Source organism: Mobula hypostoma, chromosome 6 (genome assembly GCF_963921235.1).
Source record: "Mobula hypostoma chromosome 6, sMobHyp1.1, whole genome shotgun sequence".
In the NCBI taxonomy this organism is placed as follows: Eukaryota; Metazoa; Chordata; class Chondrichthyes; order Myliobatiformes; family Myliobatidae; genus Mobula; species Mobula hypostoma.
In genome coordinates this window covers 154117060-154693775 of record NC_086102.1, presented here as the reverse complement: position 1 = coordinate 154693775, position 576716 = coordinate 154117060, and the positions used below count along the sequence as shown (strand labels likewise).

At 41.3% G+C, this 576716-nt stretch overlaps 1 protein-coding gene and 1 long non-coding RNA gene across 14 annotated transcripts; one reads left to right on the top strand and one right to left on the bottom strand.

Moving 5' to 3' along the window:
- The first annotated feature begins 102184 nt into the window (after positions 1-102184).
- On the top strand, positions 102185-538562 carry LOC134348516 (PTB domain-containing engulfment adapter protein 1-like). Of its 13 annotated transcripts, XM_063052016.1 has the most exons (14): positions 102185-104853; positions 152989-154827; positions 307928-308032; positions 339458-339532; positions 388570-388631; positions 423225-423296; positions 440100-440198; positions 444529-444666; positions 449097-449213; positions 451717-451809; positions 507732-507956; positions 511069-511204; positions 512332-512426; positions 534061-538562. In XM_063052016.1, exons 4-14 carry the CDS (start codon positions 339505-339507, stop codon positions 534130-534132), a joined length of 1137 nt encoding a protein of 378 aa, XP_062908086.1. In that variant the 5' UTR covers positions 102185-104853; positions 152989-154827; positions 307928-308032; positions 339458-339504; the 3' UTR covers positions 534133-538562. The 13 variants fall into 13 exon arrangements, with proteins under 13 accessions (XP_062908086.1, XP_062908080.1, XP_062908081.1 ...); XM_063052008.1 differs by lacking the exons at positions 102185-104853; positions 152989-154827; positions 507732-507956 and adding exons at positions 129336-129419; positions 226092-226216; XM_063052005.1 differs by lacking the exons at positions 102185-104853; positions 152989-154827; positions 507732-507956 and adding exons at positions 129365-129460; positions 226092-226216.
- Positions 104898-129673, bottom strand: LOC134348517 (uncharacterized). The gene is made up of 3 exons (XR_010018441.1): positions 129541-129673; positions 129200-129395; positions 104898-105552 (listed from the first exon to the last, which is right to left on the bottom strand). It is a non-coding gene; the product is annotated as an uncharacterized LOC134348517 (long non-coding RNA).
- Positions 538563-576716: the final 38154 nt, after the last annotated feature.

Below are 576716 nucleotides of genomic sequence, written 5' to 3'. Positions count from 1 at the left end.
ATGGTTGTCCTTGCAGGAACGTGGTTCCAGGACAACATCCCATGCACCACCAACCTTCATGCCATGCCACTCAGGAACTTGTGCTAATATTATTTTAGGACTGTATGTGCTGGATTGTAACTATATGTGCTGCGTATGACTGTATGCACTCTGTTTTGTACCTTGACCCTGGAGGAACAATGTTTCATTTAGCTGTATACATGTGCATGGCTGCATGACAATAAACTTGAATTGAATTTCATTGCAAATTGTCTGTACCAGGCATTGAAAAGTTCTGAAAAGGTGCTCAATGCCCGTGAAGCAGCCCAGGTGCCTGACAGGTAGCTACAGGTTTTCATGTGAAGAACCAGTGACAGGAGCATGAGCACTGCCATCAAACAGAGGCACCAAGTTCATGCCCCGTGGAGCCACTGACATGGTGCTGTGGTAGAGCAGGTCTGTGATGGTCTACAAACCTCTCTGAGCACCAGTGAACAGAGCTGTAATGACTGTAGTCTGAGATTCTTTGCTACCACTGGTTTCTCCTTGCTTCAGCCATGTTAAATGTGTGATGAAACTGTGCAACATGGCTGAAAGTGTCTGCACCCAGCTGTATCAGCTTGGTGCTTTCCTTCTCTATCATCCCTGACAATCTGCATAGAGTTTGTTGGACGTGATAATATATCAACTGCTTTGTGGTGCATATATAACATTCTGCAGCAGAACGATGTGAGTGAACTTTCTGAGGCTACTCAACCATAGCCTGTTCAAAAGCTATTTATATCAGTTGTCCATAAGTCATATAGGAGCAGAATTAGGCTATCGGGTCTGTCCGCAATTCCATCTTGGGGATGATTTATTATACCTCTCAAACCCATTCTCCTGCCTTTTCTTCATAATCTATGATGCCCTGACTAATCAGGAACTTGTCAACCTCCTTTTTGAATACACCCAGTTACTTGGCCTCCACAGCCACTTGTGGCAATGGATTCCACAGATTCACCATGATCTGACTAAAGAAATTCCTCCTTATCTCTGCTTTATATAGAATACAGATGAGAAGGAATTTCTTTACACCCTGTATTCCAAGGCTGTGCCCTTTGGTCCCAGACTCACCACTATAGAAAACATCTCATCCATATTCTCTCTACCTAGGCCTTTTAATATTCACTATTCAATGAGATCCCTTCTCATTCTTTTGAACTCTAGTGAGTACAGTCCCAGAGCCATCAAACACTCCTCATACTTTAATCTTTCATTCCTGTAAACCTCGTCTGGAACCTCTCCAATGCTAGCACATCTTTTGTTGTATAAGGGCCCAAAATTACACACAATGTTCCAAGTGCAACCTGACCAATACCTTATAAGGCCTCAGCATTATACCCTAACTTTTATATTGTGTACTAAGCTCTCCCTTAATGTCGCAAAAACAAAGGAGTTGATCCTAGCACATCTGTAGATGTGAACTTCGCACTATTCAAGGCATTTACAAAGGCAGGTGTGTAAAAAGGGCCCGAAGGATCATTAGGGACCCGAGTCACCCCAACCACAAACTGTTCCAGCTGCTACCAGCCAGGAAATGGTACTGCAGCATAAAAGCCAGGACCAACAGGGTCCGGGACAGCTTCATCCACCAGGCCATCAGGCTGCTTAACTCATGCTGACACAACTGTATTTCTATTTTATATTGACTATCCTGTTGTATATACTATTTATTATAAATTGCTATAAATTGCACATTACACTTTTAGACAGGGACGTACTGTAAAGATTTTTACTCCATGTATATGAGGGATGTAAGTAATAAAGTCAATTCAATATTCTTGTCCTCTTGAAAAGACTGTTAACATTGCATTTGCCTACCTTACCACAAACTCAGCCTACAAGTTAACCTTCAGGAAATTCTGCGCATGGACTCCCATCCCTTTGCATCTCTGATTTTTGAAATTTCTTTGCATTATTAGACTACACCATGCCTTTATTCCTTCTACCAAAGTGCATAAACATACACTTTGCTACACCATATTCCATCTGTCACTTCTTTGCCCATTCTCCCAGTCTGTCTAAGTCCTTCAGCAGACTCCCTACTTCCTCAAAACTACCTGCTCCTCTACGTATCTTTATATCATCCATAAACTTGGCCACAAATCCCTGTGCACAATAACTAGTCACCGGAAGCCAACTAAATAAGACCCCCTTTATTCTCACTCTTGCCTTCCATCAGTCAGCTAATCTTCTATCCATGCTAGGATCTTTCTTGTAATATCATGGGCTCTTATCTTGTTTAGCTCCATCATGTGTGGCACCTTATCTCAGGCCTTCTGAAAATCCAAGTAAACAACATTCACTGATTCTCCTTTGTCTGTTTTGCTTATTATTTCCTCAAAGAATTCTAACAGATCCGTCAAAGCAAGATTTCTCCTTAAGGAAACCATGCTGACTTTGGTCTATTTTATCATGTGCCTTCAAGTACCCGACACCTCCAACATCTTCCCAAAGACTGAAGTCAAACTACCTGGCTTATAATTTCCTTTGTTTTCTGACCTCCCTCTCTTAGAGAGTTGGATGACATTTGCAATTTTTCAGAACTCCAAAGCCGTTCTGGAATCTAGTGATTCTTGACAGATCATTACTCATGCCTCCACAATTTCTTCAGTTACCTCTTGCAGAATGCTAGTGTGTAGAGCATCTGGTCATGGTGACTTATCTACCGTCAGGCCGGCTGGTGGTGCAATGGCATCAGCGTTGGACTCCAGAGAAAAGGCTCCCGAGTTCGAATCCAAGTCGGGCCACCCCCCGAGCACGCTTTCCGTCCGTGCTGGATTGAGTGTCGAGCTAGCCACTCAGCCTCGTAAAAAAAAAGGTCGAGTCAGGAACGTTCATATCGTGACCAGGTTAATCCGAAAGGAGACAAATCCTGACACCACGTGCCATACAAGAATGGCTGACTGTCTGGTGCAACACGCAAAAAAAATCTAACTTCAGACCTTTCTGTTTCCCAAGCACTTCCTTCGTCATATTAGGAACTACGCTCATTTCTGCCCCTTGACACTCTTGAATTTCTAGCAAACTGGTCTTCCACAGTGAAGACTGGCACAAAATACTAATTAAGTTCTTCCACCATTTCTTCGTCACCAATTACTTTCTCTCCAGTGTCATTTTCCCAGTGCCTCCCCTGTACTCTTAATAACGCATAGCTGAAAAATCTTTGGTGTGCCCCTCATATTATTGGCTAGCTTACTTTCATATTTCATCTTTTCATAAGTAAGTAAGGTTTTAAAATATGTGAGAAGATTAATACCATGTAAGCATTCTTTAGACTATCATGGCTGATCGAACAAATTATTATAGCAATGTTCAGGAACAAACCTTCACACAATATCAACACAAAATATTGCACAAATAGCGTTCTCCTTTATGAACTAAACTAACACTTGCAGACAATGATTTCAATGGCACAAACGAAAGAGAGACAACACAGCATTGTGTAAATGCCGAACATTCTCTGCCCAAAATGTCGACTCTACCTTTTTCCATAGATGCTGCTTGGCCTGCTGAGTTCCTCCTGCATTTTGTGTATGTTGATTGTGCAGATGTGCTTCAGTTTGATTGAAAAATTCCACCAAAACAAAATGGCTACCCTCCTCACATGATCCAACTGAATTTTAAATTTAAAAGCAGCAGCACCATCAGAATCAAAGTTGGCAGGGCTATATTTCAAAATAAAGGTCTGAACACCCTCCCTTTTGTATTTTGTGCACTCTTTGATTTCTCTTGTCAGCCAAAGTTACCTCATCCTCCTTTTAGAATACTTTTTCACCTTTGGGATGTGGCTATCCTGCACCTTCCAAATTGCTCCCAGAAACCCCAGCCTCCATTATTCTGCTGTCATTCCTGCTAGTGCCCCTTCCAATCAACTTTGGCCAGCTCCTTTCTCATGCTTCTGTAATTTCCTTTACTTCACTGTAATACTGATACATCTGACTTTAGCTTCCCCCTCTCAAAGATTTCTATCAAAGATATTATAATCACTACCTCCTAAGGGTCATTTGCTTTTAACACCCTAATCAAATCTGGTTCATTACACAATAACCAATCCAAAATTGCCATCCCCCTAGTAGGCTCAACTCCAAGCTGCTTTTAAAAAGCCATCTTGTTGGCTCCCTACAAATACACTCTCTTGAGATCCAGCACCAATTTGATTTTCCCAATCTACCTGCATATTGAAATCCCCCATGACTGTCATAACACTGCTCTTTTTACATGCCTTTTCTATCTTCCGTTGTAATTTGTATCCCACATCCTGACTACTGTTCGGAGGCCTGTATGTAAGTCCCATCAGGGTCTTGTTACCCCTGCAGTTTTTTAACTCAGCTCACAAGGATTCTGCATCTTCTGACCCTTTTCATCTGTCACATGTGTATATTCCAGTAATAAATTACTTGCAATTGTTCTTTATTCATATGTGGGCCTAGACGGTCAATGACATCGCAAGCATTTATTGCCCATCTTTGTCTGCCCTTGAGGAAATTCAAATACTATATTGACACTCACACCATGCCTCTGAAAATCAGCTCTACTTCATGTGGCTGTGATGAGTTCTGGAGCTGAAGGATCCTGACGAAACCTGAACTAAGCTTTGATGACAGGCTTGTGGTGAGTAAGTGCTGTTTGATAGCATTGTCAATGACAGCTTCCACCACCCTTCTCATGCTGGAGAGTAGACAATTTGGAGAGTGTCAGGCCAGAACAAATTCTGCTTTCTGTGAACATGACATAACCTGGAGGATTTCCACAGTTCTGGGTAGAAACCTACATTGCAATAGCTAAAGGGACAGCAGATTCTAAGGTGTAGTCCCTCAGTACTATAGCTGGGAATTTTTCTTATCCCATCACCTTTGCCAAATCCAGTGCCAATCCTTGATAGCACACAGAGTGAACTATTGAGTTTAGGACCGAGATTAGGAAAAACTTCTTCATTAGGACCGAGATTAGGAAAAACTTCTTCACACAGAGAGTGGTGAATCTGTGGAATTCTCTGCCACAGGAAACAGTTGAGGCCAGTTCATTGGCTATATTTAAGAGGGAGTTAGATATGGATATGGCCTTTGTGGCTAAAGGGATCAGGGGGTATGGAGGGAAGGCTGGTACAGGGTTCTGAGTTGGATGATCAGCCATGGAGGTGCAGGCTTGAAGGGCCAAATGGCCTACTCCTGCACCTATTTTCTATGTTTCTATGTTTCTATGAACTAAATTTCCTGAAGACTAATTTCTCCACTGGTGGCATTGGCTATCAGATGAAGCGAGGAAGCACTCATTCGGCACCGGTTTAGCTTTTCCTGCAGCACACACATATTGGCTCTACCATGACAGATACTTTCAACTTACAGCTGGGAATGTTCATTTAAGTCTTCATCTCTACTCCCTTCCGCTTCTTCGCCAATGGCTTGTCAGTCTTGACAGTCAGAAAAGAAGGTACAAGGAAGGGGCTGTATTTGTAGGTGAGGAAGGAAAGAGTTTCTTGTTCACATCAGGTGGAGCGTGTGAATCAGAGGGTTTGTTGGAAGAAGGGGAAATTGTAAGATTTATGAACTTGCCAGCTATGCCTTCTATAGACTCATTTTCTTGCAGGCATTTACAGGGGGAAAAAACAAAAAAAAAATAGAACAGTGGTTCTGAAGGAGGGTAATATTGACCACCTGAGAGCACAGGGAGTTGCTAAGGGGGCTATAAAGCTAAAGAGGGTGGTGGTGGGTGGTCCACCCGGTAGCAAGGGGGCAGCTGAGGGATTACAGGCTTATTTAAGAAATGAAATACCTATTATAAGCATTGGATCCTGAGTGCCTTATAATTGATTACAATGATCACATAATCACCTCATCTGTTGCAAACCCACCATTCTCTTAGACTTTGCTCAAAGCATGTTATGTTTGTTGAAAAACAATGTGATACTTCTGTATTTGGCATAAAATGAGAAATCTGGACTGAAGAAATTGTTTAGTTCCCGGTGCTGGCCCGCACATTATTGCCATTCACTACTGTAGTACAGTGTTAGAACATAGAAATCTACAGCACAAACAGGGCCTTCGGCCCACAATATTATGCCAGCCATATAACCCACTCTAGAAACAACCTAGAATTTCCCTACTGCAGAGCCCTCTATTTTTCTAAGCTCCATGTACCTAGCTAAGAGTCTCTTAAAAGACCCTATTGTGTCTGCCTCCACTACCATTGCCAGCAGTGCATTCCACACACCTACCACTCTCTGAATGACAATCTTACCCCTGACATCCCCTCTGTACCTACTTACAAGCACCTTAAAACTATGCCCCCTCATGTTAGTCATTTCAGCCCTGAGAAAAAGCCTCTGGCTATCCATATGATCAATGCCTCTCATCGTCTTATACTCTTCTATCGGTTCACCTCTCATCCTCTGTCACTCCAAGGAGAAAAGACCAAGCTCACTCAAACTATTCTCATAAGACACACTCTTGAATCCAGGCAACATCCTTGTAAATCTCCTCTGCACTTTCTCTATAGTATCCACATCCTTCCTGTAGCGAGGTCACCAGAAGTGAACACAGCACGTGAAGTGGAATCTAACTAAGGTCTTATATAGCTGTAACGTTACCTCACGGCTCCTATGGTGGATGAATGCCAATGCACCATACACCGTCTTAACAACAGTGTCAACTTGTGCAGCAGCTTTCAGTGTCCTACAGACACGGACCCCAAGATCTCTCTGATTCTCCACACTGCCAAGATTCTTACTTTTAATAATAAATTCTGCCTTCAGATTTGACCTACCAAAATGAACCACTTGACACTTATCTGGATTGAACTCTATCTCTATCTCTACAAATGCTAGTATAATTCCCATACTCTAATCACGCAGTGACACATTTCCTGTGAATGAGGGCATATGGGTATGGCAACCAATGGGTAAAGTTAAAAATCTGCCCTTTTCAATGGCCTTGTCCACATTTTTCCAGCCCATGGCCCAACCGAGATATCACAATGTGCACCTTCAGGCAGAGAGTCAGGTTTTGCCTGAACTATCATGATGTCATAACTTTTCCCTTTATTGATCGCAGCCCTTGAGCGGAAAACACTTCAAAACATGCTTGCCAGCATTTCACAACAAAACAGTGATCCAACATGGCTCATTATAAAATCTGGAAAGCCCATACAATTGGAGAACTGATTCTGCCAGCAATAAGGGAGGTTCTGAGTACAATAATGCATATCACCTAACAAATTAATAAAAACAATTCCGCTCAGAGACAACTGTTCAAAGACAAATAGATTAAATGTCTAAGCATGTGGAAGACATATTGTGCAACATACTTGGGAAGACAGAACTTGCACTGTAGTTGGATGAGTCAAATTTGACAGGTTATGAATCCTTGATGCTTAGTTATATTCACTTCATAAAAGATGAAAGCATGGTTCAACCCTTACAAAGAGGGACTCAGTATTTCAGGTTGTTGAGAAATTATTCAAAGAGAGGAATATTCCACTCATAAACATTCTGTCTTGTGCAACAGATGGGGCACCATCATTGACAGGATACCACTGTGGGGTTATAACTTTCTTAAAAAAAGCTATTCCTAACAAAACATATTTACCATTCACTGTGTAATTCACAGTTACACATAAACCAAAGAGACTGGCTGCACAAAACTTTAAATACTCTTATTACAGCGGTAAATAAAATCAAGCCCCATGCTCTCATTTCTGGACTACTTCAAGAGCTTTGCATTGAGAATGATGAATAGCTTGAACACTTGCCATTGCACACAGAACTCAGGTGGCTCTCAAAATGAAACTGTCTGAGACATTTTCATGTGCTTTTTGAAGCTGAGATAAAGTTCTTTGAAGACTTGAATGCTTCATTCAGTAATCAACTCCAGAATATTAGGCACGATATTGCCTATTTGTCAGAATAATTTGCAGAGTTTAATTAAATCAATATTAAATTAATTTGCAAGAAAATGATGTGAATGCTATCAATGTCAATTTTGTCATCTCCACACTTCTGTCCAAGTTAAGGGCAAGACTGGCTGCCCATAGGTTCAATAGGTACACTTAATGTCAGAGAAATGTATACAATATACATCCTGAAATTCTTTTTCTTTGCAAACATCCATGAAAATAGAGGAGTGCCCCAAAGAATGAATAACATTTAAAATGTTAGAACCCCAAAGAACCCCGCCATGACCTTTTCCAATTTCCAAGCCTCTCTGAGTTGGAAGAGAAAGAAGGAATTATTTATTGAGATACAGCACCTAAACGATCCTGCTGGTGGGCACTACTCAGTAATCCCTAATTTAATCCTAGCCTATTCATGGGACGGTTTACAATGATCAATTACCCTACCAACCGGTATGTCTTTGGAATGTGGGAAGAAACCAGAGCACCTCGCGGAAACCCATGCAGCCATGGGAAGAACACACAAACTCCTTGCAGGCTGTGGTGGGAATTGAACCAGGGTCACGGGTGCTGTCTTCAAGTATACTGTGCCCAACTGGGAGAGCTGCATGAAGACGTGTTGGAGTGATTTCAGGATCTACTCTCAATCTAAATTCTAGATTGGGTAATAAATCTTTTCCTGAACACTTGTAATGAGGAAATAACAGGAAGGATGGAGAAAGAACTGATCTCTCTACAGAATTAATTTAAACTGAAGCCAAGGTTCAAAAAATCATATCAAGACTTTTCGTGGCTGAAATAAATTGCTGAATGCTATCCTGCATTGTGGAAAAATGTTAAGATGTTCTTTATTGCCTTTGGAACATCATTTCTAGTGGAGCGTGGTTTCAGAGCAGTTGCCCAACTTCTTCCAAACCAATGAAACGGACAGCAAATTACTTAAAGTGGGGATCTGTGAATCTTTCTGAGTGACATTCAGCTTGATGGCGAGGAGCTAATATCACTGCTCAAAGCCCATCATTCAAAGGTGAAAGAGCAATGAAATAGTGAATAGTTGAACTACTAATGTACGCTCTAAAATTGTTGACGACAATTGATTTTACTGAAATTAAATCAAGAAATAATTTTATTTGTAGCTTTAAATAGATTTAAATTTTTTTTGTAATTATTTGTCACTGTTTTGAATTTGCAGTTCCTATTTTCTTTCACTGTGCATTGTAAATCAAAATTTTTCATACTTTTTATGTAATGGTCAGAAAGGGGGGCGGGGTGTGAGGAATGTAATCTGGTAGCCGAGGGGTGGTAACCCAAAAAAAGGCTTTTGAACCACTGCAACAGAATCTTGTGAAAAATTGCACATAAACAGACATGTACTGACAAACAACCCATGTGCAAAAGAAGACAAACTGTGGAAATAAAAATAATACTGAGATCATGAGTTGCAAAGAGTCCTTGAAGGTGATTCTATAAGTTGTAGGATCAGTTCAGAGGAGCAGTGAATAAAGTTATCCATGGCAGTTTAGGTGACTGATGGTTGTAGGATAATAGCAGTTCCTAACCTAGTGGTATTGGACCTAAGGAGTCTGTACCTCTTGGTGATGGTAGTAGTGAGAAAGAAGTGCATAGTGAAGGTCTTGGATGATAGATGCTGCTTTCTTATAGCTGAGCTCCACATAAATGTACTCAGTGGGGAGTGATTTGCCTTTAATGGACTTAGCTGTATCCACCACCTTCTGTAGCCCTTTCTGTTATGGGGCATTGGTGTTTCCATACCAGGCTTACATGCAACCAGTTATGATACTCTCCATTGTGCATCAATAGAAGTTTGTCAAAGTTTTTGATGGTGCTGAATCTATGCAATCTTCCAAGAAAGTAGAGGTGCTGTTGTGGCTTCTTTGTGAGAATACTTAGGCATTGATCCCAGGACAGCTCTTCTGCTATGTTAATGCCAAGGAATTTAAAGCTACTGTTCTTCTCCACCCTCATTCCCTGTTGAAGATTAATTCATGGACCTCTGGCTTCCTCCTCCTGTAGTCAATAATCGGCTCCTTGGTTTTGCTGATGTTGAGTGAGACATCGTTGTTGTGGCACCACTCAACTCCCTCCTATATGCTAATTCGCTATCTTTGTACCTATTGAAGCCTGTTGGTTTGGCCAACAGCAGTAGAGTCATCAGCAAACCTAAATATAGCATTGTAGCTGCATTTAGCCACACAATTATAAAGTGAGTAGAGCGGGGGGGGGGGGGCTATGCACACAGCCCCATTGTGCACCTGTGCTGATGGCGAGTGTGGAGGAGATGTTATTGCCAATCCATAATAACTCGGGTCTGCCGGTGAAGAAATATAGGATCCAGTTACACAGGGGTATACCGAGGCCCAGATTTTGGAGCTGTGTGATGAGTTTCAAGAGGATGATGGTGTTGAATGCTGAGCTGTCATCAAAGAAGAGCACCCTGACGAATGCACCTTCATTGTTCATGTGTTTCATTGCTGATTGAAGAGCCAATGAAATGGCGACTGCTGTTGACCTCTTGTGATGGTAGGCAAAGTGGAGTGAATCCAGATCACCCCTCAGGCAGGAGCTGATGAGCTTCATGGCCCATCTCTTGAAGTACTTCATCAGAGTGGATGTAAGTGCTACTGGATGATAGTCATTGAGGCAGTTAACAAATCCTTCTCGGGTACCAGAATGATTGGTGCTTGCTTGAAGAAGCTGGGCACCTCAGACTGCCAAACTGTGAAGTTGAAAATGTCTGAAAACATTCTAGCCAATTGATTGGTACAGACCTTCGGTACTGAGCCGGGTATGCAGTTGGTGCCAGATGCTTTCCATGGATTCCTGAAGGATGCCCTCACATCAGTCCCAGAGACTGAAATCACAGGGTCATCGGGGGCCGTGGAGGTATGTGAAGGTGCCTGCAGTTCTGTCCATTAAAGCAAGTATAGAAGCCATTGTTCATCTGGGAACAAAATCTTGTATCTCTTTTGGAATAGGTTGCACTACCATTCATAATGCCACATCATTTTAAGAATTATAGGCTGGCTTTAAACAGCACAGGCTACATTTAAGTGTTGCTAAGCACTCTATGATTGTGGGCCTTCTACTGAGACGTACAGTGAGTAGAGAACAGAGCTCATGCAGGCTGCTCTCAGCAATCATGTGAATAAGTAAGTGCCAGGAACTTGGGCTCCTGCCAACATTGTAATCAATGGCACCAAGCTAATCACTCCTTGCAACCTCTGTACTAATTTCCAGAGGGTGATCAATTTTATAGCCCTGTTTGTGCATGCAACATTTCTCGCACAGAGCTTTACTTCCAGATCTATTGAAATGTTTTCCAAAGCAAAGGCTGTGGCAGTGTCATTCATAAGAAAAAATGCAGGAAGGTCACTAGATCACTTTTAAATGATATGCTGCACACATAAACCCATTAAGGTTGTTCGGGAGTCAGCACATGCATGATGAAGGCAAACAGGAATGTGGGCTTTCAGTGTTTGCACCCCCATCATCACATCCTCTAGCCCCATTCATGAATTGTTCCAAGACAACTGTATGAATTCCAATCGCAAACAAGAGAAAATCTGCAGATGCTGAAAATCCAAGCACCACACACAAAATGCTGGAGGAACTCAGCAGGCCAGGCAGCATCTATGCAAAAGAGTAAACAGTCGTCGTGTCAGGCCGAGACCCTTCAGCAGGACCTCGGCCTGAAATTTCAACTGTTTACTCTTTTCCATAGATACTGCCTGGCCTGATGAGTTCCTCCAGAATTTTGTGTGTGTGGTATAAATTCCAGTTATGTGTGAGGATGCATTTTGCCCACCATAATCTGAGTTTATATAGCTGTTTGGGGATGACTATTGATGGGGGGAGGTGGAGGAAATGATGGTAGTGCATGAAAGACAATTACACATGCTGTTTGGGTGCTGGTAAATCTAACTTACTGTGCATAATTTTAGGAGGAGGAGAGTTTAAACGAAATTTACTAATTTCCTAGCTCTTCTCCCGATGAACCCATGAACACTGCCTCATAATTATGCTCTCTTTTGCACTATTTATTATTTTTATCTTTTTTTTTACTATATCTTATAGTAATATTTTATGTACTGCTCTGTACTGCTGCCTCAAACCACCAAATGTCATGACATAATGTCAGTAATAAACCTGATTTTGATGTTGTAACTATACAGGGTACTGGTGAGGCTGCACCTGGACTACTCCATGCAGATCTGGTCTCCTTACTCGAGGAAATACATACCAGCTTGGGAAACAGTGCAGAGAAGGTTCACCAGTTTGGTTTTGGAGAAAAGGATGAGGAGAGATTGATTTGTCTGGATCTATACTTGCTGGAGTTCAGCAGAATGGGAGTGGATTTTATAGAGATATATAAAATTATGAAAGGGTGGAGGCAGGAAAGTTGTTTCCACTGATTGGTGAGACCAGAAGTAGGACACATAGCCTCAAGATTTGGAGGTGTGAACACCCAAACAATAAGGGCATGACTTTTTTTTGTTTAAACAACTTTACCTTCAACATCTCAGTTCGATAGCTGAGGGCCGCTACCTTTACATCCAACAATTCCCCTTCCTCCTCCCATGTGCACGTGCATAACAGGGAGCGTGCAAATGGATGCTAAATGCTTACATAATCCAAATGAACAGAACTCAACAATTTCCCATGCGTTTTATGAACAAATTAAATTCGGAAAGAAAACATTTTTGAAGTACCTCCATCAGGAAGATTTCAAAGTGATATATCACTGAAGACACTAAGCCTCAGGGAGCTATCTTTTCCAGGCTGTTGAAACTTCAAGACTAGCTTTTCAGATTGAATTCTGTGCTCTGTCTTGTTTGCCTCATATGAAGTTTATACTGTGGCATTTTTTTGGATGCCAAGTTACAGGCATCAAACATGTCTGCTCTTTCTTGCCGCCCACAGAATCTGACCTATCTTTGACCTAAGTTGCTCAGCTCCAGCTTTACTGAGAGGTGCATCCCGTTGTGTGGCATGTGAGGATTCCATCTGGATTTTCTGAAGGTTCCTAGTGTGGCTTTCTTGGTGCAGTTGTACTGTTCCATCTACAGCAAGGATGTTTATCCCTACCTAGCAGAATCTGTCAGGTTCCTCACGTCCAACCTGAAAGGCTGACTTTAGCTGAGGGATAACTGTTGTGGCAAAGTTTCGTGAACCTGTAAGAGTGTGGATTTAAGTCCATGCAATGGGGTTGGCAATGCTTTTGACAAATCACTGAGAGAAGTAGTCAGAGAGACTCTGATGCATATGTTGGTGAGTCTTTTTTGAGTTCTTCTATGTTCAGTTCATCAAAACTTCTAGCCACCAAATATGCTTTTGGTATAATTCCGGTCAGGATTTCTTTTAGGGTGCATACTCATCTGGCACACACTGTCTTTTGGCCAATGTCTCTGGCTTCCTCAAATACTCCATTATTTCTCCTACTTCAGATTTCATCCTGTTTTACAGATTCAAACGACACCTCTTTCGTTACTAGGGCATCTTCATCTCGACATTTGTCAGATGGTCCAGCCTGACCTATACTCGATTCAATATGAAGTCTGTCTACACATGACATGTCGACTGACCCTGCAGTACCAGTGACCGTGACTGGTTGCAGCGAATTCAAATTGTACAAACTTTTGTTTCTCCCAGTGGCTTTGCCTGTTCATCCTGAGACTTCAGCTTTGTATGAGATACCATGTCTTTGTCTACAAATCTCACAGTCTGTCCTGTTTTAAGACTGTAACTTCCATATTGTCTTTGCACTTGTGATAATTTTTGTTTAGGAAAGTCTATTGAGTCCCCAACTGCACTCTCTTCTCACTGTCTGTGCCACCGTTGAGCACCTCTGATGGGTCCATAGCTGCACTCTCCTCATCCCTGTCTGTGCTATGTAACCGTGTGCCAGGTAAGTGCTTTTCATTTTTTGTGTCATTCTCCATGGAGTTCTTATTGTCTTTAGTTTGTGCTTTACATAGTCTGGAATGATGCACTCTCACATATGCACCTCCAGGCCTCACGAATATCACAACTCCATCCTGACCAATGACAACTCCAGGACCTTTCCATTCTGTACAGTCTGCTCGTTTGTAATACACTTTATCCCTGTCTCATACTTCTCAACTGCAGGATGGAGCTGTTCTCTCAGTGCTCTTTGGATTCTCTCTGAACACTCTGCTTCAGTGAAAGACTTCCTTGATGCATGCAGTGCTGAAATATGTTTCCAACCCACTCAGTCCTTGTAGTGCCCTCTGGAGCAGCAGGTCTGTCAACCAGTGCAGAGGGAAGGTTTGGATTCTGGCCAAACACTAATTGATACGGGCTTTACCCATGTACATTGTGCATGGTATTCTTCACCATAAGGACCCAGTCCAGGGCTGTGTTCCAATCACAACCATTACTTTTTCCTTATCTTCAGCATTATTTCAGTAAGCATTTGATTGTGTCACTCCAGAAGCCCATTGCTCCAAGGACTGTATGCCACTGTTGTCTTTGTTTCAATATTAAATTTCTCTTCTATATCTCTGAATTCATCATGAAGTTCACCACCATTATCACTGACTACTTTCTGAGGTGGGCCATGCATACTTATCCAGGAATGGATGAAGTTTTTTTTATTATACTAATGGTCTCTTTGTATTTATAATGCTACCAGCACTGAAGCGTATGAACTCATCAATGATGTGTTTCTATGTTTCTATTACAGGGTTCTGAGTTGGATGATCAGCCACGATCATACTGAATGGTGGAGCAGACTCAAAGGGCCGAATGGACTACTCCTGCACCTATTTTCTATGTTTCTATGTGGAGATACCACACTCCTTTCTCCACTTCATGTAGATCTCCAGCTATGGTTTCATTGCATTCAGATGCTCCTGGCAGACAAACGCAGGCTTGGGCTAGGGCTTTCCAAAATCTTAGCTGTCTCACATCTGCTTTAGAATGGAAAAATAATTTTCATCTTTGTTTCCTGAACTCCCAAGCAGTTTCTGAAGTCTATCAATCGAAGTGTGTCCAAACTGCTTGTGAAGTTTGAGCAACACTTTGCATTTCTCATCTGTGGTCACGTTTCATGTGACAAGTAGTATTTCATTCTCTCAGTAATATCTTTACCTAGAATGTTCACACAGTGATGTCCAGAGCTGGTGAGCTCAAGAGACATGGGCTGTTGAAACATCGTTGCTTGGTCTTTCTCCATATCCAGTACTGCTCCTGCTTTCTTTAGGGAAGATTTACTCAAGAGAAATGGAATGTTCATGCTACAACCTCTGTTTCAGTGTAACATTTTGACTGTCCTATTTTTACAGGAAGTTTCACTCTTTCGGTGGAATGTATAATCTTTCCATCTCCAAATTTGAATGCTTTGTTCCTAGGTTTATGTGTTCACCAGTTTCTGCACTTCATTCTGACTTAGTTCACTTATGTAGCTTTCAAGCCATTCTTCTCCATGCACTGTACATGTGCATGCTGTATCAATAACAGCAGATCCTAGAGATTCTATCATCAAAATCTCTGCCTCAGATGTCTCTGCATTAGCAAGTGACTCATTCACAAACAATGTGAAATGGCACCCTTCTACATCTTCAGATTTGTTATTTTCTTCAATTAGACTAACTTGTTTGGCTCTGTGTGAACAGTTTCTTACCCAGTGGTAAATATCTTGACATACTGGACATTTACATCTCCTACCATAATTGTTTATTGGATTTGTGCATTGTCGATCCCTCTGGGATCTACGCTTGCTATGGTCTTGTTTCTGCTCAGTGAAGTATGTCATTTCTTGATTCAAACTAATTCTGACTGTTGTCTTAGCAGCCTTTTCTCCAAAAGTCCTCTTTAGTGCTGATTTCATAGATGCAAATGTAAGTTAATGCTATCTGTGTGCACTTTATGTCTAGGCACACAGCCTCCAACAACTTCAAAGCTAATACAACATCAGGAAGTTCCATTTTGTATTTACACATGCAAGTGTACATTTGTTCAATGTCAATAATATAATCAACCATCTTTTAAAAATAATCTCCATAAATTTTGAATATATTTTGAATTTTTATAAAGTCTGAATTCACCTCATAAATCTGATCCTTTTCTTTCTTCAAAAAAAAGAGTCAAGTATTAGCGTGTTCAAGTCTTCCACCAAAATTCCCCTCTCTCGCTCTTCCTGAAAATGCCAACGCAACAGCCAAGGCTTGCTTCATCTTCTCCAGTTCTGTAACATGAGTCCTTGTTCTAATTTCATTTTTCCACTTTCATAAGGCTTGGGTTTATAAAATGCTGACAGGATCCTATAATTGGAAACCATCCTCTGCCACCATTGTTAATGCCCAAACAACAAAGACATGTTTTCCTTTTGTTCAAACATCTTTACTTTCAACATCTCTGTTCAATATCTGAGGGCTGCCACCTTTACAGCCCACAATTCCCCTTTCTCCTCCTGCATGCACGCGCATTACAGGGAGAGTATGCATGTGTACTAAACATAGCCCAAATGAACAAAACTCATCGGGGAATAGATTTAGGATGAAGACGAGGAGAAACTTCTTTTCAGAAGGAGTGGTGAATGCGTGGAATTCTCTGCCCAGGGAAGTAGTAGAGGCTAATGCATTAAATATGTATAAGACACAGTTGGATAGATTTTTGCATGGCAGGAGAATTAAGGGTTATGGTTAAAAGGCAGGTAGGTGGAGCTGAGTCGATGGCCAGATTAGTCATGATCTTATTGAATGGCGAAGCGGGTTTGGCGGGCTAGATTTCCTACTTCTTCTCCTATTTCTATGCTCTTATGTTTTCAGCTACAAACCCTGCTTTCTGAGCTAAACTCAAACTTTCTACAATGATAATAAGCAGTATAGATCCTGTGAAACATGACATAACCACTTGTACATTCTTTACCTTATCTATGCATGATCATTAATGCAATATTTTACTCATATATTTAAACACGTTACATATCCCATGAGCATGATGTAACTATCTTGTGAGTTTGATGTAATTATCTTGTGAGCATTATGTCATTATCTTGTGAGGAGACTGAGGTCCTTTAACATCTGTCGGATGATGCTGAGGATGTTCTACGAGTCTGTGGTGGCCAGTGCTATCTTGTTTGCTGTTGTGTGCTGGGGCAGCAGGCTGAGGGTAGCAGACACCAACAGAATCAACAAACTCATTCGTAAGGCCAGTGATGTTGTGGGGATGGAACTGGACTCTCTCACGGTGGTGTCTGAAAAGAGGATGCTGTCCAAGTTGCATGCCATCTTGGACAATGTCTCCCATCCACTACATAATGTACTGGTTGGGCACAGGAGTACATTCAGCCAGAGACTCATTCCTTCGAGATGCAACACAGAGCGTCATAGGAAGTCATTCCTGCCCGTGGCCATCAAACTTTACAACTCCTCCCTTGGAGGGTCAGACACCCTGAGCCAATAGGCTGGTCCTGGACTTATTTCCTGGCATAATTTACATATTACTATTTAATTATTTATGGTTTTATTACTATTTAATTATATATGGTGCAACTGTAACGAAAACCAATTTCCCTTGGGATCAATAAAGTATGACTATGACTGTGACTACCATGGGTATGATGTAATTGTCTCACGATAGCGAGGTGATGTGATGTCGTGGTATAAATGAAAAAGCCCGCCACTGTGACACAGTTCACATTTTTATTTTTGGTGCAACGTTGTTGTTGCCGGTCAGATATTTTGGAGACTTCACCGGTTTTGTTTGTTGCACGTTTATTTTTCCCTTACAGGCCAGTATCGGAGAGTGAAGACATTACCAGTGTTATCCAAACCCAAAGGATTGGGTAAAGTTAACGTCATTCAGTGTCTTGGGAATGATTGAACTTTTTGAATTTTCGTTCGGGAATTGTGGCATGCACAGTTGAGTTAAACCCCTGCAAGGTCGGGAAGGTTTGTGCAGTGATCACCCTCCAGCCAAAAGGTCAGTTCCTTTAGGACACTTTATTTCTTCGTGATTTCTTCGGACAAGGCATCTCTCAGCTGTGATCGGCAGATTTGTCGTTACTTCGAAGGAATCATTGTTTCAGGGAAGTCTCTCCTTAATGACTGTATAAGTCACTTGGGCTTTTGAATTTATCACTTTAAGTCTGTGCTTGGATGAGAACTCGTTAAGAACAGTTTATAAGTTTGACTGTTTGTTTGATCTAGTCACCTAACTGTTAACTTGCAGTTAAGTTAGTCGTTCGTTTACTTTTCGATGTTTTGAGTAGAGGTTAATAAATCTCGTGGTTTGTTTATAAACCCTGTCTCAGTTTCATATCTATTACTGCTGGTTCATAACAAACATCAATTATAGCACTAAACAGACAAATACCAATTACCATCTAATGCAGTCATTGCAATCATGCATTGATTCCAGCAGATCTTTAACTGTAAACTTAGTTACAAAAATCAAATCAAAACTTCAGGTGGCAGAAATATGTAATTAAAAACAGAAAATGCTGCAAACACTCAGCAAATCAGGCAGTATCCATGGAAAAACAAATGGTTAATATTTCCAGTCCAGGATACTGAAGGGTCTGATGAAGAGTCTTCGAGAGGAAACGTTAACATTGCTTCTTTTTCTATAGATGCTGCCTGAGCTGATCTGTTTTTATGAACTATAGACAGTTATATAGTTTTCTATGATATCTCTTCTGTTGGCCCTGCATCTGTATGTCGCTGTGCTCCCTTAGCCTTAACATCCTGGTGCCCAAATAGAACCTTTGTATTTTCTTGTTCCATCCAAAGGTATTGTCTCTGGCTTTGCCTATATGGATTGTTTTCAGTGCACCCAATTCAGTCATAACTGCTTTCAATCCTTTTTGTCATAAGAGTTGGCATAGGTTTCATCATTCATGGAATCTTTGGAACTTTTAAAGCACCTTCACTTTGCAGTGCAGTTCTCTCTCAGAACATTCAGCTCATTTTGAGCTTGACTCAGTCCATTTCGTAACTCTGCAGGCAGCAGAAGTCTTGTTGACCCTGCACTCACCCCAAGGATTTGCAGAGTCTCATCCACTGCAGTTCTTCATCTGTTATTCTTGAAGTGACCTCACTGCAGTGTGTTGCGCTGAGCACATCAGTGGAATCTTGTGGTGTTACACTGTCATCCCAACTTTCAATGTCTCATTTTGTTCAAACAAGTTACGGTCCTCATCACCAAACTACTTCTACTGTTGTCTAAAAATTCTCATTGATTAGAAAATGACAATGATAATTTAATCATCAGCTACTCAAAGTCAATCCTCACCTTGGACATCTCAATATTATCTGAATTTTGATTTGCTTGAGTAAGATACAAAGTGCTGGAGGAACTCAGGGATAGTCTCTTGTGTCACTGATCTGTTTACTGCTGTGCTCCACAACTTTGTCTCTGCAACTTCTGGCAGCTTACACAGATCCGTCAATAATGAACACTGCTCAAGATTCCCACTGGCACTGTAACTTAGAAACTGCTTTACTTACCACCCCATGGAAAAGTAAATCTGAATTCTGCAAAAACCAAGGTTTCAAAAAATTCTTATAATATTCTCTTAATATATCAATGTGCAGAAAGCCATGTTTGAGAGTATCACTATTCCATTCAGTGTCTGAAGTTCAAAGTATATTTATTATCAAAGTATGTATACTTTATACAACCTTGAGAATCGCCTGCTTACAGGCAGACATCAAATGAAGAACCCTAATAGAACCCATCATAAACAAAAGAAGACCATCAAATACCCAGTGTGCAGAAAAAAAAACAAATTGTGCAAACAATAAAGGAAGCAAACAGCATTCAGAACTGAAGTTCACAACACCTGGCATCACTGCAGCCAATTCTGAAGGTCTCAGTCCAGCATAGATTCATGCAAACCCTGCAGAGCAGTGAGTTGAACCGGCCTCTCTCTCACCTCCAACTCTGACTCTGACACCTTGACCATTTTAATCTGACCCGGGGCTTAAATCGTCAAAACCTTGGGTTGTTCCTTGCTCTCTTTGATACAAACTTGGACTCATGCAGTACCCAACTTTTCCAATTCGGCTGGGCTCTTAAATCGATCAAGCCTCAGATCTTTCCTCATCTCGCCTCAGCTCCACTGCATCAAGTTGCCTTCAAGTCCACTCCAGCAACTCCAGCCCGGACATGCGGCAACCATGCTGCCCCAGCGAGACTCCAGGCACACTGCAAAAATGTCAGATCATACAGGCGATCCCACTCAACTCTGACAGGAAGGCCACAGGCCACTGTTTGCAGTGATCATTTCCCAGAAAAAGTGTGAATAACAAAGTATTTTGTTGTTGTTTTTTTGCTTTATTGACCACTAGCAAGTTGTTGCTCAAACCAGTAATTAGCGCCATTTTAAACCGGAAGCCCCATTTGGTTTCACCAGAATCCTCAGCTCGATTTCTTGCTCTTTTTGGCAAATCGACCATTGCTTAATTGGGTCAGCCGTTTACTTGGGGCAACTCTTCAAGAACAAAAAGTAATTGAGAAAATAGCCAGAATTCCCTTCATTTATTTGGGACACTATACTGCCTAATTGGGGCAGGAAACTGTTACTGAACTAGCATTGACAAGTACACTTGTGTGGCCATTAGGCAGTACACTGTGCTTAGAATGAACAGTTTTTAAATAACGTCAGTTGTGTGTGTTTGTGTTCAAAAAGCAATAATTTTTCTCACTGATCATTGGTTAGAAATAAGCAGTAAGACAAGTCGGAATTGCCTTGTTCCTGTGGTTTCAAGTATTCAGGCTTAAAGATGCCAGAAACAGCTGGGAGTGAAAATTAAACAATTTCACTACTTCAGCAAGTTAGCGACTACAAAGAATTTGAAGGTATCTGTTATGATTGTTCTTAATAAAGACAAACTTGGTGTGGTTTACATTAGAACATTTTATTACTAAACTGCTGTTCAACACTGAATGCGTGCGATCAGCTCATCTTTATAACTTTTAGTTCGGACTGAACAGTTTTCATTGCCCCTCTGGGAAATGAAGTTCTTTATTATGCACATATAATAACACAGTATCAACAATTGCCTTAAATGCTACAATGGAAGTAAAGATTTGGAAGATGCTATTTTCAAAAAATTTATACGATGGCAGTCCATTATTTACACTAGTATCTGAACTGATCTTGTCCATTGACAGTCAATCAAAAGAACTTGGCAGTGTACATTGGATTAATTCCTCTGTCAATAGCTATTAGAAATTAATACACTGTATTATAGTACAGCACTGTCATAACAGTTGTAGCATTCAAAACTGTTCCATACTTCATTTAAATACATAATTTGTTCCTCAGTTAAATGGTAGTTTGTCTTGTTTATAACTTCTTAACTGTTTCCTTGAAGCTTTAGCTAATTAAGGCTGCCGCTTAATTTGGCCAAAATATACTGGTCCTGATGTGTTCCAATCAACCAGAATCCACTGTACTTCCACCAGCATCCTTTGCATGTTCTTGCTCTTCTTCTGACTTAGTTCCTGAGCTTATTGACTCTCCTCTCAGACTGAATTATGAACAAATTCCATATTGGATGTGCTGTTGTGTCACTTCTGATAACTTGATCGCCACATCTTTCTCATGGAAATTGCTGCACTTTTTTGCTCTGCTTTTTCCAGGTATGCTGTTGTTTGTCTTCTCAAATGGAGGAACAGTAGCCCTTGACTCCTAGTAATCTATGACCTCTATTTGTGACTATGAGTTATTGGGTTATTCTAGACATGTTGGAGCTTCCAAAACTCTCCCAGCAAATGGACAACAGATCTTGAGTTCCTGCTGGATCTCTTCACTGCCCAACACTGGTTCTCTGAAAGGTACATTTTCTTTGTCTGATTTACTTGAATCAATCTATGTCCTTCATTACTAACAATGGCACTGACGAGTTCTGTTGTCTTGCTTCCAGCCTTTAGCACAGAATGGTGCCCAGGGTGAAAATGCTTCATGTTTTTCAGTCTCACGACCATATCAGTGGCTCGTCTGCATGCCCTCTGAAACATTAGATCAAGTAACTTGAACAAAATTGCCTAGATGTTCCCATTTGTTCGCCTGCACACAATTCTGCAGAGCCTGATTTGGAAACGGTCTGAAAATGGCACCTTTTGCTAGTATCTATAGCTGGTCACATTTTTGTCTCTTACTTATTCAAGTTTGTGGTGCATGTACCAAGCACCAAACTTTTAGTTATGTTCATTCAAGTGTTTTTTTTCAATATTGTACAAATTTCTCATACAAGATCTCATCCATGGTCTGTGGTGCTAATAAATTTACGTTTCAAATGTCCTGTCCCCATGACATGATTGCTAGCCTCTTTCCTTGCACTGTATTGTCCTGCTCCATATCATCTCTTGGGATACTGAAGGTATCATTTAATCTGAAGAAAATATAATTTATTCCATGTACAGACTAAATGGCTGTGTCCTCACCTGTCTTGAGCTCACTGACATATCAGCCTTTTTAATTATCTACCATCATTGCTACTCTAGCTCGTGAAATAATTCTTAATAATGCTCCAGTATTGTAATTCTCTCAAGCAGCAACTTCCTAAACTCTTTAGCTATTTTATGAGGCTGTTCCCTGAGACAACCTTGAACTACCAACAAAACCTCGTTTATTTAAGAGGATCAATACATACTCAACAGTGGCTGGTACAAGTGTATCAAAAGTCATTCCACATTGTAAGTACTATTCTTGAAATACATTCACGCCCATACACTGTATACGCACTGTCTGAGCTCTTGTGTCACTTGGCAGGATAAGTGATAATGACAGATTGCAATATGTCATGGATGAAGCTCTGCAAAGTGTTAAGTTATGCAGGGGAAGCCAATTCTTCTTAGAGAACGCAAACACAAGGAATTCTGCAGATGCTGGAAATTCAAGCAACACACATCAAAGTTGCCGGTGAATGCAGCAGGCCAGGCAGCATCTCTAGGAAGAGGTACAGTTGATGTTTTGGGCAGAGACCCTTCGTCAGGACTAACTGAAGGAAGAGCTAGTAAATCTCTTACTAGCTTCAAATCTCTTACTATCTCTTCCTTCAGTTAGTCCTGACGAAGGGTCTCGGCCTGAAACGTCGACTGTACCTCTTCTTAGAGATGCTGCCTGGCCTGCTGCGTTCACCGGCAACTTTGATGTGTGTTGCTCTTCTTAGAGAAGACAGCTACATTTTGTTGCTTGCAAGTCCTGGTCATCGATGACTTCTGCAGGTTCCAGGTCTGTAGGGCAACAGCCTGAGAGATGTGCTGTTCGAGGTATACCTGCAGCTATTTGACAGCATAGGCTAGCTAACCAATGGCAGCATAAAAACATTAAACTAAAATAATACAAGGGAATTTAGCTGTATTTCAACCTTAAAAAACCTTATATTAGTTGTTTCAATTGTAAAAGTTATAGATGAATCTGTTAAAGCTAGGAATTAAGATGTATCATCAGATATCCTATTTATCTGTCATTTCTCACCCCTTTTACTGAAGTATTGCATTCCAGCCCTTGGAAAAGAGTACAGCCAATTGTATCTAATTACGATCAATATTTTTTTCATATTTATACTAAAAAAAAAGGATGCCTGAAGTGAAAATCAACCACTTTGATTTTGATTCTGATTTTAAGTTTGAGGGAGAATAGGGTTTTGAGATCTTTTTGAAAGTAAGCTATTTGAAATTAGAAATAGGCCACATTCAGCAAACTTAGTTAACAGTGTTTTGGAAGTGAATGATTAACAACAAAGTTATTAAAATACTAAAGCACTGAAAGATTTTAATTTCAAATGCCTATTTAGCCTGAAAAGAATAAAATGTCATAATTACTGAATGATTCTGAGATGCAATAGATGTGAGGAGGATTGGGAGGATTGAACAAGACTTCCTTTTGAAAATTGTGTGATCCCAAAGACTGTTACGTTGACAATGCAAAAGTGATTAAAAGGCTCATTGTAGTTTCTAATGACTTTGTCTCATAAACACCCTACAAAATCAGAGAGATCTATATCTTAAAATGCGCTCTACAAAGAGATTAATATCCCGCTTTCACATCTCTTGTGTTTTCTTCAGAATACATTGACTTCTGCAGAAAGGTCAACAGTAAACATCTTTTTTTCTCAATAATGGCCAGCTTTCATTTGCATTCAGTGCATCAAGAGAGGTGAAGCAAAATGTTGACTTGGCAAATAAAATCCTGGTTAGCAACCACTGTAGCTATTTTCGCATATTGATTAAAGAACTGTGCACTAAACTTTGGCTTGCATTTTGCATTTGGAATGAAGATTGGTGTTAACAGTCATTAATTCACAAAACGTGCAGCAGATTTAAGACTTCCACAAACACAGGAATCCTGAAACTATTACTGATGGTTCAGTGCATGTTTGCAAACTCTGCTACTTTCAGCCTTTACCATTGTAATCAAAGGATGTTGTTTGAGTTGACATGAGCTAAAGGCAAGCTTGAGCTGGTTACAAGATACCCTGAACCTATTCTTCTTTTTTGCATAAGGCTTAATTGAGTTTTTACTGTTATAATAAGTCATAAACAGTTGAACAAATTATATAAATCAAAAATGTTATTTTATCTCAGTTGTTTTGACAAATATTTCAAAATAATTCAACTGACGATAAAAATTAATTTATCATTTTCCCAGTTCCCTCTTAGTCGTGTGTATTCTTCTGATGTTCACTATGTCTTCTGTAAACTGTTTAAAAAGTCAAATTAGGAACTGTGTGTGCTTTTTATCAGATTTCTCTGAGAATCTTTATGATCGGCTGTGCTTCCATTTTCATGATTTCATAGTTACCGGCAACCAGGAATTTACTTGAACTGACACTGACAACATAAGACATTAATAAAGGGAAAGTGTGTAATCCCACTGTGTATTATTGTAATGTTTGTCAATGACAACTTTTAAAGGCAGATATTGCACAACAAAATAAAATCAACAATAAAATACATCTTATTTCATTAGTGGCAAAAAATGTGAGGGTTTGGAAAAATATAAGCCGAGAATTTTCGATTCTGTAGCCCTCTTTATTTCAACTCTAGAGGTTAAAAGTGCATTCATCATAACTAGAAAAGTGAAAAAGATCATTTCTAGGTTTGTTTGTGTACCCTGGAAAGTTGGTCTCACATTTCTTAATGTGAATCATGATGTTCACATCCACTTGTAATTTCCTGTCCAAAGTTCCTTTTGAAGTGTCATCAGACAAGGAATCACAGGTCACTCCTGGGTCACGCCTTACTTTCATCCCTCTAAAATACTATTTACATTATATTTTGCACCCACTCCCATCCCATGATTTCATCTCTGTCCCAATTTTGATCACCATTGTTCTCCCTCACCTACCCTTTTTTTTACCTGATAGCCAGTCCATTTATCCCTGCCCTGATCCCCTCTTTACCCAAGTCCCAAGTGACCACTCGAGCTTTATTTCCACATATTCTCCTTTAAAAACATGTAGTGTTTATTTAGTAAGGGAAGTAGTTTGCAGTAGACAGACCACAAACAACAAGGCTGCTATTCATGAGCATACCAATTAACTTATAGTATTCATAAAATTTTTTAAATAAGCTTAGAAAATTGCATTTATGATCATTATAAATATGTGGGTAAATGCCAAAGTAGTTATTAATCCTGACCATTCAGTCATACTTGAATATACTTGAATTGAAAAAAAATATACTTGAATTGAAAAAAAAGTGGAGGGTTCTAAACATACATTTGTGATGGCAGTAATAGGTGTGAAAACCTTCATAAAAATGTGTTTTAAACTCAATGACCATGTATGTTTTTAGGATTGTCATATAGATTTAGATTGGAATGGGGTAGCTGGAGAAATCTGAGCTCTTATCTACATGCTTTTGCTGCATGTTAGGATGCAGTTCATCAGAATATGATTGCAAAGCGGTAGAGATTACTCGAGGAAAACATTCAAGGATGTGCTCAAGGTCTCCTTGATAAACTGTAGCAAAACTAGTAGCTTCAGGTAATCCCAAGGCCACTCAAAGTGGAGAAGGAACATTTGGGATGAGATTGAAAACATTGAAGACATGCATTAGGAGGGCACTGTGGTTGTGCCTAAGGCTAAAACATCACACTACCTTAAAAAAAAACCTACCCTCCCATGCAAGGCTCTGCAGTTCCAAAATTGGCCTCATCATTTACCTCAGAAATCATGAATGCAGATTCCAAAGGTCTGTCAAGGAGGAACAGAATTTCAGTTACATTAAATAATACAATATTAAAGTTTAAACCTAACATAATAAGTTAGATACATTGTTATCAATTAAAATCATCACATTGGCAATCAGAACATAGTATCTTGCCAGGTTGGTGGAAATGGAAGTGCTGATGGAACAGGTGTTGTACCTCCGGTGGATGTTGGGAAAGAGCTGTGAGAAGGTGAGTGGTTGATAGAGAGTGGGCCAGGGAGCCGCAGAGGGGATTATCTTTTTGTTATGCTGAAAGAGGTAGAGAGGGGAAAATGGAAGCGCAATCTTGATGAACATGGTGGTCATGGCAAAATCTTCCAGTCAAGGTAGATGACTACACCAATGTAATTGAGACTGAATTCATGCACATAACTTATATCTGACATTTACTGCATTTTATTCTAAAAAAAATCATCCTACATTTATTGGTAGAAGCTCATATTCTTTGTTTCATTTGCCTTTCAAATAGACTCTGTCTTCTGAGTTTACCAACATTGCTTGCTGAATAATACTTTTTATTGAGAGTTATTCAATCCGTGGACTAACAGTGTTGATAATAAATATTCTCTATTTGAAATTCAAAACTGGTGATATAAGTATTTGGGAGTAGGCAGAAACGCTGAATTGTTATGATTAAAGTTCTGAGAAATATTTTTTCTCTCTATGCTGTTGTCACATTATTTATTGCAGGAGCTGTGTGTAATTTGGCTGTCACATTCCCTATATTACTACACTGACTGTACATGCATGTTCTGAAAGAGATGGGAACGTCTCTGTATAAACCTACTTTTTCATTCTTCCCTTTCTTTAGGGGGAATCAATGAATCTATTGTTATAGTCAATTCATTTAAGAAAAAGATACCTCATATTTACTTAATTTCTTTCTTTATTCCTTATGTCAATTTATATTCCAGATAAGGTTAATAAAAGTTAATTGCTTGACTAAAAATAAATTATAATAATAAGTAATGATTTTAAGGTGCTCAGTGACATAGGAATATTGATATTTTAAACAATGTGTTTTGTTGAAGACAGTGCTTTCAAACAATAAAAATCAATTGATAGCTTGTATTTTCAAATTATTTTAATTAAAAAAATTACTCAAAAAATTTGGCAACACCAAACATGATAATTTCATGTTTTCATCTTCCAGTTAAGATGGTGCTACCGAACGTGTGTAACAGCTTACGGTAGTCAAAAAGCCAAGAAATCCAAACTAAAAACCTCACTAAAATTGCCTTTTCTGATGTAAATTGGGTTAAGGTATTTTCACAAACAAAGAAGGGTCGAGCGATGGCAAGGCAAGTTTGGGGTATGAGCCGAGATGGGCTGTTGCAGAATCATTGCTGATGGAGTTCTGATGCCTGTATAGTTGGCCTGAGCACGAGGATGAATTGCTCTGGGCGCAGACAGGAGAAGGCAGGGCAAGGAGATTTGGTGCCCGTACAACTGGTCTGGATGCGAGTTAGGATCTCTCTGGGCGCTGAGCTGATTTAAGGAGTTTGAGAGCGGCTTCTTTCTGGGCGGCAAAATCAGGGCCCGGAGTGAGTTGCTGAGCAGCATGGTCCAGACCCCGATCCCTTTGCAATACCCAGGTCCTAGTGCAAGGTACAGTATGCTGTGTAAATAATTTAAATGCCGGCCCAGATCGGAGATGAGAGCCAATTTTGCTCACTCTCTGCGATTTTCACTCCTCTCTCTAGGGCGCTGGAGCCTTTAGCTTTTCCATTGTTTGGTCAATTTAAGTGCTGGCCCAGATAGACTGGTTGTCAGTTGGAACAAGAGCCGATTTCAATTGTTTTCAACAATGGTCATCTCCATGGTTCTGAGGCTATGGAGAATGCCTCAGCTACCATGCTTCGTGCCCACTAATATGATGAAATGATAAGCAAGGCTTTGGGCCTATTCTGAGCTGCTTAGGAGTTCGGATATGAGGACTCAGTTTTGGTTCTGAATGCTGCTGTTGTTCGCTTCAATTGTTTGCATGATTTTTTTTCTTTCTATTGCACATCAAGTGTTGGTCTTTTATTTTATATTTATTCTCTTTTTTCTTTAATTGGGTTCTTTCAGGTTTCTTGCTTTGTAGCTACCTGTGACCAAGCAAATCTCAAGGTTGTATAACTTATACATTCTTTGATAATATTTGAATGCTGAATCTTGATAAATACCTCCAATCATACAAGTGGCTTTCACCATTAAGTTGTCTTGCTTTTGCCCATTTCTATGGCTAATATTTTTCAATAAAAATCAACAAATCCATTCATGAACTAGAGCTCTGAATGGAAACCTACAAGATTACAGGGGGAAAACAAATTCCAGAGGGGCATCGCTGAATGTTAGTATCAAAGCTGGGTCGCTAGAGCCATGAGTCAATCAGCAATAGTCTGCCAACAGCACCATGGCACTCCCAGCACAGCAAATGGCATTCACTGTTAACTTGTCTTGCTATTCCTCATTTAACTGCCTCAAATTAAAAACAAAAGAACATTTTCATTTTGAACAGTCAAAACAGGTCAGAAGGCTCAGAAGCGTCAGGTGAAAGCAGAAGCTCCAATCATCCTCTCTGCTGATGCATGATCTCCAGTCACCAACACCATTGGGCACTGGACAGGGAAACACAAACTTCTATAAATTTTCCAGTGCTTAAGTTATGAAATCAGTGTGTTGAATCTGCACCAAGTTAGACTTAGTGTGGACAGTTTGTAAAAGGGAATAAAAATTTCTTTTTGATTGTGGTGTTTGAAATGGATTTATTTATTTTGAATTAGTTTCTTGTATTTTAAAGTACGCGAATGTCTGTTTCTCTCCAAGGCTCTACTCCAGTAAGAGCTTACTGGCCTTAGCCAGGCATCCAACAAGGCCAGTAAGGCCAATGATAATCCGCAGCAAATTGCTCAAGCATGACATGAAAATGGCTTGGAACTCCCTCGGGACATCTGAGTCAATTGGGCAAGAGACTGAGCATTTCTCTAAGCAGTGGATTAGAATGGATGCTTTGACTGTCCAGTGGAGCACAGAAAGCAAAGTAGATGTAAAGACTGGATTAAGACAGAGGAGAAGGATTGTTGAAAATATTTTTTGTATAACTACAACCTGGAAAAGTAACATTTTATACTTGAAATAGTTATTTTTCATGCCCCAGAAATTAGCTAGTATATTTTGGTAAATTTAACCAGAAAGAACTTGAGTTTCTTAGGCACTTCGTTTTTATCCCTTTGATTTTATTTATTTATTATTGAGAGATGCAGCACAGAACAGGCCCTTCCAGTGCAATGAGCCACGCCACACAGCAACCCCCCCCCCTATTTATATTTAACCCTAGCCAAATCACAGGACAATTTACAATGACCAATTAACCTACTGACCAGTACGTCTTTGGACTCCGGGAAGAAACCAGATCACCCAGAGGAAGCAACCCACAAGTTCAGGGAAGGACGTATAAACTTCTTCCAGAGGATGCTGGAAATGAATCCAGAACTCCAGCAACCAGAGCTGTATTAGCATTGCGCTAACCACTACACTACCATGGCACTCCGTTTCAGAAAAAATTACTACGGTGAATGTATTTGAATAGGGACTTACACAGCAAGACGTCACTTCCACAAAGTTAACAATGGAACATTGATATTCCTGGAAGTATCTCTTACCCAGAGTTGCTGTGACATTTGTACTTGCTTCACGATAAGCACAGTCATCATCATTTTAACAGCAGCTTTGGGATTATCATTATATTGGAAGTAACAGAAAAAGAGAAAAAGAGGTAACAATATTATGTAAACCTCACAGTTTGAAATTCTTGTATAGATGTGAGGGAAAACTTGTTTTAATGAGTATTCTCTGATTTTTTGATAAAAGTTAAATAATGTTTGTTTTATTGTGTCAACTTCCAAATTATTGCCATGAGTTTTTTTATGGTATAGTCTGACTTTACAGAGTTGCTTCATATAATTCAACTTTTATTAATTGGTGAAAACATAAGTTTTTGCATTGTTTTCATGTAGTATTTATATTCATAATGAAAATTCAAGAAACAATAAATTCTTATATCCTTATTTGTTTGTAAGAAGTTGCACTTTTAAGTTTAATAGTTTCATTTGAATTGGCTAATGTTTATTGGTGAGAAACAGGAAGATGTTCTTCTTCTGGTAAAGTTTAATGGCGGTTGGCAGACAAACATAAAGTGTATTACCGCCACCTACTGAGTTGGAGTATGGAGCAAAGAGATGGGAAGTATACCCATTAAATTTACCTCCTCCCAAAAAATCCCAAATAATATTGAAAAAGTGTAATGCTTTTCAGAAAGTCAAATACACACTTATAGACATTACGATGGGAGTGGTATCCTAACAAACTTTACCAATTTAGCAATTAGATGTCTCCTTCTTAAGCATAAGGCATGTTTCCTTCGCACCTCATAGGAACTGCATTCAAGCAATACATGCTGCACCGTTTCTTGCCAAATGCACACCCTACAGCTGCCAGCAACATGCATATTAATTCTGAAAAAGGAATTATTCAACCTGGAATGTCCAATATGTAAATGTGTTAGTATAACTTCCTCCTTCCTTTTGTAACGATCTCCCTGTTCAGTTCCCACCATCCTCTGAATTTTATATAAATACTGTCCTTTCTTTTCTGTATGACACGAAGCTGGGTGGCAGTGTTAGCAGTGAGGAGGATGCTAAGAGGATGCAGGGTGACTTGGATAGGTTGGGTGAGTGGGCAAACTCATGGCAGATGCAATTTAATGTGGATAAATGTGAAGTTATCCACTTTGGTGGCAAAAATAGGAAAACAGATTATTATCTGAATGGTGGCCGATTAGGAAAAGGGGAGGTGCAACGAGACCTGGGTGTCATTATACACCAGTCATTGAAAGTGGGCATGCAGGTACAGCAGGCGGTGAAAAAGGCGATCGGTATGCTGGCATTTATAGCGAGAGGATTCGAGTACAGGAGCAGGGAGGTACTACTGCAGTTGTACAAGGCCTTGGTGAGACCACACCTGGAGTATTGTGTGCAGTTTTGGTCCCCTAATCTGAGGAAAGACATCTTTGCCATAGAGGGAGTACAAAGAAGGTTCACCAGATTGATTCCTGGGATGGCAGGTCTTTCATATGAAGAAAGACTGGATGAACTGGGCTTGTACTCGTTGGAATTTAGAAGATTGAGGGGGGATCTGATTGAAACGTATAAGATCCTAAAGGGATTGGACAGGCTAGATGCGGGAAGATTGTTCCCGATGTTGGGGAGGTCTAGAACGAGGGGTCACAGTTTGAGGATAGAGGGGAAGCCTTTTAGGACCGAGGTTAGGAAAAACTTCTTCACACAGAGAGTGGTGAATCTGTGGAATTCTCTGCCACAGCAAACTGTTGAGGCCAGTTCATTAGCTATGTTTAAAAGGAAGTTAGATATGGCCCTTGTGGCTACAGGGGTCAGGGGGTATGGAGGGAAGGCTGGGTTCTGAGTTGGATGATCAGCCATGATCATAATAAATGGCGGTGCAGGCTCGAAGGGCCGAATGGCCTACTCCTGCACCTATTTTCTATGTTTCTATGTTTCTATGTATTCCAACTTTTTTGCCAAAGAAATCAAAGAGACTTTTAAATTATACTTTTCCCCTCTCCTTTATGCAAAGGCATTTATATCCTTGATTTTAAGCGATTGCTTGGCTAGAATGTCTGCCACTTCACTTCCTTCTACCCCAGCGTAGCAGGGTCTCATAAGAAATGGATACACAAGCCTAGACCTTGCAGCCTTAACAAATGTCGTACAATCTCAAGAAGAATGTCTGGCCTACAGTTTGAAATACATATTCTATTAGATGTCAAAACCGAGAATGAATCAGAGCACCAAAGTATATCATCAGGGTGTACTTCCTCAATTCGTTCCAAGGTACAAATGATAGCAACCGCCTCAGAACGTAAATACTAGCACTTTGTCTGTTAACCTTTTCTTACTAGTCACCTGAATCTTTGGAACATAAACAGAAATGGTGGGGAGGGACAACTACTTTAAATTCCTTGGTGTTATCATTTCAGAGGATCTATTCTGGGCCCAGCGTGCAAGTACAATTACAAAGAAAGCATGACAGCGTCTCTACTTGCTCAGAAGTTTGCAAAGATTCAGCATGATGTCTAAATCTTTGACAAACTTCTATAGCTATGTGGTAGAGCATATATAAACTGCTTTCCTCATGGCCTGGTATGGAGACATCAATGCCCTTGAATGGAAAATTTTACTAAAGTAGTGGATGCTGTCCAGTGCATCATAGGCCCTTCCCACCACTGAGCACATCTACATGAAGCACTGACATAGAAAAGCAGCATCCATCATTCAGGACCCCCTCCACCTAGGCCATCAGGAAAAAGGTCCAGGACTACAACCTATAGACTCACCTTCAAGGACTGCTCATCTCATATTCTCAATATTTATTGTTTAATTATTTTATTACTATCATTTCTTTTTTCTTTTGTTGTCCTTTGCACATTGGTTGCCCACCCTGTTGCAATGGTCTTTCATTGATTCTATTGTGTTTCTTGGATTTATTGCAAGAAAATGAATCTCAGGGAGTATATGATGATATATGTATACTTTGATAATAAATTTACTTTGTACTTTGTACTTATCTGGAAACATTACCATTGACTCTTGTTCAAGTGATTTACCGTAAAACTTGACAAGAATTGTGGGTGTAATGTCTGAGCCACATTTACGAAAATATTAATCATAATATTAAGAAGAAGTGGGCTATACACACTCCCCTGTGAGGTCCCATTCTCTATCTCGTACTCCTCAGAGAATGTTGTTCCCATCCTAACTTATATCTTCCTATCACATAAGAAATATTGAATCCAATTGAACATTCTACCACCCATTCCCATCTTTTCCAGTTTAAGCAGCAAACTTTTGTCCATCTCATATCACAAGCTCCATCTACATCAAAGAAAACTTCTACTACTGGTTCTTTATTAACTTGGGCTTTATAAATATCAGATTCCAAACTTAACATCGAGCCCATGGTCATTCTCGCTTTATGAAATCCAGATTGGTAACTGCCCCAATTTCTGTATCATATCCCAAATTTCCCCTACCTGGATCTCTTTCCCAATGCTATCACAGTATGACCTCCAATACATCTTCTTTGCCCTTCTCACTACCTTTCTAACTATAGCTTGAGCGCTTTTATGTTGTATGAAGGATGAATGGAAGTAATGCTGCCTAACTTTCCTAAAGGCTTCACTCTGCTCCTTCACAACTCCTCTACGTTCATCCATCCACCAGGGAACAGCTTTCCTTTTTTTTTTTATCTCCCAGTAATCTGGGAATTGATTCCTTACCTATTGAGTTATGAAATACATCCCAATCTGCCTTTTAAAAATTCCCTAGTTGGGGATATGAGAACCTTTCCTCTGATACACTTCCCTTCCATCGTACAGATCATGGGGAAGTGATCACTTCCCAATGTGGTATCATTATACACTTCGCAGTTACACAGACTTGTTATATCCTCAGACACCAGAGTGAGGCCTATAACAGAAACAGTGTTGTTAAATAGATGTATCCTTGTACCCCTGCACACCAAACATTTTTCTTCCAGAAAGACTTTCACCACAATCCGATTCACATTTGTAACACTACAACCTTACAAAGTATTATGAGCATTAAAATCTCCACACCACGTGACTCTCTTCCCTCTTCCACACATACTTTCCAATATATTGTATCAGGCGTTAACCTTTGACATGCAAGGGTTATAAACATGTTTTATCAATACACTACTATTCTTCCCACAACTGATTCATAAACAACTCCAATCTCCATAACTCTATGTGCTATCCCACTTTTGGCAAAGATGGCCTCTCCACCTCCATTACCCATTTTCCAATCACATAACATTGTATCTTAAAACTCCTACAACATTTCATCCAAGTTTCCTACACACTTATAACATGAACTTTATTTGATAAATCTTGAATAAATTTCTTAAATTCTTGCCCATTAGCTAACAGGTTTCTAGCACCTCTGTAAGATGAGAAAACCCATTAACAACCTTCCTTTGAAGTTTGAACATTATTTACTTGTCCTTGTAAGGCATCATTAATAACTTCTAGAGTTAAGTCTTTTATCTCTTGGTGCTTTTATGCAGATTTTAATATAATTTTTTTCTGTCCTACTTTTAGTTTGTGTTGTACAATTTACCACATCTGCCATGAAAGTGACAAATGTTAATTTATCAATAATCAACAAATGCTTTGTTATACAGTCATGCTCTTTACACCTGCCTTCAATCCAGCTGCATTCTGAATATTAATAGGTCCCCTTGACACAGTCTTCTGTACTTTTTACAGAACCTCTGCATGTGCCTCCACCCAAACATGCTTCAATCCTACAGTTTTTTATATACAGGAGATCCTGCATAAGCAGAGCTATGTTTTCCTCCACAATTGCTACATTATCATGTTCTCCACCACATCTACCACACCCACTTTTAACCCTTACACATAGCTGCTACATGGCCAAACTTCTGGTATTGAAATCATCTCAGAGGGGCAGCACATAGACCCGAACCATATAACACATATAGCCTAAATTAACCCTATTTGACAACTTTCTTCCATCGAATTTAATCAACAGAAATAAGCTGTCTGTTCTTACCCTGCCGCAAAACCCTTTTAAGTGTTTAATATATTTCCTTGCTGCTACTTTCCTTCCTCCCATATCATTAACCACAAAGCTTTCTCACATAGCTTACTAACTTGGCAAAATACCAAGAGTGCCCCATCTCTTCGGTGGGAACCAAACTGAAGTGACAGAGGAAAGGGAGGTTGGCTCACAAATAGAGAAAGCTTGGAGACAGTGCGAAAGGGAGGATAGGCAGGTGATAGAGAAGGGTCGCACTCAGACTGATGGTTTGAAATGTATCTATTTTAATGCGAGGAGTATTATGAATAAAGTGGATGAACTTAGAGTGTGGATCAGCACTTGGAGCTATGATGTTGTGGCCATTACAGAGACTTGGATGGTACAGGGGCAGGAATGGCTACTTCAAGTACCAGGCTTTAGATGTTTCAGAAAGGATAGGGAGGGAAGCAAAAGAGGTGGGGGCTTGGCACTGTTGATCAGAGATAGTCATGGAGGGGTTGTCTATGGAGTCTCTGTGGGTGGAAGTTAGGAATACCAAAGGGTCAATAACTCTACTGGGTGTTTTTTATAGACCACCCAATAGTAACAGGGACATTGAGGAGCAGATAGGGAGACAAATTCTGGAAGGGAGTAATAACAACAGGGTTATTTAAGTGGGAGATTTTAATTTCCCAAATAATGATTGGCATCTCCCTAGAGTGAGGGGTTTAGATGGGGTGGAGTTTGTTAGCTGTGTTCAGGAAGGTTTCTTGACACAATATGTAGATAAGCCTACAAGAGGAGAGGCTGTACTTGATCTGGTATTGGGAAATGAACCTGGTCAGATGTCAGATCTCTCCGTAGGAGAGCATTTTAGAGATAGTGATCACAATTCTATCTCCTTTACCATAGCATTGGAGAGGGATAGGAACAGACAAGTTAGGGAAACATTTAATTGAAGGAAGCGGAAATATGAGGCTATCAGGCAGGAAGTTGGAAGCATAAATTGAAAACGGATGTTCTATAAGAAACATATGGAAGAAATGTGGCAAATGTTTAGGGGATATTTGCGTAGGGTTCTGTGTAGATACGTTCCAATGAGACAGGGAAAGGATGGTAGGGTACAGGAACCGTGGTGTACAAAGGCTGTTGTAAATATAGTCAAGGAGAAAAGAAGAGCTTACAAAAGGTTCAAAAAACTAGGTAATGATAGAGATCTAGACTATAAGGCTAACAGGAAGGAGTTTAAGATTGAAATTAGGAGAGCCGGAAGGGGCCATGAGAAGGCCTTGGCGGACAGGATTAAAGAAAGCCCCAAGGCATTCTACAAGTATGTGAAGCGCAAGAGGATAAGACATGAGAGAGTAGGACCAAACAAGTCTGACAGTGGAAAAGTGCGTATGGAACCAGAGGAGATGGCAGAGGTACTTAATGAATATTTTGCTTCAGTATTCACTACGGAAAAGGATCTTGGCAATTGTAGGGATGACTTGCAGTGGACTGAAAAGCTTGAGCATGTAGATATTAAGGAAGAGGATGAGCAGGAGCCTTTGGAAAGCATCAAGTTGGATAAGTCGCCGGGACTGGACAGGATGTACCCCAGGCTTCTGTGGGAAGCGAAGGAGGAGATTGCTGAGACTCTGGTGATGATCTCTGCATCATGAATGAGGACGGGAGAGGTTCCAGAGGATTGGAGGGTTGCAGATGTTGTTTCCTTATTCAAGAAAGGGAGTAGGGATAGCCCAGGAAATTATAAGCCAGTGAGTCTTACTTCAGTGGTTGGTAATTTGATGGAGAAGATCCTGAGAGGCAGTATTTATGAACATCTGAAGAGGCATAATATGATTAGGAATAGTCAGCATGGCTTTGTTAAAGGCAGGTGGTGCCTTATGAGCCTGACTGAATTTTTTAAGGATGTGACTAAACACATTGATTAGGGTATAGCCGTAGATGTATTGTATATAGACTTTAGCAAGGCACCGCATGCAAGGCTTATTGAGAAAGTAAGTAGGCATGGGATCCAAGGGAACATGGCTTTGTTGATCCAGAACTAGCTTGCCCACAGAAGGCAAAGAGTGGTTGTAGACGGGTCATATTCTGCATGGAGACCGGTGATCAGTGGTGAGCCTCAGGGATCTGTTCTGGGACCCCTACTCTTTGTGATTTTTATAAATGACCTGGATGAGGAAGTGGAGGAATGGGTTAGTAAATCTGCTGATGACACAAAGGTTGGGGGTGCTGTGCATAGTGTGGAGGGCTGTCAGAGGTTACAGCAGGACATTGATAGGATGCAAAACAGGGCTGAGAGGTGGCAGTTGGAGTTCAACCCAGATAAGTGTGAGGTGGTTCGTTTTGGTAGGTCAAATATGATGGGTGAATATAGCATTTATGGCAAGACTCTTGGCAGTGTGGAAGATTAGAGGGATCTTGGGGTCCAAGTCCATAGGACACTCAAAGCTGCTGCACGGGTTGACTCTGTGGTTAAGAAGGTATACGGAGCATTGGCCTTCATCAATCGTGAGATTGAGTTTAAGAGCCGAGAGGTAATGTTGCAGCTATGTAGGACCCTGGTCAGACCCCACTTGGAGTATTGTGCTCAATTCTGATCGCCTCACTACAGGAAGGACATGGAAACCATAGAAAGAATACAGAGGAGATTTACATGGATGTTGCCTGGATTGGGGAGCATGCCTTATGAGAATAGGTTGAGTGAACTCGGCCTTTTCTCCTTAGAGCGACGGAGAATGAGAGGTGACCTGATAGAGGTGTATAAGATGATGAGAGGCATTAATCGTGTGGATAGTCAGAGGCTTTTTCCCAGGACTGAAATGGCTAGCATGAGAGGACACAGTTTTAAGGTGCTTGGAAGTAGGTACAGAGGAGATGTCAGGGGTAAGTTTTTTACACAGAGAGTGGTGAGTGCATGGAATCGGATGCCAGCTGCAGTGGTGGATACAGAAACGATAGGGCCTTTTAAGAGACTCCTGGATGGCTACATGGAGCTTAGAAAAATAGTGGGCTATGGGTAACCCTAGGTTGTTCTGAGGTAAGAACATGTTCGGCACAGTTTTGTGGGTCAAAGGGCCTTTATTGTGCTGTAGGTTTTCTATGTTTCCATCTCTTAAAGGTTTTGCACCCACAATATCGCCTCATGCTATTTTTTTCAAACTCTTACTTAATCTAATTGTATTGATATCAAAAACAGGTTCACAGTCAAAACTCAACAAAACCACAAACTCTTCCTTCCTTCTTTTATATAAATCCTGTCTACAATCTTCATCCATGGATGATAAGGCACTACAATCCTCAGTCAGCCACAGTTTTCCATTTCCCAGAAAACTGCCATTCATCTTCCTCCATACAACTTATCAGCCAATACCACATCCTATTCAGTACCTCCATCTTCTCCATCACTTCCTGCCATCTCTATCCCACACCCCCCACTTCTTGCCTGAGAGCAACTCCCAAAAGCAGGCTCAGTCCACCTGCAATCCAAACTGAAAATGGAACAGGAAGGTGAGCTGGCCAAGGAGTAAAAAAAAATGTGCATGCTAATAAGGCACTTATGGTTCTGATGCTAACTCCCAGAAGATGGAATTACCTGAAATTACTTATCTAGATTCATGCTTATCTAGTTTGGCACTCAAGTGCCGATTAAATGTAATTTTTGTAGAGTAAGTAATTTGGTAAGCCTCACGCATCCACTTCCACAGAATGTGTGGAGTGTGCCAGCTGACATACAGACTTATAAAAAGATGTTTAAGAAGAGGGAGAGGCTGCTCCTTGTGGAAAAGCTTGCCCAGGTAGATTAAAGGGGAACACTGCCAGGGAGGACGGCAGAGCAGAGGTGGCTGAATGTTCTGGAAATAGTTCACAAGATGCAGGACAGATACGTCCTACAGAAGAAGATATCAAATGGCAGGGGTAGGCAACTATGGCTGACAAGGGAAGTTAAAGACTGCATAAAAGCCAAGGAAAGGACAAAGATGAAAAATGAGGATAATCTATCCAGTCGTATAAAGCAGGATACTAAATGTTTTTTCAGTCATATAAAGAGTTACAGAGGAGTTGGAGTTCACAAGATCACAAGACAAAGTAGGCCATTCGGCCCACTGAGTCTGCTCTGCCACTCCACCATGAGCTAAACAATTTCCGGCTTTTTCCCCATATCCCTTGATACCCTGACTAATTAGATACCTATCAATCTCCTCCTTAAACACCCTCAATGATCGGGCCTCCACAGCTGTATGTGGCAACGAATTCCATAAATCTACAACCCTCTGGCTAAAAAAATTTCTCCTCATCTCTGTTTTAAATGGGTACCCTCTAATTCTAAGACTGTGGCCTCTTGTCCTGGACTCACCCACCAAGGGAAACAGCCTTTCCACATCTACTCTGTCCAACCTTTTCAATATTTGAAATGCTTCTATGACATTCCCTTTCATTCTTCTATACTCTGATGAATACAGTCCAAGAACCGACCAACGGTCCTTATATGTTAGCCCCTGCATTCCAGGAATCATCCTCGTTAATCTTCTCTGAACTCTCTCCAAAATCAGTATATCCCTTCTAAGATAGGGGGCCCAAAACTGCACACAGTATTCCAAATGAGGTCTCACCAGTGCCCCATAGAGCCTCATCAACACCTCCTTACTCTTTTATTCCTCTTGAAATGAATGCCAACATAGCATTCGCTTTCCTTACTGCCGATCCAACCTGGTGGTTAGCCTTTTGGGTATCCTGCACGAGGACCCCCAAGTCCCTTTGCACTTCCGATTTTTGAATTTTTTTCCTCATGTAAATAATAATCTGCTTGATTATTTCTTCTTCCAAAATGTACAACCATACATTTCTCAACATTGTATCTCATCTGCCATTTCTTTGCCCGCTCTCCTAAACTGGCCAAATCTCTCTGCAACCTTTCCGTTTCTTCAACACTTCCTGCTCCTCCACCTATCTTGGTGTCATCTGCAAACTTAGCCACAAAACCATTTAATCCATAACCTAAATCATCAATGTACATTGTAAAAAGAAGCGGCCCAACACCGACCCCTGCGGAACACCGCTAGTAACCGGCAACCAATCAGAGTAGGATCCCTTTATTCCCACCCTTTGCTTTCTGCCTATAAACCAATGCTCCACCCATTCCAATACCTTTCCTGTAATTCCATGGGCTCTCATCTTATTAAGTGGCCAGCTGGTGGCGCAGTGAGATCAGAGCCGGACTCCGGAGCGAAGGTTCCCGAGTTCGAATCCAGGTCGGGCCACCCCTGAGCACGCTCTCCATTCGTGCCGGGTTGAGTGTTGAGCTAGCCACTCGGCCTCGTAAAAAATACAAGGGTCGAGTGACCCGGTTAATCCTGACACCACGTGCCAGACAAGAATGGCTGTATGTCTGGTATGACATGTATTAAGCAGTCTCTTATGTGGCACCTTATCGAAGGCCTTTTGAAAATCCAAATACACAACATCCACAGCCTCTCCCTTGTTAATCTTATTTGAGGTTACCTCAAAAAATTCCAATAGGTTGGTGAGGCAGGATCTTCCCTTCATGAAACCATGCTGGCTTGGGCCTATCTTGTCATGCACCTCGAGGTATTTCATAACCTCATCCTTGAGGATCGACTCCAATAGCTGTCCAACTACCGATGTCAAACTGATAGGTCTGTTATTTTCTTTTTGTTGCATCCCTCCTTTCATAAACAGAGGAACTGCATTTGCGACCTTCCAGTCCTCCGGAACCATGCCAGAGTCTATTGATTCCTAGAAGATCATTTCCAATGTCTCCACAATCTCCAAAGCCACCCCCTTCAGAACCCGTGGGTGTACCTCATACAGTCCGGGGGACTTATCTATTCTTAGTCCATTTAGCTTCCCAAGCACTTTCTCTCTAGTAATCTTGACTGTACCTAATTCTATTCCCTGAGACCTCTGGCTATCTGGTATGTTGCTAATGTCTTCCACTGTGAAGACTGATGCAAAATACTCATTTAGTTCCTCTGCCATCTCTTTGTTACCCATAATAATTTCTCCAGCATCATTTGCAAACAGTCCTATATCTACCCGTGTCACTCTTTTACTCTTCATATATTTTTTAAAAACTCTTAGTATCCTTTTTTATGTTAATTGCCAACTTCCTTTCATAATTCATCTTTTCTTTCCTAATGACTTTCTTAGTTTCCTTCTGTGAGTTTTTAAAAGACTCAGTCTCGAGTCCAGTCCTCAGTTTTCCCAATAACTTTTGCTTCTCTTTTGCTTTTATTTTAGCCTTAACCTCTCTCGTTAGCCACATTTGTGCCATTTTTCCTTTCATGATTTTTTTCTTGCAATATATTTTTCCTGCACTTTCCTTATTTCTTGTAGGAATTTCATCCAATTCTGCTCTACCGTCCCTCCATCTAGTTTACTTTTCCAATCGACTTGGGCCAGTTCCTCCGTCATACCACTGTAATTTCCTTTGTTCCACTGAAATATCGATACACCTGATACCAGCTTCTCCTTTTCAAATTTGAAACTGAACTCAATCATATTATGATCACTACTTCCAAGGGGTTCCATTACCTCCAGCTCCGTAATTGCCTCAGGTTCATTACACAGCACCCAATCCAAAACAGCCGGTCCCCTGGTGGGCTTCTGGACAAGCTGCTCCAAAAAGCCATCCTGTAGGCATTCTACAAACTCCCTCTTCTGAGATCCAGTACATTCCTGACTTTCCCAATCCACTTTCATATTAAAATCCCACATAATTATCTTGACATTTTCCTTCTGACACGCATTTTCTATTTCCAGCTGTAACTTGTAGTCCACATCCCGGCTGCTGTTTGGATATAGCTGCTATTAATGTCTTTTTACCCTTACCGTTTCTTAACTCAACCTATAAGGATTCTACCTCTTCTGACCCTATGTCCCTTCTTTCTAGTGATTTGATATGGTTGCTTACCATCAGGGTCACGCCACCTCCTTTACCTACCTTCCTATTGAACCACTGGAAAATGATGCTTGTGAGTTAGTAATGGGGACAAAGAAATGACAGATGGACTTAGTAAGTACTTTGCATCTGCGTTCACTGTGGAAAACACTGGCAGTGTGCCAGAGGTCCATGAGTGTCAGGGAGCAGGAGTGAGTGCCATTGCTATTACAAAGGAAAAAGTCCTAGGCAAACTGAAAGGTCTTAAGGTTGACAAATCACCTGGACCAGATGGACTACATCCCAGAGTCCTGTAAGAGGTTGTTGAAGAGATAGCAGATGCATTGGTTATGAGCTTTCAAGAATCACTTGATTCTAGCATGGAATGGAAAATTGGAATTATCACTCCACTCTTTAAGAAGGGAGGAAGGCAAAAGAAAGTAAGTTATAGGCCAGTTAGCCTAACTTCAGTGATTGGGAAATTGTTGGAGTCTTTTATCTTGCTGAACAAGATAAACTCCTATGGTATTACAGGAATGTTACTGGCATGTATGGAGGAATGCCTGACAGGCAGGAAGCAATGAGTGGGAATAAGCAGGGTCTTTTCTGGTTGCCTGCCAGTAACTAGTGGGTTTCCTCAGGGGTCAGAACTGGGGCCACTACTTTTCACATTGTTGGTCAATGATTTAAATAATGGAATCAATGGCTTTGTAGCAAAGTTTGCAGCTGATACAAAGATAGGTGGAGGGGTAGGTAATAATGAGGAAATGATGCCAATGCAGAAGGACTTTGACATATTGGAAGAATCGGCCAAAAAGTGGCAGATGGAATACAGCGTTGGGAAAATGTATGATAATGCATTTTGGTAAAAGGAACAAAAGTGCAGACTATTACCTGAAATGGGGAGAAAATTCAAACATCAGAGATGCAAAAAGTCTTAGGAATCCTTGTTCAAGATTCCCAGAAGTTTTATTTACAGGTTGAGTCTCTGATGAAAAAGGCAAATGCAATGTTAGAATTCATTTCAAGGAGAACAGAATATAAAAACGAGGAGATAATGCTGAGGCTTTATAAGACACCAGTCACGTCACACTTGGATAATTGTCAACAGTTTTGGGCCAATATCTCATAAAGGATGTGTTGTCATTGGAAAGAGTCCAGAGGAGGTTCATGAGGATGATTCTGAGAATGAAGGGGTTAGCACGTGAGGAGCGTTTGGCAGCTTTGAGCCTGTACTTACTTGAATTTAGAAGAATGCATGAGGATCTCATTGAAACCTACCGAATGTTGAAAGGACTAGATAAGGTACATGTGGAGAGGACATTTCCTGGGACGGGGGTATCCAGAACTGGAGGGCACAGTGTCAAAATTGAAGTGTGACCTTTTAGAACAGAGTTAAGGAGGAGTTTTTTTTTAGCCAGAGAGTAGTAAATCTGTCGAATACTCTGCCACAGACAGTTGTGGAAGCCAAGACCATGGCTATATTTAAAGCGAAAATTGTTAAGTTTCCTCATTGGTCAGGGCATCAAATTTTATGGCGAGAAGGCAGGAGTACGGGGGGTGATTGATAAGTTCGTGGCCTAAGGTAGAAGGAGTAGCACATTTATTTTTCAACATAGTCCCCTCCTACATTTACACATTTAGTCCAGCAGTCATGGAGCATACGGATCTTGGACCTCCAGAAAGTGTCCACAGATGGGTGATTGATAAGCTCGTGGCCTAAGGTAGAAGGAGATGAGTTATATAGCTCTTGTTACATGTGACATGCAGGTCAACGCTTTGAGTGATTATGTAGAAAGTTTGAAGTTAATAACTCATCTCCTTCTACCTTAGGCCATGAACTTATCTATCGCCTCCAATGAGTTATTAACTGATGAGTTATTAACAGGCACAGCAGATGGGCCAAATGGTCTAATTCTGCAGCTATATCTTATAGTCTTATGTCTGTTCTGTCATTTAATATTCAGCCTAGTCACATATGCATAGAGCCATCTCCTTCAACACTGTAACGAAAGAGGAATATTTTGAGATTGCACTCAGAAGATTTCAGAACAGACACCAGTACTGAGTAATCAGATGTTCTGCTTGTTGAGATTGTCCCCATTGTAAGTACGTAACTCTGCAAAGTTATCTGCCTATATCTCCATTACATCCAATGAAATTGTAATTAGTTGTTTATTGTCTTTGTGTTTAAAATGTATGAGACCTCCTGTCAGGAGAGTGAGATCTCTTGGAGTCTCACTTCTGAAGGTTTGCTGTGTGAATAAAGACTTATAAAGACGCAGTTACTGCTGCCACGTGGCACAGTTTTAGTCCGTCACAACAGTGCCACTGTCACTTTCCAAGAGCAGCTTCTGTGCAGTCTGAGGTGTCTCATAGAGGTCAGTTCAGTTGTTTATTGTGTCAGCCTGCAAACAATATTGCACATAATTATTCACAATCACAACAACTACAATATTCTTGGTAGCAAGTCGAGCTATCAGAACACAGCAGTCTAAGACTACTGTGAAGTCAGAAGTTTCTGCTTCAATCCTGGATGCTGAATGGCTCCTGCATGGGTTATAATGGAAACGAGAAATAAGCCACTAGATCGGTGAAATTAACCATAATGCAAAGGGTGCCAATGGAGCTTCACTCTACTTCCAATCCAAAACAGATGGATTTTGACCTCTGTGCAGAGCACTGTTTGGAACTGTTTCTGCAACATTCAAACACCTTGTTGCATGATAGCTGTTTACCAAAGCTCACAAGATGTGAAAAGTGTTATTGGATTTATTCATCAGTTACTTATTGCAGACAGTTTCATTTGCAGTTGATAGTGCATGATTTTATCGTCCTGAATGCTGACTCTTAAAATTTAGGAGAAATGTCTTTACCCAGAACGTATTGGAACTTACTGCCACAGGAAATAGGTGAGATATTTTAGTTAGTGCTATAAGAGCATGAGACCATAAGACATAGGAGTAGAATTAGCCCATTTGGCCCATCGAGATTACTCTGCCATTCAATCATGGCTGATTCCTTTCTCCCATTCTCAGTCCCACTCCCTGGCCTTCTCCCCATAACCTTTGATGCTGTGATCAATCAGAAACCTATCAATCTCCACCTTAAGTACACCCAATGACCTGGCCTCCACAGCTGCCTGTGGTAGCAAATTCCACAAATTCACCACCCTCTGGTTAAAGAAATTTCTCCACATCTCTGTTTTAAATGGACACCCCCCCCACCTGTGCCCCCTTGTCCTAGAATTCCCCACCATGGGAAACATCCTTTCCACATCTACTCTTTCTAGGCATTTCAACATTTGAAAGGTTTCAGTGAGATACCCTCATCCTTCTAAATTTCAGCAAGTACAGGCCTGGAACCATCAAATGTTACTCATATGATAACCCTTTCATTCCTGGAATCATCCTTGTGAACCTCCTCTGAACCCTCTCCAACACCAGCACACCTTTTCTAAGATGAGGGGCCCAAAACTGTTCACAATACCCAAGGTGAGTCCTCACCAGTGCCTTATAAAGACTCAGCATCACATCCCTGCTTTTATATTCTGGAACTCTTGAAATGAATGCTAACATTGCATTTGCCTTCCTCACCACTGACTCAACCTGCAAGTCAACCTTCAGGGTGTTCTGCAGCAGGACTCCCAAGTCACTTTGCAACTCAGATTTTTGGATTTTCTGCATGTTTAGAAAATAATCTGCATATTTATTTCATCTACCAAAGTGTATAACCATGTATTTTCCAAAATTGTATTTCATTTGCCACTTTTTTGCCCATTCTCCGAATCAATCTGAGTCCTTCTACAGCCTTCCTGTTTCCTGAGCACTGCCTGTCCCTCCACCAATCTTCGTATCATCTGCAAACTTGGTGACAAAGCCATCCATTCCATCATCTAAATCATTGATATACAGCATAAAATGAAGTGGTCCTAACACCAACCCCTGTATAACACCACTAATCTCTGGCAGTCGTCCAGTTAAGGATCTTTTTTCTCACACATGCTGTCTCCTATCAACCAGCCAATGCTCTAACCATGCCAGTAGCTTTCCTGTAATACCATGGGCTCTTAACTTAGTAAGCAACCTCATGTGTGACACTTTGTCAAGGACCTTCTGAAAATCCAATATACACATCCACTGCATCCTGTTTATCTATCCTACTTGTAATTTCCTCAAAGAATTCCCTTAAAGAAACCATGCTGACATCGTCCTATCTTGTCCTGTGTCACCTGTACTCCATAATTCACGTCCTCAACAATTGACTCTAACATCTTCTCAATCACTGAGGTCAGGCTAACTTGTCTACAGTTTTCTTTCTGCTGCCTCCCTCCTTTCTTAAAGAGTGGAGTGACATTTGCAATTTTCCAGTCCTCTGGAACCATGTCAGAGTCCAATGATTCTTGAAAGATCATTACTAATGCCTCCACTATCTCTACCGTTACCTCATTCAGAACCCCGGGGTCAGTCCTTCTGGTCCGGGTGACTTATGTATCCTTAGGTCTTTCAGCTTTTTGAGCACCTTCTCCCTTGTAATACTAACTGTACTCACTTCTCTTCCCTCACATCCTTCAACACCTAGCACACTGCTAGTGTCTTCCACAGTGAAGACTGATGCAAAATACTCATTTAGTTCATCTGTCTTCTCCCTGTCCCCGTTATTATTTCTCCAGCCTCATTTTCCAGCTGTCTTCTATCCACTCTTATCTCTCTTCTATTTTTTTATACTTGAAAAAGCTTTTTCTATCCACCTTGGTATTGTTTGCTAGCTTGTTTTCATATTTCATCTTTCCCCTCCTAATGATTCTTTTAGTTGTTTTCTGTAGGTTTTTAAAAGCTTCCCCGTCCTCTATCTTCCTGCTAATTTTTGCTTTGTTGTATGCCATCTCTTTTAATTTACATTAGCTTTGACTTCCTTTGTCAGCTACGGTTGTATTATTGCCATTTGAGTATTTCTTTGTTTTTGAAATACATCTATCCTGTACCTTCCTCATTTTCCTCAGAAACTCAAGCCATTGCTTCTTTGCTGTCATCCCTGCTAGCATCTCCTTCCAATTTACTTTGGCCAACAACTCTGTCATACCACTGCAATTTCCTTGACTAAACTGAAATACTGCTACATCAGACTTTACTTTCTTCCTATCAACTTTCAAATTCAATGCTATTATATTGTGATCTCTGTCTCCTAAGGGTTTCTTTACTTTAAGTTCCCTATTCGCCTCCATTCATTACATAACACCCAATCCAGTATAGCTGCTCCCCTAGTATGCTCAATGACAACTGCTCTAAAAACCCATCTCATAGGCATTCAATAAATTCACTCTCTTGAGATCCATTACCAACATGATTTTCTCAATCTACTTGCATGTTAAAATCTCCCATGACTATCATAACATTCCCCTTTTGACATGCCTTTTCTATTTCCAGTAATTTGTCGTCCACATCCGTTCTGAAGATGAGATATAAAGTTGTATCTGTTGTGGAATTTTGTTTAAGCTAGAGGAAATTATGATCCATTGAATTTGGAGGACAATGGGATAGAAGTAGAGGATAATGACATTACCATCGTCCTTCTGTCCAAGGGAATAGATGAGATGTGGTCAAGGGCTCTGTCAATTATAATAGAGGGGAAGCCAAAGATTGGGAGGAAGGAAAACATCTAAGTGGCATCTATGTGGAAAGTCTCATCATCAAAGCAAATCAGATGAAGATGAAGGAAATTGGAGAATGGAGCAGAATCTTTTCAAGGGGCAGTGTGGAGGAAAGATAGTTTAGATAGACATCGTATTCAGTATGGCTGTAATGTATGTTTGTGACCAGCCTATCCGCTGAGATGGAGAAAGGGAGTTCCAGAAACAAAAGGGAAGAGACGGAAGTACACCATTGGAAGGAGAGAGCATGTAGAAAACTGAACAACCTTTATATGAGTTTCTGGCTCCCATCCAATGTTACACCCGGAACACAACATCTTTTCTGTCTATTCAAATACTAGTTTGTTGTTTGCCAGTTTCTATTAACAAACCACTATTTTAAGTGATAAGAAAGCGAATTATATAAATATTTATAATATGAATTGTCTGTAAGTCTACAACAAAACACTCATCATAGGAACAAAAGCTTATAATGAACCAATTTCATTCAAACTTTTTATTATGAGGCAATGGTAGAGAATGCCCATTCATAATCCATATAATTAATAGAAATGATTGGCTGTTCTCATTCAATTCATTAGACTGATTACCTGAAACATAAATGATTCTTCTCTCTGAACAAATGAATCAAATTGCATTCAAAACCACAAAGACTGCATAAAATGTAATTGGTGTTCAAAGTAGTACAGCTGAACAGCTAAGCTCTTAAATATATTAGTAATTATTTCAATGATTGAATTCCAGAAAAAAATTAAATCATATTATTGGGTGATGCAATCAAGAAGTTCATCCACACTGATTCCTGGAGATATTAATATTACTATTGATAATCAAAAAGAACTTTATTTTATTAGTTAAATGTGATGGTTACTAAAAAATTATAGGTATGTGTTGAGACAGTCAATATTTTATCATTGTACTCCAAAGAACAGAACATTCTCTGTTCAAATGATCACATTTGTTTGGATCAAGCTTCTCACAATAATTGTGGAGAGTTAATTTAGCATGGTAAGCTTAATGGTAGGAAGCGCATCTGTAGAACTTTGCTTGACATGTCCCATTAATTTTGTTGTGTTGCATTTTGTTGCCCAGATCAACACCCCTCCCCCTACCACCACCCCCTGCAAAAACAAACTGAGATGCAGTGAAAATCCTAGCTCTGAAAATTAAGTTCTGGGGGGCGGGGTGTGCAACAAAATGCAACACATCAAAATTAATGGAACCTGTCAATCAATGCTCCACAGAAGCATTTCCTACTGTTGGGCTTACCGTGCTAAATTATTGTGAGTAACCTACCAATGGTTGCAACAAATCCGTTGCCGTAGAAGTTGTCACATATCAAAGAACTGGAGCTGGATATTCTTGGTACCCTATGAGAGGCTGAGAACCTTAGAAATGAGTCTTTTATTGAGGTGGTCACAACCAATGTACAGGTTTCAGATAAATGGGTGACCATCAAGACCACTAGGAAAAGTAAGGGAGTAAGGCAGTCAGTGTAGAGTTCCCCTGTGCCCATTCCTCTCATTAACTGATATACCTCCTTGGATACAGTTGAAGGGGATGTTCTTTTAGGCCGAGCAGACGTAGTCACGGAACACTACAGCACAGAAACACACCTTTTGGCCCACCTAGGTCTGTGCCAGCCTAGACTTTGGCAGCACCTAGACCATAGCCCTTCATGCCACTCTTATCCATGTAACTATCAAACCTTCTCTTAAATGTTAGAATTGAACTCACATCTACCATTTCTGCTAGCAGTTTGTTGCCCACTTACTCGACCCTCCGAGTGAAGAAGCTCCCCCTTAGATACCCCTTACATACTTCATTGTTCACCCTAAATCTAGTTCTGGTCTCATTCAACCTAAGGAGAAAAAGCCAGCAAGCATTCATCCCTTCTACTGTATACCCCTCATAATTTTGTATACCTCTATAAGGTCTCTTCTCATTCTCATATTGTTCAAGTGACTAATTCTCATTCCAGTGAATAGCTCCAGTGAGACCTCTTGCTTCGTGAGTCTGAGGTACCCACATTGCTTCAAGCGACTTCGATCAAACCGGTGCCCAAGAAGAATGTAGCAACCAGCCGCAATGACTACTGTCCAGTAGCCCTTAAATCCACAGTGATGAAATGTTTGAAAGATTGTTCATGAAGCATATCAACTTCTGCCAGATGAGTGACCTGGATCCACTCCAACTTGCCAACTATCACAACAGGTTAATCAACAGATGCTACTTTATTGGCCTTTCACTCAGCTCTGGGACGTCTGGAAAATGAAGATGCATATGTCAGGGCGCTTCTTTCAGCTCAAGATTCAACACTATCATCCCCTTGAAACTATGCACTAACACTAAGGAGGGAGGAGAAGATGGTGGCACAATGCAGCGCGCAGCCATTTCGAATTGATATCGATATGTGTTAACTAGGGGGCCGTGCACAATCCTGTTTTGATGGAGACAGTCGTGAAAAGCGCAGAGGAATACCTGGAGAAACTTCTGAAATGCCCACTTTGCTGTCGCTGCTACTGTGCGATTGAGAATCTCCGGAGGGGAAGGCCCCAAATCCTCGGCTTTGCCTATTGCCTGTTGCCAGGGCCGGGGTCGAAGCGCTCGGCAGAGATGGTGCTCGGTGCTCGGTGTCGGAGAACTGGTCGGAGGCTCGGAGTTTTTGGACGGACTCGGAGTCGGACTGTGGTCGGATGATTCCAGGATGCTGCATCGGCAAGTTTGCGGCGCTGGAGGTTCACCGTCTGCGTGAGATGATGAGACTTTTGAGAGACTTTGAGACTTTACCGTGCCCATGGTCTGTTCTTATCAAATTACGGTATTGCTTTGCACTGTTGTAACTATATGTTATAATTATGTGGTTTTTGTCAGTTTTTAAGTCCGTTTGTCATGTGTTTCTGTGATATCATTCTGGAAAAACATTGTATCATTTCTTAATGCATGCATTACTAAATGACAATAAAAGAGGACTGCGTGTCCTCATAATCTAATCTAATCTAACTCAAAAGCCCTCGGCCTCAGTACATCCTTCTGCAGCTGAATCTGGAACTTCTTCACTTCCAGACCCCAGTCACTTCAGATTGGCAACAACATCTCTTCCAGAATTAGCAACAGCACAAGGCTATGTGCTCATACCCCTACTCTACTCAATACCTATGATTGTGTGGCTAAGTACAACAACAATGCTGCATTTAAGTTTTCTGATGACACCACCATTGTTGGCTGTACCAAAGGACATAACAAATAGGCATATAGGAGGGAAATAGAAAATCTGGTTGAATGGTGCCACAATAACAACTTCTCACTCAACATCAGCAAGGACAGTCAGAAGAGAGTCAGTAACTTTAAATTCCTTGGCATTATCATACCAGAGGATCTGTTGTGGGAGCAGCAACTTTCTTAGAATTTCGCATTGATTCGGCACGTCATTTAAAACCTTCACAGACACCACCAGTCAGGAGGCACAGCAGCCTTGCATCACACAGCATCACGTTCAAGAACAGTTATTACACTACAAACGTCAGGCTTCCGAACTAGTGTGATAACTTCACTCACCTCAACACTGAACTGATTCCACAATATATAAATTCACTTCCAATGACTGTACAACTCATATTCTCAATATTATTTCCATACTTACTTATTATTTGCACATTTTGTCTTCTTTTGCACATATTTTGTTTGCTTCGGTATAGAATCTGTAGTATTTATTTATTATCCTGTAAATGCCTGCGGGAAAATGTGTCTCAAATAGTACATGGTGACACGTATGTACTTTGATAATAGATATAACGATGAAGGGTCTTGGCCCACAATGTCGACTGTTTATATCTCTCCATAGTTGCTGCCTGACTTGTTGAGCTCCTCTAGCATTTTGTCTGAGTTGTCCAATCTCCATATGGAGAAATTTGCTAGTGCTACTTTAGAGGGTAAACTAGTTTGGCAGGGCGGGGATACTGAGTGGCAGCAAGTCATGGGATAAAGCAGCAGCCAAGTTCAAGTTTACTACATACATACAACCGAATGAAACAACGTCCCTCTGGATCATGGTGCACCCACAACACATAATATCACACATAGCACATAAAGCAAAATATTACTTCAAATAAGTTAATAAAATATAATTCAAAATGCATGTAGCGCACCGCACAGGTAAACAGTATACTGTACACAAAACAGTGCAAGTAGACAGTAAATAGGAGTACAGTAAAGAGTAAACTGCTCACAGTCCTAATTTCCTAGCGAAGAGACTTCAGTGGTGGCCGGGGATTCATTACCCTACAACCTGAGGGGGGGGAGCAGTTTCCCAGTATGGCAGGCCTAGTCCTGATGCTCCTGTATATCCTTCCTGATCTTAGTGGGTCAAAGAGATTGAGGAATGGGTGGTAGGGTCATCAACAATATTTTGGGCCTTTTGTCTACAGCCTCTCAGTAAGTGTCAGAAGTAGGAGATAGGAAGGCCCCGGTGATGCCCTCGGTGGTTCTTACTATCCTCTGTAGAGTTTTGCGGTCTGATGCCTTTCAGCTTCCACACCACACAATGATGCAGCCATACAGGACACTCTGATGGTGCTCCTGTTGAAAGTTGTTAGAATGGGGGCGAACAGCATTGCACACCTCAGTCTTCTCAGAAAGTGACTCTTCTTGACTACTGAGGAGGTGTTGTTGGTCCTGGTTAGATAATTTGTTACGTGCACACCAAGGAACTTTGTGTTCTTCACTCTCTCTACGACAGAGCCATTGATGTGCGATGGGGAATGGCCTACCCGTGCCTTCCTGAAGACCACAAGCATCTCTTTTGCCTTGTCCATGTTGAGACTCAGGTTATTGTTCTCGCAGCATTTGACAAGCCTCTCTACCTTCTCCCTGTATGCAGACTACACATTGTTGCTGATGAGACCAACCACTGTGGTATCATCAGTGAACTTGATGCCACAGTTTGAGCTGGATTAGGCAGTGCAGTCATGAGTCAGCAGCGTGAACAGCAGCAAGCTGAGCACACGGCCTGGGGGGCACCAGTGTTCAGCATGATGGAGCTTGAGATGTTGCTGCTAAATCAAACTGACTGACATCTTTCTGGCAAGAAGGCCAAAAATCCAGTCACAGAGAGGGGTGTTGATTCCCACAAGGACAGTTTTCACACAGGCCTTTGAAGGACGATAATGTTAAACCTCGAGAGGAAGTTGATGAACCTGGCTTATGAGGCATCGTTTTCCAGGTGGGACAGGACAGCCGCTATAGCATCATCACTGGACCAGTTTGAGCAGTAGGCAAACTGGAAAGGTTCAAATGTAGGAAAGTGGGATTTTATATGATCTATTACCAGCCAGTCAAAGCACTTCATGATTGTTGACGTCTGTGACACTGGGCGGTAGTTGTTTAGGGCAGTTACCATCACTCTCTTTGGCACCAGAATAATGGTGGCTGCCTTGAAGCCGGCAGGCACAGTGGACTATTGCAGAGAGATATTAAAAATGTCCATTAAGGCCTCTGTTAGCAGGGCTGCACAATCCCTCAGCACCCGATCAGGTATGTTGTCCAGCCCCTCAGCTTTGCATGGGTTTACTCTGGCTAGGGTCCTCCTCATCTCAGCTGCACAAGTTGACAGGGTGCCTGTTCGTCAGGAGGAGAGGGGGCTTTCCTCGATGTCACATCACCAATTGCATGAAATCATGCACAGAAGACATTCAGCCAGTCAGGAATATCAAGAGAGCAAATAAAACCAGGATAGATATAGGCACAGTAAAGTGTAAATTGTGGACTCTGGGAAGGCACAGGTCACCCACTCCCCATTGCCTGAAACGTTGACTGTACCTCTTCCTAGAGATGCTGCCTGGCCTGCTGCGTTCACCAGCAACTTTGATGTGTGTTGCTCCATTGCCCATCAATGGTTCTGCCGTGGAGAGAGTGAAGAGCACTAGGTTCCTTGGTGTGCACATAATGGACGATCTAGCCTGGACTCACACACCTCCACACTAGTCAAGGAGGCACAGCAGTGTTTACACTTTCGGAACAGACTGAGGCATGCAAGGCTCCCTGCCCTATTCTAACAACTTTCTAAAGTAGCACAATCAAGAGTATCCTGTCTGGCTGCATCATGGTGTTGTAGAGAGGCTGTGAGGCCTCGGTCCACAAGACCCTGCAGTGGACGGTAAAAACTGCTGATAAGATCAGCAGGGTCCCTCTACACTGTCCATGCATGTGACACAGAGAAAGAGAGAGATACCTCATTACAGACGAAGGGCCCAAAGCATTGTTGAGGATCTCTTACACCCATCCCACAAACTATTTGACCCACTACGGTCAGGAAGGAGGCACAAAGGTACCTGTACTAGGACTGCCAGAGCGCGTAACAGCTTCTTTCCTCAGGCAGAGATTAATGAATACCCTGCCAGCACTGAGATCTTGTCACTAGGACAGCGAGTTGTTTACTGAACTGTTTACAGCTTACTGTTTACCTGTGCTGCACTTTACTAGATACATTTTGATTTGCATTTTATTAACTCATTTACACTGTATTATTTTGTTTATGTGCTAAGTGTGATATATGTTGTGTGGATTCACCATGGTTCGTGGTTTGGTTGTACATAAGAAGAGTCAGATAACAATAAACTTGAACTTCATCTTGCACTTGAACTTGAAGTTGAAAGTCAGGGAAAGAAAGTCTCAATTAAACTGTATTGATTTCAATGCTTGTTTAATACCTGTGTAGTGCTTGTCTTACCTCGTGTAACTGGTTGCCGCACACTTTATGAGAAAATTAAATTACACAGTACTATATTAGGTGCTAGTAGGCCATCAGATGCTCTAGGTATCGGAAGGAGGCAGTGAATAGAAAACACGCACATCTGGAGGTAAGCTTGTTTATAAAAAATAGCAATTTTTACCAAATATTTACATGAGTAAAAACAATTCAAAATTCCAACATCCTGTTTAGGTTCCAAATCTCAGATATCAAATGAAAACAAAATTCCTTTTCAGTTAGAATCTGTGAGATTCATTAGAATAACCCTTATTACTCCATTTTCTCTAACTAATTAAATCTAATGTTATTTCCTATTTAAAGGTTTACAGACGAACATTTGCCTTTTTATTTATCCTTAGTTAGTTAGAAAAATAATTGAATTCCAATTCTTAAGTATTATGGTTAACTTCAGTTTCAGTTCAAGTCAGTATAACTACAATTCAAATTCAATCTCATATATATTTATTTATTTATTCATTCAGCTGAACTCCGTTCACGACAAATTCCCCAAGATCACACCTTTCAAACAAAGTAAATCTCATTCAGTAACTTATCAAAGTCCTTGCAAAAATAATCAATTCCCTTACAGAAAATCAAATACAGATCCTTCAAATGAAAATAAACCTATACATCCAACCGTATTAAATTCTCTGCATCATAAAAAAATCTTGCTCCCGCGCTGGTTCTTCAATATTGGGTGGCTCGCCATCTTGTTTCTTGGTTCTTTGAATGAATTGGTGGATCATCCACAGGAATTAGATTCACAAAACATATACAAAAAAAAACCTGACCAAATCCCTTGGTATGACTTAACAGAACTAATTCCCTGTTTCAGGGGAGAGACCTTGGACATTTGTCGCTGCCAATTTTGTCTCGCTATAGCTGCTGCTTGTTGCAGCCATAGCTTTAATAAAACTTTTATTGATATCGCCTCTTCTCCAGAGAATTTACCCTAAGATTTTCAAGTAAGTAGGGTAGAGAAACTCACTACTAATTTCGCATTTAACAGTTTATATCTTTAGCTTCTAATAGTTGGCTGAGTTTCTCTTGCTTGTCCATGCCTGCATCAGCCACACCTCATTCTTACTTAACTTATCTCCCCAAGTTCTCCTTTTAAAGAAAAATTCAGTAAACCTCGTTTTCATCCCTTCACAGGTAGAGCTTTCTAACATTACATTTTAGGGTTTAATTAACCTGGGTTTCACCTGAGGTTTAGCAAGTAAGGTAGGTGACCTCAGAGCAAAGATTAGCTCTGAGAACTGGGATGTTAAAGCTATAACAGAAACGTGACTGAGCCAGGGGCAGGACTGACAACTCAATATTCCAGAATGCAGGTACTACTGGTTAGACAGAGGTTCAGGTAAGCGAGAAGAGGTTGCAGCCATTTTCGACAAGGGAGCAGGATTTACAGCTGACAGTCTTGAGTGGTTGTCCCATGAGGCTACATGGGCAGAATTCCAATGGTTAGCAAGAACTTGATGAGCAGGACTATAGAGAAAATGCTCATGGTAACATAGAAACATTGAAAACCCACAGCGCAATACAGGCCTTTCGGCCCACAGAGTTGTGCCAAGAATGTCCCTACCTTAGAAATTACTAGTCTTACCTATAGCCCTCTATTTTACTAAGCTCCATGTACCTATTCAAGAGTCTCTTGAAAGACTCTATCATATCCGCCTCCACCACCGTTGCCGGCAGCCCATTCCATGCACTCACCATATGCCTTGTTATATGCCTTGCTGAAATCCATATACACTACATCTACTGCTCTACCATCATCAATGTATTTAGTCACATCCTCAAAAAATTTAATCAGGCTCGTAAGGTATGACCTGCCTTTCACAAAGCCATGCTGACTATTCCTAATCATAATATACCCCTCCAAATGTTCATAAATCCTGCCTCTCAGGATCTTCTCCGACAACTTACCAACCACTGAAGTAAGACTCACTGGCCTATAATTTCCTGGGCTATCTCTACTCCCTTGCTTGAATCATGGAACATCCACAACCCTCCAATTTCCAGAACCTCTCCTGTCGCCATTGATGATGCAAAGATCATCGCCAGAGGCTCAGCAATCTCCTCCCTCGCCTCCCACAGTGTCCTAGGGTACATCTCATCCAGTCCTGGTGACCTATCCAACTTGATGCTTTCCAAAAGTTCCTGCACATCCTCTTTCTTGATATCTACATGTTCAAGCTTTTCAGTCTGAAGATCCATTTCCGTAGTGAATACTGAAGCGAAGTATTCATTAAGTACCTCTGCTATCTCCTTCAGTTCCATACACATTATTCCACTGTCACACTTGATTGGTCCTATTCTCTCATGTCTTATCCTCTTGCTCTTCACATACTTGTAGAATGCCTTGGGGCTTTCCTTAATCCTGTCCACCAAAGCCTTCTCATGGCCCCTTCTGGCTCTCCGAATTTCCTTCTTGAGCTCCTTCCTGCTAACCTTATAATCTTCTAGCTCTCTATCATTACCTAGCTTTTTGAACCTTTCATAAGCCCTTCTTTCCTTCTTGACTAGATTTACAAGTGCCTTTGTACACCACGGTTCCTGTACCCTACCTTCCTTTCCCTGTCTCACTGGAACGTACCTATGCAGAATGGCAAGCAAATATCCCCTGAATGTTTGCCACATTTCTGCCGTGCATTTCTCTAAGAACATCTGTTCCCAATTTATGTTTCCAAGTTCCTGCCTGATAGCTTCATATTTCCCCCTACTATTAAGTTTGTTCTTCTACCATCAGGCAAATGTTACAGGAGCATCAAAACTAAAACCACAAGGCTACTAAATAGCTTCCTCCCACAGGCAGTCAGACTGCTAAATAGCTGCTCTACCTGACTCTGCTTTGGACACTTTTAACTTGCACTGGACACTTATAACTTGAGTTTAACTGACATGTGGCTGTTGTGTTTTACTATTTATTGTTATGTTTATTATTTAGTGTTGCGTTTGTTATGTTATGATTGCACTGCTCCTGGGAAACGCTGTCTCATTCTGCCCTGCAGAGCTGAGGTATGGTTAGAATGACAATAAAGTTTTTTGAATCTTGTATTTGAATCTTGAATCTTAAACACTTGAATGTTCCTATCCTTCTCCAATGCTATGGTAATAGAAATAGAATTGTGATCACTATCTCCAAAATGCTCCCCCACTGAGAGATCTGACACCTGACCAGGTTCATTTCCCAACACCAGATCAAGTACAGCCTCTCCTCTTGTAGGCTTATCTACATATTGTGTCAGGAAACCTTCCTGAACACACCTAACAAACTCCACCCCATTTAAACCCATCACTCTAGGGACATGCCAATCGATATTTGGGAAATTAAAATCTCCCACCACGGCAACACTATTATTATTACACCTTTCCAGAATCTATCTCCCTATCTGCTCCTCGATGTCCCTGCTACTATTGGGCAGTCTATAAAAAATGCCCAGTAGAGTTAATGACCCCTTCCTGTTCCTAATTTCCACCCACTGAGACTCAGTAGACAATCCTTCCCTGTCTTCCTCGTTTTCTACGGCCATGACACTATCTCTGATCAACAGTGCCACACCCCCACCTCTTTTGCCTCCCTCCCTGTCCTTTCCCAAACATCTAATCCTGGCACTTTAAGTAACCATTCCTGCTCCTGAGCCATTCAAGTCTCTGTAATGGCCACAACATCATAGCTCCAAGTACTGATCCAGGCTCTGAGCTCATCCACTTTGTTCGTAATACTCTTAGCATTAAAATAGACACATCTCAAACCATTGGTCTGAGCGCGTCCCTTCTCGATCACCTGCCTATCCTCCAACTCGCACTGTCTCCAAGCTTTCTCAATTTGTGAGTCAACCGCCTCTTCCTCCGTCTCTTCAGTTCAGTTCCCACCCCCCAGCAATTCCAGTTTAAACTCTCCCCAATAGCCTTAGCAAACCTCCCCACCAGGATATTGGTCCCCCTGAGATTCAAGTGCAACCCATCCTTTTTGTACAGGTCACACCTGCCCCAAAAGAGGTCCCAATGATCCAGAAATCTGAATCCCTGCCCCCTGCTCCAATCCCTCAGCCACGCATTCATCCTCCACCTCAATCTATTCCTTTATTGTGTCATGTGGCACAGGCAGTAATCCCGAGATGAATACCTTTGTGGTCCTGATTCTCAACTTCCTTCCTAACTCCCTGTAGTCTGCTTTCAGGACCTCCTCCCTTTTCCTGTCTATGTCGTTGGTACCAATATGTATCACAGCCTCTGGCGGTTCGCCTTCCCACTTCAGGATATCGTGAACGCGATCTGAAACATCCCAGACCCTGGCACCTGGGAGGCAAACTACCATCCATGCTTCTTTCCTGCATCCACAGGATCACCTGTCTGACCCCCTAACTTTAGAGTCCCCTGTCACTACTGCCATCCCCTTCCTTTCCCTACCCTTCTGAGCCACAGGGCCAGACTCTGTGCCAGAGGCGCAGCCGCTGTTGCTTCCCCCAGGTAGGCCATCTCCCCAACAGTACTCAAACAGGAGTACTTATTGTTAAGAGTTCAGCCACAGGGGTGCTCTCTAGCCTCTGACTCCTGCCCTTCCCTCTCCTGACTATTACCCACTCATCTGTCTCCCCAGGTCCTGGTGTGACTACCTGCCTATAGCTCCTCTCTATCACCTCCTCACTCTCCCTGACCAGTCAAAGGTCATCGAGCTGCATCTTCAGTTCCCTAACACTGTCCCTGAGGAGATGCAGCTCAACACACCTGGCACAGATGCGGCTGTCCGATGGGCTGGGAATCTTCTGGACCTCCCACATCTGACACCGTGCACAGAAAACCGGCCTCACACACATATCTCCTGTCTGTATTCTACCCAGGCAACTTACTTCACCTCGATCCATTAACGCCGAAGCCCCGTTGACCCAAAGTCTTCCTGGTCTGTCTCCCTCTACCCATTGCCCACTCTTTGGGCACCTGCTCTATAAGGTGTCTCCTTTTAAACTCTTCTTGCTGTTCTCACTGGCTGACGTCCATGTGCTTGTGCAATCATGCCCCAATCAAACTGCTGAAGAAATAATAGGGTTGTATTACTAGGAGATTTTAATTTCCCCAGTATTGACTGGGACACCCAGAATTTTAAGGGGTTGAATGGGGTGGAATTTGTGAAATGTGCCCAGGAAAGTTTCTTGTGTCAATCTACAAGGTCCATATCTGGACCTCCTCTAAGAGAACAAGACCTGGCAAGTAACTGAAGTGAGTGGGCACTTCGGCTGTGGTGACCATAGCTCTGGCAGTCTTAAGAGAGTAATTGAAAAGGATAGGGCAGGTCGTCAGGTTAAGATCCTAAACCGGGCATGACTAAATTTGGGGGAATTATACAAGATCCAGCAAAGGTTGATTGACTAGGAGGAGTCAGCATGATTTTGTGCACGGCAAGTCATGAGCTAACCAAAAGGGACTTTAGCAAGGCCTACTTGGTAGGCTGGGCTGGAAGGTTAGGACCCATGGAATCCAAGGACACTGAGTTAGCTAGATTCAAAATTTGTTCAGTGGTTGGAAGCTAGGGGTGGTGGTTAAATGTTATTTCTCGGAATGGACACTGGTCACTTAGTGGTAAGCTGCAAGATCAATGTTGGGGCCCATGATATCCATGATATATGAATGAATTTTATGTAAATACACAAGCCTTGATCAGTAAATTTGTAGATGACATGAAGTTAGGTGTTGATAGTGAAGAAGGTGGTCACATATTGCAGAGAGATCTTGATAAGTTAGAGAAGTGGGTCAATGAAGTTTTCAGTACAGCTAAATGAGAAGTGATGCAGTTTGGAAAGTCAAGCCAGTGTAGGATTTATACCTGCGAATGATAGGGTAGTAGGACGTGTAGTAGAACAGACAGATGAGTGAAAGTTTGTTTAAAGTGGATCACAGGTAGACAGGGTGGTGAAAAAGACAATAAGGCATTTCGCATGCTGTCCTTCGTCAGTCAGGACACTGTGTATAGGAGTTGGGACATTATGTTGTTGTTGTAAAAAATCGCTGGTGGGGTTACATTTGGAGTACTGTATAGTTTTCATCACTTGTTTATGGAAACATAGAAACATAGAAAATAGGTGCAGGAGTAGGCCATTTGGCCCTTCGAGCCTGCACTGCCATTCAGTATGATCATGGCTGATCATCCAACTCAGAACCCTGTATCTGCCTTCTCTCCATACTCCCGATCCCTTTAGCCACAAGGGCCATATCTAACTCCCTCTTAAATATAGCCAATGAACTGGCCTCAACTGTTTCCTGTGGCAGAGAATTCCAGAGATTCACCACTCTCTGTGTGAAGAAGTTTTTCCTCATCTCGGTCCTAAAAGGCTTCCCCTTTATCCTTAAACTGTGACCCCTCATTCTGGACTTCCCCAATATCGGGAACAAACTTCCTGCATCTAGCCTGTCCAATCCCTTTAGAATTTATATGTTTCAATAAGATCCCCCCTCAATCTTCTAAATTCCAGGGAGTATAAGCCTAGTCGATCCAGTCTTTCATCATATGAAAGTCCTGCCATCCCAGGAATCAATCTGGTGAACCTTCTTTGTACTCCCTCTATGGCAAGAATGTCTTTCCTCAGATTAGGGGACCAAAGCTGCACACAATACTCCAGGTGTGGTCTCACCAAGGCCTTGTACAACTGCAGTAGTACCTCCCTGCTCCTGTACTCGAATCCTCTTGCTATGAATGCCAGCATACCATTCGCCTTTTTCACTGCCTGCTGTACCTGCATGCCCACTTTCAATGACTGGTGTATAATGACAGCCAGGTCTCGTTGCACCTCCCCTTTTCCTAATCGGCCACCATTCAGATAATAATCTGTTTTCCTGTTTTTGCCACCAAAGTGGATAACCTCACATTTATCCACATTAAATTGCATCTGCCATGAATTTGACCACTCACTTATCCTATCCAAGACACCCTCCATCCTCTTAGTATCCTCCTCACAGCTAACACTGCCGCCCAGCTTCATGTCATCCGAAACTTGGAGATGCAGCATTTAATTCCCTCATCTAAGTCATTAAAATATATTGTAAACAACTGGGGTCCCAGTACTGAGCCTTGCGGTACCCCACTAGTCACCGCCTGCCATTCTGAAAAGGTCCCGTTTATTCCCACGCTTTGCTTCCTGTCTGCCAACCAATTCTCTATCCACATCAATACCATACCCCCAATACCGTGTGCTTTAAGTTTGCACACTAATCTCCTGTGTGGGACCTTGTCAAAAGCCTTTTGAAAATCCAAATATACCACATCCACTGGTTCTCCCCTATCCACTCTACTAGTTACATCCTCAAAAAATTCTATGAGATTCGTCAGACATGATTTTCCTTTCACAAATCCATGCTGACTTTGTTCGATGATTTCACTGCTTTCCAAATGTGCTGTTATCAGATCTTTGATAACTGACTCTAGCATTTTCCCCACCACCGATGTTAGGCTAACTGGTCTATAATTCCCCGATTTCTATATCCCTCCTTTTTTAAAAAGCGGGGTTACATTAGCCACCCTCCAATCCTCAGGAACTAATCCAGAATCTGAAGAGTTTTGAAAAATTATCACTAACGCATCCACTATTTCTTGGGCTACTTCCTTAAGCACTCTGGGATGCAGACCATCTGGCCCTGGGGATGTTCTAAAAAAGATGTTCTTAACCTAAAAAGAATGTAGAAAAGACTTAAGAAGATATTGCCAGGATTAGGCGACATGAGCTATAGGAAGACACTGGCTAGACTCGGTCTTTATTCTTGGAACGTAAGGAAAAGAGGGGTGAACTTGTGAAAATGTTTAAAAATTATGAGAAGTTTAGATAAGATACTGTAGGTGGAAACAATCTTCTTCCCCAGTGGTAGGGGAGACTAGGGGTCTGGGTCATAGATTTAAGGTGAGAGGGGAACTATGTTAGAGTATGGTTTATTACAGCTCCACTTTCTATAGCACAACTCCAAAACATCACCAGACTGCAAATCTTGGGAGTCAACAATTCCCTCTGCAATTAGATTCTTGATTTCCTGACTAATAGACTGCAATTAGCAAAGATAGTCCACAAGTTCAAAGTTCAAAGTTCAAAGTTAATTTTTTTTAATCATAGTACATACTGTATATAGGCCGGCTGATGGCGTAGTGGCATCAGCGCCGGACTTTGGAGCAAAGGCTCACGAGTTCGAACCCAGCCAGCTCTCCTGGCACGCTTTCCATCCGTGCTGGGTTGAGCGTCGAGCTAGCAACTGGACCTCGTTAAAAAGAAATTGCCTGCTGCAGAAATATCAACAGCAAAAAGTTGATGGCCTATGCTCTCCCGTGAGTTTAAAAGGCAATTTCCTCTTTTTCCACATACTGTATATGTCACCATATACAACCCGAGATTCGTTATCTTGCGAGCATGCACAGTAGATCCAAGAAACACCATAGAATCATTGAAAGACTGCGCTCAACAGGCAGACAAACAACCGATGTGCTAAAGACAACAAACTGTACAAATACAAAAAGAAAAATAAGGGAGGAAAAGAAATAATAATAATAAATACAGTTTGTAAGAAATATCAAGAACATGCAATAAAGGGTCCTTGAAAGTGTATCCATAGGTTGTGGGAACTGATCAGTGATGGGGCAAGTGAAGTTGACTGAAGTTATCCTCATTGGTTCAACAGCCTGATGGTTGAGGGGTAATAACTGTTCCTGATCCTGATGGTCTGGTTCCTGAGGCTCCTGTACCATAGGACCAATAGGCAGCAACGCTTCTGCCATTATTATCCTAGACACTGGTGCTCTGCAAGGTTGCATCCTCTGCCCCCTAGTTTATTCCTTGTGCCCTCATGACAGTGTGGGCAAACTCAGCTCTAATTCCAGCTAAAAGTTGGTACCACCATAGTGGGCCATGTCTCAGATAATGAGAGTCAAAGTACAGAAAGGAGGTAGAGAACTTAATGGTATGGTGTCATGACAACAACCTTTCCCTCTATATCAAACAAGACCTGGTCATCGACTTCAGGAAGGTGAGTGGTGCACATGCTCCTGTTTTCCAAAATGGTTGAGAAGATTGAACAGAAATCTGCCATGGTCCAACCATGTAGACACTATAACTAAACATACTCACCAAGGCCTGTACTTCCTCAGGAGCCTAAATTAATTTGGCATGTCTCCATTGACCCTTCACAATTTTATTGATACACCATAGAATCATCCTTTCTGGATGGATACAGCTTGGTGTGGCAACAGTGCTGCATCTCACCACAGAAAACACTATAGAATTGAGGAAACATCTCTGTACATCAAGGACTCTCAGTACATTCTCCTTAGAAAAGCAGAAAGCATAATCAAAGGCCCCACTGACCCCAGATATTCCATCTTCTCCCCCTTCCACTGAGCAGATACAACAGCCTGAAAACATGTATCCCAAGGCAAAAGAATAGCTTCTACCCTGCTGTTAAGAGACTATTGAATGGTTTCCCAGTACAATAAGATCGACTCTTAACCTCGAAATCTACCTTATGATCTTGCACCTTATTGTTTACCTGCACTGCACTTTCTCTGTAGCTGTTGCAGATTTTTTTGCATTCTGCTATTATCTTAACTTGTTCTACCTCTATACACTGTGCTATCCATATGAAAAGTATGGAAATCAAGCTTTCACTGTATCTCAGCACATGTGACAACAATAAAACACTTCTAATAACAATTCCAACTTTTTCACACAGGAGATGGTGAGTATAGGGACAAACACTGCAAGAGGAAATGGTTGAGACAGGCAATGATACCAATTAAGGGCAAAATTGAAGTCAGTGAGATGAAGTAAAAGAATCGAAAAGAGTGATGATACGTGACTGACGGTATTACATTTGAATGCACACAGTATAAGTTAACTGATCATATAGCACAATCAGAGATTGATAGGTATGACCTGTGGGCATCACTGAGTTGTGGCAGAATGAAGATCATAGTTGGGAGATTAGCATCCAAAAACATACATTATATAGAAAAGATAGGCAGGTAGGCAAAAGGGAGTGGGTGGCTCTGTTGGTAAAAAGAAATGAAGACAAATCCACAGAACGAGGTGACGTAGGATCAGAAGATGTAGAATCCTTGTGTGCACAGTTAAGAAACTGCAAGGGTAAAAATGTGAGTTACATACAGGTCTTTGAGTGGTACCCAGGATATGGTTTACAAATTAAAAAGGTAGATAGAAAAAGCATGTAAAGAGAGTAATATTAGGATAATCATGGGGGATTTCAATATGCCAGTGGATTGGAAAAATTGGGAAAAGGATGAAGATGCTGGTTCACAAGAGAGGGAATTTGTGTAATACTAATAAGATGGCTTTTTCGAGTAGTTTGTGGCTGGGCCCACGAGGGAAAGGCAATTCTGGATTGGATGTATTGTCATGAACTAGATTTGATTTGGGAGCTTAAGGTAAAAGGACCCTTAGGAGACTTATGATAGAGTTTACCATGCAGTCTGAGATGGAGAAGCTATATTAAGCCATATCAGTATAACAGTGGAATAAAGGGAATTACAAAAGCATGAGAGAGGAGCTGACCGAAGTTCATTGGAAGGGGACGCTAGCAAGGACAATGGTAGAACAATAATGGCTGGAGTTTCTGGAAGCAATTCAGAAGTTTTGGATAGATACATCCCAAAGATGAAGAAGTATTCTCAAGGGAGAATGAGGCAACTGTGGCTGACAAGAGAAGTCAAAGACAGCATAAAAGTGAAAGAGAGGGCATATAATATAGCAAAATTTAGTGTGAAGTTGGAGGATTAGGATGCTTTTAATAATCAATAGAAGGCAACTAAAATGTCAAAAGGGGAGAAAAGATAAAACATGAATTCAAGATAGCTAGTGAGTGCAGTTGCTATTACTAAGGAGAAGGTGCTTTGAAATGTCTGAAGGTCAATAAATCACCTGGACCAGATGGATTACACCCCAGAGGTCTGAAAGAGGTCGCTGAAGAGATTGTGGGGGGATTAGTAATGATCTTTCAAGAATCACTAGATTCTGGAATGGTTCCAGAGAACTGGAAAATTGCAAATGTCATTCCACTATTTAAGAAAGGAGGGAGGCAGAAGAAAGGAAATTATAGGCCAATTGGCTAGTGTTCAGTGGTTGGGAAGACTTTTGAATCCATTAGTACCAATGAGGTTTCAGGGTACTTGGAGGTACAAGATAAAATATGCCAAAGTCAGCATGGTTTCCTTGAGGAGAAATCTTGCCTGAATTCCTTAAGGAAATAACAAGCAGGATACACAAAGGAGAGTCAGTGGATGTTGGTTACTTGGATCTTCAGAAGGCCTTTGACAAGGTGCTACTTTGTAGCAAGGTAAGAGCCCATGATATTATAAGAAAGATACTAGCATAGATGGATGATCTGCTGACTGGCTGGAGGCAAAGTGGAAATAAAGGGGGCCTTTTCTGCTTGGCTGCTGGTGACTAGTGTTGTTCCACAGGGGTTGGTGTTAGGACCTCTTCTTATCATGTGATATAACAATGAGTTGGATAATGGAATTGATGGTCTGTGGAGAAATTTGCAGATGATACAAATATATGTGGAGAGGCAGATAGTGTTGAGGAAGCAAGGTGTCTGGAGAACAATTTAGACAGATTAGGAGAATGGACAAGAAAGTAGCAGATGGAATATAGTGCACAGACATGAATGGTCATGCACTCTGTTAGAAAGAATAAAGGTGTCAACTATTTTCTAGACAGGAAGAAAATATAAAAAAAACAGAGGTGCAAAGGGACATGGGAGTCCTTGTGCAGGATTCCCTACAGATTAACTTGCAGGTTGAGTCAGTGTTAAGGAAGTTAAATATAAAGTTAGCATTTATTTCAAGAGGACCTAAATACAAAAGCAAGGATGTAATGCTGATACTTTATAAGGCATTGGTCAGACACTCTTGAAGTATTGTGAGCAGTTTTGAGTCCTTTATCGAAGAAAAGATATGTTGGTAATGGAGAGGGGCCAAAGGCGTTTCAGAAGAGTTATTCTGTGAATGAAAATATTAATGCATGGGGAACATTTATTGGCTCTGGGCCTGTATTTGCTGGAGTTTAGAAGAATGTGGAGAAATCCCTTTGAAATGGTTCAAATATTATAAGACCTAGATAGAGTGGATGTGGACAGGATGTCTTCTATAGTGAGGGAGTCTAGGACCAGGGGGCACAGCCTCAGAATGGAAGGACATACATTCAAAACAGATTTGCTGAGGAATTTCTTTATACTGAGGGTGGTGAATTTGTGGATTTCATTACCATAGACAGCTGTGGAAGCCAAGTTATTGGGTATATTTAAAGCAGTTTGAAATGTTCCTGATTAGTAAATGTGTCAAAGGTTACAGGGTGAAGGCAGGGGAATGCAGTTGAGAAGGATAAGAAATCAGCCATGATGGAATGAGGTTAAAGACCCGATGAGCCAAGTTCGGCTCATATGTCTTATAGTCTTATAGTCCAAGGACTTGGAAAGGTACATGGAGGGGCTGGGCTTAGAGGGATATGTGCTAAAAACAGAAAATTCAAAGATCAAAGTTCAAAGTAAATTTATTATCAAAGTACATATATGTTACCATATATAACCTTGAGATAATTTTCTTATGGACATTCATAGTAGATACAAGAAATATAACAAAATCAATGAAAGATCATAGCCAACAGGGAGGACAAATAACCAATGTGCAAAAGACAACAAACTGTGCAAAAAAAGGAAAGAAAAGAAGTAACAATAATAATAATTCGAGCTAGCTGTGTAGGCACTGTGGTTTGCACAAAGTTGTTAATCCAAAGGACTTGCATCTAAGCTGCATTGTTTATATCTCGGAGATGTTTATGAATGTTTGATTTTTTTTCATGGTATTTTAAGATTTGTGTTAATTTGAGAGTTACATTTTAAATCAAAATGAACTTACACTGAACTAGGCAAGTGGAGTGAATTCCATCATTGTGTGTTGTAAAGAGTGGAATCAATTTGTGATGTCAGGTAAGGCCCTCACCATGGGAAGCGAAGCCCATTCTTGGTCTGAATTTGTAGTTGGGGCACTTCGGTGTCTATCTTCTGGACAATGGAGACATCAAGGATGTTATTGCAAAGGATTTGGTGATGGTGATGTCATTGAAAATCAAGGAAGATAGTTAAACACTTGAAAAAGATATCTACGCAGAAAATCAATACCGAGTCCAGAAAAGTGCAACAAATCTGATGGGAATTTGATATTGAGCTGACGCATGTTGCGACCTTCTGGTCTTAATATTGAATTTAAGTCATTTCTCAGTCTGTCTCTCCCTCTCTTTCACTCTCTGTTTCTCTGTCTGTATCTCCATCTCTTTGTCTGTCTGTCTCTCACTGTGTCACAACTTAAAACTAATTCATTTTCCTCTCTTCCCCACTTCAATGATCAAGGGATCTTCACCTGAAATATTTCCATTATTTCTCTTTCCACAGAGTATTTCCCTCATTTTTCTCTTTTGATTTCCTCTAGCCAGTAGTTGCCATATAATCTTTTGGGGGTACTTAAAATCAATCTCTTTATCATGTACAGAGGGGATGTCAGGGATAAGTTTTTTACACAGAGAGTGGTGAGTACATGGAATGGGCTGCCAGCGGTGGAGGCGGAAATGATAGGGTCTTTTAAGAGATTCCTGGATGGCTACATGGGGCTTAGAAAAATAGAGGACTATAGGTAAAGCCTTGGTAGTTCTAAGATTGGGACATGTTCGGCACATCTTTGTGGGCCAAAGGGCCTGTATTGTGCTGTAGGTTTTCTATGTTTCTATGCTCTTTTTACTGTTTATCGCTCACATGCACACACACACACACACACACACACACACACACACACGCATACACACACACACACACACACACGCTAACACACACACACATATACACACACACATACACACACACACACACACACACACACGCTAACACACACACACACACACACACACACACATACACACACACACACACACACACATATACACACATACATACACACACACACACACACACACGCTAACACACAGTCCTTTGTTTTTACAGGCAATCAACTTATTTTTATTATGTGTGATATTTCTGATGCATGTTTCTACACAGCAAATTTAAGCTGAGTTTGAACCCTTGGATTTACATTAATCATGGATGAGAATTATGCTAGGCCATGAGATATTACTGAAGATGATCTTTTCTTCAAGTCTTCTTGTACCATTTGCCTCTGCACTAGTATGGAAGGTCAAGTCAAGTCACTTTTTATTGTCATTTTGACCATAACTGCTGGTACAGTACACAGTAAAAACGAGACAACTTTTTTCAGGACCATGGTGCTACATGAAACAATACAAAAACTACACTGAAATAAGTAAAACAACACAAAACTACACTAGACTACAGACCTACCCAGGACTGCATAAAGTGCACAAAACAGTGCAGGCACTACAATAAATAATAAACAAGACAATAGGCACAGTAGAGGGCAGTAGGTTGGTGTCAGTCCAGGCTCTAGGTATTGAGGAGTCTGATGGCTTGGGGGAAGAAACTGTTACATAGTCTGGTCGTGAGAGCCCAAATACTTCGGTGCCTTTTGCCAGATGGCAGGAGGGAGAAGAGTTTGTATGAGGGGTGCGTGGGGTCCTTCATAATGCTGTTTGCTTTATGGATGCAGCGTGTGGTGTAAATGTCTCTAATGGCGGGAAGAGAGACCCCAATGATCTTCGCAGCTGACCTCACTATCCACTGCAGGGTCTTGCGATTCGAGATGGTGCAATTTCTGAACCAGGCAGTGATGCAGCTGCTCAGGATGCTCTCAATACAACCTCTGTAGAACGTGGTGAGGATGGGGGGGGGGGGAGATGGATTTTTCTCAGCCTTCACAGAAAGTGGAGACGCTGCTGGGCTTTTTTTGCTATGGAGCTGGTGTTGAGGGACCAGGTGAGCAGGGTCTTGATGTGCCTCATGACAAGCCTCTTGAGACACTTCATGATGGTGGATGTCAGTGCAACGGGACGGTAGTCGTTGGGGCAGGACACTGAAAACTACTTTGGCACAGAGACAATGGTGGCGGCCTTGAAGCGCGTAGGAACGACGGCGCTGCTCAGGGAGATGTTGAAAATGTCAGTGAGAATCTCAGCTAGCTGGTCTGCACATGCTCTAAGCACTCTGCCAGGATATTGTCTGGTCCAGCAGCCTTCCATGGGTTGACCCTGCACAGGGTTCTCCTCACATTGGCCACGGTAAGACATAGCACCTGGTAGTTTGGAGGAGGGGTGGTCTTCCTCGCCGCCACGTCATTCTCCACCTCAAAACAAGCGTAGAAGTTATTCTAAAGCCAATCTATGTTCCGTGCCTATTCTGGTATCTGTCCCCCACTTTTCCTTCGCTACATCGACGACTGCATTGGCGCTGCTTCCTGCACGCATGCAGAACTTGTTGACTTTATTAACTTTGCCTCCAATTTTCACCCTGCCCTCAAGTTTACCTGGTCCATTTCTGACACCTCCCTCTCCTTTCTAGATCGTTCTGTCTCTGTCTCTGGAGACAGCTTATCCACTGATGTCTACTATAAGCCTACTGACTCTCACAGCTATCTGGACTATTCCTCTTCTCACCCTGTCTCTTGCAAAAATGCCATCCTCTTCTCGCAATTCCTCCGTCTCCGCTGCATCTGCTCTCAGGATGAGGCTTTTCATTCTAGGACGAGGGAGATGTCTTCCTTTTTTAAAGAAAGGGGCTTCCCTTCCTCCACTATCAACTCTGCTCTTAACCACATCTCCCCCATTTCACGTACATCTGCTCTCACTCCATCCTCCCGCCACCCCACTAGGAATAGGATTCCCCTGGTCCTCACCTACCACCCCACCAGCCTCCGGGTCCAACATATTATTCTCCATAACTTCCGCCACCTCCAACAGGATCCCACCATTAAGCACATCTTTCCCTCCCTCCCTCTCTCTGCATTCCGCAGGGATCGCTCTCTACACAACTCCCTTGTCCATTCGTCCCCCCCATCCCTCCCCACTGATCTCCCTCCTGGCACCTATCCGTGTAAGCGGAACAAGTGCTACACATGCCCTTACACTTCCTCCCTTACCACCATTCAGGGCCCCAAACAGTCCTTCCAGGTAAGGCAACACTTCACCTGTGAGTCGACTGGGGTGATATACTGCGTCCGGTGCTCCCGATGTGGCCTTTTATATATTGGCGAGACCCGACGCAGACTGGGAGACCGCTTTGCTGAACATCTACGCTCTGTCCGCCAGAGAAAGCAGGATCTCCCAGTGGCCACACATTTTAATTCCACATCCCATTCCCATTCTGACATGTCTATCCACGGCCTCCTCTACTGTAAAGATGAAGCCAACCTCAGGTTGGAGGAACAACACCTTATATTCCGTCTGGGTAGCCTCCAACCTGATGGCATGAACATCGACTTCTCTAACTTCCGCTAAGGCCCCACCTCCCCCTCGTACCCCATCTGTTACTTATTTTTATGCACACATTCTTTCTCTCACTCTCCTTTTTCTCCCTCTGTCCCTCTGAATATACCTCTTGCCCATCCTCTGGGTCACCCCCCCCCCCGCTTGTGTTTCTTCCCGGACCTCCTGTCCCATGATCCTCTCGTATCCCCTTTGCCAATCACCTGTCCAGCTCTTGGCTCTATCCCTCCCCCTCCTGTCTTCTCCTATCATTTTGGATCTCCCCCTCCCCCTCCAACTTTCAAATCCCTTACTCACTCTTCCTTCAGTTAGTCCTGACGAAGGGTCTCGGCCTGAAACGTCAACTGCACCTCTTCCTACAGATGCTGCTTGGCCTGCTGCGTTCACCAGCAACTTTGATGTGTGTTGTAGAAGTTATTCAATGCATCTGGGAGGGAGACATCACCAGCACAGGCCGGTGGTGTTGTCTTGTAGTTGGTGATGTCCTGAATGCCCTTCCACATGCGCTGCGTGTCGCCGCTGCCCTGGAAGTAGATGTGGATTCGCTGGGTGTGTGTACGCTTTGCCTTTCTGATGGCCCGGGACAGTTTGGCCCTGGCTGTTGTTAGGGCTGCCTTGTCGCCTGCTCTGAAGGCGGAGTCACGGGTCCTCAGCAGCGCAGGCACCTCCGCGGTCATCCATGGCTTCTGGTTAGCGCGTGTAGTGATGGTCTTGGACACAGTGAGGTCATCGACGCACTTGCTGATGTAGCCAGTCACTGACACCGTGTACTCCTCTAGAAAGGTAATGTGGTGCAGCCACTGACCTGCGCTCCAGTAAATTTTATGCCAGAATCTGTGTTCCAATATTATCAATATTACTTCCATATGTTATTAAATATGAGGAATGCTCTTTTCTTAGCTGAGAGAGGGCAGCAAAGTAATAGCAACTTGCCCCTATTTAATATGATGCTTTATGATTTCTTGAAGTCTGGAGGCAATATGAAGGATTCCCAGGAGCACTTCCCCCCAATTGTAGATAAATATGTGACCGCCCCTGCTCTGTTCTCCTGTTGAGAGAGAGAGCGATAGAACATTGTTGGCAAATGCGAATGAGGAAATAAGAATGTTAGGTGGGTGTAGTATGATTCTGCAAACATGACCTTGTTCAGTCTTTGTGTGGTTAGTATATGTGACTGTTCCATCGACATCGGTACATAAACCAAAGGTCAATGAGAAAGATTAACTTGGTTCAGTTAGTCATTCTGCCAAATCTGATGCCAGGCTTCACTCAGAGTTCTCCTTCCAGCTTTTCAGCTCTGATAAACCACTTCAATGGCAGTTGCTTTGGATCTGGAAGCATAGACTGGTCAAAACAGATAAAACATGGCTGATTTCCTTCGTGAAAGAAAATCGCATTAGGACATAGTCTACATGACTCATTATAGCTACTCCACTATTCAGTAATATCATGGCTGATTGATTCTTGGTTCAATTCCATTAGTCTGCCTCTTCCTCATAATCCCAGACCTCCCTATGGAACAAAACTGTCTGACTTCGCCTTGAACGACTCTATGATTTCACTTCCAAATAATTTCCAGAGTTTCACAATCTTCTGAGATGAAATTCCTCCCTGCCTATGTCTTAACTGACTGACAACTTTTTCTGTTACTTATATTTTTGTACGAAGTGAGATCTGGTTATATGGGGTGAGTGAGAATACGGTAAAGGCATGCTCCTTGCAGCCGATCCATCCAGAGAAGCTATATAGAGGAAGAATATGAATGAGAGAAGAGGAAAGAAAGAGAAGCAAAAATATGCTGCAAATCTCAGATGTATGACACCGAGATTGCTGGAAGTCTGAATATGACAGAGCTTGCTGGAAAAGCCCAACAGGTCAGGCGGCATCCATGAAGAAAGAATAAAAACTTAATTAGCATTAGAAGCTGATGGTTCTCATCAGAACTGGGTGATTCTGATACAAACTGGAATGGCTGGTTATCTGAAACTGCTAAATTTAATACAGAGTCCTTAGTTCTATCATGTGCCTCAGCAGAAGATGAGATGCTTTTCCTTCAGCTTTCATTGGTCTTTTGTCAAACAGTGTATGAGGTGAGGCAAATGGTAGAAAAGTAAGAGAGATAGTGGGCTAGAGAATTAAAGTGATGGGTAACTAAAGCCTACATGGTGAACTTGTGTTGCATTGCATTCAGCTATATTTAGTTCGTCTCATGTTGAGGAGATCACACTGTGTTCACTCTGCACAACACCCAAGTGGAAAAATTGTTGCTTCACTTCGCAACACTGTTTGGGATGGTGGGAAAGGTATAAATACAAGTATATTTATTAAATCTCCTTCAGTCATGTAGGATTGTGTCATGAGAAAGAGAGTGTAGTTGTTAGGGGTGAAAGAGTGAGCCAGAGAATCATGGAGGGAATGGTCCCTTCAGAACATGTAACAGAGAAGAGAATATGTATCTGGCTGGCGGCACCATGTTGAAGCTAATGGACATTATGGAAGGTGACTTGATAAATGTGATTGAACATTCTCAATGACTACACTGCCTAGAAACTTGGGTTACAATCAGTGAACCTTAAGTTATTGAAACAGAATAATTATGTTTATGATAAAGTAGAAAGTCATCAAATTGCATATTTTCATCTCAGATTATTAAATTAATTGGATTCCAATTCTTCACCTGCTATTGTGGAATTTAACCCCATAGCTCTTGATCTATTACCCAAGCCTCTATATTTTCAGTTCAGGAATATTAATGTTACATTACCATTTCATGATAATTAATATAGCCAGTCAAGTCAATTTGCAGTATGCCTCAACTCAGTCTATCTCAAGTCGATTCAGTGAAGATTTACAGTTTAATCCATATCCCTCATCTTGGTTTATTGGGGATATTAAGCGATTCATCATCTTGTCTTGGATGCACAGGAAATATTCATGTCTTTTGCACTGTGGCCACATTTGTGTGCCAGAGCCTCCACTCCTCTGCATCCTGCTGCAAAATTAATGAAAAAGGGGTGAAATAGCCTGCAGCAGTCAATATCTCATGAAAGGAGTTGAGAGACCAGGGAGTTTATTTATTATCTTTCTTCATTTTTTATGGTAAGATGAAAAATATATCGAAGGCAATGCACACTTCCAAGACATTTCTAAGCTTTACACACCAGTGAAATAATTTTGAAATGCAGAAAAACAAAAGAAACATAATGACTGATATGCATAATCATCCAAATATATTTTATAATTGCCAGTTAATCTGTGTTTTTAAAAATGTTGCATGACAAATTATCATTGACCAGTATAACGCAGGAAATTTCCTTAATTGTCAAGTAGCGTAATAGGATTTTTTTTACACTTCCAATGGAAAAACATCATAAGACCCTGATTTAATATTCTCATTGAAAATGAGGCACCTCAGCAGTACAATGTCATTTTGTTTAGTATAGCACTGTATCTGCTGAGATAATACATACAGATACTGCTAAAGTTTGAGCTCACAAACTCTTGCTCATAGGTGAGAGAGATTAAAGGAAATAAATCAAACCTGCACAGATCGCTATAGAGATATTCACTCCTTTGTGAAATAAAACTTCTTCAGCTTGTATCCACTAATCTTAGTACTTCAGAAAAACAGAAAAGGGCATTTGAAGGTGAATGTGATTGACAGAAATCAAACAATGATAAGAAGATAGCCTTATTGATAGAGCCCAGAATTATATTACCATATAGATAGCTGCAGGACATTTTGGCCACATTCTTGAACACAAGTTTCTCTGTCTATAAATAGAGATTATAAGTTCCAATGTATCTTTAAAACATCTCTGGCTGATCTGAATTTTTGTGGTAAGCGAAAATGTGACTTCTTTGGATAAGTCAACACTTATTCATCTTTATTTGGTGTTCAGTTGAACTATTTTGAAATGGTACTGATGTGAGAAGTCATTATTGTAAAATATCCTGAATTGTGATGTAAAGGAAATAGAGGACTCCAGGGAAAGAAGGGTGTGGCTGATGGGTTGGCAGTAAAGGAGAGTGGGTCTGTTGCTGGTGGTTGGTGAAGAAACCATTTTAAAGATGGTGTAGCGAATGCTATAAATGAGATTCACAAGAAGTCTTAGCCAGACAATGAAAATAACAACTGGGTCTCAAATTGATAACCAAATAGAAATGAATAGAGCTGGAAAATATAAGCATATAAGTCATGATAAAGGGCTTCGGCCTGTAATATTGGCTCTTTATTCCTCTCTGTAGAAGCTGCCTGGACTGCTGAGTTCCTCCAGAATTTTGTCTGTGTTGCGAAACAATCAAATTACTCTCAAGTCTCTTGCACCCCAGTCAGTAGGCTTAAATTGTATCCTGGAAATGTCTGCAAATTTTCTTTCCAAATCCAAACTGCTGGCTCATTTGAAAAGGTATTGTCCATTTAAAGCATAATTCTCAAAAGGTACTAAATGCCTGCTTCAAATAATACACAATGTCATTCATTGTAATCTAACCACAAGAATTAACACAACTTTAGCTTCACTTATTCATCAATAGAGTACTTGATCCCATGTCGATATTGCCAAGAACAATTGACAACTCTAATGCTGATAGTCTTCTTTAATTCTGATGTTTAATTGCAATTACTGGAGGTACTGTACACCTTAAATCATTGATCAGTTCATCAATTGGCTTTAATTCTGATATTCTAACATATTATTTAAATAACTTGTGAAACAGTATCTGCAAGAATATTATGAAAGAAAAATAATAAACATGTAAAAGTCATGTATGAATTTCAGAATGTGTGGCATATTGAAAATGCATTGTAAACATCTGCTATTTCAAGAGAAAACAGAAACATGTTCTTCAGTATTCAATGTACCACACTCTTTAATGTAGCAGGAAATTATTTTGTTTTTTAATAATTTGGTGGAACTTCTTCAGTATGTTTTTAGGATTTTTTTTCATTTACTGTGCCATTTCACAATAATGTATTTCTCAAAAACATGATTGAATTTTTAGTTTTTTATTGAGATCATTGAAGTACTTGAAGGTCCCAGCATCTCAAAAATGTTGTGAATTTGACATTGTTGCCTTGAACTGTGACAGTCAGTTGCCTTTCAATATTGCAATCTCTGCAAAGTTCTAGAAGTTGCAGGAATGCTGTAATGCTCCAGTATGCAATGCAATCCTTTGTTGGTGTTTGGCACCCTGTAAGCTCCATTCTGTAGAAAAATCTATAGATAGTTTTAGAAGTTTTTAATCAAGACAAAATTTAGATTCCACTTTTGGAAGACAGAGTCCACACAGAATTTTTTTAAAAAGTTTCTTGGTAAATTGAAACATCATACTTTTTTTTTCTCTCTGTAAGGGAAAGGACTAAGAGAAAGAATGTAGAAATCACTTTAGGAAAAGTATGAGTGGCTTGTTATATATAATATTGATTTAAAAACAATTCCAGATCGGCACTTGTTTTGCTAATTATTTTCAATGCTAGTCACATATGCTTGTAAAAATAATTTAAATTTCTGTTACATGCAAGGAGGGAGTGGGAATAAGAAGGACGTGAGCAAACCTGCAGAATGGTAGTTTCACCTTTTAGAATTTCAAATTCACCTTTTAGAATTTTGCAGTTTTCCCAAAGGTACGTTCTGTGCATGATTTGTTTTGAAATGTGTTTTGATTTTATGCTTAATGAGCTAAGTTTGCATGTCACCCCACTCTGATATTTGATGTAAGCTGTTTCATCTACACGCGATAGGTGGTGAAACAAGAAATTCTACAGGTGCTGGAAATCTTAAGCAACACACATAAAATGCTGGAGAAACTCAGCAAGTCAGGCAGCATCTATGGAGGAGAATAAGCAGTTGACATATTGGGCCGAGACCCTTCGTCAGGACTGGAAACAAAGGGGCCAGAAGCCGGAATAAGAAGATGGGGGAGGGGAAGGAGTACAAGCTGACAGATGGTAGATGAGACGAGGTGAAAAGGGAAGCTCAGAGGGTTGGTGATGAGCTTTAAACTAAATAGTACTGTGTTGGGTTCAACAACTTGATAAAATACAGATAAAGTAAAAGGGAAGAAAAGTACAGCAGAGGTTACTGAACTTTCCAGAATAAAGAATGAGACAGAATGTTTAGAAAGCAATACGAATTTAATGTCAGGCAACATGATAACAAAATTGAAAATAAGGGTAAAGAATATAGACTGAAGGTGTAGTTTTTGAATACTCGGAGTATACAAAATAAGGTAGATGAGGTAATAGCACAGCCGAAAGTTGGCAGGTATGATGTCGTGGGCATCACAGAGTTGTGGTTGACAGATCAGTGTTGGGAGCTTAACATCCAAGGATACACATTTTATTGAAAAGACGAGCGAGTGGGCAGAGGGATGGGGTAGCTTGTCGGTAAAAAAATCAAAATTATATGCTTAAAAAGAAGTGGCATAGGATCAGAAGATGTAGAATTCTTGTGGGTAGAATTAAGAAACTGCAAGGGTATAAAGACCCAAGTGGGTGTTATACACAACCCTCCAAATAGTAGCCAGGGGATATACGGTACAAATAACAACAGGTGATAGAAAAGGCATGTGAAAGTGGCAATATCATGATAGTCATAGGGATTTTCAATATGCAGAGAGATTGGGGAAAATTAGGCTGGAGTTGGATCCCAAGAGAAAGAATCTATGGAATGCCTATGAGATGAATTTTTAGAGCATCTTTTTGTCCAGTCTACCAGAGAAAAGGCAATTCTCAGTTTGATGTTGCATAACAAAGCAGATTTGGTAAGTGAGCTTAAAATAAAGGAGCCTTAATGAAGCAGTGATCATAATATGATAGAATTGACTCTGCAGTTTGAGAGAGGGAAACTGAAAGTGGATGTACTAGTATCACAGTTGAACAAAGGTAACTACTGAAGTGTGACAGAAAAGCTGGTTAAAGTTGATTGGAAGGTACACCAGCAGGGATGACAGTAGATCAGCAATGGCGGGCGTTTCCGGTAATAATTTTGATGATGTGGGATCAGTTTATCCCTATAAAGAAGAAAAAGCATTTGAAGAGATGGATGAGGCAACCACAGCTGACAAGAGAAGTCACAGACATCATTAATGCAAGAGAGAGTTCATATAATGTTGCAAAACTTAGCGGGAAACTAAAGGATTGGGAAGGTTTTAAAAACAGAAGGCAACTAAAAAGTAATTAAGGAGAGAAAAGATGAAATATTAAGGTAAGCTAGCCAATAACATAAACAAAGGTGCCAATTTTTTACATAAAGAATAAAGGCATGAGTGAACGTTGGACTGCTGAAAAATGATACTGCTCTGCTGGTAATGGGAAACAAATAATGGCAGAGGAACATAGTAAGTATTGTGTATCAGTCTTCACTGTAGAAGACACTAGCAGCATACTAGAAATTCGAGCAGGTCAGGGGGCATAGGTGAATCTAGTTGCTACTACTAAGGAGAAGTTGCTTCGGAAGCTGTAAGGTCTGAAGGTAGATTAAGTCAGCTGAACTAGATGGAATCACTAGATTCTTGAATGGCTCCAGAGGATTTGAAAATTGCAAATGTTACTCCACATTTTAAGAAGGGAGTGCAGCAAGAGACAAGAATGGCCAGTTAGCCTGACTTCAGTGGTTGGTACGAAGTTAGAAACCATTATAAAGGATGCGGTTTTGGGGTTCATGGAGGCACGTGGTAAAATAGGCCGATGTCAGCATGGCTTACTTAAAGGGAAATCATGCCTGACAAATTTGTTGGAATTCTTTGAGGAAGTAACAGGCAGGATATAGAAATGTGAGGCAGTGAATATCGTTTACTTGGATTTTCAGAAGGCCTTTGATAAACTGTCACAGATAGCTTCTAAACAAGATAAGAGCCATTAGTACTACAAAATATATACAAATATATAGTTAAAAATATATACGAATATATTAATGGATATTAATATATTTGTATATATAACTAAGATAATAATATATATTAATGGGGTGGTAAATTGGATTAGTAGGTATGCAGATGATACTAAGATAGGTGGAGTTGTGGATAATGAAGTAGGTTTTCAAAACTTGCAGAGAGATTTAGGCCAGTTAGAAGAGTGGGCTGAAAGATGGCAGTTGGAGTTTAATGCTAATAAATGTGAGGTGCTACGTTTTGGTAGGACTAATCAAAATAGGACATACATGGTAAATGGTAGGGTATTGAAGAATGCAGTAGAACAGAGGGATCTAGGAATAATGGTGCATAGTTCCCTGAAGGTGGAATCTCATGTGGATAGGGTGGTGAAGAAAGCTTTTGGTATGCTGGCCTTTATAAATCAGAGCATTGAGTATAGGAGTTCGGATGTAATGTTGAAATTGTACAAGGCATTGGTAAGACCAAATTTGGAGTATTGTGTACAGTTCTGGTCACTGAATTATAGGAAAGGTGTCAACAAAATTGAGAGAGTACAGAGAAGGTTTACTAGAATGTTACCTGGGTTTCATCTTCTAAGTTACAGAGAAAGGTTGACAAATTGGGTCTTTATTCTTTGGAGCGTAGAAGGTTGAGGGGGGACTTGATAGAGGTACTTAAAATTATGAGAGGGATAGATAGAGTTGACATGTATAGGCTTTTTCCATTGAGAGTAGGGGAGATTCAAACAAGAGGACATGAGTTGAGAGTTAAAGGGCAAAAGTTTAGGGGTAACATGAGGGGGAACTTCTTTACTCAGAGAGTGGTAGCTGTGTGGAATGAGCTTCCAGCAAAAGTGGTTGAGGCAGGTTCGATGTTGTCATTTAAAGTTAAATTGGATAGCTATATGGACAGGAAAGGAATGGAGGGTTATGGGCTGAGTACAGGTTGGTGGGACTAGGTGAGAGTAAGAGTTTGGCACAGACTAGAAGGGCTGAGATGGCCTGTTTCCGTGCTGAAATTGTTATATGGTTATATTAAAAAGATAGCATTGATTGAAGATTGGCTGACTGGAAGAACGCAAAGAGTGGGAATAAAGGGGGCCTTTACTGGTTGACTTCTGGTGATTAGAGTGGTCAGTGTTGGGTCTACTACTTTTCACATTATATGTTAATGATATGAATTATGGAACTGGTGGCTTTGAGGCCAAGTTTGCCGATGATTCAAAGAGGAGGGGCAGGTAGTGGTGAAGAATGAGGAAGTCAGCAGAAAGAAGGGCTTGTCCAGATTAAGAAACTGGGCAAAGAAGTGGTTGATGGAATACAGTATATGGTCAGGCACTTTGGTGGAAGGAAACAAAAATAAAGATAGCCTCTTTTGTCACATCTAGACTGAAATACACTGAACATTGAAATGAATCATTTGGGTCAAACACAGTCCAAAGATGTGCTGGAAGCATCCTGCAAGTGTCACTACGCTTCTCGTACCAACGAAGATTATTCGCAACTTACTAACCTTCACTACCTCGTACGTCTTTGAAACCAGAGCACCCATAAGAAGCCTACACAGTCATGGGGACAAGATACAATCAACTGCATGAGAGGTACCCTGATCACCAGCACTGTAAAGCGTTACACTAGCCACTATGCTACAGTGTCACGAAGACAATTTTCTAAACAGAGAGTGAATTCAGAAGTCAGAGAGGCAATGGGACCTGGGAGTCCTAGTGTAGGATTCCCTGAAGGTTAACTTGCAGATTTTGTCAGTAGTAAAGTCAGCAAACACAATGATAGCATTTATTTTGAGAGGATGAGAATAAAAAAATAAGGATGCAATGCTGAGGCCTTATAGTGCATTAGTCAGACCACTTTGGAGTATTGTGAGCAGTTTTGGGCCCTATATCAAAGGAAGGATATGCTGGCATTCAAGAGGTTCCAGAGGAGGATTAAGAGAATGATCTAGGGAATGAAAGGGTTTTTGGGTTTGTTGGTGGGAAGATTCAGGTATTTGATAAATTAAGTGTAAATTTGAAAAAGCATTATGAAGACATTGTAACTATAGGAATCATACTGATGAAGGGTCTCGGCCCAAAATGTCGACTATTTACTCTTTTCCATAGATGCTGTCTGGCCTGCTGAGTTGCTCCAACATCTTGTGTGTGTTCCGTTCATTCCAGCATCTGCAGATTCTCTCTTATAGAAATTGTTCGGTTAACTTTTGTTCTTCAACACCTAAAAGTATGCTGTAATGTTGTGTCAGGGAGCATCTCTCTCTCTCGAGTGATTCCAAAGGCTGCCAGCTTCTGTGTGTCCTGAACGAAGACCTTCATATCTACCAGCCACATCTCTCCAGTGTCTTCATTCACAGTCACAACAGCTACTAGGAGGAGATGCAGGAGCCTGAAGGCCTACACTCAACAATTTAGGATCAGCTTCCTTCCCTCTATCATCAGAGTTCAGAACGATTCATGAATATTATCTTGCTATTCTTCTTTTGTGTTGCTTATTTTTATTGGAACTTATGATGGTAATTTGTTACTGCTGCTACAAAACAACACATTTCACAACTTTGTCAATGACAAACAGCCTGATTCTGATTCAGTTCTGTTACACACTGCCACATATAAAAGAAATTTAGACAAATAATTCAAAATGCAAGGTATAGAAGGATATGGCACAAAATTAGTTAATTGGGATTAGCACAAACAGGTGATAAAGGTCAGGATGGGGCCTCTTCTGTGCTGTATGATTCTGACTCTATGACTTTACATTCACTCATGCTATATGTTCTGATTTTCTTCGTCTTTTTTCATTTTATCATAAGGCTTTTCTCATAAGATGGTAGTGTGATGGATAGCGATTAGTAATTTCAGTATGTGAGGCTATAAGTTGTTATGTCATCTGAATATTTCTGCTTTGATCCTGATAACTCAGCAAAACGTAACCAGCTCGTAAGTTTCCTATCGTCATCATCTCGCCATCACTCCATTATCTTATTGTTTGTGGAACATAAAATTGTGCAAACACATATGTACAGATATAGAGCTGAGAAATTTCTGCAAAGCAACATCGGCCGGGCTGATCGACAGCATAGCCGAATGATAACAAAAGAGTAGATCTGTAAATTCACACCTGCTGTTCGGGTTAATTCTGATGGCTATGTATTTAATATTATGGCTGATTTACATGCCAAGTATTTGTGAATTTTTGTGTTTAGCCAAATGAACTATTTCTGGGAACCATTTCCTTTAAGAGTAGTTAAGTTTTCACCATTTTTCTATAGGGTTCACAAGCAACATTTATCATGTGTTCTTTCAGTGATCGTGAGGTGACAATGAGTATAGTAACACGTTGAGCAGTGGTAAATCAGAGATTGGAGGCCTGTGAAGATGTAGCTCACTGAAGTTTGGCAATTGAGTAGAAAAGGTAGTGACTCATGGCAGTTTGGAGCTTTGAGCAGCGGCAAATTGGAGATCGGCAGCTTAAGAAGATGCAACTCACTCGGGGTCTCCGATTGAGTAGAAAAGGAAGCTTCTCGTTGCAATTTGGAGCTTTGAGCAGTGGAAAATTGGAGATCAGAATCCTGAGAAGACGTAGCTCTCTCAAGTTCATTGATTGAATAGAAAAGGTAGCAACTTGTGGTAGTTTGAGGAGCAGACAATCAGCCTTCAGCATTGATTGACAATTAAAAATAAAGTAAGGCAGGGGCAAGCAGCACGGCCATTGTTGGAGTCATCAGCGTTAGAGTGGAGATTTTTGAGCCTTTAGCTCTTCAAGGCTTCAGTAAAGGAAGGAAAGAATACTGTAGGTAGAATTTGCCCCCCCCCCCACCAACACACACAGTTTATTGTTGGTCCTTTATATTTGCACAGTTATAACAGCAGAGATGCCAGGCAGGGTAGTAGAATGTTCCCCTTGCAGGATATGGGAAGTAAGAGAGACCTTCAGTGTCCCTGATGGCCACACCTGTGAGAACTGCATCCAACTGCAGCTTCTAACACTGCGTTAATGAGTTGGAGCTGGAACTGGGTGAACTCCAGATCATTTGGGAGGTTGAAGGGGTGATAGTTAAGACATATAGAGAGGTAGTTACACAGAAGGTGCAGGACACAGGAAACTGAGTGACAGTCAGGGAAGGGAAAGTGGATAAGCAGCCAGTGCTGAGTACCCCTGTGACCATCCCCCTCAACATCAGGTATATCACTTTGGATACTATTGGGGGTTATGACCTTGAAGAGGAAAGTTACAGCGGTCGGGTCTCCGGCACTGAGTCTGATTCTGCGACTCAGAAGGGAAGTGGGGGAGATGAGGTAAACTGTGTTTACACGAGGATTTGTTAGTTAGGGAAACAGAAAGGAAGTTCTGTGGATGAGAACAAGATTCCAAGATGGCATTTTATTTCCTGGGTGCCAGGGTCTGGGACATCTCAGGTTGAGTCCTCAGCATTCTTAAGAGGGAGGGTGAACAGCCAGAGGTTGTGGTCCATGTAGGTACCAATGACTTAGGTAGGAAGAGTGACGAGATTCTGCATAGGAAGTTCAGGGAGTTAGGTGCTAAGTTAAAGAGCAGGACCTCCAGTGTTGGTGATCTCAGGATTGCTACCCACGTGACATGCTAGTGAGGCCAGAAATAATCAGATTATACAGTTTAACACATGGCTAAAGAGTTTGTGTAGGAGGGAGGGCATTAGTTTCTTGGATCATTGGATCATTGGATCATTGGATCATTGGGCTCTCTTCCAGGGAAGGTGGAAGCTGTACAGAAAATACCGCTTGCACCTGAACTAGAAGGCGACTAATATCCTAGTGGGAAAGTTTGCTAGTGCTACATGGTGGGGTTAAACTAGAGCTGTGGGAGGTGATAACCAGAGTGCCAGAACCATTAGTGGAGAGACTGTGAAGGCAGATGTAGGTAACACCTTAGACAAAGTCAGGAACCTAAAGATTGAACATGGTGGGACTAATGTTCTGAGCAGCAAATATTTCAATGCAAGAAATATCGTAAGGAAAGGCAGATGAGCTCAGAGCATGGATCAACATCTGGAATTATGATATTGTAGCCATTAGCGAGATTTGGATGCAGGGGGCAGGACTGGCAGCTTAACACTGAGTTCCATTGTTTTAAACATGACAGAGTGGGAGGGATTAAAGGAGGAGGGGTGGCATTAAAAGTCAGGGAAAACGTCACGGCAGTCCTCTGTCTGGACGGACTGGAGAACTCATCTAGTGAGGCATTATGGGTGGAATTGAAAATTAAGAAAGGTAATACCACGTTAATGCAGCTATATTACAGACCACCCAATGGTCCGTGGGATTTAGAGGAACAAATTTGTAGAGAGATCGCAGGCTGTTACAAGAAACATCAGCTTGTTATCGTACAGGTGATTTTAACTTTCCATATACTGAGTGGGGCTCCCATACCGTCAAATGTGTTCAGCAAAGTTTCCTTAATCAGTACATACAAGTCCCAACAAGATACTTGATACTTGATCTGCTATTAGGGAATGAGACAGGGCGTGTGACAGCAGTTTGTGTAGGGGAATGCTTATCACTATTCCATTAGTTTCAAAGTAATTACGCAGAAAGGTAGGTCTGGTCTGCGGGTTGAGGTTTTAAATTGCAGAAAGGCCAATTTTGATGGTATCAAAAAAGAACTGGCAGGTGTGGATTGATACAGGCTGTTTTTTGGCAAAGCTGTACTCGGTGCAGTGGGAGGCCTTTAAAAGTGAAATTTTGAGAGTACAAATGTTGTATGCGCCTGTCAGAATAAAAGGCAAAGATAACAGGTGTGGGGGACCTTGGTTTTCAAGAGATAATGTGGCCCTGGTTAAGAGAGAAAAAAAGGAGATGCATAGCAGATACAGGCCAGGTAGGAAAAAATGAGGTGCTTATGAAGTATAAGAAATGCAAGGGAACACTGAAGAAAGAAATCAGGAGGGCTAAAAGAAGAGATGAGGTTGCCTGAGCAGACAAGATGAAAGAATTCAAAGGGATTCTGCAGGTATGTTAAGAACAAAAGGATTGCTAGGGACAAAATTGGTTGTCTTCAAGAACAGAATGGTAATTCATGTGTGGAGCCAAAACAGATGAAGGAGATCTTAAGAGAGTGTTTTGCATCAGTTTTTACTCAGGAGATAGACAGAGAGTCTATAGAAGTGAGGGAAAGCAGTATCAAATTCTGGTTAGGATGGTGTCACTGAACATGTGCAATAACTTTCTGATAGTCAAAGAGTTAAGATATCTGACTAAAAAATCACTAAAATATCTTTTCTGTGGTAAATTGTGTTAAATTATCACCCCAAACAGTGAAGGGGTGAGTTCGGGGGATGAGCCAAGATGGTGTGTGCAGAATTGTTGCAGATAGAGTTCCAATACCCATACAACTGGCCCAGGTGCAAGGTTGGATTGCTCAGGGTGCCGAGCTGATTTGAAGAGCTTGAGAGCAGTTTCGGGCTGGGCAGCAAAATCTGAGCCCAGAGTGAGTCGCTGGTTGGCATGGTCTAGGCCCAGAGCCTTTCACTGCAGTGGTGCCCAGCTTCCAGTGTGAGGTATGATACATTGTTCAGGCAACTTAAATGGCGACCCAGATCGGAGGTGAGAGCCAATTTCCCTCACCTTCCACTATGTTCTCTCCTCTCTCCAGGGTGCCGGAGCCTTTCACTGGTCCACTATTTGGTCAATTTAAACACCAGCCCAGATAGTCTGAAAAGACAAAGTGTCTGGATCCAGGGCATGAGCCAATTTTGTTCCTTTTCTGCAATGGTCACTCTCTGTCTCTATGGTACTAAGGCTATGAAGACTGCCCCAGCTGTTGTGCTCCATGCCTGTTAATATGAGAACTGATAAGCAAGGCTTCGGGCCTACTTCAGGCTGCTCTGGGGTTTGGATCTGAGCACTCAATTTTTGGTTGGAATTATTGTTGTTCGATTCAATTGTTTGCATGATTTTGTGGTGTTATTTTTCCCTTTCTCTTGCATATTGGATGCTGGTCTTTTATTTTTATTTTTTATTCTTTTTTTTCTTTAATTGGGTTCTTTCAGGTTTCTTGCTGAAGCACCTTCAATAACTCCAAAAGACTGAGGTTAGGTAAAATACCGAAAGGCTTTTATTCGCTGTACAATATGACCTCCAGGCTGAGTGTCTGCTCCCGGACTGAGGGGGAGCGGCAAGGCGAAACACCTTTATACAGGGTCTGTGGGAGGAGCCACAGAGGCAGTCAGCAGAGGGGCGTGTCCAGACAGTTGACCCAGTTACAGCATATATACATGGTTTACCACATTCACCCCTCCTTTTTTTAAAAAAGACTCCTGCGGGGTGAAATGACTGTCAATATTTAAAACAAGTATATTTACAGGTCAAGTCTATCAGGCGGTCGAGTCCGTCGCTGTGATCTACGTAGCACCGGTGGTGATTGCATCGGCGACGGCAGTTGTGCTGGCTCCGGTCCCGAATACACACTTGTCCTTGTTATAGGTGAGATTGAAAGCTTTGGCCGCTTGGAGGAAATTTTGGAGGTTGTCGTCGTGATCCTGCCGGTCGTGACCGCAGATCATGATGTTATCCAGATATGGGAACGTGGCCTTCAGTTGGCACTGGTCCACCATCCGGTCCATTGCCCTCTGGAAGACAGATACACCATTTGTGACACCGAAGGGGACACACAGGAATTGATAAAGCCTGCCGTCCGCCTCGAAGGCGGTGTAAGGGCGGTCCTCCCGGCGGATGGGGAGCTGATGGTAAGCGGATTTTAGGTCTATGGTCGATACACCTTGTACTGGGCTATCTGATTGACCATATCCGCGATGCGGGGTAGAGGGTACGCGTCGAGCTGCGTGAACCTATTGATGGTCTGGCTATAGTCCACGATCATCCTATTCTTCTCCCCGTTCCGAACAACCACCACCTGCGCCCTCCAAGGACTTGTGCTTGCCTCAATGACCCCCTCCCTGAGCAGCCGCTGCACCTCCGACTTAATGAAAGCTCTGTCCCCCGCGCTGTACCTACTGCTTTTAGTTGCCACAGGTTTACAGTCGGGGGTCAGGTTGGCGAACAGCGGTGGGGGAGGGATCCTGAGGGTGGAGAGGGCGCAAGTGGTGTCGGTGGTGCGGCTGTTGGCATGGTGTTGGGTGTGATATGCGGGTCGGTGTGTGTGTGTGGTCAGTAGCGGGGTATGTGACGTACCCCTACAAAACTGGGGATTTACAACAGTAATTGGTGGGAGGGGCCCATCATACTCCATTGTCTCGCTTTTCAGGTGGCTCTGGAAGTCGAGCCCCAATAACACAGGGGCACACATTTGAGGTATAACCAGTAACGTAAAGTCTCGATATTCTGTGTCCTGCACCACTAGTGTCACTACACAACCCCCACAAATGTCTGTTGTATGCAACCCAGAAGCCATATTGACCCTCTGACTTACCAGCCGTATCATGAGTCCGCAATGCTGCACCATGTCCGGGTGGATAAAACTCTCCGTGCTGCCTGTGTCAAACTGGCAGCTTGACCTGCGCCCCTCCACCAGGATGTCCATCATTGACCTTGCGAGCTGGTGGGGAGCGCTTTGGTCGAGGCTCACGGAAGCCACGGTTGGGTCGCTGTCTTGGTCCGGCGCGGTGGGGTGCCCCGTGAGCACCCATTGGTTGTAGGCGGTGGGAGGTGGCGCTGACCAAGATGGCGACCCCATGCCTTGCACGTGGTGGCGGCGTGCAGGGAAGATGGCGGCAGGCAAGGTGGCGACCCCCATGTTTCGCACACGGCGCTGCTCGATCCCGCTTGCGGTTTGGACTTACAGATCTTCGCAAAGTGTCCCTTCTTTCTGCAGCTTGATCAGGTAGCTTGTCGGAACGCGCAGCGTTTCCGGGGGCTTTTCTCCAGTCCGCAGAAGTAGCACTTCACATTGCGGGGTCTGCGGCGCCCACGAGGCCATCGGGGGATCGCGTGCCTGGAGAGCCTTGGAGTTATGCAGAGCAGCCTCCAGCATATCGGCCAGCTCGATCGCCAAACTTAAGGTAAGATTGGCTTTTTCCAACAGCAGCAGGCGCCCATACACTGACCTGGTCCCTGTGACGAAGGCATCCCTCACTAAGAGCTCTGCATGCTGCGCCACCGTCAGCTCCTGGCAATTGCAGGCCCATACAAGCATCTGTAGTGTCCGGACAAACTCGGCACTCGATTCCCCAGGCCGCTGGTGCCGAGTCGCTGATCGGTGCTGCGCATAGACGGCATTTATGGCCGCAGGTATTGTCTTTTGAGGGCGCTCATCGCACCATTGTAGCTCGGTTGGTCATTGATCAGCGCATAGACCCGTGGACTGACCCTGGAGAGTAGAACTCTGCGCTTTGCTGTGGGGTCGGTCACTTTAATCTCCTCTAGGTACGCTTCGAAGCAAGTCAGCCAGAGTTCGAAAGCGTTTCCAGCTTCAGGAGTTTGCAGTTCGAGGTCTAACTTGTCGGGCCTCAGTGCATGTTTCATGCTTTAAAATGTACAGCGAATAAAATTGAAGTACTTTCAATAACTCCAAAAGACTGAGGTTAGGTAAAATACCGAAAGGCTTTTATTCGCTGTACAATACGACCTCCAGGCTGAGTGTCTGCCCCCGGACTGAGGGGAGCAGCAAGGCGAAACACCTTTATACAGGAATCTGTGGGAGGAGCCACAGGGGCAGTCAGCAGAGGGGCGTGTCCAGACAGTTAACCCAGTTACAACATAATATACATGGTTTATCACACTTGCTTAGGGGCTATCTGAGCAAACAAATCTAAAGGTTGTATAATTTATACATTCTTTAATAATAAATGTAATTGAATCTTGAATCTTTGAATTTGAACTTCATGCACCCAGTACAGATGACAGAGTGGGAGGTGTTCCCTCCCCTAAGGCAAATCAGGGTTGATAAATACCCAGAGACTGACAAGATGTTCTCTCAGACACTGTGGAAAGCAACTGCAGAAATTACCATGGCCCTAGAAGAGGTATTTAAATCATCCCTAGCGACAGGTGAGGTACCGTAGGATCTGGGGATAGCCAATGTTGTCCTGTTGTTTAAGGAAGGCCCTAAAATTAAACAAGGAAATTTAAGGGCAGTGAGCCTGACATCAGTAGTGGGCAAGATATTGGAAGATAGTCTAAGGGCCTGGATTATATAAATATTTGAATAGGCATGGACTGAATAAAGATAGTCAGCATGGCTATGTGCATGGTAGGTTATGTCTAACCAATCTTATAGTTTTTAACAGGAAAAGTGGATGAAGGCAAGGCAGTGAATGTTGTCTACATGGACTTTCGCAAGACATTGACAAAGTCCCACATGGGAGGATGGTCAAGGAGACTCAGTCACTTGGCATTCAGGATGAGGTACTAAAGTGGATTAGACATTGGCTTTTGGGAGAAGCCAGAGTGTGGTAGTAGATGGTTGCTTTTCTGACTGGAGACCAGTGACTAGTGAAGTGCTGCAAAGACTGGTCCTGGATCCTTTGTTGTGTGTCAGCTATATCAACGATTTGGATGATAATGTGGTTAACAAATTTGTGGTTGACACCAAGATTGGGGATGTAGTGGACAGCGAGGAAGGTTATGATGGCTTTCAATAGGATCTGCAATATGTGGAAAAATGTAGGTCTTACACAGTGAATGGTCAAGCACTGAGGAGTGTGGTAGAACAAAGGGATCTGGGAATACAGGTCCATAATTCATTGAAAATGGCATCACAGGTTGATAGGGTCATAAAGAAAGCTTTTGGCACAACAGCCTTCATAAGTCAAAGTATTAAGTGCAGGAGATTGAATGTTATGTTGAAGTTGTATAAGACATTGGTGAGGCCCAATTTGAAGTATTGTGGGCAGTTTTGGTCACCAACCTACAGGATAGATGTAAATAATGTTGAAAGAGTACAGAGAAAATTTACTCTTTCAATGATATTGCTGGGACTCGAGGACCTGAGTTAAAAGGAAAGACTGAATAGGTTAGGACTTTATTCCTTGGAATGTAGAAGATTGAGAAGAGATTTGATAGAGGTATACAAAATGATGAAGGGTATAGATAAGGTATATACAAGCAGGCTTTTTCCACTGAGGTTGGGTGGGACTACAACCAGAGTTAGGGGTAAAAAGTGAAAAGTTTAGGGGAACATGGGGAGAAACCTCTTGACTCAGAGTGTTGTGAGAGTGTGGAACAAGCTGCCAGCACAAGTGGTGCATGCGAGCTCGATTTAAAAGTTTATGAGAAGTTTGGATAGGAACATGGATGATAAGGGTATGGTGGGCTGTAGTCCCAGTGCAGGTCAATGAGAGTAGGTGGTTTAAAAGCTTTGGCATGGCCTAGATGGGCTGAAGGGCCTGTTTCTGTGCTGTTCTCTACTCTAAGTCTGAGATAAGTGCAATCTGGAATCATTATAACCTCTGTACAAAACTTTCAGTGTGTGCGTTATCATGAGAGGGAGCAATTTCTTTTATGTGCTTCCATTCCTGTGTTTGAATTGCTGTCATTAACACTGATTAAGCAACATCTTGCATCATTGCACTTTTGATTTATCACAGTGTAATTATTTTCGAGCGATGTTTCAGGCTCACATAGCAAAGAAAAGAGATGATATTGTGCCAGAGTCAGAAGAGTATCACAATTCCACGGAGTATCAGGTTGACACAATTATTGTTGGCAGAACTTCAATCATGATGTGGAGGCATACAGGAGTGAGAGACGTCAGTTGGTTGAGTGGTGTCATAAAAACAACTTTGCACTAAATATCAGTAAGACCAAAAAATTGATTTTAAACCAGGAAGGGGAAGTCGAAGGATCACACACCAGTCCTCATCGAGGGATCAGAAGTGAAAAATGGTGAGCAGTTTCAAGTTCCTTGGTGTCAATATCTTTGAAGGTCTATCCTGAGCCCAACATATTGATGGATTTACAAAGAAGGCTCGACAGCATTTATATTTCATTAGGAGTTTGAGGAGACTTGATATGTCACCAAACACTTGCACAACTTTCTGCAGATGTACTGTGGAGAGCATTCTAAATGGCTGCATCACCGTCTGCTACGGAGGGGCCACTGCACAGGATTGGAAAAAGCTGCAGAAAGTTGCAAACTCAGCCAGATCCATCATGGTCACCAGCCTCCCCACTATCGAGGACATCTTCAAAAGATGATGCTTTAAAAAGATGACATCATTCATGAAGGTACACACTCATAGATTTAGGAACTGCTTCTTCGCCTCTGCTATCTGATTTCTAAATGGGCATTGAACTCATGAACACTACTTTTTTTAAATTTCTGGTTTTGCACTACTTATTTTAACTATTTAATATACATACATACATACATACATATATATATACATATCTACTGTAATTCAGTTTTTTTTCTATACTTATTATGTAATACATGTTTTGCTGACGCAAAGTTAAAATTTCACAACATATGCCAGTGATATTAAACCTGATTCTAAGGACCCCCATTCCCAGAACATGCCCTCTTATTATTGTTACTACCAAGGAGGAGGTAGAGGAGCCTGAAGACATACAGTATACTCATTGTATTAGGAAGAGTTTCTTCCCCTCTAGCATCAGATTTCTGAATGGACAATGAACCCATGTACACTACCTCACTTTTTTCTCCCTTTTCTGCTCTCTTTTTGCACTACGTACTTGTTTAGCTTTTATTCATATATATTTCTTGTTGAAATTTATAGTGTTATTATTATGTATTGCAATGTACTGCTACCGTACAACAACAAATTTCATGATATGATGAGGGCATCAGTCTGTCTCAAGCTGATCTCTCCAGGTCACAGGTCTGGGTGGAGGATATTGAAGATCCTGGGATGCCCAGTCATCAAGATCCCCCTCTTGGCCCCTTCAATGTAGTCCAAAGGAAAGTGAAGCAATACATTTGGCACCAGCTTTGCTGCAGGAGCTGCCAGAAGGATGTTCAGTGTCATCCAGCTGTCTTAGGAGCTCCACTCTGGATTTGCTGTCAGGGTTTACTCTCGTAGCCTTTGTCTCTCCTGAGGCTGCCCACAAGGCAGTGGGGCTACTTACCCACAGCTGGGGATCTGGTTCATGACATATGACAGTGATATTAAATCTGATTCTGTCGGTAGTTTAGGTCAGAATTTCATTTGAAATGCAGACATTCCAAGAATTGTCAAATGTACAGTATTGTTGAAAGGAAATTTTGAGGCACCTAGTTAAAAAAAAGATAGAGATATTCATTGAAAGATTGTTCACTTATTATGTTTCCAAATGCATCTGTATCAATGAAGACATTGATTCATGACTTGCAAATATGCTCTTCCACCTATAGCTTTGTGTTTTCATGAATGAGGAGAGTAATGGATACATATGTTACAGATATGACCACACATGCATGAAATTATAATGACCAGTAATTACTACGGGAACTGTCCCCTCGATGCCCTCTTGCACACACCTTTGTTCAAACTTGATGGCTTTAAGTACTCATAAATTTTGAAGTGCGCATATGCAAAATATGAATTTATTGCAGATCTAAATGTTGGTATATGCTACACCAATTAATTTAATTATTTGCCATTGAATCAATGGAGGGAAAGAAATGCACCCTATACTAATTTATTGAAGATTTCTATATTGCTGATTTCTATAAACTATCATGCATTTTACCAATACCAAGATGAAAGGAAATTTATCCTCAAAAACAAGAACAATCTTAATCCATAATGTAAATTATGCTTGTAACAAATATGTCAATGATTACCTGAAATGTTAACTCAGCTTCCCTTCCCACAGATGCTGTCTGACCTGTTGAGACTTTCCAGCATTGCCTGCTTTATTTCAGATTTCCAACTTCAAAAAAAAAATCACTTCAAAGTAAATGTGACTTTGTAATATGGAAATGAATCTTTGAGTTTGAGGATTTAATCCCACTTTGGACAGATAAAGACAGACCTGAATCGATTTGATCATTTGTAATGTCATCTGAATATCCCTTTGAAAATGTATCTTTGTAATTACACATTCATCTTGTAACTATTAATCCTTAAATCAGTGCTTCAGTGTGGTATTAATGGTGATGATGCATGAACAAAATATTTTAGTAGTGTTATGTGCCAGCAGCAATAGACCACAGACTCAGTTTTTAATGCTAAATCACTATATTTCCAGGATCTACCCAAAATACAGACAATTAAACAAATTACTCTCCTAAACAAAAATTAACAGTGCTATGCATTTGTAGCTCACAAACGGTGTCAGATTTGGGAACCGTTCTTCTTAAATCTTACTCAAACACAGTCCCAGAAATGGAAATCCAGATGATCCCAGAAATCCACGGAAACAGGTGGGGGAAAGGAACTTGTAAATCCACACTAAGACGACAGAAGGCGGAGATCACGGAAAATTCCATAGGATCCACGGTGGGAAAACAAGATAGCTGTCTTTGTTTTCCTCTCTCCGCAGCTTCTAATCTAAGTTTATCTAACTTAGTTGTTCCAGTTTGTACTGGAGCTCAGGATCATCTGGTTTACTTTCAGGAAACAGCTCTAAAACCTTGGCTGCAAACACCTCCTTAGCTATATAGTACTCAACTATTCTCCTCTGAATCTCTGCCTTTTTCATAGCCGGCTTTACCGTAAGAAGTTTTAACTTACTAGCAATGACCAACAACTCTGTCTTTTCGGCTTTCTGTAATACTTCAGAGGTTGGCAATGCCAAGAATCTATTAATATCCATTGCTGCTGGTTTCCACACACAAGTCAATCAAAAGGGAAGTAATCAATCAAATCAATTGATCAATAATCCCCAATTTGTTCAGATCCCAGCTGAGCCCCCATTTTGTGTTATATGCCAGCAGCAATAGACCACAGACTCAGTTTTTAATGTGAAACAACTATATTTTCAGGATCTACCCAAAATACAGACAATTAAACAAATTACTCCCCTAAACAAAAACTAACAGTGCTACGCATTTGTAGCTCACAAATGGTGTCAGGCTTGGGAACAGTTCTTCTTAAATCTTACTCTAACACAGTCCCAGAAATGGCAATCCAGATGATTCCAGAAATCCACTGAAACAGGTGAGGGAAAGAAACTTGTAAATGCACACTAAGATGACACGAGGCGGCGATCACGGAAAATTCCAAAGGATCCATGCTGGGAAAACAAGATAGCAGTCACAGCAGATTCCAGACATTGAGTAGCATTCCAAAAATCCACTTAGGGATATCACAAGATGACGGTCACAGAATATTCCTTAACACAAGTGGTCATCACCTAACACACCCAAATCCATGTATGGGTTAACAAAGAGTGGTCGCCACAGGAATACTCCAGAAATCCAAGTATGGATCATGTAAAGTGATAGTCATGTATCCAATATGCACTGTGTGTCACTAATTATCACAATCCTCCGGACATGGAGAAGGATTAGACTCATCCGCTGCTGTAGCAAACTTTTCAACTATCTCCACCCAGCTCACCCTCGTGCTGGTAGCTCGCAGTCCACTGTTCCTTCTCTGTCCAATGTCCCAGAAACCTGTCCGCATTTTGTTATAATGACGTCATCCACCCGCCTCATCCAGCCATTTAAAATGATGCTCGCAGTTAAAAACAATGTTGACACGTTACAGTAGGGAAATTATTTTCTTTTAGTTGATAAAATTTCATTATAGGAGGAAGTAAAAATGAACCAGGGTTCATCAAAATTAGCTTTAACAGCAGGCATTCTACAATATCTGAATGACCTTGTATTTTAATGTGATGTTAATAATCAGCAAAAACACTGAAGCACTTGTATTTTAATATGCTAATTTTAAAAGCCACTATACCAGTTAAGTGGAATGACTTTAATTGACTCTTGTGAATTGATCTTTTTGGTATAAATGTAAAAGTACAAACTCTTCAAACTAAAGGACATTCAATTCATGCAGTTGCTTCACCAGCTTTTAGTGAAGGCTGAGCGTTCACCCTTATGCTTAATCTTAAGGTATAGTCAAACTTTCAGATATCATTTAGATACCTGTAAATTGATTTTTTTTGTTGTTTTTCCAATTACTCATTAATAGGGAACATCATGTCAAATGAACAATTCACCTGAACTGAGAGGGGTAATTGCCATGAACTTGTGTTATCTTTGTGGGGCTTAAAATAGATTTCCAGAAAAATTGGGAACGGATGGTACAGAAAGAAGGTTAAGGCCTTAGGGAGAGTATTTATGATTCATCAAATCTTGAATCTTTAAATATACATTGAGTGTTGTTTTGAAATATAGTCAGTTGTAATATAGGAAATGCAACAGTACTTTTATACAGAGGGTGATCCTACAAGTAACGAAATTATTCAAACCAGTTAAAGTTCTTTTAGTGGAATTTATCCTGGGGCTGTGTTCTCTGAAGCATCAGAGACCTGACAGAAGTTTATAAAATTATGACTGTTTTAGATAGGTTAAATGATCAGAATCTTTCTCCCAGGGTAGAAATATCAAGTAATAGAGAACATGCATTTGAGGTTACAGGGGGCACGTTTTTACACTAAGAAGGAGGTGTTGGGGTAGTGGTGGAATAAGATATGAGAGTGGCATTTAGGGAGGTGTTAGATAGACCAATAACACTTAATGGAATAGAGAGATACAAATCACATACTGGCAGAAGAGATTTCCTTTTAATTGAACATCATGTTTGAGAAATACCCTAGGCCAAAGGGCAGTTTCTGTACTGCACGTTTAAGAATTTCTATGTTCTCTACATGGTCCAAGAGAGGGAGCGGAACAGGGAAAGAGAGAGAGAGAGAGAGGGAGAGAGAGAGAGAGAGAGAGAGAAGAGAGAGAGAGAGAGAGAGAGAGAGAGAGAGAGAGAGAGAGAGAGAGAAAGAGAGAGAGCGACAAGAGAGGAGAGGAGGAGGGGGTTTTGAGAGGTTGGTTATGACTAGACTGAACTCCTGCCTCAGCAAGGACCTGGACCCATTGCAATTTGCCTATCGTCGCAATAGGTCAACGGCAGATGCAATCTCCATGGCTCTTCTCACAGCTTTAGACCACCTAGACAGCACAAACACCTATGTCAGGATGATGTTCATCAACTATAGCTCAGTATTTAATGCCATCATTCCCACAATCCTGATTGAGAAGTTACAGAACCTGGGCCTCTTACCTCCCTCTATAATTGGATCCTCGACTTCCTAACCGGAAGATCACAGTATGTGCAGATTGGTGATAACATATCCTCTTCTCTGAAGATCAACACTAGCGCACCTCCGGGGTGTGTACTTAGCCCACTGCTCTACTCTCTGTATACCCTTAACTGTGTGGCTAGGCATAGCTCAAATGCCATCATCAAATTTGCTGCCGATGCACCCATTGTTGGTAGAATCTCAGGTGGTGATGAGAGGGTATACAGGAGTGAGATATGCCAACTAGTGGAATGGTGCCGCAGCAACAACCTGGCACTCAACATCAGGGAGAGAGTGAGCAGCTTCAAGTTCCTGGGTGTCAAGATCTCTGAGGATCTAACCTGGTCCCAACATATTGATGTAGTCATAAAGAAGGCAAGACAGCAGCTATACTTCATTAGGAGTTTGAAGAGATTTAGTATGTCAAAAAATACACTCAAAAACTTCTATAGTTGTACCGTGGAGAGCGTTCTGACAGGCTACATCACTGTCTGGTATGGAGGGGCTACTGCACAGGACCGAAAGAAGCTGCAGAAAGTTGTAAATCTAGTCAGCTCCATCTTGCGGACTAGCCTACAAAGTACCCAGGACATCTTTAGGGTGCTGTGTCTCAGAAAGGTAGCGTCCATTATTAAAGACCTTCAGCACTCAGGGCATGCCCTTTTCTCACTTTTACCATCAGGTAGGAGGTACAGAAGCCTGAAGGCACACACTCAGCGATTCAGGAACAGCTTCTTCCCCTCTGCCATCTGATTCCTAAATGGACTTCGAAGCTTTGGATACTGCCTCACTTTTTTTAATATACAGTGTTTCTGTTTTTGCACATTTTTAATAATCTATTCAATATACATAGTTGATTTACTTGTTTATCTATTATTATGTTTTATTTTATTTATTACTATTATTATTTTTTCTCTCTCTCTGCTAGATTATGTATTGCATTGAACTGCTGTTGCTAAGTTAACAAATTTCACGTCACATGCCGGTGATATTAAACCTGATTCTGATTCTGATTCTGAAAAGAGAGTGGGAGAGGAGAGGGAGAGAGAGGGGGAGACAGAGAGAGAAAGAAGAGAGGGGCAAGAGGGAGGGTGAGAGAGAGAGAGAGAGAGAGAGAGAGAGAGAGAGAGTTCACCAAATATTAACTAACATCAGTCAAATTGCAAACAGAAGCCACTTACTAGAAATGTTGACTATCCATAACAGAATGACTTTATTCCTGATTTGTTCTGCTTCTCATAATATTACCCTCTTTTTCACAATATTGTTAGTCATAGCCAGTAGTATAGCTACCAACCATTTTGTATTTATTCATGCTCAGACTTTCCAGAAAATTAACTCTCTCCATCAAACATGTAGACAAATAATTGACAGCTCCATCAAGTAAGATCATTCTCATCTATCAAAGGTGAATCAGTTCCCTTCTAAGATATCACAAAATCAATTACTACATTACATGATGAAAAGTGAAAGGTATCAATAAGAAAAACTGTGTAGTCAATCAAATAATGCAGTTTTCTATTGTACGCACTTGATTTTAGCTTCGTACTAATAATGAAACTGGTTAACAAATAATCATGCAACTAAATATTACAGGCAAGGACTTGGTTAAAGTTCAGGAATATCCATGTTTAATTAACTTATGCTCATTCAAAGATCTGCAGGCAAAATATTAAGTATATGCTGCTTGCATCGGGATTGCATCACCCATGCTGCTGTAAGTATAATATGAATATTTTGTTCAGCATTGAGGCTGACTGCAATTATGAAAGGGGAGGATGCAATTATGAAAGGGCAAACACTACTGGATTTTCGAACCAAATGTGCAAGAGAGCGAGCACACAAGAAAGACTGCAGAAGTTGGAATGAAGTTGCACACAGAAAATGATGGAGGAACTCAACGGATCAGACAGCATCCATGGGGGGAGAGGAACAGTCAATAATTCAGGCTGAGGCCCTTCATCAGGACTGGAAAGAGAGAGGTGGGGGTGACAGAAAGGTGGGGGTGAGGGATGGGGCACGAGTTGGGTGATAGGTGAATCCTGGTTAAAGGAGAAAGATGGGGAGGTGGGGAGGGGAAAGGGAATGATGTGAGAAACTGGGAGGTGACAGGTGGAAGAGGCAAGGGCTGAAAAAGTTCTGAGAGGTGAGGATAGTGGAGCATGGAGTAAAGGGAAGGAGATGGGAAACTAGAAAGTGGAAGGTATGGGTGATGGGCAAGACATGAGGGCAGATGAGGGAAAAGAGAAGGGGAAATGGAGCCAGAAGAATAAAGGAAAACAAAGGGGGGAGGGAAACAGGTGACTGGAAGTTAGAGATATCATGATGTTGACATCAAGTTGGAGACTACCAATACTACAGAACATGTGGCAGTAGAAAAGTGAGCAGCAAGTTTTCAGACTCTATATTGCCAGAGGCAGGAGTCCTGCAAAAAATGTGTTCTGGGAGCAGCGGGAATAAGTTGCAGCAGATTTCAGTGCAATAAGTAACACCTGATTATCAAATCACAAAATATACATGACCAGGGATGGTCTGTGAGCCAGTACGGTTGGTCAGTACCATCTGAGGGGAATAGTACTCATTGTGATTTTTGGCAAGGTATACATCTCTAGAGATAGAAACTATGCGATGGCATTGTACCAGTGGTAGCTTTATTACTTCAAATAAGTAATCACTTTTTGTATGTATTCCATATTAACATCAGTACAGCAGAAGATGTTACCCCACCCCCCCCAAAAGGTAAAAAACCTCATTTGGAGAGATTTATCAATGTGATATTTTCCATATTGTTGTATCAAATCAAAACAATCTTAAGCTTTTGTCATAGTATATACCAGGGGTGATTGATAAGTTCATGGCCTATGGTAGAAGGAGTCATTTTTAGAAAAACTAGCACAGTTATTTTTCAACATTGTCCCCTCCTACACTTACACACTTAGTCCAGCGGTCATGGAGTGTACAGATCTTGGACCTCCAGAAAGTGTCCACAGCAGGGGTGATTGATAAGTTCATGGCCTAAGGTAGAAGGCGATGAGTTATACAGCTCTCATTACGTGCACATGCAGTTCAACTCTTTGAGTGATTATGTAGAAAGTTTGAAGTTAATAACGCATCTCCTTCTACCCTGGGCCACGAACTCATCAGTCACCCCTGATGAGTTGTTAACTGATAAGTTATTAACTTCAACAACAGTACAAAGGTCCCGCTTCTCTGCAAATGGGATGACTCATTCATGTATGAAGCTAACCACTGCTGAAACTGCTTCCTCATCTTTCTGGATTCTTGGCCACTGTAGCTCCGCATGACAAAGCTCTGATTTGTTGCCTTGCACCATCTCCCTTAACTGTCCCAGGAATGCACTGCGGTGCTCAGCTGTTATGGAGTAACGCTTGATAGCTCCAGCATTCAGGCTGAACTGTGACGTGTCTCCAAGAGTCTGTGTGTCTTTGTTCACTGTGGCTTCAACAGCCTGGTCCACAGGGATCTGTCCAAAGAAGAAACTTGACAGCTGCACTGAGAATTGGCCTGTCTTGAAGGCCTCATACACAAAAGGATTCTTCTCTGGGAGGTTCATCATCTGAGCAAAGTAAGGGGACAGGTACCTGGCATAATTCATCTTATCACAGGCAAAGCACCATGGGATCATGGTTCTTGTAGCATGGAGATGCAACTCCCAATTCGCCTCACAGAAAGCTGCCACCATATTTTCTAGTACTAGGGGTGTATACCTTGCCAAAAATCACTATAAGAATTATTCCCCCACATGGTACCGGTGGCCCAAATTTGGGGTCCTGGCTCATGGTGACATTTGGACTCATCTTGTCCATGTCAGAGTTACTGCATGCCATCTGTCATAGAATTACTTAGTGAGACCAACAATGTAGACCCAATGATAATAAAGGATCAGTGATTTATTTCCAAGTCCAGCTTGTGTGCCACTTGAAGGTGCTGATGTCTCCCTGCAACTCCTCACTTGTGCTTCTTGGTGATAGGCATAGAGGGTTTGGGAAGTGCTATTAGAGTAAACTGTATGAGGAATTGCACTGCAATTTGCAGATGATTTACTGTGCATTGCAACCATTGTACCGTGTATGTGGAGCAAATGAATGCAAATTAATACAACTGATGGCCTGCCATTAAAGTGAGATGCTTTGTCCTGGATGTTAAATTCCTTGAGAGCTGTTGGCACTGCACTGATCTAGGCAATGGGAGAATCTGCTCCTTCCTATTCCTAATTTGTGCATTGGGGTGGCCAGAGTGGACCACTTGCTTCAGAATGTCCAGCTTCTGATCTGCTGTGGTAGATGTGTCACTACGTAGTTAGTCCAACTCAGCAGGCCAGGCGACATCTATGGAAAACAGTTGGCATTTTGGTCTGAGACCTTTCATCGGGACCTGATGAAGGCTCTCGGCCCAAAATGTCAGCTGTTTACTCTTTTCCGTAGATGCTGCCTGGCCTGCTGAGTTCCTCCAACATTTTGTGTGTGTTGCTTTGGATTTCCAGCATCTGCTGATTTTCTCGTATTTGTGTTGTAGCTGGTCTACTTGATTTTCCGCCCAAAGGTAATTCACAGCTAATAGACAATGTCAGACTCTACAATGATAATGCCACTATGTTGGATGGTTGTATCCTCTTTTGCTGGAGAAGGTTTCTGCCTGGCACTTACCTTGCTATGAATGTACTTTCCACTTAAATGGTTGCTGGTTACATTTCATTCCTTCTTTTCTTGAAAATAACAAACATGTAGTTTCGTGAACGCAAACGCGAGGAAATCTGCAAATGCTGGAATTTCAAGCAACACACATAAAAGTTGCTGGTGAACGCAGCAGGCCAGGCAGTATCTCTAGGAAGAGGTACAGTCGATGCTTCGGGTCCTGACGAAGGGTATTGGCCCGAAACGTCGACCGTACCTCTTCCTAGAGATGTTGCCTGGCCTGCTGCATTCACCAGCAACGTTTATGTGTGTTGCATGTAGTTTTGTGAGAGTGGCTGCCTTTGCATTGATACGGAGAAACATTGTCTCCAGTATGTCACATTAAGTATACTGCATTTACCATGTACAAAATGGATTCCATTCTCTCAGTGTTTAGCTAAGATGCAAATAGAAGTAGCTGAACATGCAAATCAACATTGGTATCCTGGTTCAAGTCTCTATTCCATTGTATGCCAAAGGCATTTGAGTCATCATAACCGACTGAGAGTAATGATTGTGTGACAGTGGTTATCTGACATCACCCAAACAACAAACATCCAAATGCCACCCTAAATGGCTATCTGCATACCGACAATGTGGAGAAACCATGGTGAACTGAATGGTGAATGGTGAAGCTGTCTAAACCACTGCAGAGAAGCTCAACAGAGCAGGCAGCAAGACCTGTGGCAGCCTGCGGAATACTATAGATTATAAAATTGGCATTTTTTGAGCAGAATGAGGAAGACAGGAAATAATTTAAACAGAGCCTTTTGTCCAGACTTATCTTAACAAGTCACTTAATTGTGAGACAGTAAATATGAACAAATTTGTTCCACATCAGCCAATCCCATTTCTGATATTTCTTATATTCCCTCTGTTGCTGACCTTGTCAACAGCCAACAGACTACAATGCCCCAAGGAAATAAATCAAACCAAACTAAGAAATCAATGCATGCCATATTACACAAAAAAGTTATTTAATCACTCATGCATTCCCTCGCTTCTCATCTCCTCTCAGTTTAATTCTGCCCTAATTCTCCCATTGCAGGTTACCCCAGTGGCTGCACTGATGGTCAGGATATCTTTGAGGTTCGTCCTGGGGGATGCATCTAAATATCAAACCCCTTCATTTGTCTATGTACTGTCAGGGTTTTTTCAGCTACATCCACTCATGGGGAATCCCAAGGGAAAAATCCGGAGCTGGAGTCCCTAAGGCAGTCCTACACTGAGCTCAATGTTGTCTGGCAACTCCTCCTGGTACCAAACTGTGTCGCTCTCTGCCGTTCCTTGGGTTCATCAGATGTGTGGAGAGGGGGAACTTGCTACATGGGCAACAGTTTGCTCTCCATATTGTACTGCCCAGGCTTGCGTATCTCGACAGTCAGGACGCAATATCCATGGTCAACTCTGACCAACAGAGGTCTCACGTGGCCAGGGGTTTTAATAACGATTCAACATGGTGAACAATGAGCTCTTTTCCTTTAAGGGGTGCAGGCATGGTTTCAGTCATGATAATGAGGTGGAAGCACTAATTTTAAGGGTGCTTTGCACTAGCTCAATGGCTACAAGTTGACTACTTATGTGATCCAAGTGGATGTTTTCCAGAACTATCAAATTTATCTCCTTAAGTAATTTAATACAATTCCACTTGCTAATGATTACTGTTGCATCTTACTTTCACCATAAATTCTGCCTAAACTAATCATGAAAGACAGACTATTTATTTATTTTTGGTTTTCCTTCTCTATTTTCCCATCGTTGATTTTGCTGTTGTTTAGTTTAAGGTTTCCTGTTTGGTTCAAGAACATGTGCTAGCTTGATCAGACACAGAATATTTACTTTTTCGTTTAAAGTTTTTCAATAACTCCCACGGTTCTCAGAAAATAACTTTGCATGTTTATTTATAAACATACATGTTTATGAACACATATCTCTTGTCGATGAAGGTATGAGTTTCAACAGTAAAGATGCTTTGCAATCTCTGTGTCCTGTGTCTTCTGTGGTAACAATGCTGTGAGCTGATCAGGAAAATTATGCACATTATATAATAAAAAAAGAACCTCATTTGACATATTTGAGACGAATCAAAAACTATTAATATCTGATACATGCAAAATTCCCTGCTATGACATCAGCTGAAAAATTAAAAGAAAGCACCTTCCCTTACTCAAGCATGCCAGAGCACTTAGTGGCTCATTCTGTTTTGAATCTGCCCTCATAATAGTAAAGTTCTGCAATATATTAAGAAACGTAATGACAACCAATACGTGTGTGGCCAGATCTCTCACACTGTAATGACATGGTAACAAGATAATCTGATTCAGTAATGTTGGTTGAGGAATAAATATTGACAATGACACCATTCTCTGCTTTGAAACTGCACTATTATACCTCTTATGACAGAAGCTCAGTTGAATGATTCATGCAAAATTCAACAGCTCCAGCAAATTAAACATTGGCTCAGCCTGCAAAACCCAAATCCTTGAATGAATATATAAAACGTATAAGATTAATTTCTGTATTTATGTGTCACCTTGTATTTAGCACTTAGGTTTGTAGAGTTCCATGGACTATTGCCAACCAAGTCTGTGTCCATTCAATACCATATATCAAAAGACACCATGTAACATGATTGAATTTAAACTACCCCTTAGTATTTTCTCATTTTAAACTCCCTTATATATTTATATTAAAATAATGATGTTTCACCAAGAGATTGGAGACAATTAAAATTGACCTTTTTAAAACATTTATATTTCTACAAAAGAATGCAATAGACTAATTGTATGATCTTGTAATAGATTTCCTGGCACACCTCTTTGTAATTAGGAAACAACCGTACAAAGGCAGTGATTTGTGTTATTTACTACAGACTAATTACCATCTATTAGAGATTAAAAGCAGCCGTTTCCCAAATACTGTTTTATTACAAGAGTTGGAACTTAATGTACTAGGAAAAGCATTTAAATTGATTGATGTGACTGTCATACTCTGACAGGTGCTATGAGTTAAGCAAAATAGAAATACCTATCGCGGGATGTATGCTTCTACCTTTTTCCCTACAGCTGTTTTCAACTTTCCAGCTGATTATAGCATAGTATCACAACTCTAAATTAAGCTAAATACATAATGTCTTGAACTGAGGTAGCAGTTAATAGTCTTGAATTCTATCTGACATAGTTAAACAATCTAACTGAAAAACTGATTGACATGAGTTCTATCGTATGTATTTTGCAGTACTTTTATCCAAAGAAGAAATTATAATTTACTATGATAATAAAACATACTATTTTATCACTATATGGCTAATTAAAATTAATCAGTCTTTTTTTTCTCGGGACTGAGTGTGAGGTGTTGCACTTTGGTAGGACCAACCAGGGTAAGGTGTAACACAGTGAATAGTCAGGCACTGAGGAGTGCAGTGGAACAAAGGGATCCCGGAATACAGGTCCATTATTCATTGAAGGTGGTGTCACATGTTGATAGGGTCTCAAAGAAAGCCTTTGGCACATTAATCGTTGTAAGTCAAAGTACTGTATTGAGTACAAGAGATGTAATGTTATGTGTAAATTGTATAAAGCATTGCTGAGGCCTAATTTGGACTATTGTGTGTAGTTTTGGTCACCTACCCACAGGAAAGATGTACATAAGGTTAAAGGAGTACAGAGAACATTTACTCTTTCAGTGATATTGCTGGGACTTGATGACCTGAGTTATAAGGAAAGATTGAATAAGTCAGGACTTTATTCCTTGGAATGTAGACGATTGAGAGGAGATTTGATAGAGGTATATGAAAGTATGAGGGGTATAGATAGGGTAAATGCAAGCAGGCTTTTTCCACTGTTTGTTGGGACTACAACCAGAGGTCATGGGTTAAGAGTTATAGGTGAAAAGTTTAAGGGGCGCATAAGGGGAAACTTCTTCACTCAGAGGAACAAGCTGCCAGCACAAGTGGTCCATGCAAGCTCAATTTTATCATTTAAGAGAAGCTTGGAAATGAGCCTAGATGGTAAGGGCATGGAGGGCTATGATGCCAGTGCAAGTCGATGAGAGTAGGCTGTTTAAATGGCTGGGCATGGGCTGGTTGTGCCGAAGGACCTGTTTCTGTGCTGTACTTCTCTATGACTCTATGGCTTCCGCTTCGGTTTTGTGGATTCTGAGTTGGCAAATGTCGCCACTGGGGAACTGTAGATTCTACCCTAGATAGGGCAGGAGTGGTGGCGGAGGTGGACATGTGACTTGCTGCTTCTGACATTTACACTGGGCCTCTAATATTTCCATTGCATGGCCTCATGTTGCGAAGAGTCACTCTGAATGTTCCTTCTCCACTTTGCCATGGGCTAGAGACAATGCACTTCTTCACAGATGCATTGAGCACACCCTCTAATCTTTTCCTCCGCCCATCGAATAACTTCTTCCCAGAACAGTGTGTGCTGAGAGTAGAGCGTCTGTGTCAGGAATCTGGTGATAGGCGTGAAGGCCACTAGTGTTTAGGATGCTAATCCTAGTTGTGCTATTGGCACTTTCCTCTCTAATCCTATTTCCTTGCTGTGTTGACAGATAATTGGATACTGAGAAAGACAGGTATTGGGTGAGTGAGGAGAAGAAGATGATTCCGAGGAAAAAGATGAAACATAAATAAGAATTCTAAAGCATCAGTGAAACAAGTAAGTGGCATAATAGTCAGAAATTATGTTTCATTTAGTACAAGGCAGGGTAAAGCTAAAAATTATTCTCCATTCGAAATTGCATGTTAATGCACCCTACCAGCAGTCAGTGGCAGATTCCTTTGAGGACAGAGTTAAGTAATGCTCCAAAGTGGATGTTGTGCAATGCGTTAGTAGATTGGTAAACCCGCTGCACAAAACTGTGTACAAGCAATTGTATTAGCCCGAAAGCTGCAGCCATGACAATGTGACAGATTTGCCCTCAAGTGGTGATTGATGTGGACAAATGCTAAGCAGTTTTGCTGGGATATTATGTGATTAAAGCTGGGTACGCAATGCAGGAAAAGCAGGCTGTTAAGGTTATTGAATTCTGACTGATGAGATAAGAAGGAACTAAAATGGCAAAGTGCGGGGGTCCCCAACCTTTTTTGCACCGCGTTTAATATTGACAATATTCTTGCAGACCGGCCGACAGTAGGGGGCGGGGGCAGTGTTCAAGTTCAACAGTGCGTGACAGGGAATGAGGAAAGGTGCAGCTGACTCATATCGTTTCATATCGCCAAATCATATTGTTTCCTCGCGGCCCAGTAGCACATGCTTTGCGGCCCGGTGGTTAGGGACCAATGGCGAAGTGGACAAACGTGTGTCCATCCAGGATAATTAAAGCTGTTGCCAACCTCATCTACGGCAGGGAGGACTCTGTAAATGACAGAACAAATCTTTATTCTCCAGTAAAAGCTTGCACCCATGTTAATATTCTGTGATATTTGTTAAGTGGGAATGGAAGAAAAAATAAGATATTACTGATATTTGCAGTGTTTTCATACTGACTGAATGATTTCATAATGGCTGCTGTGCCATCAGAAAAAAGACACGGTAGAGCCTTTATATTCTTAGAAGCTTACACATATGTCATCTAAAACCTTGACAAACTACTATAGATGCACTGTGGATGGTATCCTGACTGACTGGATCACTGCCTAGCATGGAAACACCAATGCCACAAATGGAAAAGCCTACAAAATTATGGATAAAGCCCAGTATATGACAGGAATATCCCTCCCCACCATTGAGAACATCTACAAGTAGCACTGCCACAAGAACACAGCTTTCACCATCCAGGCCATGCTCTCTTCTCACTGCTGCTATTAGGAAGGAAGCACAGGAGCCTTAGATCCCCTATGATCAGGTTCACCAACAGTTTTTACCTTTCAACCATCAGGCTTTTGAACCAGCATTGATAACTTCACTCAGCACTGAACTGATTCCACCACCTATGGGCTCACTTTCAAGGACTCTACAACTCATGTTCTCAGTATTATTTATTTACTATCTTTGTTGTATTTACACATTTTGTCTTCTTTTGCACGGTGGTTGTTTGTCAGTGTTTGCATGTAGTTTTTCGTTGATTCTGTTGTATTTGTTTGTTCTCCTGTGAATGTCTACAAGAAAATGAGTCTCAGGGTATTATATGATGATACATATGTACTTTGATAATAAATTTGCTTTGAACTTTGAATGATGGAAGTACAGGGGCTTCATTACATAAGTGGATCGGACTGCAATTTCCCAAAGCAGCTATATTAAAGTTCCTAATTATGATTACTTTCCAATTAGTTCTATGAAATAAATCCTGAAAACCTTTTTCTTCCCATTGAATGGTTGCATATAAAATAGGTAAAACACGAGAGGGTAAAAAATAATGAGTTAATAAACAATATTTTGAGCAGAAGAACTGTTTAAGATGCATTAATCTTTTTTTAGATAAAAAGCATGGAAATTAAGGAACCAATTGAATGAGTTGCAGGTATAAATTCAATTTAGGGGGTAGGACATGGAAAACATTGTTACGATATTGGTCCAAGAGTTCGAACTGAAAACTGAACATATTAATTTATAAATTCACGAGGAAAGAGAAAATACTAGAAGAAGAGGTGTGCTAAAGATTGTAATTTATGATAAAATTTTAACGAGAGTAAGCAAGCAGTCAGAACTTAATGAAAAGATTTAAGAAATAGCAAAGTAAGATTTAAGATAGGAAAGAATGGGAATAGAAATACTGATGTGACTATAAATTGTTAAAATGTATTAAAACAGAAATTAGTCCTGTAAATAGTTGTAGCTGAGTAGTTTTAATCAGGAATTTTAACTTCTACATAGATTGGAATATGCATTTATTCTTACTTCATAAGGTGGAACATTTTTTGATATGTTCTGGACAGTTTATGAGTCCTAGAAATAATACCAGGCAAACCAGTATAGATATAATGTGCACGGATGTAGGTATATTGCGTACTGAGGTTGATAGAAATCATAATATGTAAGAATTCCAAAAGACACCCAAAATTCTAGGGTTGAGAAAAGCTGTTTTCAACAAGATGAAATGAACATTGCAGAAAACTATAAAGATATTCAATTAAATTAAATAAATAAGTAAATATGTGACAAATGGATTTCAGTACAAGTAAACAGACACCAAAAGGAATAAATCAGAAAATAAAATATGCTGCATGATAAAAAGTTAAAAAACAGTTGATATCTAAAGATGCAATGAATGTACATCATCTTGATAAAGAATTTAAGATAAATGAAGAAAATAAACATATAATGCTTAACGTTATTTAGTCCAGAATATGAGGTGTAAGATTTACATTACAGCATATCATAAGTAAAGCATTAAGCTCTCGACTACACATATATGGAAAGACATATTGTCCTTGGAGGGAGTGTAGCATAGAGTCATAGAATACTACAGTGCAGAAACATGCCTTTGCCCTCTTTAGTCCACGCCAAACTATTACTCTGCTTCATTCTATCGACCTGCACCTGCACCAGAGCCCTCCATACCCCTCCATACCCCTCCTATCCAAATTTCTCTTTAATGTTGAAATCAAACCTGCATCGACCATTCTGCAGGCAGTTTGCTTCACAATCTCACCTTCCTCTGAGTGAAAGAAGTTTCTCCTAATATTCCTCTTAAACATTTCCCCTTTCACCCTTAACTCATGTCACACATCAGTGCAAAAGGCACGTTTGCATTTATCCTATCTATGCCCCTCATAATTTTATATAACTCTATCAAAACTCCCCTCATTCTCCTACGTTCTATGGAATAAAGTCCTAACCAAACCTATCAACTACTGAGGCTATATGGGTGGAACTGGGGAATAAGGAAGGGATGACCTTGTTAACAGGGTTATATTATAGGCCACCCAATAGTCTGCAGAATTTAGAGGAGCAAATTTGTAGAGGGATTGCGGACTGTTGGAAGAAACATTAAGTTTGTAATAGTAGGTCATTTTAACTTTCCACATATTGAACTGGGACTCCCATGCTGTAAAATGGTTGGATGTCAAATGTATTCAGGGAAGTTTAATAGAACATAGAACATAGAAAACCTACAGCACAATACAGGCCTTTTGGCCCACAAAGTTGTGCCAAACATGTCCCTACTTTAGAAATTACTGGGCTTACATATAGCCCTCTATTTTTCTAAGCTCCATGTACCTATCCAAAAGTCTCTTAAAAGACCCTATTGTATCCGCCTCCACCACCGTTGCCAGCAGCCCATTCCACTCACTCACCACTCTCTGAGTAAAAAACTTACCCCTGACTTCTCCTCTGTACCTACTCCCCAGCACCTTAAAACTGTGCCCTTTCGTGTTAGCCATTTCAGCCCTGGGAAAAAGCCTCTGACTATCCACACGATCAGTGCCTCTCATCATCTTATACACCTCCATCAGGTCACCTCTCATCCTCCGTCACTCCAAGGAGAAAAGGCCGAGTTCAGTCAACCTATTCTCATAAGGCATGCTCCCCAATCCAGGCAACATCTTTGTAAATCTCCTCTACACCTTTTCCATGGCTTCCACATCCTTCCTGTAGTGAGGCGACCAGAACAATCCCACGATTGATGAAGGCCAATACACCGTATACCTTAACCACAGAGTCAACATGCGCAGCTGCTTTGAGCGTCCTATGGACTCGGACCCCAAGATCCCCCTGATCCTCCACACTGCCAAGAGTCTTACCATTAATACTATATTCTGCCATCATATTTGACCTACCAAAATGCACCACTTTACACTTATCTTGGTTGAACTCCATCTGCCACTTCTCAGCCCAGTTTTGCATACTATCAATGTCCAACTGTAAACTTTGACAGCCCTTCACACTATCCACAACATCTCCAACCTTTGTGTCATCAGCAAACTTACTAACCCATCCCCCCACTTCCTCATCCAGGTCATTTATAAAAATCATGAAGAGAAAGGGTCCCAGAACAGATCCCTGAGGCACTCCACCTGTGACCGACCTCCATGCAGAATATGACCTGTCTACAACCACTCTTTGCTTTGTGGATCCAGAACTGGCTTGCCCACAGAAGGAGGCTTGCCCTCCTCTTGGATCCCATGCCTCCTTACTTTCTCAATAATCTTGCATGGTGTACCTTATCAAATGCCTTGCTGAATTCCATATACACTACATCTACTGCTCTTCCTTCATCAATGTGTTTAGTGTCATCCTCAAAAAATCCAATCAGGCTCTTAAGGCACGACCTGCCCTTGACAGAGCCATGCTCACTATTCCTAATCATATTATACCTCTTCAAATGTTCATAAATCCTGCCTCTCAGGATCTTCTCCATCAACTTACCAACCACTGAGGTAAGACTCACTGGTCTATAATTTCCTGGGCTATCTCTACTCCCTTTCTTGAATAAAGGAACAACATTCGCAACCCTCCAATCCTCCGGAACTTCTCTTGTCCCCATTGATGATGCAAAGATCATCGCCAGAGGCTCAGCAATCCCCTTCCTCACCTCCCACGGTAGCCTGGTGTACATCTCATCCGGTCCCAGTGACTTATCCAACTTGATGCTTTCCAAAAGCTCCAGCACATCCTCTTTCTTAATATCTACGTGCTCAAGCTTTTCAGTCTGCTGCAGGTCATCACTATAATCACAATCACTAATTCCTTAATCACTACATAGAGATCCCAATTAGAGATAGTGTGATGCAAGATCTCCTCTAAGGAATGAGACAGGACAAATAACCAAAGTTTGTGTAGGGAAACACTTTCCATTTAGTGATCAAAATGCTGTTAGTTTTAATATAATTATGGAGAAGGATAGTTCTTGTCTTCAGTTGAGATTCTAAATTGGAGAAAGGCTAATTTTGATGGCACTAGAAAAGATTTAGTAGGTGTGGATTGGGACAGGTTGTCCCCAAACAAGCGTGTGCTTGGTAAGTGGAAGGCCTTCAAAAGTGAAATTTGAGAGTACAGAGTTTGTATGTTCCTACCAGAATAAAGGGCAAGAATATCAGGTTTAGGGAACCTTGTTTTTTGAGAGGCACTGAGACGCTCTGAGGAGTATAAAAAATGCAAAGGAACACAAGAAGAAAATCATGAAGGCTAAAAGAAGGTATTAGGTTGTTGTAGCAGACAAGGTGAAGGAGAATCTCAATTACATCTACAGATTAAGAGCAAAAGAATAGCAAAGGAAAAATTGGTCCTCTTGAAGATCAGAGTGGTCATCTATGATGCATGGGGCTGAAAGAGATGCAGGAGAACTTAAATGGATTTTTTTTACATCTGTATTTACTCAGGAGATGGAAGCAGAGTCCATAGAAATGAGGCAAAACTGTAGTGACATCATGGACTGTATACAGATTACCGAGTAGGAGGGTTTTGCTGTCTTGAGCAAAATGACGGTGGATAAATCCCCTGGGGCTGACAAGGTATTCCCTCCGACCTTTTGGGAGGCTAGTGCAGAAATTTCAGAGGCCCTAGCAGGGTTATTTAAAATATCCTTAACCATGTGTGCTCTGCCGGAGGATTAGAAGATAGCTAATGTTGTTCTATTGTTTAAGAAAGGCTCTAAAATAAACCAGGAAATTATAGGCCAGTGAGCCTGACATTAGTAGTGGGTAAGTTATTGAAGGTATTCTAAGGGATTGGATATATAGGCATTTGGATATATGGCTTTGTGCATAGTTGGTCATGTCTAACCAATCTTATAGAGTTTTTCGAGAAAGTTAACCAGGAAAGTTGATGAAGCAAAGGCAGTGATTTTTGTCTAAATGGACTTTAGCAAGGGTTTTGACAAATGACAGATGGAACATAATGCAAACAACTGTGAGGTGTTACACTTGGTGAGGACAAAGCAGTGTAGAACTTACACGGTTCGTGGTAGGGCACTGAGGAGTGTGGTAGAATAGAGGGATCTGGGAATACAGATCCATCATTCCTTGAAAGAAACATCACAATTAGATACAGTTGTAAAGAGAGCTTTTGGCACATTGGCCTTTATAAATCAAAGTATTGAGTACAGGAGTTGGGATGTTACCTTGAAGCTGTATAAGATGTTAGTGAGGCCTAATTCAGAGTATTGTGTTCAGTTCTGGTCACCTTCAATGATGATAAATTACCTGAAAAATAGCTTGAAAATGTATGCATCCACCTAAGTAACTAGAAACAGGGTCTTAGTTTAATGTAATATATGGCACCGTATCCATCTCTTAGTTGCACAATGAAATATCAATCAGGTTATGTTCTCAAACTCCAAGCACATCTGATTAATGTGGCTTTAACTGGCAGCAAAGTTGTAAGCATTTCTAGATTCTGTATTACCAATTTGAGAATGAAGAAAGAAAGGATCTACTGATTGTGAGAGAACAGGAAGGTAGAGAAGGTTATTTTATGTGGTTTGTTACAGTGTGAAGGGAGGAGTAGGTAGCCTGAGAGGTGAACTATTTACCTTGCATTCCTCAAAGCTACCAGACTTCTTTTGATGCTATAGTGTTCTATTGGGAGCTAAGCTAGCATCAGTAATCTCTTCAATAAGTTCTCACTAGCCACAGCAGATATACTGGTCAGAGTGTCCCTCTTTTCCCACCCACCCACCCACCCACTTTCCCTCTCAGATGGCTTCCCCTATCATCTGCTAGCTTATACTCCTCACACTCCCCTCACTTTCTTTTTCGGGATTCTATGCCCTTCCTTTCCCGTCCTGACCAAGGGTCTTCGCTTGAAATGTCAATTGTTTACTCCTCTCCTTAGATGCAACCGGACTTGCTGAGTTCCTCCAGCGTTTTGAGTGTATTGGTCAGAGTGATTTCCGCCTGCTGAAAGCAGAACAGAATTTCTCCCTTTCAGACTACTGCATAGACCTGTGCTTCCAAAACTGTATCAGAGATCCTGGCTACCCCTTCTGAAATGTTAGCAGTAATCTCTCTACTTGGAAAATTTCCTTGCTGCCTAGGGTTAAAATACATGTTACCTTTAAAAGACAATGATTTTTTATGTAGGTTAGTAAAGCTTGATTTTTACTTCGAACCAAACAGACAGGCAGCTAATGAAGGGCATGCTTAGGTAGAGTAGGTTGCATGCCTGATTTGAGAGAGAAATATCAACTCCATATGAACTGGATGTGAACTGTAGATCACATGTTCTCATCCCTCAGTGTGTCCACTTTCCAGCAATAATGAATTTCTTGCCCATTGACATTACTCTGATTCCATGGATTCATGACAGTGCTATTTGTAATATCCTACAAAATTTATTTTCATAATTTCACAGATGACACTTTTGCATATTCCCACTTTGTTTTCTATAAGATTTCCTTGCATCAATTTTTTTGCTGAAGTGGTGAGACATGAAGGCTAATTGCAACCGCCAGGCGTTTGTTCAATGCTTGTCTTGCCATTGGATTCTTTAATTAATTCTCTGAGAAGTTGCAGTATCTTCAACAATGTTAAAATGTAATGGCATTTCTATTTGCCCTTGAACTGAAAGGATAACTTAGTGTTTTAGCAGACAGTAAAGAGAGAACTATATTTACAGACCAGATAAATCTGAGATTTCTAATGGATGTTATTGATACTGACTAAAATTATATACTTAACCTACATTAACTGATCTTCAATAATCCACTTGCTGTGAGGGAATGCAAGCTTGTATTTTTGGATCATTATCTGGAGAAATCCATTCCCTGGACAAACAGTCCAGATTCAGATTTATTTATCACATGTACAACAAAACATACAATGAGATGAGTCATTTGTGTTAACAACCAATACATCCAAGGATGTATTACCACATATTCCGGCGCTACCCATTTAACCGTAACCATAACCACCAGTCTCTCCGCAAGGATAAGCAAATATACAACTATGATTAAGGACAGCTGGATTGTTCAGGAAAGTACAGCATCAACTTCCAAAAGGTAAATCATTAGCATTTCAGTTCAAGATTATTTGTTGAACTCCTTTAGGCTCTTAAAATGGTGCTCATGGGCTATTGAACTGATTTGGAAAAAATTAGCAGACTGTTGATTTAAGAAGTAACTTCTTTGGTTTTAGAAGTTTGGTCTCCTATCTGACCTGATAATGCTTCTTTCAATAGTTCTGGGACTGCAATTCAGCTTGATATCTGCCCACAAGATAGAAATATTATATAATTGGTGTTCAAAAAAATACCTAGGGCATCTTCAAAGTTATTGACTTCCACTTCAAAGGAAATGAGCACTGTATCTGAGGAACAGCCCTAGGTTATTCTATTTACTCGGATTAACCTTTCATCTCCTCAAAGGGATTGGTAAACAAGTCCTTGGGGATTAGTTGTTCATTTCAGAAGGATGAAACATCCAGTTAAAATGTACAACATAAAGTAGACCCCATCTACGGTAAGAATGAAGGGTCACTGCTGTACAATCCTGACATTTCCCATTAGAGAGTTTTCTCCTAATTCTATGCAACTCTAAATGGCAATGCTCCAGAATAGCAAAGGAAAAAATGCTCAAAACCTGATAGACCATTATGATCTGAGTATTGGCAATCTTGCTGAGTAAGTCGAATGTTATGAGAAGGAAGAGGGAGAGGACGGTGGACAGGCGGAAGAAGGTGAAGTTTCAGTCAGACCCTGTAACAGATTAAACTCAGAACAAACTAAGAAACAGCTTAAATGTTGCAGTACCTTTCACATCTTTAAAATTCAGAGTAAACTCACATATATTGAGTGAAAAGCAGGTAACATTGCAGCTTTGAGTTACCTGATCATTTGTGCACTATTCAGATTGTTCTAACTGTAATACTAGGGACCCAATACTGCAGAGTTTATTCTAACTAATGTTAGCCTGAATGGTTAAAAGGCAGAATTCACATCTTGAAGGAAAAGTACTCTGTGATGGGTACAAGTGCTGCCAGTTATTCCTTAAATAAATCTGACCTGGTTAACTTTAGAGAATAGAATGATGTTGGAGAAAATACCTCCAGGGTCTTAAATATACACTGAAAAGTTTGTTAGAGGGGATGGGGAGTAGGTAAGATTGTCTATTTTCATGAAGTGTAAGGAAGATCCTTGGAGATGTTCAGAGGCAGCGTGAAGAGTAAAGGTAGGTCAGGAGATCAATGTAAGGATTTAAGCCCAACATCTTGTACATATTTGTGCAAGAAGTTCAAGGAGTTCAATCCAGTTGCAATCGTAAATAATCAGGACTTATTCGGAACCAGAGTACTGTCCATGTAGGTAATATTGCTGCAGCCTTTACAACCATGTAAAGCAAGCTAAACATACTTTTAGCTATTCAGTTATGACAGTGACAGGATCTGAAAAAAACTGGTATAAACAATTTTGTTTATGGTTATGGCATAACTACACTCACATAACCAAATTAACAGAGAGTGCCAGGCTTGGTTTTGCCTTACATAACATGGAGACAATGCTGGACATTTTTTGCACTTTTTGTTATGTTTGCTCACCTATCTACTGATGAGACCCGGAGCCAGGATACCATCAATCTACAGGCCATGCCACACAGGGACTTGGGCTATTCTTTTTTGTGGGTGACTGTATGTTTTCTGCTATCATAACTCTATGATCCATGCGCCGTGCGCTGCTGGTAATGTGTTGTGCACCTTGGCCCTGGAGGAACACTCTTTTGTTTGACTATATTCATGTATGGTTGAATGATAATTAAACTTGAATTTGAACAATGATCAATCAGAGAAAATCAACTTGGGATTGGTTGTCAGCTGACCATTGCTTGCGAGTGTAATTAATTATGTGAAGTTAACAGTATTTTCATATATAAGTCTACTTTTCATATTCTGTCTTCCTCTTAAGCCATAAACTCTTACATATAAAATGTAGTTAGTGAATTTATGGACCTGATACTTTCTTCATGTATTTAAATTTTGTGTTATTCCTTTCCCATTTTGGAATTTAAAGGAATGTAACCTACACAAGTGATAACTTATGCAACCTAATCACCTGATTTCACAATTGCAGACACCAACTCAGTTCCAAAACTGACATAATTCATATGACTATTAATTTAAGGGAGGATGCAGAGGTGGTGTCAGCAAATGGTGAGTTACCACATCAGATGCAATTACCCTGCAGCCTGAGCAGAGGGTGAAGATGGTATGATTCAAAATCTTATCTGCTTTGAAGAACAGATTATAAATTCAGAAAGATAAACTACAGCATAAAGGGGAATGAAATTTTCAGCCTATTGGGAATCTTGTTTCAAGTGTCTGCGGGGGATGTTAAGGAGCAAGGAGGTGAATGGCACTGAGTTGGCAGAAGATTGTCCATAGAACAAAGTCCATTCAGTCTAGCAATGGTTAGCTCCATTTCAACTTGTGGATCCAACCATAATTCTGCATCTAACGGATAATATTTCAATTTCCATTGCAGTCTCTCATTGTAAACAGATGCTCAAAATGTTGTCGTGCATAGTCAGCTTGATTAAATATTACCTCAGACTGCTTGAGATATAGGCTCCCGTAACATGAGTTTAGCTCTGACCTCAAGTGTGGGATGTGCTTGGGCTTCCTTGGGATGCTCTGCTTTGCTCATTTCGAAATGTTGGTAGGCACCGCAGTGAAGCATTTAGTGCTGCTACTTCATAGTTTCAGCAAACTGGGTTCAATCCTAACTTCCAAATTGTGGAGTTTGAATTCTCTCTGTGGTTTTCCCTCAGGTACTCCATTTCCTTCCAAAACTGGTTGGTTGGTCAATTGGCTACTATAAATTAGCTCTAATATGGGCACTGGACAGAACAATCAATGTGGAGCTGACAAGCATATTAAGGCAATAAACTACTTGGAAAGTTTTGGATTCAGATTAGTCTATTCCCATATACACCAGGGTGCAATGAAATTCCTTATTTGCATGAAGCTTGCAAAGAAAGCAGTGTATATCATCATAATGAATATCTACAACAGCAGAATGGTGCTAAGATTGTAGAGTGAACTGAAGCAGTGCAAAAATAAATGCTAAAGTGACAGCAACGGAATAATCAAGAGAGGTAGAATTGGAAGTATCACTGGGAAGGGTATGGGAAAGAGGATATTGGTATAGGATTCTGATAGCAGGGGAAAGAAGTTGCTCAAGTCTAGACAGGTGGGCTCTCAAGTTCCTGTGCATTTACCAGACGGAAGAAGAAAGAAAAACAAATGGTCAGGGTTGCAGGCAGCTTTGACTACATTGCTATCTTTCCTGAAGTAATTACCTTGAAGATGCATTGAACTGAAGGAAGGGATGGGCTTGAGATGGACTGGGCTGTGTTTACTACTTCCTGCAGAATTAACCAGGAAATTAGATTAATGGGATGTCCTTTGTTAACCAGGAAATTAGATTAATAGGATGTCTTGATTGGCTCAATGGGTCTCCTTTCATGCCAAAAATAAAACCATGAAATGCACAAGTTAGCAGTGGCTGATACTACTCAATGAAATATGGAAAAATTTGTTTAGAGTGCTAATTTCATGGACAGCTTTTTACATTCTAGATATTACTCCTCCAACCTGAGTTTAGCCTCATCATGGCAGTAGAGGAGGCCAAACCTCACTACCCTCTTTCCTCCCTGCAACTCCCAACCTTCCCCCTACCCCTCATTGCCCCTCCATTCCTCTGATCCCTCATCCACCCCTAACGCCACTCTCCCCGTATATCCCAACCCCCTCCCTCCTGAGACCTCCCACTCTTTACCCTCCTCTGACCCCAGCCCCAACCCTTGCCATGTCTTCACTATCCCCTCTGACCTTCCCCTCTCTGAGGCAGAATGTTCTGTCCTTAGCAAGGTAGCCTCACTTTTGTCCCCCTCCTTCAACACCACAATGAGATCCGTGCCCGCCATGACGTTGAACTCTTCTTCCATCGTCTACGTCTCCAAGCCTACTTCTTTGGCAAGGATTCCCCTACCCCTACTGATGACCCCTTCTCCTGTCTTCAACCCTCCTCCTCCTCCTGGACACCCCACCCGGGCCTTCTACCTGCTCTCAATCTTTTCATCTCCAACTATCGCTGAGACATCAACCGTCTCAACTTCACCACTCCTCTCTCCTGTTCCAACGTCACTCCCTCTGAACACACTGCCCTCCACTCTCTCCACACTAATCCCAGTCTCACTATCAAACCTGCAGACAAAGGTGGTGCCGTAGTAGTCTGGCGGACGGACCTCTACCTCACTGAGGCCAAATGGCAGCTCCCTGACACCCCCTCTTACTTACCCCTGGAACAGGACCCCACCAAAAAACATCAAACCATTGTCTCCCGTACCATCACCGCCCTTATCAACTCCAGAGACCTTCCATCCTCAGCCGCTAAACTCATAATTCCCACACCCCATACCGCTTGGTTTTACCTCCTCCCCAAGATCCACAAGCCTGACTGTCCCGGTAGACCCCTAGTTTCTGCCTGATCCTGTCCCACCAAACTTGTATCTGTCTACCTGGACTCCATTTTGTCACTCATAGTTCAGTCCCTCCCCACCTACATCCAGGATATATCACATGCCCTCCACCTCTTCAATAACTTCCAGTTCCCCGTTCCGACCGCTTCATTTTCACTTTGGATGTCCAATCCTTATACACCTCCATTCCCCATCAAGAAGGCCTCAAAGCCCTCCGCTACTTTCTGGACAATAGACCTCACCAGTTACCCACCACCACTACCCTCCTCTGGTTGGCGGAACTGGTACTCACACTTAATAACTTCTATTTTCGCCCTTCCCACTTTCTTCAGACCAAGGGTGTAGCTATGGGCACTCGTATGGGCACCAGCTATGCCTGCCTCTTCGTTGGTTATGTGGAACAGTCTGTGCTCCAAGCCTATTCTGGTACTGCTCCCCAACTTCTCCTTTGCTACATTGACGAATACATTGGTGCTGCTTCCTGCACCCATGCTGAGCTCATCAATTTCATCGACTTTACTTCAAACTTCCACCCAGCCCTCAAATTCACTTGGTCTATCTCGGACACTTCTCTCCCCTTTCTCGATCTCTCGGTCCATCTCTGGAGACAGACTGTCCACTGACATCTTCTACAAGCCCACTGACTCTCATAACTACCTCGACTATACCTCTTCCCACCCTGCCACATGCAAAAATGCCATTCCCTATTCCCAGTTCCTCCATCTCTGCTGCATCTGCTCCCAGGATGAGGCTTTCTGTTCCAGGACATCTCAAATGTCCTCTTTTTTTAAGGATCGTTGTTTCCCTTCTGCCATCATCAAAGATGCCCTCACCCGCATCTCCTCCATTTCCTGCACTTCGCCCCTCACCTTATCCTCCCGCCACCACAACAGGGACAGAGTTCCCCTTGTTCTCACCTACCATCCCACCAGCCACTGGATCCAGCACATTATCCTCTGCAACTTCCGCCACCTTCAACAGGACCCCACCACTAAGCACATCTTTCCCTCTCCACCCTTCTCCGCTTTCCGCAGGGATCGATCCCTCCGCAATTCCCTGATCCACACATCCCTCCCCACGGATCTCCCACCCGGCACTTATCCCTGTAAGCATAAGTGCTACACCTGTCCCTACACCTCCTCTCTTGCCACCATTCAGAGCCCCAAACAGTCCTTCCAGGTGAGGCAACACTTCACTTGTGAGTCTGTTGGGGTGCTCCCGGTGCAGCCTCCCCTACATCGGTGAAACCCAATGCAGGTTGGGGGACCGCTTCGTCGAGCACCTCCGCTCCGTCCGCCACAACAGACAGGATATTCTGGTTGCCACGCACTTCAACTCTGCTTCACATTCCCATTCGGATGTGTCCATACATGGCCTCCTCTACTGCCATGATGAGGCTAAACTCAGGTTGGAGGAGCAACACCTCATATACAGTCTAGATAGTCTCCAGCCCCTTGGTATGAACATAGAATTCTCCAACTTCCGGTAATTCCCTCCCCCTCCCTTCCCCTATACTTATTTCACTCTGCCCCCTCCCCCAGCTGCCTATCACCTCCCTTATGGTTCCACCTCCTTCTACTACTCATTGTGTTTTCCCCTATTCCTTCTTCACCTTTCCTGCCTATCACCTCCCTGCTTCCCCTCCCCCACCCCTTTATCTTTCCCCTTACTGGTTTTTCACCTGGAACCTACCAGCTTTCTCCTTCCCACCCTCCGCCCCCCCCATCTTCTTTATAGGGCCTCTGCCCCTTCCCTCTTCAGTCCTGATGAAGGGTTCCGGCCCGAAACGTTGACTGAGCATTTCCACGGATGCTGCCCGACCTGCTGAGTTCCTCCAGCATGTTGTGAGTGTTGCTTTGACCCCAGCATCTGCAGAATAGATGCTGTGATATGGTCAATGACAAAGGGATGGGTAGCGATCTTACTGCATGGGAAAATAGGGTCGTGATTATTATGCTTCATCTTGGATGTTTTCTTCCATCAGAGTCACTTATTATATCTCTCTTTCCTTTTCTTCCTTTCTTTACATACTTTGCTGTTATTAAATGTGTCCCTTGCATGCTGGAAACTAGCATAAATTTTGGCACCATGCCAAGTATGGTCAAGCCAGTCTGTGCCAATAGGGCAATAGGTTGAATCAGTATGCCAGTGATCTACTCTATTCAATTCATGTAGCAAAAAGGCTTTCATTACATGCATGGCTGACTAACAATATTCATCAGGCATGACATCAGCTCAAACTCCTTTGTTTTCCAGAAGCTATCTGTTGGCTTCCTGGGGCAGGCTGACACTGCAAGCTGTCACTAGATATTCCCCTTGTGTAGTTATCTAAAAATATGGAGATAGTTAGGGGAAAAAAAAGGATTATCTGTTTATGATGGAGGTAAAGAGAAATTCAATTCGTGAGGTCTGAATCTAAAATTTCCATGCCAGAGATCTGTGGTCATTGAGTTATTGAATGCATTCAAAGTCAATATTATTGCATTTATCGTTTTGAATGAAAAGAGAATCAAGGGCCTTGGGATCAGGCAAGAAGATGGAGGCCAGGACCAAAATCACATCAACCAAATCTTACTAAATAACCTTGAAGGGCTATGTAATTTCCTCCTTATTTATTTATTTCTTCTAATGAAAGAATACTGGAATATTGGTCCACATGATTTGCTACCCATGCTCAAGCTGTAATGAAGGGAATTGAATATCTTTCATTCCTCAGACAAAGCACATCTGACGTATAGTAAAGGAATTTGTACCTATTTGATGGCAACCAGAATAATAATGAGGAAAACGTTATTGGTAAATTCACATGGTCTCACCGTGTATTGTCTTCTGGTAAGAGAGGAAGAGATATAGCTAGACCTTTAGAAAGTAGTGAACTAGATTCGATAGCAGCCTGGAAAGAGCAAACTGCCCAACACTTATTGTCATGGTTACTTTGCAGCAACTGACAACGTGATCCTTGCCTTCTCTGGGACTTCAGTTGGTATCTGCAACAGGTGTAAAATTGAGGATGCCTTCATGAACAAACAGATATTTTGCATAGTGATCCTCACTGAGCTAGTGCAGTTGCTCTTTGGACACCCAGGAAATTATGACGCCTAGTTGAGGATCTTACTCTCTTCCCACTACGGCAGCTCATTCGTCTCTGTATGCCTTCAGCTCATATTTACACTCATGACGTGCGACTAAAGGAATCCCTATAAAGGTCTGGCAACAGCTGGTTCTTAAAGTCAGAAAGAGAGCCACTATGTACTTGACATACACTCCTTCTAGAATGTTGCAACTGAGCATGAGCTCAGAAATCATCGAATATTTGTAGAATGGTGAAAAATTCAAAGGAAATTAACTCATTTATAAGTAGTCAATGACAAGAAATGATTCCCTTCCTTGCTGCTCAAGTATATCCAACTGTGAGACTGAAATTCCAATCTATACAATGGCAGGAGTGGTGGCATCAGATCAGCATTGTATGTTCTCAGCATGATCTGTCTTATCTGTATGCATACAAACAATATTCACAATGCAATCAATAGTCCTCACTAATATGCCATTTGTGTGCACTTTTGACATCCCCTGTCAGGTTTAAAGAGCTCAAAGACATATGCAAACAATCTGAAATTCATGTTGCAAATACGAGGAAATCTGCAGATGCTGGATATTCAAGCAACACACACTAAAAAATGCTGGTGAACGCTGCAGGCCAGGCAGCATCTATAGGAAGAGGTACAGTCAACGTTTCAGGCCGAGACCCTTCGTCAGGACTAACTGAAAGAAGAGAGAGTAAGAGATTTGAAAGTGGGAGTGGGGGGGGGAGGGGGGAGATCCAAAATGATAGAAGGAGACAGGAGTGGGAGGGATGGAGCTAAGAGCTGAAAAGTTGATTGGCAAAAGGGATACGAGGCTGGAGAAGGGAGAGGATCATGGGATGGGAGGCCGAGGGAGAAAGAAAGGGGGAGCGGGGAAAACCCAGAGGACTGGCAAGGCGTTATAGTGAGAGGGACAGAGGGAGAAAAAAGAGAGAGAGAAAAAGGGGGAAAGAATGAATGAATGAATGAATGAATAAATAAATAAATAAGGGATGGGGTACGAAGGGGAGGTGTGGCATTAACGGAAGTTAGAGAAGTCAATGTTCATGCCATCAGGTTGGAGGCTACCCAGATGGAATATAGGGTGTTGTTCTTCTAACCTGAATGTGGCTTCATCTTGACAACAGAGGAGGCTGTGGATAGGTATATCAGAATGGGAATGGGACGTGGAATTAAAATGTGTGGCCACTGGGAGATCCTGCTTTCTATGGCGGACAGAGCATAGGTGTTCAGCGAAATGGTCTCCCAGCCTGCGTGGGGTCTCGCCAATATCTAGAAGGCCACACATTTTAATTCCACATCCCATACCCATTCTGATATGTCTATCCATGGCCTACTCTACTGTCGAGATGCAGCCTTGTATCCCTTTTGCCAATCAACTTTCTGGCTCTTAGCTCCATCCCTCCCCCTCTTGTCTTCTCCTATCATTTTGGATCTCCCCTCCCCCTCCCACTTTCAAATTTACTATCTCTTCTTTCAGTTAGTCCTGACGAAAGGTCTCAGCCCGAAACGTTGACTGTATCTCTTCCTGTAGATGCTGCCTGGCCTGCTGCTTTCACCAGAATTTTTTGTGTGTGTTGCTTGAAATTCATGTTGAATATTTTTGCTTGTGGGAGAATGCAAGAAAATTGCCATAATTATAAAATATTTACAAATATGTCTAATGGGAAATTAAAAATCCCTTCTGTGAGACTAATGCTTGCTGACTACTATAGAAACTATTTCAGGCAAGTATCTTAGTTATCTTCAGAATTAAACTAGACAAGCATAAATGTGTATATACCTCGCGGGGTGGGGGGGGGTGTGGAACAGACTGAGAAAAAGTTATTAAAGGATTCGGTCAGCCAGGCTTCGTAAACGAGGACATGGAGTACAGTAGAACTGAAATGATAAATTAGTAATTAAGACACAACTGTTGTGTTTTAATTGTGTTATTTCTGGTCACTGAAAGATGTTAAAGCTCTAGGAGAGTGCAGAGCAGATGTCTGGAGATGAGGGATTTGAGCCATAAGGATAGACAAAAGTTTCTGTGGTTGGCCACATTGGAGGAAGGAAGGCTGAATGCAACCTTGAAAGCCAAGCTTAATTGCAGTAAATACAATGAAAGGATTCCCCTTAGCAAAGTGGTTAGGAATCAGAGGTCTCAGATTTTAAGTGACTTGTCGAAATTGAGAGGCATGGTAGTATTGTGGTTAGCACAATGCTTTACAGTACAGATGACCCAGGTTCAATTCCTACTGTTGCCTGTAAGGAGTTTGTACGTTCTCCACGTGACCCTGTGGGTTTCCTCCGGGTGCTCCGGTTTCCTCCCACACTTCAATGAGGTACTGGTTGGCAATTGTCTCGTGGTTAGGCTAGGGTTAAATCGGGAGCTGTTGTACAGCTGAACGGAGTAGGAAGGGTCTACTTTGCACTGTATCTCAATAGAAAATAAAAATAAGTCAAATAGCTTTGAAATGACAGTGTGATGATGTAGATTCTATTGCTTATTCCAAAAAGAAACTGGGTGATTAGTGAAGGTTAAAAAAATGCAAAATTATGGGAAAGAATGGAAAATAAAACTGACTGGAAGGCTTTACAAAGACTTGGTGAAATTAATAGCTTTCTTCTGTGTTATAATAGTTATGTGATTCCATTAAAAAGATGGAAACTATGTGAGAGAAAATGAAATAGATTTATACAGTGAATATTAGGATGATGAACCTAAAGTGTTCCAGCAAAGACTAATTAGAGCAAATGGCCCCTTTCTGTTCTGTGTATTCAATGTAATTCTATATAACATCTTAAATATTTGGAAATTTCCAGGATATTTTTGCAAGTTACTTTATTGATTCCAGGGACCTGTCACAGCTCTACTTATTTGTCTAACTGGTTTTAAATAATCAATCACAAAACAACTGATTGCTGTAGGTTTAGATAAGCAATATATCGCGAGGACTTTGTGTTATTAGATATACTGGCAGTTGAAAGCCTGAGGGAGATGTACATAATTTGTTTCTGGTATGTGGACATCACTAGTAAGGTCTGTTTAATTGTCTTTACATTATTACTCTTGAAAAGCTTACAATGATTTGTCTTCTTTGCAGTCCAAGTGGTGAAAATATTCCAATAGTACTGCTGCATATGGAGCTACAGGCTTTTAATCAGGCAACAATGAAAAAAATTCCCAAAACATTTCCAAGTAGTGCATGGAAAATGAAGGGATTTGCAGAGAGTGGAATTCTCATCATAGCCACATGATAATCAGAGATCTTGGACACAGCTTCAAGGTCAATTGTGATTACTCTTGAAGTTTTGAAAATGAAATATGTGGCTGGAATGTAACCATGACAAAAAACCTATGATAATTTAAAAAAATTCCTTGATGAATAAATGTACACAAACCAAACTTAGCAGTATTAAATAACCATAAGACCATAAGATATAGGCACAGAATTAGGCCATTTGGCCCATTAAGTCTGCTCCATCATTTCATCATGGCTGATCCATTTTCCCTCTCAGCCCCAATCTCCTGCCATCTCCCCGTATCCCTTCATGCCCTGACTAATAAAGAATCTATCAACCTCTGCCTTAAATATATGTAAAGACTTGGCCTCCACAGTCACCTGTGGCAATGAATTCCACAGATTCACCAGAGTGTATTCAACCATAATCTGTAATTAAGACGGGTTTTAATTTGTTGCAGCACTGTACGTAAAAGGTCAGACTGTTGGTTAGACTTAGCTTTTTGATGCTAAAATACTTTATGGATTTTACATGATAAGCTGAAATAATTTGCTGATAATGACATGGGTAAACAGGGAATCTGAACCTGATATATTAGGACAAAGACCAGTTTCTTTCATTCATTAGCACAAGAGATTCTGCAGATGCAAGAAATCCAAAGCAACATGCAGAAAATGCTTCAAAGTTGCTGGTGAACGCAGCAGGCCAGGTAGCATCTCTAGGAAGAGGTACAGTCGATGTTTCGGGCCGAGACGTCGACTGTACCTCTTCCTGGAGATGCTGCCTGGCCTGCAGCGTTCACCAACAACTTTGACATGTGTTACTTGAATTTCCAGCATCTGCAGAATTCCTATAGTGTTTGCATGCAGAAAATGCTGGAGGAACTTAGCAGGGCATAAAACATCTTTGTAAATGAACAAAGAGTCAACGTTTCAGGCTGAGGCCCTTCATTGAGACATTTATTCATCAATCCAATTGAACACCTGCTGTATTATTTGTGTAAGGATGGAAAACTAAGCTTAACAGTGAATAGATTAATATTGAATCAGGACTCTAAAGGGAAATGTAGAAATATTAATAGATTGGATTAAGAAAGATTAAGATAAAAAGGAAAGCTCCATAAAATGTTTTAAAATATATACAATGAATCACAATCCAATACTTAGTATAATTACCTTTCACTAGTACAGAAACTGCCAAGTTCTTATTACATGGCCAAGGATGAAATCAGTAATTTACTGGTGTTTTCATATCTACCTGCAATTACAGGAACGTAGCAATATTCTATCAATTTCAATAATGGCAGTTTTGTTTCAGGAAGCTAATGGCAGAGTTTAGCAACTAAGATGTTAATATTTTAGATGTTCAGGTTTAGCTGTGTCATGTGAAGCTGCTGTAGCATCTGATTTGGATGGTAAACTTTGGGTCAATATATTACAGTCTTGTCTCTGTGCTGAAGATTATTTTATCAAATGTTAAGCCAAAGGAACTGGCTTGTATACTATAAGTGGAATAGTCTATTTTCATTTATTATGCAGTTTTCCATCTCAAAGTTCAAAATTTTTGATTCACTGCTCTATGTGCCCAACATTTACAGTCAGATATATCTGAAAACAAACAGTAAGTGCATACAGATACTTAATCAACCTCAATCTTATTATAATCAAAAACATATTGTATTTTTTCAATGCAAAAAAGGAACCTAGCAGACATTTGAAATCTATAATACGGCTTGAGGGTTTAAGTTTTGAAGGAAATCAGTTTACAAGGAACTTTAAAATAAATGAATTGGAATTTGTTATTTCGAGTGCTTGACTGATATAATGCTGAGAGAAAAAATCACATTATTTTTATACAGTATCCAGTGAGCAGGGGTAAAGAAATTTCTTATTATTTTCTTTTCAGAGTGTTTCTGTCATTGGAGATAGATTGTCCTGTTTAAATTGTTTATTCATACATAAAAATAGACAAAGAATACTGCCAAATACTTCCCTTATCTGGCAAAATGCCTTATTTTATCTATATCTTCTACTGATTAACTTTATCATTTTCACAATCATCTTTGTAAGTATTTGTTGTGTTTATGTGGTGTGTAAACCTTTCAGTAAATTTTGAAAATTTTTTCACAAGAATAATGTATTTTCTGTAATAGACCTAATGACAATACAAATGAGCATTCCTGGGTGATATCTGATATTATCAGGCCATTTAAAATATCGTCTTAATGCTTCTGTTTGTACAAGTTTAAACCAGTGGAGGCATAATGAAAAGTTCATTCGCTTCCCACCTACATCCGTGATACTTCACATGCTCTTGATTTCCTCATCAACTTTCAATTCCCTGGCCCTGATCGGCTCATTTTCAACATGGACGTCCAGTCCCGATACACGTCTATCCCCCATCAAGAAGGCCTTAAAGCTCTCTTCTTCCTTCTTGACAACAGACCTGACCAATTCCCCTCCTCCACCACCCTCCTCCATTGAACTAAATTGGTCCTCACACTCAACAATTTCTCTTTTGGCTCCATCCACTTTCTCCAAGGCCAAGATGTAGCCATGGGCACTAGTAAGGGCGCTAGCTATGCCTGCCTTTTTGTTGGACACGTGAAATGGTCTATGTTCCAAGCCTGCTCTGGTAATGCTCCATGACTCTTTCTGCACTACATTTATGAATCCATCCTTGCTGCTTCGTGCACCCATGCAGAGCTTGTCGATTTCATCAAATTTGTGTCCAACTTGCACCCTGCCCTTAAATTCACTTGGTTCATTTCTGAGACCTCTCTCCCCTTTCTTGATCTAGCTGTCTTTATCTCTGGGGGCAAACTGTCTACCAATATCTTATCTGTGAGAGACAATATCTACTGTCTCTCACAGCTACCTTGACGTTACCTCTTCCCACCCTTTCTCCTGTAAAAGTGCCATTCCCTTTTCTCAGTTCCTTTGTCTATGCTGAATTTGTTCCCAGGACAAGGCTTTCCTTACCAGGACATCAGAAATGTCCTCCTTTATCAAAGAACGGTGTTTCCCTTCCCCACCTGTGCCTCCTCCATTTCCCGGACATCCACTCTCACCCCATCTTCCCAAGGCCTTAACAGGGATTGCGTTTCTCTTGTCCTCACCTACCACCCCAGGAGCCTCTGTTTCCAGCACATCACTCTCTGCATCTTCCACCATCTTCAATGGAATCCTACCACCAAACACATCTTTCAGCTCTCCACTTTCTGCAGGGATTGCTCTCTCCATGATTCCATTGTCCATTCACCCCTCCCCACTAATCTCCATTGTGCCATTTATCCCTACAAGTGCTATATCTCTCTATTCACCTCCTCCTTCACTTCTGTTTAGGGCCCCAAACATTCCCCCTAAGTGAGGCAACACTTCACCTGCAAATCAGTAGCATTCATCTATTGTGTGCAGAGCTCCCAATGTGGCCTCCTCTACATCGGTGAAACACAAAGTAGGCTGTAGATGGAGCAAAGTTGCTATGTCAAACACCTTCGCTCTGCTCCCAACAAAAAGGATTTCCTGATGGCTTACAGTTTTAGTTCCAATTCCCATTCCCATTCTGACATGTTGGTCCATAGTCTCCTCCACTGCCACAGTGAGGCCACTCTCAGTATGGAGAAGCAACACCTTATATCTCTTCCTAACTCTTCCTTCAGTTAGTCCTGACGAAGGGTCTCGGCCTGAAACGTTGACTGTACCTCTTCCTAGAGATGCTGCCTGGCCTGCTGCGTTCACCAGCAACTTTGATGTGTGTTACCTTATATTCTGTCTGGGTAGCCTCTGGCCTGCTGGCATGAACATTTATTTCTTTAATATCTGGTAATTTTTCCCCCTTTTCTTCCATTCCCCACTCTGCCTGTCCTCTTACCTCTTCTCTTCTCACCTGCATATCACTGTCCCTTGGTGGCCCTCCTCCTTACCTTTCCCCCATGGTCCACTCTCCTCTGTCAGATTCCTTCTTCTTTGCCCTTTGCATTATCCACCTATCACCTCCCAGCTTCTTACTTCATCCACCCTCCCCTACCCACCTGGCCTTGCCTATCACTTTTTAACATTTACTCCTTCCCCTCCCCAGCCTTCTTATTCTGACTTCTTTTCCCTTCCTTTCCAGTCCTGTTGAAGTCTTGGCCAAAGCATTGACTAATCACCCCTCTCCATAGATGCTGTCTGACCCGGAGCTCCTCCAGCATTGGGTGTGTGTTACATCAGATTTCAGGAAACGGCTGATAGGTTCATAGCAATATTTTAGCGTAACAAATCCTAAGCACTTCCCAGATCATGATGGAATAGTCAATGGTGGCAAGAAAAGCATAATCAAAAAGTTATTTATAGAAGGTTCTTGAAATAGATTGGAATGACTGAAGGGTTTGGGGAAAACATGCAGAATATGACAATAAGAGAACAATGGACTCTTCTGGAATCAAAAGTGAAATGATAGAAGGGATGGATGGTAAAACATTTGTTAAAGCATAAGACTTAGAAGCAGGGAAGTGCAAGGGCAAAGAGCTGGCTGAAGTTGAGCAATGTGCACTTTATATAAAGCAAATTGATCCAAAACACTTGGCAGACCTAGTACAAGCAAAAGTTAATGCTATGTCATAAAAAGTATTAGATGACAAAAAAAAAATTAAAAAGGGGCTTTCTTGGTCAGACGTAACAAGAAAAAGGCGGTGAAGCATCGGAAGGAATGCCATACCCCGGGGCTCTGCAGCAGAATACAAATAGTTAATTTGGGAATGATGAAGAAGTCAGTATCAGAAGAATGCAAGTATCTCAGAAGGTTATATGGGATTGGGAGGGTTAAGATCATTGTGGACGCTAAATCATTGGAGGTATTTAAATAGGAGGTAGATACTGGCATTAGAGAAGAGCTGAGGTTTGTCCTGGACTTATTTCCTGGCATAATTTACATATTACTATTTAATTATTTATGGTTTTATATTGATATATTTATACTCTATTCTTGGTTGGGGCAACTGTAACGAAAATCAATTTCCCTCGGGATCAATAAAGTATGATTATGACTGTACAGTACCGACACGTCGCATGGTGGAGTAGAAGCGAGCGGCTAGCTGCTCCAATTTTCTTGAGAAATCCATGAGCTGGGGCGGCCGAACCAGATTTGGCGAGGGACAGGGAACAAGCGACCGAGTTCTGGGTGACTTGAAGTTTACCGAGAGTGGGTCGAGCCAGACCACTGTAGAGTGTGCGGGAACGATAGCCGGGGTATTGAGTGGAATTGCGAATTTTTTTAAAATCTGAGTTCTGAAGCGCACATAGCTACACCAATTGACGTGGACTGAAGCAAACTTAAAACTATCTATATTTACATTAAACGCGTGGTGCTGGCTGATATTGCAGTTTCACCGGCGGTTTCCCTTTAAACGAATTCCAGCCGAGTTTTTAAAGCCGGCGCACAGGATCGGAGCCCAGTGCCTGTCTCCCTCCCCTTGCCAGCGACGTCACTCAACTTGCGAGCGGCTCTGATTCCGGTGCGGGAAGCAAGGGGGCGAAACGCTTAGGAACCTATCAATAATAAGAAGAGACAAGGTATTACAGCGGATCATCCAAGAAAGCAAGATTAAGGCAAAGTAGGCATCTCTTGCAACTTCTTCCACCCCGTCCTCTCGCAGTAGTTAACTCCTGGTGTAAATAACGTTGTAAAACGTACACGGATGTATTCTGAGAGTGTGCGCCTGCTTTTGTTGCGAAAAATTTTGTCGAGGGAGACCGATTGTTAACAAGTCCTGCGATGTGTTCAGTCAGGGCTGGAGTTTGTCTGTATCCCGTGGTGCTGCCACCCCTCCCGCTCTGGAAGCAGGGAAGCGACAGAAGCGGGTTTAAACATTGAAGGAAACTTCTCGAGAGGCTGACCTACACTCCAGGCTCAGCCATCTAAAGTTGCCAGATTCTGGCCTTTCAACTTTTTAGACTTTGGAAGTTCATTCACTTCAGCTGTTGTTGTTGCACCGCGATTTGAATGTATATTTATTAGTGGCGGTGTGTTTTTTTTTCGCCTTTTTGCGTGCACGCGCCGATTAGAGGAGTTTCACGAGCCCGCGCCGAGCCCAGGAGGGATGAGCGATCCCCGGCAGTTTCTCGGATAGAGCGAGGGGTCGCCCAATCTCGCGTCGCACAGGAGAGAACCCTCATTGTCACACAAACCCTCACCTCACCACCACCACCACAATCTTCAGGGCAGCCTGGTCTTGCTGGTAAATGAGTTGAGAGCGCCTTTGCAGTTACACTTTTCGAGCGATGTACTGAAATCTTTATGTGTATGCGACATTGAGTTTTTATTTGCAAAACAATAATGTCCTTTTAACAAACTTGACATTTATTTAAGACGGCCCCAAATAAGCACGGCGCAATAAAGGTAGTCCCATTCCTGCTTAAATAATCAGATTCTGATTGTTTAACCACTTGTAATTAAGCCTTCGTTTGTTGTGCTACATGTTGATTTCAGATCTCTGGAAATGCTCTTGTAACTTGTGTGTGGTTGCCTAGGTATTGTAAATGTCTTGGAGATACGAAATTGAGCATCGATGGCAGCGTCCAGTCATTAGCTTCAAGCAATTGAGTTTTGCATTCCGCACGATGTTAAATATGCCAACATCAGAAAGAGCTGTGGGAAAGCTGTTAGAATTTAAAAAAGGAATCTCGCTACATTGCTTTGCACTTTGTCAACTGCTAAGGATTATTTTCAACTTTCCTCATTCTTTTAAAACTCTCATCATCGTTTTGTACCTATTAAAAGATAATTGCCTCCATTATAGCCAGTTTGATACTTGCAATATTTGCTGCGAAGATTTGGTACTTCATTTACAATAGAGTAGCTTATCTGAGTGGAACTGTAAAGCGGGCTTTCAGAATCTGTCAATGCAGGCTCACAAGGTGCTTTATTTCCGTTGTGGGTAAATCAACAAGAGGCGTAAAAGGTAAACGATCACGTGATTGCTGTTGTATTCCTCCTCCTCCTCTTCTCTCCCCCCCCGCCCCGTTAATGTAGTGACACTTGCTGCAGTCTAGTCATAAATGCTAGTTATATAATTACCTATTCTCTTCTCCCACCCTTTCCAAGATAAAAGTACTAGGCGAGATATGTAGCTGGAATGTTTTGGGAGTAAGCTATCATACTTCAATTGGTTTTGTTACTATATTGTTGGATGTTATGTAAAAAAAAATTGCACAAGTCCACATATTGAATTGTATCACAAATTTGAAGCTAGCAAGGGAGCAGCATGAACTATGTAACTACTTGAGTTAATGTTGCCTAAAGCAACCAAATAGAAATGAAAGTCTTCCTCAATTATCTTCCTACCTTGTGTCCACCTTTAAATAACAAATATTTTCTCAGATTTTGACAGTCCTGTTGCAGAAACTAGCAATGAAATGTAGTCTCTGGTCAGATAACCTTTCTGAATAAGTCACGTGTGTGTTGTTTTATACATTAATTTATTGAAACAAGGTGAGTGAGTTTGAGAGGTAGACTTGGTAGCTGAAGACAACCATGGTGATGGGAGGGGGGCAAACAATTGAACTAGTGAGGCAGAAACTGGGAGAAAACATGGGCTGGGCAGACGTTTATGGAATCTCTCTGCTGTTTGTTCCAGTTGTTTATAAACTTCTGTTTTTTGATCCCAATTATGCCAGTTCATCAATCTGCACTTTGTTTGGATACTTTGGTTAAAACCCCCTTCCTGTATAATGCTAAATGGCAGCCAGTACAATTAGAGGATGAACTACTATTAACTAAAATAAACTATTTTAGACAAGAATCTTTCTGAAGTAGTTATCAGCCTGTATTAGCAAAAGCAATTTTCTCTGCTCATCCTTGTGAATTATTTGTGCCTGTATGTCTTAAATCAAGCTAGAGTATGAAAATTGATGTTTCTGCTTAATTCACAAGGCTGTAGTAAATTCTATAGTTTTTTTTCCATGTGTAGAAAGTAAATATTAAGTCAGCATTGTTGCCCTAATTATTTTTGATAGGATCCCAGATAGCAGTGACAGGATTCAGTGATGCGTATGCATTATACATTGAGTTTTTACTGTGAAGAGATGTTGAGTTATCGGAACCATCCAAAGCACATCCTTTTTGAAATAAAAAACAGAACAAATGCAAATCTGAAATACAGACTGGAATTTTGGAAATTATCAACAGGGCAAGAAACATTGTTGAAGAGAGAGGGGAAAAAAACAATTAACATTCATGGTTGGATGCATTTTCATCAGCACTCATCTAAGACTTTAACTTAGTTTCTTCCTGCATTGATGCCTGGTGTGTAGTTGCAGTAAAGGCTATTTAAGTTTATATTGTACTTTGAGTGGGGGAGTCTGGGACCAGAGGACACAGGCTCAGAATAGGAAGATGGCTCTTTAGAACAGGGATGAGGAGAAATTTATTTAGCCAGAGTGTGTTGAATCTGTGGAATTCATTGCTACAGACAGCTGTGGAGGCCAAGTCGTTGGGTGTATTTAAAGCGGAGGATGATAGGTTCTTGATTAGTAAGGGGGTCAAAAGGTTATGAGATTGAGAGGGATAATAAATCAGCCAAGGTGGAATGGTGGCCAGACTTGATGGGCTGAATGGCCTAATTCAGCTCCTCTGTCTTGTGGTCTTTAAGACACCTGGCAGGTAGTGAATTGCTTCTATTCGTATTGAAGCCATGCTATGCAATTTTAATGTGATTAGCAATTATTTAGTGATTATCCATGCTTATTTAGAAATGTACAGTATATGGCAAACTTTTGCATAGGTTGCTGTGGTGTTGTGAGACATAAAAACTTCTAAATAGTGTTATTATTTTGGTTTGAATAGAAACACTTTTCTCAAAAAATTCATACTTTTTACAAACTATCTAAAACTGCTGTGGCAGGAAAGACACACTTCTAATGATTTTTTTCATATCTTAAGTTGTATTTTGTTTTTAACTTGTTAAGACAGACGTAAATTTTTTGACAGTTTATTTAATTGGCGATACAGTGAACCAGTACGTCTTTGGATTGTGGAAGGAAACTGCACTGGGGCATTTGGTGGATGCCAATATGCTCATGGGAAAGATGTATAAGTTTCTCACAGGCAGTGCTGGAATTGAACTCTGAACCCCAATGCCATAAGCTGTAATAGGGCCGTGCCATCTGCAATGCTACCATGCTGTCTCCATCTCAATTGTTTCACTAAGAAAAGCAGACAGAAACTACCCATAATTAGCTTGCATTTATATCATGTCTTCAAAAGCAGTAATTCCCAACTTGCTTGAATGAAAGCAACACGTCCACATATTTAATATGCATTTAGCATATTACCCCACCTCAAAGAATGCCACTGAGGGTTGCTCTTTTTTTAATGAGCAAGCAATTATCATGAACTGATAACGTCCCAATGGCAAGATGCTGTACTTTTTTAATATATATTTTTGCAAATTTATAATTAGATTTTCCTCAGTGTTAATAATGACCCTATTAATAGATCCCCTGTTATCTTTGGTGCTTTCACCACCTACACTCTTCCTGAAAATGTTACAGATTGATAGAGCAAATGTTATCTACAAAATCTAGTGTAGTGGCTGCAACAAGTACTATACTGGTCAAAGAGGAAGAAAACTATCGATCAGGTTACACGAGTGTGAACTAGTGAGCAGAAGACACGACCTATTCTCGCTAGTATCAGCTCGTGAAGATGAAGGAGGACACCATTTCAACAGGATGACAGCTAGAGTCTTGTCTCAAGCAAGAGCAAGAAAAGAATGAGAATTTCCCTACAGAAAGATCCATTAACAAACACATTGACAGACATCCAGTACCTGTACCCTTGCAGAGAAAAGAGAACCAATGACAACAACAATCGATTAATCGCTAATAATCAGGTTCTGAACAGCGAAGCAGACCTCTCTTGAAGCTAGCCAATCAGAAACTTCTACTGCTAAACTGTTCAGCGTTTTGAACCAGCTAACTGGATCACAATGTCTAATCGGTATTCATTTGGACTCCGGAGGAGTATATAAGCCGGCATTCTGAGGAGACTGCACCCTCAGCTGCGCACTGATGATGGCTCTTCATTGGAGCTGAAACGTCTGCAAATATTTTGCCAAACTTCCAAATGTTACAGACTTGTGTTCGAATGTAATGTGCCCCAAGGTGCCAAATACCTGTAGTGAGATGCACGCTACAGAATTCTGATATTCAGAGCAGCATCATATTTTGGTTTATAAATTTAGACCTGCATGTGAACCTTCACTGTTGTAGATGGTGTGCCAATGCACTTTTTCTCAAATTTAATAGAGAAAGCATTAATTATATTGAGAATATTTTGATACTTTGAGAGTGATTTAATGACTTGTGTCCTGTTTAAATTGGAAATAATGTTCTAATAAGTTGCAATGAGAGAGATTTAACACAGAGCAGGTTAGGAAATACTGAAGTTAATGAATAGATGTTGAGTAGAAAACTTACTGAATTTGATTTTGCCAAGGCTAGCAGAAATTACTTTATGATCTGCAATTTTGAACATCTGCAGTCAGTTTCCTCTTTTTTTTCTACACTGTAGCTTCTGAGTATCCCTAAAGAAAATACATGGTGAGGGTCTTGACATTAATCATCAGAATGAGGTAGTTGCATCTCTTGAACACACAAAATGATGGAGGATCTCCACAAGTTGAGCAGCATCTATGGAGGGGAATGAACTGATGACATTTTGGGCTGAGATCCTTTATCAGGACTGAAAGGGAAGGGAGAAGAAGGCAAAATAGGAAGTTAGGTGGAGGGGGAGGAGTACAAGCTGGCAGGTGATGGGTGAAACCAGGTGAGGATGAGAGTGGGTGGGGGAGGGGGATTAAATGAGAAGCTAGGAAGTGATAAGGTAGAAGTTGCAGTAAGGCAAGGATTACTTGGCGAACACGAGGAATTCTGCAGATGCTGAAAATTCAAGCAACACACATCAAAGTTGCTGGTGAACGCAGCAGGCCAGGCAGCATCTCTAGGAAGAGGTACAGTCGACGTTTCAGGCTGAGACCCTTTGTCAGGACTAACTGAAGGAAGAGCTACTAAGAGATTTGAAAGTCACTTTCAAATCTCTTACTAGCTCTTCCTTCAGTTAGTCCTGACGAAGTGTCACATGCACAATTTACCAGCCGGTCAGTATCTGTAACTGATGAGCCAATTTTGTATATATTTAAAAAAAAAACAGCAGTTTTTGGTTCAGACCGCAGAGCAGTGAGGGTGACGTGGTCCAGGCTGATCTCCTCGTGCACAAGTAAATTAAAGAGAATGCTTGGTCGTAAGAGTTTGTGTGTTCTGGTCCCAGTTATTTTGGTTATTTTATGGGTGACAACAGTTAATTGGAGGTTCCACCAAAATGTCTAATCGTTGACTTTATTTAATGGGAGCAAGGAATTCGGCCCTGGTAGCTGATCGGCCCTAAATCCTAGGCTGCTGATATTTGAGCGAGGGACTGGGTCTGCTGCTGGAACACAAATTTCTTCCTGTATGGAGTAGTCAAGCTGACGTAGGAAAGTTATTGATAAAAACAAAGGTTTTCGTGGTCTGGGTTGTGCCCCGGACAGAGCACAGGAAAATTTAATAAGTGTTCTGTTTAAAAAGAATTCTGCAATGTGTATGAGTGCGCCCTGATTGAATACGTGTGAATGGTAGCATGAAAGTCCCCTGTTGCAGACCTCTAAAGGACTCTGGTAGTGTGCGTGTTTGTACCAGAAAGCATTAAGCATGAACTATAGATTGAAGAAAAGGGAAGTACATTGAGAATTATATTGTATGTGTGGAATGGACTAAGTGAATGCATATGTGTTAGGGAAAGAAAAACGTTATTGTTCAATATTGACGTGAAATGCAAAAATGGTTAGTTGAATCCTGCAGAGAAAGTGAATAAAAGTTAGAGGAGGAAAAGGCACAGATAAAACAGGCAAAGGCTGAAAATATCTACTTCAGCATTTGAAAAGAAACAATCAGGGCCAGAATTTGAGGATGCACTAGATGCTATACCACTGCCTTCCCCAGACGTGGTTTCAACAAGGCCTGTGCCAAGTAACACTTCTTCAGTGCTCAGTGAGTCTGGCGTTAGCTGATGTCCTGCCACAGGTAGCAGTTCCCAGTAGTACTAAGGCAAACGGGTGAAATGTTGGTTTATATATTTGCTGAAATTATCTAGTGGGAGCTCTAAGAAAATATTTCCCTTGGTTGTCTTTTGGCCTCTGCTTTTTTTCATGCCAGTGATGTTAATCAATATGTAGAATTTGTACAGTAATGCACATTTATGTAGAAAGTGTTTTCAAAAGTATTCTGAATTAACTCAAAGCAAGGACATCTGTCTTAATGTTATTGTAAATAAATTGTAATTTAGCTTAAAGAAAACATATACAGTACTGTTACTTATGTGAGATGAGAAGAGTTAAATAAAATTGTGTGTTTTGCAATATTGCCAATGACAATTACAACATCAAGGGATTAAAACTATTAAGGAAGGTGGGGGGCAATGTTTGTGTGAGACTTCCTGGCTGCTCTACTATAGCCTCTGGTCAATATTGTATATTGCTTTAAAAGTATTGCGATACTGTCCTATACAATTTCAATGTTATTTTAACTTGTAACTTTGTTTTCTATTTAACCTAATTGACAGTGACCAAATTTTGGCCAATCATTACCAGATTAGTTTGTTAAAATTTCACTGTAAACTTCAGTTTTCTTTATACACATGGCTCTTTTAACCACTTGTGACTGGTTATTTTTGTTTTGAGCAGAGTAGTTTAGATAATACTATTCTAAGTGTATGGGTTTTGCAGTTCTTTGATCCAGCAAACGTGGAAAAGAGGCGGTGGACACAGGGATAAAGCATGGGGATGGCCGTGAGTGGTATGTTTGTGGACAGGCTGCCGGCAAACAAACATACCACTTATGGCCATCCCTCGGGCCAAGGCAACCTTGATAAATTTCCCAAACAGGAGAATATCTGCAGATGTTGGAAATCCAAACAACACACAAAATGCTGGAGGAACTCAGCAGGCCAGGTAACATCTATGGAAAAGAGTAAACAGTTGAGGTTTCAGGGCAAGACCCTTCATCAGGACTGGGGGAAGAAAAAAGAAGTCAGAGTAAGATGATAGGGGGCTTGAGGAAGAAGTAAAAGTGGTAGGTGATAGGAAAAACTGGAGGAAGGTAAAGTAAAGAGCTGGGGTGTTGATTGGTGAGAGATAAAGGGCTGGAGAAGGGGAATTCGATAGAGTGTAGAAGACAATGGAAGAAAGGGAAGGGGAGGAGCACTAGAGGGAAGTGATGGATGGGTAAAGAGATAAGGTGAGAGAGGGGAATGGAAAATGGTGAAAGGTGGGTGGTGGGCAGTTACCTGAAGTTTGATAAATAGATGTTCATGCTACCAGGTTGGAGGCCACCCAGAAGGAATATAGGTGTTGCTCCTCCAACCTGAGTGTGGCCTCATCGCAGCAGTAGAGACCATGGACTGGCATGTTGGAATGGAAGTGAGTGGCCACCGGGACATCTTGCTTCTCTCTCCGCAGTGATCTCCCTTCTTGTATTTATCCTTGCAAGCTGAATAAGTGCTACACCTGCCCCTACACCTTCTCCCTGACTACCATTCAGGGCCCCAAACAGTTCTTCCAGGTGAAGTGGCATTTGACCTGTGAGTCTGTTAGGGTCATCGACTGTATCCAGTGCTCCGGGTGTGGCATCCTGTATATCGGTGAGACCCAACGTAAATTGGGAGACCACTTGAAGCACGCGCTCCGTCTGCCAGAAAAATACTTGAGAACTTGTATGATTTTAAAACTGCCCATTGTAAAACGCCACTTGATACAAGGCCACATTTAATTTTTTTTTGATGGCTTTTCCTTCCATTCTGATACTGGAAGAAAATTTGGTGGTGAATCATAGTGAAAATATGGTGTATTCATGTATATCTGCTGTGGAGGCACAGCTACCTTCCCGACTGTTCTCTTAAAGCAGCTGAACCTTTTTGCCTTAACGGAGCCTGCACTGTGTAAATAATTACATCAAAATTTCATTATGCCTCAGGAGTAGCACACGACAATAGACAATTAAGGAAATTGTCAGTTTCTCACATCTTCAGAACTCTGATAAAACACGGTGAACTAACTGTGAACCTTTTCCAGCTTTTTCAATTCCTTACTGCAATTGCTGTTATAAACTTTGTGGGAAGGAAGAAGTAAGTAGTGGGAACAAACACCCTGACTCCTCTGCTAAGGCAGCAATAGCAGATCTTTATGGCCATGTAGAACTCCAGTGTGATCAAGCTGCCCATACTTCCCAAATTCTTTGAACTACTCCAATTACAACGTTATGTGTCAGTGGCTGAACAAATTTATGGACTACAGCACATTATGTGCAGGACTATAAGGGATGATTGGTATCATTGAAGATGATAGAATCTCAACCATAGCAAGAAATGTAGCAGCAACTGAATTATTTGCCAGAGACGCAATCTGCCGCTGCTGGTCCCTCCCCCGAAATTCATTTGTGCTGCTCCAAATGGACTGTGCAGTTACCTAAATGTATGGGCTGTGTTTATAACTTGTTATTGTGTTTGTCATTTCTATGGGTAGAAGCTTATCCTACTCAGAGAAATGCTGCTGTCACTGTGGCGAAATTTTAGTATGAGCATTTATTCCTAGGTTTGGGATCCCTGGGGGAAAAAAAACTCCAGTGATAACAGTCCTCACCTTATGGGTAAAGTTATGAATTGACAAAAGCCTTGTGGTGGAGGCAGTATTTCACTTGCTCTTGCCACCGTCAATCATACAGGGAAACTGAAAGACAGAATGGGGCTCTGAAATGCAGGTTAGCTAAATTGAGCACTGAATCCGAGCTAAAGTGGCCAGAGGCACTTTCATTGGTCCTCGTGACAATGTGCTGTGCTCCATACCGTGTAATAGGCCTACCTCCACATGAGATATGTAGTTTTGGGATGTCCCATGCACTTGTCAGTCACCCCTCACTTTTAAATTAAACAGATGGTCATCCATGTTATGAGTGGAATCGTGCCGCATTATTGTATAGCAGTAACATAAGCTCTTAAAGGTTTCCGTCAACAGATGCTTAAAGCTAAGAAGACTGTGCTGGTTGCAGAGTGCCTCAGTGACCAGCCGGGAGATTGGGCACAGTTGAGAACTTACTGATGAAAGAACTGGCTGGAGCCCTGCTGTGAAGGTCCATTCCAAGTAATGCTGACCACACATACTGCTCCAAAGGTCTAAGGAAAGTCAACATAGATACATGCCTCACATGTTAAGGCGGCTGTGTCACTGGACCAAGGAACAGGTGGCCAGGAGAACCTTGATAAGGACTGATGGACTGAACTCTTGATCTTTTCTATTTGTCACTTTATGTAATCAACATGTAATATGAGCCTGAGATAATCTGGGCATCTATTTTCTGCCTAAGTGCAGACATATCTCAACACTAATACTCTTAGCGCTTTTCACCTTTGTTAGGAATATGCATTCCATACTAACTGGTCTGGTTGTTGGGTGAGCTCTATAGAGCGTTCATATATTCAAACGATAGCTTGCTAATGTGTTTATACCCCTGGATGTTAGTTTGATTTCATGTTTTACTTTGAGACTAGAACTGTAAAGGGAGCACAGGACTGCACTGCCCATAGGAATGATTCTTGCCAAGGTAACTGTTTTGAGGGATAGTATCAGCCTACTTGCAATAACTACATAACCCCCTCTGCTCCAAAGCTGCTTCACAGAGTTAGGGGTGGTGTATTTCACTATAACCATTACAGGACGGGATGGGACCAGACTTGGGTAACAGTACATGCAATGTCTTTACTACTTGGTGACTCTCCAAATCCCGTTAATGACGCATACTGGGTACATGGCTGTCAGGTCTATCACTGGCTGCCAGGTGTACTCCTTCTTAAAATGGGATCTTTGGTTGAAGCCAAAGTGGGGTTGTTGTTATCTGGCCAATGTAGTACCATGGATGTGCCACCTGCCTACTCTCTCTACATTCCACTATGTGAGACTGCCGTCGAAGGACTATGGAGACTGAGTATTCCTGTTCTGGGAACTTGCCAGACTGGCTTATGAAAGCATTAACATGGGCTTAGCACTGCTAGAGAAACTGGCTACTAACACAGCCTTAATGTGATATGACACGAGCCAGGGCTTCAATGACATTACTGCTGAAATGCTGGCTGCCTGCAACGCGGCCCTTCAACATGACTAACAGTAAACTTAGTTGACTCAGAGGTAGTACTTGTGCCATTATTAGCCAGGAGTGTTAGACGTACTGGACGTCCCTGATATCAGCAGCCAATCATCCCTCTGGAACTGTCGTAGTTTCAGAGACTCTGCTATTGAAATTCAGTTAAGATTTATGTTGTCCTCTACAGGACAAAGAGGATGTGTTGAAGTTGCAGTAAGGCAAGGGTTGAAGACAATGCCTGGCAAGAATAGCTTGGGGCAGTTGTAGTCAAGTGAGACCTTGGAAATGAGATCATTGGAGACTCCTCTGCTTACTACAGATGAGATAGGCAGAGGTGACTGTGACGGTGTGTACTCTAGCCAGACAAATGAGTTCTCTGTCGTGAATTTTTTTCTAGAAAGGTCTTCCTAAAATGTAGCAATCCTTTATGCAATATGGGGTGTTGGAGACAGATGAGATAGGAATACTGGAAGGATGTGATACACACATGACTAGGGGTCAATAACTTCCACGTCATTGGTTGTCAGCTTTGAAGCTTCATTTGACCTTTATATCACTATTGTGAATGGCAATTGATCCTGTAAGTAAGGAATTCAAACACATACAAATCTTAATTGATGCACCAGTTCTATATAAAAAATAGTTTTCTGTTCAGAACACTGTGCGTGATGGGCAATGCTGATCTCCTTGTGTACAAGTAAAATAAAAAGAATGCTTGAGTCATAAAAGTGCCTATGTGCTGGGCCCAGTTATTCTAGTTAAATATCAGTTAGGACAACATATGGTAAAGGGTTGAAGGAGGAATATGATAAGTAAGAGAGGACAGTGGACAATAAGAGTAGGAAGAGGGGCACCATAGGAAACTGACAGGCAGTGAGGGAGAAAGGGGTAAGAGGGAAGTCAGAATGGGGAATGAAAAAAGAGAAGGGGAGAAATTACCAGAAGTTAGGGAAATTGATGTTTACACTGTCAGGTTGGAGAGTACCCAGTCTGAATTTAAAGTGTTGGTCACCCGACCTGATAGTACCCTCATTGTAGCAGTCGGTGAGATCATGGATCACATATTAGAATGGGATTTAGAATTAAATTGGTTGGCCACCGGGGAATGGCACTTGTTGTGACAGACAAAATCCAAATACTCTATGAAGTGGTTCCCCAATCTAGGTCAGGTCTCACTGATGTAGAGAAGGCCACACCAGGAGCACCAGATAGAGTAGATGTAGCTGGCGCATGTCAGACTTGCAAGTAAAGTGTTGCTTCACCTGGAAGGACTGTGTGGAGCCCTGAATGGCAGCAGCTGGATCTCGCGCTCTTGTTAAAGATGATCTTTCCCAATTACCATGGATGGTACTTTCCACAAATATCAGCTAAAACCAGGGTGTTGCCCAGACCACTTGCCTCTTTCTGTACTAGTTCATTAAATACGCAATTTAGAAATCCTCAGATCTGAGCCCTACAAATGTCTAACATGGGAAGTAAAAGTGCTGAATTTTGAACCGTAGCTAACAGTAAATTACAGGTAATTTTTGTCCTGTAGTATCTTCAAGTCAAGTCACTTTTATTGTCATTTCAACCACAGTAAAAACGAAACAATGTTCCTCCAGGACCATGGTGCTACATGAAACAACACAAAACTACACTAGACCACCTGAAACAACACAAAACTACACTAGACTTCAGACCTACACAGGACTACATAAAGTGCACAAAACAGTGCAGGACAGTACAATAATTAATAAACAAGACAATAGGCACAGTAAAGGACAAATTACAATATAATGATAAATAATGTAATGTTGCTAAGGATGAGGCAAGTTTTAAAAAAATGCCAATTTTATTTTGAAAGTGAGAATTATTTTTATTCCTTGATCTGTAAAACCATATGGAAAACAAAAACTTGAGTACTGTTTCTTCTGCTCGAGAATGAATGTGTTTCATTGGTTATTTGACTTTGGATTAACATCAATGCATTGTGCCTGTGGCATTGTGGCAAATTATTAATGCTCAGTCAATTAATAGGAACATAACTTACCTCTTTATGACAATTTTTAAAACCCATGTTATTCTGGAGGAAGGATTATTAATATGGATTTCCTTGGCACATCACATTAAAAGTTTCAGTTTCACAGGAAATTTATTGAAGTACATGTGTCACCAGGTACAACCATGAGATTAATTTTCTTGTGGGCATACTCAAGAAATCTGTAGAATAATAACCACAACAGAATCAATGAAAGACTGCTCCATCTTGGGTATTCAACCACAATGCAGAAGAGAACTAGTGATGCATTTGAATTGTTGTACTTCTGAATTTGAGCTTCTCAGCAGCCTAATTATTTTGACTGCTAGTCCAAATATACATCTTTAGATTCTGCTGTTAGCTGGGCCATATTGTAGTACTTACTGTTTTTCTTATGGCAAAGTAGGCAGTTGTTTGCAGTTAAAATATACTGTATAGTCTTCAATATTAGTTTCTGTCAATTTCCTCTGCAAATAAATGCACGACAACTGTATATATAGAAATATCCTCTGTCAATGTATGTTAATTGCTTAAGAAAATGTAGAAGAACAAGTACTCCATGAAACGCAGTTCGTGCAACTTAAGAAATAATTTTGTAGATTTTTTTGATTCCTTTGGAATTGTCCATAAGTAATTTAAGTTATATTAATTGGTCAGAAATTTTGGCTTGTTTCCAATTCAAGTGTACAAGTGAATGGTAATAGTACGTTTTCGATTGGGTTTGTCTTTTCACCGTCATCACCAATTCTGGTAAATTACAGGGTATTTTGGATTCCCTGCCCATGAATTGATGTATCAGTTTGTAACTCCTGTTAAAACTAATTATATATAAAGTTAACTTGGATGAATTATCACCTACTTCGGTCAAGAAGAGCAGGTTAAGCTGCTTCAATGACTGTCGTCCAGGGGCACTCACATCTACTGTGTTGAAGTGTTTTGAGAATCAACTCCTACCTAAACAAGCACTTGGACTCGTTGCTGTTTGCCTGTTGTCATAAAGGTCTACAGTGTATGCAATCTCACCAGCTGATCACTTGGCTTTGGATCACCTGGACAGTAGTAAGAACCCAGGTCAGCTGCTGTTTATTGACAATAGTTCAGCATTCAGCACCATTATACACACAGTTCTAATCAACAAGCTCAAAAATCTGGGCCTCTGTACCTCCCAAAACTGGATTCTTGACTTGCTCGCCGGGAGACCGCATCTATACGGATGGGAAATAATATCTCCGCTTTGCTGACAATCAACATGGGCGGATCTCAAGCTGCACGCTTAGCCCACTGCTCTACTCTTTGTACACCCACTATTGTGTGACTAGGCACAGTTCAAATGCTATTTATAAATTTGCCGACGACACCACTATTTTTGGCAGAATTTCAGGTGGTGCTGAAGAGACGTACAAGAGTGCGATAGATCCGCACGTTGGGCGAGTGTGTCGCAGCAACAAGCTTGCCTCACTGTGAGGAACACAGGAATTGACTGTGGCCTTCAGGAAGGAGCAGTCGAGGGAACACGCACTAATCTTCGTCAACAGATCTGCAATGGAAGGGGTGAGCAGTTTTCAGTTCCTGGGTGTTAACATCTCTTGGAATTCTGCCTATATGTTTCATTGTATCATGAATTATAGAGCTGCTTTAAAATGAGTGTTACATCAGATCTTGTAGAGTTGCATGTACTGAGTAACAATTCCCTTAACACTTATTAAAAGGCTCAGTATTCGATTCAGAGTCACTTCGTTAGCACTGTTTATTTTCATTGACGTGTTGTGAATTGTTTTGCAGCAGCAGTACAGTGAAAGGCAAAAAATTATAAGTTAGAAAAATAAATAGTGTGGACAATAAATAACAAGGTGGTGCATATGGACTGTTAAATCTTTTGATTGTGCGTCTTCAGATTCCTGTATCTTACTGATGGTAGTAACCTGCAGAGGACGTGCTCCAGATGGCAAGGGACTTTAATGATGGATCCTCTCTCTCTCCCCCCCCCCCACACCTTCTTGAGGCACTTCTTCTTAAAGATTGTCCTTGATGGCAAGAAGTGTGTTGCCTCTTGTGATCCTTTGCATTAGAGGCTGTATACGAGGGGTGATTGATAAGTTTGTGGTCTAAGGTAGAGGGAGTCAATTTTAGAAAACTTAGCACATTTATTTTTCCTACATTTACACACTTAGTCCAGCGGTTGTGGAGCGTATGGATCCCTTCTTTGTAGAAGTTGGTGTCTTGGACCTCCAGAAGTCGTCCACAGCAGGGGTGATTGATAAGTTCGTGGCCTAAGGTAGAAGGAAATGAACTACTAACTTCAAACTTTCTGCATTTTCACTCAGAGTTGAACTGCACGTGCATGTAACGAGAGCTGTATAACTCACCTCCTTCTACCTTAGGCCACGAACTTATTAATCACCCCTGCTGTGGACCACCTGGAGGTCCAAGACGTTCTCGTCTTGAAGCCAGAAAGATGCTCTCATCTCGTCAGAAAGTTTGAAGTTAATAACTCATCTCCGTTTACCTTAGGCCACGAACTTATCAATCACCCCTTCTGTGGACCACTTCTACAAAGAAGGGATCTGTATGCTTCACGACCGCTGGACTAAGTGTGTACATGTAGGAAGGGACTATGTTGAAAAATAAATGTGCTAGGTTTTCTAAAATTGACTCCTACCTCAGGCCACAAACTTATTAATCACCCTTCGTATTTGTACTGCACCAGTCAGAATCCACTCCACCGTACAAGAATACAGGAATCTTATGTGGATAGGATAGTGAAGAAAGCTTTTGGTATGCCGGCCTTTATAAATCAGAGCATTGAGTATAGGAGTTGGGATGTAATGTTGAAATTGTACAAGGCATTTGGTGAAGCCAAATTTGGAGTATTGTGAATAGTTTTGGTCACCAAATTATAGGAAAGATGTCAACAAAATAGAGTACGGAGAAGATTTACTAGAATGTTACCTGGGTTTCATCTCGTAAGTTACAGAGAAAGGTTGAACAAGTTAAGTCTTTATTCTTTGGTGATGGATTGTTTTGAATGGCTTGTCAAGCCTCATATCACAGCCAGCCTCCCCTCATCACTGGATCCTCTGCAGTTTGCTTATCGTCCAAATCGCTCTACGGAGGATGCAATATCCACCACACTGCACACAGTTCTCTCTCACTTGGACAACAAAGACACTTATGCCAGAATCCTGTACATTGATTTCAGTTCAGTGTTCAATACCATCATCCCGCAGAGACTAGTGGAGAAACTCGCGGCTTGGCCTTAGCACTGCCATGTGTTGCTGGATTCTGGATTTCTTGACAGAGAGACCACAGTCAGTCTGTGTTGGCAGGAACATCTCTGACTCCATCACACTGAGCACTGGATCCCCACAAGGCTGTGTGCTTAGCCCATTGCTGTTTACACTGCTAACACATGACTGTGCAGCCAGATTCAAGGAGAACCTGATCATTAAATTTGTAGACAATACCACAGTGGTGGGGCTCATCAGCAGAAATGATGAAACTATGCACGGGGAGGAGATCAAACACCTAGAGAGCTGGTGCAGGGATAACAACTTGATGCTTAATGTCACCAAAACCAAGGAGATGATCGTCGATTTCAGACGGTCTCAGCCTGAGCACACACCCCTCAGCATCAGTGGCTCCACAGTGGAGAGAGTGGAAAACATCAAGTTCCTTGGGGTGCAGATCTCGGACAATCTCACCTGGTCCAGGAACACCACTGGGATTGTGAAACGGGCCCAGCAGAGATTGCACTTTCTGAGGAAGCTTAAACAGGCATCACTCCCCACTAACATCTTAACTACATTCTACAGAGGGGTGGTTGAGAGTGTGCTGACCTTTTGCATCACAACCTGGTACTCCAGCTGCAGTGCTGTCGACAAAAATGCCTTGCAGAGGGTGGTTAGGGGAGCAGAGAAGGTTGTTGGGGTCTCCCTACCCCTGCCCAAGACCTCTTTCAGAGTCAATGCCTCCAGAAGACACGATACATCATTTAAGACCCCTCACACCCTCTCCATGAACTGTTTGTTCTTCTGCCATCAGGCAAACGTTACAGAAGCATCAAAACTAAAACCACAAGGCTACTAAACAGCTTCCTCCCACAGGCAGTCAGACTGCTAAATAGCTGCTACACCTGACTCTGCTTTGGACACTTTTAACTTGCACTGGACACTTATAACTGATTTAACTGACATGTGGCTGTTGTGTTTTACTATTTCTTGTTATGTTTATTATTTAGTGTTGCGTTTGTTATGTTATGATTGCACTGCCCCTGAGGAACGCTGCCTCATTCTGCCCTTCAGACCTGATGTATGGTTAGAATGACAATAAAGTTTTTTGAATCTTGAAAAATATAGAAGGTTGAGGGGGGACTTGATAGAGGTATTTAAAATTATGAGGGGGATGGATAGAGTTGATGTGGATAGGCTTTTTCCATTGAGAGTAGGGGAGATTCAAACAAGAGGACATGAGTTGAGAGTTAAAGGGCAAAAGTTTAGGGGTAACATGAAGGGGAACTTCTTTACTCAGAGAGTGGTAGCTGTGTGGAACGAGCTTCCAGCAGAAGTGGTTGAGGCAGGTTCGATGTTGTCGTTTCAAGTTAAATTGGACAGCTATATGGACAGGAAAGGAATGGAGGGTTATGGGCTGAGTGCAAGTCGGTGGGACTAGGTGAGAGTAAGAGTTCGGCACTGACTAGAAGGGCTGAGATGGCCTGTTTCCGTGCTGTAATTGTTATATGGTTATACGGTTAAAGGAAATTTGAGAGTCTTTAGTGACACACAAAATCTCCACAAGCTCCTAATGAAGTAAAACTTTGCATGCCTTTTACATAATTCTAAGTACAAAGGAAAATTATTGTCAGAGTGTATATATGTCACCATGTACCTCCTGGGGATTAATTTTCTTGCAGGCATTCACAGTAAATCCAAGAAAAACAATAGAATCAATGATTACTGCACTCAACAGAATGGATAAATAACTAAGGAGAGGGGGGAATAAAGCAATGAAAAGAGACCATGAGTTGAAGAATCCTTGAAAATAGGTTGAGGGACCAGTTCAGTGATGGGGTGAGTGAAGTTGTCACCCCTGGTTCAAAAGCCTGCTGGTTGAGGGGGTAATAACTGTTCCTGAACCTGGCTGCCTGGGTCCTGAGGCTGCTGTACCTCCTCCCTGATGGCAGGCAGTGAGAAGAGAGCATGGCCTTGGGTGGTGGGGGATGATGGATGCTGCCTTCCCATGACAGCGCTTCATGTAGATGTGCTCAGTGATAGGAAGGGCTTTACCCATGATGTTCTGGGCCATATCCACTTTTTTTTGTAGGAGTTTCCATTCAAGGGCTTTGCTGTTTTCATACCAGACTATGATGCAACTGGTCATTAAACAATCTACTACATTCCTATCGAAGTTTGTCAAAGTTTTAGATGTCATGCTGGGTCTTTGCAAACTTCTGAGGAATTGCATCAATGTGTTGACTCAGGACAGGTTCTCCAAGATGTGGGCACACAGGAACTTGAAGCTGCTCACCCACTGCACCACTGACCCTTCAGTGAGGACTCGGGTGTTTTCTCAAGTTCAAGTACAACTGACTGTCAATCAACCGTGCTCATGTATGCTGTCAAACAAAACAATGTTCCTCCAAACCAAGGTGCACAACACAGTTCATATAACTCAGGCACATAACACACAAAGTAATATTACCACACATAAAGTAACAAATAATCAGGTGTATTTACAATACAAGTTTAAAAAGTAATCAGTATAACACTTTTGGTAGTTCATACATGATGAGACCTGGGTAGTAGCAGGGTTCAGTAGTCTTGTGGCCGGTGAAGAAGCTATTTCCTCTGTCCCTCACACAATAACTCCTTGCCCATCCTCTGGGCTCCCCTTCCCTTTCTTTCTCCCTAGGCCTTCTGTCCCAAGATCCTCTCCCTTCTCCAGCCTCGTATCCCTTTTGCCAATCACCTGTCCAGCTCTTGGCTCCATCCCTCCCCCTCCTGTCTTCTCCTGTCATTTCGGATCTCCCCCTCCCCCTCCCACTTTCAAATCTCTTACTGTCTCTTCTTTCCGTTAGTCCTGACGAAGGGTCTCGGCCCGAAACATCGACTGTACCTCTTCCTATAGATGCTGCCTGGCCTGCTGCGTTCACCAGCATTTTTAATGTGTGTTGCTTGAATTTCCAGCATCTGCAGATTTCCTCGTGTTTGCTGTTTTCCATTCTGCCAGTTCTTCTACTTGCCTGATAGGGGGTTAAAGAGATTGCTGGATGGATGGCAGGGATCATTGACAACGCTAAGGGCCCTATGTGTCAGTGCTCCTGAATATCCCTGATGGGCGAAAGAGAGACCCCAATGATCCTCTTAGCAGACCTCTCAATTTTGTAGGGACTTGTGGTCAGATGCCTTGCAATTCCCATACCAGACGGTGATGCAGCTGGTCAGGGCACTCTCGATGGTGCTCCTGTAAAAATTGGTTTGATTGGGGGGGAGGGGGGGAAGCCTCATTTGCCTCATTCTCCTCAGGAAGTGGAGATGCTGCTGTGCTTTCTTGACCAAAGAGGTGATGTTGAGGGATCAGGTGAGATCGTCCATTACAGTATGTGCCCTCCCAGCTTCCTGATGCTCCTAACTCTCTCCGTGGAGGAGCTGTGTATGTGCAGTGAGGACTAGTCAGCCTGCACCTTCCTGAAGCCCACAGTTATCTCTTTGGTCTTGTCCAGATTGAGCCTCAAGTTATTGTACACGCACCATTCTACCAGCCGGCTTAACTCCGCTCTGTACGCCGTTTCATCACTGTTGTTGATGTGGCTAACTGCTGTCATGTCATCAGTGAATTTGATGATTTGGTTTGAACTGGATCCAGCTGTACAGTCTTGCTTTAGTAGAGTGAATAGCAGTGGGCTGATCGCGTTCCCAGCTTCCCCTTTCTGAAATCCGCAATCAGTTCCTTTGTCTTGCTACTGTTGAGTGAGGGGTTATTTTTGCAATATCGCTCAAGCAGTTGAACTATCTCATCCCTCTGTGTCTCATTGGCATCTGAGGTTCTGTCAACAGCACTGGTGTCATCGACGAATCTATTGATGGTGTGTGAATTGTGTCAAGCCACACAGTTGATGGGGAGTAGAAGTACCCCTTCCCTATAAGAAATCACAATATTATTTGGAGAATAATTTTTCTCAACTTGTAAATTTTGGAAGGGATCAGGAATCTGTGAATCATGGGGAGTACAGTTGTGGGTCTTAGTAGAGAACCTGAGATGAAGAAGCATCTTCAATCAGAAGTGGAGAGAGTGAGCAGTTTCAAGTTCCTGGGTTTCAAGATCTCTGAGGACCTAACCTGGTCACCACATATCGATGCAGCTATAAAGAAGGCAAGACAGCGACTATACTTCATTAGGAGTTTGAAGAGATTTGGTATGTCAACAAAAGCACTCAAAAACTTCTATAGATGTACTATCGAGAGCATTCTGACAGGCTACATCACTGTCTGCTATGAGGTGAGGCTACTGCACAGGACCGAGAGAAGCTGCAGAGGGTCGTAAATTTAGTCAGCTCCATCTTGGGTACTCGCCTACAAAATACCCAGGACATCGTCAAGGAGCAGAAAGGCAGCGTCCATTATTAAGGACCCCCAGCACCCAGGACATGCCCTTTTCTCATTGTTACCAGCAGGAAGGAGGCACAGAAGCCTGAAGGCACACACTCAGCGATTCAGGAACAGCTTCTTCCCCTCTGCCATCCGATTCCTAAATGGACATTGATCCCGTGAACATTGCCTCACTTTTTTAATATATTATTTCTGTTTTTGCATGATTTTGAATCTATTCAGTATGCATATACTGTAATTTATTTATCTATCTTCTCGATTATGTATTGCATTGAACTGCCACTGCTAAGTTAACAAATTTTGCGATACATGTCGGTGATAATAAACCTGATTCTAATTCTGAATGTGGTTGAAGGGAAACCAGAGCAATATATTTATAGAAGAAAAAAGTGATAATTGTAGGAGCTCGAATTATGGAAGATTTGAAATAGAAAATGTGCTCAAAATACTTGGCAAGTCATGTGGTATTTGGTGTGGTGGTTGGACAGAGTGGTTTGGTGGAACTAAATTTCTGTTCCATAGATACTGCAAGGATTTCTTGGACTTTCTATTTCAGATTTCCAGCATCTGCAGCTTTCTTCTTTCTGAAGGAAGATTACAATTTCTGGAGAGTTAGAGTAAAGTTTTGTGTTTCCATTAGGCAATTCTTTTTGATGATTCTGATGCTTTTAAAATTCTTCCTCCATTAGACTAAGTCACTACTTTACATTTACAATTTCCATTTCATTGCTGAGTATCCCTGGTCAGTTGTTAGCTTTTTTTTGTTGGTTTAAGAGCACTCGACTTTTGATCAGTTAAGAGACTGCTACTTTCACGATGACACTTCCATCCATTTTAAGATGGAGTGCATCCTCGGTTGCTCAAGGAAATTGCAGAAGTGTGGATGTGTGGTAATACTTGCCTCTGGAGAGTTGAATGCGCTGGTTCGATTCCATTTGAAATGGAAGCAGAGAGGTGACTGCTCGCTTGGTAGGTGAGAAATGGCAGTCTACCTGAATCTCCCAACGTACGAAGTTGCTTTTAAAGAAATAAAATGTATTATGAAAGGTGCAAAGAAAAAAGGTACTCTTTGGAATCAAAAAAATTAAGAACTTTGCAATGAGTTTTTTGATGGAAAAATGATTCCCTCTGAATAATTGCGTCAATAATCAGAGATCACAGCTTTTGCCACCACTTTCAGATCATCATAGAATAGAATATAGAACATAGAATAGTACAACACAGTACAGGCCCTTCGGCCCACAATGTTGTGCCGACCCTCAAACCCTGCCTCCCGTATAAGCCCCCACCTTAAATTCCTCCATATACCTGTCTAGTAGTCTCTTAGACTTCACTAGTGTATCTGCCTCCACCACTGACTCAGGCAGTGCATTCCATGCACCAACCACTCTCTGAGTAAAAAAACCTTCCTCTAATATCCCCCTTGAACTTCCCACCCCTTACCTTAAAGCCATGTCCTCTTGTATTGAGCAGTGGTGCCCTGGGGAAGAGGCGCTGGCTATCCACTCTATCTATTCCTCTTATTATCTTGTACACCTCTATCATGTCTCCTCTCATCCTCCTCCTCTCCAAAGAGTAAAGCCCTAGCTCCCTTAATCTCTGATCATAATGCATACTCTCTAAAGCAGGCAGTATCCTGGTAAATCTCCTCTGTACCTTTTCCAATGCTTCCACATACTTCCTATAGTGAGGCGACCAGAATTGGACACAGTACTCCAAGTGTGGCCTAACCAGAGTTTAATAGAGCTGCATCATTACATCGTGACTCTTAAACTCTATCCCTTGACTTATGAAAGCTAATACCCCATAAGCTTTCCTAACTACCCTATCCACCTATCCACCTCTCAGGAAGATGAGAAGTTGCTTTTCAATGAATTATTAGTCTGGACTGTTAATTTCTGAGGAAGTTGTGAAAATTTATGTTATAGAAGAGTTTCAAGAAGAGTTGGACAAGCACTTGAAATTGAGGAACTTGGAGGTTTGCTAACAGGATATAGAGCTAAGCACTGCTGCACTTCAGAAACAGAATATGGACAGTGAGTGAACAGCTTTCTATATTGTCAGTTTCTAAGATATGTCTAATTGTCTGATGTGTGTATCTTGGTTCCCCAGGAGCACTGAAACCATTGTTTTATTTCGTAATTTAGTTAATCCTGTATTAATGATTTTTCTATGATTTTAATAAATTATCACCAAACATTTCATTCATGCAGTGTTGGCATTCTTGTAGAAAATACTTTCTGCGTCTTGAGAAATCATGCGTTTAAATTAAATTGGCAGCAGCAGAAAACTTAAACATAAAGATCTCATGGATAATCTATGGATAATCACAGGTCGTGTCTCTTGTCAGTATTATTCATCTCCTAAGGCATTTCTTATAGAAAAGCACAACTTACTTTTAAATTGTCTGACATAAAATGTTGAGGCTTTTGAAAATTTATTAGCAAAGTAATCTAATGAAACATCTTATTAATGTTCTGATTATTTGAAGGGCAATTCAGTAGATGATGCATAGATGTGATTTGAATGTGTCTTTCTAAATGTTAAGATAAATTAATTTGGTCAAATCTCAAGCCAATGAGGCAGGTTTAAGCCATGAGTGTTCACTGAGATCTTTAACCTCTCAGTTTGGCAGTCTAAGGTACCCAGCTGCTTCAATTATACCAGTGCCTTAGAAGAATACAGTAACATGCCTCAATGACTATCATCCAATAACATTTACATCCACATTGATGAAGTGTTTTGAGAGGTTGGTGATGAAACCTATCAATTCCTCCCTGAGAAGTGACTGGGATCTGCTCCAATTTGCCTCCTGGAACAACATATCCATGCCATCTTATTGCCTCTTTACTCAACCCTTGGAACATCTGGACACAAAGATACATGCATCAGGATGCTCTTTATTGGCTACAAGTCAGCATTCAATACCATCATCCCCTTAAAACTAATCAAAAGCTCCAAGACCTTGGCCTCCATATCTCCTTATGCAATTGGATCCTTGTTCCTCACTTGCAGATCTGAGTCTGTTTGCATTAACAACAACATCTCCTCCTCGATTTTCATCAGCACAGATGCACCACAAGGCTGTGTGCTTAGTTCTCAGCTCTACTCACTTTACACACAAGACTTTGTGGCTAAGCACAGCTCCAACGCCATATTCAGGTTTGCTGACAACACCACTGTCATAGGCCGAATCAAAGGTGGTGATGAATCAATGTATAGGAGGGAGATTGAAAATCTGGCTGAGTGGTGCCATAACAACAACCACTTACTCAATATCATTTTGACCAAGGAGCTGATTATTGACTTCAGGGGAGGGAAACCAGAGGTCCATGAGCCAGTCCTCGTCAGAGGATCAGAGGTGGAGAAGGTAAGAAACTTTAAACTTCTCTGTTATTATTTCAGAGGACCTGTTCTGGGTCCAGCATGTAGGTGCAATTTTGGAGAAAACATGGCAGTGCCTCTACATCCTTAGGAGTTTGTGAAGATTTGGCACGATATCTAAAATTTTGACAGCCTCTGTGGATGTGTGGTGCAGAGTATATTGTCTGATTGCATTGTGGCCTGGTATGGAAGTACCAATGCCCATGAATGGAAATATCTACAAAAGGTAGTGGATGTGGCCCAGTCCATCGTACGCAAAGCCCTCTCCTCCATTGCACACATATACGTGGAGTGCTGTTGTAGTAAAGCAGCATCCATCACTAAAGGATTTCCACCAGCTGGGCCATGCTTTCGTGTCACTGCTGCCATCAGCAAGAAGGTACAGGAGCCTCAGGATCCACATCACCACATTCAGGAACAGTTATTACTCCTCAACCATTAGGCTCTTGAATCAGAGGGGATAACTTCACTTGCCCCATCTGACTGAATTGTTCCCACGACCTATGGACACCCTTTCAAGGAATCTTCATCTCATGCTTTTGATATTTATTGTTTATTTATTCATTTATTACTTTTGCTGTTGCAGTTTGTTACCTTTTGCACATTGGTCGTTTGTCCATTCTTTTGGGGGTGGTCTTTCATTGATGCTATTGTGTTTTTTGTATTTATCCTGAATGCCCGGAAGAAAATAAATCTCAGTGTTGTATATGGTGATATATATGTTCTTTGATAATAAATTTACTTTGAAGATAAAACAATAATCAATGCATTAAGATAAAACAATAATCAATGCATTAAGATATAAGAGAGTACTCTGAATATAAATTTTAATCATACTGTTATGATGTACATTTTGTTTTGTTTCAGTGTTTGTTTTGGAAGCTATATTTGAAGACAAGAATAGTGAGAAGTTAACAGAGGGCTATCTATTGATATGACGCAAGGAGTCCCTTCCATTTCCATCTGTGTCACCTTGTATACTTCCCACCAATTTCAGTTTCCTTGCCCAGGACTCTCAGTTTCTTTCTGGATAACAGATCCTACCACTCTCTTCCATTGACTCCCACAGTTACCTTAAGTATACTTCTCCCCATCCTGACCCTTAGTTCTTCTGCCTCAGCTGCTTTGTTTCTTCTGATGTTTTCCACTCCAGGACATCCAAAGTGTCCTTTTTTCTCCCCCAGAAAATGGGGCTCACCCCCCACTTGCCTTTTGATGCTGCTCTCACCCCATTCGCAACTCCCTCTGGCATGAGGTATGGAGTATCCCTTGTCCTTACCTGCTATCCAATGAGCCAATGCATCTAACATACCATTCTCCACAACTTCTGCCATCTCTAATGGGATTCCACTGCCTAGCTCATCTTCCCCTCTGCCTCACACTTTCCTTGGAGAGGGGCACCCTCTCTGTGACATCTTTCCCTCGTTTATTCCCCCCCTCCAATCATTCATCCCTGTACCTGCCCTACACCCACTCCTTTGCCACCATTCAGGGCGAAACACACTCCATCCAAGTGAGGCTGCACTTCACCTGTGAATCTGTCCGTGTAATATATTATATTGGGTGATTTCAATACAGTATCCTCTGTATCAGAGAGACCCAATGCAGGTTGGAGGATTGCTTCATCAAGTACCTTCACTCTATCTGCCATAGCAGCTAGGATCTCACAGTGACCAGCCACTTCCCACTCCCACATTGACATGTCTATCCACGGCCACCATTACTGTAAAATGGAGACTAAATACAGGTTAGTGGAACAGTACATCATTCCAGCATTTGCATTCTCTTTTGTGTCTCCATATCCTTAGGAAGGATTTTCTTTAGCTGATCAGTCTATATTCTGTATTTGAAATTGTAACACACTGGAGGATGGATGGTTGGTGATGTGTTGAAAGTGAAGCCGTCATCTCTCACTATTGATACAAACTGAGGAGCTACATCTGGGATAAATATTTGTCGTCAATACAGAATTTGCAGACCATGGGATTTCTCTAGTGCTATATGATGGATAACAAGTTTTAGTTATGTTACTCAGTAAGGTTCTCTTGGTCTTGAAATTACTATATTATATATATGTATTTGTGTGTGTGTATCTATATTAATTGATGTTGTAATTTTTTATATAAGAAGCTGCTATTTAGGTCTACAGATGCTGGATTCTGAAATACTGGAATTGATCTGTAAGTCAAGCAATTTCTGTAGAGAAAAGGATGAGCCAGAGGCAAATAAGCACTAAAGTTTAAACTTTTAAGTAGTGCGGCCAAATGTGTGAATTTCCAGGGCTTAGAATATTATGGACCAGGTGCTAGGAAATGGGATTATCATGGTTTTTGAGAGTAAGCATGGACATAGTGGGGCCTGTTTCTGTGTTATATGACTCTGACTATGAATTGATGCTTCAGGTTGATAGAGTTTCGTAAATGTTAAGAACTGGTTCAACTTGCTTTATGGTGCAATGAAGTACTGGGCAAGGGGCAATGTGGTGATGAGCGGCAAATAGATGAAAGCAAGAGATTGAATGGAGGAAAGGCTGATAACCCGATATAACAAGCAGAGAAGTAAATGCAGGATCATTTTCTGATCATCAAAGCAGTGTACAAAGAATCTTGGAAGTCTGAAGGATTCCTATTTTGATTGTACTTTGTTGTGGGGGGGGGTGTTGCCAGTGCTCAGTTTGCTCATGCAGTTTAAAACCAACACTTATTTAATGTAGTAGAAGATTTCACAAGGAAGATTTTCAAACATTCTGTGAAGAAACAGTATTAAGTGCAAATTTATAAGGAGAGATGGATCAAGTTTGGGTTTTCATTTGTGAATATGAGGGTAATGAAGCAGATTTATGAGCAGAGAAGGCAGAGTAATACACACAAAATGCTGGGAGAACTCAGCAGGTCAAGCAGTATCTATGCATTTGAATAAACGGTCGATTTTGGGTGAGACCCTTCACCAAACCTGATTTAACCATATAACCCTATAACAATTACAGCACGGAAACAGGCCATCTCGGCCCTCCTAGTCCGTGCTGATAGGGACATCATCCAGACTCATGCACAAGGCATTTTTTCAAAGTTTAAAGACAACATTGAACTCAAAGTAGCAAAGAATAAGGCTGTTTATAAAGGACTGTGGGAGGTTGTAGACAAATTTATGAAATGGGTAGGTAAGTTACAAAGGAGCAGAGTTAGGCCATTTGACCCATTGAGTTGCTACACTATTCAATCATGACTGATTTATTTTCCCTCTCAACCCTAATCTTCTACATTCTTCTCGTTACCTTTGCACTTGCTATTATCAAGAGCCTATCAACCTCAGCTTTAAATATACCCAAACGACTTGAATCTGGCTAAACAATTTCATTTTCACTTTGTTATAAAGGAATTTCCTTCTATTCCGAGTCTATGCCTTCTGATCCTAGACTCTCCCAACAGTTGAAACGTCTTCTCCACATTCACTCTCTAGTCCTTGCAATATTTAGTAGGTTTCAGTGGGATCTCTCTTCTTTTAAACAGTAGTGAGTACAGGCCCAGAGCCACCAAACGCTCCTCAGATGTTAACCCTTTTCATTTCTCAGATCATTCTTGTGAAACTCCACTGGGCCCTCTACAATGTTAGTACGTCCTTTCTGAGATAAATGGTGAATGTTAATCCAGAATGTTATGTAATAGTTTATTTTGTTACAGAAAAAGATGAAAGACCATTAAAGGAAATTAAGGTCCAATTTTAAATGATGCAGGATCAGTCAAGTCACTGGGCTCTGCATTTTAGGAAGAAGATAAAGGCAATGAAGATATCTGAGGGATTTAAGAACAGAACCAAGAATGAGTAACTTCAATCATGAATGTACAGGAGAGTACGGGGTTGCCCTCCTGGGAGTAGAAATGATTGGTACTGCTGTTCAGAAGCACTCCGGTAGAATGAATAAGGAGAAGCTGTTTCCTGCCGGAGAAGAGCTGGGAATGGAAGAATACAGATTTAAGTTGATTTGCAACAGAACCAGAGACAGCATGAGCAGACTGCGTTATACAGGGAGTTTTTGAACACTGGAAAGTTCTGCCTGAAAGGATGCTGGTAGCAGATTCAATCGCAAAATTCAGAAGGGAATTGATTAAATATTTGGAAGAAAAAGTATTGCAGGGTAATTGGGAAATAATAGGATAGTGATGCTCATTGGATAACTCCCTAAAGAGCAGGCGCAGTCACAGTGTGGAGCCTCTTTCTGTGATGTTTCAGTTTAGTGTAATTTTATGACTTTTTTTGAAAGTTAGGACATTTGATTTCTGGATTGTGTATACAGTATTTATCTGATCTCAGTCGTGGTATATTTGGAATGATGTAGTTATGATCTGGTGTGAGGAGGCTAAGTTAAAAACAATATTTTAACAATTAGCCAATGTTTGCATTCTTAATTGCTTTCCAGTGCAAGAAATTACTTTTTTAAAATTTTGTATGAGGAGTTCTGGCATGACTGCCCTCTACTTTTCAATCGTCTGCTAACTGGCGCAGACGAGGAATTCCTACTTGTGAAGTAATGGACGTTTTGATTATGTGGAATACTTTACATGAATAAGAGGTAATGCCTTCAGAAAGTGAAATAAGTTCTCGCAGGTTTCTCTAAATAACACTGCTTATTTTGAAGTCTTGTTACTGCAATACGTGTAGCTGACTTCTGAAGAGCTTGGCATTTAATCATCATTAAGTAACATACAGAGCGGGGTATTTCAGGAGATATTTGCTAGACAGTGGAGACAATAACATCATAAAATGCCGTTCTATAATGTTTGTGCACTGATGGAAATTTAGGCAGCTTGAACATTATTGATGGTACATCCATGATATGGAGAGAGGTTTAGTTAGGAGCTGACTATTCATTTCCCTTATTCTTGTTTGGTGCTATTACAGGGGGTAATATTGAATGAAGTGTAGAGTATGATGTGATGTGAAAAAAATGATAGCTTGTTTTGCATATCTCTTAATCTCTCATTTAAATGTGACTTTGAGAAAACACTGAATAGGGATTTCAGGAGTACAAGGTAAAATATCACAAACGTAAAACTACTTTGACAGCAAAAAAAAGACTTCCGAAAATATTATCTTTGTTGGGCTTTGAGTGGAGAGTTAGAAGTATAAAGCCTCCAGCAAAGATTGCAGTTTGGCAGCAAGCTTTGTATCAGCAAGTTTCCTCATACTGTATAAATAATGATGGAAAAAAGCAGGTCACACGGCAGCCTTGCAAAGAAAGGTTTCAAGTTGATGATCCTTCATCAAAATGGTTTTTAAATAAAAAGGAGGAAAATTTCAGTTGATCTGGAATTCTGGAGATGGGGTCCATGGTCTGGGACAAAGACACTTGACCAAATAATTAGACCCAGGGGCAGAGCAGAGGGCAGCATGCTCAATGGCATGTCAGACTCTAAGTTCGTTATGAGGCAGATGTAGGAGAATGAAGCTGAAACCTCAGTGAATCTAGATTGTTGTGGATCTGTGGCGGGGAGGTAGGAAGGATTAGCAAAAATATGGTGATGGGTTAAGGGACTTGGAGAGCGAGGTCAAAGTGAAGAATGAGTAAGATATAAGGGGATATTAGAATTAGAGAAAACCTTTAAAGTTTATAATGTTTAACTCCTGAAAGGAATACTTTGCAGCAAAGGATAAAATAGAATTGCAGACTAGCACAGCTTATAGTTAGTGAGTTGATTTTATTGCGGAGAGAGGGTTCAAGAGCCTGCATGTAACAAGCATTGCAGCACACAGTGGATGGAAGTTGGTTGGAATTGTGCATTGGTTCACGAGTAATAGTGGTAATGTGGTGCATTTAATCAAGAAATTTAGATTGTGATGTAACTAGGAATTTTTAATTGGCACGTTGAATGTAGAAACCAATTGAATATAGAGAACTAAATCATGGAGCATGCAAGGAAAGACTTTCTAGTTAAATATTGAGAAACCAGTGAGAGGTTAAAGCTGTTTTGGACCTCATTATGTAATAAGGAAGGTTCAGTGAATTTAAAGGGTCTGTGTAATTGCATTTTATGTAAAAAAAAAATATGAAGGGAGTTTTAACTTTATTGAAAAATGTGCTCTTTCATCTGAATACAATAATCTGAAGGTATGAGGTCTGAGCTGGCTGCGATTGAGGAAATTGCATTAACAGATGTGGCAGTAAACAAGTAAACATTTAAAGAATTTAAACATTTAAATATAAATATTTAAGGAATTAATATTTTGTTTCACCAGTAACCTCTTTTCAAGCTGAAAAGAATCCAACAGAAAAACTGCATCACATGCATCAGATCAAGAAAAAAAGCATACAATATTGCCCCCAAAAAGCAGTAGAGTTATGTGTAAGGGAAAAGTTGGGAAAATTTGGATTGCTTTTCCTGGAGCATGGGAGGCTCAGGAATGAACTGATAGAAATATATAGAATTATGAGAGGTATAGATAGGGTAGGCAGTGCTTTTATAATGTCAAATATTACATAGAATATGTTTAAACTGAGGGTGGTGAAGTTTCAAAGAGATCTACTAGGCAGTTTTTAAAATTATTAACACAAAATACTCTGCAGATGCTGGGGTCAAAGCAACACTTACAACACACTGGAGGAACTCAGCAGGTCGGGCAGCATCCGTGGAAACGATCAGTCAACATTTCGAGCCAGAACCCTTCATCAGGACTGAAGAGGGAAGGGGCAGAGGCCCTATAAGGAAGGTGGAGGGAGGGTGGGAAGGAGAAGGCTGGTAGGTTTCAGGTGAAAAACCAGTAAGGGGAAAGATAAAGGGGTAGGGGAGGGGAAGCGGGGAGGGGATAGGCAGAAAGGTGAAGAAGGAATAGGGGAAAACACAATGGATAGTAGAAGGAGGCGGAACCATAAGGCAGGTGATAGGCAGCTGGGGGAGGGGGCAGAGTGAAACTGGGATAGGGAAAGGGAGGGGGAGGGAATTACTGGAAGTTGGAGAATTCTATGTTCATGCCAAGGGGCTGGAGACTACCCAGACAGTATATGAGGTGTTGCTCCTCCAACCTGAGTTTAGCCTCATCATGGCAGTAGAGGAGGCCATGTATGGACATATCCGAATGGGAATGTGAAGCAGACTTGAAGTGGGTGGCAACCGGGAGATCCTGTCTGTTGTGGAGGACGGAGTGGAGGTGCTCGACGAAGTGGTCCCCCAATCTCTGTTGGGTTTCACCGATGTAGAGGAGGCCGCACCGGGAGCACCGGATGCAATAGATGACCCCAACGAACTCAAGTGAAGTGTTGCCTCACCTGGAAGGACTGTTTGGGGCCCTGAATGGTGGCAAGAGCGGAGGTGTAGGGACAGGTGTAGCACTTACGCTTACAGGGATAAGTGCCGGGTGGGAGATCCATGGGGAGGGACGTGTGGATCAGGGAGTTGCAGAGGGACCAATCCCTGCGGAAGTGGAGAGGGGTGGAGAAGGAAAGATGTGCTTAGTGGTGGGGTCCTGTTGAAGGTGGCGGAGGTTGCGGAGGATAATGTGCTGAATCCGGAGGCTGGTGGGGTGGTAGGTGAGGAGAAGGGGAACTCTGTCCCTGTTGTGGTGGCGGGAGGATGGGGTGAGGGCCGAAGTGCGGGAAATGGAGGAGATGCGGGTGAGGGCATCATTGATGATGGCAGAAGGGAAACCACGGTCCTTAAAGAAAGAGGACATTTGAGATGTCCTGGAACGGAAAGTCTCATCCTGGGAGCAGAAGCGGTGGAGACGGAGGAAGTGGGAATAGGGAATGGCATTTTTGCACGTGGCGGGGTGGGAAGAGGTATAGTCGAGGTAGTTACGAGAGTCATTGGGCTTGTAGAAGATGTCAGTGGGCAGTCTCTGTCCAGAAATGGAGACCGAGAGATCGAGAAAGGGGAGAGAAGTGTCCGAGATAAAATTATTAGTTGCATAAACGGGTGTGTGAACACTTTGGTAGTCATGACCCACTGTTTGGCTCTATATAGAGTTCTGAATGGTGAACTGCAGACCATTGTAATTTACCAAGGCAGTTTTCTGGTATTGCGATTGTGGCTGTCTATATCAGATCCCACCCATCCCCCATCCCCCTGTGCTAAAGCTGAAGAATTGCTGCTTAAGCTCTACAATGCCATCAGTAATCTCCAAGCATACACCCCAACCGGTTTCGTTATTGCTGCTGGTGACTTCAACCATGCTCACTTAAAAACACTCCTGCCTTCATTCTATCAGCATGTTGACTTTGCTACCTGAGGTGAAATCAGGTTAGATGTACTAACATCCCTAGTGCATACAAAGTTGCCCCCCACCCCTACGTCGGATACTGAGGTTGCTTAACAAGGTAAAAGCCCATTGTATTACAGGGAAGATACTAGCAAGGATAGAAGATTGGCTGAGTGGCAGGAGGCAAAGAGTGGGAACAAGGGGAGCCTTTTCTCATTTGCTTTTGGTGATTTGTGGTGTTCCACAGGGGTCAGTTTTAGGATCTCTTTCCACATTATATGTTAATGACTTGGATGACAGAATTGATGGCTTTGTGGCCAAGTTTGAAGATGATACAAAGATAGCTGGAGGGGAAGTAGTGTTGAGGATGCAGGACATCTGCAAAAAGACAGTAAATCCCATTTTCCACTGCAGTAGACCCCTTTTAGTTGCTTATTGCTTAAATCAGTCCACTGATGATGCCATACCCTTTACACTCCACTCTGTCCTGTCCCACCTGTAAAATGGTGCCTTGTATGCCAGCATGTTATTTATTGACTTCAGTTCCCCATTTAATAGAATCAGCTCTCAGAAGCTGATGGGTAAACTTCCCTCTATGGGTCTCAACACTCCTCTGTAACTGGATCTTGGACTTCTTGACAGAAAGGTCGCAGTCAGTCCAGGTAACCTAACAGCAGCTTAAGTCTGAGCATGGAGAAGACCAAAGAAATGATTGTGGACTTTGGAAAGGTACTGATGAACCATCCCCACTCAGCGCATACATGGCTTCTAGGTAGAAAGAGTTAAGTATACCAAGTTCCTGGGAGTTGACGTCACTGATGACCTCACCTGGTTCCTCAACATCAACTCCCTGAATAAGAAGGCACATCAATTCCCTAAAAGATTAAGGCAATCGAGGCTTTCCTGTGTGACCCCCCCACCCCCAAACCTGACTGAATGAAGCACCACAGTGAGTATCCTGATGAGTTGCATCTCCAGCTGGTATGGGAACAGCAGAGCATTGGACCAGAAGTCTCTACAAAGGACTGTGAGAAGAGTGGCTGAGATGATCATAGGGTGTCTCCCTACCATCCATCGGGGATATTTATCAGGAGCACCGCGCATGCAGCGCCCTAGTATTATCAAGGATCTGACCCATCCATCCAGCATCCTCTTTGACTTTCTACCATCAGGCAGGAGACTCCGATGCATTAAGACAAGAGCAGTAAAGATGGGAAACAGTTTCTTCTTTCAGGCCATTAGGCTTCTGAATTCGTGGGCACATCACATTCAAAGTGCCACTGGTTAATTTGTTCAATATCTGACAATATTTAATTTGTGCACTTTATTGTAATTCATTTGTAAATTTTATTCTTACTTTCCAAAGCTGTTGTGTGTTCTTTACACCCTGGTCTGGAGAAACATTGTCTTATTTGACAGTGTGCATTTATATACTTAAATGACAAAGAACTTGACTTGATTTTGGCAGAAACTTCTCTAGCTCCATCACACTGAGCACCAGTGCTCCTTGCTGTTGTTCGTGCTGCTGATGTAAAACTGCATTGCTAGAATAATCATCAGGTTTTGCTGATGACACAGTAGTGGTTGGCCTCAGCACAATGAGACGGTGTACAGAGCGGAGGTGGTGCGGCTGGTAGAATGGTGCGGGCACAGCAACTTGAGCCTCAATGTGGACAAGACCAAAGAGATGATTGTGGACTTTAGGAAGGTTCTGGCTGACCACTTCTTATTGCACATACATGGCTCCAACATTGTGGAGAGAGCTAGGAGCACAAAGTTTCTCTGATTGCACATAATGCATGATCTCACTTGGTCCCTTAACATCACCTCTTTGGTCATGAAGGCACAGCAGCTTCAATAGTTAGGAAATTGAGGCGAGTAAGGCTTCCACCTCACCATTCTAACCAATTTTTACAGCAGCACCATCGGGGGTGTACTTGACTGCAATTCCCTACAAAGGATTGCGAGGACTACTGAGAGCGTCATCGGGGTCTCTCTTCCACCTTTCAGAGGTAATTATCCAGAACTCTACGTACACAGGGCTCTTTGCATTATCAGTGATCCCTCACGTCCATCCAACAATCTTGTGTCATCATGCAGGAGGTACCATAGCATTAAGACAAGAACTGATAGGATGTGAAACAGCTTCTGCTCCCAGGCCATAAGCTTACTGAACTTCTTGGCCCTACCCAAGTATCATCACATACAAATTGTCAGTAGTGTTATACTGTTTATTTTTTAACATGTGTTGTAAATACCCCTTCTAGTTTGTTAATTTATTTTGCAGTAATATTACTTTGTGTGTTGTGTGTGTGAGTTATATGTACTGTGTTGTGCACATTGTGTGGTTTGGTGGTATATGTGTATGGTTGAATGACAATAAACTGAACTGTCATTTAGACCTTTAAGTGAACAAAGCAGTGAATAGAGGTGTATGGAGCTTGAGTAGGCAAATAGGATTAGTTAGACTGGTACCACAGTGGGCACAGGTATGTTTTTCTGCAGGTTCAGTTCTGTGCTATACTTTTTTTATATTCTATGTTCTATTGATAGTTTTTTTTTAGATATTTAGGGAGTCAGAAGGTGGGGTTGTGATGAATGATTCACCTTGACCTTATTGAAGAGCAGCCCAGGTAAAAGGGGTGAATGGACTACTTGTCTTTCTTTTTCCTTTGTTATAATAAATTAGAATGGGTTGCTGGAGCAATGAGAGAAATAATCTCATATTTCCAATTGGACAGAATGGAACCTGAAAGGTCGGTGTACATAAGCTCTTTCAGAATTTTAAGCAGTCGATGAAAGCAACATTAGCCATGAGCATGTGGGAATTTTTTTTTTTACTGAGACTGACATTGTAGTAAATGTGTCTAGACCTCTCTGGTGGAACCCAATGCAAAATTGATGCTGTAAGTGAGGCCCAATGGGGCTTTCAACAACAATGAAGAAAGTAATTCTAATTGAGTTAGGAAATTTGTGACACCAGATGCCATGCCTTGGATAGTTGCCCATGAAATTTGTAGGGAAGGAATAAATAGGATCCGAATAAGTTATGTTCGATTGCTGTCACAGTTGTACCAGCTAGTGGAGATTGAAGGAAATGGGCTTGTGATCAAAAATATTGCTCAGTCAATAGATAGCATTGAGACAGGGAACTGTAACTAAATGCATGTCAGGCTTGGTCAGTGGAGACAGTGGAGCTGAGATGAAGTATGACACAAGGCAGTTGAAGGTCAAATGTATTTTTTATTCAAGCTAGCAGCTATATATGAATATATAGAGTGCATAATAAACTTAGTTTCTGGCTATAAGTTTCAAGAAATTTTTGCTGGAATAAATCTTTCATTTGCATTTTGGCAATGAAGCTAGGATAAAGACTGAAGAAATTCATGCAAAAATTATTGAATTCCTATGGCTGCGTTGTACTGAGCCAAGACCTCATCAGATAAAATCTATTTTTCTCATTATAAATATCAACATTAAAGGTGTGTGACTGTCAATCAGGGTAATGAACGTTGGATTTTCTATACAAGTACAAGTGAGATTGTAGGAATCGATGGATTAATCTGTTCTGTATTTTCTAGCCTGTGCTTTAACTTTCATTTTAAGTAAATTTATGGGAAGCATGGGAATCAGGATGAAGACAGACAGATTATATTCTCCTGCACTAAACTCTTCTTCCCTAAGGATTCTGCAAACAACAAAAAAAAATTCGCTGACAATGTTCCTTGAGAACACAATCCTTTTTTATTCATGCCACTGGGATTTGGATCCACAGGTCCCTCTCCTTAAGTCAAGTATTCTATTTCTCAGTGTGACAGAACTCTACCAAAATGCCACTGCGAAATGGTGACTCCAGAGATCCCAAATATTCTGGCATAGAACTTCATCCTTGTCTCAGATTCTGGCCGCACTCAATTCCTCTGACCCCTGGAATCAACTCATTATTACTCCCATTTAGCATAATTGTCCTGAAGTGCAGGCATCAGTTCATCCAAATATTTATTCAAGTTAGCAGCTATATATGAATATATAGAGTGCATAATAAACAGTTTCTGGCTATAAGCTTTAAGAAATTTTTCCGTCTTTCCATCTTGAAGCTCCATGAACCAGACCGTTCTTCTCAGTGTCCTTGGGATTATTGCGACCAAAAGTTAAACAGACTTGTAAGCCTTTAAGAAAAGGCCCAAGGCTGAACATTCATTGAAGTGTGGCTTTCCTGCTTTTTATTTTAGTTCATTTGGACAAATCCTGAATTTTTAAAGAAGCTCAGTGCCGCTCATTATGACACAATCATAGAATTGCACAGCATGGTAATGGACCCTTTTGGAGGATGTCTGACTGAATACTGTATTCTTAAACAAATTTTAGAGTTAAATATAAAATCCAAAAGCTGTTGGCAGCATATCACTGCTGCTCACCATAGGAAGCTAAGTCAGCATTGCATTCCCTGAGTAATTCCATGTGTTTGATGGAAAATATTATAAACTATAATGATAGTTAAATGCTCTGAAAACAGTTCTAGTTCATAGAAAGAAGTAATAGCAGTTTTTAAATTTTCAGAGATAAAACTACTGCTGCTGTTTATTGGTATTATCGTATTCTCAACTATGAATCTTTAGAACCTTAAAATGTTAAAAAGCTGAACATCTTTAAAAATAATATCCTTTGTCTTTTTTTGTCTGAGGATTCTTTACATTTTTCTTTGCCTGTTGGCAGTGGTCCTCCAGAAGTAACACCTGACTAGGAAAGTACTGAAATTGCACAGGGGCTGGATTGTATTGCAATGGCATGGAAAGTCTTTATCATTTTCTTGAATGTGGAATGTAAACTTTAAAGTTTACTACCTTGGATTGGGTGTGAAGTTTGTATTTTGTGGAATATAATTTGAGAAACGAGAAAATATTTATACTGAGTCTTTCATGCCCTGTCAAAGTGCTGTTAAAACATTGAGCCTTGTATTGTGGTATTGTGGCAGTTATTATGATCTATTGCAGATTAATGGTGACTTTTCACTTGGTGCAGTCATAGATTATGCAAGTTAGTGTCACAAGTAGCTGTCATTTTGTTTACTGTAGGGTGCAGTGTATTTAGTAATCCTTCATCACCTCTGAATTTTCTGTGATGTTTTATACTGGTGCAAGGAAATATTAGCTGCCGGAATTACTTTTTTACCTTAGGTTTTCAGCACATTTTCAATAAACCACTCAATCAGAGGACGTCAATTAAGCAAATACTCTAAATACATGCAAACATTTTTCACCTCAAACTCTCTGTATCTAAAACTGTTTTAATTGTTACCCTTGGCTAACAAGACTCTTATTAAAAATTGATGAATGTGGTGTAATTGGACATTGCCCAAATTGTACATGACTTAGCCATATATTGATCATGCTATTGCTTTCATTCTGTTAGTGATGTCATTTTGCTGCTGTGGGGTACTGAACAATTACACATCTGTTTCACCAATGGGGTATTCAGTGTCATAAGTAGCAGTCAGCTTGTTTATTGCATGGCTCAAAATATTATGTTAATCCTTTGCTTTTTGTACAATTTCCTGTGTTATGCTCCCCTGAGGGGCATAGATTGTTACCTTTTGTTCACAAAGTAGGCTTTGTTGTGGCACAGTAGCGTAGTGGCTAGCTAGCACATCACTTTACAGCGCCAACTATCACAAATCAGGGTTCAATTCCCAATGCTGCCTGTAAGGAGACTATATGTTCTTCAGGTGACTCTGAGTTTCCTCTGGGTGCTTTATGTTCCTCCCGCATTCCAAAGACATACAGTTCGAATTAGAGAGTTATGGCATGCTATGTTGGTGCAGGAAGCATGGCAACACTTGTGGGCTGCAAACTTTGTATAACTTGATGTATATGTGAGATAAAAGCTAATTTATATCCCTAAAATAGTGAGTAAATTATTATGTTCAATTGCTTCAGTGTGGTATTTATGTGTGTTGTTAGTACAGGAATCTTATTGACATCTTGACATTCTTTAAAGGACTATTTTATTGCTACTCATGCATTATAGAATAAATCACAACATGTTTGACATTTTCTGGGTATGCCTACTCTTCAACTGTAAGATTTGATTCTGGGCAGATCAGCCTTCAGTAATTGAATGCTAATCTGATTTTGTGAATGGACGGTCAAGTTCATAGATTTTTCCAGACCAACTCATTTAATGCAGATTTAAGCAAAAATTCTGACAGCTTAGCCAATTCTGAACTTTTCTAAATGTTTATTTATATTTCAGAAATGAGAATGAATATGTGTTGGATTTTGCACAACTAGGGAAAATTATCTTCAAACTGCATAAAATGAGGAAATATAGTTAGAGACTCAATAGAAATTGAACCAATTTATTAATCTTTGGATTGACACTAAATAGGGGATTAAAACTGGGAATTTATGTTTGTTCTGTAATCTGAGTTTTTTCTGATATGGACTTCCAATCTAAAGTAGAGCCTGTAAACAAACACTATGAAACAGATGCATGAGGGGAGAAAACAAAGTAATAGAAATGGATCATATTATGCTTGCAACCTTGGGCGGGGTGGGGGGGAAGAGATGTTACTTGTGCGTTAGTGTTGGTTTATACTGTACAAATTAATAGTCATTTGATGCCAATCAAATATCTACATTCCTGTTGCATGTTAAATATGTTGAGAAATATAGGGCAAAGAGTTCAGTGGAAAGTCCAAGGAATCATAAAGCCAGTCTTTGGTTAGTGAAATAGACCCATTTCAAAATGTCTTGTTGTGATAAGTATGAGTAATATGTAGAATTAATCAGGTGATTAGAAGGAAGTCATCATGAGTAGTATCACAACTCTCATGACAAACATAACATTGACTTCTCTAACTTCCGCTAGGCCCCACCTCCCCCTCGTACCCCATCTGTTACTCATTTTTATGCACACATTCTTTCTCTCTCTCCTTTTTCTCCCTCTGTCCCTCTGAATATACCTCTTGCCCATCCTCTGGGTCACCCCCCCCCCCGTCTTTCTTCCCGGACCTCCTGTCCCATGATCCTCTCGTATCCCCTTTTGCCTATCACCTGTCCAGCTCTCGGCTCTATCCCTCCCCCTCCTGTCTTCTCCTATCATTTTGCATCTCCCCCTCCCCCTCCAACTTTCAAATCCCTTACTCACTCTTCCTTCAGTTAGTCCTGATGAAGGGTCTTGGCCTGAAACGTCGACTGCGCCTCTTCCTATAGATGCTGCTTGGCCTGCTGCGTTCACCAGCAACTTTGATGTGTGTTGCTTGAATTTCCAGCATCTGCAGAATTCCTGTTGTTCTCATGACAAACTTGTTATTTCAGCCAAACTTACAAATATCTGGTTATGTTCTAAAACACATATTACTGTACTTTTCAGGATTAAGCTTTGTCTTTCTTATCCTTGACACATATAGCAATGTCAAGAGAGATGTGAGATGTGTATGGGAAGATAGTTCTTAAAGAGTATTTTCTGGTGTTGATTTAAATCTTCAGGTGTGTTTGTTGCACTGACATTTATTTGGAAATTGCAATAAGTGAATGCAATTACAACAAATCGAGCAGATTCAGCAATAATTAAATAAACATTCTGGAGTTAGTCAAGGGAATCTTTCAAGAGCAAATTACTTGAACATCTCAAAACAGAGTGAAGGGAATGGTTAAATTTAAGAGCAAGTCTCCATAAATAAAGAAGAGTGATTTCAGGCTTACAGGTAATAAATCCCCAGGGCCAAATGAGATTTACCTAGGCTGTTATGGGAGACAAGGGATGAAATTGCTCGAAGGATTAATGATTACTTGGTAAGGCACAGACTTGTATGGCTTTGTCAAGTGCAAATCCTGTCTGACCAATCTGATTGAATTTTTGGAGGAGACTTGAAAGTGTATCGATGAAGGTCATGCAGTAGATTTCCTGGACTTCTCTCTGGCCTTTGTCAATATCCCATATGGGAATCTGATCTAAAAGGTTAGGCTGAGGTTAACCTATGTGAAGAGATTGAGTTGCCTGGGATTATGCTAGCTGGATGTATAAAACAGAGGCAGAAAAGTTGTTTCTGCTGGTAGGTGAGAGAAGAATGAGGGGATAAGGCCTCAAGATTTGGAGGATTATATTTAAGATGGGGATGAGAAGGAACTGCTGCTTCTGTGGAATTCTCTGCCCGGGGAGTAGTAGAGGCTACAGCATCACATATATTTAGGGCACATAGTTTTTTTTGCATAGTAGGGGAATTAAAGGTTAACGAGAAAAACAGGTAGGTGGAGCTGAGTCTATGGCCAAATCAGCCATGATCTTATTAAATAGCGGAACAGACTTGATGGACCAGATGGCCTACTCTTATTTCCTATGTTTTTTAGGTGCATTCAATTTTTCCCTGGAGGTGAGGATGTTAAAAAGGGACAAGAATTGGGTGTATAAAGTTCTGAGATTTATAGGTAAAATAGACTGCAGGAATGTTTGCCCTTTAACAGAGGTGGATTAAACAAATGAATCAGAATCAGGTTTATTATCATCGGTATGTGTTGTGAAATTTGTTAACTTAGCAGTAGCAGTTCAATGCAATACATAATATAGAAGAGAAAAAAATAAATAAGTAAATAAATTACAGTATATGTATATTGAATAGATTGAAAATCACACAAAAACAGAAATAATTGTTAAAAAAAAAGTTAAAGTTGTTAGTGTTAACAGGTTCAATGTCCATTTAGGAATTGGTTGGCAGAAGGGAAGAAGCTGTTCCTGAATCGCTGAGTGTGTCTTCAGGCTTCTGTGCCTCCTACCTGATGGTAACGGTGAGAAAAGGGCATGCCCTGGGTTTTGGAGGTTCTTAATAATGTACACTGCCTTTCTGAGGCACCACTCCTTGAAGATGTTCTGGGTACTTTGTAGGCTAGTACCCAAGATGGAGCTGACTGAATTTACGGTCCTCTGCAGCTTCTTTCGGTCCTGTGCAGTAGCCCCCCCCCCCCATACCAGACAATGATGCAACATGGATGTTGGGTAAGAGATGAGTTTTAGGGGAATTATTAATATCCAGGGAGTAGCTAGCACCCGGAATGCACTGCTGGAGAGAGTTGCTTGCAGTGTTTAAGATGTGTCTGGACATGTACTAGGTATTGAGGCCAAATGCTAGAAGGTACGATTAACATGGATGTGTGCAGACGAGATGGTGTGGACCTGGTGGGCTGAATGTCTCTGACTCATGATGTCAAAATGCTGAATATCCTGTAGTAAATTCTTATCCCAAAGAACTTTAAACTCACCTTTCCCCCCTGAGAAAACTGGGAATTTGTGGCTTGTCCATTATGTTTCTATTAGGTACATTTAATCAGCTAAATTAGTCAATTCTCTTTCAAAAGGTGCCAGCTGGTGGCCTAGTGGCATCAGCGCTGGACCTTGGGGCAAGAGGTCCCGAGTTCGAATCCGGCCGGCTCCCTTGCACGCTCTCCATCCGTGCCTGCAGAGGGATGGGCTCCGCCAGGTTTCAGATACCCAAGACACGCCGTAGGATGAGCATATCAAAAGCTTGTCATGACGGCGCCCCAACAACTCCACCAGGAGTTAAGGTGTGACCCAAGGTGTGAGTCAAGACGAGACCCTTCGTCTTCAGTTAGTCCTGACGAAGGGTCTGGGCCTGAAACGTTGACTGCACCTCTTCCTAGAGATGCCGCCTGGCCTGCTGCGTTCACCAGCAACTTTTATGTGTGTTGCACCGTAGGAACAGGCTATTTGTGCCGAACCAGCGAAAAGGCAAATCCAAAAACACCACAACACTAATCCTTCCTACTTACACCATGTCCATTTCCCTCCATCTTCCTTACATCCATCTGCCTATCCAAACATCTCTTAAAAGCCTCAAATGTATTTGCCTCTACCACCATACCAGCAGTGCATTCCAGGCATCCACAGCTCTGAGTTTAAAATAAACTTAGCTCTTATATCCTCCTTGAATCTACACCCCTCATTTTCAATGCATGCCCTCTATAGATTAAAAACAAAAAATGAAACATTGTTTTTAATCTATAGATTGATAACAAAATTCCTTCTAGCATTTCAGTCTTTTTTGTTGCTGAAGTACTGTGACATGATAACAGTCAGTTTATGAATAACAAAACTCTGAATTCTTTAAAAAAAATTGAATTTATCATAATTTGAGTGTTATATCTGTGTTATATAAAACATAATTCTCCTGTGAAGCATTTTTCCTGCATTAAAGATACAAAAATGATTTATTGATCTATCAAACCTAATCTCATCGAGTGGTCAACCGATTTGAACTTGTTTATTCATATTTTTACTGTCCCTGCTTGCTTTCTGTTTTGTCTTTTTCCAGTTGCTCCTCATTCTCGTTTAATCTATTTTCCACTTTCTCTGAACGAAGACATCCTTGACAAGAGCAAAGCATAGCTGTTTTGGAAATAATTGTAAATAGAGTAAAGTTAGATTTGCTAAAAGTTTTTGGAACTGTAAGTTAGTAGCAATATACACATCCGGAGCATCAAACTCAGTATTACATTGATGTGTGCTAGTGCATTCTACTCCAAATACGCATCAGAAGTGGGCAGTATCACCTCAGTAAGTATTAGATGTGCATGTGCCAAAGCTCAAATTCAATTTCCTGTTCTCTTTACCTTTTAGAAATATAGAAAACCTACAGCACAATACAGACCCTTTGGTCCACAATGCTGTGCCGAACATGTACTTATTTTAGAAATTACCAGGGTTACCCATAACCCTCTATTTTTCTAAGCTCCATGTACCTGTCCAAGAGTCTCTTAAAAGACCCTATCGTATCCACCTCCACTACAGTTGCCGGCAGCCCATTCCACGCACTCACCACTTTCTGCGTAAAAAAAACTTACCCCTGACATCTCCTCTGTACCTACTTCCAAGCACCTTAAAACTGTGCCTCCTCATGTTAGCCCTTTCAGCCCTGGGAAAAAGCCTCTGACTATCCACACAATCAATAACTCTCATCATCTTGTACACCTCTATCAGGTCACCTCTCATCCTTCCTGCTCCAACGAGAAAAGGACAAGTTCACTCAACTTATTCTCATAAGGCATGCTCCCCAATCCAGACAACATCCTTGTAAATCTCCTCTGCACCCTTTCTGTAGTTTCCACATCCTTCCTGTAGTGAGGTCACCGGAACTGAACGCAGTACTCTAAATGGGATCTAACCAGGGTCCTATACAGCTGTAACATTATATCTCGGCTCTTGAACTCAATTCCACGATTGGTGAAGGCCAATGCTCCATTTGCTTTCTTAACCATGGAGTCAACCTGTGCAGAAGCTTTGAGTGTCCAGTGGACTCGGACCCCAAGATCCCTCTGATCCTTCACACTGCCAGCTGAAATGTCACACAAATGTTAACACCACTTTGGATAAAAGCAAATTCTGCCTCAAAACAGACAACTATTTGCTTAGAAGGTCACAGGCACCTTCAAAAATAAATCATAGAAAGAGAATCTCTTTGAATTTGTGTCGGGATATACCATGTATTATGGTTGGACTATAGAGGTTCGCATAGTTGATCTGCACGGGTCACATTTTAATTAGCCATTCCACTGAAAATAAACTTTAACTGGAAGTAAATATCTATAAAACCTATACTAAATTGACAGGTCATTTTCTGAAGTAGTAGTGTAGCAATTATCTCCAAATACAAATCAAGGATTTAATTTAATCCAAAACTGTATTTCAGGAAAGCATCAGCCAATAATATACATACATATGTCACATCACTATTACTTCAGCATCTTGTTTTCTTTTTGCACTATTTAGTTTATATATCCTTTATTGTGACTTATAGTAATGTATGTATTGCACTGTGCTGCTGCAAAACAACAAATTTCACCACATGTCAGTGATAATAAACTTGATTCTGATTATTTGTCAACTCCGGATTGAGCAGTGAATGTTATTAATTTTGCCTGAATGAAACCTTATACTAATTCAGCGGTCTTAGAAAATGCTTGTGCTATCTATACACATTACTACAAGTATCTTAATGCCACACAAGTCTGTGAGATTCTTAAGAATCTGAGTTGAAAAGAGAAAGCCATGCAAACTGGCATACAGGAGTTTCACAACATCAGCCTCGCACTTTATCTCAGCAAGACCAAGGAATTGATCATGGACTTCAGGAATGGGAAGCTAGGAGAACACACACCAGTCCTCTGAGGGGTCAGTGGAGGAAAGAATGAGCAGCTTTAGGTTCCTGGGCATCAACATGTCTGAGGATCTACCCTGGGCCCAACACACTGATGCGATCAGCAAGAAAGCATGCCGGTGGTTCTACTTCATTAAGAGTTTGAAAATATTAGGAATGGTTTTCTATGGTTTCTATGAATGCCACCAACGACTCTTGCAAGTTTCTACAATGTACGGTGGAGAGCATTCGGGGTGTTTGCATCACAGCCTGGTCCAGAGTTTCCAATTCTAAGGAGTGCAAGAAGCTGTAAACTGGTCCTGATCCATCTCAGGCACAACTCTCCTTGCCATTGAGGACCCCTGCAAGAGGGGGTGCCTCAAGAAGGTGGCACCAGCTGTTAAAGAACCTCAGCATCTGGTATATGCCCTCTTTTGTAGCTATATATCTACTCCCTTCGTATCATAAACACTTATAACAAAGCAAATTTTCATTCTCTGGCTATTCTGCCAGTGTTTGATCTTTGCTTCTACGATTCCATCTAATATCCCAGAATGTGTACAATATGCAACCTGAAATTTCTACTCTTTGCAGACATCTTTAGAAACATCCTTGGTTAGTTAGTTAGAAATGGTCTACAGCAGCCTTTCTCAACCTTTTTGCCCTGGACAACACCTTGAAATAATTTTCAGGTCTCAGGGAATTTCTGCTTTAAAATTATTATATCTACAGCTCATGGTATGTTAGCATGATCAGTAATTTGTAGATATAATAATCCAAAAATAATTGTCAATTGAGTAGAGAATGAATTTTTAGCCAACTTTTCTTGGGCAAAAAAATAGTTGAGCTTAGCTTACCTTTCTTGAAATTAACCTCTTTCTTTCCCTTTCATAAATTTTCAAATCTCGTAAGGCAAACATAATAAATTTCTCAATTCTGGGTTGAACTTGAGATAAGCACACACAGATTTCAACTTCAATGAGACTATTTCTACCCTTGCTCTTGATGCTTGTTAAACAAGAAGAAGCTTGCTCACAGACGTAAGAAGTTGAAAATTGCAACAACATGTTCATTGCTTTCCCATGAATGCCAGGATCAGCTTCTTTCACAGAAATCCAGGATTTGTCCAGAGGCAGGCTCAGTAAATCTCATCTTGAGTGCGCGATCAGACTGCAGCTCACAAAGTTCTTCCTCCTCTCTCAAAGTCTTAAGTTCTCAAGCTGAGCAGAAAATTCAGAGAAAAGGTCCCTCACCTAGTCATACACTTATGAGAACTCTTCCTCTGCTAAGCCACTGGATTTTTATATGTAGCAGGAGATCGGTATGCTTTTCATTCAGGCTATCACACAGTTTTTAAACATTCTAGAGTGAACTGGTCTTAAACCTACTGAATAACTTGCTTCCTGAATCTTTTTACTGACTTCATTTTCAAAATCTTTAATCTGTTTGTTTTGAGATTCCAATAATCAGCACTTTTACGTGTCATATGGCTGTGATTTGTAGTTTAGTGTCTTTTCAATTTTGCTGGAGCCATTGCTACATTTGTAAGCCGTTTGCCACAGACAAGGCACAATGGAATAGGATAAGTAAAACCCATTGCAGATGGAATTTTTTTAGTGTCAGTTGTTGCAGCAGTGCAGTGAAATGACTCCGGATTATAATTCTTCATTAACCTTGTCAGAATTGTCCGTAGACCTAGGTCTAGAATCCTCCTATTCCATCTCACACATCCTCTTCAATAATCCCCACATAGGACCGTCTTCAAAATGAAAGTTTCCCTCTGATTTTCTACTTCACTGGTAGTTTGTTCGCTCCCATAAGTCATTTGGCAGCGCACTAGGGGAAGTTGGGGGAGGTAATTCGGGAGGGAGAGGCTGATATCACAGCCCAAGTTGGGTGAGTCCATTCAATACTGAGAAAATGCACTTCACAGTCCTCATCAGCCTACCGTCCTCCCCTCCGTGCAATACAGCACTCACTGATTATCAACAGCCTCCCCTACCTCATGTCGAAAACTGAGAATGGACTCAACCAAATAATCGCGGTCCTACTGCACACTGCCACAGTGGGGCTGCTCGGTCACTGTCCACCACTGCATTTTGGGCAATGTGAGTTGCGTGTATTTCAAAATACAATGTTTATTTTCTTAATTACGACCTCTCGCAGAACCCCTACCGACCTCTCATGGAACTGTAGGATTCTGCAGAACCGTGGCTGAGGAACCCTGGTCTGCAGTGTGTAGTATTTTGGGTATTGAATAACATCTGCTGAATTTGGGGAGGGGTCATGCTTGCATTCATTACTGATATGTTTCATATTTGCTATCTGCTGCAGTATCAGCGGGCACCTTGGAGCAACATATGAACTGCATTGCCTGTGGGTGTCAACGTAATAATGATGCAAGCTAGCAATTCTATATCTGGCTTCCTTCAGGCGAAATCTAGTGATTTTTTTTTTTTGCTAGTGGTTTGGCACTTGCTATTTACCATTGTTTCAGTGGATTTGGATCGCCAGTTCTGTGCTGGGGGCGATGGGCAAAATCCTATGCCGGGTTGATGGAGGACTTTCAATGCTCCTTGAAGGTCAATGGGTGCATTAAAGCAGTTTTCCCATTCACGAACACTTCATGATTTAGATCAGACAAGATCAGTTTCAACTGCTGTAGAAAGCACAAAGTCACACATGACCTGGCAAGTTGATGTCTATGCTATTGCTGTTTTCCTGTCTGGCTGCAGGCTGATTGGGCTTAGTGTCACACATGCGTATCTTGTCTTCTTGATTTCCTCTAAATTGTATACATTTTTAAGTAGATGAACCGGTGACTGGGTGAGGAAATGGAATATTGTTATTTGATAGCTTGCATTTCGTGGCTGGAAAGGAACTTGGGGAAACGTTGTGGTGCAGGGTGAGGTGAAAGTGTACATCACTCCTACACTACCAACAACTTGTAAATCCAATTAGGAACTGTGGTTCAAGGGAGGGTTGGTCATGAGGATAATAACCTCAGTGCTTTTTGAGTCTTGCCTTTGACTCTGGACTGGCCACAAAATATTGTTTAGTATTAGTCAGGCAAACAGGCCATTCAGCCCACCAAGTCCACACCAACCATCAGGCAACCATCTTCATTAATCCAACCTTCCAGCGCACCACTTGTAGCCTTCAATGTATGGGCAATATGAATTCTCAACTAAACACTGCCATAAATAGTCTTAGTGACCCTATTTCAACCATTCTCTCGAGCAATGTCTTCCAAGTACTCACCACTCAAGGTCCCTCTTGGATTCCCTCCAAATCTCTAGCTCCTTACCCTCAGTCTATGCCCTGTAGTTTTATTCACCTTTTGAAAAGAGAAAACTATTCTTGCTGTCTAGCCTACTTATTATTTTATATAGCTATCTCCCCACTTTGTCCTCTCCAGAGAAAGAAGACATGTCCTCTCCAGATTTCAACTCATAACTAAGACTTTTCATTTTGTGCTTTATCCTGCTGCAGAGGAGAACTCTGCTGAATTGTGCTATCACATTCTTCTCATAGTGTGGTTAACAGAGCTGCATGCAGTACTGCAGCTGAGGTCTGACCGATGATTATCAAGTTGATGCACAACTTCCCTGCTCTGTAATCAGTGCTTTGACTATTGACCAATATTCCATATGCCACTTTAATCAGTGTATCCACCTGAACAGCTATCTTCAAGAATCTTTAGACTTCACCTTATTCATAAGTGATCCATAGGACCTTACCATTCATGTGATTTTCCTTGTCACATTTGTATTCCAAAAATGATCGCTTCACATTTATCACGCTTAAACTCCCATCTGCCTTTTCTCAGTGCATTTCACCCTAAAACTACTCTCCAGTTATCAACAACTCCACCAATCAATTTAATGATCATGCCACCTGCATCCACATCCAATTCATTTACTCATGCGATAAATAGTATGAAACCCAGTACCAATCCCTGTGGAGCACTGCCAGTCATAGGAATCTAATCACAAAGACTCCCTTCTGGTATCTCCCTCCATCTCCTCTTGCCAAACCAGTTTTGGATGCAATTTGACAATGTACTCTATATCCCATGGGCTTGTTGGATAAGGGTGTAGAGTTGTTATTTTTCTTGTAGTCTAACTCTGCTGTGCTTGCTTATAATCTTCATATATACCTATATCCATTTAATTGTTCAGTAAATTTTTCAGTAAATGCAGGATATTTTTCCAGAAGCTTCTCAGTTTTTCTGCAACAGGTGCTGTACCACTTAAATCTGGCCATTTATTGGTTAATTTTTATCACTGAATTATGTTGTTTATCTCTAGTCTGAGAATGAGATGACCATGACTACATTTCCTTTTTTCCTCTTTTTTCCTTGTAATTAATAAAACGTAACCACCATGTGTTATGCCTCATTCTTGACTTCCAAAGAACCTCAGTATCAACATCCTAATCTTTCTGAAAATTATTCTAATGTTGGAGAGTGTCAGTGTCCTTGCTGAAGTCAATGTAAACCAGATTGTGAATAGCAATAGAAAAAGTATTAATTTGGGACAGTTCCTATAAGACACAAGAGCAGAACTGGGCCATTTGATCAAGGCTTTATTACTCCCCTTTGATGCCTTCCTCCCTCTTTGCCTGTCTGGTTTCTCTTTTCAGCCTTCTCTCATTTCATGGAGCAAAAACATGCAGGATAGTATAGTTTTTAATTATGTGTCAATTTCTTCTCAGAGAGAGTGTGAAGTGTTGTGTGGCCTGTGTGATGTAATTGAATGGTTTGCATTGCACGTGGACCATTACATAGCGCTCTTCAGCAGTGCTTTCCCCAGTAACAGTCACTATCCTGCACAAGGCTCAGATTTGACTCCAGGTCATTCAAATTTTCTTGTGGTGGTGGGGGGAATGATTTTTGTTTTTGCTGTGATTTAGATATGTGCACAATCTGTTCTTCAAAACTCTTATTTTTGAAGCTGGATATTTTTCCTCTTGTAATATCTTCCAGTTAAATGATTAGCTCCCCCATAAGCTGCCTGATACTCTCGTTCAAAACTGTGACATTGTAAGTGGGATTCAGATTGTGCACTGTACTTTTAGCAGGATGAAATGGCTAGCCCATAATCATATCTCCATTGAATTGAGTCTCATATTTCAGTACTTATAAAGTTATCATCCTTCTGCTTTAATCCTCCCAGTTCGTCTTCATAAACTTCCTACCATTGTCATGGTCTCATGGAAACTTTATTGTCAGGAATTTTCTCAGATCCTTCCATCTTCATCTTCCCCCATTCTTTATAAAAATCCTTTCTCTCTGGAGAAGCTTGTTTTTGTTTTGTTAGTACTCTGATTCAACAAGCTCTCTGCTGTACTCCCTTTATACCTATGACTGTGTGGCTATTTACAACTCCAATGCCATATTTAAGTTTGCTGATGACACCACTGATGGTGACAAATCTGCATATAGGAGAGATTGAAAATTTGGTTGAATGGGGACACAACAACCTGTCACTCAATTATATTGTCTTATAGGAGTTAAAAACCTGAAGCCCATGAGTCAGCCTCGTTAGGGGATTGGAGCAGGGTAGGGTCAGTAATTTTAAATTCTTTGGTGTTACAATATTAGAGCATCTGTCCTGGGACTAGCATGTAAGTGCCATCATGAAGGCACAACAGCACCTCTACTTCCTTAGAAGCTTGAGTTGATTAAGCATGTCATTTAAAACTTTGACAAACTTATTTAGATGCACAGTGGTGAAGAGTATCTTGACTTGTTGTATAGAGGCCTGGTATGGAAACAGTATTGCCCAAGAATAGAAAAAGCTAGAAAAAGTGCTGGATACAGCCCAGTCGATCACAGGCAAAGTCCTCCCTATCGTTGAGTACATTTACATAGAGCGCTTCCACAAGAAAACAGCATCCATCATCAATCATCAGGAACATTTATTACCCTACAACCAGCAGGCTTCTGAACCAGTGTGGATAACTTCACTCCTCCCACCGTTGAACTGACTCCATAGCCTGTAGACTCACTTTCAAGTACTGGACACTTCAAGTGCTCAGTATTATTTACTGTGCTTACTGTTTTACTGCTTGCATAATTTGCTTCTTTTGTACATTAGCTGTTTGTCAGTCTTTGTTTTTTCTTATAATTTTACATAAGTTATATTGTATTTCTTTATTTTCTCATAAGCACCTGCAAGGTAGTATATGGTGACATATATGTACTTTGTACACGAGGTAAAATCTTATCTCTAGATGCTGTGGCACACCTGAACAGAGAACTGACTCATGGAAGGAACGTTGCAGGGTTGGAGGTAAGAGCGCTGGAGACAAAAAGAAATGACAATGAATAAAAGGCACTCCATTTCTAACTTTGCCTCTGCAACGTCATAGGGATTTGTATAATACCACAAATTCCTTGACAAAAATGAAACTTTGGTTGTAAGTCAGTATTGGAAATGTGATTCTTTTCAGTGAATTTTCTTATTACTGGATTTGCTTTCCCATTACAATGACACAGATAAGAGAAAACAAATTAAGTTTCTTTACAAAAAAACTGAGCAACATGTCCTTAAAAATCTAATATTGATTATTAAAATGCCCTTAAAGTGTGCATGCAGCAATATCCAATTCAGGATCAAGTTTTTTTTATTCAATGAAAATTGTTGCTTTGAAGCAGCGGTGTAGTGCAAGACACAAAAAATTACTCTTAGTTATAAAATGAATAGTACAAATGACAAATAATCAGTATGTTCATGAACCATTCAAAAATCTGGTGGTGTCAGGGAAGAAGCTGGTCATAAAATGCTGAGTGTGGGTTTCAGGCTCCTGTGCCCCTCTTCCTGATTGTAGGAATATGAAGAGGGCATATACCAGATGCTGAGGTTCTTTAACAGCTGGTGCCACCTTCTTGAGGCACCCCCTCTTGCAGGGGTCCTCAATGGCAAGGAGAGTTGTGCCTGAGATGGATCAGGACCAGTTTACAGCTTCTTGCACTCCTTAGAATTGGAAACTCTGGACCAGGCTGTGATGCAAACACCCCGAATGCTCTCCACCGTACATTGTAGAAACTTGCAAGAGTCGTTGGTGGCATTCATAGAAACCATAGAAAACCATTCCTAATATTTTCAAACTCTTAATGAAGTAGAACCACCGGCATGCTTTCTTGCTGATCGCATCAGTGTGTTGGGCCCAGGGTAGATCCTCAGACATGTTGATGCCCAGGAACCTAAAGCTGCTCATTCTTTCCTCCACTGACCCCTCAGAGGACTGGTGTGTGTTCTCCTAGCTTCCCATTCCTGAAGTCCATGATCAATTCCTTGGTCTTGCTGAGATAAAGTGCGAGGCTGATGTTGTGAAACTCCTGTATGCCAGTTTGCATGGCTTTCTCTTTTCAACTCAGATTCTTAAGAATCTCACAGACTTGTGTGGCATTAAGATACTTGTAGTAATGTGTATAGATAGCACAAGCATTTTCTAAGACCGCTGAATTAGTATAAGGTTTCATTCAGGCAAAATTAATAACATTCACTGCTCAATCCGGAGTTGACAAATAATCAGAATCAAGTTTATTATCACTGACATGTGGTGAAATTTGTTGTTTTGCAGCAGCACAGTGCAATACATACATTACTATAAGTCACAATAAAGGATATATAAACTAAATAGTGCAAAAAGAAAACAAGATGCTGAAGTAATAGTGATGTGACATATGTATGTATATTATTGGCTGATGCTTTCCTGAAATACAGTTTTGGATTAAATTAAATCCTTGATTTGTATTTGGAGATAATTGCTACACTACTACTTCAGAAAATGACCTGTCAATTCAGTAACACACATAAAAGTTGCTGGTGAACGTAGCAGGCCAGGCAGCATCTCTAGGAAGAGGTGCAGTGGACGTTTCAGGCCGAGACCCTTCGTCAGGACTGTCAATTTAGTATATATTTTATAGATATTTGCTTCCAGTTAAAGTTTGTTTTCAGTGGAATGGCTAATTAAAATGTGAGCAGTGCAGATCAACTGTGAAACCACTATAGTCCAACCATAATGCGTGGTTTACCCTGACGCAAATTCGAAGAGGTTCTCTTATGATTTATTTTTGAAGGTGCCTATGACCTTCTAAGCAAATAGTGGTCTGTTTTGAGGCAGAAGTTGCTTTTATCCAAAGTGGTGGTAACTCAGCAGCTTCAGTGTGTGACATTTCAGCTGGCAGTGTGGAGGATCAGAGGAATCTTGGAGTCCGAGTCCATTAGACACTCAAAGCTGCTGTGCAGGTTGACTCTATTGTTAAGAAAGCATATGGAGCATTGGCCTTCATCGACTGTGAGATTGAGTTCAAGAGCCAAGAGGTAATGTTACAGCTATATGGGAACCTGGTCAGACCCCACTTGGAGTACTGCGCTCACTTCTGGTCACCTCACTACAGGAAGGATGTGGAAACTATAGAAAGGGTGTGGAGGAGAATTACAGGGATGTTGCCTGGTTTGGGGAGCATGCGTTGAGAATAGGTTGAGTGAACTCAGCCTTTTCTCCTTTGAGAGATGGAGGATGAGAGGTGACCTCATAGAGGTGTGTAAGATGATGAGAGGCATTGATCGTGTGCATAGTCAAGAGTCCTTTTCCCAGGGTTGAAATGGCTAGCATGAGAGGGCACAGTTTTAAAGTGCTTGGAAGTAGGTACAGAAGAGATGTAAGGGCAAGTTTTTTACACAGAGTGGTGAATGCGTGGAATGGGCTGACAACAACGGTGGTGGCGGCAGAAACGATAGGGTCTTTTAAGAGACTCCTGGATAGGTACATGGTGCTTAGAAAAATAGAGGGCTATGGGTAACCCTCGGTAATTTTTAAATTAAGTACATGTTCGGCACAGCATTTTGGGCTGAAGGTCCTGTATTGTGCCTTAAGTTTTCAATGTTTTTATTTACAGCTCTTACATTATTGAGTTTAATTGTCTTTTCAGTTAGATCTCATCATCAGTAGCTGTCTAATGTGATCTATCCAAAAAGAGGTTGGTGGAACTAGCCTGAAGGATTCTGAATTTAAGCTTTAATGTTTTAAACTTCTGAAGCCAAGTCATTAATGCAATTATTTTGTTATCTTTCATTGTGAATACTATGACTGCTGCTAGTATAATTACATACTAGTGTTTTATTGAATCATTAATGCTGTTTGAGTGAACAGGAGACTTTGCCCAATGCTTTGGTTTGCACTTAAAGAATATTGTTTTTTTTAATAAGTTGTGTATTTAAATTTAATGACAGCTACAGTCCAACTACTTAGTATTCAATGCTGAGTGTTTCATTTATTAAGACAATGATATGAAGTTTAAAAAGCAAAGGTTTGAAAGCTAAGAATACAGTATCTAGAATTGCATTTTGTGCATAAATGAATTCTCTTAACGACTGAAAAATTAAAGTAATCCATAACAGCAGGTTTTGTTTTAAGGGAATAGGACCTTGGGAAAGGAAAAATGTCATTTGCTGAAGTTGTTGTCTGAAGCTTTTGCTGGAGAATAAATAAAGTTATGCTGAGAAATTGAATTGTGTAATTCTTAGCTTTTGGACAATTGAGAATGATATTTTTTCAGGGTCATTTTTGATATTTTGACTAATTTGACTGGATATGCAGTTGCAACGCGGACATGATGCCCAGGTGATGAGCTGTATGAGATCATGTCATTCCCTGTGTAATGCTTGTAGAATCATAGAGCACGAAAACAAACTGCAAGTCTTGCCATATCATTTTGGAAACTCTGCAACTCTGTGTCACTATTTATGACATTTTCAGCAGAGAACCAATTACAGAAATGATCTGCGCCTGTCTGCTACAGTTGGGATGCACCTCAATTTTTAGTTGTTATCAAACGAAACTTCCTTTGATAATATATTATGGGAATTGGCTAATTAGCTATGCAAATTTGGAAAGAACTGACAAATCACTGAAAAAAGGTTACATATTCTAGATCTAGATATCTGAATTAAGGAAGAAATTTGCTAGGCAAGGAGACATATCAGTGCATTGCAAATAAATATCATCCAATCAGTGATGATGAGTGTGAGCTGAGTGAGAGCAGTGACTTTGTATGGAAAGCAGTGCACATTTTGATGTTGCATTGGTGCCGGCTGTAATGGAAATAGCTTGCTCTATAGTAGTTTGAAGAGCCTTGTCCGCTACTGAGAGTCCTTACTATCCACCATCTCCCACATGGATTCTTTGTTTTGAAGATCTCACATTCTCCTATCACAACGCCCCAAGCAACTCTAACCACTGAACCTCTTTTATTTCCTTTGTGTTAATCCATTGTCTGACTGACCACTTTGTTAACATTATGGTTCACTTTATATATTCTCTTGTCCTCGCTTTGTTTGGTGTTGAGAGGAAAAATAAGTCAGCCGTAATTAAATGGTGGAGCAGGCTCGATGGGCCAAATGGCCTAATTCTGCTTCAATATCTTATGGTCCTCCCTTTCCCCCTCACCCATAAACATGTGTGGTTGCTCCTCAATATTTGAAATATAATTATTCTTTAGGTTACTGATTCTTGAAATAATTTGTGGCCACTTACCAATAATCTTTGTTCGCTTAAGATTATTCAGAAGTAAAACAGGATAAGTCAGTGACATTGAGACATTTTATCAGTTTCTTGAAAGTTGGTTAAATTGAAAATCACCCTTACCTAAATCCGTAAGGTCTTTTATATTCCAGTTTATCAAAAGTCTTTTAGAAACCTGCAGGGTATATGTTTGGAAATCTAATTCTTTTGGTGTTACCAGGAAGTTCTCATCTCAATATTTTCAAAAGGAGTTTAGACTTCAGAGATTTAAATGTGCAATACTGACTTTTAGTGGTAACTGTGATTCTTTTAAGTCTAAAGGATATTCTTTTGAAGAAGTCAGACTATCATGAACCTCCTTGCAGAAGGTAGTTGCAGAGGTGGGCTACAGTCTCTTGTGAAATGGACAACCTGTTCTTGTCTCTTATGTGAGGCTATAATTTAAGATGCACTTGGTGAAGGATGGTTTGACATTAGTCCATAAGCTGCTTTATTTCACGATAGCAGGGCATACAGTGTATGAGCAAACTCACTTAGCTAAATCACTACAGTCTCTCTTCACATAACAATACAGGATAATGAACACTATGCTTGGCTAGCTTGCGACTTCTGTGCCTGCCAATGTCCTATTTATACTTGATATCCAGTGGGATCAAACACGGGATGGGAAGTGATTTTGGATTGGTGATATGTCTTTTCAAAAATAGAAATCTTTATTGAATAGTGGAGCAGGCACAAAGGGTGAGTTGGTGTCCTCCTTCTATTCACGTTTTTTGTTGTTTTTTGCACACTGGAGGAATACAGTGTCAGAATCTGTGAGAGTTTTATTAAGTGAAAACCAGCTTTTCAAGGTTAATGGAAACCGATTCTAACCAGGATTTCATTTATTTTGGTGAAGTCTTTGCGAAGAGCAGAAGAGCATTCTCCGCCCCCCCCCCCCCCATTTTTGAGAGGTCCGATTTAATTTTAACTGTTACTTATAACTGATTCTCACTGGGTGAATTCAGATATTTTCTTGAAATCGAAATAGTACTGAAGTTGTTGACCTTAAGAACTAAGAGTTTTAAATCCTTAATCTTCTTGCCACGTTATATCATATTATCCTATGCACACTGTTACTGTTCCCAAGTTGTGTTGTTTTATCTCATGATATGCATCAGTCTTTCCTTCTGGATGCAAATTACTGGAAATAAATATCAACAATCCACACTCTGCTGGAGAATTAGTGGTGCACTTGGATAGATGTGAGTTGGAGATTGGGATCCTAATCAGAGGATGGATCTGCCCAGGGGACAACAGGAAATGTTATTGGCTGGTGGTAAAATGCCCAGAAGGTAAGTAAAGGGGATTTAGAGAAATCACAAAGTGGTGGATCAGATTATTCCAGGGCAATGTCAAATACATTCCCTCTCAACTTTCCAAAATGAGTAAAGCAAAGGAAATGATATCTAGCGGATGCTGGAATCACGTTAGATTGACATCAGGGAATGTCTGGTAAAAGTTTTGAAGAGATTGAATGGCTCATTATTGTATTTCATTCCATCCAATTTTTATTTTCAATCATGTAGCCAGGAGAGGGGTGGGGGGTAGGTTTGGTGATGGAGGGAATGTGACATTGTGATTTGAATTTCTACGACTCCATCTTTCCTTATCAATCTTTGTTTTATCTATACTGTCTTCAAAGAAAATTGCTAATGTTTGTTCTCTGACATTTTTAAACCATTAGTTTGTGTTTGAAGAGAACGTTCTCTTCAGTTGTATAAAATTGTCATTGAGGGATGTTTACACAGCTTAGGTGATTTGTAGTACCTAAGTATGTTCCTGACATTGAGATCATTTCTCTGTTTAAAATGAAAATGCCAAGTGTATGTCAAGGACATCCAAAAAATGGGTATACTCTAAGCTTGAATTGTTTTGTTCCCTTGGGCAATAATATCTGCTGAATTTAATAATAGCCAGATAGGGCAGATTAATTATACAAGTGGACAAAGTGGAAAGTTTTATTATTACATCTTTTAATTGAAGGTAAAATTAGAATGTGCTCTGAAATGCATGGGTTATTCACGGATGGTCGCCAAAGCTTTACTTTAAGCAAACCATATTTTATGTAAGAAAAATCACAGAATATATAACTTAAAAGAACAACAATGATGTCAGAGGTGGAAAGTAATTTTAAAGAAACTTGCATTTATGAGAAAATATGTGATGAAGAAGGTGTAATCTTCACAAGTTCCATCTTTGGACGGCATGAATATGATAACTAAATGGTCTTCTTTCAATTAATTCCTGTGATTTCATGGTATTCACAGTATGTATGCATGCTCTCTTGTGCATGCACTCATGCTTTTCAAGCTTTCAAGATTTTGCGTAACCAATGCCAGCACTGGTGAAGTTTCTGAACAGATTTGTGCCCCTGCTAAGGCTTCTGGAGTGGACATGGTGGAATCCATGGCCAATAACAAACTGAGGCTATAAAAACGAGGCTGTACATATCTTGGTTCACTTTCTGTCAACCCACATTCTCTTCCACTTTAGGTCTAGAAGAATTTTGAGTGCACTTTTTAATATTTTCCCTCCTGCCTCTGCATTGCTATCTTTATGCTTTTCTCTTTGCCAATAGTCCTGAAATCAAGCTTGACCAAACAGCTGCTGAAAACAAGAGACTGAAATGAAAGTATCCTAACATTCACAGGACATGTTCAACTATTGGCACTGAAGGTCCTGATTCTGCAGAGGATGAATCACTGAGCATGAATGTATTGCAGCAAGAGGCAGAGGCAGAAAAATTATTAGCCCATTTGTCAACACAATGATAGGTGATACTACGTAAAGATTTTGCTGCAGAGAACACTGTTTGTGAGCTGCAGGAGAATGCTGATGTGTATGTTATAATTCAATGAAAGGGCAGTGGATTTGTATTCCATAGAGAAACTATCACTTGCCCTGAAATACTCCCAAGTAATACTGGGATAGATTGCTGAACCTTGCCTTATACAGTGGCATGCAAAAGTTTGGGCACCCTGGTCAAAATTTCTGTTACTGTGAATAGTTAAGTGAGTAGAAGATGAACTGATCTCCAAAAGTCATAAAGATGAAACTTACTTTTCAAAATTTTAAGCAAGATTAGTGTACTATTTCTGTTTTGTACAATTTTAGAGTGAAACTGTAAAAGATAGAAATAAAAATGTAATCTTGCTTAAAATATTAAAGAAATGTGTCATCTTTAACTTTATGCCTTTTGGAAATCAGGTAATCTTTTACTTAGCTATTCACAGTAACAGAATTTTTGACCGGGTGCCCAAACTTTTGCATGCCACTTTTATATAAAGATGCAGTTCTTCAGTATGGAGAGAAGATATTGTAGAACTCTCCTTAACCAAGGCCAAATGGAGATCAGAGTTAAAAAGGGTAATGCGTGATGTTACTGTGCTCGGGTTGTATTACAGACCTCCCAGTCCCCAACACAATAAGAGTGAGGCAGATATCAGGGAAATGAAATTTAAAAAAAAGTGGTTATAGCATCAGGGAATTTAATTTCCTGAATATTAACTGGAAGTAAAAAAAAACCTGGAGCAGATTTTTCACTATTTTCAAGAAAACTTTTTTTTAACCAACAAATGTGTGAGTGGAGGAGTATTTTCGAAAGTGACCTAAACTCCATTTATTTAAAAGTGATTACATAAAGAGATGGAGTGGATCCGATATTAACGGCTTAAGTTGGTGGGGGGGGGGGGCTAGAATGTCAATTTCACTAAATAAGATAGGATCTGGCTTAGGTTTTGACTGGGAGATTCTACTTTCAGACAAATTTATATCTTCACAGTGGAAACATTGAAAGGAGAAAGAGCAAGAGTTCATGGCCAACATATTCCTGTAGCTGCAAAAGCAAAAGGTAAGAAGTTCAGGAAACCCTGGATGTCGAAGGTTATTGAAGCTAGGCTGAAGAGAGAAAAGGAAGTGTATGCATGCATAGGGAACTGAGGGCCTGTCTAGGGTATGTAAAGGATAGGGAGGTACTAAAATAAAAGGAAGGCAAAAAGGTGGTCACAAAATATTAATGACAGACTGGATTAAGATTAATGGCAGACTGGATTAAGATTAATGGAAGGTGCTCTAATTATGTTGGGAACAATTGATTAACCAGTATACTTTTAATCAGTACTCACTGACAACTGTGTAGGTAGAGAATTTAGTGAAAGTAAGGCAAAGATCTAGTGCAAATTTCCATGAATGAATGGAGGTACTTGATGCCTTGGTGGAATGGTCAGTAAATCATCAGGTATGAAGGGACTTATCCCAGGTTGCTGGGGCTTGATCTGAGCTTTTTAAATCCATGCTGACTACAAGTGAGGTTCTTGTTGACTGGAAGAAAACAGATGTGGTCCCCTTTCATTTAGGCAGTAGGAAAAAAAACTGTTGATATAAGACCTGTGACCTTAGCATTAGTAGTAGGAAAATTATTGGAGAAAATTATGAGGGGACAGGATTAACAACCACATGGATTGACAGGGTCTAATTAGAGACAGCCAACATGGTTTTGTTAAGGGGTGATCTTGCCTGACCAAGTGGATTCAATTTTTTTGAAGAGGTATTTAAGTGAATTGATGGAAGAGCAGCAGATGTAGATTAGGCGTACTGCATTAATGCCTTTTACAGGATCCCACTTGTCCAAAAGGTTAGGCCCCAAAAATCCAGGGCAAATTGCTAAATGGGATCCAAATTTGTCTTGACAGTATGAGACAGTGTGATATTCAATGGCTGCTTTTGTGATTGGATATCAATATCTTTTGGTATTCCTCAGGGTTCATTGCTGGAACCTTTGCTGTTTGTAATATGTATGAATTATTTGGACGTGGATGCAGGAGAATGATCAGTAAGTATACAGATGGTATTAACATTTACAGAGCTTTGGATATTGTGGAGAGTAGTCTTGGGCTACACTGTAATAACAATGTGTTGGTAAAACAGTTGAAAAATTGCAGATTGACCAGTCCAGATGCATTTTGGAGCTAGTAATGAGGATAGGACGCATACCATGAATGGAACAGAGACACCTTTGAGTATGAATCCAGAAATTATTACAGGGAAAAGATAACGTGGTTTGGAATAGGTAATCTAGATGGAATTGAGGCAGTTCTCCTTCAACCTGAGAATGGCCTCATCATGGCAGAAGAGGAGGCCGTGGACCTAGGTAGGTAGGACAATGGATTAGGTAGCCTCCAACCTGATAGCATGAACATCAATTCTCCAACTTCTGGAATTTTTTACCCTTCCCTCTTCCTCCTTCAATCCTCACTCTGTCCTCTGAGCTCTTCTCCCCACCTGCCTACCTCTTCCACTTGATCCCCCTCCTCCTTCCTCTGCTCTCAAGATCTACACTCCTCTCTTATTAGATTCCTCCTTCTCCTGCCCTTTAACTTTTTCCTCCAATCACCTACCAGCTTAGCCAGCTAGTGATGTAGTGGCATCAGCACCAGACTTTGAGGCGAATGGTCCAGAGTTCGAATCCAGCCAGCTAGTTGGACGCTCCCAGCTTACTTACCCTCTCCTCCACTACCCACCAGACTTCACCTTTCACCTTCTGGCTTGTTCTCCTTTGCCCCCCTACCCCACCTTAATCTGGCACCTTTCCCCTTCCTTTCCTGCCCCCTTGAGGGTCTCAGCCCGATATGTTGGCTTTTAATTCATTTCCTTAGATGTTGCCTGATTCGCTGCATTCCTCCAGCTTTCTGTGTGTGTTGTTTTGGATTCCCAGCATCTGCAGAATCTCTTGTGATCATGGTGTACTGTTATGAATTAATATTAGTAGTTCTTCCAGGAAGCAATCTTAAGAGTTTTGAATAGTGTGGAGTTCCTTAAAAACTGTTGGTGCTGCATTTAGCCGGGCAAATAGTATATCTTATCATGGCCCTTATCGATGGTGGAAAATCGAGATGGTCTGAAGGTGATTTGCTCACCTTAGGATGCACAGCATGTGACTTGCTCTAGTAGCCATGGTATTTTTCATAGTTATTCAACTGAACTTGACGTCACTTGTCATCTGCTACAAATCCAGTCTGGCAGTTATACCCATCAGGACTTGATCAATGATTAGTGTGGCAAACCAATGACTGCTGATCAGCGTTTAAGTTGACACGTAGAAATCTTTCTGTGCTCTTGCTACTATTACTGCCATTGCTCCCACATATTGTTCAACATGAAGGAGAACTGATTTATTGGCTGGAAGATAGATCAGCTATGGGGTATTGTTGCAGATGTATAAAACTCTGGTTAGACCACACTTCAGTTTTTGTATTTAATTCTGGTCACCTCGTTGTAAGAAGGATGAGTAAGCTTCAGAAGGGTTCAGAGAAGATTTGCCAGGAAGCAACCTGGATGGGACCGCATGTCTTATGAAGAAAGGTTGAGTGAGCTCGGGCTTTTCTGTTTGGAGTGATGGAGAAAGAGACGCAACTTGATAGGGGTATACTGTATAAGATCGAGAAGCATATATAGCAGGCAGCATTGGCCAATACCAGAGGGCACCTGTTTAAGGTGACTGGAGAGAAGTTTAGCACAAATGTCAGAGGCAGATTTATTTTTATAGAGTGGAGGATGCCTGGAGTGCACTGTCGGGGATGGTGGTAGAAGCTCCATACAATAGCAGCATTTAAGGGATTCTTGAATGTAAGAAACATGGATGGTTATGGGTTATGCAGAAAAGCTACACATGAGGGTGGGTTATATATAGGTCAGCACAGTATTATGGGCCAAAGGACTCGTACTGTGCTGTATTGTTGCATGTTCTATAGGAGATTTTGATCAAGATAAATTTTCCTTGCTTACATTTGACCTGTTACCATGAGACTCAATGGTGTCTGAAGTCAGTACCAAGACTGCTTCCTTGTGCCATATTGGAGCACCACAACAATGAGCTTTACAACCTTCATCCTCTTTAAGAGGAGACGCAAATTGCAGATAAAAGATATGTGAGCATGGAGAATGCAAAGCAGTGAAATTAGTTTCAAGACAACCCAGGCATGATGGGATAAATGATTGCCATCTTTTGTGCTTTGATTAAGTTTCCCTTGGTGTGATTAGTATTATAAATAAGCAATGAAGAGACCATTGGACTTCAAAAACAGCTATTTGTTTTTACTGGCGTGGGGGCAGGGAGGGGAATAAGACTATCTGAAAGCACAAGTGAAAATGTTTAAAGACATACTCTAATATGAAGTGTATTGAAACATGAAATTAAATATTGCTAAATTTAAGTTTCTAATCCGAATTTAAATCTGAATCTACAAATGCATGCTTTCCGAAAGTCATTTTATTTGAGATGTAGTGACGTCTACACCATTTTGTTAGCATACAAAATATATATGATGTTTTGTCATGTTCTGTAGGTTATTTGTGTGGGGGAGGGGTTGTTTTGGGCGGGGTTGATGTTCTTTTTCCATTTTGTCTGGCGGGGAGTGGAGTTTTGAAGGATGCCATTCTTTTTGTGCGGGGGTGTGGGCTTGATGTTTCTCTCTGAATGACCTTCATGTTGGGTGGAGCGGGGAGGCCGGCTGAGTTGGCTCGACTGGAAGCTGGCTGTGTTTTGCTTGATGCGTGAATGTGGTTTGGAACCTGTTGAGGGAAAGAGAGTGGGGAAGGAACGGAAATTGCTGGGAGGGGGTCGTGTGGGTCCGGTAATGGCGGACAAGATAAGAGGTGGGGTTGAGGGAAAGAAAGTGGAGAAGGAGAGGGATAGAGACTTGGGACCAGAGGTAGGCAGTTGGGGAGAGGTGGATTATTGTGAAGGGAGAAATAAAGGGAATGAGGAGGTAGTGAGGAAGATGAACAAGCTCAGAGAGGAGGTGTTGTCATAATTAGGTTTAATGAGAAGGCTCAGGGACATATGAAGAAAATTAACCTGTTTGTGCTAAAAACAACTCTGACAAATAAGGTAGGGGAAATAGTATTTGCAAAAGTCCTTAATGATGGCAACTTATTGGTAAGATGTGCGAATGAGGAACAACTTGAGAAAGCACTCAAGCTAAAAGAGATAGGAAAATGCAAGGTGGAATACACTGGGGGTGGGAGCACAAAACAGTGGTTGTAAAGGAGTGATGACGGGGATACCAATGAGTATAAATATGGAGGAGATAAAGAGGAATATCAAAGGAGGGAAAGTAATGAATGTTCAAAGACTGAAAACAACAAAGGAGGGAGTGAAAAAGGAAAGTGAATCAGTATTGATTGAATTTGAAGAAGAAAGAGTGCCAAGGAAGGTGTTCCTGGGTTTCATGAGTTACCCAGTAAGGGTGTATGTGCCAAAGCCACTGAGGTGCTATAATTGTCAAAGGTTTGGACACGTGGCTAAAAACTGTAAAAGGCAGAGGAGATGTGCTAGATGTGGGGGTGATTATGAATATGGAAAGTGCGGAACAGGAGTTCAACCAAAATGCTGCAATTGTGGAGGAGCTCATAATGTTGCATATAGTGGGTGTGAGGTTGTCAGACGGGAGACTAAAATTCAAGAAATAAGAGTGAAAAGAAAGATCACTTATGCAGAAGCTGTAAGAATGTCAAGAGAACAGAATAATGTTCCTAATGAACAGGGAGCAATAGGGATACGAGAGATGCAACGAAGAACAAATGACAGGATTTATGTAGGCAAAAAGGCTCTAGTAACATTCATTGCAGGAGTGATTAATAGTACGGCTGAGGTAAAGTCAAAAAGTGACAAAATTCAGCTGGTGGTAAAAGCAGCAGTAAACCATTTAGGGTTAGTAGGACTGACATGGGAGGAAGTGAAGGAGAACCTCAGTAATCAGTCAAGCCAGGAAGTGTCATGTGTTGGTTAATACTAATTATGGTGATTCTTTTACAATGGAATGCAAGGAGCTTACTGGCCAATAGCCAGGAATTCAAGCACTTTATTAAAGAAATGGTTGTAAAACCGGATGTAGTGTGTATTCAGGAAACTTGGTTAAAACCAACTTTAGACTTTGTGGTATATGGGTATACAATGATAAGGAAAGATAGAAATCTGGGGGGAGGAGGGGGTTGTGCTATGTTAATCAAGCAAGGTATACCATATAGGGTACTGGAGAAAGGAGATGATCAGGAATACATAGTGGTGGAAGTGTGGGAGAGAGGGGAGGGAATGGTTATAATTAACTACTACAATCCATGTAAAAGGTTGGATTTGGACAGCCTATTAAAGATACAAGGACAAAACAGACATAAAGTAGTGTGGTGTGCAGATTTCAATGCTCATAGCACAATACGGGGGGATCAGATTACAGATCCAAATGGAAAGGTAATTGAAGATTTGATGGAAGAAAGGGATTTGGTGTGTATGAATGATGGTAGCAGCACAAGGATGGATATAACAACAGGAACTGAGTCAGTGTTAGATATTATGTTAATGTCTAATACCTTGGCTGGCATTAGTAAGTGGGGAGTTTGGACTGCTTCAACAGTAGGCAGTGATCACTACCCAGTTTTGTGTTCAGTGGGTGAAAGAGTTGAAGTAAGACCAGGTGGCGGAACCCCAAAGTGGGTGTTTGAAAAAGCTGATTGGGGTAAGTTCCAGAAGTTTAGTGAAGAAGAGTTGACAACGATTGATATTTCTGGAAATGTAGATGAATTAAACAGTCAGGTGACTTCAGCAATTATCATGGCAGCAGAAGTATCTATACCTAGGAGTAAAAATAGGATGAATAGAAAACTGGTACCATGGTGGACAGAGGAATGTTGTCAGGCTGTAAAAAACAGAAATAGAGCATTCAGGCTAGTTAAAAGAACCCATAATATGCAGCATTTGGTTCAATATAAGAAAGCACAGGCAGTGGTGAGAAGAACTATACGTCAAGCTAAAAGGGCAAGTTGGAGGAGTTTTTGCGACAAGGTAGGAAGAACAACACCTGTGGGAGAGAGATAGGGAATGATTAAGAGGATGGGAGGAGATAGAAGGGAATGGGAATACCCAGTAATGATATCTGAGGAGGAAACTGCAGTCTCCAGTAGGGATAAGGCTGAGGTCATGGCCAAGTCACTTGTACTGATACACAGTTCAGAAAATTTGTCTGAAGAAGGGAAAGAATAATGAGCCAACATCCAGGTGTGTTAAGCAGGAAGGAAGGAACAGATGATATAATTGATGATCCATTTACATTAGCAGAAATGGTGAGAGCAATAAAGAGATCGAGACCAACCTCCCCAGGGAAAGATCTGATCTGCTCTGTGATGCTAAAAAAATCTAGGAGAAGGAGCGCTCTTGAGGTTGCTGCATTTTTATAACAGAGTGTGGGAGGAGGGAAGATTACCAAGTGCACGGAAAGAAGCAGTAGTAATTCCAATAAGGAAGCCTGGTAAGGATCTGTCAAACCCCACTAGCTACAGACCAATTGCATTAACATCAAGTATATGTAAGATAATGGAAAGGATGATAACAGAAAGGTTATCATATGAGCTTGAGAAAAGGGGAATGCTGGCAAGCTATCAGAGTGGTCTTAGAAAGGGAAGGAATTCCATGGACTCAGTGATAATGTTAGAGACTGAAATAAGGAAGGCCCAGGCAAATAAAGAGTCAGTAGTGGCAGTGTTCTTTGACATTGAAAAAGCCTATGATATGATGTGGAAGGAAGGATTATTAATTAAACTGCACAAGATGGGGGTTGGTGGGAGAGTTTTTAATTGGATTAAAGATTTTTTGTTTGGTAGAAAAATTCAAGTTCGGATTGGATCAGAATTATCAAAACAGTACATAGTGGAAAATGGCACACCTCAAGGTAGTGTGATTAGCCCGTTACTTTTCATCATTATGATCAATGATGTCTTCACAAAGGTACCAGTGGATATAGGTAGGTCACTGTTTGCAGATGATGGGGCCTTGTGGAAAAGAGGCAGGAACATGGACCATATAATCAGGAAACTACAAGAAGCAATTGATGAAGTGGTGGAGTGGGGTTATGATTGGGGATGTAGATTTTCAGTAGACAAAACTCACTGTATTTTTTACCAGGAAAAGGGTTGAGGTAGGGAAGAAGTTAAGGATGTATGGGGTTGAATTAGAAAGGGTTGCATCATTTAAATTTCTGGGAGTTATATTTGATTCACGATTAACATGGGCAGACCATATCAGGAAAGTTGAGGAGAAATGTCAAAAAGTAATAAATGTGATGAGATGTTTGACTGGTAGGGAATGGGGAGCAAGTTGTTCAGCTTTGAAGAGAATGTATGTGGCTTTAGTAAGATCTGTATTGGATTATGGAAATATAGTATATGGATCAGCAGCTAGGTCTCTTATAAGGAAACTGGATGTGATTCAGGCTCAGGCCTTGAGAGTGTGCAGTGGGGCTTTTAAAACGTCACCAGTGTCAGCCCTACAAGTAGAAATGGGAATAATGCCTTTGGAACTAAGAAGGATGCAACTGATGGCAAACTACTGGGCTAACTTGCAGGGGCACAATGATTCTCCCCCTACTAAAGGAGTGTTGCAGGAGTGCTGGGAAAATGGGAGGTTTCAGAGGGATTCCTTTAGTCGGGTATGGAATAATATGGCGAAAGAATGTGGAGTATTTGATCTGAGGATAAGTCCTTCAGTAGTTTATCCGGTTGTAGCTCCATGGAAGCTTGTATGGCCTGACATAGACTGGCATTTGTTAGAGGTAAAAAGGAAAGAAAGATATAAAACAGATTTGGTAAATGCATTTAACTGTCATGTGATGGAAAAGTATAGTGATTATACTCACATTTATACGGATGGTGCGAAGGAACCTGAAACAGGAGTGACAGGGTTTGGGGTGGTAATACCAGCAAAAGAAATTGGAATCAGCAGAAGAACATCTAATAAGTTAGGGGTGTTTACAGTGGAGATGCTGGCAGTGTTGGTTGCGTTGCAATGGGTGCAGAAAGCCAGACAAGCCAAAGCATTGATATGTTCAGATTCATCCTCAGTTCTAGCAAGTTTAAGGTCTTTTCACACAAACAGTCGGCAAGATGTACTTTATGAAGTCCTTCAGTTAGTTACAAGAATTGCAAATCAGGGAGGTCAGGTAAAATTTCTATGGGTTCCAGCACATGTAGGGGTGAGGGGGAATGAGAGGGTGGATGAGTTGGCAAAGAGGGCGTTAAAGAAAGAAAATGTGGAAATGCACATTAGTATCAGTAAAGCAGGGGTTAAGTGTGTAATCTGGGAAAAAGTCAACTGAATGTGGCAAGAAAGATGGGACAGGGAGGGGAAAGGGAGGCATTTATATCAAATACAGAAGAGTGTTGCAGTTACTAGGGTAGGTAATGGAAACAGAAGAGAGGAAATTGTGTGGACTAGGTTAAGGCTGGGGCATTGTGCATTAAACAAAACATTGAAAATGATAGGGAAACACCAGACAGGATTGTGTGAGGAATGTCAGGAAGAGGAGTCAGTAGAACATGTAGTTTTGTGTTGCAGGAAGTATGGGATACAGAGAGAGATGATGAGAAATAAATTAAGGGAGTTGGGGATGCAGGAATTCACATTAAAAGGGTTGCTGGGCATGGGTGAGAGAGCACAAGTCCGGGTATTTTTAGCGTTTTTAAGGGGTACAGGGGTTTTTTGTAGAATATGACGAATAAACAGGAATAGGATACTAGGATGGTCAAAGATAGGAGGGTGAACTGTAGGTTTGTGTGTGTGTATATATGTGTATAGGTATGTATGTGTGTGTGTATATATATGTGTGTATATATGTGTGTGTGTGTATATATATGTGTGTGTGTGTGTGTGTGTAATTGGGTGAAGGGGTTTAGAATGTATGTCTAGTGCACATTCTGGAGCAGAGGGTGGCGGTAATGCACCATTAAGCTGGATGCCAACCGCCATAAAACAAGATACAGACAGAGACAGACTTTCATGTTCTTGGTTTCATGACTGTGGAGAAGACAAATTTCAGAATTGTATATGGATACATGCTTTGGTAATAAATGAAAGTAATTGATGTAAATTTCAACAGGATGTTTCCACAATGGTGAACAAACACTTCTCGGATTTGAAAAACTGTTTAGTGATAGTCTGATAATATTACAATGCAAGAACCTATAGAGTAGATACTGGATTCAGCATAGCACATCATGTTGTCTGAAACCAGTTTTCGAATGTTGTATCACTTTTAGATGTGGTTTAGCAGCTGAGAAATGACGCGCAGATTGTTGTATGATGTTGCAGAGACAGGAATTTGGATTTCTGTGTTATACTGAGTGTTGGCAAATGAATGTTTCATACGAAGGAGATGTGGCTGCACAGACCATTCACTGGACACACAGCCAGGTGACCAGGTACGGTTCAGTTAACATTATATAGTAAGCCACTGAGTTCTAAGTTGGAGATAGAGCAGATAATGCTGAAGAAGTTCAAGGTGAACTTATCAAAATATACATTCAATATGTCATTTTCTTATGGGCATACTCAATAAATTCATAACAGAGTAATAACCATAATATGTGCAAAAAGAAGACAAAGCTTGCAAATGGAATTAAAAAGAAACAAGTAACAGCACTAAATACTGCTAAAGAAACAGCAAGATTGCGGCCCAATGCATGACAAGGGCAGAGAGGAGAAACAAAATACCAATAAATAAATAATACTGAGAACATGCTGTAGGGTCTTTGGGTTGTGTTCAGTGATTAGTTCAAGTTTAATTGTCATTCAACCATGCATACAACCAAATGAAACAACGTTACTCTGGGGCCAAGGTTGGCAGCACAATATCAAGCCACACAAGACACATATAGCACATGCAAGGTATCAGTAAAATAGTCACACAATAAAATATAATACAGTACCCTCAGGCCATGCATGTCGCAGCAGTCTGCAGTAGAACACAATACAGCTTGTCTTCTGACCAAACACTTGGGGGCAGCACAGATTTCACCTTAGACACTGTGCCACAGCGCCTCCACTTCCCTCCTGGTCAACTACAAACAGGTAACACTGCAGCTTGAGGCCTAGCCCTCACTAGAATGGAGGCTGCCCAGCTCCTCCTCTGTCTGCCCCTGCCGTCCACCAATAAATCAGTGAATCAGACTTGCAGTATTCCATGTTCACAATGTTCAGTGTTGTGGTGAATGAAGTTGGCCTTGCACGTTCAGGAGCTTAATGGATGAAGGGAAATAACTGTTTCTGAACCTGTTGGTTTGGGACCTAATGCTCCTATTTCTCCTTCCAGATGGTAGAAGGCAAGCATGACCTGGGGAACCACCAATTATATTTTCCTGTTCTCAATCACTGGTGTTTCCATAGCAGATGGTGATATAACCAGTCAGATACTCTCCACTGCACATCTATATTTAGAAGTTTGCAATGTTTTAGATAGCATGCTGGATTTGCGCCAACTTCTAAAAAGTAGAAGTGCTTTCTTTGAAATGGCACTTACATGCTGGTCCCAGGACAGATCCTCTGATATGATAACACCTAGGAAATCAAAGTTATTTAGATGGGGAGAGAATACAAAATGCAGAGATGCAAAGGGACTTTGGGAGTCCTTGTGCAAGATACACTAAAGGTGAACCTCCAGGTTGAGTCGGTTGTGAAGAAGACAAATGCAATGTTGGCATTCATTTCTAGAGGTATAGAATATAAGAGCAGGGATGTGATGTTGAGGCTCTATAAGGCACTCGTGAGACCACACTTGGAGTATTGTGGGCAGTTTTGGGCTCCTTATTTTAGAAAGGATATACTGACATTGGAGGGGGTCAGAGAAGATTCACAAAAATGATTCCAGGAATGAAAGGGTTACTGTATGAGGAACATCTGGCAGCTCTTGGGCTGTATTCCCTGGAGTTCAGGAGAATGAAGGGGGGATCTCATAGAAACATTCCGAATGATAAAAGGCCTGAACAGTTTAGATATGGCCAAGTTATTCCCCATGGTAGGGGAGTCCAGAACAAGAGGGTGCGACTTCAGGATTGAAGGACGTCCGTTTAGAACCGAGATGCGGAGAAATTACTTTATTCAAAGGGTGGTAAATCTGTGGAATTTGTTGCCACAAGCGGCTGTGGAAGCCAGGTCATTGGGTATATTTAAGGCAAAGATAGATAGGTTCTTGATTAGCCAGAGCATCAAAGGGTATGGAGAGAAGGCAGGGGAGTGAGGATGACTGGAAGAATTGGATCAGCCCATGATTGAATGGTGGAGCAGACTCAATGGGCCGAATGGCCTATTTCTGCTCCTATATCTTAGGGCCTTATGGACCCTCTCCACCACTGACCCCTTAATTAGCACTGGCTCATGGAGTCCAGATTTCTTCCTCCTGTGGTCAATAATCGGCAAGGAGATATCGAGGTCAAAATCTTGGAGATTATTGATAGATTTGAGGAGTTGATAGTTTTGAATGCTGAGTTCTAGGCAATGAAGAACATCCTGATGTATTCACCTTCACTGTCCAGATGTTCCAGAGCTGAGCGGAGAGCCGATGAAATGTCGTCCGCTGTTGACCTGTTGTGCTGGGTAAGCAACTGTAATTTGTGGGAAAGCAACTTGTGAGATGAATGGAAGCAAAGGAAAAACTTTTTTTTTTGAGTTGATACTGGCTAATAAAAAGGAAATAAAGAAGAATATGTTGTTGTATTTGATTGGTCACCAAAGTAGAGGGCTCTAGTGAATAATTGGGCCCATCAATGAGATGATGGAAAAAGATCTTGTAAGTTGTGACTTGCAATAGATGAACAGATTCAAGTTGTTTACATTTTGTATGAAACTTATGAGAGCATAATGTAATCTGGTTCGAGGCATGCCATTGAATCTGTGCAAAGAGAAATTTGAGCAAGAATAGGCCAGGTAGAGGAAGCCAAGTTCCAAAGCACTTTATATTTTTAAAAAAATGGTATTAGAAGGAAGAGGGTAAGGATTCAGGTAGATGGTGGGAAAACACACAAGAAAACAGTTGAAACTAAAGCAAGTTTACTAATTGGGTAAAAACATGTTGCTGCAATGAAAAAAAAGGAAAGAAACCAAGGCAGTGTTTTCTCCATATCTAGACTTTAAGACGAGCTGAGCACTTGCATGAGGGATAGCTTTTCAGTGATGTAAGAATATTGGTACCAAAATTATGGTGATAAATGGTATTGTTTTCACACATCTGGAAGCGAACAGCTCTTCAAGGAGACCTCATCAACTATATACTGGCCAGGAATTAATTTGGAAGGGGAAGACCTCTTTCTTAAAAATGTGTTTGTGGAGTGATCTGTGGAGGCAGAATAACAGAATGAGCCAGACTCAACCATGCTGAATTAGAAAAATCTAGTGTATAGATGGTATTGTATTTCATCTGGATTAAGGCCAAAAATGACCTGGTGCCAAGGGATTATTTTGCCAAGTTCCAGGAAATAGACTGTCTTGATACATTCCCATATTCAGCTGGCAGACAGACATTGCTATTCAGCAACAGACAGAAGACCCAGTTTGCCAGGTTTTGTATTCCAGACAAGGCTGTAACCAAGAATGCCTTGCATTTGCTTTAAATGAGTTTGCAAAGTTTTTGGCTGCATTCACTTGCACAGTATTGTCATATGATTATCTAGAGTTAAATGAGAAAGTGTAGAATGCTGTAAAAACAGAGAAACTTCTTCAAATAGAGTTGGGAAGTAAAAGCCCACAAAGTGTGTGCCTCAGTTTCTTGTCCTGTTAATATGCCAGCGCAGGGGTTCACTTCTAGCCTAGTTAAACAATTTACAAATCGCTAAACCAGAGCTGTGAAATTGGTGGAGCCTGAAATTGTAACTGAAATAAGCTGATGGAGAAGAGGAAAGGAAATTCAAGGTTCCTACTAAAGCAGGTGGGTTAAGGAGATGTCTTAAATTGGATAAGCTAGTAAGAATTCAACACGGCATCTGGAATAAAGGTGGGAAAGCTGCAGTGCACAAAGCTTTCACAACCCAGTTACTGAGGAAGGTTAAATATCACTGGAATTCAGTCGAATGTAGAAGAGTTTTGAAAAATGAGAATACCTTGGCTCAACTGGACTAATGGAAAACAAACAGATCCTAAATTATTCATCAAACAGACCATACTGTGGATTTTTTCTGCTGAAGTAGATTTACTTTTGCACTGGAAACTTTTGTGGAAATGTTATTCAGGTGATTCAGTTTCTGTCAACTAGTTTAAATTGTATGAGTGTACATTTATTTGGATTTATTGGAGTACCAAGAGTATGATTTAAAAAACTAAAATGTTGAAATTGGAATATTCAAATGTGAGGAATGCTGCAGGAAGGGTAGCGCCATCTCGTATTACAATAGTTGTGGGCATCACCCAGTTGGTAGAATTTTGCCAAGTTGGAGGATGACTACTGTGTAGACTTGAGGAGTTTGAAGGTAAAATGACATGACTCAGCAAGAATCCAGAGAGTATGATGAGCACTACCTTTTCCAAAAAAAAGTGAGAGTAGCTACTGAGGGAATTAGAAGAGTTACTACATTTCTAGTCTTGATGAATGGTCTTAGCCTGAAATGTCGACTGTTTATTCTCCACCATAGATACTGCCTGACTTGCTGAGTTCCTCCAACGTTCTATGTGTGCTCCAGCATCTGCAGAATCCCTTGTGTTTATTGTTAGACTTCCAATGGATGCATTCAATGCTCTACTGCATGCTGGCTGACTGTTAGGTCTGACTTGAGTCAGAGGTACTCAAGCAGTTGTATCTAATCAGCACCTGAGGCAGGAATCCAAATGCAATGAATGAACTGATAGGGACTGCTAAAACTAGATTTGCTTTTTATCACGGTCAGGAAAATGAAACATAGCTATCTCCCAGTGACTTTTGCATGATTGTGGTGATCAGATATAATTCAATAGAAGACTGCATTTTGGCTGGACTTCAGCATTTTAAAAAATTGTGCTAGTGGGGGCTATGTATGTTTAAGCCCTTTTGCTTATGGCTAGACCAGGCACCATCCAGAAGTCAAGCAATGTATTTTCCTCTATTTCTCCAGGCAGGTTTACAATATTCCATCACTAAAACTAGAGGCATCTAGTTTATATTATGCAGAATTATGCTAATGGAACTACAACTATCTCACAGCTCCAGTGATCTGGATTAAATTCTGATCTTTAGTCCTTTGTAAACAACAGGAATTCTGCAGATGCTGGAAATTCAAGCAACACACATCAAAGTTGCTGGTGAACGCAGCAGGCCAAGCAGCATCTATAGGAAGAGGCGCAGTCGACGTTTCAGGCCGAGACCCTTCGTCAGGACTAACTGAAGGAAGAGTGAGTAAGGGATTTGAAAGCTGGAGGGGGAGGGGGAGATGCACCCCCCCCCGTCTTTCTTCCCGGACCTCCTGTCCCATGATCCTCTCGTATCCCCTTTTGCCTATCACCTGTCCAGCTCTCGGCTCTATCCCTCCCCCTCCTGTCTTCTCCTATCATTTTGCATCTCCCCTTCCCCCTCCAGCTTTCAAATCCCTTACTCACTCTTCCTTCAGTTAGTCCTGACGAAGGGTCTCGGCCTGAAACGTCGACTGCGCCTCTTCCTATAGATGCTGCTTGGCCTGCTGCGTTCACCAGCAACTTTGATGTGTGTTGCTTTAGTCCTTTGTGTTGAGTTTGCACATTTTGCCTGTGATCATATGGCTTTCCCTTGCATCATCTACTTTGCTACTGCTTTCCAGTGATGTGAGTTGCTAGGTTAATTGGCTACTATAAATTGCTTGTGATGTTAGTTAGCTGGTCAAGGCATCAGTTGTTGGGGGAAGGGAGTTGTGGCGGGGGAAGAGTGAGGGCTGCTAATGAGAATGAAAAGAGAATTGATTATAGGAAATAACAGGTGAATGAGATTGCTTCAAGGACCAGCAATGGCACATCAAGAAGCTCTCATTTTAAGTTATGGGCTCCTAGACGCTATTATCACGAAGACTTGACTCTGCAGATGGATGGCAATTTTATTTTAAATGGTTATGATTTTTGGACCATGAAGTCATTGCTATGCTCAGCTGTCTGCGTTCAAAATGGCACTTTCAGCACAAGTGATTTCAAAAGGTCTTTTTACTTGGTTTACTGATACATAAGTTAAGGTTTTGTTTTGTAAGGTAAGCTAAATTGCCATATTGAAATGTTTCAAGTTACTCTGAAAAGTTGTACCGAAATTCCCGCAGAATATTAATTTAGCTGTGACAAATAATGCCATGCACGGTGCTTTCATGAAAGTGGTAAGCATTTGATCTAATTAGAAATTGCTTTTGGTTAGAAAAGGTATGAGAATCAACAAAGTAATATAATTGAATAATAGCTGTGGTTTTCCTGCGTTCTTACTTTAGAATGCTTTACACTGCCTCATTTAGGGAATTGCTCTGAGATACAATGGCAGCAAACTTTGGAAATGCTTTGTGTAAAGCAAGATCCCATAAAATAATCTGAATGATTGGTTCATGTGGACAGTGCTGATGGAGGGCAGAATGTTGAGATAATTTGGGATAACTCTATCTTTTAGATAGGCTTCTCAGATAAAACCTAAAGGCATTAATTCCAGGCGTAGGAAAATCGTGCCTTTCCATATATGAGCTTAAAAATGAAGTATTAGGGTTATATTGCATGCCTGGATAAATGTGATACAGTTTTCCCCCACCATCTGAAGGTAGAGCATTCCTGTGAAACGGTTCGTAAGCCGAAATGTCATAAAGCGAAGAAGCAATTACCATTTATTTATATGCGAAAATTTTGTGAGCGTTCGCAGACCCAAAAATAACCTACAAATAACCATGCCAAATAACACATAAAACCTAAAATAACAGTAACATATACTAAAAGCAGGAATGATACGATAAATACACAGCCTATATAAAGTAGAAATACTTCTCTACAACGATTGCCTGCACAGATCTCCGTAGCGAAAATCTCATGCAAGCGCTCTCGGCAGAAAATCTCACGCAAGCACTGTTGGCATAAACATGCTCTCCAGTAACCTTTAAACTATGAAGCTGCCAAATCTACCAAAATCTACAAGTAAAAATACACAGCCTATATAAAGTAGAAATAATGTATGTACAGTGTGGTATCACTTACCGGAATTGGGAAGACATTGAGCACACTGATGATGGTGTGTTAGACTGAGTCGTCGCGGGTTGGAGTGGTGCAGGGGCCCCCACCCTCCAGGTCGCTGACTGATACATTGCTGCGAAGCACGCAGGGGTAGCCGGGAGGCACACAGCACATCTTTAAGAAAACAGCCGAAATAAACATGCTAATTAATTAGGTGCTGCCTGGCACGTAATTAATTAGCATGTTTATTTCGGCTTTTTTCTTAAAGATGTGCTGTGTGCCTCCCGGCTATTGCTGCATTCTCCGCGAATCAGTACAGTATCTGTCCAGGGCCTGGGGTTGGGGTGGTGGGACACGGGGGTGTCATCTCATCGTCGATCAGGGCAGGCAGCTCATCTTCTCCTATGACTGCCTGCCTCGATGTCGAAGGTCGAGGTTCGTCGTCTGCTGTGGCTGATGTGGAAGGCTTGCTTGACTGCTGAGCCTCGCGCATTTTTCTATCATACACTTGTTTGTAAGCATTCAAACCATCCTGCAAATATCCCCAAAACCTATGTACCCTTTCAAAATTAAAGTCGTACTTTATCATTGCAGCGAAAACTCATGCAGTTGTTTCACGTTCAGTTCGCTACTGCTTGCGGTTTCGATTGTTACACTTTCCTCTTCCAATTGCATCAGCTCTTCATCTATCAGTTCTTGGTCATGGGATGCCAAAACCTCTTCAACATTATCTTCGTCAGCTTCCACAAGCCAAACTCACTTCGTTCACCATGATCGAAGCGCTTAATTACGTCTAGTTTTATGCTAAGTGTAACACCCTTACGAGCTCTTTCAGGCTTTTCCGACACCTTAGAACTCATCTTGCTAACGGCTGCTCAATTCAACATGTTTAAGCAATGCCGTTCCGAATCCGGGGGAAAGCGGCTGCTTGGGGTGCGTGCTGCCTTTCTTCGTAACAGTGAAAACACCTTCTGAAAGCGAAAACAGGGTACTAATGTAGGTCTTTCGTAACAGTGAGGTTTCGTAAAGCGAGCGTTCGAAAAGCGGGGGCACCTGTATATGCAGAATGAGGAATAAGATTTTTGTGCATTTTGAAAGTCAAGGGTTGATTAGGAAGAGTCAGCCTGGCTTAGTGCATGGGCAGTGATGTCTTATGAATGTTGTTGAGTGTTTTGAAGATGTGACTAAGAAAGTTGATGATGGTTTATATGGACACAAACACAGATGCTGGAAATCCAAAGCAACACACACAAACCGCTGGAGGAACTCAGCAACTTGGACTGTTTACTCTTCTCATTTGATGCCGCTTAGCCTGCTGAGTTGCTCCAGCATTTTCTGTGTGTTGCTATGGTTTATAAGGAAAGCCTTTGATAAGGTTCTATTCCCTTTTCTATTTATAATTAGTAATTTACATTTTTACTATTTACTATCGATTTGTAATCCAGGGTGCGCAAAGCGCAGAATCAAATATTGCTGTGATGATTGTACACCCTAGTATCAATTGTTGGTGGCGACAATAAAGCAAAGTAAGGGTTCAATGTAGGAGGCTGCCCTGGAAGGTTAGATCACATCAAATCGAGAGAGAGCTGGATAGTGGATACATAGTAACACACACAAAATGCTGAAGGAACTCAGCAGGCCAGGCAGCTGATTAGAGTTGCTGCCATCGGAGAGGTTGCTGGTTCGAGTCTCTACCATTGGAGGAGCTGCTGGGTTCTGATTCTCTTGGAGATGTTATCGAAATTCTGAGATTTATGTGTTGGACTGCAGTTCAGACTTTCTGTAGTTCATATTGGCCTCTTTCAGTTCTGTTTTTTGTTTCGTTTTCTTACCCATTCTTTATTGTTGAGGATTGGCGGGCTGGGGTTTGGTGATCTGTTAAGTTTTGGGCGAGGGAGGGGTTGGGGGTGCTTGAGATTTGCGGGTTTTTGTTTCTTTTTCTTTTCATGTGTATGGGGTTGTCTGTATTCTCTGTCTACCCAGAGTAGAGACAAATATCAAAGTTGCATTCTGCATACTTACTTTGATAAGAAAATGAACCTTTGAAACTTTAAAATAGGAGAATAGATGTTGTGTTGAAGTTGTATAAAGATGTTGGATAGGCTGACTTGGGGTACTGTGTGCAGTTTTGGTCACCTACCTACAGGAAAGATGTAAATAAGGTTGAAAGAATACAGGGAAAATTTCAAAGGATGTTGTCAGGATTAGGAGGCCCTGAGTTTTGAGGAAAGATTGAATAGATTAGGACTTTAGTCCTTGCAATGTGGACGATTGAGGGGAGATTTTACAGAGGAATACAAAATTATGAGTGTTATAGGTAGGGTAAATGCAAGTAGGCTTTTTCCACTGAGGTTGGATGGGACTACAACTGGAGGTCATGGGTTCAGGGTGAAGGTGAAAAGTTGAAGGAAAATATGAGAGATAACTTCACTCAGAGGGTTGTGAGAGTGTGGAACGAGCTGCCTGTGCAAGTGGTGCATGCAAGCTCGATTTCAACATTTAAGAGAAGTTTGGGTAGCTATGTGGATAGTAGGAGTATGGAGGGCTGTAGTCCTGCTGTAGGTCGAAGGGAGTAGGCAGTTTAAATGGTTCATCATGGACTAGATGGGCTTGTTTCTGTGCTGTACTTTTCTATGACTCTACAGTTGGCAATGAAGAAGGTTATCAAAAGTTACAGGGCGATCAAAATCAGCTGAGTAAGTGGGCCAAGGCACTGCAAATGGAGTTCCAATTAGAAAAGCATGAGGTGTTGCCTTTTGGAAAGTCAAGTCCAGGTAGGGCTTTCTGAGTGAATGGCAGAGCCCTGAAGAGTGTTGTAGAACATTGGGATTACTTACACTCTTGGTTGAGTGAGAGACAAGAACGTTACCATGGTAGCATAGTGGTTAGCGTAACACTATTTCAGCTTGTGGTGTTGGAGTTCCGAGTTCAATTCCAGAGACCTGTCAGAAAGTTTGTATGTTCTTCCCGTGTACATGGGTATCCTCCAAGTGCTCCGATTTCCTCCCACAGGCCAGAGATGTACTGGTTCGTAGGTTACATTGGTCATTGTAAATTGTCCTGTGATTCGACTAGGATTAAACTGTTGGGTTGCCGGGTGACACTGCTCGGTGGGCCAGAAAGGCCTGTTCCACAATGTATTTCTAAATAAATGGCAGTTCAATGTCCCTGTGTTTCATTGTTTTAGACGTGAAAAACAGGGGATAAAAGAAGTCAGTGTAAAGCGGGTAGTTGATAGTTGGTGTTGGCCCAAGGGACTATTTCAGTGCCATCTCTCTCTCTATAGCTGTGTATCCAGAAGGTCACATTTTGTTTGAACAGTAAAGATCTTCTGAAATTCATCTCCCAGTGTTGCAGGATCTTGGCAGTGGCAAGTTGAGGGTTGAGCAAAGATGGTGAAGAATGTAAGACGTGAGAGTATAGGAATGCTGGATGAAAACCATTTCCATTTAAGCAGTAGCTTTTCCATCAAGTTTTTCAGTGTGGGCACATAGTTTCTGTGTGGTTATAGTAAACTATTGTTTTGAGGTGGAGAATAGATTTTGTTTTGGAAGAATCAGCAGAAAGGAGAGCCAACAGCTATTTAAGTTGTTTTTGGTTGACTGAGTTGTTGCGCACTTAGCCCATAAAAGGAGGCTAGGGTAAAACAAGTGGCCATTGTAAGAGTGGGAGTTAAGGCTTTGGTGAGGAGGCACTTGTGAGTAGCAGGTAAGGTTTTTATTTTCCTGTTTGTAATCTTTGACTTGGTGTATACAAAATGGTAGTGGGCCATGGAATGCTGCTCCTCCAAGATGTGCAAAGTGAGGGAACCGCGTGGTCCCCCTGATGAATACATCTTCACCTAGTTGCTGCTCCTGACAGACTGAGTCAAGGAACTGGAGGTGCAGGTGGATGTAACTCTCTTTCAGTGAGTGGGTCACACTTTAGGTGTGGACTATAGGCAGACGACTGATCACCCGAAGGAGTAATCAGACAGTGCAGATTTTGGGGAGCTAGATGGAAAGTTAAAAAGCAGGGCCTCCAGTCTTGTAAGCTGAAGATTAATACCTGTGTTGGTGAGGTAAAAAAACTGATACATAGTGCAGTTCAATAAATGCTAAGGAACTGATGCAGGAGGGAGGTCTTGTGATTTATGGATCATTGGGCTCTCTTCCAAGGCAAGTGGGACCTGCACAAACAAAATGTTTAGCGTCTGAACTGGAGCAGAATGAATATCCTTGCATCTAGTCTAACCTCTTTGGAGGATTTAAGCCATAGTGTAAGGGGAATGCGAGCCAAAGCGGCAAGGGAACAGGTGGCAGGGTTGAGAACAAGGAAGGTTGTATGACAAGTCAGGAATGGAAGGACATGAAGGGGCTGGCTAGTAAACGTGGTGGGACTGATGGGCTGAAATGTGTTCATTTTGATGCTAGGAGTATTATGGGTAAGTAGAATGGACTTGGAGCCTGGCTCAATAATGAGATTATGATATTGTAGTCATTATAGAGAGCTGTGTGTGGGACAAGACTGGCAGCTCGATGTTCAAGGGTTTTGTCACTTCAGATGTGATGGAGTGGTTGCAATCCTGAGAAGGGAGAACGCCACTGCAGTACTCTGTTCTTTTGCAATGTTGACATTCTATTTGTGAAAATGTTTTATTCAAAATACTATGAATTTCATTTTAGCAACTTTGCCAATTTCAACGTTCCCACAGCACCTCATTGTTCAAACTATTGTCAGTGCCCATGATGCTTTCAGTTCCCTGCTTGTCAGCTGTCTTCTGGTCTCCACGTTTCAGCTTTGCTGTCCTATAATACTTCATGTCCTGATGATTTTTAGTTTTCTTCATAGCCTCTCTACAAACTTTTTAAACATTAGTTGTTTGTGAATTTGGTTTACCTAACTCCAGCCTGTTCTGTTCCTTACTGTTCTTCACCTGCTACATGCCAGCTGCCACCCACCTATATTAATATTAGCGCTCATTTAGTAAATCAAATTTAATTTTCTCTTGCTGTTGCATTTCCTTGGTTTACTTCTAAGTCTAGTACCATTTGCTTTAGTAAATGATATACATCTTGAAAGTTCAGATTGTGTGCTGTAAACTTCCAAGGTTAATCTTATTTGAATAGACACTTGAATATGGAGACTCTGAAGCATATCTAACATGGATAGGAATCTATTGCCATCAGATTAAATAATAAACAAGTTTTGCTATTACTGATTTCTTAGTGCAAGTCAAAGGCTTACAAACCAAAATTGTAATTGTTAATTATTACATAGCAGTTTAGGAATCAAGCTAATGAAAGCTTGTTGTGATACCAGATGCACCTTCTCCTTGGTTGCCTTTCACTCTAGAATTACACATCATAACACATTCAAGTAAAATGAGAAAGACACACAAAGAGATTCTTTTGGTTTAATGTATCAGTACTTTGAAAATACCAATGTTTTTCACTGACCATGGTTGATGGACAGTGAAAGAAATTGACTTTTCTTCCATGTGAAAGATAGAATTTAGCCAAGCCCTGTATTTTCATTTAACACAGTGAGGTGTACTTTTAAAGCAAAAGTGTTTACATTTGTTTGAAGCCTGAGATTGCCAAAGCAATTTTACAAGTGTTCCTCACTACGGATTTTATCTCCATGACATGTCTTTTTCGAAATCTCTGAAGGGAAGGTGAGAATTTAAAGAAAGAACATTGTCACTCAAGCAAACAGATCAGCCACCCATTTGGAATCGTTCCTGAGATTTAATGTAGATCACACAAATGATAAGATGTTTTTGAATGGCGGTGATCCAACAAATATCAAAGGTTGTCACTCGCAATCAAATGCTATCTAACTTTCAGATTTTATTCTCTTTTAGTTAATCATTTTGCATTTAAAAGCGAGTGCACAAGAAAGACAATTCTCCATGGCAGCAACAATAATCTGTAATCTCTGATGATCTTGCTGCCAGTGTTAATAGTAAAACATCAATGGGAAATGAATAGAACTGAGATTCTCGCAAAAGACAAGACATGTAAACTTGCCCTTGTAAGGATACACGGAATGAGGCCTTAGAAATAAAAATTGATAGGGAATCTGTAGAACCCTATCTTTAATTTGCAACACTTTTCTGATAACAGAAAAAACTGACACACTGAAAGTCTAAAATATAAAAACACACACTCTTGCTGCCTTTAACTGCTAAGTATTTCAGGAAACTTCTGCTTTACTTCAAATTACCAATATCTGCAATGTTTTTACCCAAGTTTTTGTTTCTATCCTTGCAGGTAATACACCTGAAGATCTTTAGCTATTAAGATGACATAAAGGAAATTGTAATATTGCAACTTAACTATCACTGACAAGTATTTGAATCAATGGCAACAGCTTTAAGTGTCATTCTAATTAGAATTACAATTGCATAGTAATTTTGTTTAAATCAGTATTTTGGCCACATCAGTTACTTTTAATAGCTTTTACTGAATCCAGCTAACCCTGAAAGCAGAAACAACCTTGAAGTCTGAGGATTGTTGTAGCATCTAAGTTTAGTAGCACAAATACCAATGTCAAATGGACATAACAGTTGTATTTGCATTGCTTGGCAAGGATAGAAGCCTGACAAGACAGTATCTTTTGTCTGTATTCACCTTACTGGAAAGGAATAAATGCTTGTTTAGATTGTAGATTTCACAGTCTCAGCGTGGCCTAAAGCATTTTATCGGCACAGGAGGGTGGGCAGTGTTATAATGTGAGGTAGATGGAGGCTAACTTGCACACAGCATGCTCTCCCAAATAACATACTGATAATAACCAGCTAACTTTCATTTTTTTAAGTACTTTAAGATGGTTAAATATTGACAAGAATAACTGAGAGAACACTTTAGTTTGTTTTCATAGTTGAATTGAATCTTTTCCTTCTGACATTCTTTGTAATATCACCTACATTCTGAGAACAGCTTGCTTTAAGTTGACCACATTACTTGGTACTGCTCTCATTACACAGTATCTAACAGGAAAGAATTGATTGAATAATGTAGTTTTGAGGTTCATCATCATGAACTTCCTATGTAAAAAAAAAAGTCTAAAAATAGCTGAAGGAACACAGGATTTTCTTGCTCTCTGGGAAGTCCAACAGTTATTACAGATCCTTGCCCTCTCACTCAATGTCAGGAAAACCAAAGAGCTCATTATCAACTACAGGAGGAGGAAACTAGAGGTCTGTGAGGAAGTTGTCGTCAGGGAATCAGAGGTGGAGAGGGTTAGTAACTTCAAATTCCTCAGCGCTATCATTTAGGAGCCCTCGTCCTGGGTCCAGAACACAAGTACCATTACAGAGAAGGCACCGCAGCACCTCTAATTAGAAGTTTGTGAAGACTTGGCATGTCATCAAAAGCATTGACAAACTTCTATGGATGAACGGTGGAGAGTATCATGACCGGTTGCTTCACGGCCTGGTAAGGAAACACCAACGCTCTTGAATAGAAAAGCCTACAGAGAGAAGTGGATTCAGCCTAGTCCATCACAGGTAAAGTCCTCTCCACCACTGAGCACATCTACAAGCACCATGCACCATCCACCATCCAGGCCATGCTCGCTTCTCATTGCTGCCAACAGAAAGGAGATACTGGAGTCTTAGATCCCCCACCACCAGGTTCAGGAACAGTTATTACCCTTCAACCATAGGGCTTCTTAACCAGAGGGCATAACTTCACTCACCCCAACACTGAGCTGACTCCACAATCTATGTACTCACCTTCATTGACTCCACAGCTGTTGTTCTCATTATTTATTTATTTATTATTATTTTTTCCCCCCCCTTTTTTGTATTTGCACGATCTATTGCCTTTTGTACGCAGGTTGTTTATCTGTCTTTATATGAAGTTTTTAAAAAATTCTATTGTGTTTCTTTTACAGTGCACACCTAAAAGAAAATGAATCTCAGGGTAGCATATGGTGACATGTATGTACTTTGATAATAAATTTACTTTGTACTTTGTGCCATCAGTCGGCAGCCTTTTCAGAGTGTGAATGAATCAGTCATGTTGTTTTGAATCTGCCAGAATAGGAAAGAGAGAACTTGCTAGAAGGATATTGGTGGCCGATATGGCTTTTTCAGAACGTCTGTGGATATTAATGCTGGTACATGATTTAAAAATAAAAATCCTGAAGTATTTTTAATTTAATTAGCAATTTAAATTCTCAAGTTGCTCTGGGGTTTTGAACTTGTTCTTTGATTCATTTGCTCTGGGTCCTCCATAATTAATCCAGTACGACTCTACCCTACGAAGGAGCTCAGTAATTTTTAGATACCTTTGATACGGAGCTCAAATGATGTAGATTCTATAAAATACCTGATAAAGTAAATATAGTCAATATGGAAATCTGTTTATAGCCATTTTCTCTGAATCTTCACAACATTAGACCTCGTCTCTTTACATATTCATTGAGAGGTCTAGCACGGAAATGGGTCTTCTGGCTCAAATTGTCTGTGTTGACTAGGTTGCCTATCAAGGCTAATTCCATTTGCCTGCATTTGATCCATTCCTCTCTGAACCTTTCCAATGCATATACTGGTCCAAGTATTTTCAAAATGTTGTAAGTGTGCTGCCCTCTACCATCTACTCAACTATCTGCTTCAGCAGGTTATTCCAAATATCTATCATCCTCTGTGTGGGTATAAAATCTTGCTCCTTGGATCCCTTTAAATCCTTCCCCTCTTGTCATAAATCTGTGCCCTCTCTGTTTACAATCTCCCATCCTGGGTAAAAGACTGTGACTCTCAACCCTATCCATGTCTGTAATAATGTTATAAAATTCTTTATGTCATTCCTCAGCCCCCTTTGATCCAGGGAGATCAAACTAAGTTTGTCCAACCTCTCCTTATAATGCTTTCTCGTCCAGACAACATCCATATGAATCTTTTCTGAACGATCTCAAGTTTAATCATTTCCTTTCTACAGTGTAGAATTGTTCCAGATCCTCTTAGTGGGGTCCAGCTAATGTTTTATACAGCTTTTACATGACATACCAAGTTTCGTACCAAAGCCATGGCTGAAGCCGGCAAGGATGCCAGATGCCTTACTCACAGCACTGTCTAGCTTTCCTTCTCTGCTTTCTACCTAGCTATCTCAATTCTCTTTTCAGGACCTCTTTGCCTTTCCTTACTATGTCATTGGTACCAATACGTACCAAGACATCTGGCTGCTCCCCCTCCCCCTCCAAAATGCTGTTGACATGAACTGAGACATGCCTGACCCTGGCAAAGGGAGATAACATACCATTTGTATGTCCTGCTCACATCCACAAAATCTCCTGTCTGCCTCCCTGACTATTCAGTCCCCTATCACTACCGCTCCCCTCTTCTCTCTCTTGCCCTTCTGCGACACCCAGCAACTTCTTCCCAGAGTGAGTAGATTCATTGGTTTTCAGAGTAAGTTTAATAGATAAAATGGAATAAAAGAAATAGAATAATGAGCACATTGTAGAAGATTATCTTAGGACTGCTGGAAGCTTGTGTGGAGTTTAAACATGAGTATAGACTGATTGGGCTGGAAGCACATGCTCTGCACTGTTAAAATAGACAGTACTTAATACAAATTCTACAAATTCATAATTGGTGATCAATGTTGTCATTTACCAGGTAACAACTTGAAGCTAATGGTATCATCTATTGATCCTTTGGTAATTTCTTCAATGATTTGCTTTATTGATTTGCTGGATTAGCAATATTTCAGAATGCTCCTGTGATAATTTCCCCAGTTTCATCAATGTTTTGGTTAAAATGGATTAATACCATACATTAATGGCAAACAATAGAGCCAAGTACCTTTGCAGAAAAAACATTCTCTGGAATTTGTTGTGAATTAAGTTGCAATATTTGTTTCTTCTGAACACCAGACAGCAATTTGACAGTGAAAAGAATGGAGATTTTTTTTTTTTTGCAATTTTTGATTCGTGGTGAACAAAATCAGATAAATACCAAAAGACAATCCGCTACCAACAAAAAATAAAGTTCTTATTTAACACTTTTTAAATAGAGCTTATTTACAAGTTTAGAAAATTATATTCCACCAATATTCTTGTTTGTACTTAGACAATGTTAGAAATATTCTACAGGCCGGGTAGCATCATTGAAGTAAAATCAATATTCTTGGTTGATAGTGTTTGTCAGACTGATCATGTGTAATGAAAATATTTTAAAAATATGCAAATACTGGTTATCTAAAATGTGGGAAATAATCAGCAAGTCAGTCAACATCTGATGATAACATTCATGTTTTGAGTTTACTTAATCTCCTAAATGCTTCTAATATTTACTGATTTAATTTCCCTGAAATATTGTTTAAGGTCTGAAGGGATTTCATTAACTTGAAGGCTTTTAACATTCAAAAATAACAGTGAATCAATGGCTTTTAAATATTATTCCTCTACATTCTAGCCTGTAATTATTTTCTGCATTTGCAAAATTATGACACATCTAAAAGCAATTTTCATCGTGAAGACTCAGTGCTATTAAAGTTTGAAAGGAAACTGTTTTTAAGTTTCTTGGTGCCTTGGTAATGTTCAGTTGATTACAATATCCAAGCAAGAAGAGCAGCTTTGGAAATTGAAAATACTGGCTTTAATGCTAAGACATTAGTCACCTTCTTCTACTGGATATAACCTTTTGAAGCAGAAAATGAGTGCACAGAAAATAATTTCGAAAGAAAATTACTGCAAGATTAATCTATTATTATTCTGTAACATATATTGTTTCTCATTCATTGTTTCTCTTCACCATTCTCATTTATTGTTTTATTTTTGAAATCTTGCCATCATCCCACTAAAATTATTCTGCCTAGAATATTGCTAATACAGCATATGAATGAAGATTAATAATGGATATCCTGCATTTGCTGATTTTGAGTGTGTTGTACTACTGATATAAATGTTTAAAGCTTCCTATTTAAGGAAGGAGATTATAACTCACAAATTTAGTTTTAGTGATGTTAATATATCATAATCTAGAAATTTGCCATAATTTAACTGCATGCAATTAATGAGTTTCTGTAGTACACGCAGTCCTTTGGTTACATAATGGTTCTTTTCCTGAGAGCTCTCTGAGCAGATTTTTCTCTTATTTCCGCAAGTCAGTGCAGGTCAATAAACTTTGATGTGTATTGAGATGTGGACAGCAGGGTTTTGGTTTATTTCAATTCTATAGCAATGCTTTAAGTTGTACTCTACTTAGGGATCTAAAATATTTATGGGTGTTGTAGCTACTGTCAGTCATCTGTCCTTTAATGTGTTTTTAAAAAGTTAACATAGTCGATTTCCACAAGGTCACTCAATGATTTAACCATGAATCCATGTTTCATAGAAAGCGAATTAAATAGGATTGGGAATCCCTTCTCCATCCCTTCCCACCGATCTCCCTCCCGGCACTTATCCTTATAGGCGGAACAAGTGCTACACATGCCCTTTCACTTCCTCCCTCACCACCATTCAGGGTCCCAGACAGTCCTTCCAGGTGAGGCGACACTTCACGTGCGAGTCGGCTGGGGTGATATACTGTGTCTGGTGCTCCCGACACGGCCTTCTATATATTGGTGAGAGACCCGACGCAGACTGGGGGATCGTTTCGCTGAACACCTATGTTCTGTCCGCCAGAGAAAGCAGGATCTCCCAGTGGCCATACGTTTTAATTCCATGTCCTATTCCCATTCTGATATGTCTATCCACGACCTCCTCTACTGTAAAGATGAAGCCACACTCAGGTTGCAGGAACAACACCTTATATTCCGTCTGGGTAGCCTCCAACCTGATGGCATGAACATTGACTTCTCTAACTTCTGTTAATGCCCCACCTCCCCTTAATTCCCCATCTGTTATTTATTTATTTATTTATTTATTATTAATTTTTTTTTCTCTTTCCTTTTTCTCCCTCTGACCCCTCATTATACTCCTTGCCCATCCTCTGGGCTTCCCCCCTCCCCCTTTCTATCTCCTTAGGCCTCCCGTCCCATGATCCTCTTCCCTTCTCCAGCCTCATATCCCTTTTGCCAATCAACTTTCCAGCTCTTAGCTCCATCCCTCCCCCTCCTGTCTCCTTCTATCATTTCAGATCTCCCCCTCCCCCTCCCACTTTCAATTCTCTAACTATCTCTTCTTTCAGTTCATTCTGACAAAGGGTCTCGGCCTGAAACGTTGACTGTACCTCTTCCCATAGATGCTGCCTGGCCTGCTGTGTTCACCAGCATTTTTTGTGTGTGTTGCTTGAAATTCCAGCATCTGCAGATTTCCTCGTGTTTGCATTTTTAGATAGGATTGGGAACTAGAAACTTATCAGGATATAACGGCCCCATATTGTTTAGTAGCAGCCATTTGTCGGACTACATAGCTACCTATATCATATTGCTCTGCATTTACTTCCTTTACGTCCATCATCTAATCAAATATCTTATCTTCACCCCTAACACTATCCATAATTAAACCAATAGAAGCTATAATGTATTCAATAATTATGAATATTAATTTGCATTTCTGTAACTTTCCTATCTTGCAAAAATTCTTCAAACACTTATGGGAGAACTTCCATAAATTGGGTCTTTTGTAACGCCCTGTATTTTAATCAGTGTTGTACATGGGAATACAAAAGGCATGTAGAAACAAACATTTTGTGCTGTCACAATCTTATCCTTTTTCCTCTCTTATTTTCTTCACCAACTCTTACTGCCAGCAATCATCAGGAATTGGACAACATCACTATGAATGTAAGTTGCACTTCATTGCTTTATTAACCCAGTTCATTATGATAAATGGTTGCAGGCTGTTTTTAATCTAAAATAATAGAGTAGCTTTCTTTTGCTGTCTATGCATCTACATTCCCCAGTACACAAACATAAAACATAAGAAAAAGGAGCAAGTGTTGGCCATACTTTTACTCAAGCGAAATAAAATCACGTTAATCTTGGTAATACCCACTTTACTACCTGGCCTCAGAACCTTATTATTTTGAGGTCCCTGACAAATAATCTTTTTTTATCCTTGCAACCACTTAATTCAGAAATTTAGTGACTGGATGCCAGTAGATATACTGACCTCATGAATTACAATGTTCTTATCACTGCTCAGTTTGAGATTCAAGATGTTTCCTTCATTCCGGCCTCTTGAATCACTGAGTCACTGCAGAGGCAGTGAGGTTAATCAAATATTTAGTCAAGTAGAGTGAAATCAGATGGTTCAGCTATTACTCAAATTTTCTATATTATGTATTAACTGAAAGTGGTGTAGCAATCATCTACACCAGCCTTTCTCAACCTTTTTGCCCTGGAGGAACCCTTTAAATAATCTTCAGGTCTCAGGGAACCCCTGCATAAAATTATTATATCTACAGCTCATGGTACGTTAATGTGTTCAGCAAGTTGTAGATATAATAATCCAAAAATAATTGTCAATGCTGTTTTGAGTAGAGAATGAATTTTTAGCCAACCTTCCTTGGGCAAAAAAAATAGTTGAACTTAGCTTATCTTTCTTGAAATTAACCTCTTTCTTTCCCTTTCATAAATCTTAAAATCTCATAAGGCAAACAATAAATTTCTCATTTCTGGGTTGAACTTGAGATAAGCACACACAGATTTCATCATCAACTGAAATAAGATGATTTCTACCCTTGCTCTTGATGCTTGTTAAACAAGAAGAAGCTTGCTCACACATGTAAGAAGTTGAAAGCTACAGCAAAATGTTCATTGTATTCCTATGAATGTCAAGATACTCTTCTTACACAGAAATCCAGCATTTGTCCAGGGGCAGGTCAGTAAATCTCATCTTGAGTGAATGATCGGACTGCAGCTCACAAAGTTCTTCCTCCTCTCTCAAAGTCTAAGTTCTCAGGCTGAGCAGAAGATTCAGAGAAAAGATCCCTCACCCAGTCATACACTTGTGTTGAAAGGGTGGAAGAATACTGTTCAATTTTGTTCTGCAGTTGTTCTAGGTGGTTTTCAATAAGACTTGAGACTTTCTGATATCTTTCCTCACACTCAAGCCCAAGCAGCAGTGGAAACATTTCAAGATTTTTTTTTTGCAACGTGATTTTTCTGAAGATTCAGTTTCCTTTTAATCCAAGAATCTTGTCACTTGAAGTCAAAACATTTTCTGCAGGGCCTTGCAGAGACTTGTTTCATATGATGAAAAATGACTGTTAAGTAGGCTAGTTTCTGCAGCCATTCTTCATCTTCAAAGCACTCAGCAAAATCTGGCCGCCTGTTTTCTTGAACGTACTCCTGCAATTCACCTTTCAGCTCGAACACTCTGTTGAGAACTCTTCCTCTGCTAAGCCACTGGATTTCTGTATGTAGCAGGAGATCGGTATGCTTTTTGTTCAGGCTATCACACAGTCTTTAAATATTCTAGAGTGAACTGGTCTTAAACCTACTAAATAACTTTCTTCCTGAACTTTTTTACTGACTTCATTTTGAAAACTTTAATCTGTTTGTTTTGAGATTCCAATAATCAACACTTTTCTGTATCGAATGGCTGTGATTTGTAGTTGAGTGTCTTTTCAATTTTGCTGGAGCCATTGATATATTTGTAAGTCGTTTGCCATAGACTAGGCACAATGGAATAGAACAACTTGGATTACCAGTCCGTGTAAAACCCATTGATACGTAGCTTCAGTTTAGTCTCACCAACTGCTTTTGTCTCCAGGACCCAGAAGAGGCTGGTGGTCTGCTACGGTCCTGAATCTTCCGATCGCGGAGGGCGGTAGTCATTGTTTTGCGTGCAAACCCAACTGGTGGCTCCCTGCCTCAGGGTCCTGCAGAGATACCTGTATAGTGACCACCCTCTGAATTGGCATGCACTGACGACACACTTTCTCCAGCAGGAACACTGACTGCAGGAGGGCACACAGCTTCCAGTGGCCAAGCCACTTTGAACGTACAACATACAATAGTGCGGCACAGTACAGGCCCTTCGGCCCACAATGTTGTGCTGACCCTCAAACCCTGCCTCCCATATAAGCCCCCACCTTAAATTCCTCCATATACCTGTCTAGTAGTCTCTTAAACTTACTGGTGTATCTGCCTCCACCACTGACTCAGGCAGTGTATTCCACGCACCAACCACTCTCTGTGTAAAAAACCTTCTTCTAATATCCCCCTTGAACTTCCCACCCCTTACCTTAAAGCCATGTCCTCTTGTATTGAGCAGTGGTGCCCTGGGGAAGAGGCGCTGGCTATCCATTCTGTCTATTCCTCTTATTATCTTGTACACCTCTATCATGTCTCCTCTCATCCTCCTCCTCTCCAAAGAGTAAAGCCCTAGCTCCCTTAATCTCTGATCATAATGCATACTTTCTATACCAGGCAGCATCCTGGTAAATCTCCTCTGTACCCTTCCACATCCTTCCTATAGTGAGGTGACCAGAACTGGACACAGTACTCCAAGTGTGGCCTAACCAGAGTTTTATAGAGCTGCATCATTACCTTGCGACTCTTAAACTCTATCCCTCGACTTATGAAAACTAACACCCCATAAGCTTTCTTAACTACCCTATCTACCAGTGAGACAACTTTCAGGGATCTGTGAACATGTACCCCTAGATCCCTCTGCTCCTGCACACTACCAAGTATCCTGCCATTTACTTTGTACTCTGCCTTGGAGTTTGTCCTTCCAAAGTGTACCACCTCACACTTCTCCGGGTTGAACTCCACCTGCCACTTCTCAGCCCACTCCTGCATCCTATCAATGTCTCTCTGCAATCTTTGACAATCCTCTACACTATCTACAACACCACCAACCTTTGTGTCATCTGCAAACTTGCCAACCCACCCTTCTACCCCCACATCCAGGTCGTTAATAAAAATCACGAAAAGTAGAGGTCGCAGAACCGATCCTTGTGGGACACCACTAGTCACAATCCTCCAACCTGAATGTACTCCCTGCACCACCACCCTCTGCCTTCTGCAGGCAAGCCAATTCTGAAACCACCAGGCCAAACTTCCCTGGATCCCATGCCTTCTAACTTTCTGAATAATCCTACCATGTGGAACCTTGTCAAATGCCTTACTAAAATCCATATAGATCACATCCACTGCACTACCCTCATTTATATGCCTGGTCACCTCCTCAAAGAACTCTATCAGGCTTGTTAGACACGATCTGCCCGTCACAAAGCCATGCTGACTGTCCCTGCAGACCATGATTCTCTAAATGCCTATAGATCCTATCTCTAACAATCTTTTCCAACAGCTTTCCCACCACAGACATAAGGCTCACTGGTCTATAATTATCCAGACTATCCCTACTACCTTTTTTGAACAAGGGGACAGCAATCGCCTCCCTTCAATCCTCCGGTACCATTCCCGTGGACAACGAGGACATAAAGATCCTAGCCAGAGGCTCAGCAATCTCTTCTCTCGCCTCGTGGAGCAGCCTGGGGAATATTCCGTCAGGCCCCGGTGACTTATCCGTCCTAATGTATTTTAAAAACTTCAACACCACCTCTCCCTTAATATCAACATGCTCCAGAACATCAACCTCACTCATATTGTCCTCACCATCATCAAGTTCCCTCTCATTGGTGAATACCGAAGAGAAGTATTCATTGAGGACCTCGCTCACTTCCACAGCCTCCAGGCACATCTTCCCACCTTTATCTCTAATCGGTCCTACCTTCTCTCCTTTCATCCTTTTTTTCTTCACATAATTGAAGAATGCCTTGGGGTTTCCTTTACCCTACTCGCCAAGGCCTTCTCATGTCCCCTTCTTGCTCTTCTTAGCCCCTTCTTAAGTTCCTTTCTTGCTTCCCTATATTCCTCAATAGACCCATCTGATCCTTGCTTCCTAAACCTCATGTATGCTGCCTTCTTCCACATGACTAGATTTTCCACCTCACTTGTCACCCATGGTTCCTTCACCCTACCATTCTTTATCTTCCTCACCGGGACAAATTTATCCCTAACATCCCGCAAGAGATCGCTAAACATTGACCACATGTCCATAGTACATTTCCCTGCAAAAACATCATCCCAGTTCACACCCGCAAGTTCTAGCCTTATAGCCTCATAATTTGCCTTTCCCCATTGAAAAATTTTCCTGTCCTCTCTGATTCTATCCTTTTCCATGATAATACTAAAGGCCAGGGAGCGGTGGTCACTGTCCCCCAGATGCTCACCCACTGAGAGATCTGTGACCTGACCCAGTTCACTACTAAGTACTAGATCTAATATGGCATTCTCCCTGGTCGGCCTGTCTTCATACTGTGACAGGAATCCATCCTGGACACACTTAACAAACTCAGCCCCATCTAAACTCTTGGAACTAATCAGGTGCCAATCAATATTAGGGAAGTTAAAGTCACCCATGATAACAACACAATTATTTTTGCAGCTTTCCAAAATCTGCCTCCCAATCTGCTCCTCTGTATCTCCGCTGCTACCAGCAGAGGGGACTTCCAGTGAGGGAACTGCCTCACTTTTACCAAAAGCTGTTGAGGGTATGGGTTCTGGTCTCATCCAGCCAGGGTGCTCCTACACCGGTGGGGTACAGTGCTGTAGCTGAGAAGGGAAGTTGTCTCCATCCTATCATGGTAGGTGTCGAGGGGATCAGGGAAGTGGAATGGTTTCAGCTGCACCACCATCTGATGAAAGTGTTGCATTGTGCAGTACCATGCAACAGGTTTTTAAGCAGGTTCACTGACATCCGTCCACCTGTCAGTTCTATGTCCGGGAGGAGTCAGTGTACCATGCTTGTATGGAGTGTGAGAGGTTGCAACCCCTGTTTGAGTATCTGAAGGTGCTGCTGCTCAGGTTCTGGTTGCACTTTAGCCATGCGCTACGTGTATACAGAAGGGAGCAGGTCACCAGGAATATCTACTTGTGGGCTTGCTCCCGGGCCTGGCCAAGATGGCCATTCATGGGTCTAGGCAGTGGAAAGTTGAGAGCTCTGCCAGAGCCAACTGCTTGCCCCTCTACCAAGGATATTTTTGTGCTTGGTTGTCCTTGGAGAGGGTGCATGCAGTCACAATGGATACAGTGGGAGATTCTCATGAACGGTGGGCTCCCCAGGGAATTGACTGTTTTATAGACAGTAGCAATCATATTTTAATTTGAATTTATTCACTGTCTTGGAAATACTTAATGTTTGTACTTTGTGCATTTGCTGTGTAAATAAACTTCTATAGTTATGTAAAAAAAGATAGATTTTTTTTGTGTCAATAGTGCAGTGAAATGACTCAGAAGATTGTAATTCTTTATCTTAACCTGATTAGAATTTTCCATAGGCCTAAGTCTAGAATCCTCCTCTTCCATCTCACATATCCTCTTCAAAAATCATCTCATAGGACTGTCTTTAGAATGAAAGTTTCCCTCCAATTTTCTACTTCATTGGTAGTTCGTTCACTCTCGTAGGTCATTCGGTGGCGCGTAAGGGGAAGTTTTGGGGCGGGGGGGGAGATAAATTCAGGAGGTGGAGGCTGACGGTACAGACCAAGTAGGGCGAGTCCATTCATTGCTTGGAAAACAGCCTACTGTCCTCCCCCCACCCCGTGCAATACAGTGTTCCCTAATTATCAGCCTACTATCCTTTCCTCCATGCAATACAGCGCTCAGTAATGATCAACCTGCTGTCCTCCCCTCGCTTGCATCAAAACCTGATAACAGACTCAACCAGATAAACGCGGCCCTACTGCCATACTGGGCGTTGAGCCAAGTTCAAAAATTGATGTTTTTTATCACGATCTCTCGTGGGACCCCTAGCAACCTTTCACGTTACCCCAGGGTTCCATAGAACCCTGGTTGAGAAACCCTGTGTGTTGATCAAATTTTAAAGCTGGTTTTAGACAAAGTTGGAGAACTTCACACCTCTGAACTGGCTTCAAGAGTTAAGACTTATAAGTCTTATAAAAGTCTTCTTTTATAGCGCAAAATTTCCAAAGTAAAAATCAACCTAATCTTATTTTAATATTGATTGAGGAGAATCAATCATGCTTTGTTTGATTATTAATTTAGATCCTTTGTGTATTGTATACATTAAGAGCATATTTGTCAAAGTATTAATTCTGTCTCGTAATGAACGGAAGAAATGATTCTCAAAGACTCCTTAGATATTCAGTATGCTCTCTGACTCCTGGAAAACTCTGGCCAGTAACTCTTCAAAAAGGAGAAGCATTTGGGATAGCACCAAGGGCCTTTGAATTCACGTGCCAAATACACCACTACAGATACTCACCTGCATGCCCCTTGGGTGCCTCCTGTCCCGTCTCTGGAAGAAGCTATAGTTCCCACATTGGCCTTATTAGCTACTTCAACCCATAAATCTGGAGTGGAAGTGGACAATCCCTCAGGATCAAGGATTACGTTAGTAGTTATTTAATGGTCTCTGTAGTTAACATCTGCAGTATGAAGAAAACGTATCTTCCAATATTCCAAAAATTGTAATTCTGAACTGTTAGAATTTGCTGTTCAATATATTCAGAGACTTAGTCAATAGACTAAAAAGCAGCATTGTCACTCTCCCTGATGTATGATTTTATTTAGCTTACTAACTCTTGTACCTGAATTTGCTTGATTTGATAGTTTAATGCTTAATGACTGTATTCCCTTATCTTGTATGTTGTTTACTAGTTTTTGTTTGGTTATACTGTCCAATTCTGACACCTTCAAAACAGCGGAAAGCCTGATTTGACTCATTAGGCTGCACCCTTTAAGTACATTCACCTTATCACAAGATATAAAAGCTTTTATTTTTAATCTCACTGTACCTTTCAAACGTACTAAAATAATTGCTACAAAACTGCTGGGTTCTGAGATGTTGCTGTGTAAAAATGCGCGAACGGTATAAATGAGGTGGGCCAGGGGTCTGTTTCTGTGCTGCATGAGTCGATGATATATGCTTTGCCTCTTTATTTGGGATCCATTAGAATGATGGTACTGTAATATGTGAATGTTATCCAATTGGGTAGCTCTACAAGGTGTGAAATGATGTATAGTCTAGTTTTAAGTTATTTTTTGTTGAATATTTTTCAATCTTGCCTGGGAATGATATCTCTCCTATAAGGTATTCCAGTTTTCAGAATATTAAGATTGGTGAAAATGTCAAATGTGTGATGATATATGCTTTTTCTTTCTGTATGTTGCAAGGGCTGCCATTAAACTTAAAATATCAATGTACCGGAAAGGAAAATCCCAAATGTGAGACCGAACAGATATGGTAAAACTTGAGTGAGCTGGGAGAGCAACAGTCCAATTGCTTCTCACAAATGCTTGCATTGAGATTTATAAATTCAGTTTCTGTCGTAAGCTGCGCCATGATCTAAGCTTACCTTAGGGTCCTTGAGTTGTACGGCATAGAAAGAGGTCCTTTGGCCTGTTGCATCCTTGAGACCTTCCTGCCCATCTATATTAATCCCACATGCCCGCATTAATGCTATACACTTCAATGCCTGGCTCATTCAAGTACCTGCCCACATGACTCTTGAATGTTGTTACTGTCCCTGCTTCCACTAGGGTGCAGAAGAGATTTACAAGGATGTTGCCTGGATTGGAGAGCATTCCTTATGAGAATAGGTTGAGTGAACTTGGCCTTTTCTGCTTGGAGTGACTGAGAATGAGAGGTAACCTGATAGAGGTGTATAAGATGATGAGAGGCATTGATCGTGTGGACAGCCAGAGGCTTTTTCCCAGGGCTGACATGGCTAACACAAAGGGGCAGAGTTTTAAGGTGCATGTAAGTAAGTACATAGGGGATATCAAGGGTAAGTTCTTCACACACACAGTAGTCGGTGTGTGGAATGCACTGCTGGTGATGGAGGCGGATACAATGGAGTCTTTTAAGAGACTCTTAGATAGGTACATGGACCTTAGAAATGTAAAGGGCTCTGTGGTAGGGTAATTCTAGGCAGCTTATGGAGTAGGTTACATGGTCAGCGCAACATTGTGGACCGAAAGGCCTGTAATGTGCTGTAGATTTCTACGTCCTAGATACCAACTACTCTTTGTGTGGGGAAAAAAATTACCCTTCTGATCCTTTTATTCTGTAGAATTTATAGTTGATTTTGTAAAAATCAGTCAATTGTTAAAGTGAGGGGTCTAGACAGCCTGAAGTATTCCTAGTTAGGGGCATATGGCTTATTGCAAAACATGTGACATAACCAATTTGCTCAGACTTTGGAGGCTTGGTATTATATCAGAAATGTAATGCACATATGGATAAAAATGCTAAATCTTGTCTAAATCTTGTGAAGTGAAAGTAACTGCTCTTGACATCGAGGCAGCATTGGATTGAATATAGCCCTGGAAAAGCCAAAATCAGTGAGAATTAGTGGAAACACAACCCTTGTACACAAAGATAATTGTGGTTGGGGATCAAATATCTCTACCACAGGAAATCTCTGCAGGAGTTTCTCTTGGTAGTGTCCTTGGCCCAACCTTCTTGGCTGGTTCATCAATGTGCTTTCTGCATTCACAAGGCCAGAAGTACAGATTGTCACTGTGCAATGTTCAGCATCATTTGTGACTCTTTGTAATGAACTGTTCTACATCATCTAAATGCAGCAAGACCTTGACAATGTCCCAACCTGGGCTGATAGGTGGTAAGTAGCCTTCACTCCACACAAGTGCCTGACAGTGACAATATCCAACACCTAGACATAGTTTTCTAATACATAAGCACTTTTCCTCACTTTTCATCATTTTTTTTCAAAATAAATTTATAGTTCGTATGTTTCCAAGTAATAATAAATAAAAATTAATATTGGAGTAGGCCGAAAAATGCATGAGGCAATATTTTGCTGTGTTTTTCTAGCAGTTCCATGGGGAAAAGGAGTGGAACTGGAGATGTTTCTAATATTTTAAAGCAGGAGATTTGAACAGCATATAGTTGTAAGTGTGGAACTTTTCATTGGTGCTACTGCTCAGTTAGCTGTTTAATTTTTGCAATCTAATAAGAGAGAAAATGACAGCTATTTTAGACACCATGTATTGAAATACCCTTTAAAAATGCTGGCCTCTGTAAAATAAATTTATTGGATTACTGCAAAAGAAAACCTAGATTTGTTTACACTATAGTACAGAATGCTTGCTTAATAGCTGAAATTTGTAACATATTAAATGCAACCACAGACTTTGTGATGTTTTGTTAGATGTTTCCCACTGTATTGTACTGATGGTGTGTAGATTACTGAATTGTTTTCTTAAATTTATTACAGCTGCTGATAATCAAATGATGGGCAACTGATCTATCCAAAATGAGAGAGATTGTGAATTTTCCTTGCTTCAGCTGAAGAGTGGGTGGCTTTAAAATAAAATTGAAGATTGTTTCTCATACTTCTAGGTGAGGCTTTCAAAAGTGATGTTATTAAGGTAGACCTAAACATCTTCATGGCAGGATATGTTGAGTTATGGATTGAAATATCATTGTTGCAAGCTAATGCGGTATTCCTTTCTCTAACCAATTGCTTTCAAGTTTGAAATATGTAGCATTTCAAAAAGAATTTCCATTTTTTATAGCACATTAAATGAGCTGCATAATTTGTCTTGGCTCAGTAAAAAGATAAATTATTTAAGGGCCGATAGTGCATTATTATAATGAAGTTAAAGAAATGTATTCCTGATTGGTTGGTCTTTCTCACAAGCTGGTGGGACGCATTCTTCCCTGTAAAGTTTTTGGGAAGCAATCAATTATAATATATCTATGTTCTGTCTCACCGAAATAAGTTTCTTACATCCAAGGTCATTTATTGAAAATGAATCTTGACTTTCACTTGACTTGCCTCATCTTCCAAAACAAATGTCAAATGCTGGCTGAAGAAACTTAATTAACATGTGACTTTCCTGTAATCTGCTTTATCCTGGATTCTGAAGACGGATAACCAAGCGGCTGGTGCTCAGCTTGAACATTTTTTTTTGCTGTTGCTACCAACTCCTGACAATGCAGCCTGGATCTGCATCTCAAAATGTCTGATCATCTTGGAGATGGTTTGCCTTTTGATTTTTACAGATGTTTTCTGTCTTCGTTTCCTGCCCTTCCTTCTAGCTATTCATAATACAGTGTTGAAATTTCTTAGACTGGTATATTTTTAAGCTGGTTCCTTTCACACCCCAACATGTCTATATTAATTATTATTAATGGCTGATTTTAGCTCCAGTTTATTTTCTTCACTAGCTATGCTATCTAACGTTAGCTTTCTTCATTGTAGGCAGATAAAACAGTTAAAATCTTTAACAGTTTCTGACACTCTAATTTCTGCATAAAGTAATTCATTGACTTAATAAAATAAATTACCTATGTATATTTAAGGCATAGATTGACAGATTCTTGAATGGTCAGGACATGATACAGGGAGAAGGCAGGAGACTGAGGATGAGAGGAAAATTAGAACAGCTATGATGAAATGGCGGAGCAGACCCGATGGGCCAAATAGTTTAATTCTGCTCCTCTGTCTAATAGTCGTAATGAATACCCAGAAATTGATCCCTCATCGGTTGTGCGGAACACGCAATATAATAGTGCCAGATTTCAATTATGAAAACCTACAGTATATAGCACATTGACTCTGATATGAAATGCATAGATCCTGCAATGAAGAATGAATTTCTGTCTCATTGTTTGAAGTCATTGTGGTGGAAACTTGTCATGATTGTTAAAGTTGTATAATTCAATATAATTAGCTGTTGTATTACAAGTATTTCATTGTAAAGCAGCCTAATAGCTGAACTAAGATGAGCAATGAAAGAGGGTGCAATGAGTTTATAAATTGTGGAATAACTTTTTTTTGTACAGTATCCATTTAGACATCAGTAAGACTGCCAATGAGAATTTTTTTCTTTAAATTTTCAAGTTTGGTTCCCAATCCATACACAATCCATATTAAATGACATAAAATGTGATTAAAATTTTAAAATGGATTTGTTTTTACAGGACCATAAGTTAAGTTTTGAATTTGTGTGGGCCATCAGAAAATTAGTTACAGATTCATTTACTTGACAAATGGAAACACATTTCAGTGTAAAATAAAAAACTGCTGATGTTGGAATGATTTCAGAATATAGGCCCTTCATTAGAACCTAGCCTGAAACACTTTCCACTGATGGTCTTGAATGCTTCCAGCATTTCTGGTTTATCTTCATTAATGTAGAAGGGTGAAATTTTCCTTCCAAATAGTGGTAGTATGATCACTCGAGTCAAGTATGACATTCTCCTAAGGGGTTATGTATTGGTGGGTCCTAGGGTGGCCTTAGAGGCTGATCAGGGATCTACACAACTGAGATGTTAGGGTGGATTTGTACGCCTGTACATGACTTTAACATGGGGAGGCTGGTGCACAGGCAGTCAGCACATGGTCCTTGACAGACCGAGGTCAGGATCCAGTGGTGTGGAATGCAAGACGACTGGGGACCCTTCACTGTTGCAGCCTTCCTCTGCCTTCACTGCCATTGTGGTGTGTGATCATCTTCTGCCAGCTCCACCTTTGGGGTCTTGGATCGTTCTTTCTATGGAACTTCTCCTTTGGCCTTACCGCCATAGTTGCTCCTATGAGGAGCTAAGCGCCAGATGGCTAAACTTCAGACGGCATCGCTCTTGGCATCTCAGGAGCTCACAAGTCTCTCCAATGCGACAAGGTGATGATCCTCTGAAAAGCCTTCCAATAAGATTTTATGAGGATATGGAGTCTGGAAATTTTGTGTGTGCAAAGTTACTACATTTCTGCGTAGAGAATGTTAATCAAAAATTTGATACTTAAACAGTATTGAATTTCTTGTGCATTTTGCTAAACTTGGTATCCATTGGGACGTGATATGGGCCACCTCACAGAAGCAAGCCATATACAGGCAGTTGCGGTGTGGTTCATGCTATCTGAAAGGGGGTCAGTCTTCCTGAATTGTGGACATTGGGAATGATTTGTAATCCACTGGTAGAGAAGTTTATGAGGAATTGTACTCTTTGCTTGCTCCCACCATTTCTTTCCAGTTCAGGCTGATAATAATTGTGCGCCACTACTGTCACTGTAGCTAGAATATTTAAAGATTGCTTTCCTTTCCTTCTCATGCATTCTGACTTTTATGTATTGAAAATACATCAAAAAGTTCCTAATATCATTTTCTTGTGATGTCGAAGCTTTAGAAGAATACTAAGACCTGTACAACTAGTTAGGGACCTGCTAAATAAATAATTAATATTTTTACTCCGGCAGTGTTAAGAGACAGGGACTCTGAATGGTATTGTAAAATGTGTTTTCTTTTTGAAGTGGTACAAGACCTAAATTACAGTGAAAGATGAGTGGCAAAATCATTGGTGGTCACGTTGATGCCTTTGTTGAATTGCATGTTTGAGCCTTCACAGGTCTTCAATGTGGAGGCCACTTTGGTCTGTAAGGTTTCAACTTGAATTTCTTGTGCAGTGCTTGCTATTTGTCAATGTTTTATCAACTTGCAAGAAAATTGTATTATTGATTCACATGGGGAATATAGGATTGTAATAATTATTGATCAGATTAGTGCATGTTCCAGGTTCATTTGACTCTAAACTATAAAGGGGTGTCAGAATAATCTCTCACTGCTCCCCATCTGTAATTTCTTCGGCTCTTCAACTTTTCGACCACACTTTGACTCAAACTCGCTATCACAGCCATATATCCTTTCTTGGAACGTGCCTCTGTCGCCAACTTACTCCAGTTGGCTTTAGGATTCGTTTCCAAGCCTATCATTTTGCATCTCCCCCTCCCCCTCCAGCTTTCAAATCCCTTACTCACTCTTCCTTCAGTTAGTCCTGACGAAGGGTCTCGGCCTGAAACGTCGACTGCGCCTCTTCCTATAGATGCTGCTTGGCCTGCTGCGTTCACCAGCAACTTTGATGTATGTTGCTTGAATTTCCAGCATCTGCAGAATTCCTGTTGTTTGCAGAATAATCTTGCTAATTTTATTTTTTCAGTGATATAGCAACTCTCGAAGGAAATCTATTTAGTGAAATAAGCAGTAATATGATCACTTTTAAAATATGTGATCCACATATCTTGTGAACAAGTTATAAATGTACATCACTTTTCCTGTAGTGTTTAGCTTCCATCAGCAATGGCACATTACATTTTCTGATAGATTTCCCTTGGTTCTTAATGGTTGATTATTGAATGTCCCTGGAAGAATCCTTGTTTTTCTCATTTCTGGTCAGCCAGTAGTGATCCAAAAATTTTACCATTTATCATCTTCTGTTCTTTCCATATTCTTTCTGATATTCACATTCTTCAACATTGCTTCTTCAGTAAATATTTTTGCACTCTGTTTTATTCACCGGATAAAAAAGATTTCAAACAACTGTATTTGCTGCTTTGTTTGAATAAACTGATAAATATTTGTGAATGAGCATTCTGTTCTGCTACAAGACTGGTGACATTCAGCTCCCTATATCCCCCTCATTAGTATTTTTGATCTTTGGCTTTCTACACAACTCTATACAATTTTGACATAGACTTTGAAAATTATACTGCCTTTTTGCTAAAGATTATGTAGTTTTTGTTTTAAATCAAAACATTTACTTTGGCATTTAAAATATTTTCTGAATTATAGTTAATTAAATTTGTTCTTTTGAGATATCTACATTGATGATAAGACCAACATTAACTGTCAGGCTCAAGATGGCCTTGAAAATATGATGGTGAATGGGCCTCCTAGTTAAGATTTTTCCAGTATCATTTGTTGGGGAATTCCAGGATTTAGACTCCAGACATTCTACCTCTCCCGGAAGTTCCGGGAGTCTCCCGCATATTAATAGTGGCTCCCTGATGCCCGCAAATTATATACAATATCCTGGAAATCGATTTTTTGGGAGTGAGCGAGAGAGAGAGAGAGCGAGCGTGAGAGCGACCATGAGAGAGAGAGAGAGAGAGAGAGAGAGAGAGAGCGCGCGCGCGCCATGGCAGAGTGTTCCAAAAAAAGAAAATATAAAATATACATCACCCCAGATTACCCTAAAGTGTACCCCTGCCTAATAGGGGTCAAAAATAATGACAGTGTTGCTCGCTGCACTGTTTGCAACAGTGACTTTTCTATTGCCCATGGTGGGTTAAGACTGTAAAAGACATGTTGAGGTGAGTTTAACAGGTGTCATTCGTTCATTATCATAGCTAACGTTATTTAAACTAGCTGGCCAGCTGCTAAGGAGCTACTCTGTTGCAGACATCCCACTTCTCCCGGAAGTTCCTGGGGTCTCCCGCAAACTGATGGTGCTACCTCCCTGAAATGAGTTTTTGCAGGGTGGGATGTCTGAGACTCTGAGGCAATGAAGGAAAGTCTGTGACTGACAAACTTCTTTTAAAAAAAACAGACACCTTTAAATCTTGTCGCAAAACCATTCTTCAAAAATATATGGATACTAAAATAGCATGTGCAAAGCAAAAACTCTTAATGGACTACTGTGGGGGTTTATCTGCTGAGTTCATATCAAGATTCAAGATTGTTTAATGTCATTTCCACGCCACAAGTGTAAAGGAGAATGAAATAATTGTTACTTCGGATCTGATGCAGCACAAAAAAGCGCACAATATGATAAAGAGCACAATACTTAAAAAAAACACTGAGTATTGTAGGGTAATGTAATTCGTGGAAAAGTACAGAATTCACAGCCACAGACATTGGGTTGGGGTTTGCTTTACGAGGTGGGTGTGATGTGATGAGGTAATTGCGAGTTTTGTGTTCAGTTTTTGGTGTTCAATAGATGAGTTGTGACGGCTTTTCTGGAAAATAAAACACCTCTGCCATTTTGTTTGTAAAAACCTACAAAATAAATACAGAAAATAGTTTATATAAATTGATTTATGTCCATAAAGTGAAGCTAGGCACAGGAGTGTCTGCACATAAGGTGACTCTCACGAGGAATGATAATGTAGTAGTGATGGTGGGTATGAAGGGGTGGGTTAGTGGGTGGAGGTGTTGATCACTCTTACAGTTTGGGGAAAGTAACTGGTTTTGGGTCTGGTGATCCTGGCGTCGATGCTACATTGCCTCCTCTGTGGTGGCAGTGGGACAAGCGTACCATGAGTAGGGTAAGTGGGATCCTTCATGATGTTACAGGCTCGCTCTTGTCCCTGATGGTGAGTAGGCTGGTGCTGGTGATGAGTTGGGCAGTTTTGACAGTTGGGATTAAATGTCATTAGCTTGATTAGTTTGGTACCATGTCACGGGCTGACGGGCCTGTTCCTGTGCTGTTCTATGTTAATTGCTTTTTAATATATATTTATTTTAGTACTTTCCCTATCCATCTAAAGAGTTTATAAAACAGACTATTTGGTTGTATGCCTTATTGTAACATTTTAGTTTGATCATTCAAGGAACCTGTGTTTTTTTTTAAATGCCATTCTGTCCATCAGTTCAGGTCTGCTTTTCTTCCCCCCCTTCTTACAGTTTCATCAAACCTCGAATATTAGTCCTTTGAATGCAGTCCTTTTAATCTGTTAAGTCTCTGCTGTTGTTCTTAGTCTTTATCAAGCATCTACCCAAATCCTTGTTTATAAAACAAAAGTTTGCATGAGATGTTCTGCATTCTGGCTCTGCATTGATCAAGTTTTTAAAGCCATTTGCTCTTTATGATTTCATTTGTCCATTCATGACCATCTCAACAACTAGTTAACCTTTCGTGCGCAAGAGGAAATCTCCTCCACGTTCATTCCTTGGTCCATTTTTATGGCTTTATCTCTGATCACATTTGGTATTTTTCTGTTCCTTTTGAAGCATATCTTGAATGTATTTTGTTGCCTTACCCTTGCTTACAACATATGCTAAAAATTTTGCACTGTGAATTTATAATGGGATTTTTTTATCCCATTAGTTTTATGTCAGCTGGAAAACAGTGATCAATATTGTTAATCAAATGCAAGCAAATTTCAGCATTTCCCTCCATTTCAAGTAGATTACTTCATGATAAGCCAAAGCAGTTTTCAATACATTTTTCCCTGCCTTTATCAATTTGTTTTCAGCCCTCCTCCAATTATCTAATTTTTCCCCTCCAAGTTGAAAAATACTTATTTTAAGTTTCTGAATGACTTTAAGCCTCATGAACATCATTACCCAAACGTTAAAAGATTGCTGTTAATCAGTTATTTATTAGAAATTGAATAAGTACAATTTTCTTTCTTCCTTTGTTGCTGATAGCCAGGAATGGTAATGTTCTAAGTACTGGAGGATTGTTAAGAATTAAAGGCAAGAGCAAAAAATGGGGGTAAGGTGGGATCCTTTATATTGAGGGTCACATAGGCACCCTTTTTACATTTGCTGCAGGGTAGGGTTTGCACATATTTTTAGCAATATCATCTTCACTGCTAATAATGCCTTGTCCACTTGAAACATACACAGAACATTCAATTATATTGACTGTATTGGTTCTGTTCTCTGCACTTGTACATAACATGACAATGGAGGTGATGAAGCTTTCAATTCTCACTTCTATCTCACTTTTATGTGATCCATTTTGGACTCTTTCGTGACTTCATTATCTCGATCTTGGGACAAGGATTAGCAATCAATATTCATTATCCACATATCTTCGCAGTATCTTAATTAAGTTTCCTCCCTTGCTATTACATAGAGGGTTCAGGTACAGAAAATAATTAGGAGTGTTAACTGAATCATTGAATGAAAGTGGAATTGAAGACCAAAGTATGGAGATCATTCTTGTATGTTCTCGGGCTCTGGTAAGATCACATGTTGTCTACAGTTGTACAACTGGTCTACTAAGTAAGGAAGGAAGGTAGGCATTGGAAGTAGTTCAGAGATGATTTACTAGTCTAATACCAGGGGTGGGTGTGGAGAGAGGGTACTGTCTTATGGAGATAAGTTGTACAAGTTAGTCTTGTATCTGTTGGAGTTAAGAAGAGAGCTTAATGCTTGATGAGGCATGAAATCTTGAGGGCTTTTGACCAGCTGAAGATGATGTTTCCTCTTGCCGAAATCTATAACTTGGTGATCATTATTTTAATAAGTAAAGGTTATTCATTTAATACAGTGATCTTCTTTGTCAAAGGACGATGACTGTTTAGGACTGTCTAAGAAAGAGCCTTTGAAAGATTTTAAGGCAAGCATAAATACTTTGTAACCGTTCGGGTCAGGTTGCTGTGTGTGGAGTTAAGGACACACTGAAATCAGCCAAGATCTAATTAAATAGAAGCAGGTTCATAGAATCTAGTAGCTCTTTACTGCTCACCCTCTTAATTCGTGTGTTCTGGATGCTTCCCTGTTTTCCTAGCTCTGCTCTATACTCAGTCTCAACAATAACACTCTTCTGCACCAGTGGTTCCAGAATGTTTTACTGCCCGCTAAGGTTGACATTTGCATGTCAAAACAAGTCAAAAGTCGAGTTTATTTTTATATGCACCAGTAACTCTTATGTATGGGTGCATTGGTAAACTTGCTTATGCGCCTGTGATGTTGATGCAAGGATCGTAAAAGTAGCATTTATAAGAAAAACAAATTATACACAATTTTTCCAAGAAGAACAATTTGAACAATGAAAAATATCAATGTTAGTGAAACAGATAAAAGTGGTCGTATTATTACTAAACAATAGTGATTAAGGCTTTGCTTTTTGGTTCAAGAACTGAATGAATGATTTAAGGATGTAGCTTTCCTTGAATCTGGTCGTGTTACACTAAGCCTTCACTATTCTCTATTTTTTAAAATTCTCTCATTCTAATCAATTATTTCTCTCACTACTCACCCCCCCCATCCCCAATTCTTCTCACATACTCAGTATAGGCAGTATACAGAAGCTAATTAACCTGCTAAAGCGACATGTCTTTGTAAAATGGGAGAGTAGCAAAACAGCCAGAGGAAACCAGTGCCACTGTAAGGAGAGTGGACCAATTCTACGCAAATAGCACCAGAGGTCAGGGTAAGGTTTGAACAGTTGTAGCTGTGAGGCAGCAGCTGATCGAGCCGTACAGCCACTGTTTTTGCCCAGTTGGCTGCCACTCTGATTCTCCATGCTATTTCCACTCTTGACTTCCTGTCTTTCGACTCCTACTCCGTTCCAGTGAAGCCCAACGTAAGACAGGAAAAGCATCTGATCCTCTGGTCACTTCTGATGAAGTGTCATCTTTACAGGGCTTTTCTCAGTGAAGCTGGCAAAAGCTGCTGAGTGTTTCTCTCAATTTCTGCAGATCTCAAAGTAAAAGTCAGAATCAAGGTTGTCATAGGCACAAGTGCATTATGCACAGGTGCAATGAAAAAATTGCTTGTAGCAGCATCATAGACACATAGCACAATAGCATTGTATAAGCAACATTCACAAGAAAAGCATAAATTAAACATGAATTGTGAACCAGTGGTTTCCACAGTGGGCAATATAAAGATAAAGTGGGCAGTAGGGGGTGCTCGTTAATAAATACTTACTATAAGCACTTGATTCTCAGTACCTCATATTTGCTTATTATGATCACGTAATCACCCCATTCCTTGCTAATCCACTGTTTTCTTAGATTTTGCTTGAAGTGCATAATAATTGTTGAAAAGCATTGCAACACTTCTGTATTTGGCATATCATGAGAAATCTGTACTGATGAAATCATGTTATTTCCAGGCCAGCACAATATTGCCATCCACTACTGTAGTACAGTGTTAGCTAGCACAATTCCCATACTCTAATCACACAGTGGCACGATTCCTGTAAATTAGTGTAGGACATTCACTGGGGTAAAGTTCAGAATCTGCTCTTTCAAATGGTCATGATCACATTTCTCTAGCCCACGACGGAACCGAGATATCTCTGCCCCACTTTATATGCCTTCAGGCAATGAGTCATGTTTTGCCTGAACGATGATGATGTTATAACTCTCCACTTTATTGATCACAGGGCTGGAGGTTGGACTTAAACAATAGGCGATTGACCATAGTTGTTAATCCATAATGACCGAAAATGCAGACCAAACGAACAAGTAGTATAGAAAGTATAACGTGGAGTATCTAAAATATGCAGGCAATGTGTCTGTTGTGCGAACAGGTTTTTTCAAATGAGGTAATGAAACCGCCATCCATGCTGCTTGAACATTGAAGAGAATACACTGTGGTAAAGCAAACAAGAACTTGGCTTATTTTCAGTCACTTTGTGAAAACGGAAAATATGTCAGAACATATTTATCAGCATTTCACAACAAAGCAGTGATGGTTTGCCTGCTTCATACCACATTTCATCGCTCATTGGTAAATCTGGAAAGCCTCTTACGATTTGAAGGGGTTCTGAGTATGGTTTTGCATCAGTCACTAGACCAAATAATTAATGATTCTGCTCAGCAACATCTCTGTTCAAAGACAAATTGATAAAACATCTGAGAATGTGGTAGACACATTGTGCAACATACTTAGGACAAAAGAATTTGCTCTGCAGTTGGATGAGTCAACTTTGCCAGGCAAGGAATGTTTGCTTCTTGGTTATGTCTGCTTCATAAAAGATGAAAATATGATTCAAGAGTTATTATTTGCAAGGGTACTAGAAACAGATTTGAAGGGGTAGTTAATATTTTGAGTTGTTGAGCAATTTTTCGCTCACCAACATTCTTCCTTGTGCAACAAATGGGACACCATCAATGACAGGACGCCACCGTGGGGTTACTACTTCCCTGAAAAAAGCTGAACCTAACATATTTATGATTCACAGAAAGCGTCTTGTCCCAAAAAATCTAAGTGATCTGCTGCATGAATCATTAAGTACTGTCATCACGGCGCTAAGTAAAAGCCAGTCCCATGCTCTCAATTCTTGACTATTTTGAAAGCTTTGTACAGAGAGAAGTGAACAGTTTGAACACTTGCTGTTGCATAGAGAAGTCAGGTCTCAAAAGGAAACTGCTTAAGATCCTTTTATGCTCTCTTTGAAACTGATAAAATTCTCTGAAGACTCAAATGCTTCATTCAGTAATCAACTCAAGAATATCAGGCATGACGTTGTTTATTTGTCAGAATTATTCACCAAGTTTAATGAAATCCATCTTCAGTTGCACAGAAATTATGTGAATCTTACCAAAGTCAAATCGCTTGTCTCCACATTTCTGTCCAGGTTAATCCTATTTAAGTGCAACATTGGCCATCGTGACCTTTTCCAATTTCTGAGCCTCTCTGAATTGAAAGAGAAAGAACGAATACTAGATGATGATCCTCAAGTATACGGTGCCCACCTGCATAACGACGTGTCAGAGAGATTTCAGGATCTTCTCTCAATATAAATTCCAGATTGGGTAATAAATCTATTCCTCACCACTTGTATTGAGGAATTAATAGGAAGGATGGAAGAAGAACTGAACTTGCTACAAAATAACTTTGAGAGCTGAAACCAAGGTTCAAAAAATCATATCAAGACTTTTGGCTGCCCTGCACTGTGGTAAAAAGTCAAGATGCTATATATTGCCTTTCCAAAATTGTATCTAGTGGAGCATGGTTTCAGAAGAGTTGCCCAATTTCTTTCAAAGCATGAAACAGGCAGCAAATTACTGAGCGTGGGGATCTAAAACTCCTGAGTGTCATTCAGATGGTTATGCACCAAGCCCATCCATCTCATTGAAAAGTGAAAATGCAATGAAGTAGTGAATAGTTGGACTACTGATGAACACTCTAAAATTATAGACAATAGGTGCAGGAGTAGGCTATTCAGCCCTTCGAGCCAGCACTGCCATTCACCGTGATCATGGCTGATCATCCACAATCCGTACCCTGTGCCTGCCTTCTCCCCATATCCCTTGACTCCAGTATCATGAAGAGCTCTATCTAACTCTTTCTTGAAAGCATCCAGAGAATTGGCCTCCTCTGCTTTCTGAGGCAAAGCATTCCACAGTTCCACAACTCTCTGGGTGAAAAAGTTTTTCCTCAGCGCTGTTCTAAATGGCCTATCCCTTATTTTCAAATTGTGGCCTCTGGTTCTGGACTCCCCCAACATCGGGAACATGTTTCCTGCCTCTAGCATGTCCAATCCCTTAATAATCTTACATGTTTCAATAAGATCCCCTCTTATCCTTCGAAATTCCAGTGTATACAAACCCAGTCGCTCCAATTTTTCAACATATGACAGTTGCGCCATCCCGGGAATTAACCTCGTGAACCTCCGCTGCACTCCCTCAATAGCAGGAATGTCCTTCCTCAAACTTGGAGACCAGAACTGTACACAATACTCCAGGTGTGGTCTCACCAGGGCCCTGTACAACTGTAGAAGGACCTCTTCGCTCTTGTACTCAACTTCCCTTGTTATGAAGACCAACATGCCATTAGCTTTCTTCACTGCCTGCTGTACCTGCAAAATTGTTGATGAAAATCGTTTTTTTACTGCAATTAAATAAATTATTTTATTTGTGGCTTTAAATGTATTTGAATAATTTTTGTAATCATTTGTCTCAGCTTTAAATATGCAGTTGCTATTTTTCTATGCATCATAAATCTAAATTCGTTATAATTTTATGTTTATGTAATGGTCGAAAGAGAATAGTGGTCTGGGAGCCAACTGGGCAGTAACACTAAGAAGTTTGGGAACCACTGTTGCATGCTGCTTTTACAAGAAAGAACAAAATCTAATTTTAAAAAAGTTTATTTTAATGAAAAGTGATCAAAGTAGCCATTGTGTTGTTTATCTGTAGAAATTTATTTTTTTTTCCGGTTGTTTCACAAGCCAGATTGGTTGAAGAGAAGTAACTGCTCTTAAGCTTGATGTGGGACTTCAGGGTTTTGTACCTTTTATCCAGTGGTAGGTGTGTAAAGCTGGAATGACCAGATGATCAGGGTCTTTGATGCTGAGTCATCCCCTGTAGATGTAACCATGTGTTCCATTTTCCATACTTCTCCCTTGCCTGTCAGCAGGGATGTTCTCACCATCTTCGATTCTGCTAGCCTCCGCCAAAGAATCGAACTCCATTTTTCACCACATTTCAGTGTGATGTCACTACTGAACACACTTTCTGTATTCCTTCTCTCTTACACTTTCAGACAGACTAGCCTACGCCTAGTCTACATCAGAATCAGGTTTATTTTCACTGTCTTATTTGATAGTGTTGCACCAGCAGTAGAGTGCAGGGACATAAAATTACTATAAATAGTGCACAAAAAGTTATAATGAGATAATGTTCATGGACAGTTCAGTTATATGATGGGTAAGAGGAAGAAGTGGTTTCTAAATCGTTGAATGTGGGTCCTGCCACCTTCCTGATGGCAATAATGAGAAGACAGCTTGTCACAGATGCTGAGGGTCATTAGTGATGGATTCTGCTGCTGTGAAACACCAGGTTTTGAAAGTGTTTTCCATGATAGGGTGGGTTTTGCCCGTGATGGAGCTGGCTCAGTCTGTGACTTCTTCTACTACAGCATCTACTCTTACCTCTTCACTTTCTGCTACCCAAGGACCAAGAACTATCTCCAGGTGGAGACATCAATCAATTATATTACTACTAACTTTGTGCACAGCTTTTGGTTATCATAGTATGTTTTCCTGTATACAGGAACGCAAAATCTGAGTGAATGCTTCGGAGAACACATTTTATTAATAAAATCTTCACCGATCAGAAATTAACAGGTGTTCCTTTTCTCATAGTTAATTCGATGTTTAAATTCTCAAGGTATCAGCTGACTGGCTAAAATGTCCTTTGTTTCTGTCAAATGTATACATTGTGCTTGAATATAAATTTATGCTCTCTTGGCACTTTCTTTTAAGTACCAGTCAATAAGATGCCTTCCATAGAAGACGCATGTCTTTTTGTTGTGATGAAGGAACTCCAGTCCTTTAAGGAACTTTATTGGAGGGGAAGCAAAACTACCTGATTATATGTGTATTTTAGACAGTGATGTGATGTGCCTGACTTTTTTTTTATTACTAAGACCTGTCCTTCACATGTCGACAAGTCACATTTTCATTTGGAGAGCAAATCCTTGTTACAATAGTTGACAATGTAAATGACTGGATTTGTGAATGTTTCTCAATGGCAATATAATTGCGGTGAGACATTGCAGCTCGTAAGTGCACATTCTCATTTGTTCTCTTAAAGTTTTGAAGGAGTTTGAAACACATGATTGATATAAGTTCTTAGTTTATCTTGGTGAATTTGAAGCAAAAAAGTCTTTGATTTTTTAAAACAGTATCTTAGTACTCTCTTTCCCTTAGAACCTCCTTCCCTCGTTTGTCAAGCATATGTAGAAGGTAAAAAAGCATACCTTTACACGAATAAATGGAATCACAATCTTTAAATATCCTCAAGATAACAGATGTTTTTGAGTAAACGGATACATTTTTGTGATTTCTATGTGCATAAAATAAAAAATTAAACAACTGTTACTCTGTTAAAATTCATTATTTCAACACACGCATTGATGCACTTTCTCTTCAGATGGATTGTCAACTGAACATTTTCTTTGCATATTAATAACAATCTAAATAGAACCATTGCTTAATCACAAGCATAGATTGCTGCAGTACAAAATTTGCCAAGAAAATAATCCATTCAAACTGTAGTAGTAAGAAAAAATAATTGTGTTTCTTTAAAAATTGAGGAAATGTTGGATGGCCAGATTTCTTTCAGAAATGAGCCGAGTGAAAATTAGACATTTAAAATTGAGTGGTCATTTTCTTCAACAAAATTAACATTACTGGATTATATTCTGGTGATTTTAGCTTAAACTTTGGTAGATTGATATCGAGCACTCATTAATTGTTGATATATTAGGTATTTTTCTTAAGTGCATACTTACTGTTTCTTTGACATTATTCTTTTGGATATATCCTGGCATTTTTTCTTTTTGATTGATTCAAACATAAAAACAAATTCTGAGATGAACATACATATTCCCACAAATCTTAGTTTTTAAATAAATGCAAATTTCTGAGTCTGTGCTATAATTCTGGAAAATAACTATAGTTGTCAAAATGTGACACCCACAAAATTTAACATTTTCAGTAAGAGTATTCTTTCTTGACCTTTTTTAAATATCATTTCATTAAGATAATCGCATAATTCAGTTTTATGAAGTACCTGTTCCTTTTGCAGGTCAAATTGACAGATATGTTTTCATCATTTCCTGATTTATTTCTGAATGCTAACTTTTTTTTTACTTTGCTGGTAGCATCTAACTCATTTTAAGGTCAATTAGGATAATTGCTAAATTTAATTTGTCATTGGGACTATCAGCTAAAGATCAATCACAGTAATTGTCTTTGCAGTTTCAGATCTGTCTGAATATTTCCAAAGATGTTCTCTCTCTGGGTTCCTCCACAATTAACACTTATGTTTCTCTCCATTCCAAATACAAGTATATATCAAAAAGTATTTTGAGACATTCTGCCAGTTTGTTTTTTTAAGCTTCGAGAGCAAAAGGGCAGCTTGGATCCAACAACTTGCTGCATAGTGATATAGTTGGTAGTGCTTTAACATGATGGCTTCAGAGCATGGGTGCAACCTTGACCTCTGTCTGTGGACATACTCCCTGTGACCACATAGATTTCCTAGCTATGCTCTGGTTTCCTTCTGTGTTTGGGATTTTATGTGCATTGGCACTAAGTAGGGGAGTGTAGTGGTAAAATTTGGAGGGAATTAATGAGTGCATGGGAATAAATGGGATTAGTGTATATGGGTGCTTGATGGTCAGCATGGACTTGATGAGCTAAAGGGCCCAGTTGTTGACACTTATCACTTTTTTTTAACTCCTATTATTTCCAGAGTTCCAACTCCAGAAGTTGTTATCTAGATTAAATTTTTAGATGGTGGTAGTTTCACTGGATGAAATCAGGACTACGTTGTTAATACGATAAAGGAGCTATATTTTCTCTAAAAAGACCGAGGGAATATTTTAAAGAGTGTGCATTATAGTATGCTGACAGAGAATGAAAGAGAAAATGGGAGATTTTTTAAAAACAACTCTGCTTCAGTTGTTTTATCCTGGGAATTTGCAAACATTGATCCTGGAAACTATTACAAGTTCATCCAGTTGTGATAGTAAAGCAAAATAATATACCATACACTAGGATTTGGAAAATGTCTGGATTCAGTTGTTTCTGGACAGTTCTTGAACTCTGCCTCCTTCCCTTCAAATTCTTTCATAAAGCTATAAGAAGACGAAGGAGCAGAATGAGGCCATTCAGCCCATAGGTTCTCTGCACCATTCAATTGTAGCTAATTTATTTTCCTCTCTGCCCTATTCTCGTGCCTTCTCCACATAACCTTAGACTAATTAGGAACCTATCAACCTCTGCTTTAAATTTGCCCAATGAATTGGCCTTACAGCCATCTGCAACAATGAATTCCAAAGATTAAACCCCTTCTGGCTAAAAAATTCCTCCTCATCTATATTCTAAAGGGACGTCTTCCTATTCTGAGGCTGTGCCCTCTGGTTCTAGACTCTCCCTCTGTTGGAGGTATCCTCTGCATTTCCATTCTGTCTAGGTCTTTAAACATTTGGTAGGTTTAAATGAGATCACCACCCTTACTCCAATCTTCTAAACTCCAGCAAGTACAAGCCCAAGAGCCAGCTAATGCTTTCCATATATTAATGTTTTCATTCCCGCAATCATTCATGTAAACCTCCTCTGGACCTCCTCCAATGCCAGCTCACCTTTTCTTAGATCCAGAGTGAAAACTACTCGCAATACTCCAAATATGATCTCACCAATTCCATATAAAGCCTCAGCATTACATTATTGCTTTTATGTTCCAGTCCTTACAAAATGAATGTGAACATTGCATTAGCCTTCCTTAATACCGACTCAACCTACCAGTTAACCTTTAGGGAATCCTGCATTATGGTTCTCAGATCCCTTTACACCATTTTCTAAATTTGCTCCCAGTTTAGAAAATAGTATACACTCTTCGAGGGAGGAGGAGAAGATGGCGGTGCGACGACAGCGTGCGCGGCCACTTCGGTGGTGATGTCTGTTATCCGTCAAGTAGGGGACTGTGCACAATTCTGAGTTGATGGACACGGACGTGAGAGTACGGAGGAACATCTGGAAAACTTCTGAAATGCCTGCTTCGCTGCCACTGCTACTGTGTGGTAACCGGAATCTCTGGAGCAGAAGGCCCAGAAATCCTCGGCTTTGCATGTTTCAGCGGCTGGGGCGAGGTCGATGGCGCTCGGGAGGCTGTATCGGAGAGGCTGGTCAGAAGCTCGAAGTTTTCGGACAGATGGACTATGAAATTATGGTATTGCTTTGCACTGCTGTAACTATATGTTATAATTATGTGGTTCTGGCAGTGTTAGTCTTTGGTTTGTCCTGTTTTCTGTGATATCACTCTGGAGAAACATTGTTTCATTTCTTAATGCATGTATGCATTTCTAAATGACAATAAAAGAGGACTGAGTGTTCTGATAATCTAATCTTCACTTTTATTCCTTCTACCAAAGTGCACGACCATACATTCCCCTGTATTGCATTTCATCTGCCACTATTTTGTCCATTCTCCTAATCTATCAATGCCCTTCTGCAAACTCACTACTTCCTCACCTCATACCCCTCCACCTGTCTTTCTATTGTATGCAAACTTATCCACAAAGCCATCAATGATGTCATCCAGATCATTAACATATAATGTAAAAAGCAGAGACCCAACACTAGTCATTGGCAGCTGACTCAGAAGGGCTCTGTTTATACCCATTCTTTGCTTTCTGCCAGTCAGCTAAGGTCTATGCTAGTAACTTTCCTGTAATGCCATGGATTCTTATCTTGTTTACCAGTCTAATGGGTGGCACCTTGTCAATTGCCTGCTGAAAGTCCACGTTAACATCAACTGGCTCTCCTTTGTCTATCCTGCCTGTTACTTCCTTAGTGAATTCCAACAGATTTGTGAGGTAAGATTTCTCTTTAAGGAATCTGTGCTGACTTTAGCCTATTTTATCATGTGCTTTCAACTTCCTGAAACCTCATCTTAATAATGGACTTCAACATCTTGCCAACTGCTTAAGTCATGCAAATTGGCCTATAATTTCCTGTCTTTTGCCTCCCTCTCTTCTTAAAGAGTGGAGTGACATTTACAATTTTCTAGTCTTCTGAAACCATTTCAGAAACTAGTGATTCTTGAAATATCACTAGTAATGCCTTAATCTCTTCAGCTACCTGTTTCAGAACCCTGGGGTGTAGTCCATCTGGTGCATTGACTTATCTATCTTCAGACCTTTCAGCTTGCCAAGCATCCCTAGTAACAGCGACTATACTCACTCCTGCCCCCAACTTTCTCCAATTTCTGGCATTCTGCGAGTGTCTTTCACAGTAATGGCAAATGCAAAATACTTATTGAGCACATCCACCATTTCTTTGTTTCCCTTTACTACCTCTCCTGCATCATTTTTCCAGCAGTCTGATGTCCACTCTTGTCTCTTATTTACTTTTTATATATCTGAAAAAAAAAACTTTTGGCATCCTCTTTTAATAGGCCAAAGTTGGCATGGATTCCATAATGGAAAATCTTGCTTGACAAATCTGTTGGAAATCGTTGAGGAAATAGCAAGGCAGGATAGACATAGGAGAGTCTGTTGTCATCGTTTACCTTTGTCTAGTTTACTTTCATATTTAATCTTTTCTCCTTATTGCTTTTACAGTTGCCTTGTGTTTGCTTTTAAAAGCTTCCCAATCCCCTAGCTTCCCACTAATTTTTGCCATAATATATGCCCTTGATTTTGCTTTTACGTTGTCTTTGACTTCCCTTGTCAGTCACGGTTGCCTTATCACCCATTAAGAATGTTTCTTCTTTGGGATGAATTGAGCCTGCGACTTGAGTTACTCCCAGGAACCCTAGATATTGTTGTTCTACCATCATCCCTGCTAGTGTCTCCTTCCACTCAACTTTGGCCAGATCCTCTCATGCCTCTGTAGTTACCATTAGTCAACTGTAATGCCAATGCATTTAGTTTTAGCTTCTTCCTCTCAAATTATATGATCGCTGCCTCCTAACATTTTTTTTTCCAAAAACCTAGCTTCGTAATCAAATCTGGTTCATTACACAGCACGCCAATCCAGAATTACTTTTTTCCTAGTGGGCTGAAGCTGCTCTTAAAAAGAAATCTCGTGGGCATTCTACAAATTTCTTCTCTTGGGATGCAGCACCAATCTGATTTTTCCTGTCTACCTGCATATTGAAATTCTCCAGGACTGTTGTAACATTTCCCTTATTGCATGCCTTTTCTATCTCCCGTTCTAAATTGTACCCCACCTTTTATTGCAGTAGATAAAACATGGAAGTATATTGTTTTGTCTACATTTCTTAAATGTTCAGAACAAGAATACTCAAGCTGATTGCCAGTAGAGAACAACTTTATTTATTTAGTTATCGAGATACAGTGCGGATGGCCCTTCTACCCATTCAAGCCACTCCTCCAACAATCCTCTGATTTAACCCTAGACTAATCATGATAAAGTTTACAATGACCAATTAACCTACCAACTAGTACATCTTTGGACAGTGGGACGAAACCCATATACTGTAGTCACGGGGAGAACATACAAACTCCTTACAGGCAGCAGTGGGAATTGAACCCCAGTTGCTGGTACTGTAAAGTGTTGTGCTAGCCACTACGCTGCCATGCTGTCCTGTTGAATATCAAGAAATTTATTTACTTATAATGTGATAAATGAGGAACCATTTACTTTTCAATTTTTTTTACCCTTTTTTCAAAACATTATGAATCGATGTCATTTTCTTTAGTTCGGATTCTTTGCTGTTCATTAATCTTTATAGATTCTGTTTTGAATTGTGTTCCTGATCAATATCCACATGATTTTTCCCATTACTAATGTCAAACCAATTTAAGTCTGCTATACTATACATGCTCCAATTGTTGTAATGTAATTATTCATTTGTCAATTTGCTTCATGCCAAGATGCTGCAGTCCTGCATCTGTTTCTTCCAGAACTAAACCTTAATATGCAGTCTTATACATTCCCCTCTTTTTTTTGACATTGTGGGCATGCTAGGTTGGCGCCGGAATGTGTGGTGGCATTTGAGAGCTCCCCAACACATCCTTGTGTGTGTTGGTCGTTAACGCGAGTGGCACACTTCACTGTGTGTTTTGATGGACATGTGATAAATAACTCTGTATCTGAATGGCAAATGGCATCTGTTGTCAATGTACTGTTTAACAGGGGTATATCATAAAAGCAGTCTGAAATTCCTTCCTCACAAAGTTACAGACGAAATCCAGATAAATTTGACTAGTACTGATGAGAAAAAGGTCATCATGAATGTGGTGGGTCAAAGGGCCTGCGTGTTCCATGACTCCAATGATTTTGAACTAAAGTTGCAGGGAAGTGCAGCTGAATAACTAAGCATCCAATTGGATGTGATCACAAATGGCATGTCTAGGAGTTTGATTATCCTTATCCATAAGTATTACCTTATTATTGTTGTATGCCTCGAGAGAGGAAGGAGATGGCTTCTGGAGACTTTTGACAATGCCACTGCAAGTTTCCATCGAACTTTTGTAGATCAGGTTACTTTGCAACAAATGACACAGTGCTGCATCATTTTTTCTCCTAGCATTCTCTGTGGTCATATGCATGAACATCTATGGAAGTAGGTGGTGCTTTCCTCATGGGTGCAGGAGCGTGGTAATCCTGGCTGTTGAAATGCCTTGCAGTACCATGACCAGAATGATTCCAAGAAACCATATTTAGTCAGAGATCTGCAAATGTTGGAACAGCTGAAGGTAGATCCGTCTCTACTGTTTCTATTACATACAAGAATCAGAACCTACAAGGTGGCCACCAAACACTCTCAATGCAGTGGCAAGGTGTTGCTACATCTGCAGTTTGGCTGCTCCCTTGTGTTCTTCTAAAATAGTGGAGAAAGTGATTTGAAGAGGTCTTGACAGTGTTGAAGGAAAATGGTTGTTAAGAGATAATAAGGAAGAAAATGTTCTCAGAAAATGCTTTAAGATCATTGTAACCTTGCCATAATTTACTAATCATTTACCTGCTGCTTAGCTATGCTCTTTGCAAATTAATATTGTTTATAATATATCTTATTCTAACCATGTGCTTGGATTTTTGTCCACTTATCTATTTCATCATGGTAACCGCTTAGTTCTAACCCAGTGATGATGCACAACTTTGCCCTTTTCGTACTCTTGCCTTGTGCTGGATCTCTCATTGGTGCTTCTGCTACTTTCTGGATGTGGTTACCTTCAATGATGTCCTTCTATTTGACAATCGACATTGGAGCTCATTGAGAATATTCTACCTGTCTTTTGTTTCAGATCCAATTTGTGCACCTTCTTGTCTTAGCCTACGCACCTATGCTATCTTCTGTGTAATGTCTCAGTTTTGAAATGTTCATTCCTTTGCGGTCTGTCCAACGATATTCTTTTTTCTTTTGCAATCTCTTCCAGTGTTCTCGATCTTTTCACTCCCCACATTATCAATAAAGCACATTTATTGGTGATCATGCCTCTTGTTACCTTGGAATTCTTTTCCCTACATTTTCAGATTCACTATCTCCCTTCCTTTAACATTTTCTTTAAAACCTGTGGCATTCAGTAACCCTTTGATCATTTGTCCTGGTGTTACTCCCTGGAGCCCCGCATAAAATCGAACAAGCTTCTTTTGATATATGTTTGTTGTGTATCTAGGGATGTTGGATTAATTTAAGTGCTACATTAATGCAAGTGGTTTTATTTGTCAAGTTCTATGGGAAGATGTAACGAGTCTCAAGTGAATATTCAAATCAATCATAGTTAATTGGCTTGGAAAGAAATTTGAAGTTGAGAATAATTTCCCCCGTGTATCTGAAGAGTAAACTGTAGCTGATGCATGTTCAGTGATGTGTTGATCAATGGATGGTTAGGTCTGAGATTATAAAAATGGTGGTAGTGATGACTGCCATGAATTTTGATTGTATAATAGTATATAGACTGTGAAAATGTCCTGCCATGGAAGGTATTTGATCAAGGATATAGGAAATGGGTTTATTAGAGTTTGTCCTTTTCCAAAAAACAATAGAAAAAAGTAGCCAAATATTGGTCTAAATGTTTCATGCAAATATGAAACCATTTTACATGAAGTTCTGTAGGCATCTTCATCCCCATCAAGTAGATATGCAAGTTCAGTACTTCTCATTTGAAAGTCACAATTGGTCCCTCAACCATGTTGATATTCAGTATATGTATCTTGATTTTGGAACATTTGTTTTGTTGGATCTGGGAATTGCTTTGAATGCTGATTTGCTGGGCAAGGAGTACCTACCTAATTTTTATGCATCTGCGCATATCAAAGAAGTGGATTCTCAATCTTTTCACATTTTAATCTGAAATATAATTACCCTTAAGAATTGTGTGTTTTTGTTCAGGCATGTGAGAAGTGTATCCAAATAATGTTCTCTTCTCACTGCTATCATTGGGAAGGAGGTATAAGAGCCATAGATCCGACCGCACTAGGTTCAAGAACAGTTATTGCAATCAGGCTTCTGAACAAGCGTGAACTGATTCCACTACCTATGGACTCATTCCCAAGGTCTCTACAGCTCATGTTCTCAGTATTATTTATTTGTTCATTTATTTGTATTTGACAGTTTGTCTTCTTTTGCAAATTGGTTGTTTGGCAGTCTTTGTGTGTACTTTTTCTGTTGTAGCTCTTTGTTTTACTGCAAGTCTGCCCAGGATCATCTATTATATCCATTGCTCCCAATGTAGCTTTCTCTACTGTGGTGAGACCCAAATTAGATTGGTGGAACCGCTTTAAAGAGCACCTTTGCTCTGTCTGCCCCAAGATGATCTGCCAGTGGCTATCCATTTCAATTCTACTTCCTATTCCCACAGCTTCCTACTTCCTATTCTCATGTCTGTCCATGGCCTTCCCTACTGTCATGATGAGGCCAGACTCGGGCTGGAGGAACAGCACCTCATTCTGCCTGGGTAGCCTCCACCCTGATGGCATGAATGTCGACTTTCCAAATTCTGGCAATTTTTTCCTCCTCCTCTTATTTTTTTCTATTCCTACCCTCTCCACCTTTTCACCTGTCCATCAGCTCCCTCTGGTTACCCTCCTGCTTTCCTTTCTCCACTGTCCTTTCCTATCAGATTCTTCCTTCAGCCTTTTAGCACTTCTACCTATCACCTCCCAGATTCTTCATCGCTTTACCTCCCGAGGAGACCTGGTCTCATCTATCACCTGCCAGCTTGTGCTCCTTCCCCTCTCCCCACCACCTTATTCTTGCTTCTGGCCCCCTCCTTTTCAGTCCTGATAAGAGATCCAAAACATTGACTGTTTATTCCCCTCCATAGATACTGCCTGACTTGCTGAGTTTCTCCAGCATTTTGTCTAGATCGCTTAGGCATTTGCAATTTCCTCAAGGGTATTAATCTTTTGAAGTGTCTGTACTACACAAATTCTGACCTCTGCATTGTTCCACTACTTCTGGCCAGACCAACAATTTTCAATATCCTCAATCATAAAATTACATCCTTAAATCTGTCTTTTGATACAATCTTTCCGTAAACATTTCTTATCATATACTTCAATACTACCTTGTTGATAGATCTTAAATTTTATTAAAACCCTGTAGAATACTTTGGAATAGTTTTCTATTACAAAGGTACTATACAAACAAAGGTTGTTCTTGTTAGTGCTATAGAATTAAAATCTGGTTGAACCATTGAACTTTTTAGCATTGTCCTTTTAATCTAGGGTTTCAACCACCCACTGTATTTTTTTTTCTTTTTAGATAGAACAGCGTTCCAGCCTTCTCCTTCCTACCCTCCCCCCACCTTCTTCATAGGGCCTCTGCCCCTTCCCTCTTCAGTCCTGACGAAGGGTTCCAGCCCGAAACATAGACTGATCGTTTCCATGGATGCTGCCCGTCCTGTTGAGTTCCTGCAGCGTGTTGTGAGGGTTCCCCAATTAGTTTCCACAAGGGCCAAATTATGTGAAGCATGCCAAGCCAGAAGCCAAAAACGTCCAGGTTTTTTTTAGGCCTGGAATTCTCAAAGCCTGTGTTGTGGGTCACACAAGAAAAAAAAATGCACTCTTGAAACAAAATAAGTCCAAAACCAACCATTTAAATTATGACTCTAGCCATCACAACTGTCATCTGTTACGTGGAGAACTCATCTGGAACTTAAAATACACATACACGCACACACACGCGCGCGCGCGCGCACGCACACACACACACACACACACACACACACACACACACACACACACACACGGAGTTTAGTAGTACTGCCTTTTCCACTGTTTCCGTTCTTTCATTTAATATATTTGTTCTTTTTAATTAAGCTATGTAGCATTTGAAGTATTAAGTGTAGCTATAAATGAAATTATGAGTATTATTGTTGTAATATTATTATACCACAGTAAGATTGACAAATGGACAAAAATAAATTGATTCACTCACCTTGTTGCCGTGTTAGCCAACAATGGCACCGTCTTTAGTAACTCCACAACCGTTTTCTTGGTTTTCTCATCATGACTTAAAACTTCGCCAGCCATATCAATTGCACATGTTTTAATCAACTCGGCATCAGCGAATGGCTTCTTAACTTTGGCAAGATTCCATGACACATGCAATGATGCAGCTGTTGCCCTCTCTTGTGTAGATGTTGATTTACAGATAGTAGAAAAGGAGTGCTTGTATGATGAAATCATATTTGTAATTTTTTGTTTGCATTGATCTGATTTTGCAGGGTAGTTGGGGTTAAAACTGGCAGCATGCATAGTGTTGAAGTGCCGCTTTAGATTTTCTGATTTGCAGACAGCTACGGACTGTATGCATATTAAGCATGTCGGTTTAGCATTGGCCTGGTCCGGTAAAATAAAACAAACTGATCAGTCCAGTCAGATTTGAACTGACAGTTTTCCTGGTCGACTTTGCACTTTTTCGTGCAGGCCATGTTGTTCTTGGTTTAGGGTCTGTGACTTACTGCTGGTAACAATTAGCTTAGAAGACAGGTTTGCTTTTAGATGACAGGCGGGTAGCTGGCGCGTGCCGCTGTCTAGTCGAAGACCATAGAGTGCAGTAAGTCGTGTGCTCTAGGGGGGTGTAGGTCAAGTATATGGTGTGGGATGAGGTTAAAATAAATTAGGGCAGCACGCGCTTTATTTACATGTTATGACAGGTGCGTTCACGTAAGTGCCAATGGGTTGGCGCGGTCCGGACATTTGGTTCTCGCAGTCCGGACCTGGCCCATGGTCCACCTATTGGGGTTGTCTGAGATAGAACATAGAACAGTGTAGTACAGTACAGTACTGGCCCTTCAGCCCACAATGTTATGCCAACCTTTAACCTACTCTAAGATCAATCTAACTTATCCCTCCTACATAGCCCTTCATTTTCCTTTTATCCATGTGCCTATCTAAAATCTCACAAATGTCCCCAACTTATCTGTTTCCTCCACCACCCTTGGCAGCACATTCCATGCACCCACCACTCTGTGTTTAAAAAAAAAAACTTGCTTATGATATCACACCTTACCTTTGCACCTTTGGGTCCACATTAACCAGTATGAATGAAGAGCAGTAAGAATAAATCAGAGTGAGTTGGTGCCAAGTATATTATTTCTGCAACAGGTGCCAGGGAATGCTTTGATACTTAGCTAGTTGGAAGAAACAAATTTCTTTCAGACTTGGTTTAATCTGATGAGACTAAACCAAGTCTAAAACATAACAAAACTTTTAAACTCTTCTCCAAAGTAACCTCAAACTGTACATCATATTTACCTCCTCTCTGCTTCCCGTTATGATTTCCTACAGGTTTTATTTGAGGTGATAATTAATACCTGTATACAGTCTTGTCCAGTAAAATTGTTAATATGGCAAATTGGGGACTTCAATGTAAGACTGCCAGGCTTTACAAATTTTTCGATTTTATTTCTATTAATATCCCAGCATCCTTATTAATTCATGTTTTTGGATTACACAGTATTATAATAACTTTTCCGGTGAGCTAACAAATAGAAACGTAGAAACATAGAAAACCTACAGCACAATACAGGCCCTTTGGCCCACAAAACTGTGCCAAATATGTCCTTACCTTAGAAATTACCTAGGGTTACCTATAGGTAATGGGTCTGGGGCCTCATTTGATTGATGGAGAGTGCGGGACTCAACGTTCTTGTGAGAGAAAGAGGTTGTGTCATCTGTGGCCCTGGAATTGAAAATGGAGAGTGGAATTCGAGACCCTGAGAAATAGGCATGTAAGCCAGATGCTGTTCGCCATCAGAATCTCCTACTCCATCAAATAACAGATTCTCAGAGTTGTCCTATATTTGTTTTTGCCACTCTGCATTCACCCTATATCAGAAAATTGCAAGTTGTCATTGCAAGTTGTAAATTGTCTCATGACTCGCCTGGGATTAAATTGGGGAATTGCTGGGCAGCATAGCTCTAAGCGCTAGGAGGGCCTATTCTGCACAGTATCTCAAATAAATTAACATATATCAAATAAACCATCAAAAATAGACGATTCCAGCCCCTACCCCTTTTCCTTTTTAGAGTCCTGTGTGTTTGAAGCATGTGTTTTACCTGCTATTTCATCAAAACTTTGTCGTTTTGTCAGTAGTGGTATTTCATTTCTCACCAGCACTCAAAGTCTTTGGTCTGAGTGATGTTTCAGTAGTTTCAGACTTCAGTCCTGTCACCATATATCCATTCTTATGATTTGGGGAACAGCTTGTATTGATTGATTGTAACTCAGTCCATGCGAGGAACCAAGGCCATATGTAGTTCTCGATGTGTCTGAATAAATGTTGGTGCGACACAGTAGGTTCAGTGACACTTGTTTGTGACACTTCCCACGCTCTGAAACTTTTCGATGATTTTAAGTTCCCTGGCCCCCACCGCTTTATTTTCACCATGGATGTCCAGTCCCTATATACTTCCATCCCCCATCAGGAAGGTCTCAAAGCTCTCTGCTTCTTTTTGGGTTCCAGACCTAACCAGTTCCCCTCTACCACCACTCTGCTCCGTCTAGCGGAATTAGTCCTTACTCTTAATAATTTCTCCTTTGGCTCCTCCCACTTCCTCCAAACTAAAGGTGTAGCTATGGGCACCCGTATGGGTCCTAGCTATGCCTGCCTTTTTGTTGGCTTTGCGGAACAATCTATGTTCTGAACCTATTCTGGTATCTGTCCCCCTCTTTTCCTTCGCTACATCGATGATTGCATTGGTGCTGCTTCCTGCACGCATGCTGAGCTCGTTGACTTCATTAACTTTGCCTCCAACTTTCACCCTGCCCTCAAGTTTACCTAGTCTATTTCCAAAACCTCCCTCCCCTTTCTAGATCTTTCTGTCTCTATCTCTGGAGACAGCTTATCTACTGATGTGTACTATAAGCCTACTGACTCTCACAGCTATCTGGACTATTCCGCTTCTCACCCTGTCTCTTGCAAAAATGCCATCCCCTTCTCGCAATTCCTCCGTCTCCGCCGCATCTGCTCTCAGGATGAGGCTTTTCATTCCAGGACGAGGGAGATGTTCTTTTTTTAAAGAAAGGGGCTTCCCTTCCACCACCATCAACTCTGCTCTCAAATGCATCTCCCCCATTTCACGCACATCTGCTCTCACTCCATCTTCCCGCCACCCCACTAGGAATAGGGTATCCCTGGTCCTCACCTACCACACCACCAGCCTCCGGGTCCAACATATTATTCTCCGTAACTTCCGCCACCTCTAACGGGATCCCACCACTAAGCACATCTTTCCCTCCCCCCCCCGCCTTCCGCAGGGATCACTCCCTACGCAACTCTCTTGTCCATTCGTCCCCCCCATCCCTCCCCACTGATCTCCCTCCTGGCACTTATCCTTGTAAGCAGAACAAGTGCTACACATGCCCTTACACTTCCTCCCTTACCACCATTCAGGGCCTCAGACAGTCCTTCCAGGTGAGGCTACACTTCACCTTTGAGTCGGCTGGGGTGATATACTGCTTCCGGTGCTCCCAATGTGGCCTTCTATATATTGGCGAGACCCGACGCAGACTGGGAGATCGGTTGGCTGAACACCTACACTCTGTCCGCCAGAGAAAGCAGGATCTCCCAGTGGCCACACATTTTAATTCCATATCCCATTCCCATTCTGATATGTCTATCCATAGCCTCCTATACTGTAAAGATGAAGCCACACTCTGGTTGGAGGAACAGCACCTTATATTCCGTCTGGGTAGCCTCCAACCTGATGGCATGAACATTGATTTCTCAAACTTCCTCTAATGCCCCACCTCCCCCTCGTACCCCATCCATTATTTATTTGTGTACACACATTCTTTTCCTCTCTCTCCTTTTTCTCCCTCTGTCCCTCTCATTATAGCCCTTGCCCATCCTCTGGGCTTTTTCCCCCTCCCCTTTTTCCTTCTCCCTGGGCCGCCTGTCCCATGATCCTTTCATACCCCTTTTGCCAATCACCTGTCCAGCTCTTGGCTCCATCCCTCCCCCTCCTGTCTTCTCCTATCATTTCGGATCTCCCCCTCCCCCTCCCACTTTCAAATCTCTTACTAGCTCTTCTTTCAGTAAGCCCGACGAAGGGTCTCGGCCCGAAACGTCGACTGTACCTCTTCCTAGAGATGCTGCCTGGCCTGCTGTGTTCACCAGCAGCTTTGATGTGTGTTGCTTGAATTTCCAGCATCTGCAGATTTCCTCGTGTTTACAGTAGGTTCAGTTGTGATTTTATATTTGTAAATAGCTTTTCTTAATTGTTTCTGAGTTTGTTTTATCCATGTGTTTTTTCTAGGTTGCCTCAATTCAGCTGAACTTGGTATGTTCCTTCAGTGCTTTATTTTCTCTTTGCCGCACCACATTTGCTTCTATGTCACCTAATTGTTTTCTATTAACTAACCTTAAATATGTTTAAAATACTGCAGTTACTTCTGATGTTCTAATTTATTGTTTTTTTTCTTATACTTTCTCTTATCACATTACCTGTTTCAATGAATTTTTCCCCAGCTTTTGCAAAATGGCAACTTTCAAAGTTTGTCTCTAATGTAGAACACCAATCCGAACCAGCATAACTCTGTCTTTATTTTAAAGATTCTTCCAGCACTTTTTATTGTGCTGGAAGATATTGCCACAAATTTAAAGAAGCTGCAAGGAGCTGATGCGTTGAGCTGTGTAATAATGAAAGCTGAATGTGTAATAATGAAAGCTGAATTTAAAATGCCAGAAAATCTCAGCAGTTTGTCAGCATTATGGGTTTTGATTATTAAAGTTGAATTTCTGGATGATGTTGCCATGGGTTGTCATGTAGATGATGGATCTGTGGCATTAAAACTACTTGGCAAATAAATTAGTTCTCAGTTGAGAGTTCTATTTCAACAGTTTATTTTGTAAAGATTTTTCCAGGTTTAATATTTGTCGTGATGTGGAACTTGTTGGCAAGGCCGATATTTATGGTCTGTCCCTAATGGCCTCTTTAGTCATTGTAATTCACTGCATTGAGGTTTCTGCTGAAGGTACCTGCACAGTGCTGATTGGGGGAAGAGTTTCGATACTTGGATACTTGAGGAATCTAGGAGTGACTGAGGTCTGTAACTGGATTCCAATGTTGGCACCCACTACTGACAAATAAATCTGACTTCTGGTTTACCTAAGCATGCATGGATGCTCCAGAGTTATTTCCATTCAGATGTGGCAATGCTGACACCTCATACTGCTGGCGTTTGTCAGAAAAATCTGCGCTATTACTTCCACATCTCACTGGCATTTTATTGAATGGGGCAACATTCATGATGCAGAATTCAGTGCTCTGAATCTGTTTCACCTGTATCGCTGATGGCGAATTCATTCCCATAAGTTTCAAGATGCAGTTTGTTTTTTCTCCCCCCTAACTTAGTATTCTTTTCTTGGGTTATGTGACTTAAATCATTATTCATTGTCTTCTCTCTGCAGTCTCTTGCTGAGCTGAGCTGTGTGGTACTCTTTGTGGTTTTTTTAATTGCATACTAATTTTCAAGCAAGGATAATTTAGCAAATTGTCACAAGTGGCAAGTTAAATTTTACAGTTATTTTAAAAGGGACATTAATTCTGTTGGACCTGAAATTGTGATATGATTTTGTGTGGCGAACCATGGGGAATTAATAGTTTATTTTAGCAGGTTTGGGAGCAATAAATAATGTTGCAGGGAGACTGCAATAAAAGAAACCAGTTCCTAACAAGAATTCCCCATGCAATGGTATGCAATGAATAACTTGGAGAAAAATTGCATTTTGTTTTGTTAGCAGGGGTTAGCTTTGATGTTAGTGAGCTTATAAACCATTGGTGGGTGCAGTAAAATGAAGTATAAAAAGGCTTAGTCAATATTAATATTAATTTCAGCAAAATTAACTTAAGGGTGAGCACCTTAAAATACTGTTACATGTGAAATGAAAGGTGCCAATAAAATGGAATGCAAAGTTACTGAAATTGAATAAAATGCAGCAAACAAGTTTTATACCAGATTGGCTGGATTCAGAGAGCAAACTTTAATCTCAACTGCAAAATTATCACATGCTACAATTATCTCGAAAACAATTATAGTAAATTTCAACTACTCTTCCAAAATAATTATTTGTGGAAGCAAATCTGAGAAAGTTGTACGTGACTCGTGTAATATCAACACAAAACCCTTCGATTGCGTTGTGTCCAAAACAATATTTTGCAGCTTTCTCTGATGTTAACAAGGGGGTTTGTGGTTGTATATATCAATTCATGCAAACAGTTGTGAAGCAGAAAGCAGTATTTGCTCATGTGAAATAATTTGTCACGAGCAAGGACATGAACATGTATTTTAAGAAGTGGTTCTGATGCAAATTTTAAAGTCTCTTTGTTTTCATTCTAATCACTTTACCATTACAATACAGTACTTTAAGGTAAAATAAACAAATTATTTAAAGTTAGAAGTTCCTTATTTCAGATAATTGCCTGATTTAATAATTTGAAGCTGCTTTGCTTGGGGTCAGAACGTGCTAATTGTTAACTGGTGGTTGCCATATAAAACTATTGGCCAACAACTAGCTCATTCCCAGCTGCTTCACTTGTTGCAAAGTAGAAATGAGCTGGAGTCTGGGTATTGGTGCACATGACCTCCTTATGTTGCTGTTGGATTCGGCAATGAACCCAGAGGCTGAGCAGAGGCATCTTGAGTTGATGCTAGTCTACGTGATTCCCATTCCTTCGAACAGTGCTGCTGCCTTTATCTGAAAAGACGAGTGATTTTTTTTCAACAAAACTTTTCAACTTCAAGCACTCAAAGAACTTTTGAAGTAAACATTTTAAAATTACTTACATCCTTTTGAATAAATCTTAATTTCCTTGAAAGTTTTTGACAAGTGTTTTACCAACACTAAGCTGTCAAAAGGCCATCAGTACGTTCTGGGTGATGGGGCAACAAATTCTATTGGTCCTGCTGCCTGAAACCTGGTCACTGCTTGTGGGATGCCTGGGACAAATGGATCTTCAGAACTCATGGACTAGTAGAACCCATGAGAAAAATGTGGCTGTGGGAAAAGAGTGGATGCAGGTGTAATGTTTGACAACCTAATCAAGCACCTTCTTGTCAACTGGTGGGGAATCAGCATATTTTCCTTCAGTATGATGTTTTAAAGGATGGGGATAGGAGCAAGTCACAAGCTTACTTGGGTCAACCCTGCTGTTGTATAAGTTGATCGGATCTCGGCCTTGTTTCTGCTTTTCTGTATGATCCCTATATCCTTCAGTTATTTTCATCTAAAATCTATTGAATATTATTAATGTTGGAGCCTCCCTTTGTTCTCCGAGGTAGAGAATTCTGAAGCATTACACCTGTTTGAAAGAAGTGATTCCTTACCATCTTGTTCTTGCGCACGCAGCCTTATGCTTCTGAGACTGTGTTCACTAGCTGTCGATTCACAACAAAATGTCATCATTGCACCTGTTTTGTCAAATCTGTTCAGTATTTTGTGTTTTAGTAAGATCTCATCTCATTCTTTTAAATTGTCGTCGTCGTGGCTATCCCTCGAAGTCGAGGATGATGGTCTTCGTTGTGAAGAAGTGGCCCACAGAGTGAAGACGCCTGTGCGTGTATTTGTTTAATGTGTTCTTGATGTTGCACTCCAAGAAGCACCCGATACTTCACAAATCAACCAACTGATTCCAATGGCATGGAAACTACAACGATTGGATCTGATGGATTTGTTGCAGCTTTCATCCGCTTTCACAGTCATTGAGTTCGAAGTAACTTCATCTGCCTGTTCCATTGTAGAGGTCTTGGTTGGATTGTTCCTTTTCAGGGACCTCACCCTCGACCTTACCGCCATGGGTGACACTACCAGGAGCATAGCTCCAGACGGCATCGCTCTGGGGATCTCAGGACCACACAAGCTTCTCCACCGCGACAAGGTGACAATCCACGGAGAAGTTATTTTAAATGCTAATAAGTGTAAATGCAGTTGACTTCATAATTTCTCCTGTACACCTGAAATCAATCTAGTAAATATTTCCTACATTGCCTCCTAATGTAAATAAGGAAATCAAAGCTGTATAGAGTCTTAGAGCTGTACAGCATGGATAAAAACCCTTTGGCCCAATGAGCCCACGTCTATCAGAGTGCCCACTGGTCTGGGTTTCCTGCGTTTATCCCACATCCCTCCATTTACCAATCCAAATGTTTCTTAAAGGACATTATTGTATCTGTCTCAGCCACTTCTTTGTCAGCTTGTTTCATAAACTCAGCATACTCTGCATGGAAAAAGTTGTCCATCAGGTCTCTTCTAAATCCTTCCCCTCTGACCCTAAACCTCTGCTTGCTAGTTTTGAACTCTCCTGCACTGATGAAATGACCGTTACTGTGCACCTTAACTATGCCCCACATTACTTAGATTTTCTGTAAGGTCACCCCCTTATTCACCTACATTGCAAGAGTTGGATTCTGATGTTTTCAGTCCAAGGTTATTTCAAGAATGAAGCATAAAACGTGTTGCTTCACAATCATTTTATTAAATGCTTAGAGAAAAAGATACAAAAGGAGAGTTGTGACAGAGGAAGTGACAACAGGGAAGGAGAACAAAGAAAAGAAGAAAGATGACAAGTCCCAAGGTGCTCTGTTCTTACTGTTCCATAGATAACAGACTTTGCATTCAAATTTGTAGATGAGTTAACCAATCAGATAGCCCCTATTTAAGTAATTTGATACCTGAAAAGCTTCCAGAATAATAAGAATCGTAAGACTCTTTGGCCCATTGAGTCCATATCTATCAGAGAGCCTATTTAGCTAATTCGGATTTGCTGTGTTTGTCACATATCCCTGCCCGCCCTGTCCCTCCATATATCAATTTAAGTGTTTCCTAAGTGGTATTATTATATCTGCCTCAACCACGTCTTTGGCAGCTGGTTTCATAAATTCACCATACTCTGTAAAAATTAGGGGGTGGGGGAGTTAGAGAATTGGGAAATGTTTAAAAACTAGCAGGAGGCATAAGGAGGGAAAGAAGAAATATGAAGGTAAGCTAGCCAACAATATCAAAGGTTTTTTCAGATATATAAAGAGTAAAAGAGAGTCAGGAGTAGATATTGGACCAAGAGAAAATGATGCAGTAATGGGGGGGGGGGGGGAGGAAATAAATATTTTTGCATCAGTCTTCACCATGGAAGACACTAGCAGTATGCTGGAAGTTTGAGAGTGTGAGGAGGCAGAAACGAGTGCAGTTGCTATTACAAGGAGAAGGTGCTTGGAAGAAAGAAGGGTCTGACAGTAGGTAAGTCAACTGGACCAGATGGACAATATGCCAGAGTTCTGAAAGAGTAGCTGAAGATATCGTGGAGGCATTAGTAATGATCCTACCAGAATACTAGATTCTGGAATGGTTCTGGAAGACTAGAAATTTGCAAATGTCACTTCCCTTTAAGAAGGGAGGAAGTCAGGAGAAGGGAAATTATAAGCCAGTTAGTTGGCCTGATCTCAGTGGTTTTGAAGATGGAGTTGATTGTTAAGGATGAGGATTCAGGGTACTGGCCAAGTTACGGACAATACAAAGGTAAGTGTTGGGGAAGCAAGGAACAGGATAAGTGTTTGACATAGGAAGCAGGGACTCTGCAGAAAGACAGAGTAGGAAAATGGGCAAAGAAGTGGCTTGTGAAATGGAGTTGGGAAGTGTATAGTCATGTAGTTTTGTAGAAGGAATAAAAGCAAAGACTATTTTCTAAACAAGGAGAAAATTTAAAAATCTGAGGTGCAAAGGGACTTGGGAGTCCTCGTGCACAACTTCCTAAAGGTTAATTTGCAGTTGAATCTGTGGTGAGGAAGGCAAATGCAACGTTAGTATTCATTTTGAGAGGACTAGCATATAAAAGCAAGGGATGTAATGCTGAGTCTTTATAAGGCACTGATGAGGCTTCATTTTGGAGCATTGTGAGCGGTTTTGGACCCCTTATTTAAGAAAGGATGTGCTGATATTGGAGATGATTCAGAGAAGGTTCACGAGAATGATTCTGGGAATGAAAGCCTCATCACATGAGAGATTGATGGTTCTGGGCCTTTACTGTTGGAATTTCGAAGAGTGAGGGGATCTCATTGAAACCAATTGAATTTTGAAAGGTCTAGATAGGGTGGATGTGGACAAGATGTTTCCTATAGCGAGTGGATCTCGGACCAGAGGGCACAGTCTCAGAATAGAGGAAATTCCATTTAGAACAGAGATGAGAAGAAATTTCTTTAGCCAGAGAGTGGCGAATCTGTGGATTTCATTGACACAGCGACTGTGGAGGCCAAGTCATTGCGTACATTTAAAATGAAGGTTGATGAGTTCTTGGGCAGTCAGGGTGGCAAAGGTTATGGGGAGAAGGCAGGAGAATGGGGTTGAGTGGGGTAATAAATCAGCCATGATGGTATGTAGGCAGGCTCGATGGGCTGAATGGCCTAATTCTGTCCCTGTGTCTTCATGGTCATATGGGTTGAAATGGCAAGTAGACGGTTTACTCTTTGTTCTAATCTTAGAGTTACTAGAAACAGCTCTTGATGTTACCTGTCCCTGTAGCTATGTTCTCCCTTATGGAATTAATTTTCTTGATAAAATTTATTTATTTTATTTATTGACATACAGCCTGAAGTAGGCCCTTCCAGCCCTTTGATCCACTCCACCCAGCAATCCCCCAAATTAATCCTAGCCTAATCATGGGACAGTTTACAATGACCAATTGACCTGCCAACCGATATGTCTTTGGAATGTGGGAGGAAAACGGAGCACCTGGAGAAAACACGTCCAGTCACAGGGAGAACGTACAAACTCATTACGGGCAGCAGTGGGAATTGAACCCAGGTTTCCAGTACTATAAAGCATTGTAGATAGATAGATAGATATACTTTATTAATCCCGAGGGAAATCTGGTTTCGTTACAGCTGCACCAACCAAGAATAGAGCATAAATATAGCAATACAAAAACCACAAACAATCAAACAACAAAATGCAAACTATGCCAGATGGAAAATAAGTCCAGGACCAGTCTATTGGCTCAGGGTGTCTGACCCTCCACGGGAGGAGCTGCATGTTCGATGGCCACAAGCAGGAACGACCTCCCGTGCCACCCAGTGTTGTATCTCGGTGGAATGTGGCCGAAGTCCAACAGTAAAAATTTCAATATCCGGTCTACAAACACGTTCCTCGATCGTAATATGACCCGGATTGCACCATCTGTTGTTAGCCAGGACAGTGAGCACCCAACTCCTTTACGCTTACCGCTCTCAGTGCACTTCCGGTCAGCCCGAACGGTCTGGAAGCCGTCCATGGAGAAGTTTTGATCGGGTATGTCCTCGTGCAGCCCCGTTCCAGTGAAACACATCACACTGCACTCCCGAAATGTTCTCTGACGCCTGGCTACTGCCGTGAACTCATCCATTTTATTACCCACTGAACTCCTCTTCTCCATAAGTCTCTGTTGTCTCTGTTGTGCTGACCACTTCACTGCTGTGCTGTCTTGTAAATGCCTCACATTGTGTAGCAGGTACTTGACTAAAATACTTGTAGATTTTGACATGGTTGTTGTCTTCTTCAGCGGTTCGCTGTTGAGATTAACAGTACCTGCAGCTATACTCAAAGCTCAAAGAATTTTTTTATATATCAGAGTTAGGTACATGTCACCACATACAATCCTGAGATTCTTTTTCTGTGGGCATACTCAGCAAATCTGTAGAACAGGAACTGTAAACAAACTGTTCAAATACAGATAATAAATACATAACGAGCATGAAATAACAAGATGGCAGTCCTCAAATGAGAGTAGTTATCCCCTTTTGTACAAGAGCCTGATGGTTGTGGGGTAGTACCTTTTCTTGAACCTGGTGATACGCATCCTGAGGCACCTGAACCTTCTACCTGATTTTTTTGTTGATAAAACAAACATTGCAAATTCCTCACATTTTGTAGCAGATGCTTGACAGAGGACATTATAGGCTGGGGCAGGGTTCAACTGTCAATTTATAGTTGATAACAATATTCCTGAATCGCCACTATTCTCTGTAATAATGGGCGTTTCTTGCAGAGTGTTTAGCAGCATGAGGGGAGGTTAGTTTTCCCTTGAAATTATTACTTTGGACTTCTAGTTTGGTTTTCCTCCATTTCTCTCAGCTACTCTGCATGATCTCTTAAGTTCACAGCCAGAATTGTTTAACCATGCAATGTTTTATTAAGTGATTTCTTTTTAGCCATAAATGGACCCACTGTGTTTAATATATTTATCAAGTTATTGTCGAAAGAACCAACCAATTCATTTACTGAGTGAGCAGTTTAAGTCACATAGGAATCAGAATCAGCTTTAATATCCTGGCATGTGTTGTGAGATTTTCTATTATACGGCAGCAAAGCAATGCAATACACAATAATGCAGGTCGGACATACTAGCCAGCTCAGAGAATTTAAGTTGCTTTGCAGCATCAAGAAACCATTTTTTAACAGTAATTTCTTATGTGGTCTTGGTTCCATGCCGGAGGCCATGAAAAAGTACACGAAAATGATCAGAGATGGTGGTTACAGAGACATTAATAATATTTATTCCTTTTGTTATTACTAATATTTGCAAGTTGATGGGTAGGCTTAGTCACATGCTGGGTAAGATCTAGACTGTCCAGTAACCTCTTGAATTCAGCTGCCATGGAGTTCACATTTGGGAGATCATTAACATGAATATTAAAATCACCAGCAATGGCAATCTTGCCATAGTTCAATATAGTAGAGGATAAGAATTCTGAGAGAAAACAGGCATTGGATTTAGGAGGGTGAAAAATTATAACCAGATAATAGGATCTGTACCACAAATTTTAAACGTGTACCTCAAAACTTGAAAAATTGTTGACGGTCAGAATGTTGCATCATCTAAAATACTTTTTGAGCACAATGACAAGCCTGCCACCCTGTCTACTAGCCCTTGGTATGCTGAAACTGGTCTCAGTTTAACCAGGTCTCGGTTAAGGACATAAAATCATTGTCTGCTGAGGTAGTAAAATAATTTAAGATGAAGTCTTACTTGAAAGAGCTAGTTCAAACAGAGTAGTCTAGAGTGGTGCAAAAGAGGAGGTAGAGTCTAAGAGTAAAACGTTATTTCTGTTAACACCTTTAACAAGACAGGTCGATCTAGATGACAATGGACTGAATAGAATGGGTAACAGGTACAGAACAGATGGACGGTGAGGAGGAATTAGTTAAAGAAGGATCACACATCATTGACTGTAAATAGTCATCCATGTGTGTGTGCCAGAGTGCAGTGGAATATGTTTGCAGAGAGCATCCATGAACCCAGACTGTTTGGGTGAAACCCGTTAGCGTTGAAAAATGTGGCGCTTTTCCAAAATAGATTAAAATTGTCAATAAAGCCAAAGTTCAGTGCTCTACATTGCATCTGAAACCAATCATGCAGACAGTGCAGCCTGATAAAACACCCAGGCCATGACCCAGCATGGGAACTGATCCAGAGATAAAAACGTCCTTGCCACTGATTTTTAGAAATTCAAGGAGGCTGTTAAAGTCATGATTGAGCAGCTCAGATTGTGGCTGAACAACAACATGGTAGACAACTGTCATTTTTAGAGGGGTAGCCAGTTAGCAGGGAAGGGAGCTCGTACAATATATCAGTGAGATTAGTGCTGGGAAAACAGAAACAGTCACACTTAGATGTTCTTGATGATGCAGTCACTGATTATCAGTGTTGATGGAGGCAGGGGAGAAGACTGGAATCTGCAGTGACTTTGTGACCTTGGAGATAACCCAAAAGCTGCTCCGTTTAAGACGAATTGGAGGTGGGGAGGTACCTACTATCGGTCCAGAGTGGCATGCAGCTGTTGTTAGTGAGTGAATTGCCACTCCTGATGGGAGTCCCTGATCCATAGAACATAGAATATAGAACAGTACAGCACAGTACAGGCCCTTCAGTTCACAGTGTTGTGCCGACCCTTAAACCCTGCCTCCCATATAACCCCCTACCTTAAATTCCTCCATATACCTGTCTAGTAGTCTCCTAAATTTCACTAGTGTATCTGCCTCCACCACTGACTCAGGCAGTGCATTCCATGCACCAACCACTCTCTGAGTAAAAAACCTTCCTCTAATATCCCCCTTGAACTTCCCACCCCTTACCTTAAAGCCATGTCCTCTTGTATTGAGCAGTGGTGCCCTGGGGAAGAGGCACTGGTTGTCCACTCTATCTATTCCTCGTAATATCTTGTCCACCTCTATTATGCCTCTTCTCATCCTCCTCCTCTCCAAAGAGTAAAGCCCTAGCTCCCTTAATCTCTGATCATAATGCATACTCTCTAAATAGGCAGCATCCTGGTAAATCTCCTCTGTACCCTTTCCAATGCTTCCACATCCTTCCTATAGTGAGGCGACCACAACTGGATACCCTGGGTGAGGAAGGATGAGACGAGCTGGTCAGCAGGGAAAATTCTTGCTCATCCAGGACATTGAATCTAATCTGTAGTTGAATTTCTTGTCGTGTAGGTGGAGGAGTGGATGTGTATGCTTCCCTACAACTGTCCAAGGCCCCACTAAGCAGGGAGTTGAGCTGGCTGATGCATTAGGCCTGGCTCCCAGCTGAATGAAGGGCCCAGCTAGAGTGACCTCTGAACACGGAGTGGTGGAATTGGGACCAGTCCAGGGGACGGTTGAGCCAAGCTCTCCTCCGGTAGGGGTTGTGGTACCCATAGCCACTGTGGAGTCGAGGAACTGCTCGTCACCCTTAATCTGATGAAATTGAGATATTCTCCTGTCTAGTTCAGTGATTTCCCAGTCACGGCAAAGACAGCCCTCAGACAGGTTGGGAGGTAAAAGATGGCATGGTCCCAATCTGGCAACCAGCTTAGTGGGATAAGACCGTGGAATTTGCGATGGCAACATGGTCCGGGAGGTAGAATAATACAAAGAATTGTAACCATTGACACACAGAGCAACTGAATATACATAGCTAATTACTGTATATAAAATATTAGAATAAATTTCATAATGTGCAGTGGCTGTCGACTCTGTTTGAAGTCTTTGGGCTGGGTAGTGATTTGCTCACTGTCGCCCAGTAGCATAGGCACTGGGTCAGAGGTTACTTGCGTATTAACGAGGGTGCTCATTATCCTCTTTGGATGCCACTTTAGCTCACTTACAGTACCTAACTTGTATCTACTTTGTTACTTTCACTGCTGTGTTAGTAATTAACAGCACTCGATAAGGACCATCCCATCGAGCTCCTCGTGGTTCCTTTTGTGATTTCTTAGTCAGGACTCACTCACCAGGAATCAGGGTGTGTCCTCCTCTGTTGGATCACTCCAAGTGGCAGAAACCAGAGTAGAAAAGATTGTACAGCTTGTGTTAATTTCACACAATGGTTAGGATGCTGTCCAAGTTGCATGCCATCTTGGACAATGTCTCCCATCCACTACATAATGTACTGGGTGGGCACAGGAGTACATTCAGCCAGAGACTCATTCCACCGAGATGCAACACAGAGCGTCATAGGAAGTCATTCCTGCCTGTGGCCATCAAACTTTACAACTCCTCCCTTGGAGGGTCAGACACCCTGAGCCAATAGGCTGGTCCTGGACTTATTTCCTGGCATAATTTATATATTACTATTTAATTATTTATGGTTTTATAATGCTATATTTATATTCTATTCTTGGTTGGTGCAACTGTAACGAAAACCAATTTCCCTCGGGATCAATAAATTATGACTATGACTAAGTTGTTTGTCATAATGTGTATATCAGCCTCTTTAATATCAAAAGTTCCCAGTGGTGACATACCATACCCTGTTACTAACTGGACAATTTATTTTTCTTGTTGGGGGTTGCAATGATGATACATATTTAGTCATTGTTTGATAATTCCAATCATTTGGTTGACTTGTCCTGATGACTCTGGGTCATGTGAACAACGAAAAGGAAATATTCAACAGTTGAGATAATTCCTGACAAACACTTCCAGTGAAATGTGCTCCTTGGTCAGAGTTGATGTTCTATGGCAAAGCTCATCTGGTCCTTGATAGAAGTTTTTGCTGTCTGTGTAGCTGTGCCTTTCCTTGCTGGAATAGCTTCCACCCATCTTGAAAACTTGTCCACTATTACCAGTAAGTCTGGGTATCTTTGACACTTTGGCAAAGTAATATCGCCCACTGTCAGTGTAAAAATGAAGCAGGTGGGGCAGAAGCACTTAATTGTGGTAGCTTCTCTGCTGTTCCAGAGTTCATTTTCTGGTCTGTCATGCATCCTCCAAACACTTGTTGAGCTTGTGCCCTGAACTTTGGATTCTACCACTACTGTATGAACCTGTTGATCATCTTTTCCACTCCAGTGTGTCCTAGGGAGTGTATCTGCTGTGCCAGATAAGGAAGCAACACAGTTGGAACTACGAGTTTGTGACTAGTGCCATATCTCCATGCTCCATCACTGTTAAATGTCCCACCATCTGCATCAAAAACCGATTTTCCTGATTAGTGCAGTGAGCTTGCATCTATCGAACATCTTGTAGGCTCGACTGTGATAGTCCAACTTTGTTTCCATAATTCAGTTGTTGGGCCTACTGCGTATGTTTTTGGTACTACTTCTAATTCTTTGACTTTTCTTACTTCTTTTGTTGCTTTATCTATTTCTTTTGTTTCTTCCCATGTTGCCCTTATCACAATTTCATCTGTGAATACATTTCCACAGCTTTCTATTATATCCATTTCGGTGGGCATTTGCATTTTAGTACAGCAATTTCTGATGGCAATTGTATGACATTCACAAGTTCTTGCACTAGTTGGACATTCTTGATTAGGATTCATATAGCTGTAAGAAATACCCTTAATTTCCAGAAGTTTCAAAAGTCATGAATAACTCCAAAAGCATGTTGGGAATTAGTAGAGAGATTCACCATTCTTACTTCAGCCGCCTTACAGGCTTCAGTCAGAGTTTTCATTTCTGCCTGTTGCATAGAGGTACCAGGAGTCATGCTCCCTGGTACCAGTACTTCAGTTCCAGAAACAAAACAATGGCCCATCCTGCTATTCGAATTCCTCTCTTTACCGTTGAGGAATCATGAGTGTAGAGCATCAGATCTTTGGCAGAGTAACAGCCAACAGGATATTATCTGTCTCCATGTTCTTGAGTTAAAACTGCCATCATGTATTTCTCATTGACATACAGGGTAAATGGTCTACCTGTGTCAGGGACTCCTAATGCAGGTGCAGCACACAATGTCATGGTTGAAGTTTGAAACAATTTTAGTTGTTCTTTATTAAGAGTCAGAGTCGTCTGCGTGCTTTATTGGATCCCCATTTATTTTCTGATCCTAAGAGTTTTTCTGGGAGTCAAAAAATGGCGAGTAGTCTTAATTCCAACATTTCAATTTATTTTAGAATACAAACAAACATAACAATACTAAGCAGACTAAATAAAGAGCTGAGAAACAAAGGAATAAAGATAGCACTTCTGAAAAATCTATCACTTTTATAGATAAGATGAAGAAAATTCCTTAGTGTTAAGTTAGTTAATAGGCTACATAATTAAAACAATTGCATCACGTGGGTAATGTGCTCATACTTAGCCAATGAAAAATGAGAAAGGTGATAAACCGTTAGTTTATCTGCTATATTGCTTTCTGCCAGTGAGTGTGAAAAATATGAGTTTGTTTAAAAAGTACAAATCTTATAAAAAGTACTGTTAAAAGGAGACAGTGGTTTTCAACAGCTTCCTACCCCTCAGCAGATTGTTGACTGGTTAGGCAATGTTAACGTATGAATCAAACCATTCACTTTTGTAGCTACAGAAATCCAGAAGTGATCGGGATTTGCTGAACTGCTGTAGGTGGTTTTTCTGACTTGGAATGTCTTTTTCTCAAACCTCAGTGATTTCTTATTTACTGATGCCAAGCAAAATACTACTACTTGTTGCAATTATGGCTTGTCTAGATTTGCTTTGTGATCCTTGGAGGATAGATAATCAAGCTAATAAATAAAATATTACGTTCATGCTCGTGTGCAACTTCAGATGCAATGAGGACATCAGACACATACTGTGTGATAATTGAATCAATAGCTGGTAAGTCCTCAGATGTTTCATCAAACCCATGTGATGGACAGTGGGACTGTTTTGCAGCCCTTGTGGTAGCCTCATCCAATCCAATTTCAATTGTTGGGTCCACTGCATATGTTCTTGGTGGTACTTTAAATTCTTTGACCTTTCTTGCTGGTATTAGTGTCATCTATGGTTGATATTCAGACACCAGTGATCAATGGACCAGAATCCATTAACCATATCAATAACTAAATCACTTGTGTGATGGCTTCAGAACGTTGAAAATGGTTGATGGATCTGCCTCTTGAGGGGTTAGGTAGTTAATACATTGTTTAGTAAACTGGTATCTTCTGCCAGTCTTCTTTCATACATTCCACCTTCAGTTCTCACTTCCTTGATCTTTACTGGGGCAAACTGTGACATAGCTGCCAATCTTGTTTCATCACAGTCATCCTCACCTGAGTCACTAGAGGCCGCTGTGGAATCCATGTCATTCATGTTGTAATTCCTTGGAGTTCAGATGATGGCACTGTCTCGGTGGGCTATCAGACTAGCAAGATGGCGCCTGCGACCAACAGCGACATCCTACAGATAGTTCATGGAGCTATTTCTTTCACTACTTCTTCTTTTGAATATTATTGTACTGTTAAGTTGCCTGCAATTAGAGCCTGGCACTGACATTTTGATGGTGTGTTCTTGGGCTGACTGAGTGATCTGGCACTTTGCTGTCTCCGAGGGAGTTCAGTGAAATTGGAAGTGGAGGGGGCGGCCTGGAGGCGGGGCGTGATCCCACGATCAGCTCCATTGCTTCTCTCGGATTGAGAAGTGAGCAAGTTTGAAGTTGATGAGGTTGAGAGTAGAGGGTGGGCAGGCGTTTGGTACCGTCTGCCTGATTTTGACTGGTCCATCTCTCCCGCTTGCTAGCTGCAGTCAGAGAAATTGGATTGAATTGAATTGACTTTATTTCTTACATCTTTCATATACATGGGTAAAAATCTTTACATCTCTGTCTCAATGTGCAATTTATAGTAACTTATAATAAATAGTATATATAACAGGACAGTCAATATAATATAGAAATACAATTGTTTCAGCATGAATTAATCAGTCTGATGACCTGGTGGAAGAACCTGTCGTGGAGCCTGCTGGTCCTGGCTTTTATGCTGCGGTACCGTTTCCCGGATGGTAGCAGCTGGAACAGTTTGTGGTTGGGGTGAATCGGGATCCCCAATGATCCTACGGGCCCTTTTTACACACCTGTCTTTGTAAATGACCTTAATAGTGGGAAGTTCACATCTACAGATGTGCTGGACTGTCCGCACCACTAATCCTGCGATTGAGGGAAGTACAGTTCCCATACTGGGTAGTGATGCAGCCAGTCAGGATGCTCTCAATTGTGCCCCTGTAGAAAGTTCTTGGGATTTGGGGGCCCATACCAAACTTCTTCAAACGTCTGAGGTGAAAGAGGCGCTGTGGTGCCTTGTTCACCACACGGCTGGTATGTACTGACCATGTGAGATACTTGGTGATGTATATGTCGAGGAACTTAAAGCTGTTCACCCTCTCAACCCCAGATCCATTGATGTCAATAGGGATTAGCCTGTCTCCATTCCTCCTGTAGTCCACAACCAGTTCCTTTGTTTTTGCGATATTGAGGGAGAGATTGCTTTCTTGACACTACTGTGTCAGGGTGATGACTTCTCCGTAGGCTGCCTCATTAATATTTGAGATTAGGCCAATCAATGTAGTATCGTCAGCAAATTTAATTAGCAGATTGAAGCTATGGATGGCGACACAGTAATGGGTATACAGAGAGTAAAGGAGGGGGCTTAGGACACAGCCCTGAGGGGCAGAGGTGAGGGAGCCCACTCTTACCACCTGCAGGTGATCTGACAGGAAGTCTAGGATCCAGCTACACAAGGCAGGGTGAAGGCCGAGGTCTCTGAGCTTCTTGTCAAGCTTGGATGGAATTATGGTGTTGAATGCTGAACTGTAGTCCAAGAACAGCATTCTCGCATAGGCATCCTCCTTCTCCAGATGTGTAAGGGCAATGTATAGAGCTGTGGCTGTTGTGTCATCTGTCAATGGATTGCGTCAGTAGGCGAATTGTAGAGGGTCCAGTGTGGGTGGTAGCATGCTGCAGATGTAGCCCTTGACCAGTCTCTCAAAGCATTTGCTTATTATTGAGGTGAGTGCGACAGGATGCTAATTGTTCAGACATGTTACCTTGGTCTTTTCAAGTACAGGGACAGTGGTGGATGTCTTGAAGCAAGAGCTCACGCTGCAGTTGGAGAGGGAGAGATTAAAAATGTCTGTAAACACTCCTGCCAGTTGTGCTGCACACATTCTGAGTACTCACCCTGGGATGCTGTCCAGTCCCACAGCCTTGCGACTGACCACTCTTTGGAAACACCTGCATACTTCAGCCTCAGAGATGACCAAGCTGTAGATCTCTTCAGTGGTCTCCTCAGAGGCTCAGTGTTGGCAACATCGAATCGAGCGCAAAAAAGATTTGGCTCATCTGGGAGAGAGGCAGCGATGTTGGAAACTCCACTGTGTTTAGCTTTGAAGTCTGCGATGGTGTGCAGACCTTGCCATAGCTGTGTGTGTTGTTGGTGGAGAGTTGTGTCTGGATTTTGTCCCTGTATTGTTGTTTTGCTGCCTTGATGACCTTGCACAGATCATAGTTGCATTTCTAGAGTTCCTGTTGGTCACTAGCAAAGTGCAGGAGTCTTGACTTCCGTGTTGTAAGGATTGATTGGTGAGGCCCATGGCTGTGGACTTATTTTGGGGGACTGAGAGGTTCATGTTGCCTCTGTTTTTGGATTCTGGTTATACTCTTTGCTGTTTTTGAGCAGTTTGATCAGGGTGCTTCAGTGTGAACTGGGGAGTTTTGGGAAAGACCGGCTCCACAGCCTGTAGTCGGCTAGCGGCATGGCACGGCACTGACCTAAGCTGAATACTCCTGGACCCTTGGTTTGAAATTTGATATTCCATGTGTTCTTCGCTTTCTTTTTGCTGTTTGTACATTCTGTTACTTTTTTGCGCTTTGGGTGTTAGATATTTTTGATTGGGTTCCATGGTGTTTCTTGTTTCATGGCTGTATGCAGGAAGATGAATCTCAAAAGTTGTATTCTGGATACATACTTCGATAATAAATGTACTTTGAACTTTAAACGTAGTGTAGTTACTCAGAGTACAGATGGTGGCGCTGTCTCAAAGGATTGTAGTACGTGTTTCCCAAGAAGTGTCACTGGTAGAACCTCAGTGCAATGCGTTTGATTTGATTACTGTTACGTACCCCGTAACTGGGTTGCCAAACCAGCAGAAATGGATCACTCAGTTGGAGTCTGGATTACTAGAACTAAGAAAGTTTTATTAAAGTAACAAGCAACACAGTACTCTAATCAAAAGGATAATAAATGCAACAGTTCAGCAATGATAAACACACATGTACACAGAATTAGGATAACAGGATTAATCAAGCTCTATCGTCGTCTAGGGGTAAATGACCAATTTCAAAGTGACGCAAAGTTCAGTTCAATTTAGTTCAGTTCAGTTCACAGTAATCACTGCCGTGGGAGATGGACAGTGGGGGGGGGGAGGAGAGAGAGAGCAAAACGAATGAATATTCAAATGGCTTCCACACAAACCTTCGATATTCTTCACAGTCAGCTTTCGGGCGAGCCCTTTGTGATGTCTTCTGAGGTCACCGACTGTGACCCCTCCGTTTCCAGATACAATCATTTCTCTGCGGTGAACCTGGCACCCAGGCAAGGGCGGACACACACCAGGTTCCCGCTGATCGTGCCTTTCCACCCTGTGCGTCTATGGCTTGTCCCGCGACCAGCCTTCCAAAACTTCCCACCGACTTGTGGGAGACGCACCGCTTCCAGGGTCTCGTTACTTCGGGGTGTCGTGTGTGTCTTGCCTTAGCGAACCTGTCCCTTTTTTTCCCCCTGCTGGGGTATCGCCTGTCCATCACTTCAAACAGTTCAGGGTTCAAAGGGGGAGCCGATCTTGACAGCTCTCCTTCCATTAGACTCTCCCGTCCCTTCATTAACATGTCCAAATGCTGCTCCATTGTTTTCCTTATCTCTCTTTCTCCTGAAGACAGGTGGCAGACCAACTGCTGATCCCACTGGTGCCAGCACAGGACAGCTAACATCTTAATCTATGTGTATTCTCGTCACATTACGCTTGTTGATTTGTACAGATGTACCGTGGTGAGCACTCTGACTAGCTGCATCATCGTCTGCTCTGGAGATGGGCTGGCTACTGTACACACACTTCTACTTTTTTTTGTATATTAATACCTGTTGCATTGTACTGCTGCCACAAAGTTAGCAAATTTCTCGACATAAGCCAGTGATATTGAACCTGATTTTGATTGTGGTCTTTCATTCATTCAGTGAATGCAGAAGAAACATGAAACCTGATGAACTACAAAAATAGTATGAGATCAAACTGTCCTGACTCGCTAGTATGCAACATCCATGGTCAACCCAACCAACAGAAGGTCTCGTTCAAACTTCCACCATATGGTGTATTGAAGTGGAACTAGGTTTTTTTTTTCCTTGGACAATTTGGAATTTGTGGAGGGAGCTTTTACCTCCTTTTAAGTTTGCGCACTAAAGTTTTCACTGCGTCTGGGATTCTGCCAAGTCCTTAAAACTTTGTCACCATCCTGCTGACTGTGCCAAATTGTTGGATTCGGCTGATCCTCAGGTTCTTTCAGAAGGCAAGAGTGAGACATAAAACTTGCTGCTTCACAATCATTTTATGAGGTGCTAAAAAGGATAGAAATGGAGAATAGCGACAGAGAAGGTAATGATGGGGAAGGCGAATAAAGATGGAAAGACAAAGTGCTCTGCTCTTCTGAAACCATTCAAATTTTTAACCAGTCAGATAGCCCCTATCCAAATAACGCGATACCCAAGAAGCTTCCATAATAATACAAAGAACTGTAGCCATTAGGGGACACACTAGACAAATGCATATGCGTAAGTAATTATACAAATACAAGCAGGCATAAGAAAGTTAAAACTACAAGAAAGTAACAATTATACAGTCTAACCCAACACAAGAAATCCAGATAGGATCTTAATCAAAATGCTATATGGTTAGAGCAGTAATCCATTCGTGCAGCAATAAAGGTTGATACCCTCTTGCTGTACCTGAATTCTAATCTCGCGTTTCTTCTAAGAAAGGTATTAAAATCTCTCCCAATACCAACATCCAATCTTCAAATAAACCTATTTTAAAAAATTTTCAGTACCATGAAAAATGTCACATTTATCCATATAGAGTGTATGTATTCTGCAATATATCCCACCTAGTCTACTTTCTTCATTTCTTTATTTCCCTCCTTCATCTCACAAGCAGATCTGATACCATGTGTCCTGTATGAATGTCTAAATCAGTAACACAAGCAGATTTTAAACATCTGAGGCCCCAACACAGATCACTGTAAAACCCTGCTGGTTAAGGCTTGCTAGGCAGAAGATGACTCATTCTTTCCCTGTTTTCTGCCTCCTTTCAGTTGATTAATCCTCTATTTGCGCTAATATAGTTCCTTGATACTATGAGACCTTATCTTGTAAAGTAGCCTCTGCTACATCTTATTGAATGCATCTGGAAATTCAAAATGCCTCATCTGTTGTTTCCTCATTTTACCTTTTGCATTTTTGGAGCACTGGTAAATTTTAAAACCTTATTTCCTTTTCATAAAACCATATTTATCGGTTTCATTGTGTGATAATGTCCTAAGTGTTCTGTTGCCACTTCTTATTCATGGATTCCAGCATTTTCCTTAAGGACAGATGTTTGGCAAAATGGCCTTTTGTTCCCAGCTTTTGTTGTTTGCTTGAATATTGATGTAACACTAGCATAAGGTGGAAAAAATTTGTAGGCTCTTTAACCCTGAACTATTTACAGATTCAGATGTTCCCAAGATTTCCTTGCTGCATTCACTGATTTTCTTTTCTCTTGCCTGCCAGCATTCCAATTATTAACACTGAATAAATATCAAAAATAGCCCACTCAAATTTTAGAGATTCCGTATGGTGCCTTGACACTTCCCTCTCCGGTTTGAAAACCTCAGCACTGATTACTTTAATATGCACTGTGTTCAGCTGTTTCTGAAATCTTTAGATGTACAGGTTAATGCTGCATTTGCATTCTTTGTCATCTTAGTAAAGTTTTAAAGACAGCAATAAATAACAATGAGAAGGGGCCTATACATCAAGTCATAAAGCAATTGGGTAAATTTTCAGGATAAAATTACTCACAACTAATGAAAAGAATTGAGATGATTGTTCACCCTGCTGCCCACTGATTCCCTTCTGAAAGCTTGTAACTGCAGCTCATGTAGTTCCTGTGCTGTCGCAAAAATTTCACTGGAGTTTGGAATTTGGCTTGTCTTTCAAATGTTGTGCTGCATCAATGCCAGTACCTACTGAAGATCTACATGGCCAGTTTTTGTGCACACATATGATTCAAAGTTCACCATAAATCTATTATCCAAGTACATATATGTCACCATGCAGATCCGTATCCTTCAGGACATTAAATAGAAGAAACATAGTAGAAACAATGAAAGACCACCTCCAACAGGATGGACACCAGAAGACCACAGTCTGTGCGGATTGAAGATAACAATCTCCTCGCTGCTGATCAACACTGGCGCACCTTAGGAGTGTGTGCTTAGCCCACTGCTCTAGTCTGTGTATACACATGACTGTGTGACTAGGCATAGCTCAAACACCATCTACAAATTTGCTGACAATACAACCATTGTTGATAGAATCTCAGGTGATGACGAGAGGGCGTACAGGAGTGAGATATGCTAACTAGTGGAGTGGTGCTGCAACAACAACCTGGCACTCAATGTCAGTAAGACAAAAGAGCAGATTGTGGACTTCAGGAAGGGTAAGATGAAGGAGCACATATCAATCCTTATAGAGGGATCAGAAGTGGAGAGAGTGAGCAGCTTCAAGTTCCTTGGTGTCAGGATCTCTGAGGATCTAACCTGGTCCCAACATATCGATGTAGTCATAAAGAAGGCAAGACAGCGGCTATACTTTATTAGGAGTTTGAAGAGATTTGGCATGTCAACAAATACACTCAAAAACTTCTACAGTGTTACTGTGGAGAGCATTCTGACAGGCTGCATCACTGTCTGGTATGGAGGGGCTACTGCACAGGACTGAAAGATGCTGCAGAAGGATGTAAAGTCAGCTCCATCTTGGGCACTAACCTACAAAGTACCCAGGACACCTTTAGGGAGCAGTGTCTCAGAAAGGCAGTGTCCATTATTAAGGACCTCCAGCACCCAGGGCATGCTCTTTTCTCACTTTTTTCACTGTTGCCATCAGGTAGGAGATACAGAAGCCTGAAGGCACACACTCAGTGATTCAGGAACAGCTTCTTCCTGTCTGCCATCCAATTCCTAAATGGACATCGAAGATTTGAACACTACCTCACTTTTTTTAAGTATACAGTATTTCTGTTTTTGCACATTTTTAATCTATTCAATATACATAATTGGGTTACTTGTTTATTTTTTTTTATTTTTTTCTCTCTGCTAGATTATGTATTGCAGTGAACTGCTGCTAAGTTAGCAAATTTCATGTCACATGCCAGTGATAATAAACCTGATTCTGGTAATTGCCTTTTAGAAGAGGGAATCTAATAGGAGAGGACAGACAGCCATGGGAGAAAGAAAAGGAGGGAGTGCTCCTGGCAGTTATCCTTGCAAGCGAAACAAATGCTACACCTGCCCCTACATCTCCTCCCTCACTACCATTCAGGGCCCCAAACAGTCCTTCCAGGTGAGGCGACACTTCACCTGTGAGTCTGTCGGGGTCATATCTTGTGTCCAGTGCTCCCAGTGTGTCCTCCTGTATATACAGTATTTCTGTTTCTGCACATTTTAAAAAATCTATTCAATATACATAACTGATTCACTTGTTTATTATTATGTTTTATTTTATTTATTATTTTTTTCTCTCTCTGCTAGGTTTGCATTGAACTGCTGCTGCTAAGTTAACAAATTTCACGTCACATTCTGGTGATAATAAATCTGATTCTGAAACCATTAATATGCTAAAGACAACAAGCTATGCAAATACAAAAGAGAAAAAAAGCAACACCAAATAAATAAGCAAGCAATAAATATTGAAAACATGAAGTGAAGAGGCCTTGAAAGTGAGTCCATTGGTTGTGGGAACAGTTCAATGATAGGATAAGTGAAGTTATCCCTTTTGGTTCAAGATCCTGAAGGCTGACGGGCAATAACTGAACCTGGTGGCGTGAGTCTTGATGCTCCTGTAGCACCTTCCCAATCGCAGCAGCGAGAAGAGATCATGTCCTGAGTGATGGGGGGTCTTTTCCAATGGATGCTGCTTTCCTGCGACAGCGCTCCATGTAGATGTGCTCAATGATGTGGAGGGCTTTACCTCCAATGAACTAGGTCATATCCACTACTTTTTGTAGGCTTTTCCATACAAGTGCATTGGTGTTTTCATACCAGGCTGTGATGCAACCAGTCAATATACTCTCCACCACATATTTATAGAAGTTTGTCAAAGTTTGAGATGACTGTAAAATCTTTGCAAACTTCTAAGGAAGTAGAGGCACTTCTGTATTTTCTTTGTAATGTCACTTTTGTGTTGGACCCAGGACACATCCTCTGAAATAATAACAGCGTGGACCTTAAAGTTGCTAACCCTATTCACCTCTGATCCCATGATGAAAATTGGCTCATGGACCTCCAATTTCTTTATCCTGAAGTCAATAATTGGTTCCTTGGTCTTGCTGACATTGAGTGAGAAGGTTGTGGCACCACTCAGCCTGATTTTCAATCTCCCTCCTATATGCTAATTTGTCACCACCTTTGGTTTGGCCAATGACAGTGATGTTATCTGCAAATTTAAATTTGGCAGCGGAGCTGTGCTAAGCCTCACAGTCCTAAGTATAAAGTGAGTAGAAATTTCACCCTGATTGGTAAAATTATTCATGACATTTATGTTGGAATGGTGGCGAGGTGGATATGATATCCGATATGAAACATTGTCAAAGGTTTTCATGTCAATTACCTGAGTGCGTATGAAATTTAAAAAGTACTTAGACTAGCCTTTGCCTCCATATAATTGTAATCTGCATATCCCTCAATGTGAGGGCAAGCTGGAAATTGCAATGCTTCCTGTGCACCACCTGGATCAGAGACCAGCTGTCATTCAACAGTTAAAAGTGAGCCACAACATTTCTGGTGTGGCTTGGACTGAATATACACAAAACAGTTCAAAGGGCCTATCAGCAATCAGCAGGCTTCTCCCTCTGCTCAAAAGTGGGTAAATAACAACATTTACTCTGATAAAAATCCGCGGACTGGTTTAATATTAATAATATTCTTGTGGACCGTCCGACCAGGGGGTGGGGTATTCAAGTAGGGTTAAATTCACCTCAGCATGTCTTTTACAGTTATGGTTGCCAACTTTCTCACTCCCAAATAAGGGACAAAAGTAGCAGTCAAATCCTGACGAAGGGTCTTGTACCTCTTCTATAGACGCTGCCTGGCCTGCTATGTTCACCAGCATTTTTTGTGTGTGTTGACGGGACAGTTATGTTTATCCCGAGAAAGACTACCATGACCATGAAGCCTTGCGCGGGCACCTGTGTGCGCATGCGTGTACGTGCGGATTTTTTCTCCACACATTGGTTTTGGCTTAATCTTCCCGACTACGCTGTACATATTATTTCTACTTTATATAGGCTGTGTATTTATCATATCATTCCTGCTTTTACTATATGCTAGAGTTATTTTAGGTTTTATGTGTTATTTGGTAGGTTATTTTTTGGGTCTGGGAACACTCAAATATTTTCTCATATAAATTAATGGTAATTGCTTCTTCGCTTTATGGCAATTCGGCACGAAAAGTTTCATAGGAACACTGTACCTTAGCGGGGGAAATACGGAACAAGGGCGCTGCCTTATGGGACAAACCAATTTGGCCCAATATACGGGATGTCCCGGCTGATACGGGACAGTTGGCAACCCTATATTCAAGTTCAACAGTGCCGTGACAGGGAATGAGGAAAGGTGCAGCTGACTCATATCGTTTCCTCGCGGCCCGGTAGCACATGCTTTGCGGCCGGGTACCGGTCCGCGGCCCGATGGTTGGGGACCGCTGTGCTAGGCAGGTCAAGTAGTCTGACACAGTAAATTAAGCGCTTTGTCAGGGAGGAAACATCTTCCTGAGAAAGTAATACAAGGTTATTGTATTATTTTTTATTGTTGGCTGTAAAATACCTGAAGCAGCAAGGAAAAAGTAAAATAAAATGCAAGTTTTTTCCTTATGCAAGGATTGCTGTGCTACTGGAGGTACTGTGATGCACATGAAATATTAACTACCTGCCTGCTTTAGTAAATGTAAAAGATCACTTCACATATCTTGGAGGCAACTGGGATTCTCCAGAGCCGCATCTAATATTCAGCCTATTGGACAAAGTTAACTTGGAATGGCTGTAGAATATTTGAGCTTCTTAAAAATTCTCATTTACAGATTCAGTAAAATGGTAAATGATCAGATATTTGTTGATGTGGAACACATTAATTCACAGATACAAAATCACTAAAGGATATCAGCCAAAATTAATTTCTCCCATCTATTTTAGGTGTGACTGCTGTTTTGCTAGGGAATCAAATTGATTCTCCCCCTGTGTTTCCCTAAAAAGCAATTCATCTGATTATCTTTTGAAAATAGTTATTAAATCTGCTTTCACAGTTCATTGCAGATTGTAACAACCCACTGTGTTTATTGTTATTGTTTCTAGTTCTTTTATGAAATTCTAATCGTCTGGACCTCTCTGGTGACTATGACTATTGCTAAGATGATCTTAGTTATTTCTTCTTATTTGCTTTGTCGAAACTTGAAATGACTTTGAACATGATATCAAATCTCTTTCTGACCTAGTGTACTTCAAGAAGTCCAGTTTCACCCCGCCCTCCTCTACCCCCAATAATATCATTTATAAACCAAGATGTGTGATATTGTTGATTTTTTTTCCTTTTGATAATTTGTTTGCATTTCATTAATGCTTGAATATGTTTTACACTTCTTGACTAATGTCCTGTGTAGGACTCCAAGTTCTAAAAAGCCCCACTGATCCACTGGTTCTCTACTTCATCACAGTGCCCCCATTAACATGGCAATCCCCCCCCCCCCGCATGAAAGAACTTGCATTTTTTTTTTGCTGTCTCTCCATGCTTTGGGTATTTTACATCCAACAATAACAAGTAAGTACAATAACCTTTGATTAGTTTCTTAAAATTAAAAAAAAACACTGGTCCACTGGTTCTCTATCATTTGGACTGATCACATCCTCTAAGAACTCCAGCAGATCAGTTAAACGTGACTTGCGTTTTCTAAATCCATCTTGGCTCTGCTCAGTCCTACATTCCTTGTGGATTTCTGCCTTAACATTCATTCGTTCCTTTGTTAATTCAAACTTTTCTCTTCCCACTGACATTAGGGTAATAAGTCTGTAGTTTCCTGTTCTCAGTTACTCGGGTCATATTTGCTAACCTTTCAATGAACAGAAACAGTGCCAGAATCTATAGAACCATTGGTGGATAATCAGAACAGCCACTATCTTGAAAATGATTTGAAAATTCTGGGATGTACGTCATTGTCTTGTAGGTTGTCAGTTTGCAAGCTCACTAACTACTCCAGGGCTATTTTTTCTTCTTGGGGAGGACTGGACTGGAACAACGTATTTGATCCTTAAATACCTTCTGAAATGCTCAGTTCAAGAGGCATTCATGGATGGCTTTGTAAGCTTCATTGCATCTTATAAATGACTTAAAACAACAACCCAGTAGTTTTGTCATTACTATTTATGTAGCAAACTTGTCTTTCCTTATATCTTCCCTCAATGTCACACAAACAAAGGAGCTGGTTGTGGATTACAGGAGGAATGGAGACTGGCTAACCACTGTTGACATCAATGGATCTGGGGTTGAGAGGGTAAACAGCTTCAAATTCCTCGGCATCCACATCACCAAGGACCTCGTGGTCTGTACGCACCAACTTTGTGGTGATAAAGGCAGAACAGCGCCTCTTTCACTTCAGACGGTTGAGGAAGTTTGGTATGGGCCCCCAAATCCTAAGAACCTTCTACAGGGGCACAGTTGAGAGCATCCTGACTGGCTGCATCACTCCCTGGTATGGGAACTGTACCTCCCTCAATTGCAGGACTCTGCAGAGAGTAGTGCGGACAGCCCAACGCACTTGTAGTTGTGAACGTCCCATGATTCAGGCCATTTACAAGGACAGGTGTGTAAAAAGGGCACGTAGGATCACTGGGGACCCAAGTCATCCCAACCACAATCTGTTCTATCTGCTACCATCCGGGAAACGGTACCGCAGCATAAAAGCCAGGACCAACAGGCTCCGGGATATTATCTTCCACCAGGCCATCAGACTGATGAACTCATGCTGACTTGAGTGTACTCTATATTACATTGACTGCTCTATTTTTTATAAATTATTATAAATTACAGTATAAATTGGCGTCACAGGTAGATGAGTCGTAAAGAGAGCTTTTGGTACATTGGCTTTTATAAATCAAAGTATTGAGTATAAGAGTTGGAATGTTATGGTGAGGTTGTATAAGGCACTGGTGAGGCCGAATTTGGAGTATTGTGTGCAGTTTTGGTCATCAAACTACAGGAAGGATATTAATAAGGTTGAAAGAGTGCAGAGAAGGTTTACAAGAATGTTGCCGGGAGTTGAGAAACTGAGTTACAGAGAAAGGTTGAATAGGTTAGGACTTTATTCCCTGGAGCGTAGAAGAATGAGGGGAGATTTGATAGAGGTATATAAAATGGTGAGTATAGATAGAGTGAATGCAAGCAGGCTTTTTACACTGAGGCTAGGGGGAGGAAAAAAAAACAGAGGACATGGGTTAAGGGTGAAGGGGGAAAGTTTAAAGGGAACATGGGGTGGGGGGGCTTCTTCACACAGAGAGTGGTGGGAGTGTGGAATGAGCTGCCAGATGAAGTGGTAAATGCAGGCTCACTTTTAACATTAAAAAAAAACTTTGACAGGTATATGGATAAGAGGTGTTTGGAGGTCAGGTGCAGGTCAGTGGGACTAGGCAGAAAAATGGTTCAGCACAGCCAAGAAAGGCCAAAAGGCCTGTTTTTGTGCTGTAATGTTCTATGGTTCTACGATTACACGTTGCACATTTAGATGGAGACGTAACCTACTCCTTATGTAGGTGAAGGATGTAAGAAATAAGGCCAATTCAATTCAATTAAAATATTCCAAAATTTGTGAATTTCATCTAGAATCAAGGGTTGTTTAATTCAGACCACCGTATTACCATTCAATAACATTATTAACTATGCTGCTAAATATAATAAATGTTTTTGTCTCTGATATCCTTTACAATCTCTGATAGCTGAGCTGAGAATGGTTAGTTGCATTTCAAAATGATCATCCAGGTGTTTCAAATCAGATTAATGTACATGGAGTAAATAATATATTTGCTGAATCATTTGCAGTTAACAGGGCTGTCTTTTTCAAAAGTTTAGATAAATTCCCATTCCTTTTAATAAGTTAGAGACGAAGCATCTTGGAAGCTTAAATACTCTTCTGTATGTAGAAGGACCAGTTGTCAGTGGCCATAGACTTATTGCGTATAATAATATAACATTTATAGCACAGCAAGTAGTTTGGGACAGCATGGAAATATCCACTCGTCTATCCTATCAATACTTTTAATCATTTAAAATTTTTTTTTTAATCAGATCTTCACTCAGTCTTCACTTCTCTAAAGAAAGGCATGGCTACATGTTCTTTCTTACTTGCTCTCTCAATTCTGGAATTGTGCCTGTGAATTTTTAAGTTCTTCTCCCATTGATGGTTATCATAGCTATTTCTCTTGGCTGTGATAATATCTATTTTATGTCAAGATTTATATTGTTTTTAACTGGAGTTTTTTCCCCAGTTGGTAATGTTTTTATCTCAAATGTAGTTTCCTTGTATCTGATTTATTGGAGGTTAATAGATTCTTGAACAGCAACACGGCATGAAAAGAAACAATGAACTTTTATGGTAGATGGTCATATTATTAGAACTTAGAATATTAAACTGTCAGCATTTCTTTCAGAGGATGAAATAATCCATTAAAATTTTAAGGGTCACTTCAGGAGGTAAGTGGTGGTAAAAGGGGGAAAGGTAATAATGTGATATTTAACTGATGTAATCTTATGCTTAAACATTTCACAGAGCTATGTTCTTGTCAACAAAGGTCCAGTTGATGCAATGATTCTATGTGTGGTGGAAGAAACAAACCCAAAAAAACATTAATTAATGGCAGTTGTTGGGAAATCAAAAATGGGACTCTGGGAAAGCTTTAAAGAGTGGTGCAGATATGAAAGCTACAGCAAGGTCTGGAGGCAAGTAACAAGAGGGGAATCTGGAATGACACATTGAGGAGACAGAAGGAGAGAAACTGGTAAACTAAGATAAAGATGGATGGAAGGAAACTTAAATGACTTACTTCTGCTGTATTTTAATGTACTAGTTTAATGATTTCTTTGGCATCGCTGAAAATGTCTTCAGCAGATTTATTTTAGCCTCATGCCAGGCACAGCACAACCTTCTTGGCCTTCACTGTGGCCAGCAACCTCCTTTGTTGTTACAGCATGGACTTTGAGGTGGTGCAAAGTATATTGTCACATGGTGGGAGGCAGAACATCGGCAGATGTGTGGTTGTGAGAAAGAAACGGGATGATTTAATTGACAGCTGGCCAAAAAAATTCAGAACTCCTATTTTGTCAGCCGAAATTATTTTCCTATAAAACCATTATCATTAACTTTTATCGTTTGCTGTGGAGCTAATTTGGACCAAAGCAACATCATGGTAACAATAATGAAAAATGCAGCTAATACTTGTAGCTGGTCTTGCTCAATATTTGGTTGTGCTTGTGGAATCCAAAACCTATAAACATCTCTTTTCATAAACTAAACCTGGTGGGAATAGCACTTACATCCATATGGAGTTGAACTTAGAATGGTCCATATAAGTCACACAATTGTGGACTGAGCCTGCATTCCAGGATGTGGGCTTTAATCTTGATTGGCAACAGTGTCACGTATTTTCTTTATTTTCTGAGGTGCTGTTTTAAGTTTCTTCGCGGGCATACAAGGTCTGCTGAACTGGCCTGACTTTCAAATTTCCACCATTATTTTCTTCCCATATCTGTAAGTCTTAGGCTTCTGCTGTCTTGCTGGTGGAGTTCCCCAGCCTTACACTTGGAATATGCCTTTACAATAATCAGTCAGACTTCACAAAGGATTCGTAGCTGAATTCAATTTAATGCTGAATCTAGTTTATGGAGAAGTAATTTTACTTATTTCACTTTATTGATTTGTGTATGCTTTGATATATTGCAATTTTTCATTTCCTAAATGTGTCTGATATTTTTGCATTTAAAAGAAAATAAATGTGTGCTTTGACAGAATAGGAGACCATTTCTAGCTTTACTTCCTGTAAAAGGCTGTCAGAGTTTCAGAGATATGCTACCTGATGGTAATGCACAGCCTCGATTGTAGGATCTTCATTCTTAAGCACTGTCAAAGCCTGTTCTGTGGGGTTTCCTGGTTAAAGAGGATCAAGTTGCTCAGTTTCCTTCCCAGGTGGACTAATGCCATGATACCTATTCCTGGCTTCATTTAGCCCATTATTTTGATCGATGGAAGTTCTATATTCTTGGCAAATTTTGTCATCAACATGTCAAAATTAAACTTAACCGATCACTTGTTTATAGCAGAGTCATGAAGAGCGACAGAAAATGAAAATAAACTGCAGCTGGTGGAAATCTGAAATTCAGAGCAGATAATGCTAGAAACAGTCAGCAAGTAGGTCGGTATCTGTGAGAAGAAACAAAATTAACATTTCGGTTTGAATACCTTTTTTCCCCTTGGTGTGGGGGGAGGGGAATAGCTATTTCTCTTACTGCTGCCTGACATGCTGTATTTCTAGCATTTTCTGTTTATGTGTCTTAAATTACAAGTTAACTGCAAGATTTGCCTCCAAACGTCAGAATAAAATAGAGTGAATGCACATTGTTTCTTTCCTTAGAAGTACTTGATGGTTAAAAATGTGAGTGCCAAGGTGCTATAGTTTATTTATTGATTTGTTTGGTCTTGAAAGTGTATTACTGAAGTTGGTAGACAGATTGTTATGAGTTACGCTTTTGGATGCACTTCTTGATTACAAGTAAGAAGAAAATGCATTTTTACAAAATGGGTTCTCAAATTTGTAAGTTGCTCATGGCTGTCAAATATATTAATTTCTGAATAACACACACAAAATGCTTGTGGAATGCAGCAGGCCAGACAGCCTGTATAGGAAGAAGTACAGTCGACGTTTCGGGCCGCTTCTGACTTCTGATCTTTTGAATTCCAAGATGACTTTATGATTTTGAATTTTTGTCTGAGCAACGTGTTGCAAAGAGAAGTTGTGAACTACTGTACAATTCTTATACTTAACTGTATGGAGATCTCAAAGCTACAACTTTCTAGATTGGAGTCGGGGGTGCATTTGATTTAACTCCGAAGGATCTGGAGAGGGAACCAAATGCACTGACTTCTAGTTTAGATGTCAGTGGGCTATAGTGTAGGTGGGTACAGGAAGTATATTGGTCATGGCATAGAATAATGAAGCTGCTTGCCTTCATTTTCATGGTCACTATGTGTTTCACTAGGCTTCGTCAATCCTGGTTACTGAGAGCAGGTGGGAAATTCTGCATCCATAAGGTGAATGAATGCCTTTACGCTCAATAAACTCGCAGATATTTGTCTCTTTAATATGATGTGTCTTATTGCACTATTCCACTGACAGAGAGTCTCATGATTCCCATGGGAACTTCCATTCTGCTTCTCCCTTAATCAAAATTCACTCCCCTCAATCTCTTCTGCAAGTGTGCTCTTTCCTTTCATTGACAGTGAATCTACCATAATTGCAACTGACACCACTCAATGTCCCACCAGCCCCATATTATAGGCCCTGCTGACCTTATTTAAGTAGGCCCTGGCCTATGGTTTGTTTTGCAGTTCCTTGACTATCCATCTTTGGGTGCAGTTTCACTTAGCTGCCCTTCTAAGACACCCTTTTTTTCTGGGAGCTGTTTCTCCCTGACAGAACTTGCCTCTGGGCTAAAATTCAGTTCACAAATAGTTTCAAAATAAATTGGAACAAATATAATTTAAATAGATGTTAATTGAATCAATAAAATGTAATTATATTAACCAATGTGCTCTTGTCAGTTTTGAGAATTTCCAACGATAGTGAAATTATAAATGCTGCAATCTCTAACTCATTGATTAAGAAGGGCAAGGAAAATGTTATGTGCTGAACTGAAAATGGGTTTCTGTCATATTGTTATAAATACTATAAGATTGTAGATCTTGTTTCAGTAAATGTCTCACATTTCAATCAGTGCTATGTCAAATACTTAAGAAGATATAAGGGAGCTTTAAAATTTTGAAACCTCCAATGTCTCTGACTGCATGTTGATTAGAGAAGGAGGGAAGAGTTTTGCTAATTGGAATGGGATGTGCAGTTCTTTGATTCTGGTTTGAAGCTATAGCTATCTTCATATTGACCCATTTTTAATGATTATATTTAATTGTTACTTTTGATTTGAAGCAGGAAATTGCTCAGCATGTGATGGAAAATTAGAAGTGGCAAATTATATGATAGGTAAATCAGAAGTGAATAATTAACTATGTCAGTGGGCCATGAATCTTTGTGCCTGTTTTGCACAATTTACTCGTGTGTTAACCTGCTATTGCATTTGTTGGTAATATGGAGAAATGATCACGTAACATTTTATGGTTGTTGTGAGTAGTTCATTTTTGTATGGGAATGTGACATCTTCAAAAAGAACAGAGGAATTAGTGCAAGTGGTAAAACATGGAGCCAGTCTTGCAGGTAGTTAATGATTTCTTCTGGATGCCATTGGCATGTGTTCACTAGGCTTTATACTATACATGAGAATAGCAAATGCTCTTGAAATTAACAATGAATGCTGGAGAAGTATATTCCAAGTTATGAGAGTACAAATGGATTTGAACTCCAGTGTGTGAAATTTCTTGACTGAGTTGCACTGAGCAGAGAGTCATGCATTACTTCCAAACTTGCACTGACCTGTAAGATTAACTGTGAGTTTTTCATCGTATTTTTGCCCGGTGGGGGAGGGAGAGAGAGATAATTTTTGCATATTTACAAATATAAGCATATTTCCAATGTGCTTTTATTTTGGATTTCTTGTTCGTGTAACGATTTTGCTTTTGTCCTGAGTTAAAACCTTGTGTAAAGCAATGCTCAAAACAAAAGTACCTAAAGCAGACGTGATGCAGAGTGGTTGCTAATGATCTCACTACCTGCAACTAGTCTTTTAAACCGAATTTCTAATGATTATAGGATTCTCAATAAAAAAATTATAACTCTATTTTTGTAATTTCCATCCCACTCCATGGCATTTGGTCAAGTTATGCTTAAAATAACACATTTGTAAGTTGTAATTATGTCTTCAGTATGGTTTTGTCAGGGGCTATTTCTTGTGGAACAGAAAATAAGTTATAGTACCCAGAAACATAAGCAATCACACACCTTTCATAGGTAGGTTGCACAATTTACTGGTAAGCTTTAAAAATATAATTGCCACATTCTCTTTACCTCGTTTGGTTATTGCATCATTGTCATTTGAGTACATTTTGCTCTACTGCAGATTGTGCTACTATCGTTGCAACATTCAGTTGTTTTGTGTTCATCTGTGTATCAATTTTAGTTGTCATTAAAATGCATACTACCTACTTTGTGAATTTCAAATGAGCATTCTGAATCTGAACTTCTCAACATGTTGGCAAGTACATTTTCTCATGTGTCACAGTGGGATTTAGAAAAATGTTGGTATTATCTCCAAATAATGTGTCAAATGCCTTTTCTTAATGATTGTGAATAAAACTTGTTGTAGTGTGAACATTATTACAAGTAATTTAATACTAATTAGGATAATAGGGGGTTTTACTTGCATTCTTTTTACTTCCAGTGGTCTCTGTATATAGCGTACCTGCCATGTCGTACAGGTTGTGAAAGCCTCCTATATACATAACGGTTTTGAAGTTCGAGATAAAGTTGTTTCTTTGGGCATGAAGATGTTGAGTGAGCCTTTTTCAAAGTAGAAGTTACTACAAAACTCATGTTCAGGAAAGAAGTAATCTCAACATGCAACTTTGGAAGACCAGTAAATCAAGCACATGGTGTACCTTACAGTAGGATTTTAGACAATGTCAGCTCTGAGGAGTATAGACTGAGGTCACAGCTGGAAAGTACTGAATTTGTCAAATGAGGGGGAACTGTGTAGCTGGAGACATCTGAGTAGCAAGTGAAATGAGGCAGAGTCAGAGGAGAGCAGCCAGATACAGATGGAATTTGATAGATGTTTTGGAGCATGGCATAGCAAACAAATTCGGCCAGATAGATTTGATTGCATGTAGTATCATAAGGGCCTTCCATTATTTGCTTTTATAAATTATTTTTCATAGCCATAAGAAGGATGAAATTTAAAGATTACAGCAGCTTGGTAACACATATTGATCATGTGGAAAATGAATTGGAAGAAAATGATCTGAATTTGACATGAGGATGTTTATACTGGCAGTGGGAAAACAATGGAAAGTAAATTGGGTAAGCGAGGTGTATTGAGTTAGTAAGGACCAGGAATTGATGAGCTTTCATTTGAGCAAATGACATGATTAAAACCAACAATATTTTTCCAGACTATTGATTAAGTCTAGCAAAAAAAAAGGATCTTGGTCCAGATTATGGTTGAGCTGGCCATATTCACCGGCCAATATGACCTGTTCCCCTCCCCCGCTCCAATCTCACCCCACCCAACCATTGTGTTACATGGCACTAATCTTTTATGAGCCTTCATATTTAGTAATGTCTGAGAGGCACCTGGGCCTTGTCAGTAGATCTAAAGCAGTGGTCTCCAACCACCGGGCCGCAAAGCATGCGCTACCGGGCCGTGAGGAAACGATATGATTTGGAGATGTGAGTCAGCTGCTCCTTTCCTCATTCCCTGTCACCCACTGTTGAGCTTGAACACACGCGAGGTCATAACCCGCACGTCATCCATGTCAGCGCGGGAAGGAGATCAACTCCTTGAGCTTGCAACTGACGGCGGGCTGAAAACTATGTTTAACACAACATCTCCGCCGGCATTCTGGATCAAAGTCAAGGTTAAGTATCCTGAGATAGCCACAAAAGCACTGCAAACGTTGCTTCCGTTTCCAACATATCTCTGCAATGAATGCAACGAAAACTAAATTGCGGAATAGACTGGACATAAGGAACCCCCTTCCAGTATCGCTGTCTCCCATCACCCCTCGATGGCACCGTCTTGTTGCAGGGAAACAAGCCCAGGGCTCCCACTGATTCAGCGATATTGGTGTGTTGCAATGATTTTATATGTTCATACAGGAAAAATACGTGCTGTGTGTTTAATATCCAAACGTTACTTAAAATGTTATGATGCTATTGACTTATATAACCATATAACAATTACAGCACGGAAACAGGCGATCTCTGCCCTTCTAGTCCATGCCGAACGCTAATCTCACCTAATCCCACCGATCTGCACTCAGCCCATAACCCTCTATTCCTTTCCTGTCCATATACCTATCCAATTTTTCTTTAAGTGATAATATCGAACCTGCCTCTACCACTTCTACTGGAAGTTTTTTCAACACTTACTTCAAGCTCCCCTGTCCTCCTCTGATAATTGATTTATCGCTATATTCATGCGAGGAAAATATGCGCTGTGTGTTTAATATTAAATTCGTTATAAACCCTTTCAGAAACGAAATTGAGTGTATTAGCCACTTACCACCTGTATTCCGGTTGTGATTAACACCCCCCCACCCCCCCTCCCCCCTCCCCCCGCCCCCCTGAACAGAATCGGCAAAAGTGATTTGTAGAAAAAAATCGGCATGTATACGAATGCGCAACTCACGCACGCGTACTTGTGCCCGCGCAAGGCTTCATGGTCATTGTAGTCTTACTCTGGGTAAACCCAATGTATTTGACTGCTACTCTTGTCCGTTGGCAACCCTACCCTCCACCCACCCACCGGTCGGCTGGTCCGCAAGAATATTGTCAATATGAAACCGGTCCGCAGTGTAAAAAAAGTTGGGGACCCCTGATCTAAAGTCCCACCATTTATTATCGGCCTTTTGACAGCTGTGCTGCCAAATGCCTTCAACCTCCACCCCCAACAGTTTCAATCTAGTTTTAAAAAAACACTTAGTTTGATACAAGTGGCATGACTATATCAAATAGTTAAAACATTAATTCTAAGTTATCTCATTGGATCAAATTGTGTTTAATTGAATGCATCTGGCATTTAGTACACTTGAAATAAATTTGTAATCAAAAATAAATCAGAACAACACATTTAACTGATCTGAATTAATTTAATCTTAGTATATGGTTATGAGTGGGGGGAAAAAAAACTCATATCTCCCTCTAGGATGGATGTGTCCCATTTAAATGAACAAATACAGATTAGAGGTATGAGCTCTGCAGACTGCTGAAAGGCAGGATATTAAGTATGTTCAATCTCTCTTTGGTTATGATCTATGCAGAGTTCAGCACCTCATCTGTAAGCTGTTTTAGAATCCATGATGTCAATGCCACTTTGCCTCACTTCTATAGACTGAGTTGATCTCCTGAGTGAATACAAATGCAAAAAATTCATTATGATCATCCCCATCTCTTTTGACTCCATCCATGGATTTCCATTCTGATGTTCCAGAGGACCAGTTTTGTCCCTTGCAATTGTTTTACTCTTAACATAGCTGTGGAATCACTTTGGATTCTCTTTCACCTTGTCTGCTAGGGCAACAACATGCCTTCTTAAAGCCCTCCTGATTTTTATAAGTGTTCTCTTGCATGTCTTGCACTCCATAAGCACCTCATTTGGTCCTGCCTGCCCATGCCTGCTATGCACCTTTTCCCCCCTAACCAGGGCCTCAATTTCTCTTGAAAACCAATTAACCTATTATCTTTACTTTTTATTCTGATAGGCACCGAAAAATTATAATAAATTTACTTTGAACTGTGGAGCATTTGATTTCCAAAGCTTTCTCCACTGTGTTGCTCAACCCGGAAGCAGAATGATAGAGGGTGGATGAATGATTAAATTACTTCCCAAATTTAAGTATGGTTAAGCTCAGTGAGATAGTTGGGAATGACCATTTTAACCTGTGCACAAATCAACAAATGTGAAATTTTACTTTATAGTGCTACTATTAGTTTCCATATTTAGTTTTTTATTCAACTTCTCTATTTTTAATATGAAATTATATTCTGCTGAATTAGCATTGATTGGCATCTTGCTTATTTTCCTTTAAAATTAACTTCTGACATGCTGTGAAGTTTTTTTGCATCTATTTGATTTTGGCAATGTTACTACTGAACGTTAGTGTATCAATTTAACCAAAAACATTGAATTATTATTATTGGAGAACCTGCCATAACACAGCTGTGCAAATGTTCAGCAAACATCTCAATGTAACACTTTGTGCTGATTTTGCTGAGGATCATTAAAGTTGGATTTTATCATCTTTTATAAATGTTATTGATGCTTCTAAAAATAAACTTAGGCTATTTTGCCTTTTACTAAATATATTTGAGCTGTCTTACTGGTACAGTACATGTACAGGGCTTTTCCTTAAGATTTTAAACTTTTAATGGGTCTATTCAATTGTTTGCATCTAATTTCAACTTTTTCATCTAGCCATCTTAATTTCTTTTTCAGTTCTTTTATCCTGTTTGCATACTCTACATAATTTGCTGCTTTTACCAAATCTGGGCCCATTTTGCTGTTCAATTTTACACATCTTTTGAAACTTCTTGTTAGATTCTGTTTATAGACTCTGTTCTTCATCAATGATTAGCCTAGATTTTCCTAGGCAAGGCCATCCTTACTTGTATTTACTGCCTTGGCATCAGCAATATACATAGTTAAATCGAATATTCCTGAGTTGCTGGGTGTACTTTCCCCCCTGCAAATAGGTCTGTATAATGATTGCTTCCAAATCCAAAAATATTGAATAAATTGAGCATTTCATACCACAAGCTCATGTACGGTTTCAAAACAAATCTGTTTTTTTTTCCAACGTGTGATATTTGTGTGTATTAATGTTTTAAGTTATGTCACAGAATTCAAATTCCAACATTGTTGATAGTGTTTACATTTTACAATACCTCTGATTGGGATGATCAAAGATACATAACTGAATGCATTGTCTAATATAATGCCAAAGAAAACAAAATGCTTTCAAAATGTTAAGTTTTTGGATTGTTGGCATCAATACCAGTTTGAGGGAAAAAAAAACTTTATAACCTTCATTTTCTGAATGTCTAGTTTTGTTACTTTTTAAAAAAAAATACTTGGTAAGTGAAATTTAAATGACAAGACCCTCATGAAAAATCTTTCAATTTTTGTTTGAGGAGACATTGTCAGTTTGATCTGAAATGATCTTGCACTGAAGTACCTGTCAAGTATTTTTTCAAACCATAGTTCAGTTTTATAGTTGTTTTGTAAGCCTCTTTTGCTGTAAAAATTGAATGTGAATTAACTACAAAATACTGAACATTTCTGAACATTTTCTTGAAGTGCGTATTTACTTTTGAGTCATGTGGCATCAGTGGTATTACTAGTGTCTTCAAGGGTTGGTTCAGGCAATGATTTGCTATCTTCACAAAGTAGGGGCAATACATTGGTTAAGGAAAAGTAATTGTAAGCTTTTCTTTAAAATAGAAAACACATTGCAATTCCTTTACTCCAGAATTGAATCTTTCAGATTACATTCAATGAACACCAAGTAATGGCTTGTGAGGTTTGGCCTCATTATTCAGAATGATTGAAAAGTAGTTTGCATTGAATCTAGCATTTACAGGTTTAAAAGGTTTTATTATAGGTAATTACATGGCATGCTTTCACGTTTATACTTTGTAATACAGGAAAATGAGCAGAAATCATTACATGTCAATATTCAGCTCTTCAAATATGAGGTAGTTATTTAGCTTTTAAGATTTTGAGGAAAATCACTTTTAGGACATCGTGTCCTGAGAGCATATTCTGTGATTCTGGAGTGACCAAAGCCAAATTCTGAGAAAAGAACAATGCTGTGACACTGTTGTCTGAGAGTGGAATTTCAGTTAGAGTCTGATGTTTTAATTATTTTTTCTATGTTTGTAAATTAAACTGCAGCCCATAATTCTGTGTTTCCACTTGGACAGATGATAAACTCGTATCTGTTTTTCACAGAATGCAGGTACAAAGGCAATGAAAAAAGCCTTCTCAGAGTAGAATAGTGCGGCTCCTGTCAAAGTAAATGTATTATCAAAGTTTGTATATGTCACCACATACTACTTCGAGATGTATTTTCTTGCAGACATTTTTCAGAAAAGTAATGAAATACAATAGAATTCATTAAAAAATACAGAAAGACTGACAAAGAATCCGTAAAAGAAGATGAATTGTACGAATAAAAAAATTAAGTAAATAAGTAATACTGAGAAAGTCCATGAAAGTGAGTTCATGGGCTGTGAAGTCAGTTCATCGTTGAGGTGAGTAAAGTTATCGTCAATGGTTCAGGAGGTCGATGGTTGTGGGTTAATAGCTAGCGCTGAAAATGTTGGTGTGGGACTAAGGCGCCTGTATCTCCTACCTGATGACGCTCACAAGAGGGGAGCATGGCCTCGATGGTGAAAGTCCTTAGTGATGGATGCTGCTTCTTGTGGCAGTGCTCCTTGTAAAAATGCTCAATGGTTGGGAAGGCTTTACCTGTGAAGGACTGGGTTGACAGTTTGACTACTGCACTTCTTGAGATGACATTACTCTGTATGAATCAGGAAAAATTTTCGCAAATAACAGGAATTCTGCAGATGTTGGAAATTCAAGCAACACACATCAAAGTTGCTGGTGAACGCAGCAGGCTACGTACCCTATGCGACTCCCTTGTCCATTCGTCCCCCCCATCCCTCCCCACTGATCTCCCTCCTGGCACTTATCTGTGTAAGCGGAACAAGTGCTACACATGCCCTTACACTTCCTCCCTTAACCACCATTCAGGGCCCCAAACAGTCCTTCCAGGTGAGGCAATACCTCACCTGTGAGTCTGCTGGGGTGATATACTGCGTCCGGTGCTCCCGATGTGGCCTTTTATATATTGGCGAGACCCGACGCAGACTGGAAGACCGCTTTGCTGAACACCTACGCTCTGTCCGCCAGAGAAAGCAGGATCTCCCAGTGGCCACACATTTTAATTCCACATCCCATTCCCATTCTGACATGTCTATCCACGGCCTCCTCTACTGTAAAGATGAAGCCACACTCAGGTTGGAGGAACAACACCTTATATTCCATCTGGGTAGCCTCCAACCTGATGGTATGAACATCGACTTCTCTAACTTCCGCTAATGCCCCACCTCCCCCTCGTACCCCATCTGTTACTTATTTTTATACACACATTCTTTCTCTCACTCTCCTTTTTCTCCCTCTGTCCCTCTGAATATACCCCTTGCCCATCCTCTGGGTTCCCCCCCCCGTCTTTCTTCCCGGACCTCCTGTCCCATGATCCTCTCGTATCCCTTTTGCCAATCACCTGTCCAGCTCTTGGCTCCATCCCTCCCCCTCCTGTCTTCTCCTATCATTTTGGATCTCCCCCTCCCCCTCCCCCTCCAACTTTCAAATCTCTTACTCACTCTTCCTTCAGTTAGTCCTGACGAAGGGTCTCGGCCTGAAACGTCGACTGCACCTCTTCCTATAGATGCTGCTTGGCCTGCTGCGTTCACCAGGAAAAATTTTCTCTGTTTTTGTCAAAGTTTTAGTGACAAATGTTCAGTTCATGGTGGTATGAATTCATGTTGGGGTATTGATAATGCTGGCATTGCTTACTCCTGACAAATCTATCCTTGTAAAGAAATGTTGATGTAAGATTGATTGCTGCCAAGTACTGTGTTAAAAGTTTTAATGCTGTAGCCACGGTATCTTGCTGTGTGTTGGGAGTATTGACCTGAGCTTTGGTATTGGTATGCAAATAGGCTGCTTTATTTTGTAGCAACCTAATTTTGTGATGCATGGATGAAGGACTAATTCTTTGTTTTATAATATCCTGTAGTCAGCAGTTGAAGCATTTGTAGTAGTACACAAAATGCTAGAGGACCTCAGCAGGCCAGGCAGCATCTATAGAAAAGAGTAAACAGTCGCCTTTTTTGGCTGAAGCCCTTCATCAGTCCTGCCGAAGGGTTTCGGCCCAAAATGTCAACTGTACTCTTTTCCATAGATGCTGCTTGGCCTCCTGAGTTCCTCCAGCACTTTGTGTGTGCTGCTCAGATTTCCAGCATCTGCAGATTTTCTTGTTTGGAAGCATTTCTAGTCTTCAATCTTCTGTAGAGAAGGTAGACAAAACTATCTTCCCTCCTCCTCCTAATGCTTTGAGTATTGAATAAAGCAATTGCATGCATTGTTTAGATCCTAATTTCACATATCTTAGAAACATAGAAAATCTACAGCACAATGCAGGCCCTTCGGCCCACAAAGCTGTGCCGAACATGTCCTTACCTTAGAAATTTCCTAGGGTTACTCATAGTCCTCTATTTTTCTAAGCTCCGTGTACTTTCCACAACTCTCTTAAAAGACCCTATCATATCCACCTCCACCACTGTCGCCGGCAGCCCATTCCATGCACTCACAACTCTGCATATAGAAACTTACCCCTGACATCTCCTCTGTACCTGCTTCCAGACACTTTAAAATTGTGTCCTCTCTTGCTAGCCACTTCAGCCCTGGGAAAAGGCCTCTGGCTATCCACATGATCAATGCCTCTCATCGTCTTATACACCTCTATCAGGTCACCTCTCATCCTCCGTTGCTCCAAGGAGAAAAGACTAAGTTCACTCAACCTATTCTCATAAGGCATGCTCCCCAATCCAGGCAACATCCTTGTAAATCTCCTCTGCTCCTCTTCTATGGTTTCACATCCTTCCTGTAGTGAGGTGACCAGAACTGAGCACAGTACTGTAAGTGGGGTCTGACCAGGGTCCTATATAGCTGCAACATTGCCTCTTGGCTCCTAAAGTCAAACCCACGATTGATGAAGGCCAATACACTGTATGCCTTCTTAACCACAGAGTCAATCTGCATAGCAGGTTTGAGTGTTCTATGGACTTGGACCCCAAGATCCCTCTGATCTTCCACACTGCCAACAGTCTTACCATTAATACTATATTCTGCCATCATATTTGACCTACCAAAATGAACCACCTCACACTTATCTGTGTTGAACTCCATCTGCCACTTCTCAGCCCAGTTTTGCATCTTATCAATGTCCCGCTGTAGCCTCTGACAGCCCTCCACACTATCCACAACACTCCCAACCTTTGTGTCATCAGTAAATTTACTGACCCATCCCTCCACTTCCTCATCCAGGTCAATTATAAAAAATCACGAAGAGTAGGGGTCCCAGAACAGATCCCTGAGGCACACCACTGGTCACCAAACTCCATGCAGAATATGACTCCTCTACAACCACTCTTTGCCTTCTGTGGGTAAGCCAGTTCTGGATCCACAAAGCAATGTCCCCTTGGATCCCATGCCTCCTTACTTTCTGTATAAGCCTTGCATGGAGTACCTTATCAAATGCCTTGCTGAAATCCATATACACTACATCTACTGCTCTTCCTTCATCAACGTGTTTAGTCACATCCTCAAAAAATTCAATCAGGCTCGTATGGCTCAACCTGCCTTTCAAAAAGCCATGCTGATTATTCCTAATCACATTATACCTCTCCAAATGTTCATAAATCCTGCTTCTCAGTATCTTCTCCATCAACTTACCAATCACTGAAGCAAGACTCACTGGTCTATAATTTCCTGGGCTATCTCTACTCCCTTTCTTTAATAAGGGAACTACATCTGCAACCCTTCAATCCTCCGGAACCTCTCCAGTCTTGAAAAGAATAAGAAATTATAATTTTTTGTTTCAGTTTTTTTATTGCACTTATTTGAGAACTTGCTGAATCAGAGAACACAGATTTATTTGAATTTCTGACACCTTGGTATCACCCTTCGATTGTTGAGGCAAAAGCTGTAATTTAAAAAAATTCTCATTGCAATATCTCAAAATGTAATTTATTTCAGACTGATCCACTTAATCTTTGGCTGATTTGTTTCATCTTGGGCTGTTTTTATTAAATGTGCCACTTCTTCTATTCATGACGTCAAGGAGATCTGTCTGAGAACATTTCTTCATCTCTGATTCTAGGTTACTAACTTATGCAAATTGCTGAGAATTTCAGGTTTTACCAAATGATTGTTACTGTGCATGCTACGTGGAAAATCTTTGTACCACATAGTCAAAATTATATAAGAAGACAAATTAAATATATCTCTGTTTTGTTGGAGTGGCATGTATTTTAGCAAGCTTGAAGAAAATAAACTTTTCAATAAAATACAATGAACCTGCACTACTTTTATGATCTAACGCACTGGTGATGAGGAAAATTGTTCCTGAAGTCAGTGAGATGAAAGTGAAGCTCACAGACGAAAAACAAGGCGAAGCAGGAAAAAGTTTCACAAGCATCTGGTTTAAACTAAGGAAAATGCTGCAGTCGTAGCCTTTGACACTCAAACTCAGACATACAGAGGAATGCTGCTTTGGGGACTGGATGTATCACTGCCTGTATGGAAACCTGGAATGGAAAAGTCTGCAAAAAGTTATGGATGCAGCCCAATCCATCACAAGCAAAGCCCTCCCGATCATTGAGCACGTTTAAGAGGAGTGATACCGCAAGAAAGCAGAGTCTGTTGCCAAGGACCCTAATCATCTAGCCCGCACTCTCTTCTCACTACTGCATCGGGCAAGAGATACAGGAGCCTTGGGTCTCTCACCACCAAGTTCAGGCACGGTTATGACACTACCTACAACAATCAGGCCCCTGAACCAGTGTGGATAACTTCGCTCACCTCAACACTGAACTGACTCCACAACCTTATAGACTCACTTTCAAGGAGTTTACAGCTCATGATCTCAGTATTATTTATTTACTTTTGAAAAATTTATTATTGGCATGATTTGTCCTCCTGTTAAACATTGTATGTTAGTCAGTCTTTGTTATGTGTAGTTTTTCATAAATTATTGTATTTTTTTATTTTCCTGTAAATGCCTGCATGAAAATGAGTCTCAAGGTACTTCCATAATGAACTTAGTTTGAACTGTGATACTATTGTATTCCTTGTCTGAAGCCAAGATGAGGATAAAGGTCACCAGATTATTCTGGGATGGAGCCAGAATAATTAAAATAGAAACTTGCTGAGGGAGACGAAACTACTATCATTTAAAAGGAATTGGTGGGCTTATTCTAAGGTCAAGTGAGGACTTGCAAAGGATTTAAGTTTGATGACTTAAGAAAATCTAAAGCAGTGGTTACAGAGGTAACTGCATTGAGAAAGTTATTAAAATGGTGGCACTCTCAGAAACTTGTTAAGGACAGTTTAGTGCACAGAATGAATGAATTATTAGAGCTAAATCTAATCTTAGGAGAAGCAAACCCATGCAGGACTTGCAAGGGTGGCAGACTGTTATGTCATCATGTGTGTAGTATACAAGCACCAAAATATTATATTATCAAGCAAATATGAAATGTGGGGGAGAATGAAAGGTGGGGGAGTAGCATTGCTTGTTAGGGAAAATATTACTGCAGTGCTCAGGCAGGACAGATTAGAGGGCTTGTCCACTGAGTCCTTATGGGTGGAGCTGAGAAACAGGAAAGGTATGGCCACATTAGTGGGATTGTATTACAGACCACCCAATAGTCAACGAGAATTGGAAGAGCAAATCTGCAGAGAGATAGCAGGCAACTGCAGGAAACATAAAGTTGTGGTGGTAGGGGATTTGAATTTTCCATATATTGATGGGGACTCCCATACTGTTAGGGGTCTAGATGGTTTAGAGTTTGTAAAATGTGTTCAGGAAAGTTTTCTAAATCAATATATAGAGGGAACAACTAGAGGGGATGCAATATTGGATCTCCTGTTAAGGAAACGAGTCAGGACAAGTGACAGAAGTCTGTGTAGGGGAGCACTTTGGTTCCAGTGATCATAACACCATTAGTTTAAAATTGATCATGGACAAGGGTAGATCTGGTTCTAGGATTGAGGTTCTTAACTGGAAGAAGGCCAAATTTGAAGAAATGAGAAAGGATCTAAAAAGCGTGGATTGGGACAGGTTGTTCTCAGGTAAGGATGTGATCGGTAGGTGGGAAGCCTTCAAAGGAGAAATTTTGAGAGTGCAGAATTTGTATGTTCCTGTCAGGATTAAAGGCAAAGTGAATAGGAATAAGTAACCTTAGTTCTCAAGGGATATTGCAACGCTGATAAAGAAGAAGAGGGAGTTGTATGACTTGTATAGGAAACAGGGAGTAAATCAGGTGCTTGAGGAGTATAAGAAGTGCAAGAAAATACTTAAGAAAGAAATCAGGAGGTCTAAAAGAAGACATGAGGTTGCCTTGGCAGTCAAAGTGAAGGATAATCAAAAGAGCTTTTACAGGTATATTAAGAGCAAAAGGATTGTAAGGGATAAAATTGGTGCTCTTGAAGATCAGAGTGGTCGGCTATGTGCGGAACCAAAGGAAATGGGGGAGATCTTAAATAGGTTTTTTGCGTCTGTGTTTACTAAGGAAACTGGCATGAAGTCTATGGAAATAAGGGAAACAAGTAGTAAGATCATGGAAACTGTACAGATCGAAAAGGAGGAGGTCCTTGCTGTCTTGAGGAAAATTAAAGTGGATAAATCCCCAGGACCTGACAGGGTGTTCCCTCGGACCTTGAAGGAGACTAGTGTTGAAATTGCAGGGGCCCTGGCAGAAATATTTAAAATGTCGCTGTCTACAGGTGAGGTGCCGGAGGATTGGAGAGTGGCTCATGTTGTTCTGTTGTTTAAAAAAGGATCGAAAAGTAATCCGGGAAATTATAGGCCGGTAAGTTTAACGTCAGTAGTAGGTAAGTTATTGGAGGGAGTATTAAGAGACAGAATCTACAAGCATTTGGATAGACAGGGACTTATTAGGGAGAATCAACATGGCTTTGTGCGTGGTAGGTCATACTTGACGAATCTATTGGAGTTTTTCGAGGAGGTTACCAGGAAAGTGGATGAAGGGAAGGCAGTGGATATTGTCTACATGGACTTCAGTAAGGCCTTTGACAAGGTCCCGCATGGGAGGTTAGTTAGGAAAATTCAGTCGCTAGGTATACATGGAGAGGTGGTAAATTGGATTAGACTTAATGGAAGAAGTCAAAGAATGGTAGTAGAGAATTGATTCTCCGAGTGGAGGCCTGTGACTAGTGGTGTGCCACAGGGATCAGTGCTGGGTCCATTGTTATTTGTCATCTATATCAATGATCTGAATGATAATGTGGTAAATTGGATCAGCAAATTTGCTGATGATACAAAGATTGGAGGTGTAGTAGACAGTGAGGAAGGTTTTCAGAGCCTGCAGAGGGACTTGGACCAGCTGGAAAAATGGACTGAAAAATGACAGATGGAGTTTAATACAGACAAGTGTGAGGTATTGCACGTTGGAAGGACAAACCAAGGTAGAACATACAGGGTTAATGGTAAGGCACTGAGGAGTGCAGTGGAACAGAGGGATCTGGGAATACAGGTACAAAATTCCCTAAAAGTGTCGTCACAGGTAGATAGGGTCGTAAAGAGAGCTTTTGGTACACTGGCCTTTATTAATCAAATTATTGAGTAGAAGAGCTGGAATGTTATGATAAGGTTGTATAAGGCATTGGTGAGGCCGAATCTGGAGTATTGTGTTCAGTTTTGGTCACCAAATTACAGGAAGGATATAAATAAGGTTGAAAGAGTGCAGAGAAGGTTTACAAGGATGTTGCCGGGACTTGAGAAACTCAGTTACAGAGAAAGGTTGAATAGGTTAGGACTTTATTCCCTGGAGCGTAGAAGATTGAGGGGAGATTTGATAGAGGTATATAAGATTATGATGGGTATAGATAGAGTGAATGCAAGCAGGCTTTTTCCATTGAGGCATGGGGAGAAAAAAACCAGAGGACATGGGTTTAGGGTGAGGGGGGAAAAGTTTAAAGGGAACGTTAGCTGGGGCTTCTTCACACAGAGAGTGGTGGGAGTAATGAACTGCCAGACAAGGTGGTAAATGCGGGTTCTTTTTTAACATTTAAGAATAAATTGGACAGATACATGGATGGGAGGTGTATGGAGGAATATGGTCCGTGTGCAGGTCAGTGGGACTAGGCAGAAAATGGTTCGGCACAGCCAAGAAGGGCCAAAAGGCCTGTTTCTGTGCTGTAGTTTCTATGGTTTCTATGGTTTCTAAACCACTACAGAAGGAAATACTTCCTGCCTGAATACAGGTTTGAAAGATCATAACACTAGAAATGTAGGCATGCTTCAAGCATGAACTTAAGAAAATAAAATTTAAGTGAGAATTAAAGGAAGCTCAATATGTTTATAGGTTGAAAGCATTCTAGCAATTGGAGTTGCTTACATGATTATGAAATATCAATATGGGTGAATACCGATCCACTACTGGTTGCAGGTTCAGGATCAAACTTACTTAGTGGAGACTGGCTAAAAGAAATGGATGGAATGTCCATTGATTATGTAAAGATGAATGAGAGCAGAATATTGCAGGAGGAGTTAAGATGGCATGAACCCAAAGATCAGCTTGGTATGTTGAAAGGCAACCACGTAAAAATTTGTGTTGATCCTGGCACTTTACCACGGTTCTTCAACCCTTAAGTAGTGAAATCAAAATTAGCAATGTTGGAGGCTGAAACTGACAGGTTTTTTGAAGAAGAAGCAATTGAACCTGTTTGGTATTCGGAATGAGCAGTGTCGGGTTACTAGTCTTAAAGCATGATGTCTCCATTAAACTTATGAAGATACGAAGCAGTTAATAAATTTATTTTGTTCTAGGCTAGAGGATTAGTTTGCAGTTTTGTCTTACAGACAGGAACTCACTTAGTTGGGAATGCATGCCTAATTGTAAGAAGAGCATTCCAAAAAGTTTTTGACTGCTAACACATGCAAGGAACACATCACTGCCTCAATATCCACATGAGTTCAAAAGTGGAATTTGACCTTGAGAGCACATGAAACAAGGAAGTACTATGGAAATTCAGACACACTGTTGTTATTCAGTGCCTTACTCAACTGTAGATGACTGAATTTAGGACCCAGCTCTGATGAGAGATCATCTATATGCTCTGTTTATGAGTAAAGTGCAAACCAAACAGTAGACCGCAAAAGTTATTTTACTATTTCAAGTTTGTGAATATATCATGAAGCAGTGGCCAGCAGAGAGGATCGCAGTTGGTACCCCATTCCTGGAACTTGGAGATGGATAGGCTGTGCTGAATTGACAAGGCTGGGATGTCCCTCTGGTTATACCCGGAGTTAATAAGGCGGGGGATTTGCCAGATGGTGCCTAAGATAGACTCTGACATTGAGTGTAATAGTGCAGGTTTATATCAGTTGTTAAGAAAACATATATGTCAGCTTCTGCTCCCCTAGGGAAGATGTTCCTGCTGATAATTGCTATTCATTCAAGTGGATGACCATCTTTCTCATGAATACTTCCATTTCAATGACAAGACAAAATCTGCAGCTGCTGGAAATCTGAGCAACACACTCAAAATGCTGGAGAAGCTCAGCATGCCAGGCAGCTTCTATTGAAAAAGTACGTTTTCAAGAGCTGCATTTGACAAGCATTGTGACTATTCTGGAAAAGCAAATTTGCCCTTACAGAATAAACAAATCGTTCCCCAAAAGTTTAAGATTTGGAATTAATTTCTCTCGGAATTTGAGGGAAAAAATAAATCAGTTTTTTTTTTACAACTTTCCTAGCGCATGGGTATACAATGCAGTTTCATGTTACAGAACATTTCTCCGAATGGAACCCACTCACCCCCACCCCCATGTAATATAGTTTGCCTGTACATTCGATATTCATGAAATGCCTTACACAATCATATCAGAAAATGTAAATTGCATAATGATTGCAGAATCTGAGGATTTCATGAAATGATACTGCATACAACATGAAACATCTGCCTCATCTCAAACTTCTAATGGAGGCAGATTTTCCAAGAAGGAATCAAGAAAACGAGAGAAAGAAGTAATCAAACTTAAGTATTTTGGTTTGTTTTCAGATACCAATTTATATGACAGTCCACAATTTGATGATCTGCAGAAATGCTCATGATAAAGTAATTGAGGTGAACTTTAGATCTTAAACAGTAAGACATTGGACTAGAATTTAGCCATTTGGCTCATTGAGTCTATTCCGCCATTCCATCATGGCTGATTTATTACTCCCCTTAAACCCATCCTCCTACCTTCTCCCTGTAACCTTTAATATCCTGTCTAATCAAGAACCTATCACCCTGTGCTGTAAATGTACTCAACAACTTGGCCTCCAGAGCTACCTGTGGCAATGAATTGCAGAGATTCACACCCTTTGGCTAAAGAAATTCCTCCTCATCTCTGTTCTAAAAGGACATCCCTCTAGTCTGAGTCTGTGACCTCTGGTCCTAGATTCACCCACTATGGGAAACATCCTCCCCACATCCACTCTATGCAACTCTTCCAATATTCAATAGCTTTCAATGAAATAGCCCCCCCATTCTTTTAAACTTCACTAAATACAGACCCAGAACCATCAAGTGCTCTTCATACGTTAACCCTTTCATTGCCAGAATCTTTCTCATGAACCCGTTCTGGACCACTTTCTGGACCCTCTCTAATGCCAGTATATCCTTTCTTAGATAAGTGGCCCAGAATTGCTCTCAATACTCCAAGTGTGATAAATGCCTATAGAGCCTCAGCATTACATCTTTGCTCTTGTATTCTAGTATGCTTGAAGTGAATGCTAACATTTACCTTCCATACCACTGACTCAACCTGCAAGTTAACTTTTAGGGAATCCTGCACGAGGACTCCCAAGTTTCTTTGCACCTCTGATTTTTGAATTTTCTCCCGATTTAGAAAATAGCCTTTGCTATCAAAGTGCGTGACCATACACATCCCTATGCATATTCCATTGGTCACTTTTTGCCCATTCTCCTTACCTGTCCAAATCCTTCTGCAAGCTCCCTGCTTCCTCAGCACTACTTGGCCCTCCATCTTCATAGTGTCTATAAAGCTGGCCACATAGCGATCAATTCCATCATTCACATAAAAATGTGAAAAGAAGTGGTCATAGCATCGATCACTGCAAAATACCTCTAGTCCTTGGCAGCCAACCAGAAAAGGCCCCCTTTATTCCCACTCTTTGCCTCCTAACAGTTAGCCAATCTTCTATCCATGCTTGTATCTTTGCTGTAATTCCATGGGCTCCTGTCTTGTTGAGTAGCCCCATGTTCGGCACCTGTCAAAGTCATTATGAAAATCCAAATAAACACTATCCAATGACTCTCCTTTGTCTACCTTAATTGTTATTTCCTCAAAGAATTTTAACAGATTTGTCAGGGAAGATTTCCTCTTTTGGAAACCATACTGACTTTGGCCTATTTTATCATGTGCCTCCAAGTACCCCAAAACTTCATCCTCAATAATGAATTCCAACATCTCCCCAACCGCTGAAGTAAGGCTCACTGGCCTATAATTTCCTTTCTTCAGCCTCTCTCCTTTTTTGAAGAGTGGAGTGACATTTGCAATTTTCCAGTCCTCCGAAACCATTCCAGATTCTAGTGATTCTTGAAATATCATTACTAATGCCGCACGATCTCTTCAGGATCTTGGGGTTGTAGTTCATCTGGTCCAGGTGATTTATCTACCTTCAGGCCTTTCTTCTTCCCAAGGACCTTCTCCTTAGTAATAGCAACACTTCTGCCCCTGACACTCTTGCATTTCTGGCATACTGCCTGTGTCTTCCATAGTGAAGATTGATGCAGAAACTTATACATTTCCTACCCCATCTCATTGTCCCCCATTACTCCTCTCCAGTGTCATTTCCAGCAGTCCAATATCCACTCTTTATTTTACTCTTTATACATGTGAAAAACTTTTGCTATCCTATTTTATATTATTGGCTAGCTTACCTTTAAGTTTCATCTCTTCTCTCCTTTAGGCTTTTTAGTTGCCTTCTTATTAAAAGCTTCCCAACCCTCTAACTTACCACTAATTTTTGCTCTATTTTATGCCCTCTCTTTTTCTCTCATGCTGTGTTTGATTTCCCTTGTCAGCCACGGTTGCCTCGTCCTCCCAAAGAATACTTCGTCATTGTTGGGATGTATGTATCCTGTGCATTCCCGTTACCCGCAGTAACTCCAGCTATTGTTGTTCTGCTATCATTCTTGCCAGTGTCCCCTTCCAATTAGCTTTGGCTAATTCCACTCTTATGCCTCTGTAATTCCCTTTATTCCACGGTAATACTGATACATCTGACTTTATCTTATCCTTTTTGACCTGCAGGATGATTTCTTTCATATTAGGATCACTGCTTCCTACGGGTTCCTTTACCTTAATCTCCCTAATCAAATTTGGTTCATTACAAAATGATGAATCCAAAACTGTTTTTTCTCTGGTGGGCTCAACCACAAGCTGCTCTAAATGACTATTTCATAGACATTCTACAAATTACCTCTCTTGGGGTCCAGCACGAAGCCGATTTTCCGAATCTTCCTCCATATTGAAATCCCCCATTACTATCGTGAAATTGCCCATTTTACATGTCCTTTGTATCTCATGTTGTAACTGTATCCCACATCCTCGCAACTATTTGGAGGCCTGTATACATCTCCCATCAGGGTCTTATTACCCTTGCAGTCTCGTACTCTACTCACAAGGATTCTACATCTTCTGATCCTATGTCACCTCTTTCTAAGGAATTGATTTCATTTTTTAACAACAGCCACCCGACCCCCTCTGCCTACCTGTCTGTTCTTGCGATACATTGTGTATTCTTGGTTGCTCTGCTCCAAATTTTGATCTTTTAGCCTTGGCTTTGTGATGCCCACAATGTCATATCTGTCAATCTCTAATTGTGCTGCAACATTATCTTCCTTATTCTGTATATTGCACACATTCAAATATAATATCTTCAGTTCTGTATTCATCACCATTTCAATTTTGCCCCATGTCACATTTCAATGCATCTCACTGCAATTTTGCCCTATCACAACTGCTTGTTCTTTCTCATAGCCTCACTACACCAAGTATCTTGTTGTAATCCAGTTCCTAGCCCCCTGCCAAATTAGTTTAAACACCCCCTCCTCCCAGTAGCTCTAGCACACCTGCCCAAGTTTGCGGTGACATCTAAAACTTTGACAAACTTCTATACATGTGTAGTGGAGAGTATATTGACTGGCTGCATTACAGCCTGGTATGGAAACACCAGTGCTCTTTAAAGGAAAACCCTACAAAAATGAGTAGATGCGGTCCAGTCCATCAAGGGTAAAACCCTTCCAACCTTTGAGTACATCTCAATGAAATGGTGTTGCAAGAAAGCAATCATCAAGGACCCCACCATCCAGAACATGCACTTTTCTTGTTGCTGCCAGCAGGAGGAAGGTACAAGAGCCTCAGGACTCACACCACCGGGTTCAGGAACAGCTATATCCCTCCACCATCAAGCTCTTCAACCAAAGAGTATAACTTCACTTGCCCAATCATTGAAATATTCCCACAGCCACTTTCAAGCACTCTTCAGCTTATGTTCTCGATAGTTATTTATTTATTATTATTAATTTTTTTTCTATTTGCTCAGTTTGTTCCCTCCTGCATTCTGGTTGAATGCTCTCGATGGGCGGTCTTTGATTCTGTTATGATTATTATTCTATGGATTTATTGAGTATGTCTACAAGAAAATGAATCTTAGGGTTGTATGTGGTGACATAAATGTAGTTTGATAATAAAATTTACTTTGAAATTTGAGCTTTAATATTGATGCTTTTGGGTGCTTATCTTGTTTCACCATTTTGATCATTGCAAATGCCATTTTGGGGTTCTCCTTACTGCTGCATTTGCAGACCTACAGAAAATAAACTTTCTGAAAGACAAGACTGTGCCTTCATTTTATTTTTTATATGCCAAAATAAAGCAATTTCAGCTTTGACAGTGTGAAACTATTCATTCTTAATGTTTAAAAGAAGCTGTCACTTCAGATTGCAGAATAATTTGACGTCAGGGTCAAGTGGTGCATAATTCACTCAGTGCAGGAGTGAAGTCAATACTTAGCACAGGGTTTAACTTAGTTACTTAACTTCCTTATCAATATTTTAAGTGTTTTTTATTAATATAAAATGACCATGTTACTTGTGTGAATAAGTTTATGCATTTGTCTAGCCAACTGTACATAGTTTTGGTAATGAAAGGCAGTTTCTTTTTTTCAACTCTTTGTAGGCATAGCAACCTCTAATTTCGTAGAGTGGTGTATTTTCCAAAAAGGTTTCTGTACCGCATCTATTCTGCCTCTCAGGGAGGTCTGAATCCTTAATATAGCTTAGATTACCCATGTCCTGTTTAGTTGATTGATAAGTATGAATATATCCACTTCACAAATGGATGACTTGCCTTTTAGATTCAGAACAAAATGATTATTTTAAAGACAAGAAATCACAATATTGTTTGGTTGAGGAAAGTGCATGCATAACAGAAATAACTGTAATGCCAGGACTGGGGCATTCACTCTTGCAAATCTTTATTAAATTTGTCTTACATATTTCCCTCCTAATCTTACCACATCCAGAGTACATTTTTGACAAACCACCTGTGATTTATTTTAAAACAAGGATGTACTCATTTAAAAATTGCACATTTTTGTAATATTAGAATACTACATTAACAGAAGGCTCTCCCTGCAAAATGTAGAATGAAGCAGAAAAAAGAGATTTTCTAAAGGTTTCCTAGATACTAATGTTGCAGAAGTGAGAGCATAGAGGCATGTGCTTTTTCTTGCTAATAGAAGGACATGCACTACAATTAAGATGCATTGGACTTAGAACAAACCACTGAGATAATTAACTGCTGTTGATGTATCAAACGTTTGCTTCCAGCGAACAAGACTGTAAATGCTCCTCGTCTTTTCACATCAATAGCGTGCTTTCATTTAACAGAACCTTCTCTGCTTCAAAACTGCATCTTCTGCCGTTCACATATGCTCAACAACTATTCCATAGTTGGGCACTTCCTCATTTAGTGTACCTTCAGATTCTGTACCAGTTCCACGAGGGAAAATTGGTTCACAGCACAACTGAGAGAATTATAAACTTGCATGGAGAGAAGAATGGTCAATGTCCTGAATCCCTTAGAGCATTTAGCAGCAGTAACAAGACCTTAATATTGGTGGTCCTATGAAGAGCTGTTTGCATTGCAGGCTTTTATGCAAGTATTCTGTTTCTAGGTCTTTGATTATAATTGTGCGTTTATCTATTTTGACAAAGTCGAGGTCTGTAGTGAAGCTTGATGTCTGAAACTATTGCTAGACTAATTCTTGCCTATCGTCCTTCCCAGATTTGTTTTCTCACTCAGAAGATCTTGAAAAGGAGCAGCCCTGTGAAGTGCCACGGTCCTATGCTTCATGCCTCTGAAGCTCCAGCACAGAGCTTGACACCTCAGGTGGGTCACAGACTTTTTCAATGCTCCATGCTGTAATGCGATGAAAACTTAGCTTTGAAGAAGGCTTGTGCAGGGTGTGGTTGCCTGGCAGTTCTGATGAGAAAGCTTAACTTCAGAAGTCCAGCTCTGAAAACACACATGCTTCCCCGCACAAGTATTTTAACAAGGTTGGAAAACCTAACATCAAATATCAACTACGTGACAAAAGTGGTAATTTGAGTGTATTATGAAAGCATTTAATGACTGGATTGGAACATGTAACCAGCTGCAAGGTTGCTCCAAATTTGGATAGATTTGGAAATTGCCTATAACGTCCCAGAGAGCTGTGGTGGGCATGTGGTGTAATATTTCAATCCTATGAGAACAAATCATTGTAGATTAGGTAAAGTGCCAACTCACTGGCTCTTCACTGGATCCTGCAACATCCAGACAGCAAAGATGCATATATCAGGATATTCCATTGACCTACAGCTCAGCATTCAATACCATCATTCTCTTTCTTTTTCAATATTTTTATTGATATTATATAAATTAGATGAATACAAATACAAAATTCATAAGGATACAAGTAAATAATCCAAATTACATCACATCTAAATCACAGTAATATGATCACAGTATCCCATATTCCAAATCAATCATGTATAAAAAGAGATTGAATTATGAAATGAAATAGAATAAAATAATTGTATTTTATTAAAAAAATCTCCCCCCACTACCAAAATGAGCTGGTTGGTGAAAAAAAAGAAGAAAAAAGAAAAATACCTTACCATATGATATTATAATAATAATGGCTCAGATCCATACTTTAATAATAGTTCAAAGATTGTGAAAATAATTCAGAAAGGGTCCCCATAACATTAGAAAATCATGTTTAGAATCAGAAATCGAACAACGAATCTTCTGTAGATCAAGGCACAGCATAATGTCAGATAGCCATTGAACATGAATGGGCGGGGCGGCCTCTTTTTACTTGAGCAAGATCGTCCTCCTGGCGATAAGAGACATAAAGGCCAATACCAGCAAATTAGATGGCTTCAATTTTGTAGCACTATCCTCAACAATACCAAACATGGCAGTCAAAGGATTGGGCTTAAAACTGACACTGAAAAGTGCAGAAAAGTTTGAAACAACACACATAAAAATTGCTGGTGAATGCAGCAGGCCAGGCAGCATCTATAGGAAGAGGTACAGTCGACATTTCGGGCCGAGACCTTTCGTCAGGTCTAACTGAAAGAAGAGATAGTAAGAGATTTGAAAGTAGGAGGGGGAGGGGGAGATCCGAAATGATAGGAGAAGACAGGATGGGGAGGGATGGAGCCAAGAGCTGGACAGTTGATTGGCAGAAGGGATATGAGAGGATCATGGGACGGGAGGCCCAGGGAGAAAGAAAGGGGGAGGGGGGAAGCCCAGAGGATTGGCAAGGAGTATAGTGAGAGGTACAGAGGGAGAAAAAGGAGAGAGAGGAAGAAAAAATTAATAATAAATAAGGGATGGGGTACGAAGGGGAGGTGGGGCATTAAAGGAAGTTAATGGTCTGAAACAACTTTACGCTGAACAAAGGAAACTGTATTATCTACAAAAAATGGAAACTCCACGTGATTTTGCATTAAACGAAGAATGGAATTGCATATCCTTCCACCGAAGAAAAAAATGTAAGCTATCACAGCTGTATATGTGCATTTCTTGTAAGAAAATAATGGGTGCTTTTTATTTTTTAATATAAGCAAACACTTTATTCCTTTTGATGGGGTGATTCAGCCCTTTCACATTCAAACTAAATAAGTTAATATTTCGAACCATTTTAAATACCAATCAACATGTAATTAAAAGATCTGGCCATAAGTTATTAAAACTAGAAAGCAAACTGTAAGGTAAGGTATTCAAACAAACAATCATATATTCAACCCAACACAGCTCTCAGAGAAAAATAAGCCCTACCCCCTCCCCACCCAAAGCGAGAAAGCTGACCAATAGACAGTCAGCGAGCTAAGAACTAAGTTCCCTCCGCAAAAAATCCTGTTGACAGAAAAAACTCCGGTCCTACAAGGTCATTATGTACCTACCAAGGCACAACATAAAAAGAAAAATAACTCAGTATTCGAAAATATGAAAGGATCAGTTCAAACAAATGCAAAGAAAGCTGTATTAAAATAAAGCCTCAAAAGGGGATAAAATAAAGAAGTATCAAAATAAAACAAAAGACAATATATGAACAGCCAAAACGTAAACTTAATGAAACCTTACTTCAAATTCATATTAACAGAAGAAAAAAATTGATCAAGTAGGAAATATAATAGTTTTAGACTTCATCCTTCAGAAAATCTTTTGCTTCTTCAACCGACTGTATTCTTTTTCGCAATCCGTTCTTCAAAACAATACTCAGACAGGCAGGGAACTGAAGGGATGGTTTATATCCTTTATTGTAAAATTCCGACATAACTTCTTTATACTTCATACGATCAGCCATAACTTCAGGCGAATAGTCTTCCACAAGTGTAACCTTGTAATTTTGTAAATCAATCATTCCTTGTCGAAGGGTACGGCGAATTAAAAGGTCCTTAATACGAAATTCAGGAAAGCTTAGTATGACCGATATGGGTCTCGCTGCTGATGACAATGGCTTCGAAGTCAGCTCAGAAGTGAATAAAGCAGGAAAAAGCTGTTTCAGAATGGTTGCAAAAAACTTCGTAGGGTCAGCGCCTTCTATGTCATCATTCTCTCAAAGCTGATCAATAAGCCTTGTCCTCAATACCTTCTTGTGCAATTGAATCCTGGATTTCCTCAATTGTAGATGGCAGCCAGTTCAGGTTGGCAACAACATCTCCACCATGATCTTTATTAGCACAGGTGCACGATGGTCTATGTGCTTACCTCCTGCTTTACTCGCTCTACACCTATGTGTGACTAAGCACAGCTCCGATGCCGTATTCAAGTCCGATGACACCACCACTGTTGTGGGCCAAATCAAAAGTGGTGATGAATCAGCAGACAGGAGGGATATTGGAAATTTGTCTGAGTGGTATCATAAAAATGACCTCTCACTCAATGTCGACAAGACCAAGAAACTGATTGTAGACATCAGGAGCGGGAAACCAGAGGTCCATGAGCCAGTCTTCACTGGAGTATCAGAGATGGAGAGGCTTTAGCAACTTTAAATTCCTGGGTGTCACTATTCCAGAAGATGCGTCCTGGACCAAACACACAAGTGCAATTGCGAAGAAGGCACAGCAGTGCCTCTACTTCCTTAGGAGATCTGGCATGACAGTTAAAACTTTGACAAATTTCTATGGGTCCAATAATCAAACTATTGTGCAACCGCATTGTATTTTTGCTATTCTTTTAAAGTTGGTGCTCACCACCTTAATCATTTCAGATTAGAAATCCATCAAAATCACTGACATGTTCAGTGTTGTTTTGAGTTCATTACATAAAAAAAATGAAACTCAGCAAGGAGCAGCCAAAGCCAACCCAAAACTTTTACTTGAAACTTACAGATAGCTTAATGTACAAGCCTCACCCCTCTCAAAGTAAAGGAATGGATTAGTTTGTTCAGTTGTTGTGATTTGAACTACTTGTTTTTGTGTATCTTAATAACATTGTATCACCAATTTCTCTACCTTTTGTGTTTGAAAGATCTGTGTGCCATCAGATACCATGTCATTAGGTATGAGTCATCATGTCAAGAGTCTTTTTACTTAAGTCTATTGGTAACCTTTGCAGTAATTCAAATGGTGCAATTCAAAATCTTAAGTTAAAGTCCATATTTAATGGTATGCACCACAATGTTCAAATGATTAATCTCCGTTGGATTAGTTAGAGAAAATTGCAACTTTTAAATGGTCCAATCTTATAGTTGAAGTTTTTATGAAACCAGACTGCATATTATAAACTGATATGTGTGGCTGGTCTGAGAATACAGTGGATTCCGGTTAATTGGACCATCAGTTAATAAAGGCAGCCACTTATTTGGGACAGCTCTCAAAGAACAAAAACTATTCGAGAAAATAAATGGGCACTGTGCTGCTTAATTGGGGGAGGAAACTGTTACTGAAGTTTATAACTAGCGCACGTTCACATGTGGCCGTTAAGACACTAAACTGTGCTTAGAGCGAACAGTTTTAAAATAGGGTCAGTAGTGTCCGCTTGGGTTTAGAGGTGGAGCCAGTGCACTCCACTGGGTGTGGCGTGGCACGACATCGAGGCTGGTGTTGGTCCTGCCTACCCGTCAGGGTTCACTTGGCAGAAGGCAAGCTCTACGTTACTGTCAAACAAGAGCAAATCTGCAGAGTGCTGGAAATCCAAGCAACACCTACAAAATGCAGGAGAAACTCAGCAGGCCAGGCAGCATCTATGGGAAAAAAAGGGCAGTTGATGTTTTCGGCCAAGACCCTTCATCAGTACTGGTAAAAAAAAAAGATGAGGAGTCAGAGTAAGAAGCACAAGATGATAGGTGAATCTGGGGGTGGGATGGAGAGCGAGCTGGGAAGTTGACTGGTGAAAGAGGTACAGGGCTGGAAAATCTGATTGGAGAGAACAGAGGCAATGGAAGAAAGAAAAGGGGGAGATTATTGGCTCAAGTTTGGACTCTTATTATGTGGCTGTGATACCAATATGTGCTTGCTTTCTTGTACATGTTGTGTGTGACTGTTGGTACTATGCTTTGCATCTTTGCCCCGGAGTAATGCTTTCTTGTTTGGCTGTGTTCATGAGCATTCATGTATGGTTGAGTGACAATTAAACTTAAATTGTATTGTAAAGCAGCAATTTTTCTCACTGATACTTGGTGAGAAATAAGCAGCAAGACAAATTAGAATTGTTTTGCTCACGACAGTTTAAAGGATTCAGGCTTGCAGATACCAGAAGCAGCTGGGAGTGAAAATGAAATCATTTCATTACTTCAGCAAATTAGGACCTGTGACAAATTTGAAGGTATTGACATTCATCTTTAATGTTACAATGAAAATGAAGGTTTGGAGGATGCAATCATGGAAAGCAATCATGAAGGCAGTCCATTATCTGTGCTAATTTGGTTCATTTACATTCAATCAAAAGAACATGGCAGCGTGTTGGTTGTCCATTGTGTCCACTAATGACAGTGCCATGTTTGTGAGAGTTTTTAAAGTGGAAAAGCGTGATACTGGGGCAGTTGCACCCTCTGAACCTTGGAAGTCCGAGTCCAGTGGATTAGTCATCGCAATCTGGGGTCACTCTTTGCTTTGGATAACCATGACTTCCTCTGTGCCTTAACATGCCTTTGGCTCTCCACAAAGAGTTGCAAAACCACCTTCTTGACTGTCGGATCTCAGTGTTGATTTCTTCTGCCCAGTCTGCCAGAGCTGACTTCACATGCTAGGACAGACATGTCCTTATTTCACCGGGGTTTGAGGCCTGCCGGCTACCCTCACCAAATTTAGCTTGCCTGTCGAAGCAGTGGACCAGGGTGTGGCTACTTGGAACCACAGATGAGAGCTGAGTGTCCGGTGGGGACCAAAGGTGAGTGAACTGCCCCAGAATGGATGTGATAAACCTGTTCATCAGAGTGGCTACTCTTCTCTAGACTCCCTATACATGGTAGCTTACACTGGATGAATTCTTCCTTCGATAACTGTTAGGAATTAATATACAGTTTTATAGTGCTGTAGTCGTATTGATAATGTTCTAATTTGTTCTGTGTTTCATTAAAATACATAAGTTGTTACTCAGTTAAACAGCTGTTTGTCTTTTTGATACCATTTTAACTATTTTAATGAAACTTTGACTAATTTGGGCAATTGCTTAATTAGGCCAAAATGTACTGGACCTGATGTGTTCCAATTAACTGGAATGCGCTATGCAGTTTAAAATAAGCTTTCCAATTAATACAATGCTTTCATTATTCACCGATGGTGGGTTTTATGGCTATTCTTTCCAATAAAACTGCTATTGAATAATGATCTTCAACTTTTGTTATTTAACATTATTACATGTGAAATCTTCGAATGCATTGATGACATTTAATCAATTTTAACAGAAGCAGCAACTTATCATTCTCTTTCATTTGCAACTTATTAAACAACCTCTGAAATAATGTTTATCACTTTCTATCAAAACAATTTTAATTATTAATCAATTTTAAGGTGATACTTTTCATAACCTGTGTTTTAATTTTATAGTAACAATGAAATTATTAATTTTTTTCCATTCCTGTATAAAATGTTGAAAAATTTATTTATTGGTTCAGTATTGTAATTGTTTAATCTAAAACCTGGGCTGAAATCAGGTGGTATTCCACTTAAATATTTAAATTTACAGGTTTCTCCCGCTATCCGAAGGTAGAGTGTTCCTATGAAATGGTTCATAAGCCGGAATATCATAAAGTGAATAAGCAATTACCATTTATTAATATGGGAAAAATTTGTGAGCGTTCCCAGACCCAAAAAATAACCTACAAAATCATGCCAAATAACACACAAAACCTAAAATAACAGTAACATATAGTAAAAGCAGGAATGATATGATAAATACACAGCCTATATAAAGTAGAAATACTTTTCTGCAGCACTGTCTAGCGCAGTGAAAATCTCACGGCAGCACTCTCGGTGGAAGCGCTCTCAGCAGAAACATTCTCTCCAGTAACCTTTAAGCTGCGAAGCTGCCAAATCGTACCAAATAACACATAAAAATACACAAACTATATTAAGTAGAAATAATGTATGTACAGTGTAGTTTCACTTACTGGAATCGGGAAGACTCCAATAAATTGCAGTCACATTTAAACACTTGCTTATACGAATAACCACCTTCTGTAATTATTTTCTTCAGTTTTGCTGGGAACTTTTCAGCAACTTCAGTATCAGCCGAAGCACTCTCTCCGGTAAACATTAAACTATGAAGCTGCCATTGCCTCAGAAACTGATCAAACCACCCATGACTACCTTTAAATTCCACTTTCGCAACACTTTCATCACCATCGTCCAGTGCTTTCTGTTTCAGCTTATTAAAAAGACTGACTGATTTCTCCTTAAGTGTAAGAAAACTTAACTGAACACCATGCTTTGTACACCCATCAATCCACTCAAGCAATAGACTTTCCATTTTATCCATTATTGGATACCGACTAAGAGAGACCACTTTGCTACGAGCAGAACCAGCTGTAACATCGGCAGCTTTCAAAAGTCTTTTTCTCTACATATAAATAGTGCAAATGGTGGACGCAGGCAAGTTCAACGTGCGGACAGTGTCCTTACTTTGTTCACCACGATTGAAATGCTTAATTATGTCTAGTTTTACGCGAAATGTAACACCCTTACGAACTCTTTTAGGCTTTTCCGATACCTTAGAATTCATCTTGCTAACGGATGCACAAATAAATCGGGATAAAGCACGTGTTTAAACAATGGCGGCTAGAATGTAGTTCTGGGGGAGGAGCTTGGTTGTTCGGGCACATGCTGCCTTTTTTCACACACTGCCTTTTTCCGTAACAGTGAAAACACTTCTTGTTAGCGAAGACAGGTAACTAATGTAGGTCTTTCATAACAGCGGGGTGTTGTAAAGCGAACGTTGGAAAAACGGGGGCCACCTGTATTTGTATAGCAAATCTGATGATTGTTGTGAAAACATCCTTTGTCAGGCTGTTGTTTATTAATTACAGCTCAGTGTTCAATGCCATTATCCACCCAGTACTAATCAACAAGATTCAGAACCTGGACCTCTACCTCCCTCTGTAACTGAAACCTTGACTTTCTCCTCTCTGACAATCAACACCAGCACATCTCCAGGAAGCTTGCTTTGCTCACTGCCCTACTCTTTATGTGGTGGGGCACAGCGCAAATGCCATCTATAAATTCACAATGGCAGAGTGGTTGTCAGCAGAATCTCAGATGGTGATGAGGAGGTATACAGGAGTCAGATAGATCAGCTGGTTATCGTAAGCTGCCGGCATGTTCAAATGCAGCGGCTTCTATGAGATTAACCAAAGATGTTATTGTTCCTTTTAAAACGTTTTTTTTTTAATGGTCACGACCCAGCTGGACATTATGAACTTAAAGTACCTCAGGTCTACCACATTAGCAAGTTGCTACTGAAGGAGGTGGACCTGGTGCAGATGGTGCTGCTGCCTGCATCAGAGAGGAGTCAGAGGCGTTGGTGTGTGAATGCAGAATGCAGTCTAGCAGTGGGTGATCACTGTAGTCGCTTTTCTTGTGAATGCAAGGCCCTGTTGAACATTGTTAATGTGGTATGCTGCAAGTCAGATTCACTGATTTATTGGCGGACAGCAGGGGAGTTGCGTGGCCTTGGTCGTAGTGACGACAAGGTTTCAAGCCACATTGTCACCTGTTTACAGCTGTCCAAGATAGAGACAATGGAGTCCATGCAGTCCACCAGAGGCAGTGTGGCATGCTATTCAAGCTAGAGTTGGTGCTGCCCCCTAGTGTTTGCTTGGCAGCAGATCAGCTGTATTGTGTTTGAGTGCAGGCTCCTGCGACATTCATGGACTCAGGGTCTTGGACTATATATTATGTCTGTATTTTATTGATATCTTGTATGTGCTTGCTGCATGTGCCTCGTGCTGTGTGTGACTGTTGGTGCAGTGTTTTGCACCTTGGCTCCAGAATAACTCTGTCTCATTCGGCTGTATGCGTGGGTATTCATGTATAGTTGATTGACAATTAAACTTGAACTTGAACAACCTTGCATTCAGCATCAGTAATTCATAGGAACAGATTGTGGACTTCAGGCATTGGAAGTCGAGGGAACACACACCAGTGTTCATCAAGGGATCAGCAGTGGAAAGGCTGAGCAGTTTCAGGTTCCTGAGGGTCAGCATCTCTGAAGATCTGTTCTGGGCTCAACATATTGATGAAATTACAAAGAGGCATACCAGCAGCAATAATTCATTAGGAGATTGAGGAGATTTGGTATGTCACCAAAGACTAGCAAATTTCTAGAGATATACCATGGAGAACATGCTCACTGGTGCATCACTGACTGGTATGAAGGGGTCAATATACAGTATAACATCATTGCAGAGGGTTGTAAAGTTGGCCAGCTCCATCCTGGGCATAACCCACCCCACCACTGAAGGTATCTTTAGAAAGCAATGATTCAAGAAGGTGGCATTCACCTTTAAGGTCCCGCACCACTCAGGGAGAGGGTAAAGGGGTCTGAGGGCACACACTCAACATTTTAGGAACAGCTTCCTTCCTTCCTGCCGTGATATTTCTGGATGGTCTATGAACCCAGGAAATCTACCTTACTATTTTTGCCCTCTTTTTGCATTAGTTAATTTATGATGAAGAGTTGGCTGTGGTCGGGTGCTTCCAGGGTGCTGCATCAGCAAGTTTGCGGCGCTGGAAGCTCATGGCAGGGAGAGTTTTTCTTCCTTCTCTGTCTGCGTGAGATGATGGGACTTTCGAGAGACTTTGACACTTTTTTTTTACCGTGTCCATGGTCTGTTCTTATCGAATCACGGTATTGCTTTGCACTGTTGTAACTGTATGTTATAATTATGTGGTTTTTGTCAGTTTTTCAGTCTTGTTTGTCTTGTGTTTCTGTGATATCATTCTAGAGGAACATTGTATCATTTCTTAATGCATGCATTACTAACTGACAATAAAAGAGGACTGTGTGTCCTCTAATCTAAAAGAAATTATCCATGCTCTATACTGCTGTTGCAAAACAATAAATTTAATGATCCAGGGTCTCGGCCTGAAACGTCGACTGTACCTCTTCCTATAGATTCTGCCTGGCCTGCTGCGTTCACCAGCAACTTTTATGTGTGTTGCTTGAAATTCCAGCATCTGCAGATTTCCTTGTGTTTGAAATTTAATAACATGTCAGATTCTGTTTCTGACATCCAGTAAAGAGAAATTCAATATTCTGCTGTAGCCTGCATACATTTAAAACCCGAGTAAATAGTTCAGTATTCACCAAGGCATAGTAGGCTACCGGCCAGATAGTGGTAAATACTATCAGAATAGATGGATGCTTGTTGGCCAGCATAGACATGGTGGATTATAGGGTCTGGATCTATGCTCTGTGACATTGCTTAAGTCTGTTATGTCATGTTGTCATAATCCACTTCATTGTCTTATAGTCATAGTCATACTTTATTGATCCCGAGGGAAATTGGATGGGGAGATTATTGTATATTGATGTTTAAGGAGAGATTTAAAACTCAATGTATCTATTTGTAGGATTTTAGAAAAATAATTTGAATCCTGCAAAATATGAAGAGATGCAGAGAGATGGGAGCTGGGAAAAAGTTAAGAAGATTTTGTCCGGGGCTTCTCAACTTGATTTTCATTAGTTGAGAAGCTAAGGACAATGGGTGATGGTCAAAATAGGAGAACAAGAGCTTTCAGGTGTGCATATGTTTAGAATTCTTCTCCAAATTGAAATTGATATAAGATCAACTGCTAACTTCCACAAGTAAAATTGTTCATATTTTGGGATCCCTCATGAGCACCAACAACTTGCAATGTCTCAGCACTTTAAAATACATGTTTTGCCTTTCTATTTTTTCCAACAATCATCTCATCTTTCTGCGGTATATTTCATCTCCCATGACCTGATCCATTGACTTCACATGATGTATCCTCACAGTGCTCACTAGCATCTGTGAACTTTGCCCTACCTCTAGGCATTGGAGAGGATCCAGAGGAGGAATGATTCCAGGATTGAAAGGGTTAATGTATGAGGAGTGATTGATGGCTCAGGGCCTTGCTGGAATTTAGTAGAATGAGGGTTGGATCTCATTGAAACCTATCAGATGTTGAAAGGCTTAGATAGAGTGGATGTGGAGAGGATATTTGCTATGGTGGGGGAGTCTAGGACTAGAGGGCACAGCCTCAGAATATAAGGATGTCCATTTGAAACAGAAATTAGAGGAGTTTCTTTAGCCAGAGGTGGTGAATCTGGGGAGGAGGCAAGAGAATAGGGTTAAGAGGGATAATCACTCAGCCACAATGGAATGGGCCGAATGGCATAATTCTGCTCCTGTGTCTTATGGTCTTATGTTTGTTAGTTAAAATTGATACACCTTAATTGCTGACCTTCACTAACAGGAGATATCTCACTATTTAAAATGATATCAATAACTTTAAATATGACCTGCTTAGATTTTAGCAAAATTAATTGCCTGGAGGACTGGTGGCTTGAGTTACTGGAAAGTGTCAGGAGAATTTCCAAATAAATTCTGCCGTAACATCCCTAAAGTTGTATAATTTATATTTTTAATCCCGTGAGATTATGCATAATGTAAATATGTTTCTTATGTCATAAATGATTTTGTTGATTATAATGTTTTTTCCCAAAGTCTCTTAACTTGTTTTTGTACATGTATCATGAAAAGTATACCTTCACTGCAGAATATTTTTCAAGTGAGATATTTAGTTTAAAGTATATATGAACATCAGCAAAAAATAGAAGAGAACTTGAAGTTTGAGGAATTTAGAAAGAATGTTTAAACATCCATGATGTGGTTTTAGGTCCCACAATTCATATCAACATCTGCCATGCAGCTGCAAGTCATTAAGCTGAACTAGAACTTCCTCTTCAAAATTCCTGGCTTTTTCCAAGACTAGTAAGTTGTTTCAGTTCTATCCTCAGTATATTTCTAAGCAAATACAATGGTACACAGTCTTCTAATTTAAGGTGCCATTAGTAAACAACTGGTGCAAAACGTAGTTGTGATTAACGGACATGCTTGCAAGCCTACTGGATGCAGATTCAAAGCACTAGATTGATGCTTGGTTCTTGTTGCTGTAAGTAGACGGCAGTCAGCTCTGCTTTGTTTAATGTGCTATGCAAATAAAAGAAACAAAGATTTTGAGATTCATCGAAAGCACTGTTGGGATGAACAGAGAATGTCAAAGAAACTTACAAAACTATTATGAGACTTTGATATTTTCTTGTATCTTTGTTTACAGGGATTGAGGGGGTGGGGGTGATTGCATGTGACGTAGCAGGATTGTCCATCAGTTTATAAGTAAACTAAAGGATTATTTTGGATCAGAGTTGTTTCCTGTTCATCGTTTCTGATTGTGGGCTTTATTATAACATTTCAGCTGTATCTATGATGTTATGAATCTGGAAATACACATCTTGTGAAGAGTTCATGTTACTTCTGGCCATCTGCAATGGTACAAACACAGTTGATCAGTTACTCTATAAATTAGAGTTAGAGGCAGAGCCGTTCAACATGGAAACAGGTCCTTCAGCACTACTGGTCCATGCTGATTGTGATGCCCCATCCAAGCTTGTCCAGTTTGCAAGCATTTGGTCCGTAACCTTATAAACCATTCCAATCCAGGTACTTATCAAACTGTCCTTTAGAAGTTGTTATTGAACCTGCCTCAACTGGTTCCTCTTGCAGCTGATTACATTTGGACACCACCTTTATGTGAAGGGGAAATGATTCCATTAAGGTTCCTCTGAAATCCCCCATCTTTAAACCTATACCCTCTAGTTCTTGATGCCACAACCCCTGGGAAAATAACTGAGTGCATTCATCTTATTTATGCTCCTCATGGTACACCTCTCAGTCTCCTGTAATAATCTCCTAGCCTGTCCAGACCTCCCCGTAACTCAGTCCCTCAATCCAGGCAGCATCTTTGTGAATGCAAACTTGGGGAAATCCGCAGATGCTGGAATTTCAAGCAACACACACATAAAAGTTGCTGGTGAACGCAGCAGGCCAGGCAGCATCAGGGACTGGACATCCATGGTGAAAATAAAGCGGTGGGGGCCAGGGAACTTAAAATCATCGAAAAATTTCAAAGCATGAGAAGTGTCACGAGCATAGGTAGGAAGGGATAGAACAAGGGGGGATAAAATAGTGTCGAGGTATGCAGAAATGAGTTCAGTGGGGCAGGAGCAAGTTGAGACAATAGGTCTGCCAGGACAGGCAGGTTTGTGGATCTTGGGTAGGAGGTAGAAACAGGAAGTGCGGGGTGTGGAAACTATGAGGTTGGTAGCAGTGGATGGGAGATCCCCTGAGCGGATAAAGCTGGTGATAATGTGGGAGACAATGGCCTGGTGCTCCTTACTGGGGTCATGATCGAGGGGTAAATAAGAGGAGGTATCTGCGAGTTGTCGCTGTGCCTCGGCAAGGTAGAGGTCAATATGCCAGACTATAACAGCACACCCCCTTATTGGCGGGATTAATAGTAAGGTTATGATTAATGTGGAGGGAGTGGATAGCAGAGTGTTTGGAAGGAGTGAGGTTGGAATGGGAACAAGGTGTGGTGAAGTCGAGACAGTTGATGTCCCGTCGACAGTTAGCAATAAAGAGATCCAGAGCTGGCAGAAGACCAGAGTGGTGTGTCCATGAATAGGAGGAGGGTTGAAGACGGGAGAAGGAGTCATCAGTGGGGGTAGGAGAGTCCTTTTAAACATCTTTGTAAATCTTTTTTCTTGCCATCTTTCCAGTTTAATAACATCTTTCCTACAACAAGGTGGCCAAAACAGAACACTAGCTCCAAGTGTGGTCTCACCATCATCCTATACAGCTGCACCATGAATTCACAATTGTTATATTCAGTGCCCAGACTTATGATGGCCAGCATGTCAAATACCTTCTTCCTATCTACCTGTCACTCCACTTTTAAGAAACCATATACTTATACTCCAAGTTCCCTCTTTTCTAAACACTCCCCACGGGCCTGTCATTCATGGTGGAAGTACTACCTGGGCTTGACTTTTTAAATTGCAACTCCTTGTACTTTTCCAAACTAAGCTCCATTTGCCATTGCGTGGTCCACATTCAGCTGATTATGGTGCCCAGTAATTGTTTGATGATAAAAGGAGGACATCCTTTTAGAATGAGATGAAGAGGAGTTCATTGCCACAGGCAGCTATGGAGTCAAAGTCTGTATGTATATTTAAGGCGGAGGTTGATAGATTCTTGATTGGTCAGGGCATGAAGGGATTATGGTAAGGAGGCAGGAGATTGAGGCCTGGAGGAAAAATGATCAGCTATGGTGAAATGGAGGAGCGGACTTGATGGGCCAAATGGCTTAGTCCTGCTTCTATGTCTTATTGTCTTATGGTCTCATAACCTTCATTGTCCACTGTCCCACCTACTTTATTGCCATCTGCAAACATACTAACCATGCCTTGTACATTCTTATCCAGATCCTCAGGGGTCTGAGCTAGGCCTATTGTTGTTTGTCAACTGCATTAACTAGTTGATGTAAATGCCAAATAACAGTGGGCCCACCATACATCCCTGAGGTTCACCACTAGTCACCAGCCTCCAGTCCGAGAAACAGCCTTCTACCGTCACTCTCTGTTTCTGCTATCAAGGCACTTGTGTATCCATTTACCAAGCCCTTCCTGCAAATTAACCCCCAACCACATGGAACCTTAACAAAGGCCTTACTGAAGTGCATGTAAGCCACCTCTATTGCCCTGCCCTCATTAATTTTCTTGCTCATCTTATCAGAAGACTCAGACAAGTTCTCAAGACATGAACATCTATCCAAAGTCAGCTCCTAATCAACACTTGACTCTCCAGATGTGGGTATATCTTGTCCCTCCAAATCATCTTTGCGAAAGTTATGTCATGTCCCTTTTTGTCCTCCTAGTTTCCTTCTTGTGTACAGTTCTGCACCCGTAATTCTCCGGGGATTAGCTTCATCCCAGCTGACTCATGCAACCTCCTTTATCCTGGTCAGGGCCTTAAATTCCCTCATCATCCAGGGTTCCCTACTCCTGCTAGTCTGCCCTTCACTCTAACAGAAACATGAACAACTTGAGCTCTCACAATCTCACCTTTAAAAGCCTCCTGTAGTTCCTTTGCTCATAAAAGCAATCTATTCTGATGAACCTTGGCACGCTGCTGTCTGATTATTGTAAAAGATTGCCTTGCTCAATTTCGAACTTGAACTATGGACCAGTTCTGTCCCTTTCTAATAATTATTAGAACAGTAGGTACCGAAGTCTCCCCTTCTGTTACCGCAGTCACTTGTGCTGCCCGATACCCAATAGTAAGTCAAGCTTTGCCTTCTTAGTAGGCTCTATATATTGCCCAAGGAAGTGTCCCAAAAGTACTTAAGAAATTCTACACTATTTGAACCCTCAACAATATGACAGTCTACATCTATGTTAAGTAAGTTAAAATCCCCTATTGTGACAACGCTATTATTTTCACAACCCTGTTATTTGTTCTGTAATTTCCATTGGCTATTTAGGGGCCAATAGTACAATTCCAACAATGTGATCACCCTCTTCCTATTTTTCAGCTCCACCCATAAAATCTTATTGATGAATTTTTAGTAATTTCATCTCTATTGCTGTGACATTTCCCTTCATCAGAAATGCAGTTCCATCTCCCCACTTTCCTCCACCTCTAATCTGCCTAAAGCACTTATCTCTCTCTCGTAGCCAGATTTCCATAATGGCTGTAATATCCCAAATCCATGTAGCTGAGTTCCCAGGCCTAAGCCCTGAATTTATCCTTCTTCCCTGTAGTCCGTGAGCCAGGACCCCAAATTTGGGCCACCAGTACCATCTAGGGGGATGATGAACCTCCCAGAGAAGTATACTTCTGTGTATGAGGCCTTCAAGACCGGCCAATTCTCAGTGCAGCTGTCAAGTAACAACCCCTTTGGGCAGATCCCTGTGGACCAGGCTATTGAAGCCACAGTGAACAAAGGCACACAGACCCCTGAAGGGACATCACGGTTCAGCCTGAATGCTGGCTATCAAGCATTACCACATAACAGCTGAGCACCGCAGTGCATTCGTGGGAAAGTTAAGGGAGATGGTGCAAGGCAACAAATCAGAACTTTGTCATGCGGAGCTACAGTGGCCAAGAATCCAGAAAGATGAGGAAGCAGTTTCAGCAGTGGTTAGCCTCACACATGAAGTGGTCAATCCATTCGCAGAGAAGCGGGACCTCATTAGCATCTCTGTGGCAAAGGCAGCCCCCAAGGACATTGCCTCCGACCTGATGAAGGCATATGAGATTGGTAGGCAATGCTATGCAACCTTCAAGGATGAGAGACTAGAGAAAGACCCACCAGCAAAGAAATTCCATGACCCAATGAAAACCAACAAGCTGAAAACATTCAGTGATATATGTGTAATGTTACGTACCCCGTAACTGGGTTGCCAAAGCAGCAGAAATGGATCACTCAGTTGGAGTCTGGACTACTAGAACTAAGAAAGTTTTATTAAAGAAACAAGCAACACAGTACTCTAATCAAAAGGATAATAAATGCAACAGTTCAGCAATGATAAACAAACATGTACACAGAATTAAGATAACAGGATCAATCAAGCTCTATTGTCGTCTAGGGGTAAATGACCAGTTTCAAAGTGACGCAAAGTTCAGTTCAATTGAATTCAGTTCAGTTCGCAGTAATCACTGCCGTGGGAGATGGACAGTGGGGGGAAGGAGAGAGAGAGCAAAACGAATGAATATTCAAACGGCTTCCACACTGACCTTCGATATTCTTCGCAGTCAGCTTTCGGGCGAGCCCTTTGTAATGTCATCTGAGGTCACCGACCGTGACCCCTCCGTTTCCAGATACGATCGTTTCTCTGCGGTGAACCTGGCACCCAGGAAAGGGCGGATACACACCAGGTTCCCGCTGATCGTACCTTTCCACCCTGTGCGTTTATGGCTTGGTCCCGCGACCAGCCTTCCAAAACTTCCCACCGACTTATGGGAGACGCACCGCTTCCAGGGTCTTGTTACCTCAGGGTGTCGTGTGTGTCTTGCCTTAGCGAACCTGTCCCTTTTTATCCCCCTGCTGGAGTATCGCCTGTCCATCACTTCAAACAGTTCAGGGTTCAAAGGGGGAGCCGATCTTGACAGCTCTCCTTCCGTTAGACTCTCCCGTCCCTTCATTAACATCTCCAAATGCTGCTCCATTGTTTTCCTTATCTCTCTTTCTCCTGAAGACAGATGGCAGACCAACTGCTGATCCCACTGGTGCCAGCACAGGACAGCTAACATCTTAATCTATGTGTGTTCTCATCACAGTAAGAAGAGAGAAGTGAAATCAAATGGGAGGGCGATCATCTTGAAAGCAGACAGGTCTTTGTTTGGATACATCATAGTGATGGCACAAGGGCGCAGTCTACGTATGGAGGATATTCTTTCTCATCCCCTTGGACCATTGCCCTGGGCCCTGTCCACACCAGAAGGACTGCTGAGAAAGTCAAATAAAGCTGCTTTAGCCACAACCTTGCAGAAAAATGCAGAGCAACTCCCAGGAAACTCTGCTACAGTGGTTGATGGAATGAACTTGGTCCAAAGAGTGAAACGTGATCGAGTTACTTTCAGAGATGTTGCCACAACAATTCTGGCTATGGCTCTGAGGGAAGGCAGGCAGAATAGCAGAATAGATGAAGGGTCTCGGCCCGAAACGTCGCCTGTACCTCTTCCTATAGATGCTGCCTGGCCTGCTGCGTTCCACCAGCATTTTGTGTGTGTTGCTTGAATTTCCAGTTTCTGCAGATTTCCTCGTGTTCGCAGAATAGATATTGTGTTCGACACATACAAGAAGAACTATATCAAGAATAGCGAAAGATCTCTATGGGGTGCAGAGACTGGTCATGTGTTGCAAGGTATCATAGGCACAGAAATGGTGAGGCAGTGGAGGTAACAAAAATAGTCAATAACAAAAATAGTTTCATTAGCTTCATAGTCCATGAATGGAGGAAGGCAGAGTACAGAGCAAAGCTACAGGAGAAGATTCTATATGCAACTGTGAATGACAAATGTTACAGAATCACATCTCAAGACAGTGAGGAGGTGTCAGTTCTTCAGTGTCAACAAGAAGAAGCAGATGGCCACCTGCTTCTTCATGCTGCCCATGCCAGAAGAGAGGGATACTAATCTGTAGTGATCTGCTCAGAAGATGTGGATGTGTTTATCATGTCTTTAGCATTTTGTGACAAGATTGAGGCCCCATTGTTCCAGAAGTGTGGCACTAGAACCCGTACAAGGCTTGTAGACATCAGGAAGGTTGCTGCCACTGTTGGCATAGAGGTTTGTAGGGCTCTCTTCGGGTTGCACGCACATACAGGATGTGACACTGTAAGCGCTTTTGCAGGCAAAGGGAAGACGAGCGACCTAAAACTTCTGACCAGCAACAGGGAAACTCAGGGCACATTTTCAGAGTTGGGTCAGGAATGGGACCTCTCCCCAGAACTGATGGACAAACTGGAGGCATTTACTTGTCTCCTGTATGCCCCAAAAACATCAACCAACGAGGTCAATGAGCTCAGGTATCACCTTTCCTGTGCCAAAAAAGGTGAAATCGAAAGTTGTCAACTCCCACCATGCAAGGACTGCTTAACAAAACATGCACAGCGAGCCAACTACCAGGCTGGTATATGGAGAAGATGTTTGGAGAAGGACCCACAAGTGCCAAGCCCTGTTGGCAGAGGATGGAAGATGGAGAGAGAAGAGGAAGCTGAACAGTTGGTGGTGCACTGGATGGAAGGCCAGCCAGCACCCGATGCCATCCTGGATCTACTGGCCTGTAACTGTCCAAAAAAATGTTTACTCCCAAGATGTATGTGTGTTGCAAATGGCCTCAGGTGTACTGACATGTGTAGACTGGCAGACTGTGAGAACCAGGCATCTACCTCAGAGAGTGTGGAAAGTTCAGATGAAGATATACAAGACGTGATAGACTTGGAAAATTATTATGATTATTAATATGTTATGAAAGTATGGAAAGCAGTCTTTGATTAAATAGATTCATTTTACAACCAAATGGGGCCTAGGTTATGGCCGTGTGGAACCCCACATTTGAATTATTGTACTGGTATTCTACATACTATGACAAAAGCTTAAGATTGTTTTGATTTAATACAACAATATGGAAAGTATCATGACATTGATAATACTCCAGAAATCTCTCCAAATGAGTTTTTTACCTTTTTTGGGGTGGGGTAATATTTTCTGCTGTACTAATGTTTATATGGAATATATACAAAAAGTGATTACTTATTTGAATTCCTGAATAAATTCTCTACAAATCCATGTGATTATGTGTGTCCTAGGGTTTTTATTGACTTTTCCAAAATAAACAACAGACAAATATTTTTCTAAAAATGGAATCATTCACTCTACTGAAATTGGGCACTGTACTGCGAGTGCCACCAATGACATAGTTTTCAATGTAGAATTTTATAACAACATAGCATGAAGAGTGCTTGAACTGAGCTATCATTGTGACAAATTTCAATGTTGAGGTTTCAATTGATGACAAAATACCACTAGGTTGAGTATATATGTTGTACTTTATATTGACCACTTTTCAGAAATGCTTATTTTAGGGTAGTGTTATAAAATGCATGATAGCACACATAAAGCTACCACTGGTGCAATGATATCACATATTTTCTAACTCTAGAGATGTATACCTTGCCAAAAATCACTATGTGCATTATTCCCCTCAGATGGTACTGGCTCACGGACTACTGTCAGACTACTTGATATCTCTGACTTCTGCATTGCTTTCCAGCTTCTCACTTGCCTCCCTATTGAACTCTGGTATAATGAGGTAAAATAAGAAGCAGAGAAGGTTGAGAAACTATATTAATAGGATAGTTTTGGGTCTGGAAAGAAAACAAAATAATCTTATAATCCACAATACTTTGTCAAGTTTGTTACTTACAATGAATCTGTGGTGGCTGCTCTGAAGGTATACAGTTCACAGTTCTTGAACATTTAGGAAGGCTTTAAAATGTTCAGTAGATTTTATATCTGGTCTTTCAGGTGAGGTTTAGTTCATTTTTGATACAAAGTAATTTGTAGTATTTTAAGATCTTTATGGAAAGTAAAGATTTCATTTTATCCTGTGTTACACAAAAATGTACTCAAAACGAAAACCTTTCCATGTGCATTGTCATATGATGCCATTTAGTTCGAGAAGACCAGTTCGATGCTGCTCAATAGTAGCTTTCTTCTCAGACTCAGACAGCTTCAGATTGTATCTGTTTCCAGAGATTTGAATACAGTATCAAGACCAGGGTTTCTCAACTGAGGTTCTGAGGAACCCCAAGGTTCTGCGAGAAGTCACTCAAGTTCCGCGAGAGATGGTGATTTTTAAAAAAACATTTTTTTTTTAAACTTTGTGTGACACGCGATGCTAGTACTCGTAGTGGTGGGCAGGGAATGAGCAGCCCTGTAAGCAATCTTATTTGAGGTCTCTCTGCCCATCATGGCAGTGTGCAGTAGGACCACGTTTATTTGGTTGAGTCCATTCTCAGTTTTAACGTAAGATAAGAGAGGTTGTTGATTATTGATGGGTGCTGTATTAAATGGAGGGGAGGACAATAGGCTAATGAGGAGCACGAGTTCTTTTTCTGAGCATTGATTGGACTCGCTGAACTTGGGCTGTGATGCCAGCCTCCTGAATTACCTTGCTCAGCTTCCCCTTACAAAAATAGTATGGCCTGGTTTTACTGAGTGCTTTGAAGATGAAGACTGGCTGCAGAAATTAGCCTACCTAGCAGACATTTTTCATCAAATGAACCAGTTGAACAAGACTCTGCAAGGCCCGGGAGAAAATATTTTGACATGAAGTGACAGGATTCTTGGACTTAAAAGGAAAGTGAATCTTTGGAAAAATCACGTTGCAAAAGGAGATCTTAAAATGTTTCCACTGCTGCTCAGGCTTGAGAGTGAGGAAAGATACCAAAAAGTCTCAAGTCTTATTGAAAACCACCTGGAAGAACTGCAGAACAAAATTGAACAGTATTTTTCCTCCCTTTCAACACAAGTGTATGACTGGGTGAGGGACTCTTTTTGCTGAATCTTCTGCTCAGCCTGAGAACTTGACTATGAGAGAAAAGGAAGAACTTTGTGAGCTGTAGTCTGATCATGCACTCAAGATGAGATTTATTGACCTGCCCCAGGACACGTTCTGGATTTCTGTTATTGAACAGAATCCTGCAATTCCCAGGAAGAAAATGAACATTTTGCTGCAGCACTTCTTACATGTGTGAACAAGTTTTTTCTTGTTTAACAAGCATCAAGAGTAAGGACAGAAATTGGGTCATTACAGTTGAAGGTAAAATCCATGTGTGCTTATCTGAAGTTCGACCCAGAATTGAATATTTGTGCAGCAAAAAATAAGCACGGGTTTCACATGCTAGGCCTATATTTGAGCCTGATCATGTCACTTAGTAAGAAAATGTTTTTTCAATGTCTTGTATAAAATTGTGTCTTAAGCTATATTTTTATTTGTATTACTTTGGCTTATGGTTTTTAGTAACTTTACTATTCAACATTGTCAACAAATTTTCATGTAAATAACTAATTAAAATCAGTTTACAATCTTTATTTAAATTAATTCTACTGAGCCTATCTTTAGGAAAAAATAAATTCCATTTTGCCTTAAGCCAGTTATTTAATAGAAATTTATTATGTTTGCCTTATGAGCTTTAAAAAATTATGAAAAGGAAAGAAAGAGATTAATTTCAAGAAAGGTATGCTAAGCTTAACTACCTGTTTATTTTTCAAGAAAGGTTTGCTAAAAATTCATTCTCTACTCGAGAGCATTGACAATTATTTTTGGATTATTATATCTACAAGTTACTAATCATGCTAACGTACCATGAGCTGTACATATCATAATTTTACACAGGGGTTTCCTTATTTCAAGGGTTCTTCCAGGGCAAAATGGTTGAGAAAGGCTGATCTAGATCAACACTCCAGATTAGGAAGCGCTACTCGTGTCAGTGGTCCTCTCTTTCCAATGAGATCTTCAACCTTCCTTCCTTGTGCAGAAACTTAAAAAACATCTTGACCAAGAGCAAGTTAGTTCTCCCAGTTCCTTGTCAATATTTACCTCTTGAATAGTATCACTGAAATTATTACTGTTACCAGCATGCTGACTGTGGAAACTTGTGTGTGCATATTGGCTGCAAGATTTCCTACACTAGCAGCAGGGGCAATGCATCAAACAATGTGCTCACTCTGGTTGATAGCTTGTAAGCTCTTAAATACAAATAGTTTTTCATTTAAGATCATAAAATATTGAATAATCTGTTGTGCACAACTTTATTCACAAAAGTGATTTTCATACGTAACCTGAAACTATTTTCTCCTGAAATGTGTGCATTTATACATGATTTGCATTAATTCATGCACCAAATTTGAACCATCAGCTGAGAATTGCATTTGTATTCCACACTGGAGATCATACAAAATGCCCACAAACTTGATATTTCTTTTCTGTAAATAACACACTGCCAGATCTGTGCATAAAACACAAAGCTGCTTCATTAGATTTACTTATTTGGAAACTCAATGGGAAGATGCTGAAATGTGTTATGTAGTACTTTTGCTCATCCATAATGAAAACATAAATATGTTATTATGTAAGGGGGTTTCAATTTTTATGTTACTGCGGAGGCTAATTAAAATGGCGTCTTTGTTATGTTAATCTGGGGAATGCGGCTTTGTTGTCTTAAACGCTGAGAAAGTTTGCGCTAGCAGCTTGTTGTGGTTTAGAGGGTGATGAGAAATACGTTATTAACCAATTGGGATAGTTGTTATGGTTTTGGTGTATTTGAAGATACTGTCTGCGCGGGGTTTTGGGGTAGAAGGCGGGAGAGCGAGACAGAGGATGGACGAGGTGCTGTGAGTCCGCTAACGGGGTCGGACCCCGAGCGGGACGTTCGGCAAGGAGACGGATTCGTGGGGAGCGTCTGGTCGACCACCGTTGTTGGTCCCAGGTGGCCGGTCGAGGTGGTCCGAGGGGTCGCAGGGTGAAGAAGAAGGTCCTTGAGCTCCAACGTTTTTGTGCACGAAGAGATTGGACTTTGATAAGTGTGGCGCCATTTATTTTCCTTTTATATTTTATTCTCTTTTAAATATATAGTTCCAGTAATATCTATAAACTGTATATCATTTAATTGCATCTGGTGTATTGTCTGTTATTTGGGCGGGATGGGGTACCTCACACAGCATCCACACCATTACCCAGTTTGGCGGGGCCGAGGCTGTTTTCCTAGATGACAGCGAGCCGAGCGACCCTGAGGGTGGCAGGGGGGCTACGTAGTGGGGGCTTTGTCCGGGATGCTTGAGTCTGTTGGTATGCTGTGTGGGTGCCCTGTTTAAATCTGTAATGTGTGTCTCTGTGGGTTATTTGCTGGTTATTGCTGTATGCGTGGTGGGTGAGGTCTTTGTTTGAGTTCAGACTAGCATTGACGAGTTGGAGGTGGCACTAGGGGCTGTCCATGCGGTTGGGAGAGAGAGGAAAGAGTGGTCTGATTTGGAGGTAGAGTCTGCGAATAAATGTTCTAGCTCTGGCAGGCTCCGCCTGGCATTTGGGATAGTGTCCACCCCAAGAGGGGCGGAGGCGTGTGAGACGTGGGCGGAGCGGATCTCTCAGTTGTTAGATGAGTGGCAGTGCTCGGTTGAGGGAGAGCGACAGGGATTGGTTGAAAGTTTGAGTAGGCGGGCCGGTGACGATGTTAGAGCTGTCAAGTTCACTTACACCGTAGTGACAGCTGTCAGTTATTTGAAAGAGGGGGGAAAGTTTTCAGTGTGTCTTCTCTAGTGAGGAGGGCGGCTAAATTGCTTGCAGTGCCAGGGGGATCATTTCAGGGGGTCAGTTGTTCAGCTGATCAGAGAGGTGTCGGGAAACTTAGTGGAGGCCCAGTGGGGGAACGGCTCGGGGTCTCTGGGGAAGCACGTTCCCAGCAATGTACCACTGAACTTCCGCAAGGAAAAGACCCTATTCCTGGAGGGGCCACGCCCCAGGGTGTCGTTATGAATAGAGGGAAGCGATGCTAAAGCTATCCTCAACCCCGGGGCACAGATCAAGTTGTTGTACAGTTCGTTTTACAACCGGTGTCTGAAGCATTTATCCTTGACAACTGCAAGGGCACCAGAGACTTTGGGTACTAGTGGTAGTAGTTATCCAGAAGACGATGATTGGTTAATGACCCTGGAGTTCATGGAGGCATTTTCTGGGCACCCAGCATGTCGAGTTGCTTCTGAGGACGTGTGTAACAGCCTTGAGCCGGTACCGAATTTAAACGAGACCCAGCGGTGGTACGGCTTGAGGAAAGTAGCTGAGGGTGAGACCCTCTTAGTAGATGCTCCGAACTACCACGAGGGAGGGGAATTGACCGCTGAAGACACCTAAGTGAGAGAAAGGTCGCGGCAACTGGACCCTGGTGGCGTGGAAGATGAAGGCAGCGTGTGTGTGGATTATGCGATGTGGTTTAATGTGCTGCATCTGAGGAGTGGATGTTGCCAGATCCTGAGGAGTGCGGCTGTTGAGCTGAAGATGGCCGTTACTAGTTCCCTAGGATTCTTCCGATCCGTAAAGATACCCAAGGGCATATCAGGAGCCCCTGCATCCTTCCCGTGGGGCATGAGGAAGACCATGGGGGAAGTGAAGGTGTGTGGAGTTTTGACGTATGTGGATGACCACCTAGAGCTTGGATTCGCCTGGGGGGACCATGAGGCGAGGCGAGGCGAGTGGCTGAGCCCGGGCGACCGAAGCGAAGTGTCAAATGTGGAGGAGCTTTTGGCCGGAGGAGTTTGGTGCAATCTGAGAAAATGACCCGACATACCAGTTGAACTTCCTAGTGCTGGGACAGACGGTGGTGGACCGGGGGATGGAAACCCAGGTCGTCAAGCTGAATGAGACACAGGGAAGAGAGGGGATTTGCACCGCACTGCGGTCATATACTGATGAATTAATCCAGCGAGAAGAAACAATGACCCGCCTTCGAAGGGATCAGCAGAAACTCAAAACGTCGATTCAGAACAGATTGGAAGACTTGCAAGTTGGGGAAGATCATGGAAGTGTTCTGACTAAGGTCAACAGAAAACCGAGAGCCCAGGGAGGGGTGTTTGACTACACTCCCGAGGAGGTAAAGAAATGGAGGACAGATCTCGGAAAGGGGAGGCGGACGCTTGAAAGGAACCTAAAGGTGACTATCGCGAGTTTAAATGAAGCGGAAAAACTGAAAGTTGACCTGGAAGACGTCATCAGGAAGAAACAACCGGAGGCTGAACATTCTTTAACTGCTGCTTTTCAGGTCAGGGAGGAGGAAGCTGGTGGGGTAACTGCGTCCCAGATTGAGATGGCCAGGAACCCTGAGTCAGAACTACTGAGGCTGTGGCGAGAGTTGGAGTCCCCGAAGAAGCTGACGTCTCGACTGCAGGAGGCTGAAGGGGTAGCTCCGGCTAAATGTTTCAGTTTGGAGAAACTCAAACAGCAGCTACCGATCGAGGGAATGAGGAAGGATACGGATTCGAAGGATGATATGCTGCACATGTGGAACATGCTGCCTTTCGCTAACTTCCCCTTGATTGAGGAAGAGACTTTTGGCTCTTCTCCCACTGAGTCAGGTGTAGTGGGGAGGGCTAGCTGTGGGCAGTCTGAGTAGCGGCAGGATTGGGAAGGAGGAGAGGCGGGGCCCCGGACACGGGACTAGGCACTCCGAGCTGTAGTGGTGGCCTGAGTGAGAGAGGAGTTGACAAGCAGGCCCGAGGTATCCCTAGTAGTGTCTGAGCCTTTTGGGTTTAGGTGAGGGGGTATGGAGGTCTCAGAGGGTTAAGAAGCTCCCAGATAGGTTGGCCTATTTAGCGCCTGTGGGACGGGAGTAAGGTCCACTGTTTGGGGAGCACTGTCACTGTGTGTATCTGTGTATTTGTGTGTTGTGTGTCTGTAGGACTGGGTGGCGAGTTATTTAGAAGTCATGAGGACATGACTTTATTTGGCGGGGGGAGAGTGTAAGGGGGTTTCGATTTTTATGTTACTGCGGAGGCTAATTAAAATGGCATCTTTGTTATGTTAATCTGGGGAATGCAGCTTTGTTGTCTTAAACGCTGAGAAAGTTTGCGCTAGCAGCTTGTTGTGGTTTAGAGGGTGATAAGAAATACGTTATTAACCAATTGGGATAGTTGTTATGGTTTTGGTGTATTTGAGGATACTGTTTGCGAGGGGGTTTTGGGGGCAGAAGGCGGGAGAGCGAGACAGAGGATGGACGAGGTGCTGTGAGTCCGCTAACGGGGTCGGACCCCGAGCGGGACGTTCGGCAAGGAGACGGATTCGTGGGGAGCGTCTGGTCGACCACCGTTGTTGGTCCCAGGCGGCCGGTCGAGGTGGTCCGAGGGGGTCGCAGGGTGAAGAAGGTCCTTGAGCTCCAACGTTTTTGTGCACGAAGAGATTGAACTTTGATAAGTGTGGTGCCTTTTATTTTCCTTTTATATTTTATTCTCTTTTAAATATATAGTTCCAGTAATATCTATAAACTGTATATCATTTAATTGCATCTGGTGTATTGTCTGTTATTTGGGCGGGATGGGGTACCTCACACAGCATCCACACAAACTAATTACCCAGTTTGGCGGGGCCGAGGCTGTTTCCCTAGACGACAGCGAGCCGAGCGACCCTGAGGGTGGCCGGGGGAGCTACACTTAAGGTAGTTTGCAACTATTTGGAGGAAGATTTTCACTCGTCTTCTCCTAGTTTCCCACTATAACTTGGGGATACAGAATTATGTAGTTATTAATTTAGCTTTTTTGAGTCCTGAAATATTTTTGCCTTTAAGAATTTATCCTGTTTCCTTTTGACAGTTACAACTCAAAAAAACTTCTATAGTTGTACCATGGAGAGCATTCTGACAGGCTGCATCACTATCTGGTATGGAGGGGCTACTGCACAGGACCGAAAGAAGCTGCAGAAGGCTGTAAATCTAGTCAGCTCCATCTTGGGCACTAGCCTACAAAGTACCCAGGGCATCTTTAGGAAGCAGTGTCTCAGAAAGGCAGCGTCCATTATTAAAGACCTCCAGCACCCAGGGCATGCCCTTTTCTCACTGTTACCATCAGGTAGGAAATACAGAAGCCTGAAGGCACACACCCAGCAATTCAGGAACAGCTTCTTTCGCTCTGCCATCCGATTCCTAAATAGACTTTCTCTGGAGTTCACCAGAGAAAGCAGGATCTCCCGGTGGCCACACATTTTAATTCCATGTCCCATTCCCATTCTGATATGTCTATCCACGGCCTGCTCTACTGTAAAGATGAAGCCACACTCAGGTTGGAGGAACAACACCTTATATTCCATCTGGGTAGCCTTCAACCTGATGGAATGAGCATTGACTTCTCAAACTTCCGCTAATGCCCCACCTCCCCCACGTACCCTATCAGTTATTTATTTATTTATATACACCCATTCTTTTTCTCTCTCTCCTTTTTCTCCCTCTGTCCCTCTCACTATATCCCTTCCCCCCTCCCCCTTTTCTTTCTCCCTGGGCCTCCTGTCCCATGATCCTCTCATATCCCCTTTGCCAATCACCTGTCCAGCTCTTGGCTCCATCCCTCCCCCTCCTGTCTTCTCCTATCATTTTGGATCTCCCCCTCCCCCTTCCACTTTCAAATCTCTTACTAGCTCTTCTTTCAGTAAGTCCTGACGAAGGGTCTCGGCCCGAAACGTTGACTGTACCTCTTCCTAGAGATGCTGCCCAGCCTGGTGTGTTCACTAGCAACTTTTGTGTGTGTTGCTTGAAATTCCAGCATCTGCAGATTTCCTCGTGTTTGCGTTCCTAAATGGACTTTGAAGCTTTGGACACTACCTCACTTTTTTAAATATACAGTATTTCTGTTTTTGCACATTTTTAAAGATCTATTCAATATACGTAATTGATTTACTTGTCTATTTATTATTATGTTTTTTTTTCTCTTTCTCTGCTATATTATGTATTGCATTGAACTATTGCTGCTGAGTTAACAAATTTCACGTCACATGCCACTGATAATAAACCTGATTCTGACACAATTTTCGTGCAAATATTCCCATATAACTGACAGCATCTTAAAGATTTCTGCACAAACTCCAAGTGCTGAGATTATTGTGTTTTCAAGAAGGCATTGCATTTTCTTGTACTGTTTACTTTGTTCTGGATGGTATTCAGGAACGTAAAACTGGGGTTTCCCCCACAAACTCATTGCTACTCTTCTCAATGTGGGTTACATTTGAGTTTTTCTTTATTACCAAACATTGAAGTTATTTTCCATGTACCCATGTCCCCATCGTTAATGTATATTGAAAGTATTATAGACCACTTACGTTGCTGAAAAGATTGTGTAATCTATACAGATATTTCATCTCATAGTATCTGCATCTAGCCTCTAAGTCAATATGGTTGGCATCCGTCTGTCTCGAAGGAGAATGGATGATGGCGATCATCACAAGCCTGGGCAGAACGTATGGTATCCTGAGATGCCCAGTCATCCAGATCCCCCTCTCAGCCTCACCAGTGTAGTCCAAAGGAAAGCTTATGAAGCAATAGGTTTGGCACCGGCTTCGCTGCAGGAGCTGCTAAAAGAATGTTCAATGACGTCCAACCCCCTTAGGGGCTCCACTCTGGATTGACTGTCTGGGTTTACTACCGTAGCCTTCGTCTCTCCCGAAGCTGTCCGCAAGGAATGGGGCTATTTACCCGTTGCTGGGGATCTGTTTCATGAGCACCAGGGAATGTCCACACACCAGTGGGCCTGAGTGCTACATGTGCAGGGGTCAGACCTCCACCCTGTCCTCTGTAGTTCACCCTGAGTCTGAAAGGAGTTCAGTTTCCATCTGTTGCCAACAAGCAGGCACTACGTGAGACTTGCTGTTGGAGAGGCTATGTACTGGCAGGGAGAGACTTACACACACAGCTCTCCTTTTCGCAAGACTGCTAGCCAGTGATGGAAGCTGAAGGTGAAAGCGACAAACACTACTCACTACACTACCACACTAGACACATCACAACAATCATTTTGACACCAAAATTCCAAAAATAGTTAGCAACAACAGCCTTTATTGAATAATCTATTTTAACCAAAATTATGAGCAGTCTTAACTAGTTAGTTTCCCATTTTGCGTTTCTATGTAAGCAAAGAATCCATGCTCATGAGGTTGGAAAACATTAATTTATTTTTTTAAAAAAAGCATGGTAGATGATAAGTAACAGATCTGGTGCTGTATACCATTCTTGCTGTTGACTTCTTAATACAGGTATTCTTAGTTTCTGTACTTTACTCTGCTTCTATCAATGAAAACTTAGCTCCTAATAGAGAATTAACACAAGTAAAGGGAAAGATTTGGGAAAGGGATAAAAAAAAATGAAAAAATTAAGTAAATAAGTACATAGGGATTGGATAATTATGTCTGCGGGCAGGAACAAGCATGAACAAATTGGGATATAAACACCTACAATGGTTGGTATATAGGCTTGTATGCAACATTTTGGACCAGTGGAAATGGTCCAGAAGGGTTGTATGGAAACTATTATTACCATTTTTCTTAACAACTAATTTCATTACTTAGCCTAATAGGTTAGATTTACCACAGTACATAATTATCTATTTAAATGTTTATTTTGCTTTTATATCATCTCAATGTGTACTTAAGAATGTATAAATAATTGTAGTTTTATACATATAAAAAAATGGAAAAGGTTATATGTGTGAAAAAAGTACATGATAATTGTGAACTCCTTATCCAAATAAAAATAAAATTAAAAAAAAAGAAAACTTAGCTCCTATGTAGTTGGGAGTATATTCCCTTGATCTGTTACTATCAATTTATCCAGGTCTTAAGTTGTAGAATATGAAAGCGTCTTTTTTCATGTGTACAAGGAATCCTGGTTATAATCTAGAGATAACAGTAATAGTACTCTTACCTTACTTTAGATTTGAACTGCCAATGTTATTAAGCAGCAAAGGGAGAAAGAGAAAGGTGACCCAAAATTATAACAATGCTATTTTATGTGACCTTATTATAGTATTTACATGTCTTAAACCATTATGTAATTGCATTAAAATCCTTATCTTGCCAATTACAGAGATAACCCAGACTTATCCATTTTTCTCATGAAACTACAGATTGCATGTGGTTGGTAAAAAGAAATGTTGCCAAATAACATCACATTAGTAGTTGGGGTCTTGCAGTTATTTAGATAAATTCCATTGTATAAGTTGAACTGGAAGCATTGATTTGTCAGTATCCGGAGTAATAAGACAATATGAGATACTCTAAATAGGTTTGCTATCCGATGATAATGAAATGAGGCCTGGCGATTCAGAAGCAGTGCAAAAATAATTGCAACTGAGGAAGGAGAGTTTGGGTTTTGAGGAGTGCTGATGGGTCTGGAAGAATCAGGTGTAAATTTAGCAGTAGGAAATACATTTTGCTAGCATTTGGGTAGAGATTCAGATACTTGAGGTGCATCGACATCTGGTAAGTGAGTCCTCGTGGTGAGTGGTTGGGTGGTAAGTTCCCTAAATATTGGAAAGGGCTTGATTTGCTATATTTGTGGAAGAGAGTATCAAAGATGCAAAGGGAATACGTATAGCTTCACTATGTCTATTTCTGTGTTTCCAACGTAACCAGTTTTTCTCCTCCATTGGTGTTCAGTCTCTTTCTGGAATCAGATGGAAGAGGCGATAGGAAAAGTAGACCAAGGAAGAAGAAATCTGGAGGAATGGTGTGTAGAAGCTAGGTAGATGGAACCGGGTGTGGGGGGAGGGGGCAACATGGAGAAAGGTGAGCTAGATTAATTACTTTCAATCTGATTGTCTAGATTTATTACCAGCTAATAACTCAAATATATCCCCTGCCTTATCTTGTTCCACCTGCCCACCATCCCTCCCTTACCTGGTTGCACGTTCTGACCTCTGTTTCTGTCTTCCACCTGTCTTCCCCCACCTGGCTCCATCTGTCCGACAATCTCTTCATTACTTGGTTCATCTGTTTCTAACATCCCTGCCTTTTTTGTTGTATCATTCTGATATTGAGCTTGGTTTAAATTGGCATATGATGATCATAGAAGTAGAAACATTAGGTTGTGTTGCTTTGTTAAGTGAACTTCTATTTTGCTTCATCATTGTCTTACATTAAAACTTTTTTTTAGCAATTCAATTGTTCTTGATTTTGAGAAGAGTACTTAAGCATTCACTTTGATGTCCAGACATTTATCTTGCATATTTTCTGATAGACAATTATTTTATGCTAATGAAATGTCATACTTTACTTCCACTCAGTGCAGAATCATTGACTTGATTAAAAACTTAAAAACTTATTAAAAATTTTATCAGAAGCAAGCAAAATGTTAATTATTCTATCATAACCTTAATTCACAGTTTTCTTGCAGTTTGAAATAATTGTCAACTTCTCCGTGTTGTAGTGTTAGATTATTAGCTTTATAATTTGAGATAGGTTGTTTGTACACTTTGGTAGCTCAACAGTTTAAGAACCATTGATGCCAGTGATATCTTGAACTTATTTAGAGAGAGATTCTTGTAGGTGTATATCTCTGATATGAACATTTATAACTAACTTTTGAAGGATTTGATACTGGAAATCACTAGATTGCAGCTTTGCTAAATTATTGTTATTGGTTTGTTATGGGATGGAAAAAGATCACTCAATAATTTTTATGATGTTTTGTTATTTCCAGATAAACCTATTTCAGCAGTACAGGTGTTTCACTGATCTCTTATCAACATGAACCGTGCTTTCAATAGAAAAAAAGGTGAGTGGATGTCTTTCTTCTTTTGTATCAAATTGACAGGAAAAATAATGTATTTGTTTATTGATATTACAAATATTTTTGTGAATATCAATCCAATATTTTAGTAAGGACCTCGTTGTCCCTAAAACATGGTATTTGGGGGAAAAGTAGTAAATAACTATTTTAAAAGAATTTATTTTTAGAAAATAATGCTCACCTTAATAAAGTTGAGAAGCAACATGAAAAGTGTAAATAATGTCAACGGTCATTGCTACTTATGTTGATGCTCTCAAATTAAGTACTCAAGTTCCATGCCAAAGTAATAGTTTTCTTCCCCCTTGCATGTGTTGCTTTGGCATCTTCTGTTGTTTCATCAGACTTCTTCCTAGAGCTTGCCTACGCAATTTCATTTGGCACCTTAGCATATGAAAAGGGCTGTCATACACTTCTAACACAGTTTTTAGTGTGAAGTATTAAACTTAGCCCCATTCTTCCTGTTACCTTCTATATAAAAGGATCAGGTGGTTCTTTCTTCTGACGCTGGCAAGTATTCCTTCAAAAATCTACATCACTAAAATTGATTAACATGGCTGTTTGTATCAATTGCTAATTGTAGCTTCTTGCTATGTTTGCAAAATGTATATCTAGTAAGTAATTACTCATCAAAAGATGATATTTAAGAATTAAGTGGTTGGATACTTTATACTTTATTGTCGCCAAACAATTGATACTAGGATGTACAATTATCATAGTGATATTTGGCTCTGCGCTTCCCACTCCCTGGATTACAAATCGATAGTAAATATTAAAAATTTAAATTATAAATCATAAATAGAAAATAGAAAAATGGAAAGTAAGGTGGTGCCAAAAAACCGGATACATTTTAAAGATCCAATGAAACTATGGTCTCTTAGCAGCAAACCAAATGTTGAGATTGAGTAGGTTAGGATTGTATTCCTTAGAGCATGGAAGATTGAGAAGAGATTTGATAGATGTATACAAAATTATGAAAGATATAGATAGGGTAAATGCAAGCAGGCTTTTTCCACTGAGGTTGGGTGGGACTTCAACCAGAGGTCATGAGTTAAAGGTGAAAAGTTTAAGGGGAACTTGAGGGGAAGCAACTTCACTCAGAGGGTCGTGAGAGTGTGGAATGAGCTGCCAGCACAAGTGGTGTATGCGAGCTCAATTTCAATGTTTAACAGAAGTGTGGACAGGTACATGGATGGTAGAGATATGGAGGGTTATGGTCCTTCAGGTCGATGGGGGTAGACAGTTTAAATGGTTTCAGCATGGACTGGATGGGCAAAAGAGCCTATTTCTGTGCTGTGCTTCTTTGACTCTATATGATCTCGAGTCACTACACAGTGGAGTGTGAGACAGTCATGCATGTGACATTGTCTAGAAAGTTGAGCTGTTCCTATCTAGTCTCAGTTCAACTCTTTCATCATCCTGCTGCAGCAGTCATTAGATTGGTTCCCTGAGGGGAATTGTCTACAGAGTTGAAATTGTCTTGCTTGCTTTTCTATTTCAAAAGCCAATATCACCGGACACCACATTTTTTCAAAGTGTTGCTTCCTCAGAATTTTTTTTCGGTTATGATAGACTGCTTGAAGCTGAACACAAATATAACTTCAGACTACTTGTATCATGTAGGAATTTGGAGAAACAAGAAATCAATTTGTATTGAATATAATGCATTTAATTGCATAACGGTGCTGATGTTTTGCAATAGTTCAACTAAGCTAAAAATGCTTTGTTGATGATTTTCATTTGTACTCTGTCTGAGGCTTCTCATTTAAATGTCCAACAGTAATTAGGACATTGATGGGTTCCAGTTGTCCTGATACCACTTCTCAATGACCACAATGTCCTGGTGAAACCTTTCACCATGGTCGTCACTGACAGCACCAAGATTTGCAGGGAAGCATTCCAAATGGAAGTACATAAAATAAATCCTTAGTGACATGTTGCACTTAATGGTTTTGTGTGCTTGAAGCATGTTGTCAACCAGCTGCACATAGTCTGGTGCTCTGTAGTTGCCAAGAAAATTTTCAGCAATATCCTTCTGTGCTATTTTCTCGGATCCCACTAGAAGTTCTTCGAATTGCCTGTCATTGATGACCTGCTGGGTTTGTGGACCAACAATGCTTTTCTTAAATCTTGGCATCAGTTATTCTGTCTCAATTATCAAAATCCATGATGGAAGTTTTTGTGCTTGGCGAAAGCAGATTCCGTCCTTGCAGTCTCGAACCCAGATATTCTGCTTTTGCTTTTGACTAACCCAAGTCTCCGACCAGGTCAGTTAACTCAGATTGAGTTATCAGATGAGGCTCACTAGACATAAAGTGTTAAGAATCTGTATCGGTATCAGTGTTATCTGCTTTCTTTAGACTCCATGTACCTAGTGGCTTCAGTACTGGAAGACTATTGTCATGTGACACAAGGCTTGTGGCTGAAGAAAGATTGGGGTATTCAATTGATTTCTTGTTTTTAGCAGAGAAACTAAACACGCTGTAAAGAGAGAAGTAGCAGTGTGTCACATGTCCTAGCTGCCCGCCATATCATCAGGACAGCAAATGGCATTGACTTCTGAGTACCTCTGAGCCAAACTCTTAAAATCGACAGTGCATGTTACGCAACAAATGTGAGGAGCCCAGGCTTTGTCTTGGGCACCAATTTTACACTCAAAGGCGAGCTCATAGGCTTCCTTAATAAGATGAGTCATGCTCTGAATTTTAGATATAAGCATATACTCACCACAATAGAAAGTGCTGTCACAAATACTATATGCATAGGGCAAGTATATCAACGTGAACACAAACCAATAAACATGTAAACTCAATGCATAGAACAGTGCGTGCGTGATACTTTTATAGGTTTCCTAAAACCTGTCCTGCTGTGCAGCATCCACTCTGCCAAAGCATGTCCAGGTATTTCTGGACAAGATAGAAAACTTTTCAACTTACATTGTGGACAACATTTTAATTGATTTATGAATTGAAATAACAAGTATAGACACTATCAAAGAAGTGGTGTGTGATAGGGAAATTTCATAGCAATTTTCATGATCAGTAGCCCAAAATCCATAAAATACACTCAAGAATACTCAGGAAGCAAAACCTTTGTTGTTCAGTGTATTTTGTGAATAACCTCGTCTGATCTTCTGTACAGTGACCCAGTAAATATGGGCTACAACAGCTGATACTTGCACTTTCTCTGCAGGTAGTGGGCCAGTTTGCAGAGACTGTATAAAGACTGTTGAGGAGGCCCTCCCCTTCTCCGTGCCCACCACACCCCATCCTCCACCCAAAAACCCCCATGCCACCACCTCATATTTATAGGTATCTGTTAGTCTCATGAGATCATGGATTTGCGCTTTGGAAGGTTTCCAGGCTGCAGGCCCGGGCAAGGTTGTATGGAAGACCGGAATGTCCATGCCCATGCGGCAGGTCTCCCCTCTCTACGCCACCGATGTTGTACAAGGGAAGGGCACTAGGGCCGATACAGCTTGGCACAGGTGTTGTCGCAGATCAATGTGTGGTTAAGTGCCTTGCTTAAGGACACAACACTCTGCCTCAGATGAGGCTAGAACTAGCGACCTTCAGATCACTAGACCGACGCCTTAACCACTTGGCCACGTGCCAACACACCATCTCATGTACACACCAACAAAACAAAGAAATAATTGAAAAACATTGCATAGGTTATATAGAGTTATGCAACATGGACACAGGCCTTTTGACCCACCTCATACTGTACATTTAGTATGCTGATTTCACTTCCCTGTGTTTGGCCCGTGTCCCTCTAAACCTCTCCTACCCATATATCTCTTAAAATGCTTTTAAACATTGTAATTTTACATATCTGTACCAGGTCTAATGGCACTTCATGCTATATATCCACCACCCTTTGCGTAGAGAAGCTCGCTCTTCTGGTCACCATGAAAACTTTGAAGGTCACTATTTAAAATAAAACAATTGAATAAGGAACGCTAATCATATGTTTTTGTTAAATAATTTTGGCATTTGAATTTCCACTGAGAAAAGAACATAAAGTTTATTTCCTTTTTTTTACCTTAAACCTGCCCAATCGTTACTGTCAATCACCTGGAAGGACCAAGTATTACATATTAATAGCACATGTGAGGATAGGTCACATGGCCTCACCATCACATAACTATCCATAATCAATAAGTAGGAAGTCTTGTCAGCTTTCACATGTGTTGATGTGCAATAGCTTGTCCCCTCAAACTGACGAACAGTGCTGCTTGTGACCATCAACTTTGGGTCAGTGAGGTGTAGATGTCCAGTAGAACCAATCCAATCTGATTTCATTAAAGTTTTGATAGAATCTCCTAATTGGGCCTAAATTCTTTCTAATTATTAATGATTAGTTTAACTTGTGCATTCCTCACTTGTCCTTTTAACTATTTAGTCATTGCCCTTGACTTATCTGGCAAAAAAAACAAATTGTTTTGTCACAAACAACAGGAATTCTGCAGATGCTGGAAATTCAAGCAACACACATCAAAGTTGCTGGTGAACGCAGCAGGCCAGGCAGCATCTATAGGAAGGGGCGCAGTCGACGTTTCAGGCCGAGACCCTTCGTCAGGACTAGTCCTGACGAAGGGTCTCGGCCTGAAACGTCGACTGCGCCTCTTCCTATAGATGCTGCCTGGCCTGCTGCGTTCACCAGCAACTTTGAAATTGTTTTGTCAAATTGTTTTGTGCAGTTTTGGTCCCCTAATCTGAGGAAAGACATCCTTGCCATAGAGGGAGTACAAAGAAGGTTCACCAGATTGATTCCTGGGATGGCAGGACTTTCATATGATGAAAGACTGGATCGGCTAGGCTTATACTCGTTGGAATTTAGAAGATTGAGGGAGGATCTTATTGAAACGTGTAAAATCCTAAGGGGATTGGACAGGCTAGATGCAGGAAGATTGCTCCCGATGTTGGGGAAGTCCAGAACGAGGGGTCACAGTTTAAGGATAAAGGGGAAGCCTTTTAGGACCGAGATGAAGAAAAACTTCTTCACACAGAGAGTGGTGAATCTGTGGAATTCTCTGCCACAGGAAACAGTTGAGGCCAGGTCATTGGCTATATTTAAGAGGGAGTTAGATATGGCCCTTGTGGCTAAAGGGATCGGGGGTATGGAGAGCAGGCAGGTACAGGGTTCTGAGTTGGATTATCAGCCATGATCATACTGAATGGTGGTGCAGGCTCGAAGAGCCGAATGGCCTAATCTTGCACCTATTTTCTATGTTTCTATGTCACAAGGGAGCTTGATTACAGTAGGAGCATTGGAATTAATTGTTACTAAAATAAATTTTAAAGGAACATGAGCTAATTATTAGAAAATTACAAGAGATTTAGAAATATCGATGAAAACCTCAATCAAGAAGTACAATAAATTGAATATTTTTTTAAAAATGGGAAATAAACTTGATTTTTTTTCTCAGTGGAAGTTCAAATGCCAAAATTACTTAACAAAAACGTGTGATTAGAGTTCCTTATTCAATTGTTTTATTTTAAATAATGACCTTCAAATTTCTAATTTTGAGTCCTTAGCCCAGCTTAGAAGGTTGGACTTTGCTAGACAGTTTTCCCAAAGGCAGGCAAGTTGAATGTTATTTATTTATTATTGAGATACAGTGTGGAATAGGTATTTCTGGTCCCCTGAGCCGTGCCCCCCTTTAACCTCTAAATTTACCCTAGCCTAATCACGGGATAATTTACAATAACCAATTAACCTACTAACCAGTACATCTTTGACTATGGGAGAAAACCCATGCATTTTATGGGAAGGACATACAGACTCCTTACAGGTGACGTTGGAATTGAACTCCGAGCTCCAACACCCTGAGCTGTAATAGCGTCTCACTAGCTGCAACACTATCGTGGTGCCTGTTATGAGTGAATGCGGTTTGATCAATTAGATTAGATTCAACTTTATTGTCATTGTGTGGAGTACAGATACAAAGCCAATGAAGTGCAATTAGCACCTGACCAGAAGTGCAAAAGAATAGTATTATTTACAAAATAACTGCGAATAAAAAGTAAGTGCTACACTATACAAATATATAAGTACTGAGACAGTCCAATATGGGTGCAGTACTTCTTAGCGCTGTGATGTGAGGTTCAGCAGGGTCACAGCCTCAGGGAAGAAGCTCTTCCTGAGCCTGCTGGTGGGGGAGCGGAGACTTCTGTAGCGCCTACCGGATGGGAGGAGAGTAAAAAGTTCATGGTTAGGGTGAGATGCATTCTTGATGATGCTTTTTGCCCCGCCCAGGCAGCGTTTATGATAGATGCTCCCAATGGTGGGCAATTGGGTGCCGATAATCCACTGGGCAGTTTTCACCAGCTGGAGTGCTTTGCGGTCCGATATGGGACAATTGCCTTACCACACTGAGATGCAGTTGGTGAGTATGCTCTCAATGGTACAGCGGTAAAAGTCCGTCAGTATCCTGGGACAGAGGTGAGCTTTCTTCATGCTCCGCAGGATATAAAGGCGCTGTTGTTCCTTTTTGATCAGGATGGAGGAGTTCAGGGACCAGGTGAGATCATCGGAAATGTTGGCACCAAGGAATTTGAAGCTTGATACACGCTCCACTACAGCTCCGTTGATGTAGATGGGGACATGAGTGTGGCTCCTAGCATTCCTGAAGTCCACAATAATCTCCTTGGTCTTCTGGGTGCTGAGGGCCAGGTTGTTATATGCACAACACGTAGCCAGGTGCTGGACCTCATCCCTGTAGGCCGTCTCATCATCCCCTCTGATCAGGCCAACCACTGTGGTGTCATCTGCAAACTTGATTATGGAGTTAGAACCATGTACAGGAACACAGTTATAGGTGAAAAGGGAGTACAGAAGAGGGCTCAGCACACAGCCTTGAGACACGCCGGTATTCAGGGTGAGAATGGAGGAGGAGAGGTTGTCTAACTTAACAGATTGGGGTCTGTTAGTCAGAAAGTCCAAGGTCCAATTGCAGAGGGATGAACTGATACCAAGCTGGCGAAGTTTGGTGATCAGCTTGGAGGGGATCATAGCATTGAATGCCGAACTAAAGTCAATGAACAGCATTCTGAGGTAAGAACTGGACCTGTCCAGGTGGGTCAGGGCAGAGTGAAGTGCCGTGCAGATGGCGTCCTCTTGTAGAACTGTTGGTGCCATAGGCAAATTGATGGGGGTCCAGGGTAGTGGGCAGACAGGATTTCTTCAGCACTGGCACAATGGTTGTGATCTTGAAGCTTGTGGGGACAACTGCCTGTGCCAGGGACAGATTGAAAATGTCCGTGAAGACCCTGGCCAACTGCCCTGCAAGGACTCTGAGCACACGGCCAGGTATTCCATCCGGACCAGCTGCCTTCCGTATATTCACCCTGCTCAGGCTGGCGCAAACATCAGAGGTGTAAAATGAGAGAGACAGTTCACCAGGTGGGAGATCGCTTTGAGGGTGACCTCCTTGTTCCCTTGGTCAAAGCGAGCGTAGAAGTAATTGAGCTCATCAGGGGGGAATGCAGAGCTGGAAGGGGGCACAGTACTAGGTGGTTTGAAGTCTGTAATAACCTGTATGCCATGCCACACGCACCGGAGGTCCAAAGAGTTGAAATGCTCCTCGATTCTCTGTTTTATATATGTGTTTAGCCTGAGAGATTCCCTTCGTCAGGTTGGTCCTGGCTGAGCTGTAAGCCTCCCAGTCTCTAGACCTGACGGCTGAATCTCTGGCTTTGAGCAGGAGGCGAACCTCTCTGTTTGTCCATGGTTTCTGATTGGGGAAAACTTTTATTTGTTTTTGTGATGTCACTCTATCTACACACTTGTTGATGTGCTCAAGGACAGAGTTGGTACACAAGTCAATGTTAATCTGAGAGTCTGTGGTGGCATGGGCAGCAAACGCACTCCAGTCTATGTGCTGGAATTGCTGCCGAAGAACAGAGTCAGCACCCTCCAGCCAGATCTTAAAATGATGTTCTGTTCATTTTTGGAGGATCTGTGATTTGTAATGCTTCTTTTAAAAATACTTTGAACAAAATAGAGGCCTGTTTCTGAAAACATTTTCATACTGATGTGATATTTTCAAATTAAAAAAGTGACTATTGACATCAAAGTTGCTAAAGAGGAGTTAAGTGGTGTCATTGGAAATGGCTGTCCCCAAGTGCCCTATCAGGAAAACTGACCATTAAGTATGATGAATCATTTAACTCCCAAGTCACTTCTGTTAGCTGTACGATGAGGTCTGAGAAAAGCAAAATCGTTAAATATTATGCTTATTTGATGACACGTAAATCATGCACCCACAGGATTTAGCGCTTTTGATTTTAAGGATGCAACCTCTCATTGCATCAGATGGATCATCCAAAGTAAAAGTATGACTCTCCTTTTATCTGCTTTTTATAAATATTGCTAATTCCATTCAGACAATTCTTAAGTATTCATGTTAACAGCTGTGCTATTTTTAGGCAATCTATTGATTTTAAAGACAATCTTACTATAATCGTGGTTACCTCATTATTTAAAAAAAAATATTTTTGCACAGTGCAAAATAGCAAATCAGGTCATCAACTTTTCCCTTTTTTCCATTATTTTTAAACTTGGGATTGAATTTTCATTTTTACTACAGGTCAGTCAGTAATTTGGTGTTTAATATGATGTTTATTTTACACAACATTATACCCTGCCTGTCTTTTTGCATTCAGGAATAAGAGTGAAAATTTCTATTGATTCTCACATGACAGAGAAAGAGATTCTTGGAAGGAATTGTTCTGTAAAAAATTTGGAGACGTAACTGAGTCAAATCTTTGGAAAGTTGTGGTTCACCAAAGACTTCATAAAGTGGTAATGTACTATTCATGAAATAATAAAAGTATTTTAAGGTAACAGTATACATGCAGCTGACAAGAGGAAAGGCCACAGTATGAAGGAGCCAAGCCTCTGAAGCATGAAGGATGAATGCATGAGACAGAATTGCACTGGAGAGAAGTGTTTGCATGTTTAAGAGCTTAGAGTGGCCATCTTGGACCCAGCTTAGCTGTATATTGTCTGAAATTACCCACTCTGCCTTCCCATTCTTCTTCTACTGCCCTTGTACTGCCCTTTGGTTGTAAACAGTGTCGAGAAGGTGTTCACGGATCCTAACTGCACAGTGAAAGATGCACAGGTAGCAAAGTTAAAGTGAAAATAATGTGTCCATGGCCTTAGTCGGGAAAGTTCACAAATTTAATAGTGCTAATGAGAACTGGGAATCGTATATGGAGAGGGTTGAACTGTATTGGTGTTAAGTAAATTGAAGGGATTAAAGACAGATAAATCCCCAGGGCCAGATGGTCTGCATCCCAGAGTGCTTAAGGAAGTAGCCCAAGAAACAGTGGATGCATTAGTGATAATTTTTCAAAACTCTTTAGCTTCTGGACTAGTTTCTGAGGATTGGAGGGTGGCTAATGTAATCCCACTTTTTAAAAAAGGAGGGAGAGAGAAACCGGGGAATTAAAGACCGGTAAGCCTGAAAGCGGTGAAATCATCGGACAAAGTCAGCATGTATTTGTGAAAGGAAAATCATGTCTGAGGAATCTCGTAGAATTTTTTGAGGATGTAACTAGTAGAGTGGATAGGGGAGAACCAGTGGATGTCGTGTATTTGGATTTTCAAGAAGCTTTTGACAAGGTCCCACACAGGAGATTAGTGTGCAAAAGTAAAGTACATGGTATTGGGGGTATGGTATTGATGTGGATAGAGAATTGGTTGGCAGACAGGAAGCAAAGAGTGGGAATAAACGGGACCTTTTCAGAATGGCAGGCAGTGACTAGTGGGGTACCGCAAGGCTCAGTGCTGGGACCCCAGTTGTTTACAATATATATTAATGACTTGGATGAGGGAATTAAATGCAGCATCTCCAAGTTTGCGGATGACACGAAGCTGGGCGGCAGTGTTAGCTGTGAAGAGGATGCAGGGTGACTTGGACAGCTTAAGTGAGTGGGCAAATTCATGGCAGATGCAATTTAATGTGGATAAATGTGAGGTTATCCACTTTGGTGGCAAAAACAGGAAAACAGATTATTATCTGAATGGTGGCCGATTAGGAAAAGGGGAGGTGCAACGAGACCTGGGTGTCATTATACACCAGTCATTGAAAGTGGGCATGCAGGTACAGCGGGTGGTGAAAAAGACGAATGGTATGCTGGCGTTCGTAGCAAGAGGATTCGAGTACAGGAGCAGAGGGGTACTACTGCAGTTGTACAAGGCCTTGGTGAGACCACACTTGGAGTATTGTGTAAAATCCTGACGAAGAGTCTCTGCCCGAAATGTCGACTGTACCTCTTCCTAGAGATGCTGCCTGGCCTGCTGCGTTCACCAGCAACTTTGATGTGTGTTGCTGGAGTTGGTCCCCTAATCTGAGGAAAGACTTTCTTGCCATAGATGGAGTACAAAGAAGGTTCACCAGATTGATTCCTGGGATGGCAGGACTTTCATATGATGAAAGACTGGATCGACTAGACTTATACTCGCTGGAGTTTAGAAGATTGAAGGTGGATCTTATTGAAACGTATAAAATTCTAAAGGGATTGGACAGGCTAGATACAGGAAAATTGTTCCTGATGTTGGGCAAGTCCAGAACGAGAGATCACAGTTTAAGGATAAAGGGGAAGCCTTTTAGGACCGAGATGAGGCAAGGGGAGAAAAAAAAACAGAGGACATGGGTTAAGGGTGAGGGGGGAAAAGTTTAAAGGGAACATTAGGGGGGGCTTGGGGGGGCTTCTTCACACAGAGAGTGGTGGGAGTATGGAATGAGCTGCCAGACGAGGTGGTAAATGTGGGTTCTTTTATGACATTTAAGAATAAATTGGACAGATACATGGATGGGAGGTGTATGGAGGGATATGGTCCGTGTGCAGGTCAGTGGGACTAGGCAGAAAATGGTTCAGCACAGCCAAGAAGGGCCAAAAGGCCTGTTTCTGTGCTGTAGTTTCTATGGTTCTATGGCTCTATGAGGAAAAACCTTTTCATACAGAGAGTGGTGAATCTGTGGAATTCTCTGCCACAGGAAACAGTTGAGGCCAGTTCATTGGCTATATTTAAGAGGGAGTTAGATATGGCCCTTGTGGCTAAAGGGATCAGGGGGTATGGAGAGAAAGCAGGTACAGGGTTCTGATTTGGATGATCAGCCATGATCATACTGAATGGCAGCGCAGGCTCGAAGGGCCGAATGGCCTATTCCTGCACCTATTTTCTATGTTTCTATTCTAATGCAAACACCGTGGATGAAGAAAAGAAAGCCGCCACGCTTCTTAGTGTAATAGGTGTTAAAACATACAGGCTTTTACGCAACTTAGTAACCCCTGAAAAGCCAGCAAGCAATACCTTCGACAAAATTGTTACAATTTTTCAAAATTACTTGAACCATAAACTGCTGGTAATAGCAGAGAGATCTAGATTTTACAAAAGGAACCAGTCAAAGAATGAAAGCATTACTAAATACATTGCAGAACTGCACAAACTTTCCTAATACTGTGATTTTAAAGATAGACTTTCTGATGCATTAAGGGACAGGCTTGTATGTGGCGTGTATAGTCAAAACACTCAAAAGGTGCTACTGCCAGAAAGAGACCTAACCTTAGAACAGGCATTGACAATTGCAACATCGTTGGAGACTGCAGCAAAGGATATGGCAGAATTGCAGAAAAGTGTTTAGGTTGAAAAGCACAAAAAGTCGCTGAATGGTGCAAAAAGCCAAAGATCCCATTGATGCAGCAAATCCTCCCATGATGCAAAATGACTGTTGGTTCACAGAAAAAGTTTACAGAAAGTGTCACAGACAAGGTCATGAATAGAGACTGTGCAAGTCAGACAAAAAGCACAACCAAAGAAGAAAAAATACACAGAATGAAAAGTTTCAAACACAAAACTAAATAGATGCATAAAGTGACTAAATGTGAAACTGAATCAGAAAACACAGAGTCTGAAAAAGTGTCATGTTTAGAACTGCATAGCATTACTGAAGTAGATCACAAGATCATTTGGATCACAATAAATGTGTCTGCTGTAAAACTGAAAATTGAATTGTATACAGGGACAGCTTTGTCCAGAATTCCAGAGGCTGACTACAACAAGCTGTTTTCTAAGATAGCATTAGAGAAGACCTCAGTGATGCTAAAGACTTACGCAGGTGTAAAAAATGAAAAGTAGAGGGCCAACACTTCTCAGGCGCGAATGGTTGAGAAAATTCCAAATGAGACTGGCACTCAATCAAAGCTGTCAGTGTGACATCAACAGGCAACGGCAGTCCAAATGGTAGCGCTAACCAGAGACTAGCACAGCTGCTTAATGCTAATGAGAAGGTATTTGAGAAAGGGGATTGTAAACTCAAAGGCATGAAAGCCAGAATTGAACTGGATGAAACAGCAACACCAAGATTCCATAAAGGCTGTCCAGTGTCTTACACTCTATATCTGAAAGTGGATGCTAAACTTCAGAGCTTGGAGGCGCCTGGCATTCTCCCCAGGGCTGAGTAGAGCAATTGGGCCACACCCATTGTTCCGGTGATCAAGAAAGGGAAGGCCCGAGCTATTTGCGTATGTGGGGATTTCAAGGTGAATATCAAGCTGGTGCTGTACACTGTGCAGTATCCCCCGCCACGAATGGAAGACATTTTTGCATCTTTGGCAAGCTGGGAGAGGTTTTCAAAGATTAACTCGTTGCAAGCTTATCTGCACATTCTGCAAATGGAGATTGAGTCAAACAGGAAGTTCCTCTCAATCAATGCTCACAAGGGACTGTTCCAGTATAATCATCTTGTCTTTGGAGTTGCATCAGTGGCAAAGAGCAATGGACCAAGTGCTCCAAGATATTCCAGAAACACGATGTTACCTTGATGATATCACCGCTATGGGCAAGAATGATGAAGATTACCTCCAGAACCTTGGTAAAGTGCTTACAGGGCTGAGTGAGTATGGTCTGCATGCAAAGAGAGAGAAATGTGAGTTTTTCAAGAATGAAGTCTCATATTGTGGACGTGCCATTGACAAGCATGGCTTACATAAGTCACAAGACAAGACTGAAGCAGTGCTGCAGGCACCCAAACCAAAAAAATGTGTCACTCCTCAGGTCATACTTGGGCCTTGTAAACTACTACCACCGGTTTTTCCCAGACATTGCTACAGTGCTGCATCCATTGAACACACTGTTGCAGACAGGAGCAAAGTGTGGATGGTCAGAAAGATGTGAAAAAGCATTCAAGGGAACAAAGAGACTAACAGCATCAGATGAACTGCTCCCCCATCATGATCCATCCCTGCTCACCAGACTGGCATGTGATACATCCCCTTTTGGCATTGGTGCCACTTGTCACACATTATGAAAGATGGATCTGATCATTTGATTGTGTTTGCTTCAAGGTCACTGACGAGTACAGAACACAACTACGCACAGATCGACCGAGAGGCCGTTAGTCCAGTATGTTCAGAGTAAACGAGTTCCACTACGAGCTCTGCAGACAGAAGTTTACTCTAGTGACACACCACCAGACCTTTGTGTCCATTTTTAATCTCAGAAAGGGAATCCCAGTGCTGTCTGCCACACGGATGCAACATTGGGCACTTTTCCTAGGATCCCACTCTGATGACATGGAACTGAAGGGTACCAAACAACACAGTAACACTGATGGCTTGTCACGTCTTCTACTGTTGGCATCTGAAGAGGAAAGGTCTTCATACTCCGACCCAGTAGAAGTGTTTCAAACAGCATTGGTGGATCAGTTGCCGGTAACAATTCTGAAATACAATGAGAAACAAGGAATGACCTGCCATTGTCGAAGGTCCATGACGTCACCACGCAACGATGACCAGCTCAGGATAATCTTGTGTTTCCAGAGTTCTCAGTGAGATGAGACTAAATGTATGTATGTCAAAGTGTGGATCTCGTGTTGTGATTCCCTCTAAACTGCATACCAGAATGCTAGAAATCTGCATGAAGGACAGCTGGGTACAGTCAAAATGAAGAATCTTGTCCAGAGCTATGTGTGATGGCTGGGGATAGATAGATAGATTGAAGACTTGCACTTCACCATTAAAAAATTTATCTGCAGTAGGCAGTGGGCCTTTACTATCAAGGCATTCGCACACGTTCTTATTGATGTAGCCATACTGACCTCCTCCATGGGTCTTACCAGAGATCGTAACATTTCTGCCCGCCCAAAGGGTTTGGATTGTAGACATTTTCCCATTTCTATTGTGTTGCCTGCCACTGAAATATGGAGTACCTTCTAATGCTGAGAAATTGCCAGACATTCTGTCTCCAATCACAGCATTGCTGAGATATAACGCATCAGTCTCTCCACATTGCAGTGCCGAATCACTTTCCATGTAATCACAGGTTCTAAGAACATTGTCTCTGTATTGTTTGTAGACTTCTGAGAACTTACACTTCCAGTAGGTTGTAAAGTGCCATTGAAACATTGCTGTATCAAAAAGTTGAAAGTAAATTTATTAAACAAGTACATATATGTCATCAAATGCAACCCTGAAATTGATTTTCTTGCAGGCATACTCAATAAATCTGGTAACCGTAATAGACTCAATGAAAGACCACATCAACCAGTGTGCAATAGACCACAAACTGTGCAAATAGAAAAAGAAAAAACGATAAAAATAACAATATTGGATAAAATAGGGTATCAAATCAGAAACAGCTAAAAACATAGAAACCCTACAGCACAATACAGGCTTTTCGGCCCACAAAGCTGTGCCGAACATGTCCTTACCTAGGCTTACCCATAGCCCTCTAAGCTCCATGTACCTATCCAGGAGTCTCTTAATCTGCATGATTTCGTGGAGACTCTTTTGTCTACAGCTTTCTTTTATGAAGCCTGTGACAATTGTGGTGCATTCATTCGGATCCACAGACAAGTCCTTGAACACAGCCCTGTCCTCTGGCACAAATCATTCCTATAGTTACTCCTCTGCCTCCCACGGCCACCTCTTTCTTCTCCTAATATCTGTCTGGGGCTTTGCTTTTTGGTCTTTGTCTGAGAGAGACAGCCAAGTGATCAGATTTCCCAAATAATGCTGCCTGGGAATGGAATGTAGACATTCCTTTTCCTAGTGTAGCTGTGGTCTAGTGTGTTGGGATGTCCAGTGCTATAGATTATATGCTGATGGTAGTGGGCAGGCATTTCTTCAGACCTGCCTGATTGAAATCCCCAACTGATATAAAATGCGTCAGGGTGGACAGTTTCTTGTTTGGTGACATCATCATGCAGTATCGCAAGCACCTGATTATAGTCTGCCGATGATGGTATGTGAACTGCCTTCAGGATCACGGTGGAGAACTGTCTTGGTAAAGAGAACAGTCGACCTTTGATTGTTAAGTTTTCAAGATCGGGGGAACAAGAGTACAAGAAAACTGCCTCATTGGAGCACCACAGAATACTTATCATGAAATGCACACGCCTCCACCTTTTGCCTTTTCTGAATCAGCAGTTTGGTCTAGCCTGTGTATCAAGAAGTCTTTTTGTATGCGGCGTACTCTGAGTAAGTCACATCTCAGTAAAACACAGAACACAACAATTTCTTATTCCCTTTGATTCAGCAATCTTGTCCTCAGGTCCTCAGTTTTGTTCTCCAACGGCTGCACATTTGTTCACAAATGTGGGTGGAAGGGCCTTCATCCCCCTGGTTTGAAGTCCCTCCCGCCCGCTTTGCTTCCAGCCATGGCGATAAACCTTCGTCCACTTAAAGGTGCTGCACCTGCTTGCTTGAGAGTTAAATCCAATGAGTTCTTCAGAAGATCATGAAATCTGTAGTTTATTGTCGATTCAAAAGTACGTTACTTAAAGGTAAATTCCGTGCTGCAGATTGCAGTGAGAGTAATTCAAACGAGGTTTTTAGAAGTATTGTATGTAGCCCGCAGAATGTCGCCGTGGTTCACCAGTGCCACCTTTGATAGTTTCACTTGAACTCAGGATCAATATGAATATTGACAAACTACAGTTTATGCAGATGATTTAATTATATCTTATGATTTAATTATTGATTTAATGAAAGTCACCAGTTGACAAAGAAATATCCCTAGTCTGTATCTAAAATAATTTGCCTGTTGATGGTTTGAGGTAGACTGATTTAAACATTTGGTACAGGTAATTAGAGTAGAAAGGATTTTCACTCAAGATGTCATAGCAATCCTTTAAATGGAAAGCTTACTGACATAGGAAGCCTATATAGAAATTGTTTTATTTTCCTTTTAAAACATAAGGACAATGTGTAGCATGCTTCCTTCTGAATCAAACCTGAAACTAAATGCGCTTTCTGTGTGTATTAATGTTAATGTAGTCAAATGTATACAGTAAAGAAACAGAAAAGTACTTAGCAGATTAAATTTAAGTGTTTTTATTTAGTAGTGTTTTAAATGATCATGCTAGTCAACTATATTTTTACTTAAATTGGCCACTGTAAAACCTGTGTGCTCATGCAGAGGTGCTAGAAAGTTTGTGCACCCTGTAGAATTTCCTCTATTTCTGCATAAACATGACCTAAAATGTGATCAGAATTTCACGCAAGTCCTTTAACTAGATAAACAGAACCCAATTAATGTCACAGTGGGGCGCTGGGAACGGACCCAAATGTGAGACACAGACACTGAAGCACAAGGAACAGGACCTGACTAGAGTAGGGACGTGACAGGATTCAGACCAGGAGCAGGGACAAGAACGCAGACTTAGGCTAGGACATGGACTAGACAGAGGGAACCCGGACAAGTAACTATGAATTAGGAGCCTGGGCTTGGACTCCGAGCCAGAGACTGGACAAAGACCCAGGACCTGGGTCTTGCCTCAGGCTCGGACCCCAGAACTAGGCAAGAACATAACATGGCTACCGGACAGGACGTAGCCGGGATCTTGGCTCTTGAGGCTTGAGGCTGGGGTCTTGGCTCTTGAGCTTGGAGACAGGCTGGGGTCTTGGCTCTTGGAATGCGGAGGCTGATAACTCGGAGGCTGGAGCTCAGAGACAGACTGGGAACTGTACATCAACATAGAGCCGGGACTTATCCTTCGAAAAGCCGGGACTCATCTTTAACACGACACTAACACAAGACTGGACAGAACATAGACAAAGAGCCAGGACTTATCCTTAGACAAGCCGGGATTCAACTTATCTCCACACCAAGGTGGGACAGGTCCCTCTGTTGGGTAACGGCAGAATGGCTGGGCTTACCCAACAGAGGCAAAGATAAGACAAGACCGGACCCCATCCCCGTGCAGGGCAACGGCAGAAAAGCCTGACTTACCCTATGGAGGCAAGGACAAGACAAGGCAGATCCCCCGCAGGGCAACAGCAGAACAGCCTGACTTACCCTATGGAGGCAAGGGCAAAACAGATCCCCCGCAGGGCAACGGCAGAATGGCCTGGCTTACCCCACGGAGGCAAGGACATGACAAGACAAACACCAAAGAAGGACAGACAGTTCCAGCTCTGCTTCGGGGTTGCTCCGAGTCTCAGTTCGGCCAGCAACCTCAGCTGGCTACAGAAACAGCTGGATTCCTACCAAGCTCGGAGTGGCTGGCAGCCACTCAGCTGGCCCAGGAAACAGCCGAATCCATTCCGCAAAGACGGCTCTGACAACCAACAGCAAGGCTCCATGAAGCAATGGTTCTCTAATGCGGCCTAAAGATGATAAGAGGCCACTCTAGCCTTCTACCAGCAGGTTGTTCCCAGGGAATCTTGACAAGACAAACCAGCAGCCCACATTCAACTCCAAGGCTACTTATATTCCAAGCCCCAAGATGGGAATCAGGTACCTATGATTAACTCAATCAAAACAAGGGTCAGCTGGAAGACCGGGAGTCCTGAGTCCACAGACCGGACTGTGAACCGGAATGCGGACTTCACAGAACGGACCATGACAATTAAATAAATAACACAGGAACATTATACATATTATATTTGTTCATTTATTTATTGAGAAAAATCATCCAATATTACGTGTATTTGTTGGAAAAAGTGTATTAACTTTTGCTATTAGTTACTGGTGTGACCCCCTTGTACAGCAGTAACTTCAACCAAACATTTTAGATTAGATTATGAAGACACGCAGTCCTCTTTTATTGTCATTTAGTAATGCATGCATTAAGAAATGATACAACATTTCCTCCGGTGTGATATCACAAAACACAGGACAGACCAAGACTGAAGAATCTAACAAAATCACATAATTATAACATATAGTTACAACAGTGCAACAATACCATAACTTGATGAAGAACAGTCCATGGCTCAGTAAAAAGTTCAAAGTCTCTCAAAGGTCCCACATCTCACGTAGATGGGAGAAGGAAGAAAACTCTCCCTGCCATGCCCGACCACAGTCCGACTCTGAGTCGTCCGAGAACTTCGAGCCTCTGATCAGCTCTCTGACACCGAGTACTGAGCACTATCTCTATCCGAACGATTCGACCTCAATCTCGGTCGCCAGAAGCAGGCAAAGTGGGGGATTTTGGGGCCTTCCCTTGGAAGATTCTCAATCGCCCAGTAACAGCGGCAGCGAACCTGCGTTTCAGAAATTTCTCTAGATGTTCCTCTGTGCTTTCACGTCTGTCTGCATCAAATCAGAATTGTCCACGGCCCCTATTTAACGGATACGATATCATTTTCATCAGAGGGCTGCGCGCGCGCGGCACACTGCTCTCTCCTCCTCCCACCAATTTCCGGTAACTGTTGATCAGTCCTGCACATTGGCTTGGAGGAATTTGACGCTATTCCTCCTTATAAAACTGCTTAAACTCTGGGATGCTGCTGAGCTTCCTTGCATGAACTGCTTGCTTCAGGTCCTTCCACAAAATTTCTATCGGATTAAGGTCAGGACTTCAACTCAGCCATTCCAAAACATGAATTTTCTTCTTTTTAAACCATTCTGTTGTTGATTTACTCTGGTCTTCCAGATTAATGTCCTGTACTTTATTCAACTTCTATTAGGCTTTAGGTGACTGACAGCTAACCTGACATTCTCCTGTAAAATGCCTTGATACAGTTTTGAATTCATTGTTTCCCTCAACCATTGCAAGCTGTCCAGGCCCTGAGGCAGCAAAGTAGCCCCAAACCATGATGCTGCTTCCACCATGCTTCACAGTTGGAACGTTGGTGTGCAGTGCCCTTTTTCCTCCAAACATAGCAATGTGTATTTCTGCCAGAAAGTTCAACTTCTGTTTCATCTGTCCACAGAATATTGTTCCAGGAGCATTTAGAACATCCAGGTGATTTTTTGGAAGCTTGAGTTGTGCAGTAATGTTTTTTTGGAGAGCCGTCGTTTCCTCAATGGTGTCCTTCCATGAACATCATTTTTGTTCAGTGTTTTTCTTATGGTGGACACATGAACAGAGACTTTAGCAAATTCTAGATAATTCTGCAGGTCTTTTGCTGTTACCCGTGCGTTCTCTTTCACTTCCTTCAGCATAGCATTGCGCGTTATACTCTTGGGGTGTGATCTTTGCAGGGTGTCCACTCCAAGGGAAAGTAGCAACAGTACTGAGTTTTCTCCTTTTGTAGACAACTCCTCTTTCTGTGGACGGATGAACACTCAGGTCTTTAGAAAAGCTTTTGTAGCCTTTTTCAGCTTAATGCATCTCTACAACTCTTCTAAGGTCCTCTGAAAGTTTTTTTAATTGAAGCATAGTGCACATAAACAGATCTTTCTTGAGAAGAGCAGGCTCTGTCAGTAACCTGACTTTGTGTGTCTTTTTTAGAGGGCAGGGCACCTGTGCAACCCACACCTCCAATCTCATCTCATTGATTGGAACTCCTGACTCCGAATAGCTTTTGTAGAAGGCATTAGCCCAGAGGTTCACAAACACATGTAATATTGGATCATTTTTCTCAATAAATAAATGAACAAGTATAATATGTTCGTGTTATTTATTTAATTGGGTTCTCTTTATTTACTTTGAGGACTTGTGTGAATATCTGTTCATATTTTATGTCATATTAATGCAGAAATAGAGAAATTTCTACAGGATTCACAAACTTTCCAGCACCTCTGCATGTATTAGCTATTGGAAGAATTGTACATGATAAGATTGGTGGAAAGGACTGGAATTAAAGTTAATATCTTGCAGTAGACAAAACATATGAATGTACAATATGTTGTTTTGGATACATTTCTCACCATTCAGAACAAATTCCATATACAAATTGATTGATAGTAGAGGTCAACTGTTGAATGTCACATAATGTGATAAAAGAGGAATGATCTACTTATCCACATTTTAGCCTTCTTTCAAAACCATATGAATTGATGTGTCATTTTCATTCGTCCAGAATCTATGCTTTCATTAATCTCTTTATTGATTTTGTTTTGAATTGTATCCTTGATAAATGTTCATGTGATTTTTTTTCATTAGTAATGTCAAACCAATTTACACTGCCATACCAACCACGATCCAATCGTTTTTGTTTTAATTCTTCATTTATCAATTTGTCTCATGAAAAGTTGCTGCAGTTCTTCAGCTGTTGCTTTTGCTGCACTTATTGCGTAATACTTTTTTCTTTTGCTTAAATGAACAAACCAATTTCCTCAATGACTGACATTTTCCAGTAAATACATTTTCCCCTGAATTCAGTCTTGATTTACTTTTGTAGCTTATCCTTGAAAATTATGAAAATGTGCTGTTTTCAACTAGATATTTTTATTGTTGGCATTGTTGTGATTTTAATATTTCAGTAATATTTGAGTAAAATTGTAAATATATCATGTGACTAAGCATTCTTCTTTACATAATTCACTATGGGTTATATGAAAAAGTACGTGAATGGCATACATCATTACAGCACCATGTCATATATCATATGTGCATATCTCACTTAAGTAAAAATAAAATAGATGTAGTCTTCCAGACCCCTGTTTTTTTTCGCCCTTACTGTATGTTTTGGAGTTAAATATAGCATAACAAGCACCAGGTTAATCTCTTATTAACTAAAGTTTCTGTAGCTAAATGGAAAAAATTATCCTCATGCCTTTAATAATATAGGTCTAGTAATTTACAGACTACCCCACTGATTATGAATCGCATCTGCTTTTGGGGTTTAAATTGATGCAACATGTATTAATTTATCCCCATTAATTCCATTATATTTGCATTAATTATTTGAATGGTCCATGTTGAATTGCTAAAACACTGCTTTGAATAGGACTTCCCTTAATTCAATGGGCAATTGAGTGAGAAGGACCTGAGTAAGCAAAACATATCGATGAAGGTTCGTCCGGAAACGTTGACTGTTCACTCTTTTCCATAGATGCTACCTGGCCTGCTGAGTTCTTCCAGCATTTTGTGTGTTGCTTGTGTAACACCCTAGTTAAGTTTTTTTTACTGTTGTGCTGTAGGCATTTCATTTCAGTTCTGCAAGAATAGTCTGTTCTGCTTTCAGCCTGTTGGGTTTGAGCTGAGATAAGGGTCTTTGTGTTCAGCTTCGGAATGTGCTGTCAGGTGGTGGAATTGGGAGAAGGTTCTAAGGAACACAGGACCGAGACGTTTATGAGGGACACTGGTGTTGGTCAAGGTCTTTGTTAGCAGGAGCTGGGAACAGACAGGCTGAGGATGCCATCCCTGTTGCACAGAGTGACTTGGCAGATGAATGGCTTCAAGGAGGAAGGATCAAAAGTCCTGTGGGAGAACCTGTTTGCCTGAGATGGATTTTGAGCGACATTCGGAAGGTGCAGTGTGTACATCAAAAACACACGGCTTCAGGAAGATTTGAGCTCCACTGTGCCTGTGTGACTGTTTAAGTATGATGGGCTCTATGTTTTTTTTCTTTATTTCCTTTAATAATAACTGGTTGCTTAAGTCAGCGGTCCCCAACCACCGGGCCGCAAAGCATGTGCTACCGGGCCGTGAGGAAACGATGTGAGTCAGCTGCACCTTTCCTCATTCCCTCTCACACACTGCTGAACTTGAACATAGGGTTGCCAACTGTCCCATATTTGCCGGGACATCCCGGGCTAAATTGGTTTGTCCTGTATTCCCCCCGCTAAGGTAGAGCGTTCCTATGAAACCTTTCGTGCTGAAATGGTGTGAAGCGAAGAAGCAATTACCATTAATTTATATGGGAAAAATTTTTGAGCTTTCCGAGACCCAAAAAATAACCTAACAAATCATTCCAAATAAAACATAAAACCGAACATAAATAACACTAACATATAGTAAAAGCAGGAATGATATGATAAATACACAGCCTATATAAAGTTGAAATAATCTATGTACAGTATAGTCGAGAAGATGAAGGCAAAACCGACTCGTGGGAAAAAAATCGGCACGTACGTGCATGCGCACGTCACGCATGTGCACACAGGTGCCCGCGCAAGGTTTCATGGTAGTCTTTCCTGGGGTAAAGTGTCCCGTATTTGACTGCTACTTTTGTCCCTTATTTGGGAGTGAGAAAGTTGCCAAACCTGACTGTAAAAGACATGCTGAGTTGAGTTTAACCCTACTTGAACACACCCCCAAGACATCCCAGGGTTAGCGGGACCTAAGTCACATACACCCTAGATGTACAAAGCCTGAGGAAGGTGAGTTTCTCGGTACGGGGTCCAGTAGCTGTTGACGAGGGGCTAGCGAGCCACATTTCCAGAGATGCCCAGTAAAAAGGGATTTCGCCTGGATTTCCAGCATATGCAGATTTTCTCTTGTAAGCAAAGTATGCTATTGTCTTTCCTATGACTTGAAAATATAAACACAAACTTAACTTGTCTGAGCAATTTCCTTGGCTGGTAGATCCAGAAACTGCTGGAGGAATCCTTTGCCGAGAGCGTAATCTCTGGCTCCACCCATGAGCCTTTGAGAGCTGGTCAGGCCCATCCACAAGCTTTGTGACTGGAAGTGGAAGTTGAACATTTGCAGCAACACACAGAAAATGCTGGAGAAACTCAGCAGGCCAGGCAGCATCTGTGGAAAGAAGTACAGTACTTGTTATTGGGGTCATTTGCCAAATGCTAGACCTGCCCCCACACCACCTCCCTCACTACCATCCAGGGCCCTAAACAGTCCTTCCAGGTGAGGTGACGCTTGGGTTGATTTACTGTGTTCGGTGTTCCCAGAGTGGCGTCCTGTACATCAGTGAGACCCGACGTAGATTGGAAGACCACTTTGCTGAGTATCTGCGCTCTGTCCACCAGAACAAGCAGGATCTCCCAGTGGCCACCCATTTTAATTCCGCTTCCCATTCCCATTCTGATATGTCCATCATGGCCTCTTCCACTGTCGTAATGAGGCTACACTCAGATTGGAGAAACAACACCTTGTCTTCCATTTGGGTAGCCTCCAACCTGATGGCATGAACATCGATTTCTCAAACTTTCCGTAATGCCCCCCTAAACCACCCCACCCTTCTTCATTTTCCATCCCCTTTTCCCTCTCTCACCTCATGTCCTTACCCACCCATCGCCTCTCTCTGGTGCTCCTTACATCTTTTTCTTTCTTCCATGGCCTTCTGTCTCTTTCACCAATCAGCTTCCTAGCTCTTTACTTCATCCCCTCCCCCTCCAGGTTTCACCTATCACCTGGTGGTTCTCTTTCCCTTCCCCCACCTTTTAAATCTGCTACTCAGCATTTTTTCTCCAGTCCTGCTGAAAGGTTTTGGCCCAAAACTTGAAGTGTACTTTTTTCCATAGATGCTGCCTGGCCTGCTGAGTTCCTCCAGCATTTTGTGTGTGTTGCTCAGATTTCCAGCATCTGCAGATTTTCTCTTGTTTGTGGTTGGACAGTCGGGTTGATAGCAGTGGTGGCCCATATTTAAATGAGTTTATTGCTTGATGTGTACAAATATTGGTTACTCCCTATGGTTGTTTTATTTTTCCCTCTGAACTCCTCATTTCCAATATAATTTTCCAATCCAGGATTCCACGTTAAAGGCTGAATTCAATCGGTTCAATAGGTACATATAATGTCAGAGAAATGTGTACAATATACATGCTGAAATTCTTTTTCTTCGCAAACATCCACAACAACAGAGCAGTGCCCCAAAGAATGAATGACAATTAAATGTTAGAACTCCAAAGCGCCCCCCACTCCCCCTCCCACATACAAGCAGCAGCAAGGCAACGATCTCCCCCACCAGCAAAAAAGCATCGGCGTTCCCCCCCCCCACCACCACTGAGCACTCAAGCATGCAGCAAAGCATCAATAAAGACACAGACTTGCTGTACCCCAAAGACTACTTGTTCACCCAGTAATTCGACATACCACAGGTTTTCTCTCTCTCTCTCTCTCTCCTCTCTCTCTCTCTCTCTCCTCTCTCTCTCTCTCTCCTCTCTCTCATATAATGGAAAAAAAGGTGTCCCTGTTTTACAGTGACAGGGGAGATATAACAAACAACTCGCTGATTTAGATGTTAAAAGTCTTTTGTGTTTCTTTTTCTGAGCTCTGCGCCCACAGTATCGGCCCCAGGGCTCAGGTCTCTGGACGCACAGCCCATGTTTGCTAACCTGCTGCTCCCGATGTTCCGTGTTCTCCCACGATGCCTTAGTCAAGGGCACTGGCCTTCAATCAGCCAGTCTCCAGAGCCACGAAAATTCGACATCCTGAAGGCACGCTGGTCTTCCAGGCCGTGTCATTAGGATATGAAAAGCTATTGGGGAGAGTTTAAACTAGAATTGCTGGGGGGTGGGAATTGATCTGAAGTGAGGAGGGAAAAGGAAGTTGGCTCACAAATAGAGAAAGCTTGGAGACAGTGCGAAAAGGAGGATAGGCAGGTGATAGAGAAGGAGCGCGCTCAGACCGATGGTTTGCGATATGTCTATTTTAATGCGAGGAGTATTATGAATAAAGTGGATGAGCTTAGAGCATGGATCAGCACTTGGACCTATGATGTTGTGGCCATGACAGAGACTTGGTGCAGGGGCAGGAATGGCTGCTTCAAGTGCCAGGCTTTAGATGTTTCAGAAAGGACAGGGGGGGAGGCAAAGGAGGTGGGGGCGTGGCACTACTGATCAGAGATAGTGTCACGACTGCAGAAAAGGAGGAAGTCATGGAGGGGTTGTCTACGGAGTCTCTGTGGATGGAGGTTAGGAATAGGAAGGGGTCAATAACTCTACTGGGTTTTTTTTATAGACCACTCAATAGTAACAGGGACCTTGAGGAGCAGATAGGGAGACAGATTCTGGAAAGGAGTAATAATAATAGGGTTGTTGTGGTGGGAGATTTTAATTGGCATCTCCCTAGAGTGAGGGGTTTAGATGGGATAGAGTTTGTTAGGTGTGTTCAGGAAGGTTTCTTGACACAATATATAGATAACCGTGCAAGAGGAGAGACTGTACTTGATCTGGTATTGGGAAATGAACCTGGTCAGGTGTCAGATCTCTCAGTGGGAGAGCATTTTGGAGATAGTGATCACATTTCTATCTCCTTTACCATAACATTGGAGAGGGATAGGAACAGACAAGTTAGGGAAACGTTTAATTGGAGTAAGGGGAAATATGAAGCTATCAGGCAGGAACTTGGAAGCATAAATTGGAAACAGATGTTCTCAAGGAAACGTACGGAAGAAATGTGGCAAATGTTCAGGGGATGTTTGCGTGGTGTTCTGAGTAGGTATGTTCCAATGAGACATGGAAAAGATGGTAGGATACAAAATCGTGGTGTACAAAAGCTGTTGAAAAACTAGTCAAGAAGAAAAGAAGAGCTTACAAAAGGTTCAAAAAAACTAGGTCATGATAGGAATCTAGAAGATAATAAGGCTAGTTGGAAGGAGTTTAAGAATAAAATTAGGAGAGCCAGAAGGGGCCAGGAGAAGGCATTGGCGGACAGGATTAAGGAAAGCCCCAAGAGTTTCTACAAGTAAGTGAAGAGCAAGAGGATAAGAGGTGAGAGAATCAAGTGTGACAGTGGGAAAGTGTGTATGGAACTGGAGGAAATAGTGGGGGTACTTAATGATTACTTTGCTTCAGTATTCACTACGGAAAAGGATCTTGGTGATTGTAGGGATGACTTGAAGCAGACTGAAAAGTTTGAGCATGTACATATTATGGAAGAGGATGTACTGGATCTTTTGGAAAGTATTAAGTTGGATAAGTCACCAGGATCGGATGGGATGTACCCCAGGCTACTGTGGGAAGTGAGGGAGGAGATTACTGAACCTCTGGCAGTGATCTTTGTATCATCAATGAGGACAGGAGAAGTTCCAGAGGATTGGAGGGTTGCGGATGTTATTCCTTTATTCAAGAAAGGGAGTAGGGATAGCCCAGGAAATTATAGGCCAGTGAGTCTTACTTCAATGGTTGGTAAGTTGATGGAGAAGATCCTGAGAGGCAGGATCTATGAACATTTCGAGAGGCATAATATGATTAGGAATAGTCAGCATGGCTTTGTCAAAGGCAGGTCGTGCCTTACGAGCCTGATTGAATTTTTTGAGGATGTGACTAAACACATTGATGAAGGAAGAGCAGTAGATGTAGTGTATATGGATTTCAGCAAGGCATTTGACAAGGTATCCCATGCAAGGCTTATTGAGAAAGTAAGGAGGCATCTGATCCAAGGGGACATTACTTTGTGGATCCAGAACTGGCTCGCCCATAGATGGCAAAGAGTGGCTGTAGATGGGTCATATTCTGCATGAAGGCTGGTGACCAGTGGTGTGCCTCAGGGATCGTTTCTGGGACCCCTTCTCATTGTGATTTTTATAAATGAGCTGGATGAGGAAGTGGAGGGATGGGTTAGTAAATTTGCTGATGACACAAAGATTGGGTGTGTTGTGGATAGAGTGGAAGCCTGTCAGAGGTTACAACGGGACATTGATAGGATGCAAAACTGGGCTGCGAAGTGGCTGATGGAGTTCAACCCAAATAAGTATGAGGTGGTTCATTTTGGTAGGTCAAATATGATGGCAGAATATTGTAGTAAATGGTAAGAGTCTTGGCGATGTGGAGGATCAGAGGGATCTTGGGGTCCAAGTCCATAGAACACTCAAAGCTGCTGCGCAGGTTGACTGTGTGGTTAAGGCGACATACGGTTTATTGGCCTTCATCGACCGTTGGATTGAGATTAAGAGTCGAGAGGTAATATTACAGCTATATAGGACCCTGGTCAGATCCCACTTGGAGTACTGTGCTCAGTTCTTGTCGCCTCACTATAGGAAGGACGTGGAAACCATAGAAAGGATGCAGAGGAGATTTACAAGGATGTTGCCTGGATTGGGGAGCATGCCTTATGAGAATAGGTTGAGTGAACTCGGCCTATTCTCCTTGGAGCAACGGAGGATGAGAGGTGACCTGATAGAGGTGTATAAGATGAGAGGCATTGATCATGTGGATAGTCAGAGGCTTTTCCCCAGGACTGAAATGGCTAGCACGAGGGGGCATAGTTTTAAGGTGCTTGGAGTAGGTACAGAGGAGATATCAGGGGTAAGTTTTTTTACGCAGAGGGTGGTGAGTGCGTGGAATGGGCTGCCAGTGGCGGTGGTGGAGGCGGAAATGATAGGGTCCTTTAAGAGAATCCTGGATGGCTACATGGAGCTTAGAAAAATAGAGGGCTATGGGTAAAGCCTAGGTAGTTCTAAGGTCGGGACATGTTCGGCACAGCTTTGTGGGCCGAAGAGCCTGTATTGTGCTGTAGGTTTTCTGTGTTTCTATGAAAAAGCGGTCGGTCATGAGGCCTTGAGAGCGGGTCCCATTCCCGCAAATGCCCGAAGTCAGAATGTAACTCCAGATCAGTGTCTTCCAAAGAACCTTGAAAAGGGAGAAAAAGAGATATCAAAGATAGGAGTAGAGCTGTTTCTGAAGATGCAAGCAGAGGAGTCGCTGTTTAGTGTCATCTTGTCTTTGCTCCGAGCCAGCCCTAAACTGTCTTAATCCAAGGAAGTATTTTACTAGGGTCAACAGACAGCATGCAAGGGACTTTTGCTGTTGACTTCAAAAACACTTCGAAACTTACCTGAATTGATACTGCTAGTGGAATATTCAAGAACAGCTCAAATGCAACGCAAAATAAGGAGACCAAGCCCCGTCCGCATCCTGCCCCACATCTGTATACTACTAAAACTCTCATGCTCTGTCCGTCTGTTTTTGACCTCCAATTAGCGCAAACGGTGCATTACAGCGACACTTTTTTTGGCTAAATCGAATTAAAATATGCTAACTTACAGAATGCAGGCAAAGTTCAGGGTTATATATTCATATAAAATTGCTCATTTGCCAAAATTAGCAGGCTCCCTTTTAACCCGAGATCCGATCTGCCATCATGGAAATAGGGACACGACAGCCCGACGCATGCGCATGGCCAGTCTCAGCAGCGTCACTTACCGGAGCAAAAAGGCAGGGCAGCTTTATTTCGAGGGGTCACATTCTGCTAATCACCATCAGCATGTGCAAGATTGGGACCGATCTGACTGCCATCCATCAATAAGAGATAATTAAATGTTATTGTAATGATGTACTTCGAGACACCCATAAAACCCTTTGCTGCAGTCAAAAGACAGCGGTGACTATATCACGTCCGTTTAGGAGAGTCCCAACCACATCATCAAGAATAATCAGCATCCTTTGGTGTTACTGCTTCGTATCTTCTATCCAGCATTAGGGTAAAAAAAAAAATGGTCAGCCTAATTATGCTGTGTGGAGAGGGAAGGGGGACATTATGGTCAAGAGATGACGCCAAATGTCATCGGGAAGTGGCAAGGAGAGGGAGAGAACAAGAATCGGATGAGGCCAGGGCTGCACGACTCTAGGATCAAAGAGTCAGGACAAAAAAAGATAAGAGAAGAAGAGACAGAGGAGGAGAGGTGTGCATGTCTCCAGGGTCAGAGACAAACAACAAACAGCAGAAGAGATGAAGAGACGGGATGAAAGGGCTGCATGTCTCCAGAATGACAACGAGAGGCACAAGGGTGGCAGATAAACCAGAAATAATGCCATCAAAAGTGTCCTTCAATAAATGAAGAGCAGCTATATTTGCTTTGCTATGCGTCATTCTTCTTTAATAAACTGAGGTTTTCTACTTCAGTTTCCAAAGCAAAGTGATAGCAATAGCATTCAGGAAAATTTAATGTTCGTTCGGGTCACATCAGACTGGACTGCCCTTATCTCAAAAAGTACCCCAATGGGTCACCCCGTTGTCTAGTTTTAAATAAAGCAATGTTGGCAACATAGGGACTAAACTGCATGCAGTATTGGCGCAATACCTAAATAAACAAAAATGTTTCCATACATTTCATACACTTTCAGAAATTTTCTGAACAGAGCTGACCGGCAAACATTATTGTAGCCAAACCAAAAGAATGTTGTTTCTTTGCAAAGCTTAAAAGCACTCATTCATTGTGCTTACTTTATAACTGTCCAAATGGGTGGTAACTACAGCCAACAAAACGTGTCCACTTAAATGTGTAAAAGGAATGAGTTAGGGTATAACGATCAGTCCTGATTTGTTTTTATAACATTTCCAGATGGATTGCTGCGGGGAACTTGCTGATACTGAAAAAATAAATTTGGAAAAAGTTTCCACCCAAATAAACTAAAATAGCCTTTTAGTCTCCTTTGAAAATCATAACCTAGAAATTTGAGAGGACTGGATAATGTCTACAAGAAAAGCAAAGCACAAGGGATCTCTGTTAGTATGACTCATTGTGGCTACCTTCTAAATTGATGCATGTTGCCAAATGACTAGCATCCATCAAATTTGTAGTGACCAGCACAAGAATTTTGTGTTGTGCAATTTTTTTTGCCCAGTGACAACATGTGTGCACTGAATAATTTCTTCAATAAAAATAGTATAAATAAGCCAGTTCTAAAATCTGCAGACAAATCAGCACAGACTCCATGTTGTAAACATTGTCTGCACCACAAACCAGAAATAGGAATGTTATTGTGTACGATAGTGGAATATACTTAACACGCCAATGAATAGAGGGTGACAACCTTTTGTGTGCAGTTTTAAGTTCCTAGTAGCAAATGATGTGTGTACCATGCACATCTTAGAGAGAACATATCTTACAACTGAAGATTAAATTATGCAACGTTGTATAGCTCCACTGATGAGCCTCAGGGTCGCTCAGCTCGCTGTCGTCTGGGGAAGCAGCCTTTGGTCCCGCCAAACTGGGTAATTAAGTTTGTATGGATGCTGTGTGATGTACCCCACCCTGCCAAATAACAGACAATACACCATATACCATTAAATGATGACAATTTATAGATCCTGACAAAGGGTTCCGGCCCAAAACGTCGACCGATCTTTTCCACGGATGCTGTCCGACCTGCTGAGTTCCTCCAGTGTGTTGTGAGTGTTGCTTTGACCCCAGCATCTGCAGAGTATTTTGTGTTGACAATTTATAGATATTACTGGAACTATATAATTAATAGATATAAAATATAAAAGGAAAGTAAAAGGCACCAAACTTATTAAAGTTCAATCTCTTCGTGCACAAACAGTTGGAGCTCTAGTAACGATCCTCTTCTCACCATTCAATCCTCTTTGACCTCCTCGACCCGCCACCTGGGACCAACCACGGTGGTCAACCAGATGCTCCACACGAGTCTGTCTTCGTCTCCTCTCCTCATCGAAGACCCTGGACCTCGGACTCCGACTCGGGGTCCGTCCTGTTGGCCAGCTTACAGCATCGCGTCCACTCTCTCTCTCCTCATCGCGCCTTCTGCTCAAAAACCCGTGCATCACAATAGCTTACAGACACACAAGAAAGATTAACATCTATCCCAATTGGTTCGTTTTTCTCTCTTATCAATAATATAACAAGCTGCTAGCAAGAGAACTTTCTCAGCAGTTAACATAACAAAGAAGCCATTTTGATTAGCCTACGCAGTAACATAAAAGAAGAAACCTCTTACAATTGTATAATATCAAGGTGTAATTCTGGCTAAGTAAGTAATACAGGTGCACATTCCTTTATCAAAATTCTGAAATCCAAAAATGCTCCGAGAACCGAAGATTTTTTCGACAACAGCTGGCATCGCTCAGGTGTGACGTGGCAGCACTAGCAGAGGCCGCCAGACGTCAGTTGTGGCTCAGTGCTTGTACTGGTTACACGTGCATTGCTGTTAGCTGATTATTTGTGTTCGCTGTTGACCTTGTGTTTAACTTCACTGTGAAAATGTCAAAAAGAGCTGCAGATACCCCTATGGGTAACAATGAGAAAAAGAAAAGGAATCTTCTCCATCAATAACGCAGAAAGTGGAGTTATTGCAGAAGCTTGATCGTGGTGTGTCTATGTGGCATCTTACTGAAGAAAATAGTGTCGGAATTACCACTGTATATGATTTAAATAAACAGAAAGACAAGTTACTGAAGTTTTATAGTGATGGTGACAGTGACATTCTACATTTATTCCAATGAGTCATTTACCATGTGTTTGAAACTGTATATTTTTATGTTTTATTGAATGTTTTTGTTGGAAATAAAAATTTTTCTTGTCATTATTCCCTAAACAATACAGTATAACTATTTACATAGCATTTACATTGTATTAGGTATTATAAGTAATCTAGAGATGATTTAAAGTATACGGGAGGATGTGCATAGGTTTGGTGTGCTGCCGGGTCCTAAAGTCCACCGCACTGAGACAGGTTAAATAAGGGACTTGAGCATACGTGTTTTTGGTATGGCAGGGGGAGTCTGAAATCCAAAAAATTCTGAATTCCGAAATGCAGCTGGTCCTAAGGATTTCGGATAAGGGATTGTGGACCTGTACCTCTATTACTCAAGTACTTGTCAGCGCTAAGTAATCCTTGTAACTGAAGCTGATTAAACTTGTAATGCCTCTCATATGAGAGGTTTAAACATAGTGTGAAGTATCTATATCCGTTCGCAGCAAGTCAGTCTAAACTTTAGGTCTTCGCTGTTAAAGTAGAAACCAGCAGACACTGGATTCTTGCACAGCACGGAAATTATGAGTAGAGAAAAGATTTTTCATGCACATGGGCCAGAAATAATGCTTAGATGGGAAAAGATTACTCTCAGGGTCACTGCAAGAATGCATGTTCCAAGGTTTGCCACCAAATTGTTGTAATATTAAGTGGGGCATAACTCAGGAGATTGGATGTACTTGTACAATGAGGAATACAGTAATCGTGGGAGATTTCCAGCTGCATATGGACTAGACAAATCAAGTTTACCATAAGAACATGGAAGTCAAAATCATAAAATGTATATGAGATAGCTTCTAGAAAATGTCTTGTGAAACCAAGAAATAACATAGCTATTGTCAGGCCTTGGTTTGTGCAGTAAGTTTAGTTATCAAGTGAAGGTGCTGGTGAGAAAGATCTCCCCCCAAGGAGCAGGGTCTCTCTGACAGCAGCTGACGGCCTGGGTCAACCCTGATGACATACATGGGTTGGGTGCAGATGGACTGTGCAGTCCAGTTAAGAGGTTCTAACAGACACCTTCAACATGTCTCTGGTACATTCCACTGTCCCTTCATGGTTTAAGGCAGCCGCTATCAACCTGGTGTCCAAGAGTGTGACAGTAACCTACCTCAGTGAATACTGTCCAATGGCTCTGACCTCAACACTAATGATGTGCTTTGCGTGGCTGGTTATGGATCGCATTAAATCACATCTTCCTGCTACATTTGATCCTTTCCAGTTTGCTTTTCACTCAAATCAGTCTGCTGGTGGGTAAACTGTCTTTGTTGGGTCTCAACAGCTCTCTCTGTAACTAGATCCTAGACTTCTTGACACAGACAGTCCGAAACATCTCCAGCTGCGTCAGGTTGAGCACCTGTGCTCCCTCGGGCTGTGAGCTCAGCCCGCTGCTGGCATGTGATTGCACTGCCAGATCCGGTTCGAACCGGAGTACACTGATGACTCAACAGTGGTTGACCTCATCAACGCTGATGAGATGGTGTACGGAGAGGGGGTAGAGTGGCACAATAATATGAGTCCCAATGTGCACGAGACCTGAGAGATGTTTGTGGACTTCAGGGAGATGCTGGCCGGCCACTTCTTGCTGCACATAAATACCTCCTCTGCGGGGAATGTTGGGAGCACCAAGTTTCCGGGAGTGCACATAACGGACAATCTCAGCTGGTTCCTCAACATCACCTCTTTGGTCAAGAGAGCACAGCAGCTGAGCATCTGACCATGAGTCCCTACAAAAGATTGTGAGGACTGCTGAGAGTATCATTGGAGTCTCTCTTCCACCCATTAGAGATAGTTATCAGGACACAGTGCCCTTAGCATTCTCCATAATCCCATCCATCCAACAATTTCATTGATCCACCTACCACCAGGCAGGAGGTACCATAGCATTCGGCCAAGCACTGTTAGGATGGGAATCAGCTTCTTCCCCCAGGCTGTAAGGCTACTGAACCCCTGCAACCACTCAGGTCTCATCAAGTTTGAAGCATCAGTAGTATTATACTGTTAACCTCTAAACTTGTGTTGTAAATGCACCTTATTGTTTGTTAATTTATTTCTGGTAATATTGCTTTGTGTTGTGTATGTGAGTTATATGTACTGTGTTGTGCATCTTGGTCTGGAGGAATATTGTTTCGTTTGACGGTATGCATGTGTCCGGTTGAATGATAATAAACTGAACTTGAATGTTATATGTGACCTATATCTACCAAGAAGCAGACAACTCTAACCTGGCCAATTACTGCCCCTTTGCCCTACTCCCAATCAACAGCAAGGTGATGGAAAAGATAATCAACTATCATAGCCACTTGCTTACCAACAACCCTCTCACAAAGCTGATTTTGAGTTTTCCAAGGTCACTCGGCTCCTGACCACATTACAGTCTTGGTGCAAACTGAACTCCAGAGGTGAAGTAAGAGAACCTGCCGTTGATATCAAGGGAGCACTGGGTGGAATAGGGCATAAAGGACTTCAGTTAATCTCAAGACAAGAGGAATTGGGGAAAGACCTCTGCTGGTTGGAATCACACCTACCACAAAGGAAGATGGTTGTGGATCTATGGAATTTGTTGCCATGGGCAACAGTGGAGGCCAAATCATTGGGTGTATTTAAGACAGAGATTGATAGGTATCTGAGTAGCCAAGGCGTCAAAGGTTATGGTGAGAAGGCGGGGGAGTGGGACTAAATAGGAGAATGAATCAGCTCATGATAAAATGGCGGAGCAGACTCGATGGGCCGAATGGCCTACTTCTGCTCCTTTGTCTTATGGTCTTATGATCAAATCAGGAGCAGCAACAAGTAAGTGAGAGATTTTGACTAATGGAGTATGGAAGACTTACCTCAATTGTCTATGATCTTATAAGGCTGCATCTGGAATCTTGTATACAGTTTCAGTCTCACCTTCTAAGAAAATATGTGTTTGCTATCGGGGGAGTGAGGTGTAGAGTCACCTGTTTAGCTCATGGGATAGTGGGTTTGGTGTAGGAGTGGAGAGAGAGTAGGTTGGAGCTTCTGCATCTGTTTTCAGTTTAAGATGGCGCTTCCGCACGTGCGAGATAGCTTCCTGATAATCAGAATACTAAGAAATCTGACTAAAAGCATCACAAAAATGCCTTTTTCTAGGTAAATTGTGTTAAATTATCACTACAAACAGTGAAGGGGCGAGCAATGGTGAGGTGAATCTGGGGGATGAATGGTTGCAGATGGAGTGCCGATGCCCGCACAACTGGCCTGGGTGTGAGGCTGGATCACTCTGGGCGCCAATCTGATTTGAAGAGGTTGAGAGCAGCTTCGGACTGGGCAACAAAATCTGGGTCCAGAGCAAGTCGCTGAGTGGCATGCTCTAGGCCCGGGGTTCACAGTGCCAGGGTCCTAATGCGAGGTACAATGTGTTGTTTAGACAGCTTAAAAACTGGCCCAGATCGGAGACGAGTCAATTTTGCGATCTCTCTCTCTCTCTCTGTCTGTCTCTGTCTCTCTCTCTCTGTCTGCAATGTTCACTCCTCTCTCCAGTGTGCAGTGCCTTTTGCTTTTCTGTCAATGGGTCAATTTAAATGCTGACCCAGATAGACTGCAAAGACTGTCAGTCGGGACAAGGGCTAATTTTGCTTGTCTCCACAGCGGTCATCTCCATGGTTTCTGAGACTCTGAAGGCTGCCCTGGCTGCTGTGCTCCATGCTCAATAATATGAACTGATAAGTGAGGCTCTGGGCCTGCTCCGGGCTGCTCAGCGGTTCAGATCTGAGGATTCAATTTTGGATTGGAATGCTGTTGTTCACTTCAATTATTTGCATGAGTTGTATTTTTTTTCCTTCTCTTGCATTCAAATGTTGGTCTTTTTTTGTTCTTTTTTCCTTTAAATTGGGTACTTTTGGATTTCTTGTTTTGTGGCTACCTATGAGCAAGTGACTCTCAGGCTTGTATAATTTATACATTCCTTGAGAGTAAATGTACTTGAATCTTGAACCTTTTATCTAAAGTCAATACTTGTGTGAAGAAACTTCATGGTAACTTGCATATAAAAGAGTTTCTATGAAGAGGATGCTTATGAGGACTAAAATTTGACAGAGTGGAGCTGCCAGTGAAGCCACAGCATTTAGATGAGGACTCAGGGCTGACATTTTTCTTTAAATAAGACTATACTATCTGTCCAGCAATTACAAAAACGGGCATGGAAAGGGGGAGGTTGCAGCTTCCACTGTCAACTGGAAAAGCGTAGGATCCAGGCATTCTGCGTAATGTGGAACAGCCACTGCCAGACCTCAGTTTTGTCTGCCCTCACCATCCTTGAATCTTGTCACTGAACCCTGGCGTACTCAAGTGCAACTCATGGCTTGTCTTCCATATCGAGCCATGTGTGATTCATTGTTACAGAAGCTCTGGTGAAGTGCTCAGGTTCAGACTAGGTACCTGACTGAATGATGTTGAAACAGATATGTACCTGTGAGATTTCAGACTGCAGAACGATGGGCACCAAAATTCACCAATACTATACAAAGTAAGATACCTGCATAACCAAATTGGTGTTGTACAGTTAATTCCATTGCATTACGAAGATGTCATAGTTATTTTTGTATTGGAGTTAGGCAAGCAAAATTTCTCTTTCCATTTTTCACCTGATGTCTTTGGGATTTTGCCATTATTCTATTTAGATTATTAGAATTAAAGTCTGAGAGATGGGGCACAGGGATGATTCTTCTCCTCTTCCTAAACTTCATTTTAATGAAGCTGAGATCAGAAACACTGTACATGTTGATTCTTGCTAAAGAGCAATTCCGCCAGTCCGTGCTTTTGTTTCCTCCAGCGTGCTAGAGTGCATGTTTAGTGTGTGCAGCAGAGAAAAGATCATACTGCATTGAGAAAGCTTACACAGATTTAGCATACAGCCCAGTATTAAAAGGAGCTGGTGTGTGTTAAACTTTTCAGTCCCATGAGGGAAAAAAACTTGTTCAAAATCTTCATGCAGAGTGGTAGAAATGCTCGGCAACTCGGGCAGCATCTATGGCGAGAGTTAAGCTGTCATTGGAACACAGACAATATGGAGGTAAATGTACTAAAATACAGACGGGGAAATGGGTAAAAAAAAATTGCTAAGGTCTATGATGGGGTGGAGGACAGGAGATGAATGATATAGGACAATGGAGATGACGGGGCAATTGCATTAGAACTGTGAATAGTAAAAGTGAATCTGGAGGAGATGCAAATGGAAGGAGATGAATGATTGTTTCACATTTCTAGCAGAGAGGAAAATAAAAATGTTGGCAATATGAGATACAGAGGCTATAATTTTCATCTGGAATGGTTGAACTTGATTGTTGACTCATGAAAACTGTGGTGTGCCAAGATGGAAGATGTGGCGCCATTACTCAAGTTTTATTGAGCTTGGTTAAGTAAATATAGAAAGTCCGAAGGCAGAGTCTAGTTTCCAGACAAGATAGAAGCAGAATAAAAGGAATATATGATACTATGTAAGAGCACTGCCCTTGAGAAATCGAAAGAAAATACTTGTCCAGCGGTTAAAATGCCCCAGTGGAAGGTGGTATTCAGGAACCAGAGAGAACGCGTTGAAACAGTTTGAAACCAGTCTCTAAATAAGGGGGAGGCTGCTTAGACATGAAATTTTTAAAACACCTTCATATTGTGGAGAACCTTCAGAATTTTGTAACCCCGAGAAGCTCAACCATTCAATGCTGGGACTGATTAAAGTTCTGGACATACAGGAATTGAGGGATATAGGGGAGGGAAGAGGTAAATGATGTTCAGGATCAGCTATGATCTTATTGAATGGCAAATAAAAGACTCAGGAGCCTCCTAGCTTTCCTATTTTGTCAGCTCTTTTCTGTTACATAGGAATTGGAAATAGGAAGCAAACATACTCTATCATTTAAGCAACACACACAACAAAGTTGCTTGTATTTCCAGCATCTGCAGATTTCCTCATGTCTGTGATACTGTATCATTTAACAGGATCAGAGCTGATCTGATTGTAACCTCATCTCCACAAACCTGTGCAGCTATGGTAAATTTTTCCCCCACATCTTGTGCTTATCTGGTACCTATTTAGTTCAGACGTAAACATTCTAGGCTCTATTTCCACTGCCCTTTTGCTGAAGGGAATTGAAATGGCACGTGAGTCTCTGAGAGTTAACAAAATGCACCTCATTTCTGTTTTAAATGGGCAACCTCTTATTCTTAAGCAGTGATGTGTGGCTCCAGTTTCTCTGATTAAAAAAGAAACATCCTCTCTGTGACTGCCCTGCAAAGGCCTCGCAGGATCTCCCATGAAACCCATAGGCATAAGTGAAGGGGGAAAAACGGGAAAGGAACTGAGAGAAGGGAAGAGGGTTTAAGAATAAACTATTGAATAACATAAAATGGAAGTGAATTAATAAGAATGTATGTTAAAGAGAGTAACAAAATGAAGTGTGGGAAATGATTAGTAACTAAAAAGGACATCATGTTGTAAAGATGGAGGTAGCAAATGAGTGTTTCATATCTCTTCAATGGAAGGGATGCTGCCCTGCTACAGTAAAGAAAAAAAGTAATAATTGATATTCAAAACTGGATTAAAAAGATGTATTTGATACGCTGGTAGCTCTCAAAATTTAAAAATAATGTTTTCAATCTATATAAAATATATATGAAGCTGAGGGAAGAATGAGTGAAAATTAGAGACTGGTTTCAAATTGGATATTGGAGTGGTTGAAGACAATTGGGGGACTGCAAATAATTCTCCTTAACTTCCATCATCTCCAATGGGATCCCACCACCAAACACGTTTTTCCTACCCTCACCCCTTCTGATTTCCGCGGACATCGCTCCCATGCGACTCCCTTGTCCATTCATCCCTCCCCATTCATCTCCCTTCTGGCACTTATCCTTGCAAGCAAGACAAATGCTATACCTGCCCCTACACCTTCTCCCTCACTAGCCCTCAGGGCCTGAAACAGTTCTTCCAGGTGAGGTGATGCTTTACCTGTGAGTCTTCTGGGGCTAAATACTGTGTCCAGTGCTCCCAGTGTGGCCTCCTGTACATCGGTGAGACCGACGTAAATTGGGATACCACTTCGCTAAGCACCTACGCTCTGTCCACCAGAAAAAGTGGGATCTCCCTGCAGCCACCTATTTTAGTTCCATTTCCCATTCCCATTCCGAAATGTCAATCCATGACCTCATCTACTGTTGCAATGAGGCCACACTCAGGTTGGAGGAACAACACCTTATATTTCTTCGGGGTAGCCTCCAATCTGATGGCATGAACATCGATTTCTCGAACTTCCAGTAATGCCCCGCCCTCCCCTCCATTTCCCATTCCCATTTCCCTCTCTCATCTTATCTCCTTACCTGCCCATCACCTCCCTCTGATGCTCTTCCCCCTTCCCTTTCATCCATGGCCTTCTGTCCTGTCCTATCAGATTCCTCCTTCTCCAGCCCTGTATCTCTTTCACCAATCAAGTTCCCAGCTCTTTACTTCACTCCTCCCCCTCCCGGTTTCACCTATCACCTTGTGTTTCTCCCTCCCCTTCCCTCACATTTTAACTCTACTCCTCGTTTTTTTTCTTCAGTCCTGCTGACGGGTCTTGGCCTGGATTGTCAACTGTACTTTTTTCCACAGATGCTGCCTGGCCTGCTGAGTTCCTCCAGCACTTTGTGTGTGTTGCTTCGATTTCCAGCGTCTGCAGATTATCTGTTGATTGTGAAGGACTCCAGATGTTACTTCCTGGTGGGTGGGGGAGAGAGGGAGAGCTCCACATATGTTAATAGCATAGACCAGGCATCAATATAATGTTGAAAGTGGGAAAACTTCAGAAATATCATTTTTCATAAACGATGGAGTTGATTAAATGAAGGAAAAACTGAATTACGTACATTCTCAAGAAAACTGCTTGTTAATTCCTTCAGTATGCTCTAAAGTTGTCAATGACTGAAAATATAATGAATAAATATGAGTTTTCTTTCTCTCGTTGCAAACCTAGCTGGTGTTTCCTGGTGCAGCAAGATAAATAATCAATACCAGTTTATTGTTCTCTATTATTTCCTTGCAAAAATGTCCTGATTTTTTTTTTGGAAATTATATAGCCACATTTATCATGGAATTCATTCATTCCCTTTTGGAGTAGAAGAAGAAGAAAGCCCTTAACTCAAAGTGGAGTCATCGGGACGCTGTCAGGACGGCGTCTTTTTAGCAGGCTTTCTTATTTTTACAAAGCCGAGTTGCTAGCTCGACGCTCAACCCAGCACAGATGGAAAGCGTGTTTGAACTCAGGAGCCTTCACTCCGAAGTCCGGCGCTGATGCCACTACGCCACCAGCCGGCCCATCTTAGAGTAGTTGAAGTAAATTTATCTCTGGGAATTTCACCTTGCATGTACTCTGTTTTCACAACTTGAATCATTTAACTGGACATTTTCTGTGATGGTTTTAGACTCATGAATATGTGTTATCCTACTGCTATGTTTCTTGCTGCCCCATATATGTATGAAGTTTCAGTTCTCATTGCCACATCATTCAGAAGGATTTCAGGCTTCCATTCAAATCTGATTATGATGGCAAAGATAATCCTGAGTTACAGCTTGCATGTTTTAAACCGAAATAAAGTTATTACCTTTAAGATGGTTCAGAAGTCTTTTGTCTATACTTATTAGTTACATTTGCTTTACCTATTGTTTGCTTTCTGCTTTCAGGAATCTGGTCTAAATTATTTATAGCTGTTCTATTTATTCCCTAACAATGAATGCACTGAACTTGGGTCATGTTTTATAAATATTAAAGTTGGAAACCTGAATCATTTTTTCACCATTAACAAGTGTTGGAAGTTTTTTTAAAAAGTAAAATGCACTATTTTTTCACAATTTACCGATGTAATTGATATTTTAAACAAACCTGAATTATTAATTATATATGGGCAATACACATGTGAATAATACAAAATTTGTGACAACACATATAATCTTTGTACCATTCTTTCAAACAAGTTACCCTTGCAAATTTGACTTCAAAATGTTGGCTACTACAGAAAAACTATGAACTGGTGTTTACTGTTCAGCCAATGAACTTCCTTGTTAGTTTGGAATATTTTTATTACTATTCAAGCTGCCAAAAAAAGGTTTAGTGCTTTTATGTGTCTGTAGAACAAGTTTCTGCTGTATTTACATTATAAGCACAATGTTTATAATATATTATCTAAATGAGTAGTGACTGAGAACATCCAAGTCGTGAAGTTCTTCAAAGAAATTATATCTGAAAAGTTCATGTGCTGCCAATAGGAACATTTTATTTGCCTGGTTAGCTAATCTCCTGCGCAAATGTTTTACAAATGTATTTTGTTCTGTTACACCTTCATTTGCTCCATGGAACTGAATAATCAAATCCCGACTCGTTATATAATTGTGTCTTTTGCATTTTTTTTTAAATTGTGAAAGGCAATTTTTTTTTTTCATTTTGGTAGAAGCAAATGCAATAAATATTTGTCAAGCACTGTGATCTAAAAAGTTAGAAGCTATAAATCTCAGTGCTTCCAAAAGCAAGTATTTTGAGAATATATATTTTTTTAAAGGTACCGTTGAAGTCAGAAGTTTACATATATTTAGGTTGAAGTCATTAAAACTCATTAACCACTCCACAAATTTCATATTAGCAAACTATAGCTTTGGCAAGACGTTGAGGACATCTACTTTGTAGTTTTTCCAACAATTGTTTACAGACAGATTATTTTACTTTTAATTGACTATATCACAATTCCAGTGGGTCAGAAGTTTACAAACAAAATCAAAAGAAATCAGCCAAGACCACAGAAAAAAAATTTGTGGACCTCCACAAGTCTGGTTCATCGTTGGGAGCAATTTCCAACTGCCTGAAGGTACCACGTTCATCTGTACAAACAATAATACGCCGAGTATAAACACCATGGGACCACACAGCCATCATACTGCTCAGGATGCAGATGCATTCTGTCATTTTGCAGATGCAAAAGAATAAATCAAGGAAGGTAGTGCACCCGTGGCTGACAAGAGAAATTAGGGATAGTATCAATTCCAAAGAAGAAGCATACAAATTAGCCAGAAAACGTGGCTCACCTGAGGACTGGGAGAAATTCAGAGTTCAGCAGAGGAGGAAAAAGGGCTTAATTAGGAAGGGGAAAAAAGATCATGAGAGAAAACTGGCAGGGAACATAAAAACTGACTGTAAAAGCTTTTATAGATATGTAAAAAGGAAAAGACTGGTAAAGACAAATGTAGGTCGCCTACAGACAGAAACAGGTGAATTGATTATGGGGAGCAAAGACATGGCAGACCAATTGAATAATTACTTTGGTTTTGTCTTTGCTAAGGAGGACATAAATAATCTTCCAGAAATAGTAGGGGACAGAGGGTCCAGTGAGATGGAGGAACTGAGCGAAATACATGTTAGTAGGGAAGTGATGTTAGGTAAATTGAAGGGATTAAAGGCAGATAAATCCCCAGGGCCAGATGGTCTGCATCCCAGAGTGCTTAAGGAAGTAGCCCAAGAAATAGTGGATGCATTAGTGATAATTTTTCAAAACCCGTTAGATTCTGGACTAGTTCCTGAGGATTGGAGGGTGGCTAATGTAACCCCACTTTTTAAAAAAGGAGGGAGAGAGAAACTGGGGAATTACAGACTGGTTAGCCTAACATCAGTGAAGGGGAAACTGCTGGAGTCAGTTATCAAAGATGTGATAACAGCACATTTGGAAAGCGGTGAAATCATCGGACAAAGTCAGTGTGGATTTGTGAAAGGAAAATCATGTCTGACGAATCTCATAGAATTTTTTGAGGATGTAACTAGTAGAGTGGATAGGGGAGAACCAGTGGATGTGGTATATTTGGATTTTCAAAAGGATTTTGACAAGGTCCCACACAGGAGATTAGTGTGCAAACTTAAAGCACACGGTATTGGGGGTAAGGTATTGATGTGGATAGAGAATTGGTTAGCAGACAGGAAGCAAAGAGTGGAAATAAACAGGACCTTTTCAGAATGGCAGGCAGTGACTAGTAGGGTATCGCAAGGCTCAGTGCTGGGACCCCAGTTGTTTACAATATATATTAATGACTTGGATGAGGGAATTAAATGCAGCATCTCCAAGTTTGCGGATGACACGAAGCTGGGTGGCTGTGTCAGCTGTGAGGAGGATGCTAAGAGGATGCAGGGTGACTTGGATAGGTTGGGTGAGTGGGCAAATTCATGGCAGATGAAATTTAGTGTGGATAAATGTGAAGTTATCCACTTTGGTGGCAAAAATAGGAAAACAGGTTATTATCTGAATGGTGGCCGATTAGGAAAAGGGGAGGTGCAACGAGACCTGGGTGTCATCATACACCAGTCATTGAAAGTGGGCATGCAGGTACAGCAGGTGGTGAAAAAGGCAAATGGTATGCTGGCATTTATAGTGAGAGGATTCAAGTACTGGAGCAGGGAGGTACTACTGCAGTTGTACAAGGCCTTGGTGAGACCACACGTGGAGTATTGTGTGCAGTTTTGGTCCCCTAATCTGAGGAAAGACATCCTTGCCATAGAGGGAGTACAAAGAAGGTTCACCAGATTGATTCCTGGGATGGCAGGACTTTCATATGAAGAAAGACTGGATGAACTAGGCTTGTACTCGTTGGAATTTAGAAGATTGAGGGGGGATCTGATTGAAACGTATAAAATCCTAAAGGGATTGGACAGGCTGGATGCAGGAAGATTGTTCCCGATGTTGGGGAAGTCCAGAACGAGGGGTCACAGTTTGAGGATAAGGGGGAAGCCTTTTAGGACTGAGATTAGGAAAAATTTCTTCACACAGAGAGTGGTGAATCTGTGGAATTCTCTACCACAGGAAACAGTTGAGGCCAGTTCATTGGCTATATTTAAGAGGGAGTTAGATATGGCCCTTGTGGCTACGGGGATCAGGGGGTATGGAGGGAAGGCTGGTGCAGGGTTCTGAGTTGGATGATCAGCCATGATCATAATAAATGGCGGTGCAGGCTCGAAGGGCCGAATGGCCTACTCCTGCACCTATTTTCTATGTTTCTATGTTTCTATGTCTCCTAGAGATGAAAGTACTTTGGCGCGAAAAGTGCAAATCAATCCCAGAACAACAGCAAAGGACCTTGTGAAGATGCTGGAGGAAACTAGGGGACAAGTATCTATATCCACAGTAAAATGAGTCCTATATCGACATAACCTGAAAGGCTGCTCAGCAAGGAAGAAGCCACTGCTCCAAAACTGCCATAAAAAAGCCAGACTATGGTTTGCAAGTGCACATGGGGACAAAGATCTTACTTTTTGGAGAAATGTCCTCTGGCTTTATGAAACAAAAATTGAACTCTTTGGCCATAAACAGCGGGGCTTGCTGTTCTGGTTAACAATGGATGGTGCAATCCTGGTCATATTACGATCGAGGAAAATGTCTGTAGCCCGGATATTGAGCTTTTTGCTGTTGGACTCCGGCCATATTCCACCGAGATGCAACACTGGGCGTCATGGGAGGTTGTTCCTGCCTGTGGCCATCGAACTTTGCAGCTACTCCCGTGGAGGGTCAGGCACCCTGTGCCAATATGCTGGTACTGGACTTATTTTCATCTGGCATAGTTTGCATATTGTTGTTTGATTGTTTGTGGTTTTTGTATTGCTGTACTTATGCTCTGTTCTTGGCTGGTGCAGCTGTAACGAAACCCAATTTCCCTCCGGATCAATCAAGTATGTCTATCTCTATGTCTATGTCTATAATGCCGGACGATGCTGAGGCAGTTCTATGAGTCTGTGGTTGCCAGTGCTATCATGTTTGCTATTGCGTGCTGGGGCAGCAGGCTGAGGGTAGCAGACACAAACAGAATCAACAAACTCATCCGTAAGGCCAGTGATGTTGTGGGGATGGAACTGGACTCTCTGACGGTGGTGTCTGAAAAGAGGATGCTGTCCAAGTTGCATGCCATCTTGGACAATCTCTCCCATCCACTACATAATGTACTGGGTGGGCAAAGGAGTACATTCAGCCAGAGACTCATTCCTCCAAAATGCAGCACAGAGCGTCATAGGAAGTCATTCCTGGCTGTGGCCATCAAACTTTACAATTCCTCCCTTGGAAGGTCAGACACCCTGAGCCGATAGGCTGGTCCTGGACTTACTTAATAACTTACTGGCATAACTTACATATTACTATTTAACTATCTATGGTTCTATTACTATTTATTATTTATGGTGCAACTGTAATGAAAACCAATTTCCCCCGGGATCAATAAAGTATGACTATGACTATAATCACCATCGTTATGTTTGGAGGAAAAAGGGTGAGGCTTGCAAGCCAAAGAACACCATCCCAACCGTGAAGCATGGGGGTAGCAGCATCTTGTTGTGGGGCTGCTTTGCTGCAGGAGGGACTGATGCACTTCACATAATAGATGGCATCATGAGGAAGGAAAGTTATGTGGTTATATTGAAGCAACATATCGAAACATCAGCCAGGAAGTTGAAGCTCGGTCACAAATGAGTCTTCCAAATGGATAATGACTCCAAGCATTCTCCAAAGTTGTGGCAAAATTGCTTAAGGACAACAAAGTCAAGGTATTGGAGTGGCCATCACAAAGCCCTGACTCAATCCGATAGAAAATTTGTGGGCAGAACTGAAAAAGCATATGCGAACAAAGAGGCCTCCAAACCTGACTCAGTTACACCAGTTCTATCTGGAGGAATGGAACAAAGTTACAGCAACTTATTGTAAGAAGCTTGTGGAAGGCTACCCAAAACGTTTGACCCAAGTTAAACAACTTAAAGGCAATGCTACCAAATACTAACTAAGTGTATATAAACTTCTAACCCACTGGGAATGTGATGAAAGAAATGAAAGCTGAAATAAATCATTCTCTCTACTATTATTCTGACATTTCACATTCCTAAAATAAAGTAGTGATCCTAACTGACCTAAGACAGGGAATGTTTTCCAGAATTAAATGTCAGGAATTGTGAAAAACTGAGTTTAAATGTATTTGGCTAAGATGTATGTAAACTTCTGACTTCAACTGTATGTGTTGAAGGAGCATTATGACCTGTTTAATCATCGGACCCTTAGTCTAAACATGGCTTAAAGAGTTAAGTGCCATCGATGAGATAACAATGACTGTCCTTGAAGTTAAGGCAGCAATTAATTATGGCATTAAGGTGCCCTGGTTAATACAAGTCAATAGACAACAAAGGGAAAACCATTTAATAGTAAGAGCAAATTTTTTGCACAAAGGAAAATAGTTACAGTTGTTGGGAGGTCAATTATCCCATCCCCAAGACATTAATGCAGGAGTTCTTAAACATTCTATTACTTTCAGTTACATTTTCAGTGAATTGCCTTCTATCGTAATTTGTAAAGTAGGAATGTTTGCTAATTGTGCAATGTTCAATTCTATTTTCAGTTCCTCAGCAAGGAAGGCACAGTATGATGGCATACAGCAATATCTTGATAGTATTCAGACATGGACTGAATTACGTTAAGAAATATATACAACATAAATGTCTCAGACAATGACCATCCTACAAAAGACAACCATTTACAATAAAAATCTCATAACCTGCTTTCCATTTGTTTGGAAATCCTGATTAACTCCGTGTCTGCCTGATAAGTGCTGCTTCCTGTGCTCACTTAAACACACTGGGCCTTCCTTTCAACTTAATAGGCCACTTCCCACATTCCCTTTTGACTGATCAGGACTCTGCTTCCCGTGCTCCATTCTTGACTCACCAAAATTCACTGATAAATTTATTATATTGCTAGTAACTTAAAAATTTGAGTTAAAGGTTGGGATATTAGAGGGAGTAATATCCAATACTTAAGAAAATTTGCATGTCTGATCCAACAAAGTCTCCAAGGTGCCTTGTTATTGGAGTTGTGCTGCACTTTGATGTTGTTTAATATATCTCACTATTCCTTTTTTGATTCTTTTTTTCTATTTACCCTTGTAGTTTTTCATTATTACAGCACAGTGTCAGTTGTCAATAGAGTAAAGCTGAAATGATTGGTTCTGTAACAATTGCTTTTTATTCATTGAGACGATGTCAAATCAATGTTACTAAAAATAAATTGCTAATATACTCCATGCAATGATATGAAAATAGTTTTTTTCACCACAGGTACCAGTTTGTGTGGGAAACATTTTTAATATACTTGCACAGTGCAGATGCATGTATTATTGCTCATACATATTTGTGCAATAAATGCCTAACTTTCTTAACATGGAACACTTCAGTCTTTTTAACTCCTTTGGAAAAGTTAGAATTCTGGAACTTTGTATAGCAATTGAGAGACAACATTAAGTTCAGCAAAGCCATTGATGAAAATGATATAAAATGTACCAACTATCACCGTGTGCCATTTGCTGTGTTGCTCCCTTTGGAATTAGCTTCTTGTAAATTTAGATTTTCATTTCTTCTGTTGGCCTGGAACTGTTAATATAATGGGCCACGCGATTCATTATGACAGCTTTTCAATATCATTGCAGATATTCCTCCAGTGCTGGTCTATTACGTTTTCATCTGTATGGCATATCATGCTACCCTTTTGTAATGTTTAAATTGATCTCATGTAAAGAGTGAATCTTCCTCGTGATTATACACTGAGGGCATCAATCTGTCTGAAGTGCATAGTGAAATTGTAGCTGAGTATTTTTGAGAATTCATTCTGATTTTGCTACAGAACAGTGAGGATATCTTCATTTAGCAAAACAGCAAAAATGGCACTCAGCTACAAATTATATTTAAAAGATCCAAATCTAAGATTAGAGGCTCAGGTTAAAAGTAATCCATGGTCCTACTAGTGATGTAGCATTGATAATGTGGCAAGGAAGACTTCGTTGCATCCAAATTAGGCAAAAGGAAACTTAACTTCTGCTTGTCATTGAAATTATTTAAGCTAGTCACACAATGGCTGTCAAATATAACATGTTTTCTTACTTTTGGTCTATGATAATGAAGAAAATTTAGGTAGATTACTTTAAAATCTAAAATAAAGCTGAATTACTCCAATAAGATTAAGTGATCTGAAATTAAATACCTTCTTGGGCATCTAGAAACAATTTGCTAACCTACTCATTTTGTTATAAGCACTTCTTTCTGCCTTCTTGTCAGTGCTATTCATCTTTCCTGATTGCTTCAATAGCATTTTGTAATATAGAGACTGCAACTATCTGCAGCATTTGCAAGCATGAACAAACTATGGTTCTGCACACATTTTCATGATTTTGAGGCCTTCTGTCGGTTGGGGTAGACGATAGATGTTGTGTCCTAGCTGTCTATGTGTTGCACAAACCAGGGCAGTAAGATAGGGAGAGCAGGCTGTTGCCCATGTAGCAGGCCGCTCCCCGCCCCCCCCCCCCGCACCTCCACAAAGCTAAAAAATTCAAAGGAATGGCTGAGAGCAATGCAGTTTGGTACCAGCAGCATAGCAGGAGTTGCCAGTCAAAGCTGAACTCAACATAAGACTGCCTCAGGGACTCCAGCTCTAGATTTTTCCTCAGGGTTTCCTCCCAAATCTTTCCCAACGAGTGTATGTAGCGCAAAGAGGCAGAGGTTTGACATCAGAGTTTTTCTTCTCCTAGATGAGCTGCCAACCATGGCTGGTGAGTTTCATCTCCCAGAAGCTACTGGATTTAAGGGGCCAGTAACTCGCCTTTTCCCTTTCTCTTGTCAGTAGAAACCGTTCCGCTGGGCTTAGTAGCTGAGCCACGTGCGAAGGCCAGAAGCTGGACTGGTTGTCAATGGCTATTTGAGACGCATGCTCTTGGGAGCATTTATTAGGTAGTGGGAGCTTATCCCTACTACCACTCCTGGCTATAACAGTCTTAAGGAACCCTTCACGAAATTACTGCAGAACTTAATGCAATGCTTCATTTATATTGTTTGCATGATACGAATTTAGGTTGTAGCTTTCGATGATCAGTGAATGTGCATCCCATATCTCTGTGCTTCTCCACCTCAAAAAGTTTTGTTCTACCGAAATATATTACATCACAGTTAATGCCTCTGTAAATTTCATTGAAATGAAAAATACCCCAAGTTGTTCTCAACTGGTTGCTTCAAGAAAGTTAACGTAATTGAAAAGGTTATATTTTCTTTAAGTATCTATCCTCCTGAACTTGCATTCAAATGTTCACTTGGCATTGTAGAATGTTGACAATTTCCTCAGATTTTATCCAATAAGTATTTACTTCAGATAGGCTGCTGAATACCCAGCAGAAAGTAGTGTAGATTTACACATCTTCCTTTTTGACTAATAGTTATTACTGTAATTATAAGTCAGGTATTCATATTCTTAATTTGACAACATTGTGCAAAACTTATTTTACATAAGTAGTATTTCATCAGCTTCAAGCCTCAGCCATTCAGAATCATAATGGCGAGCCAGTGGTTAAAAGTGGGTTACTGATAGATTTTTGAGCAACATGCACAAAGTGCTTGACAAACTCAGCAGGTCCGACAGCATCTATTGAAACGAATAAACAGCCGACGTTTCAGGCCGAGATCCTCTTTTAGGTAGTTAATAGGTCAATCTATGCTCATTCTACATACATGCTTTATTCAGTAATTTGTAACGCTGAATCAGATAATCATACTATAAACCAAACTAAATATAAATTATGCTCAACATAACTACCAAGGCATGCAAGAAACTTTTTAAATTATTGAAAATATCCGTGGCTTGTATGTATCTTATTGCCTAAATTGCTGTTTCATTTATTGTTGTTTCAGATAAGACATGGATGCATTCACCAGAAGCTCTAACAAAACATTTTATACCCTACAACGTAAAGGTATGTGATGAACTATAATGATCAATTTAAAAAAAGAGTTAATCATTTAGGAAGAAAAAGTTTCTAAAATATTTGGCAAATTTAACTTCGTTAATGTAATGGAAGTCAGTTTAAGCTTATTTTTGTATTTAATTTGATTTTAGTTAAATCACATCATGTTATGCTAATTAGTGCACCTACGTTACTAGATTTGCTACATTGTACTTACATGCTTTATTAATTTTTATTGTATAATTGTTAATTCATTTTAAATACCAAACTTAAATAATCAACAGCGTGTCATAATTGAGTTTACAAGGGAGTATACCATTATTTAGTGTATCTTTAGAAACCATGATGCAGTTGGATAGCTCGGTGATCTGGCATATTTAACTAAGATGTACTGTAGATTCAAATCTAATACATATCTTTAACAATTATGTGGGAATACTGGCCACTAGTTGTAATTATTCCTGCGTATTTCATTGAAGTCAGTGTGCAGATAGTGTTTAATGTTACTGACCAAGGATAAACTTCTTATTAAATATCTTGTCTCCCTGTTGACTGTCAGAGAATTGCAAGAAATTACCTTGTTTCATCTCAAACCCTTACTGGATTTTCAAACTCTCTTTTCTTGTACTTTATTTTCCGTACAAGGTAATTTATTTGTCTTAGAGGGTTTAAGCAGGTGCTTTGCAAAGTGGTTTCTATTTTGAGAGCCACTGCTATAAAATTATATATCACAAAGGTCTTTGTGCTATAGACTTTTGATCCATCTTGCAGCATTAAACTGAGCTAAAACATTTCCTTTGCTGAGCACACAAGCTAAACATTGGGTTGTGTGTTACTGGAAGCTTAGGACGACGAGCTGGACATTGTGAGGGAAAGCCATGTAATTACTGGGAGAAGATTGGGGGTTTTGGGAGAAGGGAGTCAGTGGTATCAGAGTTTGGAGCAGGATTGCAGTCTGGTTGAAGGCATTCAAACTCAGGCTCATGATTAGACTGGGATGGTGATATTTCAGATGATTGCTCCCCCCACCCTTCACTGTTCCCCATTCCTGTTTCCCTCCCTCTCCTATCTCCTTACTTGCCTCTGCTGCTCCCCCTCCAGCCCTTTATATCTTTCACCAATCAGCTTCTCAGCTCTTTACCCCCCTCCCCCTCCCAGTTTCACGTAATTACTTGCCACCTTGTGCTTCTTCCTCCCCTCTCCCCACCTCCTTGCTCTGGCTTCTCAACATTTTTTTCTAGTCATGATGAAGGGTCTTGGCCCAAAACATCATCTGTTCATTCATTTCCATAGATGCTGCTTGACCTCCTGAGTTCCTCCAGCATTTTTTTGCGTTTTACCTTGGATTTCCGGCATCTCCAGATTTTATCGGGTTGGTGATACTTTGATTGGTAAAATAGTGGGATGGTTAGATTACCAACAGAAGAGTTTCCCAAATGGGAAAGGACTTAATTGAAAGAAGACTCACCTGAGAGAGCTTCCAAATTTGGAAGTCATGGCCTGGGACATGGTAAAATAATGATGAAGATTGTCTTGCACGTTGCAGAGATCTGCTTCTTTATGCATGAATGACTACTGCCATCTGTGAGTTAGGAATTATGTGGATTAAAACTGCAAAAATAATGTACGTGCATAGGCTACACACCATCTTTCCCTGATGCTTCAGTTCATTAGTAGATCAGCTGCATAGAAGACCAGAAAGGTTAATTGCAGAGCAGATAGGTTTGATATTGTATTGCATAATGGATGTTGCAGTTCACTATGTAACACAAGTTCTTACCATTGAGTTTTTAAATTTATATTTAACTATGGTATTCCTGAGTAGCGAATTCTTGATTCTTGTGTCCATTTCTGCAGTGTTTGATTGCACACTTTATTGCTGTAAAAACTTAAAGGTAAATAAGCTAAGTGTAGAAGTTGTGACTTGTAGCATTATGATGTGGTGAATAACGCTTGCAGAACTTATAACCGGAAAGGTATTTTAAATATTCTGAATATTGATACGGTCTGTGCTGCAGTGGAGTATTTTTCTCTTCCTTATGTGTAGCAAAGAACAAACTTGTTCCTTTCACCTTGTTTTATCAGAACTTTGACTGACTTTTTCCTTGATTTCACTTTCTTTTAATTTAGATTGTCAAAATAATGCTTCACTCTGTTCTGTTTTGATACTTGTAATTTCCTTTTGTTATTATTGGACCCCTTCACTAACCTGTTGCTGATTTCTCCTTCATTTAATAGCCACTTTGGTGCTGTATAGTGCCCTGTCATTTGGCAGAACAACAGCCAATTCACTAAATCTTGATTCCATACATTTTGTCTTCTAACACAATGTACAGTTTCTATTTCTTCCTTTTTGAAATGCCCTGGCGTTAAAATTCTGATCGGGGTCTTCATTGAAATCCAGCGACTTTTTCCAGCAAATGAGATGAATCCATATCGAAGATGAATGCAGTTATGTCAGAATGTAGCTCTTTTTTGGGGGGTAGAGGATGTGGGTTGATTTTCCACGCAGTCTTCTTATTCTACCACAGGTCACATCAAGGAAACTTTCCAGACTACCTCAAGATTTGTCTATGCATGTCATTAAAAAATTCCATAACATATTCCAAATTAGACTTGAACGAGAATCTCCAAGACCTAAAAGCTTATTGAAGCCTGATCTTCATTCCCTGCAAATCCAGAAAGCTTTATAGAGTATTACTCATTTAAGATGAGAAATACTGACTTTTTGTTTTGGTACCTTTCTGAACACTTACAACCTCTCTCAATTACTCCTACAATGTATACAGAAGAATAACATGTAAGGGTTGCTGCTGTTCTAACATCTCCAACAATTCACAGAAATCACAAAGCACTACACAGCCAATGCAGTACTTTAGAAGTGAAATGTTATAATGAATTTAGGCACAGCTGGTGTTCAAAAACATTTTCTTAAACCAGAGCTTTGTAACATGGTGTCATGACAACAACCTTTTCCTCAATATCAGAAAACAAGAGAGCTGGTCATCGACTTCAGGAAAGGGGCAGTGCACAGGCATCAATGCTGCTGAGGTCGAGGGGGTTATCCTGGTCCAACCATGTAAACATACGCCAAGAATACTCACCAGTACCACTACTTCCTCAGGCTAAAGAAATTTGACATGTTCAGCCAACCCTCATCAGTTTTTTAGCAATGCATCAGAGAAAGCTCCTATCTAAATGCACCTCCCTCCCCTTTCTAGATCTTTCTGTCTCTGTCTCTGGAGACAGCTTATCTACTGATGTCTACTATAAGCCTACTGACTCTCACAGCTATCTGGACTATTCCTCTTCTCACCCTGTCTCTTGCAAAAATGCCATCCCCTTCTCGCAATTCCTCCGTCTCCGCCGCATCTGCTCTCAGGATGAGGCTTTTCATTCCAGGACGACGGAGAGGTCTTCCTTTTTTAAAGAAAGGGGCTTCCCTTCCTCCACCATCAACTCTGCTCTCAAACGCACCTCCCCCATTTCACGCACATCTGCCCTCACTCCATCCTCCCGCCACCCCACTAGGAATAGGGTTCCCCTGGTCCTCACCTACCACCCGACCATCCTCCGGGTCCAACATATTATTCTCCGTAACTTCCGCCACCTCCAACAGGATCCCACCACTAAGCACATCTTTCCCTCCCCCGCTCTCTCTGCTTTCCCCAGGGATCACTCCCTACACGACTCTCTTGTCCATTTGTACCCCCAGTCCCTCCCCACTGATCTCCCTCCTAGCACTTATCCTTGTAAGCGGAACAAGTGCTACACATGCCCTTACACTTCCTCCCTCACCACCATTCAGGGCCCCAGACAGTCCTTCCAAGTGAGGCGACGCTTCACCTGTGAGTCAGCTGGGGTGATATACTGCATCCAGTGCTCCTGATGTGACTTTCTATATATTGGCGAGACCCGACGCAGACTGGGAGATCGTTTTGCTGAACACCTACGCTCTGTCCGCCAGAGAAAGCAGGATCTCCCAGTGGCCACACATTTTAATTCCACATCCCATACCCATTCTGATATGTCTATCCACGGCCTCCTCTACTGTAAATATGAAGCCACACTCAGGTTGGAGGAACAGCACCTTATATTCCGTCTGGGTAGCCTCCAACCTGATAGCATGAACATTGATTTCTCTAACTTCCACTAATGCCCCACCTCGCCCTTGTACCCCATCCGTTATTTATTTATATACACACATTCTCTCTCCCTCTCCCACTCTCTCTCTCTCTCTCTCTCGCTCTCGCTCTCGCTCTCGCTCTCGCTCTCGCTCTCTCTCTCTCTCTCTCTCTCTCTCTCTCTCTCTCTCTCCCCACCCCCCCCGCCCATCTTCTGGGTTTTTTTTCCCCCCTCCCCCTTTTCCTTCTCCTTGGCCTCCTGTCGCATGATCCTCTCATATCCCCTTTGCCAATCACCTGTCCAGCTCTTGGCTCCATCCCTCCCCCTCCTGTCTTCTCCAATCATTTTGGATCTCCCCCTCCCCCTCCCACTTTCAAATCTCTTACTAGCTCTTCCTTCAGTTAGTCCCGATGAAGGGTCTCGGCCCGAAACGTCAACTGTACCTCTTCCTAGAGATGCTCCCTGGCCTGCTGCGTTCACCAGCAACTTTGATGTGTGTTGCTTGAATTTCCAGCATCTGCAGAATTCCTTGTGTTTGCGTATCTAAATGCTTCATGGCTTCGTATGGCAACTGCTCCGCCCATGACCACAAGAAGCTGCAGTTTTGGGTGCATCTCAGCATTTTCTGAAGACCGAACTTCCCTACATGGAATCTGCCTATCTCAGTAAAACAGCCGGCATCATCAAAGACTCAAATGATTCTGCAGATGCTGGAAATCTTGAGCAAAATATCAAAATATCTAGTATGCTAGAAGAACTCAGCAGGTTAGGCAGCATCTATGGAAGGGAATAAACAGTAGCCTAACCTGCTAAGTTCCTTCAGCACTGTGTGTGTGTGTGTGTGTATGTATGTCTTTAGCCTAATGAAAGCTCTCACCCACCTCAGACTTTCCGTTCTCTCCTCTCGCACTGGGGAGATAGAAAAAGCTGAAAGCAAGTGCCATCAGGCTCCGTACTGCCATTATAAGACTATTGAACAATTCCCTTGCTGATTATATGTTCTCAATGTATCTCGTCGTGATTTTGCACCTTATTGTTCACCTGCACTGCACTTTCTGTGCAGCTGCGACACTTTATTTTGCCTTCTGTTATTGTTTTATTTCATGCTGACTGAGTGCACTGTCTAATGAATTGATCTCTCTGACCAGTACGTGTGACAGCAATGAACCAATTCTGATTTATTATATCATCTTTGGACGAAAGATCCGATTGGCCTTCCATGTAACATTATACTTTCTTTGTGTTGTTGACGTGTGTGGCATATTTATATCATCAAGTTAAAGTCCTAACATCCTGAAGTTGGTGGGAGTGCTGAGGACCTCAGCAAAGTGCAAGGAAGTCTAACTAAACTATGAAGTGTTGCAAAATGTGGTCCTCCCATTCATCTGCTCTGACTTAAGTTTGGTTTGTAGTTTCTGCACTATTCCTTCTGGCTGTGGATGCAAACATAAATGACGTGCCTTTATAGTATAGACTCCTTGATTGAAATATTTTAATGATCCTTCCCCTGCAATTTAGAAATTTGTCTGACAACATGACCACAAGCAACTATCTGGATGAGTGGAACAGCTGTAAGTTGGGACCTCATATTATTACATTATGTATTCTTCATTGCAGCTAAATTACAGGGTTGTGATCTGCATTGAAATGCTTCATAGATGGCTAACTTTCTGCCATTATTTTGACATCTGGGAATCATCAGACATTGTACAAAAATTCTTTAAGGATTCAGATGACTTGAAATTGACTCTTGGAATTTCAAAAGACTCATAGGACTTGACAGTCTTGTGGCTCTGGAGACAGTTGAGAACTTTAGTATAAAACCATACGGCTTTAGGATGGACTAGAATTTTAGGCCATTTGGGCCGTAGATTCTGCATTTCATCATGGCTGATCCATTTTTCCTCTCAGCTGCAATCTCCTGCTTTCTCCCCGTACCCCTTCATGCCCTGACCAATCAAGAATTTATCGGCCTCAATCATAAATATACATAAAGAGTTGGATTTGAGCAACTTTAATATTCAGGCAGTCTAGTATATAGCAATAGAAATATTTGTTTGCAATTATGCTATTAAATATTACTTTATCTGACGATCTTGATAGAGGCATGGAAATTTTTTTTTAAATGTCATGTAATAAATACAGTCTACTGGTTTCTTTTGCTCTGATTGAACTGGGGAAGAATTTACCAGGCTTTATTTGGAATTACCCATAATTCCATACATAAATGGTCTTTAATTTGCTCCAGTGATAAATCGAATTTCTTAGTGAAGATTAAGTCTGCTTGAACATCCTGTGGTGGATAAAATAGAGCAACTGCTCGCATGATGACACCTTAACAGTTAGATACTATTCTTTAAATGTTTTAGTTACTTAGAGGTAATTACTTTTGTAATTGTACGTAAGTACTTAATGTACTTAATGTTTGTTTTAGCTGCACAATAATGAGTATTTGACTAATGTCAGAAGATTTTGATAGTTTCTTTATGTCAAAGACAAACTCTTGCATAGTTCTTAGAAAGTTTTGAAAGCCATTAAGCCAGGGGTATGTGCTAACTACCTATATTTATATTTCTGCATTTTCATGTTGTGGATCAAACTGGACTCTGAGTATTAGGATTTAACTGTTCAAGGGCTTACTTCAGTACAGAAATTCACCAGTGGGGACAGAGCCATGTTTGTCTGGTAACATCCTTTGACTATTAAGGGATTTCCATTGGATGAGTATGGGATTGGAGTTTACCACAGTAATGAGCACATGCAGGGCATGCGTTCTGCAAGTTCCATCCAATCAAATGTTGCCCATTAGTTGGAATTATTCCAGGTACAAGTTTTCTCGGTTGTTTTTGTAGACATCTTGATGCTATAATTTCAAAGTGAGCCACAGTGTTGCTTCTGATTGGATGGAGGTAAAAACATCATTATAGTGTTGGTCTTTATTTTATAACCATGTCTTACCAAGATTAAGTGGTACTTTTATCATTCACTGATCTTGGACCTTGCTCTATACATTTAGCTGCCACATTTGCTCAGAAGACAGCATGAAAAATTATAATTTAATAGTTATGGTGTTCTGAGGGCATGAAAAAGTACAGTACAAAAATAGATTTTTATTTGTTCTCCTTCTTGTCTGTCATTCTTATTTGAAGCTTGTTCTGTCCTTAGTTTCTGTGTATTGATCCATACTTAGAGGTGGAAGTAGAAAAGAAGATCATCTTGGATTGGCTGACAGGCAGGAGGCAGCAAGTGGGAATAAAAGGGGCCTTTTCTGGTTGGCCGCCGGTGACTAGTGGTGTTCTGCAGGGGTCAGAACTCGGACCACTGCTTTTCACATTGTCAGTGATTTAGATTATGGAATTGAAGGCTTTGTGGCAAAGTTTGCGGATGATGCGAAGATAGGTGGAGGGGTAGGTAGTGCTGAGGAAGCAATGCAATTCCAGCAGGACTTAGTCAAGTTGGAAGAATTGGCATAAAAGTGGCGGATGGAATACAGTGTTGGGAAACGTACGATAATGTATTTTGGTAAAAGGAACAATAGTGTGGACTGTTATCTAAATGGGGAGAAGGTTCAAACATCAGAGGTGCAAAGGGACTTAGAAATCCTAATGCAAGATTCCCAGAAGGTTAATTTATAGGTTGCATCTGTGATAAAGAAGGCAAATGCAATATTGGCATTTATTTCAAGGGGAATAGAATATAAAAGCAAGGAGATAATGCTGAAGCTTTGTAAGACTCTTGTCAGATTGCACTTAGAGTATTGACAACAGTTTTGGTCCCCTTATCTCAGAAAGGATAATTCCAGAAGTGAAGATGTTAACATATGAGGAGCATGTTGCCTGTACTCACTGGAATTTAGGAGAATGTGTGGAGATCTCATTGAAACCTACTGAATATTGAAAGGACTAGATATGGTGAATGTGGAGAGTATTCAGAAATAGAGGGCACAGCCTCAAAATTGAAGAGTGACCCTTTAGAACAGAAGTAAGGAGGAATTTTTTTAGCCAGAGAGTGGTGAATTTGTGGAATGTCCTGTCACAGACTGGGGTGGAGGCCAAATCGGTGGGTATATTTAAGACGGAAGTTGACTATTTCCTGTTCGTTCAGGGTATCAAAGGATATGGCGAGAAGGGAGGTGTATGGGGTTGAGTAGGATCCAGGATCAGCCATGATAGAATGGCAGAGCAGAATAGCCTAATTCTGCTCCTATGCTTTATGGTCTTACGGTATTTACAAATTAATGAATAAAAAATCTAGGCAGCACCTATGCTTAAGTTGGGTCAAAACTAAAGTACTGGGTGAAAAAAGGAGATGTTTCTGAGAAGCATTCACACACATAATCCAAATCCAAAGCCTGCATTTGTTGTTGTGAAGATGAAGTTATAATGATAAAGTATATTGAGTCTCCATTTCAGATACTGCTCTCTAGCAAGCCTGAGAATTATTGCAGTATTGACTTCACCATAAAGAGTACCTAGAAATGAGCAAAAATAGTCTATGAGAATCAGCTTGCAGGGTGCACAGAAGTTCTTGTAAAATCTTCTACAGTTAAGTGGAAAGAAATAAAAAGCTATTGAAGACAAATGTGGACTCCTTTCAGCCAGGGGGAAAATTTATACTGAGAGTAAAAGAAACCGTAGAGATACTAAGCAAATATTTTGGATTTGTCTTCAGGGTAAAGGATTCAAATAACTTCCCAGAAATGCAAAGGAACCATTTTTGATGAAAATGAAGGAGTTTTAAAAAAAGCGTTCTGCAGAATTGATGGAATTGAAAGCAATAGATTATTTATATCCTAGAATGCTAAAAGGGGTACCTGTGAAAATAGCGCAGGCAATAGTTATTATCTTCCCTCAATTTTTGTTTATGGAATGGTTTCTACACATTTAATGGTGGCAAACGTAACCCCACAATTTTAAAAAGAGTGAGGGCGAAAACAGGAAACAGCAGAGTAGTTTGTCTAACACCAGTAGCATGGGATTTCCTGGAATCTAACAGACTTTTATATATAGACTGATTATATAAAGTTAACATTAATTTTCAAAAGGGAAGTTGTGCTGAGTTCTTTCAGAAGAAGTTACTTGAGAAAGTATTTGGTAGAATTGATAAATGAGAAATAATGGATGTGTTGTCTGTGGATATTTAGGTTTTGAAAAAGACCCTCATGAGAGGCTATTGTGAAATAATAAAGCACATGAGAATGAATTTAAAATGAATTGGTGTATAGGAAACAGATTAGGTATAAATGAGTCTTTTTCTGGATGACAGATAGTGATTAGTTGAGTATCCCAGTGATCAATGCCTGAGCCACAGTAAGATATACTTATCAATGGTTTGAATGATGGAACCAAACATCATATTCCTAAATTCACCAAAAACACAAAACTGGATAAGATTGCAAATTGTGAGGAGGATATAAAAAGACTTCAAGATGCTTAAGAGAAGTTGCAACAGTGGCCAAATCATGGCACATGTAGTATCATGTGGATAAATTTGAAATCGGTGCTTTGATAAGAGAAATAAGGAAGATAATTTTATTTAATTGATGAGATTAGGAAATGTTGGTCTATACCTAGTCATTGAAAGTGCGATGGTTGTTCATGGCCAGGAGGGTGCTTTTAGCCAAGCTCAGCTTTCTAATATTGCAGCTGACACTTCAAGAGATCAAAGAGTTGTTATTAAGTAAGTTAAACTTCCAACCAATATTGTTTGTTCAGCTTCTTGTCTTAAGCGGGAGCCAGTCTTCAGTTCTTAACATAAATGGCAAGTAGTAATCAGTCTGATGTTCAAAAGAGAGCTTTGCAAACAAACCGTACTGTCTATCAAACACAGACTGCTGGCCCATGGCACAGGGCTGTCTGTTCATGAAATGAGTGTAAGACAGATAGCCTGTATCAATCTGGACAAGACTGGCTAAGTTTGCAGACTAGATTGATACTATCATTTGGCACATCAAACTGCTGATCTATCAATAGTTAGCAGATTTGCATACTGACAAATCAGTCTTCACAGCGTTAATTTTGAGTGTATGAGTTATTTGTCACCAGAAGCTTTTAGACCATCTGTGTGAGAAGGTATCTGGAAAAAAAAAATCTGTGTGGTCAACCAAGTAGCAAAAAAAACAGTATAAAGGTAAGAGAGAAGTCATGCTTGTTAGGAATGGTAAGAAGAATGGCAGAAATACAATGTTAACTAGAATTCATTTCTCTGCTTTCAATTTCTGTAATGGATGAATTGTTCATCTGCAAATCATCGGTCTGTTTTTGTTTTAGCTTATAGGAATTGTACCTGTGATTTGGAAATCCTTGTGTTTTAGAAATCATTTGTAATTTGAGAATCTTTTATTAGGTAGAAAAACTCTGAGTTTTAAATGTATTTTAAGAACCTCGGCTAAATTTAAATTATCCAAAGAAGAATGGTTAAACCAGGAATGTGAGCGAATAGAAACAATCCCTATTACTGATCCAAAAAGGTTACATCAACAAATCAAGAATATCACTGGTAAAAAGCTCCTCTGTTCTTCAGGTGGATGTTTGAAAGCAAAGGACGGTACCATCATCATGAAAAAAGATGAGATTATGAACAGATGGGCTGAGTATATTCAGGAATTGTTTGAAGACGATCAAGGCGAAAAACCAGAAATTAAGAAAAACATTGAAGGTCCTAGTATTTTAAAATTTGAAGTTCGTAATGCAATAAATAAGATGAAGAAATGAAAGGCAGCAGGTCTTGATGAATTATTAATAGAGCAAATTATTGCTCTTGAAGATTATGGAATTGAAAAACTTATTGATTTAATCAATGACATTTATGAGACTGGAATAATACCAGAAGAGATGAAAAAATCAGTATGTATCACTCTTCCTAAGAAAGCTGGAGCAATAGAATGTGAATTACATAGGACCATAAGTTTAATGAGTCATATCACCAAGATACTACTAAGAATTTTGTCCAAAGATAAACTATCTCGTTATTACTCTTATATTAATCCAATATGTGACAGATGCCATTCCGAGATAGCTTCTTTAACCCACATGTTTTGGTCATGTCCCTTATTGGAGAAATATTGGAAAGATATTTTTGATATTATTTCAACGGTCCTAAATATAGACTTACAACCTCATCCAATTACTGCTATCTTTGGACTACCAATGATAGACTTAAATAATTTAACCTCTTCATCACGAAGGATGATTGCATTTCTTACTTTAATAGCTAGAAGGTCCATTTTGTTGAATTGGAAAGAGATCAACCCTCCTACTGTATTTCATTGGTTTTCACAAACTATGGTGTGTTTGAATTTGGAGAAAATTAGAAGTGCAGTTTATGACCCTTCCATTAAGTTTGAAAAAACTTGGAGGCCATTCATTCAGCATTTTCATTTGATGTAATTTGATCATTTCCAAACTTGTTTTATCTCTCTGTACTGTTGTTGGAGGGGAATAGAGTCGTCGACACTAAGGTTTTCTTCTTTTCCATTTTTAAGTTGTTAGTTTTGCCCAAGTCTTTTAGTTTAGTCGACCAATTTTGTTTTTCTTTGGGGATGGGTTTTTTTTTTGTTTTGTTTTTGTTTTTGTTTTCTTTTTCATGTTTTTTTTCCAGTTTTTTTTTTGCTTTGTATTATCCGTGGTTAGTTCTACACATTTGGGAGCTTTGTTAATTTCCATTACTTGGTTTTGCAATTACTTTTTTTAAGTGTAACAATATATCTCCTACTATTTGTATTATTGCTATGTTTTGAAATTAATAAAAAGATTGAAAAAGAAAGAAAGAAAGAAAGAATTTTGATGACAAGAGCTAAAAGTAAGATACAAGCTGAAATAGGCAAAGAACAATGTGGTTTTGTGAAAGACAAAAGTACAAGAAATGCAATATTGATGTTAAGGATACTATCAAAACAAGTTATTCAAGTGTAAAAAGATTTGTTTGTTTTATCAACTACACAAAAGCATTTGTTAAAGTGAAACACAATAAGTTATTTGAAGTATTACAGAAAACTCTAGATCTATATTCGAAAGACCTCCGCCTAATCAGAAATCTGTACTGGGAACAAATTGCCGCTGTAAGAATAGATGGAGTCAGTTTACAAATGATGTGAGTCAGTTTACGAAAATCAAGAGAGGCGTTAGACAAGGTTGTGTTTTCTCCCTGATTTATTTAATGTGTAAAGTGAAACGATATTACAAAAAATAAGAGACATCTTGGGAATCAAAATTGGTGGTGAAAACATCAATAATTTCAGATAGGCAGATGACACTGTGTTAATTGCAAGTACAGAGGAAGAACTACAAATCTTAATTGATATAATTGTTGAAGAAAGTGCAAAAATGGGTCTATCTATCAATTGCAAAAAGGCAGAATGTATGGTGATATCCAAAAAGAAGGAGAATCCTATCTGCAGGCTGAGAATAAATGGGGAAGACATAAAACAAGTAAAGAACTTTTGCTACTTTGGAAGCTGGGTGACGTCAGATGACAAGTGCACCTTGCACATCAAAAGAAGAGTAGGGATGGCAAAAGACACCTTTATGAGAATGAAGAGTATACTGACCAATACTAAACTAGGCATGACAACCAGCCTCAGAGTACTGAAATGTTACGTTTATCCAGTGATGTTATATGGCTCAGAATGTTGGACATGAGGATACGAATTGAAGCAGCAGAAACGCAAACACGAGGAAATCTGCAGATGCTGGAATTTCAAGCAACACACATAAAAGTTGCTGGTGAATGCAGCAGGTCAGGCAGCACCTCTAGGAAGAGATATAGTCGACGTTTCGGACCGAGACCGTTCATCAGCACTACAATGTGATTTTTGAGGAGGATGCAAATAATATCATGGACGAAATGAATATCTAACGAGGATATCATGAACAGAGCAAACACAAAAAGAGAAGTAATGTACGAGATCATGAAAAGGCAACGTAACTTCATTGGACATGTGATTAGGAAAGAGTAGTTAGAATGCATGGTAATTATGGGAAAGATTGAAGGGAAGAAAGCAAGAGGAAGACAATGATGATGGAGATAGCAGCCAGAGAATTGGAAAAGAATACCAATGAATTGATCCACTTGACCCGAAACAGGAGTGTGTGGGCCATTGCAGTCAAAGCTCAAACTGGGCATGGCACCCAATGATGATGATGATCTAAATTTAAATGTCAATCACTAAAAATAAATGAATTGCGTTTGAACTACTTTGTTAGCTGTGTGTTTCTTCTCCTTGGTAGGGAGTGGGAAAACACTGCTCAAATAGTGGGTATTGTCAGCTGAGGCCACTGTGGAGGATAAACAGGGAAGTGATCTAGCCTTTGAAGAGCAGATGGCTAGAGTATGATCTCCCCTTGGTGAAGGTACCCTTTGCAATCTATATCAGATGGGGCTTAGGATCTTCATTTGAGTTTCAAACTTCACGGTCTGCAAACCTATTCCCATCACAAAAGTAAATATGCAGAGCAGAAAGCAGTGAAGTAGAATGGACTCATAGCCTTCAATACAAGAGGTTTTTGATACGGGAACAAAGATTCCTTGCTATGTTTATGCAGTACCATGGTGAACCCACATTTAGTAAGTTCCCTTTACTTAAAAGGTATTCTTGCTGTAGAGAGTGTGTAGGGAAGGCTCACCAGTCACACAGCTGGGATGGAGAATCCATCACAGGAGGAAAGGTTGGTTGATACTGCCTGTAATGACTGAAGTTTAAGAAACTGACAGGGCAGAGTTCTGATGGTGCTCGAGATACTGGATGCAAGGAGCACATTTCCCCTGGTTGAGGGCTCTTGTATCTGGAATCACATCTAATATAGGACAAGGCATTTTGCACTGAGATGATAAATTTCTTCATTTAAAGAGTGGTGACCATTGGAAAATTTCTACTATGGAAAGTGGTGGTGCCCAAGTTTCTGAATACATTTAAAAAGAGGTGGATAGCTTTCCAGGCACGGGACAACACGGAGTATGAGGGTGAGACAGAATATGGTTTTGATCTGGATGATTAGCTGTAGTCATATCAGACGGCAGAACGGAACCAACTAACTTACTCTTTTTCCCATTTTAGCATGCTCAAAAATAATGCAATAGCATGTTTTGCCTCAGAAATTTTAGTCATGAGGTGATAACTTGGCATTGATACATCAAGCAAGTGTACGACGAGTATGTAATTCAAGAATTTTAAGGAAACATTGTCCTTCCAAACTCCTTTTTACCACTTGTTCTCTCTCCACCTCCACACCCAATTGTGACAACACCAACCTCAACCCCAGTCATATATTTTCCTCCTCCTCTGAACCGGGGATTTTATTTACTTCATCTCACACCGTTACACTCACAGGTGTTTACAGTCTTAATTGTCTTGGATTGCACTGAGTCTAACTCTCAAAACATAAACAATCTGCTTAATTAAAATTACTAATGTAGTATTAACTGAGAGATTAGTTTTAGTGTCTTGTTTTGTCTTTGGCGTTGCTGCAAAATAACAACCACTTAGGAAACAATTCATTATACCAAATTCTGCCTATCTTTGTGGTAGTCTCAGCTCCATGTTTATTTAGAGTGAAATGATCAATAGAACTGCATCATTTTGATCATTGTGATTAAGCTATTCTCTGGCGTGAACTTAAATTTTCATTCATATTCATGTAATGATGATGTAATTCAATTATGTGGAAGTCTAAACTGAGTCATACATTGAATAAAATTAATATTCCCTTTGCAAAATGGTACTATATGGAAATTAGTTTATGAATGCCACCTTTTATTTCACTGTTAAATTTGTGTAGCCGTCTGACAAAATAAGTTTATCTTTTATCAAGTTTTGGAAGCGTAGTTGATTTTTCAAGAAGTACGGCCTTTAGTTTTGCAAGATAATAGAACAATTTCTTCGACCATTGAATGAAAGAGGAAAATTAAATGTAGAAAGCCAATCAATAGTTAGAAAAGGATTAACGTTCTCCCTGTACTTCTAATCTGAGAATGAAAACAGTAAAGCCAGAAATACTCCGCAGGTCAGACGGCCTGCATTGTTAGAAGCACAGAAATTAATTGCATGAACTTCTGGGTATTTCCAGCTTTTTCTTGTTTTTTTAATTCATCAACAAGAGGAAAAATATAACCATTTTTTTAGATCAGTTCTGAAGGAAATGGAATTCTGGCTAAGATTTTAGGAATAATGTTTTATCAAACTAAGTTTCCATATGTATCTTGTAGGATTTATTATTATTAATTAGATTTTTGGGATTTTTATCTGTTATTTCTGGCTGATTTTTTTTTATACTGTAGACTTTATTGTTGCCAAACAATTGATACTAGAACGTCCAATCAGCACAGCGATATTTGATTCTGTGCTTCCCGCTCCCTGGATTACAAATCAATAGTAAATATTAAAAATTTAAATAATAAATCATAAATAGAAAACAGAAAAATGGAAAGAAAGGTAGTACAAAAAAACCGAGAGGCAGGTCGGGATATTTGGAGGGTACAGCCCAGATCCGGGTCAAGATCCATTCAGCAGTCTTATCACAGTTGGAAAGAAGCTGTTCCCAAATCTGGCTGTATGAGTCTTCAAGCTCCTGAGCCTTCTCCCGGAGGAAAGAGGAATGAAAAGTGTGTTGGCTGGGTGGGTCGTGTCCTTGATTATTCTGGCAGCACTGCTCCGACAGCTTGCGGTGTAAAGTGAGTCCAAGGACAGAAGATTGGTTTGTGTGATGTGCTGTGCCGTGTTCACGATCTTCTGCAGCTTCTTCCGGTCTTGGACAGGACGACTTCCATACCAGGTTGTGGTGCACCCTAGAAGAATGCTTTCTACGGTGCATCTATAAAAATTAGTGAGGGTTTTAGGGGACAAGCCAAATTTCTTTAGTTTTCTCAGGAAGTAAAGGTGCTGGTGGGCCTTCTTGGCAGTAGACTCTGCTTGCTTGGACCAAGTCAGGTCATTTGTGATATTGACCCCGAGGAACTTAAAGCTTTTGACCTGTTCCACTTGTGCACCACTGATGTAAATTGGGTCATGCGGTCTGCTACTCCTTCGGAAGTCAACAACCAATTCCTTCGTCTTTCTGACGTTGAGGGATAGGTTATTGTCTTCGCACCATGCCACCAGGTTCTTAATTTCCTCTCTGTACTCAAACTCATCATTGCCCGAGATACGGCCTACAATTGTTGTGTCATCAGCAAACTTATATATTGAGTTTGATGGAAACTTGGCTACACAATCATGGTTGTACAGTGAGTACAGCAGGGGGCTGAATACACAGCCTTGCGGGGCACCGGTGCTCAGAGTGATTGTAGAGGAGAACTTGTCCCCTATTTTTACAGCCTGGGTCCTGTCTGTGAGGAAGTTGAAGATCCAGCTGCAGACCTGAGTGCTAAGGCCCAGGTTCTGGAGCTTAAGAATCAGTTTATTTGGAATGATGGTATTAAAGGCAGAGCTGTAGTCAATGAAAAGGAGCCTTACATATGCGTCTTTATTCTCCAGGTGTTCTAAGGAGGAATGTAGGGCCAGAGAGATGGCATCTGCCGTTGACCTGTTGCTCCGGTAGGCGAATTGCAAAGCGTCGAGGTTGACTGGTAGGCTGTGGTTGATGTGTACCATAACCAATCGCTTAAAGCACTTCATAGCAATTGATGTCAGAGCCACAGGTCGATAGTCATTCAGGCATGCCACCTTGCTCTTCTTCGGCACTGGGATTATCGTTGCCTTCTTAAAACATGAGGGGATCTTAGACTGAAGCAAGGAGCAGTTGAAGATGTCAGCAAACACTCCAGCTAGCTCGCTTGCACGGGCCCGGAGAACCCATCCCGGGACGCCATCTGGGCTCATCACCTTCCTTGAATTTATCTTCAGGAAGGCCCTTCTAACGTCCTCCTCAGTGACAATGAATCTCGATCCCACCAGGTCCAGTTCATCTGGAGGGAGCAGGACACTTCTCTTCTGTTCGAATCTGCGTAGAATATGTTAAATTCGTCAGGAGGAGAAGCGCCACAGTTGTTGATATTCCCAGCCTTTTCTTTGCGCCCAATGATCTCATTTAGACCCTGCCATAGTCTAGCGGCATCCCACTGGTCAGCCTGCGCTTCCAACTTTGCTCGATATTGCCTGTTGGCGCCCTTAATGGCTTTCCGGAGTTCATGCCTGGATTCCGTGTCGCGACTGGTATCCCTGGACCTAAAAGCCGCAGCTCTAGCCTTTAAAAGGGGCTTGACCTCATAATTCATCCAAGGTTTCCGGTTAGGGAATACTCGGATAGTCTTGCGAGACTCACAGTCCTCCGTGCATTTCCAAATAAAGTCCGTGACAGCTGAGGCATACTTATTGAGGTTAGCTGCCGAGTCCTTGAATACTAACCAGTCCACCAATACAGAGCAGTCACGGATGACCTCATCCATTTCCTCGATCCAACGCGACTCCACTTTTGACACCGTGACCTCCCGCTTCAGTTTCTGTTTGTAAGCCGGGAGGAGGAGTATGGCCTTATGGTCCGATTTTCCAAAGTGAGGTCGTGGGACGGAAGGGTAGGCATCCTTGACTGCTGTGTAGCAGTGGTCAAGTATACTCGGACCTCTAGTGGGGCAGGAGACATGTTGGTATAACTTTGGCAGTGCCTTTCTGAGGTCGGCCTGGTTAAAGTCCCCGGATGTAATGAGCAAAGCCTCCGGATACCTGGTCTCAAGTTCACTGATGTTGGCATACAGTATGTTCAGAGCACACTGCACCTCCGCCTGGGGGGGAATGTAGACCACTGTGAGTATGACCGAGGTGAATTCCCATGGCAGACAGTAGGGACGACACTTCACTGACAGGTGTTCCAGGTCCGGGCTGCAGGAGCTTGTCAGTGCCACTGTGTCCGAGCACCACGCAGTGTTGATCGGTAGGCAGACACCACCTTCCCTCGTCTTGCCCGAAGACGCCGTGTGGTCCATCGGATGGATCGAAAATACCTCCGGTCGGATGGCACAGTCGGGGATGGCAGGGGAGAGCCAGGTCTCAGCGAAACAGTATACACAGCAGTTCTGTATCTCCCTGCAGTAGGTGAGTCTCCCTTTAAGATCATCCACCTTGTTCTCTATGGCTTGCACATTAGCTAGTAGGATAGTGAACATAGGGACCCTGAAGCCCCTCAGCTTCAATCTGACCAGCAGCCCAGCTCTTTTCCCACGCTTCCTCAGTAAATAGTGCATCTTTCCAGGTTTCCATTGATGCAGTGTGTTGTTGTCAGCTGTTTGAGGTTGGTGGACGTGTCCCGCAGGGATCAATTGGCGGGTCGCGTCATCGGGCGCTCCGGGTCAGACTGAGTGACGGAGGAGGCTCCGCTGTCACTTCCAGCTGCCGGGGGCCCGGGCTGTTGATTTTGTTGGGTCCCGAAGCTGACACTTAATCCCAGAGGGCCGCGCTCCTGGCTGAAACAAGTCCGTAAGCTGAGTCACGGTTGCAGAGGCCTCCGCTCCAGCCGAGCCTTGGGCTCGATTTCCGAGGTCGACGGCGGAGGCCTCACTTCCGGCAGCTGTGGATGTCCACCAACGGGGCTTTACGATGGTTGCTCCAGGGAAGTGTCTGGGGCACCTTGATATCTCCAACATCACTTCTGTGTGGTCGTCTGGTCCGGGGAGGTGCTGGTCAGAATGGGCCGTGTCTTCAAGCACTCCAGCACGGTAGCAGACCGCGGGTGTCCGGGAACGTGGTAGGCCTCGGACCAGGCCTCGCTGGTCCAGTCCAGGTGTGATCCGGAGTTCAGGAAGCAATTCTGGCGCGGTGGTCTCCAGCTGGGTCAGTAGCTTCGCTAGGGTGTTGTTTATCTTGCTAGATGTAGCAGATTGAAAGTTTAGAAGGGTTTCTTGGGTATAGGATAGTGTAGAGGGCAGTTTGCTCGGGAGAGCATGCGCAGAGTCGCCAGTTACTGGCGGCATCTTGTTTAAATTTATTTATTTATTTATTTTATGTACAGAATAGCAAGTCGTTATCACAGTTATATTTCTCTGATTTATACTGCCTTGAATCATTTGACTGAACATCCTAGTTTACACATTCACAGTTTTTGTTTTCAGATAACTTTCCTTCCAAACATTTTTATGTAGTTAAGACTACGTCTTTTTCCATCTGGCAAGCCAGCCGCTGGAGGCTTCATAGCTTTCCGTCTCCTGTTGTTGTGCCAACTTTTAGGTATTTTAACAGAAGTCCATTCATTGGAGCCCCGTGGGATTCTGCCCTGACAAACTAAATGATTTAGTTGCTTCTCAAGTCTTGCTCTTTTCCATCCTTTTTTCATTTTGGAATTTAATTTCATTACCTCATTTCTTTAGTTTCTTTGTACCTTTGTGCTTCAAAGCATTTTTAACTGGCTAGCAACATGTTTGTTAGGTACTTACTATTGGAGGTCACTTCAAAATGTGGTGGGAGAGTTTGGGAGGGTTTGAGATCTTTGCTGGTTCCGATTTACTTGCAGCTAAAGCTATTTATGAACAATAGATCAGAGCCAAAGTTGGGGGAAGGACATTTTTGTCATTCATCCAGCATAACTATAAGCTTTATTCTTTGTTTTGTTATAAGCTGTTTCAATTATACGTACTAGAAATAGATTCTAATTAGTGGTTGGATGATAGTTATTGTTGAAATCTTACCCTTGGAAAAATTGGTCAGCGTTCTAAACAAACTCATCAAGTTGTGCTTCCTCTTTTAAACTAAAGTATTAAGATCCTCTAATCTATTTACTTTTAAGTATTAAATGTTAGACATATACCCTGGTAATCATTTCTAAATGATTGGCTCACAGATATATCAGTCTTTTGTATAAGTGTTGCCTCAATTGACTGCTGGTTCACTTATTTCAAGAAAATATATTGGCTAATATTTCAAAGAAAAACATTGTTTATGATGACTATTATGCTGTAGCTAAGCCTCAAGTTTTAGAGACACTTTGCCTATGCAAATATTTTTGTTCAGAATTATTCTTGTTTTACTTATTAGTCTGAAACTGTACTTTATAACCATGTGAATTGTTTGCATAGCTTAGAAATAGCTGTATTTTTATGGATGAAATGTAAAAAGAAACATTGGCAAAATGCGACCAAATATAATATTGGAAGATTGGATTCACCGAATAATATAATTGGTTTAAAAACTGTGAGTTTGACCATCAGACCATGAGACATAGGAGCAGATGTAGGCCATTCAGCCCATTGAGTCTGCTCTGCCATTCCATCATGGTTGATTTATTATCCCGCTTAACACCATTCTCCTTCCATCTCATCATAAAGGTTGTCACCCTTACTAATATTTATCAACCTCCTCTTTAAATATACCCAATAATTTTGGCCTCCACAGCCATCTGTGGCAATGAATTCCACAGATACACCACCGTCTGGCTAAAAAAGATCCTTCTCATCTGTTCTCGAGGGACATTCTTCTGTTCTGAGGCTGTGCTGTTTACTTCTAGATTCCCCCAACATAGGAACACTGGGTCTCTGTATCTCCCTCTGCAAATGGATCCTTGACTTCCTCATCAGGTGAGCAGTTAGTGAGGATTGGAAATGACATATCCTTACTGACAATTAACTTTGGAGCAGCTTAAAAATGCACGCTTAGACAACTGCACTACTCTCTCTAACCTACGGCTGTGTGAGTTGGCACAGCTCAAACACCGTCGATACATTTGTCCATGTTGCAACTATTGACAAAATTTCAGGTGGTGACGAGAAAGCGTGCAGGAGTGAGATAAATCAGCTGGTTGAATGGTGTCACAGCACCAACCTTGCACTCAACATCAATAAAACCAAGGGATTAATTGTGGATTTCAGGATGGGAAAGTCGAGGGAACAGCAGTCGAAGGGGTCAGCAGTTTAAAGTTCCTGGGTGTCAGCATCTGTGAAGATCTATTCTGGGCCCAATGTGTTAATGCAATTAGAAAGAATCCATAGCAGTGCCTGTATTTCATTAGAAATATGAGGAGACTTGGCATGTCATCAAAGACTCTCCAAATTTGCTGTGGAGAGCATTCTAACTGGTTGCATTATTGAAGGGATCATTGCAGAGGATTGGTAAGAAAGCTGCAGATAGTTGCAAACAAAGCCAGCTCTATCATGGATGCCGGTCTCCCCAGTGTTGAGGACACCTTCAAATGACGATGCCTCAAAAAGGCGGCATCATTCATTTAGGACCCCCGTCACCCAGGACACACACTCTTCTCATTGCTACCATCAAAAAAGAGGTACAGAAGCCTGAACACACACACTCAACATTTCAAGAACAGCATCTCCTCTGCCATCAGATTTCTGAATGGGCAATGATCCCATGTATATCCCTTCAAATATATATATATTTCTTATTGTAATTTATATTTTATTAAGTGTTATAATGTACTGCTGGTGGAAACCAGCAAAATTCATGATGTATGCCAGTGATATTGAACTTGAATCTGATTTTGAAATAGCCTCTCCACATCCACTCTATGTGCGCCTTTCAATATGTGATAGGTTTGAAAGAGATTTCCCCTCATTATTTTAAACTCCATGGAATATAGGACCAGAGCTTTCAAAAGCTCCTCATATGTTAACCCTTTTATTTCTGGTCTTATTCTTGCGAATCTCCTCAGGACCCTCTCCAATACCAGCACATCTTTTCTTGGTTAAGGGGTCCAACACTGCCTCACAATACACCAAGTGAGGTCTGACCAATCCTTTACAAAGCCTCAGCATTATGTAGCCTGGAAAATAATACACACATAGGAGAACAAATACTTTTTCGGGTCTTAAATTTCTTTATTTGTTTTAGATCTTTTATTGCAAAAAGGGATATCAAAATAAAAATAACAACATGAATTTTTTAAAAAAACAGTTCTCGCCATTATAGGGGGGGAGGGGAACCAGAGTGTAGGAACAGATGTAGGGGAGAAGGAAGAAAAAGAAGATAGTAAAGTTATTTGTACCGTCACTGATCAACAGAGAGTAAGAGGTGGAAAATATCTTAAATGTATTTATTTTAATGTTAGCAGCATTGTAAGAAAGGTGGATGAGCTTAGAGCATGGATTGACACCTGGAAGTATGATGTTGTAGCTATTAGTAAAACATGGTTGCAGGAGGGATGTGATTGGCAACTACATATTCCTGGATTTCGTTGCTTCAGGTGTGATAGAATCAGAGGGACAAGAGGGGGAGGTTTTGCATTGCTTGTCAGAGAAAATATTACAGCAGTGCCCTGGCAGGATAGATTAGAGGGCTCGTCTAGGGAGGCTATTTGGGTGGAATTGAGGAATGGGAAAGGTGTAGTAACACTTATAGGGGTGTATTATAGACCACCTAATAGGGAGCAAGAATTAGGGGAGCAAATTTGTAAGGAGATAGCAGATATTTGTAGTAAGCACAAGGTTGTGATTGTGGGAGATCTTAATTTTCACACATAGACTGGGAAGCCTATACTGTAAAAGGGCTGGATGGTTTGGAGTTTGTAAAATATATGCAGGATTTTTTTTGCAGCAATACGTAGAGGTACCAACTAGAGGAGGGCAGTGTTGGATCTCCTGTTAGGGAATGAGATAGGTCAGGTGACAGAGGTATGTGTTGGGGAGCACTTCGGGTCCAGTTATCACAATGCCATTAGTTTCAGTATAATTATGGAGAAGGATAGGTCTCGACGCAGGGTTGAGATTTTTGATTGGAGAAAGGCTAACTTTGAGGAGATGCGAAAGGATTTAGAAGGAGTGGATTGGGATAATTTGTTTTATGGGAAGGGTGTAATAGAGAAATTGAGGTCATTTAAAGGTGAAATTTTGAGGGTACAGAATCTTTATGTTCCTGTTAGGTTGAAAGGAAAGGCTAAAAGTTTGAGAGGGCCATGGTTTTCAAGGGATATTAGAAACTTGGTTTGGAAAAAAAGAGATATCTACAATAAATGTAGGCAGCATGGAGTAAATGAGGTGCTCGAGGAATATAAAGAATGTAAAAAAAATCTTAAGAAATTAGAAAAGCTAAAAGAAGATACGAGCTTACTTTGGCAAGTAAGGTGAAAATAAATCCAAAGGGTTTCTACAGTTGTATTAATAGCAAAGATAATGAGGGATGAAATTGGTTCCTTAGAGAATCAGGGTGGACAGCTATGTGTGGAGCCAAAAAAGATGGAGATTTTGAACAATTTCTTTTCTTCGGTATTCACGAAGAAGAAGGATATAGAATTGTGTAAGGTAAGGGAAACAAATAGGGAAGATATAGAAACTATGATGATTAAAGAAGAGGAAGTACTGGCGCTTTTAAGGAATATAAAAGCAGATAGGTCTCTGGGTCCTGACAGGATATTCCCTAGGATCTTGAGGGAAGTTAGTGTAGGAATAGCAGGGGCTCTGACAGAAATATTTCAAATGTCATTAGAAATGGGGATGGTGCTGGAGGATTGGCGTATTGCTCATGTCGTTCTATTGTTTAAAAAGGCTTCTAAGAGTAAACCTAGCAATTATCGGCCTGTAAGTTTGACGTCAGTGGTGGGTAAATTAATGGAAAGTATTCTTAGAGATGGTATATATAATTATCTGGATAGAGAGGGTCTGATTTGGAACAGTCAACATAGATTTGTGCGTGGAAGGTTTCGTTTGACAAATCTTACTGAATTTTTTGAAGAGGTTACTAGGAAAGTTGACGAGGGTAAAGCAGTGGATGTTGTCTATATGGACTTCAGTAAGGCCTTTGACAAGGTTCCACACGGAAAGGTAGTTAGGAAGGTTCAACTGTTAGGTGTTAATATTGAAGTAGTAAAATAGATTCAACAGTGGCTGGTTGGGAGATGCCAGAGAGTAGTGGTGGATAACTGTTTGCCAGGTTGGAGGCCGGTGACTTCTGGTGTGCCTCAGGGATCTGTACTGGGTCCAATGTTGTTTGTCATATATATTAATGATCTGGATGATAGGGTGGTAAATTGGATTAGTATGTATGCGGATGATACTAAGATAGGTGGTGTTGTGGATAATGAAGTAGGTTTTCAAAGCTTGCAGAGAGATTTAGGCCAGTTAGAAGAGTGGGCTGAAAGATGGCAGATGGAGTTTAATGCTGATAGATGTGAGGTGCTACATTTTGGTAGGACTAATCAAAATAGGACATACACGGTAAATGGTAGGGCATTGAAGAATGCAGTAGAACAGAGAGATCAAGGAATAATGGTGCACAGTTCCCTGAAGGTAGAATCTCATGTGGATATGGTGGTGAAGAAAGCTTGTACCATATACATAACATCAAAAATATGAATAGATACATCTCATCTCAGCAAAGAGATATACTCACATTTGGCACACACGTGCTTAGCTTCCAAACACATATAGGCTAGACCTCGAAATGAGTTCTCCTCGCTCACATTGCGTGAACAGAGATTAATACATTCACATTACTATGTTACATTCACATTCGGTTATGAAACAGTAAAGAAAGCCAATTAAACTTTTACGGTAGATTGCCTTGCAGTTGAATTACTAAAAAGACTAACCTAGTAGGCTGATTAAGGAACCTCGTAATCACGCTATCCAGCGCTGATCAATTTACTGGTGAAAATCTAAACACGTGAAACACATCAAATTATTGGTATTCTAGATTTGCAAACAAGTATAAACAAATTTACATGGATATTATCAAATATTATTTTACCTTTCATCACCAAACCTGGGAAAAGCATTCAAACGTTATCCTTTCTAGAACATGGCAACTCTTTGTTCTACTCCACTCATACAAAATGACTTCACCGTTTTCTCTTAAAGGCACAGGTTGCTATTTTAGCATTGTCAAGATGAATACATAAGTGCACTTTAACAATAAAAAATGATATTCTATGGTCACCCGGTTACAGTTACATTCTTGCTTTTATATTCCAGTCCTCTCAAAATAAATGCTAACATCGTTTTTGCCTTCCTTGTCACCAACTCACCCTGCAAATTAAGCCTCATGGAGTCCTGTACTGTCAGATTTTAAAATTATGTTTATGATTAGGCAAGATTCATTGGAAATGTGTGGTTAAAAATGACTGAATTATTTATTAACTACTGGTTATCCAAAGCAGTCTAATGATCACTAATCAGTCAAAATAAATCTTGATGCATGAACAAAGATCTAAGCTTGGAAGAAGCAAAATAAATAAATTACTTGCCATTGCTTTGATTTGCGATCTGTATTTGTAAACAAGAGAAAATCTGCAGGTGCTGGAAATCCGAGCAACTCACAATCCTGCTGAAGGGTTTCGGCCCAAAACGTCGACTGTTTACTTTTTTCCATAGATGCTGCCTAGCCTGCTGAGTTCCTCCAGCATTTTGTGTGTGTTGCTTGAAGTTCCTCAAGGTGTCATTGATAATTCAGTTATTTAGAAATTTGATAATACTGTCACTTTTGATGGGATGTTAACTGAATGGTTATGCTTTTAATGTGTTGGTGACCACATGCTCAGTGTGAGTTAATGGTGTACAATCTTCTGTATTGGAGTTTGTATTATATATGTGTGCAATATTCCTTCCTGAGTAGCATGAAAGTATTGAAAGTAGGTCATGTTTGAAACTCTCTGTGAAAATGTAGGTTACTGCAGTGAATCTTAAACAGAAGTGACTCTAAAGATGCTGGAAATCCAGATTAATGCACACAAAATACTGGAGGAACTCAGCTCATCGGGTGGCTTCTATGGAATGGAATAAACAGTCAATATTTCGGGCCTAGCCCCTTCATCAAGACTAGATAGAAGGAGGGAGGAAGCCAGAATAAGGTGGTGGGGGAAGGGAAGGCGTGCAAGTCCAAGGTGAGGGGGAAGGTGAGTGGGTGGGGGAGGGTGGATGAAATAATATGTTGGGAGGTTGTAGGTAGAAAAGATAAAGAGCTGAAAAAGAAAGAATCTGATCAGAGAGGAGAGTGGACCAAGAGAGAAAAAGGAGGAGGGGCACTGGAGGGAGGTATGTGAGGAGAAGAGAAGGGGTATGAGAGGAGTCAGAATAGGTGGGGGGGGGGTGAGAAATGACAGGAAGTCAGAGAAATCAATGTTCTTGCTGTCAGGTTGGAGGCTACCCAGATGGGATATGAGGCAGTAGAGGATGCCATGGACCATCATGTTAGATTGGTCATTCTACTGACATTTCATTGAATTGTATTGCAGGAAAATTGGATTTAGGTACTGACCGTTCTGCACTCCTTAAGGGAATTATTGAAGTCTGGCAAAATGTGAGGCATTTTGCAGTTTTGTTGCAGAAACATAGCAATGTGGAAAAATGGGAAGATGAGTCTGTTTATCATGGCTGCTCCTTTATTGTGAAACCATCTTTCAGTGTTCTTCCCATACACTTTGTTTTCTTTCCTGTCGAAAAATCTGTCCATTTTCTGCCATGGAAGATAGAATAGTTTCACTACCTCTTCTTCCTCTCATTTCTAGGCATTGTGACTACTTTTTCTGGATATTATTGCTCAGAACATCATCTATATGCAGCCAGCCTGATAAGCCCATTCAGAATTTTGAGTTTCAGTGAGAGCCGCTGTCTTTCTTCTAAAACCTTGTAAATACAGGCTGAGTAGATCTAACCTCTACTCAAGTGCAAAGGGACTTAGCCCTCTGCAAGACTCCCAGAAGGTTAATTTACAGGTTGAACCTGTGGTAAAGAAGGCAAATGCAATATTGACACATTTCAAAGGAAGTAGAATATAAAATCAAGAAGATAATGCTGAGGCTTTGTAAGTCACTAGTCAGGCTTCATTTGGAGTATTGTCAACAGGTTTGGGCCCCATATCGCAGAAAGGATCTGTTGACATTGGAAGGAGTCTGGAGGAGGTTCACGAGGATGATTCCGGGAGTGAAGGGTTAATGTATGAAGAGCATTTGGTAGCTTCGAGCCTGTACTCAATGGAATTTAGAAGAATGCATGGGGATCCTACCGAATGTTGAAAGGAGTAGATAAGGAGGATATGGAGAGGATGCTTCCTATGATTGGAGTATCCAGAACCAGAGGGCACAGCCTCAAAATTGAGGGGTGATCTATTAGAACAGAGGTAAAGAGGAATTCTTTTAGCCAGAGAGTGGTGAATCTGTGTAATGCTCTGCCACAGACTGCAGTGGAGGCCAAGTCCATGGGTATATTTAAAGTGGAAGTTGATAGTTTCCTGATTGGTTAGGGCATCAAACGATATGGCAAGAAAGCAGGTGTATGGGGTCAAGTGGGATCTGGGATCAACCATGATGGAATGGCAGAGCAGACTCGATGGGCTGAATGGCTTAATTCCGCTCCTATGTCTTATCATCTTATGGTCTCTCCTTGTATCACAGTCCTACCATCCTTGGAGTTGGTCTAGTAGCATCTGCTGCACAAGTGTATCTTAGATTTGAAGGCCAGAACAATACATGCTACTCCAGGTGTGGTCTCACTTAGGTGTTATATAATTGTAGTAAGATATCCATACTCTTGTACTTAATAAAAGCTAATATACTATTTGTTGTCTTCATTGCTTTTTGCACCTGCACACTCCCTTTCAGTGACTTGTGTACAAGGACAACCAGGTTCCTCTGTCAATCGGCATTTCCCAATTAGTCACCATTCTTTCTGTTCTTCTTCTCAGGGTGAAGTAACTTCACAATCCATTCATTTTGCTGCATTTATTCACTTTCTCACCATATCTCAGTTACCTTGAAGCTCATTTGCACTCTCCCTACAACTCTCAATTTCACCCATGTCTAAGTTGTCATTGATAAATGTAGAAATTGTCATTGAAAATGTAGGACCAATCAAGTGTGACAGTGGAGAAGTGTGTATGGAACCGGAGGAGATAGCAGAGGTACTTAATGAGTATTTTGTTTCAGTATTCACTATGGAAAAGGATGTTGGTGAATGTTGGGATGATTTACAGCGGACTGAAAAGCTAGAGTATGTAGATATTAAGATGTGCTGGAGCTTTTGGAAAGCATCAAGTTGGATAAGTCACTGGGACCAGGTGAGATGTGCCGCAGGCTACCATGGGAAGTGAGGGAGGAGATTGCTGAACCTTTGGTGATGATCTTTGCATCATTGATGGGGACAGGAGAGGTTCCAGAGGATTGGAGGGTTGTGGATGTTGTTCTGTTATTCAAGAAAGCAGGTAGAGATAGCCCAGGAAATTATAGACCAGTGAGTCTTACTTCAGTGGCTGGTAAGTTGATGGAGAAGATCCTGAGAGGCAGGATTAATGAACATTTGGAGAGGCATAATATGATTAGGAATAGTCAGCGTGGCTTTGTCAAAGGCAGATCGTTCCTTACGAGCCTGATTGAATTTTTTGAGGATGTGACTAAACACATTGATGAAGGTAGAACCATAGATGTAGTGTATATGGATTTCAGCAAGGCTTTTGAAAAGGTTCGCCATGCAAGGCTTATTGAGAATGTAAGGAGGCATGTGATCCAAGAGTTCATTGCTTTGCGGATCCAGAACTAGCTTGCCCACAGAAGGCTTAGAGTGGTTGTAGACAGGTCATATTCTGCATGGAGGTCGGTAACCAGCGGTGTGCCTCAGAAATCTGTTCTGGGACCCTTACTCTTTGTGATTTTTATAAGTGACCTGGATGAAGAAGTGGAGGGATGGGTTAGTAAATTTGCTGATGACACAAAGGTTGGGTGTGTTGTGGATAGTGTGGAGGGCTGTCAGAGGTTACAATGGGTCATTGATAGGATACAAAACTAGGCTGAGAAGTAGCAGATGGAGTTCAATCCAGGTAAGTGTGAGGTGGTTCATTTTGGTAGGTCAAATATGATGGCAGAATATAGTATTAATGGTAAGACTCTTGGCAGTGTGGAGGATCAGAAGGATCTTGGGGTCTGAGTCCATAGGACACTCAAAGCTGCTGCACAGGTTGACTCTGTGGTTAAGAAAGTATACGGTGCATTGGCCTTCGTCAATCGTGGGATTGAGTTTAAGAGCTGAGAGGTAATGTTGCAGCTATATAGGACCCCGGTCAGACCACACTTGGAGTACTGTGCTCAGTTCTGGTCACCTCACTACAGGAAGGATGTGGAAACCATAGTAAGGGTGCAGAGGAGACTTACAAGAGTGTTGCCTGGATTGGGGAACATATTTATGAGAATAGGTTGAGTGAACTCATCCTATTTTCCTTGGAATGACAGAGGATGAGAGGGGACCAGATAGAGGTGTATAAGATGATGAGAGGCATTGGTCATATGGTTAGTCAGAGGCTTTTTCCCAGGGCTGAAATGGCTAACATGAGAGGGCACATTTTTAAGGTGCTTGGAAGTGGGTTCAGAGGAGATGTCAGGGGTAAGTTTTTTACGCAGAGGGTGGTAAGTGCGTGGAATGGGCTGCCGGCGACAGTGGCGGAGGCAGATATGATAGGGTCTTTTAAGAAACTCCTGGACAGGTACGTGGAGCTCAGAAAAGTAGAGGGCTATGGGTAACCATAGGTAATTTCAAAGGTAAGGACATGTTTGGCACAGCTTTGTGGGCCGAAGGGCGTGTATTCATGCTGTAAGTTTTCTATGTTTCTAAATATCACATCATCACATCACATTCCATCATCCAAGTTATTCGTATATGTTGTGAAAAGCTGAGGCTCAATACTGACTCTGGAGTACACCTGCTACCATCCAGAAGATCAATCTAATCCCGAGCCTGTTTCCGTCCATCAATCAATTTTCGATATGTATCAATATAACATTCATGAATCTATCCTGTGTTCTTTTCTGTAGAAATCCTGCATAATTTATGATTAATTTTATTTTGTTCTTGTGAATGGTTCTTACAGTGCTGTGTGCCTGTAAAGTTGCTGCAAATAGGATTTTCATTGCACCTTTGTATACATGTGCATATGACAGTCTGACAACGTGTGCATATGTCAATAAACTCAACTTTAACTTTGCATACTAATTTCTTACATGAATCTTCTGTCAAGGCTTTCTGAAGATCTAGATTTCCCATGTCTATGTGATTATCCTTTCACAAATCCATGTTGACTTATTTAAACTCTGTTGATATTTTCTAAGAGTCCTGTTATCATAACCTGCATAATAAACTCTAGAGTTTTCATTGCACTGACAATAAGCTAACAAAATGTATGAAACTGTTCCCTTTCTTTCTCCTTTCACTACATAGTGGTGTTCCTTTTGGCAATCTTCAATCTGTCGGAACAATTCCATAATCTATTGAACTTTGGAAGGTGTCAACCAATGCATCCACTGTTTCACAAAGAAGAGAAATTCTGCAGATGCTGGAAATGCAAGCAACACATGACAAAATTCTGGGAGAACTCAGCAGACCAGGCAGGATTTATGGAAAAGCGTAAACAGTCGACATTTCAGGCCGAGACCCTTCATTGGTCCTGATGAAGAGTGCCAACCTGAAATGTTGACTGTTTACTCTTTTCCATAGATGCTGCCTGGCTGCTGAGTCCAGAATTTTGTGTGTGTTGTATCCACTGTTCCCTTGGTTTTCTGTTTAGAGATGCTGTTTATTTGGTTCTGTGGATTTATCAATTTTAATCCCATTAATACTACTAGCACGAGAAAGTCTGCAGATGCTGGAATTTCAAGCAACACATAAAAATTGCTGGTGAATGCAGCAGGCCAGGCTGCATCTATAGGAAGAGGTACAGTTGACGTTTCGGGCCGGGACCCTTCGTCAGGACTCGACGAAGGGTCTCAGCCTGAAACGTCGACTCTACCTCTTCCTGTAGATGCTGCCTGGCCTGCTGAGTACCACTAGCACTACTGTTTAAACATGAAGAATTTTCTTTTATTCCTCCTTTGTCTTAGCATCTTGATTCATACGTTTTCTGCAGTTACTTGTGTGTTCTTCCATGAAGACAAAACCAAAGTATTTGTTTATTTGCTCCAGCACTTTTTCTTGCCATTATAAATTAATGTAAGCCTTTTTTTTTCTACTCATGATCTGATTTTTCATGCTTACCTAAGTTTGTCCAAAGAGGAATGAATTTGATTGCTTATATTTAATCACTAAAATAATATGAATCAATTACATTTTAATCCTAAAACAACCATTTTTTAAAACATTTTTTGAAAACTAAATTCCGTTATACTTCCTTGTGAATTTAGAGGCAAAAAGGTAGACAGGATTATTGCTTTTGTTTAAATGCTAGTATCCCATTTTTCTTTCTGTGCAAGCAGATGTTGCTAGCATCGATTCTGTTTCATCTAAATAAATACCCAAGCTGGGGAAAGATAAACAGCGTAAAACGTAAATGCACAAGGCACTGCATACGGCAGTGATGTTTCTGAGCTCCTTATTTGCAGGAGCAGGATGTCGTGCCACAGAAATGATCGGTCAGGATTTTTCATTCCCTTGTTGCTGCTCCTGCAGCTTCTGCAGTATGTTCCAGAGCTACTAGAGTGGGCACTGGAGTCTTCTACTGGCCTTGTTGTGTCACCCAAAGCTCCCTTGTTCCATTACTGGACTGACAAGAATGGATCATTTACCAAGCACATTCTCTTCAGAAACTTTGCGCAAATGTGCCTAAGATAAGTTTTTTAGATATTTATGAACTTGGAAAGAGTAGAGCTTTTTTTTATATAATTCCAGATAAGCCACTTGGAACACCTTTATTTTCTGGATTGAATATTGTACTGATGTGGAGTCTTGCAACTGATCAAAAATGCACCACAGTTCTTATGTTTTGGCCCAGAATGGACTTGACCACGTAGCTGGAACAGCCACTAGCCCGAAATACTTCACAATTTATGCTCTTGCCCTTCCCTTAGTGGCCTCAATGGTCAGCAAGCTTGTCTGCCATGTTGTCCACTGCCCTTTCCAGTAAGAGGCAGCGTGCTGGGACACAGCTACCTCTCCGAGACCAACCAATAGTCTTTTTAAAATGTCTTTCTTACAACCATGAGATAATGCTGGAAATTAAGAACTTCAAGTACTGCTGGTCTACCCCATCAGCCAGATGCACGTTGGCGGAGGAGCTAGAAGAGTTTGATCTGGTGCAGATTGCGTTGCCTGCTACAGAAAGGCATTGGAGTCGTTGCACAAAGGAAGTGTGCAGACTAATAACGAGTGATTTTCTTGGACGTTTTTCTTGTGTTTGCAAGACTCTGTTGGACATTGGTAATGTAAAATACTGCAACTCTGGTTCAGTGGTTTATTGGTGAGACCAACGAGCTGCATGGCCTTGGTTGTAGCTAGGAGTATGTCTTATACCGCGGTCTTGCCTATGCAGCAGTCCAAGAGGAGAGACATTGGAGGTGGTGTGGCATGGCATCCATGCTCAACTGGGGGGTGGTGCCTCCTTTTGGGGCTGCCCTGCAGTACATTCGTCTGTGGACTTCTGAGAACTGTTTGTTCCCAATGTCCAAGAAGAGCAGTATGAACTGCCTTAAGGACTATCGTCCAGTAGCACGTACTGCAACAGTGATGAAATGCTTTGAGAGGGTGGTCATGGGTAGAATCATCTTCTGCCTCAGCAAGGTCCTGGACCCACTGCAATTTGCCCACCAGCACAATAGGTCTATGGCGGATGCGATCTCAACGGCTCTCCACGCGGCCTTTGGATAACCTGGACAATCCAAATACCTGTGTTAGGATGCTGTTTATTGACTGTAGCTCAGTGATTAACACTATCATTCCTACAAAGGCTCATTTTATTATCGAAGTATTACACAGAGTACAACTCTGAGATTTGTCTTCTGCAGATAGTCATAAAACACAGAAAAATGATGAAAGCTTTTGAGGCCCCTCCCCAGCACGAGAAGAAAAAGAAACAAAACTGTCAAACTAAAACCCCCCCATTCTCTCCCCTACCCAAAAAATTAACAGATCGCCCACCTGGACATGGCAGCTAAAACTACAAACTCCACACCCCAAGCTCCTCCCACACAAAAGAACGGTGACAATAACATCAAACACCCAACTCCCTCCCTCACTTAAAAAAAAGTAACATTTCATCCACTAGCCAATCAGCAACAAGAACAAAAACACAGACAAACTGAAGGAGACCAACATAAACTACAGTGCACACTGATAATAGTCACACGTGTCTCAGGATTTTGAAAACATCCTCCATCAGCATCAAGGAGAGCCAGCAGCTTGAACTCAGTCCTTCCATGGGGCCTTCATTTGCCGAGTTGTGCCCTTCCGTGGGGATCAACCTTCCGCCCGATGTGGCCTACTATAGTCCTGATCAAAGAGCTACAGGACCTAGGCTCTGTTCCTACCTCTGTGACTGGCTCCTCGACTTCCTACCCAGAGGACTAGAATCTCTGCAGATTGGTAATAACATCTCCACCTCTCGGACGATCAACACTGGTGCACCACGTGGGTGTGTGCTTAGCCCACTGCAGTACTGTCTCTACACCCATGTTTGTGTGGCTAGACATAGCTCAAATGCCATCTATAAATTTGCTGATAATACAGTAATTGTTGGCAGAATTACAGATGGCGATGGGAGGGTGTACAAGAGCAAGATATGCCAGCTAGTTGAGTAGTTTCGTTGCAACAACCTTGCTCTCAACATCAGTAAGACCAAAGAGTTGATTGTAGACTTCAGAGAGAGGGCAAGACAAGGGAACACACATCAATCCACATAGAGGGATCAGAAGTGGAGAGCGTGAGCAATTTCAAGTTCCTGGGTGTCATTATCTCTGTGGACCTAATCTAGTCCTGACATATCTATGCACTATAAAGAAGACAGCGGCTATTGGTTTACGTCACCTAAAACACTCAAACATCTACAGATGCACCATGAAGAGCATAGTGACTTATTGTAAAATTAGTCAGCTCCATCATGGGTACTAGACTCCATAGTATCCAAGGCATCTTCAAGGAGCACTACCTCAGGAAGGCAGCGTCCATCATTAAGGATCCCCATCACCCAGGACATGCCCTCTTCTCATTGTTACCATCGGGAAGGAGAATAGAGCAGTCAGTAGACGAGGTGATTAAGTACATGGGCCGAGGAAGCAGTTACAATATTTTTGGACTAGTGAGGTGCTCTGTTTTGTGTGTTTGCATTACACCTTCAAAAAAGGGTACAGACAGTCCTCGGGTTATTCATCTTGAAAGTGTTTGAAAACCAAGCCGCCCACTAGTCAGGAATAGAGAAAAACAATGTGTGGGAGAGAATGACAGAAACAGCTGTTACAGCAGAGGGAGCAAATATGCAGAGGGCTCACTGATTCCATAAGATCTGCCCAGTTTGACCCAGCCTCCAATTGTCGCAGCTCACAGAGAAGGCACATGGAAATTGTGGGTTTCCTCCCAGTGGCAAATGCCCACAGCAGCCGGTAAACACATTCCTCTGGCCTCTGAAACACTCACTCACATGTATGTTCTGTCCATAATTCAGGCATTCAAAATCTGTAATTTAAAAAAATCTTGCTGAAAATTGTTGTTTTTCTGTATTAGTTATTTTAATACAGTAAATGTGGTAAAGAATGATTACCTGTATCATACCAGATGAGAATTAAATAAATGTTACCTAATGATTCAAAGGTCAATGTTATGTTTACATGCATAAAAATGGTCTTTTTTAAAAATAATTACAATGATCTCTTTCAGTTTCTTGGCAATGCTGAAGTCGAACAACCAAAGGGTACTGAAAGTGCAAAGGATGCTGTTCGCAAACTCAAGGTACAAGTTAACTTGATTTACTACTCCTGTAAATCTTGCCTGATATATTTCTCACTGAGGCTAAAGTTAACCTCTTCCTTGGCCCACTGATGCCCCTAACTGGTTACTGGATGTGTGTGCATTTAAAATCAATCAGAAAAATAGCTTCTTAACTGTCGGAGTTCGAATGCGTTAAGGTGCTTAATTTATGCAATTTTTCGGGAAGAAATATGGTGTTAGGCTTTGATTGCAATTAATTAGTGAAGCAATAATTTTCACACAATTTATCTGTTCATTAACTTTCACTTCATGCACCAAAGTCTCATCTCCTTCATCCAAATAAATAAATGCATTTATTCCTCAAAGATGTATTTGTTTTTCTTCTCTTTTGTAGGGATCTGAAGGTCATAAAGTGAATGCAGTAATTTGCAAGGATATAGGTCAGAAGCACAAAAGTTTAGAGAGAAATCCTGAATCCCCAAACTGGACTTAATGTACTAACATTGACTGTTTTCAAAGGTTTAATTTTTCCCTGTCAAATAGAACATAGAACTCTTATAGCACAAGAACAGTCCCTTTGGCCTGTGATGTTGTACTGGAATAATTCAACAAATGTCACTTAATCCCTTCTACCTGCACATGGCCCATAATCCTCCAATCTCTGGCATATTCATGTGCCTATCTAAGAGCCACTTACATAACTCTAATAAATTCTGCCACCACTCCTGGCAATGTATTCCAGGTACTGACCACTCTCTACTTTGTAAAGCTTGCCCCACATATCTCCTTTGAACTTTCCCCTCCTTACTTTAAATATATGCCCTCTAGTCATTTTGATCTTGAAAGAGTGATACTGGCTGTCCACTCCATTTAGATTTGAGATTATGAGGACACGCAGTCCTCTTTTATAGTCATTTAGTAATGCATGCATTAAGAAATGATACAATGTTCCTCCAGTGTGATATCACAGAAACACAAGACAGACCAAGACTGAAAAACTGACAAAAAACACATAATTATAACATATAGTTACAACAGTGCAAGCAATACCATAATTTGGTAAAGAACAGACCATGGGCACGGTAAAAAAAAAAGTCTCAACGTCTCTCGAAAGTCCCATCACCTCATGCAGACGGAAGAAGGAAGAAAACTCTCCCTGCCATAAGCTTCAGCGCCGCAAACTTGCCGATGCAGCATCCTGGAAGCACCCAACCACAGTCCGACTCTGAGTCCGTCCGAAAACTTCGAGCCTCCGACCAGCCCTCCGACACTGAGCACCGAGCACCATCTCTGCCGAGCGCTTTGACCCCAACCCCGGCCGCCAGCAACAGGCAAAGCCGAGGATTTGGGACCTTCCCCTCCGGAGATTCTCGATCGCACAGTAGCAGCGGCAGCAAACCGGGCATTTCAGACGTTTCTGCAGATGTTCCTCCGTGCTTCTCACACCTGTCTCCATCAAATCAGAATTGTGCACTGCATCCTACTTACAAATACGATATCGTTCACTGGAGAGGCCGCGCGTGCTGCGTCGCGCCACCATCTTCTCCTCCCTCCATTTACATAGAAACATAGAAATCTACAGCACATTACAGGCCCTTCAGCCCACAATGTTGTGCCAACTATGTAACCTACTCTAGCAGCTGCCGAGAATTTCCCTACCACATAGCCCTCTATTTTTCTGAGCTCTATGTACCTATCTAAAAGTCCCTTAAAAGTCTCTACTGTATCTGTCTCTACCACCTTTGCTTGCAGTTCATTCCATGCACCCATCCCTCTCTGTGTGAAAAACTTACCTCCGACATCCCCCTTGTACCTACTTCCAAGCACCTTAAAATTACACCTCTCATAATATTATAGACTTCTGTCAAATTTCCCTTCATCTTCCACCGCTCCGGAGAAAACAACTCTAGTTTGTCTGCCTTCTGATTCTTGCAGCACCCTTTCTGCACTCCCTCCGTGGCCTCCACATCTCTCCTATAATAGGGCAATCAACACTGAATACAAGACTTCAGATGCAGCCTAGCCAGAGTTTCCTGATTAATGCAGTAGTCCTAATTTTAATGGCAACAACAGCAGATTATTCCTTACACCAGTGCGCTGAGGTAAAAGCAGAAAATGCTGAGCACACTCTCTAGGTCAGGTAGCATCTCTGGAAAATAAATAGTTAACAATTCGGGTCAAGCACCCTTTTTCAGAAGCAGAAATGTCAGCTCTGTTTCACTTTCCATGGATGCTTTCTAACCTATTGAGTGTTTAAAGAATTTTCTTTTGTTTTTCTTTCATATTTCCCAAATCTGCAGGTTTTATAGTTTGCCGTCAGAACACACTTGTGCTGGTTATTATGAAGTCAAGTGAGGAACTCCACCTTGTTCTGATTTCTCAGTGTTTAGGCTAGTGAGTTCCATCCAGTGTCCTCCATCACATTAGACTGAGATAAATATCCCATTGATTTCAATGGGAGTTATTGGGTGGCAGACATTAGTCAAAGGGAGACTCTGTATAAATTAACATTTTAATTATTTATAGGCTTTAGGTGGTTTCAAATAAAAATGAAAAATAGTTGAAATTCAGTATGGTCTTGAGAAATCCCTGAATGTCAAAGATGTTCAAAAGCTAATAAAATTCCCCCATTGTTTTATAGCTGTCAAAGCTGGAGGCAGACCTTTAGCTGTCAAAGTTCGAAGGGGGTTGGGTGTCCTGAGTTTGTAGGAAGCCCTTCCATCTCTCAGCTTGTGCTACTAGAGATCAGTGTGCTGTAGCCAGCAAGGATGTACTCCTCCCTGCACATGTGCCTAAGGAGACCTGGGGCCACCAGTTACATATAATGCACCCAAAGTTGTAAGATTCAGCTCATTGCTCATTAGATCGATGTGTCATTGGATAGAGTTATGGTTTTCATTGTGCCTCTGTGAAACTTCATTACCCATCAAGGCTGTCTGTGTTTCATGACAGCCCAAAGTGACGGAATTTACAAACTTATTCTTAAGAAATTGTGTTTTTACGGTAATATTTTATCTTTCACTCACGTAGTATGGAATGATGGTGCATTGTAGAAATTATAAAATGACCAAATAATTGCTAGGAGTTAATAAAAAGGACGTAAAATATATTATTTTCATTGAATAATGTTTGTCATGAGGCTTTTGCATGTTATTGATAGGTACTGAAATGTTTATAATAGTCTGTTCATCATTCATATCACCTGCATTTTCTCGATTGTCAGACATGAAGTATTTGGTGGTTGTTTGGCAGCTGGTTTATGATGAGAACATGAACTATAGATCAACCCAGAGAGATTAAAGAAAAAGGAAAACCCTTGAAACTCAGCATGTCACTGTCAAAAAGGTGCTCTCCTTCTGAAAGCTCATGAAATAAAATGTGTGAGATATTATCAGATGAGAGATGGAAAGTGGAAACTTAAATGGCCACATGAGAGTTTTGGGAGGGGGGGGGGAGATCTCCTGTATCAGAAAACATGGAATATAGAGCATTACAACACAGTACAGGCCCTTTGGCCCACGATGTTGTACCAACCATTTAACCTACACTAACATTAATCTAACCCCTCCCTCCTACATATTTTTCTATTATCCCTGTGCCTATCTAAGATTTTCTTCATTGCCGCAAACATATCCGCCTCTACCACCACTCCTGGCAGGGAGTTTCATGCACCCAACACTCTGTGTTTAAAAAAACACCTCTGGTATCCTCCTATACTTCAACCACCTTAAAATTGTGCTCCTTTGTGTTAGCCGTTTCCACCTGGGTAAACATCTCTGGCTATCTACCCTCTTCCTCTTATCTTTTACACCTCTAGTAAGTCACCGCTCATCCTTCTTTGCTTCAAAGAGAAAAGCTCAAGCTTGCTCAACCTGTCCTCATAAGACATGCTCCCTGGTCCAGGCAGCATCCTGGTAAACCTGCTTTCCACCCACTCCAAGGCTTCCGCATCCTTCTTATAATGAGATGCCTAGAGCTAAGCACAAAATGCGGCAGGAGTGGTGTAACCCTTACTAATGAAGGCCAGCACATCTGTGGACATGGAACCCAAGATCCCTATGTTCCTCCACGGTCATGAATCCTGCTGCTAAACCTGTAATCTAACTTCAAATCCGACCTTCCAGAATTATCATCAGCTAATTTTGTGCAGTAAATTCTCAGTTAACTTGAGGATTATTTTTATTAGGAACTTTATTTAATATGTGCACTCCAGAATCAAGAAGAGAAGAATTGAAGTTCTAAATTTTTTTTGGATTTCCAATGCAATCTAACGTATTGCCACCTCTCACTGGCAACAGTTGCCTGTTTTTCTCCTAAATATTGTTAAGTGTCTTGTTCTCATTTCAGTTAGTGTAAGGAGTGAATTACTGACAGGTCAGAGCACCACTTAATAATAATGTTAAATCCTGCAAAAATAAAATTAATACTATATTGTTTTCACTGTTCATTGAGGCTATCACTTATGTGGTCATGCTGTATTTGAGAATTAGTTGAAGAAATTACCTTAAAAACTATTAAATAATCACAGATTAAATAGTTTAACTTAGGTTGCAGGTAGTTTAATGGGATCAACTACATGGGACCATATCTGCCTTCATATGAAAAAGAAAAAGTTTAGTCATAAGACCATAAGACATAGGAGCAGAATTAGGCCATTCAACCCATCGAATCTACTCTGCCATTTCATCCAACAGAGGAACCATCCTCTCCACATCTCTCCTATCGATTCCTTTCGACACTGAGTATGTTTCAATGAGATTCCCACGCATTCTTCTAAGTTCCAGTGAGGACAGGCCCAAAGCTGCCAAACGCTCCTCATATGTTAACCTCTTCATTTCCAGAATAGTTCTCGTGAATTTCCTCTGGACTTTCTCCAATGACAACACATCCTTTCTGAGATATGGGGCCCAAAAGTGTTGACAATACTCTCTAAGTGTGACCTGACTAGTGTCATAGAAAGCCTCAGCATTGTCTCCTTGCTTTTATATTTTGCTTCCCTTCAAATAAATGCCAACATTCCATTTGCCTTCTTTGACATAGAGGACCTATAAATTAACCCTCTGGAAGTGCTACACAAGGACTCCTAAGTCCCTTTGCCCTTCTGATGTTTGAACCTTCTCCCCATTTAGATAATAGTTTGCACTATTGTTCTTTTTTACCAAAATGTATTATCATACATTTCCCAGCACTGTATCCCATCTTCAACTTTTATGGCCATTCTTCCATATTTGTCTTAAGTCCTGCTGCAATCACATAACTTCCTCAGCACTACCTACCCCTCCTCCTATTTTTGTATCATTAACAAAATTTGTCACAAGCCATTAATTCCACTATCTAAGTCATTGACAAACATTATGAAAAGTAGTGGTCAAAATACTGACCCCTGAGGAACACCACCTGTCATTGGCAGCCAACCAGAAAAGTCCCCCTTTATTCTCATTCACTGTCTCCTGCCTGTCAGCCATTCCTCTATCCATGCCTATATATTTCCTGTAACACCAGAGGATTTTATCTCATTACGCAGTTTCATGTGAGGCACCTTATCAACTGCGTTCTGAAAATCTTAGTAAATGACATTCACTGCCTCTCCTTTGTCCACCCTGCTTGTTACTTCCTTGAAGAACTCTAACAGATTTGTTAGGTAAGATTTCCCTTTAAAAAAACCATGTTGACTCTGTCTTATTTTATCATTTGTCTCCATGTACCCCAAAACCTCAGCCTTAATAATGGACCCCAACACTTTTCCAACCACTGAGGTTAGGGTAACTGGCTTATAAGTTCCTCTCTTTTGTCTTCCTCCCTTCTTAAAGAGGGGAGTGACATTTATAATTTTCCGGTCCTCTAGGACCATGCTAGAATCAATTGAATCTTAAAAGATCATGACCAATGCATCCGGTTTCTCTTCAGCAACCTCTTTCAGGACTCTGGGATGTAGTCTATGTGGTCAAGGTGACTTATCCACCTTCAGACCTTTGAGTTTGCCTAGCACTTTCTCCTTTGTAATAGTATTGGCACTCATTCCTGCTCCTTGACACTCACAGACCTCTGGCATACAGCTTGTGTCTTCCATAGTAAAGGCTGACGCAAAGTACTTACTAAATTCCTCTGCTATTTCTTTGTCCCCCATTACTACCTCACCAGCATTATTTTCCAATGGTCCAAAATCAACTCTCAGCTTCCTTTTATTCTTCATGTAACTGAAAAAACTTCTGGTATTTTGCTTTATATTATGCTCTAGTTTGCCCTCATATTTCATTTTCTCCCTTAATAGCATTTTTAGTTGCATCTTGTTTGATTTTAAAAACTTCCCAATCATTCAACTTCCCACACACTTTTGCTACCTTATGTGCCCTTTCCTTGGCTTTTATGTAGTCCTTAAATTCCTTTGTCAGCTACAATTGCCTAGACCTGCAGTTTGAGAACTACTTCAGTGGGACATATCTATCCTGCACCTTGTGAACGATTTCCAGAAACTTCAGCCACCCCTATTCTGCCATCATCCTTTCCGGTATCCCCCTCTAATCGAACTGGGCGTGCTCCTCTCTCATGCCTCCAATTCCCTTTATTCCATTGCAATACTGATACATGTGATTTATGCTTCTCCTTCTCAAAGTTGCAGTATGAATTCAATCACTGCCTCCTAAGGGTTCCTTTACCTTAAGCTGACTAATAAAATCTGGGCAAGTCTCACGCAGTATTTCATGCATGTCTGCTCTCACCCCATCCACCCGCCATCTTACCAGGGATAGGGCTCCTCTTCTCCTCACCTACCCCTCCACATCTAGCAAATAATTCTCCAGAACTTCTACCATCTCCAATGGGATGCCACCACCAAGCACATCTTTTCCTCACCCCACCTCTTTCTGCTTTCCGCAGGAACTCCCATGTCCATTCATCCCCACTGATCTCCCTCCTAATACTTATCCTTGCAAGCAGAACAGGTGCTACATCTGCCCCTTCACTACCACTCAGGACCCAAACAGTCCTTCCAGGTGAGGCAACGCTTCAGCTGAGAGACTGTTGGGGTTATATACTATGTTTGGTGCTCCTGGTGTGGCCTCCTGTACATCGGTGAGACCAGACGTAGATTGGGAGACCGCATCGCCGAGCATCTATGCTCCATCTGCCAGAAGAAACGGGATCTCTCATTTTAAATCCACTTCCCATTCCCAATCTGATATGTCAGTCCTTAGCCTCCTCTACTATTGTAATGGGGCCACACTCAGGTTGGAGGAACAGCACCTTATATTCTGTCTGGGTAGCCTCCAACCTGATGGCATGAACATCAATTTCTCAAACTTCCAACTCCTCCCCCCCTTCACCATTCCCCATCCCCTTTTACCTCTTTCATCTTAATCTCCTTACCTGTCCATCACCTCCCTCTGCTGCTGCTCCCCCTTTTCTTTCTTCCATGGCCTTCTGACCTCTCCTATTTGATTTCCCCCTTCTCCAGCCCTGTATCTCTTTCACCAATCAACTTCCCAGCTCTTTACTTCACGCCTCCCCATCCCAGTTTCACCTATCACTTTGTGTTTCTCCCTCCCCCTCACCCCACCTTTTAAATCTACTCCTCACCTCTTCTTCTCCATTCATGCTGAAGTGACTCAGCCCGAGACGTTGACGGTACTCCTTTCCATAGATGCTGCCTGTCTGGCCTACTGAGTTCCTCCAGCAATTTGTGGGTGTTAGCAACAGCATAGTTTTGTTAAGGGAATGGTTGATGAAGTCCATGTGATGTGATCTATGTAAACATTTGCAAAACCATTAATATGGATCCAAATGACAAGCTGAACAAGAAAACGTAAAAGCTTAATGGAATCTGAGACCGACAAGCTCAAACAGTCCAAACCAAGAATAGCAGCAACCTGCTGGAGAAATGTAGCGGGCCAGCCAGCATCTGTAAAGGGAAATTGGTGGTCCACATTTTGGGTTGAGATTCTTCATATGGATATTTCCATCCACAAATGCTGCCTTACCTGCTGAGTTTCTTCAGCAGTTTGTTTTTTACACCAAGTTCCAACTTGTGCAGTCTCTTGTGTCTTCATTGTTCAGTGGCTGGAAATAATGTGCAGTGGTTGCTGGTTGTTTTTGTGATTGGAAAGTTTTTTGCTTGTAGACACTCATATGGTTCCTTAGTTGCAACATTGAATTTTTTGATGTATTTTAATTATTAAACTTTGAGTTTGAGGTGACACAAAAATTGGTGTTGTGGTTAACGTTGAAGGGGAATGATTCAGGAAGTTATAGATGGTCTGATCTCTGCAGCAGATAAATGGCAAGTGGAATAGATTCTGGGGAATTGTGAGGTAATACAACAGAATATATAATAAATGGAAGTATATTAAATAGAGTGGAAGAACAATGGTACCTTGGGGTATACAGATAAATAAGGTCATTAGGAAAGCCTAAAGTGATGCTTTCCTTTATTAGCTGAGACATCTAATATAAGAGAAAGGAAACTATGGTTGAGCTAATTGGACTACATGTAGTATGCATGCACAACCAAACAGCAAATGACAATAGTGAAAGAGTATTCCAGAGAAGGTGCAGAGAGCATTTTCAAAAGTAGTAAGTACTAGAAGATTGTAGCTGTGAGGAAAGACTGGATGAGAAGAGGCTGAAGAATAAAATAATTATGGTATAGACATTATGTGGGGATTAAAAAGAATAAATAAAAAAATGGCCATTTCCTTTAGCAGAAGGTTCAGAAATAGAGAAGGATAGAGAGAAGATGAGGAAAAGTGGAGGGCGGTCAGTATCTGGAATTTGCTACATGAAAGGCAGCAGAAGCAGAAACTCCTGTCGTACTTCAGAAGGGCGTCTAAAACCATAAATTTGGTGCTGTGATGTATGCAAGTGCACTGAGCTCAGTATGTCACCGTAAGTGCTGAAAGTTACAACTGTGAAGGAAATCTCACAACATTTGTGTTTTGTTTGAATGTTGATCTTGTAAGACCAGCCCATCTGGGGTTTTTGGATTATTTAACTCTTAGGTTTACTTAGAACCCACATTGATGTTAAACTAATATGAAGCATGTTGGCCATCAATAGGGCAAAAGGTTGCTTGACTTACTGAAATAATTGGCTTAGAGGGATTGGTTGCCCTCTGTTACGGAGCAAAGAATTACTCACACATGCCCATTCTCAGATAAAACAGAAACACATTTATCTGATTAATCTTATACTTAAAGGAAAGCATTCATTTAGAAAGGCAAAGTTTGATCAAGGGCAGTCACTGTGAATTTGTCCAGGACTGGAGTAATTTTATGAGGAGCTAAGAAGGAGAGTGAAAGGTGTAGCTTGTTGATATGATGTACGTGGATATAGCAGGGCTTTTAACATGGCAGGCTAGTCAAAAATATAAACACCTGTGTGGTCCAAGGCAGACTGGCATGTTCAATCTCAAATTTGTTCAGTGGCAGGGAACGAAAATTAGCAGTGGCTGAATATTTTTGTGAGGAGAATGTGTTGTTTCTAATGGACTCAAAACTCACTCACTTCTGCTTCGTTATTTAGTATTAAGCACTGGAAACATGACAAAGAAATTTGTGACTGACAGTGAGGAGTAAAAATATATAGTCTGCTCTGTTGAGTGAAGTCTGTACATTCTGCCAAACTGTACGACACTCAGTATTGCTATTCATGTTTAGAAATTATATAATTTCAGCTCTCTTTCAGGCGGTCCTGGGGTGACGTGACACTCATCGTATGTCCATGAAGTCCTCAATGTTAGGAGGCTCGTGGAATTATTATTTCTTTGTTCCAGCCTATTGTCTGTAATTCAGCTCATATAGCGGTCTGTGGGATGCAGCTTCATAGACTTAGTGAAAGCCACTACATCAATTCCCACCTATGTTGACTTAAGCAATCCCTTGAGATCGAGGATGACTTCCACTCTATATTTCTGGGTGCTGAGGCGACTAATGAAGCCAATACATGAACTGCAGACTTTCACTGACAGGGTAAGAGATCCCGTTTGACTGGTCAATGGTTTACTCCCTCCATCACCTAAACAGAATGTTGTATTTCTTCAAAGAGACACTGAGGCATATTCATGAATCTTTTCCTCTCTCCACTGCTGGTCTTTTCCTAAGACAGAGTTCAGAACAAGGTATCAGTTACAATATTCTCATCTAATATCTGTAATGTGATCATCTGCCCAACTCAGCATGATTCGGATCTATATATTGGTGATGTTGGCATGGAAGGGAAGACTGAGTTCGCTTATCCATCCAGTGAATTGAGAGATTTACAGAAACAGGATTGGAGGTATTTTTCAAGTGCATTTTAGATAACTCCCATAGGTTGTCGAGTTCACCAAATCATTTAGAGAAATGGGCATCACTGCTGCTTAATAAACTGTCAGTTCTGCGCAAGGCTTTTATCTTCAGATCCCTCTCTTCACTTGACCAAACGCTGGGCTGACATTTCAAAGGTGGTGATAAATTTCATCATTGATGTTTGTCTCTACTGAGATGGCAGGTTGGTAGAGGGCCTTTGTCTTGCTGAAGTATGGTGCAAGACCACTGTCTCATTTGCTTCAGTGAAGGTGTTGTTGATTACTTTTAGCTCTGCCTCTGAGTGTGGGCAAATGTAAGGGTTTAACTATTCAAACACCGATGGATTTGCCTCTTTGCTGCGTGATTAGTACTCATTGACTTTGCTGCCAAAATTGGACACTGGAAAAAAAAAAACAAGCAGAAAGTTATTTTGTTGAGCTGTGTGAAATCTTGGTTGTTAGTTGACCAGCTAAATTACTTCATATCTACACAAGAATTGCAAAATTATTGTCAGCAAAACACCCTGAATTTAATAGTTTTAAGTGCTGATGGAGCCAAATCATGTTTAAGATGGCAACAGCTTACTGTTAGATCAAAAGGCAAGAGATTCCACTTAAAACATTATTTATAATATCTTTTACCCTAACCACAATCTATTCCAGCTGCTACCATCTGGGAAACAGTACTGCAGCATAGAAGCCAGGAGCAACAGGCTCCGGGACAGTTTCTTCCATCAGGCCATCAGACTGATTACCTCACGCTGATTTGAGTGTATTTCTATGTTACGTTGACTCTTCTATTTATTTTACATTACTATAATTGCATGTTGCACATTTAGACGAAAATCTAATGTAAAGATTTTTGCTCCTCATGTATGTGAAGAATGTGAGAAATAAAGTCAGTTCAATCCAATTCTTTTCTGAAGTAAATTGTGGTGAATTATCGATGCAGACAATGAGGAGGCGAGGCTGGTTTAAGGGATGAGCCATGCTAGGCCACGGCGTGGTGCAATATTTGCGAGCCGGAATCACAGAGTTTGTATCACTGCTGGAGACAGAGTGAGTGGCTTGATGAGCTGAGATTGAAGCTTGGGTCTACTCTGGCTGCTCTGGGAGGGAATCTGGGACTCAGTCTGGTTCAGGATCCTGTTGGCTTGCTTCTATTGTCTGCATGATTTGTGTGTTTTTTCTCTCTCTTTCTCTGCACATTGGTTTTTGTTCTTTCTTTATTTTTAAATTGGGTTATCCAGGCTTCTTGCTTTGTGGCTGCCTGTAAGTAAACAGATTTCAAGGTGTGTAATTTATACATTCTTTGATAATACATGTACTTTGAATCTTTGAATAAGTCACTCAGCAGAAAACAATAGTAGCTAGGATTGAATTAGGAGATAAATGACCTCTTTTTAAGCAAATCAATATTCCCTCTCTTAACTAAAGCACCAAGAGTAATACTCTTAATGAAAGGCTGTTGTATCTTTCCTTTGTCTCTGAAGTCCTGGTGAAATTCTGAGCTAGGTAATTCTGCTATTATTCAGATCTACAGGACGACTGATGTATTAACCAACTAATATGCCACGGAAATGTGATGTGGTAATTAAAAATACAACAAATTGTTTACAGGTATCCTAAGCTATATTGGAAAACCTTTTGTCAGATTAAAGTGGTACATGGAGTTTTTATTTTGCTGTTATAGTCTTTCTGATTTGTGTTTTAATATATATTTCAGTAAAATAGTAGTTTAAGTTCAAAGTAAATTTATTATCCAACTTTGACGTCTGCCACTATATACTACCATGAGGTTCATTTTTCTTGTGGGCATTCACAGTAAAAACAAAGTAACAATAGAATCAATGGTAAACTACAAACAAAAAAAGATGGACAAGCAACCAATCTGTAAAAGAGGACAAACTGTGTAAATAACAAAAAATTAGTAATAAATGATATTGTGAACAGGAGTTAAAGAGTCTCTGAAAGTGAATACATAGGTTGTGGATTCAGTTCAGTGTTGAGGTAATTGAAGTTATCTACGTTGGTCCAGGAGCCAGTACTGTCAGCTTATCGTTTCTTTTTTTGTAAGCTGTATGATTTGAATATGTGTGAATATATTCTATGTAGCTTGTCACGTAGAAATGAGAACACAGAAACTTGTGCATGTTTTAGAAAGTTCAAAATCAGATTTAATATCACTGGCATATGTCGTGAAATTTGATAACTTAGTGGCAGCAGTACACTGGAATACATGATAATACGGGAAAAAATAACTAAATCAATTACAGTAAATTATATGTGCATTTTAAGTAATTAAATTAAAAATAGTACAAAGACAGAAATAATAAAAGTGAGGTGGTTTCATGGGTTTAATGTCCATTTAGGAATCGGATGGCAAGGGGAAGAAGCTGTTCGAGAATTGCTGAGTGTGTGCATTTCTGCTTCTGTACTTCCTACCTGATGGTAACAATAAGATGAGGGCATATCCTGGGTGTTGGAGGTCCTTAATGAGACACCTCTCCTTGAAGATATCTTGGGTACTCTGGAGGCTAATACCCAAGATGGAGCTGATAATTTTACAACTTTATGTAGGTTCTCTCAATCATGTACAGTTGTTCCACTCCACACTCCCACACCCCCATACCAGACAGTGATGCAGCCTATCAGAAAGCTCTCCACGGTACATCTGTAGAAGGTTTCAAGTGTCTTAGATGACAAACCGAATCTCCTCAAAATCCTAGTGAAATACAGCTGCTGTCATGCCTTCTTTGTAGCTGCATCGATATGTTGGAAACAGGTTAGATCCTCAGAGATCTTGACACCCAGGAACTTGAAATTGCTCACTCTCTCCACTTCTGATCCCTCTATGAGGATTGGTTTGTGATCCCTCGTCCTACCCTTTCTGAATTCCACAATCAGCTCCTTGGTCTTACAGAGTTGAATGCAAGGTTGTTGCTGTGCCTCCACTCAAGTAGCTGGTACATGTCGCTGCTGCACGCCCTCTCATCTCCATCTGAGATTCTGCCAACAACGGTTGTATCATCATCAAGTTTATAGATGGCATTTGAGCTATGCCTAGCCACACAGCTATGGGTATAGAGAGAGTAGAGCAGGGGGCTAAGCACACATCCCTGAGGTGCGCCAGTGTTGATCATCGGCGAGGAGGAGTTATTAATACCAAACAGCACAGACTGTGGTCTGCCAGTTAGGAAGTTGAGGATCCAATTGCAGAGGGAGGTGCAGAGGCCCAAGTTCCATAGCTTATCGATCAAGATTGTGTATATTTTATTATTAGCGAATTAACTATTCCCAAGGCACCAGCTATACCTGTCGTAGATACAAAGCCAGTTAATTAATGTGATTGGACAAGGAGGAGTTTATGCTTATTATGTAATTCAGCAGGACCTATATTGCTTCACATTAATGTGTGTGCTTTTAAACCTGAGCAATATGAAGACATGGAGGCACATGAAGAGCTGCCAGAAGATATTCAATGTTACTAAATACAGTGTTAGTGGGCACATGCATCAGACCTTTATAATCCCAGATTTATATAACACTGCTTTTCCATTTTTGAAAAGAAGACATTTTTTTATTATTTGGAAGTTGACCCTGTTACAGGTTCCCTGAGTTGACTTTCATCTTTTCAAAGGAACCCATATCATTGATGTTGTATCCCTTTGTTGACTTGATGAAGATGTATTTTTAAAATTAGTTTATTGCATTTTGTTTTGTTTCTTCGACATTCTCCTCTGGAATAAGTTTATGATTTCTTTCTGCAGCACGCTTCAATAATCACACATCGTCCCATTTTGAATTGTTAGCATTGCCACTTGAATTCTTATGCTGCTGATTTATAGTTTGACTCATAATTCTGTTACTCTTAGTTACCCCTCTCCAGATTTAACTGAACTGAGCTCTTATTAGATTAGTCTTCTACAGCAGGATTATAACTTTTTATGGAATGTTTCATTCTGTAGTTTAGTAGAATTTTTATATGTCTTATTGTTCAAATTCAGTATCCTTGCAATAATTGTTCCTTCAGAGGTGCTTTGAAAACTCTGCCATTTGCTGATGGACAATATGGTCAAATGACCATGTGCTTAATATTATCTTGTTTCATGCAATGTACAAATCGACATTAAATGAACTGTTATCTGAAAGTAGATCTGTGACGCATGAACACGGGGTTCAGTTCTTCAGTGTAAACTTTATTGTAGCATAGGACCAAAAATCCTTCATCTCAGTCCATTTTGAGTGCCTGCCTCCAAGTGCTAAGAAATTATCAATCAATTTCTCACAATAATTGTGTTTTTTTAAAATTAATTTCAGTTATATGTGTATATCTTTGCAACCTTGATGATTAGTGCACTTATATCAGCTATCAGCTGTTCAGATTTTCTGTAATCACACCGTTTAATCAAGGCAATTATCTGCACTCATGAAAACAGATTATTCAATGTGAAAGTGTCTGAATATTTGTCTTCTCAATATACTTGATACAAGAAGACTATGCCATACTTAAGGATGAAAGTTCTGTAATACTCCCATGCTCCGTAGCTTTATCAATTTCTTCTGAGCTTTTTATCATGTTTTTGTAGCTGTCTAAGCACTTCTGAAAAACTTGAAAATCATTTGGTGTTTGTAGATATATTAGTTCATTATCTTGATTGCATAGGCAGTATGTATCTGTGTGTTACATCCGTGACATATTCCTATCCTGCTTTGGAATTCTTCCTGTTATTGCTCTGAGATCATAAAGTCCATTCATATGTATACCCTTCCATTAGCAAAATTCTCTAACATTCATTGATGTCATTTCCAACCATGTTGCTCTTTTGGAAAAGCAAGCCCAAATATGAGACTTCATAACTTTTGAATATTCTTGCTTATTAAGCCACAAATAAACATACCTCATGATACATAATGTGAGAGGTCCTGAGATTATTGTGCCATGAGGTTCTTCAACAATAACAACTTCTTGCTTGACATCTCTTTTCAACTATCATCTTGGTAAATCTTGGCAAATTTTGATGGTTTGAGATTAAAATGATCTTGTGACTTTTCTGCTACTTCATCAAAAATATCTTTGGCTTTCCCTGATTGCTGTTACTGTGCATTCATCGCAACTCACTTTAGTTAAGATACTGGTTTTTGTGCATTCAAGTATTGCACCATTTGTGGAAAGATATTCTCACCATTGATGTATTGAAAAGCAAAACATTTCCAAGCATCCAGTCATACTGTATATCCCTAGCCCTCAAATGGAACTCGCTTGGGATTGTCCTGTTCTTGTTCTTTGCAGTGCCAAATTTTCTATTTGAGGATTATTATTCAGTCTGGCATCTTCCTTCTTTCTTTCTAGTCCTGACAAAGGGTCTCGGCCTGAAACATCGTCTGTTTATTCATTTCCATAGATGCTGCCTGACCTGCTGAGTTCCTCCAGCACTTTCTGTGTGTTGCTTTATTTATGTTGCTAGTTATTTTACATTTTTGATTATGTTGTATATTATTACTCCAGAATGCAACTTGCTGGACGTCAAATAATCGAAGCAAGTGATCACGGATTTCCAGATTGTCCCAGTGATCATTTTCCTCACACTTTAGAAGTTTCCAAGGCCTTTTTTGACCTTTCATCCTTATCACTGGTTTGCAACATATGTTCATTGTACATGGCTTCCTTACTTTCAATCCAAAGATAGAGTGTATAGAGCAACAAAATAAGATGGTGAAAGTGACTAGAAAAACATGTGAGTATAGTATTTTTGTTTTTAGCTACAATACACGTTTTATGTATTTTTTCATATGGTTAATGAATGTGCTGATTATGATAAATTGCTATTTCAATAGCTGCATTCTTTTTAACAAGGGAATTTCTCTGTAAAGTATCCAGTCATTTTTGAAATGCTCAGCTTGCTTAGGGCACTTTGGTCACCATTAATGGTGCCCTTGATTTCAAGAAGAAGAGAAGGAAGTGCCAAGTTTAATTGTGCTAAATGCAGTTATAATTGGATGGAGTCAGAGATTTGACAAAAACAAATGCCTCTGTTTTAGAGTTCATGAAGATTGTCCTTTCTTGTAGTATGTGATGGATTCTGTTCTACTGTACTATTGAAAGGATACTGCAAGAATGGCCAAGTCCAGATTGTATCTGTAATGTACTTAGGACGTGAGGCTTGAAACATTCAGACTTTGGATAGAACAACAGAGCTCTTGTTTTATGTGGAAATTACTGATATAAAGCAATTTGAAGTCAGAACAGAAGATATAATTAAGCAAGTTTTGAAGCCATTTTGCATTTAAGCTTTGTTTGATGGACTTTAAGAGTTGTTCATTAAATGTTGCATTAAATGATATTAATTTTTTTGGAGCCATTTGAAGTTTTTAGAAACAAAAATTCAACATTTTGCAGATTTAATGCGCTCTTATTTAATACAGTTTCTTCTATTCCAGGATATAATTAGGAATATTTTTATATTTTCATTTTGATATGAATTCTTTTCTCATCTATTAGTGCAGAAAAACAAAACCTGGAAATTGTCTTATTTTATTTTTAGTTTGCAAGACATATAAAAAAGTCAGAAGGTCAGAAGACTCCAAAAGTTGAACTACAAATCTCCATCTATGGTGTCAAAATTTTAGACTCCAAAACAAAAGTAAGTAATTCTGTCATTCTTAGCAATTAATAATTATTTAAATAATTTTCTGGAGGCTCAACCCTGTATTTCATAGCATATAAACATTTTTCATCAGAATCTGCACCTTACTTCTGAAAAAAATCAGAACTAAAAGACATGAATTATTGTAAGCAAGCAAGATGTATTCATGCTTGATCTTACTTTTTAAGAAAATAGCTATTGGATAGACCAGCATGATTTATATACCACAATGATCACCATAACCATTGCGCATTTTCAAAAGTTTCCATTAGATTGGAAATGAGCAAATATAATTTCTAAAAGTGAGTCAGGAAATAGGAAATGACAGGCTAGTTAGCATAATATATGTTGTAAGGAAAATGTTGGAAATTGTTTATAAAGACATTAAGGTAGGATATTTGTGATTACCTGGGGGGGGGGGGAGGAATTCAAGGTAATCTTAGATGGCACAGAACCCTCATTTCGGCCTTATTTGGGTCAAACTTATACTCTCTTAGGCCATGCACACTTTAACCTGCATTAACCAAAAGTTAATTGCTTCCATTAGCTTTAAATAATGGACCTGAACTTAACTGAATTATTGCTAAGTTAAGGAATCCATCTTCTTCCAAGTCGATTCTTCACTTAATATTCTTAGTAATTGCTCCCATCACTCACTCCAGAGTCGTATTATTTTCTTTTCTTTAATTCCTCCCTGGTGAATTTGTTAAGAAAAAATCTATCTCACCAGTTATCCCCATCCCACTTCCACAGCATCTCACAGTCCATCACCACACTCCCCCTCGAAGGTAGTACCTACCAAGATCTCCACCATCGATGCCCTCTTCACACAGCTAACATTGGACTGGGGGATGGTAGCCTGAAATCCCACACAAACAGATTCAGGAACAGCTACTTTCCTACAGCCATCATGTTCTTAAAACAAACTGTGCAACCCTAGTTCTATATCAGCAATGGAACACTATAGACCATCTCTTGCACAACTGTAGACTTGTTTCTCATTGTTTTTTTTTTGCACTGATATCTTGTTTTGGCTTGTCCTGATGCGTATTCCCTCTTCACCAAATAACTGCTACCTGTCCTACCCATCTTTACCAATAAAACTATCTCCTCTTCCCTGCCTCACTGCCACTCTCCACATTAGCTGATTAAAGTATGCAAAATGTGGAGAGGCATAGCAGGGAAGTTACTCAAGGTGTTTTCCCCAGGGTAGAAATGTCAAATTCTACCGAGTACAGGTTTAAGTTGAAATGAGGAAGGTGGTTTTCATACAAAGTGTTAGATGTCTGAATATGTTGCTAGGGAAGGTGCTAGCAGCAGATACAATAGCAACATTGAAAACAGCCTGTGCTGCTCATAATTTTCTTTATTTCTGTCGGATTACTCATTCGTTTTCAAATCTCCAGAGAGAAAAAAATCCAAGTTCATTCAATCTTACCTTCTGGCCAAAACACTTCAATAGGTACACTTAATGTCAGAGAAATGTATACAATATACATCCTGAAATTCGAGGCAACATTCAGGTGAATCTCTTCTGCACCCTCTCCAAAGCCGTTACATCCTCCTCATAATGTGGTAACAAAATCTACACACAATATTCCAAATGTGGTCTACACGGCTACACATAACGTGCTAACTTTTATATTCAAGTTCCCAGCTGATGAAGGCAGAAATGCCCTTTGCTCTCTTAGCCATCATATCCAATTGTGTTGTCACTTTCAGGAAGTTATGGAGATGACCCCAAGATCTCTATCTCTAATCAAAGCCCTTAACATCAATGTAGACAACATCCACTGCCCTACCTTCTTAAACTTCTTCATCCACAAAAACCTCAATGAAATTTCTAGAGAAGTTCAAGTTTTGTTGACATTCAACTATGCATGAATTCTCATGAATGCAGCCAAATGAGACAGTGTTACTCCAGGGCCAAGGCACACGACACAATACCAACAGTCACACACAGCACAAAGCACATATAAAATAGCAAGCACATGTAAGATGTCAGTAAAATACAGTCACACAAAAATATAGAGTCCAAGACCCTGAGTCGATGAATGTATCAAAAATCTGCATCGAACACAATACGGCTTGTCTTCTGCCAAGCGAACGCCAGGGGCAGCACCGGCTCCAGCTTGTATACCATGCTATACTGCCTCCATTGGAGCCTACTGACTGTAACGCCTCTCTCCTGGATGGCTGTAAACAGGCAACATCATGGCGTGAGGTGTAGTCCTCGCTATGACCAAGCCATGTAGCTCACCTCTCAGCCAATTAATCAGTGAATCAGACTTGCAGCATTCCACATTGATAATGTACAACAGGGTCTTGCAATCACAAGAAAAGCGACTAGGACAATGACTCACTGTCAGGCTGCACAGCACCTACGCACACCGACTCCCCCCTCGCCTGTGGTGCAGGCAGCAGCACAATCCGCACCAAGTCCAGCTCCTCCAGTTTCTCTGTCAATGAACAACTCACTGATCAGGCACACCTGCAGTACTTTACTTTTCCAATGTGCAGCAGGATTTTGCGATTGTAAAAGATGTTTAAAAAGGATGATTATACATCTTTGGTTGACCCACTAGTAGCCACTGTGATCGAATACGGCACCATCTTACGTGAAGTTATCGGAACAGCTGTGCTAACTATACATAATAAATTCATGCTTTTCCACATGCAAATGATTCCTTTCCCCTAATAAGCTTCTCCAATAATTTCCCTACCTTTGGTGCAAGGCTCACCAACTTATAAAATTCCTGGTACGTCCCTGTTTTCTTCTTAAACAAAGGAACAAGATTGGTTATATTCCAGTTCACTGGCAACTCACCTGTGGCTAGGAGGGATACAAGAGTACATCAAAGTATTATGTCCTGATAAACAAAAAAAAAATCATAAAATGCCATTTCCCCAAGCAAATGGAAGAGAAATTGTAGGAGTATGAGACTGGTTTCTTGAGAGTGTTACGTACCCCGTAACTGGGTTGCCAAACCAGCAGGAATGGACCACTTAGTTGGAGTCTGGATTACTGGAACTAAGAAAGTTTTTATTAAAGAAATAAATAACACAGTACTCTAATAGTAAGGATATAAATGCAACAGGTTAGCAATGATAAAACACGCATGTACACAGAACTAGGATAATAGGAATCAATCAAGCTGTATCGCAGTCTAGGGGTAAATGATCAGTCTCAAGTGACGCAGTGTTCAGTTCAGCTTAGTACAGTTCACAGTAATCGCTGTTGTGCCGTTGGGGGGTGGGTAGAGAGAGAGAGAGAGAGCAAGCGAATGATAATATTCAAATCGGATTCAAACAGACCTTTGATATTCCTCGCAGTTAGCTTTCGGGCGAGCCCTTTGTAATGTCTTCTGAGGTCACCGACTGTGACCCCTCCGTTCCAGATACAATCGTTCTTCTGCGGTGAACCCGGCACCCAGGCAAGGGTGGACACACGCACCAGGTTCCCGCCGATCGTACCTTCTCACCCTGTGCGTCTATGGTCGGTCCCGCGATCAGACCTCCAAAAACTCCCACCAACTTGTGGGGGGGGGGGCACTCCGCACTTCCAGGGTCTCGTTACCTCGTGATCTCGTGGTGTTGTGGTGTGTCGTGGTGTGTCTCTTGCCTTAGCGAACCTGTTCCTTTTATCCCCCTGCTGGGGTGTCGCCTGTCCGTCAAACTTCAAACAGTTCAGGTTCAAAGCAACCGGTCTGACAATACTGGGAACTGTGTCTCTTTTCGTTAATCTCTCTCATCTCCCATTAACATTTCTGAATGTTTCCCCATTGTCTCTCTTATCTCTCTCATCAGCATCAATCTTCTGATAATTTGGTTGTTTGTCACAAGAGGGATAATACGTTGCAGCAAGTGGCAGGGATGAAAATTTGCATGTTGATTTTCCTAATTAGATGAATTTCAATTGATGAAAATTTTCTAGAATTTTCTAGATTTCTAAGTAAAATGTAGCATTAAGAAAACTATCACTCTATTCCAAAAGTTTATTATCATTAGTAATTTATCATAGAGTTCTTTATTGGAGAAACTGAGACAGAGATTGGTAGAAGATTATGCAGGAAGATATTGCTATCATCTTTGTAGCTTAAAGTAAACCGTAATTGATATCATCTTTGTAGCTTAAAGCAAGTCATATTAGAATAAATTAGTCATATTAATTAATTAAATTTTCTTAATTGTAAATGGTCACTCCTTAAGAGATCAGTAACGCTCAACTGTTTAGTAAATACTGCACAGAAATCTTCTGTGACTTGATTACTTTTCACCTGATTACAATTATGAATAATTAAAATACTTAACTTTGTTTGCCTTGCAGGAAATTCTGCATAATTGTCAATTGCACCGAATATCTTTCTGCGCAGATGACAAAACTGACAAGAAGATATTTACTTTTATTTGCAAGGATGCTGAGTCAAATAAACACTTGTGCTACGTGTTTGACAGTGAAAAGTGTGTAAGTCTACAAAAGAGATGTTAGGCTATGCTATTGAACAAATTCTGTGGGAAACATAATGTAAATAATTTCAGAATCAGATATTGCTAACATATGATGTAAAATTTGTTCTTTCGTGCCAAAAGTGCAGTGCAAAGACATAGAAGTCTATAATAAATAGTGCAGTTTAAAAATGATGTTCATGGGTTCATGAATCATTCAGAAATTAGATATTGGAGGGGAAGAAGCTGTGTGAAGTATCAGACTTCAAGTTGCTCTACCTCATCTTTGATGGTAGTAATGAAAAGAGGGCATATGCCAGATGATGAATGGCCTTAATAGTGAATGCCACCTACTTGAGGAACTGCCCCTTCAAGGTATAGTTGACATATTTATTTATTTAATTTACTGGCATGTAGCATGGAATCGGCCCTCCTGGCTCTTCTTGCCATGCCTCCCAGTAACCCCTGATTTAACATAGCCTAATCACGGGACAATTTACAGTAACCTATTAACCTACCAACCAGTACGTCTTTGGATTGTGGGAGGAAACCAGAGCACCCAGAGGAAACACACGCGGTCAAAGGAAGAACACACAGACTCCTTACAGGCAGCTGTGGGAATTGAACCCACGTCGCCGGAACTATAAACCACTGTGCTAGCCACTACACTACTGTGCCATCCATGGGTTGGGGGTGTAGTGGTGTTGGGCCTGTGATGGAGCTCCACTTGTAAAGCAATTTGTAAGAATGTTTGGTGTAATACTAAATTTTCTTAAATCCCTAAAGAACATGGAGCTGCTAGCATACCTTCCTCATTACATCAATATCTTAGGCCCATTTGTTCAGTTGGGCTTAGTTCAAGTCATAGATGTGAATTAGGATTGTCTGTATATTGGAATAATCAGTAGGTAGAGGTTGAATTGTAACACAGTTTCTCCTTCAAGATCGTTTACATGCTACAATAAGAAATAGCCCCATCTCTGAAAATGTATCTGAGACCATCCAAACTGAATTTAGCTGAGATTTTTTTTTGCCATAGCACCCTTTAAAATATACCATGACCACATTTGCCTTAATGCAATGTGTCAGGACTTCTGCATTAGGTGCATTGTGAGCTTAATCTATTTTCCCCCATGCAGATGAAAGTTAATCAATAAATATTGCCTTTTTTTCTTGAGCGTCTATAAATTTTGCTTAGGTGTCAGAATTGTTGCTCAAATCAAGTGTCAGATGCAATGAACTTGATGGTTGAAGCTAAAACTTGGGCCAGCAGCGAGAGAGTGCAGCACGGCATTAGGTGACCTGATTGATGCCGTCGGGGTGTTGCATTAAATAATGGTCGGTGTGGCCTCCAGGGAATGCAGTGTACAGCTGCTTGGAAAATAGTGGAGAAAGAGACCCCAGCGATAAGGCTGTTAACTGCTTTCATTAACTGTGCCAGTTCTGAATTGCAAACATGCTACTTGTTCCTTTGAAGCAGGTGGCAGAGTTATTCAACTGTGTCAGCTAACAAATCAAAGCAGTTGCATCTTTTGATGTAAGTATGGGCATGAAACTATTACAATTGAGCCTGAGCAATCTGGCATTACTTCATTGTTTCATTCCATAAAACTAAATTAGGGAACATTCTGAAAGGGTAATATATCGTGACTATATTGTAAATTTTTCATTGGCACAGTCCCTTCTAGATCAGTTGGTGTTCTCAGAGGAGGAAGGATACAAAATTTGTTTCTGTGTTGTACCTAATATTACACCCTATTATTTGGTTTGACCTTTTTTGTTCAAGGAAAACAAAAGAATGCATTTTGAAAAGACTACTGGTTAGTTCTAATCACAGAGTAGTGGCAATGCAAGCGAGGCTGAGGCTGAGCCTGCGGCAACCCAAAGCCACAGGTCCCAAGGAGAAGATAGACTGAAAGGCATTCTCTTCACAACCTGTTCTTCAAGCTCAGTGCACAGTGGAGGTGAGAAATCGCTTCAGCCCACTGGAAAGGGGGGAGGAAGAGACTGCCACCGACCGCTATCAACGGCTCATAGACGCACACACAGATGCAACAAAGACTTTGCCTACTGTGAAGCGAACCAAGAAGAGTCGGATCTCGAAACATCCTGACCGTCTCAGCAAGAAGTGTGGTCAGTGCTTGTCATGCCGAACTTAGAAGGAGCGAAACAGAAGAGCTAAGAGTCAAGTACAAGACAGCAAAGAAGAATCTCTTTACCACCTACGACCGACTGAAGGAAGAGGAACTAGCTGAGAAGATTAGAGAGGTAGAAGCTGCTAATGAAGACATGCAGCATGGAGAAGCATGGCGCCTGGACAATGAGATCAGTAGATGAAAGAAGTCCCCATTAGGTCAAATAAGTGGTAAAACAGCAGAGGACCGTGTCCTGACATGGTTTACCCACTGTAAGAACCTACTGGGAAGCCCTCCAACAATCACGGAAGAAGAAGAGGACATACCCACGATATTAATGCAAGTCGACATCGATGACGGCCCACTCACCATTGAACAACTGAAGAAGGCCAAATATGCAGTCAAACAGGGCAGGAGCGCTGGACCAGATGGGATACTGCCAGATGTCCTGAAGAACTGAGACTGGACAACATCTTGCTGGACATATGTAATACGGCACTGACGAAAGGCAACAAACCAGAACAGTGGTCACTCTCAAACATTATCCCAGTCCCCAAGTCTGGATCCCTCACAAAGACAGATAAGTACCATGGTATCAGCTTGACCTGCATCTTAGCAAAGCTATACAATCGGATGATCTTGAACAGGATTCGCACCGCCATTGACCCTAAGCTAAGATTCAATCAGAATGGTTTTCGGCAGAAGCGCACAACAGTAATGCAAATACTTGCTCTCCGTAGAATCATCGAGGAAGTCAAGAAGAACAACTGACCAGCCGTGCTTACTTACATGGATTTTCACAAAGCTTTTGACTCCATCCACCGAGGTAAAATGCTGAAGATCCTGAAAGCTTACGGAGTGCCAGACCATCTACTGAGAGTAATAGAGTCCAGCTATACCAAAACCATGGCGAAAGCTGTATCACCAGATGGAGAAACAGCAGTGTTCGAGCTCCTAGCTGCTGTGCTGCAAGGAGACACGCTGGCACCCTACATCTTTATAATCGTCCTTGATTACGCTCTGCGTCAAGCTACCAAAGATCATGACAAGCTTGGTTTTACCATAAAACCAAGGCAAACCAAAAGGATCAGACCAGTTACGCTCACGGATCTCGATCTTGCAGATGACATAGTCCTGCTCTCTGACCAGATGGAGGAAGCACAGCAGCAACTGACAAAAGTGGAAATAGAATTCAATAAAGTTGGACTTCACCTAAACGCTAAAAAGACAGAGTACATGGTGCTTAACTGCGACGAAGGTACTCTCAAGACCGTAGAGAATGATATCATTAAGAAAGTCTTTGACTACAAGTACTTCGGGTCAAGAATGATGAGTTCGGAAAAGGACATAAAGATACGGAAGGCACTGGTGTGGAGGGCTATGAACGACATGAAGGAAATCTGGAAGTCGAACCTGACCAGAGGGCTTAAAAAGAGGATTTTCATAGCAGTCATAGAGTCCATTCTCATGTATAGATGAGAGACGCGGACATTCACCAAGACGATGCGAAAGTCTCTGGATGGTTGCTATACACGAATGCTCCGGATGGCTCTTGATGTGAGTTGGCAACAGCACATGACAAACATTGAGTTCTATAACAACCTACCGATGCTGTCCACTAAAATCGAGGCGAGAAGACTGCGACTAGTGGGGCACTGTCTACGCCACCCCGAGCTACCTGCCAGCCTAGTCATCATATGGGAGCCCAAGCACGGGAGGATGAACCCTGGGTGCCCTCCCAAGACTATGGTCAACACGCTGCTAGAAGACAGCGGCGTGGCTAATGTAGATGAACTGAACACACTGATGAGGGAGAGGGAGAAGTGGAGAGTCCGTCATCGTGCCCGACGCCGGCCCCCTAGGCCTGAGTCAACGTAGTAGTAGTAGTAATGGTTAGATCTATTGAATCTGTGTTAAACATTTTAGGCTTTCTTGAAATAGTAATTATTGGTAAAGTCAAACATTCAGAATTTATTTCAGTCCTGACCAAATCATTTCCAGAGAAGGAAATACTGAATTCAAACTAAATATCAGGAGTTACAGTCCTATTTATGTAGGTAGAGAGAAAGTCAGGGATATGGTACTTGGTTTTGTACCCATTAAATTTCCAAGTTGTGTGACTCTGGTATGTAGTTAGATGATACACATTGAATAAAATTAGTTATACACTGACCAGATGTTTTAAAATTCAGATAAATAAGGACATTTATTTATATATTACCTCTTATGATCTCAGAGCATATGTCTGAAGTTCTGTTTCAACAGCAATCTCAAAACCTTGGACAGAAATGAGAATATTTTCGATCTGTTTCAGGCTGAAGAGATAACACTGACTATTGGCCAGGCGTTTGACTTGGCCTACAAGAAGTTTCTGGAAACTGGAGGAAAAGATGTTGAGACAAGAAAACAGATTGCCAGCTTACAGAAACGAGTGAGTTTAAAATGGATGTACTGGCCTAAACCATTGATTTAATGAGTATTAATTGTGAATTTGGTCATTTCCATGATTCTTTGGACATGTGAAACTTCAGTAGGAATTTGTAATGCATATGTCAACACAAGTAACATGATGCGAATGATATAACCATGCACATATAACATTTTTACCAAAATTCAGAATCAAATTTGATAAAAATGCAGCAAGTCAAATAAGTTGTATCTCTTAGTAGTTCATAAGCCAAGGGTTATGATCATAATTTCTGTTAGTTATAAATGGAAGTCAAATGTATGTACTCACTTTCTCCATGGTTTACATATGGATAAATCTTCCTGTTATTTTGCTTGGAAAGTTAGAGGATGTTTGATGTTCAAATTGAACCTCCCATCAGAGTCAATCTGTAACCCAAATATCCATGTTGGTTTCTTTCCTGAGAATGGTTTTCATCCTGAGAATCATTATACTGCATATAGTTCCCAGGTATTCTTTAGGTTTCTGGTGTTCCTAAACTTTTCAATTTTCTCTCCAAGGTGGGGGATACATTGGGACAGATTTTATACACAAGTGTAAATCTGCCCAAAATTATTAACATCAGATGTTAATCTTACCAGAGTAGAAGTGCCCCATAAGCACTCAGTATTTGCAAATGCTGTGTAATTATTCTGATTACTAATAACAATAGAAACGAATTGAAAATACCAAACTTGCCGTGAAACTTGTGAAGCCTTAAATATCATAGGAAATAGCACGGAATAGTCTTAAGACTGTTGTTTAAATGCTGGAGTCTTGCCGTTGTCATGGGAGTACATCCAGTATGATAGAAATATGCAATATAGACAAAAGTGAATCAATTATTATTCCTGTGATAGACCATTGGCACATGCCAAACTACAGAAATAAAGATACTCTGCCTCTCCATTCTTCTCTTGTACAGCTTTAATAGTATGCACTTCTGGTCTGGCTTTTCTCTCAGTCTGGTAGTTCTCCATGGGACAATAATTTCAACATATTTGTGATTATGTATATGTAGGATTTATTGTGCACAAATAAAGATCAAAATACTGTTTAGCGTCAATTGTATTTAGAGTTTATTTTAGCTATAGGTGGTCCTATTTTTATAATAAGCCTTTAAAGCAATATATTCCCTCAAGCTGTCTTGTGTAATCAGCACAAAGGTATTCATGAAAGTTTAGCATACAATTATATAATGCAAATTTTGTTGGAAATACCATTTTCTTTGTGGGTGCTTATAATTAAAAATACAGGAACCAAAAATGTTAGTGAATACTCTTTTTCATGTATACACCTACAAAAATTTGCCAACACTTTGAACAAACTTGAACTGTAGGTCATCAATCTTTGATAGTCAGAAAAGAGCAGCTAGCATGATTTCACTCCTAAGACTGCAACAACTTGAGGCAAAATCTGCTACGATCTTGTTCGGTAGCATACACTCAACAAAGTTTGTGATTTCTGCTCTGAATCCTACATGTCTGATGCAGAATGGAGGCTCTTGGCAGGCAGGGATATTGCAATCATCCATTGCATGCAGAATATGCCACTCTGAGGCCACTCCCTTGATGACTGTGCATGTTTACTTGCCCTGTATGTACTATGGTCCTCGCTGCTAAAGGCTTTCACTCCTAACATGAGGCCCACTTTGATACAACTTAAAAGTATCTGCAGTGGTGTTCAGCACTAGGATTCAGTTCAGGCTGCTTTTAGCTTTTGTGAAACTCAGACAATTTATGCCAGAAGCAACTGTAATTCTGAGAGTGATTAAATGCAAGTTATGTTTCCAAATCTGAAATTGGTCTTGAATCTAAACCCAACATCTCAACCATGGCCATTGTAATGTTTCTCACTGGGGCTGAATTGCTTGGGAAACATCTGATCTTCTGAACCCTTGCTTAACAGTCCAATAAAGTAAGTTGACATCTTACATTGATTGGGACAGAACCATTCAAATTTTATGAGCTGTATCACTTGCAGCTGTACTTGATTGTTGTCACTCAATGACCTAATTGCAGAATTATAGCTGTTACTTGGGTTTGAAGGAAGTGGGATGCAAGTTTACCCCTTCAATATTACTGCGCATTTTCAATGATCGATATATGGATATACTACTAATTAGGTTCTCTTTGTTGGAATGCATGGTGCGAATGAGGTTGGTGTGTGAAGTGAGTTTCTGCAACTTTAACTAAGTTGCTCAGTAGCAATTTCTGTATGTGCATGAACTACTACTAGTATCTAAATGTACAGTATCTAAGGAATATTGCCTTCTCAGACTTAACAGGGAAAATTGCTGCAGTATCTTTCGCACTTCATTTAATAAAACACCAACCATTGTAATAATCATACATTTCATGATTTATTTTAATCCTTATGCCAAAGATAGAAATCTAAGGTCTATTTTACGCGCAGAGGCAAGGTTGAATTTTCTTTGAACTTCTGTGAAAGTAAACATGCAGTTTTACAAATAAAATTGCTTTTACAGATTCAAGAACTGGAAACAGAGAATATTGAATTGAAAAAGAAAGTTCAGGAACTGGAAATTAAAGTAAATGTCACTCAAGGTCCATCATCACCAGTAAGTACATACCATGTGACATACATATTTTCATTTAATCTGTAATTATTTGTTTTAATATTTGGGCATCACAAGACAGAATAAAAGTATTCTAATAAATAAAGATTATTTCCAGTGTATTTACCCTTAGTAAATGTTTTCCAAAAACTGTACTCCTTTTTTCTTAAGATTATGTTGAAGCTAAGTTATTAAAATGGTGGATCTGTATTTATACAGTGGCAATATTTTAACATAGAAACATAGAAAACTTACAGCGCAATACAGGCCCTTTGGCCTACAATGCTGTGCTGAACTTGTACTTACCTTAGAAATGACCTAGGGTTACCCATAGCCCTCTATTTTTCTAAGCTCCATGCACCTGTCCAGGGGTCTCTTAAAAGACCCTATTGTATCTTTGGTATTTTGATGAAGTTTATTTCAGGAGCATTTTACTATTATTAAATTAACTCATTACTTAATGTCAGTAAGCCAGTTTGAAAGTGAGCTTACCTAACAGGGTTAATTTAGATGCTTCTGCATCTTTTTACAAAAATCAGCCTTTCAGCTCAATTGATCCGTGCGTGTTTTCAATTCACATGAACAACCACCACCACTCACTATGTCCTGCAATATACCTATCAACATAGCCCTTTATTCTTCACTCACTTATCTGCCTATCCGGCTTCCCTTTAAAAACATGTACACTTCTTACCTCATTGAATCTCAGTGAGGGAAATTCTCCATTTTACCAGCTCTCGGTTACAGCATTGCTTTCCACTAAATCAGCTTGTTGACTGTCTTATATTGATAACCTCTACATTTGTCCTTTACCAAATGTAGAAGCATGGTCTCTGTGTCTATTTAAACCTTTAGTTACAGTATCTTTTCATGGAGAAAAAGTCACCTTCATCTGGTTTGCTCATTCTTTCCTGAAGAGTCCTTCCAACAGTTCTGATAATACCTTGCAAATATATTTGGCATGCCCTCTAATAATATTATGTTTATCTAATAATGCAGCAACCAAATGCACCACACTACAACCTTCTACAAAGTTGGATGTACTTTAGTTTTAAATCTATATCTCCATCAACAAAACTGTTGTTGGTTTTTGATACTTTGCCTTTTGTAATGCCAGATCTATTTTTTCATCTATCCCATTTGTTTTCCAATTAGCATGAGATCGCCTTTGTTTACCTCATAATTCGTCTTGAACCATCATTCCTTCCATTGTTCCTTTTTTCTCTTCTGCCCTCCAACCTTATTAATAATCATTTTTATGCCTTCCCTTCCCCACCCTATTATGTCTCTTTCATCTGTAAGTTTGTCCTGAATAAAAAATGGCCTGATATGGGAGTTATATTTCTCGGCATAATTGCTGCGTGAAATATTACATTTGCAGCTCTTTGTAACTTTTACATGATGTTATAAATGCCAACACAGATGTAAACGCAAAATTATAGTCAGGTAAAGTGGAGTACATCCAAGAGTGGGGACTCCATGTTTCCTGAGTATTATAGCTGTTTTAGCTGCCTCTGTGTATGTGAAATGGCAATACTCAAAATGAGTTTAAATGTAGATTGTTTTGTGATATGGAGCTTTATAGCTTTATAACCAGGACTGCTCATTATGCTGAAAGAACCATTTAATGATTTTCTTTTCACTTTGAGAAGAATATGAGTATTAATTGTACACTTCTTGATCCTAAAAACTTTGGTATTTTCAAAGAGTTTTTATTTTTCCTGGACAAAAAATCATTACGGTCAGTCATTCGAAAACTGCTGGTCGTTCCAGGCAGAAACAATGATGCTTGTACATTATAATGTCTACTACAAGTACAAGCAAATAAAACCAACAAACATCTCATTAGGGAACACTGGAAACAATCTTTCTGATGCGGACCAAATTTTAAAATTTTAATATCCTTGTATGGGAGATTTTCCCCATTAAGGATCAATCAGAACATGAAGGAATATTTTATTCTCCTGAATTAGTGTCTGCCACCAAATAACTTCAGTAAAAAGCCCGCCACATTGAGGCCAAATATGAAAGTGTGCGCATCAAGAACTGTATATTATTTGTAAGAATTTAATATCACTTTGTATGGTGATGAGGCAGTCACCATAGAAATGGCTTGTCATGGATAAAATGGAATCCGTAGATGTACTAAACTTAAGGCATTTGATATGGTGTGGATTCAGTACTTGTGGAATAATTCAACCTTATTATGCTTTGGCAAGGATAAGAGATTAGCTGGCACACTGAAAATGGAGAACAGCATTAATGGGATGTTTTCTTGTTGGAATGCTGATATCTCAGTGTTTTATCATTTCTTTTGATACCTTCATCCATGTCATGATTAGTAAATTTTTTGATAACGCACGGATTGCAAGAAAGTAAATTGTGAAGTCCATGAAGGGTATAGAGGTAGGTTAAGCTGAGGTGGACAAAGATCTGGCAGATATGGTGTATACGCAAACACGATATGGTATATATTCTGTTTTAGTAGGAAAGATATTAAGCATATGAACTATTTCTTCAAAGCCTGCAAAATCCTGAAAGAGGGGATCTATGTACCATAAATCATGATTCACTGTCATATCCCTGCAAATAGTTAGGATTGTTAAGGGGCTGTTATTCGACATTGCATGGGGCCAAGTCTTAATTATATGGAGCATTGGTGGGCCCACTTCATTATGTTTGTAATATCAAAACATTAAACTAATTCAAAGGAAGACACAGGAATTCGAAGTGCAACTTAGTCTTTACTTAAAGCGAGGCGTGCATGTATCATGTAGTGTGATGATGTATGCAATTTACATATCTATACATATAATTTATAATGAAATATTTAAATGAGCAAGAAAGCTTAATCAACTAATATACATCCAAGATTACTCAAATATTATTAGAATATGAAATACACAACCTTCCTCTCTGCTTAGCTATGAACGCCAACCCAAGAGAGAATGCATCAACTACATACAAAGTATACTATATAATACAACCACTATATACAGATAATCAACAACATAGTAAATTTTAAATTAGCTTATTCATACCTAAAGGTTTAATTGCTCTGGAGGATTTCTTACTTTTGTGGGATAAAGTTTTTTTCCTGACAAAGGGGATAACTCTGCTTGGCAGATGAGGTTCTGGGTCTTCTCTCTGGTGGTTGCAGGAGTTGACTCTGAGACTGCAAGAAGTGGTTCTGACAGCTCTGGACACCTTTCTTCTCTTTCCTATTGACTCTAGTTTGTGCATCTTGATCTTGGGAAGGTGTATTTAGTCACTGAAGTATTGTATTATTAATCCTTCTATTGTTCTCTTTACCATCTTATCTCTCCTCTTGATCTCCTCATCCACCACAACAACTGACGAATCTTCTGCTTTTTTTAATCTCCATTGACTTCTTTTTATTTTGACCTTCCATTCATCCAGCTGGGCTATGATCTTTGCATCTACTTTTACAAGCAGCTTTTTGTCTCCCACTTGAAGTTCAAGCAATAACCTTAATACATGCAGAGTAGATTCTGGTTCTTTATACTCACAAAAGCCGAATGCTTGCATCTTTACTGAAGTTCCTTAAGGTCTCTTCCACATTAAAGCCAAGCCACATTTCACTAATAACTGCCTGGTTAGCATATCAGATGCTTTTTCAGGTACAGGTATATTGTGTAGAAAAACTGCTCTAGTCGGACCACTGCCTTCATCACTTTCACGTTTTCTCTGAGCAGAATGGTCCTTCCTTGGTCCAGTATGTTGTCCAGCCAGGGGTATGAAGTTTGGCACCAACACCTGTTTGCCCTCTATTGAGGAACAGTTCAAGATGTATCGCATAGAGACAGTTGAAGTATCATTCAGTACATTTCTTAATTCACTTTCAGATGGCCTCATTGCAGGGGATGAGGCATGCAAATTGTGATGGACCTCCAATCAAACTGTAGTTGTCTCAGCCAATCACATCCTCACAATGCTGGTCCTCCTGATTTTACCATATACAAGCCCAATGTGGTTTGTTGGTTGTTTTATTTCACTCTTATGGATGTCATTCTCACAGGTTATCTCACAGTATAAGTTCATAGTTGGATAACTGCAGGCTTCAGTTTATTATCTTTGAGATGTCATTCACTTCTGGTGTAAGCACTGCAAATCTCTAGGCTACACAGTCCTGTGTCACTGTCATCACTATCAGATTTTCATCAACAGCATGTAGATTTTTTTTTACCCTGCAGCTTGACTTTTTATCTTTTTCCCTTCTCTGTGTAGTCCATTTATTTCTGTCTGCCCAACAAAATTATCTACTTTGTTGCATTTACTGCAAGTTTCAACATTAAATCTGTATTGGTGTATGTGATACCCTGCTACAACGGTAACAAAATTTGTCTGGCCAGGGCAGTTTCTACTTAGGTGCTGCAATTTTGTTCACACTCACTTTCATTGCTGACTGCAACTCAGTTATGTCTCTGCTGTTTCCATTGATACAGTGGTTTTGACTGTTGTTTCAAATGTGAGTTGTGCTTCAGTTAGGAGCCGTTATTGAACGCTTTCTTGTAAGATTCCACAAACCAAACAATCTCTCAGTGCATTATTAAGCCTCTCACCAAACTGACAACGCTAAGACAACTTCCTCAATTCAGCCATGTACTCTGAAGTGGACTCCACTTCTTTTTGATTCCACTTACGAAACCTAACGTATTCTACAATCCATAATGGATTTGGTTCTAAATGTCCCTTTACACACTTGCTGACAATATCAGTAAAGCTCATTTCTGATAGTTTGGTTGGAGCAGTTAAACTTTGGATCAAACTGTATGCCTTTAAACCCAATGCACTTAGCAAAATTGGTACTTGTTTTTCATTGGTTATTTCATTTGCTTCAAAATATTGCTGAATTAGCTCAGTATACATGTTACGGTTATCTTTTGTGTAATCAAATGTGTCAATTTTAATGATATAGCCAGCCATTTCTACTTTTTTATGATCATTATCACCCGGTTTTCACTCTTTATGAACCCATAAATTCCTCCGTTTACTGCCCTTTTTAAAAACTTGATCCTTCCCTTCCAAAGAATGTGTGCTGCACTGCTCATTTGTTTTAAATCGACAGGCACTGCACATGCTGGGCTGTTTTTTTTTAAATTTGACCATTCCTCACTGCAATTTTTAAAATTTTAAATGTCTCGTTGCACTTTAAGTGGATAGCCATCTTGGGTTCATTTCATTTTGTGACATCAAAACATTACACTAATTCAAAGGAGAACACGGGAGTCCGAAATGCAGGTCTAACTTCGTGTTTACTTCAAGTAAGGTGCGCACATGTCACATGGTATCTTGATGACGTGTGAAATTCATGTACCCATACCTATAACTCGTAATGAATGATTTAACTGAACGTGAGTGCTTAATCTATCAATATATATTCAAGATTACTCAAATATTACTTAAATATTAAATACAGAGCACTCTCTTGCTGAATATTGTATTTTAAACAGTGCGAGATTGAACAATACAGATGTTCAAGGGAATCTTGAGAGTCTTTTACATAGTTCACTGAAAAGGGCTAACACAGAAGAAAAATGCGGAATCCCAAAATAAAATCAGCAGGCTATGCAAAGATGAAAAAGAAAATTCAACCTGGAACATCTAAAGAAAATGCTGTGATTTTATACAGTACTTAATTTCAGGACATGCCAATCTATTTTGCAGACTATCAAGTACTTCTGAAACATGGTCACTTTATTAAAAAGATAAAGTAGTGATCAGTTTCTGCACGCAAAAGCGCAATAAACCAGAAAGAGATACATGAATAGAGAATATGTTCAAATAATTTTTGTTTGAGGATAAATTGGTGGCCAAGATTTATTTCATTTCATTTGGGTAGCATTTTGTTGTCTGTCTTTTTTATTTTGACTATGATCCAGAAATGACCTTGTCTTGAGATAGTTGCTGGTGAACGCAGCAGGCCAGGCAGCTTCTCTAGGAAGAGGTGCAGTCGACGTTTCAGGCCGAGACCCTTCGTCAGGACTAACTGAAGGAAGAGTGAGTAAGGGATTTGAAAGCTGGAGGGGGAGGGGGAGATGCAAAATGATAGGAGAAGACAGGAGGGGGAGGGATAGAGCCGAGAGCTGGACAGGTGATAGGCAAAAGGGGATACGAGAGGATCATGGGACAGGAGGCCTAGGGAGAAAGACGGGGGGGGGGTGACCCAGAGGATGGGCAAGAGGTATATTCAGAGGGACAGAGGGAGAAAAAGGAGAGTGAGAGAAAGAATGTGTGCATAAAAAGGAGTAACAGCTGGGGTACGAGGGGGAGGTGGGGCCTAGCGGAAGTTAGAGAAGTCAATGTTCATGCCATCAGGTTGGAGGCTACCCAGACGGAATATAAGGTGTTGTTCCTCCAACCTGAGTGTGGCTTCATCTTTACAGTAGAGGAGGCCGTGGATAGACATGTCAGAATGGGAATGGGATGTGGAATTAAAATGTGTGGCCACTGGGAGATCCTGCTTTCTCTGGCGGACAGAGCGTAGATGTTCAGCAAAGCGGTCTCCCAGTCTGCGTCGGGTCTCACCAATATATAAAAGGCCACATCGGGAGCACCGGACGCAGTATATCACCCCAGTCGACTCACAGGTGAAGTGATGCCTCACCTGGAAGGACTGTTTGGGGCCCTGAATGGTGGTAAGGGAGGAAGTGTAAGGGCATGTGTAGCACTTGTTCCGCTTACACGGATAAGTGCCAGGAGGGAGATCAGTGGGGAGGGATGGGGGGGACGAATGGACAAGGGAGTTGTGTAGGGAGCGATCCCTGCGGAATGCAGGGAGAGTGGGGGAGGGAAAGATGTGCTTAGTGGTGGGATCCCGTTGGAGGTGGCGGAAGTTACGGAGAATAATATGTTGGACCCGGAGGCTGGTGGGGTGGTAGGTGAGGACCAGGGGAACCCTATTCCTAGTGGGGTGGTGGGAGGATGGAGTGAGAGCAGATGTACGTGAAATGGAGGAGATGCGTTTAAGAGCAGAGTTGATAGTGGAGGAAGGGAAGCCCCTTTCTTTAAAAAATGAAGACATCTCCCTCGTCCTAGAATGAAAAGCCTCATCCTGAGAGCAGATGCGGCGGAGACGGAGGAATTGCGAGAAGGGGATGGCGTTTTAGCAAGAGACAGGGTGAGAAGAGGAATAGTCCAGATAGCTGTGAGAGTCAGTAGGCTTATAGTAGATATCAGTGGATAAGCTGTCTCCAGAGACAGAGACAGAAAGATCTAGAAAGGGGAGGAAGGTGTCGGAAATAGACCAGGTAAACTTGAGGGCAGGGTGAAAGTTGGAGGCAAAGTTAATAAAGTCAACGAGTTCTGCATGCGTGCAGGAAGCAGCGCCAATGCAGTCGTCGATATAGCGAAGGAAAAGTGGGGGACAGATACCAGAATAGGCACGGAACATAGATTGTTCCACAAACCCAACAAAAAGGCAGGCATAGCTAGGACCCATACGGGTGCCCATATCAGTTCCCCTCTACCACCACTCTGCTCCGTCTAGCGGAATTAGTCCTTACTCTTAATAATTTCTCCTTTTGCTCCTCCCATTTCCTCCAAACTAAAGGTGTAGCTATGGGCACCCGTATGGGTCCTAGCTATGCCTGCCTTTTTGGTGGGTTTGTGGAACAATCTATGTTCCGTGCCTATTCTGGTATCTGTCCCCCACTTTTCCTTCGCTATATCGACGACTGCATTGACGCTGCTTCCTGCACGTATGCAGAACTCGTTGACTTTATTAACTTTGCCTCCAACTTTCACCCTGCCCTCAAGTTTACCTGGTCTATTTCCGACACCTCCCTCCCCTTTCTAGATCTTTCTGTCTCTGTCTCTGGAGACAGCTTATCCACTGATATCTACTATAAGCCTACTGACTCTCACAGCTATCTGGACTATTCCTCTTCTCACCCTGTCTCTTGCAAAAACGCCATCCCCTTCTCGCAATTCCTCCGTCTCCGCCGCATCTGCTCTCAGGATGAGGCTTTTCATTCTAGGACGAGGGAGATGTCTTCATTTTTTAAAGAAAGGGGCTTCCCTTCCTCCACTATCAACTCTGCTCTTAAACGCATCTCCTCCATTTCACGTACATCTGCTCTCACTCCATCCTCCCACCACCCCACTAGGAATAGGGTTCCCCTGGTCCTCACCTACCACCCCACCAGCCTCCGGGTCCAACATATTATTCCCCGTAACTTCCGCCACCTCCAACGGGATCCCACCACTAAGCACATCTTTCCCTCCCCCCCTCTCTCTGCATTCCGCAGGGATCGCTCCCTACACAACTCCCTTGTCCTTCGTCCCCCCCATCCCTCCCCACTGATCTCCCTCCTGGCACTTATCCGTGTAAGCGGAACAAGTGCTACACATGCCCTTACACTTCCTCCCTTACCACCATTCAGGGCCCCAAACAGTCCTTCCAGGTGAGGCATCACTTCACCTGTGAGTTGACTGGGGTGATATACTGCGTCCGGTGCTCCCGATGTGGCCTTTTATATATTGGTGAGACCCGACGCAGACTGGGAGACCGCTTTGCTGAACATCTACGCTCTGTCCGCCAGAGAAAGCAGGATCTCCCAGTGGCCACACATTTTAATTCCACATCCCATTCCCATTCTGACATGTCTATCCACGGCCTCCTCTACTGTAAAGATGAAGCCACACTCAGGTTGGAGGAACAACACCTTATATTCCGTCTGGGTAGCCTCCAACCTGATGGCATGAACATTGACTTCTCTAACTTCCGCTAGGCCCCACCTCCCCCTCGTACCCCAGCTGTTACTCCTTTTTATGCACACATTCTTTCTCTCACTCTCCTTTTTCTCCCTCTGTCCCTCTGAATATACCCCTTGCCCATCCTCTGGGTCACCCCCTCCCCCGTCTTTCTCCCTAGGCCTCCTGTCCCATGATCCTCTCGTATCCCCTTTTGCCTATCACCTGTCCAGCTCTTGGCTCTATCCCTCCCCCTCCTGTCTTCTCCTATAATTTTGCATCTCCCCCTCCCCCTCCAACTTTCAAATCCCTTACTCACTCTTCCTTCAGTTAGTCCTGACGAAGGGTCTCGGCCTGAAACGTCGACTGCGCCTCTTCCTATAGATGCTGCCTGGCCTGCTGCGTTCACCAGCAACTTTGATGTATGTTGCTTGAATTTCCAGCATCTGCAGAATTCCTGTTGTTTTTGTCTTGAGATAGATCTGTTTGGTACCAATTCTTCAATGGTGAGCATTTCTAAACCTTATTTCTGTTTCCCTTTGGAAGGAAATGATATGCTTGTAACTCTGGAAATTAATCAAAAGAAAAACCTGGGCAGATGGGAATAAACGCGCACTCTAGTTTTGTTCTTTACTTTTAGGGAGGTGCACACTTATGATGTGGCATAATGACAAATGCCATTTACAGATGCAACTCTCTCTCTCGAACTCATATACAGACTTGGCTTGTTAACTAACTCTGCTAACAGCCACGTGACAGATCGTACACCAGCATAAAATTGTAACAGTTACAGAATAAGAAAAGAAAAATAAAAAGGCCCCTTTACTGTTAAATTGGTCCAATATGCACTTAACCATCGGAGCTCATTTCTGGAGTAGTTAAGGATCTATCACTACTTACTCGCTGAATCCACCATCTGCGTGAAAGTACCCACCATATTCTGAACTTCCCTCAGAACCATCTCAAATGAACTGGCTACCTCAGGAGTATTGGCCCTTCCTTCTTGGTGTCCCTCATCTGCACAAAGCACTTCTTGCAATGGGTACTCTCCTTCCAATGGTATTCTGCAGCATCTTCCCTTGTGCCCCGCTCTGCAGTTCCAGCCAAAAGACCCCAAACCTGACTACTGCCCTTCATAAATGTGTTCCCACCCAGCTCTCCTGAATCTTCCACAGGGCAGAAAGTTACAATTGGCTGACACAACGTTCATAAGCTGGACAATATGGTTCCTTAACTTCAGCTGAAGCCAAAATACTCTTACCAGCAGGACACACTGCTTTTCAGAAAACTGCTAAAATAAAATACCTCACAGCATAGCAGTAGAAATCTTAACCAGGGCGTTACATTCACCGCCTGCCAAAAGATAGTCATGTCTTCATGACTTTGGAACTTATTAAACCATTATTAATAACACAGTCATCAAATGAATGTCATGATATCAGAACCCCCAATCCATTTGCCAATGGAAGTAACATATCTCACCATGGGAACTGATATAACAATCTGTTTCTCAGCTGGACCCTCTACCAGCCTAGCTAGGGGTTTCCTGACTCTCTGAGGTCTCCTTATCTCATCTTAAGCTATAGCTTCAGCCACTCCTGTGACCTTTCCTGTCCATAGGATGCCACCTCCTGTTTATCACTCATACCTTCCGGTGGCTAAGGTCCCCATGTTCCATTACTGAACCCTGCTTTCTTCAGTTTAAGCAAGTGCTGCCAAACCTCTACTAGTGCTAACTGGTGAGGCTTCTCTTGAAAAGGGGTGTTCTCTGTCGCTCTACTCCTTCAAGATGTAACATGACAGGTTTAAAATGAGTTGTACTATACAGTTCCTCATTTATGCTCACCATTTTGCTTAGAAGGAACTTGCACCTTCTCAAAAGCAGCTCTGAACACCAGGTTCGTGGATACGGTTTTCATAAAATTCTCTCCATTTCTCTTCTTGCATGCTCCCATGAGCTTTCTCACAATGGAAGTATTTGTTCCCACAACAACAGAAGCTTCACCTTTTTCAGCCGGATCCAGGCAGGCTGACACTAGTGTGTCAATAGTTTCATTTACTCCATCATCTGTTTCCTAAAACTCCAGTCTCAATGACAAGTAATCTTCGCCCTGAAATCTCAAGGGAACTGAGTGGTGTCAATGGTAAATGCATCAATTACAAATTGTAAAAAGATCTATAAAGCAAAGTAACTTGAGAACCTGTGTCAAGTATGGCTCTAGCATAAACTTCTTCAATCCATATGGTTACATCAGAGCCTGGTTCCACTAAACCTCCAGGTTTTGCACTTTAGTATTTCCTTGATACACCGATTAGAACGTGTTCTCTCCAAGATGCCAGCCCCTTCCTTTACTGGGTCCCTCCATAGTTTTGTTCTTTTCTTCTCTGTTTGATTAACCACTGACTTGCCTTTCCTGTCCCTCTCAGTCTCACTTGAAATGTCCCATCTTCTCCACAGATGTGACAAAATACTGGTCACCTCTCTAGTCAAAAGACCCTTTAGAGCAGCTTCATCTGCATTGTAAGTCCTACAGGTGGGTCGGATTTCGTAACTGACGTGTCACGTTTAGCTGAAGCTTTCACAGACATCCATCGAGTCAGGTCAGCGCGAAGCCTTTCACCTCATTCCTCAAAAGTTGCATCTCTGTGGCATCAGGTGTCACTTTAGCAGCTGAGGCCATCACTGATGACGCTACTCGGCTTTTGAAAATATTCGGCTTCTCAGTCACGTTTTCCTCCTCTCTAAATTCTGTGAGTAACTTGGTAAAAGATGAAGGAGGATGCATCTTGCGGATAATTTGAATATGTAAAGCAATCATGTCATGTGTCAGCACGCCCTTCTCAACTTGGTCCGTCCTCAAGCAATTTCTCTCAGACAGTTGAATGCTCCCTTTGTTGCACAAACAGTGCAACAGTTTCTCCAGCCTGAAAAGGTAGGCAGACAACTTCTCTCCTCTCTCCTGGAATGTGTACCTGAACTTCTTCAAAAGATCAGCTGAACTTCCAGTATTGCCAAAAGTATCTTCCAGAGCTTGCATGTAATTAGCTGATATGGCTAATGAGTTTTCTGCCTTTCGGAACCTCAGTATTTTAGCTGCCGGACACTTTAAACACTCTATATGTCTTTGTGTTTTCACTGGCATTCATCCACTAACTGAGGTGTTTGCTCAGCCCAGTCTCATGTTCTTCTTCTCCATCGGGTTTAGGCTTGAATCCAGAGAACACTCCCAGCCTACAATAACTTTGGCTTTCCGCAGGTACTCTTTGGCACTTATCAACTAGTGATGTATTAACCGAAACCAGCTCAGAATTTAAATCAAAGGCTGAAGGACCCATTAGATCTTTCACATCAGACAACTCTTTTGCCTCGTTTTACTGAAATGAGAGGAACTTGTCTTTAAAGTCTTCATGCTCAGCTACATTCTCCCCTCCACCGGAAATATGAACTGACCATGGCCCCACCGCTTCAGGTGCCCCTATCCTATCAGGCGGCGGGACTTCAGTTACGCCACTGGTAGCCTGGACTAACATGACATGTTTACCTGCTGATTGGTCAAAACGTCTTCAACCAAAAGACTCTTAACGGCAGGACAAACTGCTTCTGCAGAAAACTATTAAAATAAAATACGTCACAGTATAGCAGTGGAAATCTTAACGAGGACATTATATATACTTCACATATAACCCGTAATGAATTATTTAAACAACATAGAATGCTTAATCAAACAATATATTTACAATGTTACTCAATTCCTGTTGAAATATTAAATACACAACACTCCTTTCTGTAAGAAATCAAGAGTAAGAATTCTTGTGGGATAACATTTCTTGACCAAGGGAGGTTATTCTGCTTGGTAGGTGAGACTTATGACTCTGAAACAATTAAGGTTCTGGAGCCTCCTTTTAGGGGTTGACTCTGGGACTGCAGGAAGTGATCCTGACTGTGCTGAATACCTTTCTTCTGGACGTGTTTGCATCCTGAGCAGTGCCTAGCAAGCTGCTCGATCCGCTCATCTGTCCCAGGCAACTAAGCAAAGCTTGGAGCCAATGCTTTCATTTTAACCACACATGTAGCTCCTCCAATTCTTTAGCTCTCACTTTGGGTGATACAACTCTTAATCGTCACATAAGGCAACACCCGTCAATGGCAGTTTCATCCTGACACACGTAAAAACAGGGGAGCTGGAGTTTCTGCTGCACAGTCCAGCCATTTTGAGTTGCCGTGTTTACCTGAGCCTGTGGGGTTTTTTTCTGGTTTCCCTTTGGATCATTTCTGCCATAATAGGGAGGCTTTCAATTTACATTAGACAGAATACATCAAGAGGAGTGTCCTCTAATGTAAATGTTTGAAGTACCTTCTTTTCCAGTGGTAAATGGGAAAATCCATCAGCATTTTCATGATTAGTCATCCACTTGAATTCAATCTTGTACTTGCGTAATCGAAGAAACAGAGCCCACCTTTGTATTCATGCTGCTGCCGTTAGTGGAACACCCTTCTGCGGATAGAAAATGGACACCAGTGGTTAATGCAAGTAATGAGAGTAAATACTCTCCCATACAAGTACTGGATGAAACTTTTCCCTCCCCAAATCAGACTCAAGGCCTCTCTGTCAATCTCTCCATAATTTTTCTCAGCAACAGTAAGGGAATGTTATGCAAAGACCATGGGGTGTTCACTACCATCGCTTATAACATGGTATGAGTACAACTATAGCATAAGATGAGGCATTACAGGCAAGCTTCACTGGGCAATGTAGATCATAATGTGTGAGTATAGTGTCTGATGTCACCATTTCCTTTGTCTTCTGGAAAGCCACTTCTCATTGCTTTGTCCAATGCTATTTCTTCCCAAATTGTCGTAATGTGTTCTAAGGGTGAAGCACAGTAGCCAAGTTTGTCAGGAATCTGTTACAGTAATTGACAAATCCTGAAAAGAACCAAAGCATATCTATTGGTCCTTGGGGCATCCACCACTGTTTTTTATCAGCACACGTATGTCTGCTTGTGTGTTGATGGTGTGACCGCTGTAATTGATGCTTGGTTTAAAGAATTTACATGTTGCATCATGCTTTGTGCTCATAATCTTCTAACATTTTTAACGCTGCCTTGAATTTTGGAGATGTTCTTTGTTACCCTTACTGGGTAACATTGAGTGCCTGGGCAGTCTTTCTGCACCTGGTCCATAGCTTTCTGCCAGAGTGAGGTGCAGACATTTCTTCTTTTATTGCAATAAAGCCCTTTGTCAACGTTTATGGTGTGAAGCACTTTGGACTCTTCCTCCATCTCCATCTGTAGGTAGACCTCGGCTAAGTCTATTTTGTTGATGTGTTTTCCTCCAGAATGGTTTGTAAGATATCCTCTATTCTGGGCAAAGAGTATTGATCTACTTTCAGTACTGGGTTGATGGTAACTTTAAAATCTCCATGGATCGTAACAGACCCATTCTTGGCTACTTGGACCACTGATGTTGCCCATGTACTCCACTCAACCTTGCAAATGAGTCCTTCAGCCTCCGTACAATCTAGCTCACTGGCTGCTCTATTATGGATAGCCTAAGGAACCGGACAGACCTTGCAAAACTTGGGTGTGGCATTTTCATTTAACACTATTTTACCCTCGATAGGTTTGAGCTCTCCAACGTCATCCTTGAATACTGCTATGGCATTTTCTACAAGTTTTGCCTTCAAACCTGCATTGATCTGGTATATATGAGCCCCTGCCACAACAGTAACATTATTTGTTCGATCAGGCCGGTTTCTGTTTAGTTGTTGCAGCTTTGTTCACATTGACTTTCATTCCTGACTGCAACTCAATTTTGTCTCTGTCTGCTGTTTCCATTGATACAGTGATTTCAACTGCTCTTTTAAATGTGAGTTGTGCTTCAGTTCGGAACAGTTTCTGAATGCTTTCTTATAAGATACCACAAGCTAAATGATCTCTCAGTGCATCATTAAACCCATCACTGAATTGACAATACTTAGAAAATTTCTTCAATCAGCCATATAAGCTGAAATGAGCTCCCCTTCATTTTGATTCTACTTATGAAAGCTAAAGTGTTCTTCAATCACTAATGGTTTTGGTTCCAAATATTCATGATATCAGCAAAATTCACTCTGGCTGGTTTGGTTGGAGCAGTCAAACTTCTAAGCAAACTGAATGCTTTTCCACCTATTACATGGAGCAAAACTGGCAACGCACTTCTCAATATATGTACATATTCCAGATCTCTCGAGTACAATTGAACGAGTCTGTCTTTCTGATGTAGCCAGCCATTTCTGCTCTTGTTTAAAAATTAATGATTATGATCACCCAGTACTCACTTTTTATGAGCCCGTAAATTCATACGTCTTCTGCCTTTTTTCATACTTGCCCATCTCTGCCTCTTCCCGAGGAAGCATGTGCTGTGCTGTTTTTTTTTAACTCAACCATTTCTCACTGTGCTTTTTTAACTGAAAATTCTCACCACACTGACAGGTAGTCTCTGATTCATTTAAAACTTCCTCACCACTACAGTTATGTTTTGTACTTCCAGAAATTAATCAAAAGAAAAAAAAAATGGAGACAGGAGATACATGTCTTACTTTGTTTTATTTTTAGGGAGGTGTGCTCTAGGTGGCGTAGTGATGTATGCCATTCATGTACTTTTACATATAACTTGTAATGAATTATTTAAACAACATAGGATGCTTAGTCAAACAATGTATTTATAATATTACTCAGATATTACTGAAATATTAAATCTACAACAGGAAATATGTGCTAGTTTATAAATTAGGATCTTTGCTGCCAATGGATAATTAAAAATTAATTTTGCGTTTTACTTTTGTTAGGAACTTGAAATTACTGAAAAATATGAACATGAATAAATTATGAATATGATGAGTGCTGTTTGACATCAGGAAGCAATGTAGAAAATGCTTGTTCAAATCTGTGGATTTTCTTCATTACAGAAACAAAACTTGTTTGATCACTTCCAAATGCTTTCCTCAAAAAGCGCCTTTAATTTAGCAGGACATTTGGCAGATGTATTAAACCTTGGAACGATTTTAGGAAGTCTCTTAAAACTTCAAACTATATGAGAAAAGCACATCTGCCTCCTGAGTCCTGGAACAGAATCTGCAGATGAGTTCCTTTCATAAATAATGGGTAATAGGAAATGTTTTATAATGCTGCCAAAACATTAAAAAAAATGAGGATGGGAAAATTCATTTCAGAGAATGTTTTATGTTTGCTACAGCTGGATGACACAGAAAACCTCTCTGAAGTAGTGGAGAGGTATAGATTTAGTGTGAGTGAGAAGCTCAAAGAAATTGCCATTAATAAATAGTAAGCATTGGAAAGATAAAACCCTCCAAAAGTTGATAAATTGACAGTCTTTGACCTGTGGTAAAGGGACTGGTGAATACACTGATTGCCATCTACTAAGAATCCATTATTTCTGGAATGAATCCCACAAATAGAAAGGTAATGTATGTAACTCCACTCCCTGGCGAAAGAAGGAAAGAGAAAGCAGGACAATGTACTGTAGATTTGTTAGCCTGAAGCAATAGTAGGGGAAATGCTAGAATCTATTGTTAAAATGTAACAGGGCACTTAAAAAAAAGAATGAAATTAGACAGTCAACATGATTTATGAAAGAGGATCTGTGTTTCATAAATCCACTGGAATTTTTCAGTTGTAAGTAGCAGACCAGATGAGAGCAATCAGCTAATTATTTGGACTTTCAGAAAGCCTTTCATAAGAGATTATTAGGAGCAAAAATGTAGAATGCAATGTTTTGGTGCTAATATGCTGGCATGGATTGAGGATTGATTAATATCTGGAGCTAGAGTCCATGAACCAATAGATTGTTTTCACAATGGGAGGTTGTGGCAAGGGAAGAGCTGCTGTGATTGGTATAGGGCCCTCTCTGATCTATAGCAATGTTTTGGGTAAGGGGTTTATCTGATGATACAAATCTAATTGCTGTGTGGTGGAAGCAGAGAGGCTTCAGTAGAATATAGGCTACGCAACTAGAAGATTGACTAGTACAGCACAGGGACAGGATCTTGGTATACAATGCTGTGCCAAAACAAAGTAATCAAATAGCTATCTAAGCTCATCTCTTCTGCCTATGCTGAATTAGGAGATACTGTTGGCAGGTAAAACAATGTTGGGAACTGGGAGGCTTTTAAAAGTCGGATGAGAGTTCAGAGACTGCTTGATTCTGCTAGAATGAAGGGTAATTTTGACCAGAATAGGAAGCCCTGGTTAACAAAGAATAGTGAGGTGCTGGTCAGGAAAAAGAAGGCATAGATAGGTATAGGCAGCAGGTTTCAGGTTATATCGGATATCTAGGAGTACTCAAGAGAAGGAGGGAAAACAGAGGACATGAGGTAAAGAAGAATCTAAAGAGATTCTTCATGTGTATTAGGAGATAAAAGTGACAAGGGAGGGAATAAATCCCCTGAAGGATCAATGTAATCATCTATGTATGGAGTCAGTGAAGACAGACAAGGTCGTGAATATGAATATCTCTTTCATGTATTCAGTGTGAAGAAGATCAAGAAGCTAATAGGCATTAAGGGGAAAGAATAGTGATGTCTTAGAGGTGCTGGCAGTTTAAAGTGCATGAAGTTGGTTAAGTCCCTGAGGACTGATGAAGTACATCAGTGTGTCATGGTCAGCCCTTTCACTTGGAGTGCTTAAAACCATATGAAGAATCTCATTGACTGTCCATTTCCCTTCACAGACACTGCCCCAGGAAACTGCAGGGTTCTTGGCAGAAATATTGATGATAATAACTTCTTTATAGAGCACTTCTTGTGTAAACAATGTACTTCAGACTGCTCTACAATGGGACAAAGTGCAAACAGAAAACAATAAAAGACAAAATCATGTTAGTTGAAGGCGTGATTGAATGAATAAGTTTTGAGCTAGTTTTTAAAAGTGTCAACTGAGTTTGCATCCTTTACAGTTTAGGACTGTAGTTTTAAAAAAAAACTGAACTGCCAATTTTCTTTTGAGGGAGATTGCTTATATTTATGAGACCGGTGGACGAAGACCGGAGAGCTCGAGCAGGATTATAAAATGAAAATGATTCTGTGATGCATCATCTTTAACCAGATAGGATGTACTGGAAGATGGCTAACGCGCCTTTATTGAAAAGGTCTGCTGGAAAGGACAGGGAACCATAGGCTGGTGAGCTAACATCTGTAGAGGAAAGTTATTGTAGGGGAATCAGGATATATCTGCTTTTGGAAATACAAGGGCAGATTAAGGATAATCAATATGGCTTTGTGCATGGAAGATAATGTTTCACAAATTTAAGGTTTAAGGTTGGGAAAAATTTGTAAGGGAATTGAGAGGCAACGTTTTCACACAAAGGATAGTGAGTATATTCGAAGAGCTGCCAGATAAAGCTGCAGAGGTGGGTATAATTACAATTTTAAAAGGTGTTTAATCACCTACATGGTTAGTAAAAGTTTAGGGGGACTGGGGCCAAATGCATGCATATGGGACCAGTTCAGGCTGGCAGCTTTGCCAGCATGTATTAGTTAAGCTAAAAGGCCTCTTTCAGTGCTAAATTACTCTTTGAAAGTTGATATGCAAGTTCAGCTAGCAATTAGGTTGGGAAATGGAACTTTGGCATTTCGTGTAAGTGACATCTCCAAATATGCAGAGATCACGTTGCAAACTAATCTGGAATATGGAGTCCTAATCTGGTCTACCTACTGCAGGAAATACAGTTAATGGCCACGTAATAAAATAGTTATTGAGTGTATGTTCATGGTTTTCTACTGTTATAGCCCATCCACTTCATGTGTTGTGCGTTCAGAGATGCTCCTGCACACTACTATTGTATGGTTATTTGAGTTACTGTTGTCTTCCTGTCAGTGTGAACCAGTTTGGCCTGTCTCATTAACAATATTTTGTCACCCACAGAACTACTGCTCGGTGATGTTTTTTTTTTCTCTTTTTTGCGCCATTCTCTGTAAACTCTAGGAGATCAGTTTGAGGTGCTCAGAACACCCCGTCTGGCACCAATAGTTCCACAATCAAAGTCGCACTTCTCCCCCCTTCTGATATTTGGTTTGAAGAAAATCTGAACCTCTTGACCATGTCTACATGCTTTTATGTATTGAGTTGCTGCCACATGATTGGCTAATAGATATTTGCATTAACGGGCAAGTGTACAGATATACCAAATAAAGTGGCCACTGAGTTATATATATTTGTGATTGAGGGTGTGCAGCAAAATATCACCAGAATGATCCCTGGAACAGTGAGTTTGTCTAATAGAAAGAGGTAACACAGACTGGGAGTATATTCAACAAAATGCAACAATCTCAGTATATTCTATTGATTGTGTGGTACTTTGAGCCTGCTCCACCATTTAGTATTCCCTACCTCTCCCCATACCCCTCTATGCCCTCTCTAAATAGATTCAGTGACTTGGCCTCTACAGTCTTTGTGGTAACAAGATCCAGAGATAGGCTATTCTCAGCAAAGTAATTTCTCCTCAGTCCTGAATCTCTTGGCCTGTGAATTAAGATGGTAAACACATGTTTACAGTCATAACGGCCAGGGGAAATATCCTCTCCTCAACTAGCCTGTCTATCCTTTCAGAATTTTGTAAACCCTTCTAAGTTCTAGTGAATGTAAGCCTAGCAGCATTAATTGCTGCTCCCAACCACAAACTGTTCCAGCTGCTACCATCCAGGAAATGGTACCGCAGCAGAAAAGCCAGGACCAACAGGCTCCGACACAGCGTCTTCCATCAGGCCATCAGACTGATTAATTCACGCTGATACAATTGTATTTCTGTGTTACATTGACTGTCATGTTATGCTTACTATTTATTACAAATTACTATAAATTGCACATTGCACATTTAGATGGAGATGTAACGTAAAGATGGTTACTCCTCATGTATGTGAAGGATGTAAGTAATAAAGTCAATTCAATTCAGTTCGATATCAGTACTGATGCAGGGGTGATATTTCCCCCGGCTAGGTTCTCTGTAAGTAGGACATGTCCATTTAGGACAATGATAAAAAGCATTTCTTCACCCTATGAGTATGGCTTTTGTGAAATTCTTCCTGCAAGATGGCTGTTGAGATTAAGTCACTGAGTTCATTAAGGATTCAAAGTACATTATCAAAGAATGTATAAATTATACAGCCTTGAGATTTATTTGCTTACAGGCCGTTGCAAAGCAAAGATCCCAAAAGAACCCTTTTTAAAAAAAAGTCCAACCCCCAATAAGCACAGAGAAAGAGGAAAAAATCAGAACAAATCATGCAAACAATGGAAATGAGCAACAACAGCAGCAGTATTCCGAACCAAATGGAGTCCTTAGATCCAAATCCTCAGAGCAGGCCCAAAGCCTCGGTATTCAGTTCATCATATCAGTGGGGCAAATCAGCGCAAAGTTCGCAGACATGAAGCACAGCAGCCGCGGCAGCCTCACAGCCTTAGTGTCACAGAGAGAGGAGCCCCCACTCTATCTGGGCTTAGGTTTAAACCACCGGAACAATGGATCGTACTTCACATTAGGATCCGGGCCCCACCGCACCAAATCGCTCCAAGCCTAGAACACCTGGATTTCGCCATTCTCAACCTTTCCAAATCGGCTTGGCGCCCAGAGCGATCCAATCTTGCCCAACTATCGATACCCTGCCCGATGAAAATCAGGGCACAAAAGATTAGTTCAGGAAAGTAGTTTGAGGTAAAAGATGTACCATGGTCATATTGAATTGCAAAATAGGTGTGAAGGCTGAACAGCCTCTATCTGCTTCTATTTTGTATGTTGTGAACTAGTTATCCTGCGTTCCTGGTACCTTTTCTAAACTTCATATTGAGTTGAGCATTAGAGCACAGCATGCAAGATCATGTTACTTTACCATATTTCAATGCAGAAAGAAACCCAAGTGGCTGTCTGGCTTACAAAGTAACGTTGGTAATGCAGTGAAATCTGTTCAATGGGGATACTTTGGGACCTGTATATTCTGGCCCAATTAAGCAGATGCCCCAATTAACCGAAGCTTTGTGGAAATATTTTAAAAACAAACTACCACTTAACTGAGTAACAAATTATGTATTTAAATAAAATACTGAACAAATTAGAAGGCAAACAAAATTACTACGGTACGATAAAATGTATATTAGTTCCTAATAGTTATCAACAGAGGAATTCATGCAGTGTACGCTGCTGTGTTCTTTTGATTGTAAATGAACAAAATCAATGCGGACACCTAATGCAGATAATGGACTTCTTCATTGTCTTCCTGTATGAAGTAGTAACAAAAATCACTGCTTTCAAATTCAACGTCAGTCGGCCCAAGTCAATCACATAACATAAGCATACACAACTGATGCTAAGCCTGGTGTAGTGTCAAATGGCCACACCCATGCACACAACTGACACTAGTTAGAAACTGTTGCACCGTCCAAATTTTAATTTTCATTGTAACATTCAAGATGATTTTTGATACCTTCATGTTCTTCATAATTCCTAACCTGTTGAAGTAGTGAAATCATTTTATTTTCACAACTGTAGATTTCTCGCATCTCCAAGCCTGAATGCTTGAAACCCTAGTAAGCAGAATAGTTCCAAATTTTCTTAGTGCTTATTGCTTGCCAATTATCAGTGTCAACATTCACTGCTTTTTGAACAAAACACATGCAATGGACACTATTTAAAAACTGTTTGCTTTAAGCATGGTGTAGTGTCTAAAGGCCAAATAGATACATATGACTGTCCCAATTAAGTGGCATTGTGTCCCAACTAAAGGAAGGAAACCCTGGCTATTCTCTTGCTTCAATTTTGTTCTTTGAGAGTTGTCCCAGATAAGCATCTGTCCCCATTAACGATTAGCCCAATTGACTGGGATCCACTGTATTGGCACTTTAGCCATAATTATTTTTTTCAGATTGGGGTGATGATGTTGCAACTTATATCATTTACTGCCACAAGGTGTCACTACAGCCATCTAACAATCATTTGAGCATTTCAGTTAGTTTTACTTTGTCGGTTTAATAAATTTGAAAATAGTTGCTACTCATTAGTTCTTGCTTGTAGGGTGTTAGAGTAGAAGAGAGAACTTCCCTGCTGACACATTCCTGATACTCCCCAAAATGCAACACTCTCAGATTGACCAGCGCCCAGCTTCGTTTTCCTTACTCCTGACCAAGTTCACAATGTGTGCTGAAGGCAGGCTGCATTTCCAATTACACTGCAAAAATAGAGAACCAAATGCATATCAAGTGCAGGGAAGACATTAGTAAACATGATTACAAGCACTGAAATAGTTTAAAACCCATTTCAATGATAGCAGGAATTAGGATTTAATGGTGGGAAGCAATGGGTTGTGTATTTATGCACATCTCATGATGGTAAAAGCTGTGAGGACTTCAACTTCACCAGGAAAGCCCTTCCACTGATTATGTGCTCTGCATTTCAGTTGGAATTGAAAGAACATATTAAAGGAGACAAAACGGTTAGAAAAATCAGATAGAAATGTTCTTTCTCCTTAGTTAAAATCTTAAAGTAACAACTACTTTTTGTTGTTAACCTGTATAAGTGCCAATTAAGAAACATTCATTATTGTTTTAATATTTTGATTCTCTCGTGTATTCTGGTGGAAAGAAGCAATCGTTCTCTTCGTCCCATAGATAACTAAAAATTAACTTACTGATTAGCTTTTTGAGCTTGTTGTAAATGGGTTTTACTTTTTGATCTCCTGCTGTCCTCTAACTTTGACATAAAATCACTAACAGGAAAATGGTTTCGATATTATAAGCCTGAAATAAGAACAGGAAGAACTCAATATATTCAACAAGTTAGGCTGTATCAGTTGTTGGGGGGGGGGGGCATGATAGGATGGGGAATCAGAATTGCAGGTCATTGCATTTTATCACAACTGGATACAGTAAATTGAAAATATATTTTTGGATATAAAGAACTGAAAAAAGAGAGAAAAATAAAATGAAGTTTTGTACTATAACCTAGAAGTTTTACAGCAGTAAACCCTTGTTAATTCACTTTCCTTTTCCTAACTTAAGACATAGGAGAAGAATTAGACCATCTGGCCCATCGAGTCTTTTCTGCCATTTAATCATGACTGATCCTTTCTCGCCCCTCCTCAGCCCCTCTCCCCGGCCTTCTCCCCATAACCTTTGATGCCATGTCCAATCAAGAACCTATCAAACTCTGCCTTAAATACACCAATCAACCTGGCCTCCATAGCTGCCTGTGGTAATAAATTCCACAAATTCATCACCCTCTAGGCTAAAGAAATTTCTCTGCATCTCTGTTTTAAATGGAGGCCCCTCTATCCTGAGGCTGTGCCGTCTTGTCCTAGAATTCCCCACCGTAGGAAACATCCTTTCCTCATCTACACTGTGCAGGCCTTTCAACATTTGAAAGGTTTCAGTGAGATCTCCCCTCATCCTTCTAAATTCCAACGAGTACAGACCCAGAGCCATCAAACGTTCCTCGCATGATAACCCTTTCATTCCTGGAATCATCCTTGTGAACCTCCCCTAAACTCTCTCCAATGACAGCACATCTTTTCTTAGATGAGGAGCGCAGAACTGTTCACAATACTCAGGTGAGTCCTCACCGGTGCCTTATAAAGCCTCAGCATCACATTCCTGCTCTTGTATTTAGAATCTCTTGAAATCAGTGCTAATATTGCATTTGCCTTCCTCACCACTGACTCATCCTGCAAGTTAATCTGTAAATTGTTTGGCATGAGAACTCCAAGTCCCTTTGCTTCTCAGATTTTTGGATTTTCTCACCATTTAGAGAACAGTCTGCACATTTATTTCTTCTACCAAAGTGCATGACTATACATTTTCCAACATTGTATTTCATTTGCAACTTTCTTGCCCATTTTCCTAATCTGTCAAAGTCCTCCTGCAGTATACTTGTTTACTCAACACTACCTACCCCTCCACCAATCTTTGTATCATCTGCAACCATGGCAACAAAGCCATCCATCCCATCATGTAAAATATTGATAAACAACGTAAAAAGAAGCGGTCCCAGCACTGACACTGCTAATCAGTTCTGTGCACACTGACCTTCACGAATTTCTTGTTAAGAATATCCAGATGTTAACATCCTTGATTTCAAATTCCTCCATGTTTTTGTCCTTCCTTGTATTCGCTCTGCAAATTCCATTCCCTTAATTTCAGCCTCCTTAGTTCATTCCCCAAACTGTTTTCCTGTTCTTTGGCCAACTATGCCTTCAACTGTCTTGGCACATAAATTATGGAATTGTTTCTTTACCAATTTCTTTGTTTTTTAAAGTTGAGCTTAGTTACGTCTCTGTTTGACCAAGTTCTCCTGCTCTAATACCTCCACTTTTCACTGACAAAGATTCAGAGACCATAAGACATGGGAGCAGAATTGGGCTATTCTGCCCTTCCAGTCTGCTCTGCCATTCCATCATGGCTGATCCCAAATCCTACTCAACCCCATACTCCTGCCTTCTCACCATATCCCTTGATGCCCTGACCAATCAGAAAACTATCAACTTCCACTTTAAATAGAGAGTCTGTGGCAGAGCATTCCACATTCTGGCTGAAAAAAAACATTCCTCCTTACCTCTGTTCGAAAAGGTTGCTCCTCAATTTTGATGCTGTACATCTAGTTCTGGATAGCCCCACCAGAGGAAACAGCCTCTCCACATCCACTTCATCTATTCCTTTCAACATTCGGTAGGTTTCAATGAGATCCCCATGCATTCTTCTAAATTCCATTGAATACAGGACCAAATCTGTCAAACACTCCTCATATGTTAACCCCTTCATTCTCAGAATCATCCTCATGAACCTCTTCTAGACTCTCTCCAATGATAACACATCCTTTCTGAGATATAGGGCCCAAAACTGTTGACAGTACACCAAGTGCAGCCTGACTAGTGTCTTATAAAGCCTCAGCATTATCTCCTTGTTTTTATATTCTATTCCCCTTGAAATAAATGCCAACATTGCACTTGGCTTCTTTGCCACAGATACAACCTGTAAATTAACCTTCTGGGAGTCTTGCACAAGGGCTCCCAAATCCCTCTGCCATCTGATATTTGAATTTTCTCCTCATTTAGATAATAGTCTGCACTATTCCTTTTTTTTTTAAAACCAAAATGCATTATCATACATTTCCCAACACCGTATTCCATCTGTCAGTTTTTTTGCCCATTCTTCCAATTTGTCACATTGGTTTCTTAGCACTACCTATCCCTCCACCTATCTTTGTATCATCCGCAAACTTTGCCACAAAGCCATCAATTCCATTATCTAAATCGTTGACAAACAATGTGAAAAGTAGCGGTCCCAACACTGAACCCTGAGGAGCGCCACTAGTCACTGGCAGCCAACCAAATAAGGACCCCTTCATTCTCACTCGCTGCTTCCTGCCTGTCAGCCATTCCTCTATCCATGCCAGTAGCTTTCCTGTATCACCATAGAATTTTATCTTGTTAAGCAGCCTCATGTGTGGCATCTTATCAAATGCCTTCCAAAAATACAAGTAAATGACATTCACTGCCTCTCCTTTGTCCACCCTGCTTGTTACTTCCTCAAAGAACTCTAACAGGTCTGTCAGGCAAGATTTCCCTTTACATAAACCATGCTGACTTTGACTTATTTTATCATTGGTCTCCAAGCACCCTGAAAACTCATCCTTAATAATAGACTCCAATACTTCCCCAACCACTGAGGTTAGGCTAACTGACCTATAATTTACTTCCTTTTGCCTTACTCCCTTCTTAAAGAGTGAAGTGACATTTGCAATTTTCCAATCCTCTGGGACCATGCCAAGATCAAGTGATCCTTGTAAGATCATGACCAATGTATCAGTTGTCTCTTCAGCAACCTCTCTCGGGACTTTGGGATGTTATCCATCTGTTCCAGGTGACTTATCCACCTTAAGACCTTTGAGTTTGCTGAGCACTTTTCACTTTGTAATAGCAATTGCATTTACTCCTGCACCCTGACACTAACGGACCTCTGGGACGCTACTCGTGTCTTCCACAGTGAAGACAGATACAAAGTACCCATTAAGTTCATCTACCATTTCTTTGTCCCCCATTACTACCTCACCAGCATCATTTTCCTGTGCTACAATATCAACTCTCACCTCTGTTTTACTCTTTATGTAACTACAAAAAACTTTTGGTATCCTGCTTTATATTATTGGCTAATTTGCCCTCATACTTCATCTTCTCCCTGGTAGTTTTTTTTTGTTGCCTTTTGTTGCATTTTAAAAGCTTCCCAATTATCCAACTTCCCACTCACTTTTGCTACGTTACATGTTCTTTCCTTGGCTTTTATGCAATCCTTAACTTCCCTTGTCAGCCTATCCCTGCCATTTGAGAATTTCTTGCTCTATAAGACATATTTATTCTGCGCCTTGTGAAATATTCCCAGAAAATTCAGTCATCTCTGCTCTGCCAGCATCCCTGCCAGTATCCTCCTCCAATCCATCTGGGCAAGCTCCTCTCTCATGCTTTTGGAATTCCCTTTATTCCATTCTGATACTGATGCTTATCCCCCGCAAATTGCAGTATGAATTCAATCATATTATGATCACTGCCTGCTGGTGGTTACTTTATGTTAATCTCCCTAATAGGATCTGGGTTATTCGTCATCGTTGATGAACAACAATCCAACACCAACCTGATTTTCCCAATCCCCTTGCGGTGCCCCATCATAGTGCCCCATTGAAGTGCCCCATTACAACTGTGACATTACCCTTATTACATGCCTTTTCCAGCTCCCCTTGTAATCTCAAACCCACATCTTGGCGACTATTAGGAGGTCTACATGTGATTCCCATAATGGTCTTTTTACCCTTACAGTTTCTTAACTCCACCCACAAAGATTCAACATCCTCTGACCCAGTGTCACCTCTTTCTAAAGATCTAATTCCATCTCTTACCAATAGAACCACTACCACCACCTGTGCCTTCCTGCCTGTCCTTTCGATACATACCTTGGAAAATTAAATGAACTATATCATTGCTGGTTCTCTGATTAATTTAAATAATTCATTGCTGATACTTGCAGGTACATTGTGTTGTGTCATGGATATGTGGCACCTTGGGGATCAAAGTTATGTTCTTGGGTGAGTACATAGGGAGAGATCAGGTATAGATCTTTATGACTTGTAGTGAAGGATGCAATAGAACACAAAGGAAATAAGTTGAAAAGCAAAGGAATAATATCTTCATTCACCATAACAGAATGATTGGCATTAGTTATCGCACATTCACATAGAGCAGCGCACAAAAATACTAGAGAAACTCAGCAGATCAGGCTGTATTTATGGAGGGAAATAAACAGTAGATGTTTCCGGCCAAAGAGGGTGGAGGGAGAAGGGGATGAGCATGGGCTGGTGGGTGATGGGTGATAGGTAAAGGAGAAAGAAAAATAGGTGAGGATGTAGAAAGCTGGAATAATATTAGAAGCTGGGAGATGATAGGAGAAGGGAAGAACAGGCGAAGAGGTGAAGAAGACAGGATCTGATAGGAGAGGACAGTGGAGATTCGAATAAAGGGAAGAAGATGGGAAACTGAAGGTGTGGGTGAATACAAAATCAAGGGCAGGTCGTGAGTTCAGGGGGAATCTGGAAGGGGTAATTTCCCTTTTTGTCCCTCTTCCCTCCGGGAGAAGGCTCAGAAGCTTGAAGACTCATATGGCCAGATTTGGGAATAGCTTCTTTCCAACTGTGATAAGACTGCTGAACGGATCCTGACCCGGATCTGGGCCGTACCCTCCAAATATCCGGACCTACCTATCGGTTTTCTTGCACTACCTTACTTTCCATTTTTCTATTTTCTATTTATGATTTATAATTTAAAATTTTAATATTTACTAATTTTTACTATTTTTAATATTTAATATTTGTAATCCGGGGAGTGGGAAGCACCAAATCAAATATCGCTGTGATGATTGTACGTTCTAGTACCAATTGTTTAGCGACAGTAAAGTATAATTCATGTAAGTGGATATTTCAGCTGGTGTTATATTAGTGAATACCACCCAGTGGTGCTAGTGAGCGACAAAAGTCCGTATTTTCAGCAGCATTGAAGTTATTTTCATAGATGGAAGGCATAGGTAATATGGTATGACCAGCAAGACGCAAAAGACTTTGGTAATTGGATAAGAAATAAAAGCTGGATATAAGGAAGCCTTAATCTTCATTCAGCTGCACATTTTCAATCAATATATAAACATAACCATTATTTTCTCTTCAAATTATTTTAATTCTCCCCCCACATAAATGCAAGCTTCTGCCCATTCAGTAAATCTCATCTTTGATTTAGATACCTTATACAGTGCCTACAGAAAGTATTCAGCCCCCCCCCACAACTATTTTCACATTTTCCTGTCTCATTTTCTAAATTTAAAATCTGTACAAGTAGGATTTTTGAACTAATCTACAAAGCATTGCATCATGTCAAATCAAAAGAAAAATTCCAAAAATTGTCAACAGTTTACAAAAATTGTGAGGCTGAAAAAGTATTCATCCCCTTTGTAATTACTGTGCTAACTTTCCTCAGGTGTAATATACTGTATTACTTTACCAACTCACCCAATTTTGTTGATGTAGAAAATAGGAGGATCGCCTGTTTTCACTGAATTTATAAGGATAAGTACCCCTCTCTCTGTAAGGTCCAACAGTGTGGTAAATTTTCAACAGACCAAGCCAAAATGAAGACAAAGGAGTATTCAAGACCAGTCAGGGAAATGATAATAGCGAAGCTTAAATATGGGGAAAGGCACCGAACATACCTCAGAGCTGAGTGAAAGAATATGAAACAAGAGCCACACTGCCTAGCTCAGGCTCTCCTTCTAAACTTAGTCACTGGAGAAGAATGGCATTTGCAACAGAGGCTACTGTGACACCAACAGTCCGTCTGAGTGAGCGGCAGGAGTCAGTGGATGCAACTGGAGATGAGGTTCATGGCTCCACAATCTCTAAGGCCTTGCACAAAAATTATATTTGTTGAAGAGTGGCAAGGAAGAAGTCATGGCTTAAAAAAAAAGCAAATCCTTGCCCGTAAAGACTTTGCAAAGCATCTCTTAAAAGATACTGTAAAAATGTAGAACTTGCTGGCCCCAACACAAGGTGGTACGTGGAGCACAAATCTAATACTGTGCATCAGCTAGGCAACACCATCCCTACTGTAAAGTATGGTGGAGGTAGCATCATACTGTAGGGATGCTTTTCAGCTGCAGGGGACTAAAAATCTGGTCACAAATGATGGTTAGCTAAATGCTACTAAGTACAAAGAGATCCTGGATAAAAAACTGCTGGCTTCTGCCAGAAAGCTTAAACTGAAGAGGAAGTTTGTCTTTTAGCAGTACAGCGACCCAAAGCACACTGCCAGAGCAACCACGGAGTGACTTTAAATGAAGAAAATTGATGTGCTGGAGTATCCCAGTCTAAGTGCTAACCTTAACCTGATCCAACATCTCTGACAAGACCTCAAGATTGCTGCCCACCACCGCTTCTTAACTAACCTGGCACGGCTTGAGCAGTTTTCTGAGGAGGAATGGGCAAATCTTGCTTCATTGCATTGTGCAAAGCTAACAGGGACTTATCCAAAAAGACTACCAGCTGTAATAGAGGTGGTTCAGCCAAGTACTGAGCAAGGGGGGAAGAGTAATTTTGAACTGCTGACATTTCAGTATTTGAATTTTCAGTCTTTCATGCTTTACAATTAATTTCCCCTGTTTTTTCTTTGGATTCTACTGTGAAAAAAGAAGCATGTGAATCTCAAATACAAATTCTCAGTTAAATTGATCAAAATCTCTGGTTGCGTCACTCATTAATGTGAGCAGAGTTTCGGGGCTGAATGTATATTCCTATGCTCAAAACTAAGTTAAGCATTTGCAGATCATAACCATTGCATCTACCTTGTGCAACAACAATTATGTTATATTACTGCTATATACATCTCCAAAGATCTATCTTACTACTTCCACTATCTACTTAGCTTGCCTTATGATCCCATTCTTTTGTCATTAAGTCATTCTTACTTTCCATCCTGCTAACACTTTTTTTTTGTTTCCCTCTCCATTTTCCTTTCTCCAGTTTCAGTACTTGCTCTAATCCTGTTCCATCACCTATTTTTAAGTTTAAGAAGTTTGCTGTGATGCCTGACCTGCTGAACGTTTCCAGCATTTTATGTTTTGACAATCTCTAATCATTATGTTCCTTGAAGGACCTCAAGTTCCTTAAACAGAAGAAAGGAGACTTGGCCAGATAAACTAATGGTGTGGGAAAAGAGACCAGTGCATAATTTGTTTCTGCAGGTAACAATCAACAGAGGCTGAAGTGTACTTTGTTTTCAGGCTCGATTGAGGGGCCATCATATAGGGATCAGCAGTGGAAAGGTGAGTAATTTCAAGTTCCTGTGAGTCAATATCTCTGAAGATCTATCCTGGGCCCAGCATATCGATGCAGCTACAAAGAAGGCACAACAGATGCTGAGTTTCATTAGGAGATTTGATACATCACAAATTTCTACAGGTGTACCATGGAGAGCATTGTAACTGGCTGTGTCTCCATTTGCTATTGTGGCGGGAGCAGGTGCTACTACACAGGATTGAAATAAGCTGTAAATTTAGTCAGCTCCATCATCGGCACTGGCCTCCATTGTATCGAAGACATCTTCAAGGAGTGAGGCATCACCAAGGAGACATCCATCATTAAGGACCCCCAGCACCACCCAGGCCATGCCTTGTTCTCATTGCTACCATCAGGAAGGAGGCACAGAAGGTTGAAGGCATACTCTCAATGATTCAACAACAGCTTCTGCCCCTCTGCTATCCAATTTCTGAATGGACACTGAACCCATGAACACTACCTCACTATATTTAATTTTTATTTTTGCACTGATTTAATTTAACTATTTAATATGTGTTTATACTAACTGTAATTCTTGGTTTTTTTTTTCATTATTATATATTGCATTGAACTATTGCTGGAAAGACAATTTTCACAACATACGCCAGTGATATTAAACCTGATTCTGATTGTCTGAGGCTTGAAGTTAAGTTGCAATGGCAAAAGCAATCCACGTTTTTCCAGAGTTTCACTGTTAATACAGATTTTGGATGGGATGTTGGTGCCTCGTAAGATGACAACTACATCACTGATGCTGGTTACCAAGCAATAAAAACCTTGTTCATCCTCATTGTAATTCATCCGCTGGATTAAAGATGAACACTGTGAAGAAATCTCAAATAGTGTGCTTTATTGTAGAATGATCTGATGTTAAACAAGCTGCAGTCTGGACCCACCCCCCACAACTAATCACTTCCAGACTTTAGAAGAACAGGGTGAAAAAGTGCCAAAGCCAGTCGGTGAGATGACGCAGCACTGCATGTAACATTGCACCGAGATATTTTATTTAATATCGCCTTCATTCTCTGTGCAATTACCTAGAAAAGCAGAGCAGCTACATGGACAGATCATTTACAGTACAGAAACACACACTTCATAAAATATTCTCTGAACCTGATATGTCAACTTCATTTGGCTGGTTTCATTTGTTTAAACACAGTGCTGTTCCTAATTAGTTATCATTAGAAATCAGGAATAATACGGAAACTGTGAAGAACATTCACAATGCATGACAGCAGAATAGATTGTATTTTCAAAGTTCAGTGAATTAAATAATTAGCCTATCACTTAAAATCACTTCTGAATTATTCATTTGAGACCTTGCATTGCAAATTATTCCGTAACAAATTGACTTTAAGTATGATTTATACAAACTGTACAGCTCGATATTTTTTAAAAATAGGAGTTCTGAAATAATTTTCCATATTGCACATAGCATCACATTACCATTTCAATTAGGTAACTTTTTTATTATTTAGGCAAAACGTCAAGTTCAGTTTTTGATTGCCCTTGAGAAGGTGATGGTTAGTCAGCACCTCCAGCCACCCAAGTCCATTTTATTTCATTTATTTTTATTTAGCAATACAGTGTGGAGTAGGCCTTTCCAGCCCTTCGAGTCATTCTGCCCCAGCAACCCCTGACAACCCCAATTTAACCCTAATCTAATTTAATAGGTGCACTCCCATATTCCAAGTTCTCAGATTTTGACTATCTGGCTTTGTCCTTTGTGGGAACTTGGAAAGCAGCTGTCTCCTCCACACTGTGAGGGGATCCAGGAGTGCCCCTATTAACTGTTTGAAGGGAGACAGAGAGAGACATTCATCATTGATGGTTTGTTTGGAAAGGAGAGAGAGGCAGAGTTATTTACCACCGATATGTTGCTTTTGGAAAAGAGAGAGAGAGAGAGAGAGAGAGAGACGAAGATTAACAGTTGGACTGTCACTTTAAGGCATTGGAAGTAACTTTGGATTTTTACTGAGTTTGGAGTTGGAGACAGCACCGAACAGCTCGAAGGTTGCTATGGTGACCAAAGGCTGGTCATTGATATTTCTTCAAGGACAGGTTGCCTGCTTGCATTCCTTTGCAGACAAAGAAAGGGGGAACTCTTTGAATGACAGGTGATGCTCAGCCTGGTGAAATAAATGGGAGGTCAGATGATACAGACCTCAGGACACATGATCTGGACACTGAAGGAGCATTGTTGTGCCCACAGAGAAAGTGGGTTTTGGAGGATCGATCCAAAATGCTATTCCAACGGTGAAGAAGGAGTTGACTGGTGGAGATTTGTCTATGTGTCCACCGTCGCCTGGGTGATAGCTCCACCACAGAAGACCAGTCCCCCTGTTTAAAGTCACAGTCGGTGACTTGTAAAGGATTTCGGAGGATGACGAGAAGATCGACGGCATCAGCTCACCTGAAGACTCAAGTCAACGCACACACTCTCTCTCTCTCTCTCTCTCTCTCTCTCTCTCTCTCTCTCTCTCTCTCTCTCTCTCTCTCTCTCTCTCCCTCTCTCCCTCTCTCCCTCTCTCCCTCTCTCCCTCTCTCCCTCTCTCCCTCTCTCCCTCTCTCCCTCTCTCCCTCTCTCCCTCTCTCCCTCCCTCCCTCTCTCCCTCTCTCCCTCCCTCCCTCTCTCCCTCTCTCCCTCCCTCTCTCCCTCCCTCTCTCTCTCCCTCTCTCCCTCTCTCCCTCCCTCTCTCCCTCCCTCTCTCCCTCCCTCTCTCCCTCCCTCTCTCCCTCTCTCTCCTCAACTAAATACCATGAACTGAACGTTACTCAACATCGTAAGACTGTATCTTTTTACCCCTAGACGTAAAGAAGCTTGGTTTTTTCATATATATATATATTCCACACTTTTATATATAATCATTGCTAACCTGTTTGATTTATTTACATTACTGTATTGCATAGTTACTAATAAATATTAGTGGCTTATAGCAATATGAGATTCCAAAGTGTTTTCCATCTCTGCTGGTTTTTTATCTCTGTCACGGGGTACGTGACATAAATTGGGTCCTGCGTCCGCGATGTGAACAAATTGGTCGGGAGTCTGGTTTGAATTGATTTGGGGAAAATCCCTTTTGAATTTGGACTGTTGATTTGGTTGTGTGGAAAAACAACAGAAATGGGTGTTAGAGACTTTCTGAAATCACCAGACCTGGGGACTTTGAAGTTTGCTAAAAAGTATGAGTTGCAGGACATTGCTAAAGAGTTGAGAATTGAGGTAAAGAAGGGTGTGAGTAAGGTAGAAATTCAAAGGAAGATAGTTGAATATTATATAGATAAGGGAACATTTGATGAGGAGGCGTTAGAGTTGTTCGTGGAAGGTGAACCTACTGAGGATGAGCCTCAGCTTCTGTTGGAAATAGTATACAGGGAGCATGAACTGAAATTAAAACAGCTCGAGAGAGAGATTAGAGAAGCAGCAAGACAGAGAGAAGAGGCAGAAAGACAGAGACAGCTCGAAAGGGAGAAATGGCAACATGAAGGTCACGTGGCAGAAAGGCAGAGACAGTTTAAAAGGGAGAGGTTGCAGCAAAGTGGTTTGGAGTCGGACCCTGATGATTTTTACAGCTCAGAAGGGCTAGTTTTGTGTGATGAATTTTAAAGTTGTGTTCCTGATGAGGTAAGGGCATATCCAGTGGCAGAGGATGCCCCTACCCTGCAGGGGTCTGTTGAGAAAGCAGGCGAAGAAGTTTTAACCCATGAGGTTGAGTTTACTCCAGAAAGGAGTTTGCCAGAGAATAGCTGGGAGGTTCGAGATGATCTTGAATTTGAAACTGGGACAAGTGATGACAGCCCAGAAGAGGCAGTTGTTCCGATTGAATGTGTTCAGGTTGTTGAAGTACCTGTGAATTCACAGGATTCTGAACCTTATGTTGAGGCTCAGTTGAAGCCTGAGGTGTCTGACTTGGTTGAAAGGGAATGCAGTCCTTTTGTGTCAGATGATCTTGGTTCAGTGAATAAGGGGTTAACCTTGGTACCAGTAGAAAGTGAGAATTCTCAGTCATTTGTATCTGACCGTGTTTTAAAAGTTGGTCATGAAGTGGAACCTGGTGAGGTCAATGCTGCTGGAAGTAATGGGAAAAGTGCTGTTCCTGGACTTTTTGGATAAAGTGATGGAAAAGGTTGGATTGGTTGCGCGACCTTTGACCCTGCTTGCAGGACGCGCTAGTTTGTTGGATTTTGTGTGGACATTTGGAAGTAAACACCTGCAAGGTCATGCTGTTGTTCAGAAGGATTGTTGTGGTTTTGGAGTGGAAGTTGCCGTGGATACAAGTCGAAGTATAGATCGTAATAAGATGGGTAGTTTATTTGGTCTCTTTCATATTCTCATCAGCCTGATGATGGTACTGAGTTTAATAAACAATGGAGGCATGTTGACAGCCCTCCAAGATAAGAGTGTTTCAGCAATTCAGCTGATGAGCAAAGTCGCTATTGAGACCTGCAATAGCAAGACCAGAGGTTTAAATTATTATGATGTGTCACAAAATTTTCTCCCTTCCAGATTTCAGCAGGACTTAGAGGGTAGTACAGCTGATAAGGGTAAGGTGTATAAGAAAGGTTTGTCTTTGTTGAGAAAGGAATATATCGAGGAACAGAAGTGAGATTCTGGAATGGTGGCTTTAAGGGAGGTGGCTCTCACAGGAGAGGAGGTTCAAAGAGAGTCAGTAGGATATTACCTTAAAGATGGGGTGTTGATGAGGAAGTGGAGACGAGCCACAGTGCCTGCAAGTCACGTGGTGGTTTTGAAAGGTTACAAGGCTGAAATTTTAAACATGGCTTACAGTATGCCTTTAGGTGAACATCATTGTCTGAGAAATGAGGAAAATGGGAATGAGGGGGTTCCCCTCTTCTTATTTAGTGTTGGAGATTCGATTCAGAAGGCAGTGAAGGGTGATTTGTTGGAACCTGTGTTCAGTTACAGTCCAAAAGGACCTTTGACCCGACTCAGAGAACTTTGGAAGGGATTTAGTAAGCTCTGTGACTTTGCCAAGGAAAGTTTACAAAATGGTCGAGTCAAAATAAGACTCTTGTTTACTGAAATGGCAGCTGGGGAGAATTGTTGAAGTACAAAATGGAATCGTGAAATCTGATAATGGAATGGAAAAACATGTTTGCCCACTGAATCTAGACGCACCAAGATGTCAGAATTCCATTGTTTTGAAAAATATTACTGATAAGGTCCACCAGTTGGACCCAAAGCCGAAAAAACAAGTAAAAGGACTAATTGGTGTTTTGAAATGGGGCACAGGTGCAGTGAATGATGTCATCATGAATTTAGCCCAGGCTATGGAATGGTATCTTCACAGAGTGAGCTTTGAGGAAAGTAAAAGGGTTGAACCAGGAATTAGAAACAAGAAAGAACAAAGAAAGAGAATGGATGTGTGTATTGATAGAGTGGGGAAGGCTAAATACCTTATTAAGATTGACTTGTTAAAAGGATACCGGGGTGTTCCTTTAACAGAGAGGGTTAAAGAGATATCAATATTTGTGACACCGTCTGGACTGTATGAATACAATGTTTTACACTTCGGGATGAAGAATGCACTAGAAACATTTCAAAGAATGATCAATTCTGTGATTGGAGGGTTAGAAAGCACAGGAGTTGATATCAATGATTTAGTGGTCTGGAGTGACACGTGGGAAGAACATATTGCAGTTGTAGAGAAACGGTTTGATAGACTGTCTAAGGCCAATCGTACTGTGAACCTCGCTAAGATTGAATTTGGCCACGCCACAGTCACATATCTGGGGTTACGTGGTGGGCCAAGGCTAGCTGGCTTCTGTACAGGCCAAGGTTCAAGCGATTGCTGAAGTTCCTGTTCTGACCGACAAGAAAGCTTTAAGAAGGGTTTTAGGGATGGTTGGGTATTATCATAAGTTCTGTAAGAACTTTGCTGACATTGCTCTCCCCCTAACAAAACTCCTGGGGAAGAGTGCAAGATTTGAGTGGAATGACCTTTGCCAGGAGGCATTTGAACGTCTGGAAACCATCCTGTGTTATCATCCTGTGCTCAGAGCACCTGACTTTCCAAAGCCACTTTCTATAACAACTGGTGTTAGTGACGAAGCTGCTGGGGCAGTACTGTTACAGAAGGGAGTGGATGACATTGAATATCCAGTAGCTTATTTCTCAAAGAAATTTAAAGTACACTAGAAAAGTTATTCAACTGTTGAAAAGGAATTGCTAGCACTTATTATGGCTTTACAACATTTTGAGGTCTATGATCAGAGACCTCAAAACCTTTCTGTTGCTCAGAGACCACTTGTGGTTTGCATGGGTTATAATCCGTTGATGCTTCTAACTAAGATGAAGGATAAGAATAGAAGGTTGTTAATTTGGAGTCTAGTATTGCAGGAAGGTGACTTAAAAATCAAACATGCGAAAGGTACTGATAACATCATAGCTGATTGCTTATCCCGACGTTAAGTTGAAAACTGTACACATTTTTGCTTTGTCATCTGATGTTTTTCCCTGTATTGTTTAAAACCCTGTGATGGACATTTAAAAAAAAATCGTCTTCGACAATTTTTTTTTTCCTTGAGGAAGGGGAGTGTGAGGGGATCCAGGAGTGCCCCTATTAACTGTTTGAAGAGAGACAGAGAGAGACATTCATCATTGATGGTTTGTTTGGAAAGGAGAGAGAGACAGAGTTATTTACCACCGATATGTTGCTTTTGGAAAAGAGAGAGAGAGACGAAGATTAACAGTGGACTGTCAATTTAAGGCATTGGAAGTAACTTTGAATTTTTACTGAGTTTGGAGTTGGAGACAGCACCGAGCAGCTCGAAGGTTGCTATGGTGACCAAAGGCTGGTCGTTGATATTTCTTCAAGGACAGGTTGCCTGTTTGCATTCCTTTGCAGACAAAGAAAGGGGGGACTCTTTGAATGACAGGTGATGCTCAGCCTGGTGAAATAAATGGGAGGTCAGATGATACAGACCTCAGGACACATGATCTGGACACTGAAGGAGCATTGTTGTGCCCGCAGAGAAAGTGGTTTTTGGAGGATCGATCAGGCGGATCGATCCAAATTGCTATTCCAACGGTGAAGAAGGGGTTGACTGGTGGGGAGTTGTCTATGTGTCCACCGTCGCCTGGGTGATAGCTCCACCACAGAAGACCAGTCCCCCTGTTTAAAGTCACAGTTGGTGACTTGTAAAGGATTTCGGAGGACGACAAGAAGATCGACAGCATGAGCTCACCTGAAGACTCAACTCTAACTCTAACTCTAACTCTCTCCCCCCGCCCGTCACTACTCAACTAAATACCATGAACTGAACTTTACTCAACATCGTAAGACTGTATCTTTTTACCCCTAGACTTAAAGAAGCTTGGTTTTTTCATACATATATATTCCACACTTACTTTTATATATAATCATTGCTAACCTGTTTGATTTATTTACATTTATATTACTGTATTGCGTAGTTACTAATAAATATTAGTAGTTTATAGCAATACGAGACTCCAAAGTGTTTTCCGGTTCTTTATCCCCGTCACGGGGTACATGAGTTAATGTCCGGAGGACCTACTCAGGAGGATGCAATACTGGACCTTTTCTTAGGAAACGAGGCAAGGCAAGAAACTGAAGTGACACTCGGAGTACTTTGGCTCTAGAGACAATAATTCTCTTAGTTTTAAGATAGTGATGTAAAAGATAGGACGGGTCCGCATGTTCAGATCCTAAAATTAGCCCTGCTCAAGTTTGTGCAAATTAGGCTGCATCTGGCAGAGTGGATTGGGTGAGCCTGTTTGAAGGGAGAGAAGATGAAAAGCAAGTGGGAAGCTTTTAAGAGTGTGACATTAGGAGTCCAGGGCAGCATTTTCCATTTAGGATACAGGTAAACCTGGCAAACCTGGGAAACCCTGGCTTATGAGACTCTGAGGCTCTGGACAGCAAGCATACATTGGGTTTAGGAGATTGGACTCAAGTAAATCCCTTGATAACTATAAATGGGTTAGGGATACTATTAAGAGGGAAAGCAAAAAAGCAAAAGGACGGTGTGAGATGGATCTAGTAGGAAAGATTAAGGGAAATTCCAAAACTTTCAGAAATTAATAATTGCCACAAAAGGGTCAAGTCATCTAAAATGTTTGTATTCCAGTTGGTTTAATTAATTACTTTATCATAACATTGGTTCAAACATATGGATAGTCAGAGACAAAAAAAGAAACTAGAAATAAATATAGAAAGTAGCTTAGTAGTAAAGCTGGCACACAGTGAAAGGGTGAATACCATATTGCGCAGTGAAAGAGACTGTTCCTGAAACAACATATTTGGATAATTGTGGAATTGTTAGTGTGTCCTAAGTGAAACAATTCTGCCAAAATTTCCACTTCCTGCTCATTCTGTCACTATTCACATTTGTAATCTTGTGCACAAGTGGATGCAAAGATCACTCAGTATGAGTAGATTAAAGGTTTGGCCTTTGTTCATCTGTATCTTCCTTGTCCTCCATCTTTTGCCTAAGCTGTAAAGTTAGATACTACTTTTTCTCAACCAAACTTGTCGAGTTGTATAACACAGAAATGGGTCCTTCAGCCCATTAATAATGTTCACTTATCACATTAAAATACCATATAATTCTTCAAGTGCTGAATTGCTTTTGACTTTCAATATGAAGGTTATTGCTACAGCCGTTCCCCCTCTTTAATGACTAAGAACAACACTGGGATAACTGAACACAAAATATTCTGCAGATGCTGGGGTCAAAGCAACACGTACAAAACGCTGGAGGAACTCCAGTCCTGATGAAGGTTCTCAGCTTGAAACATTGACTGTTTGTTTCCATTGGGATAACTGAGATGGGCAAGGATAAGTCACCGGATTTTCAAACCATAATTTTCTCCAAGGAGCAGTCCGCTCTGGGGTGTTTTCCAGTTGCAAATTCATGCAGAATCCAATTACAAAACTTATTTAAATTAGAAACCACTCCAGCATATGCTGAAAATTATGATGAGAATCGATTTCAAAAATTGTTTTTGCTAAATATAGTGGGTTAAACCAGTCATTTATTTCCTCAAAATTCCTCTGCTACTCAGTTGAATCTTGTACCTTAATCTTACTTCCAGAGTAATCCCCATTATGGAAACTCTGGTTTTCATAATAACAATCTATTGCTTTCAGGTTTGAATATGCTCACTGATAGAGAATCTTTAAACTTCCTGCAGCAGAAAATGTCACCTTCTCGTTCTGAAATGATTGATGCCTTATACTGAAATTGAGCCCTGGTTCAAATTCTTGATCCAGAGGAAATATCCTCTTTGCATCTACCCCGCAAAACCTTTAAAAATCTTGTGTCTCAACAAGATCTTGTTCTTCTAGATTCCACTAGCTATAAACTTATCTTCTTCTAGTACTGTTCTTCTGGAACAGCCCATTAATTCCACCTTTCATTATGTGGATCAGCACTGATCAAGTTCTGAGGCCATCTTCAGAAGAAAAAAGCCTGCTGGCAGAACTCAGACAGCATATGCAGAGGTAGAGGTATAGTTGTTGTTTCAGGTCCTGATACAGGGCTTTGTCTCAAAGTGTCAACTGTCCTTTTCCCTCTATAATTGTTGCCTGACCTATAAGACCACAAGATGTAGGAGCAGAGGTAGGCCATTCGGCCCATTGAGTCTGCTCCACCATTCAATCATGGGCTAATCCAATTCTTCCAGTCATCCCCACTCCCCTGCCTTCTCCCCATACCCTTTGATGCCCTGGCTAATCAAGAACCTATCTATCTCTGCCTTAAATGCACCCAATGACTTGGCCTCCACGGCTGCTTGTGGCAACAAATTCCATAGATTACCACTAAAGTAATTCCTCCACATCTCCTTTCTAAATGGATGTCCTCCTTGTCCTGGACTCCACTAACATGGGAAATAACTTTGCCATATCTATTCTGTTCAGGCCTTTTAACATTTGGAATGTTTCTGAGAGATTCCCCCTTCCCCCTTTCCCCTCCCCCCCCGAGTTCTCCTGAACTCCAGGGAATACAGCCCAGAGCTGCCAGACGTTCCTCGTATGGTAACCCTTTCATTCCTGGAATCATTCTTGTGAATCTTCTTTGAACCCTCTCGAATGTCAGTATATCCTTTCTAAAATAAGGAGCCCAGGACTGCACACAATATTCCAAGTGTGGTCTCATGAGTGCTGAAAGAACATCAACATCACATCCCTGCTCTTACATTCTATACCTCTAGAAATGAATGCCAACATTGCATTTGCCTTCTTCACCATTTACTCAACCTGAAGGTTAACCTTTAGGGTATCCTGCACAAGGACTCGCAAATCCCTTTGCATCTCTGCATTTTGGATTCTCTCCCCATCTAAATAATAGTCTGCCCGTTTATTTCTTCCACCAAAGTGCATGACCATACACTTCTCAAAATTGTATTTCATTTGCCACTTCTTTGCCCATTCCCCTAAACTATCTAAGTGTCTCTGCAGCCTCTCTGTTTCCTCAACACTACCCGCTCCTCCACCTATCTTTGTATCTTCGGCAAATTTAACCATAAATCTATTAATCCCAGACATACATCATAAAAAGCAGTGGTCCCAACACCAAACCCTGTGGAACTCCACTGGTAACCTGGCAGCCAGCCAGAATAGGATCCCTTTATTCTCACTCTTCTTTCTGCCGATCAGCCAATGCTCCACCCATGCTAGTGATTCCCCTGTAATTCCATGGGATCTTATCCTGCTATGCAGCCTCATGTGCGGCACCTTGTCAAAGGCCTTCTGAAAAGTGCGCATGCGCCGGTCATGCATGCAGCCTGTTACAGTCGCTCCATCTAGTTTTCTTACTTTTCTTACTTTTTAAACTTTATTAACTTAAGTTATTTGTTGTATTTTTTTTTTCACGGTGACACGTTGAAGCTGCTCCCTCTCTAACATGCTGGTGGAAAGAGTTTTAAGCGCTGGAAATAGTTACACTTGGACACGTCTCATTAGCGGGGCAGCAGTATGGTCGCATTGTTTATTCCAGGGACCAGCTGATTGCGCTTATGCTGGCCGGTTTAGCGAACAGAGTGGCGGACACCCCGGCTGAAATCTGGAGGAAAACACACAAAGGATGCAGAGGGGGATCAAAAAGGCGAGGGAAGAGGGCTGGGCCGAGGCATATGGAGAAGAGAAGTTATAAGCCATGTCTCCCCTCTCTCATTATGGGCAATGCTGGGTAATAAAATGGACGAGCTGATGGCACTTGTCAGGAGTCAGAGAACATTTCAGGAGAGCAGTGTTATGTGTTTTACTGAAACGTGGCTGCACAAGGACATACCCGATCAAAACGTTTCCATAGAGGGCTTCCAGACCGTTCAGGCTGACTGGAATTACACTGAGAGCGGTAAGCGTAAAGGAGGGGGGCTTGCTGTTCTGCTAAACAACAGATGGTTCAATCCTGGTCACTTTACAATCAAGGAACGTGTTTGTAGCCCGGATATTGAACTTTTTGCTGTTGGACTCCGGCCATATTATTTGCCAAGGGAAATCTCACATGCAATTGTGGTTGTTGTGTACATCCCTCCCTCTGCCAACCCGATGTTGGCGTGTAACATCATTTACACCGTCATAGCCAAATTACAAACGCAGCACCAGAGTGCCCTTATTACCATCTCGGGTGACTTCAACCATGTTACCATGGCTAGAACACTGCCCAACTTCACGCAGTATGTGAGCTGTACAACCAGAGGGGAGAGGACTCTGGATTTGATGTGTACTAACATTAAGGATGCATACAGCTCCTCTCCCCTCCCCCCACTGGGAAGGTCAGATCACAACCTGGTGCATCTCAAACCCTGCTACGTGCCTCTGGTGAAGAGTAACCTGTAACCTTGAGGACAGTGAGGAAATGGTCGGAGGAGGCTTATGAGGCGCTCCAGGGTTGTTTTGAGGTGACAGACTGGCAGGCACTCTGTGAGCCACAAGGAGAGGATATTGATGGGCTCATGGAAGTGCATCACTGATTACATCAACTTCTGTGTGGACTGCAATGTTCCGACAAGAACTGTCCTTTGTTATTCAAATAACAAGCCATGGGTAACAAAGGACATTAAGGACATCCTGAACGCTAAAAAGAGGGCATTTAGAGATGGAAATAGGGAGGAGCTGAGGGCAATACAGAGGGACTTGAAAGCCAGGATCAGGGAGGCTAAAGACAGGTACAGGAGGAAGCTTGAGTGGAAACTCCAGCAGAACAAAATGAGAGCGGTCTGGAGTGGGATGAGGACCATCACTGGGTTCCGGCAAACTAGCAACAGAGGAGCTGAAGGCAGTGTGGACAGGGCCAAAGAACTTAACCTGCTCTTTAACAGATTTGACATTGTGGCCCCTGCCCATCCCCCACATGAGTCATCTGTTGTCGGCCCCCAACCAACACATATTCCACTCTCACCTCCTACCCCTCCTCACAGTCCCCCACCCTGCTCTCATGACTATACCCCTTCCCCACACGAAACCACCATGGTGGGCTTCACAGCTGAACAGGTGAGAAGACAGCTGAAACGTCTCAACCCAAGCAAGGCTGCAGGACCAGATGGTGTCAGTACCAGGGTGCTCAAAGCCTGTGCCCCTCAGCTATGTGGAGTACTTCGCCATGTCTTCAACCTGAGCCTGAGGCTCCGGAGGGTTCCTGTGCTGTGAAAGACGTCCTGCCTCATTCCTGTGCCAAAGATGCCATGCCCCAGCGGCCTCAATGACTACAGACCGGTGGCATTGACCTCCCACATCATGAAGACCCTGGAGAGACTTGTTCTGGAGCTGCTCCGGCCTATGGTCGGGCCACACTTAGATCCCCTCCAGTTCGCCTACCAGCTCTGACTAGGAGTTGAGGATGCCATCGTCTACCTGCTGACCCGTGTCTACGCCCACCTGGACAAACCAGCGAGCACTGTGAGGGTCATGTTTTTTGACTTCTCCAGTGCGTTCAACACCATCCGCCCTGCTCTGCTGGGGGAGAAGCTGTCAGCAATGCAGGTGGATGCTTTCCTGGTGTCATGGATTCTTGATTACCTGACTGGCAGACCACAGTATGTGTGCCCGACAGAGTGATCAGCAGCACTGGGGCTCCACAGGGGACTGTCTTGTCTCCCTTTCTCTTCACCATTTACACCTTGGACTTCAACTACTGCACAGAGTCTTGCCATCTTCAGAAGTTTTCTGATGACTCTGTCATAGTTGGATGCATCAGCAAGGGAGATGAGGCTGAGTACAGGGCTACGGTAGGAAACTTTGTCACGTGGTGTGAGCAGAATTATCTGCAGCTTAATATGAAAAAGACTAAGGAGCTGGTGGTAGACCCGAGGAGAGCTAAGGTACTGGTGACCCCTGTTTCCATCCAGGGGGTCAGTATGGACATGGTGGAGGATTACAGATACCTGGGGATACGAATTGACAATAAACTGGACTGGTCAAAGAACACTGAGGCTGTCTACAAGAAGGGTCAGAGCCCTGTCTATTTCCTGAGGAGACTGAGGTCCTTTAACATCTGTCGGACGATGCTGAGGATGTTCTACGAGACTGTGGTGGCCAGTGCGATCGTGTTTGCTGTTGTGTGCTGGGGCAACAGGCTGAGAGTAGCAGACACCAACAGAATCAACAAACTCATTCGTAAGGCCAGTGATATTGTGGGATGGAACTGGACTCTCTAACAGTGGTGTCTGAAAAGAGGATGCTGTCCAAGTTGCATGCCATCTTGGACAATGTCTTCCATCCACTACATAATGTACTGCGTGGGCACAGGAGTACATTCAGCCAGAGACTCATTCCACCGAGATGCAACACAGAGCGTCATAGGAAGTCATTCCTGCCTGTGGCCATCAAACTTTACAACTCCTCTCTTGGAGGGTCAGACATCCTGAGCCAATAGGCTGGTCCTGGACTTATTTCCTGGCATAATTTACCTGTTACTATTTAATTATTTATGGTTTTATTACTATTTAATTATTTATGGTGTAACTGTAACGAAAACCAATTTCCCTCGGGATCAATAAAGTATGACTAAAATCCAAGTACACCCCATCTACTGCATCTCCTTTGTTTACGCTGCTTGTAATTCCCACAAAAAATTGCAGTAGGTTAGTCAGGCAGGATTTTCCTTTCAAAAAATCATGCTGGCTTTGGCCTATCTTGTCATGTGCCTCCAGGTACTCCGTAATCTCATCTCTAACAATCGATTCCAACAACTTCCCAACCACTGATATCAGACTAACATGTCTATAGTTTCCTTTCTGCTGCCTCTCACCCTTCTTAAATAGCAGAGTAACATTTGCAGTTTTGCAGTCATTTGGTACAATGCCAGAATCTATCGATTCTTGAAAGATCATTGTTAATGCCTCCGGGTCACAGTTTGAGGATAAAGGGGAAGCCTTTTAGGACTGAGATTAGGAAAAACTTCTTCACACAGAGAGTGGTGAATCTGTGGAATTGTCTGCCACAGGAAACAGTTGAGGCCGGTTCATTGGCTATATTTAAGAGGAAGTTAGATATGGCCCTTGTGGCTACGGGGATCAGGGAGTATGGAGGGAAGGCTGGTGCAGGGTTCTGAGTTGGATGATCAGCCATGATCATAATAAATGGCGGTGTAGGCTCAAAGGGCTGAATGGCCTACTCCTGCACCTATTTTCTATGTTTCTATGTTTCTATGCCTCTGCAATCTCTCCAGCTACTTCCTTCAGAACTCGAGGGTGCATTCCATCAGGTCCAGGAGATTTATCCACCCCTCAGACCATTAAGCATCCTGAGCTCCTTTTCAGTCGTAATTTTCACTGCATAAGCCTCACTTCCCTGACACTCTTGAATGTCCGGTATACTGCAGATGTCTTCCACTGTGAGGAGTGATGCAAAATACGCATTCAGTTCCTCTGCCATCTCTGCGTGTCTCCTTACAATATCTCCAGCGTCATTTTCTATTGGTTCTATAATCTACCATCAACTCTCTTTTACCCTTTATAGTACTTAAAAAAGCTTTTAGTATCTTCTTTGATATTAGTCACCAGCTTCCTTTCATAATTCATCTTTTCCTTCCTAATGACCTTCTTAGTTTCTTTCTGTAAGTTTTTATAAGTTTCTCAATCCTCTGTCTTCCCACTGGCCTTGGCTTCCTCGTATGCTCTCTTTTTTGCTTTTACTTTGACTCTGACTTCAATTGTCGGTCCATTCGAAAATTTCTTCTTATTTGGAATATATCTATCTTGCACTTCTCTCATTTTCTGCAGAAACTCCAGCCATTGCTGCTCTGCTGTCCTTCCTGCTAGAGTCTCTTTCCAGTCAACCTTGGCCAGTTCCCCTCTCATGCCATTGTAATTTCTTTTATTCCACTGAAATACTGACACATTGCAATTTGATTTTTCCTTCTCAAATTTCAAAGTGAACTCGAACATATTGTAATCACTGTTCCCTAAGGGTTCCTAACCTTAAGCTCTCTTATCACCTCCAGATCATTGCACGACACCCACTCCAGCACAGCCAATCCCCTAGTGGGCTCAACAACAAGCTGTTCTAAAAAGCCATCCCTTAGACATTCTACAAATTCTCTCTCTGGAGGTCCAGTACTGGACTGGTTTTCCCAATCCACTTTCATGTTAAAATCCCCAACGATTATCACAAAATTTCCCTTCAAACATGCCTTCTTTATCTCCTGCTGTAATTCGTAATCCACATCCCAGCTGCTGTTTGGAGGCCTGTATACAACTGCCATTAGGGTTCTTTTACCCTTCCAATTTCTTAACTCAACCCATAGCGACTCTACACCTTCCAATCCTATGTTATCTCTTTCTAATGATTTAATATTATTTCTTATACACAGGGCCACACCACACCCTCTGCCTACTAATCTGTCTTTCCGGTACACCGAATATCTTTGGATGTTCAGCTCCCCATGGCAGCCATCCTTTAGCCAAGTTTGAGAGATGGCCCCAACGTCATACTTGCCAATCTGTAGCTGAATTTCAGGGTCATCCATTTTATTTCTTATGCTGCGTGCACTCAAATATAATATTTCCAGTCCAGTATTTGTTGCTTTCTGTTTTAACTGCACCACGCCTCTATTGCCCTGTAACTCATCCCACTGGCTGTGATTAAGCCTCATCTCCTACCTGTCCTTTCTATCATCTCTTTTGCACGCAATCTTTGAATTATTTCTGTTTTTCCCCTTCCTCAGCCCTATCACTCTGGTTCCCATCTCCCTGCCAAACCCTTCCGAACAGCTCTATTAAACCTGCCTGCTAGGATATTGGACCCCTTTGGGTTCAGGTGTAACCCGTCCTTTTTGTACAGGTCCTACCTCCCCCAGAAGAGACCCCAATGATCCAGGAACCCGAAGCCCTGCTTCCTACACCAGTCTCTTAGACATGCATTAATATGCTTGATCATGCTTTTCTTGCACTCGTTAGCACATGGCACAAACAGCAATCCTGAGATTACTACGCAGGAAGTCCTGCTTTTCGGCTTCCTATCCAACTCCCTGAATTCTCTCATCAGGACCTCCTCCCTTTTTCTACCTATGTCATTGGTACCAATGTGTACCAAGACTTCTGGTTGTTCACCCTCTTCCTTCAGAATTCTCTCTACCCAATCTGAGCCATCCCGTACCCTGGCACCTGGGAGGGAACACACCATGCGGGTATCTCTGTCAGGCTGACAGAACCTCCTGTCTGTTCCCCTCATTATGGAATCCCCTATGACTACCGCATTCCTCATCATCTTCTCTCCCTTTTGCACCAAGGAAACCAAACTCAGTGCCAGAGGCCCGATTGCCACGGTCGTCCTCTTGTCAGGTCACCCCCCTCAGCAGCATCCAAAACGAGATAACAATTACTGCGGGGGATGGTCACAGGGGTGCTCTCTACTGTCTGAGCTCTTCCTATCCCTTCCCGATAGTCACCCACTTGTCTAACACCCGCAGCCCCAGGGTGACTAACTCCTGGTAGCTTCTGCTCCCTTTCCCTAATAAACCATAGGTCATCAAGCCGTAGCTCCAGATCCCTAACACGGTCTCTCAGAAGCTGCATCTCGGTGCGCCTGGCACATATGTGGCCATCTGGAAGATTCCCAGGATTCGTACACCTGACACCCAGAGCAAAGTACTAACCCTACAGACATGCTCTCTATTCCTCCAAAAGAAAATGCAAGGGAAGAGTGAAGCCCACCTACCCACTTACCTCGCTGAAGCCAGAATGAGACAAGGCCCTACCACTCTGCCTCAGACCACTCCGTCGATTACCGCTCCGCTAGGTTCATGCCTGAACCTTCCCAGCTCTCCAACTCATGATTGGTGCTTCAGTTATAGCTGAGTTCCCGCGAAGCTTTCCCCTTTTAAACTTCGCTCCCAGACCTGTGTGCTGCCTCCTCTCTTGGAGCTCTCCAACACATGGTTGGTGCACTGGTTATCTTGACCTGTTGATTTCCAAGAAAAGGTTATGTTTTGCTCCACCTAACAGTATCTAGGGTCTTCTTTAATCTCTTTTGAGTAAGGAGATTAAAACTGCACATAATTCTGATCCAGACTTCAATGGGTGAACATAGAACATAGAATAGTACAGCACAGTACAGGCCCTTCAGCCCACAATGCCGACCCTTAAACCCTGCCTCCCATATAACGCCCCACATTAAATTCCTCCATATACCTGTCTATTAGTCTGTTAAATTTCACTAGTGTATCTGCCTCCATCACTGACTCAGGCAGTGCATTCCATGCACCAGCCACTCTGAGTAAAAAACCTTCCTCTAATATCCCCCTTGAACATCCCACCCCTTACCTTAAAGCCGTGTCCTCTTGTATTGAGCAGTGGTGCCCTGGAGAAGAGGCACTGGCTATCCACTCTATCTATTCCCCTTAATATCTTGTACACCTCTATCATGTCTCCTGTCATCCTCCTCCTCTCCAAAGAGTAAAGCCCTAGCTCCCTTAATCTCTGATCATAATGCATACTCTCTAAACCAGGCAGCATCCTGGTAAACCTCCTCTATACCCTTTCCAATGCTTCCACATCTTTCCTACAGTGAGACGACCAGAACCGGACACAGTACTTCAAGTGTGGCCTAACCAGAGTTTTATAGAGCTGCATTATTACATCGCGACTCTTAAACTCTATCCCTCGACTTATGAAGGCTAACACCCCATAAGCTTTCTTAACTACCCTATCTACCTGTAGGCAACTTTCAGGGATCTGTGGACATGTACCTCCAGATCCCTCTGCTCCTCCACACTACCAAGTATCCTGCCATTTACTTTGTCCTCTGCCTTGGAGTTTGTCCTTCCAAAGTGTACCACCTCACACTTCTCCAGGTTGAACTCCATCTGCCACTTCTCAGCCCACTTCTGCATCCTATTGATGTCTCTCTGCAATCTTCGACAATCCTCTACGCTATCCACAACACCACCAACCTTTATGTCGTCTGCAAACTTGCCAACCCACCCTTCTACCCCCACATCCAGATCGTTAATAAAAATCACAAAATGTAGAGGTCCCAGAACTGATCCTTGTGGGACACCACTAGTCACAACCGTCCAATCTGAATGTACTCCCTCCACCACGACCCTTTGCTTTCTGCAGGCAAGCCCATTCTGAATCTACCTGGCCAAACTTCCCTGGATCCCATGCCTTCTGACTTTCTGAATAAGCCTACCATGTGGAACCTTGTCAAATGCCTTACTAAAATCCATGTAGATCACATCCACTGCACTACCCTCATCTATATGCCTGGTCACTTAATCAAAGAACTCTATCAGGCTTGTTAGACACGATCTGCCCTTCTCAAAGCCATGCTGACTGTTTCTGATCAGACTATGTTTCTCTAAATGCCCATATATCCTATTTCTAGAAATCTTTTCCAACAGCTTTCCCACCACAGACGTAAGGCTCACTGGTCTATAATTACCCAGACTATCCTTATTACCTTTTTTGAACAAGGGGACAACATTTGCCTCCCTCCAATCCTCCGGTACCATTCCCGTGGACAACGCTGACGTAAAGATCCTAGCCAGAGGCTCAACAATCTCTTCCCTCGCCTCGTGGAGCAGCCTGGAGGATATTCTGTCAGGCCCTGGGGATTTATCCGTGCTATTGTATTTTAATAACTCCAACACCTCCTCTCCCTTAATATCAACATGCTCCAGAACATCAACCTCACTCATATTGTCTCCACCGTCATCAATTTCCCTCTCTTTGTTGAATACCAAAGAGAAGTATTTATTGAGGGCCTCACTCACTTCCACAGCCTCCAGGCACATCTTCCCACCTTTATCTCTAATCGGTCCTACCTTCACTCCTGTCATCCTTTTGTTCTTCACATAATTGAAGAATGCCTGGGGGTTTTCCTTTACCCTACTCGCCAAGGCCTTCTCATGCCCCCTTCTTGCTCTCCTCAGCCCCTTCTTAAGCTCCTTTCTTGCTACCTTATATTCCTCAATAGACCCATCCGATCTTTGCTTCCTAAACCTCATGTATGCTGCCTTCTTCCACCTGACTAGATTTTCCACCTCACTTGTCACCCATGGTTCCTTCACCCTATCATTCTTTATCTTCCTCACCGGGACAAATTTATCCCTAACATCCTGCAAGAGATCCCTAAACATCGACCACATGTCCATAGTACATTTCCCTGCAAAAACATCATCCCAGTTCACACCCGCAAGTTCTAGCCTTGTAGCCTCATAATTTGCCGTTTCCTAATTAAAAATTTTCCTGTCCTCTCTGATTCTGTCCTTTTCCATGATAATGCTAAAGGCCAGGGAGCAGTGGTCACTGTCCCCCAGATGCTCACCCACTGAGAGATCTGTGACCTGACCCGGTTCGTTACCTAATACTAGATCTACCATGGCATTCCCCCTAGATGGTCTTTCAACATACTGTGACAGAAATCTGTCCTGGACACACTTACCAAATTCTGCCCCGTCTAAACCATTGGAACTAATCAGGTGCCAATCAATATTAGGGAAGTTAAAGTCACCCATGATAACAACCCTGTTATTTTTGCAGCTTTCCAAAATCTGCTTCCCAATCTGCTCCTTGGCATCTCTGTTGCTACCAGGGGGCCTATAGAATACTCCCAATAGAGTAACTGCTCCCTTCCTGTTCCTGACTTCCACCCATACTGACTCAAAAGAGGATCCTGCTACATTACCCACGCCTTCTGTAGCTGTAATAGTATCCCTGACCAGTAATGCCACCCCTCCTCCCCTTTTCCCCCCATCCCTTTTAAAGCACTGAAATCCAGGAATACTGAGAATCCATTCCAGGAATCCAGGAATATTGAGAATCCATTCCTGCCCTGTTGCCAGCCAAGTCTCTGTAATGGCCACTACATCATAATTCCATGCATGTATCCAAGCTCTGAGATCATCACCTTTGATCCTGATGCTTCTTGCATTTAAAGTACATGAACTTTAGCCCTTCTACCTTACTACCTTTAAATCCTTTATTTTGTTCCTCTTTCCTCAAGGCCTCTTTATATGTTAGATCTGCCTTTACTCCATGCACTTCTTCCACTGCTCAATCGCTCCGAATTCCATCCCCCTTGCAAATTAGTTTAAACCCTAAACTAATTTAGTTGGCTGTTAGAAATTGTTGAAATCAATGTCCTTATTGTACAGGTATTTAAAATACTTAGAGATAGCATATGTTGTTTTAAAAAAAAAAGAGACCGAAGGGTTGCGGCCCAAAATGTTGACTATACATTTCTCCACAGCTGCTGCTCAGCCTGATGAGTTTCTCCAGCATTTTGTGTCTGTTGAAATATCTTCCAAGAAGTATTCATTTTGCACAGTTAATATTTGTAATAGCATAACCAATAATAGGCACTGAGAATAACATCATATTATTTAATGCTTTAAAACATAAAAGGGCCTGATAATGTAAAATCAGATGGAGTTTTAGTTTTGGATTATGATTTCACAGTTAGAGTTGACACTTGTGCAGATGAAATATTTTGGACTTTGGTCTTATTAAGGCAGATCACTTTGTCTGTTGTTATATCAGATTTTTGAAGCTACTGTTCACGAGAATTAAACTAACCTGGTGTATGATGATTTGTGTAAGTCAGGGCATGAAAAATGTTTAAGTTCATTAGAATTGCATCAATTAAGGATGTGTGAATAGCTAAGGAAGAATATTGTGGTGGTGTGGATGTTAAATATGAAGAAGGCAATCAATAAATTAGCACAATGGGAAAATGGAATGAAGAGTTCAACTTGGTTTGTGGAAAGTTAGGTAGTAATACATTCATAAATGGGAGTACAAACAAGGTATGCCCTCTTATTATTTTAAGTCAACTTCTCAGATTTAGTAACTATTCAGAGTTGCTAGCAGTTGCTAATCAAGAGTAAAAATTCTTCAAGATTTTTCTGTGGTGAGTAGTGGCACGTTGGGCATAACATAAACTTAAGTGACGATTACCTCCTGTACTTGAAACAGGAGTACAGGCTGTAAACCTGTTTCCAACATTTGTCAGTTTCTTCTCATGTTTTGTTTTCGTTTAGTTAGTACTATGTTTCCCCATAGGTTAATGGAAAGTGTGACAATGTGTCTGGCAAGCAAGGAAGAGATTCCCCCAATTGAACCCAGTCTCTTCTAAGTTGATTTGACTTTGGTCAAAAAAGACAGTTTCTAAGAAATGCAATATTAATTATAGTTATAATTTGGATACTTTACAGGAAAATTGTTTAACTGAAGGATCTTGTGATTTTACCTGTGAGCTACTCAGTAGGACCAAATGAATAAATAGGGTTGATGATTCTATTGCAAACTTCCTGTCAATTATTTGTGGATTCAAATCAGGTGTGCCCTCAAATTGTCTTAATGCAGTCTCTTTTGTTTTTTTTGTAGTTTATTTTTTTTATTGAATTTCATCATCAAACATTTTCATAAGATGTATTTCAGATACTGTACATATATATCATATAATCATATTTGTCACAAATCTCCACATAATATATCTGAGGTATACACTTATAGAAAGGAGAGGAAAGAAAGAACAATCGAAAGAAGAAAACTTATGTTCCTTTTGAACTTTTAGAAGGATGTTCATCTAACTGTCAAATAAGAAAGATTTTCTTTATGCTACAGACCTTTTTTTTTGCAATTAAATCAATTGGCAAAAGGAAATCAACAATCACATCAAAGGTTTTTATCAGAAATGTTAGCCCTGTAATACACTCCCTTGCCATACTTTTGTATTCTAAGTCAGGGTGTCCCCAACCTTTTTTGCACTGCGGACCAGTTTATTATTGACAATATTCTTGCGGACTGGCTGACTGGGGTGGTGGGGGTAGTGGTGGGGGGTGGCGGTAGGGTTGCCAACGGACAAGAATAGCAGTCAGATACGTTGTGTTTACCCCGTGAAAGACTACAATGACCATGAAGCCTTGCGCGTGCACCAGTGCGCATGCGTGTACATGTACGTGCCGATTTTTCTCTCTAGAAATAGTTATTGGCGATTCTGTTATTGGGGGTCGGTGTTAATCACGACCGGAATATAGGTGATAAGTGGCTAATACACTCAATTTCGTTTCTAAATGGGTTTATCTAATGAATTTAATATTAAACAAACAGCGCATATTTTCCTCCCATGAATATAGTGATAAGTCAATTATCAGGGGAGCTTGAAGTAAGTGTTGAACAAACTTCCAGTAGAAGTGGTAGAGGCAGGTTCGATATTATCACTTAAAGAAAAATTGGACCTGCACTCATTCCATAACCCTCCATTCCTTTCCTGTCCATATATCTATCCAATTTACTGAGAGAGGAAAATGAATGCCCGATTCGTAGCTGAACTAAAGAACTGTTGTACATATCTTTAAGCCTCAATCTCATAAAATCACTCTTTAAAGTAAAATCGTTATCATTAAGCAGACGATACTTTGCAAGCCTTGTATTTCTCACCTCACACCCCTTAACATTTTACTAGAGGCTTTCATTAAAATGCCCTATTTGAACACGGAGAAACAATTGTTGTATTTTTTTCTTGTTTCTTTTTCACCTTCATTTCCTAAAACACAGTCAAGACAAGAAAGAACTGGGGAAAAGCAGTTATGTTTTAAATTTAAGGATTGAGGGTGGCTGAAAGTTTAACTTCAAATCGATTTGAATTATTGATGTGTAAGATTAATGGAGGAAAGGCATTTAAAATGAAATTGAGTAAATTTAGCAAACTTGATTCTCAACAGGTAATTTTTTATAAAACTACTGGAAATCAAATTGCTCAAGACAGTACAAAAATCCTTTATATGATTATGGCTTGTTACCTCATGAAGTATGGAGTCTGTTATTGCCACTTCATTGCTATTCTGTTTTGTCCCACTTTGTATTAAATTTGCACAATTAATTTTTAAGGACAGAGACAGTAGAGGACTCAATGAAATTACTGGGGGAGATATTCCCTTCTAGTAATGCCAGAAAATATTTATTACTTATGAGGAGGTGCAGAAGAGATTTACAAGGATGTTGCCTGGATTGGGGAGCATGCCTTATGAAAACAGGTTGAGTGAACTTGGCCTTTTCTCCTTGGGGCGACGGAGGATGATAGGTGACCTGTAGAGGTGTATAAGATGATGAGAGGCATTGATCGTGTGAATAGTCAGAGGCTTTTTCCCAGGGTTGAAATGGTTACCACAAGAGGACACAGGTTTAAGGTGCTGGGGAGTAGGTACAGAGGAGATGTCAGGGGTAAGTTTTTTATGCAGTGAGTGGTGAGCACGTGGAATGGGCTGCCGGCAACGGTGGTGGAAGCAGATACGACAGGGTCTTTTAAGAGGCTCTTAGATAGGTACATGGAGCTTAGAAAAATAGAGGACTATAGGTAAGCCTAGTAACTTCTAATGTAGGGACATGTTCGGCACAACTTTGTGGGCCGAAGGGCCTGTATTGTGCCATAGATTTTCTATGTTCCTATGAAAATCTGTGGGAACAGGTTGGGAAATTCGGCAGGAGCAGATAGGAGACTATGAAATATTTAGCTGATTAAAATATTTAAAAATCATGAAGAATATAATAAATAGGAGAAGGAATAGGTTCAGTGACCTTTCAAGCTCACTCCACAATTCAATAAGATCGTGGCTATTCTGGCCTTGAACTCAGCTCCACCTACCTGCCTTTTTCCTATAACCCTCAAATCTCCTGCTCTGCAAAAATCTGTCTCACTGCTTTAATATATTTATTGAGGTAGCCTCTACTGGTCAGAGAATTCCACAGATTCACTGCTCTCTGGGGGAGAACTGGTTCTCTTCATCTCTCTCGTAAATCTATTCCCCAAATCTTGAACTTTGTCTCCTAGTTTTAGTCTCACTTATCAGTGGGAACAACTTTCTTGCCTCTAGCTTGTCAGTTCCATTCATAATTTTATGTTTTTATAAGATACTCCCACAGTCTTGTGAATTCCAACGAGTATAGTCACAGGTAGCTATTTATATTACCCTCATCATCTCCGGAATCAGCCTGGTGAACCTTCTCTGCACCATCTCCAAAGCCTGTATATCTTTCCCCAATTTATAAGGCAAGAACTACCCATAGTCCTCTAGCTGTGGCATCAGCTGCACCCTCTATATTCGCGGCATAAACTTCCAGTTCTTAAATTCAATCTTTCTAGTAATGAAGGCCAACATTCCATTTGTCTTCTTGAAGTTTTTTTGTGATTCATGCACAAGCTCTCCTAAGTCTCTCTGCACATCAGCATACTCTAGTTTTTCACCATTTAAATAATAATCTGATTCAGTTTTTCCTGCCTAAGTGTTTGATTCACATTGTACTCCATCTGCCAGACCCTCGCCCACTCATTTAATCTATCTATACCTCCCTGCAGACTCTCTGTGGCCTCTGCCCCCAATTTACTGCCATCTGTAAACTTAGATGTGCTACAGTTGGTCCCCCTTTCCAGATTGTTAATGTATAGTACAGTTGCAGGTACAGCACTGACCCTGTAACACTCTGCTCTCCACTGCCGGCCGATCAGAGAAGCACCTATTTATTCCTAATCTGGTTTATTCCAACTCCTGGTTAATCAGTTCTCCAATACATTACCCCCAATTTCATCTGCCGTTATCTTATGGATGAAACTCCTATGCGGTCCCTTCTGGCAATCCAAGTATACAACATCCACCTGAAGGAGATGAGTTATACAGCTCTCGTTACATCACTCTTTGAGTGATTATGCAGAAAGTTTGAAGTTAATAACTCATCTCCTTCTACCTTAGGCCACAAACTTATCAATCACCCCTGCTGTTGACCATTTTCTGGAGGTCCAAGACGCCGACTTCTACAAAGAAAGGATCCGTATGCTCCATGACCACTGGACTAAGTGTGTAAATGTAGGAGAGGACAATGTTGAAAAATAGATGTGCCAGGTTTTCTAAAATTGACTCCTACCTTTGGCCATGAACCTATCAATCACCCCTCGTATATCGTTTTACTACATTACAATCTTGTATGGCTGATTTATTAGTACAGTTAATGATAAATCTAAATGTATATACAATCCTATTCTTTCCACAGATTATATTAAGAAGGAGTAAACCCTTGAATTTACCAGATCTTAAATTTTCCATCTGAAGTGTGATAGCAGTTAACTCCACTATTGTTTACATCCATCATTTGCATAATCTGCATTAAAGAATGAATGCAAATTTATGGATCAAGGGTACATATTGCAGAAATATTACATATTTCTCATTGAAGCGGTTAAAGTTATACACTGAGTTACATTAATGCATGTTTAATTGGAGCACAAAACTAATAGAGAATGAAAAATTTACAAGAAAGAAAGTTTTACTATCTTATAATAAATCTTTCCCTCTTTTTCTGTCATTTTCTTCTTAGCTGTTGCACATCAGTTCCAGAAAGCAGCTGCAGTTGTGTCAAAGCCCATCAGCCTTGTTCTGGTCCCATAGCATGGAAAAAATGTTATTTCCTGAAATAGTCTCTTTTACACTTAGTCCAACAAGCCCCTCTGGCTCCAGCTTAACAGAGGGACTGTTAACACCACCTTCACCCAAAAGCAGCTCACAACAAGCAGCCAATGAACTGAGTATTCTTCGACCTCATGTAACTTTAACAAGCATGTTTTCTGCTAGTCAAAATAAGTAACACATTAAAAATGGCTTTGCATGTCCTTTGAAATGTATTATGGCATGGAAAAATATGCAGAACTTTTAATGTACTGATTTATTTTATGGTTTCTAACTATTTAATTACTTTGATTTGAGCCTTTGAGTGTACTGTGGCTTTATTTTGACGTTGCACTGTAAGTGCATGTACTTACAAATATACTGAATAATTTAGACATTTGGTATAGGAAAGTCCATTTCCGTTCCTGTTCACCCATCAATGCACAGAGGTTAAATGTCTAATCTTAAAATACAGTGCTAAATTGCAATCTTCCATTTATTGCTGCCTGTAACTAGATGATTTAAGGTTTTTTTTTGATAAACCAATTACAAAGCCGGTATTATAATTAAGTGTTTGCAAAATTGTATTTTGTGAGCAACATTCAAAATTTTTGAAGAATGATGGTGTAATCATTTCGAGTAGTGCCTTTATTCTTGCATTCAATTGCATGACAAACATGTTCAAGCATGCTCTACTTTTTGTGGTCAAACTCCCACACACTGGCTTGAGTGCAAGACACAAAACTCCAAACAACTAGCATCAGTTTTAAATCCCAGTAAAATAAGCTTCATTTTATCTTAAAACACCCATGAGAATTGACAAATGTCCCAACGGAATAGTGTCCGCAGACAGTACTTACACAACTTATCTTGACCTGTAGCATAAGTTCCCAGAAGCTGTTGGAAAATATTAGGAATCCTGTACTGCTTCAACATTATTTAGCAAACAGAATGTCACAAACTTGACGGGTAAGCTCTGCTAGTAAATTTGCAGCTGTGAGGTATTCCACAGGGTAATTTGCCTTCTGAACCTGCACCTAAGTTAGGCCAATGTAGACAGTGAGAGTCTAAAAAGCAGTTTGGGTTAAAAGTGAATATAATTTAGGTTTCATTTCATCAAGTTTTCATGAATATTTTAAAATATTTATAGTACTTGTAAGGAAGTATTGAAATACTTTAGTTCTTTAGTTTGAAATTCATGTTTTTGAAAGTTTATGAATGCCAGTGAACTTATTGTTAACTTGCAAAGGCCAGAGCCAAGTCTTGTGATAATCAGATTTCTTTAGGTTATTTTGTTTTTAGAGCTTATTTTGACCCAATGATGTAAATGCATTAAGCATAAAAAATAGCGAGGTCTTGTCCTTTTGCAGTAGGAAAGCACTAAGCAGGGTATCTGCAAAGGTTCATTAGTGGAAATCTATATCAGTGCTGAGTTTCGATGAATGACAATTGACTCCCAAGTTTTGGGTCTTTTATCGTTCACTTTAAGTAACCCAACAAGGACCATCAATTTATGCAACTGTTTACAGATGTGTTCACAATGTAAGATTTAGGTACACAAATATATTAACATGTTTTATTTTTCTTACTGTTAATCAGCTTTTATTTTACTTTATAGTTGTTCTAAATTTCAGTTACATAGTTCATGAAATAATGTGAGACAAGATGGTGTTTCCTTTAAATTATTTTACCTATCATGAAGAACTTGTATTTGTAACGTTTTTCCAGTTAGCGAAATAATTTTATTTTAAAGACATACATATATGTAGCTTAGTTAGACATTCATATTGTTCAGAGCTCAAGTCAAAATATCTTAAACATGCTTTCTTGTGAATATCAGGTCATAATTTTCTGCCACAAGTCATTTAATGAAAATAATTAAATAGATCTATCTACATGCTTGTAAAATTGTAGATTTTTTAAAAAATGAGAGGAAATATTGAATGACTGCAAAACAGGACATGTGGGACTAAGTGGACAGGAAAGGCAATTTTCTACCTGTTTAATAAGTAACTGTATTAATGTTCTGAACTATTTGATACCTGAATCACAATATCAAGCAGAGAGGTGAAGAGTAAATAATTTGAAGATAAATATTTGATTAGTTTTTAAAAGAAAACTTTGTGTATTTTTAAAAACGCAAACACGAGGAAATCTGCAGATGTTGGAAATTCAAGCAACACACACAAAATGCTGGTGGAATGCAGCAGGCGAGGCAGCATCCATAGGAAGAAGCACAGTCGACGCTTCGGGCTGAGGGTCTCAAAGGGTTTCGGCCCGAAATGTTGACTGTGCTTTTTCCTATGGATGCTGTCTGACCTGCTGCGTTCCACCAGAATTTTGTATGTGTTGTTTATGTATTCTTAATTTCTGTTCAAGTACATTTTTGACATTTAAACACACCCTGTAAGAGTTGAAACACGGTTTCCATGCATCCTAGATAACACCCTCTTAAAGCTTGAGTGTGGTCTACATTGCAGGTTCTCAAAAAGGGAAACTTGTTCTAGAGGTATATAAAATCAAAATTATATAATTAAATATAACTTTCCTAACATTATAGTAATTTTCAAACTATACTGAGTGCAGTCACCATTTCGCAAAGGTTTACTTTTCCCCCAAGTTTTCCCAGCTTTTCTCTTGTTAAGAATTATTTCTGGGAAACCATTAAGGTTTTCAATATTATTTATAAACAGTTGCTTGTAAATGATTCCCACCTTCAATTTTTTAAAAAAATTTTCTTCATAAGAAAAGAAATTCAGTTCCTTGGATCCATGTTGTCATTCAGGTAGCTCACTGTAGCTGGTTAGGCCTTTCGGTATTTTCTGCAATTCCCTCTGTCTTGGCACCCTTATTTAACCATAACCTTACTGATTCACTACTTCAGGGAACAAAAAGTAATGAGTTCATTTTACATTAGAAAAAAATAAGTGTAAATTGGATTCATGATCACAAATATGAGCTTTTTTAGATCTCTTCAGACTATTCCTGAGGGAAAGATTGAAAATAATCTTGTGGAAGTTCCTGTACCTTTTAACTTCTGAATCCACACATTACTTCAGTGCATTTTACTTCATTCTGTGCATATTTATTTCATCCTTGCAGAATATACTTTGAGTTTCTATTTGAGTGTTGTCATAGTGCTGCTAGCAAAGGCTTACTGCATGCTTCATTTGAATGTTAAAATATTGAACATTATTTGTATCTTTATATGATAAAATAATCTACAGTGCTCATAATTGTACTAATTTCTGGCTTATTTTGTATTTTAGAAGGTCATGGTTCCTCAGTCTCCAAGTACAGACTTATTTGATATGGTTCCATTTTCACCGGCATCGCCTCTTTTACCAATGCCATCCAGTAATGGTACAGAACCCCCTCCTTTACCAGTTCGATCTTCTGAGACCAGTAAGTTGTGAAAATGCTGCTTTACTACTTTCTGATATTTGTCATTTTAAATTATTTTAAATACTATATTACTTTACTGTTAGTATGTGCGTTTTCAATGCTGAACACGTTTCCTGCCAAATATACTTTAGATTGTGCTTTGAAACATACACTCCATGACCATTTATTAGGTACACCTATGTACCTGCTCGTTATGCAAATATCTAATCAGCCAATCATTTTGCATCAACCAGTTGCATTAAGACATGCAATCGTGATCAAGAGGTTCAGTTCTTGGTCATGCCAAACATCAATATGGGGAATAGATGTGATCAAAGTGATTTTGATTATGGAATGATTGTTGGTGCTTTTTGGGGTGGTTTGAGTACCTCAGAAACTGCTGATCTCCTGGGATTTTCACACACAACAGTCTCTAGATTTTACAGGGAATGGTGTGGGGGAAAGAAACATAGAGTGAGCGGCAGATTGGTGGCCAAAAATGCCTTGTTAGTGGGAAGGATTAGAAGAGAATGGCCAGACTGGTTCAAGCAGATAAGAAAGCAACAGTCACTCAACTAACCACGTGTTACAATAGTGGTGTGCAGAAGAGCATCTCTGAATGCTCACCACTTGAAACCTTGAAGTGAGAAAGCTTGCAGCAGCAGAAGACCATACGGTTCCATTGCTGTACCTAATAAAGTGGTCACTGAGTGCAAATTGTTTAAGTTTTCATGTATTAAAATCATTAAGTTTCTTTCCGTTTTACTGAAGTTGAATGTTTAATATTATTTTTCATTGCTTGGCCAAAGTACGCTTGAATAGTTATTTATTTGTGCAGCTTGCACATAAATAGATTTTATTCAGAAGTTAATAGGTTCTTGATTATTTAGGGCATCAAAGATTATGGAGAGGAGGCAGGAGAATGAGGTTGAGAGAGATAATCAGCCATGATTGAATGGAAAAGCACACTTGATGAGCCAAAATGGCATAGTTCTGCTCCTGTGTCTTATGGTCTAATATTGGCAAATAATCTCAAGATAATTACAGTTTGAAGGTTGGCAGTAATTTAAGTATGCAATTGTTATGTTTATGGTCATTACAATTTGAGATTTTGCAAAGACTAAAACATTCTTCATTACCCTTTGCAGAAAGAGATATTTTTGGTGCTGAGCCATTTGATCCTTTTATATCAGCCGGGGGGGACTTTCCACCAGATATTCAGTCCAAACTGGATGAAATGCAGGTGAATAATTTACAGCTTTTTCTTAGTCATATTCTCAATGATATTGCAAGCTGAAATTCAATTTGGAGGCAAAACTTTTAAGTAAATTGTTCACTGTACTGTGTTAAAATGTGAGGTGCTACTCATTACAAAATCATAAATACTTGAAAAGTTTTCAGAAATCAACAATTCAGATATCATTTATTTAACGAGGAATCACCACAGTACAATGAGCAGCACGCTTGAAAAAGTGCAGGCTGGATATTAAAAGCAAAATGAAACTGCTATGTTAAAGTATAAAATATGAAGAGTGGGGTGGGGGGAAGAAGGAGGAGTGAAATTATGTTCTGAATTTCTAGCAAGTGTGTCTGATCGCAAATTGTAGAACATATTTTGGGGTGCAGAACCTTATTTTAAAGTTTTGGGATGCAGAGTTAGACCTGACTAAAGAGATGTTCTTGTGGCTATGCAGGATACATTTTTAAAAGCCACTTTCTTCTTGTGTTCTTTTCAGTGTCAGCTCTAATAAATTTAATGAGTATTCTGTTGTTTTCAGAGCCCTCTGTTTTCTATAGTTTGGAAATAGATTTAAACAAAAGTATATAACGCTCAGAGTTGTTTTCTGATCCATAGCTTAGTGACTAATAACTGCAGCATGAGAAAAGTAACTCTCTTATTGTTGGCCTAAGTTATAGTTCTACCCCCAGGGTATAAAGATAATTACAATAAAGATGGAAATAAGATTATAATATTGCTTTTAATACTCATTTTCATGCAAAGTCATCTTAAATACATTTGGCTAGAAATCCACTTGGGTGGCAAAATATCACAGAAAAAATATTGAGCAATTGCTCACTCAACACACAGAAATCAGACCTTGGGGAAATCATCTGGCAGTTTTTCACTTGTGCCCACTGCAGCAGTGTCATTAATTGAGGTACAATACATTTAAATTTGCTATATGACATTCCAGCATTGACATGGATTTGGGTGCAAATCTGGAACTGGGAATGGTTTTCATAGAACATAGAAGAGTACAGCACAGGGAGAGGACATTCAGCTCACAAATTTGTGCCAAAGCAGCTAAAAGGCAAAGCAAAAACACCCAAACACTAATCTCTCCTGCCTACACCGTGTCCGTATCCCATCATCTTCTTTGCTTCTATGTGCAGCGTCTCTTAAAAGCCTGTAGTGTATTTGCCTGTATCACCGTACCAGGCAGCACATTCCATGCATCCATGACTCTCTGGCTAAAAAAAATTTACCCCTCACATCCCCCTACCACCTCTCCCTTCAATGCATGGTATTGAACATTTCAACCCTGGAAAACAGATACTCTCTGTTCACTGTATCCTTGCCTCTCATAATTTTGTTAACCTCTATCAGATCTCCCCACAGCCTTCGACACTCCAAAGAAAACAACCAAACTTTATCCATCCTCTCGTGATAGCACATGCCCTCTAAACCAGGCAGCATCCTGGTAAACCTCTTCTGCACCCTCTCCAAAGCCTCGACATCCTTCCTATAGTGAGGTGACCAGAACTGTACACAATACTCCAGAGCAGTACACACAAAATGCTGGAAGAACTCATCAAGACAGGCATAATCTATGGAAAAGAGTACAGTTGAAGCTTTGGGCCGAAACCCTTCATTGGGACTGGAGATAAAAGAGGAGGAGTTAGAACAAGAAGGTGGGGGAGAATTTTGTGTGTGTTGGGCAGATTTCCAGCATCTGCAGATTTTCTTTTTGTAATTGGAATACTCCAGATATGGCCTAACCAGTTTTATTAAGATGCAACATAACCTCCTGACTTTTGAATTCACTGCCTCAACTAATAAAAGCAAGCATTTTATAAGCTTTCTTAACCACCTCATTGACCCATATAGCCCCTAACTTGGATCCCATGATCTCTCTGCTCAGCCAGACTGTGAAGGACCTTGCCTTTAACAGTGTACTGTCTCCTTGCATTTGCCCTACCAAAGCGCAACAGCTCACATTTATCTGGATTAATCTCTAACTACCATTTTTCAGCCTATATCTGCAATTGATCTATATTGTCTCTGCCAATCTTTTACAATATCCACACTTCCATCAATCTTGGTATCATCCACAAATTTACTAACCCACCCATCTACATTTTCATCCATGTCATTTATATACATCATAAACAGCAGAGATCCCAGCACAGATCCCTGCAAAACTCCACTAATTACAGGCCTTCCACCCAAATAAATTCTTTTATCCACTATCCTCTGTCTTCTACCTACAAGCTGGTCCTGAATCCAATTAGCCAATTCACCACAGATCCCATGCTTCTTAATCTTCTGGATTAGCCTCCCATTGTCAAATGCCTTACTAAAATCCATGTAGATAACATCTATTGCCCTACCCTCATCAATGTCTCTTGTCACCTTGTCAAAAAACTCAATCAAGTTTGTAAGGCACAACCTTCTACATACAAACCCACACTGGCTCTCCCTAATCAGGTTATGGGTTTCCAGATGTTCATATAACCTATCTCTAAAAATTTTCTCCAGCAATTTTCCTACAACTGACATAAGACTCACCGTTCTATAGTTCTCAAGATTTTCCCTTGATCCCTTCTTAAATAGACGTACAACATTAGCCACTCACTAGTCCTCCAGGACCTCACCTGTGGCTAGAGAGGACACAGAGATATTGGGCAAGGGCCCAGCAATCTTGTCTTTTGCCTCCTTCAATAACCTCCTTCTACCATCAGGCCCTGGGGACTTATCCACCTTAATACACATTAGGAGGCCCAACACATACTCCTCCTTGATCTCTAAATGCCTTAACTTACTTATACACTCAGCACTGATCTCCTGGTCCTCTACTTCCTTTTCTTTGGTAAATACTGAAGCAAAGTACTAATTAAGTACCTAACTCAGATTCTCTGCATCCAAGCAAATGTTACCCCTTTATATTGTATCATTTCTTAATGCATGCATTACTAAATGACAATAAAAGAGGACTGCGTGTCCTCATAATCTAATTATCCTTGAGTGGTCCCACTCTCTCCCTGGAAATGTTTTCGTGCTCCAAAACATGTTAGAACTTTGTTCCTACTAGTTTTCCAGTGAAAGGATGGAACATCAAAGGAGAACCTGACCATCATGGTTTCATTAACCCAATGTCTCAATATCTTTAATTGTCTAGGAAAATGAGTGGGAAAGCAACCATTTCAGATCTTGACTGGTTTGAAGCTTCTGGTAAAGCAAAGATCCTAAAGCAATTTATAGAACTAAGAAACAATTCAGGGACAGGGTTATACAAACTGACCTCCTGAACCTGTTCCAATACTCATCTGGTCTGTTACTTAACCATATATTAGTCCATTCTGTACAGTTAAGACACAAACTACCCGTCTAAGATTTTAAAATTAGTTGGATTTGCATTAGTTGCCATTGGAGATAGCTAGTTATATCACCTTCCCAATTCTAAGGCAAATCTGCCCTGAACCACCCCATTTGGATTGTATAGTTGCCACCATTAGGAAGTTTGTTCTTTGAGATCTACATTTCCCATGTTGCAGTAACACATGAAGTAGCATTCAGTTTTTGCTTGTGATCCTGCAGTTCTGTGATTTGTACATTCCCATTAAAAATCGCTCCAAAAAGTCCTTGTACAAAAGTCCAGAGATTCACGGAATCTCTGGATTTTTTTTTAAATAAAATGAGCCATCTAATTGCATTTTGAGTTGTTTCAGTTTCTACAATCAAAATATACTTTATTACTGTGAGGCCCACTTTCCATTAAAATAAACATTTATATTGGACTTTTCAAAACAAAAAGTGCATGGCTATAAATTTTAAATTCATATTTATAATTAACAAATCATAAAAGAATATTTGATTTCTTCTAGGGTTCCCCCCCCCAAAAATAATGGAAAGGCTTATTATGTTTTATATTCCTTTTTCTCATCCAAAGTGCCTTTGAAGGAGTCCTTTTGATATCTCTATCCATTCAACTAAATCATATTACTGTTCATGACTACAACCAAATGTCAGCATATCATGAGAGTATAGTCCTAAATCTGATTATGAAAGTGCCCAAGAGCACTGTTGGAGTACCTCACCTAACTTCCTTTTCCCTTTCTTCATAAGCATTAGAACCACTGCATATCTTAATACAATGGTATCATGTTTGTTCTTTTACCACAGTGCCACTCTCCAGCATTAACTTTATATCCCTCAGTTTCATTAATACTTCAAAGAAAATCTATCAGTCTGTGCTTTGAGTATACTTGGCATCAGGGATCACAAGTAGTGAATTCCAATGAATCTGCATTCTCTGCCTGACAGAATATTACTTAATTTCTGTCCTGAACAGTCATCCATCTTATTTTGAGGCTGGGATCAATGGATCTAGCCACAGTAGTCAAGGGAAAAATCGACTTCACATATCCTGTGAAGCTCAGAGAATGTGGTACTTTTTAAATAAGATTATCTTCAGAAGCTTTTTGTATGACGCATGGCTCCGGAGTTGAACACCTAATGGGTTTTTTCCCCCCACCTTTTCTTGCTTGGTAGGGGTTTTTTTTAATCACCAAAATTTTTTTCAATCTTTAAAGTAATATTTTTTTCTTGAGACATTGTAAGTGTTGCTTACTTCGATGTACTCGTGTTAATTTTGGATAATAATAAAAGATTTGAAAAGAAAGATTTTCTATTATTCTTCTAAACTCAAAATGACAGACATAGTCTGCTTTATGTCTAAGCATGCAACAAATCTGTCATCCTAAGAATTAATATGCTGAACCTTCACTATGTCCTCAGACATAAATATGTCTTTCCTTGGGTGGAAAGACTTGACCTGTACACACTATCATACATATCATCAAGGCATTAAATAATTTGAAGGTCATGAATTCTTAATTGCTTACCTAGTCTGCATATTAGTGTGATTTGTGTGTGAACTCTACCAAATCCTTTTCAACACCAGTGCCTTTCAGTCTTTCACTATTTGACACAAAACCTACCTTTTTATTTTCTCATCCAAAATAAATGACCTTACATTTTTCCATATATCTTTTGTCTCCTTTTGCCCTTTCACTTAATCCATCTGTATCCCTTGAAGTCCCTCTGCATCTTTCTCACAGTCCCACTGCCACCTAACTTTCTAACATCTGCAGACTTGAATATCTTGCACTTGATGTCTTCGTCCATGGCACCCCATTGGTCTTGGCTCCTCAACCTGGAAACGAATCTTTTCATCCTAATTTTTCCATATGCTAACCAGCCTAAATTCACACCATGCTACCTCAAAAGATTTTGTTTAATAGTTCTTGTGAAAGCTGATGATATTTGCTCAGCAACTTGTCCCAAATTGGGGAAAAATTCAGCAGAATCCTGCATTGAACGTGACTCTTACCTTTCAATGGCATTTTGTTCTCAAATTCCATGCTGTGCTTACATGGTATAAAGTTTAACCCATCAGCATGAAAGATACTGAAATTCTAGTGACAACGCTGAAATTATCTGGGATAATGACTCTTCCTCAAACGCTGTAAATACCATTGAATTATGCCATGAAGCTTAGAAACTTCCATGTAGCTTTTCAAACATTGTTTTTCAGAGCAACAAGCAATGAAAATGTTGATTAATGATTCCTGCTCTTTCATTAATGTATTTCTGTTCATGCTCTTTTATAAAACATTGAAAAATGAAACATAACTCATGCAGTTTGCATGGTGGAGAAAAGGGCTGATGGTGGTGGGGACGCCGATGAATGTGCTGGGATTTCAATGAGCCCTGCTTCTTCAAGAATCTTGTATTTGCTTGTTCAGATGAGCTCCCCTTTTTGCTCTTCATGTGCTGCCTTGCTGCAGCTTGTTGCTGCTAGTACCTACTTCCTCCCTTTTACTGATGAAATTTAACATTTCAACAAAGTGCATATTAACAATTCCCTAAAATTTGAATTTAATTGTGAGGTACATTGTCACATCCAGCTATTTCAATTCCAATAAGTCCGTCATCCATTCCAGTTTATCACTGAACTTTCAGATCTCTCCAAGTGACCAATTACATAACAAATGCCTTCCCAGACCACATTATTTTTTGACAGTTAAATTATGTGATTTCCCCATCTACTTTTGAACTTCCATTCAGAACTCACACAGCAAATGACTGAGAATGAAAATTGATGTCACCTGACTTTGAAAATCCGTTGTTCTCTTCTTCTGAGTTTAAATGAGATGTGATAGACATCGGAATTAGTCCTTGTGTTTGATTCATGACAGAACCATTAAACTAAGTAGATAATTGGGTATTAGGAGGGAAACTTTATAGGCATACCCTCTCTACAATTGTGCCAGCCAAACTGTTTTGTGTGCAATGCCATGCATGGGAGAAAATGTAATCTCAAATATACTTTTTAATACAAGTAGGACATGTGAAAAGCTTACCGTGCAGGTGAAACTTTTGTGGCTAGAAAACTGTATAACATTATTTGCTAGAATCAAAATAGATTATAGTAAATAATTTTGAAGATTAGCAATGCTACAATTAAGATAATTTTCTGTTTCTTTGTAAGAGCAGTTAAGTAATAATTTTTTAAAAGTTATAATCTTTGCTTCAAGTTCCTTCCTTTGAAATGAGTTCTGCCCTTACAATGAAAGCTCATTTTTCCAAGCAATACCTCTGTTTCTAATCTGTTGTGAACTTTTAGAAAGTTATTTCAATCTCTGCTGTTCCTCCAGCTACACATCTATAACTGTATGTTTATTTGCTACAATTCAATATATTCATGGTTTGGAAACATGTTTAAATAGTTTTGAAATACTTTAGTTCTTCAATGAATATTTCTTTTATGCCGTTAGGACGGGGGTCACAAGCTGCAAATTCCTCAGAGGCACAGTGTTTGTGGGTGTCTTTACATGTAAATTATTGGATATTACATTGCCAAGTAACAATGGAACATGTAATATCAAATTTAAGAGGTACTGATGTCAAACGTAAATTTGAAGTTATGCGTATTTATACTGATTCAGAAGCCAAATGTGTCAAAAGTACTCTTCTGTAGCTAATACCTTCTTTACAAACTGACAATAATAATTTTTGTGTTAAGTTGAAATTGACACTTCTTCAAAAACAAGTATTTAATCATGAAATGTAAAATGGTTGATAGTACTGTATTATATTGTAATTTTATTTATTCTTTTCTTCTGCTTTCCATATGTGCCTAGCAGCGTCAGCGATGGTTGGTATATTGCACTTTGATTTATTGATTATTTATGTCTAAGTTAGATGTAAGTTTTTACATGTTTACTTGTGTAGTTGATTATTTGTATGACAAGGAAAAAATCCCCTCTACAGAACAAAGTGGCAAAGTCTGCATCAGTTCTCTTTATTAGAAAAACAACACATTATAACATCCCGGCATTCAGTTATTCAGTTGTCCTGGAATTATTTTCAACATGTTAATAATTTTCTCTGTAGGAATATATTTCATTTTAACCTTGCAAAATTCACCAGTAACATATTTTGGGCAATAATTAATTTTTTATTGAAGCATACAGTATGTATTCTGATATATTATTATTTGCACTAATAATCCTCTTTCACTGGGTGGTATTGCTGATTGTTCCTCCCAAACTTTTCAACAGATTGAGTAGAATCAAACACGTTAAATTGTTCCTGCCTGTTAACACACAAGATTAGATGGATGTTTTTTGTAGTGATATATTTTGAACTTTTTGTTTCATCAAGAACATGATTCATTGAAAGTGATGTCACCGGCAGATAGGGTCATAAAGAAAGTTTTTGGCATATAGGCCTTTAAATCAAAGTATTGAGTACAGGAGATGGGAGGTTATCATGAAGTTGTTTCAGATGTTGGTGAGGCCTAATTAGGAGTATTGTGTACAGTTTTGGTCATCTACCTAAAGGAACAATGTAAATAAGGTTCAAGAAGTACAAAGATAATTTACAGGGATATTGCTGGGACTGGAGGACCCGAGCTATAAGGAAAGATAGAATAGGTGAGGACTTTATTCCATGGAACATAGAAGATTGAGGGGAAATTTGATATACAAAATGATGAGGGTATAGATAGGTTAAATACAAGCAAGCTTTTCCCACTGAGGATGGGTGGGACTACAACTAGAGGTCATGGGTTAAGGGTGAAAGGTGAAAAGTTTAAGGGGAACATGAGGAGAAACTTCTTTACTCAGAGGGCTGTGTGAGTTTGGAACAAGCTGCCAGGTCAGGTGGTGCATGTGAGCTCAATTTCAATGTTTAAGAGAAGTTTGAATAGGTGTATGACTGGTAGGGGAATGAAGGGTTATAGTACCAGTGCAGATCGATTGGAGTAGGCATTTTATATGGTTCCTCACAGACTAGATGGGCCAAGGGGATGGTTTTGGTGTTTTACTTTTCTATGACTCTATAAGTAATAAGTGTTGGAACGTGGCCAAGTGGTTAAGGCGTCGGTCTTGTGATCTGAAGGTCACTAGTTCGAGCCTCGACTGAGGCAATATGTTGTGTCCTTGAGCAAGGCACTTAACCACACATTGCTCTGCGACATTGCAGATTGCTCCAATTGCAAAAGGGTATCATAAGACCACATGCGGAATGTGGTACATATATGCAGCAGGTCTAGCCTTTTTTTATCTAAATAATGGCATTCTCACGGTTGAAGGGGTGACAGGAAAATTCACTGCCATAGTGACATAGACTGGGCATTGGCTTTGCTCTTAAGTTTATGAGATGTGATCTCAATTTAATAAATTCTTGAGAGATTTGACAAGGTAGATGTCTGGAGTTAGGAGACGAGTTCTCCAAAAAAGTGCTTGGCTGTTGAAGACAGAGATGAAAAGAAATTTTCTCACAGAGGGTAGTACTAATTGGAATTCTCTGCCTATGTGGTTTGGTTACATTCAAGAACATACGAGGACTCCATTAGTCAGTGTCAAGCATGGATGTTGTATCCTAACTGTCTACTTTCAGCCAGGACAGTACGAAATGGAGAGCAATCTCTTGCCCATGCGACAGGCCGTGCAGCTGATAAATCCAAAGGAATGCAAGAGAATAATACCGTTTAGCACCAGTGGCATTAAAGGAGTTGCCAGTCAGCAATGAACTCAACACAGGACTGCTTTAGGGACTCCAGCTCCTGATTTTTCCTTGGCGTTTATTCCCAAAGCATTCTCCATGAGTGGGTATAGCCACAAGGCAGCGGAGGTTTGAGATCAGAGCTTTCCTTCTCCTAGATGAGCTGTCAGCCACCGCTAATGAGCCCCATCTACCCAAAGCAAAGCAGCAGGTTCGAAAGTGCCAGTAACCCACCTTTGTCCCTTCTCCTATCATTAGAAACAGTCCCATCAGGCTTAGTAGTAAAGCCACACATGAAGGCCAAGAACTGGACATGGTTGTTTGAGGCTATTCAAGATGCACACCACTGGGAGCATTTAATAGGTAGTGGGAGCTTATCCCCACCACCCATCCCTCCCCCAGGACTACGACAACCTTAAGGAATGAAGTACTCAAGAAAAACTGATGGAGTTTCAGATATGAAGTGATATGAGGGTTAATGTAGAAAGACAGTGCTGAGGTTAAAGATTAGACAGTGCTGTATTGAATGGCAGAACAGGCACTGTGGACTGAATAGTCTGCTCCTCCTCTTTCTTACGTTCACATGTATCACATTTCTCTGCAAGAACATTCAGTGTTCCAGGACATCGTGGAGCATGAAGCTAACTGGGGACTCTTTTCCTCCATTCAAAGACGAACTCTTGAAGCATTTTAACCAGTCCATTCCCTACAGTGCCATGGATAACGTGAGTGTGAACTTCACCGAGAACACCTATTTAGCTGGCTCTGCTGCATTATCCTTTTCTCTCCACCTGAGTGAAACTTCCCAGTGATGGTTTCTGGTCTCGTGGAGTTCCAGGTCACTTCTTGTTTGTCTCATTTCACAGTGCTTATTTGTTGGGGAGTCCTGCCTCCTCCTCCACCAACCACATCCTGGCTAAATAGCTAATCATACAACCTGCCACCAGGGTGCAATAATATTGTCAATTTTTATGTCTTGCATTGCTAGAGAAACATCTTGACACATCTCCTGTTTACCTTGCAGTTCCTCTTATTCATCTAAAATCCAGTTAGCTTAGGCCCAACCTCTCCTTATACATCGACCCTTCCGAACAAAATTCAACCTCATGAGCTTCCTTTTATTGCTTCCAATGTAAGTACTTCCTTCCGTGAATAGGGAGGCAAAGCTGTATTCTAGGAGGGTCTCACTAGTGCCCTGTGAAGGTGCACCAAAGCTCAACTTCTCTTCAGCCTGTCTGATCACAGACCATCCCCAGGTGACCTGTGTTTGCTGCCAGTTAGTCTGAAAATACACAAGCTACAGAATTACAATGGCATCAATTGCACATAACTCTGACAAGAAATGACAACCACTGAAAGTTCAGAAAGCTAGGAAACTAGTTCTGCCGTTAGTAGGAACAAATCAATATGAACATACTGTATATGCGGCTTTTCAATTTAATTAAACGGTAGAAGCTTGTTGATTTGTAGAGCTGTTGATAGTTTGGTTGTCTGTAATCCAGGGATAGTCTGTAGTTACTGTACCTGGATGCCAGCCCTTTCTGCTTCATACATTAGGATCCCCAGATCTCTGTGCACTTCAACGTTTCGTATTCTATACCACTTAAAATTCTGATCCCTTGTTTGACTCTGGCATTTATATTGAATGCAGGGCAATCGCATTCTCATATTCATGTGCACTTTAGGACCAAATGGAGTACATATGGCTTTCCTAACTGTTTTGGATATGATACAAAACTGAAGCCCTCAGTAGAAGCTCAATTCTAAGTTACTAATTTTTGGCATCTCAGCCAATTTTGTGGATGATGTGATCTTCCAACACAAACTATTGCAAACCATATAACCATATATCAATTACAGTACGGAAACAGGCCATCTCGGCCCTTCTAGTCTGAGCCAAACTCTTACTCTCACTGACCTGCACTCAGCCCATAACCCTTCATTCCTTTCCTGTCCATATATCTATCCAATTTAACTTTAAACAACAACATTGAACCTGCCTCAACCACTTTTGCTGGAAGCTCGTTCCACACAGCTACCACTCTCTGAGTAAAGAAGTTCCCCCTCATGGTACCCCTAAACTTTTGCCCTTTAACTCTCAACTCATGTCCTCTTGTTTGAATCTCCCCTACTCTCAATGGACAAAGCCTATCCACGTCAACTCTATCTATCCCCCTCATAATTTTAAATACCACTATCAAGTCCCCCATCAACCTTCTACGCTCCAAAGAATAAAAAAACTTGTTCAACCTTTCTCTGCAACTTAGGTGATGAAACCCAGGTAACAGTCTAGTAAATCTTCTCTGTACTCTCTCTATTTTGTTGACATCTTTCCTATAATTCGGTGACCAAAACTGTACACAATACTCCAAATTTGGCCATACCAATGCCTTGTACAATTTCAACATTACATCCCAACTCCTATACTCAATGCTCTGATTTATAAAGGCCAGCATACCAAAAGCTTTCTTCATCACCCTATCCACATGAGATTCCACCTTCAGGGAACTAGGCACCATTATTCCTAGATCCCTCTGTTCTACTGCATTCTTCAATGCCCTACTCTTTACCATGTATGTCCTATTTTGATTACTCCTACCAAAATGTAGCACCTCACATTTATCAGTATTAAACTCCATCTGCCATCTTTCAGCCCACTCTTCTAACTGGCCTAAATCTCTCTGCGAGCTTTGAAAACCTACTTCATTATCCACAACTCCACCTATCTTAGTATCATCTGCATACTTATTCATCCAATTTACCACTCCATCATCCAGATCATTAATGTATATGACAAACAACACTGGACCCAGTACAGATCCCTGAGGCACACCACTAGTCACCAGCCTCCAATCTGACAAACAGTTATCCACCACTAGTCTCTGGAGTCTCCCATCTAGCCACTGCTGAATCCATTTTACTACTTCAATATTAATACCTAACAATTGAACCTTCCTAACTAACCTTCCATGTGGAACCTTTTTCAAAGGCCTTATACTGAGTGGGCCAGTGAAGGAGTGGAGCTTTGAGGCTTCGAGAAGAGGCGGAGGACAAGCTAGCTCGCAGTTAGTTTTTACAATGTCTCCTGAGACGGTGATGTGTCTCTCATGTGAGATGTGGCAGTCTTGGGGGAACTCCCCTCTCCCGCAGAGTCACATCTGCCAGAAGTGCATACGGCTGGGCGATCTGGAAGACCGTGTAAGGAATCTGGAGCAGCAGCTGGATGACCTTCGACTTATAAGGGAGAATGAGGCAGTCATAGATGAGAGCTACAGGGAGGTAGTCACACCGGCTGTCAGAAGCAGGTCGTTGGGTGACAGTCAGAGGGGGGAAAGCGAAGGTGAGCAGACAGGTAGTGCAGAGCACCCCTGTAGCAATTCCCCTGAATAATAAGTTTACCGTCCTGGATACTGTTGGCAGGGACGACCGACCAGGTGTGAGCCACGGTGGCAGGGCCTCCGGCACTGAGTCTGACCCTGTGGTGCAGAAGGGTGGGACGGAGAAGAGGAGAGCTGTCATCATTGGAGACTCTATAGTCGGGAGCAGACAGGAGATTTTATGGACGTGAAAAGGACACCCGCATGGTTTGTTGCCTCCCGGGTGCCAGGGTCCGGGATGACTCTGACCGGGTGCACGACATCCTGGTACGAGAGGGAAAGCAACCAGAAGTCGTGGTACATGTTGAGACCAACGACATAGGCAGGAAGGGGGATGAGGAAGTGTGAGTTTCGGGAACTAGGCAGAAGGCTGAAGAACAGGACCTCAAGGGTGACGTTCTCAGGATTGCTACCAGTGCTACGTGACAGTGATGGTAAGAATTGGAGGAGATGGCAGTTGAATGCGTGGCTGAGGAGTTGGTGCAGGGAGCAGGGTTTTAGATTTTTAGATCATTGGGATCTCTTATGAGGAAGGTGGGACCTGTCCAGATTGGATGGGTTGCACCTGAACTCGAGGGGGAGCAATATCCTTGCAGGTAGGTTTCTAGCATGGTTCGGGAGAGTTTAAACTAATTTGCGAGGGGGATGGGACCCAGAGCGATAGAGCAGTGAAAGAAGTGCATGGAGTAAAGCCAGATCTAACATACAGAAAGGCTTTGAAGAAAGAGAAGCAGAATAAACGGTGTAAAGACAGTAAGGTAGAAGAGCTGAAATATGTGTACCCTCAATGCAAGAAGCATCAGGAACAAAGATGATGAACTGAGAGCTTGGATACATACATGGAATTATGATGTAGTGGCCGTTACAGAGACTTGGCTGGCACCAGGGCAGGAATGGATTCTCAATATTCCTGGATTTCAGTGCTTTAAAAGGGATAAAGAGGGCGGAAAAAGGGGAGGAGGGGTGGCATTACTGGTCAGGAATACTATTACAGCTACAGAAAGGGTGGGTAATGTAGCAGGATCCTCTTTTGAGTCAATATGGGTGGAAGTCACGAACAGGAAGGGAGCAGTTACTTTACTTGGGGGTATTCTACAGGCCCCCTGTTAGCAGCAGAGATACAGAGGAGCAGATTGGGAGGCAGATTTTGGAAAGGTGCAAAAATAACAGGGTTGTTATCATGGGTGACTTTAACTTCCCTAATATTGATTGGCACCTGATTAGTTCCAATGGTTTAGATGGGGCAGAGTTTGTTAAGTGTGTCCAGGATGGATTCCTGTCACAGTATGTGGACAGGCCGACCGGGGGAATGCCATACTAGATCTAGTACTAGGTAATGAACTGGGTCAGGTCACAGATCTCTCAGTGGATGAGCATCTGGGGGACAGTGACCACCACTCCCTGGCCTTTAGCATTATCATGGAAAAGGATAGAATCAGAGAGGACAGGAAAGTTTTTAATTGGGGAAAGGCGAATTATGAGGCTATAAGGCTAGAACTTGCGGGTGTGAATTGGGATGAAGTTTTTGCAGGGAAATGTACTATGGACATGTGGTTGACGTTTAGAGATCTCTTGCGGGATGTAAGGGATACATTTGTCCGGGTGAGGAAGATAAAGATTGGTAGGGTGAAGGAACCATGGGTGACAAGTGAGGTGGAAAATCTAGTCAGGTGGAAGAAGGCAGCATACATGAGGTTTAGGAAGCAAGGATCAGATGGGTCTATTGAGGAATATAGGGAAGCAAGAAAGGAGCTTAAGAAGGGGCTGAGAAGAGCAAGAAGGGGGCATGAGAAGGCCTTGGTAAGTAGGGTAAAGGAAAACCCCAAGGCATTCTTCAATTATGTGAAGAAAAAAAGGATGACAGGAGTGAAGGTAGGACCGATTAGAGATAAAGGTGGGAAGATGTGCCTGGAGGCTGTGGAAGTGAGTGAGGTCCTCAATGAATACTTCTCTTCAGTATTCACCAATGAGAGGGAACTTGATGATGGTGAGGACAATATGAGTGAGGTTGATGTTTTGGAGCATGTTGATGTTAAGGGAGAGGAGGTGTTGGAGTTGTTAAAATACATTAAGACAGAAAAGTCCCCGGGACCTGATGGAATATTCCCCAGGCTGCTCCACAAGGCGAGAGAAAAGTTCGCTGAGCCTCTGGCTAGGATCTTTATATCCTCGTTGTCCACGGGAATGGTACCGGAGGATTGGAGGGAGGCGAATGTTGTCCCCTTGTTCAAAAAAGGTAGTAGGGATAGTCCGGGTAATTATAGACCACTGAGCCTTACGTCTGTGGTGGGAAAGCTGTTGGAAAAGATTCTTAGAGATAGGATCTGTAGATATTTAGAGAATCATGGTCTGATCAGGGACAGTCAGCATGGCTTTGTGAAGGGCAGATTGTGTCCAACAAGCCTGATAGAGTTCTTTGAGGAGGTGACCAGGCATATAGATGAGTGTAGTGCAGTGGATGTGATCTATATGGATTTTAGTAAGACATTTGACAAGGTTCCACATGGTAGGCTTATTCAGAAAGTTAGAAGGCATGGGATCCAGGGAAATTTGGCCAGGTGGATTCAGAATTGGCTTGCCTGCAGAAGGCAGAGGGTCGTGGTGGAGGGAGTACATTCAGATTGGAGGATTGTGACTAGTGGTGTCCCACAAGGATCGGTTCTGGGACCTCTACTTTTCGTGATTTTTATTAACGACCTGGATGTGGGGGTAGAAGGGTGGGTTGGCAAGTTTGCAGACGACACAAAGGTTGGTGGTGTTGTAGATAGTGTAGAGGATTGTCAAAGATTGCAGAGAGACATCGATAGGATGCAGAAGTGGGCTGAGAAGTGGCAGATGGAGTTCAACCCGGAGAAGTGTGAGGTGGTACACTTTGGAAGGACAAACTCCAAGACAGAGTACAAAGTAAATGGCAGGATACTTGGTAGTGTGGAGGAGCAGAGGGATCTCAGGGTCCATGTCCACAGATCCCTGAAAGTTGCCTCACAGGTGGATAGGGTAGTTAAGAAAGCTTATGGGGTGTTAGCTTTCATAAGTCGAGGGATAGAGTTTAAGAGTCGCGATGTAATGATGCCGCTCTATAAAACTCTGGTTAGGCCACACTTGGAGTACTGTGTCCAGTTCTGGTCACCTCACTATAGGAAGGATGTGGAAGCATTGGAAAGGGTACAGAGGAGATTTACCAGGATGCTGCCTGGTTTAGAAAGTATGCATTATGATCAGAGATTAAGGGAGCTAGGGCTTTATTCTTTGGAGATAAGGAGGATGAGAGGAGACATGATAGAGGTGTACAAGATAATAAGAGGAATAGATAGAGTGGATAGGCAGTGCCTCTTCCCCAGGGTACCACTGCTCAATACAAGAGGACATGGCTTTAAGGTAAGGGGTGGGAAGTTCAAGGGGGATATTAGAGGAAGGTTTTTTACTCAGAGAGTGGTTGGTGCATGGAATGCACTGCCTGAGTCAGTGGTGGAGGCAGATACACTAGTGAAGTTTAAGAGACTACTAGACAGGTATATGGAGGAATTTAAGTTGGGGGCTTATATGGGAGGCAGGGTTTGAGGGTCGGCACAACATTGTGGGCCGAAGGGCCTGTACTGTGCTGTACTATTCTATGTTCTATGTTCTAAGTCCATATAGGCAACATCCACCACTTTACCCTCGTCAACTTTCCTAGTAACCTCTTCAAAAAATTCAATAAGATTTGTCAAACATGACCTTCCACGCACAAATCCACATTGACTGTTCCTAATCAGACCCTGACTATCAGATAATTATATATACCATCTCTAAGAGTACTTTCCATCAATTTACCCACCACTGACGTCAAACTCACAGGCCGATAATTGCTAGGTTTACTCTTAGAACCCTTTTTAAACAATATAAACAACATGAGCAATGCGCCAATCTTCCGGCACCATCCCCGTTTCTAATGATATTTGAAATATTTCTGTCAGAGCCCCTGCTTTTTCCACACTAACTTCACTCAAGGTCCTAGGGAATATCCTGTCAGGACCCGGAGACTTATCTACTCTTATATTCCTTAACAGCGCCAGTACTTACTCTTCTTTAATCATCATAGTTTCCATAACTTCCCTACCTGTTTCCCTTACCTTACACAATTCAATATGCCTCTCCTTAGTGAATACCGAAGAAAAGAAATTGTTCAGAATCTCCCCCACCTCCTTTGGCTCCACACATAGCTGTCCACTCTGATTCTCCAACGACCAATTTTATCCCTCACTATCCTTTTGCTATTAATATAACTGTAGAAACCCTTTGGATTTATTTTCACCTTACTTGCCTGAGCAACCTCATATCTTCTTTTAGCTTTTCTAATTTTTTTCTTAAGATTCTTTTTACATCCTTTATATTCCTCGAGCACCTTATTTACTCCACGCTGCCTATATTTATTGTAGATGTCTCTCTTTTTCCAAACCAAGTTTCCAATATCCCTTAAAACCATGGCTCTCTCAAACTTTTAACCTTTCCTTTCAACCTAACAGGAACCCTCAAAAGTTCACCTTTAAATGACCTCTATTTCTCTATTACATCCTTCCCATAAAACAAATTGTCCTAATCCAATCCTTCTAAATCCTTTCGCATATCCTTAAAGTTAGCCTTTCTCCAATCAAAAATCTCAACCCTGGGTCCAGACCTATCCTTCTCCATAATTATATTGAAACTAGTGGCATTGTGATCACTGGACCCAAAGTGCTCCCCAACACATACCTCTGTCACCTGACCTATCTCATTTCCTAACAGGAGATCCAACACTGCCCCTTCTCTAGTTGGTATCTCTATGTATTGCTGCAAAAAACTATCCTGCACACATTTTACAAACTCCAAACCATCCAGCCCTTTTACAGTATGTTTGGAAAATCAAGTTCTTGTACTTACTACAAATATCTGCTATCTCCTTACAAATTTGCTCCTCCAATTCTTGCCCCCCATTTGGTGGTCTATAATACACCCCTATAAGTGTTACTGCACCTTTTCCATTCCTCAATTCCACCCAAATAGCCTCCCTAGACGAGCCCTCTAATCTATCCTGCCAGAGCACCGCTGTAATATTTCCTCTGACAAGCAATGCAAAACCTCCCCCTCTTGTCCCTCCGATTCTATCACACCTGAAGCAATGAAATCCAGGAAATTTAGTTGCCAATCACACCCCTCCTGTAACCATGTTTCACTAATAGCTACCACATCATACTTCCAGCTATCAATCCATGCTTTAAGCTCATCCACCTTTCTTATAATGCTCCTAGCATTAAAATAAGTGCATTTAAGAAATTTTCCACCCCTTACTCTCTGTTTATCACTAATGGTGCAAACAACTTTACTATTTTCTTTTTCTTCCTTCTCCCCTACACCTGTTCCTACACTCTGGTTCCCCTCCCTACTTGTATCTAGTTTAAATCCACTGGAGCCTTTCTAGCAAACCTATCTGCAAGAATATTTGTTCCCCTCTAGTTCAAGTGTAAACCATCCCGCCGGAACAGGTCCCACCTTCCCTGGAAAACTGCCCAATTATCTATAAATCTGAAGCCCTCCCTCCTGCACCATGTCTTCAGCCACGTGTTGATCTGCGCTATCTTACTACTTCTAAACCCGCCTGCACATGGGACTGGTAGCAGTCCTGAGGTTGCTATCCTGAAGGTCCTATCCTTTAACTTGGAGCATAACTCCCTAAACTCACCTTTCAGGGCCTCCTCACTCTTCCTACCCACGTCATTTGTCCCTACATGGACCACGACATCCAGCTGCTCACCCTCCCTCTTGAGAGTACTGAGAACTCGATCTGAGATATTGCAGATCTTGGCACCAGGGAGGCAACAGACCTTACGGGATTCTCAATCTCTTCCACAGAACCTCTTATCTGTCCCTCTTACTATCGAATCCCCTATCACTACTGCTCTCCTCTTTTCCCTCCTTCCCTTCTGAGCTGAGGGTCCCGTCTCAGTGCCAGAGACGCAACCACTGCAACTTGTCCCTGGTAGGTCATCCCCACCAACGGTATCCAAAGCAATGTACTTATTATTGGTGGGAAAGGTCGCAGGGGTGCTCTGCTCATTCTGTCTACTCCCCTTCCCTCTCCTGACAGTCATCCAGCTACCTATCTCCTGACTCTGAGGGGTGACTGTCTCCCTGTAACTCCTGTTTATTTCTGCCTCTGCCTCCGGAACGATCTGAAGTTCATCCAGCTCCAGCTCCAGTTCCGTAACTCGGTTCGTCAGCTGGATGCACCTTTTACAGGTGTAGTCATCACGGACGATTGTGCTCGCCCTGACTTCCCACATACTGCAAACGGAGCACTCAACTGCCCTAACTGGTGCCTCCATTACCTACTCTTAAGGTAATTAGATTTATTAAAGGAACTTACCCAGCCTTACCTAAACTCTTCCTCAGCCTCTGCTCGCCGGAGCCTCAGGAGCCAAAGGCTTTCTACTCTGTCTGCCTCTACTCCATCACCCACTACAACATCGCCCGCTCTGTTAATCTTCTCGCTTTTAAACACTTCTGCTGCCTCACGGTCTGACTTGCACGCGCTTGCGCAGTCATGCCCCGTTCAACTGCCGAAGAAATTGATGTGGGAGTCGAGGGCAGTCTGCGTTCACAAGTTATTGATGTTTTTAATAATGAAATCTTGCAGAAGTATCATCCCTTGTGTATCTTCTTCCTCATTGTGAACAGAATCAATTATAATGGTCCACAGACCATCAGCTGAAGGAACTCAACAGGAAAAGCAGCATCTCTAAGGAGAAAGGAACTCTCCACATTTTGGATCAAACCCCTGCATCAGAACTGATTGGAGAGTTAAGGTAGCCAGTAAAGAGCAGAGAGGAGAATGGTGAAACAGAAGCATTTGATGAACTGAGGGACAGGGGTGGGGTTGGGTGATGTTCAGATAGAACTAGGCTACTAGGCTTGGAAGGGGAGGGGTGGATTTGGGAGATAGAGACAGGAGTATGATAGAGGGACGCAAGCAAAAACAAGAGGAACATGGAACTCAGAGGTGGTGGGGGGAGAATGAAAGTGGAGACTGCTGCTGGAGCTTGATGAGCAAAGGCAATCAGTGCTGGAACCTGATAAGTAAGAAAGTTCATAATGGGAACTATTATTGGGAAAGGTGAAATGTAGATGGTACCAGGACCAGGTGAGGGAGGGGAGGAGGTGAGCTGGTGGGTGAAATGTATGGGTAGTGGGTGGCTGGAACTAGCAAGGGGACAAAAATGAGTGGGCATGGAGCTGGAGGGGACTGTGGGAAAGGTGACAAAAGTAAGGGGACTGGAGAAGGGGCAGAAGGAGAGAGGAGAGAGAGCCAGAAGCTGGGGGCACTGGGACTGAAGGTTACATGAAATTGGAAAATTCGATGTTTATATCTTTGCATTGTATACTACCCAAGTGCAAATTGAGGTGTTCCTCTGGTTTGTGTTGGGTCTCACCTTGGCAGTGGAGAAGGCTGAGGATGGACAGAGGATGGATGTGGGAATGGGAGGGGGAATTGAAAAAGGCCTGCAGCTGGGAGCTTGAGGCCATTGCAGAGCACATGTTCTACAAACTGGTCACCTAATCTGTGCTTGGTATTGTCAGCATAAGGGTGGCCACACCAGGAGCACTGAATGCAGAAGAGAAATAAATGTATGTACATCTTCGCCTCATCCCTGAAAGGGGTGTCTGGGTCAGTAGATGCCTATCGCCCCTTTCCACTCTCAGTTCTGATGCAAGAATCTGACCCAAAGTATCGACGGTTCCTTTCACCCCACAGATGCTGCTCAACCTGCTGAGTTTCTCCAGCTTGTTGCACCAGATTCTGGCATTTTCCATCTCTTGTATCTCAGTTAAAATGATCAAATTTGATTTTAAACAATTGTAAAAAGGGAAAAAAAGGGTTGTTAATTCATATTTTTTAAAAATATTGATGTAGGATTTTGAGAGTCTTGAAGTAAGATAACAAAACAAACCAAGTTATAAAAATCACAATGATTCTTGGAATTTGGGCACCCATAACAAAAAAAAACAAGCAATTTACTAATGTTCATGTTCAGAAACATATATAAATGAGGAGCTAGTTTTCATGTTTTCATATTTAACAGATTCTGACACATAGTCCCTGTTTATACTTGTATATAAATCCAGAAGTTTCACATTTCCTACAAGCCATAAATAAAATTCATTTTAAGGTGGCTATTTTGCATATTATATTCATAGTATACATGTCAGCACATTCTGGGCTTTCTGCTTCCATACTGCCCTTGCGAAGTTGAATAGTAGTGCATTTGCTCTACTCCACAGCTAGAGCTGATTCCATAATGAACAGTTGAATTCACATAACTGAAGTATCCTTTCATTTGAACAACATTACTGACCTTCACTAGCATTGCATCATTCCCTGAATCTCTTATGTTAATATTCAACTTTTAATTAATTTCCATTAAAATGTTTTCGCCTGCCTCTAAATCTGGAATTAAGACAGTTCATATGTACCTTGGATTCTGCAACCTGCAGCCTAGTCCTGCCACTGTGGGCTGCTGGGCTGTACAACAGTTGTATTGGTTAGATGTTGGGAGTCACATTGCCATTAAGTGCATAAGAAATTATTATTTCTTTCTTTTTGTATTTGCACAGTTTATTTTTTTTTGCACAATGGTTAAATGCCTAATTTGATGTGGTCTTTCATTGATTCTATTATGGTGTTCATTCTATTATGGATTTGAATATACTGTACCCACAAGAAATTGAATCCTAAGGTTGTATATGGTGACATATATATACATTGATAATAAATCTACTTTCAACTTTTTGAATTGTGGGCTCTCTGCAAGTAATGAATGTGAGGTGTGAAATAGGACCAATATAATTTGGCCCAAGGTTTCAAGGTGCTGACTTTTCACTTGAATTATATTATTACATTTATTATGTGTAAAAGTCTGCTGTACTTGTGGCTAAAATAATTGATGTTCTAAAAATGTGAGTCGTTTCTTTTTTTTTGCTAATGATATTTAGTTTAAATTGTTATCATCTTACAATCATTATACTGTTGCTTGAAGTTGAATAGTCCACAGCTTATTGTATTGATAAGGTAGATTTCAAATTTAAACTTCGAATCATTGTACAAAATTGAGTTCTTGATTTTGAATCTAACAGGCTGTTAAAAGCACAGCTATAATTGCTGTAATTTTAACCTCTTCTTTTCCACTTTCTAGGAGGGGTTCAAAATGGGACTAACTCTAGAAGGCACTGTGTTCTCTCTTGATCCTCTGGACAGCAGATGCTGACATGAAGGAACTAAATATTTGCACATTTGGATTGAAGACACAGAGTGCCAGTGAAGTGCCAAAATGCATTTGTTTTCCATACTGTTCGATAAATCCTTCCAGATCCAGATTAGAATTTAATTCCTCTTATGTTCTTTCTCTTTTAAGTTGTGGAAAAATAACACAGGAATGTTGCTGACAATTAATGTTAACACACAATGTGTTCTATGCAGCTGCCTCTCTGCTTTTAATTCCACTCTTTAACAAAAAGATTAAAATTAGAAACACCAGTGAACTTTGAGGATCCTGATTGCAAAGGGTTTTTTTCAATGAGTAGATGAACTTAATTTGTTTCATCTATTGTTTTTACATACGGATTTCACTTTATTTTTTAAACTGCATTTAATGATAACTAACATGCTTAAACTTCAAATATATTTCTTGCAGCAATGAGAGGGATGGATGCCTAGGAGTACCACAAAACTCATTTTTTATTGGGAAGAATAACCTGCACATTGTAAAAACCTTGTATATTCCCTTTGTACTATTATGTTTACCCAGTCTTAGAAGAGTGTATTTTTATATGTTTATTTTTCAGTAGTGTGTTAAAAATAGTACAAGTAATTTGATACAAAGAAACTTCTTTGTAATTACTTCATTATTTCACCTAGGAGGAAGATGTAATAACTGGATTATATGCTGCCTAAACTTTACTGCTAAGACTAAATTTTATTCTAAACATTCAAATTAGATGTTGTTTGGGTATATTGCTATTACAGGTCCACAATCCCTTATCTGAAATCCTTGGGGCCAGTTACATTTTTCGGAATTCAGAATTTTTCGGATTTCAGACTCCACCCCCCCCCCATGATACCAAAAAACACGTATGCTCAAGTCCCTTATTTAACCTGTCTCAGTGTGGTGGACTTTAGGACCCAGCGGCGCACCAAACCTACGCACATCCTTCTGTATACTTTAAATCATCTCTAGATTACTTATAATACCTAATACAATGTAAATGCTATGTAAATAGTTGTTATACTGTAATGTTTACAGAATAATGACAAGAAAAAAAATTATTTCCAACAAAACATTCAATAAAACATAAAAATATACAGCTTCAAACGAACCGAATTAAACACATGATAAATGACATTGGGATAAATGTAGAATGTCACTGTCACCATAAAACATCAGTAACTTGTCTTTATGTTTATTTAAATCATATACAGTGGTAGTTCCAACACTATATTCTTCAGTCAGACTCCACACAGACACACCACGATCAAGCTTCTGCAATAACTCCACTTTCTGCGTTATTGATAATGACAGATGATTCCTTCTCTTTTTCTCAGTGTTATCCATAGGGGTATCTGCAGCTCTTTTTGACATTTTAACAGTGAAATTAAACACAAAGTCAACAGTGAACACAAAATATCAGCGAACAGCAAATACACGTGTAACCAGTATGAGCGCTGAGTCACAACTGACGTCTGGCAGCCTCTGTCAGTGCTGCCACGTCACACCTGAGTGACGTCAGTTGTTGGCGAAATAAACTTCGGTTTTCGGAGCTTTCTGGATTTCAGAATTTCTGATAAAGGAATGTGTATAGATGTAAATTCTTTATCCATCTGACCAACTTTACAAGTGTTTATAAGATTTATTTTTCTTGTTTGAATGTCTTACCAGACTGATTATTTGCCCTTTGTGATATTTCGTTTGTGATGCTAAAACCTTTATGTTAATCCTGGTCATCGATCATGGATGCATGGAAAAGCAGGCAGCATAAATGAGACCTGAACACTTTTAACTTCTAAGCCTCACTCGCACAGACCTCATTGGTCCCTGGCTTAAAATCTGTAGGAAGTGGTAGCTGGTTGGAAGGTGAGAGCAGGTGATTGAGCAATACAAGATATTGGTAGGGACATTTTCTTGCTATTTTCTCTGAGCAGGAAAGCTACAAGGCGTTGCGTAGACTCCTGTTCTGTTTGTGGAAAGCACAAGGTCCTATTTCACCAGTGACTCTGATTCAGCTCTGAATTAGGTTATTATTAGAACTTTTGGCAAGAAAGTAGATCATCAGCACATAAATTCAACTACTTAGTATTAGCCAGGTCTGCAAGTGACGGCATTGGTGTCCTCTGGGTGCTCCGGTTTCCTCCCAAAGATGCACCACTTGGTAGGTTAATTGGTCATTGTAATTAGATGCTGTTTGGGTATATTGCTATTATATAGATGTAAATTCTTTGTCCATCTAACCAACTATGATTAGGTCAGGATTAAATTGGGAGATTGCTGGGCGGTGTGGCTCGAAGGGCTGGAAGGGCCAATTCCACGCTGTATCTCAATTAATTAATTAATTAAGTTGGATTCACTCTTTTAGAGGCAGTTTTAACTTAGACAAAGCACTTAAAGATACAGAAATCCATCTGACCATTCTACTCATTCTTGTGTATATGCATCTGTTGCTTCTAACAGATCTTTTATCTCCACTGCCATAACCCAAGGGCCACTTCAAATAAGTTATCTCTCATATAAATATATGATCTGTTACATCTGTGCTTTTACTAATTAATAGCCATTATTTATACAACTTCTGTAGTTTACTTTGAAAATTCTTTTCTATTCAAATCAGTATCCCCGTATCAGCCTACTCATTTGCTTCTTTGAAACTGGTATCCCTACAGTTTTGGACATTTTACATTACTGTAGTTTAGATCAACGTAAATGATGTTTCCAGAGATTTTGATTTCTTCTTTGTTCTAACTTAAAAAAAAACTGCGGTTGCATAACAAGTTACCCTTGTCATAGTTTTGCCCACATTTGGAATGAGTTTAAATTCTTCCATAGTTATTTTGACTTCATTGTCAAACCTCAAACAGATCCCTCAAAACCAACAACCAACAGCATGTACGTAATATATGCATATATATGCAAAATCTAGATCTAAAGATATAATGGGTCATATGTTCACTGTTCTATGCTGGCCCGTGCAAAACCAAGCCAATTATGTCGCTGGCTATGACTAATTTCTGGGTATACAGAAAACTCATTCCCTCGCTTTCCAACATATCTGCATTGTCCTCCAAGTTTTACCAACTCAGTTTTAGCCCCAAGCATTAATCATTTAGCCTTTCACAGCAAATCCTTTCAACGTTCTGGTATTTAAAAAAAAATCCTGCCACAGATCAATTAAGCACAAGCAATAATTGCAGTTTGATCTCTACATATAATTATGGTTGTTTATTATCCTCCCAGGTGTTTGTTATATTTAAATTGTAGATCTAAGGTACATTATCCTTAAGTGTAGAAAGTCTGATTCTTCAGTATTATACAAAAATGAAGAGATGTACAATGAGGATGGATCAATTAAATCTGGCATTCCCTTTAGAGAATTGTATTTTTATGAATGATAATAAATGTAACTGTAAGCTTTGCCAGTATTTCATATAACCATCTTTCTTGTTTGCAATATGCAAATGTATGAAGTCTTCCTAATCCTACCTGTATCTGTATCACAAGCTATTTTTTTCTTGGTTAGTCACATTGAATGTCTAAATGCTTCAAAGCCTACTTATCAGCAAGATCCATATATTTGTCAATATTTTCCTATGCTGTTTATATTGTGAAGATAGCATATTGTATTACTGTTTACATTATCAGTGACTTGTTATAATTTTTTTTTAAATGTAAGTGCATCTGTCACATATCTGTGTAGACACAGATTTTAACCAAAAATAGGCAGTTTTACATATGTAAAATATAAATGCATATGAATTTGCTCCTTTCTTGTTCTAAAACTTTGCGATTTGTCAGCATATAGATATTGTAACAGCTTAAGCATCAATTGGATTAACTGCTAGCGAATTAATCCACTTTTGATTTTGTGAAAATCTCCAGCAAATTATAATTTAGATTCATAACTATTTCAGTGTTACGCCAGTATCTGGTAATATTAAATATACATAAACATTGTGCTGAACCAAAAAAATGTTAGTTTTTCTAATGGATGCATATTGTTGTATCTCTCGTCATTTTGGAAGATGGAGGCAGACAAAATCTACAGTACAGTAACAAAAACAGAAATGCTGGAAGAATTCAGGCAGTGATGCATTAGCTCTGGCAAAAGAAACCAGTGAACATTTTGGGTCAACAATTCTAATTCAGAGCTGGAGGGCTTACAGTTTTCAAAGCAGAGCCGGATTAGAAAGAGTGAGGTGTAAAACAAAATGCTCTGTGGAGATCGGTTATGGCAGATCAGATGACAAAAACCACACATACCAATGATCTGCAAGGAATTTTGAAGAAACTGGGTACAAAAGGGAATTGAGTGTGATAACAAGAGCATCAATGCGGCGTATCTATAGTACAGTGTATCTTTGTAATGCCTGTTATAATGTCTCCTTCATTTTCCAATAAACTTCAGATAACAAACAACTTAAATTGACTAACTCAATCTTTTGATTCCTTGCCAAATGTTCTTGAATGCAAATGTCATGTACGTATTATTTTTCTAATCTGATTTGTGAAATTGATGAAAGTAAATGCAAAAATAAGTTTAGTTACATTGCATACAGTTAGCCAAATATTGTAGTTCTGAGTGTAAAGATATTACAGAGAAATATTTTAAAAATATAGATTTGGCGATGTTGGTTCTGCAGTGTGGAATTTGAATCAGAATGTCATGTCATATGAATGCACTGTTAAATTGTCGATTACTAGCAACATTCACTCTTGTCCAGTGAGAATCCATGGTTGTTAATGCCTTCTAGTACTTTTCAGCAGAGCTTTTGCCCGATGCTTTCTTCACCTCACCCAGCAGCATTTGGAGCCCCGTTCCAGTCCTCTGCAAACCTGGCACCTTACCAACATCTGGCTCTGGCTACACAACTGAACCTAGTCACCCTTTGCCACAAGCAGACACCAGTGAGGACTTTGGTACACTAACACAGTCTTTAGTTCAAGTTCAAGCTTAATTATCTTTCAATGTAAGTGTTGTTCAACCATGTATGAATACATCCAAATGAAACAGTGTTACTCTGGGACCAAGGTGCAAAAAAACAGTACCAACAATCATACACACCACAAGGTACATGTGAGCTAACAGTAAAATCCAGTCCAAATCCTTGAATGTTGCAGCAGTCCTCAGTCGAATACAATATAGCTTGTCTTCTGCTGAGTAAACGCTGGAGAGCAGCACTGACTCTGGCAGTCTGATGGAACACCTGACTGAGGCCTCCCCCTGGGCATTCACTACTAAACCAATGAGTTGGACCTGCAACTTCCCACATCGCCAATGTCCAACAGGGTCCTGCAATCATAAGAAAAGCAGCTAAGATGATCACACACTGTCAGGCTGCACATCTCCTTTGTGCACCGTGTTACGTACCCCGTAACTGGGTTGCCAAACCAGCAGAAATGGAACGCTCGTTGGAGTCTGTGATTACTAGGAACTAATAAAGTTTTATTAAAGACATAAGTAATACAGTACCCTAATCGTAAGGATATCAATGTAACAGGTTAGCAATGATAATACACACATATACACAGAAATAGGGTAATAGGAATCAACCAAGCTCTATCGCAGTCTAGGGCTAAAATGATCAGTCTTAAGTGAAGCAGAGTTCAGTTTAGTGCTGTTCGAAGTAATCGCTGTTGTTGTACCGTTGGGGAGAGACAGAGAGATGCAATTTGGTTCAGGCAGACCTTTGATGTCTTCGCAGTTGGTTTCGGGCAGACCCTTTTATGTCTTCTAATCCCCGCTGTGGTCACCGACTGTGACCCCTCCATTCCGTGTACGACCATTCTTCTGTGGTGAACCCGGCACCCAGGCAAGGATGGACACACAACCCAGGTTCCCACTAATCGTACCTTTACACCCTGTGAGCCTCTGGTCGGTTCCCGCGAACCGGACCTCCAAACTCCCACCACTTGTCGGGGTACACTTCTCTTTCCAGGGTCTTGTGGTCTTGTGGTGTGTTGCATGCCTTAGCAAACCTGCTCTTTTTATCCCCCTGCTGGGGTATCACCTGTCCTTCAAACTTCAAACAGTTCAGGTTCAAAGCAACCGGTCTGTCAATGTTCTGAATTGTGTTTCTTTCCCGTTAATCTCTCTCTCCTCTCTTATTAGCATTTTGAATGTTTCTCCATTGTCTTTCTTATCTTTCTCATTAGCATCAATCGTCCGATAGCTTTGCTTGGTGTCACAACCGATGCCACTCTGTTGCAGGCAGCAGCACAGTCCGTACTAAGTCCAGTTTCTCCACCAACAAACAACTCACTGATGAGGTAAACTTGCAGTACTTTGAGTTCTTAATGTGCAGCAGGATCTTGCAATTATATAAAAAAAATTAAAAAAGACAATAACACCTTGGTTTGACCCCATAGAAGCTGCTGCATCCAAGTGCGCCACCATCTTATCAGTGGTTAATGGGGAAAAGATTACTTAAGGAACCTGCACTATCTTGAGCAAGCATCTCAAGGCAATGGTAAAAAATATCAGTAACTCTATGTCCATAAAACCTACCAAATTGACTGGAAGGATATGAGAACTAGCCTCAATGTCCTCTCTCGCTCCAACAGCACTCGCACTGAGGCCCTCATTGTCAGTTGCCTCTGCTAGGAAGGCCACATCATTTGCATGCCTCGTACCTGACTCCTGAAACATGCTCTATTCTGAGCCAGATGGACAGAGGAGCAAATTTCAAGAACGTGTGCAAGATTCCCACTGACCCCCCAGGAATCTCTGACCTATCTCCACTTCAAATGGAGAATGAGCTTTTAGGATAGCATTAAGCACTACAAAGCTCTACATTAATACAGAGGCCCTCCCTTAGGGGCAGAATGAACGCATCACCTTGCAAACCAACCACTTGTCAGCATCATTAGTCTGGGGCCGAGGACTGGAAGGTGCCCTAAGGAGGCCTGACTTTAGCAACTCGACGCAGCATTGTACCCATGCACTACTGTCCTGAGCTGGGTGAAGTATGTGTTTTTCCCTCTGCTATATGAGATACTTTTCTCAGATATATGTAGTACTCCGCTATCAGCTGTACTTTTTCTTAATTTAAGGTGGTTTAAGTAAACTTAGAAGTGCTTCAGAGTGCTTCATACCTTAGGGAATGGCTACAGCACTGAGGGATCAAATTTACTTGGTTTTTGTGGCTATCAAAAGTAAATGACAGGCTGTTTGATCTGGCCCTGTATTTCAATGTAACAATCTGACCAATGCTAGATACTCAGCTCTATCAATCTGAAAGATGCCACGGAGAGAAGAGCAGGAATTTTGATCTCTGGGATGATTGTGATATTAAATGAACTCTTTTTAAATAAAAAAAAGAAATACCTGAATCATTAACATCATAAATGCTTACACACAATCTAGTGTTTGTAATGTCGGACAAGGTATGAGGAAATTGCTTGGTTTATCTCAATTCCCATCATTAGGGGAGATGCTGAAAGCTTTAGCAGGCTGAAAAGTAGGTAAATCTCCAGGTCAGGATGAAATTTATCTGAGGCTGCTTATAAGAAGCATTAGATTGCCGTGGGTCTGGATGAGAATTTTCAAACTTCACTTGCCAAAAGTGAGATACCAGATGAATAGATGGTGGAAAATGTTGTTGGTCTTTTCCAGAAGGGCAGTAGGAAAAAGCTAGGCAGTTTCAGATCTGTAAGCCTAACATCAAGGATGTTATTGGAAAATGTTCTGAGGGTCAGGATTAATAATTGTTTGGAAAGTCGCTGCTGGGGACAGCGGTGGAAGCAGATTCACCGACAATATTTAAAAGGTGTCCAGAGGAGCACTAGAGTCATCTAAGCATGGAAGGTTATGGGTCAAGTGCTACAAGATGGGATTAACACAGATGGGTGATCACTGGTCGGCATCGGCATGGGATGAATGATCTGTTACCATGCTGAGTGACTGGTTCTATTTAACTCTTTATGGACTTACTGACCTGTTACCAAAATTAATGCACAAAATCTGGAGAAATCCTTAAGCCTCTACTGTATATAAGACCATAAGATGTAGGAGCAGAAGTAGGCCATTTGGCCCACCAAGTCTGCTTCACCATTCAATCATGGGCTGATCCAATTCTTGCAGTCATCCCCACTCCCCTGCTTTCACCCCATGCCCTGGCTAATCAAGAACCTATCTGTCTCTGCCTTAAATACACCCAATGACTTGGCCTCCACAGCTGCTCATGGCAACAAATTCCACAGATTTACCACCCTCTGACTAAAGTAATTTCTCTGCATCTCAGTCCTTCAATCCTGAAGTCATACCCTCTTGTCCTAGAAACCCCTACCATGGGAAATAACGTTGCCATATCTAATCCGTTCAGGCTTTGGAGCTGAGAAAAATAAAATAAAATAAATAAAATAAAATAGGAAAATAGAGGGCTATGGGTAAGCCCAGGTAGTTCTAAGGTAAGGACATGTTCGGCACAGCTTTGTGAGCCAAAGGGCCTGTATTGTGCTATAGGTTCTCTATGTTTCTAGGCTTTTTAACATTTGGAATGTTTCTATGAGATCCTCCCTCATTCCCCTGAACTCCAGAGAGTTCATCCCCACAGCTGCCAGATATTTCTCATGCAGTGGCCCTCTCATTCCTGGAATCATTCTCGTGAATATTATCTGACCTCTCTCCAATGTCAGTATATCCTTTCTAAAATAAGGAGTCCAAAACCAAACACAATACTAAGTATGGTCTCACGAATGCCTTATAGAGTTTCAAATTCACATCCCGGCTCTTATATTCTATACCTCTAGAAATGAATGCCAACATTGCATTCGCCTTCTTCACAACCAACTCAACCTGCAGGTTAACCGCTAGCGTATCTTGCACAAGGACTCTCAAGTCTCTTTGCATCTCTGCATTTTGAGTTCTCTCCCCATCTAAATAATAGTCTGCCCATTTATTTCTTCCACCAAAGTGCATGACCATACACTTTACAATATGTACAAAAGTTGCCTGCGGAAATTACCTAAATTGGTAAATGTTAGCTTTTTAAAAACATTTCTAAAATAGTCTTTATTTGTGATGTATAAAAAATATCAATGTCACCCACCTTATGTTTCCATCCTTCCTATTAGATTCAGCAAAGGATTATACGAGGCATTCAAACAAGATGGGAGAGACCGCAACCCTGTCTAACTCCAGACTTGATGAGGAAACTGAGTTTCCCACCCATTAATTTGCACTGCGCTACGGATATCTGTGTTAGAGCAGTTGGACCCAATTTCTGAATCCCTCTCCCAAAGCATGTCCATCATGTATTGTACATGTGTGATATTCTGCAGGAAACCTCCTCCTGGTCCAAAGTGATCAGACAGGCATTCACCCCTCTGTCCTGAATATAAGCAAAAGTGATCGTGGGTAGCACAAGGCTGTTAGAGCAGACGTGACCTCGTTGGTGAAGGCTTTGGATAGAATCTTACAATCCATGTTCAACAGTAAAATATGTCTCCAGTTCCTGATGTCCCTCCTTTCCTCCATCTGCTTGTTGATAAGGGTGCTGATGCTATCGCTTGTGGAGTTTAACATCCTGCACTTCCAACAAGTCCATGCCTATCCAGTCCCATAGAGCCAAATACAATTAATCCCTTCTGGGATTTATTTTCATATCTAGGGAAGGGATGGAGACAGTCAGCTCCTACAGGGATAGTGGCTGATCCGCACTCTTGCTTACTATCATCTAGCATCTCCATGATAGGGGGCATGAAATTTTGAATGGCTGAGTCTGTGGTCTTTCTGTTATACACACCAGCATAAAGGGATCTGCAGATCCTTGATGTGTCTCTGTGAAGATGCTGCTGATCCATCTTTCTAAAGCTGTAGATCACAGCTCCTACTGTGAACCCAACAGAAGAAATAGGTTGATCACATCCCATCCTGTTCCACAATGTAGATCTGGACTCTGAAGATGATCTTGAAGGATTCAGAGGCAAAGAGCACACCTAGCTGGCTTGTCACCTCTCAGTATTCCTGTCTCACATCTACCTCCCTCGACTACCATAAATGAAGTTGCTGTTTCTGGCTAGGGTTTGTGCAATTCCATCTGTCTTTGCCTTGCTTTCTGTACACCCTTGAGGATGAACTATATTGCCTTCTTCGGTTGCTTTACACCATTGAATTGGAGAGCCAAAGAGGTGTTTCACAGTTCCACAACCTGTGTAATCTCTCTTTAGTTCCTTGATGTTTTCTGGGATCAGCACATAATATTCAACTTCTTCACCTCTTTTTCTGCCTTTAGGTCCTCCTGTAGGAGACAGGATGTTCAAAAGGAGGCTGCGGTCAGACAACACTGGTGGATCTGACTGTGACTGCCTTCAATGTGAAGAGCAAGTCTATCCAGGGCCATACCGAGTTTCCTGTTCTGGTCCTAATGTGTTGCGCCTGCACTCTAGGGGCGTTGAAGGTGTCACACACTTGGAGTGGAAAGGCAACTTGGTATGGCCCTGGATAAACTTCCTCTTCACATTGACGGTAGCCATGGTCACGATGCTGCCTAGATTAAAGAGAATGTGCTATAAGGGGAGGGTGGATAAACTTGTGTTGCTTTCTCTGCAATGGTGAAGGCTGAGCAGAGACCAGATAGAGGTTTATAAGATTATGAGAGGAATAGATAGAGTGGACAGGGGGTATCTGTTTCCCAGGGTTGAAATAACTGATACCCACAGGACATGCATTTAAAGTGAGAGGGGTTCTGTTCAAAGGAGAAGTGCAGGGCAAGTTTCTTTTTTACAGAGTGGTGGTGGTGGAGGTATTCAAGAGGTTCTGGGGTAAGTACATGAATGTGCAGGAAATACGAGCATCCAGACATTGTTTACGCAGAAGCGAGTAGATTAGCTGGGCATTTCATTACTAATTTAACTAGTTTGGCGTAACATTGTAGGACAAAGGCTTGTTCCTATGTTGTACTGTTTTATGCTTTATCTTTCCAGCACAACAACTAATTATAAACCAAAATTCAATGTTATCTATAAGAAAAACGCATAAACTACCCGTTGGTAAAGCAGTGGACAAATTAAATGCTGTTTTAGGAGTTTGCTGCAGGAAAGGGATTGGCCATACTGCAACATGTGGCTTATTTCCTGGAATTCAAGGTCATTTTATCATCTGACAAGCTGTTGGAGGACCCATCTAGCAGCAGGAATCATATTTCAACCACGTAGACAGCTCAGGCAAAGACTATTGTCAATCTAATTTCAGGACGATGTTCTCTAAATTACTATTCAGTATAATCTCCCTTCACTTAACTATCTTGATGTCTGGGAATCTGTTAGCTTGCCCAAAATATTTTCCCTCTAAAGCATGTGTGCAGTCTGGCTATATAATAAGGGACGGAGATCAAGCTCAGATCTTTTGTGTCTCAGTGTGGGATGCATATCACTAAAACCGACAAATTACAGCAGACCAGAAGTTAGAGGGACGACTTGTCAGAGGGAGGACACTTGGAGAGCCGTAAATCAGAATCAGAATCGGGTCAAGAAATTTGTTAACTTAGTGGCAGCAGTGGTCATGAGCTTTGGATTAATTATGGAGAAGGATAAGAATTCCAAAATAGCATGTCTAAAATGCAGGAAGGCCATCTTTATCCTCTCATCCAAGAGGCAAATGGAAGCTCAGTAGTTGATGTACATTCAAGAACGAGATCAATAGATTTTTAGATACAAAATGGGAATCAAAGAGTATATGGGGTGAATACAGGAACACTGTAGAGGTGTTTTGAATCAGCTTGGCTTTAAAGAATGGCTTACTCACATACCTTTGCTTTTAAAACCCTAACTCCTTGGAAAATGTAGAAGATGTTTTTATTAATAATAATGATAACTTATTTACAGAGCACTTTTCACACCATCGATGAAGTTCAATGTACAATGGGATAAATTGCAAACATGAAAATAAAAGACAAAACAATGTTCTTTATAAGTAAGGTTAAATATATAGGTTTTCAGTGGTGTTTAATATTGTCAGCTGACACTGAGTGCCACAGTTTAGGAGCGCAGTTCAAAAAAGTTGACCTGCCAGTTTTCTTTAGAGGTAAATTGTTTCAATGTAAAAGACCAGTGAAAAGATCTGAGAGCTCAAGCAGGAGATTATAAAACAACATTACAATTCTGTGAAGTACCCTGGTCCCAGACTATTCAGAGCTTTACAACCAAGTAAAAAATTTAAAATCAATTCTAAGGTACAGGAAGCTAATGCACAGTAGCTAAGATGGGTGTGATATGCTCCCCTATCCTGGGTTTTAATTAAAACACTAGCAGTGGCATTTTGAATGAGCTGAAGTTTGTCAATCGCTCAGAGAATAGTACAGCCCAGTACAGGCCCTTCAGCCCACATTGTTGTGCTGACCCTCAAACCCTGCCTTCCATATAACCCCCCCACCTTAGATTCCTCCATATACGTCTAGTAGACTCTTAAATTTCACTAGTGTATCTGCCTCCACCACTGACTCAGGCAGTGCATTCCATGCACCAACCACTCTCTGAGTAAAAAACCCTCCTCTAATATCCCCCTTGAACTTCCCACCCCTCACCTTAAAGCCATATCCTCTTGTATTGAGCAGTGGTGCCCTGGGGAACAGGCGCTGGCTATCCACTCTATCTATTCCTCTTATTATCTTGTACACCTCTATCATGTCTCCTGTCATCCTCCTTCTCTCCAAAGAGTAAAGCCCTAGCTCCCTTAATCTCTGATCATAATCCACACTCTCTAAACCAGGCAGCATCCTGGTAAATCTCCTCTGTACCCTTTCCAATGCTTCCACATCCTTCCTATACTGAAGCGACCAGAACTGGACACAGCACTCCAAGTGTGGCCTAACCAGAGTTTTATAGAGCTGCAACATTACCTCGCGACTCTTAAACTCTATCCCTTGACTTAAGAAAGCTATCACCCCATAAGCTTTCTTATCTACCCTATCTACCTGTGAGGCAACTTTCAGGGATCTGTGGACATGTACTCCCAGATCCCTCTGCTCCTCCACACTACCAAGTTTTCTGCCATTTACTTTGTACTCTGCCTTGGAGTTTGTCCTTCCAAAGTGTACCACCTCACACTTCTCCGGGTTGAACTCCATCTGCCACTTCTCAGCCCACTTCTGCATCCTGTCAATATCTCTCTGCAATCTTCAACAATCCTCTACACTATCTACAACACCACCAACCTTTGTGCCATCTGCAAACTTGCCAACCCACTCTTCTACCCTAACATCCAGGTTGTTAATAAAAATCACGAAAAGTAGAGGTCCTAGAACCGATCCTTATGGGACACCACTAGTCACAATCCTCTAATCTGAATGTACTTCCTACACCACGACCCTCTGCTTTCTGCAGGCAAGCCAATTCTGAATCCACCTGGCCAAACTTCCCTGGATCCCATGCCTTCTGACTTCCTGAATAAGCCTACCATGTGGAACCTTGTCAAATACCTTACTAAAATCCATATAGATCACATCCACTGCACTACTCTCATCTATATGCCTGGTCACCTCCTCAAAGAACTCTATCAGGCTTGTTAGACACGATCTGCCCTTCACAAAGCCATGTTGACTGTCCCTGATCAGACCATGATTCTCTAAATGCCCATAGATCCTATCTCTAAGAATCTTTTCCAACAGCTTTCCCACCACAGACGTAAGGCTCACTGGTCAATAATTACCATAATTATATTGGAAGGCCAGTAAAAAGTGCATTGCATAATCTAGTCTATGCGATATAAAGGCAAAAATGATTTTTTAAGGATCATTACATAACAGAAACGGATGCACAGTACCTTTACAATATTTCTTAAGTGTAGAAATGATGCTGTGGTCACTTTCTTTAAAGGCATCCGTTAGTCTTGTGAGACCATGGATCTGCGCCTGGAAAGTCTTCACTCTCCAGGGCGTAGGCCTGGGCAAGGTTGTGTGGAAGACCGGCAACTGCCCATGCTGCAAGTCTCCCCTCTCCAGGACACTGATGTTGTCCAAGGAAAGGGCAAGGGCCAATACAGCTTGGCACCAGTGTCGTCGCAAAGCAATGTGTGATTAAGTGCTTTGCTCAAGGACACAACACGTTGCCTCGGCTAGGGCTCGAACTCATGACCTTCAGATCGCTAGTCCAATGCCTTAACCACTTGGCCATGTGCCCACACAGGTCACTTTCTTATGTGCAATGTAAAATTAAAGAATATGCATGAATAATGTCAGAACTCCAATGCAAGTTGATTGGAATAGGTTGCTCCAGTCTGCAAGTGGCACTACAACCACAAAAATGACCATTGGCTGTTTTTCAACCAGGAGAGTGGTACTTAGTAGCAGTCTCCAGGAGTCTAAGCTTGGACTGCTGCTTTATATGTAAAATAGTGATTTGGGTAAAGGTGGAGGGTAAAATCTCCAATAAACTAGATTCAAAACACCAAGGGATCTTGGATTTCCTATGTAGAAGATTGTGATAAACTATATATATATATATATATATATAAATGTTGTAACTGGGTTACCTGTCTGGACATGTCTGGACACGCCCCTCTGCTGACTGCTCCTGTGGCTCCTCCCACAGACCCCTGAATAAAGGCAATTGCGCCATTGCTCCTCCTCTCAGTCCAGGGGCAGATACTCAGCATGGTCGAGGTCACATTTTACTGCTAATAAAAGCCTTTCAGTATTTATTCTACTTCCAGTCTTTTGGAGTAATTGATAGTGCATCAATTTTATTAGCTGTAATTCTAAAGCATAGAACATGTCCTGAGACCCGACAAGTAAGACCTCGACCCGCAAACACTTGAAGCCGGAAACGCTTTCGAACTCTGGCTGGCCGGCTTCGATTCATACCCGGAGGAGATTGAAGTGACCAAGTCCACCGCGAAGCGCAGAGTTCTGCTCTGCAGGGTCAGTCCACGGGTCTACTCGATGATCAGAGACAAGCCGACCTACGATGGCGTGATGAGCGCCCTCAAAAGACAATACCTGCAGCCGGTAAACACTGTCTATGCGCGACATTGCTTAGCGACGCAGCTACAGTGGCCCGGGGAGTCGAGCGCTGAGTTTGTCCGGGCCCTACAGACACTTGTGCGGACATGTGACTGCCGAGAACTGACGGCTGAACAGCATGCGGAGATCCTAGTAAGAGACGCCTTCATCACGGGGACCAGGTCAGTGTATGTGCGCCAGCAGCTGCTGGAACACGCCGATCTTACCTTACGTTTGGCGATTGAGCTGGCCGACATGCTGGAGGCCGCTCTGCACAGCCCTGACGCTCTCCAGACACGCGATCTCCCGACAGCCTCGTGGACGCCGCAGAACCCGCAACCCTGACCACGGCTGCTGCCAGTCGCAAGTCCGCGAAGGGCTACTTCTGCAGACTCGAGAAGCACCCCCGGAAATGCTGCCCGGCCCAAGAAGCTACCTGCTTCAGCTGCGGAAAGAAGGGCCACTTCGCCAAGGCCTGTAAGTCCAAACCGTGAGCGGGATCGAGCAGTGCTGCATGCGAGGCATGGGGGTTGCCATCTTGCTTGCACGCCGCCACCACGAGCGAAACATGGAGGTGGCCATCTTGGTTGGCGCCACCTCGCACTGCCTACGACCCACGGGTGATCACGAGGCACCCCATCGCGCCGGACCAAGACAGCGACTCAACTCTGGCCTCCGTGACCCTCGACCAAAGCACTCCCCACCAGCTCACAAGGTCAATGATGGGCATCCTGGTGGAGGGGCGCAGGACAAGCTGCCTGTTTGACACACGGGCAGCACGGAGAGTTTTATCCACCCGGACACGATGCAGCTTTGCGGACTCGCGATACAGCCGGTAAGTCAGAGGGTCGCCATGGCTTCCGGGTCACATACAACAGACATCTGAGGTGGTTGTGTAGCGACACTAGTGGTGCAGGGCACAGAATATCGAGACTTTACATTATTGGTCATGCCTCAACTGTGTGCCCCTGTGCTATTGGGGCTCGACTTCCAGAGCCACCTGAAAAGCGTGACAATGGAGTATGATGAGCCCCTCCCACCAATCACAGTCGTAAATCCTCAGTTTTGTAGGGGTACGTCACATACCCCGCTACTGACCTCACACACACAGCGACCCGCACATCCCACCCAACACCATGCCAACAGCCGCACCACCGACACCACTTGCGGCCTCTCCACCCTCAGGATCCCTCCCCCACCGCTGTTCGCCAAATTGACCCCTGACTGTAAACCTGTGGCAACTAAAAGCAGGAGGTACAGCGCGGGGGACAGAGCTTTCATTAAGTCGGAGGTGCAGCGGCTGCTCAGGGAGGGGGTCATTGAGACAAGCACAAGTCCTTGGAGGGCGCAGGTGGTGGTTGTTCGGAACGGGGAGAAGAATAGGATGGTCGTGGACTATAGCCAGACCATCAATAGGTTCACGCAGCTCGACGCATACCCTCTACCCCACATCGTGGATATGGTCAATCAGATAGCACAGTACAAGGTGTACTCGACCATAGGCCTAAAATCCGCTTACCATCAGTTCCCCATCTGCCGGGACGACTGCCCTTACACTGCCTTCGAGGCAGACGGCAGGCTTTATCACTTCCTGTGTGTCCCCTTCGGTGTCACGAATGGTGTATCTGTCTTCCAGAGGGCAATGGACCGGATTGTGGACCAGTGCCAACTGAAGGCCACGTTCCCATATCTGGATAACATCACCATCTGCGGTCACGACCGGCAGGATCACGACAACAACCTCCAAAAATTTTTCCAAGCGGCCAAAGCTTTCAATCTCACCTATAACAAGGACAAGTGTGTGTTCGGGACCACCCGACTTGCTATCCTTGGGTGTGTCATGGAGAATGGAGTCATTGGCCCTGATCCCGACCGTATGCGCCCCCTGTTGGAACTCCCTCTTCCCAATACCCTCAGAGCCCTCAAAAGGTGCCTGGGCTTCTTTTCATATTATGCCCAATGGGTCTCTAACTGCACAGACAAGGCCTGCTCCCGGTCAAATCCACCACATTCCCCCTCTCAGCCGAGGCCCACGCGGCCTTCAGCCACATAAAAGGGGACATTACCAAAGCAGCAATGCATGTGGTGGATGAGGCCATCCCCTTCCAAGTAGAGAGTGACGCCTCCGACTTCGCGCTGGCTGCTACCCTCAACCAGGCGGGAAGACCGGTGGCGTTCTTCTCCCATACCCTTCAAGGCCCTGAAATTTGGCACTCTGCGGTGGAGAAAGTGGCCCAGGCCATAGTGGAAGCTATTAGGCACTGGAGGCACTACCTCACAGTCAAAAAGTTCACCCTGCTAACTGACCAGCGCTCAGTCGCATTCATGTTTAGTAACCAACAGCGGGGCAAAATCAAAAATGATACAATTCTGAGGTGGAGAATCGAACTCTCCACCTACAACTATGACATCATGTACAGGCCTGGGAATCTCAACGAGCCCTCCGATGCCCTATCCTGGGGAACGTGCGCCAGCGCGCAGATTGACCGGCTATACGCCCTACATGCAGATCTTTGCCACCCGGGGGTCACCTGGCTTTTCCACTTCGTGAAAGCCCGGAACCTGCCTTACTCCCTTGAGGAGATCAGGACGATGACTAAGGACTGCCAAGTCTGCGCAGAGTGCAAACCGCACTTCTACCGACCTGAAAAGGCACCACTCATCAAGGCCACCCGCCCCTTTGAGCGAGTGAGTGTCGACTTTAAGGGCCCCCTCCCCTCCACCGACCGCAATGTGTACTTTCTTAACGTTACCGACAAGTACTCACAGTTCCCCTTCGCCATCCCCTGCCCCGACACCACTACCACGTCAGTTATAAAAGCCCTGCGCAAGCTCTTCACTCTGTTTGGATACCCATGCTATATCCACAGTGACAGAGGGTCCTCGTTTATGAGTGACGAGCTGCGCCAATACCTGCTGGGGAATTGCAACCAGTAGGACCACGAGCTATAATCCCCGGGGGAATGGACAGGTGGAGAAGGAGAATGCCACGGTGTGGAAGGCCACACTCTTAGCCCTCAGGTCAAAGGGACTGCCGGTCTCCCGCTGACAGGAGGTCCTTCCCGAGGCACTCCACTCCATCTGCTCCATTAAGCATGTCTACCAATGCCACCCCTCATGAGCGACTCTTTTCTTTTCCCTGAAAGTCAACCACTGGGACCACCCTACCAACTTGGCTGACGTCCCCGGGGCCAGTGCTGCTCCAGAAACATGTGAGGAGCAATAAATACTCCCCAATGGTTGAGAGGGTTCACTTACTTCATGCGAACCCCCAGTATGCATATGTGGGTTTATCTGATGGGTGGGAGGACACGGTCTCCATCTGCGACCTGGCGCCTGCAGGAGCACCGGGCCCCTACCCTGAACACTCCAGGGTGACTATTAACCCCATACCCACTGATATATATACCCACGAGACATCGTGCACTCCAAGCCCTACACAGACACCACACGACACTTCCATACCAGGCGTGACGCACACGCACGTGGGATTACCGACGGCTATCGTGCTGACACCTCAAGTCAGGCCGGAGCCAGCACAACCACTGTCGCTGGTGCAATCACCACCGGTGATACGTAGATCACAGCGACGGACTCGACCGCCTGATAGACTTGACCTGTAAATATACTTGTTTTAAATATTGTCAGTCACTTCACCCCGCAGGACGCTTTTTAAAAAAGGAGGGGTGAATGTGGTAAACCATGTATATAGGTTGTAACTGGGTTACCTGTCTGGACACGCCCCTCTGCTGACTGCTCCTGTGGCTCCTCCCACAGACCCCTGAATAAAGGCGATTGCGCCATTGTTCCTCCTCTCAGTCCAGGGGCAGATACTCAGCATGGTCGAGGTCACATTTTACTGCTAATAAAAGCCTTTCAGTATTTACTCTACTTCCAGTCTTTTGGAGTAATTGATAGTGCATCAAAGATGTAAAGGGAAGTTGTGTTGAAACACTAGTTACTCCAGTGGTAGAGTACTGAGTCTCTTCCTAGTCACTTTGTCAAGGATGTGCATGTAGGTCCTGGAGGGAAGATTTACTAGAGTGAATCCAAGGATGAGAAGGATTTCACCAGCAAGGTGGAGAAGCCGGGATTGTTCTCCTTTCAGCAATGAAAGGAGAGAAGTAATTTGGTAGAAGAGTACATGATCATGATTTGCTTAGTTAGGGTAAATAGAGGCAAGCCATTTCTATCTGCAGTTTGGTCAAGAACCAAAAAGACAAGGATTTAAAATATTCAGCAAAAGATGTAGGGGAAATCTGAATAAAACCTTTTCCTTAGTGCTATGAGTATTTGCCGTCTGGAATTCACTGCTTATGGGGTGATAGGAACAGTATTGATCAATACCTTTAAAAGGAAATTGGTCTGGTACATGAGCAGAATAATTTGCAAGACAACGAAACTAATGCGGTTGCTTCCCAGAATCCAGCTCAGTCTGACGAAGCAATTAGAAGCCATGACATGGTGCCTATGATATTCTTAAAAATAAGGAAATGTGTGAACCAGTTATGGAACAGAATAGTTCCAAACATCAGTTCTATTTTATTTTCTCAGCCCTTGTTGCATTGTGAGAAAATAGAGAGACAGAAACCTTGAAGATTTTGCACGTGGCTCCTTCTCCTCTGGGAGACCTTGACCATGGAAGAGGGCACATGTGCACTGCAAATGTCAAGCAAGTTTAGCTTCCCAAATAATTTTTACCTTGGGAAAAGGAATAAATTACTTTCAGATTCTTTAGTGCATCAGAGCCAACTAACTTAATATGAATTATGTTAATTGTACATATGCCCAAGATCTTTCAAGGCGGCAGTGCAGTTAGATAATTGGGCAGCACAACAGCGTAGTGGTTAGTGTAACACTTATACAGTGCAAAGATCAGGGTTAATTACTGCTGTTGTCTGTAATGTACTTGTATGTTCTCCCCGTGACCACGTGGGTTTCCTCCAGGTGCTCCGGTTTCCTCTCACAGTCCAAAGACGTATGGTTAGAATTAATCAGTTGTAAGCATGCTATTTTGGCACCAGAAGCATTTATTTGGACTATCGGTTATTGAAGCAAATGACTGATTTCACTTCATGTTTCCATATTTTGATGTACTTGCTAAATGTCAAAGCTAATGTAAAAACAAAGGGCAGGGCATACAACAAACCAAAAATTAGTGGGAAGGTAGAGAATTGGGAAATTTTTAAAAACTTACAGAGAGCAACTAAAAAAAATCATTAGAAAGGAAAAGATGAACTATGAAAGCAAGCTAGCAAATAATATCAAAGTGGATAGTGAAAGCTTTGTAAAGTATGTAAAAAATAAAAGAGAGTTGAGAGTGGATGTAGGACCGCTAGAAAATGAGACAGGAGAAATAACAACGGGGGACAAGGAGATTGCAGATGAACTAAATGAGTATTTTGCATCAGTCTTCACTGTGGAAGACACTAGCAGTGTGCCAAGCATTGTAGTGTGTGAGGGAGGAGAAGTGGGTGCCGTTACTATTACAAGGGCGATGGTGCTCAAAACACTGAAAGACCTAAAAGTGCATAAGTCACCTGGACCAGATGAACTGCACCCTAGGGTTCTGACAGAGAACCCTTGTTCGAGATTGTGGCGGCATTTGCAATGATCATTCAAAAATCATTGGACTTTGGCAGGGTGTCAGAGGACTGGAAAACTGCAAATGTCACTCCATTCTTTAAGAAAGGAGGAAGGCTGCAGAAAGGAAGTTATAGACCAGTTAGCCTGACCTCAGTGATTGGGAAAATGTTAGAGTCAAATGTTCAGGACAAGGCGATGGTGTACTTGGAGACGCAGGACAAGATAGGACAAAGTCAGCATGATTTCCTTAAGGGAAAATCCTGCCTGCCAAACCTATTGGAATTCTTTGAGGACATTGCAAGTAGGATAGATAAAGGGGATGCAGTATTTTTCGATTTTCAGAAGACCTTTGACAAGGTGCCACAAATGAAACTGCTTACCATGTTAGGAGTCCGTGGTATTACATGAAAGTTATTAAGATGGTTAGAGCATTGGCTGATTGGTAGGAGGCAGTGAGTGGGAAAAAAAGAATCCTTCTCTGGGTGGCTGCCAATGACTAATGCTATTCTGCAGGGGTCGGTGTTGGGACCACTTCTTTTTATGCTGTATATAAATGATTTAGATGATAAAATAGATGGCTTTGTTGCCAAGTTTGTAGATGATATGAAGATTGGTGGAGGGGCAAGTAGTGTTGAGGAAACAGGTAGGATGCAGAAGGACTTAGACAGATTAAGAGAATGGGCAAGAAAGTGGCAAATGAAATATAATGTTGAAAAATGCATGGTCATGCACTTTGGTAATATAAATAAATGTACAGACTATTTGGTGTAGCAGGCTGGGCCGGTGCGTCTTCCGGTCACCGCGGTGCGGGGAGGCGCGATGCTGCCTCTTGGTGAGGCCAAGGCCGGAGCCCGGCCCCGGGCTGCCCGCCGCCACCACACCATCGGCGGCCTGCGGCCAGTGCGAAGCGGCGGCGGGCGGAGGGGGCAAGGCCCGAGGCCTGGAGCTGGCCTGCCGCTCGTCGCGACCACCACCGCCCGCCCCCGCCGCCTGGTACAGCCAGCACACCGGCAAGCTGCGAGCCCACTTCCATAGGCCAGTAACCAAGGTGATCATCCCAACGGCGGAGCAGGCGGAAGAGGAGACATCTCCCAACGGCTGCAAAGGCGGATGAGGATGTCCAACAATAGTTAGGGAGGCTTGCGAGCACGCCGCAAGAACTGCTGTAGACCCACAACTCTCAGGGCTTGTCTACCTAGCGTGTGAAGCCTGGATTCGGCAGACTGCGCGGAAGAAACCATCACTGGTTCAACGGGCAGAAAGGCGATTCTCAGCAATGCGTCGTGGAGTGCTAAGAGGGCACAGTGAGACACACAGAACACTGCTGGCCATCCACTGCATCCTGACCTATCTCCAGCCGTCTCGACTATGTCTTGCCACCGGGTCCAGATAGGCCGGGACGAGAGAGTGAGGCTGACGACCTGCACAACTCTCCCTCACAATCCAAGTCAAGCGCAAGTCATGACTTCAAACCCAATGCGCAACCTAAAGTCCTGTGGCGATGGGGGAGTGGCGAAGCAGCAGGTACGGATACACTGGAAGCTGTAGTCACAAACCTGCACACAGGCGGCCCAGGGCATAGGGTCGCTCTCTACTGGACTGAAGCAGCAGTTGAGTTCGGCAGCCCCCTGGGTGTCTGAGCAGCCCTCTTTAGGATCGCTCTGCTCACCTCCGTGGAGGAAGGGGCTAGAAAAGGTACCTCAAACATAGTCTGCTTCACTTCACCCTGGCCAGCTTACTGCGGCTGGTGGGGATCCCTCATAGCGGTCGACCTACAACAGTGAAGAAGAAAGTGATGGTGCTCAACCTTGGCACATGGAACGTGAGAACTCTGCGAGATAACATCAAGGCAGACAGACCAGAGAGAAGAACTGCACTGATTGCAAAAGAGCTAGCTCGCTACAACATGGACATAGCCGCTCTCAGCGAAACGCGCCTAGCAGACAAGGGCCAGCTGACAGAACGTAGTGGTGGATACACGTTCTTCTGGAGCGGTCGCAGCAGCGCTGAACGACGAGAAGCAGGCGTGGGATTTGCCATCAATTCTAACCTCACCTGTAAACTCATCAAGCACCCAGAGAGCGTCAACGACCGCCTGATGACACTTCAGCTCCCACTTGCAAACAAGAAGAGTGCTACGCTGATTAGTGCCTACGCTCCCACCATGACCAACCCAGATGACATTAAAGACAAGTTCTATGAAGAACTCGACGCCCTCATCTCAGCAATCCCACAGTCAGAGAAGCCCATCGTTCTCGGGGACTTCAATGCCAGAGTAGGGACAGACTACCAAACCTGGGAAGGGATCATTGGAAGACACAGCACTGGCAAGTGTAACAGCAACGGCCTTCTGCTCCTCAAGACGTGTGCCACACACGATCTTGTCATCACCAACACCCTGTTCCACCTACCCACCCGTAAGAAGACGTCATGGATGCACCCACGCTCGAAGCACTGGCATCTGATTGACTACATCATCACCAGGAAGAGGGACAGGATGGATGTCAGAGTGACGAGAGCCATGTGTGGTGCCGACTGCTGGACCGACCACCGCCTCATTGTGTCCAAGTTCAGGCTTCGCATTCTGCCCATGAGAAGACCCCAAGGGCAGAAGATTGCAAAGAGGTTGAATGTCTCCAAGCTGAAATGCAGCAGGGTTGCAGAAGAATTCGTCGATGACCTTGAAGGCAGACTGCCAGACACACCACAGGATGACGGGACCAGTGTTGAGGAACAGTGGACGACCTTCAGAGATGCTGTCTATACTACCGCCCTCGAACATCTCGGACTAGCAACTCAAAGAAACCAAGACTGGTTCGATGAGAATGATGAAGAAATACAGGCACTATTAACGGAGAAACATCAACATTACAGAGCGCATCAGAATGACCCCACGTCACTAGCCAAGAAAGATGCCTTTACCAACGCAAGAAGAAAGGTGCAGAAAAAACTTTGCGAGATGCAGGACAGCTGGTTCAGCAAGAAGGCCGATGAAATCCAGGGCTATGCAGACAGCCACGACATAAAGCGCTTCTACGATGTGCTTAAGGCTGTATACTGACCCCAGTCCTCTGGCTCCTCACCTCTCCTCAACGCAGATGAGACGCAGCTGCTGACAGAGAAGAAACAGATTCTGGATTGGTGGGCTGAGCACTTTAACAACGTCCTTAACCACCCTGCCGACATCAGCGACGAGGCCATTTCCCGCCTGCCCCAGGTAGAGATCAACAAGAACCTCGACACCCTCCCCACAGTAGATGAAGTCAGGAAGGCAGTGAAGCAACTCTCCTGTGGCAAAGCGCCAGGACCCGATGCAATCCCTGCTGAGGTATACAAAGCAGGAGGCCCTGTCATGATGCAAAAGCTGACTGTTCTCTTCCAGTCCATGTGGAAAAAGGGACAGGTCCCGCAACAGCTGAAAGATGCCAGCATAGTCCACATCTACAAGAGGAAAGGCAACCGCCAGTCTTGCGACAACCATCGAGGCATCTCCCTCTTGTCCATTGCAGGGAAGATTCTGGCCCGTGTCCTGCTCAACCGCCTTCTCTAACATCTTGAGCAAGGTCTGCTCCCAGAAAGCCAGTGCGGCTTCCGTGCTGAACGTGGGACCGCGGACATGATTTTTGCTGCGCGCCAACTCCAGGAAAAATGCCAGGAGCAACACAGCGACCTCTTCGTGACCTTTGTCGATCTAACCAAGGCTTTCGATACGGTCAGCAGAGAAGGCTTGTGGAAGATCATGGAGAAATTTGGCTGCCCCAGCAAGTTCATCACAATCATCTGGCAGTTCCACGTCGGTATGATGGTGAAAGTTCTGGATGACGGCGACGAGTCGGAGGCCTTCCCAGTGACAAATGGCGTCAAACAAGGCTGCGTTCTTGCCTCGACTCTGTTCAGTGTGGTATTCTCTGCCATGCTGACAGATGCCTTCCGTAACTACGAAGAAGGAATCCACATCAGGTACAGGACTGACGGCAGGTTGTTCAACCTTAGGCGCCTGCAGGCAGTTACAAAGGTGCGAGAGACTGTCATCAGAGACTTCTTGTTTGCTGATGACTGTGCACTCAACGACAGCACAGAGCAGGAGATGCAGTGTGAAATGGACTGCTTCTCACAAGCCTGCGACAACTTCGGTCTCACTATCAGCACCAAAAAGACTGAAGTTATGTACCAGCCTGCCCCAGGAAAGCCATACCAGGAGCTGCGCATCACGGTGAAGGGCCAGAACCTCCAAACAGTCGACAACTTCACCTACCTGGGCAGCATACTCTCTCGCGCAGTGAACATAGACGCTGAGGTCAACAACAGGATTGCCAAAGCCAGCGCCGCCTTTGGGAGACTCCGTGAGAATGTTTGGGAGCGGAGAGGACTCAGCCTTGCCACCAAGCTGAAGGTCTACTGTGCAGTGGTCCTTACCACCCTCCTTTACGCCAGCGAGACCTGGACTGTCTACAGCAGACACGCCAAACAGCTCAACCACTTTCACCTGAGCTGTCTCCGCAGACTCCTCCACATCAGGTGGCAGGACAAAGTCCCCGACACGGAAATCCTGGAACGAGCTGGGCTCTGCAGCGTCTACACCCTCCTGCTGAAAGCCCAAGCCAGGTGGGCTGGACATGTGGTCAGAATGCCAGACAGCCGATTGCCTAAGCAGCTGCTGTACGGAGAACTGTGTCAGGGCAAGCGTTCAGTCAGGGGGCAGAAGAAACGTTATAAAGACTGCCTCAAAGCGTCCCTCAAAGGCCTGGGTGTCAACATCAACACGTGGGAGACGCTTGCCCTCGACCGTCCAGCTTGGCGCAGCAAGATCACCACAGGAGCCCGTGCAGCTGAAGTCAGGCGCATCATCGAGGCGCAACGAAAGCGTGCTGTGCGCAAGGCCCGGGCAGCATCCACTGCCACGACAGCACCCGCCCACTTGTGTCCCACATGTGGGCGAGCCTTCAGGGCCCGAATTGGCCTCATCAGTCACCTCCGGACCCACAGCCACCAATCTCCCATTTGACTTTGAAGCCATGGTCATCTTCGACTACGAAGGACGAACAACAACAACAGACTATTTTCTAAACGGGGAGAAAATCCAAAAATCTGAAAAGCAGAGGGACTTGGGAGTCCTTGTGCAGAACACCCGAAAGGTTAACTTGCAGGTTGAGTCATTGGTGAGGAAGGCAAATGTAATGTTAGCATTGTGACGAGAATACACATAAAATTAAGATGCTTGCTGGCCTAGGTTAGCATCAGTGACATCAGCAAGTGGTCTGCCACCTGCCCTCAGGGGAAGGAGAGATAAGGAACAATGGAGCAGCGTCTGGAGATGTGTAATGAAGGGACGGGGGAGAGAGCTGTCTGGAGCGGCTCCCCCCCCCTTTGAACCTTGAACTGTTTGAGGTGATGGACAGGCGATACCCCAGCAGGGGGATAAAAAGGGACCGGTTCGCTAAGGCAAGACACACACGCCACCCGAGGTAACGAGACCCTGGAAGCGGTACGCTTCTCACGAGTCGGTGGGAAGTACCAGACCACAGCCAGGGTGGAAAGGTATGATCAGCGGGAACCCGGTGTGTGTCTGCCCTTGCCTGGGTGCCGGGTTCACTGCAGAGGATCGACCGCATCTGGAGGAGGGGTCACAGTCGGTGACCTCAGGTGACATCACCAAGGACCCGCCCAAAAGCTGCTTGTGAGCCATCTCGCCGGTCTGTGAGTGAAGCCGTGCTGAATGATCAGTCGTTCTCGTTCTCTCTCTCTCTTCCCCCACGTTGTCCATCGCCATGGCAGCGATTACTGCGAACTGAACTACTAAACTGGACTGAACTTTGAGTCACTTTGAAATTTCGTCATTTACTCCTAGACAACGATAGAGCTTGATTGATGCTGTTATCTTAATTCTGTGCACATGTGTGTTTATCATCGCTGAACTGTTGCATTTATTATCCTTTCGATTACTGTGTTGCTTGTGTTACGTACCCCGTAACTGGGTTGCCAAACCAGCAGAAATGGATCACTCAGTTGGAGTCTGGAGTACTAGAACTAAGAAAGTTTTATTAAAGAAACAAGCAACACATTAATCGAAAGGATAATAAATGCAACAGTTCAGCGATGATAAACGCACATGTGCACAGAATTAAGATAACAGCATCAATCAAGCTCTATCGTTGTCTAGGGGTAAATGACCAATTTCAAAATGACTCAAAGTTCAGTCCAGTTTGTAGTTCAGTTCGCAGTAATCGTTGTCATGGCGATGGACAAGGTGGGGAAGAGAGACAGAATAGGAACAACTGATCATTCAGAACACTGCTTCACTCACAGACCAGCGGGATGGCTCACAAACAGCTTTTGGGCAGGTCCTTGGTGATGTCGCCTGAGGTCACCGACTGTGACCCCTCCTCCAGATGCGGTCGATCCTCTGCAGTGAACCCGGCACCCAGGCAAGGGCGGACACACACCGGGTTCCCGCTGATCGTACCTTTCCACCCTGTGCGTTGTCCGGTACTTCTCACCAACTCGAGAGAGGCGCACCGCTTCCAGGGTCTCGTTACCTCGGGTGGCGTGTGTGTCTGTCTTAGCGAACCTGTCCCTTTTTATCCCCCTGCTGGGGTATCGCCTGTCCATCACTTCAAACAGTTCAGGGTTCAAAGGGGGGAGCCGCTCCAGACAGCTCTCCCTCCCACATCCCTTCATTACACATCTCCAGACGCTGCTCCATTGTTCCTTATCTCTCCTTCCCCTGAGGGCAGGTGGCAGACCAACTGCTGATGCCACTGATGCTAGCCCAGGCCAGCAAACATCTTAATTTTATGTGTATTCTCGTAACACTTGTTTCTTTAATAAAACTTTCTTAGTTCTAGTACTCCAGACTCCAACTGAGTGATCCATTTCTGCTGGTTTGGCAACCCAGTTACGGGGTACGTAACATAAGTGGGGTTATCGTCCGTGATTTTGAACGCTAAATTTGGGACGGAGTAAATTGATTGGGTTAAAATTCCCGAAAGAAAGAAAAGACAAACAGCAGAAATGGAGGCTGAGGAATTTATAAAGGCGCCGACCTTGGAGGCATTAGAGGATGCCAGGAAATCGGAATTGATAGCTGTGGCCAAACGGTTGAATCTTGCTAAGGTGAAGTCGACAATGAGGAGAGAGGAGATACACAGAGCTATTGTAGAGCACTATGTATCTAAAGGTGTGTTTCCCCAAGGTGAGCTGGGGGTGGTGTCTATTGAAAAACCTGCTGGAGACGTGGTACAGGTACAGCTTGAAAAACTGAGACTCGAGCACGAGTTCCGGGTACGGCAGTTAGAACACGAAGAGAAGCAGTTAGAAAGGCAGGAGAGAGAGAAAGAGGTGGAAAGGCAAGAGAGGGACAGACAGTTAGAGAAAGAGGAGAAAGAGAGGCAATGGGAGCGAGAAGAGAGAGGGAAACAGAGGGAAAGGGAATTTGAGTTGGAGAAGTTAAAGATAAGGGCCGAGCAGGGGCTCGTGCTGAACCAAGGTGGAAGGTTCCAGGCGACCCAGGAGGTTAGGCTGGTTCCCCCATTTGACGATACCGACGTGGATCGGTACTTTCTCCACTTCGAAAAAGTGGCTATAAGTCAGGACTGGCCGAGGGATAAGTGGGTTGTTTTACTTCAGAGTGTACTGAAAGGGAAAGCCCAAGAAGCTTACTCAGCTTTGTCCGCGGAAGATGCCCAGAGGTATGAGGTGGTGAAAGAGGCCATCCTCAGGATTTATGAGTTGGTCCCGGAGGCATACCGGCAGAGGTTCCGGAATGCGAGGAAGCGGTGGGACTGCACGTATTTGGAGTTTGCCCGTGAGATGCAGACATATTGTGAGCGTTGGTGCGCCTCAAAGGGGGTAGAGGGGGATTATGACAGACTGCTACAACTGATCCTGATTGAGCAGTTTAAAGGTTGTGTCCCTGAGGGTATGAGACCCTACCTCGATGAGAAAGAGGCAGCCACGTTAGCCGCAACTGCTAAGTTAGCGGATGAGTATGCGTTGACGCATAAAATGAAGTTTGCCCCGAGTAAAGGCTACCAGAAGGGTAGTCAGGACGGCGGGGAGAGTCCGCTGGAAAAATCAGAAAGTAAGCCGGGGACTAGTGAAAAGGATAAGGTAGACCGGGAGCAGTCTGGTAGGAAGTCTCCTGGGGTCGTCTGTTATAATTGTGGGAAAGCCGGACACTTTGCGTCCAGGTGCTTTGCCCCAAGGAAGGAGACGGGGAAAGGAAAAGCGGAAATTTTGAATGGCTGTATCGAGCTGTTAAGCGAACCGCTAGGGAAGGACAGGTCTGAAAAAGTCCAGGAAGGGCGCGAGAGGTTTATCTCGGCCGGACTGGTGTCAGTGAAGGAGGGGTTAAAACCAGTTCCAGTGCGGATCTGGAGAGACACGGGAGCGTGTCAGTCACTAATACTGAAGAGTGTATTAGAGTTTAGCTCAGAGACCCAGACTGGGGAGGTAGAGGTCAAAGGTGTTGGGGAAGGGACAGAGTCAGTTCCTTTGCACCAGATACACTTACAAAGCAACCTGGTCTCTGGACTAGTCACGATCGGGGTGAGGTCCGAATTACCGATGAAAGGCGTGGAAGTCTTGCTCGGTAATGACATCGCCGGAGGAATCGTGTTCCCAGTCGTGAGATTGACAGGTCAGCCTGCCAGCATTGAGGCCCCGCCCATGGACTCACAGGTTCATCACGGGCCCGCGATAGTGAATTTAGCTGAAACGTTTCTGCCAACCTTGTATGAGACGGGATGTAGTGAGACAAGGGGTAGTGAGTGAGCTGGGACGGACGTAGCAGTAGCCAGGAAAGAATTTGTGCAGACGCAGGAGCGAGACGAGGGGCTGATGATTTTGGCAGAGACAGCTCTCTCTGACACAGCTTTAACAAGGGAACTAGTAGACTATTGTGTGGAGAAGGAAGTGCTAAGGAAAAAAGGGAAATCAAGGACAGTATCCGCAGATGAGGAATGGGGGGTGGTGCAAAAGAGTTATGGGGATGAGGTTTTTAACATGGCCCACGAGGTACCCCCCGGTGGACATTTTGCGGTGCTGGAGGAAACAGTTGGTGGAATCATGAAAGAGATTTACCGGCTGCCCACGGGGAAGAATGTTATTGATCATGACCGACGCGAACTGAGACGGTCACCGGCTTTTGATATGCTAACAAACCTAGTCGGTGTTAGCGTGGAAATCAATGAAGCTAGGGGCCCCTGATAAGAGGAAAAAACCATTTTGAAAAGATTAGTATGGGATCGATCAAATGGGAGAAGGCTATTGTTTTGGCCAGGTCTACTGATAAGGTCTCTCCCTTAATCCCCGAACAAAGCGAATCTTTAGAAGAAGTAATTAAACGACTCGCACCCGTGTGTATGATTGTCCCGAGGAAATGCAAAGAACTGGGACGTTGGGTGATGTCTGTTACAATAGGGCAGCCTAGTAAACAACACCCATATTTTTTGAGTAATTCAGTGACTAAAGGGCTGATGAACACAGAGGTGTGCATTGGCAATTTAATACAGCTGTCTGAAGCCAGTTTGATAGTGAACCTTGAAAAAAATGAGTTCGGCCACACGAAGGTCACTTACCTGGGAATTGTGGTGACACAGGGGCAACTGTCAGCGATGCAAGCTACAGTGCAGGCTATCGCTGACCTCCCAACCTCGACAGACAAGAAGGCCCTCAGAAGGCTCTTGGAGATGGTGGGGTACTGCAGGAAGTTTTGCAATAACTCTGCGGTCAATACCCGTCCCCCTCCTACTAAGCCCTTGCGAGAGAAAACTGAGTCGGAATGGGACGACTCTTGTTATTGTGGTCCGGGACAAAACCAAATGAGAGGTTACATTGGTCGCAATTCATCAGTGTTTTTGGCCACTATGAAGTTTGCTGAGTTGGAGCCTGGTCTAAGGGATTATTAATAACACATGTAAAAGGAACAGAAAATGCGATGACTGTCTGTCAAGGTGTTGACAAGTTCAAACTCGCTGTGTTAGCCAAATAGCTGATAAAGATGTGTATTTGTGCGTGTATCAAATAATGTATTCATGTTTGTAATTTTTACCTCCCGGTAAAAATCCTTAAAAGGGGGGAAGTGTGACGAGAATACACATAAAATTAAGATGTTTGCTGGCCTAGGTTAGCATCAGTGACATCAGCAAGTGGTCTGCCACCTGCCCTCAGGGGAAGGAGAGATAAGGAACAATGGAGCAGCGTCTGGAGATGTGTAATGAAGGGACGGGGGAGAGAGATCTGTCTGGAGCGGCTCCCCCCCCTTTGAACCTTGAACTGTTTGAAGTGATGGACAGGCGATACCCCAGCAGGGGGATAAAAAGGGACCAGTTCGCTAAGGCAAGACACACATGCCACCCGAGGTAACGAGACCCTGGAAGCGGTACGCTCCTCACGAGTCGGTGGGAAGTACCAGACCACAGCCAGGGTGGAAAGGTACGATCAGCGGGAACCCGGTGTGTGTCCACCCTTGCCTGGGTGCCGGGTTCACTGCAGAGGATTGACCGCATCTGGAGGAGGGGTCACAGTCGGTGACCTCAGGTGACATCACCAAGGACCCTCCCAAAAGCTGCTTGTGAGCCATCTCGCCGGTCTGTGAGTGAAGCCGTGCTGAATGATCAGTCGTTCTCGTTCTCTCTCTCTCTTCCCCCACGTTGTCCAGCGCCATGGCAACGATTACTGCGAACTGAACTACTAAACGACTGAACTTTGAGTCACTTTGAAATTTGGTCATTTACTCCTAGACAACGATAGAGCTTGATTGATGCTGTTATCTTAATTCTGTGCACATGTGTGTTTATCATCGCTGAACTGTTGCATTTATTATCCTTTCGATTACTGTGTTGCTTGTTTCTTTAATAAAACTTCCTTAGTTCTAGTACTCCAGACTCCAACTGAGTGATCCATTTCTGCTGGTTTGGCAACCCAGTTACGGGGTACGTAACAGCATTCATTTCAAGAGGCCTAGAATACAAGAGCAGGGATGTGATTCCAAGGCTTTATAAGGCACTGGTGAGGCCTCAGCTTGATTATTGTGAACAATTTTGGGCTTCTCATCTTAGAAAAGATGTGCCGGCACTGGAGAGGGTCCAGGGGAGGTTCACAAGGATGATGCCAGGAATGAAAGGGTTATCATACGAGGAACGTTTGATGGCTCTGGGTCTGTACTCGCTGGAATTCAGAAGGGTGAGGGGAGATCTCACTGAAACCTTTCGAAGGTTGAAAGTCCTAAACAGAGTAGATGTGAAAAGGATGTTTCCCATAGTGGGAGAGTTTATGACAAGGGGGCACAGCCTCAGGATAGAGGGGCGTCCATTCAAAACAGAGCTGCGGAGAAATTTCTTCAGCCAGTGTGTAGTGAATGTGTGGAATTTGTTGCCACATGCAACTATGGAGGCCAGGTCATTGGATGTATTTAAGGCAGTGATTGATAGGTTCTTGATTGGACATGGCATTAAAGGTTATGGGAAGAAGGTCGGGAAATGTGATTGAGGAGGAGGAAAGAAAGGATCAGCCATGATTAAATGACGGAGCAGACACAATGGGCCAAATGACCTAATTCTGCTTCTATGTCTTATGTGCCAAATAAAGCTAATCTTTCTTTAATATTTAATATGATTAAGAAAGTAGATTGGGATATTGATCTTCGCTAATCAGGGCATTGAATGCAGAAGGCGGGAGATTATACTTCCACTTTATAAAACATTGGTTAAACATCAGCTGGAGAAATGTATGAAGTTCTGTTCACCATACCAAAGGAAGTATGTGATAGCACGTGCAGGCAAGATCACCAGGATGAACATATGACATGGAACATTACAGCATGGTATAGGCCCTTTGGCCCACAATGTCATGCCAACTTTTTAACCTGTTCTGAGATCAATCTAACACTTCCCTCCAAAATAGTCCTCCATTTTTCTATCATCCATGTGCCTATCTAAGAGTCTCTTAAATATCCCTACTTTACCTGCCTCTACCACCATCCCTGACAGCATATTCCACACACCCTTCACTGCCTGTGTAAAAAATCATCCCCCTGACATCCCCCTATACTTTCCTCCAATTACTTTAAAATAATGCCCCTCATATTAGCCATTTCCACTCTGGGAATAAGTCTCTTGTTGTCCACTTGATCCACCCCTCATCATCTTGTCCACCTCTATCAAATTATCTCTTATCCTCTTTTGCTCAGAACAGAAAAGCCCTAACTCGTTCAGCTTATTCTCATAAGACAAGTTCTCAAATCCAGGCAGTGTCATGCCAGACTTAACTAGTAATTGGTTATTATTGCCTCATGTACTGAGGATGGAGCATTTCAGTTATGAGGAGATTAGGTCCATTTTCCTTTGAGCAGATTAGGTTAAGAAGGGACTTTATTGAGGTATATAAAATTATTAGGGATACAGACTGCAAGAAAATCTTGTCCACATCGGAGATGGATGAATCTAGAGATAATACTATAGATTTAGGGTAAAGAGGAATAGATGGGAAAGAGGGAGAGGAGTACAGTACCTGCAATGCATTGTCAGTGAGAGTGGTGGAAGCAGAGATGCTGAGATAATTTAAGAGAGCAGCGGTTACATCTCGTAGGCATTGAAGATTACGGGACAAGTGATGAAAATGGGATTAATACGGATGGGTGATCACTGTTTGGCCTATTTCTATGCTGAATGATTCCGATTCTATTTAACTTTTTGTGTATTTTCTGGCTCGCTACCAAGGTTACTGCTGAACATCAGAAGAAGTCCTCAAGCTCCCTCTGCATGTGCACAGAGAGTTGCTTGAGGAAATTACCTAGAGTAAATCGCTTAGCATTATATTATAAACTATCACTGCTTGGCAGATATTTTCAAATGTTCTTCAAGCTAAACTCAGCTGGGAAGTAAGTCATTGATCAAATGAGAACATAATCTGACACCTACTGTGAAAAATAATAAAATTTGTATCAGTGATGCAAAGACAAGTAGGTGACCCTATAGTAGTATTGAGTATGCAATACTGTATGACCCTACTTTCTGTAGAGGTAATCAACTTAAAGTATATTTATTTATGTACTTATTTGTGAAATTGCTGATTTTTAACTCTCACATTAAAAATTGACAACTTTCTCAGCACAACTGCTACAGACTGATGGATGCAATCCAAGGGGGAATCTATATTTTTTGTAGCAGGTTTACTAGAGTTGTTGGAAGTGGTTTAAACTAAGATGGCAGGGAGATGGGGTCCAGTATGACGGAACTGAGGATGAACCAGCAGGCTTACAAGTAAATGATGGTGTAACATCAATGTAAGTAAGGACAAGCCAATGATGCAGACAGATCAAAGAGTTTAATTGTACCACAGAGGCAAAATTCAAAAGGACCAAGAATGCAGGACTGAAGGTGCTGTATTTAAATGCGCATAACATTCAGAATAAGGTGGACAAACTCGTGGGGCACTTAGAGATTGGTCAGTATGACATTCTGGGCATCACTGAGTTGAGGCTGAGAGAAGGCCATAGTTGGAAGTTTAACATCAAAGAATATACTTTATATTGAAAGGACAGGCAGGAAGGTATAGGGGGTGGTGTGGCTCTGTTGGAAAAAGACTGAATTACATCTTTTGATAGAGGTGACATCTGGACAGGGAATATTGGATCTTAGTGGGTGGAGTTAAGTAATTGCTACGGTTAACTAAACCATCATGGGAATCATATATAGGCTTCCAAATAGTAGCCAAGATGTGGGGTCTAAATTGCAAAGGGAGCTGGAAGAGGCATGTAATAAAGGTAATGTCACAATTGTAACGGGGGACTTCAAAATGCAAGGGGATTGGGAAAATCGGTTTGGTGTCGGATCACAAAAGAGAGAATGGTAGAATGCCTACAAAACTTTTTAGAGCAGCTTGTGCTTGAGCCTACTAGGGGAAAGGCTATCTTAGATGGGTGTTGTGCAGTAACCCAGGTCTTATTAGCAAGCTTAACGTAAAGGAACCCTTAGGATGCAGTGATCATAATGTGATTCAATTCATACTGCAATCTGAGAGGGAAAAGCATAAAGTCACATGTATCAGTATCACAGTGGGAATTCCAGAGGCATGAGAGAGGGTGGATTGGGGAAGAACGGTAGTGGAGATGAGGGCAGAGCAGAGATAGCTGAAGTTTCTGGGATTAGTTCACAAGGCACAGGATAGATTTTTCCCACTGAAAAAAGTAAATTATAAAAAAGTAAAAAGTAAATTGGAAGGAGCTACAGGCAGGGATGTCAGCAGAGCAGCAATGGAATGCGTAATTGGGGAAAATGAGGAAGGCAGGATATGTGGATTCCAAAAATGAAGAAATACTCAAATGGCAAAATAGTACAACTGTGGCTGACAAAGGAAGTCAAAGCTTATGTAAAAACAAAAGAGAGGACATACAACAAAGCAAAAATTAGTGGGAAGATAGAGGATTGGGAAGTTTTTAAAAATCTACAGAGAGCAACTAAAATAATCATTAGAAGGGAAAACATGAAATATGAAAGCAAACTAGCAAATAATATCAAAGTGGATAGTAAAAGCTTTTTCAAGTATGTAAACAAATCAAAGAGAGATAAGAGTGGATAGAGGACTATGAGAAACTGAGGCAGGAGGAATAATGACAGGGGACAAGGAGATAGCAAATTAACTTATTGAGTGTTTGGCAGCAATCTTCACTGTAGAAGACAAGAGAAGTGGGTGCAGTTACTATTACAAGAGAGAAGGTGCTCAAAAAGCTGAAGGTACATACTGTAAGTCACCCGGACCAGATGAACTGCACCCCAGGGTTCTGAAAGAGGTAGCGTTAGAGATCGCGGTAGCATTAGAAATGATCATTTAAAAATCATTAGACCCTGGCATGGTGCCAGAGGACTGGAAAATTGCAGATGTCACTCCACTCTTTAAGAAAGGAAAAAGGTAGCAGAAAGGAAATTTTAGACCAGTTAGCCTGACCTCAGTGGTTGGGAAAATGTTAGAGTCAAATGTTAAGGACAAGATGATGAAGTACTTGGTGAAGCAAGACAAGATAGGACAAAGTCAGCATAATTTCTTTAAGGGAAAATCCTGCCTGATGATCCTGTTAGAATTCTTTGAGGAGATTTCAAGTAGGATGGATAAGGGGATGTTGTATATTTGGACTTTCAGAAGGCCTTTGACAAGGTGCTACACATGAGGTTGCTTACCCAGTTAAGAGCCCATGGTACTACAAATAAATCAGCACCGGACCCGGGAGCGGAGGTTCCTGGGTTCGAAACCAGTCGAGTCCACTCCCGAGTACGCTTCTCATCCATGCCAGGTTGAGTGTTGAGATCACAACTCGACCTCGTAAAATGAAGGGAAGTATACTACGAAAATGTCTGCGTGAGGAGTGGCGCACCACATAGTCTCTTTCTCTCTCGCTCCGCGCCTTGTAAAAAGCCATGAGAAAGGCATCATCACAGACGCACGCACACACAAGCAGACACACATGCACAAACTGGCTCGCACACAGGCACACACCAAAAAAAAAGAAAGAAATATGCTATTTTCTAAACGGGGAGAAAATCCAAAAATCTGAGATGCAAAGGGACTTGGGAGTCCTTGTGCAGAACATGCTAAAGATTAAATTGCAGGTTGAGTCGGTGGTGAGGAAGGCAAATGCAATGTTAGCATTCAGTTTTAAGAGGTCTAGAATACAAGATCAGGGATGTGATGCTGAGGCTTTATAAGGCAGAGGCCTCACCTTGAGTATTGTGTACAGTTTTGGGCTCCTCATCTTAGAAGAGGTATGCTGGCATTGGAGGGGGTCCAGAAGAGGTTTACAAGGATGATTTCAGAAAAGAAAGGTTTATCATACAAGGAATTTTGATGGCTCTGGATCTGTTCTTGCTGGAATTTAGAAGGTTGAGGGGGAATCTCATCAAAACATTTTGAATGTTTAAGTCATAGACAGTGTAGATGTGGACAGGATGTTTTCCATGGTAGGATAGTCTAGGACAAGAGGGCACAGCCTCAGGATAGCGGGACGTCCATTCAAAATAGAGATGCGGAGAAATTTCTTTAGCCAGAGGTGGTGAATTTGTGGAATTTGTTGCCATGTGCAGCTGTGGAGGCCAGGTCATTGGGTGTATTTAGGGCAGAGATTGATAGATTCTTGATTGGATATGGCATCGAAGGTTATGGGGAGAAGGCTGGGAAATGGGGTAGAGAAGGAGAAAAAAAAGGATCAGCCATGATTGAATGGCAGAGCAGGTCAATGGGCCAAATAGCCTAATTCTGCTCCTAGGTCTTATGGTCTTATGGTCCTATAAGAAGAAGTTCTGAAATGGCAGGGGTAGGCAATCATGGCTGACAAGGAAAGTCAAGGTCTGCATAAAAACCAAGGAAAGGGATCTCAGGTCACAAAAGTGATGGGAAGTTGGATGATTGGGAAGCCCTTAAAATCCAGCAAAAGGCCACTAAAACAGCTACAAAAACGGAAAAGGTGAAATATGAGGGCAAACTAGCCAATAATATAAAGCAGGATACTAAAATGTTTTTCAGTTATATAAAGAGTAAAACGGAGGAAAGAGTTAATGTTGGATGACTGGAAAATGATGTTGGTGAGATAGTAATGGGGGACAAAGAAATGGCAGATGAAATGAATGAGTACTTTGCATCAGTCTTCACTGTGGAAGACACTAGCAGTGTGACAGAGGCCCGTGAATGTCAGTGAGCAGGAGTGAATGCCATTGCTAATACAAAGGAAAAAGTGCTAGGCAAACTAAAAGGTCCAAAGTCACCTGGACCAGACAGACTGCATCCCAGAGTCCTGAGAGAGGTTGCGGAAGAGATGACTGATGCATTAGTCATGATCTTTCAAGAAACAGTTGATTCTGGCATGGTTCTGGAGGAGTGGAAGATTGCAAATGTCACCTACTCTTTAAGAAGAGAGGAAGGCAAAAAAAAGAAAATTATAGGCCAGTTAGCCTACTATCAGTAGTTGGGAAAGTGTTTGAGTATATTATTAAGGTTGAGTTTTTGGGGTACTTAGAGACTAATGATAAAATAAGCCAAAGTCAGCATGGTTTCTGTAAAGGGAAATCTTGGCTGACAAATCGAGGAAGTAACCAGCAGTCTGGACAAAGGAGAGACAGTGGATGGCATTTACTTGGATTTTCAGAAGGCATCTGATAAGGTGCCTCATATGAGGCTGCTTAACAAGACTAAATCCTATGGTGTTACAGGAAAGATACTGGCTGACGGACAGGAGGCAATGAGTGGGAATAAAGGGGGCCTTTTCTGGTTGGCTGCTGGTGACTAGTGGTTCTCCTTAAGTGTCAGTATTGGGATCACTACTTTTGAAATTGTTTGACGTAATGGCTTTGTGGCAAAGTTTGCAGATGATACGAAGATATATCGGGGGGGGGGGTAGATAATGCTGAGGAAGCAGTGTGATTGCAGCAGTGGAAGAATGGACAAAAAGTGGCAGGTAGAATACAGTGTTGGCCAATGTATGATCATGCATTTTGGTAAAAAGAACAATAGTACACACTATTATCTAAATGGGGAGAAAATCCAAACATCAGAGCTGCAGAGGGACTTAGGAAACCTCATGCAAGACTCCCAGAGGGTTAATTCACAGATTGAGTCTATAGAAGGCAAATGCATTGTTGACATTTATTTCAAGAGAAATAGTATATAAAAGCAAGGAGATAATGCTGAAGTTTTTTTAAGACACTAGTCAGGGGTGGAGTGGTAGAGGAGGTTGTGGCAGAGTTGAGAACTGAAATGTCTTGGCTGTTATCAGTGCGTGTGACCCCCCCCCCCCATAGTATGAAGCCTATAGGGGGGACGGATCCCCTAAGGGGACGAACAATGCAGAGGGCTGCTAGCAGCCGGTGTCACGCGAGAAGGAGAGTGATCCCCCAGGTACCCAAGCAGAGAGAGTCGTCGGGAAAATTTAGAGGACACCCAGTGTGGGAACTGGTGTCTCTGGGGGAACACTTTCCCAGCACTATACCAAGGAACTCCCGAAAGCGAAAGACCCTATTCCTGAAGGCTAGTGGGACCATGCTCCAATGTGCCCCTATGGATAGCGGTTATTTATGCTGAAGCCATACTCGTCACCGGGTCACAGGTCATGTTGTACTGTTTCTTTTACAACCAGTATCTGAAGCATTTACCATTGACACCATTCAGGGCACTGGAGATCTGGGGGCTAGGTGCCAGTGATTATCCATACGACGGTTATTTGTCAGTGAGGCTGGAGCTTTCGGAGGCCGATGTGGGAGTGTCTGAGATCCTTGATACATTGGTGCTGGTTTGTCCAGACCCTGTTGAGAAGGATGGCGTTTCAATTCTGGGGGTGGGACCGTTATCTCTCTTGTGAGGAGGCTCATTGGGGTCTGCAAGGAGAAGGCTGGCAAGAGCTTTCTGGGAACATTATCTGTGCACTCAGTGTTTTGAGCTGCTTTTGAGGAAGTGCATGGCTGCATTGGGCCGAATACCAACTTTAGACAAGGGACTCTGAACAGGCACACCATCCCTGACCACTATACAGTCCCGAGGATTGAAGATTCACTGGCCTGTCTGAGTGGTGCGAAGTGGTTCAGTGTGCTGGACTTGAAGAGTGGATATTACCAGATCTCCAAGAGTGAGGCCAACAAAGAGAAGACGGCATTTATATGTCCCCTGGGATTCTTCCAGTTCGAAAGGATGTCCCAGGGCATATCAGGAGCCCCTGCAACCTTCCAGCAGGTCATGGAGAAGATGGTGGGGGATATGAACTTGCTTGAGGTATTGGTGTATCTGGATGACCTCATAGTGTTTGGATCCACCTTGAAGGAACATGAAGCAAGGCTACTGAAGGTGCTTGGTCGCCTGAAAGCTGATGGGTTAAAAATTTTCCTGGACAAGTGCCAGTTCTGCCAAACGTCTGTTAGCTATGTTGGGCACATAGTCTTAGGGAATGGAGTAGCTACAGATTCAGCTAAGATAGAGGCAGTTATCACTTGGCCAAGACCCCAGACTGTGAGCGCTCTGCGCACGTTCCTCAGATTCTGTGATTACTATTGGTAGTTCGTGAAGAGCTATGCAAAAGGGAGTCACCCATTGAAACAGCTTCTGTGTGGTTACCCTTCCTTGGTGAAGAAAGGGAGGGGGACAAAAGGACAAGAGGGTGGAGAGTATCTTAACCCATTGGAACCCTTTGGACCGAGGTGGGATGTAAAACGTGAAGAGGTCTTTCAGTCATTGAAGGAGCTGCTGACCCAGACACTGGTGCTGGCTTTTGCGGACCCCCGATTGCTGTATGTACTGCACACAGATGCCTGCTGAGAGGGGTTGGGAGGAATCAGGCCATTGGGTTGAGACCCGTTGCGCTTGTCAGCCAGAGTCTGTCACCCTTCGAGAAAAACTATCCCACGCACAAGTTGGAATTTTTGCTGTTGAAATGGGCGGTGGTGGATAAGCTGGGTGACTACCTCTATGGGGCCAAGTTTGGGGTGAGGACAGACAACAACCCCCTAAATTACGAACTGACATTGGTGAAACTGGATGCCACAGGCCATTGGTGGTTGGCGGTGTTGTCTGCCTATGATTTCAGCCTGAAGTACTAGCCGGGAGCTGGAACGTTGATGATGATGCTTTGTCCCAACGGGTGTATGAGGGACTGGACAGGGACGAGGAGTGGGAGAGCGTTCCTGCCCTGGGGGTAAAGGCCATGCATCAATTTCAAGCAGTGGATCGATTGGGAGCTTCTGATGACACCATCCCCCAAGATTACTGTAAGCTGACTGCTCTGAAGACAAATCAGCTGCCGGAATTGAGTTCTGGGGAGGTGGCAGCTGCTCAGTGAGATGATGCGGGAATCGGTACCATTTGGTCAGCCATCAAAAAGGGAGACACGGCTCAGGCTGAGAAGACGAAACATGCGTCAGTGCCTCCGTTACTGAGAGAATGGCCTTGGCTGGAATTGCGGAACCAGATCTTGTACGGGGTTACGTCGCCCCCAGACTGACCTCGGCGTTGCCAGCAGGTTCTGCCCGAGAAGCATCGAAGGATTGCGTTGAAGTCACTTCATGATGATTCTGGACTTTTGGGGGTGGAGAAGACCTGTGAATTGCTCAGAGACCGGTCTTACTGGCCCTGGATGAAGTCAGAGGTCGAAGAATATTACAAGAATACTGCAAGGACCAGAGGGCGTCGCCGGTGACCAAAGTGTTATGGGAGAGATATTTCATTTATTATTGCTTTCCCAGGTAGATACATAGTGATCAGGGATGGGATTTCGAGAGCAGACTCATCCATGAGTTACTGGGCATGCTTGGGGTCAAAAGGTTGAAGACCATGCCCTATGACTGGCAGGTTGATCCCCGGCCCGAGAGGTTTAATCAGACCTTGCTAGGCATGCTCAGGACCCTGGCGATCAGCAAGAAGAGCAGGTGAAGTCAACATATTGGACATCTGGTTCAATTAGAACTGTACTCGAAATGAAGCTACTGGGTACTCGCCATATTATCTGATGTTTGGGTGCGAGGCGAGGTTGCCCATCGACCTTTGTTTTGGGACTGATTAGGGTGATTTACCACCGAAGACTTACCTGAAGTACGTGTCTGACAAGAGAAGAGAGCTGAAAAGGGCTTATGAATTAGCTGGGGTCGCGGCTGCCAAGCATAATCAAGGAAATACGAGGAGGTATAATCAAAAGGTGAGGTTCTCCTATCTCCTGCCAGGAGACCGGGTCCTCATAAGGAATTTGGGGCTGCCTGGGAAACATAAGTTGGCGGACCGCTGGGTGGCTAAGCCCTATGTGGTGGAGAGTCAAATGCCAAACCTACCAGTTTTTTGGGTGAAACCAGAGAATGAAAATGGGCCTGTCAAGATTCTCCATCTGAACCACCTGCTGCCCCAGGGCAAGAGGAGTAGGTAGACCCAGAGACCGACCTGGAGCCTACACCTAGTAAGAGGACTCTGCGGAAACGCGGGGTGGCTGCAGAGCCCACAGCAGGAGAGGTTAGGCCAGCCCCACCCCTGAGAGGGTTACTGATTCGGAGGATGAGGACCTGGATGTGTGGTATATGCTGCCTTTTGCTAACTCCCCATGAATTGAGGAAGAAGCTTCCAGCCCATCTCCCGCTGAGTCAGGTGAAGTGGGGGGTCGGCCTGGGTTGCAGCGGGACTCTGCAAGGGATGAAGTGGGGCTTGGCCATGGGACAGTGGGGTCCGAGTTGCAGGTGGGCATGAGTGATAGGTCAGGGGAGGTCTCGCCACGTAGACCAGAAATCTCCCCTGTAGTGTCTGAACATAAAGAGTTAGATGAGGCAGTACGGAGGTCTCAGAGAATTAGGAGACCACCAGATAGGCTGGCCTACGTAGCACCAGAGGAACAGAGTGTGACCCCCTACCATTGTGGGGAGCTATGTCCCTGCCTTTTGCACCTGGATTGGACTTTGTGTTTTGCAGGAGGGGTTAGCTAATGATCTCAACGTCATGACGACAGGACCAAATTTGGTGGGGGAGAGTGTAACATGCTGTAAGGTTTCACTGCTAATGTAATGGCTTCTCTGTAATGTTCCACTGCTAAGGTAATGGTTTCTCTAGAGCAGCAATGTTAGGGTTATGACGAGAGATAACGGGGGCTTTGGAATGGATGCTATCCAATGAGAGGCATGTTGTTCTTTCTTGTAGGTCTGGGAGCAGGGATTTCGGGGTCTTTTGTCGGTGAGAGATGAAGAGAGAAGATGTGAATGGAAATAGTTGGTATACCGATGGACAGAGTGAACTTGGAGCGAGGGTCCGACGGTCAGCAATGCTCAGAGGAGGTCGATGAGGGACAAATGGACAATTCCGTGAGCTCCAATGTGCACTTTAGACTGCTTTATTAAAATGGGCCCTTCTTCTTCTTATTTTCTTTACTAGCCTTGTAGTCAGATTAAGATTTATAAAGTACAGTCGTTTAATTGCATATGGTGTACTGTCTGATATTATGCGGTTCGGATTTGTAACCGGGAAACACATCACACAGCATCCACACAAAGAGATTTCTCTGAATACTCAGTCTAGACTGACATCTACATCATTTATTATTATATTGTAATTTGTCCTCTG

Coding starts and splice junctions, on each gene's coding strand:
- LOC134348516 (XM_063052016.1), top strand. CDS start 339,505: ATGAACCGTGCTTTCAATAGAAAAAAAG. Junction 339,533..388,569: donor TGCTTTCAATAGAAAAAAAG/GTGAGTGGATGT, acceptor TTGTTGTTTCAG/ATAAGACATGGATGCATTCA. Junction 511,205..512,331: donor AGTTCGATCTTCTGAGACCA/GTAAGTTGTGAA, acceptor TACCCTTTGCAG/AAAGAGATATTTTTGGTGCT.